This window comes from Anolis carolinensis, chromosome 1 (assembly GCF_035594765.1).
Source record: "Anolis carolinensis isolate JA03-04 chromosome 1, rAnoCar3.1.pri, whole genome shotgun sequence".
Classification (NCBI taxonomy): Eukaryota; Metazoa; Chordata; class Lepidosauria; order Squamata; family Dactyloidae; genus Anolis; species Anolis carolinensis.
The window spans coordinates 582,013-1,117,500 of NC_085841.1; the positions used below are offsets into that span (position 1 = coordinate 582,013).

A 535,488-nucleotide genomic window follows, 5' to 3' on the forward strand; every position below is an offset into this window, starting at 1 on the left:
CATCTTTAAGAGTCGGTGGAATATGTCTCTCCCTGGGATTCCAGTGGATTGGATGAGGCTGGACTGTATGGCCTTTGGGGGTCCCTCCCAATTAGGCTTCCAAGAGCAGCCGGTGGTCAGCCTGGCTGTCCTTCCTTGCTGGACGTTCCTTGGCCTTCCTTTCTTCCCTGGATAATGAGGAGAAGGTCCAAAGGCACGCACCCCTCCCGTGGGGCCTCCCGTGGGTCACCTGTCCCTCAGGCCCCTAATGAGGTCAGCAGTGGCCGGAGAGGTGGAAGGTCAAGCGGAAGGCAATGGGGAGCAGGAGCAAGGTCAAGGGGGAGGCCCAGGATTATTACTTGATGCACAACAAACAAGATGACAATGCTGCCTGTTGTATTGGAACACACAACACACACTTCCCAAGTGTCTAGGTCTGTGTGATGTATCGACGAATAATGCATGCATATCTGATCGGGTGGCCTTTTGCAGTTGACAGGTGGTCATTTTGTCAGCACTAATTGTGTTCAAGTGCAGGCCAAAGTTTTTAAAACTTGCACCCAGTGTGCCCATCACCACTGGGACCACCTTGACTGGCTTGTGCCATAGTCTTTGCAGTTCAATCTTTAAATCCTCATATAATGTCAGATATTATATTATTATTATTTTATTATGACACAGCAAACAAGATAGACATGCTGACTGTGTGATGTATTTTCGGATGATGCACGCAGATCCCAGTCGGGTGGCCTTTTGCAGTTGACAGATCGTGATTTTGTCAAGGTCTATTGTTTCCAAACGCCGGCTGAGATCTTTTGGCACGGCTCCCAGTGTGCGCATCACCACCGGGACCACCTGTACTGGTTTCTGCCAGAGTCTTTGCAGTTCAGTCTTGAGGTCCTGATAGCGGCTGAGATTTTCCTGTTGTTTTTCCTCAATGCAACTGTCACCTGCGATGGCGACATCAATGATCCAAACCTTTTTCTTGTCCACAACTGTGATGCCTGGTGTGTTGTGTTCCAGAACTTTGTCAGTCTGGATTCGGAAGTCCCACAGTATCTTTGCGTGCTCCTTTTCCAATACTTTTGCAGGTTTGTGATCCCACCAGTTCTTTGCTGCTGGGAGGTGGTACTTGAGGCATAAGGTCCAATGAATCATTTGGGCCACATAGTTGTGCCTCTGTTTGTAGTCTGTCTGTGCGATTTTCTTACAGCAGCTGAGGATATGATCCATGGTTTCATCAGCTTCCTTGCACAGTCTGCATTTTGGGTCATGAGCTGATTTTTCGATCTTGGCCTTAATTGCCTTTGTCCTGATGTCTTGCTCCTGGGCTGCAAGGATCAGGCCTTCTGTCTCCTTCTTCAGGGTCCCATTCGTGAGCCAGAGCCAGATCTTCTATTATTATTATTATTATTATTATTATTATTATTATTAATTGCCTTTGTCCTGATGTCTTGCTCCTGGGCTGCAAGGATCAGGCCTTCTGTCTCCTTCTTCAGGGTCCCATTCGTGAGCCAGAGCCAGGTCTTCTATTATTATTATTATTATTATTATTATTATTATTATTAATTGCCTTTGTCCTGATGTCTTGCTCCTGGGCTGCAAGGATCAGGCCTTCTGTCTCCTCCTTCAGGGTCCCATTCGTGAGCCAGAGCCAGGTCTTCTATTATTATTATTATTATTATTATTATTATTATTATTATTATTAATTGCCTTTGTCCTGATGGCTTGCTCCTGGGCTGCAAGGATCAGGCCTTCTGTCTCCTTCTTCAGGGTCCCATTCGTGAGCCAGAGCCAGGTCTTCTATTATTATTATTATTATTATTATTATTATTATTATTATTATTATTATTAATTGCCTTTGTCCTGATGGCTTGCTCCTGAGCTGCAAGGATCAGGCCTTCTGTCTCCTTCTTCAGGGTCCCATTCGTGAGCCACAGCCAGGTCTTCTAATTATTATTATTATTATTATTATTATTATTTGTTTCAAAACCTCCAGAGAAATGAGACTCCACCGGATTAATTCCGAAGCAGTCCCTATTCCACCAAAAGGGACCCCCAAAGGCCATCTAGTCCACTTCCTTGCCAATGCGGCCTCCAACTCCGAATGGTTGCCCACCTCTTCCCTGGCATTGCAGCAGAGGGGCTTCCAAAGGGGTCTGACCCCAAATTGGGGGGAGGGGGAGCGGCAACCCTGCCTCCCAGTGCAGACGGAGGGCAAGGCAGGCACCCCCCCTCCCCATGTCTGTCCGTCTGGCACCACGCAGAGGCACCTTTGATCCCGAAATCCTGGCAGATTAGCACCAGTTTGCCCTCTGACCTCCCCATTTGCTGCTCCGGCCACAGCAGGACAAGCAGCGGCTCAGGTTCAGGCGGCCTTTTCCCCCTTTGCAAGGAGAAGGCAAGGCTTGGAACTAACTCTGTGGAGTTGGAAGAGACCCCCAAAGGCCATCCAGTCCAACCCCCTGCTGCCAGGCAGGGAGACACCATCAAGGCCGTCCCAATAGATAACCATCCAGTCTCCGTTTAAAAACCTCTAGCTTCTTAATTCATGGGCATCCCGTTTCAGAAAACATAAGGCTCTTTTCCTCCCCAAAAAGGTTGCAGCAATGAGCCTCTAAGCCAGGCCTGGGCCAACTTCGGCCCTCCCTCCACGTGTTTTGGACTTCAGCTCCCATCATTCCTAACTGCGACACACACAAATGATGGACCTGGACCAAACTCGGCACACAGACTCCCCATGACCAACATAATATTCTGGAGACGTTTCAGGAAAATTGACCTTGACTTATGGGAGTTATAGTTCTCCGGCATCCAGAGAAATTGACCCTTACCAACAATGGACCAGGACCAAACTTGGCAACTGAACATACTTCACGGATTTGTGGGAATTAACCTGGGATCTGGGAGTTGTAGTTCACACTTATCCAGAAATCACTGAACCCAGCTGACATCAGATCTGGAAAAAACTTGGCACAACACCCAACATGGCCAACTGCACATACATGCGGTGTTTGTGGGTGATTGCCCTTGGATCTGGGAGTTGTAGTTCACCTTTATCCAGAGAGCATTGAACCCAGCCGATGTCAGATCTGGACCAAACTTAGCACACAGACACAACATGGCCAACTGTGCTTAAGTGGCTGAGGGGGGAAATGAAAGGGCCTAAGGCTGTTAGGAATGGTGGGAGTTGCAGTCCAAAAAACATCACACAGTCCTAGACACTTGGGAAGTGTTCGACTTGTGATTTTGTGATACGAAATCCAGCATGTCTGTCTTGTTTGCTGTGTCATAATAAAATAATAATAATAATAATAATAATAATAATAATAATAATAATAATAATAATAATCCTTGCAGCCCAGGAGCAAGCCATCAGAACAAATGCAATTAAGGCCAAGATTGAAAAATCAGCTGATGACCCAAAATGCAGACTGTGCAAGGAAACCGACGAAACCATTGATCATATCCTCAGCTGCTGTAAGAAAATCGCACAGACAGACTACAAACAGAGGCACAACTATGTGGCCCAAATGATTCATTGGAACTTATGCCTCAAGTACCACCTCCCAGCAGCAAAGAACTGGTGGGATCACAAACCTGCAAAAGTATTGGAAAATGAGCACGCAAAGATACTGTGGGACTTCCGAATCCAGACTGACAAAGTTCTGGAACACAACACACCAGACATCACAGTTGTGGAAAAGAACAAGGTTTGGATCATTGATGTTGCCATCCCAGGTGACAGTCGCATAGATGAAAAACAACAGGAAAAACTCAGCCGCTCTCAGGACCTCAAGATTGAACTTCAAAGACTCTGGCAGAAACCAGTACAGGTGGTCCCGGTGGTGATGGGCACACTGGGTGCTGTGCCAAAAGATCTCAGCCGGCATTTGGAAACAATAGACATTGACAAAATCACCATCTGCCAACTGCAAAAGGCCACCCTACTGGGATCTGCACACATCATCAGAAAATACATCACACAGTCCTAGACACTTGGGAAGTGTTCGACTTGTGGTTTTGCGAAACGAAATCCAGCATATCTATCTTGTTTGCTGTGCCATACAACGTCGTTGTGTTGATAATAATAATAATAATAATAATTTTATTTTTATACCCTGCCTCCATCTCCCCAGAGGGACTCGGGGCGGCTTACAAATATAAAACAAGCATACAATGGTATCAAGTACAAAAAACACGCAGATAAAAATTAAAAAGCATAAAATAAAATCACAATCCTTGGAAAACACAGGTTAAAACACAGCAATGAAATCATAAGATGAACTGGGCAAAGTGCACTGAGTGAAACTTGTAAACATGAAGGAAGTTAAGGTGCTATAAGGTCATGGGGAAAATCTTAAACTGGGGCGAACCCTGTGGCTATACAAAGGCTGAATGGCCATCTGCTGGGAAGGTTTTGATTGTGCCTCCCTCCCTGGCAGAAAGGGTTGGACTGGATGGCCTTTGCGGGAATGCAGACTGCCCGGGAGTCCAGTGGAGGCTCCTTCTGAGAAGCACAGGCTGAATGGGTATCTGTTGGGAGGGCTCTGATTGTGTCTTCTTGCCTGGCAGAAAGGATTGGACTGGATGTCCTTTGGGGGCCCCTTCCAACTCTAGTGAATGCAGACTGCCACATGCTTGTGGATTTCAATGGCTTCTCTGTGTAGTCTGACATGATAGTTGTTGACTAGAGAGTAGTCGAGCATTTCTGTGTTCTCAAATCCACAAGCATGTGGACAATTTCAACAGAAAGGAGGAAACCATGAAAATGAACACAATCTGGCAACCAGTATTAAAAAAAAAACTCAAAAATCAGAACAGAAAATAAGAAGCAACACTCTGAAAGCAGAAGAATTCCAGACAGGAATCAATCAGGGGCAGCTAATGACTCTGAACAAAGGATTTCCCCCAGGCAGGAAGTAGCCAGGAGATGAAGCTATTCAATGCTAATCAACGTGATTAATTACAACATTCACACTGGCCTCCAACAGACAAGAGTTCTTCTCTCACCCTCACAGATATACAGTAGAGTCTCACTTATCCAACACTCACTTATCTAACGTTCTGGATTATCCAACGCATTTTTGTAGTCAATGTTTTCAATGCATTGTGATATTTTGGTGCTAAATTCGTAAATACAGTAATTACTACATAGCATTAATGAGTAATGAACTACTTTTTCTGTCAAATTTGTTGTAAAACATGATGTTTTGGTGCTTCATTTGTAAAATCGTAACCTATTTTGATGTTCAATAGGCTTTTCCTTAATCTCTCCTTATTATCCAACATATTCGCTTATCCAACGTTCTGCCGGCCTGTTTATGTTAGATAAGTGATACTCTGCTGTATATAAACCTTCCTTTCTTAGTTTCTCCATATTTATTTATTATTTATTTATTAGCGACATTTATACCCCGCCCTTCTTTCTCACCCCGAAGGGGACTCAGGGCGGTTTACAAGTATATATACATAAAATATATTATATTATACAACTATATAGCAATATTATTAGTAATATTGCATGTAATATAAATATACAATTATAATAGTGAATTATATTATATAACAGGGCGGCCTGCCCTGTTATATTGCTCTTTGGATTTTGTGTTGTACTGTATATGATCCTTTATTGTATTGTTGTAATTGTATTATGATATGTTGTTTTTATATTGTGTTATATTGTATTTTTACCGGGCATGGCCCCATGTAAGCCGCCCCGAGTCCCCATTGGGGAGATGGTGGCGGGGTATAAATAAAGTTTTATTATTATTATTATTATTATTATGCAGATACAACGACGTTGTATGACACAGCAAACAAGATAGATATGCTGGATTTCGTTTCACAAAATCACAAGTCGAACACTTCCCAAGTGTCTAGGACTGTGTGATGTATTTTCGGATGATGCGTGCAGATCCCAGTAAGGTGGCCTTTTGCAGTTGGCAGATCGTAATTTTGTCAATGCCGGCTGAGATCTTTTGGCACGGCACCCAGTGTGCCCATCACCACTGGGACCACCTGCACTGGTTTCTGCCAGAGTCTTTGAAGTTCAATCTTGAGGTCCTGATAGTGGCTGAGTTTTTCCTGTTGTTTTTCTTCAATGCGACTGTCACCTGGGATGGCGACATCAATGATCCAAACCTTGTTCTTTTCCACAACTGTGATGTCTGGTGTGTTGTGTTCCAGAACTTTGTCAGTCTGGATTCGGAAGTCCCACAGTATCTTTGCGTGTTCATTTTCCACAACCTTTGCAGGTTTGTGATCCCACCAGTTCTTAACTGCAGGGAGGTGATACTTGAGGCATAGGTTCCAATGAATCATTTGGGCCACACAGTTGTGCCTCTGTTTGTAGTCTGTCTGTGCAATTTTCTTACAGCAGCTGAGGATATGATCAATGGTTTCATCGGTTTCCTTGCACAGTCTGCACTTTGGGTCATCAGACTGTGCAAGGAAACCGATGATTTTATTATTATTATTATTATTATTATTATTATTATTATTATTATTATTACATTGTATTACATCATAATATTATTATTAATATTACATGTATATACAATATATTATAATATTAGTATAGTATAATATTATTATATATCATTATATCATTAAATTGATACAGGAGACATGGTGGAAAGATGGCCATACCATACCTCACAACCTCTGAGGATGCTTGTTATAGATGTGGGCGAAACGTCAGGAGAGAATGCTTCTGGAACATGGCCATACAGCCCGTCATTATTATAATTAGAGTTGGAAGGGACCCCCAAAGGCCATCCAGTCCACTATTATTATTATTATTATTATTATTATTATTATTATCATTATTATTTGAGTTGGAAGGGACCCCAAAGGCCATCCAGACCATCATCATCATCATTATTATTATTATCATTATTATTAGAGTTGGAAGAGATCCCAAGGGCCATCTAGTCCATTATTATTATTATTATTATTATATTATTAATATTACATGTATATACAATATATTATAATATTAGTATAGTATAATATTATTATATATCATTATATCATTAAATTGATACAGGAGACATGGTGGAAAGATGGCCATACCATACCTCACAACCTCTGAGCATGCTTGTAATAGATGTGGGCGAAACGTCAGGAGAGAATGCTTCTGGAACATGGCCATACAGCCCGTCATTATTATAATTAGAGTTGGAAGGGACCCCCAAAGGCCATCCAGTCCATTATTATTATTATTATTATTATTATTATTATTATTATCATTATCATTATTATTTGAGTTGGAAGGGACCCCAAAGGCCATCCAGACCATCATCATCATCATGATCATTATTATTATCATTATTATTAGAGTTGGAAGAGATCCCAAGGGCCATCTAGTCCATTATTATTATTATTATTATTATTATTATTATATTATTAATATTACATGTATATACAATATATTATAATATTAGTATAGTATAATATTATTATATATCATTATATCATTAAATTGATACAGGAGACATGGTGGAAAGATGGCCATACCATACCTCACAACCTCTGAGCATGCTTGTAATAGATGTGGGCGAAACGTCAGGAGAGAATGCTTCTGGAACATGGCCATACAGCCCGTCATTATTATAATTAGAGTTGGAAGGGACCCCCAAAGGCCATCCAGTCCATTATTATTATTATTATTATTATTATCATTATCATTATCATTATTATTTGAGTTGGAAGGGACCCCAAGGGCCATCCAGACCATCATCATCATCATGATCATTATTATTATCATTATTATTAGAGTTGGAAGAGATCCCAAGGGCCATCTAGTCCATTATTATTATTATTATTATTATTAATAATAATATTACATGTATATACAATATATTATAATATTAGTATAGTACAGTAGAGTCTCACTTATCCGACTTCCGCTTATCCGACACTCCGTATTATCCGACGCCATCTAGTGGCCAATTGGAAAAATTGCACCCTTCACTCAATCCAAGGTGAGAGCTGTGGCTCTTTCCCATTGGAAAAAACTGGAAAGAGGAAAGCACATCTCGGAAGGGAAGGGAAGGGAAGGAAGGGGGGGTGAACCATGGGGGGGGCATTTGTATGCGAGGCAGGGAGGGAGAAGGGGAAAAAAGGAAACCGCGATGGCTCTCCCTCCCTCTTTCTCTTTGTGCTCGCAGAGCCTTGTGTCTCCAAACTGGCCAAGTTTCCAAATCAATGGCTCGTGATTGGAAGGAAAGAATGGGGAGGAGAGAAGCTAAAGCGGGCCCGGGCTTGGGAAAGGGCCACAGGCAAGGCCAAGTCAGGGCTGGCAAATGGGGAGGGGGGCTGGCTGCCTTCTGTCGTCTCCATACCTGGGCGGGTGGGTGGAGGACCCCCCTTTCCTCCTGCACACACACACACACACACACACACACACACTTTGCTTCAGATCCCCCCTCTCTCTCCTCCCTTTTTCTCCCCCACGCACTCTCTCTTCCTCCTCCTCCTCCTCCCTCTTCTCCCTCTTTTACCCTTGTCAGCCCTGCAGCAACTTGCACTTCTGGTCTTCTCCTCCTCCTCCTCCTCCTCCTCCTCCTCCTCTTTTAACCCAAGCAAGGATCATTAGAGGCATAGCTTACTTACTTACTTAGGCGATCCCTCGACGTTCGAGGACGATGGTCTTCCAACCTTGGTATCTTGGGCGTGTGTTCTTAGGTGACTGAAGAGACCGATTCTTGACCCGCATATTCTCCCGCAGTGAGGACATCGGTTTCCAGGTGGAAGGCGGTCCCGGTCGGGGTTAGCTTGACGCTCCTTCCTCTTGGCACGTTTCTCCCTTAAGCCCTCCGTTCGTGCCTCTTCAAACTCCGCAGCACTGCTGGTCACAGCTGACCTCCAATTAGAGCGCTCAAGGGCCAGGGCTTCCCAGTTCTCAGTGTCTATGCCACAGTTTTTAAGGTTGGCTTTGAGCCCATCTTTAAATCTCTTTTCCTGCCCTCCAACATTCCGTTTCCCATTCTTGAGTTCAGAGTAGAGGAGCTGCTTTGGGAGACGGTGATCGGGCATTCGGACAACGTGGCCAGTCCAACGGAGTTGATGGCGTAAGAGCATCGCTTCAATGCTGGTGGTCTTTGCTTCCTCAAGCACGCTGACATTTGTCCGCCTGTCTTCCCAAGAGATTTGCAGGATTTTCCTGAGACAACGCTGATGGAAACGCTCCAGGAGTTTGGTGTGACGTCTGTACACAGTCCACGTTTCGCAGGCATAGAGCAGGGTTGGGAGGACAATGGCTTTATAAACAAGCACCTTGGTCTCTCTACGGATGTCCCGGTCATCGAACACTCTCTGCTTCATACGGAAAAATGCTGCACTCGCAGAGCTCAGGCGGTGTTGTATTTCAGTGTCGATGTTGACTTTTGTGGAGAGGTGGCTACCAAGGTAGCGGAAATGGTCAACATTTTCTAATGTTGCACCGTTAAGCTGTATTCCTGGCTTTGCAGAGGGATTAGCTGGTGCCTGTTGGAAGAGCACTTTGGTTTTCTCGATGTTCAGTGAGAGGCCGAGCTTCTCGTATGCTTCTGCGAAGGTGTTTAGAGTGGCTTGTAGGTCTTCTTCTGAACGCGCACAGACTACGTTGTCATCAGCATATTGGAGTTCTATAACAGATGTTGTGGTGACCTTGGTTTTGGCTCTCAGTCTGCTGAGGTTAAATAGCTTGCCATCTGTCCGATAGATGATTTCCACTCCGGTGGGAAGCTTCCCATCAACAAGGTGAAGTATCATAGCGATGAAGATGGAAAATAAGGTGGGGGCAATAACACATCCCTGCTTGACACCTGATTCAACCTTAAATGGGTCACTTTGGGAGCCGTTGCTGTCCAAGACTGTTGCCATCATGTCATCATGGAGGAGCCGCAGGATGTTCACAAATTTGTCAGGGCACCCGATTTTTTGGAGGATGGTCCAGAGAGCGCTGCGATTCACTGTGTCGAATGCCTTTGCAAGGTCAATGAATGCCATGCACAGAGGTTGGTTTTGTTCCCTGCACTTTTCTTGGAGCTGTCGAGCAGTGAAGATCATGTCCACTGTTCCTCTGGAGGGGCGGAAGCCATTCTGGGATTCTGGGAGGGTGTCTTCTGAGACAGGGAGAAGGCGGTTTGCAAGGATTCTTGCGAGGATTTTCCCGGCGGAGGTTAGAAGGGAGATACCACGATAGTTCCCGCAGTCTGTTCTGTCCCCTTTCTTGAAAAGGGTGATGATGGTGGCATCCTTGAAGTCTGCTGGGATTTTCTCGGTCATCCACACCTTTTCAATAAGCTGGTGGAGTTGTTGCATCAGCTCAGGTCCACCCTCTTTGAAGATTTCAGCGGGAATCCCATCAGGTCCGCTAGCTTTGTTGTTTTTTTGTTGGCTGATGGCATTGCTGACTTCTTCCAAACTAGGCAGTGCTGCAAGCTCATCCCTGGTTTGTTGTTGCGGGATTTGTGAGAGGGTCTCTTCGGCCACATTGGAGCTGCGATTCAGCAGGTTCTGGTAGTGCTCTTTCCAACGTAGTGCAATTGATGTTTTGTCCTTCAGAATTTTGGTTCCATCTGATGAGCGTAGGGGCTGTATGCCATGGTTTCTTGGTCCATAAATGATCTTTGTGGCTTTGAAAAATCCCTGAGCGTCATGGGTATCTGCAAGGTGTTGGATTTCTTCAGCCTTCTTTGTCCACCAGATGTTCTTGAGTTCTCTGGTCCTTCTTTGGACCTCGGCTTTTGCACTGGCATAGATCTTTTTCTTGGCAGCACAGTTGGTGTCTCTCTGCCATGTTTGGAAGGCTTTCCTTTTGTTATCAATCAGCTGTTGGATCTCTTTGTCGTTATCATCAAACCAGTCTTGATGTTTCTTAGTTAGGTATCCAATGCTTTCTTCGCAGGCTGTGATGATGGAGGTCTTCAGTTTGTTCCAATGTTCCTCAACATTTTCGGGGTGTTCTGTGGGTAGATGATCTTTGAGTGTTGTTTGGAGAAGGGCTCGTTTGGAGGGCACCTGAAGGGCTTGGGTGTTCATTTTTCGCCTTGTTTTCCTTCCTTGGAGTCTGCGTTTGGGGACGATCTTGATAGCCATCGTGGATCGGATTAGCCTGTGGTCTGTCCAGCAGTCATCAGTACCTGTCATGGCTCTTGTGAGAAGCACATCGCGGCGGTCTCTGGCACGTGTGATAACATAGTCCAGGAGGTGCCAATGCTTTGACCGAGGGTGCTTCCATGATGTCTTGAGCTTGTTTTTCTGGCGGAAGAGCGTGTTGGTGATGACAAGGTTGTGCTCTCCGCATTTGGTGAGAAGCAAGATGCCATTCGAGTTGCTGTTTCCGACCCCGTCTTTTCCTATGATCCCTGGCCACAGGTCAGAGTCCCTTCCGACTCTTGCGTTAAAGTCCCCCAGGAGGATGATTTTGTCCTCCTTAGGTATCTCCGATAGGATGGTATCCAGCTGACAGTAAAATTTTTCCTTGATGTCTTCGTCAGCATCTAGAGTTGGTGCATAGGCGCATATGATGGTTGCCTGTTGGTTTTTGGCAAGGTTAATTCGGAGGGTTGAAAGTCGTTCGTTGATGCCAGTGGGTGCTTCAGTCAGGTGCTTCACCAGGTCGTTTCTGATAGCAAAGCCAACTCCGTGTATTCTTCTTCGCTCTTCTTCAGGTAGTCCCTTCCAGAAGAAGGTGTAGCCTCCCTTTTCTTCCTTCAGCTGCCCCTCTCCTGCTCTCCGGGTCTCCTGAAGGGCTGCTATGTCGATCTTGAAGCGTCCCAGCTCTCTTGCAATGAGAGCAGTCCTGCGTTCGGGGCGCTCGCTGTCAGTGTTATCTAACAATGTCCGTACGTTCCATGTTCCAAAGTTCATTTTTCTTTTTTGGCCGCAGAGTGGTGACCCCTCTGGACGCGGCAGTCCAGTCAGGGTAGGAGAGGCAGACTATGTTTAGGGCACCTTTTCTAGCCCCTTCCCCGTGTGGGGTGAGCAGAGCGGATCCTAAAAAGGGCTGCTCAGTCATGGATACAGCTGCCGGACTACTCAACTGCCTCGGTCCTTGAGGTAGAACGACTGAGTCCATATCCACCGCCCATGTGCCAGTCTGTGACTAGGGGCTTCCAGATTTCACAGTCCTGCCCCCGTCGCCACTCGCTGATCGCCATGGGACTTTTGTAGGTTTGTTTTTATTTTTGTTGGAAGACGCCTGTGCGTGATTTTTTTTTAATGTGTGGAGGTCGGTGCACGGCCGGTCAACACACAGTCTTCACAGAGTGAGGTTCCAGCAGTGGTGTGGTTAACACAACGACAGTGGCTTCTCAGTCTGTTGCAGCCTTCTTCCGCCTTCACAGCCGTTGTAACATGTACCATGTTATCCTCCGCCTGCTCCGCCGTTGAGGTCTTTGGGTCTTCGGATTGTGCTTGGTCTGGAACCTCCCCTGCGGCCACTCCTGGGAGTGCATCACTCCAGTGCCCACAGGTTCATCGGAACACGCAAGCCCCCTCACCACGGCAAGGTGACAATCCATCGAGGGGGAGAGGCATAGCACCCTAGAAACACAAGAGACCTCCTCCTCCCTTCAGAGGCTCTCCAGCCCAGCCCCATTCTGCCAAGCTGGAAGGCACAAACCAAGCCCTCCTCCCAACACAGAGCCACCCAGCTCCAGGTGAAATTCTGGAGACATTTGACCAATATCAAATATTTAGCAAACTTTGGTTTCCCAGTGTTGCCATTGCTCTGCTCAATATGGGATTCTAGAAATGATTAATAATAATAATAATAATAATAATAATAATAATAATAATAATAACTTTATTTTTATACCCCGCCTCTATCTCCCCGGAGGGGACTCAGGGCGGCTTACATGGGGCCAAGCCCGAATAAAAACAGTAGCAGTATAAAACACAGCAATAGACAACAACTTGCACAATAATAAATAAATAAATAAATAAATAAATAAAATAAATCATTAGCCAATAAAAAACAAGAACTAATAAAAACATGGATTAAAACTGAGAGATTGTAAAAGTAGACTGGGTAAGGTGCACCATATAAATATTGTAAACACAAGGTGACTGATAAAGTGCTGCAAATTCTGGAAGTGCAATCTACAGTATTATCAGTGTGTTCCCAGCTCTGGTCTTCCAGGGGTTTTGGATTTCAAACAGGATGTTTTGGTGCTTAATTTGTAAAACCATAATATAATTTGACATTTAATAGGCTTTTCCTTAATCCCTCCTTATTATCCAACATATTCGCTTATCCAACGTTCTGCCGGCCCGTTTATGTTGGATAAGTGAGACTCTACTGTATAATATTATTATATATCATTATATCATTAAATTGATACAGGAGACATGGTGGAAAGATGGCCATACCATACCTCACAACCTCTGAGCATGCTTGTAATAGATGTGGGCGAAACGTCAGGAGAGAATGCTTCTGGAACATGGCCATACAGCCCGTCATTATTATAATTAGAGTTGGAAAGGACCCCCAAAGGCCATCCAGTCCATCATTATTATTATTATTATTATTATTATTATTATTATTATTATCATTATCATTATCATTATTATTTGAGTTGGAAGGGACCCCAAAGGCCATCCAGACCATCATCATCATCATTATTATTATTATCATTATTATTAGAGTTGGAAGAGATCCCAAGGGCCATCTAGTCCATTATTATTATTATTATTATTATTATTATTATTATATTAATATTACATGTATATACAATATATTATAATATTAGTATAGTATAATATTATTATATATCATTATATCATTAAATTGATACAGGAGACATGGTGGAAAGATGGCCATACCATACCTCACAACCTCTGAGCATGCTTGTTATAGATGTGGGCGAAACGTCAGGAGAGAATGCTTCTGGAACATGGCCATACAGCCCGGAAAACACGCAACAACCCCAAGTATGCTCACATCAAAGTCTCAGCTTCTTTACGTAAGATGCAAACTCTGAGCAGGATGCGAGGAAGCTGCGAAACCGTGGGCTCAAAGGCAAGCTGTCGTCGGTGCCAATGGCGATATTATGAAATGAATGTTTGCAAAAGGTTTGAAGAGGATCCCCGTTACAAAACTCCCCGGGAAATGTCCGCAAACGCGACCCACAAAAGCATCCCACCGACAGCCCTGAGCATGAGGAGAGCGCACTTACCGGCATCGTGTTATGACAGCAGCAGTCTCAATGACAGTACGGCAGAAGGAGAGAGATTTTAGAAATTGCAGAAGCATTGTTTATGGGTCGGGAGAAACAAAAAATAGTCTTTTGATTGGTCGCCGGTTATTTTTTAAGGACACGGCTGAATGTGAATCTGACTGCAAGACGCCAATAATAATAACAACCCAGAATTTGGAAAAGTCGTATTTTTAGGGAATCAATGTTACCGCAAATCAGTAAAATGCAAACTCCAGGATTGAGCCAACCTGGGCCCTCCAGGTGTTTTGGACTCCAACTCCCACAATTCCTAACAGCCGGTAGGCTGTTAGGAATTGTGGGAGTTGGAGTCCAAAACACCTGGAGGGCCCAGGTTGGCCCATGCCTGGTCTACACTAACTATATAAAGCAGTTTCAGACTCCATGCTATGGTAGGACAATGTATTTGTATTTGTTAAGAACTTAAGAACATTTATTGTTTATGAGAAGAGGAGTAAATTCATCCTTCAAGAGAAAAATATTGTTTCTACTGTGAATGTAACAAGTCCTTTGTTTGATTGTTTAACAACGCCTTTTGTATCTGTTTTCATATTGATGTCTTGATACTAAATTTTGGTTTAATGGTTTCTGTATTACTGTAATAAGTGGATACTTGTCTTTGTAGCACATTACTGTTGCAATTGCTGGTCAGCTGCGAAATATGGATAGCCTTGGAGGACGGTGGAGTTCCCACCTGTGGAAGCCTTCAAGCAGAGGTTTGATGGGTTCCACTCAAGGGTTGGAAGCAACGCTAGTGTGATGTCTCATGGGCCATGTAGTCCCGTTCCTAGTACTATTGTGGCAGACGAAGAGGAAAACTTTGGTTTCCCACCGATTCAGCCAGAATCGGAGCCCCTGCACCTGCAGGATGTTTGCCCTCAAGAAGTCAGCCAAACAAGCCTTGGGCAGAATTCTCCCCCGTTCTCTCGCCGGGATAATTACAATCGAGATAGAGGCGCTAGGGAGGCGACTCGCCGAAGCGCCAGGATTGCTGCCAGACAATTAGCTGATTAAGCCTGTTTCCCTTGGGAAATCTTAAGGAGTCATGCATCTGGACACAGTTTGGGTTTCACTTCTTGTTCCCCAGGGAAAGTGTTCCTTGGCGGGAAAACAAGATCCTATATAGGTGTTTGGCCGCAAGGGGATCCTTGCGGAGTCAATTCGTCAGCTTCAGGAGTGAGATCGTGTGTGGACTACGCAACTCCAGTTCCTTGTTTCCAGGACCTTGTTCTAGTTCCAAGCCTGCCTTGTTCTTCGGACCTCGCCACGGACCTTGTTTTCGCTTCTTGCTTCTTGTTGCCTCGTATCAAGTCTTGTTTGCCAAGAATCTAGTTTGTTTCCCAGCCTTGTTGTCAAGCTCCATTGGACTAAAGGACCTTGTCATTTCCCCACACTTTGCTTGGCAAAGTTTGTGTTTCGGTTATTGGATTATAACTTTGGACTCTAATATCACATATTGGACATTGCTTTTCTGGACTATATTTGACCTTTCCTGAAAGGTCTACTTCTGAACTTTATTCTTCACTTGTTTTTATTGACTTTATATATTCCTTTAATAAAGATATTAGATAGAATCTGGCCTCAGCGCATGGTTATTGGTGCTCCGTAGCCTGGGTCTTGACAGCTAGATGGCCTTCATGGTCCTTTCCAACTCTTAAGTGTCCAGAGAAGGGCCAGCAATATGGCCAAAGGCCTGGAAGCCATGGATCCCTCTGAGGCAGGGGTCCTCAAACTTTTTAAGTGGAGGGCCAACTTACAGTCCCTCAGACTGTTGGGGGGCCGGACTAGGACGAAATAGTCCAAAATTAGGATGATTGTTATGTGCCTTCAAGTCATTTCAGACTTAGTTCAACCCTAAGTCTAAAGTTTAGGACAGAGGCCAGGTAAATGACCTTGGAGGGCCACATCTGGCCCATGGGCCTTTGTTTGGTGATCCCTAGACGATCTCATAAGACCATAGGTAAGCCAAGAGACCTCCAAAGATCATCTAGATGATCTCATAAGACCATCGGTAAGGAAATAGACCCTCAAAGACCATCTAGACAATCTCATAAAACCATAGGTAAGGAAAGTGACCTCCAAAAGCCATCTAGATGGTCTCATAAGGCCGTAGCTAAGCAAAGACACCTCCAAAGACCAGGTAGTCTTAGGGCAACCCTAAATCTAAAGTTTAGGACAGAGGCCAGGTAAATGAGCTTGGCGGGCCACATCTGACCCATGGGCTTTTGTTTGGTGATTCCTATACGACCTCATAAGACCATCGGTAAGCAAAGAGACCTCCAAAGATCATCTAGATGATCTCATAAGACCACCGGTAAGGAAAGAGACCCTCAAAGGCCATCTAGATGATCTCATGAGGCCACCAGAAGACCATAGATAAGGAAAGTGACCCTCAAAGACCATCTAGACAATCTCATTAAACTATAGGTAAGGAAAGGGACCCTCAAAGGCCATCTAGACGGTCTGATAGGACCATAGGTAAGGAAAGTGACCTCCAAAAGCCATCTAGATGGTCTCATAAGGCCGAGCAAAGCAAAGAGACCTTCAAAGACCATCTCGATGATCTCAAGGCGATAGCTAAGCAAAGAGACCTCCAAAGACCAGGTAGACTTAGGTCAACCCTAAGTCTAAAGTTTAGGACAAGGGCCGGGTAAATGACCTTGGAGGGCCGCATCTGGCCCACAGGCCTTAGTTTGGGGACCCCTGCTCTGAGGGATCTGGGCAGGTTTAGCCTCGAGAAGAGAAAGACATCAGAGCTGCATTGAAATATCCGAAAGGATGTCGTATTGAGGAGAAGTTTTTGATTGTGCTGCTCCAGAGATAGGGGTACGAAGGAGTCACAGATTCAAACTACTGGGGAGGGGGGAATCTATCAGAATATTGAGAACTTCCTGTCAGTTGAAGATATTTGACAGCAGAATCTGCTACTGCCTCAGAGTCCAATGGAGTCTCCTTCTCTGTCAGGAGGTCTTGGATTGTGTCTTCCTGTCTGCCAGGTTAGGGCTGGGCTGGATGGCCTTTGGGGGCTCCTTCCAACTATACTGTTACTTGGGTTTGGATGGGAATATTTTGATAAATGAAACGCCGAAATAAACCTTAGGATGTGCTCTTTAACAACCACTTTTCACTTTTCCACACAATCACCAGACAATTGGATACATTTCTGCCAACAATGAACACGTTTTCTGAAATGGAAGAAGTCGACACTCTGTTTCTGCAACCGGCGTCTCGCAGGACCCATCGTGCACAGATCTTCCCACAGCCAAGCAAAGCAATAATGTGACCCACACGTTCTTGTGAAATGCCGATTATGCTGGAATTTTCTCTCTGAGTGATACGACAATCATCCTGAATCAATCTGTCAACCTTTTGCTTCTGAAATTCGGTGGTTGCTGTCACAGGACGTCCGACTCTTTGTATGTCACGCAAGTCAGATGTTCCCACCTCAACATCTTTAAACTTACTCGCCCAACGACGCACAGGACTCACATCAACACAATCCCCATAAACAGCTTGCCTTCTTGGATGAATCTCCTTTGGGGTGACACCTTCTGCAGTCAAGAATTCAGTGACTGCATGTTGCTTAAGTCGCACTGACCAACCGTCTGTGCAGGGTTCCATACTTCACACTTTAACAACACAACCGCTCAATGCTAAGGCTTCCCTGTCTGTGCAAGGTTCCCTACTTTGCACTTTAACAACACAACCGTTGAATGCTAAGGCTTCCCTGTCTGTGCAAGGTTCCCTACTTCGCACTTTAACAACACAACCGTTGAATGCTAAGGCTTCCCTGTATGTGCAGGGTTCCATACTTCGCACTTTAACAACACAACCGCTCAATGCTAAGGCTTCCCCGTCTGTGCAGGGTTCCATACTTCGCACTTTAACAACACAACCGTTCAATGCTAAGGCTTCCCCGTTTGCGCAGGGTTCCATACTTCACATTTTGACAACACAACCGCTCAATGCTAAGGCTTCCCCGTCTGTGCAGGGTTCCATACTTCGCACTTTAACAACACAACCGTTCAATGCTATGGCTTCCCTGTCTGTGCAGGGTTCCACACTTCGCACTTTAACAACACAACCGTTCAGTGCTAAGGCTTCCCTGTCTGTGCAAGGTTCCCTACTTTGCACTTTAACAACACAACCGCTCAATGCTAAGGCTTCCCCGTCTGTGCAGGGTTCCACACTTCGCACTTTAACAACACAACCGTTCAGTGCTAAGGCTTCCCTGTCTGTGCAAGGTTCCCTACTTTGCACTTTAACAACACAACCGCTCAATGCTAAGGCTTCCCCGTCTGTGCAGGGTTCCACACTTCGCACTTTAACAACACAACCGTTCAGTGCTAAGGCTTCCCTGTCTGTGCAAGGTTCCCTACTTTGCACTTTAACAACACAACCGTTCAATGCTAAGGCTTCCCACTAAATGGAACTAACTGTAGAGGAGAGTCTCCTGAACAAGCCAGGACCTGCCGCAGACCAGGACTGCCATCTGTTGAGGAGTTACGAAGGTGGAGGCATTACTTTTCATTCAACCCTCATAGAATATCAACCACCTTGGAGTCTCCATCTCAGGAGGTTTTAAAGCATAGACTGGGTGGCCATCTGTCCGAAGGGCTTGGATTGTGTCATGGCAAAAGGGGGTTGGACTGGATGGCCTCAATGGATCCCAACTCTAGGTCTCCATTGTTTAATGAGACCTCGGCCACTGGAGGCTTTTCTCTGGATGCAGACCCCCAATAATGCCATGCTGAATTGGGCAGCCCTGGTGTTGTCTGGTGACCCCGGGTGACACCAATGAGCCTCCCCTTTTAATGGCCTGGCATTATGCTGCCGGCTCCCTGGGCCCCCATCCATCACCATAAAATGAAGAGGACCCGGCCCCACTTTCAGACCAGGTCCCTCCTCCCCGTGCTGCACCCGTTAATGATTGACAAGGGCCCAGGAACCCCCGTGAGGAAGGAAGGAATTGCACAGCATCCAGTGCAAGAGCTCCGTGCCCATAGATACGCAGGCATCTTGCAAAGTTGCCGTAGACTAGTGTTTCTCAATCTTCCCCTTAATCCAGTTCCTCATGTTGTGATGACCCCCAACAATAAAATTATTTTATGGTTTTTCAGTCTAACAGCTGAGTTACCTGTGTGCCATTACATCAGTGGTTCTCAATCTTCCCCTTAATCCAGTTCCTCGCGTTGTGGTGACCCCCCAACCATAAAATTATTTTATGGTTTTTCAGTCTAACAACGGAGTTACCCGTGTGCCATTACATCAGTGGTTCTCAACCTTCCTAACGCTGCAACCCCTTAATCCAGTTCCTCATGTTGTGGAGACCCACCAACCATAACATTAGTTTCGATGCTCCTTCGTAACTACAGTAGAGTCTCACTTATCCAACATAAACGGGCCGGCAGAACATTGGATAAGCGAATATGTTGGATAATAAGGAGGGATCAAGGAAAAGCCTATTAAACATTAAATTAGGTTATAATTTTACAAATTAAGCACCAAAACATCATGTTATACAACAAATTTGACAGAAAAAGTAGTTCAATACGCAGTAATGCTACGTAGCAATTACTGTATTGACGAATTTAGCACCAAAATATCACGATGTATTGAAAACATTGACTACAAAAATGCGTTGGATAATCCAGAATGTTGGATAAGCGAGTGTTGGATAAGTGAGACTCTACTGTACCTCACAACCTCTGAGGGTGCCTGCCATAGATGTGGGCGAAACGTCAGAAGAGAATGCTTCTGGAACATGGCCAGACAGCTTGGAAAATTCACAACAACTGGCCATCAAAGCCTTCGACGACACATTGGCACTTGATTGTTGGCTGGCAACAATCTAAGCACCTGTGCAGATACAGTAGAGCCTCACTTATCCAAGCCTCGCTTATCCAAGCTTCTGGATTATCCAACGCATTTTTGTAGTCAATGTTTTCAATATATCATGATATTTTGGTGCTAAATTAGTAAATACAGTAATTACTACATAGCATTACTGCGTATTGAACTACCTTTTCTGTCAAATTTGTTAACATGATGTTTTGGTGCTTAATTTGTAAAATCATAACCTAATTTGATGTTGAATAGGCCTTTCCTTAATCCCTCCTTATTATCCAAGATATTTGCTTATCCAAGCTTCTGCTGGCCTGTTTAGCTTGGATAAGCAAGACTCTACTGTAGTTACGAAGTAGCATCGAAACTAATGTTAAGGTCGGTGGGTCTCCACAACGTGAGGAACCATATTAAGGGGTCACGGCATTAGGAAGTTTGAGAACCACTGATGTAATGGCACACAGGTAACTCAGCTGTTAGACTGAAAAACCATAAAATAATTTTATGGTTGGGAGTCATCACAACGTGAGGAACTGGATTAGACAAGAGTGCTTGGGCAAGATCCTTGCTGTGATGACTCATGGGCCATGTAGTCCTGTTCCTGGTACTATTGAGGCGGCTGAAGAGGAAAACTTGGGTTTCCCACCGTTTCAGCCAGAAGTGGAGCCCTTGCACCTGCAAGATGTTTGCCCACAAGAAGCCAGCCAAACAAGCCTTGAGCAGAAATCTCCCCCATTTTCTCGCCGGGATTATTATAATCAAGATAGAAGCGCTCGAGAGGCGACTCGCCGGAGCGCCAGAATCGCTGCCAGACAATTAGCTGATTAAGTCTGTTTCCCTTGGGAAACTTTAAGGAGTCATGCATCTGGACACAGTAGAGGTTTCGGTTCTTGTTCCCCAGAGAAAGTGTTCCTTGGCGGGATAACAAGATCCTATATAGGTGTTTAACCGCAAGGGAATCTTGTGGAGTCAATTCGTCGACTTGAGGAGTGAGATCGTGTGTAGACTTCGTACTACAGTTTCCAGATCCCGGATCAAGTTTCCAGCCCAGCCTTGTACCATGGACTTCTTTGGACTCAGTTCTTGACTCATGTTTGCCTTGTTTTAAGTTTGATCTTGCCAAGTTTCAAGTCTTGCCTTGCCTTGCGTTTTAAACCACGGACCTTGCTTCCCAGATTCAAGCCTTGTTTTCCAGTTTCCTTCGGATTTACCTTAAGCCTCAAAGACTAAGGACAGTTCCCCACACCTTTGCTTGCCAAATAGTGTGTGTTTCGGTGAAGTGGATTATAACTTTGGACTTTAATATCACATATTGGACATTGTCTTCCTGGACTATATTTGACCTCATCAGAAAGGTCTGCTTCTGAACTATATTCTACACTTGTTTTTATTGACTTTATATATTCCTTTAATAAAGATATTAGATAGATTCTGGCCTCTGCGCATGGTTATTGGTGCTCTGCAGCCTGGGTCCTGACACTTGCAAAAAAAAACAAAAAACTCCCAGAAACCCTCAGCCAGTGGAACTGGGGGATGATGGGAACTGCAGTTCATTGTGGGAGGGGATTTTCTCCATCCTTTGCTTTGCTTGCAGAGAGCAGCTGCTCTGCAGACACAGATCCTGTCTGAGACAATTTGAGAAAGTGATCTACGTTGCAAACAATGGATCCCAAACTTCCATGGGCTGCTGTCAGTAGATAAATATCCCCTTTGTGTGCATTTGTGGCAAAAGCTGGCATCGGTTTGCAACCTGGGTTGTTGTATGTCTTTCGGGTTGTGTGGCCATGTTCCAGAAGTTCCAGATCAGGGGTCCCCAAACTAAGGCCCGGGGGCCGGATGCGGCCCTCCAAGGTCATTTACCTGGCCCCCGCCCTCAGTTTTATAATAAAATATATTGTATAATAATATAATGTAATACATTATAACAGTAATAATAATACCATATAATAGTATTAATTATATATTACTAATAATATTACTAATAATATTACAGTATAGTGGTATAGTTCAATATAGTAATATATAATGCTAATATTGTGCTATGCTAATAATATAATATATTGTATGTACATATAATTTGTAAGCCACTCTGAGTCCCCTTTGGGGTGGGAAGGGTGTGATACAAATGTAATAAATAAATATAGTAAATAAATAAATAATAAATAAATAAATTTTAGACTTAGGCTTGCCCATAGTCTGAAATGACTTGAAGGCACACAACAACAACAACAACAACAACAATCCTAATTAACTTGACTATCTCATTGGCCAGTAGCAGGCCCACACTTCCCATTGAAATCCTGATAAATGTATGTTGGTTAAAATTGTTTTTATTTTTAAATATTGTATTACTCTTTCATTGTTCTTTCATTGTTCTTTCATTGTTCTTGTTGTTGTTTTTGCACTACAAATAAGACATGTGCAGTGTGCATCGGAATTTGTTTGTATTTTTTTTCCCCCAAATGATAATCTGGCCCTTTAACAGTCTGAAGGATTGTGGACTGGCCCTCTGCTTAAAAAGTTTGAGGACCCCTGTTCCAGAACATGGCCACACAGCCCGAAAGACATACAACAACCCTGTGATCCCGGCCATGGAAGCCTTCGACAACAGTTTGCAACCTCTAAGCCCCCTGCCGCCCCCAACCCAAACCCAACACTCCGTCCTTCCCAAATGGCTCTTCCTTTCCTAAAAGGTCCGAGGGAGGTGGGAGATGATCATAGCTTGATGTGCAGGCACATGAGCGCATGGATGCATTTGCAGGAAAAGACAGTCAGCTGGACTCATGACTAAGCGGGGAGGGGGCGCACGGGGTGGGTGGCGGGGGAGCCGAGTGTGTCAGCAAGTAAATTTGGGCTGCTTATTGCGGTGAGTGATTCCTGGTTATATAAGTGGGCTTCTTCTTAGTCACTGGATTCAGAAGAGAGCGAGAAGGCTCCCAGGAGACGGAGCCCACAGGAAGGCCACTAAAAAGTCCGATGGGAAAAGTCCGATGCCAGGAGGTTCTGTGGAGAGAAAGCCTGAGACTGGAAAGCCTATTCACACAAGGGCCATTTGGGTATGGCCCTTCATTAATATTCTGCATGTTGAGATTTTCAGCAAGGACCGCGGATAAGGAGCTAAACCAGATCAGCCCAGACCGAGAACAAGCACTCCGGGTTGAAGTCAAAACTACAGAGGTTCATTATGACGTGTTGGGAACTGATGAGCCATTAAGCTCTAATCTCCCCTATATGAGGCCAATTCCCATTAAAGTAGCAGAGTAAAATGCAGCAGTGAGACTTACGCGGTGTGAGTTTTGGAAGGCCTCTGTGTCTTCAGGAAGGCAAAGTTAGCTTTAAAGTTTAAAAATTAAGTAAAGTAAGTAAGTAAAAGTTTAATTGTATACCGCCTTCTCTCCCGAAAGGGACTCAGGGAGGTTTCCAATATAAAATCAGCATAAAAACATTGTACAATAAAACACTAAAAACACTGTAAAATGCTATAAGAATTAAAAAACAAAACAAAAACATAACAATTGACTAAAACAATCACATAAACAGAAGCAATATAATCACTCAAATAACATATGAATCAGAGAAGAAGAAGAAAAAGACCACTGGGATGGAGGAGAGGATGGCATCTTATATTCTAAGATGCTTTGGGGCAGAGGAATAAAGTACAGTGTTTCAAGTCAAAGAGATGGCCTGTGCAACTACTATAGCTATGGGCTCGGTTAAAAGCATTTATTGAGGTAAAAAGAAATCCATTGATGGATAGAAAGGTTTGGAGCTAACTATCTAATCTATCCTGTTCTAATAAACATAGACGGATTAAAGTAACAAAGGTCTAGATAGCTACATCTTGACTAGAAGAGGGGACAAAATGCGTCCTCTCTGGAACAAAGCAGGAATGGCGACCAAGCCTCGTGGGTCTCTTCTTCTCTAGGGCCATAAACATTCCAAAGGCCAAATTGGGAAGTTACGTCAACTCTAGAAGAGATCACATTTCTAAAGCATCAAAGGGTGGGTTGACCTAAATAGGACAGGAAGGAGGAAACAATAGTAAAGCCTAATCAGAGCATGCATGGAACTGGGGAAGGTGTCCCTAACTCTTTTCTAGGCTTCCTATCTAACCATAGAGACTTAAGCAGTGCAGGATGACATTTTTCCAACACAATGAGCACAGAGGGGGGAGGAGTCATCCTTTCCTGGAGGCTGTCAGGACCCAGGCTGCAGAGCACCAATAACCTTACACAGAGGCCAGTCTCTATCTAATATCTTTATTAAAGAAATATATAAATTCAATAAAAACAAGTGAAGAATATAGTTCAGAAGCAGACCTTTCAGATGAGGTCAAATATAGTCCAGAAATGTATTGTCCAATATAAGATATTAGAGTTCAAAGTTTTAATCCACTTGACCGAAACACACACTTTGCCAAGCAATAGTGTGGGGAAATAACAGAGTCTTAGAGTCCAATGAAGCTTGACAACAAGGCTGGAAATAAACTTGATTCTTGGCTAGATCCGTGACTTAAATGAGGCAAACATGAAGCATGAAACAGAGTCCGTGGTAAAACCGTGAGACAGGGCAAGGCTTGAAGCTTGATCCGGGAAGCAAGGAACTGGGATTACGAAGTCCATACACGATCTCTCTCCTCTAGCTGATCAATTGACTCCGCAAAGAATCCCTCGCGCCAAACACTTATATTGGGTCTCGTTTTCCCACCAACAGAACTCTTTCCCTAGAGAACGAGAAGCGAAACCCACTCTGTCCAGATGTGTGACTCCTTAGAATTTCCCAAGGGAAGCAGACCTAACCAGCTTGATGTTTGGCAGCTAAGCGTAAACTCCTCCGTTGGGCCTCTCTGACTCCCCTTTCTCTGGAATAAGATTCTTTTCTGGGAAACGGAGGGGAGTTCTGCCCAAGGCCTGTTTGGCTGAATTCTTGAGGGCAAACATCAACATCCTGCAGGTGAAGAGACTCCGGCTCTTGCTGACCCGGCGAAAACCCCATGTTTTCCTCTTCGTCTGTCACAATAGTACTAGGAACAGGACTACAAGGCCCATGAGTCCTCACAGAGGCTGAGAAACAAGCAAACTGCTGTGGTTCCTCCTGATGCATCTATGGCCATCTTGACCACATCCTGCTGTTGCTTGATTACGTGTGTCCCAATTTTCATCTGTGAAATCTTGAAGAGTATGAGAATGGTTGCAATAAAGGCTCAATACATGGCTTCTAGGAGCCTTTTAACACTAGAGCTTACAATGAGTATGCTCTGCTGCTCAGTCGCATAGTCGTTTCCGACCCTTCGTGACCTCATGGACCAGTCCACGCCAGAGCTCGGCTGCCCCCAGTTCCTTCAAGGTCAATAGGTGTAGTTGCCATGATCTTGGTTTTCTTGACGTTTAACTGCAACCCATTGTTGCAGTCGCATGAATATTTAACCGTCTCGTAAATATCTTTGCCCAAGAAGGCTAAAGCCCTTGCAAAACTACAGCCCTCACGATTCCATAGCAGTGACCCTTGCCAGTTCAAGTGGATTCAAACTGCATTTATTTTAGATTATAGATACAGGATCCCAAGGTCTTGCAAACTGGCTTCCTTGAATTGAATGAATCAGTGTATAATGCAGTCTCCTCCTCCTCCTTCTTTTCTCCAACATTGTCATATTTCCAATGAGTCCTGTCTCCTCGTGACGCATCTTGAGCACAATAGTTTCTGTTTACTCATCGTTACTTCTAATGAGAGTCGAGGCTTGAGCTGTTCTCACTCGTCTTTCCGGCAAATGTTTGGTACCTGCAGAATTCAGGTTTCAAACACCATCACATTTCCAGATGGTTTGATAAGACCATAGGTAACCAAAGGAGTCCCCAAAGGCCATCAAGACAATCTCATAAAACCATAGGTAAGGAAAGGGACCCTCAAAGGCCATCTAGATGGTCTCATAGGACCATAGGTAAGGAAAGTGACCTCCAAAAGCCATCTAGATGGTTTCATAAGGCCTTGGCTAAGCAAGGAGACATTCAAAGACCATCTAGATGGTTTCATAAGACCATAGGTAGGGAAAGGGACCCTCAAAGGCCATCTAGACGGTCTCATAGGACCATAGGTAAGGAAAGTGACCTCCAAAAGCCATCTAGATGGTCTCATAAGGCCTTGGCTAAGCAAGGAGACATTCAAAGACCATCTAGAGGATCTCATAAGACCATTGGTAAGGAAAGTGACCTCCAAAAGCCATCTAGACAATCTCATTAAACCATAGGTAAGGAAAGGGACCCTCAAAGGCCATCTAGATGGTCTCATAGGACCATAGGTAAGGAAAGTGACCTCCAAAAGCTATCTAGATGGTCTCATAAGGCTGTAGCTAAGCAAAGAGACCTTCAAAGACCATCTGGACCAGGGGTCCCCAAACTAAGGCCCACATGCGGCCCATCGAAGCCATTTGTCCGGCCCCCACAGCACATGCCTTTCCCGCCTCCTCCCTCACCCGGTGCACACCTTCCAGAGCTTTGCTTGTTTATAATGGCATTTTAATTATTATTTCCTTAATAATTAATTATCAAGGGGATGCTTTGCTAGTGCTTTTGGTGCACAAGGGCAGAAGGGGTCTCTTCCAATCCTCTTTATTATTATTATTGACATAAAGACACAGTATAACACAGCAAACGAGATAGATATGCTGGATTTTGTATCACAAAATCACAAACTCCCAAGTGTTTAGGGCTGTGTGATGTATTATTATTGTTGTTGTTGTTGAGGCTGGGTGGCCATCTGTCAGGGGTGTTTTGCTTGTGCTTTTAATGCACAAACATAAAAGGGGTGGACTAAGTGGCCCAAAGGGTCTCTTCCAACCCTCTTTATAATTTTTATTATGATTATTAACATTGAGACTGTATTTGTTCCCGTTTGGGTTTTTTTTACTTCAAAATAAGAGATGTGCAGTGTGCATAGGAATTTGTTTATAGTTGGGTTTTTTTTCAACTATAGTCCGACCCTCCAACGGTCTGAGGGACCGTGAACTGGCCCCCTGTTTAAAAAGTTTGGGGACCCCTGATCTGGACGATCTCATAAGACCATAGGTAAGCAAAGAGATCTCCAAAGACCAGGTAGACTTAGGTCAACCTTAAGTCTAAAGTTTAGGACAGGGGCCAGGTCAATGACCTTGGAGGGCCTTAGTTTGGGGCCCCCTGCTCTAGATGTTTGTTATTTTTACCTTTTTATCTACCTTAGAAACTAGCCTAGAGAGCTAGACATCTCCTAAACTTTTTCTATCTACAATGGAATTCTTTTTACTTAAATAAATGGGGTTTTTTTTTGAACTTTTACGGAGCCTCTGCAATCCATTGCCATCCTAACAGACAAAGGCTTCTCTTTGCTCACCACGTGTAAGTATCTGCTGCTTTGAAAGTCTGCTTTTGCTACTCTGCTATATTTTGGTGGAATCTTCCCCAGAGAGGGTTAAATTGAGTCTAAGCGCTCAGAGATTACCACAACAAATTATGCAACATGACCCGTTCAAGAGTTCCCAATATCACAATGGAGCATGGCCTCCACCAAAGAAGAGTTCTGTCCCCTCCGTGAAATTGTCCTTCCAGTCTCAGATTTCGAGCATTTCCATCGAGCATTTAGAAACAGAATAGACTCGCCCAGGAATGAAGGGTGACCCATGGACAGAGGCGGTTCAACCGCCAGGCCAACTAGGCAGCTGCCTGTGGTGCCATCTTGTTGGGGGGCGCCATCGAGGCAACTCCTGTCTCCTACAGCCTGCCTCTGCAAGGTATTGAACTGCTTTTTCTGTTGATTTGTTGTAAAACATGATATTTTAGTACTTAATTTGTAAAATCTTAATGTAATTTGATGTTTAATAGGCTTTTTCTTAATTTCTCCTTATTATTAAACATTTTCACTTATCCAACGCTTTTATTTTTAAGTGATTGGTTTGGGGGGGGGGGATGCGCCAAAATTCTGTTCGCCTACACTTGAAAAATACCTAGGGCCAGCTCTGCCCATGGAATACAAATACATCCAGTAAAAGAGTTCCAGGTGTCAATGATTTTCATTCTCTGCAATGACAGAACTTTGGTGGCCATCAATGAAAGGCACAGCATCCTTATTTGGAGAGGCGATGCTTCCATTTTGCACACACATCCCCATTTCTATGACCTTGGTTACATTGAATGCAAGGTCTGCATTGTGTCATCAGTGTGCCATGCCACCTGCTTGGACCTCTGCCAGGAAACTTCTTTGTAGGATCTCAGCCAAAGGCCGTAGCTTTGCGTTTCATGCCTGGCTTCTGGCCTCTTATTGTGGCAACGAGTGTCCATGGAAAGGGTGCTAAAGCCAGTCTCTTTGGGTCAGAGCCCATGTGGAAACAAACCAAGACATTTCCTTGCCAACAGAGCTCCAGTGGACCCATTCAACTGTAAGGCACAAGTGAGGATTCCCACATCAGGCTCTTTTCAAAGGCGAGCAGAGTTTTGCCCCAATAGGTAAACAAAATGAGAGGCCAATTGCTTGGATCTTGAAAGGAATCTTGGAGTCTTTGTGGACCACAAGCTGAACGTGAGCCAACAGTGTGATGTGGCAGCTCAAAAAGCCAACGTCGTTCTAGGCTGAGTCAATGGGAAGATATCCACTCTCTTCCACTTTGGTCAGAACTCACCTGGAATAATATGTCAGAGTATACACATAGAAAGGTTTGGCAATTTATCTGACTTGGGAAATAGCTGGAGGGACCCTGGCCATGATCTCCTTTCCCAAGGGATTGTCCAAACTGAAGGCACGGAGAGGTAGCTGCCTTCAAGGAACATTTTGATACAGGGTTGTTGAATGTTTTCCGGGCTGTATGGCCATGTTCCAGAAGTATTCTCTCCAAACAGCCCAGAAAACATACAACAACCCTTGGATCCCGGCCATGAAAGCCTTCGACAACACATCATTTGATACAGTTTTTGTCAGACGTTGGTAAAACTATTTACAAAGTTTTACTGTATGCAGCAATAATCAACACAAACAGACCTGCAGACAACAGACGAACACAGGACTGCTCCAACAGAACGTGACTCGAACTCTAGGCAGACAGAACTCAACTGAACAGAACTGAACTCATGCAATCGTTATGCACAAACACTTGTGTCTGGATACTCCCTAGTTCCAGCCACACATCAAAGTCATCATAACTTCTTAGCAATTAACTCTTTCCAGACTATAGTACGTTCTAGACGATGCAATCAGTTGCAATACAAGCATGGCACAAATTGCATTTAAACACTGTCAATACACAAATCCCACATTAACACAATAACCCTGTGTCCAGTTCTGGGCAAAGCGATTCAAGAAGGAAATGGATGAGATGGACAAAATGGTCCCAAGTCAGATAACCATGAATCCCTCTGAAGAGTGGCTGAAAGAGCTGCCTATGTTTAGCTTGGAGAAAAGAAGGTCGAGGGGGGGAACTTGTCAGCGTAAAAACAAAACAACCGCAGAGTAGGTATGTGATTTATTGTTCCTTCTATCCTGACCTCTCTATGTTGCGTATGGGGATGATTGTCTCAAGGTAAGCAGTTAGATCAAACCAGAACACTGCAGAGTCTCTTATCTGTAGTTAGCAGAGATTTACTGCACAGCCTCTGACACTAACTCTGGCTTTCATCCACACTGACATTCAGAGGCTTTAATCTTGACTCATGGCTTATGTACAACTATATACATATCAGGATCCCCTGGGTTGTTGTGTGTTTTCCGGGCTGTATGGCCATGGCCATATACTCACAGCAATACAATGAGAAGGCTGGGCTGTGACGCAGCTGGTTAGTAGCCAGCTGCAATAAATCACTACTGACCAACAACATACCCTGCTTTCATCTCAATACAGTAAATAATTCCGATTAAACTCACAAGTCATAAGTTCGAAGCCAGCCCGGGTTGGATGGAACTACCAACCGTTAATAGCCTAGCTTGTTGTTCACCTCTGCAGCTTGAAAGACAGTTGCATCTGTCGAGTAGAAAATTTAGGTACTACTTTATGCGCTGAGGCTAATTTACCTAATTTACAACACCATTTAAAAAAACCTCCAGCAGCGTGCAGAAAGAATGAGGAAGTACTCCATCAAGGACTCGGTGTCACAAGTGGACAATGAAATGGCAGCTCCCCCTATGGCCAGAATCGAGCATACCCTCATGAAGCTGGAAGCTGGAAAATGTTAAATTGCCTCTGTATCTGTTTATATATTTCGTATGTTCAATGACATTTAATGTTTGCCATGTATATGTGCATTATGATCTGCCCTGAGTCCCCTTGGGGTGAGAAGGGTGGAATATAAATACTGTAAATAAATAACTCACATGTCTGCCACTTTTGTCCCCATCGACTTCCGTCATTGCACAGGGACAGAAGTGAATTAAGTTGCCCTCGTCACGCCTGCCACTTGCCTTTAGATCCACATCTCCACTTGCTTAACCCTTTCAGAGGATGTGTGGGACCACATGTCTATTAGAACTGTATTTTCCCACACAGGAGTTAACAGACAATGCATTTCTCTCTATCAGAGCATTATCTAAACACAACGTGAGGCCCATGTTTAAATATTTGCCAGGATGTTATATTGAGAAGGGGGGCCAGCTTGTTTTCGGCTGCTCAGTAGACCAGGACACAATGGAGCCATGGTTCAAACTGCAGGAAAAGAGATTCTACTTAAAAATCAGGAAGAATTTCCTGACCATCAGAGGAATATGCTGCTCGGCAGGGACCCCAGAGGCGCAATGAGTTAAGCCCTTGTGCTGCTGAACTGCTGACCTGAAGGTTGGCAGTTTGAATTTGCGAGACTGGGTGAGCTCCCGCTGTTAGCCCTAGCTCCTGCCAACCTAGCAGTTCAAAAACATGCAAATGTGAGTAGATAAATAGGTACTGCTTCAGTGGGAAAGGCATAAAGATGCTCCAAGAAGTCACGACGGCCGCACAACAAAGCAGGCTCCTCGGCTTGGAGACAGAGAAGAGTACTTCCCCGGGAGCCGGAGATGAGCACCATCTCCAGAGCCGGAAATGAAAGAAGAAGCCTTTGCCTTTGCCTGTGTATGTGTGTCTCATTGTATGTCATTTTAACAAAGCATGGAATGTTTGCCTGTTTCTGTTCATACTGTAATCTGCTCTGAGTCCCCTCAGGGAGAAGGGCGGAATATAAATAAAGAAGTATTATTATTATTATTATTATTATTATTATTATTATTATTATTATTGACACAGCAACACAGTATGACACAGCAAACAAGATATACATACTGGATTTCATACCATTTATTGTTGTTGTTGTTGTTGTTGTTGTTATTGTTGTTGTTGTTATTACGGAGGTTTTAAGGTGGGTGGGGGTCCAGTCCAAGAGCTTAGATTGCATCTTTCTTCCTGGCAGAAGTGTTGTGGATTGTAGATGATAAATGGAAGGTCTTACATGTGCCCGTGAACCCAGAGCCACCCTGAAAAATAATGGCACACCACTCAGCTTTGCAGAACAAATAACAAAATACAGGAACTTTACTAATTCCAAGAGATCAACAAGGCAATGGTGTTTACAATAGTCCCTCTGACTGCTTACAGAAATCAGCGGTCATAAACATTCCTTCCTCAGCAGCAAACAAGGCCTCAGAAATGGCAAGGCCTCTCTGAGTAGACAGCCATCTTCTCCACTGACCGGAAATTTGTTCAAATTGGTCCCCCAGCAGCAGAACAGAAAAAGTATCAAATCAAATCCCTGGGTCCTTTGCAGGCTCAGCCAATCGGCTTCAATGCACTTAACTTTCCAGTCAACACACATGTTGGCCCCATTTTAGGAGGCAACCCCTGGCAGTGAGACCAGGCAGATGCCTGTTCCAGACCCCAGAGAAACAAAACATCATATATTAATACAATCATGCAAAAATGACAGATGATGGGTTTGGCTGTAGACATGCAGATTTCCTTCCGATGCGAGAGGTCCTGTTCATCCAAGGTGCAGTGTGGTGAAATTGGTTCTTCCCCAAGGGGCAAGGAGAGGTGATCTCCCCAGCCTGAATAGAAGTATTGTGTTGCAATGTCCAGGTAAAGTCCAAGAGATGGGTGAGGCTGGAAATCGATGAAGACATTCCCAGGTTGGTTTCTTTCCCCCAGGCTATGCAATTGTGTGGGATGCAAGACATCTTTGGGTTCAGGAACAAGGTTTCCCTCAAAGGGAAGGAATGGGGATCTCAGGAGCATAAAACATTAGGTTAACACAACATAGAGGCAAAATAGGAACACATAGGGAAAAAAACATGGAACATTTGGGGTAAATTATATACATGAGAGACATAGTTTTCCAAAAGTACCTTTAACAAGCCAAGCTTCCCAGAGGAAAAAGGGGAAGGAAGGAAGGTAGAGTGGAAGAAAAGGAGGAAAGGGAAAAAAAAGTGAGGAAGGGAGGAAAGGAGGAAGAAAGGAAGGAAAGGATGGGGAAGGAGGAAGAAAAAAGTGGAAAAAAAAGAGACTTCAGTGAGTGGGGACCTGGCCCAGGTAAACTTGACATCCCAAGGACCCGGGGCTGGTTTTCTCATGCAACACACACACACACAAACACATACAGTGCTTTTTGCAAACCATGACAAGAAGAAGGATGGTCTGGATGGCATTGAAGGGTCCCTTTCAGTGCTGTGATCCTCCTTCCGGTAACAGGAGCTGAGGCACCTGTTGTTTCCTGGCCAAGTCAGAGCCGGCTGAGTAAGAAACCGGCGGTGTGTGTGTCACCATCTCTTTCTTCTTTTGGCTCACGACGCCTTCTTGCCAGAATTAATAAATTCTGAGCAGCCCCCCGATCGTGAAGCATCCTCTTCAAGCCGACGCCTGTCACAGCACGGATGCATGAGACTCCAGCAGGATGAGTCTTTCTCTCTTGTGCTGGGCAAAGGGGTCTGCGTGGGAGGTACAGCTCATCAACATACAAGCCATAGGATGGGTATAGAACAGGCATGGGCAAACTTGGGACCTCCTTTCAGGTGTTTTGGACTGCAACTCCCATCCCTAAGAGCCTCAGGCCCTTTCCTTTCCTCAGCTGCTTAAACTTAGGTTCTCCAGCAGCAGGATAGCAACAGTTACAAACCAATTTCGCAGGTCCTTGCAAAATCATCTAGTACAGGCACGAGCCAACTTGGGCCCTCCTTGCAGATGTTTTGGACTGCGACTCACACCATCTCTAACAGCCTCAGGCCCTTTCCTTTTCCTCCTCAGCTGCTTAAGCTTAAGTTCTCCAGCAGCAGGATAGCAACAGTTACAAACCAATTTCCCAGGTCCTTGCAAAATCATCTAGTCCGGGCACAGGCCAACTTGGGCCCTCGTTGCAGATGTTTTGGACTGCAACTCCCACCATCTCTAACAGCCTCAGGCCCTTTCCTTTTCCTCTTCAGCCGTTTAAGCTTAAGTTCTCCAGCAGCAGGATAGCAACAGTTACAAACCAATTTCCCAGGTCCTTGCAAAATCATCTAGTCCAGGCACGAGCCAACTTGGGCCCTCCTTGCAGATGTTTTGGACTGCGACTCACACCATCCCTAACAGCCTCAGGCCCTTTCCTTTTCCTCCTCAGTTGCTTAAGCTTAAGTTCTCCAGCAGCAGGATAGCAACAGTTACAAACCAATTTCGCAGGTCCTTGCAAAATCATCTAGTCCAGGCACGGGCCAACTTGGGCCCTCCTTGCAGATGTTTTGGACTGCGACTCACACCATCCCTAACAGCCTCAGGCCCTTTCCTTTTCCTCCTCAGCTGCTTAAGCTTAAGTTCTCCAGCAGCAGGAAAGCAACAGTTACAAACCCATTTCCCAGGTCCTTGCAAAATCATCTAGTCTGGGCACGGGCCAACTTGGGCCCTCCTTTCAGATGTTTTGGACTGCAACTCCCATCCCTAAGAGCTTCAGGCCCTTTCCTTCCCCCCCCCCCCCCCCTCAGCTGCTTAAGCTTAAGTTCTCCAGCAGCAGGATAGCAACAGTTACAAACCAATTTCGCAGGTCCTTGCAAAATCATCTAGTCCAGGCACGGGCCAACTTGGGCCCTCCTTGCAGATGTTTTGGACTGCGACTCACACCATCCCTAACAGCCTCAGGCCCTTTCCTTTTCCTCCACAGCTGCTTAAGCTTAAGTTCTCCAGCAGCAGGAAAGCAACAGTTACAAACCCATTTCCCAGGTCCTTGCAAAATCATCTAGTCTGGGCACGGGCCAACTTGGGCCCTCCTTTCAGATGTTTTGGACTGCAACTCCCATCCCTAAGAGCTTCAGGCCCTTTCCTTCCCCCCCCCCTCAGCTGCTTAAACTTAAGTTCTCCAGCAGCAGGATAGCAACAGTTACAAACCAATTTCGCAGGTCCTTGCAAAATCATCTAGTCCAGGCACGGGCCAACTTGGGCCCTCCTTTCAGGTGTTTTGGACTGCAACTCCCATCCCTAAGAGCCTCGGGCTCTTTCCTTTCCCCCCTCAGCTGCTTAAACTTAAGTTCTCCAGCAGCAGGATAGCAAAAGTTACAACCAATTTCCCAGGTCCTTGCAAAATCATCTAGTCCGGGCACGGGCCAACTTGGGCCCTCCTTTCAGGTGTTTTGGACTGCAACTCCCATCCCTAAGAGACTCGGGCCCTTTCCCTTCCCCCCTCAGCTGCTTAAGCTTAAGTTCTCCAGCAGCAGGATAGCAACAGTTACAAACCAATTTCCCAGGTCCTTGCAAAATCATCTAGTCCGGGCACAGGCCAACTTGGGCCCTCCCTCCAGATGTTTTGGACTGTAACTCCCACCATTCCTAACAGCCTCAGGCCCTTTCCTTTTCCCCCTCAGCCGCTTAAGCTTAAGTTCTCCAGCAGCAGGATAGCAACAGTTACAAACCAATTTCCCAGATCTTTGCAAAATCATCTAGTCCGGGCACGGGCCAACTTGGGCCCTCCTTTCAGGTGTTTTGGACTGCGACTCCCATCATCCCATGATCTCCTTTCCCAAGGGATTGTCCAAACTGAAGGCACGGAGAGGTAGCGGCCTTCAAGGAACATTTTGATAGATTCATTTGATATAGGACTGTTGAATGTTTTCCGGGCTGTATGGCCATGTTCCAGAAGTATTCTCTCCCAACAGCCCAGAAAACATACAACAACCCTTTGATCCCGGCCATGAAAGCCTTCGACAACACATCATTTGATACAGTTTTTGTCAGAGTATTTGCAGCGCAACAGTAGTTGGATGGAAGCAGTGGAGCGCAGAACGAAGAGACACTCAGAGACGTTGGTAAAACTATTTACAAAGTTTTACTGTATGCAGCAGTGATCAACACAAACAGACTTGCAGACGACAGACTAACACAGGACTGCTCAGTTCTCCAACAGAACTTGACTTGAACTCTAGGCAGACAGAACTCAACAGAACTCAACTGAACTGATGCAATCGTTATGCACAAACACTTGTGTCTGGATACTCCCTAGTTCCAGCCACACATCAAGGTCATCCTAGCTTCTTGGCAATTAACTCTTTCCAGACTATAGTACATTCTGGATGATGCAATTAGTTGCAATACAAGCATGGCACAAATTGCATTTAAACACTACCAATACACAAATCCCACATTAACAGTTTTATACATCTAAGAACTGACATTAATATTTATTATTTGTTAATATTTTCATGTATGTGTTTTTATCCTTTACAATTTTATCTTGTAAATCGCCTAGAGCAGGGGTCCTCAAACTTTTTAAGCCGAGGGCCGGTCCACAATCCTTCAGACTGTTGAGGGGCCGGATTATCATTTGAAAAAAAAAAATACAAGCAAATTCCGATGCACACTGCATATTTCTTATTTGTAGTGCAAAAACAACAACAACAACAACAACAACAACAAAAACAATGAAAGAACAATATCATATTTAAAAATAAAAACAATTTTAACCAACATACATTTATCAGGATTTCAATGGGAAGTGTGGTCCTGCTTCTGGCCAATGAGATAGTCAAGCTAATTAGGGTTGTTGTTGTTGTTGTTGTTGTTGTTGTTGTTGTTGTTGTTGTGTGCCGTCAAGTCATTTCAGACTTTGGGTGAGCCTAAGTCTAAAATTTATTTATTATTTATTTACTGCATTTATTTGCTACATTTATATCACACCCTTCTCACCCCAAAGGGGACTCAGAGTGGCTTACAAATTATATGTACTTACAATCTATATATATAAAAGAGTGATGGCATCAGGGCAGCGGACAAAACAACAAAACTACAGGCTCCCCAACCTCGAAATTTGACAACACAACCCATCATTCACGGCTCTAGGTTGATACAACAAAAAGAAAAGAAAAATAAAGTCCTAATTACAGGGAGAGGAATAACAGTTTTTATCCAATTGCTGCCAGTTTGAAGGCTAAGCTCCGCCCACTTGGTCTCCTAGAAACCTGCTCAGCCCAGGGGACAGGCACAGTTAGGCCTCACTTAGGCCTCTTCCACAGATTTTAACTGGATTATATGGCAGTGTAGACTCAAGGCCCTTCCACACAACTATATAACCCATTTAGAATCTTGTATTATCTGCTTTGAACTGGATTATCTTGACTCCACACTGCCATATAATCCACTTCAGTGTGCATACTAAACATAAAGACAACCATACAACAGACATTCAATACCACCACTACCTCAACAATTTCTCACCAACACCACCAGACAACGCCACAGCAACGCGTGGCCGGGCACAGCTAGTATAGTATATTATTAGCATAGCACAATATTAGCATTATATATTACTATATCGAACTATACCACTATACTGTAATATTATTAGTAATATTATATGTAATATAGAATATATAATTAATATTATTACATGGTATTATTATTAGTGTTATATTGTATTACATTATAATATTATTATCAATATTATATGTATATACAATATATTATATTATAAAACTGAGGGCGGGGGCCAGGTAAATGACCTCGGAGGGCCGCATCCGGCCCCTGGGCCTTAGTTTGGGGACCCCTGGCCTAGAGCATCGTGGATGGAGGGCGATTAATAAGTAATTAAATGATGATGATGATGATGATGATGATGATGATGATGATGATGATGATGATGATTTGATATTTATCTGGCTTGGGAAATAGCCAGAGGGACCCTGGCTGTGATCTCCTTTCTCAAAGGATTATGCAAACTGAGGGTAGCTGTATGTTGATACAAATGATACAAGTTACACGTAAAATACATTTATTGAAGGATTAGATTTGATAGACTTTTAGGGTACAGCTGCTGCTAGGTCTGTCCCGAAGTCTCTAGCACAGACATGGGCAAATGTTGGCTTCTAGGTGTTTTGGATTCCAACTCACCTGTGATGTTTTGATGCAAAACTGAGGTGTGCCCAAAAGACACACACACACAGAGGGAGAGAAACAACTCCTCCTCAGCAGCATCAAGGCAGCCTGGCCATCTGTGATGACTCATGGGCCATGTAGTCCCGTTCCTAGTACTATTGTGGCAGATGAAGAGGAAAACTTGGGTTTCCCACCGTTTCAGCCAGAATTGGAGCCCTTGCACCTGCAAGATGTTTGCCCACAAGAAGTCAGCCAAACAAGCCTTGAGCAGAAATCTCCCCCATTTTCTCGCCGGGATAATTATAATAGAGATAGAGGTGCTAGGGAGGCGAATCGCAGAAGCGCCAGGATCGCTGCCAGACAATTAGCTGATTAAGCCTGTTTCCCTTGGGAAATCTTAAGGAGTCATGCATCTGGACACAGTATGGGTTTCGTTTCTTGTTCCCCAGGGAAAGTGTTCCTTGGCGGGAAAACAAGATCCTATATAGGTGTTTACCCGCAAGGAAATCCTTGCGGAGTCAATTCATCACCTTGTGGAGTGAGATCGTGTGTGGACTACGCTACTCCAGTCCCTTGCCTCCAGGACCAAGTTCCAAGCCTTGTTTCACGGACCTTGTTCTAACATCGAGCTTTCCTTGTTTCCACGGACCTCGCCACGGACCTTGTTCTTGCTTCTTGCCTCTTGTTGCCACGTATCAAGCCTTGTTTGCCAAGAATCTAGTTTGCTTCCAGCCTTGTTGTCAAGCTCCATTGGACTAAAGGACCCTGTCATTTCCCCACACTTTGCTTGGCAAAGTGTGTGTTTCGGTTATTGGATTATAACTTTGGACTCTAATATCACATTTTGGACATTGTTTTCCTGGACTACTTTTGACCTTTCCTGAAAGGTCTACTTCTGAACTATATTCTTCACTTGTTTTTATTGACTTTATATATTCCTTTAATAAAGATATTAGATAGATTCTGGTCTCTGCGCATGGTTATTGGTGCTCTGCAGCCTGGGTCTTGACACCATCTTTGCTGCACTAATTGAGTCCTTGGAGCTCCGAGAGAGAGGCTGACCGGCTCTTCTGGGAAATGTCAATACGCAGGAGCAGCTTCCCCGGTGATGAAAGCCTCTCTCAGCACTTTCACCTGGAGGCACCTGCTTCCGCTGGGGAAAGGTGACTTTCAGGCCGGCTGCAAAAGCAGAGCGAGATCAGAAAGGGATCCTTTTATCCTTTTGCAGGAACTGCAGGCAGAGCCGGCCCTAGGTATTTTTCAAGTGTAGGCGAACAGAATTTTGGCACCCCCCCCCCCCAAACCAATCACTGAAAAAAAAAAAACCTTGGATAAGCGAAAATGTTTGATAATAAGGAGGGATTAAGGAAAAGCCAATTAAACATCAAATTACATTAAGATTTTACAAATTAAGCACTAAAACATCATGTTTTACAACAAATCAACAGAAAAAGCAGTTCAATACCTTGCGGAGGCAGGCCGCAGGAGACAGGAGTTGCCTCGATGGCGCCCCCCAACAAGATGGCACCACAGGCAGCTGCCTAGTTGGCCTGGTGGTTGAACCGCCTCTGACTGCAGGGATGCAAAGACAGGGGCCTGTTTGCAAAAGGTGGAAAACAGAGGCCAGGTGTGGGGTGAGCAGGTGGATGGGTTGGCTTCCTCAGCCCTGGAAGAGAAGATCAGCCTGAAGGAAAGGCAAAGGAGGAACCAGGTCTGCTTCCAAAGGATCTGAGCAGGGTCAGGCCTGGCTACTTACTTACTTAGGCGATCCCTTGTAGTTCGAGGATGATGGTCCTCCATCTTCGCTATCTTGGGGATGGATCCATAGATGGCTGAAGAGACCTATTCTTGACCCGCATGTTCTCCCTTCCGCAGTGAGGACATCACTTTCCAGACAGAAGTCGGTCCCAGTCGGGGTTGGCTTGACACTCCTTCCTCTTGGCACGTTTCTCCCTTCATTTGTGCCTCTTCGAACTCCGCAGCACTGCTGGTCACAGCTGACCTCCAATTAGAGCGCTCAAGGGCCAGGGCTTCCCAGTTCTCTCTTGGTGTCTATGCCACATTTTTAAAGGTTAGCTTTAAGCCCATTTTTCAATCTGTTTTCCTGCCCACCAACATTACGTTTCCTGTTCTTGAGTTCGGAGTAGAGTAACTGCTTTGGGAGACGGTGATCGGGCATTCGGACAACGTGGCCTTCAGTCCAGCGGAGTTGATGGCGCAGGAGCATCGCTTCAATGGTGGTCTTTGCTTCTTCCAGCACGCTGACATTTGTCCGCTTGTCTTCCCAAGAGATCTGCAGAATTTTCCTGAGGCAACGCTGATGGAAACGCTCCAGGAGTTTGGTGTGATGTCTGTAGACCGTCCACGTTTCGCAGGCGTAGAGCAGGGTTGGGAGGGGAATGGCTTTGTAAACAAGCACCTTGGTATCTCTGCTGATGTCCCGGTCATCAAACACTCTCTGCTTCATTCTGAAAAATGCTGCACTCGCAGAGCTCAGGCGGTGTTGTATTTCAGTGTCATCTGTAGACCGTCCACGTTTCGCAGGCGTAGAGCAGGGTTGGGAGGGGAATGGCTTTGTAAATAAGCACCTTGGTATCTCTACGGATGTCCCGGTCATCAAACACTCTCTGCTTCACTCGGAAAAATGCTGCACTCGCAGAGCTCAGGCGGTGTTGTATTTCAGTGTCATCTGTAGACCATCCACGTTTCGCAGGCGTAGAGCAGGGTTGGGAGGGGAATGGCTTTGTAAATAAGCACCTTGGTATCTCTACGGATGTCCCGGTCATCAAACACTCTCTGCTTCATTCGGAAAAATGCTGCGCTTGCAGAGCTCAGGCGGTGTTGTATTTCAGTGTTGATGTTGACTTTTGTGGAGAGGTGGCTGCCAAGAGAGCGGAAATGGTCAACATTTTCTAATGTGACACCATTAAGTTGTATTCCTGGCATCGCAGAGGGAGTAGCTGGTGCCTCTTGAAAGATCACTTTGGTTTTCTTGATGTTCAGTGAGAGGCCGAGCTTCTCGTATGCTTCTGCGAAGGGCCTGGCTAAGGCTTGGATGGGAGACCGCCAAGAGGCTCTATTACGGTGGAAGTGTCACAAAAATATGATGTGCAGATTTGATAAATGTGGATTTGATATGATATATGGTATGAATGAACTGAATGAAAGGAATGAACGAATGAGAGCTAATAATTTTGGAGACACCATTCTAAATATTAAGGCCTGCAATGACAAAATCATTAACTGCCTACTCATGAATTGTAATTAAAACCTGCTAATAAGAACTGAAATGGTTGACCTGCCTAGGAAACTGTGAGAAGAACTGTGACAACGATAAGAGAAATGATGCTATTGATGTTTTACTGGTATAATTGTTTTATAGTCGTTCTATTGATATTGATTGTCGGGGAGATGGGGCGGGGTATAAAAATAAAGTTGTTATTATTATTATTATTATTATTATTATTATTATTATTATTATTATTATTATATGTGTTGTCGAAGGCTTTCGTGGTCGGGATCACAGGGTTGTTGTATGTTTTCCAGGCTGTCTGGCCATGTTCCAGAAGCATTCTCTCCTGACGTTTCACCCACATTTGTGGCAGGCATTCTCAGAGGTTGTGAGGTATATAAGAAAATAAGCAAAGGGAGGTTTATATATCTGTGGAAAGTCCAGGGTGGGGGGAAGAACTCTTTGTTTGTTGGAGGCCAATGTAAATGTTGCAATGAATCACCTTCATTAGCATTAAATAGCCTTCCCAGCCTCACATCCTGGCCTGGGGGAATCCTTTGTTCAGAACCATTAGCTGCCCCTGATTGAATCCTGTCTGGAATCCATCATTTAATGCCAATTTAGCTGATTAATGACAACATCCACACTGGCCTCCCACAGACAAAGAGTTCTTTTCCTCCATCCAGGAAATTCCACAGATATATAAACTTTCCTTGCTTAGTTTCTCCATACCTCACAACCTCTGAGGATGCCTGCCATAGAAAAGTAATGCCTCCACCTTCATTACTTGGGTTTGAATGGGAGTATTTTAATAAATCAAACGCAGAAATAATCCTTAGAATGTGCTCTTTAGCTACCACTATTCACTTTTCCACATCATCACCAAACAATTTCTGTCAACAATGAACAAGTTTTCTGAACCCGTCACGGAAGAAGTCGACACTCTGTTTCCGCAACCGGCGTCCCACAGTCCCCATCGTGCACAGATCTTCCGAGAGCCAAGCAAAGCAATAATGTGACCTACACGTTCTTGTGAAATGCCGACGATGCTTGAAATTTCTCTCTGAGCAATACGACGATCGTCCTGAATCAATCTGTCAACCGTTTGCTTGTGAAACTTGGTGGTTGCTTTCACAGGACGTCCAACTCTTTCTTTGTCCTGCAAGTCAGATTTCCCACCTCAACATCTTTAAACTTATTCATCCAACTGAAATGGCAGACAAAAGTTTGAGGTAGTGAGACAAAGAGAGTTCCGGTGGCTGTAGAAAAAAGATGTTTATTCTCAGTGGCCAGAGAGAATATAGACCCTCCTGTCTCCAGGAAAAAAGGGTACAGAACAAAGAAACACAGGTTCTTATATACTATTTTTGCCTTCCTCTATCTACATCATATAGGCATTATCCATCACCAAGTCTTACTTTTCACTTTACTAAAAGCTACTTTTGCATTTTCCTAAAATATAGGCTACTTCCAAGACCTCTGACCCTCCATTAGGCCTTATTTAAGGAATTCCTATCTAGGCTCTCAGGGATTCGTTAATTAAGGAATTCTCCCCTATCTTAGCTTGTCAGAGAGTCATTAGCACTCCTACATGGCGCCAGGTCTTATCTTGACATCCCAAAGCCTTAATTTGTCTCTTGTCCATTAGCTTGTCTATTCTTGTTGACACTTGACATATGTCTCTGGCACTTAGGGTGAACTTTGGTCTCTGCTTATGGGGAGACGGTTATTTGCTGAGCAGAGTGTATTTTGGGGCTATATGCACACAGTCTGCTTGTGATTACATTTTTCCTATTCCTATTTCTAATACGATTACATTCAATATATAGTTTCCAATACAAGTATTATATTTTCCCAATACACCTTCATCACAACGACGCACAGGACTCACATCAACACAATCACCACAAACAGCTTGGATTCTCTGAGGAATCTCCTTTGGGGTGGCACCTTCTGCTGTCAAGAATTCAGTGACTGCATGTTGCTTAAGTCGCATTGACCATCTGCGTAGGGTTCCATACTTTGCACTTTAACAACACAATGCTAAGGCTTCCCTCCAAAGGGAACTGTAGAGGAGAGTCTCCTGAACAAGCCAATACCTGCCGCAGACTAGGACTGCTATCTGTTGAGGAGTTACGAAGGTGGAGGCATTCATATGTTTCTATGGAGTCCCATCCCCCCTTCCCAGTTTCAACTGGATAGAAGGGAATGATTTGGCCGTGGGCTCCATGGGTGGGAATGGGACACTTTGTGGATGGGCTCCATGAATCCCCAAACGCAGGGAGGGTGCGGAGCTGAAACCAAATGAGCCGCCTGCAGCTTTGGGGGTGTTTCGCACATGACAACATTCCTGCACAAGAGGAATCAACAAGCTGCCCCCACAAGCAGATGATCATGAAGCATGACTACTTGCAATTATTATTTCCGACACCAACATGTTGGTGTGTTTTTTTCCGGTTGAGTTTTTTCCCCCCTTAAGTGAGAAAAGCATCCAAATTTCTATCTTCAGCACCAAACGGAACTGGAAGTTGGCGAGGCCTTGCTCAGATGCTGCGGTTGCACATAGTGAACAGAATCGCAAGGGGTTGACAAGGATTACGGCCAGGGTCCAGTCCCATGGATTTGGATATTATTGAGAATCCTAGAACCTTCAAGGTGGAAGGTGTTGTGGGTTGTAGATGTAAATAAATAGAAGCTTTACCACAGTTTCTTAACCAAAACATACCCTTCAGTATAATAAAGTGTCACTCAGGTGTGTGTAACAAGTAACAGTATCTTTACTTTAGTTCAAAAGATCAAACAGGGCAACAATATATACAGGTTCCAGGAACACCTGCAATAAGTGAAAATCCGTGAAGTAGGGACAGTGTGTTAAAGCGCTGAGCTGCTGAACTTGTGAACCAAAAGGTCCCAGGTTCAAATCCCGTGAGCGGAATGAGCACCCGCTGTTAGCCCCAGCTCCTGCCAACCTAGCAGTTCGAAAACATGTAAATGTGAGTAGATCAATAGGTACCGCTCCAGCGGGAAGGTAACGGCACCCCATGCAGTCATGCCAGTGGCCACATGACCTTGGAGGTGTCTACGGACAATGCCGGCTCTTCGGCTTAGAAGTGGAGATGAACATCATCCCCCAGAGTCAGACACGACTGGACTTAATGTCAGGGGAAACCTTTACCCTTTACCTTTTACCTAGAAAAATAAAGTTATTATTATTATTATTATTATTATTATTATTATTATCTCTGTAGACTTTAGAAAACTAATTTCTAGATTTGAAGTGTTGGCGTGCTGTTTGATACCCGATCAGGGGATGGGCCGGAGATGTCAATGCCTTGTTCCTTTCATGGCTAACCCAGTTCAAATCAGACAGTGTGGATTTTTTAATCTGGATTTTCTGACAGTATACTTATTTCCCCAAAAATAAGACAGTGTCTTATATTAATTTTTGCTCCCAAAGATGCGCTAGGTCTTATTTTCAGGGGATGTCTTGTTTTTCCACAAAGAAGAATTCACATTTATGGTTGAATTTTTTAAAAATGAAAATTTATTATCTACTGTACAGTAGTTGTCATCACAAACCAGCATAACCTAACTGTGAATCCTTTCAAAAATTTCTATATTATATTTCATTGCTATACTGTTTTTAAATTAGTGTTTGTATGTAAATTTATATTATTGTTGGGCTTGTCCCTGTGTAAGCTGCCCTGAGTCCCTCCTGGGAGATGGAGGTGGGATACAAGAATAAAGTTATTATTATTATTATGACACAGCAAACAAGATAGACATGCTGGACTTCGTATCACAAAACCACAAGTCGAACACTTCCCAAGTGTCTAGGACTGTGTGATGTATTATTATCATTATTATTATTATTTTATTATGACACAGCAAACAAGATAGATATGCTAGATTTCGTTTCACAAAATCACAAGTCGAAACTTCCCAAGTGTTATTGTTATGAGTATTATTATTATTTTATTGTATGACACAGCAAACAAGATAGATATGCTGGATTTCATATCACAAAATCATAACACGAACACTTCCCAAGTGTCTAGGACTGTGTGATGTATTTTCGGATGATGCGTGCAGATCCCAGCAGGGTGGCCTTTTGCAGTTGACAGATCGTGATTTTGTCAAGGTCTATTGTCTCCAAATGCCGGCTGAGATCTTTTGGCACGGCACCCAATGTGCCCATCACCACTGGGACCACCTGCACTGGTTTCCAACAGAGTCTTTGAAGTTCAGTCTTGAGGTCCTGATAGCGGCTGAGTTTTTCCTGTTGTTTTTCGTCAATGCGACTGTCACCTGGGATGGCAACATCAATGATCCAAACCTTTTTCTTTTCCACAACTGTGATGTCTGGTGTGTTGTGTTCCAGAACTTTGTCAGTCTGGATTCGGAAGTCCTACAGTATCTTTGCGTGCTCATTTTCCAATACTTTTGCAGGTTTGTGATCCCATCAGTTCTTTGCTGCTGGGAGGTGGTACTTGAGGCATAAGTTCCAATGAATCATTTGGGTCACATAGTTGTGCCTCTGTTTGTAGTCTGTCTGTGCGATTTCCTTACAGCAGCTGAAGATATGATCCATGGTTTCGTCGGTTTCCTTGCACAGTCTGCATTTTGGGTCATCAGCTGATTTTTTGATCTTGGCACCCGCAGGTGCCACCTTGTTGTGGTGGTGGTGGTGGTGGGGGGGGGGGGGGGCTTACCTGCTCCAATGATGACTGAGGGCTGTGCTGGCGGTAGTGTAACTACTGGTAGGTCCAACCAAGCCAGAGAGGCCTCAGCTGAGGAGCAGAACTAAGAGCACCTAACCCATTAGCATTATGGAGAATCAAACCCAAACGAAGTCTATACTGGCACGGTCGTCGCCCAGGATAAAAAGGACCGCGGTGGATGCTGCTGATTCTGGACATTCCTCACTGTGAGAAGGGCTGTTCGACAGTGGAACTCTCTCCCCGGGGCCGTGGTGGAGGCTCCTTCCTTGGAGGCTTTTAAGCAGAGGCTGGATGGCCATCTGTCGGGGGTGCTTTGAATGCGATTTCCTGCTTCTTAGCAGGGGGTTGGACTAGATGGCCCATGTGGTCTCTTCCAACTCTACTATTCTATGATTCTATGATTCTACATCCATCGACAAGTGGGCTACGGAATCATCAAAACCCAAATGAACAGTCACAGAAGCGGCAGAAATATACAATGCCAGAAAACTGAACTATTATTATTATTATTATTCTGATTATTATTATTATTATTATTGTTCTTATATCTGTAGACCAGGGGTCCCCAAACTAAGGCCCGTGGGCCGGATGTGGCCCTCCAAGGTCCTTTACCTGGCCCCTGTCCTAAACATTAGACTTAGGGTTGACTTGAGTCTGCCTGGTCTTTGGAGGTCTCTTTGCTTACCTATGGTCTTATGAGATCATCTAGATGGCCTTTGGGGGCCCCTTTCTTTATGGTCTTTTGAAACCACTTAGATGGTCTTTGAGGTCCTTTTCCTTATCTATGGTTTTCTGATGGCCTGATGAGATCATCTAGATGGCCTTTGAGGGTCCCTTTCCTTACCTATGGTCTTATGAGACCATCTAGATGGTCTTTGGGGGTCTCTTTGCTTACCTATGGTCTTATGAGATCGTCTAGATCAGGGGTCCCCAAACTAAGGTCCTCCAGGGTCATTTACTTGGCCTTTGTCCTAAACTTTAGACCTAAGTCTGAAATGACCTGAAGGCACACAACAACAACAATCCTAATTTTGGACTATTTCATCATAATCCAGCCCCCCAACAGTCTGAGGGACTGTGAATCGGCCCGCCACTTAAAAAGTTTGAGGACCCCTGATCTAGACGATCTCATAAGACCATAGGTAAGCAAAGAGATCTCCAAAGACCATCTAGATGGTATCATAAGACCATAGGTAAGGAAAGGGACCCTCAAAGGCCATCTAGATGCTCTTATCAGGCCACCAGAAGACCATAGCTAAGGAAAGGGACCTCAAAGACCATCTAGATGGTTTCATAAGACCAAAGGTAAGGAAAGTGACCTCCAAAAGCCATCTAGATGGTCTCATAAGGCCGTAACTAAGCAAAGAGACTTTCAAAGACCATCTAAATGATCTCATAAGATCATAGGTAAGCAAAGAGACCTCCCAAAGACCAGGTAGACTTAGGTCAACCCTAATTCTAAAGTTTAGGACAGGGGCCAGGTCAATGACCTTGGAGGGCCGCATCCGGCCCCCGGGCCTTAGTTTGGGGACCCTTGGTCTAGAGGCTAAATAAAGGGCGGGCGCTAGGACCGCAGCGCATCCATTTTTTTTTTTATTTCCAGGCGGCGGGGCTGGAAGTGTGGCGGTGCTTGCTCTCGGCCTCCCCCTAGCGGCCGCCCTGCGCGGCCCGAGCGGTTCCGAGTGTAGCCGAGCCCTTCCGATCTCCCTGCAGCAGTGGCAGCGGCGGGCGGGCGGTCGGGCGAGCAGGCGGCGGGCGAGGCCTGGGCGCCCCTTCCTCTTCCTCCTCCTCCTCCTCCTCCTCCGCGGCTGCTGCTGCTCCGGGCGAGGCGAGGAAAGAAGGCAGGCGGGCGGGCGGGCGGGCGAGGCAGGAGCAGGAGCAGCAGCAGAGAGAGGGCCAAGGCAGGCGAGGCCAGGGAGGAGGGGGAGAGAGAGAGAGAGAGAGAGAGAGAGAGAAGACCCCCCCCCTTTTCTGGATCTCCACCACCGGCACCACCACCAACAACGCCAGGTAAGGACAGACATTGCAAGGACACAGGCAGAGAGATTCATGCCATTTTGATTTTTTTTTTTGGGGGGGGGGATATGGGATTTTGGAGGGGTCTTTTGCACCAAGCCAGTCTTGCAAGCTGCCAAAATTGTTGCATGGCATGGCATGGCAGGGAAATGCATCTATCCATTCTATCTATTTCCTCTATCTCTCTTGGGAAAGAGTATGGCAGCTACCCCCCCCCCCCCCCCCCCAAGTCAAGTTCAAAGGGGAGGGGGATTGCAAGAGCACCCCACCACAAATTGCCCCAAATTCCTATTGCTTCGAATAATAATAATAATAATAATAATAATGCCATTACTTCTTTTATATATATAGATATTATTATTATTATTATTATTATGCAATGTACTATCTTGGGGAAGGGTCTTGCTTACCCCCCCCCTTCCAAGTCAAGTTGAAAGGGGAGGGGGATTGCAAGAGCCCCCCCTAAATTGCCCCGAATTCTTGTTGCTCCGAATAATAATAATAATAATAATAATAATAATAATAATGCCATTACTCTTTTACATATATAGATATTATTATTATTATTATTATTATTATTATTATTATTATTATTATTATTATTATTATTATTATGCAATCTACTATCTTGGGGAAGGGTCTTGCTTACCCCCCCCCCCCAAGTCAAGTTCAAAGGGGAGGGGGATTGCAAGAGCACCCCACCACAAATTGCATCGAATTCTTAATAATAATAATAATAATAATAATAATAATAATATATTATGCCATTGCTCTTTTATATATATAGATGGTAATAATAATAATAATAATATATTATGCCATCACTCTTTTATATATATATATATATAGATAATAGATAATAATAATAATAATATATTATGCCATCACTCTTTTATATATATAGATAATAATAATATTATTATTATTCTGCAATCTACTAATCTATCTTGGGGAAGGGTCTTGCTTACCCCCCCTTCCAACTCTAGTTCAAAAGGGAGGGGGGATTGCAAGAGCCCCCCCACAAATTGCCCCTAATTCCTATTGCTCCGAATAATAATAATAATAATAATAATAATAATGCCATTACTCTTTTACATATATAGATAATAATAATATATTATGCCATCACTCTTTTATATATATATAGATAATAATAATAATAATAATATATTATGCCATTACTCTTTTACATATATAGATAATAATAATATTTTATGCCATTACTCTTTTATATATATAGATAATAATAATATATTATGCCATCACTCTTTTATATATATATATATATATATATAGATAATAATAGTAATAATAATAATAATAATATATTATGCCATCACTCTTTTATATATATAGATATTATTCTGCAATCTACTAATCTATCTTGGGGAAGGGTCTTGCTTACCCCCCCCCCCCAAGTCAAGTTGAAAGGGGAGGGGGATTGCAAGAGCACCCCCACAAATTGCCCCGAATTCTTATTGCTCCGAATAACAATAATAATAATAATAATAATAATAATAATATGCCTTCACTCTTTTACTCTATATTATATATAGATAATAATACTCTTCACTCTATATTATATATAGATAATAATAATAATAATAATATATTATGCCATTACTCTTTTATATAATAATAATATATTATTATTATTATTATTATTATTATCCTGCAATCCACTAACCTGTTTTGGGGAAGGGTCTTGCTTACCTCCCCTGCAAGTCAAGTTGAAAGGGGGGGATTGCAAGAGCACCCCCACAAATTGCACCGAATTCTTGTAATAATAATAATAATGATAATATATTATGCCATCACTCATATATATATATATATATATATATATATATATATATATATATATATAAAATAGTAATAATAATAATATATTATTACTATTATTATCCTGCAATATCTTGGGGAAGGGTCTTGTTTCCCCCCACCTTCCAAGTCAAATTGAAAGGGGGGGATTGCAAAATCCCCCCCCCAAATTGCACCGAATTATATTATTATTATTATTATTATTATTATTATTATCCTGCAATCCACTAATCTGTCTTGGGGAAGGGTCTTGCTTACCCCCCCTGCAAGTCAAGTTGAAAGGGGAGGGGGGATTGCAAGAGCACCCCCCCCCCCCCACAAATTGCACCGAATAATAATAATAATAATGATAATATATTATGCCACTATTTTATATATATAGATAATAATAATAATTTATTATTATTATTATCATCCTGCAATCGACTAATCTGTCTTGGGGAAGGGTCTTGCTTACCTCCCCCCCTCCAAGTCAAGTTGAAAGGGGAGGGGGATTGCAAGAGCTCCCCCCCCCCAAATTGCACCTTATTATATTTATTATTATTATTATTATTATCCTGCAATCCACTATCTTGGCGAAGGGTCTTGCTTACCCCCCCCTTCCAACTCTAGTTAAAAGGGGAGGGGGATTGCAAGAGCACCCCCCAATTGCCCCGGATAATAATACTAATAATAATAATAATAATAATAATATATTATTATTATTATTGTTGTTGTTGTTGTTGTTGTTGTTGTTGTTGTTGTTGCCCTGCAATCCTCCTGCCATCCCCCCTCCTTTTTGGAATATTTTTATTACAGGGTGGGGGGCATCCTGAGGATCTTTCTTCTCCTTCCACCATCATCTTTTATTCCCCCCCCCTCCTTTTCCCTTGAAAATAATATTTTTGCAACCTCCTTGCAAAACCCATTTCCCCAGGATTTGCAAAAATATATGTGCAATTTTGTAATTGCAAAATGTGTATTTTTTTAAAGGGGAGGGATTAGGGTATATATTTAATTGCATTCCAACTTTTGCACTCAGGACACAAATATTTAATTTTTTCCTCCCCCCCCCCTCCCACCTAGAAAATAATATTTTGCAAGCTCCCTTCTCCATGCATTTTAACAGGATTTGCAAAATGTGTGTGTTTAAAAAAAAGGGGGGGGGGTCAGGTGAGTCGAGAGGTGACCCCTCGCCAGTTTTTTCCTCCTACAAGGTGCGACCCCTCCCCAGTTTGCCCCCTCCCATATTTGGATCCTTCCTGCACCAAAACGAGGCTTGTTTTGTATATTATTTTTTTTGCAAAGAGAGTAAGGGAATTGGGGGGGGGGGGGGAAGCAGTGGCAAACATGGCAGCCTGGCATGACCCAAAGGGCGGGCAAAACGGGGGGGGGGGGGGCAAGAGAGAGAGAGAGAGAAGGGGAGGGGGGGAAAATAAGGGAGCTTTGCAGAACCATAACAACAATAATAATATAATAATAATATTATAATAATACCTGTTTTCCTTTCCTCAAAATTATGGGGAGGGGGCTTTATTTTGCAAAGGTTGCAAAAAAATTGCAAAAAAAAAAAATGCCCCCTCCCTTTGCGCAGGCGCAAAAACACACCTGTAGCATTAAGGGAGGGGAAAGCTGGTGCAAAGCCCTGCCTTTTGCAAAAACCCTTTTTTTTGCAAAACCCTTTTTTTTTTTTTGCAAAACCATGACGTTTTTGGGGGGGGGTCTCTGGAGGGGGAAATAACGCTCTTGTTTATCAACAGCCGTGTGTTTATCAATATTTCCACCCCCTAGCTTCTTCTCCCCAATGTCTTTTGGGGGGGTTGTTTTTAAAAAGGGGGGGGGGGCAACGTTGTCCTTGAAGCCAGGCCAAGGGCAAACTCACTAGGCATTGCATTTTTTTTTCTCCAGTTTTGCAAATGCAAAGAGGGTGCATTTTGCAAAGGAGGGAAAGAGGGGGGGGGGGGTTAGATTGGCACGGAGCGACCCCTCCCTTTGCAAAGGGTCTGCATTCCCCCTTGCAAAGGCTGAGCTGGGGAGGGGTCTCAATTCCCCCCCCCCCCTCCTTTGCAGAATATCCCAGTCTGCCAGCTCTCTCTCTCTCTCTCTCTCTATCTCCCCCCTCCTTTGCCTCAATTGCGTGCTTCCTCTTCCATCCCCGGGACTGGCACCATGCCAGGCTGCTGGCCCCGCCCCCTCCTCTGACGTCACAGGCTCCTCCCCCCTCTCCTCCTCCCCCCCCCCCTTTTTAGCCCTATGCATTTCAATAGGGAAGGAAGGGGGCTGCTGGCTGAATTGGGCAATGCAAAGGGTGGGCTCATGGGGGGGGGGAAGAGCACAAGATCTGCATATATTGGGGGGGGGGAATAGTCCCCCCCCCTTTTTCTTGCTTTGCAAAGATGGCCACCCAGCAGTGCAGTGCAAGAAATAAATACAGAATGTGCAATCGAGATTCATTCCCTCCTGGGCTCAGTTCTGTTCAGGATCTTGATTCATGGCTTGGATCAGACATGGGCAAACTTACGTAGGAATGTTGTCTTGTGCAATCGACAGTTGGAACGGCCTGGTGTACGGTTTTGCATCATGTGATTATAATGTTTACATTAAGTCCTTGTAATTCTATGGCCACCCTGGCTCTGCTGGACATGCAGTGCAAGAAATAAATATGGAATATGCAATCGAGGTTTATTCCCTCCTGGGCTCAGTTCTGTTCAGGATCTTGATTCATGGCTCAGATCAGACATGGGCAAACTTAGGTATGAATGTTGTCTTGTGCAATCGACGGTTGGAACGGCCCGGTTTATGATTTTGCATCACGTGATTATAATGTTTACATTAAGTCCTTGTAATTCTATGGCCACCCTGGCTCTGCTGGACATGCAGTGCAAGAAATAAATATGGAATATGCAATCGAGGTTTATTCCCTCCTGGGCTCAGTTCTGTTCAGGATCTTGATTCATGGCTCAGATCAGACATGGGCAAACTTAGGTATGAATGTTGTCTTGTGCAATCGACGGTTGGAACGGCCCAGTTTACGGTTTTGCATTATGTGATTATAATGTTTACATTAAGTCGTTGTAATTCTGTGGCCACCCTGGCTCTGCCGGAAATGCAGTGCAAGAAATAAATATGGAATATGTGCCATTGGAACGGCCCGGTTTATGATTTTGCAACATGTGATTTTAATGTTTTCAGTAAGTCCTTGTAATTCTGTGGCCTCCCTGGCTCTGCTGGAAATGCAGTGCAAGAAATAAATTCGGAATATGCAGTCGAGGTTTATTCCCTCCTGGGCTCAGTTCTGTTCAGGATCTTGATTCATGGCTTGGATCAGACATGGGCAAACTTACGTAGGAATGTTGTCTTGTGCAATTGACAGTTGGAACGGCCCGGTTTACGGTTTTGCATCATGTGATTATAATGTTTACATTAAGTCCTTGTAATTCTATGGCCAACCTGGCTTTGCTGGAAATGCAGTGCAAGAAATAAATATGGAATATGTGCCATTGGAACTGCCCGGTTTATGATTTTGCATCATGTGATAATGTTTACATTAAGTCCTTGTAATTCTATGGCCAACCTGGCTCTGCTGGAAATGCAGTGCAAGAAATAAATTCGGAATATGCAGTCGAGGTTCATTCCCTCCTGGGCTCAGTTCTGTTCAGGATCTTGATTCATGGCTTGGATCAGACATGGGCAAACTTAGGTATGAATGTTGTCTTGTGCAATTGACAGTTGGAACGGCCCGGTTTACGGTTTTGCATCATGTGATTATAATGTTTACATTAAGTCCTTGTAATTCTATGGCCAACCTGGCTTTGCTGGACATGCAGCACAAGAAATAGATATAGAATATGTGCCATTGGAACGGCCCGGTTTATGATTTTACATCACGTGATTATAATGTTTACATTAAGTCGTCATAATTCTATGGCCACCCAGGCTCTGATGGAAATGCAGTGCAAGAAATAAATATGGAATATGTGCCATTGGAACGGCCCGGTTTATGATTTTGCATCATGTGATTATAATGTTTACATTAGGTTGTTGTAATTCTGTGGCTAACTTGGCTCTGGTGGAAATGCAGTGCAAGAAATAAATATGGAATATGTGGAATAGGAACGGACCGGTTTATGATTTTGCATCACGTGATTATAATGTTTACATTAAGTTGTCGTAACTCTATGGCCACCAGGCTCTGCTGTAAATACAGTGCAAGAAATAAATATGGAATACAGTAGAGTTTCACTTATCCAACACTCGCTTATCCAACATTCTGGATTATCCAACGTATTTTTGGAGTCAATGTTTTCAATATATTGTGATATTTTGGTGCTAAATTCATAAATACAGTAATGACTACATAGCATTACAGCGCATTGAACTACTTTTTCTGCTAAATTGGTTGTATAACATGATGTTTTGGTGCTTAATTTGTAAAATCATAACCTAATTTGATGTTTAATAGGCTTTTCCTTAATGCCTCCTTATTATCCAACATATTCGCTTATCCAACATTCTGCCAGCCCGTTTATGTTGGATAAGTGAGACTCGACTGTACATGCCATTGGAATGGGCCGGTTTATGATTTTGTATCATGTGATTAACAATGTTTACATTCAGTCGTTGTAATTCTATGGCCACCAGGCTCTGCTGGAAATGCAGCGCAAGAAATAAATATGGAATATGTGCCCTGTTTACGATTTTGCGTCATGTGCTTTCAGTGTTTACATTATTTATTTATTTATTTATTTACAGCATTTATATTCCGCCCTTCTTTCTTACCCCGAAGGGGACTCAGGGAGGATCACATTACATATATAGGCAAACATTCAATGCCTTTAACATAGAACAAAGACAAGACAAACATAGGCTCCGAGCGGGCCTCGAACTCATGACCTCCTGGTTAGGTGGTTGCAATTCTATATTCCTTATGTCTGTATGTTGTCTTGTGCCATCGACAATTGGAATGGCCCAGTTTATGATTTTGCATCATGTGATTTTAATGTTGACATGAGATGGTTGTAATTCTGTGGCCTCATGTCTGAATGCCGTCTTATCTTATGTTTAATCTATATACAGTAGAGTTTCACTTATCCAAGCTAAACGGGCCGGCAGAAACTTGGATAAGCGAACATCTTGGATAATAAGGAGGGATTAAGGAAAAGCCTATTAAACATCAAATTAGGTTATGATTTTACAAATTTAGCACCAAAACATCAGGTTATACAATAAATTTGACAGAAAAAGTAGTTCAATACACAGTAATGTTATGTAGTAATTACTGTATTTACGAATTTAGCACCAAAATATCACGATATATTGAAAACATTGACTACAAAAATGCATCGGATAATCCAGAACCTTGGATAAGCGAGTCTTGGATATGTGAGACTCTATGTGCAATTGGAACGGCCCGGTTTATGATTTTGCATCATGTGCTTTTAATGTTTACATTAGGTGGTTGCAATTCTATGTTCTTATGAATGAATGTCATCTTGTGCAATCGACCATTGGAACAGCCCGGTTTATGATTCTCCATCATGTGATTTTAGTGTTTACATTAGATGGTTGTAATTATATGGACTTATGTCTGAATGCCGTCTTATCTTGTGTTTAATCTATATTGTTTTAATGCATAGTTATATGTTTCCTGTTTAGATGTTATGGTTTGGTTTGATATTTGTTTTTTATCTGTAATTGGCTAAGTAAATGAGCCCAGAGGGGGATTCTCCCCAAGAGTTCCCTCCTGGGCTCAGTTCTGTTCAGGATTGTAATTCTATGGCCTTATGACTTAATATTCTTTAACTTATGTTTAGTCTATGTTGTTCAAATGCATAGTTAATATGTTTCTTGTTTAGATGTTATGGTTTGGTTTTATATTTGGTTTTTATCTGTAATTGGTTAAGTGAATGAACCCAGATGGGCATTCTCCCCAATGCTTCCTCTGCTTCATCCTGGAAAGAAGTGGCAAGTGGAGTGTCATCAGCAGGGTTCATTCCCCCCTGGGCTCAGTTCTGTTCAGGATCTTGATTCAGGGCTTAGATCAGACATGGGCAAACATATGTGTGAATGTTGTCTTGTGTAATCGACAATTGGAACGGCCTGGTTTATGATTTTGCATCATGTGGTTTTAATGTTTACATTAGATGGTTGTAATTCTATGGCCTTATGTCTGAATGCCGTCTTATCTTATGTTTAATCTATATAGTTCTAATGCGTAGTTATATGTTTCTTGTTTAGATGTTATGGTTTGGTTTGATATTTGGTTTTGATCTGTAATTGGCTAAGTAAATGAGCCCAGAGGGGGATTCTCCCCAATGATTCCTCTGGAAAGAAGTGGCAAGAGTTCCCTCCTGGGCTCAGTTCTGTTCAGGATTGTAATTCTATGGCCTTATGACTTAATATTCTTTATCTTATGTTTAGTCTATATTGTTCAAATGCAGAGTTAATATGTTTCTTGTTTAGATGTTATGATTTGGTTTGATATTTGGTTTTATCCATAATTGGTTAAGCAAATGTGAACCCAGATGGGTGGAGTACCATCAGCAGGGTTCATTCCCTCCCGGGCTCAGTTCTGTTCAGGATCTTGATTCAGGGCTTAGATCAGACATGGGCAAACATATGTATGAATCTTGTGCAATCAACATTTGGAACGGCCCGGTTTATGATTTTGCATCATGTGATTATAATGTTTACATTAGATGGTTGTAATTCTATGGCCTTATGTCTGAATGCCGTCTTATCTCACATTTAATCTATATAGTTCTAATGCATAGTAATATGTTTCATGTTTAGATGTTATGATTTGGTTTGATATTTGGTTTTATCTGTAATTGGTTAAGCGAATGTGAACCCAGATGGGGATTCTCCCCAATGTTTCTTCTGCGTCATCCTGGAGAGAAAGAAGTGGCAAGTGGAGTGCCATCAGCAGGATTCATTCCCTCCTGGGCTCAGTTCTGTTCAGGATCTTGATTCATGACTTAGATCAGACATGGGCAAACTTTCATGTGATTTTAATGTTTACATTAGATGGTTGTAATTCTATGGCCTTATGTCTGAATGCCGTCTTATCTCACATTTAATCTATATAGTTCTAATGCATAGTAATATGTTTCATGTTTAGATGTTATGATTTGGTTTGATATTTGGTTTTATCTGTAATTGGTTAAGCGAATGTGAACCCAGATGGGGATTCTCCCCAATGTTTCTTCTGCGTCATCCTGGAGGGAAAGAAGTGGCAAGTGGAGTGCCATCAGCAGGGTTCATTCCCTCCTGGGCTCAGTTCTGTTCAGGATCTTGATTATTTATTTATTTATTTATTTATTTATTACATCATTTCTACCCCGCCCTTCTCACCCATCAGGGGACTCGGCGGCTTACAATATAAGCATACGCATCAAAAAAAAGTTTACATCACATTTAAAACCATTAAATTAAAATTAAGAACTTGCATTTAAAAACATACATAATTATACATATAAATATTATACATTCACTAGCTGTGCCCGGCCACGCGTTGCTGTGGTGTTGTCTGGTGGTGTTGGTGAGAAATTGTTGAGGTAGTGGTGGTATTGAATGTCTGTTGTATGGTTGTTTTTATGTTTAGTATGCATTTGGTTGTTTGTGTACTGTGATAGAGGGGGGTCTATGTCCCTGTGTAGTATTGTATAGTATTTATACGTTGTCCATGTGTTGTGAATGCTTGGATTGTGTCCTGCTGTATAGTAGAAAGGGTTGGGCTGGATGGCCCTTAGGGGTCTCTCCAAACTCTTGGATTCTATTCTTCTATTATTATTATTATCATCATCATCATCTTCATCATTATTATTATTATGTAGAGGCTGGATGGCCATCTGTCAGGAGTGCTTGGATTGTGTCCTCCTGCATGATAGAAGGAAGTTGATCTGGATGACCCTTAGGGGTCACTCCAAACCTTAAGATTGTATGATGTTGTTGTTGTTATTATTATTATTATTATTATTATTATTATTATTATTATTATTATCAGTATTAGTATTGAGAGGCTGGGTGGCCATCTGTCAGGAGTGCTTGGATTGTGTCCTCCTGCATGATAGAAGGAAGTTGATCTGGATGACCCTTAGGGGTCACTCCAAACCTTAAGATTGTATGATGTTGTTGTTATTATTATTATTATTATTATTATTATTATTATTAGTATTGAGAGGCTGGGTGGCCATCTGTTGGGAGTGCTTGGATTGTGTCCTGCATGGCAGAATTGGGTTGGACTGGATAAGTGAGACTCTACTGTATATTTATAATCTTATATTATCTGTTTAGAACTGGATTATCTGAGGCCCCTTCTACACAGCTGTAGTGAATTATCTGGCAGTGTGGAGTCAAGATAATCCAGTTCAAAGCAGATAATATAAGATTCTAAATGGGTTATATAGCTGTGTGGAAGGGCCTTGAGTCTACACTGCCATATAATCCAGTTAAAATCTGATAATCTGTGGAAGAGGCCTAAGTGAGGCCTAACTGTGCCTGTTCCCTGGGCTGAGTAGGTTGCTAGGAGACCAAGTGGGCGGAGCTTAGCCTTCAAACTGGCAGCAATTGGATAAAACCTATTATTGCTCTCCCTCTAATTAGGACTTTATTTTTCTTTTCCTTTTTGTAGTATCAACCTAGAGCCGTGAATGATGGGTTGTGTTGTCAAATTTCGAGGTTGGGGGGCCTGTAGTTTTGTTGTTTTGTCCGCTGCCCTGATGCCATCACTCTTTTATATATATAGATGGCGCTTATTGTGTCCACGTGGATCATTAATGACTTAGATCAGGGGTCCCCAAACTAAGGCCCGGGGGCCGAATGCGGCCCTCCAAGGTCATTTACCTGGCCCCCGCCCTCAGTTTTATAATATAATATTTTATATCATTTTAAATAATATAATATATTGTATATACATATAATATTGATAATCATATAATGTTATACAATATAATACTAATAATACCATATAATAAGATTAATTATATGATATATATTACATATAATATTACAGTATAGTGGTATAGTTCAATATAGTAATATATAATGCTAATATTGTGCTATGCTAATAATATAATATATTGTATGTATATATAATTTGTAAGCCACTCTGAGTCCCCTTTGGGGTGAGAAGGGTGTGATACAAATGTAGTAAATAAATGCAGTAAATAATAAATAAATAAATAAATAAATTTTAGACTTAGGCTCGCCCAAAGTCTGAAATGACTTGAAGGCACACAACAACAACAACAACAACAACAACAACAACAACAACAACAATCCTAATTAACTTGACTATCTCATTGGCCAGAAGCCAATTCCCATTGAAATCCTGATAAATGTATGTTGGTTAAAATTGTTTTTATTTTTAAATATTGTATTGTTCTTTCATTGTTCTTGTTGTTGTTTTTGCACTAAAAGTAAGACATGTGCAGTGTGCATTGGAATTTGTTTGTATTTTTTTTTTCAAATGATAAAGTCTGAAGGATTGTGGACCGGCCCTCGGCTTAAAAAGTTTGAGGACCCCTGACTTAGATGAAGGGCTAGAAGGCAGGATCATGATGTTTGCAGATGGGACCAAATGGGGCAGGAGAGCCAAGACTCCAGGAGACAGGAGCAGAATCCCAAACGATCTAGAGCTGGTGTGGTCTATTTGTTCAATGCAGTGGTTAGCTCTGTAGCAAGGAGCGGAAATAAAATAAAGAAATAAATCAGGAGGAAGGTGGACTGGAGTTTCGTTCTCGCGACCCACAGGTCCAGAACCACTGGTCCAGATCCAGGGAAGTCCTTCTCTTCTGCCTTGGTCAGACCACTTTACCTGGAAACACACTGGGTCCAATTCTGGGCACCGCAATTGAAGGGAGATGTTGACTCTAAGCTGGAAGGTGTCCAGAGGAAGAGACTCAAAGGATCAAGGGCCTGGAGAACAAGCCCTATGAGGAGCAGCTGAAAGAGCTGGGCAAGTTTAGCCTGCAAAAGAGAAGGGCTGAAAGGAGACATAATAGCCATGGAGTTGTTGTATGTCTTTCGGGCTGTGTGGCCATGTTCCAGAAGCATTCTCTCCTGGCGTTTCGCCCACATCTATGGCAGGCATCCTCAGAGGTTGTGAGGTATGGAGAAAACTAAGCAAAAAAAAAAAGAGACTTGGTGGTCCACCCAATCCAACCCCTTTCTCTCAAGAAGCAGGAAAAACACATTTAAAGCACCCCCGACAGATGGCCACCCAGCCTCTACTTAAAAGCCTCCAAAGAAGGAGCCTCCACCACAGTCCGGGGCAGAGAGTTCCACTGCTGAACAGCCTTTCTCACAGTGAAAAAGTTCTTCCTAGTGTTCAGGTAGAATCTTTTTTTTTTTTTGCTTAGTTTTCTCCATACCTCACAACCTCTGAGGATGCCTGCCATAGATGTGGGCGAAACGCCAGGAGAGAATGCTTCTGGAACATGGCCACACAGCCCGAAAGACATACAACAACTCTGTGATCCTGGCCATGAAAGCCTTCGACAACACATAATAGCCATGTATAAATATGTGAGGAAGTCATAGTGAGGAGGGAGAAAGCTTGTTTTCTGCTGCCCTGGAGACTAGGACACAATGGAACAATGGCTTCAAACTTCAGAAAGAAAGGAGATTCTACCTGAACACTAGGAAGAACTTTTTCACTGTGAGAAAGGCTGTTCAGCAGTGGAACTCTCTGCCCCGGACTGTGGTGGAGGCTCCTTTGGAGGCTTTTAAGTAGAGGCTGGGTGGCCATCTGTCGGGGGTGCTTTAAATGTGTTTTTCCTGCTTCTTGAGAGAAAGGGGTTGGATTGGGTGGACCACCAGGTCTCTTCCAATTCTAGGATTCTATGTATGTTTGGCATTGAATTTTGCCATGTTTATGTTGTAAACCTCTGAGTTCCCCAGGGGTGAGAAAAGCGGTTATATAAACACAGTAAATAAACAAATAAAAGCCTCCAGGGAAGCAGGCAGTGCCATACAAAATCCAGATTATGGAATATATGGCAGTGTAGACTCATATAATCCAGATACTGGAGGATCTGGATTATATGTCAGTGTCCAAGGGCTATAAGAAAAAAATGGGTTCCCAAGGGCTTGAACTAACAAGTGTCCACTATTTGTCATAGACAGAACGCCAGCAAGTAAAACAAAACTCAGTTTATTGAGGTTACAGAACTAAAAACGCCCGTAAGGAACAAAGAACAGGGCAAACACTTGACTTCAGTGTGCTAAATAACCAAAAAGCAGCTCAGTTTGAGCTTAAACAGTTCAAAGGGAAAAACCGGGTTAAACAGGAGTATAATCCGGATTAAATCAAAGAGCTTACTTCAGCTTTGCAAACAATGCAAACAAAAGGGAATCAACAGCAGTTGGAATGTAAACAGAAAACTGGCGGCAGATTCCTCTCTGCTACTCAGGAACAGCAGGGGAGTAAACCAGGCTTGTTTACTTCTCCCTGCAGCGAACGAGAGCGTGGTTGTAGTCAAGATTCAGGTTTAGGGTAACGGCAGTCAGCAGGGTCCCAATCCGGTCCAGAAGATCAAAAGCCAAGCGTAGTCGTCAAAGGAATCCAAAGATCACACCGATAGACAGCAGAAGGGTTAATCCGGAATTGTAGTCAGTCAGTCCAGCGTCAATCCAGTGAAAGTAGATATTGCCCGTCAAAAAGACGACAGAGGTCCAAGCTATCAAGATTAAACACAAGTTGCACAGAGAAAAACCCCACACAGTTCCTCCCGCCGTCAATGCCCCGTCCTTGGTAAACTTACGTATCCAGTAATGAAACACACCCGTCTTCAGGAAATTCCCCAGCAAGAGCCCAAGCGTCCGTCCAGATTACCTTGCCCAACGCAATTAGACATTGGTCCCAAACCCCATTTTATCACAGTTCAAGCTCATCATCGCTGTCAGCTGCCATCCCAATTCCAGACGCCCCAACATCCTCATCCTCATCAGAGCTAAAGCACCTTCGACTACGCCCCACAGCATCCCCAGCTGTGGATCCCGCTCCATCCCTCCAACCAGTCCATGGGTCTGATCCTGCAACCCGCCAATCACCTCCCATGCTTTCACTGCCTGCCTCCCCAACACCCAAATCCTCCCTCACACGAGTCCACTCCATATCATCCTCCTCCGAGCTGGCCACCTCTTCCTCCAAACCCTGAGAAAAACCCTCAAATGAGTCCTCATCTGTCAGCTCTGCAAACAAATCCCGGAGCCGTTTCCTTTCACGCTCCTCGAGAGTGTCTGACTCTCGAGGAGTCTTACGACCCCTTCAACCATAACACTATTGGAATGATAACAATGTATTAAATATAATTAAACATTGTATTATGTACAGTAAATGAATACAAATATCAGATAAATGGTTACAAATGACAATCGAAACTGCTGCATTCACAGTATGATGAATGATAGTTACCGTATATACTCGAGAATAAGCTGACTTGAATATAAGCTGAGGCACCTAATTTTATCACAAAAAAACTGGGAAAACATTGACTCCAGTATAAGCCGAGATACCAATAAAATTACATTAATTCAGGCATCAGTAGTTTAAATGTTGTTGAATCTTTACCTCAAACTGTAATTTAAATAAATGTAAAAGTAACAACAATAATAGAGTAAAATAATAAATGCAATAATAATAATTAATAGAGTAAAATAATAAATGTAACAATACCAATAATAGAGAAAAATAATAAATGTACAGTAGAGTCTCACTTATCCAACATAAACGGGCCGGCAGAATGTTGGATAAGCGAATATGTTGGATAATAAGGAGGCATTAAGGAAAAGCTTATTAAACATCAAATTAGGTTATGATTTTACAAGTGAAGCACCAAAACATCATGTTAGACAACAAATTTGGCAGAAAAAGTAGTTCAATACGCAGTAATGCTATGTAGAAATACTGTATTTATGAATTTAGCACCAAAATATCACGATATATTGAAAACATTGACTACAAAAATGCGTTGGATAATCCAGAACGTTGGATAAGCGAGTGTTGGATAAGTGGGACTCTACTGTACCATATATACTTGAGTATAAGCCAACCTGAATAATAATAGAGTAAAATATAATACATGTAATAATAATAATAATAATAATAATAAATACAGGGAAATAATACAAGTAATAATAAATAGAGTAAAAAAGTAAATGCAATAATAGTAATAATAATAATAATAATAAGATCAGAGTGAAATAATAAATATATTATTATTAATAATAAAAATAGAGTAAAATAAATGTATTACAGTAGAGTCTCACTTATCCAACATTCACTTATCCAACATTCTGGAGTATCCAACGCATTTTAGTAGTCAATGTTTTCAAAACATCGTGATATTTTGGTACTAAATTTGTAAATACAGTCATCATTACTACATAGCATTACTGCGCATTGAACTACTTTTTCTGTCCAATTTGTTGTATAACATGATGTTTTGGTGCTTAATTTGTAAAATCATAACCTAATTTGATGTTTTATAGGCTTTTCCCTAATCCCTCCTTATTATCCAACATATTCACTTATCCAATGTTCTGCCGGCCCGTTTATGTTGGATAAGTGAGAATCTACTGTAGTAGCAACAATAATAGAGAAAAATAATAAATGTAATAATACCAATAATAATAGAGAAAAATAATAAATGTACCATATATTCTCGAGTATAAGCTGACCCAAATATAAGCCAACCAGGACCCTCACCCGAGTATAAGCCGAGGGGGGCTTTTTCTTTTTTAAAAAATATAGTCCTGTTTTCCGTATATCTTATCTTTTGTCTTCATTTGGCTCTTCGGGTTCTTTCAGTCGGTTATCTTCTCCGGATTGGTGTGGGTTGTCTTATCCTTTTATTTTTCTAATATAGATTGGTGTAAAAAGATAGTTAACTATGGTACTGCTTTTTAATAACATAACATACATATTCCTAATTTCTTAACAATTCTGCATGTATTTATTCACCTGTTGCCAATTAGTTTCTTTTCTTTGTTTGCCCTGGTATTTGGCTAGTAAGAATGTTAGCCTATCCATATTTTTAATTTCTGCTATCTTAATTAACCATTCTGTTTTTGAGGGTATTTCTTTTAGTCTCCAATATCTAGAGGGGGGCTTTTTCAATCTTAAAAAAGGGCTAAAAAACTAGGCTTATACTCAAGTATATACTGTAATTAAACATTGTATTATGTACAATAAATGAATATAAATTTCAGATACAGTAGAGTCTCACTTATCCAACGTAAACGGGCCGGCTGAACGTTGGATAAGCGAATATGTTGGATAATAAGGAGAGATTAAGGAAAAGCCTATTAAACATCAAATTAGGTTATGATTTTACAAATTAAGCACCAAAACATCATGTTATACATCAAATTTGACAGAAAAAGTAGTTCAATACGCTGTAATGCTATGTAGTAATTACTGTATTTACAAATTTAGCACCAAAATATCACGATATATTGAAAACATTGACTACAAAAATGCGTTGGATAATCCAGAACGTTGGATAAGCGAGTGTTGGATAAGTGAGACTCTACTGTAAATGGTTTCAAATGGCAATCGAAACTGTTCCATTCACAGTATGATGAATGATAGTGTTGGGTTCTCTTCTCCCAGTTGTGCTGTGGGTAAGTTTTCCACCAGAAGAAAGCACCAAGACACACACTGGTAGATTTCAACAGGTTTTCTTGTACAGAATACCAGAATCTTCTCTTTAGCCCATTTATATAGGGGCTCTCACATACCAGAGGGTAATTGAGGTTCTTTGTCAGCGCGTCTGGAGATGTCAAAGATTGGAGATCATGACGGATAGTTACATTCACCATGGAGTAAACTTTCTTGTTTATTTTCTTGATTCTTCATAAAAGATGCGTAGACCCCTGATCCACAACCGGTTTCGACTATCTATGGGGGTACGGTCTGCAAGTATTGGGTAACGTTAATACAGTTGTACAAAGTGTCCAAGGGCTCCCAAGTTGGCCCATACCTGTGCATGGGGAGGAAGAGGTTGATTTGTGGACTGCTTTTGGGCTTAGGCAGCCTCCGGATTTCTCAGAGCCTTAGAAGAACCAAACTGGGTTGGTCTGGAAAAATAATATGGGGCCTTGCAGGAGGAAGGTTTGCCTTTAGAAACTTGGCACAGGATCCTGTAATTTCTTTTCTTTCTTTTTTTCCCATATACAGTAGAGCAGGGGTCCCCAAACTAAGGCCCGGGGGCCGGATGTGGCCCTCCAAGGTCATTTACCTGGCCCCCGCCCTCAGTTTTATAATATAATATTTGTATATCAGTTTTAATAATATAATATATTGTATATACATATAATATTGATAAAAATACTATAATGTTATACAATATAATACTAATAATAATACCATATAATAATATTAATTATATGTTATATATTACATATAATATTACTATAGAGTGGTATAGTTCAATATAGTAATATATAATGCTAATATTGTGCTATGCTAATAATATAATATACTAGCTGTGCCCGGCCACGCGTTGCTGTGGCAAAGTGGTGGTGGTATCGGTTAAAACTTGTTGTGGAATTTTTATTTGACGTTATTTGTATTTTTTTAAATTAATTTTATTGTCACTTATCTTTTTTATTTATTATATTTTATTATTTTGTTGTATTATTTTAGTCATTTTGTTATAGTATTTTATTGTATTAATTATTTTAGTGTTTTTCATAATTTTTTATTGTATTATTTGTATTTATTTTTTTATCATTATTTTATTAACACTGGGCTGAGTGGGTTGCTAGGAGACCAAGTGGGCGGAGCTTAGCCTTCTAACTGGCAGCAATTGGATAAAAACAATTATTCCTCTCCCTGTAATTAGGAATTTATTTTTCTTTTCTTTTTGTTGTATCAACCTAGAGGCATGGATGAGGGGTTGTGATGTCCATTTTCGAGGTTGTGGGGTGTTTACTTTTGTTGTTTTGTCCGCTGCCGTGATGCCATCACTCTTTTATATATATAGATTGTATGTACATACAGCTGCTCTGAGTCCCCTTCAGGGTGAGAAGGGTGGGATATAAATGTAGTAAATAAATAAATAAATAATTTTAGACCTAGGCTCACCCAAAGTTTGAAATGACTTGAAGGCACACAACAACAACAACAACAATCATAATTAACTTGACTATCTCATTGGCCAGTAGCAGGCCCACACTTTCCATTGAAATCCTGATAGGTTTATGTTGGTTAAACTTGTTTTCATTTTTAAATATTATATTGTTCTTTCATTGTTATTGTTGTATTGCACTACAAATAAGACATATGCAGTGTGCATAGGAATTTGTTCGTATTTTTTTCAAATGATAATTCTGCCCCTCAACAGTCTGAAGGATTGTGGACTGGCCCTCTGCTTCAAAAGTTTGAGGACCCCTGCCTTAGAAGAACCAAACTGGGTTGGTCTGGAAAAATAATATGGGGCCTTGCAGGAGGAAGGTTTGCCTTTAGAAACTTGGCGCAGGATCCTGTAATTTCTTTTCTTTCTTTTTTTCCCATATACGGTAGAGCAGGGGTCCCCAAACTAAGGCCCGGGGGCCGGATGCGGCCCTCCGAGGTCATTTACCTGGCCCCCACCCTCAGTTTTATAATATAATATATTGTATATACATATATAATATTTATAATAATATTATAATGTAATACAATATAACACTAATAATATTACCATATAATATTAATTATATATCCTATATTGCATATAATATCTATATATATAAAAGAGTGATGGCATCAGGGCAGCGGACAAAACAACAAAACTACGGGCTCCCCAACCTCGAAATTTGACAACACAACACATCATCCATGGCTCTAGGTTGATACAACAAAAAGAAAACAAAAAACAAAGTCCTAATTAGAGAGAGAGGAATAATTGCTTTTATCCAATTGCTGCCAGTTAGAAGGCTAAGCTCCTCCAACTTGGTCTCCTAGCAACCCAATAAAAAATAATAAAAAACACTAAAAAATAATTAAAAACACTAAAGAATTAATACAATAAAATACTATAACAGAAAATAACTAAAAATAATACAAGAAAATAATAAAATATAATAAATAAAAAGATAACTTACAATAAAATTAATTTAAAAAATACAAAAAACGTCAAATAAAAATTACACAACAATTTTTAACCAATACCACCACCACTTTGCCACAGCAACGCGTGGCCGGGCACAGCTAGTATCTATATATATAAAAGAGTGATGGCATCAGGGCAGCGGACAAAACAACAAAACTACGGGCTCCCCAACCTCGAAATTTGACAACACAACACATCATCCATGGCTCTAGGTTGATACAACAAAAAGAAAAGAAAAATAAAGTCCTAATTAGAGGAAGAGGAATAATTGTTTTTATCCAATTGCTGCCAGTTAGAAGGCTAAGCTCCGCACACTTGGTCTCCTAGCAACTGACTCAGCCCAGGGGACAGGCAGAGTTAGGCTTCACTTAGGCCTCTTCCACATATTATCTAATTTGCACTGGATTATATGGCAGTAGACTCGAGGCCCTTCCACACAGCTATATAACCTATTTAGAATCTTATATTATCTGCTTTGAACTGGATTATCTTAACTCCACACTGCCATATAATGCGGTCATGCCGGCCACATGACCTTGGAGGAGTCTACGGACAACGCCGGCTCTTCAGCTTAGACATGGAGATGAGCACCAACCCCCAGAGTCAGACACGACTGGATTTAACATCAGGGGAAAACCTTGACCCTTTACCTTAACTACCACCAATTCCTCAATACTTTATTTCCTATACCACCAGACTTCGCCACAGCAACGAGTGGCCAGGCACAGCTAGTTACTAATAATATTACAGTATAGTGGTATAGTTCAATAAAGTAATATATAATGCTAATATTGTGCTATGCTAATAATATAATATATTGTATGTACATATAATTTGTAAGCCACTCTGAGTCCCCTTTGGGGTGAGAAAGGTGTGATACAAATGTAGTAAATAAATGCAGTAAATAAATAAATATTAAATAAATAAATTTTAGACTTAGGCTCGCCCAAAGTCTGAAAGGCACACAACAACAACAACAACAACAACAACAACAACAACAATCCTAATTAACTTGACTATCTCATTGGCCAGAAGCAGGAGCACACTTTCCATTGAAATCCTGATATATGTATGTTGGTTAAAATTATTTTTATTTTTAAATATTGCATTGTTCTTTCATTGTTGTTGTTGTTGTTGTTGCACTACAAATAAGACATGTGCAGTGTGCATCGGAATTTGTTTGTATTTTTTTTTTCAAATGATAATCCGGCCCCTCAATAGTCTGAAGGATTGTGGACCGGCCCTCGGCTTAAAAAGTTTGAGGAGCCCTGCAGTAGAGTCTCACTTATCCAAGCTAAATGGGCCGGCAGAAGCTTGGATAAGTGAATAGCTTGGATTATAAGGAGGTATTAAGGAAAAGCCTATTAAACATCAAATTAGGTTATGATTTTACAAATTAAGCACCAAAACATCATGTTATACAACAAATTTGACAGAAAAAGTAGTTCAATACGCAGTAATGCTATGCACGAATTACTGTATTTATGAATTTAGCACCAAAATTTCACGATGTATTGAAAACATTGACTACAAAAATGCGTTGGATAATCCAGAAACTTGGATAAGCAAGGCTTGGATAAGTGAGACTGTACTGTATATGTACATACAATATATTATATTATTGGCATAGCACAATATAAGCATTATGTATTACTATATTGTACTATCTATATATATAAAAGAGTGATGGCATCACGGCGACCCACAAAACAACAAAAGTACAGGCCCCCCAACCTCGAAATTTGACGACACAACCCATCATCCACGCCTCTAGGTTGATACAACAAAAAGAAAAGAAAAATAAAGTCCTAATTAGAGAGAGAAAGGAATAATTGCTTTTATCCAATTGCTGCCAGTTAGAAGGCTAAGCTCCTCCAACTTGGTCTCCTAGCAACCCAATAAAAAAATAATAAACACTAAAAATTAATACAATAAAATACTATAATAACAGAAATAACTAAAAATAATACAATAAAATAATAAAATATAATAAATAAAAAGATAACTTACAATAAAATTAATAAAAAATTGCAAATAACGTCAAATAAAAATTACACAACAATTTTTAACCAATACCACCACCACTTTGCCACAGCAACGCGTGGCCGGGCACAGCTAGTACTACTATAATGCAGTATTACAGTAGAGTCTCACTTATCCAACATAAACTGGCCAGCAGAACGTTGGATAAGCGAATATGTTGGATAATAAGGAGAGACTAAGGAAAAGCCTATTACACATCAAATTAGGTTATGATTTTACAAATTAAGTACCAAAACATCATGTTTTACAACAAATCACCAGAAAAAGCAGTTAAATACATGGTAACGTAATGTAGTAATTACTGTATTTACAAATTCAGCACCCAAACATCACAATGTATTGAAAACATTGACTACAAAAGCATTGACTATGAAAAGGCCGACTACGTTGGTCAGTACAGAACGTTGGATAAGTGGAGGTTGGATAAGCGAGACTACTGTATATGTAATATATAATATAGAATTATAATCGTGTATTATTATTATATTGTATTACATTATACAGTAGAGTCTCACTTATCCAATGTTCTGGATTATCCAACGCATTTTTGTATTCAACGTTTTCCAAACATTGTGATATTTTGGTGCTAAATTCGTAAATACAGTAATTACTACATAGCATTACTGCATATTGAACTATTTTTTCTGTCAAATTTGTTGTATAACATGATGTTTTGGTGCTTCATTTGTAAAATCATAACCTAATTTGATGTTTAATAGGCTTCTCCTTAAGCTCTCTTTATTATCCAACATATTCACTTATCCAACGTTCTGCCCGCCCGTTTATGTTGGATAAGTGAGACTCTACTGTATAATAGTGTACTATTATTATATTGTATTAGCTGTGCCTGGCCATGCGCTGCTGTGGCTTTTTGTAGGTGGTTCCTGTCTTAGAGGGGGGAATCCTTTGTTGGGAGGTGTTAGGTGGCCCTGATTGTTTCCTGGATGGAATTCCTTTGTTTTCAGAGTGTTGCTCTTTATTTTGTGTTTTGAGATGGTTTTTTATGACTTGCTTTTATTGTCTGATTGGTTTTATTGTTTTGTTTTTATATTGTTCTGTTCGGGCTTGGCCCCATGTAAGCCGCCCCGAGTCCCTTCGGGAAGATGGGGTGGGGTATAAGAATAAAATTATTATTATTATTCTTATTATTATTATTATTATTATTGAGATGAGAGAGTGATGAGTACCAAATGGGTTTGGACCTTCAAAGAGTGGGTCTTTCCCTGTTTGAGGGGGGGGGGGATCCTTTGTTGAGCGTAAGAACGTAGAGACGTAGATGAGGGGTTGTGTTGTCAATTTTCTAGGCTGGGGGGCCTTTAGTTTTGTTGTTTTGCCCGGTGGAGTGACACCATTATCCTTTTATATATATAGAATAGATAGAAGATAGGTCTATATATATAAAAGAGTGATGGCATCACGGCGACCCACAAAACAACAAAACTACAGGCCCCCCAACCTCGAAATTTGACAACACAACCCATCATCCACGACTCTAGGTTGATACAACAAAAAGAAAAGAAAAATAAAGTCCTAATTAGAGAGAGAGGAATAATTGCTTTTATCCAATTGCTGCCAGTTAGAAGGCTAAGCTCCTCCAACTTGGTCTCCTAGCAACCCAATAAAAATAAAATAAAAAACACTAAAAAATTATTAAAAACACTAAAAAATTAATACAATAAAATACCATAATAACAAAAAAACCTAAAAATTATACAAGAAAATAATAAAATATAATAAATAAAAAGATAACTTACAATAAAATTAATTTAAAAATACAAATAACGTCAAATAAAAATTACACAACAATTTTTAACCAATACCACCACCACTTTGCCACAGCAACGCGTGGCCGGGCACAGCTAGTTATGTTATAATATTATTAATATTATATGTATATACAATATATTATATTATTTGTACAGCACATTATGAGTATCATATATTATTATATTGTTATATTGACATAGGGGACATGGTGGAATGATGTCTTCCTGGCCCCAGAGTGACAGTTAATTCCTGGGGGGATGTCAAACCCAACTTGTGTCCAATCTGGACGGTGGTGCAAAACCCTTCCCTGCCAGGATCCCAATGCTTGTCCTTGCTGCCTGGGACGAAGGCCGGGAGCATGTGTGCCGGAGTGCTGGTGGCGTCTCCAGAAAGCCTTTGAAGGGGCCTTTCCCAGCCTGGGCAAGTGGAGGGCAGACAGGTTGCGACCTCCGCAAGGACCTCCTGACCTCTCCACCTGCTCTGGCGGCCGGCCTGTCCTTCCGCCCGCCTTGAGCAGGCTTCCCCAAGGAGTTTCCCCGGAGGAGGTTGCTTTGCAGAGCCAGCCGGATTGGGGTTGCCTGAGCACAGCAGCAGCAAGAGGTCGGCTCAGGGCACGGTGCCAGGCAGGTGGAATGGTGGCTGCTTCCTTGCTGATAATGCTCTTCTGGGTGGATCTGGGTATGGTGTGTTCTGTAAAAAGGTTCCCCTGTGTACCATCTCAATCTGCTTCGAGAGGTGCCAAATAATAATAATAATAATAATAATAATAATAAGCACAGCAGACAAAAAACCAGTACAAGAAAACCGCACTACAAACTAGAGCTGACAGCTGGCACAACAAAACACTGCATGGAAAGTTCCTTGACGAAATTGAAGGAAAAGCTGATAAAGAAAAGACCTGGCTCTGGCTCACGAATGGGACCCTGAAGAAGGAGACAGAAGGCCTGATCCTTGCAGCCCAGGAGCAAGCCATCAGAACAAAGGCAATCAAGGCCAAGATCGAAAAATCAGCTGATGACCCAAAGTGCAGACTGTGCAAGGAAACCGATGAAACCATTGATCATATCCTCAGCTGCTGTAAGAAAATTGCACAGACAGACTACAAACAGAGGCACAACTATGTGGCCCAAATGATTCATTGGAACCTATGCCTCAAGTATCACCTCCCTGCAGTTAAGAACTGGTGGGATCACAAACCTGCAAAGGTTGTGGAAAATGAACACGCAAAGATACTGTGGGACTTCCGAATCCAGACTGACAAAGTTCTGGAACACAACACACCAGACATCACAGTTGTGGAAAAGAACAAGGTTTGGATCATTGATGTTGCCATCCCAGGTGACAGTCGCATTGAAGAAAAACAACAGGAAAAACTCAGCCGCTATCAGGACCTCAAGATTGAACTTCAAAGACTCTGGCAGAAACCAGTGCAGGTGGTCCCGGTGGTGATGGGCACACTGGGTGCCGTGCCAAAAGATCTCAGCCGGCATTTGGAAACAATAGGCATTGACAAAATTACGATCTGCCAACTGCAAAAGGCCACCTTACTGGGATCTGCACGCATCATCCGAAAATACATCACACAGTCCTAGACACTTGGGAAGTGTTCGACTTGTGATTTTGTGAAACGAAATCCAGCATATCTATCTTGTTTGCTGTGTCATACAACGTCGTTATGTCAATAATAATAATAATAATAATAATAATAATAATAATAATAATAATACTGGAAGAACATACCTGATACAAAAGGATCCAACAAAAGGAGCAGCACCAGGAAACTACAGGCCAATAACGTGTCTGCCCACTATGTTTAAACTACTGACTGGCATCATAGCTGACAGAATTCAAGACTATCTTGAAGAAAAAAAACATCTTGCCAGATGAACAGAAAGGCAACAAACGGAAAAGCAGGGGCACAAAAGACCAGTTATTGATTGACAAAATGATTCTGGAGAACTGTAAGAGCCCAAAAGCTAATCTTCACATGACGTGGATTGACTACAAAAAGGCCTTTGACTCACTCCCACACAGCTGGATCATCAAGTGCCTGGATGCCATCGGGATTAGTAAAAACGTTGGCACCTTCATTGAAAACATGATGGAGCACTGGAAAACTGAACTGTTTGTTGGAAATGAAAGCTATGGACTTGTCAACATCAGAAGAGGAATTTTCCAGGGAGATTCATTGTCCCCTCTGCTTTTCATTATTGCCATGATCCCTCTGTCAACAATCTTACAAAAAACAAATCTCGGCTATCAAACATCTAAGAATTCTCACAAAATTTCGCATCTGATGTACGTGGATGACCTGAAGCTGTATGGGAAAACGGAAACTGAAATCCAGTCTCTGACCAACACTGTCCGAATTTTTAGCACTGATATCAACATGGAGTTTGGTTTGGACAAATGTTCGACAGTGGCATTGAAGAAGGGAAAAATCATTGAAAGTGAGGGCATAAATATGCCCAATGGCCAAACAATAAAGTGTCACCAGCCAGAGGCCTATTAATATCTGGGCATATTACAGCTGGACAACATCAAGCATGAACATGTGAAAACTGTGGTCAGCAAAGAATACACACAAAGGGTCAGAAAAATTCTCAAAAGCAAGCTCAATGGAGGCAACACCATCAAGACCATAAACACCTGGGCCATACCTGTCATAAGATATACTGCTGGCATCATAAACTGGACACAGGTGGAACTGGACAATTTGGACAGAAAAACAAGAAAACTCATGACCATTCATCATTCACTGCACTCTCGCAGTGATGTTGACCGGCTATATCTGCCTAGGAGATCAGGGGGCAGAGGACTCTTAAAAGTCAAACAAGCAGTCAAAGAAGAAGAACATGCCCTGGCAGAATATGTAAAACAAAGTGAAGAACCTGCTTTGATTGAAGTCAAAAATCAGAAACTCCTCAAAGCACAGCAGACAAAACACCAGTACAAGAAAACCGCACTACAAACTAGAGCTGACAGCTGGCACAACAAAACATTGCATGGAAAGTTCCTTGACAAAATTGAAGGAAAAGCTGATAAGGAGAAGACCTGGCTCTGGCTCACGAATGGGACCCTGAAGAAGGAGACAGAAGGCCTGATCCTTGCAGCCCAAGAGCAAGACATCAGGACAAAGGCAATTAAGGCCAAGATCGAAAAATCAGCTGATGACCCAAAATGCAGACTGTGCAAGGAAGCTGACGAAACAATTGATCATATCCTCAGCTGCTGTAAGAAAATCGCACAGACAGACTACAAACAGAGGCACAACTATGTGGCCCAAATGATCCATTGGAACTTATGCCTCAAGAACCACCTCCCAGCGGTAAAGAACTGGTGGGATCACAAACCTGCAAAAGTATTGGAAAATGAGCACGCAAAGATACAACAGGAAAAACTCAGCCGCTCTCAGGACCTCAAGACTGAACTTCAAAGACTCTGGCAGAAACCAGTGCAGGTGGTCCCGGTGGTGATGGGCACACTGGGTGTTGTGTCAAGAGATCTCAGCCGGCATTTGGAAACAATAGACATTGACAAAATTACGATCTGCCAACTGCAAAAGACCACCTTACTGGGATCATTCGAAAATACATCACACAGTCCTAGACACTTGGGAAGTGTTCGACTTGTGATTTTGTGATATGAAATCCAGCATATCTATCTTGTTTTCTGTGTCATACAATAATAATAAAACTTGATGTATACCTTTTTTTCCATGTATAACAATCTATGGCATGTACATTTACCGATCCTGCATGCTTCCAAACAAAAACTTTCCTAGGTCTTATTTTCGGGGGAGGCCTTATATTTAGCAATTCAGCAAAACCTCTACTAGGTCTTATTTTCTGGGGATGTCTTATTTTAGGAGAAACAGGGTAGTGGAGGCTTGAAGAAGCTTGCTATTTCCAACAAGCAGTAAAAACAACGTCCTAGGTCCCACTGAGCAAACAAGTCAATCCAAGAACACAGCAGCAAAAGGGAAAAACCACTGGACGCAGTGCCCAAAAATGATGCAAAGCCACTGGAGAAATATATATAGTTTCCAGCTCTGGTAGGATGTTGTCTGCCTCTGCTCGCCTCTGGCACTGCACCACCCTGGAAAAACCTGCAATGGCCCTTGCACATGAGCGCATGAGCATGCGAGTAAGATCCCCGCCTGGCTTCCCAAGGGACCCTCTTAATGAAAACCTCTCCAAACCGCTCCGTAGGAAGAAGCCGCTGGAGGTACAAGCCTCCCTCACGTAGGGCTTGTTTCCGTCCCATCGCAGGCCTTGGCAGCAACGGCTTCCAAAAAGGAAGACCCAGCACGGCTGGCAACAATATGGGTCGCGACACCTCTGAAGGAAGCGTGCGCACTGGCGTGTAACCATCCAGGGGGGCCATGCACACATGAAATGCCATGCATATCCACCCCTTGCATGTCAAAGGCTCCACGAAAGACTCCACAGTTCTCCAGAGAAAGACCGGTGCATACAACAAACACTGAGGACTGGAAGCTTGAATGCACAGATCTGTATATTATGTGTTTATATGGCACTATGTGCTGCTCTGTAAGCTTCCCCAAGTCCCTTTTGAGAGATGCTGGCGAGAGAGAAATAATAATACAGTAGAATCTCACTTATCCAACACTTGCTTATCCAACGTTCTGGATTATCCAACACATTTTTGTAGTCAATGTTTTCAATACATCGTGATATTTTGGTGCTAAATTCGTAAATACAGTAGAGTCTCACTTATCCAACACTTGCTTATCCAACGTTCTGGATTATCCAACGCATTTTTGTAGTCAATGTTTTCAATACATCATGATATTTTGGTGCTAAATTCGTAAATACAGTAGAGTCTCACTTATCCAACACTCACTTATCCAACGTTCTGGATTATCCAACGCATTTTTGTAGTCAATGTTTTCAATACATCATGATATTTTGGTGCTAAATTTGTAAATACAGTAGAGTCTCACTTATCCAACACTCACTTATCCAACGTTCTGGATTATCCAATGCATTTTTGTAGTCAATGTTTTCAATACATCATGATATTTTGGTGCTAAATTCGTAAATACAGTAATTACTACATAGCATTACTGCGTATTGAACTACTTTTTCTGTCAAATTTGTTGTATAACATGATGTTTTGGTGCTTAATTTGTAAAATCATAACCTAATTTGATGTTTAATAGGCTTTTCCTTAATCTCTCCTTATTATCCAACATATTCGCTTATCCAACATTCTGCCGGCCCGTTTACGTTGGATAAGCGAGACTCTACTGTAATAATAATTTTTTATTATGACACAGCAAACAAGATAGATATGCTGGATTTCATATCTATTATTAATATATTATTATTATTTTATTGACACAACGACGTTGTATGACACAGCAAACAAGATAGACATGCTGGATTTCGTTTCACAAAACCAGAAGTCGAACACTTTATTATTATTATTATTATTATTATTATTATTATTGGGATCTGCACGCATCATCCGAAAATACATCACACAGTCCTAGACACTTGGGAAGTGTTCGACTTGTGATTTTGTGATTTTGTGATACGAAATCCACCATATCTTTCTTGTTTGCTGTGTCATAATAAAATAATAATAATAATAATAATAATACCGTAATTGACACAACATTGTATGACACTGCAAACAAGATAGTCATGCTGAATTTCATATCAGAAAATCACAGGTCGAACACTTCCCAAGTGTCTAGGACTGTGTGATGTATTTTCGGATGATGTGCGCAGATCCCAGTCGGGTGGCCTTTTGCAGTTGGCAGATCGTGATTTTGTCAATGTCTATTGTTTCCAATTGCTGGCTGAGATCTTTTGGCATGGCACCCAATGTGCCGATCACCACCGGAACCACCTGCACTGGTTTCTGCCAGAGTCTTTGAAGTTCAATCTTGAGGTCCTGAGAGCGGCTGAGTTTTTCCTGTTGTTTTTCGTCAATGCGACTGTCACCTGGGATGGCGACATCAATGATCCAAACCTTTTTCTTTTCCACAACTGTGATGTCTGGTGTGTTGTGTTCCAGAACTTTGTCAGTCTGGATTTGGAAGTCCCACAGTATCTTTGCGTGCTCATTTTCCAATACTTTTGCAGGTTTGTGATCCCACCAGTTCTTTGCTGCAAGGAGGTGGTCCTTGAGGCATAAGTTCCAATGAATCCTTTGGGCCACATAGTTGTGCCTCTGTTTGTAGTCTGTCTGTGCGATTTTCTTACAGCAGCTGAGGATATGATCCATGGTTTCTTCAGCTTCCTTGCACAGTCTGCATTTTGGGTCATCAGCTGATTTTTCGATCTTGGCCTTAATTGCCTTTGTTCTGATGTCTTGCTCCTGGGCTGCAAGGATCAGGCCTTTTGTCTCCTTCTTCAGGGTCCCATTCGTGAGCCAGAGCCAGGTCTTCTTCTTATCAGCTTTTCCTTCAATTTTGTCAAGGAACTTTCCATGCAATGTTTTGTTGTGCCAGCTGTCAGCTCTAGTTTGTAGTGCGGTTTTCTTGTAGTGATTCTTTGTCTGCTGCGTTTTGAGGAGTTTCTGATTTTTGACTTCAGTTAAAGCAGGTCAAAAATCAGAAACTCCTCAAAGCACAGCAGACAAAGAATCAGTACAAGAAAACCGCACTACAAACTATTATTATTATTATTAGCCACTGACAACTCCCTCCTCTCTCCGTCATCCCCGTCCCAGGTAGTGTCTTCTTCTTGTGCTCAGGGCCAGGTATGTGCAACCTTTCGGGGGTCGTGCATTTCAAACCACCTCAGAGAAGGGCGGATGGAGATGTCCTGCTGACTCAGCCTTTGTGGTGCTGACTCAGCGCCTGCTGGGGGTCAGCGCATGACTCAGGGGTGTCTCTTCCTCCCCATTGTTGGGGTTTTTGGGGAGTGGAGGAGACATTCTTTCTGAATCATTGCAACCAGACGGCAGCATCCGTGGGTGTGCTGGTGCGGCAAGGAAGGATTGCACCACCCTTACCTTCAGAAAAGGTGCCTCGAGAGCATACGGAGTGCTGCCAAATTCTCAACTCCTGGCGTCTGCAGAGGTTGCTTGTGTGTAGCAGCAGCCGAATTGCATCCTCAGGTGCTGGGCGTGGGGTGGGGTGGCCTTCTGACCTGGGGTAGCGTTGGAGAAGAGGGCCCAGCAGAGACTTTGAAGGAACCAGCCGACAGGATGGAAAACTGATGGTGACTTTCTATTGCTTTGCATTTATCAATCTGGGGGTCGGGACCCCTGGGAAGGGGCTGCAGAGGGGTCACCGAAGACCACTAGAAAACACATGTCTGATGGTCTTAGGTGACCCCTTTGGCAGAGAAGGCTGAAGATGATCTCTCCGCCTGTCCTTTGGCCCAATTCTATCGTTTGTGGTGTTCAAGGGCTCTTTGATTGTAGGTGAACTATAAATCCCAGCAACTACAACTCCCAAATGTCAAGGTCTATTTTCCCCAAACTCCACCAGTGTTCACATTTGGGCATATTGAGTATTTGTGCTGAGTTTGGTCCATATCCATAATTGTTTGGAGCCCACCATGCTGTCTGGATCTAAGTGAACTACAACTCCCTGTCAGGGTATTGTGTATTGTGAAATGTTAAAATCAATCTGGGTTATTAGAAATGCCTTATGTGTTAGTTTTTCAGCAAGGCATTTCAGCAGTTATGGAGTTAATGAGCGTCTGCTATGATTGACGTATCACAGGACCAATGGGGTCAAGTTTGTTTTGACCGGGACTTTCTTTCTTGTTCCTGTGGAATGCAGAGGAGTTTCCTGAGAGGAGTGTGTGTGTGCATGAGTCGCTTCGGCAAGAGCACTCATGGAGGAAGGAGTGATTTGCTCTGTTTGTATATAGTCATGTAAATTAAAGATTGATTGCCGTTGGATTTCCAACCGAACCCTCGTCTGCTGGAGTGTGTTTGTCCAGTGCTGTTTTTCCACACGGGGAGACAGTCTGGAGAAGGAGGTGAAGACCGGGATGGTGAATTTTTGGATTTCACTCTGCTACCCATCATCCCTTGACACTCCCAAACTTAAGATCAATGCCCACCAAACCCTTCCTGTATTTTCTGTTGGTCATGGGAATTCTGAGTGCCAAGTTTGGTTCAATTCCATTGTTGGTGGAGTTCAGAATGCTTTTTGATTGTAGGTGAACTATAAATCCCAGCAACTACAACTCCCAAATGACAAAATCAATCCCCTCCAAACCCCACCAGTATTCAAATTTGGGCGTTTCAGATATTTGTGCCAAATTTGGTCCAGTGAATGAAAATAACATCCTGCATTTCAGGTATTTACAACAGTAGCAAAATTGCAGTTATTAAGTAGCAACAAAAATAATTTTTGTAACTGTAGCAAGATAACAGTTATGAAGTAGCAGCTAAAACATGGGTCGCCCTCTTTGTCCCCTCTTTGGGAGAACGTTATCATTCCTGCAGGTTTAAGAAACCTCAGAGCTTTCTTGGGGATCCATCTCACCCTGGATATTCTTTTTTTGATTTATTGCCACTTGGCAGACGCTACAGGGTGACAAAGGCAAGGACAAACAGTCTGAAAGGGAACTCTTACCCTAGAGCTGTGGCTGTGTTGAACCACATGGTTTCGCATTCATGTGGCATAGTGGGCCATGTGTTGGTGGTGGGAGTGTGGAGGGATGGGTGTGTTGTTTGGTGGTGTGTGCTGGGCTTACCAGCTGTTCGGAAGTGTGGGCGCTGAAGTCCAAAACACCTGGAGGCCCAAAGGTTGGGAACCACTGGTTTAAAAATAAGGTACCATAAGCAGAAAAGGTCAGGAGTTTGGGGAAGAAACAGAGCCAGGTGGTGGGCAAGAGAGTCGGCCTTCACACTCTATGACACCTTGGAGCCTCTCGCTGGCAAGGATTCTGGGATTTGTAGTCCTAGATGGGACAATATTCCATACCTTTCCAAGGAGTGCTTTTTGCTGGTTGTAATGCCACCGAGGTTCCTTCTACACTGCATTTTATCCCAGGATATGATCCTTGATTATCTGATTATATGATCTGCTTAGAGACTTCATGTATCTGTGATTGGACTGAGCATGTTCAGACACAGGACTCCTTTTTGAATTCCCTTTTGCATCAGACCTCAGTGGAGTTGGATGCATGTATCTGCTTAGAGACTTCATGTATTTGTGATTGGACTGAGCATGTTCAGACACAGGACTCCTTTTTGAATTCCCTTTTGCATCAGACCTCAGTGGAGTTGGATGCATGTATCTGCTTAGAGACTTCACGTATCTCTGATTGGACTGAGCATGTTCAGACACAGGACTCCTTTTTGAATTCCCTTTTGCATTAGACCTGAGTGGAGTTGGATGCATGTATCTGCTTAGAGACTTCATGTATCTCTGATTGGACTGAGCATGTTCAGACACAGGACTCCTTTTTGAATTCCCTTTTACATTAGACCTCAGTGGAGTTGGATGCATGCATCTGCTTAGAGACTTCATGTATCTGTGATTGGACTGAGCATGTTCAGACACAGGACTCCTTTTTGAATTTCCTTTTGCATTAGACCTCAATGGAGGTGAAAGCATGTATCTGCTTAGAGACTTCAATGGATGCGTGTATGCTTTTGGATTTAAGCGAGTACAATTCTACTTAAAGACTATGGACTATTGATTGAGAATGATACCCTGTGTTCAATACATCGTGATGTTTTGGTGCTAAATTCCTAAATACAGTAATTACTACATAGCATTACTGTGTATTGAACTACTTTTTCTGTCAAATTTGTTGTATAACATAATGTTTTAGTGCTTAATTTGTAAAATCATAACCTAATTTGATGTTTAATAGGCTTTGCCTTAATCCCTCCTTATTATCCAAGATCTTCGCTTATCCAACGTTCTGCCGGCCCATTTATGTTGGATAAGTGAGACTCTACTGTATCTGTAACTGAACTTCAGTAAGAAGTTCCTGTATGGTGAATGAATACAAGATGTTTATGAGTAAACAAGATACGTTGTTTTTCAGAGAAGACTTTGGTTTTTTTTAAAAAAATCTGGGTGCATATTTTAAACGTAAGAGGTTTCAAGGGAGTGTATATCTTTTGGGCAATTACAACTTCAAAGAAACAACCATCCTTTGCTAATCAAATATACAGTAGAGTCTCACTTATCCAAGCTAAACGGTCCGGTAGAAGCTTGGATCAGTGAATATCTTGGATAATAAGGAGAGATTAAGGAAAAGCCTATTAAACATCCAATTAGGTTATGATTTTACAAATTAAGCACCAAAACATCATGTTATACAACAAATTTGACAGAAAAAGTAGTTCAATACGCAGTAATGTTATGTTGTAACTAGCTGTGCCCGGCCACGTGTTGCTGTGGCAAAGTGGTGGTGGTATTTGTTAAAAATTGTTGTGTAATTTTTATTTGACGTTATTTGCAATTTTTTATTAATTTTATTGTAAGTTATATTTTTATTTATTATATTTTATTATTTTCTTGTATTAGTTTTTGTTATTTTCTGTTATTATAGTATTTTATTGTATTAATTTTTAGTGTTTTTTATTATTTTTATTGGGTTGCTAGGAGATCAAGTTGGAGGAGCTTAGCCTTCTAACTGGCAGCAATTGGATAAAAGCAATTATTCCTCTCTCTCTAATTAGGACTTTATTTTTCTTTTCTTTTTGTTGTATCAACCTAGAGGCATGGATGATGGGTTGTGTTGTCAAATTTCGAGGTTGGGGGGCTTGTAGTTTTGTTGGTTTGTGGGTCGCCGTGATGCCATCACTCTTTTATATATATAGATTACTGTATTTACGAATTTAGCACCAAAATATCACGATATATTGAAAACATTGACTACAAAAATGGCTTGGATAATCCAGAGGCTTGGATAAGTGAGACTCTACTGTATGTTTATAGTGGCATGTTTTGTCCTTAGCAGTTCCACGACAGTCGAGTAACCTGTGTGCCATTACATGAATTCTTGTTCAAAGGGTTGACTTCTAACAAGGTCATGCTTTTCTTGACTAGTGGTTTTCAAAAGGTGGTCTTCACATATTCATGGAGATTGACATGTGCCAAAAGGATATGTGCCCACTCCACTGCCAGATAATCTGGGATAAGAAGATAATCTGGGATCAGATCCTGGGATGTAGGAGCAGTGCGGAAGGGGCCTGAGAATCAAGAGGACTTTGAGTAGGTCTATTATTAATCTCCAGATTAGAGAGAGAGGCCTGCTGTTGGCTTCTCTCTGAGGCTCAGACCCCATGGGTCATCTAGTCCAACCCCCTTCTGCCATGCAGGAAAAGCCCAATCAAAGCCCTCCTGACAGATGGCCTTGCTTGCTCAATTCCAATTCCATTTTGGCCGTGGAAACCACCAGGTAGCCACACTGTCTCAGCCCCAGAACACCCTGTGATAGGTTCACCCAAGGCAGTGATGGCCAACCTATGACACACGTGTCAGCACTGACACGCCTAGCCATTTTTGCTGCCACATGCAGATTAATTGGATGACTATGTATTTTGTGGCCAAAGTTGGTGTGATTTGGTCCAGTGGTTTTGTTGTTTACTCCATGGGAATTATGCACATTACATTCTCTCAATATATATATATATATATATATATATATATATATATATATACACATACACATTCCATTATTATTCTATTATTATTGTAGTATATTAGCATATTATTACTATTATATTATTATTATATTATTTATTATTCCTGACTACATTGAAACTAGAATAGAGTGAAATCAGCGTAGATTGTTGTACATGGAAATAATGGTAGTAAATAGTTTTTGATTTATTAAATACAGTTATAATAATAATAATAATAATAATAACTTAATTTTATACCCCGCCCCATCTCCCCAAAGGGACTCGGGGCGGCTTACATGGGGCCTTGCCCGATACAACAATCAAATATCAATAACAAAGCAATAACACAATTATCCCAATAAAAATATCAACATCAGTAAAAACAATCATTAAAATCAACATGAATCATACAATGTTAAAATCAGGAGACTAAATTCATAGATCCCGGGCAAAGTGCGGAATGTTCCAAAATGGAGAAAGGTAATTTCACAGTTAAAATGGACAATAAAGTGCAGTATAATAATGGTAAGATGTCAAGGATGGGGCTATTATAGAATGGGCAGACACCACCCAAGTCATGGTAAGTTTTTTTTGGTGAATTTTGACACACCAAGCACAAAAGGTTTATGCCCATCATTGCCCTAGGGTCACCATAGGCCTGAAAGAACTTGAAGGCACATACAAATAGCCTATCTCTGTATCTAAATACGCTGTTAATGACACTAGTTTAGAAGCACTCTTGGAATTTCCACCAAGCATCTGGTGGTTTTGGCTGTGGGAAAGTGTATTGCTACGATAAAGTGTGCATTTGTGTGTGCGCGCGCACATGTGCTTGCAATTTCACCTTCCTTGGGAATGTGAGAGTTTCTTGGATCAGGCACGCTCTGATTCTGCATTGGATTAAGAAATGGGACATTTTAGATTTGCAAATGCAGAACAAGTTGGAAAAGATGGTCAAAAACCACTGCAGCTCCTGACCAGTGATTTTGCTGTAATAATAATAATAATATAATAATGATAACATATTATAATAATTATAATAATTATTAATTATAATTTTAATTATAATTTTAATTTAATTTAATTTTAATTTTTAATTTAATTATAATTATAATAATTATAATTATTAATTATTATTATTAAACTTTATTAAACTTTATTTATTTATTATTATTATTATTATTATTATTATTATTATTAAACTTTATTAAACTTTATTTATTAAACTTTATTTGTACCCCGCTAGCATCTCCTGAAGAACTCGATGCGGCTTACAAAGGCCATTATATAATAATAATAATGCACTTTATTTATATTCTGCCCTTCTACCCAAAGGAACTTGGAGTGAATTACTATATAGAGCAATGATGGGCAAACTTTTGCGCTTGGTGTGTCAAAATTCACCAAAAAACCTAGCATGACTTGGGTGGTGTGTCACTTCGAGGAAAAAAACATAATTTCGCAACATGTATAGTTTAAATAACAAAAATGTATAATTGCAATATATAACTGTATTTAATAAATCAAAAACTATTTACTACCATTATTTCCATGTAAAACAATCTATGGTACCTCTTGCAGTTTCCAGCAGAACGTTAGATAAGCGAATATGTTGGATAATAAGGAGAGATTAAGGAAAAGCCTATTAAACATCAAATTAGGTTATGATTTTACAAATTAAGCACCAGAACATCATGTTATAGAACAAATTTGACAGAAAAAGTAGTTCAATATACAGTAATGCTATGTAGTAATTACTGTATTTACGAATTTAGCACCAAAATATCATGATATATTGAAAACATTGACTACAAAAATGGCTTGGATAATCAAGAACGTTGGATAAGCGAGTGTTGGATAAGTGAGACTCTACTGTATCTGTGGAATGTCCAAGGTGGGAGCAAGAACTCTTGTCTGTTCGAGGCGAATGTGAATATTACAATTGGCCACCTTGATTGGCATTGAATAGCCTTGCAGCTTCAAGGTCTGGCTTGCTTCCTGCCTGGGGAAATCCTTTTTTTTTGGAGATAAATAAACTCCACTTGCTTAGTTTCCAACAGACCTATCTCACAACCTCTGAGGATGCCTGCCATAGATGTGGGCAAAACAGCAGGAGAGAGTGCTTCTGGAACCTGGCAACCCATCAGTCTGTAGTTACTTAATCTCATTGTTCCCTCAAGGATGGCACTCAAAGCACACACATATAGAAGTAAAGGCACATACTGTATATACTCGAGTATAAGCCTAGTTTTTCAGCCCTTTTTTTAAGACTGAAAAAGGCCCCCTTGGCTTATACTCGGGTGAGGGTCCTGGTTGGCTTATATTTGGGTCAGCTTATACTCGAGAATATATGTTACATTTATTATTTCTCTCTATTATTATTGGTATTATTACATTTATTATCCTTCTCTATTATTGTATTATCTACTATCACATTTATTTACTCTATTTTTAATATTATTAATACATTTATTCACTCTGGTCTTATTATTTAATTTATTATTTTACTCTATTATTACTTGCATTATTTTCCTGTTTTTATTATTATTATTATTACATGTATTATTTTACTCTATTATTATTATTAAAAGGATACATAAGCACATTTACATTGAAGAAGATGAGAATAATGATTTGATCAGAGTTGGACAGTCTTATCTTAAATTTGAGCTTTATGTAAATATTCAAAAACATTCAACCTACTGGTGCCTCAATTAATGTAATTTTTATTTCTGAAATTTACCGCCCTCAGCTTATACTGCAGTCAATGTTTTCCCAGTTTTTTTGTGGTAAAATGAGGTGCCTCGGCTTATATTCGGGTCAGCTTATACTCGAGTATATACGGTATACTGGAGCCAATTTTTTCTGGTTAAAATTAGGTGCCTTGGCTTATATTCGGGTCGGCTTATACTTGAGTTTATACGGTAGACTGGAGTCTAATGTTTTCCCAATTTCTTGTGGTTAAAATTAGGTGCCTCGGCTTATATTCGGGTCAGCTTATACTCGTGTATATACGGTATACTGGAGCCAATTTTTTCTGGTTAAAATTAGGTGCCTTGGCTTATATTCGGGTCGGCTTATACTTGAGTATATACGGTAGACTGGAGTCTAATGTTTTCCCAATTTCTTGTGGTTAAAATTAGGTGCCTCGGCTTATATTCGGGTCAGCTTATACTCGTGTATATACGGTATACTGGAGCCAATTTTTTCTGGTTAAAATTAGGTGCCTTGGCTTATATTCGGGTCGGCTTATACTTGAGTATATACGGTATACTGGAGTCTAATGTTTTCCTAATTTTTTGTGGTTAAAATTAGATGCCACGGCTTATATTCAGGTTGGCTTATACATGAGTTTATACGGTAGACTGGAGTCTAATGTTTTCCCAATTTCTTGTGGTTAAAATTAGGTACCTCGGCTTATATTCGGGTCAGCTTATACTCGTGTATATACGGTATACTGGAGCCAATTTTTTCTGGTTAAAATTAGGTGCCTCGGCTTATATTCGGGTTGGTTTATACTTGAGTATATACGGTATACTGGAGTCTAATGTTTTCCCAATTTCTTGTGGTTAAAATTAGATGCCACGGCTTATATTCAGGTTGGCTTATACTTGAGTATATACGGTATACTGGAGTCTAATGTTTTCCCAATTTTTTGTGGTTAAAATTAGGTGCCTCGGCTTATATTCGGGTCAGCTTATACTCGTGTATATACGGTATACTGGAGCCAATTTTTTGTGGTTAAAATTAGTTGCCTCGGCTTATATTCGGGTCGGCTTATACTTGAGTATATACGGTATACTGGAGTCTAATGTTTTCCTAATTTTTTGTGGTTAAAATTAGGTGCCTCGGCTTATATTCGGGTCAGCTTATACTCGTGTATATACGGTATACTGGAGCCAATTTTTTCTGGTTAAAATTAGGTGCCTTGGCTTATATTCGGGTCGGCTTATACTTGAGGATATACGGTAGACTGGAGTCTAATGTTTTCCTAATTTTTTGTGGTTAAAATTAGATGCCACGGCTTATATTCAGGTTGGCTTATACTTGAGTATATACGGTATACTGGAGTCTAATGTTTTCCCAATTTTTTGTGGTTAAAATTAGGTGCCTCGGCTTATATTCGGGTCAGCTTATACTCATTTATATACGGTATACTGGAGCCAATTTTTTGTGGTTAAAATTAGGTGCCTTGGCTTATATTCGGGTCGGCTTATACTTGAGTATATACGGTATACTGGAGTCTAATGTTTTCCTAACTTTTTGTGGTTAAAATTAGATGCCACGGCTTATATTCAGGTTGGCTTATACTCGTGTATATACGGTATACTGGAGCCAATTTTTTGTGGTTAAAATTAGGTGCCTCGGCTTATATTCGGGTCGGTTTATACTTGAGTACTAGCTGTGCCCGGCCACGCGTTGCTGTGGCAAAGTAGTGGTGGTATTGGTTAAAAATTGTTGTGTAATTATTATTTGACGTTATTTGTATTTTTAAATTACTTTTATTGTAAGTTATCTTTTTATTTATTGTATTTTATTATTTTCTTGTATTATTTTTAGTTATTTTCTGTTATTATAGTATTTTATTGTATTAATCTTTTAGTGTTTTTAATTATTTTTTAGTGTTTTTTATTATTTTTGATTGGGTTGCTAGGAGACCAAGTTGGAGGAGCTTAGCCTTCTAACTGGCAGCAATTGGATAAAAACAATTATTCCTCTCTCTCTAATTAGGACTTTATTTTTCTTTTCTTTTTGTTGTATCAACCTAGAGGCGTGGATGATGGGTTGTGTTGTCAAATGTCGAGGTTGGGGGGGCTGTAGTTTTGTTGTTTTGTCAGTCGCCATGATGCCATCACTCTTTTATATATATAGATATACGGTATACTAGAGTCTAATGTTCTCCCAATTTCTTGTGGTTAAAATAAGGTGCTTCGGCTTATATTCGGGTCGGCTTATAGTCGAGTATATACAGTAATAATAATAATAATAATTATTATTATTATAAGTCAACCCCCAAAGTGGGTTGCCTTTTAACACAGGCTCTGCAAGTTTTCCCTTCTTGCCCCCAGCAGATTAAATTGTGCCCGTTGTAGGTCCCCGGATCAGTCCCAAAGAGCCACTTTCACATGGAATTAAGCTGCAAACACTAAAAATGTAGCTGTTGGCAGGAAAGCATGGAAGTTTATTGCTGGGTATTTGAGGAATTTAAATCTGTCTCCCTGCCCCTTGTCCTACTTAGCAAGAGCGATGTGCCAAAAAGCCTGCTCCGCTCGCTCTTTTTTGCCGTTTTTGGCACGTTTTGGCCATTTCTCATGCGCTTCTTCTGCATGCCGAGGCGGAAGAGCACAGCTGCATGAGTCCAAATCCTGACACAAACACACACACACACACACACTCAGGAATCTATGGGTTTCTGGACCCGTGCCCCAGCCAGGACTTCAAGGCTGGCTTGAGACATTTTTACTCTACTTTTCCGTGCAATCTGGGAGATTTTCTGGCGATCCTGTTCCGCAAAGCTGGTGGAGACTGGCAGCACATCCATGTGCTCCTTTGGAACCTGCATCCAAAACCAACCTGGTTTTTTCAAACCATTTTTAATTAAGAAGAACATCAAAGTGAGCCCGGGCTGTGGCGCAGGCTGGTGAGCAGCCAGCCAGCTGCAACAAATCACTCTGACCAAGAGGTGATGAGTTCGAGGCCAGCTCGGAGCCTATATTTGTCTTGTCTTTGTTCTATGTTAAAGGCATTGAATGTTTGCCTTATATGTGTAATGTATACACATACAGTAGAGTCTCACTTATCCAACACTCGCTTATCCAACGTTCTGGATTATCCAACGCATTTTTGTAGTCAATGTTTTCAATATATCGTGATATTTTGGTGCTAAATTCGTAAATACAGTAATTACTATATAGTATTACTGTGTATTGAATTACTTTTTCTGTCAAATTTGTTGTATAACATGATGTTTTGGTGCTTAATTTGTAAAATCATAACCTAATTTGATGTTTAATAGGCTTCTCCTTAATCTCTCCTTATTATCCAACATATTTGCTTATCCAACGTTCAGCCGGCCCGTTTACGTTGGATAAGTGAGACTCTACTGTATAAGGCAAACATGAAAAAGGCGAAATATAAATACTGTAAATAAATAAATACCGCTTTTTATTCCAACACTGCATCTTATCGCTATACCATTCCACTAGAAATTATAATTCATTGCACCTTGTTAACCTTATTCTGAAGATTGAAGTACAGTAGAGTCTCACTTATCCAACGTTCTGGATTATCCAACGCATTTTTGTAGTCAATGATTTCAAAATATCGTGATATTTTGGTGCTAAATTCGTGAATACAGTAATTGCTGCATAGCATTACTGCATATTAAACTACTTTTCCTGTCAAATGTGTTGTATAACATGATGTTTTGGTGCTTAATTTATAAAATCATAACCTAATTTGATCTTTAATAGGCTTTTCCTTAATCCCTCCTTATTATCCAACAAACTCGCTTATCCAACGTTCTGCCGGCCCGTTTATGTTGGATAAGTGAGACTCTACTGTACTGTAAATAAATAAATACTGCTTTTTATTCCAACACTTTGCATCTTATCGCTATACCATTCCACTAGAAGTTATAATGCATTGCACCTTGTTAACCTTATTCTGTAGATTGAAGTACAGTAGAGTCTCACTTATCCAACGTTCTGGATTATCCAAGGCATTTCTGTAGTCAATGTTTTCAATATATCGTGATATTTTGGTGCTAAATTCGTAAATACAGTAATTACAACATAACATTACTGCGTATGGAACTACTTTTTCCATCAAATTTGTTGTATAACATGAAGTTTTGGTGCTTAATTTGTAAAATCGTAACCTAATTTGATGTTGCATAGGCTTTCCTTAATCCCTCCTTATTATCCAAGATATTAGCTTATCCAAGGTTCTGCCGGCCCGTTTAGCTTGGATCAGTGAGACTCTACTGTAACTATACCGCTCCAGGGCATTGAACATGTTTTAAGTGTTTTTAAATTGTTGTTGTAGTATGCTTTTTAAAAATGTATTTATTGCTGTGTTTGGATTTTTTTACTGTTGTATTATTATATTGTTTAGGCATGGTCCCTTTGTAAGCTGGGGAGATGGGGCGGGATATAAGAATAAATTATTATTATTATTTTATTATGATACAGCAAATAAGATAGACATGCTGGATTTCGTATCACAAAATCACAAGTCAAACACTTCCCAAGTGTCTAGGACTGTGTGATGTATTTTCGGATGATGCTGCAGATCCCAGTAGGGTGGCCTTTTGCAGTTGGCAGATCGTGATTTTGTCAATGTCTATTGTTTCCAAATGCCGGCTGAGATCTTTTGGCACGGCACCCAGTGTGCCCATCACCACCGGGACCACCTGCACTGGTTTCTGCCAGAGTCTTTGAAGTTCAATCTTGAGGTCCTGAGAGCGGCTGAGTTTTTCCTGTTGTTTTTCGTCACCTGGAATGGTGACATCAATGATCCAAACCTTTTTCTTCTCCACAACTGTGATGTCTGGGGTGTTGTGTTCCAGAACTTTGTCAGTCTGGATTCGGAAGTCCCACAGTATCTTTGCGTGCTCATTTTCCAATACTTTTGCAGGTTTGTGATCCCACCAGTCTTTGCTGCTGGGAGGTGGGACTTGAGGCATAAGTTCCAATGAATCCTTTGGGCCACATAGTTGTGCCTCTGTTTGTAGTCTGTCTGTGCAATTTTCTTACAGCAGCTGAGGATATGATCAATAGTTTCACCAGCTTCCTTGCACAGTCTGCATTTTGGGTCATCAGCTGATTTTTCGATCTTGGCCTGAATTGCCTTTGTCCTGATGTCTTGCTCCTGGGCTGCAAGGATCAAGCCTTCTGTCTCCTTCTTCAGGGTCCCATTCGTGAGCCAGAGCCAGGTCTTCTATTATTATTATTATTATTATTATTATTATTATTATTATTAATTGCCTTTGTTCTGATGGCTTGCTCCTGGGCTGCAAGGATCAGGCCTTCTGTCTCCTTCTTCAGGGTCCCATTATTATTATCCATCTTCCAAGAGCTGCAGCCCCCGAATGCTGTGATTGTCACTTGCCATGGTGCTGTTGAAAGGAGATTAGATGAACTCGAGGACTCAATTCAGTCGCTCAGTGGTTTGAGTTCTCACTGGATGACAGCTGTGGAGATCAGGATTTGGATCTCTGCTCTGCCAAGGAAATCCATAGGAAGGAAGGAAAGAAGGAAGGAAGGTAACCCAGTTCAAAGCAGGTATTGTGGATTATCTGCCTTGATATTCTGGATTATATGACTGTGGGGAAAGGCCCTTAGACTCACTGGAGGATCTTGCATCAGGATCTACTGGTTCAGAGTGGGATGAGCAGATTCACCATTTTGCTTGTTCAAAAGAGCTTCCAAGAGCCAGTGAGGTCTAGTGTCATAGGCATCAGAGGAATCTCTTGAATCCCTTCTCAGCTGCTGGCCGGCCTTGGGCAAGTCACACTCTCTCCTCTTCGGAAGAAGTCTTTCCTGAACAATTCTTGCCGTAGAAATCCAGGAAAGGTCTGCCAGAAGTCAGGTCCGCTTGCAGGCATGTCAAAGCAACAAACATCCTGGAGCATCCAACCTGTTAGGATAGGCACAGGTGGCGTCTGATGCGCATCTCCCCGGGATTGAGGTCTCCCCACACCTGGATGGGGCCGAGTCCTGACTTGCAAAGGCTCCGCTCATCAAGTAGGCTGACACTCAAGCCCAGCTCTTGAACTGTCAAGGAGAAATGGGAAGGAGTGAGGATGTTGGAAATGTCTTCCTCTTTGTTGGGTCCCAGAGGTGCTAACGGGTGCATTTATATCAGGCATGGTTGGGCCGGGAGGAGAGAGACGGGGCATGCACTGGATGGGACGGACCCGGGAGGGAGAGGGCCTGGGAGAGGGTGGGGCAGGGCCTGGACCATCCTCAGGTTGTCCTCCTGGCTGCTCACCCCATCCTCCCCGATCGTCCTCCCTGATCGTCCTCCTCGATCTTCAGGCTGTCGTCTCCTGCCAGGAGGAGGACGAGACATGTGGTGGCTGAGAGCTCTCCTTAGGGTTCTCAACCGCTGCGTGCCTTCTTTGGCTCGTCCTTTTGGCATAAGAACGGGGCCGTTCGCACCATCCTTATACCCGCAGGAGGGCGGGACATGCGGTGGCTGAGAGCTATCCAGAGGGCTCTCAGCTGCTGCGTGCCTTCTTCGGCTCATCCTTTTGGCATAAGAATGGGGCCCTTAGCTCCATCTTTATGCCGGGAGGAGGGCGAGACATGCGGTGCCTGAGAGCTCTCCATAGGGCTCTCAGCCACTGCATGCCTTCTTCGGCTTATCCTTTTGGCATAAGAATGGGGCCCTTCACACCATCCTTATGCCGGGAGGAGGGCGAGACATGTGGTGGCTGAGAGCTCTCCTGAGGGCTCTCAGCCACTGCGTGCCTTCTCCAGCTCATCCTATCGGCATAAGGAAGGGGCTGTTTGCACCATCTTTATGCCAGGAGGAGGATGGGACATCTGGTGGCTGAGAGCTCTCCAGAGGCTGTTGCGTGCCTTCTTCGGCTCATCCTCTCGGCATAAGAACGGGGCCGTTCGCATCATCCTTATGCTGGGAGGAGGACGAGACATGTGGTGGCTGAGAGCTCTCCAGAGGGTTCTCAGCTGCTGTGTGCCTTCTTTGGCTCGTCCTTTTGGCATAAGAACGGGGCCGTTCGCACCATCCTTATACCCGCAGGAGGGCGGGACATGCGGTGGCTGAGAGCTATCCAGAGGGCTCTCAGCTGCTGCGTGCCTTCTTCGGCTCATCCTCTTGGCAAAAGAACAGGGCCGTTTGCACCATCCTTATGCTGATAGGACATGCGGTGGCTGAGAGCTCTCCAGAGGACTCTCAGCTGATGTGTGCCTTCTTCGACTCATCCTTTTAGCATAAGAACGGGGCTGTTTGCACCATCCTTATGCCGGGAGGAGAGTGGGACATGCGGTGGCTGGGAGCTCTCTTGAGGGCTCTCAGCTGCTGCGTGCCTTCTTCGACCTATCCTCTTGGCATAAGAACGGGGCCGTTCACACCATCCTTATGCTGGGAGGAGGGCAGGACATGCGGCGGCTGAGATCTCCCCAGAGGGCTCCCAGCTGCTGCGTGCCTTATTCAGCTCATCCTTTTGGCGTAAGTACGGGGCCGTTCTCACCAGCCTTATGCTGGGAGGAGGGTAGGACATGCAGTGGCTGAGAGCTCTCCTGAGGGCTCTCTGCTGCTGGGTACCTTCTTCGGCTCATCCTCCCAGCATAAGGACAGGGCTGTTTGCACCATCTTTATGCCAAGAGGAGTATGGGACATCCGGTGGCTGAGAGCTCTCCATAGGGCTCTCAACTGCTGTGTGCCTTCTTCGGCTCATCCTTTTGGCATAAGAATGGGGCTGTTCGCACCATCCTTATGCCGGGAGGAGGGCGGGACATCCGGTGGCTGAGAGCTCTCCTGAGAGCTCTCAGCTGCTGCGTGCCTTCTTCGCCTCATCCTCTCGGCATAAGAACGGGGCCGTTCACACCATCCTTATGCTGGGAGGAGGATGGGACATGCGGCGGCTGAGAGCTCTCCTTAGGGCTCTCAGCCGTTGCATGACTTCTTCGGCTCATCCTCTCGGCATAAGAACGGGGCCGTTCACACCATCCTTATGCTGGGAGGAGGATGGGACATGCGGCGGCTGAGAGCTCTCCTTAGGGCTCTCAGCCGTTGCATGACTTCTTCGGCTCATCCTCTCAGCATAAGAACGGGGCCGTTCACACCATCCTTATACCGGGAGGAGGAAAGGACATGTGGTGGCTGAGAGCTCTCCTGAGGACTCTCAGCCACTTCTTCAGCTCTATACTTATACCCGGAGGAGGGCGGGACATGCGGTGGCTGAGAACCTTCTTCTGATCATCCTCTCGGCATAAGTACGGGGCCGTTCGCACCATCCTTATGCCGGGAGGAGGACGGGACATGTGGTAGTTGAGAGCTCTCCAGAGGGCTCTCGGTTGCTGCATGCCTTCCTCCTCATCCTTCCTGCATAAGGATGTGGTTGGCCACCGTATCCTTATGCCAAGAGGACAGGGAAAATGAGGAGGGGCTGAGGTAAGTGTCCAGGGGGTCTTACTTTGTCCATGCCTGATTTATATCTTTATTTAGTGTCTCATTATCACCTCATTCACTTGCCAAGTGTATTGCCCGAAATATCTGTTATCATCCTCTGTTTTCTTCCTCTTGTGCTCCTGCTTGCATCTAACCTTGCCTGTGAACAGAATTCTGCAAGCAGACATTAAGGCATAAGAGTTCTTCGAGAATGGCTATGATCACAAGGACAGAACGGATTCTATAGATTGGGCATGGGCAAACTTCGGCCCTCCCTCGGGGTGTTTTGGACTTCAACTCCCACCATTCCTAACCGCCGGTAGGCGGTTAGGAATGGTGGGAGTTGAAGTCCAAAACACCCCGAGGGAGGGCCGAAGTTTGCCCGTGCCTGCTGTAGATGCTTTTGACAAAGAGTCTTATTTTGGTAATTTTTCTGCTTCATCTTCCACATGTTTTTGCTTAACATTTCTTTGTCTCTTGCAAGCTGCCTTTTGGGGGAAAAGCAGAATATAAACAAAGGGATACATACAGTCCCACACAGGGTTTGCAATGTGTTTGTTGTCATTGCACGCTTTCAAAATGAATCTGACTTTTGGAAACATGGGAGTTTATGTGGCCTGGTTTCTTTAGAATAGGTTTGCCATGGCTGTCCTGAGAGTGAGACTTAACCAAAGTTGTGGTGGTGGTGGTGGTGGATGTTGTTGTTGTTGTTGTTGTCTTCAAGTCATTTCTGACTGATGGTGACCCAAAGGGGTTGCCCAGGGTCACCCACTGGGTTTTCATGTCGACAGGGGATTACAACATATAAAAAAACACAGGAAAACATTCAGTGCCTTGTTGCCAATGAAAATACACAGACAAAGGCAAAGGCTTCTCCCTTCATTTCCGGCTCTGGAGGCAGTTCTCATCTCCAGCCCTGGGGTAGATTCTCTTTCTCCGTTTCCAAGCTCAGGAGCCTGTGCTGTCCATAGACACCTCCTGGTCATGTGACCGGCATGGCTGCTTGGAGCATCTTTTTGCCTTTTCCTGCCAAAACAGTACCTATTTATCTACTCACATTTGCATGTTTTTGAACTGCTAGATTGGCAGGAGCTAACAGCAGGAGCTCACCCCGTTTTGTGGATTCAAACTACCAACCTTCAGGTCAGCAGTTCAGCAGCACAAGGGCCCAGCAATGTGCCTTAATAATAATAATAAAACTTTATTTATACCCCGCCACCATCTCCCCAACGGGGACTCGGGGCGGCCTTGTAGGTCTATTCAGAGAAGGTATTAACCGGGAAGATAAAGAAATATCTTTATTTCTTTAAACTCTGTGTATGTTTTTGTTCTGGGCCTGGCCCCATATTAGCCGCCCTGAGTCCCTTTGGGGAGATCGTGGCAGAATAGAAAAAGTTGTTGTTATTATTTTATTGTATGACACAGCAAACAAGATAGACTTGCTGGATTTCATATCACAAAATCACAAGTCGAACACTTCCTAAGGCATCAGTAGGTTAAATGTTTTTGAATACAGTAGAGTCTCACTTATCCAACACTTGCTTATCCAACATTCTGGATTATCCAACGCATTTTTGGAGTCAATGTTTTCAATATATCATGATATTTTGGTGCTAAATTCATAAATACAGTAATTACAACACAACATTACTGCGTATAGAACTACTTTTTCTGCCAAATTTGTTGTATAACATGATGTTTTGGTGCTTCATTTGTAAAATCATAACCTCATTTGATGTTTAATAGGCTTTTCCTTAATGCCTCCTTATTATCCAACATATTTGCTTATCCAACATTCTGCCGGCCCGTTTATGTTGGATAAGTGAGACTCTACTGTATTTACAAAAAGCTCAAATTTAAGATAAGACTGTCCAACTCTGATCAAATCATTATTCTCATCTTCTTCAATGTAAATGTGCTTATGTATCCTTTTAATAATAATAATAGAGTAAAATAATACATGTAATAGTAATAATAATAATAATAATAATAATAATAATAATAATAATAATAATAATAAATACAGGTAAATAATACATGTAATAATAGAGTAAAATAATAAATGCAATAATAATAATAAGATCAGAGTGAAATAATAAATGCATTATCTATATATATAAATGAGTGATGGCATCACGGCGACCCACAAAACTACAGGCCCCCCCCCCCAACCTCGAAATTTGACAACACAACCCCTCATCCACGCCTCTAGGTTGATACAACATAAAGAAAAGAAAAATAAAGTCCTAATTAGAGGGAAAGGAATAATTGTTTTTTATCCAATTGCTGCCAGTTAGAACTCTGCCTACTTGGTCTCCTAGCAACCTACTCAGCCCAGGGGACAGGCAGAGTTAGGCCTCACTTAGGCATCTTCCACACTGCCTATAAAATACAGATTATTTGATTTGAACTGGATTATATGGTAGTGTAGACTCAAGGCCCTTCCACACAGCTATATAACCCATTTATAATGGACTTAATGTAAGGTAAAACCTTTACCCTTGACCTTAACTACCACCAATTTCTCAATACTTTATTTCCCATACCACCATACTTCGCCACAGCAACGCGTGGCCGGGCACAGCTAGTTAATAATAATAAAATAGAGCCAAATAAGTGTAATAGTATCAACAATAATCGAGAAAAATAATAAATGTAATAATAGAGAAAAATAATGAATGTACCATATATTCTCGAGTTTAAGCTAACCCAGATATAAGCCAACCAGGATCCTCACCCGAGTATAAGCCGAGCGGGACTTTTTTAGTCTTAAAAAAAGGGCTGAAAAACTAGGCTTATACTTGAGTATATACAGTAAGTCCTCTTCTAGCACCGCTTCCAGTGGTGAATGAGCTGCAATTCTTGCTTTGGGTCTGATTTGCCAGGGGAGCAGAATCATAGAATCATAGAATCATAGAATAGTAGAGTTGGAAGAGACCTCATGGGCCATCCAGTCCAACCCCATTCTGCTAAGAAGCAGGAAATCGCATTCAAAGCACCCCCGACAGATGGCCATCCAGCCTCTGCTTAAAAGCCTCCAAAGAAGGAGCCTCCACCACGTCCCGGGGGAGAGAGTTCCACTGTCGAACAGCCTTTCTCACAGTGAGGAAGTTCTTCCTGATGTTCAGACGGAATCTCCTTCCTTTCCTGTAGTTTGAAGCCCTTGTTCCCTTGCGTCCTAGTCTGCAGGGCAGCAGAAAACAATCTTGCTCCCTCCTCCCTATGACTTCCCTTCACGTATTTGTACATGGCTATCATTTCTCCTCTCAGCCTTCTCTTCTGCAGGCTAAACATGCCCAGCTCTTTAAGCCGCTCCTCATAGGGCTTGTTCTCCAGATCCTTAATCATTTTAGTCGCCCTCCTCTGGACGCTTTCCAGCTTGTCAACATCTCCCTTCATCTGCGGTGCCCAGAATTGGACACAATATTCCAGGTGTGGTCTGACCAAGGCAGAATAGAATAAGGGGGAGCAGGACTTCCCTGGATCTAGACGCTATTCCCCTATTGATGCAGGACAGAATCCCATTGGCTTTTTTAGCAGCCGCATCGCATTGTTGGCTCATGTTTAACTTGTTCCCCACGAGGACTCCAAGGTCTTTTTCGCACACACTGCTGTCAAGCCAGGCATCATCCCCCATTCTGTATCTTTGATTTCCATTTTTCCTGCCGAAGTGAAGTCTCTTGCATTTGTCCCTGTTGAACTTCATTTTGTTAGTTTCGGCCCATCTCTCTAGTCTGTCAAGATCGTTTTGAATTCTGCTCCTGTCTTCTGGAGTGTTAGCTATCCCTCCCAGTTTTGTGTCGTCTGCAAACTTGATGATCGTGCCTTCTAACCCTTCGTCTAAGTCGTTAATAAAGATGTTGAACAGAACCAGGCCCAGGACGGAGCCCTGCGGCACTCCACTTGTCACTTCTTTCCATGATGAAGACGACGCATTGGTGAGCACCCTTTGGGTTCGTTCGCTTAGCCAATTACAGATCCACCTAACCGTAGTTTTGTCTAGCCCACATTTTACTAGTTTGTTTGCCAGAAGGTCGTGGGGGACTTTGTCGAAGGCCTTACTGAAATCCAGGTACGCTACATCCACAGCATTCCCTGTATCGACCCAACTCGTAACTCTATCGAAAAAAGAGGGGTGTGTTTGTTTGTGTGTGTGTTTGTGTTGGGATTGGCAGGCCCCAGGCAGCGCTGCCCCCCTCCTGCGTGGGCAAGGGTCCCATGGCGGAGAAGGGCTCCTTTTCTCCCCACCTCATTCTGTCTGTCCGTCCAACTGTTCTGTCCTCTGCTGCCCATTGAGACTGGAGTGCTGGTGGTGAGTGTTGGGCAAGGCTGGGATGTCAGGGGTCCTTGGAGGAGGGGGCTGGCATGGAGGGGAAGTGGCCTTTTTGCAGGCTGCAGGGAACACTCCACTCCGCAGCACCGGGACGGACCCCGGACTCTTTGTCCAAGGAGTCGGACTTCTTTCCTAGTTGAGTGAGGGGGGCTTGCGTTCCCAGCCTGGCTATTTTTAGTGCCTTTCGCTGGATGGCAACCAAGACTCCGCTCTTTCCTCCGTCCTGAATGGGAAGCGGGTTCTGGCTTGGCTGAGTCTCTTTTGGAAAGACGTTGTGGCTGCTGCTGCTGCGGTGCCACTCTTCCTTTTGGGTCCCTTTCTCCAAAAACAACACAGAAAAGCGGCTGGGAAAGATGCCCATTTTCGTGAAATTATAATGTTGTCAGGACCCAGGCTGCAGAGCACCAATAACCATGCGCAGAGGCCAGATTCTATCTAATATCTTTATTAAAGGAATATATAAAGTCAGTAAAAACAAGTGTAGAATATAGTTCAGGAGTAGACCTTTCAGGAAAGGTCAAATATAGTCCAGGAAAACAATGTCCAATATGTGATATTAAAGTCCAAAGTTATAATCCACTTCACCGAAACACACACTATTTGGCAAGCAATAGTGTGGGGAACTGTCCATAGTCTTTGAGGCTTAAGGTAAATCCGAAGGAAACTGGAAAACAAGGCTTGAATCTGAGAAGCAAGGTCCGTGGTAAAAACGCAAGGCAAGGCAAGACTTGAAACTTGGCAAGATCAAACTTGAAGCAAGGCAAACATGAATCAAGAACTGAGTCCATAGAAGTCCATGGTACAAGGCTGGGCTGGAAACTTGATCCGGGATCTGGGAACTGGAGTACGAAGTCTACACACGATCTCACTCCTCAAGCCGACGAATTGACTCCGCAAGGATTTCTGTGCGGGCAAACACCTATATAGGATCTTGTTTTCCCGCCAAGGAACACTTTCTCTGGGGAACAAGAACCGAAACCTATACTGTGTCCAGATGCATGACTCCTTAAAGTTTCCCAAGGGAAACAGACTTAATCATCTAATTGTCTGGCAGCTATCCTAGCGCTCCGGCGAGTCGCCTCTCGAGCGCTTCTATCTTGATTATAATAATCCCGGCGAGAAAATGGGGGAGATTTCTGTTCAAGGCTTGTTTGGCTGACTTCTTGTGGGCAAACATCTTGCAGGTGCAAGGGCTCCAAATCTGGCAGAAACGGTGGGAAACCCAAGTTTTCCTCTTCATCTGCCTCAATAGTACTAGGAACGGGACTACATGGCCCATGAGTCATCACAAATGTGTTGACAAAGGCTTTCATGGCCAGAATCACTGGGTTTTTGGTAAGTTTTTCGGACCGTATGGCCATGTTCCAGCAGCATTCTCTTCTGACGTTTCGCCTGCACCACTGGCAAGCATCCTCAGAGGTTTGTTCAGAGGTCTGTCGGACACGAGGCAAGGTGGCAGGCATCCTCCGAGGCTGTGAGGTATGGAGAAACTAAGCAAGGAAGGTTCATGTATGTAAAGAGGTTATGTGTTAAACAGAGATTATTGATATGATTTTATTTATTTGTTTGTTAAAGGAAAAGGGGAGTTATATATTAGCAAGGAAAAGCCTAACATGGAAACCAGCTGGAAGCAGCGTTTGGTAGGTTGCCATGGTAACACAGCTTCCCTTGGGAGAAAAAGGGGCGTGGCTAAGTTGACAGTTGGAGCATATTCCCTTTTTAAAAGCTCAGTTGCTGATAAGGTTTTGAGAGGATCTGTTGCTGTTAGGTTTTGGAAAGATTAGGAGCTGTGGGAATCAGCTAAGGACAGCAGCTTATTGTTCACTCGGGGGAAAGGCTGGTGATATAAGTTGACCGGGTGTTTTATTTACTGTTCGAAAAGAAGTTATTTAAGATATATCCATTCAAGCAAGACTACATTGTAACTTAAGATCTGGAATGTTTACTGATTGAAACCACACACTTATGTACCAAAATAAACTTGAGTTTTATTGTTCATAAAGATCAGTCTCCTTGCCTCTCTATAAGCCTGAAGGAAGACCATTACCTCACGTTGGTGGCAGTTACCGTACCCATCTATATAAGTTACCATACTTTCCTATATAAGTTACTCATTTAAACCCATCAGTTCTGTTATCCTTCCTTATCCACTAAATCCTCCCAGTCATACATTCACACATCCTCCATCCCTCCCTCTCACACGCGCACACATCTCTTCAATGTATTTGTGGGGGGAAAAAACTCTTTGTCAATTTAAGGACACAGAAATGCTGGACCACTGCAACAACTATCATGTCAGACTACAAGGGGAAACCACTGAAATCCACAAGCAGGTGGACAATTTCAACAAAAAGGAGTAGGCCCGGGCTGTGGCGCAGGCTGGAGAGCAAGCCAGCTGCAACCAGCTGCAATGAATCACTCTGACCAGGAGGTCATGAGTTCGAGGCTCGCTCGGAGCCTGTGTTTGTCTTGTCTTTGTTCTATGTTAAAAGGCATTGAATGTTTGCCTATATGTGTAATGTGATCCACCCTGAGTCCCCTTCGGGGTGAGAAAGAAGGGCGGAATATAAATGCTGTAAATAAATAAACCATGAAAATGAACAAAATCTGGCTACCAATATTAAAAAAAACTCAAAAAATCAGAACAGTAAATAAGGAACAACACTCTAAAAACAGAGGAAACCCAGACATGAATCAATCAGGGGCAGCTAATGACTCTGAACAAAGGATTCCCCTAGGCAGGAAGAAGCCAAGAGATGAAGCCTGCTAGGCTATTCAATGCTGATCAAGGTGATTAATTACAACATTCACTCTGGCTTCCAACTGACAAGAGTTCTTCTCACACCCTGGACTTTCCACAGATATATATAAAACTTCATTGCTTAGTTTCTCCATACCTCACAACCTCTGAGGATGCCTGCCATAGATGTGGGCGAAACGTCAGGAGAGAATACTTCTAGAATGTGGCCATAAAGCCCGGAAAACACACCACAACCCCAAATAACTTTCTCTGTTGGAGCAAGTGTGAATGTTGCAATTAGCAAGCTTGGTTAGCCTTGAGTAGCTTTGTGGCTGCAAAGTCAATGAGTGAGGGTATCTCCCAGGACCATAGCCAGAAAGAAATTTCAGGGACGGGGGTTAAACTTGTTTTTAGTTAATCATAAAGAGAAGTTCCATAATACAAAATAATTTAGAAACCTTCAATTTAGATAAACTTCAAGGGACACTCATGGGGATTTGGTTAATCAGTTAAAATTCATGAGTAAATAAGTTTTTTTAAGCCAGAAAAATGGGGGGGAGGTGTTGAACCCCTTGTCTAGGTAGCCTGGCTTCTGTTGCATGGAGGCATCCTTTGTTTGGGAAGTGTTAACTGGTGTTGGGAATAGAAGAGCCGTTAAGTTCTATTCACCCTTTTTATGAGGTAAATTCCCATTAAAATAGCAGAGTAAAGAATTGCAGCAGTATGAGTTTGGAAGGCCTCTGAGGGAGGCAAAAGGGATGCAAAGTTAGCTTTGAAGATTAAAAGCATTTATTGAGGTAAAAAGAAATCCATTGAAGGATAGAAAAGGTTAGGACCTATCTAGCTAGTCTATCCTGATCTAATACACATAGACGGATTAAAATAACAAAGCTCTATAGACAACTACGTCTATCTATATATATAAAAGAGTGATGGCATCAGGGCAGCGGACAAAATAACAAAACTACAGGCCCCCCAACCTCGAAATTTGACAACACAACCCATCATCCACGACTCTAGGTTGATACAACAAAAAGAAAAGAAAAATAAAGTCTTAATTAGAGGGAGAGGAATAATTGTTTTTATCCAGTTGCTGCCAGTTACAAGTCTTAAGTTCCGCCCACTTGGTCTCCTAGCAACTTACTCAGACCAGGGGACAGGCACAAGAGTTTGGAGAGACCCCTAAGGGCCATCCAGCCCAACCCTTTCTACTATGCAGCAGGACACAATCCAAGCATTCACAACACATGGACAACGTATAAATACTATACAGTACTACACAGGGACATAGACCCCCTCTACCCTCACCACTTTCACAGTACACAAACAACCAAATGCATACTAAACATAAAGACAACCATACAACAGACATTCGATACCACCACTACCTCAACAATTTCTCACCAACACCACCAGACGCCACAGCAACGCCTGGCTGGGCACAGCTAGTCTTGACTAATAGGAGACAGAGGTGCATCCTCTCTGGAACAAAGCAGGAAGAAGGAATGGCGACCAAGCCTCGTGGGTTGCTTCTTCTCTAGGGCCATAAACATTCCAAAGGACCAAATTGGGGAAGTTACCTCAAAGCCCTAGGAGAGATCACATTTCTAGGATCATCAAAGGATGGGCTGGCCTAAATAGTATGGGAAGCAGGAAACAATGGTGAATCCTATCTAGGCATGCTTTGGAAACGGGGAAAGGATTCCCTCAATCTAACTCTATCATCTATCTGACTACATTTAGACTTGAGTAGTCCAGGATGAATCCCAACAACTGGCACTTGTTTGGGAAGTGTTGGAATGATGTCCAGGATGAGAGAAAGAACTCGTCTGTTTGATGCAAGTGTGAATGTTGCACTTGGTCAGTTTGATTAGCATTGAGTAGCCTTGCAGCTTCAAAACCTGGATCCTTCCTGCCTGGGGGAATCCTTTGTTAGGAGATGTCAGCTGATAGTTTCTTGCCTGGAATTCCCCTGTTTTCTGAGTGTTGTTCTTTATTTACTGTCCTGATTTTAGAGTTTTTTTTAATACTGGGAGCCAGACTGTGTTCATTTCCTCCTTTCTGTTGACATTGTCCACATGCTTCTTGTGGATTTCAGTGGCTTCTCTGTGTAGCCTGACATGGTGGTTGTGAGAATGATCAATCATTTCAAATAATATTCTGTGTCCAGGTTGGTTCATCAAGTGTTCTGCTATGGCTGACTTTTCTGGTTGAATCAGTCTGCAGTACATTTTGTGTTCTTTTTTTGTGTGTTTGAGCAATGCTGCATTTGGTGGTCCCCATGGTATAGGGTCATGGTTTTTGCCAGTTCTTTTCTCTGAAATGTGCAGAACCGCTTGATGGTTTTGTTTCAGCTGCATTTTATTTCAAGTTGTTCACTGCCTCGGGTCTCCTGCTGCGAGAAAGGCAGAATATAAACACCGGTTCTATTTATTTCCTTGATTTATTTTTATCCTGCCTTTTTTTTTCCTGATATAAGGACTCCAGGCAGCTAACAGTAAATGCAAAATTGGATGCTAATTAGAAACGATCCCAAGGCATGAACATATGAACCTTTAAAAAATTGTTGAGTCCAATTCAACTGGACATACGTCTTGGGTCTCGTGGCCTGTCGGGTCTATTAAGGTCCAAGACTAAGTTGTGGTGGGAGGAGAAAAAGACTTTCTCTCGTTGATTACAATCCACAAGCTGCATAATTGGAGTAATTAAGGTCAGCAAGTTTTGGGTCACTTCCGAAGGGGTATAAACCGGGGAAAGTTGGTTGAATATTTTTGGGTTTACTGAGTGTTTACTCCTGGACTTACTCAGCGTGAACTCCTGGCTTAAAGCCTATTTGACATTGGCAAGATTGTCTTCCATTCTCATTTCCATAAACCAGAAAATAAGATTGGGAGGAGACATATTTTTTGATGGAAAGCATTGCATGAAGTAAATGCAAGGACCAAACATGAGTCTGATGATACTGCAAAGGAACTGTGACTGTATTATTACTATTATTATTACTAGAAAGTTTGCGTTGAAGTTGCTTTTTTCTATAAACTCTGCTGCACAAGAGTCAAGTTTTAAGTTTTAAGTTTTGCATTCTTTCTATTGTACTGTGAATCGATGATGTTGTGTTGACTGTTTTGCCTATGTTTTGTTTTGCACTTGTTTTTGTGTCACACTGGGAGACAGTGGCGGGATATAAATAAAGTTTTATTATTATTATTATTATTATTATTATTATTATTATTATTATTGACACAAAGACATAGTATGACACAGCTGATTTTTTGATCTTGGCCTTAATTGCATTTGTTCTGATGGCTTGCTCCTGGGCTGCAAGGATCAGGCCTTCTGATTATTATTATTATTATTATTATTATTATTATTATTATTATTATTATTATAAGTATGACACAGCAAACAAGATAGATATGCTGGATTTCGTTTCACAAAATCACAAGTCGAACACTTCCCAATTGTTATTATTATTATTGGTATCTGGGAGTTATAGTACACCTGTATCCAGAGAGCACTGAACCCAGCTGGCCACGAATCTGGACCAAACTTGACACACACAGAATCCTTACGACTAACAACATGCTGGAGATGTTTAAGGGGACAGACCTGCCCACATGGGAGTTGTAGTTCTCTCTGCCTCCAGAGAGCATTCTGAATCCTAGCAATGACAGATCTGGGCCTTTTTCAAATAACCCGAGCATCACTGGGTGCACAAGCTAGTAGTAAATAAATTGAGTAGCTCATGTATGTCTTGCCACCAAGTGTGCATATGTGGGCGGTGGGACAGAGACAAGGAAGGGCTCTCCAGCAAATCTCAAAGCCGGGTTAGACTTGGGGGCCGTTCTTCTTGCAGCTCCTGGGTGGGTCCAGATGCTCCCTGAATTGATGTGCAGGGGCGGCCGGTCTTTGGACTGGGTGGGGATGCCGGCGTCGCACTGAGACTGGCACCGGGCCCCCGCAGACGCCGGCTGAGTCAAGGCTGTGGCGCGTTAATGATTATTTGCATGGGGAGAGAAAGAGGCCCCTGAAGTTCGCCCACCCACCCACCTCTCTGTTCGCCCACGCATAGCCTCACCCTCATCCTGCTTTTCTCTCGCTCTGTTGCAGGGGCTAGAAGAGGCGACGACGACACTGGGGTCTGGCCTCTTTCCCTCGACGCTTCCACACCAAGCCTGGAACCTCCCGTAAGTTGAGTCCCGGAAGCGACAAGTCTGCAGCCTCGGCCTCCGCCCCGCAGCGCCCACCATGCCATCCAATGGGCCCGTCGACACCACTTCCAGCAGCTCCGCCGCAGACCGAGAGGCCACCGATGCCCGCAAGGTAAGCCCTGCCCGTGGTGGGATTGGCAGCCACAGATGTGCCTGCCACATGAGCTCTGCTGGGCTTAGGAAAAGGCTTTGTGGCAACCGGTTCGCTCGTGTCAACTCCAGGAAGGCACACCAACAGCTTGCCTCTGCCACTTGCTGAGAATATTGAATTATTTATTTCAGAATCCCTGTCTGTATTGTCTTGTCGAAGGCTTTCACAGCTGGAATACACTTTAAGACACTTGATTTATATTCCGCAGATTACAGCATTTACATATATATAGGTAAACACAGATACAGTGAGACACCCAAACAGAAACAAAGGCAAAGGCTTCTCCTTTCATTTCCGGCTTCTGGATGCAGTGCTTATCTATGGCTTCTGGGAGGAGCTTTTCTCCATTTTCAAGCCGAGGAGCCTGCGCGGATTACAGTATTTACATATATATAGGCAAACAGGCCCAGGCTGTGGCGCAGGTGGGAGAGCAAGCCAGTGCAATTAACTGCAATGAATCACTCTGACCAGGAGGTCATGAGTTCGAGGCCTGCTCGGAGCCTATGTTTGTCTTGTCTTTGTTCTATGTTAAAAGGCATTGAATGTTTGCCTATATGTGTAATGTGATCCGCCCTGAGTCCCCTTCGGGGTGAGAAAGAAGGGCGGAATATAAATGCTGTAAATAAATAAATAAATAAATAAACAAACATTCAATGCCCTACAATCACAAACAAGGGCAAGGCTTCTCCTTTCATTTCCGGCTTCTGGATGCGGTGCTCATCTATGGCTTCTGGGAGGAACTTTGCTCCATTTATAAGCCGAGGAGGCTGTGTTGTTTGTGTGGCTGGCAAGATTGGTGGGCGCGGATTACAGTATTTACATATATATAGGCACTCATTCAATGCCCTTACGATCACAGATACAGTGAGACACAAACACAAACAAGGGCAAGGCTTCTCCTTTCATTTCTGGCTTCTGGAGGTGTTCTCAGCTATGGTTTCTGGGACGTGCTTTTCTCCATTTTCAAGCCTGGGTTGTTACTTCCTGATCGTGTGGCTGGCAAGATTGGTTGGAGTGTCTCTTGTCTTTTCCCGCCTGAAACAGTACCTATTTATCTACTCATCTTAGCATGTTTTTGAACCGCTAGGCTAGCAGGGAAGCTAGGGCTCACAGACGGGAGATCGCCATGTCCCATGGATGTATACTCTCCTTTGCATGTTTTCGAACTGCTAGGTTGGCAGGGAAGCTAGGGCTGACAGATGGGAGCTCACCCTGTCCCATAGATTTGAACTTTCAACCTTCAGGTCAGCAGTTCAGCAGCATTAGGGTTTAACCCATTGCGCCACCGCTGGGCTGTTGTATTGTTTCCGGGCTGCACGGGCATTGTGTTCTAGCAGCATTTTCTTCTGACGTTTTGCCTGCATCTGTGGCTACTGGCATTTTTAGAGGATCTTCAGATGCAGACGAAACATCAGGAGAAAATGCTGCTAGAACACATTGGCCATGCAGCCCAGAAATCACACAACATAGAATATTAATATTATAATAATAATAATAATAATAATAATAATAATAATAATAATAATAATGGTAAAAGTAAAGGTTTTCCCCATTATTAATAAATTTTATTTCTATTCCATCCTATCTCCCTGAGGAGAAAATGCTGCTAGAACACATTGGCCATGCAGCCCAGAAATCACACAACATAGAATAATAATAATAATAATAATAATAATAATAATAATAATAATAATAATAATACTTTAATTCTATTCCACCCTATCTCCCTGAAGGGACTCAGGGCGGATTCCAACAAACCGTGGCATACATTCAATGCCTTCAAAAAAAATATAAGAGTTGGAAGAGACCACATGGGCCATCTAGTCCAACCCCCCATATCTGTATTTCCTCCCAGCTCAAAAGTCCTCCTGAGGCAATGAATTAATAAAAACAAAGGATTCCCCCAGGCTTTGAAGCTGCAAGGCCCTTCAATAGTAATCACGGTGATTCTTTGCAACATTCACCCTTGCGTCCGGCAGACAAGAGTTCTTTCTTTCTCCCACCCTGGACATCATTCCATAGATATATATAAACCCCACTTGCCTAGTTTCCAACAGACCTCACAACCTCTGAAGATGCCTGCCATAGATGTGGGCGAAACGTCAGGAGAGAACATACTAGAGCAGGGGTCCCCAAACTAAGGCCTGGGGGCCGGATGCGGCCCTCCAAGGTCATTTACCTGGCCCCCGCCCTCAATTTTATAATATAATATATTGTATATACATATAATATTGATAATAATATTATAATGTAATACAATATAACACTAATAATAATACCATATAATAATATTAATTATATATTCTATATCTATATATATAAAAGAGTGATGGCATCACGGCAGCGGACAAAACAACAAAAGTAAACACCCCACAACCTCGAAAATTGACATCACAACCCCTCATCCATGCCTCTAGGTTGATACAACAAAAAGAAAAGAAAAATAAAGTCCTAATTAGAGGGAGAGGAATAATTGTTTTTTTTCCAATTGCTGCCAGTTAGAAGGCTAAGCTCCGCTCACTTGGTCTCCTAGCAACCCACTCAGCCCAGGGGACCCTTAACTACCTTAACTACCACCAATTCCTCAATACTTTATTTCCCATACCACCATACTTCGCCACAGCAACGCGTGGCTGGGCACAGCTAGTTACATATAATATTACTAATAATATTACAGTATAGTGGTATATTTCAATATCTATATATATAAAATGATAAAGTTGTTTGCGCAGTGACTATAACAACAAAACTAAACATCCCAGAAATACGAAATTTGGCAACACAATGCAAAAGGCTTGCCTCCAGGTTACAACAACACAACCACACCACAAAACCACAATCCAGACGCACAAAACTCACAACAACGTATCATGCAATAACAACACAACTAAACACCCCAGAAACACAAAACTTGGCAACACAATGCAAAAGCCTTGCCTCCCAGTTGTAACAACACAACCACACCACAAAACCACACAGGACCCACAAAACTCACAACAATGCATCGTGACTATAACAACACAACTAAACGCCCCAGAAATACGAAACTTGGCGACACAACGCAAAAGCCTTCCCTCCAGGTTGTAACAACACAACCACACCACAAAACCACAATCCGGACCCATAAAACTCACAACAACGCATCGTGACTATAACAACACAACTAAACGCCCCAGAAATACGAAACTTGGCACATAACTAAACGCCCCAGAAATATAAAACTTGACAGCACAATGCAAAAGCCTTGCCTCCCGGTTGTAACAACACAACCACACCACAAAACCACAATCCGGACCCACAAAACTCACAACAATGCATTGTGACTATAACAACACAACTAAACGCCCCAGAAATGCGAAACGTGGCACACAACTAAACGCCCCAGAAATACGAAACTTGGCACACAACTAAACGCCCCAGAAATACAAAACTTGACAACACAACACAAAAGCCTTTTCTCCCAGTTGTAACAACACAACTACACCACAAAACCACAATCCGGACCCACAAAACTCACAACAACACATCATGACTATAACAACGCAACTAAACACCCCAGAAATACAAAATTGGCAAAACAATGCAAAAGCCTTGCCTCCCAGTTGTAACAACACAACCACACCACAAAACCACACTGGACCCACAAAACTCACAACAATGCATCATGACTATAACAACACAACTAAACGCCCCAGAAATACGAAACTTGGCAACACAACACAAAAGCATTCCCTCCCGATTGTAACAACACAACCACACCACAAAACCACAATCCGGACCCACAAAACTCACAACAGTGCATAGTGACTATAACAACACAACTAAACGCCCCAGAAATACAAAACTTGTCAACACAACACAAAAGCCTTGCCTCTCAGTTGTAACAACACAACCACACCACAAAACCACAATCCGGACCCACAAAACTCACAACAACGCATTGTGACTATAACAAATACAAAATTTGACAACACAACTCATCCACCTCCCCAATCCCTACATTCACACTTGGCCTCCAAAAAAACAATTACAATAATAACAATGACAACAACAACAACAACAACAGCAATAAGAATCAACACCATCACAGGCAAGAAACAGCCAGGCACTGAGGCTGAGAGGCCAGTCAGTGCTACACTGGGCCTCCAAAAAACAATACAGTACCATCTAACTTATCCAACCTTCATGACCACAACAACAACAACAATAATAAACAATTAAAACAGACACAACAAAAAAAAGACTATTGTACCACAATAAAAATATAAACCGCACTCAGCAGAATCAGACATTACAACTAACAACAAACCAAAGACAACAGGGATCTCAAGCAATTATCAATCAACACAAAAATTGAAGAAGGTAACAGACTTCAAATACTACTACTAATGTGAGCATAAAGAAGGGTGGAGGTCACAGCATAAATACAACCTAATGTAGACTGACCAACACCACCAGACTAAGCCACAGCAACGCGTGGCCGGGCACAGCTAGTAGTAATATATAATGCTAATATTGTGCTATGCTAATAATATAATATATTGTATGCACATATAATTTGTAAGCCACTCTGAGTCCCCTTTGGGGTGAGAAGGGTGTGATACAAATGTAGTAAATAAATGCAGTAAATAAATAAATAAATTTTAGACTTAGGCTCACCCAAAGTCTGAAATGACTTGAAGGCACACAACAACAACAACAACAACAATCCTGATTAACTTGACTATCTCATTGGCCAGAAGCAGGACCACACTTCCCATTGAAATCCTGATAAATGTATGTTGGTTAAAATTGGTTTTTTAAACAATATTGTATTGTTCTTTCATTGTTGTTGTTGTTATTATTTTTGCACTACAAATAAGACATGTGCAGTGTGCATCGGAATTTGTTTTTTTTTTTTTTTTCAAATGATAATCCGGCCCCTCAACAGTCTGAAGGATTGTGGACCGGCCCTCGGCTTAAAAAGTTTGAGGACCCCTGTACTAGAGAGAGGTTTGGGAAGAATTCACCATAATTTATAGGAGTTGTAAGTACTGGGATGTATAGTTCACTGGCAATCTAAGAGCACTCTGAACACCACCAACAATGGAACTGGAACTCACTTGGCACACAGAACCTCCATGACCAACAAAACATACCGGAGGTCTTTGGAGGGATTGTGGGAGTTGTAGTTTATTTTATTTATTTATTTATTACATGCATTTATACCCTGCCCTTCTCCCCGAGGGGACTCAGAGCGGCTTACATTCTGCCACGAGGGCCTGCAACAAATATACTATAAAACAAGACAATTAAAACATGATAAAAAGTATACAAAAATTAAAACGCTGCAAGGCAGTGATATTGCACCATCCTCAGTCATTCACTACTGCTACAATTACAGATTTGCGACCCAATTACATCAGCCCATGAGCTTGTTCGCTGAATGCCTGGGCGCAGAGCCAAGTTTTTAGTTTCCTTCTAAATCCCAGGGTTTGCCGGATATCGCTGGGGAGGGAGTTCCACAGCCGGGGAGCCACCACCGAGAAGGCCCTGCGAGGCAGGTGGGATCGAGAGCAGGGCCTCCCCGGAAGATCTTAAGGTTCTAATGGGCTCATAGGAGGAGATACGTTTGGATAGATAGGCAGGACCAGAACCGTTTAGGGCAGGGGTCCCCAAACTTTTAAAGCAGAGGGCCGTTCCACAATCTTTCAGACTGTTGAGGGGCCGAATTATCATTTGAAAAAAATAATACAAATTCCTATGCACACCTCACATGTCTTATTTGTAGTGCAAAAACAACAACAAGAACAAGAACAATGAAAGAACAATACAATATTTAAAAATGAAAACAATTTTAACCAACATAAACCTATTAGGATTTCAGTGGGAAGTGTGGGCCTGCTACTGGCCAATGAGATAGTCAAGTTAATCAGGATTGTTGTTGTTGTTGTTGTGTGCCTTCAAGTCATGTCAGACTTTGGCCGAGCCTAAGTCTAAAATTTATTATTTATTTACTGCATTTATTTACTACATTTATATCCCACCCTTCTCACCCCGAAGGGGACTCAGAGCAGCTGTATGTACATACAATATATTATATTATTAGCATAACACAATATTAGCATTATATATTACTATATTGAACTATACCACTATCTATATATATAAAAGAGTGATGGCATCAGGGCAGCGGACAAAACAACAAAACTACAGGCCCCCCAACCTCGAAATTTGACAACACAACCCATCATTCACGGCTCTAGGTTGATACAACAAAAAGAAAAGAAAAATAAAGTCCTAATTACAGGGAGGGGAATAATAGTTTTTATCCAATTGCTGCCAGTTTGAAGGCTAAGCTCCACCCACTTGGTCTCCTAGCAACTCACTCAACCCAGGGGACAGGCACAGTTAGGCCTCACTTAGGCCTCTTCCACAGATTATCAGATTTTAACTGGATTATATGGCAGTGTAGACTCAAGGCCCTTCCAAACAGCTATATAACCCATTTAGAATCTTATATTATCTGCTTTGAACTGGATTATCTTGACTCCACACTGCCATATAATCCACTTCAGTGTGCATACTAAACATAAAGACAACCATACAACAGACATTCAGTACCACCACTACCTCAACAATTTCTCACCAACACCACCAGACAACGCCACAGCAACGCGTGGCCGGGCACAGCTAGTACTACTATATAATATGTAATATATAACATATAATTAATATTATTATATGGTATTACTATTAGTATTATATTGTATAACATAAGATTATTATCAATATTATATGTATATACAATATATTATATTATTAAAACTGATATAAAAATATTATATTATAAAACTGAGGGCGGGGGCCAGGTAAATGCCCTTGGAGGGCCGCATCCGGACCCCGGGCCTTAGTTTGGGGACCCCTGGTTTAGGGCTTTGTAGGTCAAAACCAGCACTTTGAATTGGGCTCGGTAGCATATCGGCAGCCAGTGGAGCTGGCTTAGCAGGGGGGTTGTACACTCCCTGTAAGCCGCTCCCGTGATTAACCTGGCTGCCGCCCGCTGCACCAGCTGGAGCTTCCGGGCCGTCTTCAAAGGCAGCCCCACGTAGAGTGCATTGCAGTAGTCCAGCCGGGATGTGACCAGAGCGTGGACCACCGTGGCCAAGTCAGATGTAGTTTAGCTACATCCAGAGCGCACTATGAACCCAAACAAGGATGGATCTGGACCACACTTGGCATGCAGACCCGATATGCCCACATTTGAACCCTGGTAGGTTTTGAGAAGAATCGGCCTGGACATTTTGGAGTTGTAGGTACCGGGATGTATAGTTCACCTGCAATCAGTGAACACACTGAACTCCACCTAATATGGAATTGGACCAAACTTGGCACACAGAGGCCCCATAACCAGAAAAAAAAAATACTGGAGGACTTTGGGGGAAAATTCACCTTGATTTGATGGAGTTGTAGTTCACCTACATCCAGAGAACACTGTGAACCCAAACACAGATGGATCTGGACCACACTTGGCACACAGACCTGACATGCTGAAATTTAATAACTGGAGAGGTTTGGGTTTGAGTTAGGGAACTGAATTTCCTTTCTGGGAGTTGTAGTTCACCCACAACCAGGGAAACTGTGACCTCCACCGATGATGGACCTGATCCAAACTTGGCACATAGAGTCCCCATGACTAACTCAATTTTTCTCCATACCTCACAACCTCCGAGGATGCCTGAGGACAGATGTGGGCGAAACGCCAGGAGAGAATGCTTCTGGAACATGGCCAGACAGCCTGGAAAACATACAACAACCCATTATGAGAGTTTGGACTATTTGAGAGTGGAATATGCTTCTTGGGAGCCTGGCGGAGTCTCCTTCTCTGGACGTTTTTAAGCAAAGGCTGCATGGCCATCTGTCGGGGGGGCTTTGATTGTGTCTTCCTGCCTCAGAGGTGTTTTTGGACTGGGTGGATCTTGTAGTCTTTCCAACTCTAGGACTCAGTGGCTGTATGAGACGTGTATCTGTAGCCGCAGCTTGCCTCGTGTGTGGACCGGAAAAGCCCGGCTTGAGCGGCTCCTGTGCTATTAATGGGTGGTTTCCTCTTTGCCCCTTTTAAACTGGTTTCGACTCCTATAATTAGTGGCTTCCTGTTCACGGGAATCGGCTTCTGTAGCCAGAGCAGTTGTGCAATAAAAAAAGTCCCACTTGCATTATCTCTCACTGTAAAATGTTCTTTTGCGAATTGCGCCTGACCTCCCGCTTGCCCCGTTGGCCCATTCTGTGGCTTAAACCTTCACCATAGGAAAGATACAGGCAAGACGTTGCTCGTATTTATTCCCGCACTCACATCCTGTCTCTTCTCGGCAAGCGGGTTGCTCACGAAAACCACACAATCGACAGGATACCCATAAAACTTTCAGCGCAGGAGGCTCAGACAACAAACGGAGCCCAAACCCGCTCGGCCGGCACATCTGATTGCACAAAGTCTTTAAAATCAATCTCGCAGCAATAACTAATGTTTAGCAGCTCTTTTTTCCAAAGAAGGGAAGCAGGAAGGGGGGTCTCTTGTCCCAAAGTGGGGAACTGGAAACCAGTTGTCGAGACCTACTGGGAAACGCCAGGCAGAGGTTGGAAGTGTTGCAGTCCGCCGAGAAGGGTTTCCAAGAGATGTGTGTTATAATTCAGTGTGAATTATTGGATCATGGAAATGTCAGTGAGATTTTAGACAATGTATTACACATGATGTAATACAGAATAATACTAATATCTATCTATCTATCTATCTATCTATCTATCTATCTATCTATCTGATGGAATCATGGCAGCGGACAAAACAACAAAACTAAACACCCCACAACCTCAAAAATTGACAGCACAACCCCTCATCCATGCTTCTACATTCATACAACAAAAAGAAAAGAAAAATAAAGTCCTAATTAGAGGGAGAGGAATAATTGCTTTTATCCGATTGCTGCCAGTTAGAAGGCTAAGCTCTGCCGACTTGGTTTCCTAGCAACCCACTCAGCCCAGGGGACAGGCAGAGTTAGGCCTCACTTGGGCCTCTTCCACACTGCCTATAAAATACAGATTACCTGATTTTAACTGGATTATATGGCAGTGTAGACTCAAGGCCTTCTACACAGCTGTATAAAATGCACACTGAAGTGGATTATATGGCAGTGTGGAGTCAAGATAATCCTGTTCAAAGCAGGTAATATAAGATTATAAATGGGTTATATAACTGTGTAGAAGGGCCTTGAGTCTACACTGCCATATAATCCAGTTCAAATCAGATAATCTGCATTTTATAGGCAGTGTGGAAGAGGCCTAAGTGAGGCTTCTTGGCAGGGGGTTGGACTGGATGCCCATGAGGTCTCTTCCAACTCTACGATTCTATGATTCTAGGCCTAACTCTGCCTGTCCCCTGGGCTGAGTAGGTTGCTAGGAGACCAAGTGGGCAGAGCTTAGCCTTCTAACTGGCAGCAATTGGATAAAAACAGTTATTCCTCTCCCTCTAATTGGACTTTCTTTTTGTTTTCTTTTTATTGTATGAACGTAGAGGCATGGGTGAGGGGTTGTGCTGCCAAGTTCAGTGTTTCTGGAATGTGTAGTTTTGTTGTTTTGTCCTAGGCTGAAATTTCATTACCATTTTCTATATATAGATAGTGGGTATAGTTTATATAGTAACATATAATGCTAAAATTGTGCTATGCTATTAATGTAAAATATTGTATGTACATATAATGTGTAAGGCTCTCTGAGTCCCTTTCGGGATGAGAAGGGCGGGATATAAATGTAGTAAGTAAACAAACAAACAAGTAAATAAATAAATTGGAGGCATTGGTTTGATCCCAGCTCTTTGAGGAATGGACTTTAATAAGAGGCTGTTTTGTTTTGTTTTCTTACCTTGAAGGGAGGAAGAAATGGGGACAGATGGGCAGAAACACCTCCCAGACAAGCATTTGTGTACCCAGGTGTCCTGGCACATGGTGCATGATGTGTAAACAAATGTAAACAAATGTGTCACCAAGGCTAGATCAGGTGGGGAAATGGCACCTCATTTACACCTCGGTTGCGGCAAATGCCTAGCCGTGGGGTGTGTGTCTGCAGCAAAAGGATGCCATTGCTCCTCCAGTAACAATGCTGCCCCCTAAATGAGGCCCCCAAATTTCACACCCCTTTAGTAACAATAAACAACGAATGGTAATTACGAGGACCGGTGTGGTGTAGTGGTTTTGAGTTTTGGGGGTTTAATGGCTCTGCATAACCATGAGTTAATAATAATAATAATAATAATAATAATAATAATAATAATAATAATAATAAAAAATAATAAACGTAATAAAAATAATAAATAAATAAATAAATAATAAACATAATAATAATAATAATAATAATAATAATAATAATAATAATACAGTAGAGTCTCACTTATCCAACACTCACTTATCCAACGTTCTGGATTATCCAACTCATTTTTGTAGTCAATGTTTTCAATACATCGTGATATTTTGGTGCTAAATTCGTAAATACAGTAATTACTACATAGCATTGCTGTGTATTGAACTACTTTTTCTGTCAAATTTGTTGTATAACATGATGTTTTGGTGCTTAATTTGTAAAATCATAAAGTGATTTGATGTTTAATAGGCTTTTCCTTAATCTATCCTTATTATCCAACATATTCGCTTATCCAACATTCTGCCGGCCCGTTTACGTTGGATAAGCGAGACTCTACTGTAATAATAAATAATAATAAACATAATAAAAAATAATAAATAAATAAATAAATAATAAACATAATAATAAACATAATAATAATAATAATAATAATAATAATAATAATAATAATAATAATAATAATAATAAATACCAGGTTGCTATGGGCTTTCCGGGCTTTATGGCCTTGTTCCAGAAGCATTCTCTCCTGATGTTTCCCGCATATCTGTGGCAGGCATCCCGAGGAGTCCTACAGAACTGCTCCAAGACTACAGAGACTTTGATTTGTTTTGATTCCAAGCCAGGTTTGAGCCAATTGATTTGCACACTGATATATTGAGTTTTACAGCATATTACATGCATTTGGAGAGACTGAATGTACACATACTGTGTCGCTAACAAACTTTGGTTGGAGTCTTGTTGATCTATGTTTTATACTGAAAACGGCTGTGTAGCATTTAAATCTGGATGATTGCAGTCTATAAATCTTTGTAAGTTACGACTGTGTGCCACAACAGCTGACAGAATTTGGTTCTCAGTTGTATTATCGTTTGTATTATTGTTAACATTATATCTATATATAAAAGAGTGATGGCATCACGGCGACCCACAAAACAACAAAACTACAGGCCCCCCAACCTCAAAATTTGACAACACAACCCATCATCCACGCCTCTAGGTTGATACAACAAAAAGAAAAGAAAAATAAAGTCCTAATTAGAGAGAGAGGAATAATTGCTTTTATCCAATTGCTGCCAGTTAGAAGGCTAAGCTCCTCCAACTTGGTCTCCTAGCAACCCAAAAAAATAATAATAATAAACACTAAAAAATTAATACAATAAAATACTATAATAACAGAAAATAACTAAAAATAATACAAGAAAATAATAAAATATAATAAATAAAATATAACTTACAATAAAATTAATTAAAAAAATGCAAATAACGTCAAATAAAAATTACACAACAATTTTTAACCAATACCACCACCACTTTGCCACAGCAACGCGTGGCTGGGCACAGCTAGTTATGTATATGATGCTCTAATATACATATTGTGTTCTATGTTTTGAACCTTTATCGTGGTGCATATTTTTCAGATATTGTTTAGAATAGACAGCTGTGTTTAGTTATTTGTATATATTGCCTGATTGTTTCCTGTCTGGAATTCCTCTGTTTTCCAACTTCTGTTCTTTATTTACCCAAGTAACGAAGGCGGAGGCATTACTTTTCATTCAACCCTCGTTGGGTCCTGAGTGGGGTTTGTGCCTGGGCACCTTCTCACCCCCTCCTTCCTCTCTCTTTCCGTCTCTTCCTGAGCAGCAGGGCGAAGAGGAAGCCGACGAGAACCGAAACAAAGACGAGAAGCCAGATCCGGGGATCCCGGCGAGGAAGGCAGGGCGGCCCGGCAGGAAGCGCAAGCAGCCAGTGGTGAGTAGACGCAACGTTGTCACGAGGTGCTGGGGTGCGCATGCGCTGGTGGGCAGGAAGCCGGTCCCGGGTCCCGAGGAAGAGCACGAGCAGACAGGTGGGTCCTGAGGAGGAGGAAGGCACATGGCACATGGCTAGGTTTCCACCAGAGGAATCTTGACTTAAGGCAGGCATGGGCCAACTTGGGCCCTCCGGGTGTTTTGGACTTCAACTCGCACAATTCCTAACAGCCTACCGGCTGTTAGGAATTGTGCGAGTTGAAGTCCAAAACACCCGGAGGGCCCAAGTTGGCCCATGCCTGCCTTAAGGTTGTTCAGACCACAACATCTGTCCCAGTCTTTGCTCAAAGCTGTGGTTCCTAACCAAGACATGTGGGGTATTATTAACTATGGTTTTCTGTGGTTGAGCAGACGGCGACGACTGGGTGGCATATGGTCTGCATCAGAAACTAGAGCTGGTGTGGTCTGTCCAGGGAAATTGACTCAATCGGCGCCTCAAATAACGAAACCGGATCTAAAGTTCACCAAAAACCGTTTGTAACCCTTTTTATACTAGTGTTGGAGAGGGTTTCCTTGTCAAAGTGGGCCATGGTCAAAGTGGGCCATGGTCAAAGTGGTCCATGGTCAAAATAGTCTATGGTCAAGGTGGTCCATGGTCAAAGTAGTCTATGGTCAAGGTGGTCCATGGTCAAAGTAGTTTATGGTCAAAGTAGTCTATGGTCAAGGTGGTCTATGGTCAAAGTAGTCTATGGTCAAAGTAGCCTATGGTCAAGGTGGTCCATGGTCAAAGTAGTCTATGGTCAAGGTGGTCCATGGTCAAAGTAGTCCATGGTCAAAGTAGTCTATGGTCAAGGTGGTCCATGGTCAAAGTAGTCCATGGTCAAAGTAGTCTATGGTCAAGGTGGTCCATGGTCAAAGTAGTCCATGGTCAAGGTGGTCTATGGTCAAAGTAGCCCATGGTCAAAGTAGTCTATGGTCAAGGTGGTCCATGGTCAAAGTAGTGTGTGGTCAAGGTGGTCCATGGTCAAAGTAGTCTATGGTCAAGGTGGTCCATGGTCAAAGTAGTCTATGGTCAACGTAGTCTATGGTCAAGGTGGTCCATGGTCAAAGTAGTCCATGATCAAGGTGGTCCATGGTCAAAGTAGTCTATGGTCAAGGTGGTCCATGGTCAAAGTAGTTTATGGTCAAGGTGGTCCATGGTCAAAGTAGTCTATGGTCAAGGTGGTCCATGGTCAAAGTAGTCTATCGTCAACGTAGTCTATGGTCAAAGTGAGTGCCTTCAAGTCGTTTCTGAGAAACTTATTTTAACCTTTTTTTTGGTGGGGAGAGTTTGTGATTTGGCCAAGGTCACCCATTAGGGTTGTTGTGAGTTTTCCGGCCTGTATGGACATATTCCAGAAGTATTCCCTTCTGACGTTTTGCCCACATCTATGACAGGCATGACACACTCCTCTCACTTTCTTTATGCTTGTCACAGGAGGCAGGGATACATGCACATGTGTGCTCTTTCCCACCTTGTGCTTCCCCAACTCCACTTCTTTCCTTGTGTGCATGGGGCCCCTTCCCTGCCTGTGACACGGCTGTCTTCAGGCTGCATGCATCTCTTGTCAGGATGCGTGCTTGGACACGCCTGCCGCATCTGGCAGGAGTGCTCGCACACCATGCCTCTTGTTCGTAGAAACCCTCAGGGAAAACTTGCAATGATGTGGTTTGGACCCTCTTGCAAGAAAGCGTTCGTGCGCTTGGCTTCCTAAAGGATCACGTGGTTGGGATTCAGGAATGTGTGAGTGTGTGCGAACACCAATGCTAGGGGACACTCTTCTGTGTTCATGCGCATAAGGTTTTTTCGTGTTCATGCCGATGCTGGGGACGCTTTTCTGTGTTCACGCGCACAAGGATTTTTCGTGTTCATGCCGATGCTGGAGGATGCTTTTCTGTGTTCATGCGCATAAGTTTTCTTTGTGTTCAGGCCGATGCTGGGGGACGCTTTTCTGTGTTCATGCGCATAAGGTTTTTTCGTGTTCATACCAATGGTGGGGGACACTTTTCTGTGTTCATGCGCATAAGGTTTTTTCATGTTCATACCAATGCTGCGGGACGCTTTTCTGTGTTCATGCGCATAAGGTTTTTTCGTGTTCATACCGATGCTAGGGGACGCTTTTCTGTGTTCATGTGCATTTTTTCGTGTTCATGCCGATGCTGGAGGATGCTTTTCTGTGTTCATGCGCATAAGTTTTCTTTGTGTTCAGGCCGATGCTGGGAGACACTTTTTCGTGTTCATGCCGATGCTGGGAGATGCTTTGGCAATGCTTTTCCATGTTCACGCGCATAAGGTTTTTCCATGTTCATGCGTTCCTTTATGCGACCCTCCTCCCTGGAAATTCAATTGATGCGCAGTATGGGAGCATCTCATTCCTGCCTGGAATGTTCATGTGTTTGTCATTTTTATTCTCATGATATTTTGTATTTCATGTTGGAGTGAGGCTGCTTTGGGCTGTGTGTCCCAGGCGAGCTCAACAGTTGAGCCAAAACATGTGCTGTTATGTGGCAGAGCCAAAAGGAAGTAGTGTAAGGGGAGCATTCCTGGGTGCATTGTTGCATCATTGGGTGGGGATTGTTCAGAATTCTTAAGTGCAGGAGTAACACATAATCTATACACATAATAAAAGTGAACATATGTATTTAGGTATGTGGTTGGGGTGTCCACTCCTGCCTCCACAAACAGCCACAGCTCCCACAGCTCTGGAGACACCAATGGCATTGCAGGTTATAGTGAGCGCCGTGAACATGTCCAAGAGCCCTGTCAATCTCCTCCACGAACACCACCCAAGTCAAGGCTTTCAGACGGGGACAATTCCATCCTAGATTTTCTCTTCTTCCTCCACCACAGACATCCCAGTGTTTCTGACTCTCTCTCCATTGGTATGGAATTTGCATGACTCCACCCACTGCCTCTCCCTTAACCCTTTCCTGTTCTTTTCTATGTCACAGAGCAAACAGAATATACTGTTGATCAGCAACTGAATATACTAGAGAGGTTTGGGTTTTCCATGATTGACAGGAGTTTCAGGGACTGGGATGTATAGTTCACCTGCAATCTAAAAGCACTCTGAACTCCACCAATGATCGACCTGGAACTAACTTGGCACACAAAACCCCACGACTAACAAAAAATACTGGAGGTCTTTGGGTGGATTTATAGGAGTTGTAGTTCACCTCTATCCAGAGCGCACTATGAACCCAAACAATGATGGAGCTGGATACTGTGGGACTTCCGAATCCAGACTGACAAAGCTCTGGAACACAACACACCAGACATCCCAGTTGTGGAAAAGAAAAAGGTTTGGATCATTGATGTTGCCATCCCAGGTGACAGTCGCATTGACAAAAAACAACAGGAAAAACTCAGCCGCTATCAGGACCTCAAGATTGAACTTCAAAGACTCCGGCAGAAACCAGTGCAGGTGGTCCCGGTGGTGATGGGTACACTGGGTGCCGTGCCAAAAGATCTCAGCCGGCAATTGGAGACAATAGACACTGACAAAATCACGATCTGCCAACTGCAAAAGGCCACCCTGCTGGGATCTGCACGCATCATCCGAAAATACATCACACAGTCCTAGACACTTGGGAAGTGTTCGACTTGTGATTTTGTGGTATGAAATCCAGCATATCTATCTTGTTTGCTGTGTCATAAAATAATAATAATAATAATAATAATAATAATAATAATAATAATAATAATAATACATCACATAGTCCTAGACATTTGGGAAGTGTTCGACTTGTGGTTTTGTGATACGAAGTCCAGCATGTCTACCTTGTTTGCTGTGTCATACAATAACAAAATAATAATAATAATAATAATACTAATAATAATACATCACATCACAGAGTCCTAGACACTTGGGAAGTGCTTGACTTGTGATTTTGTGATACGAAATCCAGCATGTCTATCTTGTTTGCTGTGTCATACAATAAAATAATAATAATAATAATAATATGCATAATGCGAAAATACTTCACACAGTCCTAAACGCTTGGGAAGTGTTTGACTTATGATTTTGTGATACGAAATACAGCATATATATATATCTCATTTGCTATGACATTGTGTCAATAATCATAATAATAATGATAATGATAATACATCACACAATCCTAGACACTTGGGAAGTGTTTGACTTGTGATTTTGTGATACGAAATCCAGCATATCTATCTTGTTTGCTGTGTCATACAATAATAATGATCAACAGAATGATGATGATGATGATGATGATGATGATGTCTATTGTTTCCAAATGCCAGCTGAGATCCTTTGGCACGGCACCCAGTGTGCCCATCACCACCGGGACCACCTGCACTGGTTTCTGCCAGAGTCTTTGAAGTTCAATCTTGAGGTCCTGAGAGCGGCTGAGTTTTTCCTGTTGTTTTTCGTCACCTGGAATGGTGACATCAATGATCCAAACCTTGTTCTTTTCCACAACTGTGATGTCTGGTGTGTTGTGTTCCAGAACTTTGTCAGTCTGGATTCGTAAGTCCCACAGTATCTTTGCGTGTTCATTTTCCAAGACTTTTGCAGGTTTGTGATCCCACCAGTTCTTTGCTGCTGGGAGGTGGTACTTGAGGCATAAGTTCCAATGAATCATTTGGGCCACATAGTTGTGCCTCTGTTTGTAGTCTGTCTGAGCGATTTTCTTACAGCAGCTGAGGATATGATCAATGGTTTCGTCAGCTTTCTTGCGCAGTCTGCATTTGGTCATCAGCTGATTTTTCGATCTTGGCCTTAATTGCCTTTGTCCTGATGTCTTGCTCCTGGGCTGCAAGGATCAGGCCTTCTGTCTCCTTCTTCAGGGTCCCATTCGTGAGCCAGAGCCAGGTCTTCTCCTTATCAGCTTTTCCTTCAATTTTGTCAAGGAACTTTCCATGCAGTGTTTTGTTGTGCCAGCTGTCATCTCTAGTTTGTAGTGCGGTTTTCTTGTACTGGTTTTTGTTTTTATTATTATTATTATTATTATTATTATTATTATTATTATTATTATTATTATTTCTAAGAAGCACCTCTCACCCCGAAGGGACTGAGGACGTCTTCCAAATAGAAGGCTAAACTTTGCAGACATTCCTCATGTATATAAAAGGGCAATAGTTGTATTTTTTTGATGAACAAATCAAAACCACCCCGTGTTCTCCATTTCCGCGGGTCTCTTTGCAGTTTCTCACAGCCGCTTTGGGCCGTGTCTGCGAGTGCAGCTGTGGAGCTGCGGGGCGTTCTTTCCCAACCGTCGGCCGGGCCAAGCGGGCCGTGGGAACGCCGGCCTTTGCTTCGTATGCATTCGGTTCCTCTCTTTCCCTCTCCCTCCTTCTCGGCTGGCCTTGCGCAGCTGCAACCTGATCCTTGGCAGGGCTTGCCCGGGAGGAAAGAGGCAAGCTGGCTGGCGGCCACCTGCTGCAAAAACCCTTCGGGAAGGGTGGGAGGGTGGCCGCCGGCTGCGCTGCCATCCGTGAATGCCTTTGGAACTGGATTGAGCCGGGACGGCGGAGGGGAGAAATGCCCGGACTTTTGCGCTCCTGTGAAGCTGTTGCAAAGGCACAGAGCAAGCGGAGATCTCGCAGCCGCTCTTTCTTCTCTCCACCTTTGTGTATTTAAGAGGCCGGCCCAGAAAGACTCCGGAAGGCCTAGGCGTGAAGCAGGAAGAGCAGTGTGTGTTTATACATATCGGCACATTTCGCTGTGCCTGGTGCAGATGTGAAAGGAGGCCCAGTGGAAGAAAACGGGGCAGAAAAACTTACCCTCTGTTTCCTTCCAAGGCTAGAGGAACACAGCCAGTCCTCGATATCAGGGGTCCCCAAACTAAGGCCAGGGGGCCACATGCGGCCCTCCAAGGTCATTTATCCGGCCCCCGCACTCGGTTTTAGACTTAGGCTCACCCTAAGTCTGAAATGACTTGAAGGCACACAATAACAACATTAACAACAACAACAACATTAACAACAACAACCATCCTAATTAACTTGACTATCTCATCAGCAAGAAGCAGGCCCACACTTCCCATTGAAATCCTGGTAGGTTTATGTGGGTTAAAATTGTTCTTATTTTTAAATATTGTATTGTTCTTTCGTGTTGCGCATTGTAGATGACAGGGGATGATGGGAGGCGGAGTGGATTCCAAAATTCATCATCTCGGTCTCACCTCCTTCTCCAGACTGTATTCCCATGCTGAGAAACAGCACTGGTCAAACAAACACTCCAGCAGACGAAGTCCAACTGTTGATTAACTTTATTTACATGTCTATTTACAGTTTGCATTTCTCGGCTTCAGAGCATAGCATTCATAGTCCATCTTCAGCGAATGCTCAAGCCGAACTCCGGAGATAAGACACTCCCCTGCATTCCACAGACCAAGAAGGAAGTCCCAGTCAAACAAACTTGACTCCATTGGTCCTGTGATACGTCAATCATAGCAGTTTCCCATTAACTCCATAACTACTGAAATGCCTTGCCGAAAACTAACAGAAGGCATTTCTAACAACCCAGATTGATTTTAACATTTCACACAATTCACAATACCCTGACAGTAGATGGTAAACGGAAGCTCTTACGTGTGCCCATGAGCCCAGAGTCACCCTGCAGAACAATGACGCACCGCTCAGATTTGCAGAACAAATAATACAAGAACTTTACTAATTCCAAGAGATCCAAAGCACAATGGTATTCACAATGGTCCCTCTGATTGCTTACAGAAACCCAGCAGTCGTAAACAGTCCTTTTTCAGTCCATAAATCTGCTTCAGTGAAGAATACAGTCCTGGTTCTTCATCCTCTTTTCCCAGTAGCAAACAAGGCCTCAGAAATAGCAAGGACTCTCTGAGTACAGAGCCATCTTCCCCAGGCAGTACTCAGTCACCACACAGATTCACACTGAACAAAAACTTGTTCAAACCAGTTCTCCAGCAGCAGAACAGAAACAGTTTCAAATCAAATTACAGTAGAGTCTCACTTATCCAAGCTAAACGGGCCGGCAGAACGTTGGATAAGTGAATATGTTGGATAATAAGGAGAGATCAAGAAAAAACCTATTAAACATCAAATTAGGTTATGGTTTTACAAATTCAGCACCAAAACATCATGCTATACAACAAATTGGACAGAAAAAGTAGTTCAATACGCAGTAATGCTATGTAGTAATTACTGTATTTACGAATTTAGCAGCAAAACATCACGATATATTGAAAACATTGACTCCAAAAATGCATTGGATAATCCAGAACGTTGGATAAGCGAGTGTTGGATAAGTGAGACTCTACTGTACAAAGAGAACCACCTTAAGTCTAACCCTGACAAGACACAAGTGTGTGCTTTCCACTTACATAATAGTGAAACTGAAAGTTAACTGGGAAGGCCAAGAGCTCGAACACTGTTTCCATCCTAAATATCTTGGTATCTCCTTAGATCAAACACTAACATTTAGAAAATATTGCATGAACACCAAGGACAAAGTAGCCGCACGCAATAACGTCCTCTGGAAACTTACTGGCAGTGCATGGGGTGTACACCTAAAACTTATAAGAACATCAGCCCTGGCCTTGTTTGACTCAACTGCTGAATATGCCTGCCCTGTTTGTCACAAGTCTGCCATGCAAAGCAGGTGTATGCCGACTGGAAACGGCCAGGAGAGAAGATGGCTGCCGGCTCTCGGAGGCCCTGTTAATTCTAAGGCACTGAGACAATTCTAGAACATCAGCCTTGGCCTTGTCTTAGTGGACTACTGAATATGCCTGCCCTGTTTGTCACAAGTCTGCCATGCAAAGCAGGTGTATGCTGACTGGAAACGGCCAGGAGAGAAGATGGCTGCCGGCTCTCAGAGGCCCTGTTAATTCTAAGGCACTGAGACAATTCTAGAACATCAGCCTTGGCCTTGTCTTAGTGGACTACTGAATATGCCTGCCCTGTTTGTCACAAGTCTGCCATGCAAAGCAGGTGTATGCTGACTGGAAACGGCCAGGAGAGAAGATGGCTGCCGGCTCTCAGAGGCCCTGTTAATTCTAAGGCACTGAGACAATTCTAGAACATCAGCCTTGGCCTTGTCTTAGTGGACTACTGAATATGCCTGCCCTGTTTGTCACAAGTCTGCCATGCAAAGCAGGTGTATGCTGACTGGAAACGGCCAGGAGAGAAGATGGCTGCCGGCTCTCGGAGGCCCTGTTAATTCTAAGGCACTGAGACAATTCTAGAACATCAGCCTTGGCCTTGTCTTAGTGGACTACTGAATATGCCTGCCCTGTTTGTCACAAGTCTGCCATGCAAAGCAGGTGTATGCTGACTGGAAACGGCCAGGAGAGAAGATGGCTGCCGGCTCTCAGAGGCCCTGTTAATTCTAAGGCACTGAGACAATTCTAGAACATCAGCCTTGGCCTTGTCTTAGTGGACTACTGAATATGCCTGCCCTGTTTGTCACAAGTCTGCCATGCAAAGCAGGTGTATGCTGACTGGAAACGGCCAGGAGAGAAGATGGCTGCCGGCTCTCAGAGGCCCTGTTAATTCTAAGGCACTGAGACAATTCTAGAACATCAGCCTTGGCCTTGTCTTAGTGGACTACTGAATATGCCTGCCCTGTTTGTCACAAGTCTGCCCATGGGAAGCAGGTGTATGCCGACTGGAAACGGCCAGGAGAGAAGAAGGCTGCCGGCTCTCAGAGGCCCTGTTGTTTCTAAGGCACTGAGGCAATTCTATGGACTTTAAAACAACTATTTTTCCTACTGTTCTCTATAAACAATCAAAGATAATATTGTAAATATTACTGCTCTGTTTGACCATTTTGAAGTCATTAAAGTTCCGGTTAATTGTTCTACAAAGCTGAGTGGCACATCGTTACCCTGCAGGGTGACTTTGGTTCAGGGGGACATAGGAGCTTCTATTCATCTACGATCTTTCACATCAGTTCCCACAATTCCTAACAGCCTAGCCGTGCTAGAGTGCTAATAATACATTTTTGGTGGTCACTCCACCCACTCTCCATGCCACTATATGTCAGTTCCTTCTTGTCCGCAACATCAGCAGCAACACACATTTGGAACTTCTCCTTCCAGCGTTGGGTTTGTCTTCTCGTTTTCGACATGGTCTGTTTCCTCTCTTGCCTCTCTAAATACTTCAAGCTGGGTCTGTCTCTGGCCATTATTACTTTCTGATACCTGGACCTGGCACGGTTTGTTTCTAGGTGCAGGAGAGCAACCCAAGCCCAGTCTGACTTCCCAATGTGGCCGTCCACCTCTCAGCCCCTTTTTTTCTGTGAGAACGGAAAGGCTGGGGAAGTCAGGCGTACAGGAAGCGAAAGGGGCGAATGTGGGTAGAACAATGTAAAAAGGTCTGAACTCTCTTTGGCCTGATGCTGCTCGTGAAGGCAGCCCTGTTCTGTCGCTCTTTTTGTTGGTTGTGTTGGTCTCCTTGCCCACAGATAGTATGGGATCCAGGATGGATTGTTCTGTGTGGGGAGAGAAAAAAAGATCTGATGTTGTTGCAGCCGATTCAGGGTTGGGCTTTGGTTTTGCAGATACAGTGGCCATCCTGGCTGTTAGGAATTGTGGGAGTTGAAGTCCAAGATGTTGTGGTAATCTCTGAGCAGTTGGACGCAATTTAACCCTCTCTGGGGGAGATTCCACCAAAATGCAGCAGATTAGCAAAAGCTTTCAATTACAACAGTTACTTACACGGGGTGAGCAAAGAGAAGCCTTTCAACTTACGATGGCAATGGAGTGCAGAGTCTCAGTAAAAATAAAAAAAAAAACCAATTTATTCAGGTAAATGAATAGAGGCTGGATGGCCATCTGTCGGGGGTGCTTTGAATGTGATTTCCTGCTTCTTGGCAGAATGGGGTTGGACTGGATGGCCCATGAGGTCTCTTCAAACTCTACGATTCTATGATTCTAAAAAGAATTCCATTGTAGATAGAAAGGCTTGGGAGCTATCTAGTCTACTCTAGACTGGTTTCTAAGGAAAAATAAGAAAGGAAAAATAACAAACATCTACATAGTTACATCTTGCCTGGAGAGATGGTGAGATGCTTCTTATTAGCTAGAGGAACAAAGGGAGAAGAACCTCATGGTCCAGTTTATTGGGGCCATAAAAGACATTCTGACCAATGGGAAGTTAGTGTCCCTGGAGATTCACATTTCTGCTAACTTCAAAGTAAGGGATGTGTAAAGCCTGTCTAGGCATGCTTTGGAAACAGGGAAAGGATTCCCTCAGTCTAACTCAGGGGTCCCCAAACTAAGGCCCGGGGGCCGGATGCGGCCCATTGAAACTATTTATCCGGCCCCCACGACACAAGGGCAGAAGGGGGTTGGGTTAAAGGACGTAAGGGGTCTCTTCTTCTCTTACAACCATTATTATTATTATTATTATTATTATTATTATTATTATTATTATTATTATTATTATTATTATTATTATTTTATTGTATGACACAGCATACAAGATAGACATGCTGGATTTCATTTCACAAAATCACAAGTCGAACACTTCCCAAGTGTCTAGGACTGTGTGATGTATTTTCGGATGATGCGCACAGATCCCAGTCGGGTGGCCTTTTGCAGTTGACAGATCGTAATTTTGTCAATGTCTATTGTTTCCAAATGCCGGCTGAGATCTTTTGGCATGGCACCCAGTGTGCCCATCACCACCGGGACCACCTGCACTGGTTTCTGCCAGAGTCTTTGAAGTTCAATCTTTATTATTATTATTATTATTATTATTATTATTATTATTATTATTATTATTATTATTATTATTTATTAACATTGACGCTGGGTGGCCATCTATCGGGGTGCTTTGCTTGTGCTTTTGGTGCACAAAGGCAGAAGGCGGTTGGACTAAACGGTCTAAGGGGTCTCTTCCAACTCTCTTTGTTATTATTATTATTATTGTTGTTGTTGTTATTAACATTGACACTGGGTGGCCATCTGTCAGGGGTGCGTTGCTTGTGCTTTTGGTGCACAAAGGCAGAAGGGGAATTGGACTCAATGGCCCAAAGGGTCTCTTCCAACCCTCTTTATTATTATTATTATTATTATTATTGTTGTTATTATTATTATTATTATAGTCCGGCCCTCCAATGCTCTGAAGAATAGTGAACTGGCCCCCTGTTTTAAAAGTTTGGGGACCCCTGATCTAACTCTATCATCTATCTGACTACATCTAGACTTGAGTAGTCCAGGGGGATTCCCAACACAAAACACCTGGAGGGCCCAAGTTTCCCCATACCTGTCCTAGAGTCTTAAAAACACATTTTTGGCAGTCGCCCTCAGTTTACCCCTTTGCCATGCCTTTCCCTTGATCTTTGGTTTTGGTTTTGCAGATCCAGTAGGCACATCAACCATACATGGTTTGGTAATACAGTAGAGTCTCACTTATCCAACACTCGCTTATCCAATGTTCTGGATTATCCAACACATTTTTGTAGTCAATGTTTTCAATACATCGCGATATTTTGGTGCTAAATTCGTAAATACAGCAATTACTACATAACATTACTGCGTATTGAATTACGTTTTCTGTCAAATTTGTTGTATAACATGATGTTTTGGTGCTTAATTTGTAAAATCATAACCTAATTTGATGTTTAATAGGCTTTTTCTTAATCTCTCCTTATTATCCAACATATTCGCTTATCCAGTGTTCTGCCGGCCCGTTTATGTTGGATAAGTGAGACTCTACTGTACCAATAAAATGACATTAATTTCAGTAGGTTAAACATTTTTGAATATTTACATCAAGCTCAAATTTAAGATAAGACTGTCCAACTCTGATCAAATCATTATTCTCATCTTCTTCAATGTAAATGTGCTTATGTATCCTTTTAATAATAATAGAGTAAAATAATACATGTAATAATAATAATAATAAATATAGGAAAATAATAAATGCAATAATAATAATAAGATCAGAGTGAAATAATAAATGTATTAATAATAATAAAAAATAGAGCAAAATAAATGTAATACCGTATTTCCCCAAAAATAAGACAGTGTCTTATATTAATTTTTGCTCCCAAAGATGTGCTAGGTCTTATTTTCAGGGGATGTCTTATTTTTTCCATGAAGAAGAATTCACATTTATTGTTGAACAAAAAAATGAACATTTATTATATACTGTACAGTAGTTGTCATCACAAACCAGCATAACCAGACAAACTGTGAATCCTATCAAGAAGTTCTTGTTACTACAGTAGAGTCTCACTTATCCAACACTCGCTTATCCAACGTTCTGGATTATCCAACGCATCTTTGTAGTCAATGTTTTCAATATATCGTGATATTTTGGTGCTAAATTAATAAATACAGTAATTACTACATAGCATTACTGTGTATTGGACTACCTTTTCTGCCAAATTTGTTGTCTAACATGATGTTTTGGTGCTTAATTTGTAAAATCATAACCTAATTTGATGTTTAATAGGCTTTTCCTTAATGCCTCCTTATTATCCAACATATTCGCTTATCCAACATTCTGCCGGCCCGTTTATGTTGGATAAGTGAGACTCTACTGTACAATTATTTCCATGTCCAACTAGTATGTACATTTACCAATCCTGAATGCTCTGGTGTTCTGTTTGGCAGGCGCTGGGCATGCTTCCAAACAAAAACTCTGCTAGGTCTTACTTTCGGGGGAGGCCTTATATTTAGCAATTCAGCAAAACTTCTACTAGGTCTTATTTTTCGGGGATGTCTTATTTTCGGGGAAACAGGGTAGTAGCAACAATAACAGAGAAAATAATAAATGTAATAATACCAATAATAATAGAGAAAAATAATAAATGTACCATATATTCTCAAGTATAAGCTGACCCAAATATAAGCCAACCAGGACAGTAGGTATTCTGAAAAGCAAACATAGCTGCCTTCCTCTCTCTGTCCCACGCATGACCCAGCCTTCTGGTTGCCTCGGGTGCCGCTTTTTTCCGCCCTTTGTCGTGTGCGTTATTGTTGTGATGGTGGGGGAGCGGAGGGGGAATTCCCCTTCTTTGGAAACGTGCCGCACTCGCTCGCTGTGCCGAAATGGGTCCGGGTGCAGGAGAGGGCGAGAGACCACCACCCACAGAAGAAGCAGAACTGGGTGAAGCAAAGCAACCATGGGGTTTCAGCCACAAAGCTGTGCATGGTGCTGGTCTCTCTAGAGTCGTTGTGTATTTTCTGGGCTGCCTGGCCATGTTCCAGAAGCATTCTCTCCTGACGTTTCAGCCACATCTATGGCAGGCATCCCCTCAGGTTGTGGAGAAACTAAGCAAGGAAGATTTATACATCTGTGGAAAGTCCAGGGTGGGAGAAAGAACTCTTTGTTGGAGGCCGGTGTGAATGTTGTGATTCAGGGGTCCTCAAACTTTTAAAGCAGAGAGCCGGTTCACAATCCTTGAGACTGTGGAGGGGCCGAATTATCATTACAAAAAAAACCCGAATAAATTCCTATGGACACTGCAGGTGTCTTATTTGTAGTGCAAAACAACAACAACAATGAAAGAACAATACAATATTTAAAAATGAAAATAATTGTAACCAGCATAAACCTATCAGGATTTCAATGGAAAGTGTGGGCCTGTTACTGGCCAATGAGATAGTCAAGTTAATTAGGATTGTTGTTGTTGTGTGCCTTCAAGTCATTTCACTTTGGGCGAGCCTAAGTCTAAAATTATTCATTTATTCATTTACTACATTTATTTACTACATTTATATCCCGCCCTTCTCACCCCGAAGGGGACTCAGAGCAGTGTATGTACATACAATATATTATATTATTAGCATAGCACAATATTAGCATTATATATTACTATATTGAACTATACCACTATACTGTAATATTATATGTAATATAGAACATATAATTAATATTATTATATGATGTTATTATCAGTATTATATTGTATAACATAATATTATCAATATTATATGTATATACAATATATTATATTATATTATTTAAAATGATATAAAATATTATATTATAAAACTGAGGACGGGGGCCAGGTAAATGACCTTGGAGGGCCACATCCGGCCCCCGGGCCTTAGTTTGGGGACCCCTGTTGTAATTGATCACCTCAATTAGCATTAAATGGCCTTTCCAGCCTCACCACCTGGCCTGGGTGAATCCTTTGTTCAGAGTCGTTAGCTGCCCCTGATTGATTCCTGTCTGGAATTCTTCTGTTTTTAGAGTGTTGCTCTTCTTTTAATGTCCTGAATTTAGAGTTTTTTTTAATACTGATAGCAAGATTTTGTTCATTTTCATGGTTTCCTCCCTTCTGTTGAAGTTGTCCACATGCTTGTAGTTGACATGATAGTTGTTGGAGTAATGTGTTTTTGAAGGCTTTCATGTCCGGGATCACAGGGTTGTTGTATGTTTCCGGGCTGTATGGCTATGTTCCAGAAATATTCTCTCCTGACGTTTCGCTCACATCTATGGCAGGCATCCTCAGAGGTTGTGAGGTATGGAGAAAACTAAGCAAGGAATGTGGGAAGTCCAGGGTGAGGAGTTAATCACCTTAATTTGCATTGAATGGCTTCATCTACTGGCTACTTTCTGCCTGGGGGCATCCTTTGTTAGCTGCCCCTAGTTCCCATGTCTCAGAGTGTTGCTTCTTATTTACTGTTCTGATTTTAGAGTTTTTTAATACTCGTTTTGTTCATTTTCATGGTTTCCTCCTTTCTGTTGAAGTTGTCCACATGCTTGTGGGTTTCAATGGCTTCTCTGTGTCGTCTGACATGATAGTTGTTGGAGTGGTCCAACATTTCTGTGTCTTAAGAGGTTGCGTTCCAGGCGGTTGTAAATACGATGAGCCTGTGGTCACAGGGTTGTTGTATGTTTTCCGGGCTGTCTGGCCTTGTTCCAGAAGTATTCTCTCCTGACGTTTCGCCCACATCTATGGCAGGCATCCTCAGAGGTTGTGAGGTATGGAGTTGTTGGAGTGGTCGAGCATTTCTCCAACAGACAAGAGCTAATGACTCTGAACAAAGGATTCCCCCAGGCCACGATGTGAGGCTGGAAAGGCCATTTAATGCTAATGAAGGTGATTAATTGCAACATTCACATTGGCCTCTAAGAGACAAGAGTTATTTTCCCCACTCAGGATCTTCCACAGATATATAAACCTTCCTTGCTTAGTTTCTTCATATACCTCCCAACCTCTGAGGATGCTTGCCATAGATGTAGGCGAAACGTCAGGAGAGAATGCTTCTGGAACATGGCCAGACAGCCCAGAAAACACACAACAACCCTGTGATCCTGGCCATGAAAGCCTTTGACAACACATCTCCCCAGAGTCGTCCACCTCCCAACCCTTTTCTCTTCCTCTCTTGCCAGGAGCTTGGTGATGTGAGTGGGAGGCGGAGGGAAGTTATTTTGGGAGTGATGGCCAGCGGGTTTGTGGCTTGACCTATGGCCAGGCCAGTTTGGGATCCACAGACCTCCTCCTCCTGCTTGGGTTTCTGGGGGTGGTTGTGTTGTTAAAGTGCAAAGTAGGGAACCCTGTGCAGACAGGGTTCAAGGTAGAGAGTTCCACTGCTGAACAGCTCTCTCTTTTCCTCACATTCAGGTGGAATCTCCTTCCCTGTCGTTGAAAGCCATTGTTCCATTGCATCCTAGTCTCCAGGGCAGCAGAAACAAAGCCTGCTCTCTCCTCCCTAGGATTTCCCATAATATGTTTATATGTGGCTGTCATGTCTCCTGTCCAAGAGATTCCATCTATGCATTAGGAAGAATTTCCTGACCATAGGAAGAGCTGTTCAACAGTGGAACCCTCTGCCTCGCAGTCTAGTGGAAGCTCTTCCTTGGAAACTTTTAAACAGGGTGGATGGCCATCTGTCAGGGGTACTTTGACTGTGGGTTTCCTGAGTGGGTTTTCTCTTGGTGGAGGTGGTAGACTGTTAGGAATGGTGGAAGTTGTATTCCAAAACACCTGGAGGGCCGAGGTTTGCCCAAGCCTGCTCTAAGTGAATCAGCCACGATGACTCCATGGGCCTCCTTGAAAGTGAAGGGCAAGGGGGGGGGGGTCTGCACTGGGGTGAAGGGCCATTTGGCGTTGCCCATTGACCCCCTACTGACCGCCAAATGGTCATTCTTTACCCCATGGCAGGTTTGGTCTTTTACAAGGAGGGAGCAAATGGCTCGTTGAGGACCAGAAGGTGCCAAAAGTCTCCTTTGAAGAGAAAGAGAGAAGTGGGGGTCCTTTATGTGTCTTTTCTCAGGCCTCACCATGGAGCTGCCCAGTTTAAGATGGTGCACCTGCCCCCCCCCCATAGACCCAGGGCTTCGTGTGGGTCAAGGACCCTGAGGGGCATCTCCATAACATTTAGAGCAGGGGTCCTCAACCTTTTTAAGTGGAGGGCCAGTTCATGGTCCCTCAGACTGTTGGGGGGCCAGACTGTGATGAAATAGTTTAAAATTGGGATTGCTGTTGTTGTGTGCCTTCAAGTCATTTCAGACTTAGGTCAACAGGGGCCAGGTAAATGACCTTGGAGGGCCGCATCCGGCCCATGGGCCTTAGTTCAGGGACCCCCGATCTTGACTATCTCATAGGACCATAGAGATCTCCAAAGACCATCTAGAAGGTCTCATAAGTCCATCGCTAAGGAAAGCGACCCTCAAAGGCCATCTAAAAGATCACATAAGAAGACCATAGATAAGGAAAAGGACCCTCAAAGACCACTTAGATGGTTTCATAGGACCATAGGTAAGGAAAGTGACCTCCAAAAGCCATCTAGATGGTCTCATAAGGCCATAGCTAAGCAAAGAGACCTTCAAAGACCATCTCGATGATCTCATAAGGCCATAGCTAAGCAAAGAGACCTCCAAAGACCAGGTAGACTTAAGTCAACCCTAAGTCTAAAGTTTAGGACATGGGCCAGATCAATGACCTTGGAGGTCCGCTTTTGGCCTTAGTTTGGGGACCCCTACTTTAGGGTAACCCCACTGGAACAAGGGCTCTGGAAGGAACGCAAACTTCAGCGAGGCATTGGGGTCTCTATGACCAAACTTCTTCTCCTTGTCTTCTCCTGCCTGGTCCCATCAAGAGGAGTCCAAGAAGTCCACATTAATGTGGACCCATAATATTTTCTCCTAGGGATGCTTAACATAGAAAAAGACAAAAACAAAGAGATGTTATTCAATTATCTTATTACAGCAGCAAGGTTGACGTATGCAAAATTTTGGGAAAGGAAAGAAACTCCGGAATTAAACTGTTGGATAAATAAGACACTGGAGATAATGAATATGGATAGGTTGACGTATCTAATGAAAAACAACTATGGCAAACCGATAAAAAAACAAAACGGACTGGAACTTGATAAAGAACTATTTGAAAGAAGAACAAGTGATGATGTTGATTTAAGGTTAAGTTCTGCTACTTTACTTTAGAAAGATAATAAAAAGGTTAATTGTAATGGCACCAGATATAGATAAATAAGAAAAGATATACAGTAGAGTCTCACTAATCCAAGCCTCGCTTATCCAAGCCTCTGGATAATCCAAGCCATTTTGGTAGTCAATGTTTTCAATATATCATGATATTTTGGTGCTAGATTTGTAAATACAGTAATTACAACATAACATTACTGCGTATTGAACTACTTTTTCTGCCAAATTCGTTGTCTAACATGATGTTTTGGTGCTTAATTTGTAAAATCATAACCTAATTTGATGTTTAATAGGCTTCTCCTTAATCCCTCCTTATTATCCAAGATATTTGCTTATCCAAGCTTCTGCCGGCCCGTTTATCTTGGATAAGTGAGACTTTACTGTATATCTGCGTTTTCTCATATCTATTGAAATGCAGGGATCAGGAAGCTGCCTTTAAATTGTTCTGTGCTTGTTTGTTGTGAGTTGCCCAGAGAGAGAGAGTCATAAATACATCAGCAGAGTATCTGGCAAAGAAGCCGTTGCCTTCACCTGTCCTGCTGCACCACGCTGCCCTCCCCAACTTGGTGCCCTTCAGATGTGTTGGACTTTCCACACTTGCAGGCCACAATGTCACAATAGGGATCGCAACTCCAACAATCCTCCAGACCAGGGGTCCCCAAACTAAGGCCCGTGGGCCGAATGCGGCCCTCCAATGTCATTGACCTGGCCCCTGTCCTAAACTTCAGACTTAAGGTTGACCTAAGTCTACCTGGTCTTTGGAGGTCTCTTTGCTTAGCTACGGCCTTATGAGATCATCTAGATGGTCTTTGGAGGTCTCTTTGCTTACCTATGGCCTTATGAGACCATCTAGATGGTCTTTGAAGGTCTCTTTGCTTAGCTACGGCCTTATGAGATCATCTAGATGGACTTTGGAGGTCTCTTTGCTTACCTATGGCCTTATGAGACCGTCTAGATGGTCTTTGGAGGTCTCTTTGCTTACCTATGGCCTTATGAGACCGTCTAGATGGTCTTTGAAGGTCTCTTTGCTTAGCTACGGCCTTATGAGATCATCTAGATGATCTTTCGAGGTCTCTTTGCTTACCTATGGCCTTATGAGACCGTCTAGATGGTCTTTGGAGGTCTCTTTGCTTACCTATGGCCTTATGAGACCGTCTAGATGGTCTTTGAAGGTCTCTTTGCTTAGCTACGGCCTTATGAGATCATCTAGATGATCTTTCGAGGTCTCTTTGCTTACCTATGGCCTTATGAGACCGTCTAGATGGTCTTTGGAGGTCTCTTTGCTTACCTATGGCCTTATGAGACCGTCTAGATGGTCTTTGAAGGTCTCTTTGCTTAGCTACGGCCTTATGAGATCATCTAGATGATCTTTCGAGGTCTCTTTGCTTACCTATGGCCTTATGAGACCGTCTAGATGGTCTTTGGAGGTCTCTTTGCTTAGCTACGGCCTTATGAGATCATCTAGATCAGGGATCCCCAAACTAAGGCCCGGGGGCCGGATGCGGCCCATCAAAGCCATTTATCCGGCCCCCACGGCACAAGGGCAGAAGGGGGTTGGGCTAAATTGCCCAAGGGGTCTCTTCCAACCCTTATTATTATTATTATTATTATTATTAACATTGAGGCTGGCTGGCCATCTGTCAGGGGTGCTTTGCTTGTGCTTTTGGTGCACAAAAGCAGAAGGGGGTTGGACTAAAAGGCCCAAGGGGTCTCTTCCAACCCTTATTATTATTATTATTATTATTATTATTATTATTATTATTATTATTATTATTAACATTGAGGCTGGCTGGCCATCTGTCAGGGTGCTTTGCTTGTGCTTGGGGTTGGACTAAAAGGCCCAAGGAGTCTCTTCCAACCCTTATTATTATTATTATTATTATTATTATTATTATTATTATTAACATTGAGGCTGGGTGGCCATCTGTCAGGGGTGCTTTGCTTGTGCTTTCAGTGCTTATTATTATTATTATTATTACTACTACTACTACTACTATAGTCTGGCCCTCCAACAGTCCAAAGGATCATGAACTGGCCCCCTGTTTAAAAAGTTTGGGGACCTCTGATCTAGATGATCTTTCGAGGTCTCTTTGCTTACCTATGGCCTTATGAGACTGTCTAGATGGTCTTTGAAGGTCTCTTTGCTTAGCTTTGGTCTTATGAAACCATCTGGATGGTCTTTGAGGGTCCCTTTCCTTATCCATGGTCTTCTGATGGCCTTATGAAATCATCTAGATGGCCTTTGGAGGTCTCTTTGCTTACCTATGTTCTTATGAGATCGTCTAGATCAGGGGTCCCCAAACTAAGGCCTGTGGGCTGGATGCGGCCCTCCAAGATCATTGATCTGGCCTCTGTCCTAAACTTTAGACTTAAGGTTGACCTAAGTCTGAAATGACTTGAAGGCACACAATACCAACAATCCTAATTTTGGACTATTTCATCCTAGTCCGGCTCCCCAACAGTCTGAGGGACTGTGAATGGGCCCCCCACTTAAAAAGTTTGAGGACCCCTGCTCCAGACAGACAGCATTTGGGGCTTGAGAGGTGGAAGCCGCTATGTGCAACAGGGCTCCGGGGAAGGCAAGGCCATGCCTGGTGATGTAGCCTAGTTGCAGTTTGTGGTCCAACACTCCTATCTTGGACCATTGGTGGTGCATGAACCATTGCAATGGACTGGGCCCATGCCAGATTCCAAGGAGGGGAGTTCTGGATGCTAGAGTCATGCTTTGACCGAGCAATCTTTATTTATTTATTTATTTATTTACAGCATTCATATTCCGCCCTTCTTTCTCACCCCGAAGAGGACTCAGGGCGGATCACAATGAACACATATATGGCAGACATTCAATGCCAACAGACAAACAACATACATTAGACAGACTCAGAGGCATTTTTAACATTTTTCCAGCTTCACGATTCCGGCCACAGGGGGAGCTGTTGCTTCACCGTCCAGTAGTGGCTGTACTTCCTCATTCCTTTCCTCGTGTTTTGCTGGCAGTTTTATGGTGTTGTAGATTAGTTAAATTAGCCTCCCGCATAAAGCGTCCCTAAATTTCCCTAATTGACAGGTGCAACTGTCTTTCGGGGCTGCATAGGTCAACAGCAAGCCGGGGCTATTAATGGTCGGAGGCTTAACCCGACCCGGGCTTCGAACTCATGACCTCTCGGTCAGTAGTGATTTATAGCAACTGGTTACTAGCCAGCTGTGCCACAGCCTGGCCCTTACCTCGCTACTCTTTTTCTATTTTTCTAAACTTTCCTATAAACATTGTTCCCACTCTTTAGCACATAAAGGTGCCACGGGCATATTATCTCCTCTCCTGGCCTTAGTGACAAAGCTAGCCACACCAAGGTATTTGCTTGTTTCATTCTGACATGCAAGAAGGAGTCGTTGCAAAAATTTGCTTTCAGCCAGATCAGGTTGTGAGAGTTGTCATGCATTTTTGATGCTTGTTCACATGGTGAGATAGTTTGATCCAAAATTCATTTGTAACCCTTTGCTTCTCATGCAAAAGCCAACATTTATTCAGGAAACATTTCCTTCTGTGCATTGTGTGGGGGGTGAGATTGCATGGCTTAAAAAGTCATAGACACTCATTTTCACCAGAAGCCTTTCTGTAAAAATTTTTATTAAAAGTTTTCATATTACTTATACAACGAAAGAGTGGGAACAATGTTTATAGGAAAGTTTAGAAAAATAGAAAAAGAGTAGCGAGGTAAGGGAGAAAAAAAAAGAGAGAGTTTGTGAATTCAACCCTTAATCCTGTTCATGTTTCTTTTATCTACAGTAAAGTCTCACTTATCCAACGTTCTGGATTATCCAATGCATTTTTGTAGTCAATGTTTTCAATACATCATGATATTTTGGTGTTAAATTCGTAAATACAGTAATTACAACATAACATTACTGTATATTGAACTACTTTTTCTGTCAAATTTGTTGTATAACATGATGTTTTGGTGCTTCATTTGTAAAATCATAACCTCATTTGATGTGTAATAGGCTTTTCCTTAATCCCTCCTTATTATCCAACATATTCGCTTATCCGATGTTCTGCCGGCCCGTTTATGTTGGATAAGTGAGACTCCACTGTATTTCATTTTAATTCTCTCCCATTTGTTTTAAAAAAAGTCTCTATTTTCATATCTTGCTTCAAGGATTGTACTTCAAGTTTATATATTCTTCGAATACTGACCAGTCAGTTTTCTTTACAACCTTGCCAGTGTTTTTTCTCAATAAAAATGTTAGTTGGTCCATGTCTTTTATCTCCCATATTTTGTTTAACCGATCTTCTCTGTCCGGTATCTTCTCCATCTTCCACATCTTTGCAAAGACCATTCTCGCTGCCGTTGATAAAAATATAATTATTTTTTTCTTTATTTATATCCTGAAAAATTTCTTTGTCCAAGATACCCAAAAGATAGGTCTCTTGTCAGGGATGACGACGTTGGGGTGAGACCCTGGTTGCCGTGCAGAGTGGGTTCCAAAAACATCATCCCGGTCTCACCTCCTTCTCCAGGCTGTTTTCCCATGCGGAGAATCAGCACTGGTCAACAAACACTCCAGCAGGCGAAGAGTCAGTTATTTAACTATTGTTTAACTTTATTTACATAACTATTTACAGTTGCAGTTATTCACAATAAATCCCGGACACATGGCTGTGTCTCCTCGGCTACAGAGCATAGCATTCGTAGTCCATCTCCAGAGAATGCTCACGCCGAACACACACTAACAGACAACACTCCCCTGCATTCAACAGACCAAGAAGGAAGTCCCGGTCAAACAAACTCGACCCCATTGGTCCTGTGATACGTCAATCAAAGCAGGTTCTTATTAACTCCATACTTACTGAAATGCCTTGCCGAAAACTCACACAGAAGGCATTTCTAACAGCCTAGATTGATTTTAACATTTCACACAATTCACAATACCCTGACATCTCTGGTTTAAAAGAGTAGCTCATTTTTAACATTTTCTGACTTTCCCCATGCACCATATTCCAAAATTATTTTGCTTTGTTACAAGTCCACCAGCAATGGTAAAATGTGCCCTCCTTGGTCTTACATTTCCAACATTTATCGTTGATTTGTTTATACATTACACTTAGTTTTTTGGGGGGTCAGATACCATCTATGGATCATTTTAAAACAATTTTCTTTTAGGTCCATAACATAAGTGAACTTCATTCTTCTTGTCCAAATCTCAGACCTTTCTGACAGCAAAATTGACCTATCTATCTTTTTTGCCCAATTCACCATCGAGTTCTTAACCTCTTCCATCTCGGTTCCCCATTCCAGCAATTTATTGTATAACTAGCTGTGCCCGGCCTCGCGTTGCTGTGGCAAAGTGGTGGCGGTATTGGTTAAAAATTGGTTAAAAAACGTTATTTGTATTTTTTTTATAAATTTATTGTAAGTTATCTTTTTATTATATTTTATTATTTTCTTGTATTATTTTTAGTTATTTTCTGTTATAGTATTTTATTGTATTAATTTTTTAGTGTTTTTTATTATTTTTTATTGGGTTGCTAGGAGACCAAGTTGGAGGAGCTTAGCCTTCTAACTGGCAGCAATTGGATAAAAGCAATTATTCCTCTCTCTCTAATTAGGACTTTTTCTTTTCATTTTGGTGTATCAACCTAGAGCCGTGGATGATGGGTTGTGTTGTCAAATTTCGAGGTTGGGGGGCCTGTAGTTTTGTTGTTTTGTGGGTTGCTGTGATGCCATCACTCTTTTATATATATATAGATTTTGTTATTAATTTTCTTTCCAACTTTAGTATACTTTCCCAAAAATCCCCCTTTTCCTCGAAGCCTAATTTTCGGTCCGAATTGAAATGTTCTCTTATCTGAAGATACTGTAACCATGTTACTTCTTTAAAATCTTTTTTCACCATCTCATGACTTCTTTCATTGTGGGGAAATCGTGCCGTCATTGACCTTTTTCTCTCTTGGTGGAAATCATCACCTTGTCTGAAATACCTTGAGGATGAAGAAATTTGGCAAGGAAGCACAGAATGCTTTGATAGGTAGCGTTTGCCCAAGGGAACGACGCCTTGTTTCTGAAAACTTGCCCAGATGCTTTCTATCTTCATCAGACTTGGGAGGAATAGTCCCAGAAATGAATGACTGTACTTTCAGGAAAAGTAGTCAGGGTGTGTGTATCTATGCAGAAATATATAATAATATACAAGGGGTGAATGAAAAGTAGTGCCTCCACCTTCGTTACTTGGGTTTGTATGGGAATATTTTAACAAATCAAATGCAGAAATCACCCTTAGAATGTGCTCTTTAACTTCCCCAATTCACTTTCCCACATCATCACCAGACAATTGGATACATTTCTGCCAACGATGAACAAGTTTTCTGAAGCCGTCACGGAAGATGTCAACACTCTGTTTCCGCAACCGGCATCTCACAGGACCCATCGTGCACAAATATTCCGATAGTCAAGCCAAGCAATAATGTGACCCACACGTTCTTGTGAAATGCTGATTATGCTTGAAATTTCTCTCTGAGGGATAAAACGATCTGTCCTGAATTAACCTGTCAACCTTTTGCTTGTGAAATTTGGTGGTTGTTGTCACAGGATATCCAACTCTTTGCTTGTCGCACAAGTCAGATCTTCCCACCTCAACATCTTTAAACTTACTCGGCCAACAACGCACAGGACTCACATCAACACAATTCCTTATAAACAGCTTGCATTCTCTGATGAATCTCCTTTGGGGTGACACCTCCTGCTGTCAAGAATTCAGTGACTGCATGTTGCTTAAGTTGCGTTGACCGACCGTCTGCGCAGGGTTCCATACTTGGCACTTTAACAACACAACCGTTCAATGCTAAGGCTTCCCCGTCTGCACAGGGTTCCATACTTGGCACTTTAACAACACAACCGTTCAATGCTAAGGCTTCCCCGTCTGCACAGGGTTCCATACTTGGCACTTTAACAATACAACCGTTCAATGCTAAGGCTTCCCCATCTGCACAGGGTTCCATACTTGGCACTTTAACAACACAACCGTTCAATGCTAAGCTCCCCCGTCTGCGCAGGGCTCCATACTTTGCACTTTAACAACACAACCATTCAATGCTAAGGCTTCCCCATCTGCGCAGGGTTCCATACTTCACACTTTAACAACACAACCATTCAATGCTAAGGCTTCTCTGTCTGTGCAGGGTTCCATACTTGGCACTTTAACAACACAACCGTTCAATGCTAAGGCTTCCCCGTCTGCGCAGGGTTCCATACTTTGCACTTTAACAACACAACCGTTCAATGCTAAGGCTTCCCCGTCTGAGCAGAGTTCCATACTTCGCACTTTAACAACACAACCGTTCAAGGCTAAGGCTTCCCCGTCTGCGCAGGGTTCCATACTTCGCACTTTAACAACACAACCGTTCAATGCTAAGGCTTCCCCATCTGCGCAGGGTTCCGTACTTCACCCTTTAACAACACAACCGTTCAATGCTAAGGCTTCCCACCCAATGGAACTGCAGAGGAGAGTCTACTGAACAAGCCAGGACCTGCCACAGACCAGCACTGCCATTTGTTGAGGAGTTATGAAGGTGGAGGCATTACTTTTCATTCAACCCTCATACAAAATCTACAAAGCAGCAATATTTGAATTGGATCCACTCCAAAGCAAGTTTTAAAAGCCTCGCTTGCTTCTTTGTTGGGTAAAGATACTAAAAATCATACAGAAGAAGAGAAGTGATGACATTAGGCCTCTGTGTGCTTGACAACCCATTTGGCATTGTGCCTGAACTTTGAAATATTTTCCCCAGAAATGCCCTGTTTTCCTCTTGTGAGTGATTCTTGTGTTTCTCTCCCTGATCACTTGTGCACACCGCCAAAGAAGGTGCCTCAAGACTGGTTGTTGCTTTTGTCAAGACGTGAAACACGGGGTTTGTCGACCCTGTGATGAATTCCCCATTTGCCCGAATGCCGCCCTGCCAAAGACAACATCATTTGGGTTTTATAGAGGCTTTGAAAGTGCTTCCCCATAAACCACCCTTTTTCACACTTCGTTCTTGGGAAAGGAAGCAGGAGTGAGAAATCCAGCGGCAGCTTTCAAGACTGATTGATTCTTTATTGAGTTTTAATAGATTTCAACCCACTTCTTTGAATCCAGGATCGGAATGCAATATGGGAAACGGCTTATTAAAATGTGCAAGGATGGACTGAATTGGCTTTTGGGTTTTGTTGTGCGCGTCAGTGAAGCCACACTGCTGCTACAAGGCTCTGGGTTGAATGCTTTGATTTGCCAAAAAGGAAAAGAGAGAGAAGCAAATTGAGAATACAACTACAGTAGAGTCTCGCTTATCCAACATTCGCTTATCCAACATTCTGTATTATCCAATCTAGCTTGCCTTTTAGTAGTCGATGTTTTTGCAGTTAATTTTGCAATACAGTGTGAAGTTTTAGTGCTAAATTCGTAAATACAGTAATTTAGTAATACAGTAAATATATTAAATACCCTTAATGGTACTGGTATATGATCTTCAGCCTAGATTTTAAATTCTGTCAATGATTCAATTTTATAATGGTTTTTATTAATGTTGAAGTTTTTAGCCTAGATTTTAAATTTTGTCAATGATTCAATTTTATAATGGTTTATATTAATATTGAAGTTTTTAGCCCAGATTTTAAATTTTGTCAATGATTTAGTTTTATAGGAGTTTTATTAACTTAGAAGTATATAACCTCTCAGATTTCATATGGATGTACGGGACTGGGTGCCCTTGATATGAGCTGGTCATTGACCGTAATAAAAGTTTACTTACTTACTTACTTACTTACATAGTAATTACTGTGTATTGAACTGTTTTTTTCTGTCCATTTGTTGTAAAACATGATGCTTTGGTGCTTAATTTGTAAAATCATAATGTAATTTGGTGTTTAATAGGCTTTTCCTTAATCCCTCCTTATTATCCAACATTTTCACTTATCCAACGTTCTGCTGGCCCGTTTATGTTGAATAAGTGAGACTCTACTATATAATGTATAAAATAATGTATTAATTATAATATTATAATGTATTATCAGGAGCCCCGGTGGCTCAGTGTGTTAAAGCGCTGAGCTGCTGAACTTGCAGACCCAAAGGTCCCAGGTTCAAATCCCGGGAGCGGCGTGAGCGGCCGCTGTTAGCTCCAGCTCCTGCCAACTTAGCAGTTCGAACACATGCAAATGTGAGTAGATCAATAGGTACCGCTCTGGCGGGAAGGTAACAGTGCTCCATGCAGTCATGCCGGCCACATGGCCTTGGAGGTGTCTGCGGACAATGCCGGCTCTTCGGCTTAGAAATGGAGATGAGCACCAACCCCCAGAGTCAGACATGACGGGACTTAACGTCAGGGGAAACCTTTACCTTTTTAATGTATTAATAATATATAAAATAACAACAACCAAAGTTAAAGCTTTGGCATTATACTCAATTTCCTTTGACCAGAATCTGGTCACTTGTTGTGCCTCTGGTGTTGCTGTGAGAATATCCTCCGTTGTGCATGTTGCAGGACTCAGGCTGCGTTGTAGTCGGTGGTCTGTGGTTTGCTCTTCTCCACGCTCACATGTTATGGACTCCACTTTGTGACCCTATTTCCTAAGGTTGGCTCTGCGTCTCGTGGTGCCAGAGCACAGTTTGTTCATCACCTTCCAAGTTGCCCAGTCTTTTGTGTGTCTCATCCGGTCTCAGCCACAGATTGAGGTTCCGGATTTTAGCCTGCCACTTTTGGACTCTTGCTTGCTGAGATATTCCTGCAAGTATCTCTATGGATCTTAGGAAGCTGTTTCTTGATTTAAGATGTTGGCATGCTGGCTGATATCCGAACAGGGGATGGGCTGGAGATGTCACAGCCTTGGTCCTTTCATTGCTGGCTGCTACTTCCCGATGGATGTCAGGAGGTGCAATACCAGCTAAACAGTATAATTTATACAGTGGTGTGGGCATAGACATCCTGTGATAATGTCTCATTAACTTTTTTAACGTGGTGAGATGTGTTCCACACTGGGCATGCATATTCAGCAGCCGAGTATCCAAGCACAAGGGCAGATGTCTTCACTGTGTCCGGTTATGATCCCCAGGTTGTGCCAGTCAGCTTTCATACAATGTTATTTCTAGCGCCCACTTTTTGCTTGATAGTCAAGCAGTGCTTCTTGAAAGTCCACGCACGGTCCAGGCTTACTCCCAAGTATTTTGTTCTGCTGCAATGCTCCAGTGGGATTCCTTCCCAGGTCATCCTCAGAGCTCAAGAAGTTTTGTCTCTTCTTAAGGTGGAAAGCACATGTCTGTAGATGGATTAGGAATCAGATGATTTTCCCTGTAATAGGCAGTAAGAGCACCTAGAGCTTCAGAGAGCTTCTGTTCAACCATTTCAAGCTCTCTGCTTGGGCAATGATGGCACGATCGTCAGTATAGATCCAACTCTGTGTTCCTTCTGACAGTGGGTGATCATTTGTGTAAATGTTACACGTTGATGGAGCAAGTACGTTCCCCTGAGGCAGGCTGTTCTGGACATGGGCAAACTTGGGCCGTCCCTCCAGGTGTTTTGGACTCCAGCTCCCACCATTCCTAACAGCCTCAGGCCCTTTCCTTTTCCCCCTCAGCCGCTTAAGCTGAGTTAGGAGTTGGAGTCCAAAACAACTGGAGGGATGGCCCAAGTTGACTCATGCCTGTTCTAGCCCCAGTCAATTAGTTTTAATAGTATGTATCTAGTTTGAACCTCAATCTGCTCCTGGTCTTCTGTTGGCAGAGATCATAGAGCTCTTCCATCTTATGCTTCTGATTATGTTATCTATCTGATTCCTGAGGCTGTTAGGAATGGTGGGAGTTGGAGTCCAAAACACCTGGAGGGAGGGCCCAAGTTGACTCATGCCTGTTCTAGCCCCAGTCAATTAGTTTTAATAGTATGTACTATCTAGTTTGAACCTCAATCTGCTCCTGGTCTTCTTTTGGCAGAAATCATAGAGCTTTTCCATCTTCTGCTTCTGATTATGTTATCTATCTGATTCCTGAGGCTGTTAGGAATGGTGGGAGTTGGAGTCCAAAACACCTGGAGGGATGGTCCAAGTTGACTCATGCCTGTTCTAGCCCCAGTCAATTAGTTTTAATAGTATGTACTATCTAGTTTGAACCTCAATCTACTCCTGGTCTTCTTTTGGCAGAGATCGTGGAGCTTTTCCATCTTCTGCTTCTGATTTTGTTATCTATCTGATTCCTGAGGCTGTTAGGAATGGTGGGAGTTGGAGTCCAAAACACTTGAAGGGAGGGCCCAAGTTTGCCCATGCCTGATATAGATAGATTTTTATTGTTATTCTTTTTGTCTTGAAGATGCCCATAAATTTCCTGACTGCATTTGCCGAGATCTGGATGATGTCACTTATTGAATGGCCTTCTTTTCCCATCCCTCTCTCTCTTCTCAGGCGGAAACCAGCGAAGCCCCCAAAGACACAGCCTCCGCCCCCAAGTGCCCCCCGGCCCCCGCCCACCACAGCAGCAGCAGCAGCCCCATGGAGCAGGTGCCCAACGGAGACGTGGAGGCGGGCAGCCCCGAGAAGGCCACCACTGCCGCTGCCACCGCGGAGCCCAAGGGCCGGCCGAGGAGCGAGAGTGAGCCCAGTGCCCTTCCGGAGCGGGAGACCGGGCGGACCCTGGAGAACGGGCGCTGCTGCACCCCCAAGGACAGCCCCGAGGCCCCCGCCTCTGAAGGTGAGCCCCGGCAACGCTGGGAATGGGATCGGGTGTGTGTGGTGTCGGATCTTTGGGACAATGGCAATTTCCATATCTTTTTGGAGATGTTATCATCTTTGGAAAGGCACGACCTTGTTAGAAGTCATAACCCTACGTTTGCAGATCTTTGCAAGTCCTATATAGATATAATTATCGATGTCTAGATAGAATATATGAATATGGATATATAGGGCTTACAAATATTACAGAGGGAAATATCCACACAAATATATATATATATATATAGACATGATAGATACAAGTATATTTCCTCTGCAAATATTGCAAAGGAAATGCGCACCCACCCACATATGTCTAGATATATATAAACATAGATATATAGGGCTTCCAAATTGCAGGAGGGAAATGCACATATATAGAGAGAGGATGTGCAAAGGTTTCAGGGGAAAATGCATATGTGAAATTAGTACATATAATTGTAGATCTATATCTAGCTCTTTTTTATATATGCAGTGAATGTTTGCTTGTTACTGTTGGAAGCCGGCTTGAGTCCCCATGGGGAGATAGTTAGGGCAGGATACAATTATAGTTTTATTTATTTATTTATTTATTTATTTATTTATTTATTATAATATTATTGTTGATACCATTTTTTTATCCTACTTTTCCACTTACAGATCAAGTAACATTTAACCTAATGATGCCTCAATTAATGTAATTTTATTGGTATCTATGTTTATTTTGAAAATTACCAGTAGTTGCTGCATTTCCCACCCTTGGCTTATACTCGAGTCAATACGTTTTTCCAATTTTTTTTGTGGTAAAATTAGGTGCCTCGTCTTATATTCTGGTCAGTTTATATTGAAGTATATATGGTATATGTATATATCAGAGTTTCAAAAACATCTACTCTCCCTTAAATATATTTGCTTTTAAGTCATGCTCTCAAAAGACAAAAATAAGCAGACTTCTTTAAAAGTAACATAGTTGGTTTACTCACAAACGTCATGTATCCAGCATACAGACACTTTGCTTATCAATCTAGTTACAAATAGGATTTGAAGTAGTTTCTCTGTGTAGGTAACACAAAGGGCAACTTTCTTAGAATGAGCAGTCCAAAATCTAAAGCATTTCTGTGTTCTGAGAGTCTAATAGAGTCTCCGTCTAGTCTGAAAGTCTAATGAAGTGTGATAGCTTCTGTACAGCATTCTGTTCCTACAGACTTCTAAAAGCATATTGATCTCACTGAAATCTAAAGCATACATCTGTTCCTACTGAGGTATCTAAGCATACTGTTTCTAAAATGGAGTCTGAGTCCTGAACAAGCCCAGATCCGATCACATGGTCTACAGCCCCTCCCACAACAAAGAGCTAAAGAAAGCTGCATACTATTGCAATACAGACAGAGTTCATCTTGTCCTTAGCACCAACCAGGAATCTGAAAATAATAGTTTACATAAAAGTACACATAAAAAGGGAAAAATAATAACAAAAACAACTTTATTTGTATCTCCCCCATCTCCCCGGAGGGACTCGGGGCAGCTTACTGTTAGGGAAGACTCCCAAAAATACAGCAGAGCATCCAAAAATACAAACAAGACACATATAGTTGAGCATTCAGCTCACAGCAAGCAGAGAGTGAAGTACCATGTGGCTAGAAAATAATTGAGAGCTTTGGAGACAAAGATGCAGAGATCAATCTTTAAAGTTAGTAAAGGTTTATTCATACAAACAAGATACATATAGTTGAGCATTCAGCTCACAGCAAGCAGAGAGTGAAGTACCATGTGGCTAGAAAATAATTGAGAGCTTTGGAGACAAAGATGCAGAGATCAATCTTTAAAGTTAGTAAAGGTTTATTCATACAAACAAGATACATATAGTTGAGCATTCAGCTCACAGCAAGCAGAGAGTGAAGTACCATGTGGCTAGAAAATAATTGAGAGCTTTGGAGACAAAGATGCAGAGATCAATCTTTAAAGTTAGTAAAGGTTTATTCATACAAACAAGATACATATAGTTGAGCATTCAGCTCACAGCAAGCAGAGAGTGAAGTACCATGTGGCTAGAAAATAATTGAGAGCTTTGGAGACAAAGATGCAGAGATCAATCTTTAAAGTTAGTAAAGGTTTATTTATACAAACAAGATACATATAGTTGAGCATTCAGCTCACAGCAAGCAGAGCGTGAAGTGCCATGTGGCCAGAAAATAATTTAGAGCTTTGGAGACAAAGTTGTAGAGTTCAATCTTTAAAGTTAGTAAAGGTTTATTCATACAAACAAGATACATACAGTTGAGCATTCAGCTCACAGCAAGCAGAGAGTGAAGTACCATGTGGCCAGAAAATAATTGAGAGCTTTGGAGACAAAGATGCAGAGATCAATCTTTAAAGTTAGTAAAGGTTTATTCATGCAAACAAGATACATATAGTTGAACATTCAGCTCACAGCAAGCAGGGCATGAAGTGCCATGTGGCTGGAAAATAATTTAGAGCTTTGGAGGCAAAGGTGCAGAGATCAATCTTTAAAGTTAGTAAAGGTTTATTTATACAAACAAGATACATATAGTTGAGCATTCAGCTCACAGCAAGCAGAGCGTGAAGTGCTATGTGGCTGAAAAATAATTTAGAACTTTGGAGGCAAAGTTGTAGAGTTCAATCTTTAAAGTTAGTAAAGGTTTATTTACACAAATAGTAACTACATTTCTTAATAGTAAAGAACTGGGTCTGAGTTACCAAATTCAAAAGAGAGAGAAAAATCTCCAAAATCAGAGAGAAGTCTCAATACATTAAGATGGAAAAGGCAGAAGTCTTAAGCAAAGGCATGCACCTGAAAAGTATCCCATTTTACATAATGAGAGCAGGAAATGAAATAGATACATTATAACTGTTATTCATGAGTTGGGAGAAGGGATTTCCTCAATGAGGACTGCAAACTTGAGCAATGTGGGGTTGAATTCCAACACTTACAGGACAGCAACAATACATACAAGAGCAGCATAAAAGATGCAACAAAAATCAAGGCAATATAAATGTGCACCAAAAGAAAAGTAAAAACATAACCATTATAATTTAAGATAAAGCACTTCAAATCAAAATAGAACAAACAATAAACATAGCAAAGTTTAAAACGGTAGTATACAAACCAGTTTGGACATCCTTGCCACGAATCAAATTAGAAGTCAAACTAAAATATCCATACCAGGGTAAAACTTCAACCAATTTAGGTCCGGTTCTTGGGAGCGTGTCCAAAGGCTGATGCCATATTGGGCGTTTGGAGCTTTTGCTCAAGGCTCGTTTTACAAAAAGTAAGACAGTTGGGTGTATAAATAGATGCTCTGGTTTAAAAAAGGAAAGTCCAAGGAAGTCAGGGCAGCAGAATTGGCTAGGAAAAAACATTAAAAATATCTTTGGCCGGCACTGTCCTTGCGCATTCCACAATTCTTTGTGTGCGGCTGCCCTGAGTCCCTTTGGGGAGATGAAGGTGGGATATACAAATAAAGTTGTAGTTGTTGTTGTTATTATCTATCTATATATATAAAAGAGTGATGGCATCACGGCAACCCACAAAACAACTAAACTACAAGTCCCCCAACCTCGAAATTTGACACAGTCTGCATTTTGGGTCATCAGCTGATTTTTCGATCTTGGCCTTGTTTGCCTTTGTCCTGATGGCTTGCTCCAGGGCTGCAAGGATCAGGCCTTCTGTCTCCTTCCTTCTTCAGGGTCCCATTCGTGAGCCAGAGCCAGGTCTTCTCCTTATCAGCTTTTCCTTCAATTTTGTCAAGGAACTTTCCATGCAGTGTTTTTTATTATTATTATTATTATTATTATTATTATTATTATTATTATTATTATTATTGCCTCCTTTGCAAGATTCTTTTAATGCCAGAGGGCTACCCTTATAAAACAACAACAATAATAATACACTTTATTTATATTCCACTCTATCTCCCCGAAGGGACTCGGAGCAGATGACAACATACACAGATAGGCAAACATTCAGTGACTTTAATACAGTGGAATAACAATGACATACAAATACACAGAACAAAGGGAAAGGCTTCCCCTTTCACTTCCGGCTTTCTGCAGGCAGAGCTCAATTCTGTCCATGGGGAGGTGCTCTTGTTCCATTTCCAAGCCGAGGAGCCTATTGTCCGTAGACACCTCCTGGTCATGTTGCTGGCATGGCTGCATGGGCACCTTTATTACCTTCCTGCTGAAGCAGAACCTATTGATCTACTCACATTTGCATGTTTTCGAACTGCTAGGTTGGCAGGAGCTAGGGCTTGAGTGTAGGGAAAGGTTGTCCTGTTACACACAGTATATAATAGAAACGAAGTAGCAAACGTATAATCCCAGCTACTGGGTGCTGGTAACAGCAAATCTATTATATTGTCTCCTTATAATACAGTTTGTAAAAATCTTCAGAAGACTATACAAGAAGCAACTAAACCTGAAGAAGGGACACCCATCCTGAAACAAGGACATAGAATACCCCGGGAACCCTTGTTGTTTTTTGCTGTTGCTTTCTTTGAATGTACATTCTGAAGACTCTTTCTTGCTTGGGACTTTGATAATTTGTTTAAAGGGTACAACCCTCATTTATAAAGATCATCAATTGAGATGCTTTTTCTACCAAGCTTCAAGACAACACTGAATACTGAGTTTTAACCTCAGTTCATGAACTCCTTTATTTTGGCAATATATAAACATGAATGCCATGTTTGCTATAATGATGTGAAATCTATATATATAAAAGAGTGATGGCATCAGGGCAGTGGACAAAACAACAAAACTACAGGCCCCCCAACCTCGAAATTTGACAACACAACCTATCATCCACGCCTCTAGGTTGATACAACAAAAAGAAAAGAAAAATAAAGTCCTAATTAGAGGGAGAGCAATAATTGTTTTTATCCAATTGCTGCCAGTTTAGAGGGCTAATCTCTGCCCACTTGGTTGCCTAGCAACCAAGGGACAGCCAGGTTTCAGTTAGGGGACAGGCAGATTTAGGCCTCACTTAGACTTCTTCCACAGATTATCTAATTTGCACTGGATTATATGGCAGTGTAGACTCAAGGCCCTTCCAAACAGCTATATAACCCATTTATAATCTTATATTATCTGCTTTGCACTGGATTATCTTGACTCCACACTACCATATAATCCACTTCAGTGTGCATTTTATGCAACTGTGAAGAAGGGGCCTCAGATAATCCAGTTCTAAGCAGATAATATAAGATGATCAATATACAGTAGACTCTCACTTATCCAACATAAACAGGCCGGCAGGATAAGTAAATATATTGGATAATAAGAAGGGATTCAGGAAAAGCTGATTAAACATCAAATTAGGTAATCGTTATACAAATTAAGCATCAAAACATCATATTATACAACAAATTTGACAGAAAAGGTAGTTCCATGCGCAGTAATGCTAGGTAGTAATTACAGTAGAGTCTCACTTATCCAACACTCGCTTATCCAACGTTCTGGATTATCCAACGCATTTTTGTAGTCAATGTTTTCAATATATCATGATATATTGCTAAATTCATAAATACAGTAATTACTACATAGCATTACTGCGTATTGAACTACTTTTTCTGCCAAATTTGTTGTCTAACATGATGTTTTGGTGTTTCATTTGTAAAATCATAACCTAATTTGATATTTAATAGGCTTTTCCTTAATGCCTCCTTATTATCCAACATATTCGGTTATCCAACATTTTGCCAGCCCACTTATGTTGGATAAGTGAGACTCTACTGTACTGTATTTACAAATTTACCAGTAAAATATCACAATGAATTTGAAACACTGACTTGATTATGAAAAGGCAGACTGTGTTGGATAATCCAGAACATTGTATAATCGAATGTTGGATAAGTGAGATTCTACTTTGATATTAAATAATTTCTAGGATAGAATAATGCAGAACAATATAATCTCTAAAACCAGGATAGTAATAAAGAAATAAAGAAAGTAAATAAAGCAAGGAAATTGGAAATTCCACAAAGGAAACAATCAGGGCCAGCTAACACCTCCCAAGAAAGGATTCTTCCAGAAAGGAAGCTGAGAAGGCAGTGAAGCACTATGTATTACCAAAGTCATTATTATTACTATCATTACTATCCTTACTATTATTATTATTATTATTATTATTATTGTGTTGCGGTCAACCGTGAAAATGAATACAATCTGGCTCCAAGTATTCAAAAACACTAAAATCAGAATATATAAAAATTAATGTGGTATAATAAAACAGAACAATACAATCTCTAAAATCAGAACACTAAATAAAGAACAACACTCTGAAAATAGGGGAATTCCACACAGAAAACAATCAGGGCCAGCTAACACCTCCCAACAAAGGATTCCCATCATCAAAGTCTGGCAAATCCTCTGTTTTCTCAGGGCCACAGACAGTAGAAGCATATAAAATATCGCAAACAACACCACTCTGAAAACAAGGGAATTCCAGACAGGAAACAATCAGGGCCAGCTAACACCTCCCAACAAAAAAATCACTCAGGGAGGAAACAGCTAGGCTTTAAATCTGCAAGGCCATTACATCCTAATCATTTTTCCTAATTGCAGCATTCATACTTGCCTCCAACAGACAAAAAAAAAAATCAGAAATATTGTATATTCACAACCTTTAGGAAATAATGTCCCCTGATGGCACAGCATGTTAAAGCGCTGAGCTGCTGAACTTCTGGACCGAAGGTTTGAATTGGGGGAACTGACAGAGCCCCCACTGTTAGCCCCAGCTTCTGCCAACCCAGAAGTTCAAAAACATGTAAATGTGAGTGCATCAATAGGTACTGCTCCGGTGGGAAGGTAACGCTGCTCCATGCAGTCATCCCACATGACCTTGGAGGAGTCTACGGACAACGCCGGGTCTTTGGCTTAGAAATGGAGATGAGCACCAACCCCCAGAATCAGACACGACTGGACTTAACGTCAGGGGAAAACGTTTACCCTTGACCTTAACTACCACCAATTCCTCAATACTTTATTTCCCAGACCACCAGACTTCGCCACAGCAACGCGTGGCCGGGCACAGCTAGTCTATATATATAAAAGAGTGATGGCATCAGGGCAGCGGACAAAACAACAAAACTAAAGGCCCCCCAACCTCGAAATTTGACAACACAACCCATCATTCATGGCTCTAGGTTGATACAACAAAAAGAAAAGAAAAATAAAGTCCTAATTACAGGGAGAGGAATAATTGTTTTTATCCAATTGCTGCCAGTTAGAAGGCTAAGCTCCACCCACTTGGTCTCCTAGCAAACCTACTCAGCCCAGGGGACAGGCACAGTTAGGCCTCACTTTGGCCTCTTCCACAGATTATCAGATTTTAACTGGATTATATGGCAGTGTAGACTCAAGGCCCTTCCACATCTATATAACCCATTTAGAATCTTATATTATCTGCTTTGAACTGGATTATCTTGACTCCACACTGCCATATAATCCACTTCAGTGTGCATACTAAACATAAAGACACCCATACAATAGACATTCAATACCACCACTACCTCAATTTCGCACCAACACCACCAGACAACGCCACAGCAACGCGTGGCTGGGCACAGCTAGTAGTTTATATAATGTTGTAAAATAGTTTATATATGTGCCTTGGTGATTATACGTTTGCTACTTCGTTTCTATTATATACTGTGTGTAACAGGACAACCTTTCTCTACACTATATATAGGTTTCTGTGTTATAATAGTTTTAGGAGCTAGGGCTTAACAGCAGGAGCTCACCCCAACCCGCATCTTCAAACTGCCAACCCAGCTCCATATCTGCTGTTTTCAGTGGGGTTTGTTATGATTATGCCCCTACCTGGTGGGCGCTGCAGTGATCCAGGGGGGCGGTGATGGCCAGGGGAGGGGCGGGGCCTCTTCCCAAGTGCCGGAGACAGGGCTGAGCCCCTGAGGTGCCTGTTAGGACACAGGGGGCGGAGCTAGAGGAGTGGGCGTGGCTTCTTCCCAAGAGCCCGAGACAGGGCTGAGCATCTATACCTCTCCTGAGGCGTTTGTTGGGACACAGAGGGCGGAGCTAGGGAAGGGGCGGGGCCTCTTTCCAGGAGCCTGAGACAGGGCTGGGCCTCTCTCCTGAGAGACCTTTTGGGACTAAAGAGCGGGGCTGGGGGCGGGAGATAGGGCTGAGCCTCTGTATTGTCAGCGTGGGGTCAGGGTGCACGCCGGGTTGGTTTCTTCCAAATACCATCGATCATCTTCTCCAGCACCCTGATGAATTGGATGCAATCAGCTGTCTCACCAATTCCTCTTTCCAATGTCAGACTCTAAGACATCTGTTGTCTGAAGTCCAAACATTTATTTCAATATCTATAATACATATTTACAAAGCATAGCAAAAGCTGTTGTATGTCTTTCGGGCTGTGTGGCCATGTTCCAGAAGCATTCTCTCCTGACGTTTCGCCCACATCTATGGCAGGCATCCTCAGAGGTTGTGAGGTATGGAGAAAACTAAGCAAAGAGGTTAATATATATCTGTGGAAAGTCTAGGGTGAGGGAGGTCAGTGTGAATGTTGTGTAGTTAATGCTGGACCATTCTAACAACTATCATGTCAGACTACACAGAGAAGCCATTGAAATCCACAAGCATGTGGACAACTTCAACAGAAAGGAAGAAACCATGAAAATGAACAAAATCTGGCTACCAGTATTAAAAAACTCAAAAATCAGAACAGTAAATAAAAAGCAATACTCTGAAAACAGAGGATTTCCAGACATGAATCAACCTAGGGCAGTTAACGACTCTAAACAAAGGATGCCCCAGAGGCAGGAAGAAGACAGCAGATAAGCTTTTCAATGCTAATTAAAGTGATTAACTACACAACATTCACACTGACCTCTCTCACCCTAGACTTTCCACAGATATATATTAACCTCTTTGCTTAGTTTTCTCCATACCTCACAACCTCTGAAGATGCCTGCCATAGATGTGGGCGAAACGTCAGGAGAGAATGCTTCTGGAACATGGCCACACAGCCCGAAAGACATACAACAACCCTGTGATCCTGGCCATGAAAGCCTTCGACAACACATAGCAAAAGCCTTCGCTCTGAGCTGGCATTCTTCTATAGCCTCTTCGCACGGCAAGCACAGCTCAACACACACAGAGATAAGAAAACACATTCCTCAGTCTGCAGGAAGTTCCGACCTCCAAAGCCTGATCATGCCTGATAGGTCATAGCAATCACAACAGGCTGTCAGTCAAAACTAACCTGCTGTTAACTGTTTCATTACTGAAACACGCACTCTTGCAAAACAGCAGAAAACACTTGATTTACATTTCATACACATACAACCATAATCCAACATGTATACCTCCCCTGAAGCGTTTGTTAGAACACAGGGGAGGGGCATAGAGGTTCAGCCCCGTCAGGCACTTGAACCCAAAACGATCTTCACAGATGAGAGAGATGATGGGCCAAAACTCACACAATGAAGTTCAACAGGGACAAATGCAAGAGACTCCACTTAGGCAGGAAAACATGAGGAAGAACTTCTTCACTGTAAGGAGAGCATGCATACATAATCCAAATTATTATTATTATTATTATTATTAATAATACAGCATGTGTATCTTGTTTGCTGTGTCATGCTCTCTCTTTGTGTCATAATAATAATAATAATAATAATAATAATAATAATAATAATAATAATTCTATTTTCTACCTTCCTTTCCTTGTGGCTTGAGGCAGGTCGCATCACAGTCAAAACACACAAACACTGCAAAAGTTCTAAAAACACACACATTAAAATATAGTTCTATAAAAGTTACATACTAAACCATATTTCTATCCGTGAGGAAATGATCCATCTGCCCATCTAACAATAGGATGCCTGGCCATGATTATTTTGCACTTTACTGACTGTTTTAACTGTGAATCTACCTCTCCCATGTTGAATTTTTTTGCACTCTGGCCCAGATCTGTTTTTTTAGCCTTCCCGTTTTTTAATCATTTTATGCTGTGTGCCGACTTTTATGACCGTTTACTGATGTTGGTGTTTTATTGATGCGCTGTGGATGTAGCGTACCTGGATTTCAGTAAGGCCTTCGACAAAGTCCCCCACGACCTTCTGGCAAACAAACTAGTAAAATGTGGGCTAGACAAAACTACGGTTAGGTGGATCTGTAATTGGCTAAGCGAACGAACCCAAAGGGTGCTCACCAATGCGTCGTCTTCATCATGGAAAGAAGTGACAAGTGGAGTGCCGCAGGGCTCCGTCCTGGGCCCGGTTCTGTTCAACATCTTTATTAACGACTTAGACGAAGGGTTAGAAGGCACGATCATCAAGTTTGCAGACGACACAAAACTGGGAGGGATAGCTAACACTCCAGAAGACAGGAGCAGAATTCAAAACGATCTAGACAGACTAGAGAGATGGGCCAAAACGAACAAAATGAAGTTCAACAGGGACAAATGCAAGATGCTTCACTTCGGCAGAAAAAATGGAAATCAAAGAGACAGAATGGGGGACGATGCCTGGCTTGACAGCAGTGTGTGCGAAAAAGACCTTGGTGTCCTCGTGGGGAGGAAGATGAACATGAGCCAACAATGTGATGCGGCTGCTAAAAAAGCCAATGGGATTCTGTCCTGCATCAAGAGGGGAATAGCGTCTAGATCCAGGGAAGTCCTGCTCCCCCTTATTCTATTCTGCCTTGGTCAGACCACACCTGGAATCACACTGTGTCCAATTTTGGGCATCACAGTTGAAGGGAGATGTTGACAAGCTGGAAAGCGTCCAGAGGAGGGCAACTAAAATGATCAAAGGTCTGGAGAACAAGCCCTATGAGGAGCGGCTTAAAGAGCTGGGCATGTTTAGCCTGCAGAAGAGAAGGCTGAGAGGAGACATGATAGCCATGTACAAATATGTGAAGGGAAGTCATAGGGAAGAGGGAGCAAGCTTGTTTTCTGCTGCCCTGCAGACTAGGACACGGAACAATGGCTTCAAACTACAGGAAAGGAGATTCCACCTGAACATCAGGAAGAACTTCCTCACTGTGAGAAGGGCTGTTCGACAGTGGAACTCTCTCCCCCGGGCCGTGGTGGAGGCTCCTTCCTTGGAGGCTTTTAAGCAGAGGCTGGATGGCCATCTGTCGGGGGTGCTTTGAATGCGATTTCCTGCTTCTTAGCAGGGGGTTGGACTAGATGGCCCATGTGGTCTCTTCCAACTCTACTATTCTATGATTCTATGATTCTATGATTATTTCGTTACCTGTTTTATTGCTGCTGTTGTATTGTTGTCGGGCATGGCCCCATGTAAGGCGCTCCGAGTCCCTCCGGGGAGATTGGGCGGGGTATAAAAATAAAGTTATTATTATTATTATTATTATATTGCCTGCCTTGAACTGGGTTATACGGCAGTGTAGAAGAGTGGGAGAAGACATGAGAGCCATGTATAAATATGTGAAAGGACTTCGTGCAGACTTCGACGCAGTGTTCAAACGGCAAGAGAGGAGATTCCACCTGAACATGAGGGAGAACAGCCTGACTGTTCAGCAGTGGAACTCTCTGCCTTGAAATCTAGTGAAGGCTCCTTCTTTGGGGGCTTTGAAGCAGAGGCTGGATGGACATCTGTCAAGGGTGCTTTGAATGTGACTTTCCTGCTTCTTGGCAGACTGGGGATGGACTGGATGACCCATGAGGTCTCTTCCAACTTTAAGATTCTATGAAAAAGGCCACTTGCCATAACATTTGCGGCCAGATTGAGCTCCTTTTCGTGAAGGTTTCCCCCTGATTAGCTGCTCCCCTTCCTGCCTTGCCCTTGCCTTGCCCCCTCCCCACAAGCCCCCTCCTCCCTCTGGGTGGGACTGGGAAGAATTTTCCTTACTGGGATGAGCCAGGCCCTGTTCCCAGGGAGCTTAGGTTTCCTGCTGGCGGGGTGCCGGGTGCGGAAGAGGAGGAGGGGTGGTGAGGGTCTCGCACTCAGCGCTGAATTTGGGCCAGGAGCCCCTCCCTCCTTCCCTTCATTAGGTGGGAAGGGGCTGCCGCCCTCAGGCAGAGAGGATGAGTCTGTTTATCCTGCAGAAGAAAAGGCCGAGAGGAGACAGGAAAGCCATGTTTACACATCTGAAGGGATGTCCAAAGGAAGAAGGAGCAGGCTTGTTCTCTGCTGACTCAATGGAGCCATGGCTTCAAATCCCAGGGAAGGAGATCCCACCTGAACATCATTATGAAGAACTTCCTGACTGTAGTTGCTGTTTAGCAGTGGAACTCCCTGCCTCAAGGTCTGTTGGGGTCTTCTTCTTTGAAGGCTTTGAAACAGAGACTGTAAGGAGAGCTGTTTAGCAGTGGAACTCTCTGCCTCAGAGTCTGCTGGAGTCTTCTTTGTAGCAAAGCAAAGAGATCTCATAAGGCCATAGGTAAGCAAAGAGACCTCCAAAGTCCATCTAGATGATCTCATAAGGCCATAGGTAAGCAAAGAGACCTTCAAAGACCATCTAGACAATCTCACAAGGCCATAGGTAAGCAAAGAGACCTCCAAAGACCATCTAGACAATCTCATAAGGCCATAGGTAAGCAAAGAGCCCTCCAAAGTTCATCTAGATGATCTCATAAGGCCATAGGTAAGCAAAGAGACCTCCAAAGACCATCTAGACAATCTCATAAGGCCATAGGTAAGCAAAGAGCCCTCCAAAGTTCATCTAGATGATCTCATAAGGCCATAGGTAAGCAAAGAGACCTCCAAAGACCATCTAGACAATCTCATAAGGCCATAGGTAAGCAAAGAGCCCTCCAAAGTTCATCTAGATGATCTCATAAGGCCATAGGTAAGCAAAGAGACCTCCAAAGACCATCTAGACAATCTCATAAGGCCATAGGTAAGCAAAGAGACCTTCAAAGACCATCTAGACAATCTCATAAGGCCATAGGTAAGCAAAGAGCCCTCCAAAGTCCATCTAGATGATCTCATAAGGCCATAGGTAAGCAAAGAGACCTTCAAAGACCATCTAGACAATCTCACAAGGCCATAGGTAAGCAAAGAGACCTCCAAAGACCATCTAGACAATCTCATAAGGCCATAGGTAAGCAAAGAGCCCTCCAAAGTTCATCTAGATGATCTCATAAGGCCATAGGTAAGCAAAGAGACCTCCAAAGACCATCTAGACAATGTCATAAGGCCATAGGTAAGCAAAGAGACCTCCAAAGTCCATCTAGACAATCTCATAAGGCCATAGGTAAGCAAAGAGCCCTCCAAAGTCCATCTAGATGATCTCATAAGGCCATAGGTAAGCAAAGAGACCTTCAAAGACCATCTAGACAATCTCACAAGGCCATAGGTAAGCAAAGAGACCTCCAAAGACCATCTAGACAATCTCATAAGGCCATAGGTAAGCAAAGAGCCCTCCAAAGTTCATCTAGATGATCTCATAAGGCCATAGGTAAGCAAAGAGACCTCCAAAGACCATCTAGACAATGTCATAAGGCCGTAGGTAAGCAAAGAGACCTTCAAAGACCATCTAGACAATCTCATAAGGCCATAGGTAAGCAAAGAGACCTCCAAAGTCCATCTAGACAATCTCATAAGGCCATAGGTAAGCAAAGAGACCTCCAAATTCCATCTAGATGATCTCATAAGGCCATAGGTAAGCAAAGAGACCTTCAAAGACCATCTAAACGATCTCATAAGGCCATAGGTAAGCAAAGAGACCTTCAAAGACCATCTAGATGATCTCATAAGGTCATAGGTAAGCAAAGAGACCTCCAAAGACCAGGTAGACTTAGGTCAACCCTAAGTCTAAAATTTAGGACGGGGGCAGGTCAATGACCTTGGAGGGCCACATCCAACCCACAGGCATTAGTTTGGGGACCCTTGGTCTAGCCAAAGAAGATGGGGGCAACATGATGACCCTTGATCTGGTGGCATCAGCCTGGTGGCAAACAAGGAAGAGCGGAGGGGTCTTGGGTCGTGGGCCAGGGTCCCATGAGAGCCTTCTCTCTTGGGGGAAGATGTTCACTTGACCTTTGTGGGCCAAGCAAGGACTCTTGACCCTCTTTTCCGCGCTCCACCGTCCTTTTGAAATCTCAGCTGCCACTTACTGCCGCAACATCTTCTTCCTACGATGCTCATTTCTGCTTCAGTGTCTTAATTTTGCAAGATCACATTTGTTAGGGCAGGTGACATAATGTAAATGCCTTAAACTGATATTTTAAAACATTTTAAATGCAAGTTCAGCACAAAAGAGGGAGAAACGGGTGGAGTGGTGGGGATGTGCCACCTGCCCAGCTCCATAGAACTTGGTTACTCAAATATATGAAGGTGCCTCTCTTCTGCAGGAACCTGAGAAGAAATAATAACAATAATAATAATAATAATAATAATAATAATAATAATAATAATAACCTCAAGATTGAACTTCAAAGACTCTGGCAGAAACCATTGCAGGTGGTCCCGGTGGTGATGGGCACACTGGGTGCCGTGCCAAAAGATCTCAGCCGGCATTTGGAAACAATAGACATATTGACAAAATCACGATCTGCCAACTGCAAAAGGCCACCCTGCTGGGATCTGCGCGCATCATCCGAAAATAGATCACACAGTCCTAGACACTTGGGAAGTGTTCGACTTGTGATTTTGTGAAATGAAATCCAGCATATCTATCTTGTTTGCTGTGTCATAATAATAATAATAATAATAATAATAATAATAATAATAATAATAATAATAATAATAATAATACATCACACAGTCCTAGACACTTGGGAAGTGTTCGACTTGTGATTTTGTGATACGAAATCCATCATATCTGTCTTGTTTGCTGTGTCATAATAATAATAATAATAATAATAATAATAATAATAATACATCACACAGTCCTAGACACTTGGGAAGTGTTTGACTTGTGATTTTGTGATACGAAATCCATCATATCTGTCTTGTTTGCTGTGTCATACAATAATAATAATAATAATAATAATAATAATAATAAATGTCAGGAGCGACTTGAGAAGCTGCAAGTCGCTTCTGGTGTGAGAGAATTGGCTGTCTGCAAGGATGTTGCCCAGGGGACATTGCCCGGATGTTTTGATGTTTTTTCCATACTTGTGGGAAGCTTCTCTCATGTCCCCACATAGAGCTGGAGCTGACAGAAGGAGCTCACCTGCGCTCTCCCCAGGTTGGATTCGAACCGGCAACCTTCAGGTCAGCAACTCAACCTTCCAAGTCAGCTGTCTTCCTGGCACAAGGGTTTAACCCACTGCGCCACCGGTGGCTCTATGTAATAGTAATAATGATGATGATAACAACAACAACACTTTATTTATTTTGCATATGCTCAAAAAGGTCATCTTTCCCCATTTCTAGAATGATGGCCAAGAATTCTCAGGTGCTCTGGGTGATATTGCAGAGGAAATGAATTAGCTGAACCACTTCTGAGGATTCCTCGCCTAAGAAAACCTTTTGAAATTAGTGACCAGAATCAACAGGCAATTTGAAAGCACACACACACACACACAAACAGCTGTTTCTGCCAGTATCTCTTCTGTTAGAATCCTCCTTTGCTATTTCATCACTCTGTTATAACAACAATAACAACAACACTTTATTTATATTCCGTTCTCACCGAGAGGTCTCAGAGCGGATTACAGTATATATAAACAGACACAGGCAAACATTTAGTGCCTTGTTACAAATGCAGTGAAACACAAATACACAGGCAAAGGCTTCTCCTTTCATTTCCGGATCTGGAGGCAGTGCTCATCTCTGGTTCTGAGAGAGGTGTTCTCCATTTCAAAGCCAAGGAGCCTGCGTTGTCCGTAGACACTTTTCTGGTGGTGTGGCCAGCATGACTGCATGGAGCATCTTTTTGCATTTTCCAGACAATGCAGTACCTATTTATCTACTCACATTTGCATGTTTTCAAACTGCTAGGGGCTGGCCCTTCCTCAGCAGGTATATGAGGTTTCAGGCAGGTAATAATAATAATAATAATAATAATACACTTTGTTTATATTCCACCCTTCTTCCCAGAGGAACTCGGAGCAGGTTACAGTATCATAGAGCAGACAAAGGCAAAGATGCAGTGCCTTATTTACAAACACATAATGAGACACACAACACAAACAAAGGCAAAGGCTTCTCCTTTCATTTCCAGCTTTGGAGTAGTAGTAGTAGTAGTAGTAATAATAATACACTTTATTTATATTCCACCCTTCTCCCCAGAGGAACTCAGAGCAGGTTACAGTATCAGAGCAGACAAAGGCAAAGATGCAGTGCCTTATTTACAAACACATAATGAGACACACAACACAAACAAAGGCAAAGGCTTCTCCTTTCATTTCCAGCTTTGGAGTAGTAGTAGTAGTAGTAGTAATAATAATAATACACTATTTATATTCCACCCTTCTCCCCAGAGGAACTCAGAGCAGGTTACAGTATCAGAGCAGACAAAGGCAAAGATGCAGTGCCTTATTTACAAACACATAATGAGACACACAACACAAACAAAGGCAAAGGCTTCTCCTTTCATTTCTAGCTTTGGAGTAGTAGTAGTAGTAGTAGTAATAATAATAATAATAATAATACACTATTTATATTCCACCCTTCTCCCCAGAGGAACTCAGAGCAGGTTACAGTATCAGAGCAGACAAAGGCAAAGATGCAGTGCCTTATTTACAAACACATAATGAGACACACAACACAAACAAAGGCAAAGGCTTCTCCTTACATTTCCAGCTTTGGAGTAGTAGTAGTAGTAGTAGTAGTAGTAATAATAATAATACACTATTTATATTCCACCCTTCTTCCCAGAGGAACTCGGAGCAGGTTATAGTATCATAGAGCAGACAAAGGCAAAGATGCAGTGCCTTATTTACAAACACATAATGAGACACACAACACAAACAAAGGCAAAGGCTTCTCCTTTCATTTCCAGCTTTGGAGTAGTAGTAGTAGTAGTAGTAGTAGTAGTAGTAGTAGTAATACACTTTATTTATATTCCACCCTTCTCCCCAGAGGAACTCAGAGCAGGTTACAGTATCATAGAGCAGACAAAGGCAAAGATGCAGTGCCTTGTTTACAAACACATAATGAGACTCACAACACAAACAAAGGCAAAGGCTTCTCCTTTCATTTCCGGCTTTGGAGGCAATGCTCATTTCTGGCTCTGGGAGGTGCTCTTTCTCCATTTTCAAGCCAAAGAGCTTGTGTTGTTACCTCATGGTCATGTGGCTGACATTGCTAGGAGTGTCTTTTATTGCCTTTTCCTGCCGAAGCGGTACCTATTTATCTACTCACATTTGCATGTTTTCAAACTGCTAGGTTGGGAGAAGCTGAGCTAACAGCGGGAACTTGCCCTGGCCTGTGGATTTGAGATGCCAATCTTCAAGTCAGCAGTTCAGCAGCACAAGGGTTTGACCCATGTGCCACACAGTCCTCTCTGCTCTGCCCATGAATGTGCCAGTCTAATGTCCTTGGGCTTCTGAGCTGGACTTGGTGGGGGCTGCAGCTCAGCTTGTGCTTCTCTTGTTTTTCAGGTAAAGAAGAAAAGGAGGAGAACCACTACAACTCCCTGAAAATGGAGGTAAGTGCCCTCCCCCATAGGCCCTTTTTTCTGGTGGTCTTCCATACCCTCTCCCCATTTTTGGAAAATGGAAATCTCCATAACCTTTTGGAGATGTTATGATCTTTGGAAAGGCACAACCTTGTTAGAAGTTATAACCCATTGGGCAAATGATGCTTTAACCTTTTGGGAAAATGGCCTTCATGCGAGGCTGTCAGGTTTCTCAGTTGTTAGACTGATGTCCATGGACATCTCTTCAAACTCTTCTTGGTTCAAATCATGTTCTCATGTAATTGTTTTATTGCTTTGTTACTGTTATTTGTTTGTTTTATCAGGCCAGGCCCCATGTAAGCCACCCCGAGTCCCTTCGGGGAGATGGGGTGGGGTATAAAAATAAAATTATTATTATTATTATTATTTTTATTATTATTATTATTATTATTATTATTATTATTATTATTCTCAAGAGATAAAAATTAGCAGACTTCTTTAAAAGTAATGTACGTTGGTTTACTCACAAAGTTGATGTATTCAGCATAAATACATGAGGAAATTCAGCATGAGGATCTTGGACGAATGGAATTAATTATATATACGTTTTTAAGGTTTTTACAATGTTATTAATGGATCTGTATGTATTGTTTTGTTTTTATGATTGCATTTTGGGCATTAAATTTTGCCAACTTTTGTAAGCCGCCCTGAGTATCCTCGGGTGAGAAGTATAAATGTTGTCAATCAATCAATCCAGGTACAGATAGGATTTGAAGCAGTTTCTCTGGATAGGAAACACAGTTTCCTTATAACTGTTCTTATAATTCTTATAATTCTTATTCTTATAATTCTTATTCTTATAATTTACAGTCCAAAGTCCAAAACATCTTTCTGTTCTGAGAAGCTAATAGAGTCTCTGTTTCCACACTGAAAGTCTGATGGCTTCTGTACAGCATTCAGTTCCTACTGACTTCTAAAAACATACATCTGTTTCTACTGAATTCTCTAAGCATACTGTTTCTAAAACGGAGTCTGAGTCCCGAACAGTCCCAGTTCTGATCATATGGTCTGCAGTTCTTCCCACAACATAGAGTTAAGGGAAACTGCATACCAATGCACACATATACGATACAGTAAGCATTCTAAATTGTATACATAACAAATAACTAGTGGAAGCTTGAGAAGGTTGCTATTTCTGACATACATAGTCCTTCCCTGCCAGTTCTCCTCCAAATTGTCTGATTTTGGCAATTTTGGGGAGTGTTTTTGCCCCCAAACCATGCAAGAGCCCCCTGAATAGGTGAAAACTTGTGAAATGTCTCATAGGATCACTCGTCTTCTCTGAGACAAATCCATGTTTGGTGTTTTCAGCCATAAGCTTGGTGTGCTTTGTCACCATGCAGGATGTTATTTGGCTAGAGACAGTGGCATTTTTGCATTTTACCCACCTGTCGCATATCACAAGGTGTGTCTGTTGGAATTGTCCCAACAAAGTTGCCTATTGTTAGGTTCTCTTCTTCCAGTTGTGCTGTGGGTAAGTCTTCCACCAGAAGAAAGCACCCAGACACATGCTGGTAGATTCCAACAGGTTTTATTGTACAGAATACCAGAATCTTCTCTGTAGCCCATTTGTATAGGGGCTCTCACATACCAGAGGGTAATTGAGGTTTTATGGCTGGCATCTGTTCTTTGTCAGCGCTTGCTCTGTGTCCAGAGATGTCAAAGATCGGAGATCATGACAACTACCCTCTCGTGGGATATGCCAGAACTTTGAGGACATTTGCCACTCGCTAGGGGGTGTCCCCGGAAAGGTCATATCCCGGATTGTTCTTGAGCCTTTTGTGCCTGTTTCTTTCTCGACAAATTTGGGATGGGGGTCAAGTCATGACGTACAGCCAACAGAGCTCTTTTGGGGAGATTTGAGGCCTTCCTCAGCTGCCTTTGGTTGCCTTCAGACAGCCTGACTGCCTGCTTTGGAAGGTGGAGGAGGAGACAAGTAGTCCAGCTGCGGACAATGGAGGGCAGGCTTCCAGGCAGCAAAGGTCCATCCAGGGAGAGGCTAGCAGTTCCCTCTGCTCTCCAAACCAATAACAACAACAACAACAACAACAACAACATTTATATTCTGCTCTATCTTCCCGAGGAGACTCTGGGTGGATTACAGAACACACATACAGCAAGCATTCAATGCCATTATATAATTAACAAGGACAGACAATACACAAACAGAGGTAAAGGCTTTCCCCATCTTGTCCATTTCCGGCATCTGGAGGCTGTGCTTGATTCCAGCCACAAGGGGTGCTGTTGCTCCATATATATAGAGAGGAATTACAAACATTTCAGGGGAAAATGTCTATATATATATTTTCTATATATGAATATAGATATATAGGGCTTGCAAATATTGCAGGGGAAATGCACACACACATATATAGGGAGAGATATATCTAGATAGATATAAACATACATGTAGGGCTTGCAAATACTGCAGGAGGGAAATGCACATATATAGAGAGAGGAATTGTAAACATTTCAGGGGAAAATGCATATGTGAAATTAGTATATATAATTATAGATCTATAGCTCTGCATTGTTTATATAGGCATTAAATGTTTGCCTGTTATGTTGGAAGCTGGCTTGAGTCCCCATGGGGAGATAGGGCGGGATACAAATGAAGTTTTTATTATTTTATTATTTATTTTCTTGGCAAGATTTCCTCAGAAGAGTTGTGCCATGGCCTCCCTCTGAGGCTGAGAGAGAGTGACTAGCCTGAGGTCAGTGGCAGAGTGGAAATTTGAACAGTTCTTACTTGGTACCTTAAGGCCTATGGGAAACCATCCCTTTGGAAAGGTAAACATTAAGCCACATAGAAGTAGCTTCTGTCCTCTGGGCTCAATTCTGCAGGGAGCCATGTTCCTTGTGACTCACAATGATGCCATTGAGTGCTATATGTGAGTTTATGTCATTAAATAAGGGAGGAGAATGCTCAGGATGCTCAGGTAAGATCTGAACATGGCAATTGTGGGAGTTGAAGTCCCAAACACTTGGAGGGCCGAAGTTGGCTGCACTAAGGACTTCTGGGAAATAAGGGCCTGCTCAGGTAATAATAATAATAATAATAACAACAACAACAACAACAACATTTATATTCTTCCCATCTCCCCAAGGGGACTCAGAGCGGATTACAATATATAAACGAACATAGGCAAACACTCAATGCCTTGCTGCAATGAGACACACAGACAAAGGCTTCTCCTTTCATTTCCGGCTCCGGAGGTGGTGCACAACTCTGGCTCTGGGGGAGAGGTACTCATCTCCGTTTTCAAGCTGAGGAGCCTGCATTGTTATCTCCTGGTTGTGTGTCCGGCATGACTGCTTGGAGCGTCTTTTTTCCTGCCAAAGTGTTACCTATTGATCTACTCACATTTGCTACTCACAATCTTCATTTCTAGTTCATGGAGAAGAGAATAGAAGGCAAATTTGCCAGCATCAAATAGGCTGCAAGTCAGGAGCTTACGCTGAGTAAGCCCAGGAGCAAACATTAAGTAAGGCCAAAGTCATACAACAAACAGTCCCCAGTTATAACTCTTTGGGAGTTTTCAAATTGCAGGAGCTAGGGCTAACAGTGGGAGCACACCTGTAATGAAGTACGAATTTTGGTTTACAGATGTTATGTTTAATTGTGTGCTTATGTTTTAAAAGGTTAAGTATTACAGTTATTGCATCTCAGCACTCAGAGGCTGGTTGCCATGGATTAGTAGGCGGAGCCAACTGCCGTTTAGTGGAAGAAGTGCGGAGTTTAAAAAAGTCAGTCAGTCTGTGCCCTGATGAGGCACAGGGAAGATTGATTCCAGGTTGATGGGATCAAGGAGACTCAATTGTTCATTTTGAGTCGGTTTTAAATAAGTTTGGTGACTTATTTAATATAGTCTCTGTCCTGGTAAGGAACAGAGAATCTGTGATCGTATATCACAGGGGTGATTGTGGTTTGAAGTCACTGGATAGTCCAAGTTTGAGACTTTGGGAACCAATCCTAGTTGGACTCACAGAGATCCATTGAAGCAACGGTTTAAAAGTGGCAGAGGAAGAAGTTTTAACTACTTTAAGTAAAAGAAGTGATACTTTAAAGAGTTTGATCCATCTCATTCCAGTATTGTGACTGTTAATAAGAATACCTCTCAGTGAGAACCAACATTGTAGCCACCAAGCTTGTGCCTGAATCAACTTGTTATTGTTCTTCCAACATCTAAGCCTCTGTCGCATATATTCTAACCCAAGTTACACTACCCTTAAAAGTAAAAGGTCTCCTCCCTGAGTCTTTGGTGGATCCATCTTTCCAAATTGGTGTTAGTTGTTCATAGTCCTTTACATTTGGTGGCAGCGGTGGGATAAAAAAAGATTCCCCCCTGCCTGAAAGAACTTCAGTCATAATTAGATCTTTACAACACCCTATCCTAGCGGGAGCTAGGGCTAACAGCAGGAGCTCACCCTGTTCCATAGATTTGAACTGCCAGCCTTCAGGTCAGCAGTTCAGCACCCCAAGGGTTTAATCCAATGCGCCACTGAGGCTCCAGGTACGAAGCAAAACACTGAGTTGCACAGATCTAGGAAATAGGTGAAAAACAAGACAGTAGGTCTGTGCCACAGCATTCCCTCGGTCCCTACTTGCTCTCTCTGCAAGGTTTGATGCTTCTTGACTTCTAGCCCTCTCTGTCCTGACTCCTCTCTCTTTCTTTCTTTCTCGCCCTCTCTCTGCCTGCAGGGATCCCGTGGGCGCCTGCGCGGAGGCCTGGGCTGCGAGTCCAACCTTCGCCCGCGGCCGATGCCCCGCCTGACCTTCCAGGCCGGGGACCCCTACTACATCAGCAAGCGGAAGCGAGACGAGTGGCTGGCCCGCTGGAAGAGGGAGGTGAGCGGGCCGACAGGGCAGAACCGTTTGCCAAGTCTGTTTATGTGCATGTGCTGGAGTTGGGGGGCAACAACTGTTGGGAAGGGGCCTGTCATCTCACTCCTTGAATAGCAAGGCTTTGGGTTAACACCCGGCATCGCCTCGACGTTCTCTCTTGGAAGATGATGTCTGCTGTTGCCAATAAGATATAATAAGAATAATACTAATTAAGAGATGTTTATTACACTTCCAAACACAATATTTCCTGAAGCCATTCTAATGCTTTCTCAGTGAGACTTTCCCCCCATTCTGTGTTGGGGGAACTACTTCATCGTGAATCAAAAGGAGAAAGGTCCCTTCCACCCGGAGCATTTTTGAGAAGGGGGAAATCCACTTGGCAGATGGATTATCTGTTTTGCAGAACCGAGTTATGCTTGCTACACTTTGTACTGGCCTAAGAAGGGAGGCAGTTGTTCTCTCTGCAATAGGCAGTGGACACTGGGAGTTGTAATCTGTTGTGGAAGAGCATAAGGAAGCTCCACCAAGACTCCACCACGTTTACAAGAAGGAGCTTCCAATTTGAGGAGGGACGCCATTTTTGTCCTTTCTGGACATTTTGTGCAAAGGAAGCTACAAGTCCAGTACAGTAGAGCCTCACTTATCCAACATAAATGGGCCAGCAAAACATTGGATAAGCAAAAATGTTGGATAATAAGGATGGATTAAGAAAAAAGCCTATTAAACATCAAAATATATTATGATTTTACAAATTAAGCACCAAAACATCATGTTTTACAACAAATTGACAGAAAAAAGCAGTTCAATACACAGTAATGTTATGTACTAATTACTGTATTTACGAATTTAGCACCAAAACATTGCAACATTTACTACAAAAACATTGTGTTGGATAATACAGAACATTGGATAAGTGAAGCTTGGATAAGTGAGACTCTACTGTAATTCTCTTGAGGCAAACCCAGAGAAGATTCCTATGAAGGCAAAAGGTGGCACAGATGTGGTAGAGCAGGCCCGGGCCAACTTGGGCCCTCCCTCCAGGTGTTTTGGATTTCAACTCCCACAACCCGGGCCCTTTCCTTTTCCCATTAAGCGGAAAGGATAGAAAAGAAGGGGTCTGAAGCTGTTAGGAATTGTGGGAATTGAAGTCTAAAACACCTGGAGTAAGGGCCCAAGTTGGCCCAGGCCTGCTCTGCAATGCATCGTATGCGATATCCGTTCTGTTGGCAATAATGTTGTCCTGACGTCCACCTGGCCAGATGAATAAAACCTCTGCTACTGCCTTCAAACACCCGGAGGGCCCATTTTGCCCATGGCTGTGGTAGGGCGAAGATGCCTGTATCTAGAGAAGGGTATGTCACTTGAAGTTGGGCCAGGCCTGGGGTAATGGTGTTGCTGTGTCCTTGGTGGTAAAAACATCACTGCGGACGTGGGTCCTCTTCCGGTGGGTTTCCTTCTGAAGGGGCCTGGCAGCAGGCATTGCACTTCAAGGTACATCTGATGTATTGTCATCCTGTGAGTGGTGGCTGTTGTTTGAGTCGGGCAGGGGACGTGCTCCATAGTTTAGAACAAACTTAAAAGGAGTTAGTCCATTGAATAAGAGTAGTGATTCCCATTTAGTGTTAAGCGTTGCAGGTCAGTGACAAAGATCCCTAGCATCTTGGGTCACCTTGAGGAAGGGGCAAGCTTGTTTTCTGCTACTCCAAAGGCAAGGACATGGTGCGATGGATTCAAATGGCAAGAAAGCAGATTCCACTTGAATATTAGGAGGAACTTCTGACGATAAGAGCTGTGAGGCCAGTGGTGTCTCTTTCTCTGGAGATCTTTAAACAGAGACCGAGTGGCCATCTGCTTTGACTGTGTCCCTCCCCAGCAGAATAGGATTGGACCAGATCCCTCTTGTGGTCTTTGCCAACTTTGTGATTCTGATTCTTTTGAAGTGTGTACTAAAACGCAGGGCAGGTTCACCACCTTCCAGTGAAACCGGAGCCATTAGCTTCAACTCTGCTATGGGGCAGGAGGCTGGCAGCGGATGGGACATCAGGGTTTGGGTAAAGCACAAGCAGAATCCTGTATTTTTGGCTGGACCTTTCAGGACATGGGAATGCAGGAAAAATTTGGGAGGAAGAAATATGGGATGTGTCAGAGTGCAGAGCCAGGGGTCAGGGTGCGTGTTGGGTGGGTTTCTTCAAACTCCCATCTATCATCTTCTCCAGATCAGCACCCTGATTAATTGGCGAACTTCTGCCCTCACCAATTCCTCTCCAATGTCAGACTCAAAGACATCTGCAGTCTGAAGTTCAAACACTTATTTAATATTAACAAAGATATCTACAAACAGCAAAGTCCATCGCTAGAAGCCGGCATTCTTCGGCTCTCGGCTCGCACACAGTTCAACAAAGATAAGAAGGCACATTCCTTAGTCCGAAGGAAGTTCTGACCTCCAAGGCCGGAAATCATAGAATCATAGAATAGTAGAGTTGGAAGAGACCTCATGGGCCATCCAGTCCAACCCCCTGCCAAGAAGCAGGAAATCACATTCATGTCTCATAGGTCACAGCAGGCTGTCAGTCAAACTGGCCTGCTGTTAACTGTTTCATTGCTGAAACACACACTTGCAAAACAGCAGAAACACTTGATTTACATTTCATATACACACAACATATACATTTGATATACACACAACCAAAAATCCAATAGGATGCAGGCGCTCCTCTTTCCATTTTCTCTCCTCCCCAATGTTGCACCTTCATTTACCACAAGGAGCTGGTCCTGGGGCCAAGCATAGAGGCACTTGGAGGCTCCTTTGTGGAGAGAAAAAGCAGGGGATGATGATGATGATGATGATGATGATGATGATGATGATGATGATGATGAGGAACAGCTCAAGCTCATTCCACCCTCCATCGCTTCCTCAAAAGTCACGTGAGGAGGGGATGGATGAGGGAACGGAGGAACGGAGCTATCTTGGTGTGTCAGGTCTCTTATCGAGTTGCTAAGCTCCTTGTAGGTGAAAGGTCCTCTCCCTGTCTGCTGGACTCCAAAACAGTTCCACTTTCAAATTCCGTCTCACAGACAGGATCTTGCTCTGAAATCCCCTCCGTTCCCTCATTTAAAACTCAGAACTTTTCCTGGCCAGGTTGGGAATGTCTGGGATGGGATTCTCTGATTGGAAAATGGGGTTATCTTTGAGAAAGGCAGCAGCCGAGTTTCCCTTTCAATACTTGGAAAGAAGTGACGAGTGGCGTGCCATAAGCAGGATTCTCTCCTGGGCCCAATTCTGTTCAACATCTTGATTCATGACTTTGATGAGTGGTTCCCAACCTTTGGGCCTCCAGGTGTTTTGGACTTCAACTCCCAGAAATCGCAGCCAGCTTACCAGCGGTTAGGAACACGTGTCCAAAACACCTGGAGGTCCAAAGATTGGCAGGATTGGCCAAGATTGGCCATCTTCAAGGACGTTGCCCAGGGGATGTTACCTGGATGTTTTGATGTTTTTACCATCCTTGTTGGGAGGCTTCTCTCATGACCCTGCATGGGGAGCTGGAGCTGACAGAGGGAGCTCATCCATGCTCTCCCCAGTTTGGATTTGAACCTGAAAGCCTTTAGGTCAGCAACCCAACCTTCAAGTCATGAGGTTTTAACTCACTGTGCCATCGGGGGCTCCAATAATAATAATAATAATAATAATAATAATAATAATAATAATAATAATAATAATTTAAAGTGAAGCAAAGTGAAGAACCTGCTTTGATTGAAGTCAAAAATCAGAAACTCCTCAAAGCAGAGCAGACAAAAAACCAGTACAAGAAAGCCACACTACAAACTAGAGCTGACAGCTGGCACAACAAAACACTGCATGGAAAGTTCCTTGACAAAATTGAAGGAAAAGCTGATAAGGAGAAGACCTGGCTCTGGCTCATGAATGGGACCCTGAAGAAGGAGACAGAAGGCCTGATCCTTGCAGCCCAGGAGCAAGACATCAGAACAAAGGCAATTAATAATAATAATAATAATAATAATAATAATAGTAATAATAATAATAATAATAATAATAGAAGACCTGGCTCTGGCTCACGAATGGGACCCTGAAGAAGGAGACAGAAGGCCTGATACTTGCAGCCCAGGAGGAAGACATCAGAACAAAGGCAATTCAGGCCAAGATCAAAAAATCAGCTGATGACCCAAAGTGCAGACTCTGCAAGGAAACCGACGAAACCATTGATCATATCCTCAGCTGCTGTAAGAAAATTGCACAGACAGACTACAAACAGAGGCACAACTATGTGGCCCAAATGATTAATTGGAACTTATGCCTCAAGTACCACCTGCCAGCAGCAAAGAACTGGTGGGATCACAAACCTGCAAAGGTCATGGAAAATGAGCACGCAAAGATACTGTGGGACTTCCGAATCCAGACTGACAAAGTTCTGGAACACAACACACCAGACATCACAGTTGTGGAAAAGAACAAGGTTTGGATCATTGATGTTGCCATCCCAGGTGACAGTCGCATTGATGAAAAACAACAGGAAAAACTCAGCCGCTACCAGGACCTCAAGATTGAACTTCAAAGACTGGCAGAAACCAGTGCAGGTGGTCCCGGTGGTGATGGGCACACTGGGTGCCGTGCCAAAAGATCTCAGCCGGCATTTGGAAACAATAGACATTGACAAAATTACGATCTGCCAACTGCAAAAGGCCACCCTACTAGGATCTGCGCGCATCATCCGAAAATACATCACACAGTCCTAGACACTTGGGAAGTGTTCGACTTGTGATTTTGTGATACGAAATCCAGCATGTCTGTCTTGTTTGCTGTGTCATAATAAAATAATAATAATAATAATAATTTATTTATATACCGCTCTATCTCCCCAAAGGGACTCAGGGCGGTTTCCAAACATTTCGGATAAGAATCAGCAGCATTAATTACTATTATGTATACTGGAACTCAATTGACAGACCCAGTCTTTTAAACTTGTACACGCCTATCTATATTTTATAAATGCATTTTATGAATGTTATATGTAAATTAATTTTTTAACTGATTTATAGTGTATTGTACTGTTTTTATATGTCTGTTTTATTGTAAGCCGCCCTGAGTCCCCTGTTGGGTGAGAAGGGCGGGATATAAATATTGTAATAAATAATAAATAAGTACAAACAACACACACTGTCATAAACAGCACAATAAACACATCGTTAAAGCAAGATAAAACTATACAACTAAGATAAACAATAAGTAAACTTTAGTGGAGTTTTTAGAAATCCAACCTACGCATCCAAGGAAAGAAAGGCAGCCAGAGTGGAAAAAGGGGGGAATTCAGAGACAGCAAATATTGCAAGAATTTTTGGCACGAATGGTTTTCAATATCTCACTCTCTTGCAATGTAGGGACTGAAGGAGAAAAGAAATCATTTGGGGGGAGGGAGGCTGCCACTTGGAGAGGCAGAATTTGCTAATTGGACCTGTCAGTATATTATGCCCCCCCCCCAAAGGAAAATACATCAGCAGATGATAGGACACCAAAGCAGGTGCCTGCAGGTTTCCACCCATTGTAAATCTCCTCCAGTGTTGCTTGAGAAACACCTGGTGGACCTGTTTCATGTCCTGTCACCGTACACACCTGCCAGCCCCCCCCCCCCCCCAGCCATCGGGAATTCCCCTCCCCATACAATGGGGGGAACAGTTCCTCACTCTCATCACTGTCATTCTGTAGAGCGGAAGTTTGATACAAAAGACGGCCAAGCTGCGTAAGTGAAGCCCACCTGAGCCCCAAGCCTAGCTCAGTTCCCCACCAGGCTCGGGTTCTTTTGCTATGGGCCCCATGTTTGCAGAACTGGGGGTACACTTGAAAAAGATGCAATTAAACAAAATCCATTGGCTGTGTGGCCAGTAGCTTCATTCATTTCAGTGGTTCCCAAACTTATTTGGCCAGAAAAAATGTCCAGAAAAAATATGACTCAGTGCCCCCCCCCGGGAAAGGGGGCGTGGCTTAGAGGGGTGGCCGTGGCTCCTGCTCAAAAGGGTGGGGCTAAGCCTCTCCCCTAGTCCAAGATACAGGGCTGGGAGGGGGAGGTGAGTGGGGCCACAAATGGACTGGGATGGGCGGAGTTATAAGCTCTGAGATAGGGCTGAGCTTCTATCCCTGTCATGTGGTGCCTGCCAGGAAACGGGGTGGGGCTAGAGGAGGGGGCGGGGCTCCGCCCCTGTGTTCTAACAAGTGCCTCAGGAGATATACAGAGGCTCTTGGAAAGAGGCCCCTCCCCCACCCCTAGCCCTGCCCCTTAGTCCTAAAACGCCTCTCAGGAGAGGTATAGAGGCTCAGCCCTGTCTCGGGCTCTTGGAAAGAAGCCCCGCCCCTAGCCCCGCCCTTTAGTCCTAAAAGGCCTCTCAAGTGAAGTATAGAGGCTCAGCCCTGTCTTAGGCTCTTGGGAAGAGGCCCCAATCCTAGCCCCGCCCTTTAGTCCTAAAATGCCTCTCAGGAGAGGTATTGTCACGACCCAGGCGGCAGAGGCACCAATAACCATACACAGAGGCCAGAATCTAACTAATATCTTTATTGAAGGAATATATAAAGTTAATAAAAACAAGTATAGAAAATAGTCCAGAATTAGACCCTTCAGGAAAGGTCAGAATTAGTCCAAAAAAGCAATGTCCAATAAGAAATATTAAGGTCCAAAGTTGTAATCCAATAACCGAAACACTCACTTTGCCAAGCAAAGTGAGGGGAGATGACAAGGTCCTTAGTCCATAAAACTTGAGCGTGGCTAGGAAATAACTTGATACTTGAAACAAGGCTTGAACGTGGAACAAGGTAACTAAGAACAAGAACAAGGTCCGTGGAATAACTTGGTAAAATCCGTGAAACAAGGCAAGGATTAGTCCTGGGAAACAAGGCAAAGTCCGTAGGTAAACAAAGGCTGGGAAGCAAGGCGAAGGCTGGAAAGCAAGGCAAGGCTTGAGCTGAAGCGAGGCTTGAATCGGAGCGCGCTGTCCAGACACAACTCGCTCCGTAGGCTGACGAATTGACTCCGCGAAGTTGCTACGCGGGCAAAACACCTATATAGAGTCCAACTTTCTCACCAAAGCGGTTCTCTGGGAATCAGAAACGAAAGCTAAACTCTGAGACCAGATGTTAAACTCCTTAAAGATTCTCACGAGAACCAATGTTAATTGGCAACATTCTTAGCTGCTATCCTCGCACTCCTGCGCGAAGCTGAATCCAAACTTCTCTGTTGTTTACAAAACTCCCGGCGCAAGAACACGGGAGAAGTAGGCTCTGGGGTTGTTTGACATACTTCTGGGGCACAACTTTCTTGCAGGTGCAAGGTTTCCAGATCTGCCTGGGAAGGATCTGGCTGAGAGGAATCCAGTTCAGACTGGGAAGGTAAAAAACCCAAGTTTTCATCTTCAGCAGGGATTACAATGTCCTGAGCAGGACTACAAGGCCCATGGTTCATCACACTATCCCCCTCCTCAGGGCCCCTCCCAAACTGGGGTCCTCTCCCCGAGGCGCGAGGTCGCGGTTTGGTGGGATAGGTCTGATGAAAGCGACGGGTTAGATCAGGAGCATGGACTGTGGAGGCGTCTTCCCAAGAGCGTTCCTCAGGCCCAAAACCCACCCAGTCAATGAGATATTGTAGGCGGCGGCGATGAAAGCGAGAATCCAAAATGTCCTCAACCTCGAACTCCTCCTCCCCATTCATCAAAACAGGAGGGGGGGCCGGTTGGTCTGTATCAGGACGCACACCATCCGCCGGAAGGAGCAGGGAACGGTGAAACACTGGGTGAATGCGCATTGAACGCGGAAGTTGGAGTTTGAAAGTCACGGGGTTTAATTGCGCCACCACTGGATAGGGGCCAATGAAGCGGGCATCTAACTTCCGGCATGGGCGGTGGGAGGGCAGAAAGCGAGTGGACAGAAAAACCCGATCTCCTACCTTGATTTCGGGGCCCGGCTGGCGGTGTTTGTCAGCGTGGCGTTTATAGTCCTCCTTGGCTTGGTCCAGTTGCTGGAGCAAAAGTTGTTGCACCGCTGTGAGTTCCTGCAGCCAATCCTCTGCTGCGGGAACTTCTGAAGTTTCAATGACAGGGGGAAAGAAACGTGGATGGAAACCGTAGTTTGCAAAGAACGGCGTTTCTTTTGTAGAAGCTTGAACTCCATTATTGTAGGCAAACTCAGACAGTGGTAACAGAGAAGCCCAATTGTCCTGTTGGTAGTTTACATAACAGCGAAGATACTGCTCCAAAGTGGCATTGGTGCGCTCCGTTTGCCCATCTGTTTGGGGATGATGAGCTGAAGATAAGCGAGAGTCTATGCCCAGTAGTTTTTGTAGTGCCTTCCAAAAACGAGAGGTGAATTGAGATCCACGGTCTGTGACTAAACTCTTGGGCAATCCATGTAGTCTGAAAACATGCTGAAGAAATAGATCCGCAGTTTCTTTGGCCGTGGGGAGGCCTTCGCAGGGAATGAAATGGGCTAACTTGGTGAATAGGTCCACCACCACTAAGATCGTGGTGAATCCACAGGAAGGTGGTAGGTCAGTGATGAAATCCGCGGAAATTATTTCCCATGGGCGAGATGGGGTAGGAAGGGGGTGCAAAAGCCCTGAGGGTTTCTCCCTTCGTATCTTGGAGCGCTGGCATACTGGGCAGGTGTTGACATATTTTTCCACATCCTTGCGGATCTTGGGCCACCAAAAATCTCTTAGGATCAAATGCATGGTTTTAAATAGTCCGAAGTGTCCTGCTGGTTTGCAGTCATGACACAGACGAAGCGCTTTTTCCCTGCCCGGTCCGGGTGGGATATAAACATGATTTCTATAGCAGAGCAGCCCATCTTTAAGCGAAAAGGGAAAATGCAGACCTTGGCGAAGTTGGTCCTGCGCCCAGGCATCTGCTTGCTGACTAGCCCTGATTTCTTGAGCACAGATGGGTCCTGTAGTAGGGGAAGTTGAACCAATGGGACTGGATTTGGTGTTCCCCACTGTGAGCGTGGCAAAGTTCTCAGGTTGTAGCAGTTGGGATTCAAAGGTCTCCTTGCGTCCTGCAGCGTATTCCGGTTTACGTGACAGGGCGTCTGCTTGCTTGGTTTGAGCTGGGGTCACATAATGGATCTGGAAGTTGAAACGTTCAAAGAATAAAGCCCAACGTTGCTGCCTCTGATTTAGTTTGCGGGCAGTTCTTAGATGTTCTAGATTACGATGATCAGTGTGGACTTCAATGGGGAATTTGGCCCCTTCTAGCCAATGTCTCCAAGTTTCAAAGGCTGCCTTTATGGCCAGTAGTTCTTTTTCCCAAATGGTGTAATTCCTCTCTGGTGTGGTTAGTTGACGAGAATAAAAGGCACAGGGGTGGAGGTGATCTCCCACCGGTTGTAAGAGTACAGCCCCAATTGCCACATCAGAGGCGTCCGCTTGCACCACAAAAGGGGTTCCAGGATTTGGGTGCTGTAGAATTGGCTGGGAGGTGAATAGTTTCTTCAGTTGCTGGAACCCTTTCTCTGCTTGATCAGTCCAGCGGAAAGGCTGCTTTCCACGGATGCAGCTAGTGATGGGGTCGGACCAGCGGGCAAAATCTGGAATGAACTTGCGGTAGTAGTTCGCGAACCCCAAGAAACGCTGCACCTCTTTCTTGTTAGTTGGCGCCCGCCATTCCAATACTGCTGAAACTTTGGCTGGATCCATGGAAAGCCCTAGAGGCGAGATGCGGTAGCCAAGGAAATCTACCTCTTGTAGATCAAAAGCGCATTTTTCTAGCTTGGCATAAAGTCCATGATCCCGCAGTCGTTGCAACACCATTTTGACGTGGTTCTCATGTTCTGATTGTGATCTGGAAAACACCAAAAAATCGTCCAGGTAGATTATCAAGAATCTGTCTAGATAGTCCTGAAAAATATCGTTGACAAAATGCTGGAACGTTGCGGGAGCTCCGCATAAACCGAAATTCATAACTCGGGACTCGAATAATCCGAATTTAGTCTGGAAGGCGGTCTTCCACTCGTCCCCTTCTCTGATGCGAACTAGATTATAAGCCCCCCGAAGATCCAGCTTGGTGTAGACCTTGGCTCCTCGAAGTCGGTCCAGTAGATCCGAGATTAAGGGCAGGGGATAGCTGTTCCGCTTGGTGATATTGTTCAATGCTCTGTAGTCCACCACCAAGCGTAATTCCCCTGACTTCTTCTTCACAAACATCACTGGGGAGGCGGCTGGGGATTGAGAGGGTCTGATGAACCCCTTGCGAAGGTTTGTCTCTAAGAATTCCCTGAGAGCTTCTTGCTCTGGTTCAGTCAGGGAGTAGAGATGCCCTCGCGGGATCGGGGCCCCCTCCACCAAGTCAATGGCACAGTCATAAGGTCTATGTGGGGGTAATTTTTCGGCTTCTTTCTCATTGAATACATCCCAATACTCGGAGTACTTCTTTGGCAAGGTGATGATGGGCTCGGAGTCTGTGGCATGGCATACCTTGGCTACGAGGCAATGGTTTTGGCAGTACGGTGAAGCAAACTGCAGTTCTCTGTTGGACCAGGAGATGTTAGGGTCGTGGAGTGTCAGCCATGGAATTCCCAAAATCACAGGGAAATGGGGAACCTCGGTAACAAAGAAGGAAATCTCTTCCATATGTTCCCTTATCCACATCCTGGTGGGTTCCGACCACTGGCTTACGGGGCCCGTCTTGAGGGGACGGCCGTCTATGGCTTGCACCACACGGGCATTCTTGAAATCATGATATTGTAATCCCAGAGAGTCGGCATACTCTCTATCGATGAAATTGTTGGTAGCTCCAGAGTCTATCATGGCGTGGATCATGACGGGTCCCCTTTTTGCTGACCATAATGTGACCACGAGAAGGAACAGGACCCCGGTTGGCGGCTCTTGGATGGATTTTTTGACCGGGTTGGCGAGCCTCTCTACACCCGGTCGTTGGCTTCCCCCGCCGGCTGTGTGCCAGTCGGCTCAGACGCCTTCGACTCCGTGGAGGACGCCGCCGCAAGACGGGCGGCAGGCTTCCCTTTGGCTGGGCACTCTCTGGCGAAGTGGCCCCCGTTCCCGCAGTACCAGCAGAGGTTCAAGCGTTGACGACGGGCTTTCTCGGCGGCATCTAGTCTGGGACGCACATTGCCCAACTGCATCGGCACCTCCTCGCCTCCTCTGGGGTATGGGGTTGGCGGCGGGGGTCTCCACACCGGACGTGGCTGAACACTGGCGGGAGCGGGGGGTTTTGCCCCGGCTCTACCGCCCTGGCCTCGAACCCATTGTTTCCTGTTGGCAATCATGACTTCAGCCCGTAAACATTGATCAATGAGTGCCTCGAGGGTCTGGGGAGGATCCACCTTGGAGATTTCTTCCAGCATTTCAATGTTGAGACCCTCCCGAAATTGTCCTCTGAGGGCTACATCGTTCCAGCCGGTGTTGTGGGCCAGCACGCGGAACTCGGCTATGTACTGAGACATGGGTCTGTCTCCTTGAAGGAGGCGCCGGAGTTTGTGACCGGCTGCCTCCAAATTGTCCTCGATTCCCCAGGTCTCCTTAAGGTGATCCAAGAAGCGTTGTGCTGAACTTAGGTGGGGGGAGGCTTGATCAAACAGGGCCGTCGCCCAGCTAGCCGCTGGTCCGTCTAGAAGACTGTAGACCCACGCCACCTTGATGTCTTCTTGGGGAAACTCGGCATCACGGGCCTCTAGATAAGCTTGACATTGGCGGCGGAAAACATGAACCTTAGCAGCTTCTCCAGAAAACTTGGTAGGCAACGCCATGGCCGGGAGGCGAACTCCGCGCTCCCTCAACCCTTTTATTTCTCCATCCTGCGCGTTGAGTCTGTCACGGATGCGGTCCACTTCGTCCTTGCTGATGGTGTAGCTGAGCGGCTGTCCAGCCGGCGCGGCTCCGGTAGACATCCTGGCCTCGGTTAGTTGGTGCTTATGGGCGGCGGAGTCAAACTGTCACGACCCAGGCGGCAGAGGCACCAATAACCATACACAGAGGCCAGAATCTAACTAATATCTTTATTGAAGGAATATATAAAGTTAATAAAAACAAGTATAGAAAATAGTCCAGAATTAGACCCTTCAGGAAAGGTCAGAATTAGTCCAAAAAAGCAATGTCCAATAAGAAATATTAAGGTCCAAAGTTGTAATCCAATAACCGAAACACTCACTTTGCCAAGCAAAGTGAGGGGAGATGACAAGGTCCTTAGTCCATAAAACTTGAGCGTGGCTAGGAAATAACTTGATACTTGAAACAAGGCTTGAACGTGGAACAAGGTAACTAAGAACAAGAACAAGGTCCGTGGAATAACTTGGTAAAATCCGTGAAACAAGGCAAGGATTAGTCCTGGGAAACAAGGCAAAGTCCGTAGGTAAACAAAGGCTGGGAAGCAAGGCGAAGGCTGGAAAGCAAGGCAAGGCTTGAGCTGAAGCGAGGCTTGAATCGGAGCGCGCTGTCCAGACACAACTCGCTCCGTAGGCTGACGAATTGACTCCGCGAAGTTGCTACGCGGGCAAAACACCTATATAGAGTCCAACTTTCTCACCAAAGCGGTTCTCTGGGAATCAGAAACGAAAGCTAAACTCTGAGACCAGATGTTAAACTCCTTAAAGATTCTCACGAGAACCAATGTTAATTGGCAACATTCTTAGCTGCTATCCTCGCACTCCTGCGCGAAGCTGAATCCAAACTTCTCTGTTGTTTACAAAACTCCCGGCGCAAGAACACGGGAGAAGTAGGCTCTGGGGTTGTTTGACATACTTCTGGGGCACAACTTTCTTGCAGGTGCAAGGTTTCCAGATCTGCCTGGGAAGGATCTGGCTGAGAGGAATCCAGTTCAGACTGGGAAGGTAAAAAACCCAAGTTTTCATCTTCAGCAGGGATTACAATGTCCTGAGCAGGACTACAAGGCCCATGGTTCATCACAGGTATAGAGGCTCAGCCCTGTCCCAGGCTCTTGGGAAGAAGCCACGCCCACTCCTCTAGCTCCACCCCCCTTTGTGTCCTAACAGGTGCCTCAGGTGCTCAGCCCTGTCTCTGGCACTTGGGAAGAGGCCCCGCCTCCTTCCCTAACTCCGCCCTCTGTGTCCCAAGAAGCGCCTCAGGAGAGGTATAGATGCTCAGCCCTGTCTCGGGCTCTTGGGAAGAAGCCACACCCACTCCTCTAACTCCGCCCCCTTTGTGTCCTAACAGGCGCCACAGGTGCTCAGCCCTGTCTCCGGCACTTGGAAAGAGGCCCCGCCCCTCCTCTGGCCCCGTCCCCGTGTCCTAATAGGTGCCATCACCGCCCCCCAGGATCGTTCCAGCGCCCACCAGGGGGCGGTAGTGCCCACTTTGGGAATCACTGATTTATTTAGTCTCATTTTCGTATTTGTTCCCGCTAACAAAAATGGAGAGCCTATACGAACAGAATTTTCGTCTGGCTTACGAAAAAATGAAAATGTTTGGACCATTGGCTGCAATGGGAAGGCTTCCAAGGCCTCCCTCCTATCCACTCAGTTTTTGGGCTAGAGGGGTGAAAATCGCCACACACGGAGAGCATTTCAACCCCTTTTAGCCCACCAACTTGTAAAACATTTGGGTCTTCCCCAGAGTACTGTTGTTGTTGTTGTTGTTGTTATTATTATTGACACAATGACGTTGTATGACACAACAAACAAGATAGACATGCTGGATTTCGTATCACAGAATCACAAGTCGAACACTTCCCAAGTGTCTAGGACTGTGTGATGTATTTTCGGATGATGTGTGCAGATCCCAGTCGGGTGGCCTTTTGCAGTTGGCAGATCGTGATTTTGTCAGTGTCTATTGTTTCCAAATGCCGACTGAGATCTTTTGGCACGGCACCCAGTGTGCCCATCACCACCGGGACCACCTGTACTGGTTTCTGCCAGAATCTTTGCAGTTCGGTCTTGAGGTCCTGAGAGCGGCTGAGTTTTTCCTGTTGTTTTTCTTCAATGCGACTGTCACCTGGGATGGCGACATCAATGATCCAAACCTTTTTCTTTTCCACAACTGTGATGTCTGGTGTGTTGTGTTCCAGAACTTTGTCAGTCTGCATTCGGAAGTCCCACAGTATCTTTGCGTGCTCATTTTCCAATACTTTTGCAGGTTTGTGATCCCACCAGTTCTTTGCTGCTGGGAGGTGGGACTTGAGGCATAAGTTCCAATGAATCATTTGGGCCACAGTTGTGCCTCTGTTTGTAGTCTGTCTGTGCGATTTTCTTACAGCAGCTGAGGATATGATCCATGGTTTCGTCGGTTTCTTTGCACAGTCTGCATTTTGGGTCATCAGCTGATTTTTCGATCTTGGCCTTGTTTGCCTTTGTCCTGATGTCTTGCTCCTGGGCTGCAAGGATCAGGCCTTCTGTCTCCTTCTTCAGGGTCCCATTCGTGAGCCAGAGCCAGGTCTTCTCCTTGTCAGCTTTTCCTTCAATTCTGTCAAGGAACTTTCCATGCAATGTTTTGTTGTGCCAGCTGTCAGCTCTAGTTTGTAGTGCGGTTTTCTTGTACTGGTTTTTTGTCTGCTGTGCTTTGAGGAGTTTCTGATTTTTGACTTCAATCAAAGCAGGTTCTTCACTTTGCTTGACATCTTCTGCCAGGGCATGTTCTTCTTCTTTGACTGCTTGTTTTATTTGCAAGAGTCCTCTGCCCCCTGATCTTCTAGGCAGATATAGCTGGTCAACACCATTATTATTATTATTATTTTTATTATTATTATTATTATTATTATTATTATTATTATTATTATTATTATTTTATTATGACACAGCAAACAAGATAGGTATGCTGGATTTCGTATCCCAAAATCACAAGTCGAACACTTCCCAAGTGTCTAGGACTGTGTGATGTATTATTATTATTATTATTATTATTATTATTATTATTATTATTATTATTATTATTATTAAACACTCCCCTCTCAGGCTCAGCTTAGGGTTGCAGGATAGCTATCATTATTTATATTAATATTAATATTAACACCCATTGGTGCACATCAGCTGTAATGTCAGTACCTGCTTATTGTTACGGGGCCGAAACAAAAGAAAAACGAAAGCAAGCACAATGACTGTGCGGCTTTCGTTTTCGTGTCGCCTCTCGTTTCCTAGGAAAATACCTTCATTCGTTTTGTGTAGACGAATGGTCAAAACGAAACGATAGCACGGCGGAAACGAAGGAAAGATTTTCATGCACATCTCTAACAAGAAGTCCCCGTCCTTTCAAAAGCCCTATCCGTTGTTTTCCCCCTTGGCAGCATAGTTGGCTTGTCCGTCTCTGTCGTGTCAAACACTTGTAATGACTCAAAATTGCTGGAAGAGTCATGAGATACCCAGGAGAAAGCAGCAGTGAGGACACTGGGGAGAAGTCAAGGATTTCCGCGTGGAGATGTGTGTTTGTGCACCCGTGCGCATGCGCATGCTTTGCGTAGCCCGTGGCTGCATTGCAGCAGCTCTGGCAGGGAAGCAGATGGGAGGAAACCTTTCCTGCAGTCTTTCTCCCTGAGCATTTGGAAGGAGACACAGCTTTACTAAACCCAGTAGCAGGCGGCTTCGTGGGCCACATATTGCTGTCAGACGCCCAATGCGCTGCCCAGAAATAGTGAATGCATTGGAAGAAGCCTTTTGATGGACATCTGAGGGCATGGTTAGCATGCAGAAGAGAAGATTGTCCTCGCGGTTGTTGCCAGCTGTGCCTTTGGAGGAGGAGACGGAGACGCGAGGGGAACATGGGGAATAATGCTTAAGCAGTGCCTTTAGAAACGGTGTCGGGCGGATAATGTCTGAGCGCCTGGTCAGGCTCTTTTGGAAAATGGAAATCTCCATAATCATTTGGAGATATTATGATTGGAAATGCATGACCTTGTTAGAAGGCACAACCTTTTGAAAAAGGATGCCATAACCTTTTGTGAAAATGGCATTCATGCAAGGCAGCTTGGTTTCTCAGCTGTTAGACTGATATCCTAGATCTCTCTTTGAACAGTTACGGACAAAGATGTGCCAATGCACCAAAACATATATACCGTAGCAGAGTTTCAGAAATGTTCTTTTTGATCCCCTGAAACATCTACTCTCCCTTAAAATATACTGTATTTGCCTTTACATCATGTCTGCAAGAGACAAAAATAAGCAGACTTATTTAAAAGTAACATAGTTATTTCAGAAGTTATTTCAGAACCACTGGCAATTATCTTCGAGAGTTCTTGGAGAACGGGAGAAGTCCCAGCAGATTGGAGGAGGGCGAATGTGGTCCCTATCTTCAAGAAGGGAAAAAAGAACGACCCAAACAATTACCGTCCGGTCAGCCTCACATCAATACCAGGCAAAATTCTGGAAAAGATCATTAAGGAAGTGGTCTGCGAACACTTAGAAACAAATGCGGTCATTGCTAATAGTCAACACGGATTTACCAAAAACAAGTCATGCCAGACTAATCTGATCTCTTTTTTCGATAGAGTTACGAGTTGGGTCGATACAGGGAATGCTGTGGATGTAGCGTACCTGGATTTCAGTAAGGCCTTCGACAAAGTCCCCCACGACCTTCTGGCAAACAAACTAGTAAAATGTGGGCTAGACAAAACTACGGTTAGGTGGATCTGTAATTGGCTAAGCGAACGAACCCAAAGGGTGCTCACCAATGCGTCGTCTTCATCATGGAAAGAAGTGACAAGTGGAGTGCCGCAGGGCTCCGTCCTGGGCCCGGTTCTGTTCAACATCTTTATTAACGACTTAGACGAAGGGTCAGAAGGCACGATCATCAAGTTTGCAGACGACACCAAACTGGGAGGGATAGCTAACACTCCAGAAGACAGGAGCAGAATTCAAAACGATCTTGACAGACTAGAGAGATGGGCCGAAACAAGCTGGAAAGCGTCCAGAGGAGGGCGACTAAAATGATTAAGGGTCTGGAGAACAAGCCCCATGAGGAGCGGCTTAAAGAGCTGGGCATGTTTAGCCTGCAGAAGAGAAGGCTGAGAGGAGACATGATAGCCATGTACAAATACGTGAAGGGAAGTCATAGGGAAGAGGGAGCAAGCTTGTTTTCTGCTGCCCTGCAGACTAGGACACGGAACAATGGCTTCAAACTACAGGAAAGGAAGGAGATTCCACCTGAACATCAGGAAGAACTTCCTCACTGTGAGAAGGGCTGTTCGACAGTGGAACTCTCTCCCCGGGGCCGTGGTGGAGGCTCCTTCCTTGGAGGCTTTTAAGCAGAGGCTGGATGGCCATCTGTCGGGGGTGCTTTGAATGCGATTTCCTGCTTCTTAGCAGGGGGTTGGACTGGATGGCCCATGTGGTCTCTTCCAACTCTACTATTCTATGATTCTATAGTTGGTTTACTCACAAACTTCATGTATTCAGCATACAAGTACAGTAGAGTCTCATTTAGGCTCACAGTTTGGGGGGACTCAGCATTGAATCTGGAGACCCAAATATTCATCAGTGTGCATCCATACAGTTAAGGTTTGCTCGCCGGCTGCACCTGCCTACTATTACACACCTGTCACGCCTGAGAAGGGTAAAACTATGCTTAGTTTCACAACAATGCCATCTGCTGGACAAGCAAGCAACAGCCGCTTACACTTGGGGAGGTGTCTTTGGGGCCCCACATACCAATAGCAATAATAGGAAGGAGGGGGCACTGGAAAATAACACAGTCCTTCAAATTGAGCTTAAGCAGCTGAGGGGGGGAAAGAAGGGGCCTGAGGCTGTTAGGAATTGTGGGAGTTGGAGTCCAAAACACCCGGAGGACCAAAATTTGTCCATGCCTGCTTTAACTTCAGCACCTTGGACATTTTTAAGTCTGTGTATCATCTTGGAGGACACTTTGAGTCCTGAACTGGGAAATGGACTGGAATAATAATAATAATAATAATAATAATAATAATAATAATAATAATAATAATAATAATAATAATAATTTAAAAAAACAATAATAATGGTAGTCATGGTGATAATAGGGATAATAATGATGCAGACAGACAAAAGTCAAGCTTTACTTGGTGCAATTAAAAAGGGAACTCCAGAAGGGTTGACATCTTGAGTGCAATTCCTTTTTGGTGTGCGTGTGTGTGTGTGTGTGTTTCAATGCAGGTAGTGATGTTTCTGAAACAGCAATGCACCCAACTGTTTAGTTTTGTGACATGTGCCATTTTGTGACTGCTGGCCTTTCCTTTTCTGGCCTATTTATTGCCATTTATACATTTTATGGCTGGATTCTGGACTCTTACGGAATTGCCGAGGAATGTTGTGTGATGACAATGCAAGAATGCAAAAAAGAGGGATTTTCACACTTGAAATGGGGTTGTCAAGAAAGTTTTTAATAGTTCTTCAAATTGAGCATTTTCATACTAATTAGAACCCCGGTGGCAAAGTGTGTTAAAGGGCTGAGCTGCTGAACTTGCAGACCAAAAGGTCCCAGGTTCAAATCCAGGGAGCGAATGAGCGCCTGCTGTTAGCTCCAACTTCTGCCAACCTATCAGTTCGAAAACATGCCAATGTGAGTAGATCAATAGGTACCGCTCTGGCGGGAAGGTAACGGCGCTCCATGCAGTCATGCCAGTGGCCACATGGCCTTGGAGGTGTCTATGGACAACGCCGGCTCTTTGGCTTAGAAATGGAGATGGCCACCAACCTCCAGAGTTGGCCACAACTGGACTTAACGTCAGGGGAAACTTTTACCTTATACTAACTATACACAACAAAAGTGAAAAAAAATGTATGTATGTGTCGGCGGGGATGATGGGTAGCAGAGTGAAATCCAAAAATTCACCATCCCGGTCTGCCTCCTTCTCTCCAGACTGTCTCCCGGTGTGGAAAACAGCACTGGACAAACTCACTCCAGCAGATGAGGGTTCAGTTGGTAGTCCAACGGCAAACAACTTTATTTACATGATCTATTTACAGACAGAGTAAATTCAGTCCTTTCTCCTCCATGAGTCCTTTCCGCAAGACTCATGTACACACACAGCCATTGCTCATCTCTGTTCTCCGCTCTACACAGGAAAACTAACTCCCTCGCATTCCACAGGAACTAGATAGTAAGTCCCGGTCAATACACACTTGACCCCATTGGTCCTGTGATACATCAATCATAGCAGACTCTCATTAACTCCATAATTGCTGAATCCAGATTGATTTTAACATTTCACAACACACAATACCCTGACAGTATGTGTGTGGCTGGGGTGTTCATGTACAGAGACAAGCTCCCGTGACTAGCTCTAGCTCCCACTACTTAGGAGACACCAATGGTCCTCCTTCAGTGGCATTGCAGGTTATAGTGAGCGCCATGAACATGTCCACAAACCCTGCCCATGTCCTCCACAACCTCCATCCTGCCCACCACCCAAGGGAAGGCTTTCATGTGGGGACAATTTCATCCTGGATTTTCTGTTTGTCCTCCACCACAGATAGCCCAGTGTTTCTGACTCTCTCAATTGGTGTGGAATTTGCATGACCCCGCCCACTGCCTCTCCCATAACCCTTTCCATTTCTATGGCACACAGCAGACAGAGGAATTGATCAGCAACTGAACATACTGGAGAGGTTTGGGGAGAATTCATGATTCATAGGAGTTGTAGGTCATGGGATGTATAGTTCACCTGCAATCTAAGAGCACTTTGAACACCAACGATGGACCTGGAGCTCACTTAGCACACAGAACTCCCATGGCCAACAAAACAAAATACTGAGGGATTGATAGTTGTAGTTCACCTACATTCAGAGCATGCTATGAACCCAAACAAGGATGGATCTGGACCAAACTTGGCATGCAGACCCGATAGGCCCACATTTGAATACTGGTGGGTTTGGAGGGGAATTGGCCTGGGCATTTTGGAGTTGTAGGTACCGGGATGTATAGTTCACCTGTAATCAAGGAGCAATATGGACCCAAACAAGGATGGATCTGGACCAAACTTGGCATGCAGACCCAATATGCCCACATTTGAACACTGGTAGATTTTGAGTGGAATTGGCCTGGATATTTTGGAGTAAGTACTGGGATGTATAGTTCACCTGCAATCAATGCGTACTTTGAACTCCACCAAAGATGGAGTTGGAGCAAACTTGGCACACAGAGCCCCCATGACCTGCAAAAAATACTGGAAATCTTTGGAGGAAATTCACCATGATTTGGGGGAGTTGTAGTTCACCCACATCCGGAGAGCATTGTGAACCCAAACACCGATTGGTCTGGACCACAATTGACACACAGACCTGATGTGCCGCAATGTGATTACTGGAGAGGTTTGGGGGGAACTGGTCCTTTCTGGGAGTTGTAGTTCACCCACAACCAAGGAAACAGTGACCTCCACCGATGATGGACCTGGGCCAGACTTGGCCCACAGAACCCCCTTGACTCACTCAACCTACTGGAGGGGTTTGAGGGGACTGACTCACCAGAGTGGTAGTTGTAGTTCACCCTACAGCCAGAGAGCACACTAAACCCAACCCGTGATGCATCCAGAGCAAACGTGCCCATCATAACAAACTTTGGGCCCGGGCTGTGGCGCAGGCGGGAGAGCAAGCCAGCTGCAATTAACTGCAATGAATCACTCTGACCAGGAGGTCATGAGTTCGAGGCCCCCTCGGAGCCTATGTTTGTTTGTCTTTGTTCTATGTTAAATAGGCATTGAATGTTTGCCTATATGTATATAATGTGATCTGCCCTGAGTCCCCTTCGGGGTGAGAAAGAAGGGTGGAATATAAATGCTGTAAGTAAATAAATAAAAATAAATAAATAAAGTACTGATGGAGTTTTTCGGGGTTAACCTGGCACGATGTGAGTTGTAGTTCACCCACAAACTTATGCATTTTGTATAGTTTGACTTTTTCAAATAACCTGAGCAACGCTGAGTTCCCAAACTAGTTCTGAATAAAAAAACATAATGCAAAAAATTAACATTTCATCGTGATGGTGTCCCTGTCTTAGAAGGAAGAAGGTAACTGTGGGTAACTGCATCCCGATCATGTTGTAGTATTAATTTTTGCATCTTTATGTTAGGGCGATGTAACATGGAGGCGAAATATTGCCGAATTTTTAAATCAAATGCTTCTTTGCTACCATTCCGTGGAGTGAGGAGGACGGTGGAATCTCTCTGGGCGGATAATAACAGAGCTTTGCCTCCCATTTGGGTGGAATTCCGCCTGGCAAATAATGTCAACAATTGATTTTGAAATCCCTGCCATGCACTTGGCACACGCTGCGGCGATTAGGGCGAATGCGCTGAGCTTCGAAAAAGGCACAACAGCAGCTCTTGCCTCGCTGCGTAGCCTGAAAGCAACAGATTACGCCCCGAGATAAAAGCTCCTGCGCAACCGACAGTGCGGAAAGTGTTGCCGTTGGTGCGGTGGAAAATTACGAATGCAGAAAGGCAGGATGTTGTGCAGGTCTGTCGATTCGAAGCAGGGCTTTTGTACAGCTAATGCTTCTTGCTCACTCAAATCCCAAGACACTGGATAATCATGGATTCTTGTTTGGAACAGGGGTCCTCAACACTTTTTAAGTGGAGGGCCGATTCACAGTCCCCCAGACTGCTGGGCGGCTGGATTATGATGAAATAGTCCAAAATCAGGATTGTTGTTATTGTGTGCCTTCAAGTCGTTTCAGACTCGGGTCAACCCAAAGTCTAAAGTTTAGGACAGAGGCCAGGTCAATGGCCTTAGAGGGCCACATCCGGCCCATGGACCTTAGTTTGGGGACCCCTGATCTAGACGATCTCATAAGACCATAGGTAAGGAAAGAGACCTCCAAAGAACATCTAGATGGTCTCATAAGACCATAGGTAAGGAAAGGGACCCTCAAAGGCCATCTAGATGGTTTCATAAGACCATAGGTAAGGAAAGGGACCCTCAAAGGCCATCTAGATGGTCTCATAGGACCACAGGAAAGGAAAGTGACCTCCAAAAGCCATCTAGATGGTCACATAGGACCACAGGAAAGGAAAGTGACCTCCAAAAGCCATCTAGATGGTCTCATAAGGCCGTAGCTAAGCAAAGAGACCTTCAAAGACCACCTAGACGATCTCATAAGTCCATAGGTAGGGAAAGGGACCCTCAAAGGCCATCTAGACAATCTCATAGGACCACAGGTAAGGAAAGTGACCTCCAAAAGCCATCTAGATGGTCTCATAGGACCACAGGTAAGGAAAGTGACCTCCAAAAGCCATCTAGATAGTCTCATAGGACCACAGGAAAGGAAAGTGACCTCCAAAAGCCATCTAGATGGTCTCATAGGACCACAGGAAAGGAAAGTGACCTCCAAAAGCCATCTAGATGGTCTCATAAGGCCGTATCTAAGCAAAGAGACCTTCAAAGTCCACCTAGACGATCTCATAAGACCTTAGGTAAGGAAAGGGACCCTCAGAGGTCTTCTAGACAGTCTCATAGGACCATAGGTATGGAAAGTGACCTCCAAAAGCCATCTAGGTGGTCTCATAAGGCCGTAGCTAAGCAAAGAGACCTTCAAAGACCACCTAGACGATCTCGTAAGTCCATAGGTAGGGAAAGGGACCCTCAAAGGCCATCTAGACAATCTCATAGGAGCACAGGTAAGGAAAGTGACCTCCAAAAGCCATCTAGATGGTCTCATAAGACCATAGGTAAGCAAAGAGACCTCCAAAGACTAGGTAGACTTAGTTCAACCCTAAGTCTAAAGTTTAGGACAGGGGCCAGGTCAATGACCTTGGAGGGCCGCATCCGGCCCACAGGCCTTAGTTTGGGGACCCCTGGTTTGGAACATTATTTCCTTTCTAGCGACTGTGAACCTCACAATCCGAATCAGGTCCGATTCGTGATGTAGCTAGACCAGTGGTTCCAGCCATGAAAGCCTCCGACAACACAACCATGCAGTGGTGTCTGTCCTCACTTTCTCTTGATGGAAGTGTTGATGCTTCTTCCCTTCCAACACACCGTGCGCCTAGGAGAGAGGTGTCATAGGTTGGGTTTGCCTTGAAGGTGCATCATGGTGACCAAGGCAATCACGGGATAATAAGACAGAGATCCAACCTCTGGGTCTCGGCACCACTCCTGTCGATTTTGTCTTGTTGAGGACTTTCATGACCAGGATCACTGGGATGTTGTGTGGTTGCCGGGTTGCATCTGCAAGCAAAACATTATTATTATTATTATTATTATTATTATCAACACAACGACGTTGTATGGCACAGCAAACAAGATAGATATGCTGGATTTCGTTTTGCAAAACCACAAGTCGAACACTTCCCAAGTGTCTAGGACTGTGTGATGTATTTTCTGATGATGTGTGCAGATCCCAGTAGGGTGGCCTTTTGCAGTTGGCAGATGGTGATTTTGTCAATGTCTATTGTTTCCAAATGCCAGCTGAGATCTTTTGGCACAGCACCCAGTGTGCCCATCACCACCGGGACCACCTGTACTGGTTTCTGCCAGAGTCTTTGAAGTTCAATCTTGAGGTCCTGATAGCGGCTGAGTTTTTCCTGTTGTTTTTCATCTATGCGACTGTCACCTGGGATGGCAACATCAATGATCCAAACCTTGTTCTTTTCCACAACTGTGATGTCTGGTGTGTTGTGTTCCAGAACTTTGTCAGTCTGGATTATTATTATTATTATTATATTATGACACAGCAAACAAGATAGATATGCTGGATTTCGTTTCACAAAATCACAAGTTGAACACTTCCCAAGTGTCTAGGACTGTGATGTATTATTATTATTATTATTATTATTATTATTATTATTATTATTATTATTGTATATACTTGAGTATAAGCCTAGTTTTCAGCCCTTTTTTTAAGACTGAAAAAGCCCCCCTCAGCTTATACTTGGGTGAGCGTCCTGGTTGGCTTATATTTGGGTCAGCTTATACTCAAGAATATATGGTACATTTATTATTTTTCTCTATTATTATTGGTATTATTACATTTGTTATTTTTCTCTATTATTGTTGCTACTATTACATTTATTTTACTCTATTATAATTATTATTATTATTATTAATAATACATGTATTATTTCACTCTGATATTATTATTACATTTATTATTTTACTCTATTTTTACATATATTATTTTCCTGTATTATTTATTATTATTATTATTATTATTATTATTATTATTATTACATGTATTATTTTACTCTATTATTATTAAAAAGATACATAAGCACATTTACATTGAAGATGAGAATAATGATTTAATCAGAGTTGGGCCGTCTTATAACAATAATAATAAAACTTTATTTATACCCCGCCACCATCTCCCCGCGGGGACTCGGGGCGGCTTACATGGGGCAGAGGCCCATTTAAGTCTTATCTTAAATTTGAGCTTTATGTAAATATTAAAAAACGTTTAACCTATTGTTGCCTCAATGAATGTAATTTTATTGGTATCTGTTTTTATTTCTGAAATTTACCACTCTCGGCTTATACTTGAGTCAATGTTTTCCCAGTTTTTTTTGTGGTAAAATTAGATGCCTCAGCTTATATTCGAGTCAATAAGTTTTCCCAGTTTTTTTTGTGGTAAAATTAGGTGCCTCGGCTTATATTCCTGTTGGCTTATACTCCAGTATATACAGCATTATTTATTTATATTCTGCCCTTCTCCCTGAGGGGACTCGGAGCAAATTACAGCATATAAACAGACACAGGCAAATATTCAGTGCCTTGTTACAATGAGACACAAATACACAGGCAAAGGCTTCTCCTTTCATTTCCGGCCAGAACACTGTCCTGTGATTCCGGCCATGAAAGCCTTCGACAACATAATCATACTTTATTTATATTCCTGAGAGGATTCAGAGTGGATTACAGCATGTAAACAGACACAGGAAACATTTGTGACCTACGGTGAGACACAAAGACACAGGCAAAGGCAAAGGCTTCTCCTTTCATTACCGGCCAGAACACTGTCCTGTGATTCCGGCCATGAAAGCCTTCAACAACATAATCATACTTTATTTATATTCCTGAGAGGATTCAGAGTGGATTACAGCATGTAAACAGACACAGGAAACATTTGTGACCTACGGTGAGACACAAAGACACAGGCAAAGGCAAAGGCTTCTCCTTTCATTACCAGCCAGAACACTGTCCTGTGATTTCGGCCATGAAAGCCTTCAACAACATAATCATACTTTATTTATATTCTTGAGAGGATTCAGAGTGGATTACAGCATGTAAACAGACACAGGAAACATTTGTGACCTACAGTAAGACACAAAGACACAGGCACAGGCAAAGGCTTCTCCTTTCATTTCCAGCCAGAACACTGTCATACAGCCCAGAAACCACACAACACCCCAGAGTTGTTTCTGTTTGTGTCTCATGGTGGAAGGGCCAAGATGGGGCAGAGTGGACACTGTGTGTGCCCCCCGACCAACCCCATCCTCCTCCCCCCCCTTGCGCCCGGGTCAGGTGATGGCGCAGGCGTCTGCGGTGCTGCCGGGTGCCTTTGGCTGTGTGTGTTCTAACGCCCTCCTCTCCTTTACCTTTCTCCCACAGACTGATAACCCACCGGCAACTCAGCTTGACAAGGTTCGTGGCCCACCTTTGGGGTTTTGGGGCGGAGGAGGAGGAGGAGGAGGCGGGGGGCGGAGGCGGCTTGTCTCTCTCTCTCTCTCTCTCTCATGGGGCCTTCATGCCGGGCTTGTGTGTGGGGCACGTGGGGGCGCTACGGCAACACATGCAGACACTCACGCACTCATGGGACCCCTCCCTCCCCCTCCCCACATGCGTGTTTCCCGCCGCCATGAGACGTGTACCTGCTCAAGCACACCTCCAGGCACGCAGGCGCAACCATACATGTGCTTTGCTTCTGTATGATGTTGTTTTCCTTTACGAAACCGATTCGGGGAGCTGATTATTTACGTGGGGTGCATGGCCTTTTCTCCGGGGGAGCTTCTCATTCTCTCTCCTCCTTTGACTTCCGCTCCCCATGCCTTTCTCCCCTTTCTCCCTACTTTTCTTTCTTTTCTCCTCTTTGGAAAACTGGACTCTCCAGAGCCATTTGGAGTCAATTTTCTCTTTAGTGGTAAATACCCACTAGTATTCATGCAAGGCAATTAGGTTTCTCAATTGTTAGACTGACATCGCTGGTTTTCTCTCTGAACTGTTAGGAGCAAAGATACACCAATGCACAAAATATAGAGCAGATCTTCAGAAGTGTTATTTCAGTTTCCCAGAGGAAAACATCTATTCTCCCATGAAATACATTGCTTTTAAATCATGCTCTCAAGAAACCAAAAAATAAGTTCCGTATATACTTGAGTATAAGCTGAGTTTTTCAGCCCTTTTTAAGTTTTGTACTCGGGAGAGGGTCCTGGCTGGCTTATATTCTAGAATTGGACAGTCTTATCTTATTAAAGTCTTACTAGCTTAAATTACAATTTTATGTAAATATTCAAAATCATTTAACCTACTGGTGCCTCGATTAATGTAATTTTATTGGTATCTATTTTAATTTTTTAAAAATTTACCCGTAGCTGCTGCATTTCCCGCCCTCGTCTTATACTTGAGTCAGTAAATTTTCCCAGTTTTTGTGGTAAAATTAGGTGCCTTGGCTTTTATTTGTGTTGGCTTATACTCAAGTATATACAGTAGTCTTAGTTAAAAGTTGAATTAATTAAAAACGTCATGTATTCCGCATACAGGTAGATGGCTTATTGGTTTCATGTTAACGAACACTCATCAGTCTAATACATTACTGAATATTGACATAATATAAACTGATGACTCACTGCAGAATGCTGTATTATTCTTCATCTCTAACTGACATCAACCAACTTCCAACTGACTTAATAATACACAATAATACACGTTATTTATATTCCGCCCTTCTCCCCAAAGGGATTCAGAGAGAAATACAATATATATAAAACAGACAAAGGCAAACATTCAATGCCTTATTTACAGTTACATACAATGAGACACAAAGACACAGACAAAGGCAAATGCTTCTCCTTTCATTTCCGGCTTTGGAGGCTCTGGGGAGGTGCTTTTTTCCATTTCCAAGCCGAGGAGCCTACGTTGTCCGTAAACACCTGGTCATATGGCCAGCATGACTGCTTAGAGCATCTTTTTGCCTTTCCCGCTGAAGCAGTATCTATTGATCTACTCACATTTGCATGTTTTCGAACTGCTAGGTTGGCAAGAGCTAGGGCTAATAGCAGGAGCTCACCCCATCCCATGGATTCAAACTGCCAACCTTCAGGTCAACTGTTCAGCATCACAGGGGTTTAACTCACTGCACCACCACAATCTCAATTATATTCATAACAAATAAGTAGTATAGGAGTCTTGTAGAAGGTTGATATTTCCAACACTCCTGTCTCCCCCATTTCTTTTTCTGCTTTCTTTTTCTCATTCTGTCTCTCCATCTCCATCTCTCTCTTTGCTCTTCAAAGACATCCCATCTCACCTCCTCTTTTCTCCCAAGCGCTGTATTTCAAATAGTACAGATGCCCAGACACAATGGTATTGGCCCCTCTGATGACACACCACGACTGGTGTATAGATGCCAGAGGAAAATCAAATTGGGAAGGATGGGAGGGCAGAGGGAGACACAGCCAATGGACCACCTTTAGCACAGTCCTTCTTATTGCAGCTTTTCTGGATAAATGTAGGCATGTTAAGCAGGGAGTGCTTGAAGCAGAGGTTGGGTGGCCTTTATCCAGGATTGCTTTAAGCCAGGGGTCCTCAAACTTTTTAAGTGGCGGGCCGATTCACAGTCCCTCGGATTGTTGAGGGGCCAGACTATGATGAAATAGTCCAAAATTAGGATTGTTGTTGTTGTGTGCCTTCAAGCCGTTTCAGACTTAGATCAACAACCCTTGGAGGGCCGCATCCGGCCCATGGGCCTCAGTTTGGGGACCCCTGATCTAGACGATCTCATTACACCATAGGTAAGCAAAGAGACCTCAAAAGACCATCTGGATGGTCTCATAAGACCATCGGTAAGGAAAGTGACCCTCAAAGGCCATCTAGATGATCTCATAAGGCCATCAGAAGACCATAGATAAGGAAAGGGGCCCCCAAAGACCATCTAGATGATCTCATCAGGCCATCAGAAGACCATAGATAAGGAAAGGGACCCTCAAAGACCATCTAGATGATCTCCTCAGGCCATCGGAAGACCATAGATAAGGAAAGGGACCCTCAAAGGCCATTTAGATGGTTTCATAAGACTATAGGTAAGGAAAGGGCCCCCCAAAGGCCATCTAGACAATCTCAGAAAACCATAGGTAAGGAAAGTGACCTCCAAAAGCCGTCCAGATAGTCTCATAAGGTTGTAGCTAAGCAAAGAGACCTTCAAAACCATCTAGATGATTTCATAAGACCATAGGTAAGCAAAGAGACCTCCAAAGACCAGATAGACTTAGGTCAACTCTAGGTCTGAAGTTTAGGACAGGGGCCAGGTCAATGACCTTGGAGGGCCGCATCTGGCCCACGGGCTTTAGTTGGGGACCCCTGCTTCAAGCTGTAGATTCCTGTCTGTCGGAAAGGCATTGAAAGTTTGCCTCCAGGTGTATTTATATCTGTGGACTGCCCACCTCCCAAATAAAGGATGTCCCCAGGCAGCAACAGCTAGGTTCTGCAGCTGCAAGGCTACTCAGTTGCTAATCAAGCTGGCTAATTAACAACATTCATACTTGCTTCAAACAGACAAAGAGTTTTTTCATGCACCCTGGACATTATTCCGCAGATATACTTGCCTCATTTCCAACAGACCTTTGAACTAACCTCTGAGGATGCCAGTAGCCACATATGCAAATGAAATGTCAGGAGAGAATGCTACTGGGACATGGCCATACAGCCAGAAAAAACTCGTAGCAACCCTATTGTAAAAATCCTATAAATACATATGTTAAAATGTGTTTCTATAAAAGATACATAGGTATTAAAATGTATTACTATAAAATATATATTAAAATACACATAATAATAATAATAACAATAATAATAATAATAATAATAATAGTATTGAGTTTATATTCCGCCCTTCTCCCTGTGGGGACTCAGAGTGGATTACAATATATAGATACAGGCAAACATTCAGTGCCTTGTTGCAATGAGACATACATACACAAACAAAGGCAAAGGCTTCTCCTTTCATTTCCGGCTCTGAAAGCAGTGCTCATCTCTGGCTCTGGGGGAGATACTCTTTTCCATTTCCAAGTCGAGGAGCCTGCGTAGTTACCTCCTGGTCACGTGACCAGCATGGATGCATAGGTGCCTTATTACCTTCCTGCTGAAGCAGTACCTACTGATCTACTCGCATTTATATGTTTTTGAACTGCTAGGTTGGCAGGAGCTAGGACTAACAGCGGGAGTTCACCCCGACCCATAGTTTCGAACTGCCAACCTTCCAATCAGCAGTTCAGCAGTACAAGGGTTTAACTCATTGCACTAGTGTGCAAGACATGGGTTTACAGCTCATGCTTAAAACTGGCTGAAATGCCAAGGTGTTGCCATTAAAAAGTTATTAAACTACATGTAGAATGTAGAAGCGATCTACAGTGAAATCTATGGAAAAGTCTCAAGATAAAATCAGTGCAGCTCAAGCTCTGTCAGCTGCTGAAGCTAAAACAGGTCCCGGGGAGACAGAATTAAGGGGATGTCCCTCATTTGAAGAAATAAATCAGTGGTTTCCAATTGTCCTCCAAGTGTTTGGAACCAACTCTCATAAATAAGCCTGTGGTCAAGAGTTCTGGGAGTTGGAGTCCTGGCACCAGGACTTGCAGGAGATCCTGATGTCGTGCGGAAAGCGGAGCCGGCTGGTTTTCTGATACCACAGAAACTCCATCACAGTGGATTCAAATGTCAGAGGAAAAGATTCCTCCTAGAAATGCAAAATGACACATTTGTCACACAGTCACTGAAACACCGCCTTAATGGAAGGGTTGCCATCGCCCAGCTCTTCCATGTTGATTCCAAAAGTCATGGAGTTGTTGCCTGAATGAAAAGATCAGGCCGAGGACTGTTCTAGGGAGCCAGGAGCAGGGATTTAGCACAGGCAATAAGGGTGAGAGGATGGGGGCCACACAGGGTGCGGAAGGGTATTATTATTATTTGCTTATATTTTTCCATAGATAGTTAAGGTTCATTGGTATTATGTTATTGGGGCTTTTGGGGATATCTACCTCCAGGTATTTGATCTTCTTTTCTCCCGATTTCACTCCCATAATATTTTGAACCTTCTTGAGTTCTTCCCATGTTAGGTTCTTATATGGTAACTGATTTTCCTGAAATGAATTGTGTGAGTTAAAAAAAAAATCTAAAGTATTCATTCTAATATTGGACTTTGTGAAGCGTTCGACTCGCTAGATCATAAATATATGAACAGACTCCATGTGAAAAAGTAATATGGGGGTAAAAGTGTGCAAGGTAACAAAAAAACTATATAGTGGAAATAAGGCAACCATCACCATAAACGGGGTACACTCGAGACAAAGTAACATCAAGAGTAGAACCAATCAGGGATGCCCCCTCTCCCCAGCCCTGTTTGCATTGGCCATTGAGTCATTAGCAAATTTAATAAGGAGCGACTCCATTATTAAAGGCTACAAGGTGGGCAAGGAAGAAATTACGATCAACCTTTATGCGGATGACATTACGATAATCTTAGGGAAAGCGGAGGAGTCCTTAAAATCAACAGTTAAAATCATTAAGGACTTTGCTTTCTCTCTTGAGCAACCCCCAGAGTGGCTAAGCCACACGATTTTTAAAATCAGGTCAGAAGTGACTTGAGAACATGCTGCAAGTTGAATCTGGTGTGAGAGAATTGGCCATCTCCAGAGACGTTGCCCAGGGGACTCCGGATGTGTTACCATTCTGCTGGGAGGCTTCTCTCATGTCCCCGCAACAGTAAACACCATAGGGTAATTCCTAGCTCTGGTAGATGAACCATTCTTCTTCGCCTCCTTGTAGTCTTCTCAGTATAGGGCAGCAGTTGTTTACTGAAGCACCGTACTTATGTGTGTATGGCCCCCAGGCCAGGAAAATGAGGGAGGGATATTTAGTTGCCCACTGGGCTCGACTGGCACACCATTCTGGAAATAAAACACTCCTATTAATTCCAGTTTGTATTTGGGGTGAGTTGCTGCTTTCAGAGATGCTCCTCACTGGTGGACCAGACCATGCCTAGGAGATCCTTTGGCGATGGCAAGCCATGGTCAACAACCATGGCTCTTGACTGCATAAGGAGAGGGCAGTGATCCAAACTCCACTGCCTTGCCAGAGACAGAATACAGGTCTAGATGGAGTCATCATGGTTGGACCAAGTGTAAGACCTTCAGATGTTGGTGGACTGCACCCCCCCCCCCCCCCCATCCGCCCTAAGGTAGCCTAGTGTGTGATGAGATGTGCTGGGTTTTATATTTGACCACACTTGGAGGATTGCAGGCTTCTTATAGGTTTGCAGGCTCTCCAAAAGAGTGAAGCCTTTAAGGCAGCCATGAGCTGTTAGGAATTGTGGGAGTTGAAGTCCAAAACACCTGGAGGGCCCAAGCCTGAAGTAGATGCACCCTTGAAGAGCTTGGAGAGGATTTCCTAGGACCAAAGGGTTGGAAGGGAACCCAGAAACCATCCAAACCAAGCCTTTCTGCCAGCAGGCAAAGTCACTACTGTAATTGCCATGAGGAGCAGTCATCAAACCTCTGCATATTTTAGTTCTACATATTTTCATGTTCATTTTGTTGGCTAGTAGGCTTATTAACAAAAGACCCTCCCCATAAATGCACAGCAGAGTAACTTAGTAGCAGCGGCATGACCCAGCACCAGTAGCCAAAAGTGGTAAAAAGAACAAAAACACAAATCAATGTTATCTCTTCCTTTGGAGGCTTTTCTTTGTAGCAAAATAATACGGTTGCATTATTTACAAGAACAAGGATTCCACAACACAAATAAAGTTCTTTATACTTCCTTCTTTGCTTCCACGCTGGGCTTCTTTCTCATGCAGATAAACAGCTTCGCTCTCACAGAGTCTCCTCTCACAACGAATTTACACATGAGCTTCACACAGTAGCTTTACACACAGCAGCCTTCACACTGGAGTGTCACACAGTAGCTTTACACACAGCAGCCTTCACACTGGAATTTCACACAGTAGCTTTACACACAGCAGCCTTCACACTGGAGCTTCACACGGGAGCTTTACGCACAGCAGCCTTCTCACTGGAGCTTCACACAGTAGCTTTACACACTGGAGCTTCACACTGGAGCTTTACACACAGCAGCCTTCTCACTGGAGCTTCACACAGTAGCTTTACACACAGCAGCCTTCTCACAGGAGCTTCACACAGTAGCTTTACATATGAGGCCTTCGCTCTGGAGCTTCTTACATGAGACCTTCAACCTGGGGCTTCTCTCACCGAAGCTTCTTGTACTGAGGCCTTACACTGAGGCACTCTCACACTGAAGCCTACCTCACACTGAGGCCTACTAAGCTACAGGCACACCTGTATATATTGTACTATGGCTTTTACTCAGTCATTGCATCCATTTAACCCTTTCGGTGCTTAACTCACATTTTTGTAATTAAAAATACCTAGTTAATTTTAATATTTATGTCACACTTTGCATTTGTTTTTTATTGATTATGCGTTGCTTTGAGTCCCAGTATCAGAGGGAAAGTGGGATAGAAATGCAAAAGCAGCAGCAACAACAACAACAACCACCTATGTCTTGGAACTGCTTGAAACCACGTTGTCTCATCACAGTTGCCTTGATGTGGGATCCGCTTTTCAACTCTTGTCTTTGTCGAACCAGTGAATGTTCTGTATCTGAAAATACAGTTCCAAACTTTGCTGCATCACTCTTGAGGAGGAGGAGGCCCTTTTTGCGTAGGCTTTGTCATTCCTCAATGTGTTCGAATAGGATGGACAGATTGATCTGTTAAAAGCTGGCTAATTGATTTTAAAAACATGCAAACAGACACACGGAGGGAAATCTGTCAGTGGTTGGCAGGCGAGCTTCCTATAAATCATTTGAACTTGGCAGAGTTTCTGCAGATGCCTGAGGGAGGCATGGATGGGCTGGTTGCTGCAATAAGAAACGGGGGGAAATGTGTTTGACCTTGGCAGGTTCTGGGGTTTGGCTCCTGAAAGTGCAAACGGCCATAGGGTAAGGGGGTAGAGTGTCCCCCCAGGGCCAGAGCTCCCATTGGGTCATCATGTGCATGCAGGCACTGTGGTGGCGCAATGTGTTAAACCCTTGTTGTGAGGGACTATGAACGTCCAAGGCTTCTTCAGGCGGGGGGAATCTTTTTATCCCACCACTGCCACCAATTTGTGAAGGACTAATAACGACTGCCACCAATTTGTAAAGATGCAACCACCAAAGATTCAGGGAGATGTTTACTTTTTTCCCCTTTCTTCTTTTTCACTTTAGATGGTAGCGTAACTTGGTTTAGAATATATGCGACAGGCTTGGATGTTGAAAGAACTATGACAAGTTTATTTAGGCACAAGCTTGGTGGTTACAAAAGATGTTTCACTTAGAGGTAATCTTATTAACAGTTACAATACTAGAAGGAGATGAATCAAACTCTCTAAAGTATCACTTCTTTTACTTAAAGTAGTTAAAACATATTCCTCTGCTCCTTTTAAACTGTTACTTCAATGGATCTCTGATTCCAGCTGGGATTGATTCCCAAAGTCTGAAACTTGGACTATCCAGTGACTTCAAACCACAGTCACCCCAAAAATATACTATCACAGATTCTCTGTGCCTTTCCAGGACACAGATTACATTAAATAAGTCACCAAACTTATTTAAAACTGACTCAAAATGAACAATTGAGTCTCCTTGATCCCATCAACCTAGAATCAATCTTCCCTGTGCCTCACCAGAGCACAGACTGAGATTTGAACTTCCCTGGTTTCCCTAAACCTGGAACCAGTCTATTCCCTGTGACTCTCCCGATCACAGACTGAACTCTCTTCAAAACATTCCCTCCTTTTTCATCCAGTTAGCTCTGCCCCTTTCTTGCTAGCTTCGAAATAGTTACATTTCTACAGAAGCAGCTACGTTTCTATGGCAACCAGCCTCAGAATGCTAAGGTGGCTACTCCCTTCATGTAATAACTGTAATACTTACCCTTTTAAAACACAAACACACAAACATAACATCTGTAAACCAAAATTCATACTTCATTACACTTGTGAACTGCAGACCTGAAGGTTGGGTTGCTGACCTGAAGGTTGCTGGTTGGAATCCGCGAGATGGGTGAGCTCCCATCTGTCAGCTCTAGCTTGTGGGAACATGAGAGAAGCCTCCCAGTAATACAACTGGGCAATGTCCCCTGGGCAACGTGTTTGTAGATGGCCAATTCTCTCACACCAGAAGCGACTTGCAGTATTGTTGTGCGTTTTCCAGGCTGTATGGCCGTGTTCCAGAAGTATGTTCCAGAAATACTTCTGAAACATGGCGATACAGCCCGGATAAACACACCTCAAAAAGACTAAGTTGAAACCGGTTGTGTGTGTGTGTTCTACATGCTCTACAGTTTCAACTGATTAACTTAATGAGTGAAAACTTACGTATAGAGCAAACATTGTTCAGTTATTTATTCATTTTGATGTATGGAACATTAACATCACATTGTAAATTCTGTACTGATTGTACTTCATTCAATATAAGTTTATATTTTATATCTGTTTATTGACCATTTACTAGTGCATATCATTGTACTTGTGGGTATATATTAGTTTGGTGCATACAGCCCATAAAATACACAACAACCCTGTGATTCTGGTCATGAAAGCCTTCAACAACAACTTGTTCTCAAGTCACTTCTGACATAATTTTTTTAATGTGCTGCCAGCGACGAGTTGCCTGGGATCTATGTACAGAACACGCTTCTCCATGTGCAGGACACTCTTCTGGGAGTCACAGAATGGAGGATTCCTACACAGTGCAAAGGTCATGAATTAACCTGAGGCCAAAGTGAGGTGCAACTATGTTGGAAAAAAACAGTTCCAACATAGGAAATCTAGATGCATTTAAGTTGAAAACACCAAAAGTTTGCAGCAAGACTTGGACGATTTCTGCTGATAAGGTCTATCGCAAGCAGTGACATGTTCAGAGGAGAGGTGTGTGCTTGTGGAAGGGGAGGGTTGTTGTGTTTGCGGCTCTGCGTGGTTTTACACACATGTGTCCATGGATTCTACATCCACAGAGTCCACCATCTGTGCCTTGAAAACACAGTCAGAACTCCACGTTCTCTGCAGTTTGGGGCTCAGGACCTCCAGAATAGAAGAAAAACTGCAAATTTCTCAGGTTGGGGCAACCAATATGATCTTGTCATCTAACATATCTGAGAATTTAGACCAGTCTGCCTTTCTGAAGTTCAATCTTTGTTTAATTCAAACTTCCTTGGGGCTTATAGTTGGGAACAATTGGAACACTGTCGGCTGATGCTGTGTGTTGGTGTTGGTGGTCCCACTGATGTAGTGCCTTGTTACACAATGCTGTCACTCACAAATAGGAACTCGTGGTTATCTCCTCGGTGCCATCTCTCGCTGTTGTAGGATGGTAGGAGTGTACTACCATGAGAAAGCAATCGTTTATGCAGTTCAGCCCAGGAGAGGACAGCCTCTCCCTTTTTATCATTAGATAATCCAGCTCAGGCTCCAGATTATATTATTAATAATCGATCTCACACCTTATTAGGTCCCTATCTTTTATGCACTTTATTTGGTATTGCTGTCTTAGTCTCCCCTCCCATGAAGACGATAGAAATTGTGCTTGGTGGTTGATTGATATTATAAGCTACTTTTTTAATATTTTGTTTTATATTGTACTAGCTATGCCCGGTCACGCGTTGCTGTGGCGAAGTATGGGAAAGTATTGAGGAATTGGTGATAGTTAAGGTAAAGGTAAAGGTTTTCCCCTGACGTTAAGTCCAGTCATGTCTGACTCTGGGGGTTGGTGCTCATCTCCATTTCTAAGCCGAAGAGCCGGCGTTGTCCGTAGACTCCTCCAAGGTCATGTGGTATGACTGCATGGAGCGGCGATATCTTCCCGCCGGAGCAGTACCTATTGATGCACTCACATTTGCATGTTTTTGAACTTCTGGGTTGGCAGAATCTGGGGATAACAGTGGGGGCTCTCTCTGCTCCCCCAATTCAAACCTGCGGCCTTTCTGGATTATCCAACGCAGTCTGCCTTTTCATAATCAATGTTTTTGTAGTCAGTGTTTTAAATTCATTGTGATATTTTAGTGGTAAATTTGTAAATACAGTACAGTAGAGTCTCACTTATCCAACAAACGGGCTGGTAGAATGTTGCATAAGCGAATATGTTGGATAATAAGGAGGCATTAAGGAAACGCCTATTAAACATCAAATTCGGTTATGATTTTACAAATGAAGCACCAAAACATCATGTTAGACAACAAATTTGGCAGTAAAAGTAGTTCAATACGCAGTAATGCTATGTAGTAATTACTGTATTTATGAATTTAGCACCAAAATATCACGATATATTGAAAACATTGACTCCAAAAATGCATTGGATAATCCAGAACATTGGATAAGCGAGTGTTGGATAAGTGAGACTCTACTGTAATTACTACATAGCATTACTGCGCATGGAACTACTTTTTCTGTCAAATTTGTTGTATAATATGATGTTTTTGTGCTTAATTTGTATAACGATTACCTAATTTGATGTTTAATCGGCTTTTCCTGAATCCCTTCTTATTATCCAACATATTCACTTATCCTGCCGGCCTGTTTATGTTGGATAAGTGAGACTCTCCTGTATATTGATAATCTTATATTATCTGCTTAGAACTGGATTATATGAGGCCCCTTCTTCACAGCTGTATAAAATGCACATTGAAGTGGATTATATGGTAGTGTGGAGTCAAGATAATCCAGTTCAAAGCAGATAATATAAGATTATAAATGGGCTATATAGCTGTGTGGAAGGGCCTTGAGTCTACACTGCCATATAATCCAGTGCAAATTAGATAATCTGTGGAAGAGGCCTAAGTGAGGCCTAAGTCTGCCTATCCCCTAACTGAACCCTGGCTGTCCCTTGGCTGAATTGGTTGCTAGGAGACGAAGTGGGCAGAGATTAGCCCCCTAAACTGGCAGCAACTGGATAAAAACAATTATTCCTTTCCCTCTAATTCGGACTTTATTTTTCTTTTCTTTTTGTTGTATCAACCTAGAGGCATGGATGATAGGTTGTGTTGTCAAATTTGGTTGGCAGGCCTGTAGGTTTGTTCTTTTGTGAGTTGCCATGATGCCATCACTCATTTATATATATACTAGCTGTGCCCGGCCACGCGTTGCTGTGGCAAAGTGGTGGTGGTATTGGTTAAAAATTGTTGTGTAATTTTTATTTGACATTATTTGTATTTTTTTAATTTATTGTATTGTAAGTTATCTTTTTATTTATTATATTTTATTATTTTCTTGTATTATTTTTAGTTATTTTCTGTTATTATAGTATTTTATTGTATTAATTTTTTAGAGTTTTAAATTATTTTTTAGTGTTTTTTATTTTTTTTTATTGGGTTGCTAGGAGACCAAGTTGGAGGAACTTAGCCTTCTAACTGGCAGCAATTGGATAAAAGCAATTATTTCTCTCTCTCTAATTAGGACTTTATTTTTCTTTTCTTTTTGTTGTATCAACCTAGAGGCATGGATGATGGGTTGTGTTGTCAAATTTCGAGGGGGGGGCTGTAGTTTTGTTGTTTTGTGGGTCGCCGTGATGCCATCACTCTTTTATATATATAGATAAGAAGATTGTTGTGAATTGTGAATTATGTTTTTGTCTACTCTATTTTAATTGTGTTGTTGGGCTTGGCCCCATGTAAGCCACCCCGAGTCCCCGCGGGGAGATGGTGGCGGGATACAAAAATAATATTATTATTATCCTCTTGAGCATAGCCCCATACGTGTTTATGGCTGTTAAAGTCATCAATTACTTCTGCTCTCTGGTGCCTATCAAACTTCTCAGGAGAGGAGAAAAAGAACTCTTCATTTGGGGGCTTGTACATAGAGGTAACTGTGGTGTTACTAAGCTCTACTGTTACAACCTCTATACTGTTTTCTTCCATATTACGGGCACTGCTGACTTGGAGGCCTGGTTTTACAAAGACGGCGCTTCCATACTGCACATGTGGTCTTTCCGCCACTACGATCATTCTTGGAACTTTTGGTCATTGAAGTCCAGAACACCTGGAGGGTCAAGGTTTGCCCATGCCTGCTATGCGTAGGAGAAGGTGAGGCTTATGCTGCAGGGACGGAAGGAGGCAGGCTTGGCTTTGAGCTCTTTAAGCAGACTCCCTGGGACTCTTAGTTCTTTGCAGGTCTTTAAACAGACTAGGTGGGCCTCTTTTCAGGAATTGTGCATGGCAGAATGAGGCTGGACTAGATGTTCTTCGGTGTGCCCCTGATGGCCCTTTCAATGGTGTCTAGTCAAAATGGAAGGTATGGAGCAGTACCAGGAGCTGGGCATGTTTAGCTTGGAGAAGAAAGAAGGGTGCCAGAAAAAAAGGAGCCTTCAGTGAGTGGGGACCTGGCCCAGGTAAACTAGACATCCCAAGGACCCAGGGCTGGTTTTCTCATGCAACATCTATGCTTGTGAGAGTTTGTGACCTTGCAAGGCTTCCTTTTGTGCAGGGTCTCTTTGCAAGTGTTTTGCTTCTTGCAAAGCCAGCGGCACGTAGCCATGCGGAAGGGAGGCAAGCGGGGCGGGATGCCAACGCCTGGGCAGCAGGAGGGCAACGTCTTCCTCCTCCTTTCCTCTTCCTTGCTCTCCTTCCTTCCTTCCTTCTTTCCTTCCTTCCTTCCTTCCATGCTCCTGGCTGCTGTGTCTCCCTAGCAACAGGTCCCCTCTTGCTGGGTCTGCCGGGCTATTTATAGCGCTGCTCGTCAGCCTTTGGCCACTGGCATCGGAGGAGGAGGTGCCGACGAGCCAGCCAGCCAGCCGAGGCGGGCGATGGTGCGCCAGAGGCAGGTGAACGGGGACACACCTGGATGAGGACAGTCGGGCGGACAGGTAGAGGCACCTTGCAATGGAGTCTCGCAATGCAGGTGTGCAAAGGGCATGATGTGGGCACACTGACCCTCGTGTCCTGGATTGGCATGCAAGCCAAACATTTGCAGGAGGGATGCTCAGCAAGGACATTGATCATGTAAATATTACAAAGCATGTTGTAGTGCAGGCATGGGCCAACTTCGGCCCTCCCTCCAGGTGTTTTGGACTCCAACTCCCACAATTCCTAACAGCCGGTAGGCTGTTAGGAATTGTGGGAGTTGGAGTCCAAAACACCTGGAGGGAGGGCCGAAGTTGGCCCATGCCTGGTGTAGAATAAACCAAGGTCAACATTAAAACCATTCCGTTTTTCTAACTCGTGTTCCTTTCCTCATATTTCGAATCATATTTGAAAGTAAGCAAAGTAAGGCTCGAAATTAAGTATTTGAAAAGATGGAAGTGGGAGAATTACTCCTAAAGGGAAGCTGTCTTTCCAGAGTAGAATTTGGGACCTACAGTAGAATCTCACTTATCCAACCTTCTCTCATCCAACGTTCTGTATTTTCCAACACAGTCGGCCTTTTAGTAGTCAATGTTTTTGTAGTCAATGCTTACAATACATTGCGATGTTTTGGTGCTAAATTCGTAAATACAGTAATTACAGTAGAGTCTCACTTATCCAAGCTAAACGGGCCGGCAGAAGCTTGGATAAGCGAATATCTTGGATAATAAGGAGGGATTAAGGAAAAGCCTATTAAACATCAAATTAGGTTCTGATTTTACAAATTAAGCACCAAAACATCATGTTTTACAACAAATTTGACAGAAAAAGTAGTTCATTACGCAGTAATGTTATGTTGTAATTACTGTATTTACGAATTTAGCACCAAAATATCACGATATATTGAAAACATTGACTACAAAAATGGCTTGGATAATCCAGAAGCTTGGATAAGCGAAGCTTGGATAAGTGAGACTCTACTGTACTACATACTGCTTTTTCTGTTGATTTGTTTTAAAACGTGATGTTTTGGTGCTTAATTTGTAAAATCATAACGTAATTTGACATTCAATGGGCTTTTCCTTGATCTCTCCTTATTATCCAACATTTTTGATTATCCAATATTCTGCCGGTCCATTTATGTTGGATAAGTGAGACTCTACTGTATTTCATGATGCCTGCAAAGGGCTTTCTTGCTACTTGACCCTGTTTGGGAAAACTTTGTGCACTGTGTTGTCGAAGGCATTCATGGCCGGAATCACTACGTTGCTGTAAGTTTTTCAGGTTATATGACCATGTTCCAGCAGCATTCTCTCCTGAAAGTTTTTCCTGTGTCTGTGGCTAATGGCATCTGTTGAAATTGAGGAAAATGGAGTGTATGCCTCTAGGCAACAAAGGCCAGCCTATACTTCTTCACTTAACAAAAGTTTCCGCAATGAATGAATATTTCCAGTTTTTCTTCCAACCGAGCAAAACTTGAGCATGTTCCAACTTCTTGATTGTGGATTGGGGTTTGGCACCACTTCCCCTGCCGTGGCTCGATTCTGTGTGGTCCCAAGAGTCAAAGTTTGGGGATGATGAGGATGATGTTTATTTACTCACAAAGGCGTTAACAACCTTTGGCAGAGGAGGAGGCTGAAGACCTTGCAAAGCTGCAACTCCAAGGGTTGCATAGCATCGAGCCATCACATTCATTTCACAATGTAGATCAAGCATGGGCAAACCTCCAAGGTGTTTTGGACTGCAACTCCCACCATTCCTAACAGCCTCAGGCCCTTTCCTTTCCCCCTCAGCCTCAGGAATCAGATAGATAACAAAATCAAAAGCAGAAGATGGAAAAGCTCCACGATCTCTGCCAAAAGACCAGGAGCAGATTGAGGTTCAAACTAGATACATACTATTAAAACTAATTGACTGGGGCTAGAACAGCCATGAGTCAACTTGGGTCATCCCTCCAGCGGTTTTGGACTCCAACTCCCACCATTCCTAAGAGCCTCAGGCCCCTTCCTTTCCCCCCTCAGCCGCTTAAGGGGGGAAAGGAAAGGGCCTGAGGCTGTTAGGAATGGTGGGAGTTGGAGTACAAAACACCTGGATAGTCCAGGTTTGCCCATACCTGGTGCAGATTTCTTCCACCACTATATTCTGCCCTGAGTATTGCAGACCTTTATGGGTTGTTTTTTTTTTTGGGGTGGGGGGGGGGGGGGTGGAAGGGGAAAGTCCCAGATTCCGCACGAAATAAATTCCTGCTGAAATACGGGAAACAGATTTTCCTTCCCAATGTTTGGCGTGACGCTAAATGCTTAGCATACTTGTTAGACGTGTGCTGACTAATCACGATTGAGCTGTAGGCACTGTAGCCAAAGAGAAGCGCATCCCATGCGTGTGCATGCTCGATTTCAGATCTATTATTACATTAAAATTTAAATACCTTACATTCCAGTTGAAGCGGGAACGACCAGCCCAAGGGCCTTTGTTTTGGGGACCCCTGGTCAATGCATTGGCTTTGGGAGATGGCTTGTTGTATTTGTTGTTGTTGTTGATGTTGTTGTTATTTATGACCTGACATTAGGACTCATGGGGCTTCAGAAAATGTAACGGAGGTATTAATTATGGCATTCATCATGTGCAAAAATTGGCAATGATTTTATCTGGTTTGGATCTGTTTTGTTTTGTTTCAGTTTCTGGCTGTCTTGTTATTTTATGTTGAAGACAAAATAATCTTAAACTCTCTCTCTGCGTATTTAGATAGATAAATAGATAGATATGGTTTACATTATTGTTTTGTGCACACACACACAGATGTATAGGTTTTCCCCAGACCTTCAGTCGTGTCCGACTGGGGGTTGGTTCTCATCTCCATTTCTAAACTGAAGAGCTGGCGTTGTCCATAGACACCTCCAAGGTCATGTGGCTGCAGGCATTGATCTCACATTTGTATGCTTTCGAACTGCTAGGTTGGCAGAAGCTGGGGCTAATAGCGGGAGCTCACCCCGCTCCTTGGATTCGAACCGCTGACCTTTCGGTCAGCAAGTTAAGCAACTCAGCGGTTTAACCGACTGTACCACTGGGGGCTCTCCAGACATATATATCTAGTTTAAATTATTGTTTTGAATATATATATATAAATCTATATGTCTATATGTGTATGAATATATCTATCTATCTCCGGTTTAAATTATTGTTTTGAACACACACATTTCCCTTGACGTTAAGTCCAGTCGTGACCGACTCTGGGGGTTGGTGGTCATCTCCATTTCTAAGCCGAACAGCTGCCGTTGTCCGTAGACACCTCCAAGGTCATGTGGCCATAGGCATGACTGCATGGAGCGCTGTTACCTTCCTGCCAGAGCAGTACCTATTGATCTACTCACATTTGCATGTTTTCGAATTGCAAAGCTGTGCTAACAGCGGGAGCTCATCCCACTCCCTAGATTTGAACCGCCGACCTTTCGGTCAGCAAGTTCAGCAACTCAGCAGTTTAACCCGCTGCGCCACTGGGGATTCTACACGCATATAGATTTTGTTTAAATTATTGTTTTGTGTGTGTGTGTGTGTGTGTGTGTATATATATATATATATATAGGGTTTAAATTACTGTTTTGAACACACACATAGATAGATATATATCGGGTTTATATTCAAAGCATTTTAATATATGTCGGATATCATGTAGTAAGTACGAATTTAACAAATTTGATCCGAATTACGACAACTAAATAAAAATTTGCACAGCCCTAATAAATATCAAACTCTTTGTATGAATGTATAGATAGATGATCGTCTTTATCATCTAAATAAGCACAGGATGTTTGTTCATTAAACTTGAGGCTTAGAATCTGCTGTTATCACAGAAGAGAGTAGGCTTGACACATATAAGTCCATTAATTCTCTATAGGAGCAGCCAAGCCCTTGACTGTCTAGAACAGTGGTTCTCAACCTGGGGTCCCCAGGTGTTTTTGGCCTTCAACTCCCAGAAATCCTAACAGCCAGTAAAAACACATGGGGACCCACAGGTTGAGAACCACGGCTCTAGAATCACCACCTTTGTCTTTTGGACCGTGCACCCTTTTGTTTCACATGGAACTGGGCACTTGAGTTAATCAGGGACTCACCATCGTTTCCTCCTGGATTGTGCTCCTCCTTCCTGGAGAATAGCACAATCACAGTGCAGTATGCAACCACGGAGTTAATATAAACGAATCGGTTTGGATTCGGTGCAATACTTTAAATGTATTCATATGGTTTGCTTTATGATTGTAATGGTTAATGTGTTGTGCGTTTCACATGCTCCTATGTTGCAGTGTGGCATTGAATTATTGCCAAACCGGAAGCTGCTCTGAGTCCCCTTCGGGGTGGAAATAGAATGGGGTAAAATGCAGTAAATATTTATTTATTTTATTTAATACATTTGTATCCCGTCCTTCTCACTCGCTTATCCAACGTTCTGAATTATTCAACTTATTTTTGTAGTCAATGTTTTCAATACATGGTGATATTTTGGTGCTAAATTTGTAAATACAGTAATTACAACGTAACATTCCTGCATATTGAACTACCTTTTCTGTCAAATTTGTGGTATAACATGATGTTTTGGTGCTTAATTTGTAAAATCATAACCTAATTTGATGTTTAATAAGCTTTTCCTTAATCCCTCCTTATTATCCAAGATATTCGCTTATCCAAGCTTCTGCCGGCCTGTTTAGCTTGGATAAGTGAGACTCTACTGTAGTTCATTACGCAGTAATGTTATGTTGTAATTACTGTTTTTACGAATTTAGCACCAAAATATCATGATATATTGAAAACATTGACTACAAAAATGCATTGGATAATCCAGAATGTTGGATAAGCGAGACTCTACTGTATGTATATATGTATATATGCATGTGTGTGAGAGTGGTTTAAATTTAAAGGATTTCTGTGTTGTTGAAGGCTTCATGGCCAGAATCACTAAATTGCTATGTGTTTTCCAGGCTCTTTTCAAAGTTCTAGAAGCATTCTCTCCTGGCATTTTGTCCACACCTATGGTAGGCTCTTTTCCATGTTCCAGAAGCAGTAATGTTATGTTGTAATTACTGTTTTTACAAATTTAGCACCAAAATATCATGATATATTGAAAACATTGACTACAAAAATGCATTGGATAATCCAGAATGTTGGATAAGCGAGACTCTACTGTATGTATATATGTATATATGCATGTGTGTGTGAGTGGTTTAAATTTAAAGGATTTCTGTGTTGTTGAAGGCTTCATGGCCAGAATCACTAAATTGCTATGTGTTTTCCAGGCTCTTTTCAAAGTTCTAGAAGCATTCTCTCCTGACATTTTGTCCACACCTATGGTAGGCTCTTTTCCATGTTCCAGAAGCAGTAATGTTATGTTGTAATTACTGTTCTTACGAATTTAGCACCAAAATATCATGATATATTGAAAACATTGACTACAAAAATGCATTGGATAATCCAGAATGTTGGATAAGCGAGACTCTACTGTATGTATATATGTATATATGCATGTGTGTGAGAGTGGTTTAAATTTAAAGGATTTCTGTGTTGTTGAAGGCTTCATGGCCAGAATCACTAAATTGCTATGTGTTTTCCAGGCTCTTTTCAAAGTTCTAGAAGCATTCTCTCCTGACATTTTGTCCACACCTATGGTAGGCTCTTTTCCATGTTCAAGAAGCATTCTCTCCTGACGTTTTGTCCACATCTATGGTAGGCATCCACAGAGGTTGCGAGGTCTGTTGGAAACTAAACAAGTGATGTCTATAAACATCACTTGCATTGTTTCCAACAGACCTCACAACCTCTGAGGATGCCTGCCATAGATGTGGGCGAAACATCAGGAGATAATGCTTCTTGAACATGGCCAGACAGCTTGGAAAACTCACAGCAATCCAAGAGGATTTCTTTGTGCATTACCTCTCTTTCTCTGTGTGCCTTGGTTACACTAGTCAAGCCAATGCAGAGCAACAGCTCCAAAGCCATAGAGACAAGGGAGATCAGGCAATAATCAATGGGGGGAAAGGGTTTTGCAAAGGAATCCTGGTTCGTATGGATCGTTGTTGTTTTGTTGAGCAAAACAGGGAGGGAGGGGGGAGCCTTGTGTGTTTGTGTGTATACATATATACATACATCCATACATAGAGGGGAATCCCTTTAGCAGAAAATAGCTTTTTGCAAAAATAAATAAATAAATAAATAAATAAATAAAGGGGAAGCCTTTGCAGGGTTGCTATTTTTTCCCCTCCCTTTGCCTTTGCTTTGCTTTGCTGGCTGGCCCCCTCCCCTTGTTGCGGGCGGCCAATGGGGAGCCCTGCCTGGTGTCACATGGCCCGGAGTTTCCCCAGACAAAGGAGGCAGTGGCCCCCTCCCCTCCCTCCCTCCCTCCCTAACTCCCTCCCCCTCCCCTATTCCCCCCCCCCCCTCCTTCTCCGGACGGAGCGCCGAGCGGGACATGCGGGCAGGTACAGGGCTGGGGGCCATTGCCTTTGCAGGGGTTGCATATAGATTTATATATATATATGTATATATATGAGAGGGGGTCTTCTTTTGCAAGATCATTGCACACGAAAAGGAAAGACGGGGAGATTGGATGCAAAATGTGTGCAAAGGGAGATTTATTGAGGGGGGTCTTGCATGCGAAAGGCCTCTTCCTTTTGGGGAGGGGGGCTTTATTAGGGTGGCTTTGCTTTGCAACGGCAGCTTTCCCCTTTGGTGAGAGAGGAAGGAGGAAGGAAACCCCCCTCCCCCAAATAATGACAAAATGGGTGTAAAAGTTTTCTTCCTTTTTGATGAGGGGGAGTCCAAGAAACTTCCCCTAACCGTCACCGGGACCTCCCCCCCCCCCTTTCTGTGTTTCTTCATCTCCCCCTTGAAGTTTGCAAAAGGGACATCAGATCCGGGGTCTTCTCTCCCCTAATTTAACTTTCCTTTTTGCAGTTTACTATGGGGGAGTCTCTAAGGAAACTTCCCCTCCATTGCCATCATTGAGGCACAGAAAGAAGGGGGTCACTGTAATTCCCCCCACCTCAAAATAGATAAAAAAAGTCTCCCTGGAGAGCCCCAAAGCCATCCTTTTTTTAGTTGGGGGGGGCATTGATGGAGGGTAATCCCCCCATGGAGAGCCCTCTTTCTTTCTTTGGAGGGGAGGGCAGGCTTTGCATTGGCCGAAACTCTCCCCAATTGTCCTTTTCCCCATATTTTTTGGAGGGGGGTGCTTAGAGTCAGCCCTGAAAGCTACCATTATGGTTTTCTTTAGGGGGTTTGCAGTGGCCTTTCCTTTCTGCCAGTGTTTCCTCCCTTCAAAATCACTCCAGAAAGAGCTCTGCAGTAGCCCTTTTAAACCTTTTTAGGGGCCGGAAAGGGGGGGGGGCTTCACTGTTTGGGGGGGCACAGAGGCACCAAGTGGACCCTCTCTCTTGAGGAGGGTCAGATTTGGATCCAGGCCTCTGTTTTGTCGGTGTTTCCCAGAGGAGAAAGGGCTTTGTGGCCCCAAAGTGAGAGGCCAAAAGGCAGCCTCTGCTTCTCCTCTTGGTCAGTCTCTGCCTGTCCGGAATCGGCCAGAGGTCAGTGTCCAGTGAGACTGCTGCCAGTGCCACTGGGGTGGGATGATGCTCTTTCTCATATTCTAGACTAGTGAGGGAAAGGAATACCTTTCTCATCCTCAACTAAAATCCCCATCTAGGAAGGACTCGCTGTTGTTGTGGTTGTTGTTGTTGTTGTTGTGCCTTCATGTCATTTCCTTCTTACGGCAATCCTCAGGCAAACCTACCCTGAATCCCCTACCGGTAGGGGAGATAGTTTTGGAAAATGACATTCACAACCATTTGGAGATCATAACCTTTTGGAAAAGTTTGATCTTTCAGAAAAGAGCCAAAAACCCATTTGAGTAGCCTCAACAGGCTTAGGCTGCCCAGACCTCAGACTCTATCAGACTTTTGAGACTGCTCAGGCCTCAGACTCTATCAGACTCTGAGACTGCCCAGACTTCAGACTCTATCAGACTTTTGAGACTGCTCAGGCCTCAGACTCTATCAGACTCTGAGACTGCCCAGACTTCAGACTCTATCAGACTTTTAAGACTGCTCAGGCCTCAGACTCTATCAGACTCTGAGACTGCCCAGACTTCAGACTCTATCAGACTTTTAAGACTGCTCAGGCCTCAGACTCTATCAACAGGCATGGCCAAACTTCAGCCCTCCAGGTGTTTTGGACTGCAAGTCCCACAATTTCTAATAGCCGGTAGGCTGTTAGGAATTATGGGAGTTGAAGTCCAAAACACCTGGGGATCGAAGTTTGCCCAGGCCTTTTGTATACAACCAAATGTAATCTGTAATGCAGTGTCTTCAGTTGTTAGACTGAACCTGTTAGGAAAACAGAGAATATGCCAGTGCATAAAACCGCAGGATTTCAGAAGTGTTTTTCAATGCCCAAAATGTATCTACACTCCCATAAAAACAAATTATATCATGCACTCAAGAGACAAACAAAGTAGGCTTTGGTAAAATAACATATTTGGTTTACTCACAACCTTGATGTGTTCAGCGTAACACAGAGACATAGCTTATCAGTCCAGTTTCAAATTTGTTTGAGACATACAACAACCTTGTTTGAGATTGTTTCTCTGTGTAATGACATAGGGGATATTTCTTACAATCAACAGCAAGCAACTGTTGAACTGAGCAGTCTCAAAGTCCAATAGAGTCTGGGGTCTGAGCAGTCTCTGAGTGATAGTCTAAGCAGTGTGTGCTGGTCTCAGAGCTGATCATGTGGTCTGCAGCCTCTCCCACAACTTCACAGGAAACGTAGAGCAAGGAAAGAAAGCTGCATACATAATATACATACAATAAGTAAGCAACAGGATTATATACAAACAAATTACTAGAGGAGGCTTGAAGAAGGTTGTCATTTCCAACAGAAGGGCTAGTTGTTGCTGTTGCTTTTGCTGCTGTTGTGTGCCTTCACATCATTTCCTACTTATGGCAACCCTCGGACAAGCCTATCAGGGGGTTGTTCTGGCAAGATTTCTTTGGGAAGCAAATAGATGTATAATAGTAATAGTATTTTTATTTTTTACCCTCCTCTCCTCACGGCTCAAGGCGGGTTACAACATTGCTAAGACACATAATCATTTTAAAAGCACAACACATATCAAAACATACAGTGTTCCCTCACTACTTTGCGGTTCACTTTTCGCGGATTCGCTGTTTTGCAGTTTTTCAATAAACTCTAAAAGACTATTATGATTTATAATAAATCATAAAAAATTACAATTTACAGCCTTAGGAAGGGAGGAAGGAGAAGCCAAAGGGAGAGAAAAGCAGCCCAAATGGAAACGGGAGGAGAAGGAGGCGATTTATCAACACAGGATTGGTTGATAAAGACTTAAAATGGTGTATAACTACTAAAATAATGTACAAATATTAAAATAAATATAGTGTCCCTACTTTGTGGATTTTCACTTATTGCGGGTGGTCCTGGAACTTAACCCCAGTGATAAGTGAGGGAACACTGTATTTCCATAAAATACATATGTGTGTTCCCTTTCCCTGGGAGAGTGTCACATGCCAATAATCACCCAGAAAGGTTCATAGTAAACTCAATGAAAGAGCAGAAATAACACCCCGAAAAGTAGATGTGTATAATATGTGCCACTAAAGCAATGCTATCTATCCACTACTACAAGCATGGGCCAACTTGGCCCCTCCAGGTGTTTTGGACTTCAACTCCCACAATTCCTAACAGCCTACCGGTTGTTAGGAATTGTGGGAGTTGAAGTCCAAAACACCTGGAGGGCCGAAGCTTGCCCAGGCCTGCTTTAACGTCTTGGCAACCTTAAGCTTGTGGCAGAGCAGGGCATCCGTTTTCCAGATCTCCAAACCCTCCACAGTTCTGCTACGACTACAAAGTTTAAACAGTTTACAACATGCTGAAAACATAATAAGTGGGGGGGGGGGGGGAGCGTGGAAAAGATGAAAGTGTTGCACGCCACATGAAAAGTGCATGGCATTTCTTTGCAGAAAGAGAGCCGGTCCCACCCCAAGGATTGTTTCCCTGGCAGAAAAGGACAATAGTGCTTTCTTTCTCTCTCTCAGTGGGAGAGGAGGGGGCTTAATGGCCCCTCTTCGGGCTATTCTTCTTGAGCAAGAGAGGAGCAGCCCTCTCTCCCCCCCAGAGCAAGACAGGTAATTTCGCAGAGGAATGTGTTGCTCAACTTTGCATTCGCTTTCGCCTCTTTGCCCAAAGAAGCAAAGCCTGCTCTTTAGGGTTTGCAGAAAACCCATTTGACCCCAAAGAGATTGTTATCAGTGGCTCAATTGGTACAGCTTCTGGGGAGTAGGCAGAAGGACTCCGGGAATTCAAGCAGCAAATAGAAAGTGGGATTCTAGCAAGGAGATATTTTCAAGGCCTCACTCTCTGGAAGGACAGGAATTTGGAGACTGATCAAAGGTCTGGAGAACAAGCCCTATGAGGAGCGGCTTAAAGAGCTGGGCATTAAAGAGCTTAAAGGCTGAGAGGAGACATGATAGCCATGTACAAATACGTGAAGGGAAGTCATAGGGAGGAGGGAGCAAGCTTGTGTTCTGCTGCCCTGCAGACTAGGACGCAATGGAACAAGGGCTTCAAACTACAGGAAAGAAAGGAGATTCCACCTGAACATCAGGAAGAACTTCCTCACTGTGAGAAGAGCTGTTCAGCAGTGGAACTCTCTGCCCCGGACTGTGGTGGAGGCTCCTTCTTTGGAGGCTTTTAAGCAGAGGCTGGATGGCCATCTGTCAGGGGTGCTTTTAACGTGATTTCCTGCTACTTGACAGGGGGTTGGACTGGATGGCCAATGAGGTCTCTTCCAACTCTACTATTCTATGATTCAAACTTTGGGGAGACAGGAACCTTGTTTGCAGGCTGTACCCCCCTCCCCTTTGAACCACAGTCTTGCCTTTGCAGGAGGGAAAAGGGGTCCCGTGCTTTCGTTTCTTGCATTTCACTTCTAGGGTTTTTGTACCCTTCAGCTTCCTTGGGTTGCTTGAAATGACCTGATGCCAGTCCCAATATCAGTGGGATTTTGCCAGAGGGATTATGGGCTGCATCCAAAAGAATATAGTGTCCAGAACAAGGGAAATCGTGGTGCCCTTCTCTTCTGCCATGGTTACACCCCACCTGGAATAAGTCTGGGCCCAATTCTGGGCCCCACAATTTCAGAGAGACATTGACTGTAAGCTGGAAGGTGTCCAGAGGAAGAGGGCAACTAAAAGGATCAAAGTTTTGGAGACTATGAATCCCTGTGAGGAACATCTTTAAAAGCTGGGTCTGTTTAGCTTGCAGAAGAGAAGGTTGAGAGGAAACATGATGAGGGCCATGGGTCAAGATGTGAAAGGAAGTTGTAAGGAAGAGGGAGCAGGACTTGTTTTCAGCTGCCCTGGAGACTAGGACTCAATGGGGCCATGGCTTCAAACGACAGCAAAGGAGATTCCACCTGAACATTAGGAAGAACTTCCTGACTTTAAGAGCTGTTCAGCAGTGGAACTCTCTGCTTCAGAGTATAGTAGAAGCTCCTTCCTTGGAGGCTTTTAAGCAGGGGCTGGTTGACTATTTGTAGGGGGAACTTTGTCTGTGCTTTTCCTGCCTGGCAGAAGGGATTGGACTAGAGGGCCCATGCAGTCTCTTCCAGCTGTGATTCCAGGTGCAGGGCTGAGGGTGGGCTCTGAGCACCATTTGCCCTGTGTTGGTATCTCCTCCATGTTGGCCTTGCTTTTGGACAGAGACCAGAGTGTGCAGATGAAGCCTGTTGGCCTGGTTCTCTCCCACTGGAGGTTGGAGCTTGTCTCCAGCCTCAGATTGGTGCATCTGTCTTGAAAATGCTCCAGAGCACCCCTGCGCTCCTTCTGGCTTATCCTTCATCAGCATCTCTGTTGTCCTTCTAGTCCAGAGAGGTTCCTAACTCATAGAGTTGGAAAAGACCCCGGGGTCCGTCCAGTCCAATCCCTTCTGCTAGGCAAGAGCACCCAATCAGAGCATCCCCAACAGATGCCCGTCCAGCCTCCGCTTAAGAACCTCCTGAGAAGGGGACTCCACCAGACTCCATTGCAGTCAATTTTCCTCTTATTTATTTGTGTGTCAGAAACGAACTGAGGGTACAGTTGTAATATATTTAAAAACACAAACAAAGTTTTAAAAATCTTGTCATGATACTAGATGCCCTTTGAGCAGTAGCTGCCACTTGAAGTGTCTCTGGCGTCACTGTAAGAAGGTCCTCCATTGTGCATGTGGCAAGACTCAGACTACATTGTAATAGGTGGTCTGTGGTTTGTTCTTCTCCACAATCGCATGTCATGGAATCCACTTTGTGGCTCCATTTTTTAAGGTTGGCTCTGCATCTCGTGGTGCCAGAGCGCAATCTGTTCAGCGCCTTGCCCTGTCTTCTGTGTGCCCATAAGGGAGTCTCTAATTTGGTATCAGCCATGGGTTGAGGTTCCGGGTTTTACCCTGCTACTTTTGGACTCTTGCTTGCTGAGGTGTTCCTGTGAGTATCTTTATAGATCTTAAGAAGCTATTTCTTGATTTAAGTTCTTGGTGTGCTGGCTGATAGACGAACAGAAGTTGGGCCGGAAATGTCACTGCCTTGGTCTTTTCATTGCTGGCTGCTACTTCCTGATAGACGTCAGGTGGTGCAATACCGGCGAAACACTATAATGTCTCCAGCGGTGTTGGGCGTAGACATCCTGTGATGATATAGCATGTATCATTAAGAGTAACATACACTGTTTTAACATGGTGAGATGTATTCCACACTGGATATGAGTATTCAGCAGTAGAGTAGCAAAGTGCAAGGGCAGATGTCTTCACTGTGCCTGGTTGTAATCCCCAGGTTGTGCCGGTCAGCTTTCGTATGATATTGTTTCTATCACCCACTTTTTGCGTGATATTTATTTATTTATTTATTTACAGTATTTATATTCTGCCCTTCTCACCTCGAAGGGGACTCAGGGCGGATTACAATGAACACATATATGGCAAATATTCAATGCCAACAAACAACATATATAGACAGACACAGAGGCATTAAACTTTTTTTTCCAGCTTCACGATTCCGGCCACAGGGGAAGCTGTTGCTTCACTGTCCACTAGTGGCTGTACTTCCTCATTCCTTTCCTCGTGTTTTGCTGGCAGTTTTATGATGTTGTAAATTAGTTAAATTAGCCTCCCGCATAAAGCGTACCTAAATTTCCCTACTTGACAGATGCAACTGTCTTTCGGGGCTGCATAGGTCAACAGCAAGCCGGGCTATTTAATGGTCGGGGGCTTAACCCGACCCGGGCTTTGAACTCATGACCTCTCGGTCAGTAGTGATTTATTACAGCTGGTTACTAGCCAGCTGCGCCACAGCCCGGCCCAATAGTCAAGCAGTGCTTCTTGTAAGTCAGAGCACAGTCCAGAGTTACTCCCAGGTATTATGGTGTGCTGCAATGCTCCAGTGGGATTCCTTCCCAGGTCATCCTCAGAGCTTGAGATTCTTGTCTGTTCTTAAGGTGAACAGCACACGTCTGCGTTTTAGATGAATTAGGAATAGGCAGTAAGAGCACTTAAAGCTTCAGAGAGCTTTTGTTCAACCATTTCAAAGTTTCCTGCTTGGACAGTGATGGCAAGATCATCAGCATTTCCACTGCTCTTAATCTCAGGACATTCTTCCTAACGTTTACGTGGAATCACAGGCCAGTTTGAGCCCTGAACTGGCTGGTGCTGCTCAAAACCATTGGCCTGGAGATGGGTAACTGGCTCACAAGCCACCAGTTGCCAGTTGTTGAGGAGTTGCCAGGAGAGGAAGGGACAATTGCAGTTGATGAGATGAGCACAAATGCGGTGCTGATCCCTGGCAATTTGGGAGGGAAACCCTTGCTGCATCAGAAAGCCCTGGACCACTTCTGTCTCTTTTCAGCCACCGATCGGCCGGCCCCTTTCCCCATTCAGCGTCATTTTACAGCCAGAGATGTTTGGGGTCACTTTGGATACAGGAGAGAAAAGGAGCGTCTCTACAAAGGACCCTCCTTCCAAAGTCCTTTGTAGATGGTCATTTCTCTCTCCCTTCAGGCCCCCAATTCCTAAAACAACCCCTGGGGAGATCCGCCTCCTCTTCCCTTGCTAGGAATTTTCTATGGCAGTTTTGGAGGGAGTTTCTGAGCCTTTTCTGGGTGTTTCCATTGGAACAGGAGGCTTCGCTGGAAAGGTTTCCAGAGGCACAAGGCTGCCCCCTTTTGCACAGCGGCCTTCCCCGCTGGGCTGGCTTTAATGAACACTTTCTCTGTCGGGGGCCCAGACAGTAGGGCAGTTTGTAAACAGCGGCTTAGCCCTGTAATGTTATTAAGGTGGGACTTTCCAGGAGGCCTTTCTTTCCCTGCCTTTTTTTCAAGGGGTTCAAGCACATCCTCCTTGCGAGGTGGGTTTGGCCAAAGGACTGGATTTCTGGGGCATTCATACCCAAACCTCCTTCACTCCAAAACCGGTGCTCGAGCCACCGTTTCAGGTGGGAAAATCGCTGTTGCCTTCTACAACATCCCCTCAACAAAGTGAAAACAATTGCTGATCCCTTGGAAGTATTTTCTCATAAAAGGAGGGACTTGGATCATTAATTAGCCCAGAAACATTAACTAAAAGGGCTGCAAAAGTTAAAGACATTTGATTGCAGTGAGGCTCATTCTTGACCCAGGTGGTTATTTCAATAGAGTTGGGTCGATGCAGGAAATGCTGTGGATGGCGCATGTCTGGATTTCAGGAAGGCCTTCCTTCAATAAGGTCCCCCATGACCTTCCGGCAACTAAAAACTATTTAGTTGCTTGTGATTGCTTGTGATTTCACAAGCAACTAAAAACTATTTAGTTGCTTGTGATTTCTTTTCTTTTTTTATTTTATTTCCATTATTTGAAATGTATTTTGCTGTACCAATGCTTTTGACACGAAATAAATAAACCTTCCGGCAAGGAAACTAGTCAAATGTGGGCTAGGCGAGACTACGGTTAGGAGGATCTGTAATTGGCTAAGTGAATGAAGCCAGAGGGTGATTCTCCCCGATGCTTCATCTTCATCCTGGAAAGAAGTGAGGAGTGGAGTGCCATCAGCAGGGTTGTGTCCTGGGCCCGGTTCTGTTCAGCGTTTTTATTAATGACTTAGATGAAGGGTTAGCAGGAAGGATCATCAAGTTTGCAGACGGGACCAAATGAGGAGGGAGAGCCAAGACTCCAGAAGACAGGAGCAGAATTCAAAACCATCTTAACAAATTAGAGAGATGCTTGGCCAAAGTTCAAAGGGACAAATGCAAGAGACTCCACTTAGGCAGAAAAAAAGGAAACACAAAGAGACAGAATGGGGGGCGATGGATGCCTGGCTTGACAGCAGGATATGGGGAAAAGATCTTGGAGTTCTCATGAGGAGGAAGGGGAACATGAGCGGAGGCAAAAAAGCCAATGGGATTTTGTCTTGCATCAGTAGGAGCCTAGTGCCTAGATCCAGGGAAGTCCAGCTCCTCCTCTCATCTATCCTGCCTTGGTTAGACCACTTTACCTGGAATCACATTGTGCCCCGTTCTGGGCACCACAATTGAAGGGAGATGTTGACTCTAAGCTGGAAGGTGTCCAGAGGAGGGCAACTCAAAGGATCAGGGGTCTGAAGAACAAGTCCTATGAGGAGCAGCTGAAAGAGCTGGGCATGTTTAGCCTGCAGAAGAGAAGGCAGAGAAGAGACATGATGAGGGCCATGGATCAAGATAGGAGGGGAAGTCAGAGGGAGGAGGGAGCAAGCATGTTTTCTGCTGCCCTGGAGATTAGGACACAATGGAAGAAAGGCTACAAACGACAGGAAATGAGATTCCACCTGAACACGAGAAAGAACTTCCTGTGTGTGAGAGAGCTTTTCAGCAGTGGAACTCTCTGCCTCAGAGTGTGGTGGAGGCTTCTTCTTTGGAGGCTTTTAAACAGAGGCTGGATGGCCATCTGTCGTTGGTGCTTTGAATGAGATTTTCCTGATTCTTAGCAGAATGGGGTTGGACTGGATGGCCCATCAGGTCTCTTGCAACTCTTGAGATTCTGTGATCTTGAGCAGACCATAAAGACTCAGAATTAAAATAAAACAGCATTAAAGCACAATAAGGATGAAACCAACACACTTCAGAAAATGAAAGAGTTTAGCAGAGATTGCCACTGTTCACTGGAAGTAATAGTTCAGGTCTGACAGATGCCTTTTGGATATTTATACCTTTTGCTGTTGCTATGTGCTTTCAAGTTGTCTCCGACACCTTTCACAGGGCTTTCTAGACAAGACTTTCTCAGAAGAGAATTGCCCCGGCCTTCCCTTGCATCCCAGAATGTGCCAGGCTTCCTAAACCCATAAAACAGTCCATATTTGAGCATCTCCGGCTTGCCATACCCTTGGGACTGTTGCCGAGACCATTCCTTTGCTTCTCAGGCCAAAGGACCAGCAAGATAAGGCTGTGACTCTCCCTTGTAGACAGTCCATCCAAAACATTGTGTATTGATCTGGTTTCTGTGCCCTTTTAGCCCCCTAAAAACAGCTGGACTGTTAACTGAGCAAACGGAAGAAGCGTTGCACTGGAATTCTCTGAAACCTCGGGTGTTTTCAAGTCAAGTGAAGCCTTTGCAGACTTGGGAAGGGCTGCATCGGCCACCTAGCCGAATTGAGCTGGGTTTGGCAGGCGCCTCATTTGTCAGAGAGGCCATTTTCTTTCTGTTGCTAGGGAGGATTTCAAGGGAACCCCCAAGGAAGGAAGGAAGGATGTGCCGTGTGCACGAATATAGGAGGTGCAGGGCTGTTTGTGGCGTGTGTGTTCACTTCAATGCAGCTGGCCAGATCAGTGGCCACTCCACAGGTTGCCAGGTGTGTGTGGTTTTCCTTGAGAGGAACTGCAGAGCTGCCCAGGGAAACATCTGCTTGCCTTTCCTTTGATGCTTCATTTTGCACACATTTGAAAGGCATACAAGGTGCCTTTCGAACAGCAAAACAAGCAACTTAGAGCCAGAGGAGCATTGGGGAACCCAGTGAGGTTTGCCCTTGCCATTTGGAGCTTGGCCCACCATGGGGCTTTGCCCATAGGAGGGTTTAGCAAGGCCTGTGAGGTTTCCTCTGCAGATTCCAAAAGATTGCATGCCTGCTCCTGGTCTGGGCTTTGAAAGGGTTGAGTGGGGTTTTGGAGAGAGCAGAGGGGCTCGGATACAAGGGACACGCACCTGCTGTTCGGTGTAAAGACCCACAAAAAGAAGGGCGGCCAAAATGGTCAAAGGTCTATGAATCCCTCTGAGGAGCCACTTAGGGAGGTTTCACCGCGGAATACAAGGCTGAGAGAAGGGGACATGAGAGCCATGCTTGAATATTTGAAAGGAAGGCACATGGAGGAGGAGGGGGAAAGCTTGCTTTCTACTGCTATAAAGACTGGGACACAATGGAAGCATGGGCTCAAAATTACCGGAAAGAGATCACATCTAAACATTAGGAAAAACCTCCTGATGGTCAAAGCTATTTGACAATGGAATGTGCTGCTGCCTGGGAGTCCACTGATGTCTCCTTCCTTGGGTTTTTAAAGCAGAGGATGGATGGCTATCTGTCGAGAATGTTTGGATTGTGGCTTTCTGCCTGGTAGAAGGGAGTGGAGCTGGATGGACCTTGGGGTTCCTTCCAACCCTTATGATTCTGTGAACCTTGCAGACTCCAAAGGTCCATGGAGACCTTGGGCCCTTGTCTCTTCTAGCCTTGGAGATGTTCCTACCTCTGGCGGCATCTTGCACTTCCTCAGTGTCCAGATGCCACCTTTTGGCCACTTCTCTATATCTTTCTAATTTCATCTTGTTGTTTTGCAAAAGGAGTTGGGGTGGGAGGGCCCATGTAAGGCTCCTATTTGTTGTTGGAGCACCTGGCAACCTGCCATGTCCATGGAACTGTGGCCATAAGAGGACCACATCCAGAGCCAGACCTTGAACCCACACCCATCAGTGCAGTGAGAGGCCAATTGAACAGAGGGGAATAGGACTGACTGGGAGTTGAGAGTTTGAATCCTGCCTCTCATGCAGTGTGTGGGCATTTGGGCCTGTCAGTGCCTTGGTTTCCCTCCTGCAAATAGCCACCAACAGGACGTTTTCTGTGCCAGAAGGCAGATGGGCACAAATTAGGCATTAGAAATGGGAATCCCCCCCAAAGTGACTTCTACCTATACAGACAAGAGAGGTTTTGTAGGTGTGCTATACATACATACGCATGCATGCATGCTTTGGGTAACATAGGGAAGGATGAACACTCTTGTGATGTTTGTTATTCTGTCTGTGCCCCTGTTTCACCCCACTTTCTACCCCTTTGATCATTGGATTTTGCAAAATGTGGCTTATTGTAAAAACAAAGATTGGTGAGAAAGCTTCAGTGGAGACCCCTTTTCCCCATGATAATAACTCTTCCAAGAGTGAATTTCTCTTTCAAGGGGGAGAATCCTCTCGCTTCCTGTGGTCTCAGCCCCATTCTTAACTAGGAGTCATTTACAAATCAGATGTTTGTAACTCTGGGATGGCTTGTATAGGGAGAAACACAGGATAAAAATAACGTTAAATACATAAGATAGAAATATTTTGTTGGATGTGGGTAAGTGAAATCATAGGTAGTGATCCTCCTGGAGTGGACATTGTGTTGACAAATTAGTTAGCAGTGTATTGAAAAGAAACCATGATTTGTGTACACTGGTCTTGAATCAAAGCTATGCATACCTTTCCCCATATACCACATTCTTGGAAACATCCTTCTACTCTCCTTGTACATCTCTATTTGAACTTGATGCAAAACCAGTTCTCCACCTTTGTCCTTTTACACACTCGCTCTGCCAACATGATTTGTTTATCTGTTTTTCCTCAAATACTATATACCTGCACCTATGAGCACTTTTCAGCAAACCTTGTCGAACCACACCTCTCAGTATTGCATAGAATTGAACCATCGTGGTGTCAAACTGCATTAACTCTGCAGTGTAGATGGGCCTGTATAACAGAAGGTCTGGTTGTGCGTATCTGCAGGACTGTTTGAATTTGTCCTAAAACAGAAGATACTTTGCTTTGCAAACATACCTAGTTTTAGACTGCTTTTTAAAAGATGATTCAGCTTGCATATGATTGAATTGTCTGATGTGTTACAGTTGTTCCTACTATTTTAGATTTTGGATGGCTTATACCGATTTTATTCCAGGGATCTTTTAGTTTAATACTTTAGTAAAATGAACAAACAGAGAGGAAGCGTCGGTAGTCAGACCTGTTTGCTTTGAGCTTGCAGCGCAGACATACACGCATTTTACTCAGAGGTAAACCCCCTTCTACACTGACCGTTGTATGCAGCTTGAAGCTAGATTCAAACTGGCATAGTTGGATGACCAAACTCCCACAAATGTGTGCAAAGAAAGCCTTTCATTCACATCAGTGCTTTGTGTGTTGTGTCATTACCATCCAAATGATTCTATGAAATCACCTGGGCCAGGCATGGGCCAACTTCTTTAAAGAGCAGACTTCTTTAAAATAACATAGTTGGTTTACTCACAAACTTCATGTATTCAGCATACAGGTACTTTGCTTATCAGTCCAGTTACATATAGGATTTGAAGTAGTTTCTCTGTGTAGGTAACACAGGGCATCTTTGTTTTGGGGATCCCTCTGACACCCCCTCGCGACCCCCCAGGGTTCCAACCCCCAGGTTGAGAAACGCTGATCTAAAGCATCTCTCTGTTCTGAGAATCTAATAGAGTTTCTGTTTCTACATTGAAAGTCTCATGGCTTCTGTACAACATATTGTTCCTACTGACTTCTAAAAGCATACTGTTTCTAAAATGGAGTCTGAGTCCTGAAGAATCCCAGATCTAATCACATGGTCTGCAGCCCTGCCCACAACATAGAGCTAAGTAAAACTGCATACCAATACACACATATACGATACAGTAAGCAATCCGAATTATATATAAACCAATAACTAGTGGAGGCTTGAAGAAGGTTGCTATTTACAACATTCTCAGGACCCTTTTCTGTCTCCTTTGGTCCCATCCTTCAGGCTGAGAAGAAGGCCAAAGTCATTGCCGGGATGAACGCAGTGGAGGAGGCGCTGCCACGGAGCGAACCCCAGAAGGAGGAGGAGGCCAGCCCCCCGGCCTCCCAGCAGCCCACTGACCCGGCCTCCCCCAATGTGGCCACCACCCCGGAGCCTCTGGGGCCCGATGCCGCTGACAAGGGCATGTCCAAAACGGCCGACGACGAGCCGGAGTACGAGGTGAGGCACTTCTCCCTGTATCTCCTGCTTGCAGATATTTGCAATTACGCCTTCTTCCGTTGAAGAGGCGCAGTGGTGGAGGAAGAGACCCTTATGTTTGTGCTTATGCAGCCCTGAGATTCTGTGACCATCTTCTCTTCTCTTCCCTTCCACAGGACGGCCGGGGCTTCGGCATCGGAGAGCTGGTCTGGGGGAAGCTGCGGGGCTTCTCCTGGTGGCCGGGACGCATCGTCTCCTGGTGGATGACCGGCCGGAGTCGGGCCGCGGAGGGCACCCGCTGGGTCATGTGGTTCGGGGACGGGAAGTTCTCTGTGGTAAGTGGACAGTGTGGGACGTGAAGCAGAGCAGCACCTGCATAGGACTGGCACCTGAGTTTCATACCCTTCTGGTGCCCACAGCTCCATCCTATGGGATGCTGCGGGATTTAGTTCAGGGAAAGAATTATAATTCCCTGGCAAAGATTTCAAGAACCTTTCTGCAGAAAATTCCATGCTCGAAGTGTTGTCTGTTTTCTTGCTGTATGTCCAGTGTGTTCTAGTAGCATTTTCTCCTGACGTTTCGCCTGCATCTGTGGCTGGCATCTTCAGAGAATCCAGCCAGAGATGCAGGCAAAATGTCAGAAGAAAATATTGCTATTTTTTATTTATTTATTTTATTAAATTTATATACTGCTCTTCTCCTCCAGGGGACAATGTGCTAGGGCACATTGGCCATACAGCCCGGAAATAATAATAATAATAATAACAACAACAACAACAACAACAACAACAACAAGTATTCGACTTGTGATTCTGTGATTTGAAATCCAGCATATATATCTTGTTTGCTGTGTCATACTATGTCTTTCTGTCAATAATAATAATAGCATTATTTTTATACCCCACCATCATCTCCCTGAAGGGACTCGGGATGGCTTACATATGAGGTAGAAAGTCCAAACATACATCATATATAAAAGTAACAATCAATTATAATGAAACTACTGATAAAATAAAAAACATCATAAAACAATCTGTATAAAACACAGTTGAACATAAAAGAAAACCAGTAGCATTGAGGCTCCATCAGACCGTGTTCAACAAGAACCAATAACCATAATTATTTTTTTAAAAACTGCACAATACCTCAGTGATTCTGGCTGTGAAAGCCTTTGATAATACAAGTCCATACTCCTTATCAAACTATAATTGCCAGAATTCCATAGGATGGAGCAATGCCAGCTGATGTGCCTAAAGCTAATACAGTCATCTAGTGCAAATACATTCTACAGAGCACGGGAAGGGAAAGGAGGCATTGCATATAATAGAATTGGAAGAGACCACATGGGCCATATTGGACTATTGGATTATAATCAGTTGGGACCATAACCATAACTGCTCCCAAGTATTTTGGATAAGGAATGCTCAACCTGTACAACAGAAATATATTCTGGAGCCTGAGGAAGGGCCTTATAGCCTTCCTACCTTATTTCCTTATTACTTGTTCATTAACACATTACACAGCATTAGTTATAGCAGGCATGGGCAAACTTTGGCCCTCCCTCCAGGTGCTTTGGACTTCAACTCCCACATTCCCTGACAGTATGACCAGTCTCTGCAGTTCCATTTATCCAAGCCTGACAGAATAATAATAATAATAATAATAATAATAATAATAATAATAATAATAATAAACTTTATTTATACCCCGCCACCATCTCCCCAATGGGGACTCGGGGCGGCTTACATGGGGCCATGCCCAAGGCAATACAATAAACCATAACATAATACAATTAAATAATACATTACATAAAATAAACAGTACAACATAAGATCAAAACAGCAATATAACACGAGCGGGCCGCATGAATACTACATTTAAAAACTAGATTAAAAATTAAAACTCTGGGTGAGAAAGGGATCAGAATAAAACCTCGAGGGATGGGACATCAGATAGTGAACCAGTCTAGAGGATAAATATCGGGGGGGAGTAGCATAGAACATTTACTCTCCGAAAGCACACCGGAAGAGCCATGTTTTTAAATCTTTCCTGAAGGCTAAAAGGGTGGGGGCTTGCCTGATTTCAATGGGCAGCGAGTTCCACAAGCGAGGGGCCACCGCAGAAAAGGCCCTCTCCCTTGTTCCTACAAGGCGGGTCTGGGATACAGGCAGTGGCGACAGGAGGGCCTCCCCTGATGATCGGAGAGGTCGGGCAGGTTTATGGTAGGAGATACGGTCACGAAGGTAGGCGGGTCCCAAACCGTTTAGGGCTTTATAAATGATGGTCTGCACCTTGAATTGGGACCGGAAGATGAACGGCAGCCAGTGGAGCTCCTTAAACAGGGGAGTAGATCTCTCCCTGTAACTCGCCCCCGTTATTAGTCTGGCGGCCGAACGTTGGACCAGCTGTAACTTCCTCCAACATGACACTGTGGTATTCTTGGGCCAGAAGTCCTTCGTTTTAATAGGGTTTGATGTTATTTGTGGTTTTGCATATCCAATCAAAGCCTAGCAACGGGTCCCTTGGGGAAAAGGGGATTTTGCAGGGCAGAAGACTCTGTGCCTCTGACCCCCCTTCTCTCTTCCTGGCAGGTCTGTGTAGAGAAGCTGCTCCCGCTCAGCTCCTTCGCCAACGCCTTCCACCAGGCCACGTACAACAAGCAGCCCATGTACCGGAAGGCCATCTACGAGGTGCTCCAGGTAAGAGAGCGGGGCCTGCGGAGCTCACACTGGCCGGCTGCCCTGTGAGCGAAAGGAGGCAGAAGGGGGGATCTGGGAGGGAAAAAGGGCACCCCATGCGTTCAGAGAACGTTCAGACTCTAGCTTTATTTGTCTCCTCAGCCTGGACTTAGTTTGCCAAGTACATAGAGGAAGGCTTTGAGAGTAAGTGGTTTGAGTTGTTTGTGTCAGTGAGCCAAGCTGCATGCTAAAAAGGAAGAGGAAAGACAAAAGTCCCTCTCAACCCCAGGCTTCCTTTCAGACTGGTAGGAGTGCCAGCCACACTCCAATGCCCAGCGCCCTATCTTTGGTGGCCAAGGAGAAGGGAAGAAGATCCAGAATTGGAGTTGGAGGGAAGGGGGAATGTGCCCTTCCTGACTTTCCGCAACCCACACACATCTTTCTCCCTCTTTTTCTCCCTCCCTCGCTTCAGGTGGCCAGCAGCAGATCAGGCAAGATCTTCCCCTCCTGCCCAGAGAACGATGAGACTGACACCTCCAAAGCAGTGGAGATCCAGAACAAGCAGATGATTGAATGGGCCCTGGGGGGCTTCCAGCCATCCGGCCCAAAGGGCCTGGAGCCACCAGAAGGTAGTGCATGGGGGGCTGGCCAAGGGGTATTTGCGTTAGAGGGCCTGGACCAAAGATGGGTCAGAACAGTATGGTGACATCTCGCCCAGGCCTTGTTGGGCCTTTCCTTGGCTTGGGTGGGAGGGGGGACAAGGGTAGATTTCTGCCCCTCCAGGTCTTGAACCCTCCAGGAAAGGGATAGGGATCAGTTGGAAGCTGAGCCCTTGGTGCTCAACATATATCCAGTGTTGGAAATAGCAACCTTCTTCAAGCCTCCACTAGTTATTTGTTTGTATAAAATGCATATTTTATACATTGTATATGTGTGTGTTGGTATGCAGTTTTCCTTAACTCTAAGTTGTGGGAGGGGCTGCAGACGGTGTGACCAGATCTGAGATTGTTCAGGACTCAGACTCCATTGAACTTTCGGATTATACAGAGACTCTATTAGACTCTCAAAACACAGAGATGCTTTAGACTATTCTTTGTGTTACCTGCACAGAGAAATTACTTCAAATCCTATGTGTAACTGGACTGATAAGCAAAGTACCTGTATGCTGAATACATGATGTTTGTGAATAAACCAACTATGTTACTTTTCAGGAAGACTGCTTATTTTTGTCTCTTGACAGCATGATTTAAAGCAAGATGTTTTACGGGAGAGTAGATGTTTTTGGGCAGCTGAAAGAATACTTCTGAAACTCTGATGTATATGTTTGTGCAATTGCATATCTTTGTCCCTAACAGTTCATAGAGATATCTAGGTATATCAGTTTAACAGCTGAGAAACCTAATTGCCTTGCATGAATCCTAGTGGATATAAGGAGAAGGTTGACTCAAGTGAGTGTTTAACTCTTCTGATTCCTGATTTTCCCAAAATGGTGGTGAATGCCATTTTCCAAAATGTTACGGAGATTTCCAGTTCCCAAAAGGTTATGGCATAATTTTTCCAAAAGGTTATGATTTCTAACAAGGTCATGCCTTTCCGAAGTCCAAAATTCTCCGAAACACAGTACATGGTGGGGAGTCCTCCGGCCGGCAATGCGCTAAGGGAGAGGAGCTCCCCAGTTGAAGGGCCCAAGGCATGCTTGATTCCTGAGGATACCGTTCTTGCTCCATGCTGATGCTCCCCTCCTCTCTCTCTTTCTCTGCCGTCTCCCAGAGGAGCGCAACCCCTACAAAGAAGTTTACACCGAGATGTGGGTGGAGCCTGAAGCTGCCGCCTATGCGCCTCCCCCGCCAGCCAAAAAGCCGAGGAAAAGCACAGCCGAGAAGCCCAAGGTCAAGGAGATCATAGACGAGCGCACCAGAGGTAGGCCCAAGGAGGGAGGTGGAGCTCCCAGAGGGGCGGCTGGCCTCAGGTCTGGAGATGGGGCCATGCTCTAGGTCAATGGTTCTCAGCCTGGGGTCCCCAGATGTTTTGATCTGCAACTCCCAGAAATCCCAACCAGTTTATCAGCTGTTCGGATTTCTGGGAGTTGGAGGTCAAAAAACATTTGAGAACCACTGGTCTAGGGGCAGACATGTTGGGCCATGCCTGCCCTAGAGCATGTAGTTGAAGTCCAAAACGAAATGAGGCAATTTTCCTGCCCTCCCCTGGTTGCTCTCATGGCTCCTGGGTCATCCTCCGACACAGAAGAGCCTGCCGGGCTTTAGAGAGGCCCCTTGAATCATGTACCAGGATGGAGGCAGGATATTTACTCATTAAATGGGGTATGTGTGTGTCTCCAAAGCGCCCCCCCCTATAATGCGCCTTCTTCCCTTCCAGAGCGCCTTGTATATGAGGTTCGACAGAAGTGCAGGAACATTGAAGGTGAGTGTGGACAAGTGATGCTGTGATTCCCAGCGGGTGTGCTGCTCTTGCCTCACCATTGCCCCTATAGAAATATGCTTATTGAATTACAATCAGAGACACTCCTAATTTGCCCAAGGTGCTTGCTTCTTAAGATCACAAGGCACCTGTCTTACACATTCGCTTCATGGGCAGTGAGTGAGTGGAACCATCCACCACTGAATGTGACAGAGCGGTTGAGCCTGAGGGAGATTTCCACTCGGGGGACAGGGCACGCATCTCTCCCCACCCTGAGCTGGGCATTTTGTAATTACCCCATTGCTCAGACATTGCCAACCAGGGAGCGTCTCTTGTGCCACCTCCCAGTCACCACCTCTAACCGGTCCAACCAAAAGGGGCCAGAATGGCTTTCTGGCATAGCCGATAAGTATAGGGAGGGGAGGACGGCTCGCACGGCTCTCTCCAGCCTTGGCCCATGCTTCTCCTTTCTCTCCTGTCTTGCCATCTGCACCTGCCTGTGTTCTAGATATCTGCATCTCCTGTGGAAGCCTCAATGTCACCCTTGAACATCCCCTTTTCATTGGAGGAATGTGCCAAAACTGCAAGGTAGGAAGGGGGAAGGGGAGAGTAGGTGGTTTGGAAGCCCCCAGGGCCTGGGGTGGAGGGAGTAGGAGTAGGAGTGGGGAGGAGGCTTGGTTGTGGGGCAGGGAAGGCGGAGGTGCTGGCCCCAGTGTCAGCACTCAGGTGGGGTGGCTTAAAAGCAGGGCCACATGGGCTTTCACTAGCAGTCAGAATAACTGGATTTTATCGTATTCATCATGTCAAAAGTGAATTGAGAATATGTGTTGTCGAAGGCTTTAATGGCCGGGATCACAGGATTGTTGTATGTTTTCCGGGCTGTATGGCTATGTTCCAGAAGTATTCTCTCCTGACGTTTTGCCCACATCTATGGCAGGCATCCTCAGAGGTTGTGAGGTATGGAGAAACTAAACAAGGAAGCTTTATATATATCTGTGGAAAGTCTGAGGTGTGAGAAGAACTCTTTGTCAGTTGGAAAGCCAGTGTGAATCTGGCTACCAGTATTTAAAAACTCAAAAATCAGAACAGTAAATGAGAAGCAACACTCTGAAAACAGAAGAGTTCCAAGGGCAGCTAATGACTCTGAACAAAGGATGCCCCCAGGCAGAAATAGCCAGGAGATGAACCTTTCCAATGCTAATTAAGGTGATTAACTGCAACATTCACACTGTCTGAATGCGTTACTCTTCCCCTCTATATGGTGAGCTTGAGAGACAGGGGTTCAAGGTCTGTCACTGCTGTGAAGACTTGCCATGGCACTGGGGAAGCTGATGTCTCCTTCCACGTCTGTAAACGGAGGTTCCTGCCTTCCTTGTTGATGTCACGTAATGCACTTTTTCACAGGTGGATAGTGGATAGGAAGGGAGGTTCTTCTCTCTACCTGGCAACACTCTCCAGAAATGTCCTTGTCTCTCCTCCCACCCCACCTGCTCCTTAGAACTGCTTTTTGGAGTGCGCCTACCAGTACGATGATGACGGCTACCAGTCCTACTGCACCATCTGCTGCGGCGGCCGTGAAGTCCTCATGTGTGGGAACAACAACTGCTGCCGGTGAGCAGGGTGTGGTGAGGGAAGGAAACGGAGCTAAGAAAGGGAATTCCCTGCACCGATGGCCTCCAGTCACACATACACACCTCTTTCACTTTCTTGTTTATAAGAGAGGACAGCAGTGACCATTTGGCCTCTCAGCTCCAAAGCTTCTTTGATGAAGCCGATTATCTAGATCCATCTCAATCTGGTTTCAGACCTGGCCGTGGAACAGAGACAGAATTGGTCGCCTTGGTGGGTGATCTATGAAGAGTGCTAAACAGGGGGAGTGTGTCCCTGTTGGTTCTCTTGGATCTCTCAGTGGCATTCGATACCATTGACCATGGTATCCTTCTGAGCTGTCTCTCTGGAATGGGACTATGAGGCAGTTTTACAGTGGTTCCGCTCCTTCCTAGGGGACCAGACTCAGAAGGTGGTGCTAGGGGACTCCTGTTCGACTCCCTAGTCTGCGGCCTATGGAGTCACTCAAGGTTTTATTCATTCCCCAATGCTATTTAATATCTACATGAAACGGCTGGGTGAGATCACCCAGAGTTTTGGAATTTAGTGTCACATATTTGCAGAGACCACCCAACTCTATTACTCCTTTCCACCAAAAGCCAAGGATGCCATCCTGATCCTGAACTGGTGGCTGTCATCAGTAATGGCCTGGATGAGGGCTAATAAGTTGGAACTGGATCCTGACAATGCAGAGGTGCTCTTGATCACTCAGAAGGCAGATCAGGGTATAGAGATATAGACTATGCTGGATGGGGTCACATTCCCCTTGACGACACAGGTAGGCAGTTTGGAGTCCTAGACTCGGCACTGAACCTGGAACTTCAGTGGTGGACGGGAGGACTTTTGCACAATTAAAACTTGTGTGCCAGCTGTGCCCATACCTTGAGGTGCCAGATTTGGCCATGGCAGTCCACACCTTAGTGAAATCCCCCCTGGATTACTTCAACGCTCTACATGGGGCTGCCTTTGTTAGATAGTTTGGAACTTCAGTTCGTTCAGAGAGCTGCAGCCAGATTATTAACTGGGGCTCCACTGGCTGGACCCACAGTGAAGGAACAGCTTGGTCTTTTCTGTCTGTGTTCAGGATGACTGTCATTCATGACAGCCTGGGCCCAGAGAGGCAGGAGGCAGCCCCTTTGCTCACCAGAAAAGCCCCCCCCCCCCGAGCTCCAGACCACCCCTGGCCGCGGGTACCAGTCAGGGCCTCCCCTCCCTGGCGCTCAGCCTCACTCCCCACTGCCAAGACCCAAAGCCCCTTCCGGACATAGCCCCTGATCTCAATCAATCAGCCAAAACTTTATTAATGGTCCAAAGACCCGGTTTGCTGAATGGTAAAAGGTGCACAACTACAAACAGATTAAAAAGCTGCCAAGATCAATTACAAGGGTAAGAACATTGCAAATAGATACAGGACAGGTTTCAGCCTGAGTCTGATACAGGAAGTTGTCTTATCCTGGCTACCTCGGAAAGAAACCTGGCAACAGCCAAAGCCACATGGGGGAAATTGTCACCTAGTAAAAACTTTACATGGAATTGGGCTGATCTGCCGGGTGAGTGTCTTAGTAGTGGGTTAATAATAGGTAGCCAAGCTTGGTTATAAAAACAGCAGCCCTGACCTGTTTTGCTCTGCCGGCCCAGGTGCTTCTGCGTGGAGTGCGTGGACCTGCTGGTGGGCCCTGGTGCTGCTCAGGCCGCCATCAAGGAGGACCCCTGGAACTGCTACATGTGCGGCCACAAGGGCATCTACGGCCTGCTCCGGCGGCGTGACGACTGGCCCTCGCGCCTCCAGATGTTTTTCGCCAACAACCACGACCAAGAGTTTGTGAGTTTGGTTGGGGCTACAGTAGTGGCTGGGTGGGACCACGATGGATAAACACAGACAGGTTCCTAGACATCTAGCCACTGGGACGGCTCAGGAGGCCTCGAGTTGTCCCCCCTCTCTGTTGGTTTCCTTGGTGCCTCCACACTCAGCCAGACGGTCACTTTCTGTCACCAGACCTGCACTTACTGGGCCTCTTCTCTGTTAGCATCTGGAGTCCATTGTTTCACTCCTTTGACTTGCTTTGGCTAAAGGCTTTCTTCACTCTGGCCACCTCACACGGCTGCTACTCTTGTTTTTCCAGGACCCACCAAAGGTTTACCCACCCGTCCCAGCTGAACGGAGGAAGCCCATCCGGGTGCTCTCCCTTTTCGACGGCATCGCCACAGGTGAGCCTTGTACCTCTCCTTTCCGTCAAGGCTAGCTAGCCTGGCCTACGAGGAGTGGCCGGTGATAGAAACCCTGTCTTTCTCTTTCATGTTCACCAGGCCTGCTGGTGCTAAAGGACCTGGGCATCCAGGTGGATCGGTACATTGCCTCCGAGGTGTGCGAAGACTCCATCACAGTCGGAATGGTCCGGCACCAGGGCAAGATCATGTATGTGGGGGACGTCCGCAATGTCACCCAGAAACACGTACGTGGAGCACTGTGGGGGCCGGGAGGAGCGGTTGGGTCATCGGCTTCCCTTTGCGTCAGTGCAATGGGTCCAGCCCTTTACAGCACGGCAGGCCTAACATCCGTCTCCCTGTTACAGATACAGGAATGGGGCCCTTTTGACCTGGTGATTGGAGGCAGCCCCTGCAATGACCTCTCCATCGTCAATCCGGCCAGGAAAGGCCTTTATGGTAGGTGCCACCTCTGCTGGATAATGCTAAGGTTATGTCCTTCTATTGGGTCACTTCATAGACACTGAGTGACAGAGGAGTCTCTCTTCCTCACTCCAGCTTTGCCAAGGAATACAACCTGGGGTTAGGTGAAGGATAAGGAAGAGGGAGCAGACTTCCTTTCTGCAGTGCTTGAGACTAGGACTCAATGGAGCCATGGGTTTAAATGGCAGGAAAGGAGATTCCATTGAACATTAGAAAGAACTTCCTGACCAAAAAAACAACAACATTTATTCAGGTAAATGAATAGAGGCTGGATGGCCATCTGTCGGGGGTGCTTTGAATGATTTCGTGCTACTTGGCAGCGGGTTGGACTGGATAGCCCATGAGGTCTCTTCCAACTCTACTATTCTATAATTCTACTGTAAGAAGAGCTGTTCAGCAGTGGAACTCTCTGCCTCAGAGGGCGGTGGAGGCTCCTTCTCTAGAAGTTTTTAAGCCGAGGCTGGATGTCCATCTGTTGAAGGTACTTTGTGCTTTTCCCACATGAAGGCAGAATGGGGCCCATGGTGTCTTTTCCAACTCTGTGATTCTACTAATCACATCCACTCGCCATGCCTTTAACCCCTGTGACTGTTGAGTGCAGAAGGGGGAATGAGAAAAGCACTTAATAGATAAAGCATTGAGGCTAAACAAGGAAAAGTTTAAATTTCAACTTCGAAAGGATGGTCCTCATCTGTGAAGAAATCTTGGAACCGGTTTTGTGTTGCAGAAATAAAATTCGTAGACCAAAGAAAGACTAGAGCAGTGCTTCTCACAGCAATAGTCCAGAGATATGGGGCTTTGAACTCCCACAACTCTTGACCATTTACATACTCACTAGGACTTTTGGAATAAGAAGGGCCCAAAACCTAAAGTAGAGGGAGAAAGTATTCTTGCAAGTAGGAGTTCATGATGTCCCAGAAGTAAGGAGCTGATCTTGACCAGCAGTGACAACCTGGTTGAAGGAGTGGAAGTGGTGGGATCCCTAGGTAGGAATCACCATGTTCTTGGAGTTTATTTTACAGTGGAAAGCAGAGGTCAAGCGTAATCACACACACACAATCTCATCTTTAAGAAAGTGGATTTCAATAAACATATGGGAAAACTGAGTATGATCCCATGGTCAGGAATACTAAAAGAGACCGGAGTGGAAGTTTCTGAAAAGTTAGAAAATTGGATTTTAATCAGTTCCAATGGGGAGGAGAAATGGGAGTGTCTAGGGAACACCCAGGTGAGCTAAGATTTAAAAGGGACACGTACAAGAAATGGGAAAAAGGGAGAAATTGCCAAAGAGAAATTCAAACAAAAGCTAGCATGTGTGGATTACAGTTCTCATCATCGCTCACTCCACTCTAGAAGCTCATGGCAAGAAAGACGCTTTGGGCTGACATTTGCCTTTTCAGGCCTAGTTTGTGAGCACTGACTGACTGCTTGCTGCCTTTCTTCCTGACCCAGAGGGCACCGGACGGCTCTTCTTTGAGTTCTACCGCCTCCTGCATGAGGCCCGGCCCAAAGAAGGGGATGAGCGGCCCTTCTTCTGGCTCTTTGAGAACGTGGTGGCCATGGGTGTCAGCGACAAAAGGGACATCTCTCGTTTCCTAGAGGTGAGGTGAGGTGAGGGGCTTTCCCCCCAGGCAAAAAGGAAGGCAGGATGGGGCAGGGGCAGCAGGATTGTGCCCATCATAAATACGGACTGGGTTTGAGGGAAAGCAGTGGGCAATGGGAAGAAAGCAGCATCTCTCCCCACTAGCATCGTCAGGTCAGAACTATCTAAGACAGGCACCTTACTTCCTGCAATCCCTGCCAGAAGATAGAATCTGCCTTGCTGTCTCTGTTGGCCCGGGCCAAGCCCAGACCAGGCCCACCAAGCCACCAGGGAGCACTAGAACCTCACTGTTGGAACCCATTGCTCAGTGTAAGGGCCTGCTCAGGAAGGGCTGGATTTTGAATCCATGCACTGGTCATTATCCAGTCTCAGTATCTTGGTTGGATTTGGGGATGAGGTGAAGGTTATCAGTCAGGAGTGCAGATACGCCTTCTCTGCTGTGGCCCCCCGATTGTGGAACTCACTGCCCGGTGAGATTAGGCAAGCCCCCACACTAGCAGCCTTTAAGAAAGACCTGAAAACATGGCTCTTCCGTTGTGCCTTTGGAGAGTAATCACTACATACATCCCTTTTGCTGCTCTCCTTCAATATTTGTCCTCCAGATTGCACCGCCACTTTATGATCCTGTCCTCTGTGGTTTTTACTCCTACTTCCTTTCTCACCTCGAGTTTTAATCTAGTGTTCATGTGGCCCGCCCTTGGTTTTATTGTTCTTTGATCTTGTTTAATGTAGTGTATGTTTTCTTTTATTGTGTTGTTTAATGTGCTATGATTTGTTGTTCTATTATATTTTGTTATATTGTATTGTTCTGGGCATGGCCCCATGTAAGCCGCCCTGAGTCCCCGTTGGGGAGATGGTGGCGGGGTATAAATAAAGTTTTTTATTATTATTATTATTATTATTATTATTATTATTATTATTATTATTATTACGCCCTTAAAAGGCGGGGTGTTGGAGGTAGGTTTTACAATTGTTATCATTGCCTCTCCTGCAAAATACACTGGAAGAGATGAGGCAGAGAGGGCCATCTTTGAGAGTCCCTGGAAAGCGTTGTGGGGATTAGAAAGGCCAGCAGATTGGGGATGAGGAACAGGAAGCTTTCTTATTAACATCTTCGCCAACATTGTAATCATTAGCTATGTCCCTGTCTCATCTCCCCTACCCAAGAGTGGGATTTGAGGTGGTGTAGCTAAGACATGTAGAGGGTTGACATCAGAATGTGACTGAACTGTCAATAACATCTCGAAACCTCTTAAAAGCCAACAATAATTAAAAGTGACTTAAAAACAGTACAAAGCAGCCGCCCTGTTTCTTTCTCCCTGCAGTCCAACCCCGTGATGATCGATGCCAAAGAGGTCTCCGCAGCGCACAGAGCCCGCTACTTCTGGGGGAACCTGCCCGGCATGAACAGGTGGGTCAGAGGTGCGGGCCAGCCACACAGGTGCCCATTGCTTACTATCTCTCCCCCTTTCTGTTCCCCTGATAGAGTTTTGGCAAAGGCTTCAGAGCTTTTTCTGTTGCCATGTTTTGGAGTTTCTTTGAAGTTTATCCCATTTCTTTGATTGTGTTGTTTTGTTTGACAACTTCAGAGTTCTTATGTCTTTTTCAATGAAGGTTTTATTCACTGATTGCTTTTGATGTTAAGTTTATCTATTGATTTTTTGTGAGCCTTGTCTGGGGCTCTGTGCAAGTGAAGGTGGAATGTAGACATTTAAAAATGAGAAGCTGGCAGTTTCCATATATAAAAGCCTCACAGTGGGCTGTGGAGATCTGGGTTCTAGTCTTGGTTACCATGTGGCCGAGGATGAGAAGAAAGTGTGGCACACTTGTTAGGGAGGGTCTTCTCATACTACACACTGGCATTTTATTTCTCCTTCAGCTTCCCAGGCCGCATCCTGCCGCATCCTGGAATTAGTAGTTTGATGAGGCAATAAAGCGCTCTGCTTGAGAGTTCTAAATGAACCTCCACAAACTGCAGATCCCAGGATCCTGTAGGATGGAACCATGGCAGTTAAAGTGCAGTCATAGTATTATATTATGTCATGTGAATGGGCCCAGCGTGCAGGTCTGGGGCATGAAACTCATTGGGAGACCTTGAGCCACTCAATATTTTTCTCTACATCCTACTTCACTTGTGGGCAAAATTGGGCAAATACCGTGTTTCCCCGAAAATAAGACAGTGTCTTATATTAATTTTTGCTCCCAAAGATGCTCTAGGTCTTATTTTCAGGGGATGCCTTATTTTTCCATGAAGAAGAATTCACATTTATTGTTGAACAAAAAAAATGAACATTTATTATATCCTGTACAGTAGTTGTCATCACAAACCAGCAGAACCAGACAAACTGTGAATCCAGTCAAGAATTTCTTGTTACTACCATTATTTCCATGTACAACAATCTATGGTACATACATTTACCAAACCTGTATGATCTGGTGTTCTGTTTGGCAGGCATGCTTCCAAACAAAACCTTTGCTAGGTCTTACTTTCAGGGGAGGCCTTATATTTAGCAATTCAGCAAAACTTCTACTAGGTCTTATTTTCTGAGGATGTCTTATTTTAGGGGAAACAGGGTAGGAGGGAGGAGAACAGCCATGTGGGCTGCCTTGAGCTTACTGGAGGAAAGGGGCGTTAACAATGTTAACGCATAAAAGACAGGTTCAGTTTGTACCGCACAATGCCACCCAAATGCTCCCTGATATTTGAAATGACAAAATGCACACTTCAGTAATTACAACTCAAGCTTTGTGAATAGAAAGAGGAAATAATGCAAGGACAGAAGTTGTGGGTGTAGGGCCATTGCACTGGGAGTTTATTGGAGGTAGAAGGATTGGGCTTGTTGAAATGCCAATCTACGGGTCTCTTGTTCTCTCTCCAGGCCACTGGCTTCAACTGTGAATGATAAGCTGGAACTGCAGGAGTGTCTGGAGCATGGCAGGATAGCCAAGGTGAGAGTGGGAAGCCATGCTGAAAGGGTGTGCCATGGGGCCAAGGAAGAGTCTGCAGGATTGTCAGGAAAGGGGTGCCCTTCCCTGCTTCTCATATCACCCTCCTCCCTAGGGAATACAGGGGCTTCCTATTGCATTGCCATTTCCACACGGTGGCTAGTGATAGAAGGGCCTTCCCTCTCAGCCTGCAAGAAAGTGGGGCCCCTGGGAGCCCAAATGCACAGAGGGAGACGCTCATCTTGGCAGGAGAAAAAGAGCCAGGACCCCCTAATGTTGGCTTTTCGGGTTTGTGTGTTTGTTCCAGTTCAGCAAAGTCCGAACCATCACCACTCGCTCCAACTCCATCAAGCAAGGCAAGGACCAGCACTTCCCTGTCTTCATGAACGAGAAAGAAGACATCTTGTGGTGCACCGAGATGGAGAGGTGAGGCGGGGGATGCCTTGGAGCTGGGAATGGGGATGAATTCCACTGGCTTCCCAAAGCCTTCCCAGGAAGCGGGTTCTCCCAGGCTGGCATGTGTGTCTGTGCATTGTCTGAGGAATTGCCCGTGTGCATCTTGCTTCCGCCTCTCTCTCCACACAGGCCCAGGGCCATCCCTCTCCCCACAGCTCAGACCATAGCCCTTTTTCTATTCTCCACCCATTTTTGGTCCGTAATGGCTTCTGCCATCTGTGCATCCCTCTCCAGCAGAGAAATTCCTCCTCACCTCCCCACTTGTCAGCATAAAAGCTCTTTTCCCTTATCTCTTAGTGGGTTTTCCCCCCCAGCAGTTCCTTCCCTGCAGCACTGTCAATAGCCAGACAACTCTTGGCTTTTATAATAATAATAATAACTTTATTTTTATAACCCGCCCCATCTCCCTGAAGGGACTCGGGGCAGCTTACATGGGGCCTAGCCCGATAAAACAATCAAATATCAATGAAACAACAATAAAACAATTATACCAATAAAACCTCAATTATCAGTAAAACAATCGATAAAATTGACATGAAGCATACAATATTAAAACAGGAGACTAATTCATAAAACCCAGTACAGAATGGGGAAGGTATTTCACGGTTGAAATGGACAATAAAGTGCAAAATAACATTGGCAACACCTCAAGAATGGGGCTATTATAAAATGGGCAGATAGATCAGTCCAACAACAAATTAAGTGTCAAAGGCCTTTTGGAAGAGCCAGATTTTTAAGCTCCTTCGGAAGGAGAGGAGGGTAGGGGCCTGCCTGATCTCTCTAGGGAGCGAGTTCCAAAGCCGGGGGGCCACGACGGAGAAGGCCCTCTCTCTCGTCCCCACCAACCGCGACTGCGAGGGTGGTGGGAGTGAGAGGAGGGCCTCCCCCGATGAGCGAAGAGATCGTGCGGGTTCATAGGGGGAGATGCGGTCTCTAAGGTAGGTGGGTCCCAAACCATTTAGGGCTTTGTAGGTGATAACCTGCACCTTGAATTGGGCCCGGAAAATAAACGGCAGCCAGTGGAGCTCCTTAAACAGGGGCGTTGAACGCGCCCTGTAATTTGCTCCAGTTAGAAACCTGGCTGCCGAGCGTTGTACTAGTTGCAATTTCCGAGCCGTCTTCAAAGGCAGCCCCACGTAGAGCGCATTGCAATAGTCCAGTCTAGAGGTAACTAAGGCATGGACCACCATGGTCAGATCAGACTTCTCGATGTATGGTCGCAACTGGCGCACAAGTTTTAATTGTGCAAAGGCCCTCCCAGCCACGGCCGACACCTGAGCCTCAAGCGTCAGCCCCGAATCCAGGAGGACCCCCAAGCTGCGGACCTGCGCCTTCAGGGGGAGTGCGACCCCGTCAAGCACAGGTTGCCACCCAATACCCCGATCAGACGTACGACTGACCTGGAGGACCTCTGTCTTGTCGGGATTAAGTCTGTTTGTTCACCCTCATCCAGGCCAACACAGTGGCCCAGTTTGCCTTTCCTGCATCTCAAAGTCTGCCTGGTGGGTCAGAGGTGTAGTCCAACCACACAGACAACAGGTTGTTGAAAGAACCACCAAGCCATCCTCCTCAGCGGCATTCGGGCTTTTTCTTTTGCCACGTTTTAGCGTTGTGCTTGAATTTTATCCATCCCTTGGCTGTTACTATTTTTTAGAAGATGGTTTTGGATTTTTATGTCTGTTCCTCCAGCCATCTTCTCTGAATGAGCCAGGAATACGGTGTTAAAACGGGCATGGGCAAACTTTGGCTTTCCAGGTGTTTTGGACTCCAGCTCCCACAATTTCTAACAGCCTACCAGGTGTTATGAATGGTGGGAGTTGAAGTCCAAAACACCTGAAGGAAGGTCTCAAGTTTGCCCATGCCGGCCTTAAAGTCACCCGATGACACCTGTCAGCTCCTGTGTGCTGTGATCTGTCCCCAAAGCCTGCCCTTTACCTGTCTTGACTGTCCCCTCTTTTCTGCGCCCACAGGGTCTTTGGTTTCCCGGTCCACTACACAGACGTGTCCAACATGAGCCGCCTGGCGAGGCAGAGACTGCTTGGTCGCTCTTGGAGCGTCCCTGTGATCCGCCACCTCTTCGCCCCGCTGAAGGAGTACTTTGCCTGCGTTTAAGAGGCGCACTCATTGAACTGTCCGAGCGGAGGAGGAGTCTCAACACAACCACCCCCAGGAAAAGCGAAGTGGCCCCAGAATGGAGGAGGTGGCCGGTGGGCGAGAGGGAGGAGGGAGGGAGGGAGAGGACCCCCGCCTGTGGGTGTGGGCTCCCGCTGCCCAGGTCTTCACCCATCCTCTCCCCAGTTCGAGCCACCCTAAGCCAACCCACCGGTCCCGCTCTTGTTGGCAACAGCCCTTTAATTTCCTGCTCTTTCTGGGTGGGTTTGTCTGTTAGTTTGGTTTCTGCTTCTCCTCGGCCGGGCCCCACAAAGCGCGGGCCTGGCCTCGGGCGCCACCGACCGCAACAGAGGAAATTCCAGCCAAGCCCAAAGCTGAGCAGGCCGCGGGGCAACGTTGCCCCCGCTCAGTTGAGGAGCACAAAAGCGGGGCGCACCAGGGGCCCCTTGCACCTACCAGCCCCGCTCCAGGGATGAGCGCAAGCTGGGAAAGCCGCAAGCCCCGCCGAGCCCCTTACCTGGTCCCCCGATGCCCCCAACACCACACACACATCTACACACTTTTCTATAGTATTTGGGTGCCTACCATACAGGAGACCTTGATAAAAGCCCAGCTCCTACAGCCGCTCTTACCTCTTGTTTACAGTTTATATATATGTGAGAGTTATGCTAAAGAAATGTCTATATATAAAAGGTACTGTTACTACTGTACAACTGACTTTCAAAATGGTGCTTCTACAACAGCAGGGGGTGGAGCTGATTGGCAGCTTCTGCGGTGCTTCAAGTGCCAGCCTGCCGGATGAAGGGGAGGAGAAGAAGGGGGCAGATTGGGGCCCCTTCTTGCAAAGGCAGTGGCAAAGGGAGGGCAGGCAAGTAGGCAGGCAGGCAGGCAGCAGAGAGGCACCCTTCTCTGCCCTGGGTGTCAACGCAATAATTGCTTTTATGTCCTAAAAGGCAACCCTCCTCCCTCAGGCCAGGGGCTTGGGCCTCGACAGGCAGGCCAGCCAGTCCCCCTGTAGAGCTCCCAATGGCAGCCCTACACATTCAGTGGTGCTTTCCTGCAGTCGGCGCGATCTGGGCGCCCTCCCTGGGGCCCTGCCGCCCCTCTCTGGCTCGAAGACAGGGAGGCCGGCAGCCCCCAGCCAGACCCAGCAGTGCCCCTTTTGGTCACCTCCCAACCCCCAGGCTGCAGAGTCCCTCGCAAAGTCTATAGTTCTGCTCCTTCCTTCCTTCTTTTCCCCGTTTTTGCCCCCTGATCACTAGGCCCAAATGCAGGATATCCTGAAGATGGGTGATAGAAGAGCCCCGCACCCTGGCCTTGGCACCCCATGCCATTCCTCCACGATCTCACATGGTTCTTGGAGGGTCGGCGCCTGCTGCCTCCCTTCTCCCTCCCCCTCTTCTGTTTGTGGCTGGTGTGAATTGTAGACTTTCTGTTTTGCTTGATCAGACTCTGGCTGTGCTGCCCCCCCCCCCCCAACTCCCACTTAGAGACACACACTTGGAGGAGATGGCGAAGGGCAGGCAGGGGCCTTCCGGGAACAGAGATGGTGGGCAGTTCTTGTGCGAGGAGTCCGCATTTTCCAGGCGGATTGTCTTGGCAATTGTGTGCACTTTACTCCTTTGGCAACGGGCAAGTAACCCTTTGCCTGTGAGACCCCGAGGCAGGAGGCGTGACTGCTGTGTGTGTGGGTCTGCCATTCCCTTTCATTTTGGGGGATCGCTCCCAGCAGGGTCCTGAGCCCTTGGTGCTAATGGGGAGTTGGGTCAGGGATCCCCCGAGAGAAGCTCTCTGCCTCAGCACCTCCCCCATCTCAGCCTCTCCAGGGGGACAGCATCTCCCCTCTGTTCCTGTCTTCCCTGCCTGCGTCCATGGTGCTCTTGAGGGTGATGGGCCAGATGCTGAGGCAAAGTGGGGGGCCGGGAGGGGTGCGTGTGTCTGTGCAAGGCAGCGGGCCTCTCGCCCACCCTCTCCCCTGGCCAGCACTCCCCCAGGACAGCCCTCCTCAGGTGGGAAGGCCCCGGAGGAAAGCCGCTGGCCTTGGTGCTAATAATATTTCGGGGAGTCAGTTGGGGTGGCAGGCAGGCAGGCATCTCCACTCACTTCCCTTCAAACTGTGAAGGGTCTGGGGGTCTCACTCAGGGTCTGGTGGGGAAGGGAGCATGGCGGAGCCCCCTGGATGGGGCACAACTGGAGTGTGGCTGGCAGCCTCCCTCACACTCTGTTTTACTTCTAACGTCCATCCCCCAAACACAAACACACACACACACACACACACACACACACACACATATACTGGGCTGTTAGGCCAGCGGTGTCTTTCAGTTTGAGCAAAACCTCTGCAGTAAACACTTCCCACCCCTTTCGTTTTGCAGGATTTCTAACCCACCCACCGCCTTCCCCAACCTACTTACCACAGAGGTGGCAAGTACGGAGAGGAAAACCTTCCCCCTGCCCTCAGGCCTCTTTTAGTCGAGTTTCACTGGTGCTAAATAGGAACTACGGAACCCTGTTGTAAACCACGATTTACCCATTCCGACTTTCCACGCAGGGCCATCTGAGCCAAGGGGTTGGTAAAGGAGCGGAGGCTCCTGAGGGGAAGTGGGCAGCAGGGAGCCAGCTGTTCCAGGTGCACCAACCCCTTTTTTAAAAGCTACGCTTTGGAGAAGAAGCTTATGAAGTGCTCACAGTAGCAACACCTGCATCTTCTCCAGAGCCTTCCTTTCAGAGTTTAGGTTTAGCCGAGAGGTTGGCCATGCCGTTCCCCAGTTAGAGGCCTCGATCCAGCAGCTCAGTGCTAGCTGCATCTCCCATATCTGCCCCCCAACTCCGCAGCTGTCCGGCAGAGCAGGGCCCTCCTTACTGTCCACCCCCCTGCCCAAACTGGAAATGGGAAAGCCTTCTGTCCCTTTTGTCTGTCCAATCTCCCCAGAGTCTTTGTGTTGGGCCTGTTTTGCTGTCTGCCACAGAACCTCTCACCCGTTTTCCCTCCAGAGGGTAGGGAGGAGGAGGAGGGACAGACTGGACAAACAGACTTGACTCAGAACCCCCTTTTTTTTTTACAAAGGTCCCTCTGTCAGGTTGCACAGCCCTAGACTGAAATAAGCAAAGCAACCCGGCCCCTGCCCACCCGCCCCACCCAACCAACCCGGGATTGCCTGAATTCCTTTGGCATCTGCAGAGGGACGAGGTGACAACCAAGGTGCTAAACCGTTTTATTACAGATCTATTGTTAACTTAAGTCTGCTGTCTGGACAATGACTGTTTTTGTTTTCTTGTAGTGGAGTTTAAAAGAGCTCTATTATTTTACTCTTATATATTATTATTAAAAAAAAGGCATTTTAACTTTGTACTTGAAACCTAAAGGAAAAGATTTCATGTGTTTTAGCCTAGTCATTGAAGTAGCTGAGACGCTTTACTGTTTGTGGGAAATCATGTATTCATGCTGACGAGTAATCTGTGGAGACCCTGGGAAGAGCTCCAGCCTGTTTCCCTGCCCTCCAGCCGCCCGACATTCCACGCAGCAGCTCCACCCGGAACCCCTTCCCTTCCTTCCTTTCTTCCCATTCTCCCTCCCTTCCTTCCTCCCTTCCTTCCTTCCTTCCATCCTTCCTTCCTTCCTTCCTTCCTCTTCTCCCTTCCTTCCTTCCTTCCCACCCCAGATCCATATCCACCCACCCTGCACTCTCGCCTGGCTTTTTCTTTTCTTTTCTAGGATGATTTGGGGATGCCCCATCCTTTCTGCCGCTTTGTTATTATTTTTTATTATTTTTTAGGGTTGCTTCTATATTTATTGACAAATAAATAATGTACATTTCAGAGTATGGTTCTGCTCTGCCCAGGGTGGGGGAAGGCAAGGCTGGCTCCCCATCCCTATGGGCAGGCGCTTGTATCTCTGTGTAAGTATTGCTCGTGACATAGCTGTTTGATAAACTAATTAAAAGGTCAATGGTGCAGCAGATGTTAGAAAGTCTGTCCGTTCCGCCGCCGCCGCAGCCATCCCATCCTTTGCATCTTTCTTTTGTGCCCAGAACACTCAAATAAGGAAGACTCCTTGCTGATGTACTTTGTGCTGGAGAACACTTGAATAAATGTTCTGTTTTGTGCAAAAAGAAACGGAAAAGGAGGCGCTCCGTTGTCTTGTGCTTTTTGTACTTTCTAGTGCTGGACCTTTGTGAAGCTGGGTGGCCAACACAGCCAATTGGGGTGGGCGGCAGCCGGGTTCAGGTGGGAAGTACCTTGCTTTTCAACATCTTAGCAGAGAAATTCATAGAATCATAGAGTTAGAATAGACTTCATGGGCCATCCATCCAACCCCATTCTGCCAAGAAGCAGGAAAATCACATTCAAAGCACCCCTGACAGATGGCCATCCAGCCTCTCCTTAAAAGCCTCCAAAGAAGGAGCCTCCACCACACTCTGGGGCAGAGAGTTCCACTGCCGAACAGCTTTCACAGCGAGGAATGTTCAGGTGGAATTTCCTTTCCTGTAGTTTGAAGCCATTGCTCCATTGCATCCTAGTCTCCAGTTCAGAAGAAAACAAGCTTGCCCCTTCCTCCCTATGACTTCCCCTCACATCTTGATCCATGGCCCTTATCATGTCTCCTCTCAGCCTTCTCTTCAGTCTAAATTCATCACACTCATCAAGGAGGTTAAAGGAAACCCAAGCATCTTGTTTCACATACTCTTTCATAGGAAATACCCTACTTTGAATTCTGTTTTTAGAGAACATCTGACTAAGGAACCATAAGGCACCAGAGAGTTACTTTGGGCTTCAAACGTTTCTGCCTTAAAAGATTCCTCAAGATTGTAGTTTATTATTCCCGTCCTCAGGATTGCAGTTAATGTAGTACAAGTTTTTATTATTTTCACTCAAGCACAAAAGAGAACTAAAAGTTACAATTCAGTACAGTACTATATTTGGAGATGGGCATTTTAATGAGAGACTTGGCCTACTTTTCAAATCTGATAATAATAATTTTTAAAAAATTCTAACCCGCCTTCTCTCCCCAGAGGAACTCAGGGCAGCTTACAAAAACAAAAACAGCGGCAAACATTCAATGCCATAAATAATAAAACAGTACATGTTAAAACACTATTTGACAACTTTGGCTACAGGTGTAAAACAGTCAATCAGGCATATAAGATTAAGCAATTTATATAAAGTATGAAATATAAAAAAATACAGCTCTTCAAAAGTTACATAATAATCATTATCGACTGTCCACCACGGTGAGGTCTATAATATTCTTCCTCCTTTCCTTACGCAAGTGAACAAAAAGGGGTTTTAAAAACTTTCCTAAAGGAGAGGAATGAGGATGCTGTTCTAATTTTATTTATTTATTTATTTATTTATTTATTTAAATGCCATTCTTCTCCTCTAGGGGGGCCCAGAGCGGTCTTACACAATGGCAGAATTAGATGTCACATATAATACAAAATGTAGTAAAACCAAAGTCATAAAACACAATTAAAAGCTGGTATCCAAATCGAATTAAAACAATAAAAACTGTGTGACCGTTACAACAGGGGCAGTAGAATTGAGCCAAAAGTCAGAGCCAATCCGTGTTCAACTTCTCTTGGAAGGGTCGGGTTGTGGCACAGGCTGATGAGCAGCCTGCTGCAATAAATCACTCTGACCATGAGGTCATGAGTTCGAGGCCAGCACGTGGCGGGGTGAGCACCCGTCAATTAAAAAAAAATAGCCCCTGCTCGTTGCTGACTTAGCAACCCGAAAGATATTGGCATCTATCAAGTAGGAAATAAGGTACCACTTATAAAATGGGGAGGCAAATTTAACTAATTTACAACATTGGAATGAGGAAGTTCTGTCACAGTGGATGATGAAGCAGCTGCTCCTCCCTGTGGCCAGAATCGAACATCCCCTCAGGAGAAGGTTAAATTGCCTCTGCATCTGTCTCTGTCTTGGTTCTATGTGTATATGGGTATTGAATGTTTGCCCAATATGTATATAATGTGATCCGCCCTGAGTCCCCTTCGGGGTGAGAAGGGTGAAATATAAATACTGTAAAGAAAGAAAGAAAGAAACTTCATATTAATCCAAGGAATCCATGAGGTCATACCAACTTATATCCTAGGATGGGCCAAAAGCTTGGTCCCACATCCAGGTCTTCAGCTGCTTCCTAAGATATGAGTGAGGCGGCTTCCCTAATCTCCCTTGGCAAGGAGTTTCACAGCTGCGGAGCCACCACCGAAAAAGCCCTGTCTCGTCCCCACCAACCGCACCAGTGATGGTGGCGGAACCAAACGCAGGGCTCCACTCAAAGATCTTAATTTGCGGGATGGCTTGTGGAAGTTCCAGAGGGAGGGGGCAACCACGGAAAAGGCCCCTCTCTCGTCCCCACCAGCGACGCTTCAGACGGTGAGACTGAGAGGAGGCCTTCCTGCAATGAACGTAGAGTCCGAACAGGTTTGTAGGCGGGGATGCGAGTTGTCAAATAGTCTGGACCCGAACCATTTAGGACTTTGTAGGTAATGACCAGCACTTTATATTTAGCCCGAAAGGAGACTGGCAGCCAGTAGAGCTGCCGTAACATGAGGGTTGTCCACTCCCTGTACAGCGCTCTAGTTAGCAATCTGGCTTCCGATCTCTGAATTAGCTGTAGTTTCTGAACTATCTTCAAAGGCAGCCCCACATAGACAGCGTTGCAGTAGTCCAGACAGGATGTGACTGAAGCGTGGACAACCATGGCCAGATCTAGCGTTTCAAGGTATGGATGAAGCTGGTATACGAGTTTTAATTGCAAAAGTGGAATGGCCCGGACTTTGCTCTTGGATCATGTGATGTTAATGGTTTTCATTGTGTTCTATTGTAATTTAATGTGCATTTTAAATGAGTTTCCTTGTATTTTAAACAGCATTGAATTATTGCCACATCGTAAAGCCGCCCTGAGTCCCCTTCAGGGTGAGAAGGGCGGGGTAAAAGTATAGTAAATAAAATAAAATACAGTAGAGTCTCACTTATCCAAGCCTCATTTATCCAAGCTTCTGGATTATCCAAGCCATTTTTGTAGTCAATGTTTTCAATATATCAGTGATATTTTGGTGCTAAATTCGTAAATACAGTAATTACAACATAACATTACTGCATATTGAACTACTTTTTCTGTTAATTTTGTTGTATAACACGATGTTTTGGTGCTTAATTTGTAAAATCATAACCTATGTTTAATTGGCTTTTCCTTAATCCCTCCTTATTATCCAATATATTCACTTATCCGAGCTTCTGCTGGCCCTTTTAGCTTGGATAAGTGAGACTCTACTGTAAATAAATAAATAAAGTGCTCCTGGCCACCGCTGACACCTGAGGGTCCAGGAGCACCCCCTGACTACAAACCTGTGTTGGAAGAATGTGACCCCGTCCAACACAGGCTGAAATTTCACACTGGACCGCCTTCTGACTGACCAGGAGTACCTCTGTCTTGTCTGGATTTAGTTTCAACATGTTGGCCCTCATCGAGTCCATTACTCATCCAACCTAACAAACTGGAGTAATGCATTCGGTTGAAAACACTAAATATAGCTTTATCAGCAGATGATCCTTACATTAATGTATCTGTTGCCGCTTCTATATTATCTCATCACATGGGATTATTTCTAAGGAGTAGCTACAACCTTCAAAGTCCAGTATTCCCAGTAGTGTGATGATGATGATGATAATAATAATAATAATAATAATAATAATAATAATAATAATAATTGCAACTGCAAAAGGCCACCCTAATGGGATCTGTGCACATCATCCGAAAATATATCACACAGTCCTAGACACTTGGGAAGTGTTCGACTTGTGATTTTGTGATATGAAATCCAGCAGATCTTATCTTGTTTGCTGTGTCATAATAAAATAATAATAATAATTGCAACTGCAAAAGGCCACCCTACTGGGATCTGTCACATCATCCGAAAATACATCACACAGTCCTAAATGCTTGGGAAGTGTTCGACTTGTGATTTTGTAATAGGAAATTCAGCATATCTGTCTTGTTTGCTGTGTCATACTACCGTGTGTCTTATATTAATTTTTGCTCCCAAAGATGCTCTAGGTCTTATTTTCAGGGGATGTCTTATTTTTCCATGAAGAAGAATTCACATTTATTTTTGAACAAAAAAATGAACATTTATTATATACTGTACAGTAGTTGTCATCATAAACCAACATAACCAGACAAGCAGTGAATCCTATCATGAATTTCTTGTTACTACCAATATTTCCATGTACAAGACTTTATGGTATGTACATTTACCGATCCTGCATGATCTGGTGTTCTGTTCGTTGGGCACGCTTCCAAACAAAAACTTTGCTAGGTCTTACTTTCGGGGTAGGCCTTATATTTAGCAATTCAGCAAAACCTCTACTAGGTCTTATTTTCTGGGAATGTCTTAGTTTAGGGGAAACAGGGTATGTCATTGTGTCAATAATAAAAATAATAACTATTTTTGTATGCTGCCTCCATCTCCCCACAGAGGACTCGGAGCGGCTCACCAGGGGACAAGCCCAATCAATCACATTAACATAAAATCAACAGTTAACCAACAAACATCATAATAAAACAATTTAAACAGGCCATAGTTTAAAAACATTATTAAAAACACAAAGTATTACCAATCATCCCAAGCCATTTAAAAAGTCCAATATAGGACATGACTGGGCAACAATCAAAACTGATAAAAGTGTCTATATCAAAATAGAATATACAGTAGAGTCTCACTTATTCAACACTTGCTTATCCAATGTTCTGGATTATCCAACACATTTTTGTAGTCAATGTTTTCAATACATCGTGATATTTTGGTGCTAAATTCATAAATACAGTAATTACTACATAGCATTACCATGTATTGAACTACTTTTTCTGTCAAATTTGTTGTTAAACATGATGTTTTGGTGCTTAATTTGTAAAATCATAACCTAATTTGATGTGTAATAGGCTTTTCCTTAATCCCTCCTTATTATCCAACATATTTGCTTATCCAATATTCTGCCGGCCCGTTTATGTTGGATAAGTGAGACTCTACTGTACATAAAATAGGCACACATGTAGGGAAGATGATTTTAAGGTGGAAGTCAACTATAAAGTAACCGGGCAAATTTCAAAGTAGGTAAGGGCTAGCTATAACGGACTTAACTAACCGAATGCACAACAAAACATCCATGTTTTTAACTGGATGATGTGATGGATGGTGTCTGTGGAAGAGAGTGAAGAAGCAAGTGATGGGGGCCCCGCCTGTGTTCCCACATGGCCTTGGAGGTGTCTACGGACAACACCGGCTCTTCGGCTTAGAAATGGAAATGAGCACCAACCTCCAGAATTGGACACGACTAGACTTAATGTCAAGGGAAAACCTTTACCTTACCTACGGGCAGGCATGGGCCAACTTTGGCCCTCCAGGTGTTTTCAGATATTCTCCTCAAATATTATTCTCCTCAGATCTTCCCTCAGAAACATGCCTTTTGAAGCACGGTGACCGGGACATAAAGCTCCTTCCTGATTGGCTGTTGTCATCCCAGCGCCTCCGCTGATTGGCTGGCGGAGGTGCCTGTCTTGCAGACCCTTGCCTTGTCATTCCCAGCCATTCACCTGCTCGCTTATTATTGATCTCCCTCCATTTTGCAGGAAAACAAAAAGTGTCGTGCAGTACAGATTAAAACAAAAGCCAATATATAATAATAACGAAGGACATTTGAAAGAGGCTAAAACAGAACTCAGTTATGAAGGACATTTGAAACAGGTTATATAAACCATTAATTTTCTATATATCGTCCAAAAAGGTATGTTGGGCCTTCTCTCTTCAGCGAAGCCTGCCTTCAGTGTTTGAAGTGGCCTTTTTTAACATATTTGGGGGATGTTTTAAAGATTTATTACTTTAATGGGTTTTTTTTTAATTCGTCGCCTGGCAGGGATCTGACAAGCCTGTGAGCTTTGAAAGCAATGCAGAAATACTTTTAGTACATGGAGAAATAAATATTAAACTCATTATTTATTTATATATTTGCAACATTTATACCCCGCCCTTCTCACCCGAGGGGACTCAGGGTGGCTTACAAAAATTGGCAAAATTTAATGCCCAAAATGCAATCATAAAAACAAAACAATATAAACAGATCCATTAATAACATTGTTAAAACACATTATAAAAACCTTAAAAGCGAATGTATAATTAATACATTAGGTGGGGGGGGGGGGGGGGAGAGAGAACAGCAAACCCCATGATAAAGGTGTCTCTGCAGCAAACAGAAAATTAATGAAAGCCTCCCTAAATATATATAGTTTTTTCCTGCCGGGAGAGGAGCAGCAAGGACAAAATAAAGTAGTAATGATAAATAATATTTATTAATAAATAATAATAATAATAATAATAATAATAATAAATATGGTGCTTTTCCTTCAGGACCGATAATGGTATCCTGCTTTTTCTTTAGGACTGAGACCCAAAGTGACTCATATCTCTAATACACACACACACACACACACAGTAGAGTCTCACTTATCCAACATTCGCTTATCCAACGTTCTGGATTATCCAACTCAGTCAGCCATTTAGTAGTCAATGTTTTGTAGTCAATGTTTTCAATACATTGTGATGTTTTGGTACTAAATTTGTAAATACAGTAATTACTACAGAGCATTACTGTGTATTGAACTACTTTTTCTGCCAAATTTGTTGTTAAACATGATGTTTTGGTGCTTAATTTGTAAAATCATAACCTAATTTGATGTTTAATAGGCTTTTCCTTAATCTCTCCTTATTATCCAACATATTCGCTTATCCAACATTCTGCCAGCCCGTTTATGTTGGATAAGTGAGACTCTACTGTATATATATATATACAAAATCTAATTAATAATAATAATATGGTCCTGTTGTCGACCGCGTTTTTAGGGGATCGGGCCCCTTAAGGAGAGAGCCGATCCGGTCCTGAGAGAACGGACCTTGGCGGAGCCAATAGGAGAATATGAGCCGCAATACAACCTGAAGCCGAAATGAAGAAGGTCCGCCAAAGTTGAAGGAAAATCCGCCAAGGAGTCTTTATTGAGCGATTCAGCTGAAAAGGACTCTAGTAGTGATCATTCAGTCTACTACGGTACCATATAACCAAAATAAAGCCATATTTATATAATGTTTCAGTCTGACAGCCCCTTGAATTTCCCGCCCCGCTCCCCCGCCCATCTGATCGCGGATAGGCTAGAGTGTTGAACGAGGCGGGCTTTCGTTTCCCGCCTTGCTCTGCTGGCCCAATAGGGAGCTGCTTTTTGTCCCCACTCGGGCCAATCAGAGAGGAGAAGGCGGGAGTTATTGAAACAATGAAGTGACTGAGCAGGAAGGATCGGATTAATTCCTGCCCGGCCGAATTCTAAAGGGATTAATGACAGCAATCAAGGGTTCCTGTCACGTACACGGATTTCAGATATGCCTTGGGGTGTCAGAGGTGGAAGTAAGGATGGGTGGTGATGGGCTCAGCAGGGCGCCTTCCTGAGGTGTCCTGGATTTCCTTTGGAGGAGATATGACAATGTTTGCCTTGAGGGCGAATCACCTTTAGGTCAAAATACTCCGAATTCGGCGACTCAAGCCCTATATTGTCCATGCAATCTGAATCTGATTAGGTTAAGCGGCAGCGGATTAACCTTTTGTTTTTGGGAAGGTAAGCCTGGGTCATAGAAAATGGGGCAGGTCCTGGGGTTCAAGTTGAGTTCGAAATATTCCCTATCTGATTTCATGACTTGGCAATTATATGAAATAAAATGAAAAATAAAATAAAGTTGGAATATAAACCCAGCTGGGAAAAATACATATTTTCCGGGGATCCCAAAGAGTACAAATACATATAGGCAGATAGATAGATTTCAAGGAAGTAAGGGAGAATCCATAGAGGTGGGTTACATTGCATGAAGGGGAATCATGAATGATATAAACAATTTGAAAACATTTGATAAGAACGAAGTTCACAACATCTGGGGAACCCAATATGGAAATTCATAAAAGTGGAGTTTTAGCAGCATGATCTCACAATTCATGAAGTTAGCCCAACGATCAGAAATTTATACAACAGTGATTCATGAGGGTGTCCAGGTACATAGAATATGAAAATTCACGGATACATGAGGAAAAGAGTTCATCTGTGGTGGAAGGAATTCATAGAGATGGCATGGGGAAGGGGCACATGTGGGTTGCAGTCTTTGGAAGTATAAGATTTCATAAGTCCAGGGATAGGTCTGGGGAAGAGTGTTCTTCTCCTTCATAAAATTATGAAGGTATGAATGAAACGTGGAGGGCGCCCGTCCTAGCATCTTCCTGGCAGGCTGTAGAGAGGGTGAAGGTCCTTGGAGAACTATGTCTCCCCAGCGGGAGAGCGATCCCCCCATCCCCAGTTCACAGAAAGGGACCAGGGATCTCTTAAAACCATCCCGCGGGTCGCGGGGAGAGGAAAGTCCGGGATAAGGCTGGAAGAGAGCAGTCTGGCTTGAAAGGAGCAGTCGGTTCCGTTTGACAGTCAGCTGATGAGGTGCCGAGAACTGGACCGATTTTGGTTCCGCTGGTGGTCCTTGAGTCAGGGGCCTTAGAAAGGATTAGGACTAAAAGAAGAGCGTGCTAGGGGTAATTTTGATAAAGATATGAGCCAATTTGTATCGTCCGCTGTATTAACCTATGGCGGGGAAGCCTCCGCCAGGGTTTAAAGATCAGACGGGTTAGTGAGAGAGAGAGAGGGAGAAATTGCATGCAAAGGAAGGAGTCAGAGAAAGACACAAAATAACCAGATAGAGAGTGTTACTGTTAAAATAAATGCTACTTTTATTGGGGGATTTGTTACATAGTTCAGGGAAGGGGAAAGTGAAGGAAAAAAGATCTTTTAATAATAGTCTGCTGCGGTCCCGCTCCGTTCCTTTTGGTGATGGATCTGCGGAACTCTCCGCTGCGGGTTCAAATTAATTTGAAAGCCGGGGTCTCGGTCATCAGTCCTGCCTCAAGCTCCTTCTTTGGAGGCTTTTAAACAAGCTGGGTGGCCATTTGTTGGGAGTGCTTTGTGCATTCCCTGCATGAAGGCAGAAGGGGGTTGGACTGGATGACCTTTGGGGTCTCCTACAATTCTGACGATTTTATGTCTAGGCCAGGCATGGGCAAACTTCGGCCCTCTGGGTGTTTTGGACTTCAACTCCCACAATTCCTGGACTCAGGCCCTTTCCTTTCCCTTCTCAGCCACTTAAGCTAGGAATTGTGGGAGTTGAAGTCCAAAACACACCTGGAGGGCTGAAGTTTGCCCATGCCTGGTCTAGGCTATTACAGATTGATGATGATAAATGGAATCTTTTACTTCACTTCATTTCACTTTATTTTATTTCTTAATTAGTCGCTCTCCACCAGAGTGCGCCGAGCGACTTACAATTTAAATATCATTCCACAATATAAAAACATTCGACATAAAAACATTCAACAGTGACTATTTGGCAAATTAGATCTGATTTACTTAAATGCACAAAGAGCCAAGTCTTGAGCGCTTTTACAAAAGGTCACAACTCCGACATTGCTCTAACATATGGAGGCAATGAGTTCCACAGAATTGGAGCAGAGGTCGAAAAGGCTCTACGCCTTGTAGCTTCCAGGTGTACCTCCCTAGGGCCCGGTACGTATAGGAGATTTTCCTGGGAGGATCGAGGTGACCACTGATGGAAAAAAGGAATGAGGCGGTCCCTAAGATATCATGGTCCTTGGCCATTTCAAGCTTTAAATGTCAGGATCAGTATCTTGTAAGAGATCCGATGTTCTATTGGTAGCCAATAGAACAATAGAATAGATTGTGTGCCCGCGATCCAGAGTCACCCGCAGAACAATAACATGCCACTCAGATTTACAGAACAAAAATGTGGGAACTTCACTGATTCTAAGAGATAAAAACAGTGGTATTTACAATGGTCCCTCTGATCAAGTCCATAGTTATAACCAGTCCTTTCTCAGTCCACAAATCTGCCTCAGAGATGAATACAGTCCTGGTTCTTCGCCCTCTTTTCTCAGCAGCAAACAGGCCTCAAAATAGCTCTCTGAGTACACTGCTCTCTACACCAGCAGTACTCAGTCAACACTGAAAAACTTGTCCAAACTGGTGCTGCAGCAGCAGAACAGAAACAGTATCAAATCAATTCCCAGGTCTTTGCATGCTCAGCCAATCGGCTTCATGCACTTCATTTTCCAGTTAACACACACAGTACAGTGCCTTTGCAAACCATGACATAGGCCAACCCTGCAAGGTTGGTGGAGGCAAGAGAAAAATCCCTCTCTCTTTATTATGGAGGAGCTGCTCTGCATTGTGGCAAAGGGCAAGGAAGGAACTCAGCTGCCTTGGTGATACCGACCGGGAGATACGGTCGGGCTTCCAGAGAAGAGGATGCGTCTGCTGGTAAGGAAGCAAATTTTGCTTTTTATATATAATGGACTTCTTGTCTGGACATTCCCAGAGGGTTAGACTAGGTCGTCATGCCTCTCCAGCTCTCACTCTCAACACTAGGATGCCACAGGTCTGTGTGTTGAGTTCTCTACATTATACTTCTTACGCATGTGATTGCACCCCCTGTTTAGTATAGTACAGCGTTTCTCAACCTAGGGGTCGGGACCCCTCGGGAGGTCGCGAGGGGGATTTCAGAGGGATTGCCAAAGACCATCAGAAAACACAGATCACTCCAGTATTTTCTGTTGGTTATGGAGGTTCTGTGTGGAAAGTTTGGTCCAATTCTATTGCTGGTGGGGTTCAATGGGCTTTTGATTGTAGGTGATCTATACGTCCCAGCAACTACAACTCCCAAATATCAAGGTTTGTTTTCCCCAAACTCCACCAGTATTCATATTTTAGTATTTGTGCCAAGTTTGGTCCAGATCCATCATTGTTTGGAGTCCGCCATGCTATCTGGATGTAGGTGAACTACAACTCCAAAACCCAAGTTCAATGCCCACCAAACCCTTCCAATATTTTCTGTTGGTCATGGGAGTTCTGTGTGCCAAGTTTGGCTCAACTCCATTGTTGGTGGAGTTCAGAATGCTCTTTGATTGTAGGTGAACTATAAATCTCAGCAACTACAACTCCCAAATGACACAATCAATCCCCTTCCAACCCCACCAGTATTCAAACTTGGGCGTATAGGGTATTTGTGCCAAATTTGGTCCAGTGAATGAAAATACATCCTGCAACCCGATATTTACATTACAATTCATAACAGTAGCAAAATTACAGTTATGAAGTAACAACAGAAATATGAGGAACTGTATTAAGGGGTTGCGGCATTAGGAAGGTTGAGAACCACTGCCATAGTAATATCATTATTAAATTTGCAGATGATACAACAGTGGTAGGGCTTCTTATCACTGTAGGGGATGAATCTGCTGACACCGATGAAGTGGATTGGTTGATCTCATGGTCCAGGTGTTGGAAATAGAAACCTTATACAAGCTTCGTATACTAGTTATTTGTCATATATAATTGAGATTATTCACTATATTCTATGTATATATTGGAATGCAGGTTTCCCCTCAATTCTATGTTGTTTAAGGCTGTGGGACCAGATCTGCGACTCTTCAGACTAAGACTCAATTTTAGAAGCTGTTTTTACCTCCGAGTCAGTACAGTAAGTTTTACCTCAGAAGCAGTACATTTTAGAACTGGCATGGGCAAACTTCAGCCCTCCAAGTGTTTTGGGCTTCAACCCCCACCATTCCTAACAGCCAGTAAGCTGTTAGGAATTGTGGGAGTTGAAGTTCAGGACACCTGTATTATTGGTTGCCCTCTTTCTCCCCTCTTTGGAAAAACGTTATCATTCCTGCTGCCTTAAGGAAGCTCAGAATATTCTTAAGGATCCATCTCACCCTGGTTATTCTCTTTTTGAATTATTTCATCTGGCAGACAATATATAATGATAAAAATAAGGACAAATAGGATGAGAGATAGCTTTTATCCCAGAGCTAGGACTATATTGAAGTCTATGGCTTCACACTGATGTAGCATTATGGGGTTGTTCAATAGTGATTAGAATGTGAAAGGATGGGTGTTTTGTTTTTGTAATTCCACATATATCATGTGTATTGGGGATGGCATTTAAGTTCATTGTACAATATACAATGATAATAAAGTCATTCTAGTATATTCAGTAAGTATAAAAAGAAAGATCTTCAAAGATGTATACACACACACACACACACACAAATACATCTGAAAACAATGCATCACAATAAACAATATGCTGACTTGTGAAATAAAATGCAAAAAGGGATTAACAAAAATAATGTCAGTGTATTAGATAGAGGAATGTGTAAGTTAGTTAAAAATCCATGCTGGCATCCATGCAGTTCTGCGCATGAACTACTTAAACTGTTGGAATGTGAAGAGTAAGCGCAGACTGAAGGGAAGTGAGCTAGTATGTCACAATCGCAGGCTGGTCATAAATTAATGAACTGATAAGAAGCAATAGAAATGTCAGGGACCGCCATTACTTTTGGATGATCGCCTCTGATGTGTAAGTTTGTTCTTGTACAAAGAAAAATTGTAAATAAAGATTAAGGCCGCTCAGTTTGAGCAGATGTTTTTGCAACCAGTTTATTTGAAAGGAATCAGCACGTTGGCTGGATAAATAACCTGACAAATAAATGATTTTGAGGCAATATGGGATGAATTCTTAGAATATATATTTATCAAAGCAAAAGGAATAAAACCAAATCATTTTGGAGAAGAGGTCAATATAAGCATGATTAATATTAAGGATGAATAAATGTCCCAGTTGTGGGTGTACGTAGAGATTACATGTATGATTATACATGTATGATTACATGTATGATAAATATATGATTAACTGTTTAATTGGTTTATTGTATGTTTTGTGTTAAGTTAATGTTAGTTGTGTGTGATTTGTATAATGTATTTATTATAAAAAAACTTTTAAAGAAATTACATTTTTTTTAAAGAAAAAGATTAGAAAGTGGCCCACATGTAACCCAACCTCCCTTTTTTATTCTTTCAAGCCCTCAGACACGAAATGTTCAAAACATTTTGTTGGGAATGCTTTGGTGATGCTTTCCTGTTTGGCAGAAAGGGGTTGGACTAAGTGGCCCTTGTGGTCTTTTACATCTGTGTAATTCTATGATTCTATAACTGTTTTCTGATTTATTTTTTTTAAAAAAAATCTAAATGGCAGCAACATACTTAAAACGGCTGCAAAACACATACAGACCACTCAAGAAACAGCCCATTAAAGCAAAAAAATAAAATAAAAATCAACAAACTAAACCAGAAGTACCATGATGTCACTTAGACTTTTGCTTTTGGAGGAGTGGTGTGGTCATCTGGGGAGCATGTTTAGGAAATTGCCTCTTCCCCTTCCCCACCAACACAGTTGTCAACTTCTGTCTTGCTCTGTCAGATGGCCTGAAAGGCTCGATATGTCTTGTATCAGCTTAGGACAGGGGTCCTCAAACTTTTAAAGCAGAGGGCCGGTCCACAATCCTTCCGACTGTTGAGGGGCCAAATTATCATTTGGGGAAAAAAACCCAAACAAATTCCTATGCACACTGCACATAATCTTATTTGCAGTGCAAAACAATGACAATAACAATGAAAGAACAATACAATATTTAAAAATGAAAATAATTTTAACCAACATAAACCTATCAGGATTTCAATAGGAAGTTTGGGTCTGCTTCTGGCCAATGAGATAGTCAGGTTAATTAGGATTGTTGTTGTTGTGTGTCTTCAAGTCATTTCAGACTTTGGGCGAGCTTAAGTTCAAAATTATTTATTTATTCATTTACTACATTTATTTACTACATTTATATCCCACCCTAATCACCCCGAAGGGAACTCAGAGCAGCTGTATGTACATACAGTATATTATATTATTAGCATAGCACAATATTAGCATTATATATTACTATATTGAACTATATCACTATACTGTAATATATGTAATATATAATATATAATTGATATTATATGGTATTATTATTAGTATTGTATAAAATGATAATGTTATTATCAATATCATATGTATAGACAATATATTATATTATTAAAAGGGATATAAAATATTATATTATAAATGAGGGCGGGGCCAGGTAAATGACCTTGGAGGGCCGCATCCAGCCCCCGGGCCTTAGTTTGGGGACCCCTGGCTTAGGATGTCACACTAAATCATGACTGAGATAGCTCTACTTCCATTCTTCAGGCTCAGGTAACCTCCTTTCCAGATTATTGCAACAAATGATATTGGGAGCTGCTAAGAAACCACTTTCAGAAGCATCCAAAACAAAAACAGACTAGCTAAACTGCCAGGCAGGACTGGAAACTACTTTGTCAATTCAATATAATGGTTTTAATCTTCAAAACCATCAATATTTGGAGCCACGTTACCTGAAGGAACAGCTCTGCCTCCTTGTAGTGGATGGGGGCCCCTGCTACCAGGCAGGTGGGTTTTAGAATCCTCATCAGCATCATGCCCAAATGTCGACAGTTCTTCCATGGCATTGACACCTTTGTCCAGTGATTAACAAAGTCTCATAGATTATTGATGCTCCAGTCTGACAGCTACAGAGATGTCTGAGAACAAACCAGAGGAATGCACCTTCTTGTAAACAACTTGCTGGTACTGCTTCTATAGTTATTATGGGTCAGGCTTGAACAGGTCGGTCTCCTTGTTTGCTTTTAACCAAGTAGTCCATCTTCACACTGCCTTCCTGATGTGGGGCAGAGAGGTGTAGCCCAATCCAAGGGTTCATTATATATCCTTGGGAACCTGGCATTTTCTCCCTTGGAAGTTCTGGGTAAGATTAATTCTTCAACCAGTAGATGCTGGATCTTGTTCGTTAAAGGACCGTATTGCTTTTTTCTGCTGTAGGCCCCTTGCTGTATTGATCTGCTGTCAGAAAAGCTCACCTTTAGCAATAATGAGTGCCAGTTTGGGGCATCAAACAGCACCATAGAGAAGCTAGGAATGGAAGCCAGTTCCAGCACAGCTCACTATCTGCTATGTTCACCATCCTTCATCCTGTGCTTCCACCAAATTAAGCCACAGGAGACACCTTTCATTGGTGCCATCTTGCCTGGGGAATGCACCCTTTCACATAGACTTTGCCTGGCTCCAGTGTTATTGGGGTCCAGTCTCCTAGTCATTTTAAGAATCGCTTTAAGTATTAAGCGGTCTTAGCACTGTTTATTTTGCTGCCGGGTTTTCATCTACTGTTTATCATTTGTATAGGATGTTTTGAATATAGTTTTACATGGACCAGAAACCTCTGTTTGCTGGGTGGCATAAAAATGCCAAAGAACAAGCCAAGGAGCCATGCCTGGCAGTGAAAACTGGCTGCATGCCCATTGGAAAGTAGGTCTTTCCTCCAGCAGAGATGGAGATAATCTGTGAGCCGGATCATGTCCGGGAATGGCAGGGGGTGGGGGAAATCCCTTCTGTTCCAGCTGAAAGGTGAACCCCCTACTCAAGGCAGCATTAACTGGGAGGGAATGGGAATTGAAACGCAGGACATCGGACCTTTGAATGCCTTGTGGCTGGGGAAGCGCATTGCTTTTCCCAAAGTGGCTGCAGCATTCGCTGTCCAAGGTACCAGTCTCTCCAGTCACTTTCCGCTCTGTGCCTTATCAAGAGAAAAGGGAAGACACCAATTGCTTTGGATAATTCTGACTTGAGCTCTTCTGGTTGTAGAAATGCCTATGGAGATATTGTGTGTTCCTGCCTGTATGTATATGAGAGAGAAAGGCTGAGGCCTCACTCTCTTGGGATGGTGAAAAATGCTTCTTTCTGCCTTCAACCCAACACAGAAGATGCAGAATATTCCCTGACCCAGACAAGGCATGTGGGGAGCCCAGCTGCTGAAGCCATGGTGCAAATACCCAGACAACATTTGTGTCTCCAAAAGACCAGGGAATGTAAGGGCTCTTGTAGACTTCCAAAAGATGCTGTGGGTAAGAAACTGGAGCATGTGATGGCTTTTCTGGCTTTGTCTGCCTCTGTGTAATAGGGGTGCTTGTGGGAGTGGCAGTGAATCTGATAAGAGAGAATTCTGCCTGATGTCAGGGACATTAATGTCTTGGATTTGCCTCTCCTTCCTCCATTCCTGCTCAGTCCCAGGGGCATTTCTTGAAGACAGGGTTGCTGTTTGGGATTCTGCCCGGAAGAGGGTGCCCTGGTGTCAGGTTCATGCTGCCTTCTTGCCTTTGGTGATTTCCTGAACCTCCTGCTTTCCACTTGCTTTCTATTACAAGCCTTTCTGAACCCAAATTCCGGGCCTGTTCAACCCATCTCTGAAGCAGCCTTACAAGGCTTGCACTCCGGCCAGAAAAAAATATTTCCCAAAAGGTACTTTGCCTTTATTATTACTTCTGTTTTACATTCTGGGCCACGTTCAGTGTGGTGTTCGCACTTGAATATTGAGGAAGACACTCTGGGAGGTGGCCAAGAAAACTTTAGAAGAGGGTCACCATAATAATAATAATAATAATAATAATAATAATAATAATAATAATAATAATAATAAGTTTATTTATATCCCGCCTCCATCTCCCCCAAAGGGGACTCGGGGTGGCTTACAGCAAAATCAAAATACAAGCAATGATAAAATATAAAACATCAAAGGACAAAAACAAAAACCAATAAAAAATATACACAATAAGTTAAAAAACACAACACAAAATTAAAACATCAGGTTAAAAACAATGAGGTTGCAATAGTGGATAAGCAAAGTGTACAGTGCACATTATGGGTAACAAATTCATAAATAGATAAAGTGCATTAGAATCATTTAAGGTCACATTAGGTACGGTAGGGAGGAGTCCTGAGTAATATCAATCAATCAGGAATCGGGAAGAGCGACCAGTGCAAAAGGTCGAGGAGCATAATAATTGTGATGGAAAAATGGTGATCTTAACCAAAGGCCTTGGTGAAAAGCCAAGTTTTCAGACTCTTCCGAAATGCCATCAAGGTGGGGGCATCCCAACCATAAGTTGGGATCAACTTAAAGAGGAGAACCAGAGGTATATATTGCTTTCTTGGACTGTGTGGTTTGAATAGCTCCTCAGCCACTGAAGCCCATTGGGTGATCTAGAGCAAGTCACACATACACTCAGCCCCAGAGGAAGTCAAGCAGCAAGCCTCCCCTGAAGAACTGAATCGCTATCAATCATAGCTCCCTGGACAGTTTGGTTTGCTGCCTCTTGCTGCTTGTTCTACCTTGCTCTTCTGTGGTACACATTGAATTATTTCCTTCATAAATGAGACATGGTTTGTGTCTCTGACCATTCATATTACAGAGAGTCCTTGGCTCAGCCACCATGGCTGCCTTCAGCATTTTTATTTGCTCAGGTACTATATGTTCTCACTTGAATATTGAGGAAGATACTCTGGGAGGTGGCCAAGAAAACTTTAGAAGACGGTCACCATAAGTTGGGATCAATGTGAAGAGGGGAACCAGAGGGATGTATCACTTTCTGGGAATGCTGAAGGCAGTCATGGGCAAACTTTGGCTCTCCGGGTTGTTTTGGACCAGCTGTTAGGAATTGTGGGAGTTGAAGTCCAAAACACCTAGAAGGGCCCAAGGTTTACCCATGGCTGGTATATACCCTGCCTTTACCTAGAGCAACAGATAAAAACCTCTTCCAGGCACCTAATAACGTTGTTTTAAAATGATTTGTAAAGCCAGATAGCAATAAACATATATGAAAACAGCATTTGCAACAACAATTAGCACTTTATTTCAGCAGTATTGTGATCTTTCTAAAATAAATGTTCAATAATTGATTTGTCTTTTAAGGAACCCTTTACTATTTCACTGCAAAAGTATTATTATACTATTTATTTATACCCTGCTTTATTTCTCCCAAAGGAGACTCAAAGCAACTTGACATAAAAGCATTAGTATACAATGAAAAATATACAAATATGCAACCGTTAAAACAGAATTAAACACAAACAGCACTAAAAAACCATAGTTAAAATTCATCAAAACATATTCAAAGGTAAAAACCATAGCAGAGTTCTTACAATTAGGAAATTCTTCCTAATATTCAGGTGGAATTTCTTTTCCTACAGTCTGAATCCACTGTTCTATGTCCTGGTCTCTGGTGCTGCAAAAAGCTAGCCTGTTTGATCTTTGACATTTCATCCTTTCAGATGTTTAAATCTGGCTATCATATCTGCTCTTCACCTTCTCTTCTCCTAGCTAAACACATTCAGCTGGTGTGTTGATGTTAGGCTGGAATCTGCTGCTGCCTGGAGTCTGAAGGAGTCAACTTATTTGGAGATTTTTAAACAGGCTGCCTGGTTGTCTGTTGTGAGGGCTTGGGTTGTGTCTTGTTGATAAAAAAGGGGCTGGACTCAATGGCCCAATGGGTCTCTTATGGAATTCTGTGATTCCATATTTGGGGAAGCAGTGTCTTGCCAAGTTTGGCGGATATTTTCCAAAAGGAGAAGACAGTGTGAGCGTGAGCATTCAGATGCAAAAGCGAAAGACTGTTCACCTTTCAATTGTTAAGCAATAGTTACAACTTCCCAGTAGGCACATCTCTTGAGATTACCTTTTCTAGACTCTGCCCCTTCAAGCCCTGTCTCTTTTTGCATCTGATTACTGGAGGCGGATGAAGGAAGTTCAAGCTTGCTGTGAATTTTCCGGGCTGTCTGGCCATGTTCCAGAAGCATTCTGTCCTGATGTTTTGCCCACATCTATGGCAGGTATCCTCAGAGGTTGTGAGGTATATTGGAAAAACTAAGCAAGGAAGATTTATATATCTGTGGAAGGTCCAGGGTGGGAGGAAGGACTCTTGCCTGTTGGAAGCCATTGTGAAGTTCAAGTGGAATCTAACTCTACCTGTCCATTCCTGGAGCTCATGGTATGACAATTCATCCAGAAGTGGTTTCTGCAAAACTTGTGTTGCTGAGTACTAAATCTCTAGCTGGAAAAAAGAAGATTATAATTACATGTAACAAAATTTGAAAAAAGATGTTCTGATCCTGGTTTGAAAATGTTATTTCCTGTTCAATTGTGTGGTCCTTACTTTGAAATTAGTTTTTGTTGTACTCCAGAAAACTTCACTTTTGTGGCTGACACAAACTAGGTTGAATTAGTTGATATTGATTGAAAGCCTAGAGCAAAATGTGTTTCAGGATGTTCCTCCTGCAAAAACAAAAGGGTTTTTTGCAATTTAATAAAGTTTTTTTCTATATTTTATGACAGAACCGATTAGGAAATGACATAGATAACCCAGGAACAAAAATCATAATGTTGTTGAAGGCTTTCATGGCCAGAATCACAGGGTTGTTGTGTGTTTTCTGGGCTGTATGGCCATGTTCCAGAAGCATTCTCTCCTGACGTTTCACCCACATGTGACCGGCATCCTCAGAGGTTATGAGGTATATTGGAAAAAACTAAGCAAGGAAGGGTTATATATCTATGGAAGGTGCAGGGTGGGAGAAAGAACTCTTGTCTGTTCGAGGCCAGTGTGAATGTTGTTATTGATCACCTTGATCAACATTAATGGTTACACAGTAGAATAGAATACTGTTATTGTGATTGTGCTATTGCACAATGAAATTAAATGCCTTCCCCGACACACACCACAAAAACAACACACCCATCCCTCCTCACTCCCACCACCACCACACAGCCTCCAATGCCACATCAATGCGAAGCCATGGAGTTAAACACAGCCACAACTCTAGGATAAAAGCTGCCTCTCAGTGTGTTTGTCCTTGCCTTTTGTCACCCTTGTACCATCTTTTTTTTTCGTGTCAGGAGTGACTTGAGAAACTGCAAGCCGCTTCTGATGTGAGAGAATTGGCCGTCTGCAAGGACGTTGCCCAGGGGACGCCCGAATGTTTTGATGTTTTACCATCCTTGTGGGAGGCTTCTCTCATGTCCCCGCTTGGAGCTGGAGCTGACAGAGGGAGCTCATCCGCGCTCTCCCCGGGTGGGATTCGAACCTGGCAGCATTCAGGTCAACAACCCAACCTTCAAGTCATGAGGCTTTAACCCACTACAACACCGGGTGCTCCTTTTGTACCATCTGCCAGATGATAATAATTTTTTTAAAAAAGAATATGCTGTGTGAGACGGATCCCCAAGACTGCTCTGAGCTTCCTTAAGGCTGCGAGAATGATCAAGTTCTTCCAAAGAGGGGAGAAAAGAGGGCAGGCAAGGATTCACTGTGTAGAAGTGGTGACCCTTTGGAGCATCTTCCTATCTATAGCCACTGTGCAATTACCAAACCATGTGCAGATGCAGTCGGTTAGGGTACTCTTTAGAGCAGGCATGGGCAAACTTGAGGTATTTTGGACTTCAATTTCCACAATTCTTAACAGCCTACAGGAAATTTCAGCTAGTTCAAAGGTTGGCAGCCAGGCTCCTAATGGGAACTAGCTATAGGGAGCATACATCCCCCCTACTAAAACAACTCCACTGGCTGTTGCTAAACTACCAGTCCCAATTCAAGATGCAGGTATTGACCTATAAAGCCCTATAATGCTTGGGCCCTGCCTATCTCCGTGACTGCATCTCCCCCTATGAACTGGCCCGGGCTTTAAGATCTGCTGGGGAGGCCCTCCTCTCGCTCCCATTGCCGTTGCAAGCGCGGCTGGTGAGAATGAGGGAGAGGGCCTTTTCTGATGCGCAAGTTTTACCTATCCCTTATAATTGACCATATCTACCTTGAAGTCCTGTTTACTATTATTTGAATCCTTGATGGAGAATATTGATTTGGATTTGGAATTTTATGTCTGTTTTTAATAGAATTGTTTTGGTTCTGTCTTATGATATTGTTTATTATGTTTGCTGCTGCTGTTCAGTCGTTTAGTCGTTTCCGACTCTTGGTGACCTCCTGGACCAGTCCACGCCAGAGCTCCCTGTCGGCCATCACCACCCCCAGTTCCTTCAAGGTTGAGCCAGTCACTTCAAGTATACTGTCCATCCATCTCGCCCTTGGTCAGCCTCTCTTCCTTTTTCCTTCCATTTTCCCAGCATCGTGATCTTCTCCAAGCTTTCCTGTCTCCTCATGATGTGGCCAAAGTCCTTCATCTTTGCCTCCAATATCCTTCCCTCCAGTGAGCAGCCATTGGGCATTATTTCCTGGAGGATGGACTGGTTGGATCTTCTTGCCAAGGTCCAAGGCACTCTCGGGATTTTCCTCCAGCACCAGAGTTCAAAAGCATCTCTCTTCCTTCGCTCAGCCTTCCTTATGGTCCAGCTCTCGCAGCCATAGGTTACTCTGGGGAAGACCATGGCTTTGACAATGCGGACCTTCGTTGCCAGTGTGATGTCTCTGCTTCTCAGTATTTTATTGAGGTTGGGCATTGCTCTCCTCCCAAGAAGGAAACGTCTTCTGATTTCCTGGCTGCAGTCTGCATCTACAGTGATCTTCGTGCCTAGAAATATAGTCTGTCACTGCCTCCACGTTTTCTCCCTCTATTTGCCAGTTATCAATAGGTGTAGTTACCATGATCTTGGTTTTCTTGACGGTTAACTGCAGCCTGGCTTTTGCACTTTCTTCTTTCACCTTGGTGATAAGGCTCCTCAGTTCCTCCTCGCTTTTGGCCATCACGATCCCTATATATAATATATTATTATATTATTATATATTATTATAAATTAAGTTGTATATTATCTACCATATATATATATATATATGTGTGTGTGTGTGTGTGTGTGTAGGTAATGAAATTTCGGCCTAGGACAAAACAACTAAACTACATGCCCCAGAAACACTAAACTTGGCAGCACAACCCCTCATCCATGCCTCTACATTCATACAACAAAAAGAAAAGAAAAATAAAGTCCTAATTAGAGGGAGAGGAATAATTGTTTTTATCCAATTGCTGCCAGTTAGAAGGCTAAGCTCCGCCCACTTGGTCTCCTAGCAGCCCACTCAGCCCAGGGGACAGGCAGAGTTAGGCCTCACTTAGGCCTTTTCCACACTGCCTATAAGATACAGATTATCTGATTTTAACTGGATTATATGGCAGTGTAGACTCAAGGCAGCCATATAACCCATTTATAATGGACTTAATGTAAGGTAAAACCTTCACCCTTTACCTTAACTACCACCAGTTCCTCAAGACTTTATTTCCCATACCACCATACTTTGCCACAGCAACGCGTGGCCGGGCACAGCAATTTATTTATTTTATTTATTTACAGTAGAGTCTCACTTATCCAACACTCGCTTATCCAACGTTCTGGATTATCCAACGCATTTTTGTAGTCAATGTTTTCAATATATCGTGATATTTTGGTGCTAAATTCATAAATACAGTAATTACTACATAGCATTACTGCGTATTGAACTACTTTTTCTGCCAAATTTGTTGTCTAACATGATGTTTTGGTGCTTCATTTGTAAAATCATAACCTAATTTGATGTTTAATAGGCTTTTCCTTAATGCCTCCTTATTATCCAACATATTCATTTATCCAACATTCTGCCGGCCCGTTTATGTTGGATAAGTGAGACTCTACTGTATTACAATATTTATATCCCGCCCTTCTCACCCAACAGGGGACTCAGGGCGGCTTACAATAAAACAGACATATAAAAACAGTACAATACACTATAAATCAGTTAAAAAATTAACTTACATATAACATTCATAAAATGCATTTATAAAATATAGAGTATAAAATATAGAGCAAGTATATATATATATATATATAAATAAAAGCATAGTAACATGCTATGGCAATTATACATACACACACGCAAACATATATATGTATATATATAAACACACATATATAACTAGCATGGCATGTTACTGGAGGGAGGGGCATCCAGCTGATGCCGAAGGAAACAAGATGGAACAGTCTTCCCGGTTCCCTCTGCTCTGGCCCCAGAACGTCAGTTAGTGATGGGAGAGGGGCCTCCAACTTTATATGAATAAAGATTTATTATTTATTACTAGCTGTGCCCGGCCACGCATTGCTGTGGCGAAGTATGGTGGTATGGGAAATAAAGTATTGAGGAATTGGTGATAGTTAAATAAATAAATAAATAATAAATAAACTTTATTTTTATATCCCGCCCCATCTCCCCGAAGGGACTCGGGGCAGCTCACAACAGGGACAAGCCCGAACAACAGCAACATATTTAACATAAACTTAAAACATTCCAACAATACACAAAATAAAATCCAAGCAGATAAAATCAGAGTAATTAAAAGCAACCCAGTGGGGACAGGTTTCATAAAGTGCTGTATCATGGAAATAAGTAGCAGTGATAAAGTGCCATATGCTTTCAAAACAGAAAGAAGCTCTTTTGGGCCTGTTCATTTAAACGCGCTCTGGAACAACCATGTTTTCAAATCCCGACGGAAAATGGGCAGAGAAGGAGCTAACCTGATCTCCTTAGGGAGAGAGTTCCAGAGCCGGGGGGCCACTGCCGAGAAGGCCCTCTCCCTCCCTCGTCCCCACCAGCCGCATTTGAGACAAAGGCAGGAGCAAGAGGAGCGCCTCCCCGGATGATCTTAGGGTTCACGTTGGTTCGTAGGAGAGGAGGCGATCACGGAGATAGGCAGGTCCTGAACCGTTTAAGGCTTTATAGTTAAGGTAAAGGATCCCCTGGGCTGAATGGGTTGCTAGGAGACCAAGTGAGCGGAGCTTAGCCTTCTAACTGGCAGCAATTGGATAAAAACAATTATTCCTCTCCCTCTAATTAGGACTTTGTTTTTCTTTTCTTTTTGTTGTATCAACCTAGAGGCATGGATGAGGGGTTGTGCTGTCAATTTTCAAGGTTGTGGGGTGTTTACTTTTGTTGTTTTGTCCACTGCCATGATGCCATCACTCTTTTATATATATAGATGTGTAAAACTCCTGCAGGGCCCAAGTTTGCCCATGCCTGCTCTAGAGCACAGCGGCAGTGTTATCCCTGTGAGTAGTTGAGAGATAATCTGTGGCTCCTGCCACGGAACTCAGAGCAGGCCAGAGAATGGAGACTGGAAGGGCCAGGGAATGCACGGAGCTGTTGAGAGGAGGGGGATGTTGAAGGTGAGGCTAATGCCAAAGTGGGGCTGGGGGTTGCGTGGGAGCCGCGCCCCTCCCTCCGCTCCTTTGGCGCCGGGCCCACCGGGCGCCCACCGGGGAGGGGTCCTCCCCTTCTCCCCTCCTCGGAGGCCCCGCCCCCTCGAGGCCGGGGAGGACGGGGATTGGCGGGCGGAGGCAGAGGCGGCCACGCCTATGCCCGGCGCGCTCGCGGGGAAAGGAGCAGGTGAACGCGGGTGGCGGCAGGCGCGGCCGGGAGCGGAGCGAAGGGAGGAAGGAAGGAAGAAAGGAAGGAGCAGGACAGAGGGGCGCTTCCAGAGCCGGGTGAGCGGCAGGGCCGGGTACCAGAAGGGGAGGGGTCTCCCAGGTCTTGGGTGGGGGCGCCTTCGGGACTCTTGGGGGGCATTGTCTCTGTGGCGGGCATGTGATGAGGCATTGAGAGCCCTCCCGCGCCTGGTGTGTGTGTTTGTCTCTCTCTCTCTCTCTCTCTTTCTGGGGCGTGCCTCCTTTGTCTCCGGGTGGGGGGCTTGAGGGGAAACGCCCCTTGGATGGATGGATGGATGGATGGGAAGGGGAGTCTTGCTCGGAAAAGGATGCCTGGGTGCGGGCTGGCTGGCTTTGTGCGCCCTTTGTCTGCGGGAGGCGTGGTGCCGGCGGTGGAGGACCGTGCCTGTGTCTGGGTGTGGAGACACAGGGGGTCTGTCTTGGGAGGAGGAGGGTCTGCGCTGCGCCTGACAATGGCGCCTGGCAAGGGGGATTGGCTGGCGCAGGGCTGGGCTTTGTCAGGCTTCGCCGCCACCTCCTTGCCCCTCCTCTCCTCCCCTCCGGAGACCCTGGAGCATCGGGGGGTCCTGACCGCAAGTGCTGCTCCTGCTGCTGGAGAGCTCCCCTGCCACCCCCAGGTTGCCCGCCCTCTTTTCCTCTGAAGCACCTGCCTGCAAAGAGGCAGCCAGGCTTGAGCTGGGCCCATAGAGGATGCTAGAGCTGGGACCATCCAGCCCAGACCCTTCCTTCCTTCCTTCCTTCCTTCCTTCCTTCCTTCCTTCCTTCCTTCCTTCCTTCCTTTCTTTCTTTCTTTCTGCCAGGCAGGGAGGCACCACCCAAGCTCTCCCACCAGACCTCTGCTTCCAACCGTCCTCCAGACACCCAGGCGGTCTCTATTCCACCCTCAAACAGCAGTAGGCCTGGGAAGTTCTTCCTAATGTGTGGAGGAGGAGGAGGAGGAGGAGGAGCGGCTCCCAGAATCCCCAGTGACTCAGGGCGGTGTTGCAGCGTATTCCAGGAGAGGATGGCAGGAGGGGCAGACCCACCCCGTGGGTGCGGAGGGAGGACTATAAACAGGAGCCTAGTGCCTAGATCCAGGGAAGTCATGCTACCTCTCTATTCTGCCATGGTCAGACCACACCTGGAATCACGCTGCATCCAGTTCTGGGCACTTAAGAGAGAGGTTGACAAGCTGGAATGTGTCCAGAGGAGGGTGACTCAAAGGATCAAGGGTCTGGAGGCGAAGCCCTATGAGGAGCGGCTGAAAGAGCTGGGCATGTTTAGCCTGCAGAAGAGAAGGCTGGGAGGAGACGTCATGAGGGCCATGAATTAAGATGTGAGGGACGTCATAGGGAGGAGAGAGCAGACTTGTTTTCTGCTGCCCTGGAGACTAGGACCATTTTTTTTTCATGTCAGGAGCAACTTGAGTTGCTTCTGGAGTGAGAGAATTGGCCGTCTGCAAGGACGTTGCCCAGGGGACATTGCCCGGATGTTTTGATGTTTTTACCATCCTTGTGGGAGGCTTCTCTCATGTCCCCGCATGGAGCTGGAGCTGATAGAGGGAGCTCATCCGCACTCTCCCCGGTTGAGATTCGAACCTGGTAGCTTTCAGGTCAGCAACCCAACCTTCAAGTCACTTAGTCCACTATGCCATCTGGGGGCTCCACTAGGACAAAATGGGCTTCAAACTACAGGAAAGAAAGGAGATTCCACCGGAACATTAGGAAGAACTTCCTCACCGTGAGAGAGAGCTGTTCAGCAGTGGAACTCTCTGCCCCAGAATGTGGTGGAGGCTCCTTCTTGGGAGGCTTTTATACAGAGACTGGGTGGCCATTTGTTGGGGGTGCTTTGAATGCAATTTTCCTCCTTCTTGGCAAAATGGGGTTGGACTGGATGGCCCCCAAGGTCTCTTCCAACTCTAGGATTCTATGATTGTATGACTAAACCCCTCATCCCCAACCGGCCTCCTAGCCTTCAACTAGGAACAGAGCTGAACACACACACACACACACACCCTGCCTCCATTACAGAAAGCCTGGAGAGTCTTAAGGGAATGACCCAGTTGCCCTGGCAGGGAAGAGAGAGAGAGGCCCCTTATTGATCCTGTCGCCCCATTATGGACCCTCGGCAGAAGTAATCTTCTTGGAGCAAGGATTATTGACCCGATGTAAAGAGAGGGAGAGGAGTCACTCCGGTTCACCCCGTCGGCCTGGTCCCCCCGCACACAGACACTAAATCTGCCCAGCCGAACCCCTGGGGAAAGGGGGATAAATTTGATTAGCAGGCACAGCTGCTCCTGGCTTCTGTGGGCCTCTCGCCTTTTCAAAGGCCTGGCGCCATTGCGCTCTCACCAACCAGCCCATCTGGGATGCAGAGCTTGATCTGTGTGTGCGTGTGTATTCGTGTGTGTGTGTGTGTGTAGTTTAATAATGTTGGCTAAAGATCTGGGCGTCAGACAAAGAAGCCTCTTCTCGCACCTTCGCCGTTTTCACACTTTCCTCTGGCCCAAGACAACAGACACTTGGCAGGGCTTCTTTGCCATGAGTTGGTGCTGCTTCCTTGGTTTTGGATGGGGAAGCACCTGGAGTCTTGATTCCATGCAAGAACAGAATCCCTGTCTCTCATTCTGGCCTGGAATACATTTGGTGTCTTGACTTCGGTGTAAGTGCAGTTGTGCTTATTTGCCCATTGTTCCAATTGCCACTTTTGTACATGATTTAGTTGCATTCAGTTCATTGTTGCATGAACACAGCTCCACCAATGTAAGCATTTCATATGGACCTACTGTGAGTCCCTACTGGATCAGAGTCTTTGGATCAGTTAGAGCAGACATGGGCAAACTTTGATCTTCCAGATGTTTTGGATTGAAACTCCCACCATTCCTAACAGCCTCAGGCCCCTTCCTTTTCCCCCTCAGCAGCTTAAGTGACTGTATATGTGGACATCACTTGATGGGTAATGTAGGAATCAGATAGATAACAGAAGCAGAAGATGGAAAAGCTCCACGATCTCTGCCAAAAGAAGACCAGGAGCAGATTGTGGCTTAAACTAGATATGTATTATTAAACCTAATTGGCTGGGACTAGAACTGGGACTAACTGGCATGGGCCAACTTCGGCCTTCCCTCCAGGTATTTTGGACTGCAACTCCCACCATTCCTAACTTAAGCGGCTGAGGGGGAAAAGGAAGGGGCCTGAGGCTGTTAGGAATGATGGGAGTTGAAGCCCAAAACACCTGGAGGACCCAAATTTGCCCATGCCTGGGTTGGAGATACTTTTGTGTTGACTCACAATTGGACCATTAGTTGAGTGGGTCTCCTCCAGTTGGGACTAAGCCGCAGGCTTTACCCCAAGTCTTCCTGGACAACAAGTAATGATTATCTGTATCTTGGTGTGCCTGTACCTTCCATGTGCTTCTTGCTTTCTTGGGATTGCAGAAGGATTCTCCTTCATCTTTATGTGTGTTGCCAACAGAAGCAATCAAGAGGCACAGTGGCTGATTCACTTTCACATGAGCAGTGTCCGTGTCCAACAGAAGGGTGGTGTAAACATGGTGTAGGATCTTGAGTACACCATGGAACTTGGAGCTCTCCTCTTTGGAGGCTTTTAAACAGAGACTGGATGGCCATTTGTTGGGGTGCTTTGATTGTGCTTTTCCTGCATGACAGGGGGTTGGGTTAGATGGCTCATGTGGCCTCTTCCAACTATGAATCTATTGTTGGGAATCATCCTGGACTACTCAAGTCTAGATGTAGTTAGATAGATGATAGATTTAGATTGAGGAAGTTAGATTGAGGGAATCCTTTTCCTGTTTCCAAAGCATGCCTAGATAGGCTTTACTGTGTTTCACTCTATCCTGTTTATGTCACATCCCTTACTTTGAAGTTAGTAGAAATATGAAACTTTAGGGACACTAACTTCTCATTGGTCAGAATATCTTTTATGGCCCCAATAAACTGGACCACGAGGTTGGAACCATTTTGATTCATTCTTCTCCCTTTGTTCTTCTAGCTAACAAGAAGCATCTTGCCATCTCTCCTGGCAAGATGTAACTAGATGTTTGTTATTTTTCCTTTCTTCTTTTTCCTTAGAAACCAGTCTAGAGTAGACTAGACAGCTCCCAAGCCTTTCTATCTACAATGGAGTTGTTTTTACCTGAATAAATACTTTATGAACTTTTACTGAGACTCTGCAGTCCATTGCAATCCTAAATGGTCAAAGGCTTCTCTTGCTCACCCCGTGTAAGTAACTGCTGCATTTGAAAGCTTTGTTTTTGCTACTCTGCTGCATTTTGGTGGAATCTCCCCCAGAGAGGGTTAAATTGAGTCTAATTGCTCAGAGATTACCACAACATCTATGACTCCATTGGTTACTGTAATGGTTGCTTGAGAGGACTTTGCATTGGTGAATCTGGCCTTTCTTGTCTGAGGAGAGCCTTGCATGTTCACTCAAGAAGAAGACCCACTGTATTGGGTGGGATTAGACTCCTGAGTATGTTAGGGGTGTGGCCTTAGATGCCGTGGAACTGCTGAGATGGGCGGAGATGCCGGTTCTTGATCCTATGCTGCCATCAAGGGATAGGAATCAAAGGTCCATGTAGTTACCTTGTCTTCGCCTCTGTGGCTGCTTTGTAGGACTTAAAACAGTGGGTAGGCAAGGGCTTTGTCAGTAAGAAAATTCCTTCATGTCTATTTACCTTGCAACCCCAGGCCTAGAGGCTGTGTAATTGGAGCCTAGGAAATGGAAACATCTTTCCAACCAGCTTGCAATCCATCTCTGTCTCTAGATGACGGTGCTTCAGGCTGTCTGCTGCCTTGCCCAGTCATAGTGCTGGGAAGTCCGCTAGCCTGTTCCTCTGCCACGTGCCAAAGCAGAGGCACTCGGCCGTGTTACCCCTACACTGCCTGCCATCTTCTGTGGCTAATATGAGCCAGTATAAAGCCTGGGAAGCACTGGGAACACTCCCGATCCCCGTTCTGCATTTGGGCCCTGATCCAAATCCTGCACTGGTCTGTGCCCGGCATCTCTGCATCTGAGCAGAGAAAAACAGTTCTATTAGTATAGGCTCTGCCAGACCTGAGAAGTGTTTAAAAAGAGGCCTTGTACGGTCACCTTGTCCAGCCCACTGCCAACTGAAGGATGTGCAGCAATAGCATCTCTGAATGGCAGACCATCCAAGCTGTGCTGAAAGACTTGCAGAAAGGAGAGCCCACCATTCTCCAAGGGAGTCTGTTCCGCCTTCTGACAGTCCACAGAGTTCGGACGCTGCTCCTAATGAGGGAGAGCTTGCTTCTCTTCTGCTCGGAGGCAAAGCTGGGGCCTCTGGGCTGAGAGAGAGAGGGGAGGGGAGGGCTGTTGCCTTGTGTCGGAGCTGCTGGCCTGGTGGTGGTGGAGATGCCTGGGCCTCCCTGCAATTGCTGTGCTGCCTGCGGACAGCCCATGCCTGTTGGAGGCAAACAAAACCTTGAGTCAGGTTGCCTGGTGCTGGAGCGGCAGCGGCACCAGACAATGGCTGCTTAGCTGCAGCTTTGACACTCTAATTAAAACACAATGCTTCTCTCTGTGAGGAGGGCCCCTAGGAAATACACGCAGGCCCCTCCCCACAAGCACTTTGCAGGGAGGGAAATCTCCCCTCTTCCAGGCACCAGGAGTAGCTGCACAATGGCCGGGCTCAGAAGGGGGAGATGTTTGTTCTGCCTGCCTGAGCAGAGCCTGACCCCGAGCACGCAGGCAGCCCCAGCCCTTGTCTGCTCACTCTCCGTATCAAGTGTTTGCCAGTGTGATGACTCATGGGCCTTGTAGTCCTGTTCCTAGTACTATTGTGGCAGACGAAGAGGAAAACTTGGGGTTTTCGCCGGTTCAGCAAGAGCCGGAGTCTCTTCACCTGCAGAATGTTGATGTTTGCCCTCAAGAATTCAGCCAAATAGGCCTTGGGCAGAACTCCCCCCCCCCCCCGTTTTCCAGGAGGGAAAATTATTCTAAAGATAGGGGAGTCAGGGAGGCTAATCGGAGAAGCCTGAGAATCGCTGCCAAACAAATGGCTGATTAGGTCTGCTTCCCTTGGGAAATTCTAAGGAGTCATGCATCTGGACAGAGTTGGGTTTCGCTTCTCGTTCTCTAGGGAAAGAGTTCTGTTGGCGGGAAAACGAGACCCAATATAGGTGTTTGGCGCGAGGGATTCTTTGCGGAGTCAATTGATCAGCTTGAGGAGAGAGATCGTGTGTGGACTTCGTAATCCCAGTTCCTTGCTTCCCAGATCAAGCTTCAAGCCTTGCCTTGTCTCACGGTTTTACCACGGACTCTGTTCATGCTTCATGTTCGTCTTGCCTCCAGTCACGGATCTAGTCAAGAATCAAGTTTATTTCCAGCCTTGTTGTCAAGCTTCATTGGACTTTAAAGACTCTGTTATTTCCCCACACTATTGCTTGGCAAAGTGTGTGTTTCGGTCAAGTGGATTAATACTTTGAACTCTAATATCTTATATTGGACAATACATTTCTGGACTATATTTGACCTCATCTGAAAGGTCTGCTTCTGAACTATATTCTTCACTTGTTTTTATTGATTTTATATATTTCTTTAATAAAGATATTAGATAGAGACTGGCCTCTGTGTAAGGTTATTGGTGCTCTGCAGCCAGGGTCCTGACAGCCGGCATGGTATGGGAGCATGTCTGCATATGATGACGTACCCCAGCATCCTATGGCAGTCTGTAATGTTGGCCATGGCTTGCAGATGAAGGCTGAGAAAAGCTCGCCTCAAGGGTTCTTGGAGGGAGAGCAAGGCTGGGCTGGAGGCTGGGTGCCCACTCCCAACTCCAAACCAGCAGTTATCCTTTTTATTTGATTAAAATATTTTTGCCATGTCCTGTGATCATAGGCCTTAAGCAATATAAAAAGAAAACAATCCTAAACAGTTGAAGACAATTCAGCAGAACATATTCTGAAATAGTCCCCACACGTTGTGCACAAAGACTTGTAACACAGTCTTTCACTGGTGGTTGCATTCAGCAGCAGCAGCAGCAAGCCATCTTAAACTGGCCCATTGCCCAGAAGTGAAAAGAAAGCCTTTTCGTGGCAGGACTGAAGGGTCCCTGGGAGTCTTGTTGCAGAAGGGACCCTCCTCCTTCTCCAGGTGACCTCTGTTACTATACCATCATGTGCCAGGTTCAAATCCCACCCGGGGACAGCACGGATGAGCTACCTCTATCAGCTCCAGCTCCATGCGGGGACATGAGAGAAGCCTCCCACAAGGATGATAAAAACATCAAAATATCCGGGCAGCATCCCCTGGGCAACGTCCTTGCAGACGGCTAATTCTCTCACACCAGAAGCGACTTGCAGTTTCTCAAGTTGCTCCTGACACAGAAAAAAAAAATCATGTTCCCAAAGGAAAAAAGAGCTCAGGACAGCCCTTTGGAAAAGAAGTGCAAGAATACTCAGCCTTTGTCCAATACACACAGTCAGATTTTACACTTACAAAGCAAGGGTGGAAATGATTTTCTGGCAGAGGCCGGGATCCAACTTCCAGTCTGTGGGGCTGCTACTTTCATACCTTCGTTTTCTCCGAGGTTGGCCCTGCTCAGGTCTTGCAAACTCAGGGCAGCAGCCATGATTTCCGAGATTGAGCCATTCCACCTGTAATGCACCCTTCCTCCTTTACTGCAGTTTTCAATTTTTACCCAGCATTTTTCTAAAGAGTCATGATCTGTCCAAAGTACGACAGCCTCTATTTAGTCAACTTCACTTCTGGGGAGTTCAGACTTCATTTGATTTCTTTCTCTCTTTTTAGCATGCAAAGCACTCTTCTCTGTCACAAAGTTTCTAATTAGCTGGCTTTCTTTCTGCCAGCTTTCTTTTTTTGTTTAGCTTTCACAGCCATATCTAGAAACCCCAAATATATGGTACAGATGATCCTGACACGTTACTAGCTACCCCTGATCAGATCATATGCGCATGCACACACATTTTGTGGAAAGTGGAAACTGGTGCTCTTCCTTGGCAAGTCCAAGATGACCATCAGCTCATGTCACCAACTCTGGTTTTGGTTTCCAATGGGAAGCTAAGCCTGTATTGTTTCTTGAGAATTCTGATCCTTAAATCCTATGGGTGGTTACTCTAGTTGTTTTAACTGTCTTAGGGGTTTGCCATGACCTGATGATCTCTCCCAGCAGTTTCATATGAACAGCATGGGGAACAGAATTGAGCCCTGAGGGACTCTGTATGCTTGTGCCAAATGTACCTATGCCCTCCTATTGCTACCTGGATCCTGGATTCTGAGCACCGCTTTCATTGTCTTTGCACAAGGGAGTGGGTTCTCAGTTTGCTAGGTTTGGGGCATTTCTACAGTCTCTAAGGCTGCCTGGATGTAACTTGGCTTCACCTTTTTGCAGGAAATCTTTGCAAAACGATGAACAGGACTTCAGGAATCTTGCCTCCCTCCTGCTATTTGCTGATTCTAGATGGGCTACTTTTGGCCCAGAGCTAGCATCTGGCCTGTGTCACATCTTAGGACAATTACATGTGTGATTTAAGAAAGCCATTCTTGGGAGTGGGACCTCTCTTTTTATCTAAACCAGAACTGAGAATGGGCAAAGTGAGGTCCTAGACCAGGCATGGGCCAGGTGTTTTGGACTTCAACTCCCACAATAACTCCTAAGAGCTGGTAGTCCAAAGCACCTGGAAGGCTGAAGATGGCCCACGCCTGTCCTAGACCCTGATTCTGTGGAGGTTGAAACTATAAGGAATGTTTCCTGAAAGAAAGCTGCATGAGGTTGATGGAAAGCTGTGGAAGGAAGAGAGAGAAAGAGAGGATAGGCGTGTCTCTTATTTTTTGTAAATGTGTGTGCATCCATGAATGAAGGAGAGAGAAAGGTGTTCAGAAGGTGCTTCTCGCTTTGGAGGCTCTTGGCACAAAGCCCGACTGATTCCTGGGGCTGATTACCCTTCCCTATTCCAATGTAATTCACATTCAGCTTTGACAAGAGAAAGACTGGTTGTAAGTTGTATTTATACACGAGGGATACACATTGAAGAAATTAAAGTTGTTTTTTTAAAAAAATCAATGGTTAGTATTTGGATTGGATGTTTTTTTTTAAAAAAAAAACGAATCAAAATTCAAAATGTTTCCAAATCAAAAGTCAAAAGAAGAGCCTGCAGCTAGCGATAGTATCATGAATTTTAATCATACAATTACGTTCTGTGACTATGTTAACAGCTGTTAATGGAGATGACAGATAGCCTGATCAATCTTATTCTTCAGGTAGTCTGCTAGAAATGTGCATTTTCCCTCCCTCACCCCCTCCCTTGCTCCTTCCCTCCTTGTCTCCCTCTGAATGCAAAGACAGAGAAGGTCAGCATGATGTGGACTAGATCTGAACTGGCTGCAACAGCAAGAGATGGCTGTTTCTCATTGGGATGCCTTTGCACATTAATTCTAATTAACTCAGAATTAATGTGAAACAAATCCTTGGATAATTGATTAGTGCATTTGTTGCTGTGTGGATGGTTTGTGAAACTGGTGGAGTGGCCTTAGGAAGGTGTGAGAGATTCTGCACAGCCCACAGATAGTTGGTCTTGACTTCTCTGGTTCCTTCTGGCATAAAATCTGGGATCTAATAATGATGAGAGGAGAACATAGGAAAAAATTTTGGTGGTTGCTTTGAGACTAAGGAATTCTCTGCCCTGAAAAGTAAGCTTGGTCCTTTCTTTATTTTCTTTCTGTTGGCAGACCTTTCTGTTTACTCATGCATTTGAGTGTAAACTGGTGCAGAGGGTTTTTCAATTGTGGTGTGTTGGTTTTTTATATTTGTAATTTTGGAGAATTACAATTTTTGGAAAGGCATGACCTTAGAAATCATAACCTTTTGGGAAAATGATGCCATAACCTTTTGGAAAATGGCATTCACCATCTTTTTGGGAAATGGAAATCTCCCTGAGAAGAGTTAAAAACTCGTTTGAGTCAATCTTCTCCTTAGTGGCAAATATCCATTAGTAGTCATGCAAGGCAATTAGGTTTCTCAGCTGTTAAACTGATATTCCTGGTTATCTTTTTGAACTGTTAGGAACAAAGATATGCCAATGCACAAAACACACACACACATATATAGCAGAGTTTCAGAAGTATTCTATCAGTAGTCCAAAAAACATGTACTCTCCCTTAAAATATCTTGGTTTAAATCATACTCTCAAGAGACAAAAATGAAGTAGACTTTTTAAAAAGTAACATAGTTGATTTACTTACAAACTTTGTGTATTCAGCATACAGGTACATTGCATATCAATCCAGTTACCAATAGGATTTGAAGTAGTTTCTTTGTGTAGATAACACAGAGCACATTTCTCATAATCAACAGTCCATAGAAACCATTCAGTTTCTACAGTTTTCTAAAAGCATACTGTTTCTAAAAGAGGTCTGAGTCATGAACAAGCCTAGATCTGGTCACATGGTCTGCAGCCCCTCTCACAACATAGAGTTAAGCCAAATTACATACCAATACACACATATACAATACAGTAAGCAACCCGAATTATATACATAACAAATAAGTAGTGGAGGCTTGATGAAGGTTGCTATTTCCAACAGTAAAAAACTTTTGAAACTGTTATAATGTTTTTAACACGATTGTTTAACTATATCCTAAGGTTTGTATGTAACACAGTGTTTTAACTTGTATTACGAGCTACCTCATACTGGGAGAAAGCAAGATATGAATTAAAGAATTCATGAAATGGACCTGAATGGAGGGCTGATTCTGTCAGCGGGGATGATGGGTAGCAGAGTGAAATCCAAAAAATTCACCATCCCGGTTCACCTCCTTCTCTCCAGACTGTTTCCCCGTGTGGAAAACAGCACTGGATAAACTCACTCCAGTAGACAAAGTCCAACTGTTGATTAAACTTTATTTACATGATCTATATACAAATAGAGTCAATTCAGTCCTTTCCTCCATGAGTGCTTGCCGAAAGCACCCATGCACACACACAGCACATTGCTCATCGCTGTTCTCTGTTCTACACAGGTAACTCCTCCCTCGCATTCCACAGGAACCAAGATAGTAGGTCCCGGTCAAAACACACTTGACCCCATTGGTCCTGTGATACATCAATCATAGCAGACTCTCATTAACTCCATAATTGCTGAATCCAGATTGATTTTAACATTTCACAATACACAATACCCTGACAGATTCAGACAGTTTACACATGTGTATTTGAAGTGTGTCTTACGGACTTCGGTTGCCTCCCCTGACAGCAGCTCAATGACTTTGCTCCAGATTTTGGGTAGCTTTCAAGGAGTTCTCCAAGGTGCTGAATGTCCTTTGGGGATGCAGCTCAGAGACCGCCTATAATGACAGAGTGCTATCTTGGAGTGGAATCTCCGCCCCACTGATGTGGAGTTGTCATCTGCTGCTCCATCACGCTAGTTCTTTTTGCCTCCCTTTTCTTTATGCATTTCATTTGAAAGCTTTGTTTCCAGCCTCTTCTCAAAAACATAGCAATTTACGTCTGAAACATAACAACATAGCGGCAGCTGAAGAAGAATCTGACAGGTGCAAAATCTATGAAAGCTGAAGAGTACTAAAGTATTAATCAGCCTACGCTGAAGAGCGAGTGAGGCGGAGTGGGTGGTAGTGGCAGTTTTCACAATCGGAAACGTGTTGAACCCTGGAATGGTCTCTGCGGAACAGAAATGGGAGCAAAGGAGAAACTGGGTATGCGAGAAAATCATATCTTGGCCTTTATTTGATTCTGGTCCCTAGTCTGAGAGTGATACTGAGGTGGTTTTGTGACGTCTCCGTTTTTAAGGGCAAGGCTGAGAATTGTGTGGTCCTGAGATATTGTTGATATTAGCCAAGATGGCTAAAGTTGCTGAGAGTTGTGATCCAACTGTCATTCCCAACCCTGTCCTAGAGCCATTGGTTAGTGCAGGCATGGGCAAACTTGGGCCCTCCAGATGTTTTGGATTTCAACTCCCACCATTCCTAACAATGTCAGGCCCTTTCCTTTCCCCCCTCAGCCGCTTAAGCGGAAAGGGCCTGATGTTGTTAGGAATGGTGGGAGTTGAAGTCCAAAACACCTGGAGGGCCCAAGTTTGCCCATGCCTGGGTTGGAGGCAACAGGGCTATATTGCCCCCCAGGAGATATTGAAAGGCCACCGTTTTCCTCTAAATGTTCTTTGGGGCACGTGGGAGCATTTTCACCATGTTTTTCAGACCCATTGAGCCAATTTTGGCCCAGGGTAATTTTTTTTCTGATCACAGGAAGTGATATGGGCATCTATTCTGTTTCAAAAATGGCCCTTTGCTGGGCTTAATCAGGTTGATGGATGGGAGCTAAACTTGTGGATGCTGTAGGTTAGGTTCATGTTTGCTTCTGCGCTGCATTATCCTTGGGAACCCCATTGGAAGCCAGTGTGGCATCAAGGTTTGAGTATTGGACTAAGCGCTCAGAAAGACCAGGATACAAAACCTACTTATCCATGACAATGCATTGAGTAACCTTGGACAAGTCACCCTCAGATTTAGAAGAAAGCAAGGGCAAACCCCTCTGTGCAAATCTTGCTGAGAATACCATGTGATGGGTTTCCCTTGAGGTCAACATAAATCAGAAATGAACAAACAGCTTGTTTCCTGGCTGTCTGAAGGGCTGGATCTCCCATTATGTGTCTGTACAAGCCATGACCTTCCAGCTTCAAAGGGATTTGGTGGGAAGACATAATAATAATATTAATAATAATAATAACAACAACAACAACAACAACAACAGCAACAACAACTTTATTTCTAGACCGCCCTCTCTCCCCAGGGGGACTCATATAAATGGCAAACATTCAATTTCTTCGTTAATATCAAAAGTATAAAATGACAATAACATACACATATAATAAAATTCCACATTAAAAATCAAAAACAAAACTATTCAGGGAGATTCGATTTGTCAAATAGCCTCTTCTAGGGTTGTTGTGTATGGCCATGTTCCAGAAGCATTCTCTCCTGATCTTTTGCCCACATCTATAGCAGGCATCCTCAGGGGTTGTGAGGTATATTGGAAAAAACTAAGCAAGGAAGGTTTATATATCTGTAGAAGGTCCAGAATGGGAGAAGGAACTCTTGTCTGTTGGAGGCCAGTGTGAATGTTGTAATTAATCACCTTGATTAGCATTAATGGCCTTGCCAGATTCATTTCCTGGCTTCTTCCTGCCTGGGGGAATATTTTGTTCAGAGATATTAGCTGCTCCTGATTGATTCATGTCTGGAATTCTTCTGTTTTCAGAGTGTTGTTTCTTATTTCCTGTTCTGATTTTAGAGTTTTTTAAAAATACTGGTAGCCATATTTTGTTCATTTTCATGGTTTCCTCCTTTCTGTTGAAGTTGTCCACATGCTTGTGGATTTCAGTGGCTTCTCTGTGTAGTCTGACATGATAGTTGTTAGAGTTAAAGCCCCTTCTGTTCTGATCAGCTTTTGGGAACTGACTGGGAGGGCTCCTGAGAGCGATTTACTCTTTTTAGCATTCAGCTTTTTATTTAATTGTTGACGTTGTTTTGTATGGTTTTGCAGATGGTTTAAACGGGTTTTAACAAATACATTTGTATTGTTTTTCTTTATATCTATACTTGTTTTCATTTTGGTAAACTGCCTCAAGTCACTCCTTTTGTGTAAAAGATGGGATATAACTGAAGCAGTAAGAGTGCTATGGTGATAATATAGAGGACCAGGTGGAGTCAGTCTTTGAATGAGAGATCACCAGGGATTTCTAGGTGTGGCTTGTAAAAAATCCTGCATCATTAATAGGCACTTTCTTCTGAGAGTGCCTATTAATGATGCAGGATTTTTTTCAAGTCTAAGTTTACCAAACTGGCATAGATCAGCCAGTGGTTACCTGCCTTAGTACAAGGATGCTCCCTCTGATCCTTCCATAGATAGACAAATGGCAGGAAGTGAGAAGATTGGCTGGTAGAGCACACCTGCACCTGAGTGTAATTTTACTCCCTGATTCAGGACCTCAGCCCTGGTGTGCCTGTCATCCAGATGCCTGGAGGAAACGGTCCTCTCAGTTTCCTTTAATCGGCTGTGGGTGCATAATCTGAATTGCTTTCCCACACATCTGGGGCCAAAGAGCTAGCCAGGGTGTCTCGGCTAGTGAGCTAATTCTCTCAGCGACTGAGCTAATGCCCTTCTCTCGGGTTGGCCGTCAGTTGCTGTGTTCTCTCTTCTTGCGACTCCAGATGCATGCCTCAGATAATGAGGACCATAAATGAGAACAAGCCATTTCCAATGACCCAGGGGCTCTTGTAGAACTTCATAAATGCAGGATTATTTTTCCTTGACCCAGAATGTATAGCAGAGACCTACAAAGAGATGCTGCCATATCTGTGTGACCCTGGCATGGCTGTGCTCTTAAACAATCAGCGCAATCACTTTTAGTTTTAGAGACGTCTAAGACCATGGGCCACTCCCTCCAGCTGCTTGTTTATGCTTTTTTCTTGTTCCCAATTCTTTGCCCAATTCTTTTTATAACATTTGGGCTCTAACCTCTAGCACCTCAAGAATAGTGTATCTCTATTCCACACAAATCAGTTTAAAGCCTTTCTGATCAGATTTGCAAGGTTATTTGCAAAAATGTTCCTTCCAGATGCTGAGAGGCGCAACCCATCACTTGATATGCACTGGCGTCCATCTTCATGAAACTGGAGAATATGGTCCAGGAAGACAAATGGGTTCATGATGTACCATCTGCAAATTCAGTTTATTCCTTTCTGTTGAGAAGAATAACAGAAGTTATTCTTTTCTCCTTTCCTGGGTCAAGAGAGGAAATGAGAACCTGGGCATCAAGGCTGTCCAGCTTTCTGCCCATAGCTTTGAAATCTTATGTGATCGCCCAAGGAATTTGCTTTGCAGTGTTGTTGGTTTCCACATGGACCAAAAGGAAGGGGGAATGGTCCTTGCCAGCCTCTCTGTTCCATCTCGGATTTTGCCTCCAGGGAGACAGCAGACTTCTCACAGAGTCAGGCTATCTGGTCCACAAACCACGTCTTCCCTCTGCTGCCACAATTACACATCTACTTGGGGGATTGGCAGGGGCCATTCCATGTGCTGATGCTTCCAATGATACCTGCACATTTTTGGGGTAAATTTTGAGGAACCTGTGATCCTGACCACATTCCCCTCCCAGATATGGCTCCCTCCCAGGGCTGGGAGCTGATCCTGCACATCCAGCCATTCATGCTAGAAATGTGCAGCCCCCTGAAACAAGGGCATGGAGGCGCAATCCGCCTGTGCCGTTTGCCCGCCTGCCTCTCCCTGCGATGCCTCTGATGGCGCTTGTCTTCGGCAGGCTGTCAGCCGCTCTCCCTGAACAGACTTCAAAACAAAGGAGCTGTGTTTTAAGGAGAGGAAAAAACAGCTACTCCACCGAGATGTCATTGCTTGGAACCTCCGCACCCGCTTTTGCTCATTAAGCTTTCCCAGCTGCTCCTGTCCTTAGGAAAAGGTTGCTTTCATCTCCATGCTGCACTGCACCTGCCAACAACTGAATAGAGCTGGATGGGCTCTTGGCAAAGAAAGGACCTCCTCCTTCTCCTTCTCCACCTCCTTGGCTTTGCTGGGAAAGCAAAATGGCTGTGCACTGAACCTCAGGGTCCAAGGAGTGCCAGATCTAAAACCAGAAGGATCTGAATGTTTTCCCTGCCTTTGTGGCACCTGCCCAACTCATCCGTGGCAAATAGGGCTAGGCTGAGATGCGCATCCGCTCTTCTTGCAGCAATGCAGAGCACTGTCTAATTCAAGGGAAGAGATTCTTATTTTTCCAGGGTTGGTAAAGCAAGACATAAATAAAGTAATAACTCTTTCCCCACCCCAGTCCTTCATTGGATCCAAGGCTGTTGCACTGAGAGCTGATTGAAATGTTTATGAAAGCCATGATAGGGTCCTGTCCTTACAGAACCATAGAATCACGGAATTGGAAGGAGACCCTAAGGGCCGTCCGGTCTAACCTCCTGCCAGGGAGGAAGTCACATATCAAGCCCTCTTGACAAATGGCCATTCAGCCTCTCTTTAAAAATGTCCAGAGGGGGAGAGTCCACCTCACTCCTAGACAGCACATTCCACTGTCGAACAGCTATGACCCTCAGGAGTTCTGTGTAATGTCTAGGTGGAATGTGTTTTTCTGCAGTTTGAACCCTTGTGTTCTTCCTGTGTTCCCCATGTATGCGTGGAGGGAGATTTTTTGGCCCACCATGGGCGCAAGGATGATCACTGGTTTCACGCTCCAGTGTGTGGAAGGCTTGTGTGCCATGATGGAATGCTTGCCCACCCAACATCCTGGAACATGCAGAGATCAACCCGAACATTTTCTTCCAATACAAGGCACATTCTCAAATAGTGTTGGGGAAAGAGATGGGGAAATCCCATGCCAGAGGGAATTGGCCTGACTTCTGAGATGGAGGAAATTTTCAGCCATGGAAACCCATTGGATGACCCTGGGCAAGGCACACTTTTTCAGCCTCAGAGGTAGCTAATTTCAGACTATGCATCCCTGGACACCCCTATATGCAGATGACATAGCACTCGGCCAACAAAAACGTGCAGCTCTCCAACAACAGTTGCTGACATGGAGTGATGGACTCAGTGAAAATGGACTTCAGCTGAACATACCCAAAACAAAGTATCTGGAATGTGGACTCCAAACTGAAAAAAAACCATTTAAATTAATGGAGAAGCATTAAAGAACGAAGGCCACCCAATTTAAATACCTAGGGTCATAAATTTCAACACAATGCCAGACGTACAATTACGAATAAATGCAGCTTGGTTGAAATGGCAGCAAATTACTGGCATTCTGTGTGACTCAAAAATGCCTGAACAACTCAAGGCTAAGATCTACACTATAGTTGTCTGCCCAGTAGCCCTCCCTCTATGGGGCAGAGTGCTGGCCAGCAACAAAGAAACATGAACAAGCCCTGAACACAATGGAAATGAAACATACTGAGATTGACACTTGGCTTGACACTTCTTGACCATGTGCCACATGATGACATCCATCAAAGACTAAGAATAAAAGCGATCAGCAAGAAAATGCAGGAAGCAAGGTTACGGTGGTCTGGCCACGTCATGAAAAGAGAACCACAAACAGCAGTACATTTGGAGATTACAGGACGACAACCATGGGGACAGCCAAAGAAAAGATGGATGGACACCATCAACGAAGACATGCGTTCTGCCAACCTGAGACCTGAGGATGCCCAAAACAAAGCCCTGTGGAAATGACAATCACAATACTAACCCCTCCATTGGGAAAATAACTTAGAGAGAAAAAAGGAAGCTAATTTCAAGCCAAGAAAACCCCAAGGTGGGTTTTCTGACGTCACCATAAGTTGGAAATGACTTGAAAGCACACAGCATGTTCCATGTACAATAAAGGGAGGAAGGAATTTTGGTGTAATTGTGAGGTCAGTCTGCAAGTACCTTCGCCCTTATACATTCACCCAGAACTTTGCCAGTCCATGACATTATTCCATACTATTCCGGAAATTTCGAGCAAAGGAATTAATAATAATAATAATAATAATAATAATAATAATAATAATAATAATAATAATAAGCTATCCCATGAAGACAGACTACAAACAGAGGCACAACTATGTGGCCCAAATGATTCATTGGAACTTATGCCTCAAGTACCACCTCCCAGCAGCAAATAACTGGTGGGATCACAAACCTGCAAAAGTCTTGGAAAATGAGCATGCAAAGATACTGTGGGACTTCCGAATCCAGACTGACAAAGTTCTGGAACACAACACACCAGACATCACAGTTGTGGAAAAGAAAAAGGTTTGGATCATTGATGTTGCCATCCCAGGTGACAGTCGCATTGATGAAAAACAACAGGAAAAACTCAGCCGCTATCAGGACCTCAAGATTGAACTTCAAAGACTCTGGCAGAAACCAGTGTAGGTGGTCCCGGTGGTGATGGGCACACTGGGTGCCGTGCCAAAAGATCTCAGCCAGCATTTGGAAATAATAGACATTGACAAAATTACGATCTGCCAACTGCAAAAGGCCACCCTACTGGGATCTGCGCGCATCATCCGAAAATACATCACACAGTCCTAGACACTTGGGAAGTGTTCGACTTGTGGTTTTGTGATATGAAATCCAGCATACCTATCTTGTTTGCTGTGTCATAATAAAATAATAATAACAGCTATCCCATGAAGATGTTTTTGCTTGGAATATGCACAATGTCTTCTCCCTAGAAGCAGCTTTCTCCTTCTCCAAGCCTTGTGCTGGCATCCACTTGGTCATGCCAAACATTTTGGGCGTTCTTTCCATGTTACATTCTTCCTCAGTAAAACCCTGAAGATATTGCATGAGGTGAACGTGAGGATGCGGGAGAATTCAAAATTGTTCTCTTTGTGTGGGCAAGAGTGCTGTTGGTAGGAGAAGTGAGCCTTGAGAGAAGGAGGGAGAGCACTAACAATGGAGATGGGACGGAGACCGTGGTGGCCATGCCTTCCCAACACACTCTCACACACAGGCTTTTGTGTCTTGCAGTGGGAAACCCTTATCTGTCTCCATCTTCCCTTCCCCAGACAGAACAATAGCTGTGATTTGCAAATCCCAGGCACTTACCCTCCCTGGGCAACTGCTTGCCTTTCCAGGCTGGGATTGGGCAAAGAAGGGAGCAGGCAAGTTGAGTTGGAGTGTTTGTTTTGGGGGGAGGAGAAAAGGGAGCAAAGAAAAAGAACTGTAGAAGGTTAACAAGTGGTTGGAGGAGTCTGTGTTGTGTCTGTCCTCGGGGCTCAGGCCTGAGTAGAGTACCTTGAGAGACATAGACACACTTTACTCTTTTACGAGGGGCAAGTAAACCCCTGACCCGGTATGAAAAAATAAGCATTTAAGAGGCAACTACTGCAAAGCTTTGGGTGCCAGTCAGAGAGGGGGCCCTTCTGGATTCATACAATGTTGATGAGCATTTCCTGGAAAGCCTTTCTCTGGTTGCAGAAATGCCATTGAAGGGGATCAATCCAATTGAAATTGAGCTAGAATTTGGAGGGTCTTGCCCAGAGGGAGAGAGAGCCCACAGACCCACCAAAAAAGGATCCGATACCCTGGCGAGAAAAGAGAGCCTCTATGATAAGAATTTCCCCTGAATTCCCAAATAAATCTCACCAAAGCTGAAGAAAAGGCAGCATGGCAGCGGAGAAGTCACGGATGACAATCAGCTGTTCCTTTGAACAAAGGTTATTTCCAGAAGCGTAGGAGTCCAGAGTGCAGAAAGTGAGATTGCAGTCAGTCTTAGAATTAGTCTAGGGAAAATATGATACAAAAATGGGGCCAATCCGTTGACACGCAGATACCGGGGTCCCTGGGTTCTTGGTATCCATGGTTCAAAGAAGCTCAATCTCAGCCCGAGCTGGCAGCTGCCCGCGGCTCAGGGGAGGGAGAAGCTCATGTATTAGAAAGCTAGTATCAGTGAAGAGACACACAGTATCATTATAAGAGAAAGTTAGAATGCAATGATGCTTTATTTGGGATTAGTTACAATGTTAGGGTTGGTGAGAGAAACAAAGGAGAGGATGGTCCCGGCTTGTTGAAGGTGCTGCTGGGGCACACATTTCATGAGTGGCTGGCCCAACAAGGCTTTCCGGATCTGCGGAACTCCCTGCTGCAGGTCAGATCAGGTTGAATGCAGGGGGCTCTTGGGGGCTCGACCTCACATTGATGGCATATTGTTTCCAGGAGACCAGGGTTCAAATACGTGCTCAACCACGGGATCCTACATGGTGACTTTAGGCATCTCACACTCTCTTGGCTCTTGAGAGAATGTCAGTGCACATTTCTCTGAATAAATCTTATCAAGAAGGCCCAGGGAGAGGCTTGTCATAAGTCGGAGGCATAACACAATTACAGGCATCACCAAGGCTTCCTTCTGGAGCTCCCTCTGGTCCAGCAGGAGTTATAAATGATGGCATTGTCCAACCAGATTGATATTTCACTTACCCACTTACTTGGGCCACTTCTACACTACCATATAATCTAGATTATCAATTCAGGTCATCCACATCATCTGCTTTGAACTGGATTATATGAGTCTACCTGTCATATAATCCAGTTCAAAGCAGAACCTGTATTTTATGTGGCAGCGTAGAAGAGGCCTTGAGCTAATGCTTTAAACATGCATTTATTCCTTTCTCTTTGTGCAGGGTCAGCATGTTATATCGATATCTCATTTTGGCCGGGCACATTTCTTTATGTACACTCAACACTGGTAAGAAAGGGGGGAATCTTACGAAATATTGATACGTCATGTTCATCTGGTGAGAAAACCTATACATCTCAACTGGGCATCTGTGGAAGAAAATATACTTCACACTGGCAATTAAATGTATTTCATATAATTAGTATTGTAATACGGATAGGACTAATAGTCTTTGGTATACAGTATGTTCCTGTCTGCTCAGAGACTCTGTCAACTACTATAGTATTTGCATTTAATCCCAAGTATCCTCTCACCCATCATGGGCAGTGTGTACATCCCACAGCTTCTTTTGGCTCTTTGGCACCGTCACACTGGATGGGTTGACCCCGATTAGCGGTGTCCTCTTTCTATTTACGGAGCCCACGAGGCTTTTGTTGACATTGTGTCCTCCTCTGACACCTCGAAAGGCCCAAGAATCACAAGCGGCTCCCTTCCTGGCTCCCTGCCCAGGTGTCCTGGTTTGGTTCTCTTGGTTGGATGGCTGCTTCCTTGGCTTTACTGCATTGCCTTGCCACCTTTAACCACCTGGCTGTATTTTAGCTCACACATTGTCATCTTCCTCTTTCCTTTTCCTCAGACATGTATCTTAGACTGCACTATTTTTAAAAACTTAATGGCTCATTTCAGGGCCTAATCTTGGCAAAATAATTATTCAAAATAAGAGTATTTTGTCTATACGATTTCACCCTGGCCAGGAAGACTTGCTGGTCTCTTGAGGGAGGCGTGGAAGTCAGGTGGCTCTCTCCATAAATTGTTGGACTACAACGCCCAGCATTCTTCACTATGCTGCTGGGAGTTGGTAGCTGCAATCCATTGAGGTCCAGGTGGCCTTGTGATTCCCATCCCTACCTTTTAAAATGGTTACCTGCCTTGGAGCAGCTAAGAGACTGGCCCAAGCAAAAGCCGCTTGCTGTGGCCTCTCACTGTAGGCTCTTCCTTGCTGCTGCTCAGTCGCATAGTTGATTCCGACTCTTGGTGACCTCATGGACCAGTCCACGCCAGAGCTCCCTGTCGGTCGTCGCCGCCCCCAGTTCCTTCAAGGTCAAGCCAGATACCGTCCATCCATCTCGCCCTTGGTCGGCCTCTCTTCCTTTTTCCTTCCATTTTCCCCAGCATCGTGATCTTTTCCAAGCTTTCCTGTCTCCTCATGATGTGGCCAAAATACTTCAGCTTTGTCTCCAATATCCTTCCCTCCAGTGAGCAGCCATTGGCATTATTTCCTGGAGGATGGACTGGTTGGGTCTTCTTGCCAAGGTCCAAGGCACTCTCAGGATTTTCCTCCAGCACCAGAGTTCAAAAGCCTCTCTCTTCCTTCGCTCAGCCTTCCTTATGGTCCAGCTCTCACATCCATAGGTCACTATGGGGAATACCATGGCTTTGACTAAGCGGACCTTCTTTGCCAGTGTGATGTCTCTGTTCTTCACTATTTTGTCAAGGTTGGCCATTGCTCTCCTCCCAAGAAGTAAACGTCTTCTGATTTCCTGCTGCAGTCTGCATCTGCAGTGATCTTCGTGTCTAGAAATATAAAGTCTGTCACTGCCTCCACATTTTCTCCTTCTATTTGCCAGTTATCAATAGGTGTAGTTGCCATGATCTTGGTTGTCTTGACATTTAACTGCAACCCAGCTTTTGCACTTTCTTCTTTCTTTCCCCTTGGTGATAAGGCTCCTCAGCTCTTCCTCACTTTCGGCCATCAGAGTGGTCTCATCTGCATCCCTAAGGTTGTTAATGTTTCTTCCAGCAATTTTAACTCCGGCCTTGGATTCGTCAAGCCCTGCATGTCGCATGATGTGAATAGTTGAATAGCGAGGGTGAAAGTATGCAGCCCTGCCGCACTCCTTTCCCAATCTGGAACCAGTCTGTTGTTCCATGATCTGTTTTGACTGTGGCTACTTGGTCTTTATACAGGTTTCTCAGGAGACAGACAAGGTGACTTGGTCTCCCCAGACCACCAAGAACATGCCACAGTTTATTATGATCCACACAGTTGAAGGCTTTAGAATAGTCAATAAAGCAGAAGTAGATGTTTTTCTGAAATCCCTGGCTTCCTCCATGATCCAGCGGATATTGGCAATTTGGTCTCTGGTTCCTCTGCCTTTTCTGAACCCATTTTGGGCATCTGACAACTCTCGCTCCATGTATTGCTGGAGTCTGCCTTGCAGGATCTTGATGGGTAAGGCTCTTCCTTATCTATCGCTTTTGCCATCTTGACCCTTCTCTGGGGTGGTGTCAGGAATCTTAGTGTAGGAACCCCAACTAGCCACTCATCCCAGCCTTCTCCTGTCTTTCCTCCCAGCTGCTGTTTCAGACCACGTTCAGCTGCTGCAGTTGGGGAAACAAGATGACAGCCCCCGGCTTGTGCTTGTGGGTTCTGCCCTGACTTTGAGGAGTGGGTTGTGGGGTCACGCTTGCAGCTGTTGGCTGCAGTTGCTTCTCCACATCTCTCTTTGCAGAGAGTAATAATTTGTTATTATGTGCCATTAAGTGATTTGTATCCCCAGATTTCATGGGTCTCTGTCCCCAAGTCCTCTACCCCTTACAAATGAGGAAATTATTGGAAAACACCTGCTGGAACTCAGCCCACAACAAAGCAAAAAATGATATGGTGTCAGTATCTGCTGGCGATGAGGGAGAGAAAACGGACCCTTTTGCTCTGCAGCTACCCATCTCAGCTGCAGAGTTATTCCAAGATGACCATATCCCACTTGTTCTCTCCCTCTCAATGGGTTTGTGGTCTGATTTCTGCATTCCAGGTCTCCCATTTTGGCATGCAGGTGTCAGACCATTCCTGCTTATTTCACCAGCTGTTACAATCATTGTACAACCCTGTATTTGGGTTTTGGTTTATCTCCTTCTGTTCTTTTTTTAGATTTTTCTGTTGGTTGTCCTTGACAATGCCAGACTGTCAAGGGGCGAGTCAGAAAACCTAGTAGTGGGAAGAACAGAGTAAGATCTTGAGAACCTGTGCCCTGTGACCCCACTCCAGAAGAGAAGCCTCTCTGTTAACAATGATTAGAACAGTCGGTGGAAAGTTGGGAACCTGAAAGAATTATTAGCCCATTATTTGTGCTAAGGACGTGTACAGGATGTGTTAAGAATTCTCCTCACCTCTTTTTCTCTTTCAAAAGCACACTAGGGAAAGGGTTTTGTGACAATTCCAGCAAACTGGTGGTGTCCCCGGTTTCTGTGGGGCTTTTAAGAGGAAGAGAAATATTCTCTTCATCCATTTATTGCTCGGGCTGTTTAAAGCAGCTTCTAACAACTTTAGAAAGCATATACTGTATATACTCGAGTATAAGCCGACCCGAATATAAGCCAAGGCACCTAATTTTACCACAAAAAAACTGGGAAAACATTGACTCTAGTATAAGCCAAGGGTGGGAAATTTCAGAAATAAAAGTAGAATTAATTACTTGACTATTTTAATTGATTTGTATTGTATTTTATATTTTTATATACGTGTGTTTTATTGGAAGCCGCCCTGAGTTCCCTTTTGGGTGAGAAGGGCGGGATACAAATGTTGTAATAAATAAATAAATACCAATAAAATTACATTAATTGAGGCATCAGTAGGTTAAATGTTTTTCAATATTTACATCAAGCTCAAATTTAAGATAAGACTGTCCAACTCTGATCAAATCATTAATCTCATCTTCTTCAATGTAAATGTGCTTATGTATCCTTTTAATAATAATAGAGTAAAATAATACATGTAATAATAATAATAATAATAATAATAATAATAAATACAGGAAAATAATATGTGTAATAATAAATAGAGTAAAATAGTAAATGTAATAATAATAATAATAATAATAATAATAATAATAATAATAATAATAAATAAGTAAAGGTAAAGGTTTCCCCTAACGTTAAGTCTAGTCATGTCTGACTCTGAGGGTTGATTATCATCTCCATTTCTAAGCCGAAGAGCCGGCGTTGTCCGTAGACACCTCCAAGGTCATGTGGCCGGCATGACTGCATGGAGCGTCCTTACCTTCCCGCCGTAGCGGTACCTATGATCTACTCACATTGGCATGTTTTCGAACTGCTAGGTTGGCAGGAGCAAAAGGAAAAGTCCTGAGGCTGTTAGGAATGATGGGAGTTGAAGTCCAAAACATGTGGAGGGCAAAAATTTGCCCATGCCTGCTATAGGGGAAATCTGTCCCTTGAGGGTCTGGGAGTGGAGCCCATAGTCAAATGGAAAACAGGATTTTATTGATCATAACATGCTCTCCAGATATCAGCATTCAAATCAAACAAACTGGTGATGAAGCAAACATATCCCTGACTGTTTTCGTCATTTTGGAAAATCTACCCAGCAACAGCATAGAAGAGAGTGTAGCAAATTACAGGAGCACATACATAAGTCAATCATGAAACAGAATTCATTAATCTGTAACAGAAAATCATCAAGAAAACCCCAAGGGAAAACAAAGTTCGACCTTTTCCTTCCATTTCAGATGGTTACTATTACTAGAAGAAAGTACAGTCGGTCAATGGCAGGGTCAGAAAGCTCTTGCAATGCTTAATCTGCTTTCCCTTGAGCTTTGTAAGAGTTTAATAGCACTGCTGTTTCTAAACCTTTCCTTGGTTTTGGACCTTTTTCCTTCCGCATGGTTCCATCTTACTTGGTCTTACGGTCACTCTATGACTTTTCTGCCACAAAGGACCTCTGGGATACATCTGGCATGCCCTGGGTGAACGGCACTTATTTTGGCAGGGATGCATAACCAGGGCCAGCCCTAGGCAATTTTCAAGTGTAAGCAAACAGTATTTTGGTTCCCCCCTACCCCAAATGCAGTGAGAGTGGAAGAAGAGAGCCATGGAGATTTCCCCAAAGTCCCAGGCCTTTGCTGGAGGGAAGAGTTTCTTCCCTCCGGCAAAGGCCTGGCTTAGGGAAACCCGGGGCATGTTGCTGTTTCCTAGAACTTTTGTTCCCCCCCCCCCCTCTCTCTCTCCGGTCACTGAACCAGGCGCCTCAATCGCGCCCCCAAGGGATTGGCGCCTTCCGCATTTGCGTACTTCGCATATAGGTTCAGGTAAAAGGTATGGCAAAGTGCCATGGACCGGCTACTGCGATAATCCTATCATGGCTCTCCGCTATGATGTTTTCAGGCACATTCCATGTGCTGTTTTCACCTGCTGAATCCCTTTTGTCAAGCTTGAGTCCATGAAATCCAAGGGCACATCTTTATATCCAAGTTGAAACCCAATGTAGACACATTGACATTTAGTGTTTTTCCCTCCAACACAGCCAAAATAAGAGCCATTGGACTTGTGGTGTCTCCTTTTAGGATGAACACCTCTGTCTGCTGTGATTTAGAAAATACCTCCTCTATTTTTTACCTTTGTCAACTTGATATAAATACAGGGTCTACTCCCATCCCAATTTGCACTTCCAAGAATTTGCAGCACTTTACCAGTCACCTCGTGTTTACAATATTTATAATGGTGCACCTTACCCAGTCTACTTTTACAACTTTTCCCTTTTAATCCATGTTTTTATTAGTTCTTGTCATTTGTTTTTATTGGCTAATGTTTAAATTTTTGTAATTGTGCATGTCTTTTGTCTATTGTTGTGTTTTATATTGCTATTGTTTTTATTCGGGCTTGGCCCCATGTAAGCCGCCCTGAGTCCCCTTTGGGGAGATAGAGGCGGGGTATAAAAATAAAGTTATTATTATTATTATTATTATTATTATTATTATTTGCTGTGACTTAGAAAAGTTGTTCAGATGTTCACCTTCCAATGAGTCTTCATGGAGTGAGAATGGAGGACAAGACCTTGAAAGCTGAACGAAGTTCTGATACAGGTTTTGGATCCCTGGAGAGCTGCAAGCAGGTGTGAAATCCAACATGCCTATTCAGTTAGAATTATAAAGCAAGGGAGGGATCCAGGGGCCATTTCGTCCAGCCCCTGTCTGCTGTTGCAGGAGACGCACATTTGAAGCTTTACTGAGGGATGGACATCTGACCTCTGCTTCAAAACTTCCAGCAGATGCAAGTCCTCCAGCTTCCAAGGAAGGCTTTTCCACTGTCCAACAGTTCGTACAGTACATGTTCTTCCTCATGATGAGTCTAATCTCCTTTCTGACCTTCTGAATCCATTGGTTCAGATCCTATCCTCTGGAGAGGCAGAAAACAAGCTTTTTCACCAGGCAGCCCTTCGGGTGCATAAGGATGTCTCTACCATGTCTCGTCTTTTCTCCAGGCTAGATAAACCCAGCTCCCTTAACCTTCTTCTGACGTCCCCAAGGGCTCATCAATGTGGAAGCATCTGTGTTGTTGGTGGGTGGTGTGTTTCTGTGTACATTTTCACTGCTCAATGTGTTGTCGAAGGCTTTCATGGCCGGAATCACAGGGTTGTTGTGTGTTTTCCTGGCTATATGGCCATGTTCCAGAAGCATCTCATCTGTAGGACCATTGCCACTGCAAGTCAAATAACCCTTATTCTGGCTATGTTGGAGAAAAGAACACTAAATGCTAATGTGTCTTCAGTGGATTTCAACATGGGACAGGTGGGTGGAATAAAGGAAGACATACCCTTGGATTTCATGGACTCAAGCCTGACAAAAGGGATTCAGCAGGTGAAAGCAGCACATGAATGCTTCTGGAACATGGCCATACAGCCAGAAAAACACACAACAACCCTTTCACTTAGTGTTTCTGGATCCTTAAGAAGGTGGCTTGGAGGAGCTTTGGGAGTGTGTGAACTGAGAGAGGTTTTCTAAATCTGGGAAGCATTAAAGTTCATGAAGCTGTGCTAAATCATGGCAATGGTCTAAGGGCCAAACCATAAATTGCTAAGGTAGCTTCTGAGCTAGAGATATGAAGGCCCCATGGCAATGAAAATGTCTTTGTTTTAGTAATGGTGATCATTTCTTTTGGTTTTTTTAATGTATTTATTTGCCAGCTTCTCATATTAAGTTTATGCAAAACAGGATATGTATGTGGCATCTAGTGTGCCAAAACAAAGACGATTGTCAGTGTTCCAAGTGTGCTGTGTAACATTTTTCAATTTTTGCAAAAATGTTATGGAAATTTTACATCACTGTGTTAGGCCAGGGCATTCTCCCATCCATTTTGAATGGAACATGGGGAGCATTTGTGACTTCTTGTGGGGGAACCAAGCTCATGTGGTTCCTCCACCTGGGCTCTGCTGACTCTTCTCCTTCTCTGCATCCTCTTTCAGAGCCATGCTTGCCAACGCTGCCACCATGCGGATCCTCATCAAGGGGGGGAAGGTCGTGAATGATGATTGCACCTTGGAGGCCGACGTCTACATCGAGAATGGCATCATCCAGCAGGTGGGCCGGGAGCTGATGATCCCCGGCGGGGCCAAGGTCATTGATGCCACGGGCAAACTGGTCATCCCAGGGGGCATCGACACCAGCACCCATTTCCACCAGACCTTCATGAATGCCACCTGCATCGATGACTTCTATCATGGCACCAAGGTACCCTTCCTTCTTTTCCCTTCTATTGTGTGTGTGGCTCTAGTTACCAGGGTGGGCAAAAATGGCAGATTGGAAAGTGTTAGATGGTCTAAAGCGACACTGTTGTGCCCAGTGGTTGGCTTGCGGAATATGAGAATGAAAGAGGTAATAGAAGTGGTGGGTAAAATGCAACCCCAAAGCTTAGGTGGCCCTTGGGCTTCACTTTTGCTGCCTCAAAAACCAACCAAATGTAGGTGGGTTTTTAGCCCAATATGGCCCCAAAACATTTTTTAAAATGCACAACAAATATAATACTTTTCCTACTTGCTCCAGGAGCCCCCGGTGGCACAGTGGGTTAAACAGCTGAGCTGCTGAACTTGCTGACTAAAAGGTTGCCAGGTTTGAATCCAGGGAGTGGGGTGAACTCTCACTATTGGCCCCAGCTTCTGCCAACCTAACAGTTTGAAAACATGCAAATGTGAGTAGATTGATAGGTACCACTCTGGTGGGAAGGTAACAGCGCTCCATATGGTCATGCCGGCCACATGACCTAGGAGGTGCCTATGGACAACGCTGGCTCTTCAGCTTAGAAATGGAGATGAGCACCAACCCCCAGAATCTGACATGACTGGACTCAATAATAATAATAATAATAAAACTTTATTTATACCCCACCACCATCTTCTCAACGGGGACTCGGGGCGGCTTACATGGGGCCACGCCCAAAACAATACAATGTAAACAGCATATAAAAGAACAGCACAACACAATACAAAAAGCAATACAGTAAATAATATCCATTACAAAATAAAACAAGGAGACAATAAAAACAAGGGCAGACCACATGAACATTAAGTTAAAACTCGGGGTGAGAAAGACATAAAAATAAAAACCACAGCGAACAGGGTCATAAGGGAGTGGGGTATTCTGGAGGATAGATATTAGTGGGAGCAACGAAAAAGAAATATAAAATGGTTACTCTCCAAAAGCACAGCGAAAGAGCCATGTTTTCAAATCCTTCTTGAAGGCTGCTAGTGTGGGGGCTTGCTTAATCCCAGCGGGCAGAGAATTCCACAATCAGGGGGCCTTCAGGTAAAGGGGAAAACCTTTAAACCTTTTACCTACTTGCTCCATATGCCTCACTTGGGAGAAGGGGAAGAGGCAATCAAACTGAAGCTTCATAGAGGTGTTCCTGGTGAAGTGTGTGAGAGATTGGGCCATAGGGTTGCAGCCTATGCTGGGTAGGGATCCGCTTCCCATGAAATCTCGGGTTCTCTCTCTGATCTTATTCTTTCCTGGATGCAATCTTGAGCCTAGATGCCCACATTTTAGGGGTGACCAGAGTGTGTTTGCCCAGTTTAGGTTCATGTGCCAGTTTCATTTTTATCTGGAGATGTCCAGCCTGGCCATGCTTACACAGATTTCTAAATGAATCATAGAAACCTAGAAGGGTAATAGATCCCAAGTGCCATCCAATCCAACCTCCTGCCATACAGGAACACACAATCAAAGCACTCCCAGCCGATGGCCACCCAGCCTCCGCTTAAAAACCTTTTCTTGAATTGCTGTTAGTGTCCTGGAGCACATCTGAATGGTTATCTTTCTTTAAGCTGAGGAGGAGGAGGAGAACTGTCTGTGTGAAGCAGTTGGCAGCCTTTTGGCAAGGAATCAGCATGGCATAGACATTTGAATCATAGAATCATAGAATAGTAGAGTTGGAAGAGACCACATGGGCCATCTAGTCCAACCCCCTGCTAAGAAGCAGGAAATCGCATTCAAAGCACCCCCGACAGATGGCCATCCAGCCTCTGCTTAAAAGCCTCCAAGGAAGGAGCCTCCACCACGGCCCTGGGGAGAGAGTTCCACTGTCGAACAGCCCTCACAGTGAGGAAGTTCTTCCTGATGTTCAGGTGGAATCTCCTTTGAACATGGAGCTAGCACTCCAGGAGACCAGGGCCTGAGCCCACACTTGGCCATGGAACCACTATTGGCCTTAAGCAAGTCACACACTCTCAGCCTCAGAGTCAGGCAATGACTGAAACCCCCTGTGAAGAAATCTTGTCAAGAAAAACCTAGGTGCCGATTGTCATATTTTAAGATCATATGGGATGCCGTTGTTTGAATGTCAGACTGAGATTCCAAGAGACCAGGGTTCAAATCCCCACTTAGCCATGGAACCCTTCTGGGTGATCTTGTCAAAGTCACACTCTCTCAGTCAATGAAGGAAAGCTGCGGCAAGTATCCTCGAAAGAAATCTGGCTCAGAAAGCCCTGTGATAGGGTTACTATGAATCAGAGTTGAATTGCAGGTGCATAATAACAGCAAGAAGTCGAGGAAGTGTGTAAACTCAGGGCAGCAGTGTGTGTCCTGCCTTTTCTATTAACACCAGACTGATTACCTCTCTAATCCTTCCATTAAGGCTGGTATAAATGCACCCCCATGTGGCGGCAAAAACAGGTATCGTAATCATAGTTTTTGTCTGTCGTCCTACGCTGTGCTGATTTCATCATGCGGGAGGCACACTTTGCACAGGCATTCACTGTGAGGGAAGCAAAGAAACCTCTCCACACCTTGGCTGAAAACCTCCATGTTTGCAATCCCCCCTTTTCTTCCAAATTCCTTTTCAGGTTTGTGAAGAAAAGCTCTTCCTGGCTGGCTGGTTTGTTAATTGCAATATGAGTTGAAGTAATTTCTGACTTATGGCAACCTAAGGTGGTGAGCCCTGTTTTAACTGGTAAGCTCCCTTGAGTCTCACACCAGAGAAAAGGAAGGATATACATTGAATAATGATTGTAGTAGGGCAACCAGCAAAGCACATTCTCCAGAGGGAAAGCTGTGTTCTCTAGGGACAGTGGGGTGTTTTCTTTGAGAAGGATGAATAAAATGTTTCAGACAAGGGGACTGCATATTTTACTGGCCCAAAATCATTTCTACAAACTATGTAAGAGGAAGACTTCCATAGAACACTATGTCCACTACAATTCCAGGTCTTGCTTTCCCTTTCATTTTATCTATGTCTGCTTGGCACTATGGAGATCGAATGGAAACCAAATAAATTTCTTTGTTGTTCTTCTCCCCCTCCCCTTTAAATTGTTTATTGGAGATTTGGTGAGAAGTTCTGCATTAACAGTGGCTATAGTGGACTTTGGGATGGTTTATCTCCCACTGGCAGAAGTGGGCTGGACTAGATGGCCCCTGGGGGTCCCTTCCAACTCTGTCAGTTTTGGGCACAGATCTGTCAAGATGTGGATAGAGGCCTGACTGCAGACATCTGTGGGTGGCTGGGTGACTTCAGTTCCTGCAAGACATAGAAACACACACACGCACAACCTTGCATCATCCCTTCCTAGCCCCAATCTCCTCTTGGCTGGCTGCTCCCTGCTCCCTTCCTCTTCCTCTTCTTCCTCCTCCATCATCAGAGGCAATCACTTATGGCCCATGAGTCTAATTGCCTTCCAAGGGTAGAGACCTAGCAGTGGGTTCGTAAGTGACTGGAGATCTATTCTGGGCCCACATGGTCTTTCTTTCACAGTTAGGACTACATTTCCAGATGGTCTCAACAAGGGTTTGTTCAAGGTGCCTCCTTCCTCTTTATTATTGTTATTATTATTATTCCTTTATTTTTCTATTTCGCCACCATCTCCCTGAAGGGACTTGGGGTGGCTAACACAATAGAGCAAAATAAAACAGATAAAAACAGCATTCAGATAACTGAAATACAAAAAAAACCAGACATAAAACCATATGCAATACAATAACAATAAAACCAGTTTTAAAACATGAGATAATGAGATAAAAACCACGAGTTTAGAGAGTAGTGAACAAAGTGCAAACATTCCCAACATTGGAGTGAGGTAGGATGTCCAGTTGAATCTGGGAGAGGGTGGAATAAAGTGTGCAGTATGATGCATTCATTTAGGTAGAATTTGTGTCATGGGGACAAGATTATTCAAAAGCACACTGGAAGAGCCACGTTTTTAGTTCCTTTTGCTATGTTCCTCCCTTTTGTCCTCCATTTGTTCCTCGCCAAAATCCATAGCACTGTTGGTCACAGCTGATCTCTAGTTAGGCACTCGAGGGCCAGGGCTTCCCAGTGCTCTCTTGGTGTTTATGTCACTGTTTAAAAAGTTGCTTTAAGTCCATCTTTCACCCTTTTGCTGTCCACCAACATTCCGTTTCCCGTTCTTGAGCCAAGGCTAAACAGGCTGCTTTGGAAGACAATGGTGATCTTTGGGGCATTTGGTCTAGCAAAGGGAGTGGTGGAGGATCACGGCTTCAGTGCTGATGGTCTTGGTTTCTTTTAGAATGCTGACACCTGTCTTCTTCCCAAGAGATTTCCCCACATTTCCTGCTCCAAGCGGGTTCTGGAGGGAGCTGTCCAGGCTTCTGGTGCTGAAGGAGGTAGCCGTGTCCTCCTGTCTCTCCCAGCGAAGCACAGCCAGAGCAGAGGCAGATGTTCAACACAATAGGGCACAGGTGGAAAAGAATGGCTTGTTCAGCTGGGAAGCTGTTGAGAGTGCAGCCTGGCAGCATCTCCAGGGCCCTGCAATCCCTGTAGAATGTGAGACCATCTCTGTTGCCTTCTGAGGCACCTACAGTTCTAGCAAAGTGAGGTCAAATCCTCGCTAGCTTTTCAGTTTCCAAAGGGCAACAGGTCATTGCTTCTGGGTTCCAGGGATGGCGGGAAGATATGTAAATGCACTTTGAAGGACTCACACATACCCCCAAGCGGATTGCTATATTAATTTTAGGCAGATGGGGGGCAACTACTCTGGTTCCATGGACCATTTTCCCCTGCTAAAGCAGCACCCACATGCCTAGTCCGCTGGAGGCAAAGGCCCTCCTCAAATCCATGAGGTTGAAAAGGATGGTGGAAATGGGTCAGGGCTCTCCGAGGTCACGTTAGCAAGATTCCTTGGGTCATACAGGAGACTACGTGGATCTCCTTTTGTAGACCAGGAAGGTGCCAGGTGTGCATCAGATAAAATCATTCCGTTTCCCGTTCTTGAGCCAAGGCTAAACAGGCTGCTTTGGAAGACAATGGTGATCTTTGGGGCATTTGGTCTAGCAAAGGGAGCGGTGGAGGATCACGGCTTCAGTGCTGATGGTCTTGGTTTCTTCTAGAACGCTGACACCTGTCTTCTTCCCAAGAGATTTCCCCACTTTTCCTGCTCCAAGCGGGTTCTGGAGGGAGCTGTCCAGGCTTCTGGTGCTGAAGGAGGCAGTGGTGGCCACTCCACCCAGAGAAGAGGCAGATGTTCAGCACAATAGGGCTCCGGTGGAAAAGAATGATGGAGAGTGCATCCTGGCAGCATCTCCAGGGCCCTGCAATCCCTGTAGAATGTGAGACCATCTCTGTTGCCTTCTGAGGCACCTAGGGTTCTAGCAAAGTGAGGTCAAATCCTCGCTAGCTTTTCAGTTTCCAAAGGGCAACAGATCATTGCTTCTGGGTTCCAGGGATGGTGGGAAGATATATAAATTCACTTTGAAGGACTCACACATACCCCCAAGCGGATTGCTATATTAATTTTAGGCAGATGAGGGGCAACTACTCTGGTTCCATGGACCATTTTCCCCTGCTGAAGCAGCACCCACATGCCTAGTCCGCTGGAGGCAAAGGCCCTCCTTCTCAAATCCATGAGGTTGAAAAGGATGGTGGAAATGGGTCAGGGCTCTCCGAGGTCACGTTAGCAAGATTCCTGGGTTCATACAGACCAGGAAGGTGCCGGGTGTGCATCAGATAAAATCCAAACAGTCCCTGCCTGTTGGGGTTACAAGGGTGAAGGCAGCTCAGGACTTGGTGAGCCGTGAGTTATCCCTCATAAGGGCAGGGTGACCCAGTTTCCCCATCAGGGTCACTAATTGGTTGGCCTTGGTGCCAGATAGAGGTCTGAGGACAGCTTTTGGTGCTTTGCATCTTCTTTCTCATCTGGCCAAACACCCGCGGCGAGTCTGTGCCTTCGTACACCAATCTATCCCCCCTATTTGCTAGAGCTTGGGAAAAGAGACACGTTTAAACGTTTTGATATTTGCAGGGCAGGCATTACAGGGATCTCCCAGGCTTGTGTGATGGTGAGGAGAGCGATTACAATCCCTGACGTTATTATGAGCGGGATCCCATAATCCCTTTCCTGGCCCAGCGCCATCAGGCGTTTCCGGTGTCTCCGCTCTCTCGCTTCTCCTTCGGCAGCTTGTTGAGTGGCTGAAGAATGGCTGCTCCAGTTCCAAATTCAAATGAAGGCAGGGAAGGAAGAGATGATGATGATGATGATGATGATGATGTGTTCTGCCCATGCTTGTGCCAAGTTGCTCGTTGTTAGCTCTCGTCTCGTATAAGGAGAGTTTCCACACGAGCCCTGCCCCACTCTCCCCGCAAATTAGGGAAGGGTCTCTTCTCCCTCCTTTGCCCACATCTGCGCAGCACCCTGGGACCCTCTTGCCCAGGCATGGGCAAATTTCAGCCCTCCAGGTATTTTGGACTTCAATTCACACAATTCCTAACAGCTTACCGGCTGCCAATTTCCTAACATACGGAGGGCTCGCTCTAAAGTCAGTGCACAGTTGGGCAGTCCCCAGGGTGCAGCCCATTCAGGACGCATCGCTGCTGCAAAGCCCCAGTGGTCCACACAAGCCGAGTGTTTGCCTCCCCCCCCCAGGCTTGGACTTGGAAAGCAGCTTTGAGGATTAGTCAGTGACCAGCAAGAGGGTCAGCCGAGGACACGGCCTCCCCTTTCCATGGGCAGAGGGGTGTGTGAGTGTGTGGAAGGAGGGCAAACCAAGGAGCAGGCTCTTGGAAGCTATTGTCATGCTTTTGAAATAATACAGCCACTTCCCTACAGAAATGTGACTGGTTTGTGTAATTCACATGATCTAACCTGCAATCCCTCCCAACTGGAGGGAGGCATCTGTGGTTGCATCTGGCATCCATTTGCTACCCTGTTTCCCCGAAAATAAGACAGTGTTTTATATTAATTTTTGCTCCCAAAGATGCGCTAGGTCTTATTTTCAGGGGATGTCTTATTTTTCCACAAATAAGAATTCACATTTATGGTCAGAATTTTTTTTAAATGAAAATTTATTATCTACAGTACAGTAGTTGTCATCACAAACCATCATAACCAAACTGTGAATACTTTCAAGAATGTATATATTATATTTTACTAGCTGTGCCCGGCCGCGCATTGCTGTGGCAAAGTGGTGGTATTGGTTAAAAATTGTTGTGTAATTTTTATTTGACGTTATTTGTATTTTTAAATTAATTTTATTGTAAGTTATATTTTTATTTATTATATTTTATTATTTTCTTGTATTATTTTTAGTTATTTTCTGTTATTATAGTATTTTATTGTATTAATTTTTTTAGTGTTTTTTATTATTTTTTATTGGGTTGCTAGGAGACCAAGTTGGAGGAGCTTAGCCTTCTAACTGGCAGCAATTGGATAAAAGCAATTTTATTTATTTTTATTTATTTTTCTTTTCTTTTTGTTGTATCAACCTAGAGCCGTGGATGATGGGTTGTTTTGTCAAATTTCGAGGTTGGGAGGCCTGTAGTTTTGTTGTTTTGTCTGGTGCCGTGATTCCATCACTCTTTTATATATATAGATTGCTATACTCTTTTTTAAATTACTGTTTTAAATTTCTGTTCATATGTAAATTTATGTAGTTGTTGAGCTTGTCCCTGTGTAAACTGCCCTGAATCCCTTCTGGGAGATGGAGGTGGGATACAAGAATAAAGTGATTATTATATTATTATTTCTTGTTACTACCTTTATTTCCATGTACAACAATCTATGGTATGTACATTTACCGATCCTGCATGCTTCCAAAGAAAAACTTTACTAGGTCTTACTTTCGGGGGAGGTCTTATATTTCGCAATTCAGCAAAACCTCTACTAGGTCTTATTTTCTGGGGATGTCTTATTTTCAGGGAAACAGGGTATTGAAAGAGCAAATGTGATTGCTGGGAGGATCGGGGCCCTTGCCCTCACTTGCCCCCTGCTGATGTGGGACTCTCACTCAGACCTTACTTACAGCAGAGGGCAATGGGCCAGGAATGGCTCAAGGCCTTCAGAAGGAAGGGATCAGGGACAGAGCCTCTGTGGGAGGGGATCTACTTGGCTCAGAGGATGGCTGGGGAGGGGGCCTCTTAGCCCTGCATTGCCCCCTGGCCTGGCAACCATACATTTCAGCATTCTTCAGCCATTCAAAACACTGACCATGTCATCAGTCGGTCCTTTTCAGCTCAGTATAATCCCTCTGAATGAGGGAAAGAGATATGGAGACAATGCAGTTCATTACTCTACCATACATGTTGATTTTCATTTATTTATTTATTTACAGCATTTATATTCCGCCCTTCTTTCTCACCCCAAAGGGGACTCAGGGCGGATCACATTACACATATAGGCAAACATTCAATGCCTTTTAACATAGAACAAAGACAAGACAAACATAGGCTCCGAGCGGGCCTTGAACTCATGACCTCCTGGTCAGAGTGATTCATTGCAGTTAATTGCAGCTAGCTTGCTCTCCCGCCTGCGCCACAGCCCGGGCCCAAGAGAGTGTTTACAAATGCTAACTGCAAATATACTAATATTTATTAGTATATTTGTAGTTAGCATTTGTAAACACTCTCACAGTCACATCTGGGAAGAAGAAAACTTTAGCTACTCTGTTGTCGAAGGCTTTCATGGCTGGAAACACTGGGTTGTTATGAGTTTTCCGGGCTGTCTGGCCATGTTCCAGTAGCATTCTCTCCTGATGTTTCACCTGCATCTGTGGCTAATGGCATCCTCAGTGGTTTGTTCAGAGGTCTGTTATATACATATCTGTGGAACGTGGAATGTATGTATATACACTCCACTTGCCTCATTTCCAACAGACCTCTGAACAAACCTCTGAGGATGCTTGCCACAGATGCAGGTGAAACGCCGGAAGAGAATGTTACTGCAACATGGCCATATAGCCCAGAAAACTCACAGCAGCCCAATTTGTGTGGTGCATCTTTGAGAGCAGGGGAGGTTGTGGAAACAAGGGTTAGGGTTAGGGTTCCTTGCTTATGGGCACATTTGGGGTCTGGCCCAACGGAGCTCCATCAGTGGATGCACAGATGCAGGCAAAATGTCAGGAGAGAATGCTACTGGAACATGGCCACACAGCCGGAAAACTCACAACAACTCACTTTAGGAATTCGTTGCCATTGCAGTGTAAGAATTAATTAAGTGAAGTTTCCCCCACTTCTGCCCTTTTCCTCTGGAAAAAACCTCACACCAAATTCTCCAGTTTACTCACTTTCTTTGCTCTGTTAAGTCAGGGACACTGACTCCCTCTGCCTGGCTGTCTTGGGATGAGCCCAGTCGTAGCCTTTTTTGGCTGCTCTTTCACCGTGGGGTGCCTGGTGCCCAGGGAAGGGTCTTCTTTGTGGAGTGGGGCCCACTGTTTTTGCAAACAATCCCCAGGGAGATTTGCCTGGCACCAGCTCTTAGGACCGAGATGGCAAAAAGTCTGGGAATCAAGTTCTGCGAGGAAAGCTCAGGCAGCGGGAGCTGTTTAGTTTGGAGAAGAGAAGATGGGGAGGTGATATGAAAGAAATGTCATAGAGAAGATGAAGCGAGATTGCTTTTGGCTGCTCCAGAAACTAGGACGCAAACCAACGCATTCTAATTACAAGAAATGAGATTCCGGCAAAACATGAGGGATAACTTCCTGGCAGTAAGATATGTTTGACAGTGGAAAGGATTGTGTTGGAGGGTGGCAGGCTCTCCTCCTTTGGGGCTCTTTACATATGTATTCCTACGTGGCAGAATGGGGCTGGATTCTTGTGGCTGCTTCCAACTGTATGATTCTAACTCTGCTCTCTGTTCAGGACCATTTCCAGCATTTTAGATGACCAAATCCTATTGTATCTTCCTGATATGGGTTTTGAGGCATCTAGGCATCACCATTTCCTCTTCATCACATTGAATTCAGGTCAAGTGTTTGGTAGAGTAGAGCTCAGTCATTGATTTTCCTACTTTCATCACACTGTTAAATCTATCCATTTTACTCTATCAGTAGTCTTTAGTTGATTTGGGGCCGGGCCGTGGCGCAGCTGGCTAGTAACCAGCTGCTATAAATCACTACTGACCGAGAGGTCATGAGTTCGAAGCCCGGGTCGGGTTAAGCCTCCGAACATAAAAAAAAAAAAAAAGCCCCGGCTTGCTGTTGACCTAGCAGCCCCGAAAGACAGTTGCATCAGTCAAGTAGGGAAAATTTAGGGACGCTTTATGCGGGAGGCTAATTTAACTAATCTACAACACCATAAAACTGCTCACGAAGGAAAGAAGAGGAAGAACAGCCACCAATGGACGGTGAAGCAACAGCTCCCCCTGTGGCCGGAATCGTGAACCTGGAAAGATGTTAAAAAATGCCTCTGTGTCTGTCTAAAAACTGAATGTTGTTTGTCTGTTGGCATTGAATGTTTGCCATATATGTGTTCATTGTAATCCGCCCTGAGTCCCCTTTGGGGTGAGAAGGGCGGAATATAAATACTGTAAATAAATAAATAAATAAATTTGTGCTCACACCATAGAGATTTGGCGCTGTCCACCCACTGCCCCCCCCCCCCCACACACACACACTTTGTTGGGAAAAAAAACTCTCCTTGAAATCTGATGATGGAGGTTGCATGCCAATGGTGTTAGGGAGATGGAGGTTTTTCCCCACTTCTTTACAGCTATAGATTTAAAGACACACTATTTTGTGTATAAAGTGCTATTATTATTATTATCATTATTTTATTGTATGACACAGCAAACAAGATAGATATGCTGGATTTCGTTTCATCATCATCATCATTATTATTATTGTTGTTGTTGTTATTATTATTTTGGTATATTAAGGGTTGAGTCCATAAAGTAGTAAGAATATATCAAGAATGCTGCCTTGGAATGTGTTGGAAACTCTTTCGTTGGATGGACACTTCTATCATATACTAGCTTGGGTACTTGGCAATGCCCAGATTATTAAAAAAAAGGGCATATTTTGTTTTGTTACTTTGGCACTTTAATGTTGACATTCTAATTGGTTCACAACTGGGATGTTAAATTGATTGCGCTGCCCCCTTTTAAATTAGTGGCTAGGCTACTGCCACGTTTTACTGATCATTTTATATAATTTGAGTTGTGCTTTTGTTTATTTCTGTATGTTGTGGTTTTTTGTAAATTGGTGTGTTATTGATGTTGATGTACTGTATTTTATGTGTTCTCTGGCACCATCGTGTGCTATTTTGTAAGCCGCCCCGAGTCCCTATTGGGAGATGGTGGTGGGGTATAAATAAAGTTTTATTATTATTATTATTTTGAGATGTTTGGCAGTATTTGTTTGGTAATTTATAACGCTATTTATTAGAAAAAAAAACAGTCTTTCCTTTTGTTATTTATGAATGCTCTCATTAGAAAATGCATAAGGATGTGGGTGAACTACAACTCTCAAAATTGTGGGTCATTCACCCCCAAAACCTGCCAGCATTCAGAGTTGGCCACATTGGGTCTGAGTGCCAAGTGTAATGCAGATCCGTCATTGATGGGGTTCAGAGGGTTCTATGAATAAGGGTGAACTACAACTCCCATATTCCAAGGTCAATCACCCCCAAACCGCACCAGTATTCACAGTTGGCCATGTTGGGCCTGTGCTCCAAGTTTAGTCCAGATTCAACATCAGCTGGGTTCAATACTTTCAGGGTGTGGGTGAACTACATACAACTCCCAAAAGTCAAGGTCAATTCCCCCCAAAACCCCTGCAGAATGTTCAGTTGGTCATGGGACTTCTCTGTGCCTAGTTTGGTCCCATTCCATTGTTGGTGGGGTCACAGTATCTCTGGATGCAGGTGAACTACAACTTCCGAGGTCATTGGTAGGGGTCACAGTCAGATCCAAAGCAGGTGAAAATAATGGAAATCCCATGATCTGTGGTCATAGAATCATAGAATCATAGAATAGTAGAGTTGGAAGAGACCACATGGGCCATCTAGTCCAACCCCCTGCTAAGAAGCAGGAAATCGCATTCAAAGCACCCCCGACAGATGGCCATCCAGCCTCTGCTTAAAAGCCTCCAAGGAAGGAGCCTCCACCACAGCCCGGGGGAGAGAGTTCCACTGCCGAACAGCCCTTCTCACAGTGAGGAAGTTCTTCCTGATGTTCAGGTGGAATCTCCTTTCCTGTCATTTGAAGCCATTGTTCCCTTGCGTCCTAGTCTGTAGGGCAGCAGAAAACAAGCTTGCTCCCTCCTCCCTATGACTTCCCTTCACGTATTTGTACATGGCTCTCATGTCTCCTCTCAGCCTTCTCTTCTGCAGGCTAAACATGCCCAGCTCTTTAAGCCGCTCCTCATAGGGTTTGTTCTCCAGACCCTTAATCATTTTAGTCGCCCTCCTCTGGACGCTTTCCAGCTTGTCAACATCTCCCTTCATCTGCGGTGCCCAAAATTGGACACAGTGTGATTCCAGGTGTGGTCTGACCAAGGCAGAATAGAGCATGGGGAGCAGGACTTCCCTGGATCTAGACGCTATTCCCCTATTGATGAGGCCAGAATCCCATTGGCTTTTTTAGCAGCCACATCACATTGTTGGCTCATGTTTAACTTGTTCCCCACGAGGACTCCAAGGTCTTTTTCGCACACACTGCTGTCAAGCCAGGCATCGTCCCCCATTCTGTATCTTTGATTTCCATTTTTTCCGCCGAAGTGAAGTATCTTGCATTTGTCCCTGTTGAACTTCATTGTGTTAGTTTCGGCCCATCTCTCTAGTCTGTCAAGATCGTTTTGAATTCTGCTCCTGTCTTCTGGAGTGTTAGCTATCCCTCCCAGTTTTGTGTCGTCTGCAAACTTGATGATCGTGCCTTCTAACCCTTCGTCTAAGTCGTTAATAAAGATGTTGAACAGAACCGGGCCCAGGACGGAACCCTGCGGCACTCCACTTGTCACTTCTTTCCATGATGAAGATGACGCATTGGTGAGCACCCTTTGGGTTCGTTCGCTTAGCCAATTACAGATCCACCTAACCGTAGTTTTGTCTAGCCCACATTTTACTAGTTTGTTTGCCAGAAGGTCGTGGGGGACTTTGTCGAAGGCCTTACTGAAATCCAGGTAGGCTACATCCACAGCATTCCCTGTATCGACCCAACTCGTAACTCTATCGAAAAAAGAGATCAGATTGGTCCATCTGTGGTCAAGGAGGCAGAATGAGGTTGGACTGGGAGGGGACCCATTAAAGGAGCAACTGGAGCCTACCCACCCACCCTCCTCCCCCCTTACCTCAGAGGAGCATTTCCACAAATTGGCTAAACATATCATTTTAAACCTAAGAACAACAAATGCCATCACATTACAGAATTGGCCATTTTGCCCATATATATCTGGATCATTACCCAAAAATCCACTTCACAACCAGCTCTGGAAACGTATGAAAAGAAAGTTCTCCCCAACATTTTCGACACAGAAAGAATGCTCTACCCTACACTTGAACCCAACCTCATGTGATGAATACAGTGGGTTACTATTTCTGAAGTGTATGACTCAGTGGAATTTAATAAATGTAATGAAGTGGTTTGTCAGAGTCTTTTGTTCCGTTGTTTAAGCGAGGTAGCTGATGCTTATGCATGCTGGAAACAACAGAGCAGAAATATGACTAAATGGATGAAACTGGAACACTTTCCCCAAAGCTTCACTCTGTCTTCCTCTCCATCTCTCTCCCCACATGCAGGCCGCCCTTGTTGGGGGGACCACCATGGTGATCGGGCACGTGCTTCCAGACAAGGATATCTCCCTGCTCGATGCTTACGAAAAGTGCCGCAGCCTGGCCGACCCCAAAGTGTGCTGTGACTATTCCCTGCATATGGGCATCACTTGGTGGGCACCAAAGGTAAGAGGAATGTGGGTGCGTTGGAAGCGGAGTTACGCAGTCGCTGAAACATCTGACCATCTGATTTTGGAGCATCTGCACCTGAACCACTGGCCCAAATCTGGGTTTGGAAACTGTGCAGGGAGGGATTTGTCAGGTATTTTCAGAATGACAGCATTATGGCTAAAGTGCTCCTTTAGTATGGCGGTGTATATAAGAACATGGGGTGTGGCCTGATTCCCAGACTGTTTAACTCAATGTTGGCTGCTTTGTTTGGTGGCACTAGCTCTCAGGTGCTTCACGAAGGATCATTTCATTCTTCTACCTAGAAATGGTAGGAGCTGAGCCTGAGACGTTGTGCTTTGGAATTTGCCCATGTTCTAATTCAGACCTTTGGCAGTGCCAAATCTGGGGTGCAGCAGTGGCGCTCTATTGTCCTGGGCAGAATCCTTGTCTACCTACTCCTAGAGATGCCTCATCTTGTCTCCTGCTGGTTTCCCATCAGGGAGGAGCAGCCGGTCAGTAATTCTGGCTGGATTAGAGACACCTCTCCAGCCATCTTGTCCCCAAATCCCTGGCCCAGGGTGGGTGATGTGATCCCATTAAGCCTTTTGTTTGGAGGCTTTTGTGGAGCTCAGCACTGTCCTCACCAGCCCCAGACAGGTTATCTGCTTGATCTGCCTTTCCCTTCACCACCTTTCCTCCATCTTTGCCTGTTTCTGAACTATTCTTATCCACCCCAGCGATGCTGGACCAGGCAGGTGCCATTGTCGCACCCCAGGCCTATGACCACAAGAGTCCACAAGCAAGAGTCCGGAGTAAAGACAAACGGTTTATTGTAAAAAGCACACAAAAGTGATATATAGAAAAGCAGGGATAAAAGATTAAGGTGTAGAATACAAGCAGTCAGCAATCATTTAAAATAAAAAAGCATTATAGTCCAAGAATAGTCCCAAAATTCAAAGGCAGATTCAGTCTATAAGCAAAACTTGAACAAAGATACACAACAAGAACATGGAAAACCTCCCAGAATACTTGAGTCCCAAAACCAAGACTTGAAACAAGAACTGGAATACCCAGGCCTGACTATATTAGAAAGCTACGATGTCTGAACTGAAGTTCAGAGTGCCCGTTAGCTTCTAATAAACAGACATGAAAGCATTATGTCTCCCCTGGAATTTCTGCTTCACAGGAAGCCGTGTTGATCTACAAAGCTGGCTATCTGCTCGAATCTTCAGGCGTGCCTCCTTGCTTAGGACAGTATCACCAGGTGCATTCCCATGAGATTTGCTCATCAATTTGTCTTCACTAGACTCCTTATCTGGAGAGGATGATTCCAACTCCTATGTCTGGCCTTGAGGTTCAGAGGCAATTACATTCTCAGACCCTGCATCTGTGCCAGCATCTCTATCTAAAACAGTTTGCCTTTCTTGGCCTGCCTGAGAATGAATCCCAGGAAAGCCCACAATCCCATCTGACTCTATGTCATCAGTGAACCCATCAGCCCCTGCCTGCTGTGACTTCTGCTGATCTACAACAGCCATTTGCTAAGTTTCCCCGCTCCAGTTGAAATTCTTTGAACTCTTTGGGTTGCCTCTCCTTTTTTTCTTCTCCACCTTCCCCATTGTTCCCTTTCTCACTGCTTCTTTTTCAAAACAAATGTGTGTGTGGGCCTTGGTCTGTAGTTCACCCTTGGGAATAACACAGCCCTTCCTCTCCCATCTCCTTCCCCTCCTGTCTCTGTGCCCAGGTCAAGTCCGAAATGGAGACCTTGGTGCGGGAGAAGGGGGTCAACTCCTTCCAGATGTTCATGACCTACAAGGACTCTTACATGCTGCGGGACAGCGAGCTCTACCAGGTCTTCCGTGCTTGCAAAGACATCGGAGCCATTGCCCGCGTCCATGCTGAGAACGGCGAGTTGGTGGCCGAGGTGAGCAGTGGGGTGCTGTGGGGTGAGAGGGCTGGCCGGGAGCAGACCGAGGGCTTCAGTGGCACCAGTGGAGGTGGAGGCAGAGCAGAGGATGACATTTTAGGAGCAAGAGGACCTCCTTCCCCTTATTTCTGCCCTCAAGGTGCTAGCCTTTAGGTCAGGCATGGGCAAACTTTGGCCCTCTGGGTGTTTTGAACTCCAACTTCCACAATTCCTAACAGCCTCAGTGTTGTGACTCAGCCTTTGTGTGACTCTGATGAGGATTCTGGGATGCAGTTTCAGGATGATGGGATTCAGGTTCAGGATGAATTTCAAGATGACTCTGATGGGAATTATGGGATTCAGGTGCAGAGTGTTCCTGCTGTGGGAGATCATCATCATCATCATCATCATCATTTAATTACTTATTAATCGCCCTCCATCCACGATGCTCTAGGCGATTTACAAGATAAAATTGTAAAGGATAAAAATACATACATAAAAATATTAATAAAATTATCATAGATTAAAAGCTCTAGTGAAGAGTGTGAGGGTAAAAGGCCCCAACTCACGCATGGCTCTCATATGGGGCGGCAAGGCATTCCATAAGGCAGGGGCAGAAATAGAAAAAGCTCTGCATCTGGTCCTTTCCAAGTGCACTTCTCTAGGACCCGGTACATAGAGTAAGTCTCGTTGGGATGGTCGTTGCAACCTCCGATGATGGGAGAAGGAGAGACGGTCCCTAAGGTACGATGGGCCCTGGCCGTAAAGAGTTTTAAAGGTCAAAACTAGCATCTTATATAGACCACGGTAATCAGTGGGAAGCCAATGCAGATGCTCCAGCACTGGTGTTATGTGGCATTTCATGGGTGTTCTTGTGAGTAGCCTGGCTGCCGCATTTTGAACAATACAGAGCTTCCGGGTCGTGGACATCGGAAGGCCAACATACAGGGCATTGCAATAGTCCAGCCTAGACGTGACCGTGGCATGGATGACTGTTGCCAGAACCTCATCAGATAGATAGGGTGCCAGTTGCCTCACTTGTCGTAGGTGGAAAAGGCCTGTTTGCTGGCAGCAGCGACCTGAGCTTCCATTGTCAGCTGCGAATCTAAAATGACACCCAGGCTCTTAACGGTGGGCGAAGGAGATAGGGCAGCACCATCGAAGGTGGGGAGCAAGTGGGTCAGACTGGTCGAGCGGCCATGCCAGAGAATCTCAGTCTTTGCCGGGTTCACCTTCAGTCTGCTAGCACGTAGCCAGTTTGACAGAGCCTCCAGACATAAGGTGAAATTGTCTGGTATTGACGTTGCTCCAGGCTCCAAGCGCAGAAGGAGTTGGGTGTCGTCCGCATATTGATAGCAGTCTAGCAGTCTAGATGAGGAACAGGGAGGTTTTCCCGTGGAAAGAAATAGTGTTAATGATGATAGTTTTCAGGTCCAAGAAGCAGAAAGGGATAGCAGTTCGCAGTCTCAGTTTGATAACACTAATGAGCCCTGTGGCCTTGAAAGCAAAAGCGATGAGGCTGCTTCCCTAGATTGGGCTAGTCGTCTGGAATTTCAGGGGTTGCGCAGAAGTCTCAGAATAGCAAATAAAAGGGAGGTCAAAGGGCAAAGAAATGCCTTCATGTTATGCTATTAAAACAGTCTACTGAGAGACAAATCTTCGTCAGAGCCATTTCTTCGCTTGAATCAAGAACCAAGTCTGCTTTCCTGTATTATCTTATGGCTTGGATGTTTCCTCGTTTCTGGGACTTTGGCTGTGTTTTAAGGACCTTGTTTCATACCTAATGTTTTCATAGATTTGTTCTTACAGCCTTGTTTTTGTAACTATCTTTTGGAATTGAACTTTTGTCTTTTATGAACTATCTTCTTCTTTATTCCTTAATAAACTACAAAAGACTACATCTGGTGTGCAGTCTGGTGTCTTTAGCAAGGTGAACCTAGCCTGAGGTGCGACACTCTTCACCATAAGCTACCAAGCCGCCACCCGTTAACGGGCAGCGGCTTGGTAGCTTACGGCGAAGAGGCTGTTAGGAATTGTGGAAGTTGGAGTCCAAAACACCCAGAGAGCCAAAGTTTGCCCATGCCTGCTTTATGTTCCCCATCTAGATCCCATGTCATTTCTGGGGTCCACTTCTGTTCAGAGACAGTTGTGGACTTCACTGTCAGTGATTCATCTTTCTCCAGGTTTTTCTATGAAATTTAAATCAGCTACTCTTCAAGGAGGTTAAATCAGTGCCCAATTTTTTAAAAATCTAGCATCTTGAAAATCTGCCCATGCTTGATATACATTTTCCTCATCAGACGGCCTTTCTTTCCAAAGTGATGGGCCAGGAAAAGTGAGGCACCCATTTAACCCTCTTCTTGCTCTGGTTCCTGCCGCAGGGGGGCAGGGAGGCCTTGGACCTGGGCATCACGGGCCCGGAGGGAATCGAGATCAGCCGGCCAGAGGAGGTAAGGCCTGGATATGTGTACAAGCTCCTGCCAAGAACTGCTCTCTTGAACTGAAGAGCTCTCCATTCTGAGTGGGTTCTTCGGTTGCATTGTGGGGCTGAGGGGGAATTGCAAATGGGGCTGACTGTGAAGATGGAAGGGTCCCCATGCCCTCCTGCTTAGCTCTTGGTCCCAAAGATACATTATGGGGTACAATGCCTGACTCAACAGCAGTTCGTGTGAAAAAACCTTGGAGTCCTCATGGACAACAAGTTAAACATGGGCCTACAATGGGATGCGGTGGCAAAAAAAAGCCTGCATCAATAGGAGTCTAGTGTCTAGATCAGTGATGGCGAACCTATGACACGCGTGTCAGCACTGACACGTCTAGCCAATTTTGCTGACACGCGGTGGTCACCTCTTGGGTTGTTAAGTGTTTTGTGGCCAAACTTGGTGTCATTTCATCCAGTTGTTTTTTTGTTTACTCCGTCCTACAAATGAACAGTACATTATATTTATATATATATCTATATATATAAAAGAGTGATGGCGTCACGGCTATTCACAAAACAACAAAAGTACAGGCCCCCCAACCTCAAAATTTGACAACACAACCCCTCATCCACACCTCAAGGTTGATACAACAAAAAGAAAAGAAAAATAAAGTCCTAATTAGAGAGAGAGGAAAAATTGCTTTTATCCAATTGCTGCCAGTTTGAAGGCTAAGCTCCACCCACTTGGTCTCCTAGCAACCCAATAAAAAATAATAAAAAACACTAAAAAAATTTAAAAACACTAAAAAATCAATACAATAAAATACCATAATAACAAAAAATAACTAAAAATTATACAAGAAAACAATAAAATATAATAAATAAAAAGATAACTTACAATAAAATTAATTAAAAAATACAAATATCGTCAAATAAAAATTACACAACAATTTTTAACCAATACCACCACCACTTTGCCACAGCAACGCGTGGCCGGGCACAGCTAGTATATATATATATATATATATATATATATATATATATATATATATATATATCCTATTATTATATTATCCTATTAATATATTTATATCATTATATTATATTATATTTTTATATTCTATTATTATTATATCATTCATTCTATTATTATTCTATTATTGTAGTATATTTTCATATTATTACTATTATATTATATTATAATTATATTATTTATTATTCGTGACTATATTGAAACTAGACTAGAGAGAAATCAGTGTGGAAACTTTGTGAAGCTTAAACTGCAAGAAGTGCCATAGATTGTTGTACATGGAAATAACGGTAGTAAATAGTTTTTGATTTATTAAATACAGTTGTATATTACACTTATACATTTTTGTTATTTAAACTATACATATTGTGAAATTATGGTTTTTTTCTCAAAGTGACACACCACCCAAGTCATGCTAGGTTTTTTGTCAAATTTTGACACACAAAGTGCAAAAGCTTGCCCATCACTAGTCTAGATCCAAGGAAGTCCTGCTCCCCCTTCTTCTATTCTGCCTTGGTCAGACCACACCTGGAATCACACTGTGTCCCATTCTGGGCACCGCAATTGAAGGGAGATGTTCACAAGCTGGAAAGTGTCCAGAGGAGGGTGACTAAAATTATTAAGGGTCTGGAGAATAAGCCCTATGAGGAGCGGCTTAAAGAGCTGGGCATGTTTAGCCTGCAGAAGGGAAGGCTGAGAGGAGACATGATAGCCATGTATTTAAAATACGTGAAGGGAAGTCATAGGGAGGAGGGAGCAAGCTTGTTTTCTGATGCACTGGAGGCTAGGACTGGATGGAACAATGGCTTCAAACTATAGGAAAGGAGATTCCACCTGAACATCAGGAAGAACTTCATTACTGCTGTTCGGCAGTGGAACTCTCTGCTCCGGGGTGTGGTTGAGGCTCCTTCTTTGGAGGCTTTTAAGCAGAGGCTGGATGGACATCTGTCGAGGGTGCTTTGAATGTGATTTTCCTGCTTCTTGGCAGGTGGTTGGACTGGATGGCCCATGAAGTCTCTTCCAACTTTATGATTCTATGATTCACCAGCCAAGCACACTATCAGCACTGGTTTAGCTGATGCAGTTCTGTCCTGTTTCAAACACAAAGTCAACAAGTGACTTCCTTGGCATGGCCAGGGATCCCTGTCCATTATTTGGCCAACCCTCATGCTGAATGCAGTTGGGCACCATGGGGATGAAGGAAGGAGAATGTGATGGGACTTGGTTGATCCACCTAAACATTGCTGCCTGGTGAGGCTAGGCTTCGGCGGGCTGCCTGGCTCCAGTTTGGCAGGACCATTATCATAATCTCTCTCCCTCTCTCTTGTTTTTGTCCTCTCATGTTCCAGTTGGAAGCTGAAGCTACGCATCGTGTCATCACCATTGCTAACCGGGTAGGCATTCACTCTCTCCTCTCTGCTCTGCCTGACCAAAGGATCGCTCTCACTTGATACTACTTTATACCCAAACCACTTGTATGCAGTGTTGTGTAGTGCTGTGAGTGTTGTGTTGTGACTCTGGAGAGTGGCCTTTGGATTCTGGTCAGCCATGGAAAATCACAGAGTCATAATCGTCAACCTCAGAGAAAGACAATGATAGCAAATCTCCTCTGAAAAAGTCTTGCCAAGATAGGGTTGCCTGCGGGTTGCCACAAGTTGGAAATAACTTGAAGGCACACAGAGATAATACCTGTGGCTCTTACTAGGATTATTATAGATCAACTCACTGGTGTTACACCCCCCCCTCCATTACCCTCTCTGATGTTGGTCTTTACTGAGAGGCCCAGTTCTAGATTTCAGACTCCTTTAATGCCCAAACCCCTTACAAGAGGGTTGGGAGAGGGGGATTTCCTCTTGACGCCTCTCCCTTCAGTGCACTGGGGAACAACTACACTATAGCTCAGGCTGAGGTCTCTTCCCTTTCCTCTTTTGGCAGACTCACTGCCCTGTCTATCTGGTCAACGTTTCCAGTATGTCCGCCGGAGATGTCATTGCCACGGCCAAGATGCAAGGTGAGAACAGCTCACGGTGCTGGAGATGAGGGAGTGCCTTTCCCCATGGAAAACAAAAAGCCTTTGTCTTTGTGCCAATTTGAGTCATCTATTATTTTGTCCTCTTTAGCAAAAACAAATAGTTTCCCCTGTTTTCTTCCTGTTTGGAGAGAAAACAAATATTTCTGTGCAATTTTTGCCCAGTTTGCAGACAACCTCAAATGTTTGGGAAGTCAATTCTGCACAGAAATAGGCAATGGTCATTTTGCAGAAAGCCTATCAGGAAAAAAAGAACATTCCATAAATAGTAAAGCAAAAAAAACACATTTTAAATGTTTTTGCAAAAAAAAACCAAACCCTATGCATCTTTCCACGCAGAATAATTTCACTTGGGATTGTGGGTGGGTGAGTGGGAGGAATGGATGAAAATATAATTTCTAACTGGATTCCCACTTTCCAACTGGGGAGCAAGTAACAGTGAATGTTCTTTTCATTCATAAACAAAAGATCAGACAAATACATGATGGGCTTTGTCTCCATTCTTACTTTAGTCAGTCTGTTTGATGGTGCTCTGAGCATCTTTCCCCTTCATCGCTATGGCCCTGCATCTTCACATAGAGGGCCTTTGCTCCACTATCATGACTTCTGAGGATGCCTGCCATAGATATGGGTGAAACGTCAGAAGAGAATACTTCTGGAACATAGCCAGACAGCCTGGAAAACATACAACAACATGCCTTCTCTCCTTTAGCAGTTCATAGATGTGAACTGGGTACCTGCTGAACAGCCAAACTCCCAACATCTTTGGTGCCACAGGCACAAATATGTCTGAATGTATACCACACCAGTTCCTGTGTAGCCAGTCCAGAGCCCTGTGTCTATGAACAAGATTGTATGAAAACAGGAGGGTTCTCTATTGAATAGAAGAACTCTGTGGTTCCAAAATGTGCCCTTTCTTAATTGATAGAGTGATTCAAATATTCCTGAACAAACCTCTCACAAGGACACTGAATCTTAACATCCATTCTTCACACTACTAACCAACAGGTGACCTCCTTCAACTGCCATGTACCAGCTTTTCAAATCCCTTTTACATTTTCAGGTAGTCATTATCCATGTCCAGTGGTCCACAGAAATGTTTCCACTCCTATAGACCATTTGTTTATCTACGAGGGCTATCCAGAAAGTACATTACGTTTTGTAATTAAAAATGAACAAAGTATAGAAGAAAACATTTACCATATGCAGTTGAAAGCCACACCCAAATACCACATCTCACGTAGTCACCATTCAAATCTTGGCATTTACCATAGCGATGAAGGAGCTTTGCAACTCCTTCCCCACTAAATTCTGTTGCTTTCTTCCTCAACCACTTGTTTTCAACAATGGGGGCGTGGCTGGCAACGCAACGTTTTGGCAATGCTGTGCAGCTGCGGGAAGGGGTGACCAGCTGGTTGAGGACAAGTGGCAGAATTTAGTGGGGAAGGAGTTGCAAAGCTCCTTCATCACTATGGTTTTTTTGGGGGGGGGTTTCGTGTCAGGAGCAACCGGAGTTGCTTCTGGAGTGAGAGAATTGGCCGTCTGCAAGGACGTTGCCCAGGGGACATTGCCCGGATGTTTTGATGTTTTACCATCCTTGTGGGAGGCTTCTCTCATGTCCCCGCATGGAGCTGGAGCTCATCCACACTCTCCCCAGGTGGGATTCGAACCTGGCAGCTTTCAGGTCAGCAACCCAACCTTCAAGTCACTTAGTCCACTACGCCATCTGGGGGCTCCTATCACTATGGTAAGTGCCTAGATTTGAATGGCGACTACGTGAGATGTGGTATTTGGGTGTGGCTTTCAACTGCATATGGTAAATGTTTTCTTCTATACTTTGTTCATTTTTAATTCCAAAACGTAATCTACTTTCTGGACAGCCCTCGTAATACACATACAAATGCTGACCTTTAGAAAAGCTAGCCACCCTGCACACATCACAGATAGTTGACCCTACTCTTCAATGTCCCACCTACGAGAGGGCTGCACATCTGATAAGAACAGATCGGATGCATGACTCAAGTCCTTCACCTGCAGTGGACTCACAGGGTCATTACCCTCTCACATGTTCTGGAGTGTAATCCCCCCAGGATCACATCTCCTGTCTCTGAGGCTCTTCCCCTCTTTGCCCCCCTGCAGGGAAAGTGGTTTATGCAGAGACCACCACGGCACACTCCACCCTGACCGGCTTGCACTACTACCACCAGGACTGGTCCCACGCAGCAGCCTACGTGACGGTGCCTCCCTTGCGGCTGGACACCAACACCTCCACCTACCTCATGAGCTTGCTTGCCAAGTAAGAGGCCTCTGGGGAAGCTGGTCTTGGGGGCGGGCAGGAGATTGTCCCAAGCACTGCTTCCAGACATAACCCGGGAGACACAGGAAAGGGGACGGGACAGTAGGGAGGGCATCCGGCATCTCAGTCCATGAAGGGCCCTGAGGAGGAGTGAGGACAAGAATCTGTGGGAGGAGAGAAGGTGGCTTTTCATAAAGGGACACGAAATCGTCTGGTCAGCTTGGCATCTGAGATCACAGTGTCTTTATGTGTGTATATGTAGAGTTAGCTTCCTCCTGACCTCACGAGCCCTCTTTTTCCTTTCTGCCCTCAGTGACACAATAAACGTTGTGGCCTCTGACCACCGAGCTTTCACCACCAAGCAGAAGGCCATGGGCAAGGAGGACTTCACTAAGATCCCGCACGGAGTCAGTGGTGTGCAGGACCGCATGGCCGTCATCTGGGAACGTGGCGTGGTACGTGAGCGGGAAGGGGGCGGAACTTTCTGGCCCCAGACAGAGGAGGCAAGAGAAATGGGATTTCCCTGAAGCTGTGATTTCCAGCCATTTGCCTCCTAATGTTCCATAGGCTGGTATTATATTCTTGCCCACCCAATGTTTCCTTCCTGGAAACTCTCCACAAACCAGCAGTTAGCAGTTTCTGGACTGGCTCTCACCCTCAGACCAGCACTGGTCCTTGGTCCCATTGGCTGAAAGGGAGTGGAGAGAAGAGAGAGCCAGCTTCATTGTGCCTTGCTTCTCCTGACCACTTCCTCAGAAGCCACTGCATATTCTGCCTACCTGTGCCATCCCTTCCATTTCATTCAGACCCACACTCTATTAAACGAACCTGGCAAATGTGAACTGAAACCAAAGGATTTCCCACTCGAGGCCCTGTAGTTGTTGTGATGCTGAAGTCCAAAGGGATGGTTGTAAAGTTGTGTTTCTTTCAGGCCATTTCGAGAAGGTGGCAGCCTGTCCACCCATCTATCTAGAGCAGGCATGGGCAAACTTGGGCCCTCCATGTGTTTTGGACTCCAACTCCCACAACTCCTGACAGCCTACCGGCTGTTAGGAATTGTGAGAGTTGAAGTCCAAAACACCTGGAGGGCCCAAGTTTGCGTATGCCTGACTAAAAGTATAGTCTCGCCTATTTGTCCACTGGGATAAATCTGGGGCATGAGGTAGCAATTTCACATTTCTTTTTTACTTCGATTTGGAGGAGGAATAAGAAACAAAAAAGGCAGGACCGTGAAAGGATGCTGCTGCAGAGTAAGATTAATTCTTTTGAGTAGATTTCTTTGCCTTCTAGTCTTTTTAATCCAAGTTTTGCTTGGCGGAACTATTTAATTTTTAGAGCGAGAGATCAGTAGGGGAGTTCAGGTTCAGTAAGGAAAGGGCAGTATGCCCTGTTAAACCTTCCCCATAATTCTGCAAGATGGTCAAAATGATAAACGTTCTGCAAATATTGAGGCACTTCTATTGTCTACCAGAAAGAACATTTGGCTGCTAACACCAAACTTAATTTGTGGAGCCCTGATTAGAATTATAGTGCTGCTCTGAGGTTAATTGTGGGTTTTATTCTCTTCTATCATTTTCTTCTATTTTTGTAGGCATTTAAAAATACATTATATATTTACAAAGAAGAATTATTTGTTGGTGAGAGTTATATAGGTTTATGGTATCAAAAGAGTGTGTTTGCCCAACAGCAGACTGCACTTGCCATTTTTGCACCCTGCCCCCTCACTTGCTCACCCCCTATGGTAAAGGTAAAAGTTTCCCCTGACGTTAAGTCCAGTCATGTCTGACTCTGGGGGTTGGTGCTCATCTCCATTTCTAAGCCGAAGAGCCGGCGTTGTCCAAAGACATCTCCAGGTCATGTGGCCAGCATGACTGCATGGAGCGCCATTACCACAGCCATGTTCACAGAATCATGAACTTGGAAGGAACTGGAAGGGACATCTAGCCCTGCAATACAGGAAGTTACAACTAAAGCACTCCTGACAAATGGTCATCCATCCTCTCATTAAAGACTGCGAACAGTTTGTCCACCTCCCTCGGTGGCAGTCTGTTCCACTGTCGAACAGCTCTTACTATCAGGACATCCCTTATGTTTAAATGAAATCAAATTTCTTGTAATTTGAATTTTTCTGATTTGTCTGGAGCAGCAGGAAATAGCTTTTTGCGTCTTTTTCATGATATCCCTCTGTCGGGAGTGCTTTGATTCTGTGTTCCTGCCTGGCAAAAAGGGTTTGGACTGGATGGTCTTTGTGGTCTCTTCCAGCTCTGTAATTCTATGATTCTATATAGTCCTTAAAAGCCACCAATCCATGGTCATTGCCAGGACTCCATCTGCCTGCAGGAGTGGCCTCACACAACTCCCACAACATTAGCAGGGCTAAACAAGATAAGCAGATCCAGTAGCAAAAGCAAAGGCACAGAAGAGCCTGCGTGAGTCAAACAGACCATGATGGATATAGTTGAACAGGAGATTGATCCAGAAACTGCACAAAGGGTAAAGGGGTGATTTGTGCTTGCCACGTGGCAATTATTTCACAAGAAGGGGGTTTCCTTTGGCCTGGAGCTTCCCCTGCCCTGCTTCCAAATACTCCACAAATTAGGATTCTGACCTCTGACTCCTGCGCTCCTTCTAGGTTGGGGGCAAGATGGACGAGAACCGCTTTGTCGCCATCACCAGCTCCAACGCAGCCAAGATACACAACCTGTACCCCCGTAAGGGACGCATCATCCCCGGAGCCGACGCCGATGTGGTGGTTTGGGATCCTGAGGCCACAAAGTAGGTGGGCCTGAGCGGAAGGGAGGGAAAAGTGGGGCACAAGGAAGCGCATGAGGATCTGGGCCTCGGATGATACGGAGGGTGGCGGGGTGGTGCTGGGTGATGCACCATGGGGGGGTGGGAGTTCCATCTAGGGGGGCAGGTGGGAGGGAAATTACAAAGAGATAAATAGTCTCAATAAAAGAGTGCAGAGGGAGGAAGGGAAGGAGTCTATTGCAAGTATATATGTATAAATATCTGAAAGAATGTCTTAAGGAAGAAGGAGCAGGCTTCCTTTCTGCTGCCCTGGAAACTAGGACTCGGAGCCATGGGTTCAAATGACAGGGAAGGAGATTCCACCTGGATATTAGACAGAACTTCCTGGTTGTAAGAACAGTTCAGCAGTGAAATTCTCTGCCTTGGAGTCTGGTGGATGCTCCTTCTTTGGAGGTTTTTAAACAGAGGCTAGATGATCATCTGTCAGGGGTGCTTTGATTCTGCCTTTCCTGCCTGGCAGAAGAAGGTTGGACTAGATGGTCCGTGTGGTCTCCTCCAACTCTACTATTTTGTGGTTCTAAGTACTAACCAACAAGACAGTCAGCTCCTGAGAGAATGCTACACCCCACTCTTTGTCAGGTGTTGCTGCCATGTTCCTCTTCCTTATGGATTTGGTAGTGGCTCTCACCTTTCTCCAGACTCTGGGAGTAGGAGCAGTGGTGGAAAATGGCTCTCACATCCACAGGCAGTCAATTCATTCTCTAGCCTCAGATGGTCTAAAGTCAATGGTGCTGAGCCTTTTTGTTTGAAATAGGCCCAGGCCTTTCAGATGCCTTAAACTCTGGGAATAAAACCTGGAGTGAATATGCTGCTCCCATCCTGATGCAGCCACCTCCAGCCACAGCCACAGATTGTGAGTTTTTAATCAGAGAGCATGAAAACAACATGAGAGGAGAAATAATAATAATAATAATAATAATAATAATAATAATAATACTTTATTTATACCCCGCCACCATCTCCCCGTGGGGAGTCCAGGGAGATTAGTAGGTGGGATTGGGGACAGAGTACTTTTGGGCTCGGACCTCTTTTGGGCTGCTTTTCACTTTGTGCCTTGATTGTTGGCTGGGAGGGTTCTTCCCTTGTGATTTGTATGGTCCCTAAAACAAGGAGACACACATAGTGCTATATGACGATAGAGGAGCAGGGATTGAGACAAATAGAGGGTTAATATCCAGCAAATAGAGGGTTAATATCCTGTACTTTTGGGTTTTTCCTTCCACTTGTACTCCCTGGCCTCATGTAGAAGGGCCTGGGCCAGGCATGGGGAAACTTTGGCCCTCCAGGTGTTTTGGACTCCAACTCCCGTAATTCCTAACAGCCTGAGGCCCCTTCCTTTTCTCCCTCAGCCGCTTAAGGCTGTTAGGAATTGCAGGAGTTGGAGTCCAAAACACATGGAGGGCCAAAGTTTTGTCAGGGAATCGGCAACCCCAACGTGATGGATGAGCCAGGTCCCACCTCTGTTCACCCCGTCAGACCACTCTGCAAACGGCGAAAGTGGCACTGACAAAGAACGACAACTTCACTGATTTATGTCTGCTGAAACTCAGCGGCACTGAAGGCTTTATTTACATTATTTACAGTGCTAATTAACCAAAGCTGTCTGGACACATGTTGCATCCACACGAACAAACATGGAGCATGTCCCTCTCTCAAAGTCCGTTCTCTCTGTGTGTGTGCACAGAAGCACCTCCTGCATTCCACAGTCCTTGTTCATTTGCCTTCCAGCAATCAATCAAAGCTTGCTACAGTTAACCTCTTGACTGCTGGAATGCTTGCAGGAACAAAATACATACATTTCAACAGCAACAATAGATTACACATTTCACTCCATATCAACAAAAACACTAACAACACCCCTCCTGAAATGTTAATCTTATTGTTTTCTCCTTAACACTTTACACATTTGGCTAAACTATACCAAAACTCTGTACTTTATAACACATAACTCCTCCTCTTCTGGAGTTCCACAGGTTACATGTATGCATTACACAGTTCTTCTCAAACACATGCAGAATACATTTGTTACAATTACATTTCTTCTTTAATGCATCTTTATTTTTACAATCAATTCTCGCACTTCTTCACAACAAAACACACATATTTCATTTCATTTCATTAACCCATTGTTTTCATAATCTTTTTCATAACCTTTGAAAACCTTTTCCATTTCTCCTTGTGACCGATTCACTGCTACTGAAAAACTCAAGCACTTTAAATAATGTAAATAAAGCCTGAAACACTCAAACATTCAAAAGGTCTCTTCCTTTCCCACAAGATTTACCTCTGGAGGACTTCATCCTGATGTTTGGGCAATCCCTGGCAAAATGCCCAGGCTTGTTGCAAGCAAAACACGACCGTGTTTTGACTCTGTAGGCCATTATCTGCCTTGTCCAACCTCTTTATAGGCCAATCTTGTACCTGCCTGCTTCTCTTGCAGGTTTCGCTCTCCTGAGATCTTCTGCTAAGCAGCCATTCCTTGCGCTCTCCCCCTATGCTTCCGCATCCCTCATGGCTACATCTTCTCCTCCCTTCTTCTGCTTCTTCCATAGGACCATCTCAGCCAGCACCCAGGTCCAGGGCGGTGACATTAACCTGTATGAGAACATGCGCTGCCACGGGGTGCCCCTGGTCACCATCAGCCATGGGCGTGTGGTCTACGAGAACGGCGTCTTCATGTGTGCTGAGGGCACCGGCAAGTTCTGCCCGCTCCGCTCCTTCCCAGACTCTGTGTACAAGAAGCTGGTGCAGCGGGAAAAGGTATGGCCAAGAGTGGGCAAGCAGGGGGCCCGGGTCTGGCTGCAAGGGAATGGCAGGGGCTCATCATATGAAACACCCCACTTCCTCTTCTACACAAAGGGCTTGCTGCCCAGGACACATGTGAACCACAGCATGGGAGGTGGGGAAGGCTGTATACAACTCTTCAAAGTTCTGCCAAAGATTAAGAGAGTCCTAACGTCCAAGAATGATCCAAAATTAAACCCCCTGGCAGGCTGAGGTGGGTCAGGACCACTCAGTATGAATGGTATGGGTGGTAGAAATACTGAGATGTCTCCTAATGTTGTTGTGAAGTCAGGACTGGCAGCTCTATCAAATGGGAAGATGCACATGCTGCCCACCGGGTGTGGGAGGGCTGCATCTCTTTCATGCACATATAGTACAGTAGAGTTCCGGTTATCTGACTTCCATTTATCTGACACACCGTACTATCCGACGTGCTGGTGACCCGCCCCTCCCGGTGCATGCCTGGCACTTGGAGAGGCTCCCTGCACCTTGCTGCCTAGAAAACAACTGTTTTTCTAGGCAGCAGCGGGGCTTTTCAAGCCGGGTGCTTGCCGGGAGGGAGGAGACTTTTTCCTCTCAGCAAGCACCTGGCTTGTTGGGAGGGATAATAGGACCAATGAGCATCCGTGGTCCAGTACTTCAGCTCAAGAAAGCATCATCCTAGGACAAAACTACAACTACTGGAAGCAGGGGAGGCCGTCAGAAAGGGAAGAATCCGGCATCTAGTGCATCCCGTTTGTGTTTTTGCGATTTTTACATTTGAATGCAGAAACGGATATCAAAACATGTGTGGCATTTGGTGGTGGGTTGCAGGGGAAGAAGGGGCTTGCATGGGAGAGAAGCTGGAAAAGAACTGGGGGTCACTGGAGCCTCATATGAAGACACCAGGAGAATACTGGTTTTCAGTTGTAATGGAAAGCAAGTTGCTACGGGTAATGGAGTCTTTGACGTTTCTTTGGGCGAGGCACTGTGGGGTTGACAGGAATTAGGGGTTCAGTGCACTGTAATTCGACCCCTTTGCCCATTGAGTTGGACCCTCCTCACAAAGCCATCCCAGCTCAGAACTGGGGAAAGAATATCCCATGAGCCTTATATGGGGCTACAAAGCTTTTTGGGAGAAGGGAAAATTGAACTTTCTGCTTTCTTCCCAGTGTCCTGGGTAGGGCTGTTTTGCCATTTCTCCATCAGCCCATTTTTAGCCCCAAGCGAGCTGGATGTTGACTGTTGAAAAAGAGATCTACTAGCCACCCGAAAAAAGGTGAAATTGCCCAGATACACCTGATGCAGCCCGGGAGACATTTATTAGACAATTGTTTTAGAAAATATAGTGGAGCATATTCATTCCTGCATGGTCCGCAGGAGCCAGTCAGGGCAACCCCCTAATCCCTGACAATTGCCCACTTCTTCTTTGTAGAGAGGTAATGGTGGCCCTAAAGCTGCATGTGCGCACAAGCCTGGGTTTTTCAGCCCCCGTCCCCCATTTCTGGAAAAAAAAAACCCTTCAGGAAATAAGCAGCTGAATTTCCTCTCCTGTACTGTGTGTATGACATTGACATAGGGTTGGAGAACCAAGGGAATATACGAGGGTTATCCAGAAAGTAGATTACGTTTTGGAATTAAAAATGAACAAAGTATAGGAGAAAACATTTACCATATGCAGTTGAAAGCCACACCCAAATACCACTTCTCAACATAGTCGCCATTCAAATCTAGGCATTTATCATAGCGATAAATGAGCTTGGCAACTCTTCCCCCACAAAACTCTGCCGCTTGCATCCTCAACCAGCCGGTCCCCCCTTCCTGCAGCTGCGCATCGTCGCCAAAATGCTGTGTTGGCAGCCACCTCCCCATTGAGGACACAAGCGGCAGGGTTTTGTGGGGAAGGAGTTGCCAAGCTCATTCATCACTATGATAAGTACCTAGAAAATGAAGGAAGCCCTTCACCCCCAAGCCCTGGGTGAGTTGTAGACCCTGCCCAAATTCTTATGCAGCCATGGCAGTCCCATCCCCTGTGTTTGGGGAGCAGGGGTCCATTACTCTCAATCTACTCAGCTCTTCCACACATCCCCCAGAGATTTAGGGTCTCCCCGTTCCCCATGTGTCAGGGGGCAGGTGAGAGATTTCACAGGAAGATTTTTTGGGGGGAGGTCAAGGGGCCTGTGTATTTATTTTTGTGTATTTTTATTTTCCGAATTAGAGTTTAAAGCTTAAGAGTGTGGACCGCACCCCATACCTGGGGGACGTGGCCGTGGTTGTGCACGCAGGGAAAAAAGAGACGGGGACGCCTCTTGCAGACACCCCCACCCGGCCGGCCACGAGACACGGGGGCATGAGGGACCTCCACGAGTCCGGCTTCAGCCTTTCCGGTAAGAGCAGGGCTGGAGCGGGGATTCGGGGGAGGACACCGGGGGAGGGGGGAGCCCCAGACCCCTCTCCCACGCCCCACACTCAGACCCACGCGCCTCTCACCGCTTCCCCCACAGCACATGCTTTAGCCGTCCCTGTCTCCTTGCCACAGCTTTGCAGCTTCCTCCCCTTTGTGCCCCTCTTCTCATGCGCTTTCCCTGTGCTCCCCTTCTCAGCCAGATGCATCCTTTCCCCAATAACCCCAGCTGCCTGCGCTGCATCTTCCCCTTGTTTCAGCTTGGTTTTGGCAGCTGTGAACGGGTGGGGCGGAGGGCGGCTTTGTCTTGACTAGAGTTGAGGAAGGGAGATGGGATGTGGAAGAGACCGGAAGCAAGGGAAGGAAAATGGGCAGCTAGAGCTATCCTGGGGATGTGGGTCCAATGGCAGTGTTATGAACCTGGTGTTCTTTTTGATCCAGAGTGAGATGTGAGCAAAGAGAAACAGGAAGACCAAATCTGGCTTTTAATCACAATTCATGTAACATTGGGTTGTTAAGTGTTTTCCGGGCTGTATGGCCATGTTCCAGAAGTATTATCTCCTGACGTTTTGGCCACATCTATGGCAGGCATCCTCAGAGGTTGTGAGGTATATGGAAAAACTAAGAAAGGAAGCACATTGAACATATCTACAGACGTTCCATTGCCTTGGTTCAGGAGACACGCTGAATGCAGGCAATCCCTGTCTTCTTATAGCCTGTTGCTATCTCCAGGTTAGATGAACATGTTGTTCCATCACCTCAGAACTTGTTTCCAGGCTAGATAACTCAGGGAACATCCCGTTATTCGAGGATGTGTTTTGCCACATTCGCATTTTTCTGATTTCCTCGTCTCGGCTGCCAAGTCCTCCCTTATTAATGCATTGCGTGAAGGCCGTCTTCTTCAGGCCTGTTTCTTCCCAGACACTCACATGAATGTAGAGGTTTCTCACAGCAGGAATCGACAAAAGCTTGAGAAATAGGACTGTTGTGTGCACCAAGAAGACAACTTTTCTTTTTATATTTATTGGTAGGCATACATATGCATAAGTCATGCATATACAACAAGTATGGGCAAATTTAGGACCTCCAGGTGTTTTGAACTTCAACTCCCACCATTGCTAACAACTTCAAGCCCCTTCCTTTTCCCCCTCAGCCACTTAAGCGGCTGAGGGGGTAAAGGAAAGGGCCTGAGGCTGTTAGGAATGGTGGGAGGTGAAGCCCAAAACACCTGGAGGGAGTGCCAAAGTTTGTCCATGAGTGATATACAACACGTGTATGTTTTGGTTGCAATTACCAACATTGTGTTAGGAAATGGTTAAATTGAGACTTGATCACTTCCTGTCTCAATTTACCTCCGACAATGACAATCTGGCAATCTGCTCAGTTGTATGGAAATAAATCCAGACTTCCCAGCTGTCAGCTGAAACCAGCGGCTTTATACTTTATTGCAGTTTGTACAATATTTACACAGTTTTGCCAGAGCTTAGCATTTGTGCATCCGGCCTTGTTCACCACCACATGGGAAGCACTGTCTCCTCCCACATTCCAATGTATGACGAATGTCCTGTTCCTTACCGGAAATCTTTCACTGTTTCCCTCTAGCCATAAATCTCTACTCTATGCAGTTAACTCTTACATTACTGGCTTACTGGATTACATGCTGCATTACAGACACACACACTGTCAGCTAGCTTTAAACTAAGTACAAATTTCAAAGTACACAAAAAACAATACATTCACACATTGTTCATTATTGCCAATGTGTGACTTCTGAGGGGAGCTGCTATTTACATAACAGCAGTGTTAACAGCAGGTAACAACTTTTGCCTCTTGTATTGGTGCCTCAGTGCTTGTTGGTCTCCTTGCAGTTTGATGTGTTTCACTGTGTGTCTATTTCTGTACTAGATTTAGGATGACTCCTGTCCTGCAAAATGGGGTGCAACTAATTTGGACAGAAAACAATGGTGGGGAATCTGCTCCTGTAGTGTGGATACGAATGACAGGGGATCCTCTTCAATACCTGTACCATGTATGCTGAGGTGCTCCATGGAGCCAAAGTGGGAAGGTTCTACCTTCCTTTCCTCCCTCAGTTTGTTCATTCAAATTTTGTGCTTATTATGTGTCTTTGAGTTACCTGTGACCTATGGCAACCCTCTGGTAGTTTTTCTTATTGGGATTTTCTCAGAACAGCCTTTGGCTTGCCATTGCCTTCCCCCATGTGAGTTGTCCATGATCTTCCAGTGATGTTCCAGTGACAACCAGACTGATTTCCTTTACTCAAGAGCTAGTCAAGAGGAGGCCACCCTCAAGAGCTATAGAAAGGCAGCCTCCTCCTCCTCCTCCAGTTGGGTTCTTTGCACCATGTCCCAGGCAAAGGATACTGGGACCCACACTGCAGTGTTGCACCCCTCTCCGCTCTTTTGCATGCTTCCCTGCCTCCTTTTTCTGCTCCTCCTCAATGTCCCCCTCCCTACTTTGTTGTTATTTGCTCAAGCTTCAAGGCTTCAAACCATTTCTGGGCCTCTTACGTGGGGAGGGCGGCTCTGAGTCCCTGTGTTTGGGGTCTTCCTTCTCAGGGAGTGGACAAAGGCTGATAGGCCACCCCTCGACAGCCTCCCGTCTGACCCATCCATTCTCTTTTCCTCTCTTTTCTCTCACTGCAGGTTCTCAAATCGATGACCATGTTCCAAAGCGAGCTTCGGCCCGGATTCTCGCTCCCCCCGGAGGCAGGTCTAGCGGCATTTGGTAGCTGCCCCGAAGACTTGTCCCCCAACTAAGGACACGGTCATCACCGCCCCCACTTTGCCCGGCTGCCCACCCACCCGCCCACTCACGCCCCGCACCCTGTGCGCTCGAGGCGGCCGTGCCTTCCTCCACCGGAGCCACCCAACAACAACCGGCAGGCGCCCAATGCCCAGAGGACCCTCCCCAGGAGTGAGGATGAGAGGGTGGGCCGGAGCCCCCTCCTCAGCCCAACACGGCTGCAATGAACGCAGGGGGGCGCTGAGGCGGGAGGGAATGAGGGACGGCCCCCTGCCTCTTTCCAGCAGAGAGTGGGGGGCTCCCACTCCCCAAATGCTGCGGGGCGAGGGAGGCCGGCCTGGGGAGGGGGCTGGGCCGAGGGGGCCTATCTGTGCTGGTTCCTTTCTGTTTTGCACGTTGGGTTTTTTTTGGATCAGTGACATTTGACTTGTTTGTGCATCACGTGGGAAACAAAAAGAATTACCGAAATATGATGGTTTGTGTGGCTAGCAGTAGGATAGAAGATGAGGAGGCCCAGGGCAGAGGGGACGGGCACCCCACTCACCCCCCACCCACTTCCAAGCAATGCCCGCCTTAGCCGGCCATGCTGCGTGGATGGATGGATGGATGGATGGAGGGGTTTCCGCTGAGTTTTGCCAGAAGAGCTGCCCCCCACTCCCTCCCCATCTTCTCCCTCGTCCTCTCCCTCATGGGGCTCGCTGTGGGTTTCTTCCACCCCTTCCTCCCAGCGGCCTCGATATTCCTACTTGAAGGACGGCAAAGCTGAGAGGGTGTCCCCTCCCTCACCCCCACCCCCTGCATCTCTGTTCAGCTGTGGGAAGTTGGGATGGTTGCCTAATGGTTATAGTAGGAGGTGACTGGGAGCAAGAGCTCTTCCTCTTCCTTCCTTCTCTTTCTTCTCCTTGGCCAGCCTCCTCTCAGGGCCAGGGTTTCGTTCTCTGACCCTTTCTTGGAGCGCCAGGCACGAGGGCACCCCAAAGACCCTCCGCTCCCTGCCCTTTCTGAAGCCACAGAGTCCCAGGACACGGCCAGTGGGTCAGTCTCAGCAGTGTGTGTGTGGGGTCAAGAGTGGGAGACAGGCTACTGTGACCCTTCAGCCATGCCCTCTTTGCCCCAGATGCTGGTCCTTGCAGATATAGCCTGTAGAAACCAAGGTTAAGGTCTGAGGAGGGCAGAGGACTGAAGACCACGTTTCCAGCACCACAGCATCCCACCTTTCTCTGTGCATGTTTGTTGCCAGGGATGGGTTGCGGTAAAGCCGATCTTCCACCTTTACCTCCAGTATTGTAGTGAGACAGAGTCCCTCTCCTGCACTGGCTGGAGCTTGGTCTAGATGGCCTTTGGGTGCCTCTTTCCGTACCATGATTCTGTGATTCCGGGAGCAAAGACAGAGAATGCCCATGGGGATGCTGCCCCCCAGCATGCTCTGGTTCTCCAAGCCCCCCATCTCCTTCCAACATGATGGTGCTAACCCCTTGCTGCCCCTCCCCGACTCTGGCCAAAGGAGCCCGCCCCTACCCCCACCCCATTCCGGACCGACCCCCTGCCCACCGGGTCTCCCTCTGACGTAGTGTGAAAATGTGAGCTGTTTCTTGTGCACCTCCTCCCCCCACTAGTTGGTTCCCGTAGGTGTGTGAGGCCAGGTGGCCCCGGCGCGACGGAGTCCTCGGCTCCCAGGACCGCAGAGGAGGACTCGGCTTCGGAGCGCAGCCTCCCCCTCCCCTTGTTACATGTTGGAATAGTCTTGTAATGGCTGTTTTTAGCACCTGCCGTGCGTTTTCTGTTCCTCATTAAAGAGAGTTCTCACGATAACGACAACGAGGCTTCTGCTGCTTCTGTGCTTCCGGGCATGAGGAGAAAAAGGGTGTGTGGGTGAGGGGTGGGTGTCATGGATAGCATGGATGAGGATGTGCAGAGTAAGGGCTTGTAAAATGCCATCTACTGAGAGCTCAATTGTATCTTGTAGTTCTTTAGGTACCTTGGTGACATCAACGAGATGAGGCTGAAATTCTAATTTGAAGGTGATATCATGGTTTTCAAAGTCAGTGGACCTTCCATTGTATGTACTTGCCAACTAATAGGTCCATAACCGCTGCATATTCTTCAAGCAATGTGCTGGTATGGCTGTACCAAAAGCTCCAACTTTATTTTCTTTCTGCTAATGTTTGCAGTCATAGGGCAGGCCGCCTGTCCATCATAATTAAGTTTGGTTCCGCCCCTTGTTCAGGGCTCTGGAGGGAAGGAGCCATATTTAAGTCAGTCTCACTTAAGGAAGCTAAGCTATAGGACGTAGACCAGCTCATCCCGTAGAAAAGCTTCATATCTCAAGAACATCCGGGGATATAGAACATCTGAGGAATCAGAAACAGAAATTCCAGGGGAAAGGTCCCAAAGGTTCTGGCTAAGAGTTCACAGCCCCTCAGCCTCACAGCTCCTGAGGGAAACAGCCCTAAAGTTTCCAAAGAAACCCCGGAGAGGGAACTGCACCACAGATCCACGCAACCCCAGCTGAAACATCTGCAAGCCTTGGTTGGTAGGTCTACCCGATACCCAGACGCATTTGGAATCGGTAGTGGGTCCCACATCAGCTAGGCCCATATAATAGACAGCCTGGGAGAGGTTATAAGGGGGTTTCCTTCTTATAGAGAAAGCACTGTTATCCAAAGCCAATTGTCTGTCCCCTAGGGACAAGACGGAAAAGGCCAACAGTTTATTAAGGAAACCTTGAAGTGTTATTTGACTCCTTGAAGATTTATTATTTGTTCTATAATAAAGACTTTGTTATCTCAAAGACTCAAAGGACTATCCTTTTCGGGAAAACCCTCAAGAACCTCTCTTTGAGGCGCCCTAGCTTCCCGCTGGGCATAAAGTATACGTCCTATACAAAGACAATAGCTACAGGCCCAGCCTGTGACAGAACAAGCGATATTCATCTGAGATTTCCTTTTGAAGAAGAAGTGTTTTTAACCAGGCCAAGATGACAAACTGAGGACTTCTTCCCAATCATCACTAGTCATGGATAGCATGGATGAGGGTTCACTGAGTGAGGACTCAGCTGTTGAACTAGAGCCCAGCCAGGAAGAGCACCTCTCTCGTATACACCCAGAAGGAACTACTCAGCTTGCTGGCCAAACACAAGAACAGACTGAGGAATAGTCAACTATGCCTTCCTTTGTGGAACTAAGGAGACGAAAGACTCAGTTGAGGAGTTGCTGAGAAGAAGGTTGGGAATTGTTGCACCCCTAGGATGCAGAGGCACCTCAAAACCACACTGGAGCCCCAGAATATAAGCAGGCAGTTTATTGAAGATTATGCAAGCAATAGCAAATCAGAGTTCAAAGTCAATAAAATAAGGCTTAAGTCCACAAAGTACAAAATACTTGGAAATCTTGAAGCAAGAGTCCATGAAAGTCACACAAAAGAACAGAGTCCAATCAGGATATCAAATTAGTCCCAACAAGGTATCAGAATTAGTCCAAGGCACAGGATCAATGCTGGAACACAAGACAGGATCTTAACTGGAGCAGGAAATCCAAACTGCAAACTTACAAGAACAATGACTGGATAATCCAAAAATCCCCAAGAGCAAGAACAAAGACTGGAACAAAACTCAAGACACAAGGCAGCATAACTTGACACGGAAGTCCATAGGAACATGGAACAGGATTCTTGAAACAGGGATCTCTCTCTCGATAAGCAAAGTTACCACCTCTGAATCTTTCACAGAAGCAGCTCTTCTTAAGGGTAAACTCAAGGCCTCTTCCCGTGGGAAGTCTGTTCATCATTCTTTCTCAATAACAGTCTCTTACTTCCCCTGGAAACCTCTCTTTCTCTTCTCTGCTGATATATCAATTTCTTTCTGTCAAGCTCATTAGCCTTATCACAACTAGAATCCTCACTTGAATGCCCATCTGACAAAGGAAGGCCCAACCATGACTCCTTCTAGGAATGCCGTTCAAGCTGCCAGCTTGAAACCATTGTGTGTCTGTTCCCAGAATCCTCCAAACTAAACTCTGGCTGGCCCGGGACAGCAGTTTCCCCCAACTCTAGCTGCATAGGAATTTCAGGCCCAAACCCAGAGTCCTTTGACAAGTCAGGAGCAGGAACAATCACAGAATCAGGAGCAGGGACAACCTCAGTCTGAACAGGCCCAACTTCAAGCTCCCCTGACAGCTCAAGTGCAAGCTGGGCTACAACAGAAAAGAGATACATTATATGAAAGGATAAAATTATACAACAAGGAATTGATAAATATAAGCGTTGACTTTTGATGTCTAAGCATGATTACCGTATGTCTTTTTCCCAGACCAACCAGATAAAGTCTCCTTTGTCTGAAGCCACGCCTGGGGTCATTTCTCAGTGCAAAACAATAACTGGAATTTGCTTCTTGGCTTAGGTCAGGCGAAGGTTAATGTTTTCTGACCCAGAAGTAAAAATGGAACATGTTTTAATGGATTTGTAGGAATGAGAGTGGAATAAAATATAGTTTATAGAAGAGGGGGAGAGATCTGGGGGTGATGGTGTTGGGAAAATCTGCCTGTCAGTTCATCTGGGTGCAGCAAAAAGGAAAAGACGGATAGCAGATTTGGATTTCAGCACTTTTACTATTTGCAGAATAGTAGGTGACAGTTGTCAGCTCACGCTGAGTAAAGGAACTGCCACACCTTCCTGTTGAGGTGGGACCTCCAATTATAGTATTTTACAAGCATGCACAGTTGTCTCCAACTTGCCTACTATTTACATAATCATTAATAATCAGGTACACAGTTGTCCTCAACTTATATTAATCACTACCTATGACATCAGGTGAAACATCCATCCTCCACATCATGTAAATAATAGGCAACTGACATTAATCGTTAGATTAGGAAAACATCATGTGAGTACTAGCAGGTAAGCCAAATGTCATAACTGTTAACATTAGTTGACCACAGTTACTTCTATAACTTAACTTTGCATTCTGTCTTAGTTAATTATCAAGCCATATGTCAAACAGTGTGTTCTATGAACAATTTTAGGAAAAAACAAGATTCTGGGTAAGGGGTCATCTAGGGAAGGGATCAAAAAATGTCCTACAAAATGCAGCCTCTCACAATAGGGAGGCCTGGGAGCTTGATGCAAAAGAGAGACCGCCACTATATCTCATTCTGTCTTGTTACCCTTGGAAAACTACAAAATCCCTAACTAAAAATCCTTTTTTAATTAGGTGTGTGGGTAGTGGTGTTCAATAACAATATAAACAATCACCAGACTGTCAAGCATTAGACGAGGGTTGAATGAAAAGTAATGCCTCCACCTTCGTAACTCCTCATCAGATGGCAGTCCTGGTCTGCGGCAGGTCCTGGCTTGTTCAGGAGACTCTTCTGTACAGTTCCATTTGGCAGGAAGCCTTAGCATTGAATGGTTGTGTTGTTAAAGTGCGAAGTATGGATCCCTGCGCAGATGGTTGGTCAATGCGACTTAAGCAACATGTAGTCACTGAATCCTTGACAGCAGAAGGTGTCCCCCCAAAGGAGATTCATCAGAGAATGCAAGCTGTTTATGGTGAATGTGTTGATGTGAGTCCTGTGCGTCGTTGGGCGAGTAAGTTCAAAGATGTTGAGGTGGGAACATCTGACTTGTGTTTTTTATTTTCATGTCAGGAGCAACCTGAGTTGCTTCTGGAGTGAGAGAATTGGCCGTCTGCAAGGACATTGCCCAGGGGATGCCCGGATGTTTTGATGTTTTACCATCCTTATGGGAGGCTTCTCTCATGTCCCTGCATGGAGCTGGAGCTGATAGAGGGAGCTCATCCGCGCTCTCCCCGGGTGGGATTAGAACCTGGCAGCCTTCAGGTCAGCAACCCAACCTTCAAGTCACGAGGCTTTAATCCCCTAGGCCACCGGCGGCTCCTATCTGACTTGCGTGACAAACAAAGAGTTGGATGTCTTGTGACAGCAACCACCGAGTTTCACAAGCAAAAGGTTGACAGATGGGTTCAGGACGATCGTTGTATCCCTCAGAGAGAAATTTCAAGCATCATCAACATTCCAGAAGAACATGTGGGTCACATTTTTGCTTTGCTTGGCTACTGGAAGATCTGTGCACGATAGAGACTGTGAGACGTCGGTTGCGGAAACAGAGTGTCGACTTCTTCCTTGAAAAGAAAACTTATTCATCGTTGGCAGAAATGTATCCAATTGTCTGGTGATGATGTGGAAAAGTGAATAGTTGTAGTGAAAGAGCACATTCTAAGGATTATTTCTGCGTTTGATTTATTAAAATATTCCCATCCAAACCGAAGTAACGAAGGTATATATTCTAATCACCACCAACTGCTAGGCATGCCACTATGCCATCCACTGCGGAATATGACAGTTTGAGATGGAGATGCATAAGAACTGCTGCCCCTTCCCCACACTTTTGGGGTTGTTTTGTGGCTCCCTATGTCTCCTCCCCTATGAAAATGGGGAAGGAAAGGGCAGTGAAGTGGGACGGCAATAGTCTCATAGAGGAAACCCAGCGGTGGCCGAGACCTCTCCGTATTCTCTGGGCTGGCACTGCTCTATAGCTGCATTATGGGCTCCTGCAAAACAACCCAAATCCCACAATGCTGCTTTATTGGAATCCTGGCAAAGGATGCGAAGGGAAAAAATAAGAACAAAACAACACTCCCACACTGCTATTGCAGGGAACATCGTTCAGATCCCGATTATAATAATAACAAGGAGGAAGCAGAGAGGAAGGAAGATTATTACTCTATGATTCTACGAAGGCAATAAAAGGAAAAGCTGAGAAAGTGGCTGTCGCTATATCCTTCCTGAAGGCAGGCTTGGGCAAACTTTGGCCCTCCAGGTGTTTTGGACTTCAGCTCCCACAATTCCTAACAGCCGGTAGGCTGTTAGGAATTGTGGGAGCTGAAGTCCAAAACACCTGGAGGGCCAAAGTTTGCTTTCAATGGGACGATAAGATACCTGCGTCAGAGATGAAGGAAGAAAAAGTCAAATAAAACCACCTGAGGCCACAAAAGTGAAGAAAAGAGGCAGGAAAAATACCCTCAAAGGAAAAAGATGTCCAAAAAAGGTATAAAAACCAAGAGAAACACAATCATGGATGTGGAAGGGACCTCCAAGGGTCATCTAGACCAGTGTGGTCCAACCCGCAATTCATTTTTGTTGCTCCTTGCTCTTCTTACTGGAAAAATATTTTACTTTAACATTTTGAAAATAAATTGTTTTATTTTATTTATTTATTTATTTTCAAACTTATATGCCGCCACTCCCCTAGAGCTCGGGGTGGCTTACAAGAACCGGCTAAAATCAACAATTTAAAAACATCTTAAAAACATCTTTAAAAAACAACTTAAAAACATCCTAAAAGCACCTTTTAAAACATCAATAACAGAACTCAAAAGCCTGCCGAAACAGGTGTGTTTACCTTTCTTACTGCTTTAAGTTTTTAAGAAACGGCCATATAATGCACTTTATCTATTTATGAATTTGTTACCCATAATGTGCACCGTACACTTTGCTTATCCACTATTGCAACCTCACTGTTTTTAACCTGATGTTTTAATTTTGTGTTGTGTTTTTTAACTTATTGTGTATATTTTTTATTGGTTTTTGTTTTTGTCCTTTGATGTTTTATATTGTATCATTGCTTGTATTTTGATTTTGCTGTAAGCTGCCCCTAGTCCCCTTCGGGGGAGATGGAGGCGGGATATAAATAAACTACTTCTTCTTCTTCTTCTTCTTCTTCTTCTTCTTCTTCTTCTTCTTCTTCTTCTTATTATTATTATTATTATTATTATTATTATTATTATTATGGCCATAGGGCCGGGCTGTGGCGCAGCTGGTTCGTAGTAATACAAAGAAAGGATTCCCTGAAATGCACAGGCAAGAGGTCACTATAACTAGAAATGTAATCCAGTAATATAAACTATAAAACAGTGATTAAACCACCCAGGAGAGTTTATGTGAGTATACATGCTCCTGTCTTCAATGCTTTTACTATACTTTGTATATGATTATACTTTGTATTATACTTTGTATTATACTTTGTATATGATTATACTTTGTATTATACTTTGTATATTGTTATACTTTGTAATATACTTTGTATATTATTATACTTTGTATTTTTATCCTGTACAAGTGTTTCTAGCCACTCGTATGTATTCCCTGTAGGTCCACTCCGTCATTGATAATGACACATTGAAATTATATACTCGAAGAACGAAATTGACTACTCTAGGTTCTCCATACCTGCATAACCACCACCTGAGGAAGACTACACAGTCGAAACCGGTCGTGGATGGTGACTAACCTTGGACTTGTTTAAAACATTGGATTTCATAAAAGGATTCACTTACTTGGACGTTTAAATTTGGACTCACAAATTAGTGACTTATACAGTCCTCCATGTGGAACATGAACTGGTGGGCATTGGACTCACAAACTCTGAATATAGAGTTTTACTTTCTATGAATGTATGTGTGTTGGTAACACATGGATTATATTTTGGTTTAATCACTGTTTTATAGTTTATATTATTGGATTGCATTTCTAGTTATAGTGGCCTCTTGCCTGTGCAGCTGGTTCATAGCCAGCTGCAATAAATCACTACTGACGAAATGGTCATGAGTTCGAAGCCAGCCCGCGTCGGAGTAAGCATCCAACCATTAAAATAGCCTAAGCAACCCGAAAGATAGTTGCATCTATCAAGTAGGAAATTTAGGTACCGCTTATGTGGGGAGGCTAATTTAACTTATTTACACCACCATAAAAATCGTCCAGCAGCATGCATGCAGAAGATGAGGAAGTACTCCATCAAGGACTTGGCGTCACAGTGGATGATGAAGCATCAGCTCCCCCTGTGGCCGGAATCGAGCATACTCTTATGAAGCAGGAAGCTGGAAAATGTTAAATTGCTTCTGTGTCCGTCTATATGTCATATGTCTAATGGCACTAAATGTTTGCCTTCGCCGTGTATTCCCTTATGGCAGGAGGTTGGTCTAGATCAGTGTGGTCCAACCTTTAGTTTCCTGAGCGCCAAGTAGGTACTCCACGGATTATAACGGTCGAAGAGTAAAGCTTCAAGATTTATTATTTATTTTATTTACAGAATTTCTATTCCACCCTTTATTTATTTACAGTATTTATATTCCGCCCTTCTTTCTCACCCCGAAAGGGACTCAGGGCGGATTACAATGAACACATATATGGCAAACATTCAATGCCAACAGACAAACAACATACATTGGACAGACTCAGAGGCATTTTTAACATTTTTCCAGCTTCACGATTCCGGCCACAGGGGGAGCTGTTGCTTCACCGTCCAGTAGTGGCTGTACTTCCTCATTCCTTTCCTCGTGTTTTGCTGGCAGTTTTATGGTGTTGTAAATTAGCCTCCCCGCATAAAGCGTCCCTAAATTTTCCTAATTGACAGGTGCAACTGTCTTTTGGGGCTGCATAGGTCAACAGCAAGCCGGGACTATTAATGGTCGGAGGCTTAACCCGACCCGGGCTTCGAACTCATGACCTCTCGGTCAGTAGTGATTTATAGCAGCTGGTTACTAGCCAGCTGCGCCACAGCCCGGCCCCCCACCCTTCTCGCCCCAAAGGGGACTCAGGGCTCGAGGTGGGCTACAGGATAATTAATATGAATTTGCTCTCCTCACCACAACCTCCTTATTTCTATGTTCTCCACCGTTTTCCAGATCCGAGTGTTTCCTTCCAGCCACGGCTGCATCAGACCTCAGTTCAAAGAGAAGCGCAAGCAAAGGCACATGTCCCTGGGAGCCATGCCTCATGCACAGCGCTGTGCTTCAAAGGGATTCCACCTGAACACGGAAAAGGAGCGATGCGTTCTTCCCTGGCAGGAGCAACATGCGCCAGGTCTCTACAAATCCATGTGCAACACTTTCGGGAGCAAAACAGGTGCACATTTGGATGGTGCAAGGAAGCCACAGATGGGTCCTGGCATGTGCCACGTTAAATCTAGAAACCCATCATTGCCCCTGCTGCACCCTTTGTTTACCATTGAGGTTTTTAGGCGTCCATGTGAAAGCCCAGATGATTGCAGATAGAATCCTTGTTGGAAGAGACCCCAAAAGGCTGCCATGCAGGAAGACACAATCCAAACCCTTCGAACAGATGGCCATCCAGCCTCTGCTTAAAAGCCTCCGGAGGATGAGAACATCAGATTGTTAGGCAGAAGCATATTTATTTATTTACAGTATTTATATTCTGCCCTTCTTTTTCACTCAAAGAGACAGATCACAATGCACATATACATGGCAAACATTCAATGCCATTAGACATACAACATACAGACAGAGACGCAGAGGCAATTTAACATTTTCCAGCTTCCGGCTTCATGACTGTATGCTCGATTCTGGCCACAGGGGGAGCTGTCCACTTGTGACACCGAGTCCTTGATGGAGTACTTCCTCATTCCTTTCCGCATGCTGCTGGAAGTTTTTATGGTGTCATAAATTAGTTAAATTAGCCTCCCCGCATAAAGCGATACCTACATTTTCTACTCGACAGATGCAACTGTCTTTCAAGCTACTTAGATCTGCTTACTAGCCTCGTGCCTTGTACTTTGGCCCAGCTTGTTGGCATTTTAAACTTTGTACTGTTTTGACACTTTGTTTTATTGTGCCATTGTTCCCATGTTTTGTTTTGTTTTGTTATTGTACGGGCACCCTATGGGATGCTGTTGTGTGCCTGGTTTGTATTTTAATGTTGTTTTATTGTAATTGTTTGGGCTTGGCCTCATGTTAGCTGTCCCGAGTCCCTTCAGGGAGATGGAGGCGGGATACAAAAATGAAGTTATATTATTATTATTATTATTATTATTAAGTCAACAGCGAGCTAGGTTATTAAATGGTCGGGAGCTCAATCCGACCCAGGCTTCGATCTCATGACCTCTCGGTCAGTAGTGATTTTTTGCATCTGGCTACTAACTAGCTGCACCACAGCCCGGCACATATTCCACTGCCAACCAGCTCTTACCATTAGAAAATATTCGGTCTTGTATAAATACAGGAGATCCCATTAGTTCCCTTTGCTGGGAATCAGGAGCAACAGATTCAAACTCCAGGAGAGGGATTCCACGTAAACATTAGAAAGAACTTCCTGATAGTAAGAGCTGTCCAGCAGCAGAAGATCTGGAGGTTTAGAAACAGAGATGCAATGGACATCTGCCATGAGGGCTTGGACTGTGTTTTCCTGCCTGGCCGAAGGGGGTTGGACTGGGTGGCCTTTGTAGTTCCCTTCCAACTGTAATGGAATATAGACTGCCTGGGAGTCTGGTGCGCTCTCCTTCTCCAAGGGCTGTTAAACAGAGACTGGATGGTTATCTGTTGGGAGGGCTTGGATTGTGTCTTCCTACATGACAGAAGTAGGTTGGTCTAGATGGCCCCTGGGGATCTCTTCCAATTCTAGGGCTCTATGAAGCTAAGAAGAGAGACTGTTTCGCAAAACTTTTAAGTTTACACACGAAATAAACCCTGGAGCCTCTTGAGGGGTGTTTTGATTGTGCTTTCCCTGAATGGCAGAAGGGGGTTGGACTAGATGGCCCTTGGGGTCCTGTTCTGCCTCCATGCTTAACTCAATGAACTGGAAGGAACCATAGCACAAAGGACAGATCGGAGACTATATTTGGTGAAACAAAATATTTTATTAATAGACAAAATGGATCTCTTTTCCTCTTGTTGCCACTATGAAGTCTCTTGTGAGGAAAGAAATCTTTAAGTCTATGCAGTTCTGGATAGATATTGCCACAGAGTATAAAGTCTTGCTATGACTGGATGCTTTGTATCTTTGAGGTGACTTCAATGCAATGTTGTCATGACTTTCTGTCAGGGGATGATGGGTAGCAGAGTGAAATCCAAAAATTCACCATCCCGGTCTTCACCTCCTTCTCCAGACTGTCTCCCGGTGTGGAAAAACAGCACTGGACAAACACACTCCAGCAGTCGAGGGTTCAGTTGGAAATCCAACGGCAATATATCTTTATTTACATGACTATATACAAACAGAACAAATCAGTCCTTCTCTCCATGAGTGCCCTTGCCGAAGCGACTCATGCACACACAGCACACTGCTCAACAGTTCACGGAAACTCCTCTGCATTCCACAGGAACAAGAAAGAAAGTCCCGGTCAAAACAAACTTGACCCTATTGGTCCTGTGATACATCAATCATAGCAGACTCTCATTAACTCCATAACTGCTGAAATGCCTTGCCGAAAAACTAACACATAAGGCATTTCTAATAACCCAGATTGATTTTAACATTTCACAATACACAATACCCTGACACTTTCTCTATTGCTGTAGTCTATGGCTTTTAAAATCTAATTTGAATACAGTTCCGACGTGACGTGAATTTCTGTGATCCTTTTGCTTCCTACATTTCCTTCCAGCGCTTCACCAACTGACAAAATCTGACAAAAAATAACTGCCATTTCAGGCTGGCAGGAGCCAAGGCTAATCTCTGCCCCTTTAGAATCTTAAAGGGACAGGGCAGCAGGTAATGTTTTGCCTCCTCATGGCATGACACTCCCCACCTAAAACTTATTGATAAGTTTTACCCTTATTAATAACAAATAACTAATACAAAATATCAACTAATCTAAAACAGACTATAACTGATCTAACTCGTAGATTCATCATCCCTTTGACTTCCTCTAGTGTTTCATCCTTCAGTTCTCCTGCAGTCTCTGTAGATCGATCTGGACGAAATGGCGGGATGAAGTATGTGGTTGGCCTTTCAAAGTCCCACACTTTAATGTCGTGGCATGACAGGTCCCTTCCGGTTCTAAGAGTCTAAGATGGCCAAGTTGTTGTTGCTTCTGCTGCTGCTGCTGCTGCTGCTGCTGCTGCTGCTGTTGTTGTTGTTGTTGTTGTTATTATTATTATTATTATTATTATTATTATTATTATTACTGGTAAAAGAGTGGATACAAAACAGGGATATATTTAATATCCTTCATCTACATCTTCTTCCATTGTATTACTAATTTTTCTCTTAATGCTGCAAATCTTGCCAAAAAATCCTGTGATAGGCTTGCCTAAGGGACTTTTAGTTGGGAACGATGAGAAGGCACACAACAACAACGACAATCCATATCATCATCATCATCATCATCATCATCAAAATTCACCACCACCACCACTATGTAACACAACTTTTGTTCCTGGGTTATAAATGTCATTCCCTAATTGCTTCTATCATAAAAACATGGGGAAAGTTTATTAAAATGTCAAAACTTTGTTTTTCTGGGACATCCTTCCAAAGCACATTTTGCTCCAGTTTCATCATCGAGTCAAACAATTCAACCTAGTTTGTGGCAGCCACAAAAACAATGAAGGCATTTTCTTACGTGTAAACGCAATACTGTTCTCTCATTGTATAACACACATGGAATAGAGATAAATGCACTTCAGTCTCTATTGGAACGTATTTTACTCTCGTGAATTGTTGGTCTGATCTATATATATATAAATGTTCTGACCATTTCTAACTTAAAGTAAACGGTGAAACTACACACCCAAAACCCACGAAACTTGGCCACAAAAGACATGGTCATCCCCGTTGTGTTTAGACATCAAAAAAACAAGAAAAATAAAGTCCTAATTAGAGGAGAGTAATAATTGTTTTTTCCCATTGCTGCCAGTTAGAAGGCTAAGCTCTGCCCACTTTGTCTCCTAGCAACCCACTCAGCCATTTAATGGTGCCCAGGGCTGCTTCAATCAGGCCTCTTCCACACTGCCTATAAAAGCGAATGTTGGATAAGTGAGGCTCTACTGTAATATGAAATAATTACTGTGGTATAATAATACAGAACAATATAATCTCTAAAACCAGGACAGTAAATAAAGAGCAACACTCTGAAAGCAGGGAAATTGGGAATTCCAGAAAGGAAACAATCAGGGCTAGCTAACACTTCCCAACAAAGGATTCTCCCAGGCAGGAAGCAAACAGGCTACTCCGGAAAACGGCCAGGTTTTGAGGCTGCAAGGCTATTCACTGCTATTCCACCTGGCCATCAAATGATTCCCATAAGCCACAGCAACGTGTGGCTGGGCACAGCTAGTATGTATAAAGAAGGAGCTGGTCCTATTAAGATGAATTCAGGCTGTATCCACACAGCAGAGTTGTAGCAGTTTGACGCCACATTAGTGTTATATGATTCAGGGATTTGTGGTTTTGTGAGACGCTTCAATGCTGGAGAGCTATGGTGCCACAGCAAACTGCAAATCCTGGGGCACCGTAGGATGAAGCCGCTGTAGTTTAAAGTGGAGCAAAACTGCTGTAATTCTGCAGTGCAGATGGGTTCTTGGGGCTCGTCAGCACTGGAGAATGACCCCACTTTAAATGCCAAGATTCAATGTGATGGCATCCTGGGATTTGTAGTTTGGTGAGGCCTCAGTGATATGGAATTTAGACCCTAATAAAAATGGGAGGGAACGGCCTGGTGAGCATTATGCCAACCATAATTAATAACCAAAGTTCCAGATTAAAAACTCACCAGTGAAGCGAAGAGATAGGATGGAGGCGTTTTATTGCATCTTGACCAAGAAGTGACCCTTGTGGGTTCCTGCTCCAAAATTACAAGCGTGAGAGAGCGAGCATGTGCTCTGCACAACGGCTTTTTTTACAACCAGGTCCATTGTTCCATTTTCAACCAATTCTCTTCTTTTTCTGGTTGGCTGAACTCCAATAAAGTGGATGGAAATCACCTCCCAGCCAGGTGGGGAAAGCTCCGTGAGTGTGGGCATTCCAGGCCAGAAGGGTCCCGGGTGGGGATGATGGGATTGTGAAGCCCAAGCCCTGGAGAACAAGAGAAGCTGGTGTCCACGATCTTGGCTTGGGCTAGGTAAACAAGGATGCCTACTGAGGTGGCTGTGGGTGGGCAGTTGGGAGCTACTGCCTATCTGGTTTGTTGTGTGATTTCCGGGCTGTATGGCCATTCTCCAGAAGTATTCTCTCCTGACATTTTACCCACATCTATGGCAGGCATCCTCAGAGGTTGAGAGGCATATGAGGTTGTGAGGATGCCTGCCATAGATGTGGGTGAAACGTTAGGAGAGAATACTTCTGGAACATGGCCAGGCAGTCCGGAAAACACACAACAACCCTGTGATCCCAGCCATGAAAGCCTTCGACAACACATACTGCCCATCTCTAGTTATATTCTTTTCCTGAGGTTGAGAACCTGCTGAGCCTTGAGACCCCTTTTCACCCAGCACCACACTGTAGTCCAGTTGTATTAACTCCAGCAGTTTATTAAGAAAAGCATTTACAAAGGGGGAAAAGGGCTTTTTCCAAAAGAGCAGTAGAAAAGGAGCTATACAATAGCAGTAGTCCATATACAAAAGATCAATAGTCCAAAAATGGCAAGGTACATGAAATCAAGAAAGTCAAGTTCACAATCCATGAGCATGCACACAGAAAGTTTTCCAAGGCAAAACTATGTCAGAGTAATGGTTAATATAGTGAAATGTTTAACTCATTGTTTCAATGTAAGTGTGTGTTTCCCTCGGGAAGCAATCAAGTATAGAAGTAGTTAATTGCATAGAGAAATGATTTACTGCCTAGAGTGAAAAGAAATGCGGCTTGTTTTGTGCTTGCGTAGAAGGACATACATCACTAGTTTGGAATGTGGGAAGTGACAATGTGACTGATAGCAAGCCTCTGCTGTAGAATAGACTTATGTGTTAGCTTCTCTTTATGTAAATAGCTGTATATATTATCAATAAAGGCTTTGAACTGCCGAGATTGATGGCAGCTTATTTTCTGTAAGAATGGACAGATCTCCATGTCTTCGGAAGTGTAGCAATTGAGACAGAGAAGGTGATTATGTTTTGATCGACCTACCACACTTCGTCAAACTATTTCAAGGACATAGGCCAACACATGAAACTTGAATAATGGATATGAGAGCTAAGACACAAACTTGAAGCTTTTGACAATGTAGTCTGCTCTGAAACACCAAGTAAGTATCACTCATTTTAAGCTGAAGCCCGGCCAAGAAGCCTTGAGATCATGTCTTTGACATCTGGTTTTCAAGAACTTCCCACAGAGCCTCTCTGAGTGCCCAATAAAATTGTCCTTCACTCCCTCTGTGCAAAAACCTAATCTGATATCATGGGAAAACTCCCTTCTCAGCCGCATCAGCTAAAGACATACAACAACACCTATGCCTAGTTTATACACTTCAGACTTGGGAAATTGAGACATTATACAAAAGGATAAAAGTTACACAGAAAGGAATATATATACACACACACACACACACACACACAGTAGAGTCTCACTTATCCAAACTTCACTTATCCAATGTTCTGTATTATCCAAGGCAGTCTGCCTTTTAGTAGTCAATGTTTTTGTAGTAAATGTTGCCATGCTTTGGTGCTAAATTCGTAAATACAGTAATGACTACATAACATTACTGTGTATTGAACTGCTTTTCCTGTCAATTTGTTGTAAAACACGATGTTTTGGTGCTTAATTTGTAAAATCATAATGTAATTTTATGTTTAATAGGCTTTTTTCTTAATCCCTCCCTATTATCCAACATTTTTGCTTATCCAATGTTCTGCCGGCCCGTTTATGTTGGATAAGTGAGACTCTACTGTAGTAATATATAATAACAATATTGTAATATAGTATTTGCATAATATGCAATAATATGTAATGATTTTAAGTTATAATGTTTTCGATTGTGAGCCGCTTTGATTCTCTGTATGGAAAGATAAAGTAATTAGTAATTAGTATTAATTAGTAATTAGTTATTAGAATTAGTAATTGGAGTCTCTCTTTGAGTCTCTGTATAGAGAGATAAAGTAATTAGAAATTAGTATTAATTAGTAATTAGTATTAATTAGTAATTCGTAATTAGTATTAATTAGTAATTAGTAATTAGTATTAGTAATTTGAGTCTCCGCTTTGAGTCTCTGTATGGAGAGATAAAGTAATTAGCAATTAGTATTAGCTAGTAATTAGTAATTAGTATTAATCAGTAATTAGCAATTAGTATTTATTAGTAATTAGTATTAGCAATTTGAGTCTCCGCTTTGAGTCTCTGCATGGAGAGATAAAGTAATTAGCAATTAGTATTAATTAGTAAGTAATTAGTATTAATAATTTGAGTCTTTGCTTTGTGTCTCCATATGGAGAGATAAAGTAATTAGCAATTGGTATTAATTAGCAATTAACAATTAGTATTAATTTGTAATTACAAATTAGTATTAGTAATTTGAGCCTCTGTGTCTCCATATGGAGAGATAAAGTAATTAGTAATTAGTATTAATTAGCAATTAACAATTGGTATTAATTAGTAACTACAAATTAGTATTAGTAATTTGAGCCTATGCTTTGTGTCTCTGTATGGAGAGATAAAGTAATTAGCAATTAGCATTAATTAGCAATTACTAATCTATTAATAATTTGAGACTTTGTGTCTCCATATGGAGAGATAAAGTAATTAGTAATTGGTATTAATTAGCAATTAACAATTAGTACTAATTAGTAACTACAAATTAGTATTAGTAATTTGAGCCTCTGCTTTGTGTCTCCGTATGGAGAGATAAAGTAATTATTAATTAGTATGAATTACTAATTAGTAATTACAGAAGTATTACTGTATAGTAGTATTACAGTAGTATTACTGTAATTACTACCAAAACTAATTGGTAATTAGCTATTACTAATTAGCAATTAGTATTATCAGCTTGAGTCTCCGTATGGAGAGATAAGGTAATTAACAAGTTGTAATGTTTTTGATTGTGAGCCGCTTTGAGTCTCCGTAGGGAGGGATAAAGCGGGATATAAATCAATCAAGACAGAGAGATAGGGTTTGCGGGAGGGGCGGGGCCTCTGACGCCACGGTTGCTAAGAGACCGGGATTCTGCCGCTCCCTTCTCTCTCTCCCCGTCGCCATGGCAGCGGAGGAGGGTGGGGCTTTCGAGGACCAATGGGGGCGACGCATGCGCGGTAAACCACCCCGCGCTCCCGCTTTCGCCCGTTCTCCCTCTCTCCGCCCGTCGCCATGGCAGCGCGGAGGGAGGAGGCGGGGCTTCGGCTCCAACGGCGGCGCATGCGCAGCGGAGCCCGGCTGGGTCTGCGTCTCCGTCTCCCCTCAGAGCCGGCCCGGGGGCTGCGGACGCGGAGGCGGAGGAAGCGGCGGAGGAGGAGCAGGACGGAGCCCCGCGTAGGCAGCCACGCCGCCGTGAGTCTCCCTCACCCGCGAGAGCGCCAGAGAGAGAGAAGGGGGCTTCGGCCTCGCCTCAGGGAAAGAGCGAGCGGGGGGCGAGAGAGCGGGACCGCGGAGAGGCCTAGGCCGCGCTTCTCTGAGGCGCCGCCAGTCGGGATCATTAGAGTCGGAGTAAGAATACTGAAGGATGGAAGAGCCTCATCCTCATCGACAATAGAGAATAATAATAATAACAGTAATAATAAATGATGGAAGAGGAGGCAATGTTACCACCACCAAATAATAATAATAATGGAAGAGGTGGCAATGTCACTGTAATCATTACCGCCAAATAATAATAATAATGATGATGATGGAAAAGGTGGCAATGTCACCATAATCATTACCGCCAAATAATGATGATGATGATGATCATTACCATCAAATAATAATAATAATAATAATGGAAGAGGTGGCAATGTCACCGTAATCATTACAGCCTAATAATAATAATAATAATAATAATAATGGAAGAGGTGACAATGTCACCATAATCATTACCACCAAAAAGTAATAATAATAATAATAATAATAATGGAAGAGGTGGCAATGTCACCATAATCATTACCGCCAAATAATAATGATGATGATGATGATGATGATGATGATGGAAGAAGTGGCAATGTCACTGTAATCATTACCGCCAAATAATAATGATGATGATGATGATGATGATGATGATGGAAGAGGTGGCAATGTCACTGTAATCATTACCGCCAAATAATAATAATGATGATGATGATGATGGAAAAGGTGGCAATGTCACCATAATCATTACCGCCAAATAATGATGATGATGATGATCATTACCATCAAATAATAATAATAATAATAATGGAAGAGGTGGCAATGTCACCGTAATCATTACAGCCTAATAATAATAATAATAATAATAATAATAATAATAATGGAAGAGGTGACAATGTCACCATAATCATTACCACCAAAAAGTAATAATAATAATAATAATAATAATAATAATGGAAGAAGTGGCAATGTCACTGTAATCATTACCGCCAAATAGTAATGATGATGATGATGATGATGATGGAAGAGGTGGCAATGTCACCGTAATCATTACCGCCAAATAATAATAATGATGATGATGATGATGATGATGGAAGAGGTGGCAATTTCACCATAATCATTACCACCAAAAAGTAATAATAATAATAATAATAATAATAATAATAATAATGCTGGAATAGGTGGCAATGTCACCATAATCATTACCACCAAAAAGTAATAATAATAATAATAATGGAAGAGGTGACAATGTCACCATAATCGTTACCACAAAATAATAATAATAATAATGATGGAAGAGGTGGCAATGTCACCATAATCATTACCACCAAAAAGTAATAATAATAATAATAATGGAAGAAGTGACAATGTCACCATAATCATTACCGCCTAATAATAATAATAATAATAATAATAATAATAATGATGGAAGAGGTGGCAATGTCACCATAATCATTACCACCAAAAAGTAATAATAATAATAATAATAATAATAATGAAAGAGGTGACAATGTCACCGTAAACATTACCACCAAATAATTATAATAATAATAATGATGATGGAAGAGGTGGCAATGTCACTGTAATCATTACCACCAAATAGTAATAATAATAATAGTAATGGAAGAGGTGGCAATGTCACTGTAATCATTACAACCAAATAATAATAATACTAATAATAACAATGATGATGGAAGAGGTGGCAATGTCACCGTAACCATTACCACCAAATAATAATAATAATGATGGAGGAGGTGGCAATGTCACCATAATATTATCACCAGATAATAATAATAATACAGTAGAGTCTCACTTATCCAACATTCACTTATCCAACGTTCTGGATTATCCAACGCAGTCTGCCTTTTAGTAGTCAATGTTTTTGTAGTCAGTGTTTTCAATACATTGTGATATTTTGGTGCTAAATTTGTAAATACAGTAATTACTACGTAGCATTACTGCGTATTGAACTACTTTTTCTGTCAAATTTGTTGTATAACATGATGTTTTGGTGCTTAATTTGTAAAATCATAACCTAATTTGATGTTTAATAGGCTTTTGGAAGAGATGGCAATGTCACCACCACCACCAAATAATAATAATAATAATAATAATAATAATAATAATAATAATAATAATAATAATAATAATACCTACTTCTAATAGAAGAGGTGACAGCAGCAGCCTAATCATCATCATTGCCAATAGATTATGATGATGATGGAAGAGGTGGCAATGGTCATCACCACTATAAAGAAATACTACATTGATCCAATGTTTAAATGCCTTTTAAGTGTTTTAATGCTTATGGTATGTTTGATGATTTGTATAGTTTTGGTGAGTTAATTTACGGTTATACCTGTATGTGATTGCTTTTAGACTTGTAATGTTTCTTTCATATCAGGCATGGGAAAACTTATTAGGCATGGGCCTTCCTCCAGGTGTTTTGGACTTCAGCTCTCACAATTCATAACAGCCAGTAGGAGTTGAAGTCCAAAACACTTGGAGGGCCAAAGTTTGCCCATGCCTGTTTTATATGGACATGAGCCATTGAATCTTTGCCTTTTTACTATGTTGTTGAACCACTTTGAGTCCCCCTAGGGGTGAGAAAAAGTGGAATATAAATGAAATAATAATAATAATAATAATAATAATAATAATAATAATGATTGAAGAGGTGCCAGCGTCATCATCGTCATCACCACCAAACAATAATAGTAGTAGTAATAATAAATGATGGAAGAGATTGCAGCATCATTTTCATCACCAAATAATAATAATAATAATAATAATAGTAAATGATTGAAGAGATGTCAACGTCATTGTCATCACCGCCACCAGTAATAAGAATAGTAATAATAATAATAAACGGAAGAGATGGGAGCATCATTGTCACCACCAATGTCATCACCACCACCACCACCAATAATAATAATGACGATGGAGCGGGTGGCAATGGCACCATCATCACGGGCTATAAATAATAACAACAACAATAATAATAATGGAAGAAGTGGCAGCATCATTGTCATCATCACCACCGAATAATAATAATAATAATAATAATCATCATCATCATCATCATCAATTGAAGAGATGGCAGTATCAACGTCATCATCACTACCAGTAATTATAATAATAATGGAAGAATGCCAATGTCATCATCATCCTCACCACTAATACTAATGATGATGTTCGAGGAGGTGGAAATGCCAACATAATCACTGACAAAAACAACTATAATAACAATAATAAAAAATCACAATAATGGAAGAGGTGGCAATGTCATCACAATTAGCACCACCAATTACTACTACTACTACTACTAATGATAATAATAATAATCATAATAATAATGGAAGAGGTGGCAATGTCATCATCATCACCACCAATAATAATAATAATAATGGAGGAGGTGGCAATGGCAACGTCATCACCTCCAATAATAATAGTAATAGTAGTAATGCAGCAATGGCATTATCATTGCCAATAATAATAATTAATAATTATGATGGAATGGAGAATGGCAATGAAATCACCATAACCACCAATAATACCGTAATGATGAAGGGTGTGGCAATGGTCTCATCATCACCACTATCAATAATAATAATAATAATTAATAATAATGATACTGGAGAAGGTGGCAATGCCATAATAATCACTACCAATAATAATAATTAAAATGATGATGGAGACTGCAGTGGCATCACCACCACCACCAATAATAATAATCATCATCATCATAACAAGTGCTACAATAGTAACAATAATAGATAGTACAGGATATCCAGGTTTTGGCCCTTCCTCCAGCTGCCATGAGGATGGAGGAGGTACCAATGGCATCATCGTCACACTACTGATAATAATAGCTGCCAGAGTAGTTATAATAATAACAATTATAGCTGTTATTATTACTATGACTGGGATGGGAAGGCAGTTTACAGTCACTGTGTTTTTGAGTGAAAAGAGATAATTTGAGCCCCAAATCCAGGTTGCCAGTGTCTGTTCTTTTGGCTGCCAACCCTGTCAGGATGCAAGCGTATTCGCAAACCTTGTTTTCCAGGGAAAAAGGAGATGCAATTGTCTCGATCACCAGAGAAGGAGAATTTGGAGGCTCCTGGCCATTTGAGCCCCATTCAGCAAGAACCATTCTGTAAGCAGAAGAGTCCTCCAAGTTAGGGGCTTCGTCTTGCTGGGTGGCTAATTTTATGACTAGAACTAGCTGGGTGAGTTGCATGCATTGGCAGGTAACCAGTTTCAGGAGGTCTCCTTGCCCACCACTGGTTCCTTGTTCCATTCGATGCTCCCTGTGCAAATAGTGCGAGGAGGTGAGGATGAAGGGCCAGTGTAGTTCCCCTGCCTTACTGAGTGGGCCTCTAAGGCAGTTTTCCCAGGCCGGCAAGCAAGGCTTTTGCTGCTGTTTGCTACCTTGGGGCCCCAGCCTTCTTCCCCGGCCTCTCTGTGCCTTCTGTGTGGGGCAAGGGAAGGTGTGCTTGTCTTCAGCTGCCACGGTGAGCGAGTCTCTTGCAAAGCTCAGCTGATGTTCTTTCCCTTCCTTTCCCTGCTTTGCTGTGGATGACAGTTGTGTCTCGGCTGTCTCGCTCTCTCTCAAATGGCAGCACTCTCACGTGGATTCCTGGCGGCACGTGCCCTGCTTTGTGCTGTGTCAGATGAGAGACCTGGCCACCACTTGCCAGGTTCCCAGGAGTGTGTCTGAAGGACGTCGCTTGTGTCTCTCTCTCTCAGGAGGATTTGCTTGCCCCTTTAAGTCCCTCCTTTTGTAATTTCTTTGAAGGTACGATGCAAAATTAACAAGAAGTGTGAATCTCCTCGGCTTTTTATCCCTTGGTGACGCATGGGCCGATGTGTGAAGGGAGTGCGCTGGGAAGCTGCTGCCTTTGGCATGGTGCCGGGAAAGGTCTTTCCTCCCTCACCTCCTCCCTCCTGTCTTTTGCCTTGTCTGCTCTTATGGAAGTTGCCTGGTCACTGTGTTTCAAGGTTTCGGGAGGGATTGGCACTGGACCCTTGCTGCAAAGATGCTTTGCTGTTGCCCTGCCTAAAACTCAGTTCTGATTTGCTTTTGCATCTGAGTGCCATAAATATTTATGAGGATTGGCACTCATGTCTGAGATGCTGTTTTCCAAAATGAGGCTGGCTGGCACAGTTTGCCCCTTTGTGGGCTGCAGCAGCTAGGCTTAAAGTAAGTCTCCGTAAGCAAGGGCTGCTTTTCGGATTTACTGGAGAATGCCCTGCTGCCTGCAAAGTATCTGACAGTTTTCCTTAGTGTTGTCGAAGGCTTTCATGGCTGGGATCACAGGATTGTTGTATGTATCCTCAGATGCCTGCCATAGATGTGGGCGAAACGTCAGGAGAGAATACTTCTGGAACATGACCATACAGCCCGGAAAACATACAACAACCCAGTTTTCCTTAGTCTGATGCAGCCAAACACCTGAAGGAAAATCATAGAAAGGGGAGCAAGCTTGTTTGCTGATCCAGAGACCAGAACCAGTGGATTCAAATTGCAAGAACAAAAAATTCACCTCAAAATTAGAAATTTTTATTGTAAGGTCTGTTTGACAATGGAATAGATTGCTTCAGAGAGAGGCAAGATCTTTTTCTTTGGAGATTGTTAAACAGAGGGTGGGTGGGCAACTTTTAGGCAATGGTGTATCTTTCCATAACAGGGTGTCGACTAGATTGCCCTTGAGTCTTCTTTCTCCAACTGTAAGATTCAATAAAATAGCAGAGAACTAGAGGAAGAGGGCATAAAGGGTAGAGGATGATGGAACTTCTTTCTGCAGATGGAGATGTGGAATATTTTATTTTTATTTTATTTATTTTATTCACAGCATTTATATTCCGCCCTTCTCACCCCGAAGGGGACTCAGGGCAGATCACATTGCACACAATAAAGGCAAACATTCAATGCCATAACATAGAACAGAGACAGAGACAAGACGCAGGCACGGGCTGGCCTCGAACTCATGACCAGAGTGATTTGTTGCAGCTGGCTTGCTATCCAGCCTGCGCCACAGCCTGGCCTGTTTAATTTCATTTTAAAATAATATTTTCTGTAATGTTGAATAATACTTGAAGAAGTATCATTGCCCTGGTGAGGCTCGGAAGAAGCAGTGAGGTTCCAAATGAGCATTCAAAGGCAACTGGCTAGAAAAAGGCTGCCTGTTCTTTGCTGTCTTTTTGAGGGGCGGGGAGGAGCGTCAGGGTTTTTGCTCCATCATTGCACAGGCCTGTGTAAAATTCCAGTTTTCTGGGCAGCTGGGGATTTTTCCAGCCCAGAGAGAAACAGCTGCTTATGGATGCCTAGGTGACCTTCCCTTGGAAACGTTCAAGTGAAGACATTCCACGGTTCCCCAGGCAGCTGCTTCACTAGGTCCCCCCCCTCCTTTCCCCATCTTCTTTTTAAACCCCCTTAAGTGTTTGAAGTCATTTTGTATATCTGGATTCACATATGCGAGCTCTTGCTTTATGGCAGGAAGGCATTTAAATGTAAAAGGCAAGCCTAAAGCAAGGGGAAGCAGTTTTAGAGGAGCTTCCCTGCTGGGGTGCTTTTGCCAGGATCATGCCTTCAATCAGGAGAGGCCCCGGGCCAAGCCCTCAACAGGTTTTGCTGATGATGGAAGGAGCTTCCTTGTTCTTCCTCTCCTGATTGCGGTCAGGTCCAGCTCACCTCTTCCATCTACATAACTGGTCTTACCAGAAATTAAGAGTTAGGTGACTACTTTGGGCAGCAGGTTGGGGGTGCCTCAAAAAGCCAGCATGCTGTGTAGTTCAGAATATTGTTGTTGTATTTTTAGTATTGGGAAGAGGAGCTTTTGGATCTTGCATTTTAGGTATCCCCCCAAAAGAATACCTTTGTCTGACAGTGAGTGCCATTTCAATGTTCTGAATTCTGTGTTTCTCAGTTCTGTGACGGGCCTCTTGTGTTCACTGTCCGCTCCCCATCAGAGAACAGCAGTGGGATTGGAGAAAAGGCCAAAGCTGGGAAGATCTAGAGCAGTGATTCTCAACCTGTGGGTGCCCAAATGTTTTGGCCTCCAGCTCCCAGAAATCCTAACAGCTCCTAAACTAGAGGTTCTGACTGTAACATTTAGTGGAGCACCTCTTGTGAAAGAGAAGGTTGCCAGTTTGAGTTTCGACCAGTGTAGAGGCAGGGAATTCTTCTGGCTGAAGTGAAATACCGTCCAAATCAGGGGTCCCCAAACTAAGGCCCGGGGGCCGGATGCGGCCCCCCAAGGTCATTTACCTGGCCCCCGCCCTCAGTTTTAGACTTAGGCTCGCCCAAAGTGAGAAATGACTTGAAGGCACACAACAACAATCCTAATTAACTTGACTATCTCATTGGCCAGAAGCAGGCCCACGCTTCCCATTGAAATCCCAGTAGGATTATGTAGGTTAAAATTGTTTTTATTTTTAAATATTGTATTGTTCTTTCATTTACTAATATTGTGCTATGGTAATAATATCATATATTGTGTACCTATATACATATAATATTGATAATAATATAATAATGTAGTACAATATAATACAGTAGAGTCTCACTTATCCAAGCCTCGCTTATCCAACGTTCTGGATTATCCAACGCCTTTTTGTAGTCAATGTTTTCAATACATTGTGATATTTTGGTGCTAAATTCGTAAATACAGTAATTACTACATAGCATTACTGTGTATTGAACTACTTTTTCTGTCAAATTTGTTGTATAACATGATGTTTGGGTGCTTAATTTGTAAAATCATAATGTAATTTGATGTTTAATAGGCTTTTCCTTAATCCCTCCTTATTATCCAACATATTCGCTTATCCAACGTTCTGCCAGCCCGTTTATGTTGGATAAGTGAGACTCTACTGTACTAATAATTAAAGAGCTGGGCATGTTTAGCCTGCAGAAGAGAAGGCTGAGAGGAGACATGATAGCCATGTACAAATACATGAAGGGAAGTCAAAGGGAGGAGGGAGCAAGCTTGTTTTCTGCTGCCCTGCAGACTAGGACACCATGAAACAATGGCTTCAAACTACAGGAAAGGAGATTCCACTTGAACATCAGGAAGAACTTCCTCACTGTGAGAGCTGTTCGACAGTGGAACTCTCTCCCCGGGGCCGTGGTGGAGGCTCCTTCTTTGGAGGCTTTTAAGCAGAGGCTGGATGGCCATCTGTCGGGGGTGCTTTGAATGCGATTTCCTGCTTCTTAGCAGGGGGTTGGACTGGATGGCCCATGTGGTCTCTTCCAACTCTACTATTCTATGATTCTATGATTCTATAATAATAATACAATATAATAATAATAATTATATATTATATATTATATATAATTAATAATATTACAGTATAGTGGTATAGTACAATATAGTAATATATAATGCTAATATTGTGCTATGCTAATAATATAATATATTGTATGTACATACAACTTGTAAACTGCTCTGAGTCCCCTTTGGGATGAAAGTGGTAGGGTATAAATGTAGTAAACAAACAAATAATTGTTGTTGGGGTTTTTTTGCACTACAAATAAGACATGTGCAGTGTGCATAGGAATTTGTTTTTTTTTTCTCCCAAATGATAATTCGGCCCCTCAACAATCTGAGGGACCATGAACCGGCCCTCCACTTAAAAAGTTTGAGGACCCCTGGTCCAGATCCTAGTTCCTACACAGACGCGGTCTGTAAGCATTTGAATGGGACCTTCCTGCACAGCATAGCTCCATCCTGCTCCCAGAGCCGAGCCTGGCTTTCTCTTGGCTGCTGGCCTGCCTTTACTTGGGTCAGTTCACTTGCTGATTGCCTCGATTGTAGTCAGTAATAAAGCAAAGTGGCAGCCCGGCACCCGCTTGAAAGATAGTGGCTAATGAAGTTCTGGCAAGAGTCCGTGCGAATTACAAAACAGAGGTGGCAGCCTCATTCAGTTCTGCTTTAATTGTCTAGCTAGTGCGTGCCTCTTCTTCCAAAACAGGGCTATTCACAGAGTTTGTTTCTCAGTCGTTTGTGGTTAGCTGCTGGTGGTTCTGGCTGTATTTAAGCAGGACTTTATCTCTGTGGTTCTCTGTGGTTATCTCTGTGGAATCCTTGTCTTTGGCTCCCCTTGTCCCAGATACTGAAATTCAGCAGTTCTTTAGCTAGAAGCCACCATTAGGTTTTGCAGGGATTGTTTCGTAGGCGGGGATGCATGGGAATATAAATATTGGCGTATTCAGTGATCTGACAGAAGGCCAGCATTGCTGCTGCTCCTTCCAGCATATGCACATGCATATGCATTCATGCTGAGAAAGGCCCCCAACAGTTGCTTACCTAGGCAAAAATGTTTTGCAGGGCAGCTGTGTGCCTGACTTACATTCCTGCTGTCCACTGTTCCTGATGCAGTGACATTATTAATATAGTCTCTGAATATGTCTTTGTCCCCATTCCACAGCTCCATCTGGTTGCTTTTCTTAACTTAATGTGTAATGAGTGAGGGAACGTTTTTCCACAAGATAAAAGGATGAAATGTGGAGTTGAATTCAAGTCCTGCCATTTCCATTGGTAGTTCTTGGCAACTGTATTATACATATTGTGATGCTTAGCAGAAGGAGCTGGAAGTAAGCTACCATTTGACTAGCGATTTATTGCCATATGACACAGACAAATGGGGGGGGGGGGGAGGAAAATTATGGAATTGAAAGGTATTTGTGGGGCCCTCTATGGCACTTTCTATCCTGAACCTTTGGCTTCTATGAATTGTCTGGATGTCCTCTGGGAAGACAAACTTAATAATAATAATAATAATAATAATAATACTTTATTTATACCCCGCCACCATCCCCCCAAAGGGGACTCGGGTCGGCTTACATGGGGCCATGCTCAGAACAATACAATATAACAAAAAAAACAACAACATCAAAACACAATTAAACAATACAATAGATAATAATATACATTACAGCACAAAATCAGAAAAGCAATAAAAACCAGGGCGGGCCACATGAACACTAAGTTAAAACTCGGGGTGAGAAAGAAGTAAGAATAAAAAACCACGAGTCATAAGATAGTGGTACAGTCTAGAGGATAGATATTGGAGGGGAGCAACAAAAAGAAGTATATGACAGTTACTCTCCAAAAGCACAACGGAAGAGCCATGTTTTTAAGTCTTTCTTGAAGGCTAGTAATGTGGGGGCTTGCCTAATCTCAATGGGCAGTGAATTCCACAGTCGGGGGGCCACAGCAGAGAAGGCCCTCTCCCTTGTTCCCACAAGGTGGGCCTGAGATATAGGCAGTGGCGACAGGAGAGCCTCCCCTGATGATCGAAGAGATTGGGCAGGTTTATGATAGGAGATACGGTCACGAAGGTAGGTGGGTCCCAAACCGTTTAGGGCTTTATAGGTGATGGTCTGCACCTTGAATTGGGAACGGAAAATGAACGGAAAATGAACTTGCTCAGTTTGATGTAACTTATGGTTTCTGAGTAGGGAAATCTGCCACCTAGTGACTGGAGATGGTACTTTGAGATGATTTAAAGGAACTAGCATTTATTTGTCCTTTTGAAAATAAAATATTGTAGACTCTCTGTTAACCGGCACCTGTGGAGCTGGGTAGATGCCTGATAAATGTAGTTTCTGGTTGCTTGAAATTTACTATTTAAAATAGGGCTAACTATTACTGTATATCATATTATACCATGCCATACTATAAACCCTGTATTGACTTGATATTAGTATTGAAATACAGTAATTAAAAGTACTTTAACACATATAAACTTAATTTAGTATAGTTTTACTATATGACAAAAACTGATTTTACTGTGTTGTTTTAATTTTTATTTAAAGTACTACTTCTTCAAAAAAATTGCCGGTTGTTTGAGAGTTCCGGTTAATTGAGTGTGTGCTGTAATTCTAAGGTTTACACCTCTGTGATTTCCTTAGTTTTTCTGCCAAAAGGTAGATACAGGTTCCACCTTCTTGGAACCATGGAGAAACAGACATAGCTCTTCCTTTTATGGGTGAAGTCTGTAGGAATTAACTCGAGTTAATAAAATGGGTGGCGTCTTTCCATTTGTGGCCCTGCCTTGTTCTTGAGCAGCTGCTTGTTCTGGGTTCAGACAGTTCTTGACTTAAGATGTGGTTTTGCCCTGTGGCTGGGTTTATTTGCGACTGGTAATGGAGGGCAAGTGCCCCTGAAGATGATGAGAGTTGAAATGTTCTGCCTTGCAGGTAATGAGCCGGGATGGGACCTGAGTTTGTGGAATAGAATGTGAGGGTTTTGGAGCGTGGCTGTTCCTTGCTTGCAGTCGCCGTGGCTTTTGGTTGATGCTTGTGTCAGCATCTGTTTCCACAGATGAATCCTAATAAACAATGTGCTTTCCCCCTTTCGTACACCAGATACAAATTGCCTTCTTCTTGGCTTGCTGGGCCCACTTTGGGTCTTGTGCCACATTCCAGCCTCGTTCCTTTCATTGTCTCTGCAGTAAGAGTGATGTTCTGAGAGGTTCCCTGAGGCCTATGAATGTGGTGCTGGTGCTGAGTGATGTGAAACCATTTCCCAGCCCTGCGGAAAGCTATTCTTGGCCCGTTTGCCATCTGTGCGTGTTGAGCAAATGTCTGCATCTAGCAGTAGAATTGGGTCCTCCCTTCTGCCCTGTGCAGACAAATGGGGTGTCCAGGAGTTGGAATTGGGGGCTTCCTACAGACCCACCTGGTCAGGCTGATAAGGGTTCAGCTTGGACAATCATTCTGTGAAAAGCAGATGAGTTGGTGAGCAGATGACTTAGGGAGTGGCAGCATCTCCCTAAGCATGTCCAGTAGCTTGTGTGGGGAGAATGCAGCCTACAGCCTCCAAAGAGCCCACAAGTCCATTCTTTTATGGGCCACAAAGTCCTCTTGAAGACCATCACCTCCTGAACTTCCTTGTTTTTCTGGAGCAATGTTTGGGTGATTTTTGGAGATGGTGCTGACTCAAAATGACTCAAAATGCAAATTCATGTTTTCTCTCACAACCCAGAATCATTGAATCAGAAAGCTGGAGGGGTCAGGGTCCTCATGGGACACCGTGTCCAATCGTCCACTTAGTACAGCATCTTTTAACTTGAAACCATGAGACCTAGTCCTATACTGTGGGGCTGCAGAGAACAGGCCTGCCCCCTCCTCTATCACAGCCTTCTGTCTTCTGTTTGGCAAGTCTCCTCTTTCTCCTTATAGGTTTTGTTTGCCATTCGTACCTCTTACATCCTCATTGCTCTTTGAATTTGTTTCTACTTGTCTCTTTTCTTCTTAAAAGAAGTGCCCATTACTGAAAGTAGGACTCTAGGTGACTAGCATGGAATATAGTGGGATCAGGTTTCAAGCAGGGATGATGCATTATTGCCCCAACCTTATTTTCCATCTTCATAGCTATGATTCTGCACTTTGTTGATGGGACGGTTCCCTCGGGTGTGGAAATCACCGATTGGACAGATGGCAAGTTCATTAACCTCAACAGGTGAAAGCCAAAAGTAAGGCTACAACAACGCCTGTTACAGGACTCTAATATGCTGATAATAACGTAGTCTGTGCACATTCAAACCTACAAGCCATTTTAAACACTTTCTTTGCATAAGCATGTGTAAAGCTTGGCCTCTCACTGAACATTGCGGAAACCAAAGTGCTCCTCTACCTGCAAAAGGCACCAGCCAGTCCCCCTGCAGTGCCAGAAATAAAGCTTAATGGTGTAATGCTAGAAAGTGTTGACCATTTCTGGTTCCCAGGTAGCCACCTCTCCGCAAAAGTTGACATCAACGCCAAAATATAACACTGTCTGAGCTCTGCAAGTGCAGCATTTTTTTTGAATGAAGCAGAGATTATTCAAGGATTGAAGCAGAGAGTATTCGAGGAACATTTCTAGAGATACCAAGATAATTGTTTATAAAGCTATTGTCCTTCCAACTCTGTTGTACACCTGCAGAACATGGACCATCAACACTCTCATCTTCTGGAAATATTTTTCCTCCAAAAATCCTGCAAATCTCTTGGGAAGAAGACAGGTAGACAAACTTCAGCATTCTGGAAGAAGCCAAAACCACAAGCTTTAAAGGCATGATCCTCCACCATCCACTTTGCTGGACCAAATGCCACGTTGTCTGAAGGCCCAAATGTCCCCGTTTCCCAAAGCTGTTACTCTATTTACAGCTCAGGAACAGAAAATGGAATTTTGGTGGACAGTAAAAGAGATTTAAAGATGGGCTTAAAGCTAACCTCTAAAATGTGGGCATAAACACTGAGAGAAATTTGGGAAACCTTGGTTGTGGGACCAAGCCTTTGCACAATGATTCCTAGTGCAACAATTGATATCTCAGTGCAGTAATGAACAATTACACATGACAGTTGGAATGGCTCCTGACATGTTTTCGGATTGTGTGATTTTAAGCAGTAGTTTTAACTGACATGTTTTAGTGATGTGATTTTAAAATATATGTTGTTTATGTTGATATGTCTTCAAGGCATTGAATTGTGCCCTTGTTGAGACCACCTTCTGTCTAGAAATGTATGTCCTCATTGTAAAAGAAAGATCATACAGGATCCAGAATCAGTCTCTACAATCACTTATGGACCCACCTCCACTTCTGGAAGACAATCATACTCAGCAACAAGTGATTGATGATGATGATGATGATGATGATGATGATGATGATGATAGCGGGACAATCGTGTCCCCTAAATGCTTGAAAAATTCCTGGAATTAGCCAAAAACTGCGACCAGAAGTCACATCACAACCTCTGACGATGCCTGCCATAGGTGTGGGCGAAACATCAGGCGAGAATACTTCTGGAACATGGCCATACATCCCAGAAAACACACAACAACCCTGTGATTCCAGCCATGAAAGCCTTCGCCAACACACAGAAGTCACATCAGTTTGATACATCTAGAATATGCAAATGTAGCCTGCAGGATTGTTTTCTCCTGGCAAAGATTGGGACACCCAAGACTGGGACACCCATATGAAGGCTGATTGTATAATTCTGTTTCTGTTAGCCACTGTCTGAATCATTCTCAGTGGATTTGGAGAGTCCACTCTGACTGCCTTCCTGCAAGTCATGGCAGTCCCTTCTAGCCATTCCACACGGTAGCATTTATTTATTTATTCATTTATTTATTTATTTACAGTATTTATATTCCGCCCTTCTCACCCCGAAGGGGACTCAGGGCGGATCACATCACACATACAAAGCAAACATTCAGTGCCTCAACATAGAACAAAGACAGATACAAACGCAGCTCCGAGCTGGCCTCAAACTCATGACCTCCCGGTCAGAGTGATCTGTTGCAGCTGACTGCTTTATCAGCCTGCGCCATAGCCCGGCATTGATGGACAGGTGGGGAGGCACCACCCTCCTGAAGCCACTCTGTCCAGGAGTCAGTGGAGCTCAACTGGTGGGCATGGTGGCAGTGCCTTTCTCTCGGAGCCACTCTTGTGCCCAGAACCTCTTCCTTTTTTGCTTGCCCAGTGGTCGATTGCTGGTTTCTGCCTGGCTTCCCCTGTGAGAAGGCATTTGCTGCTCACATTCTGGATTGTGCTCTGAATGCCCCAGCCTTTGGACTTGCATAAACCAGACTAAGCAAACAATGGGATTGCAGGCAAGAGTGCAAAGCCTTCCCTTTGTTGGATGGGGTGGTATGGGGCACAGCGAATGTGCGAGTGCCCTGAATCATGCTCCCGGGGAGGCCTTTTGTGGCCTGTGACTGTGCTGAGTCGGCAATGCCAGTGGGGCGGGAGGTTATGCAGACAGATGGGATTCAGTGGGGAGATTAGCCTGACTCCCGGCGCCTCAGGTGCCCCATGCTCAGCCGGCATTGCTGTGCACTTGAGCAGAATCTCCCAGAGCGGGAGCAGCCATTTTAGCCTTCTGAAGCAAAAAACAACCAGAGTTCCCTGGTATTTTAAAGATGAACAGATTTGTTATGGCCAAAGAGGTTTGCAGGCCAGAGGGTTGGTCTTGCAAGTTATGCAGAGTTGTGGGTAATGTGGCCAAGTGGCTGGGAAAGGCAACATAAGTAGGCCAGCAAGTTCAATGTAGAGCTGCAATGACTTGCTATTTGGAATTGTAGAAAGCTTTCAGCCTTTGTGTTTGGAGGAAGACAGATTCTTCTGTCCCTGCAACAAGCACAGGCCAGGATACCTTTGTGCCAAACCACCAGCACAATGGACTGTAGCATAAACAATCAGCTTGTGCACCTCTTGTACGGAAATTTATGCAGAACCTTACTGCACTGGCAGAAGTCCCTTTGTGAAGTGCCATCTTCCAAGGATGCAAGAGCAGGAAGCAGCAGCCTGGCATTGTGGCTTTTTGCTATATTGAGATTCAGTTTGATCTCAGTCCCCGAAACCAACCCTGTTCTCACATAAACTTAAACAACACTGTTACTGTGCTTTATCATGCCACCCACAACACGAGTTATGCATTTGCCTGCTCTCATGTAGCACATGCTGCCACCAGCTGCGTGCAGCAAAACAACACACAAGAATAAATCTGACATCAGAAATTGCATATTTAGAAAGCAAAGGGAGAGCATCCCACTCTAAAAAGCTTGCTTCTATTTATTTAGCTTATAATTGAGAGAAAAAGATTCTTGTTCAGTATAGCTATGAATCAACATAGCAGAGCCCACTGATTTCTATTGCCGAGGTTACTATAATCACTCCACATGTTTCAGTTGCAACTCCAATGGCCCCTCAATGCCAGCAGACTGGTTGTGGCTTATGGAATCTCTGGTCCAGGTAGGAAGCCTGGTAGGAAACGTGAGGGTATATATTTTGGCACGGAGTGCAATGAAAAGCAATTCCTGCCAGTGGAGGATAATGCCTTGGGCACTGGGTGAAGTCCATGAAACCTGCCACAGTAGATCAGTGTGAACGGCTCACCAGCCCTGCCCTTCGAAAGGTGGGGAAAAGGGGAACGTCCGTCTCTGGAGAACAAGCAGGACACTCCATTGAGTTATTGATACTGGACTGAATGGTGTGGAAAATAATTCTTATTTTCCCCCCTCTCTATAGCTGAAAGCATGATGGATTTGCCATTGCTTGTGTTTTCTTAGAAACTTCTGCACACCAGCATGAGTGTCATTGCACATTCCTGGCAGCAGCAAGGCTTTGGAGAGCACAATTGGGCATTAATACTAGTAATAATGATAACAAAACTATAGTAGTTATAATGATGATGATATACATTATATACATTAGGTCTACCCTACCTCATGCTTACTAAAACATTGCATTCTGTACTCTCTTCAAAGATTGCAGGTTAGTGCACAAGAACATTAATTCAAAACTATTTTGATTGCAAGAAGTAAAAGCCTAAAAGATGCAAAATATGCAAAATAAAGACAACGATTTTAAACAGTTTAAAAACATGTATATGTGCTGCACGTGTAAATAACAGAGAAAACATCCAATAAATGCCACACTCAGATGATTTTACAGAGATTTATTTATCAAACCTTTAAAATGTTGGATAGGTCTCATTGACTAATTTAAGAATTTAGTGACAAATCAGTTGGATGTGTTATAAGCATGAATATATTCAGCTTACAGTAACCTCTTGTGTGTGTGTGTGTGTGTGTGTGTGTGTATATATATATATATATAAAACAATGATTGAGTGCAGTTAGAATTTTGTCAATAACTGGAATTAAGTAATTGGATCACATGGGAGTAGAATGAACATTTCCTGGTTTATTCTTTTGCACAAAATTTGACTGTCTCAGATTTCTGCAAAAGGACTTGTCGGGAAATTGCAAGGTTCAGGTCCAAAGATCCCGATCCCTTACTTGGATGGTCTTTCTTTTTCTTTTTCTTTTTTTGACACTGGGCACTCCCTAGAGGTCCCCCATTTGTCCAGCAAACTGAGTTTTGAGCTTTTAATCTGTATGATAAAGAAAGGTTTCTTGCACAGAAAGGGAAAGCAAGGAAAGGCTTTTGGTGGATGAAACTCCCACAACTGAGTTGAAGTCCAAAACGCCTGGAGGAGGGCCTAGGTTTGCCCATGCTTGCTGTAGAGCCTGGCATTCAGTGACAAGGGTGCAGGATAGACTTGAGTATCTGCATTTTCCTCTCTGCTTAAACTGTGTTTTCTGCTGATGGAGATGAGGCCTTTTGCCAAAGGTTGCATTACTGAAAAGGCGCAAAGTATGCTGTTCCAGGGCCTGTGAGGGCCACAGTTCTTAGATGGCACTCTTAATAATACTAGGGGGTTGGCAGAGTTTTTCACAGCCAGGTTTTGGGCCTTTGGCTTTCATCGTGTGGCAGGGGTTTGGGGTAGGATGCCATCTCTGAGGAGGAAAATGTTAAAATGAACTACATATTTGCCGTGATGCCATGGTAGGGGAAAAGTGGGCAGTGGTTGTGTGAGGGAACCATAAAAGCACCTTGTCTTGCAAATGTAAAAGAGTCTTTAAATAACCTCAAAGGGTGCATGAGAAATGTCTTTAATAATTAACATAATATTCTCCCCGTCCTGGAAAGTGGTGTATATAAACCTAACGCTCCTGTCAAGCATCATTAGGCTTGCTCACGTCCGATGTCAAGTGCTAGTGCTGTGGTTCTGTGATGTCCTTGCCACCACCGTCCCAAGAAAGCAAGTCATTTCCAACAGCAGCAAGGACTGGTCTGGGTGAGTGGTTGGGAATGGGGAGAAAGGATTCTCTGCAAAGGGGTTGTGCCCTAGCCATGAACACTCACCATTAAGCAGACTGAGCTAACTCTCCATCAGGAGGTGTAAAGAAGAGGAGAAAGAAAGTCACCGAGATGGCTCAGTGGGGAAGATCAGGGCTAGAGATATACCCCATTTACTCAAATCTAATGCTCACCTTTTTCAGCTAAATTACCTTGACCAAATTAGGGTGCACATTAGACTCGCATCATACAGTCATCTTAGTGTTGGGTCAAAGCCAGAGGGATAACTGCTTCAGGAGCTACGCCTGGAGCTCCTCTTGGCCTGTAATATCTCCAGAATAATACTAGGGGGTTGACAGAGCCCTTCTATTTTCCCTTTCAACTTGAATTTAATGGCCAGAGCTCAATGCTATGCCATCGTAGGATTTGTAGTTTGGTGAAGCTCCAGCATTCTTTGGAAGAGAAGGCTCAAGACCTTGTAGAACTATATAATTTCATAGCAATGAGCCAGGGCAGTTAAAGTGGATTCATTCCATAGCATAGATGCACCCCAAGGATTTCCTTTCCATTGTTGGAAGCTTTGGTGCTCTAACACTTTTATTTTTGAAGAAGCAATCCTAAGCAGGCATGCTCACAGTAATGCGCACCTTTTTGGGCCAAATGACAAAGAGTAGCACTTTTTGTCACTGCACATTACATTCGCCAGCAAATACTTTTTTTTTGCTTCAGGGTTTTGAAAACTGAGGTGTGCGTTAGATTCGATGGCACATTTGATTCAAGACTGCCAATCCTAGCAGGCAAGTTGTTGGATATGTAGGCCATTTGTATTGAGGTGTTCTCCCTCCCAGGCTAAGGCAAATGGAAGTTGGATTCTCAACAGAGGAGACAGTGTGGCACAATGTTGTGAGTGCTGGGCTATGACTGGAGGCAGGATTTGAATCCTTGTGTGACCTAGAGCAAGCCACACTCTTAGCCTCAGAGGAAGGCACAAATAAGTTGGAAATAGCTTGAAGCCACAGATCAGCAGCAGCAGCAATAATAGTGTAATACATAAGAAAACAAAGAAAAATCAAAGCATGCAAGTTATATATTTTTTATTAGTGACTTTTTTATACATTGCTTAAAATCAGGGGGGTGGGGAAGTCTCTTTGTGTGTGTGTGTGTGTGGGGGGGGTAGGGATGGATTGGGAAGGTGGTTGGGAAAAAAGGAGTTGCATGCAGGGTAGGGGGGAGGGAAGAGTAGAGGCAAAAGGATTTATGGGGTGGTTTGATTTGTGAAGCAGTTTCTTCTCCTAATGTTTTCTGGAACTTGTCGTCTGGTATTTTCGGCTTCCCTGATGTGAAAAGGTCTTCTTTTCTTTGAATGGTTCCTTCTGCCGGTTGCCCACTTTCCTGTTCCTTGAGTCGTTCCCTGTTTATTCCCTTCTTGACTTAATGTATTCCTCAAAGTTTGACCAGTCCGTTTCTTTCATTGGTTTTCCTTGTTGTTTCTTCATTAAGAAAGTCAGTTTGTCCATGTTCTTTATTTCCCATATCTTCAGTAACCATTGATCCGTAGTTGGTATTTGGTTTGATCTCCATACTCTGGCGAATACGATTCTAGCGCCTATGACTAAATAGTTTAAAATCTTTTCCTCATTTGCTTCTAATTTTTGGTTCTTCAGCCCTAGTAGATAAAGCTCTGGGCTCATTTGGATCTTCTTTTTCAATATTTTTTCGCATTCTTTGTGTATTTCTTTCCAGTATTTAAGCATGGCCCATCTCCTGTCTCATAGCAAGGTGTACTGCAGACAGGTTAGCAACAGAGAAACATTACTGCACCTTCTCTCTCAACCTTCATACCTTTCCCCAGCCGTAAACTGCACAGCTAATGCACATTAACAAGCTGCACAGCTAATTCAACAAGGTCACTCTTATAGATGAATCCTTCTATGCTATTGGGAAGCTGGTGGTGTTTTCCCATGATGTTACCGACTCCAAAACCCATCTGCCTGCTGAGGCCCAGCTCACTGCAGCACCTCAGCTATGACTCTTCCTTTCTTGGAAGCTCTCTGGACCACCATCACATTGCTCACGGACCACTGTCAGTCCAGAGGCCCCTAGTTTGAGCAGCTCAAGGCCTGTGGCGCATATGTGCTGGTGCCTGGATGTTCCTGAACAGAGCTTTGGGCAGGACATCTGTTACATTCAGTGAAAGAATGCTGGTGGCTCTGTGGTTACAAAAAGCTCACAGGCCAAGTCTGGAAGAAAAGAGCATGCTGTCTTCTGCATAGTCGAAGAGAAAGAGATAATCTTTAAACATCTGAAGGGCAGTCTGGTGCAAAATGGTTTTGTTAGGGATGCCTTAGGAGTTGTGCCATTATGAGGTTGGGCCAGGTGACCCTTGAGGCCCCTTCCCCAAGTACAGTTCTGTGGTTCTTAGGTGGGGAAGAAGTGTCCCCTGGACCAGCTTGTGCTGTGATCCCGATCTTTGAGCCGTGCCTCTCTGGCTTTCTTCTCCTGCCACAGAAGGCTTTATGTATGTAGATCTCTCTCACGTTGTTGTTTTCCCTCCTAGAAGCCTTTGGTGTCAGGCAGACTGGCATGATGCGCCCTACTTAAAGCCCTTGCAGTACACCACACCTGATGCCTCCTTGCACTGAGCACCATTTAGTCATTGCTTTCCATAAAGTAATGTAGCTCAGCCCCTACTTTCGTTGTTTAGCCTGGATGCTGCAACCAACCAGATGCAGCAGAGAGCAGGCAGGAGCTAAGGAGCCATTCGATTGGCACTTTCGTTGTGTAATACAGTGGCAAAAACATGAGTTGTTGACATTGGGATTAAAAGAAAGAAAGCCTTTTGAAGCTGTTGTTGTGCCCGGCTCTCCCTGCTGACTAGTTGCTTGGGAACTGCCAGAGATACAGACCTAACCCTAACCCTGGAATGGTATCCGTTTTGTCACTAACAGCCTGCTCCCTTCTTTCTCATCCTGTAATTTCTTCCCTTCTGCCCCCTTTCCCCCACTCTTTCACCTCAAGAAAGGTTCAGAGCCTGGAAACTAGCATTGCAAAGCCAAGTTGGGCTGTGCTTTTGCAAAAAGGTTACTCTCATTCAGGTCCCTGCAATCTGCCTTGCAGAAGGGCAGGCCCTGGTAAAGCGCCTACTGCAGTATGTGTTCCAGTGGTCCTGTTGCCCCGAAAAACTGTCTTTTTCCAATACCTACAGAAGAGAGGATTGGTAAAATTCCATGCATGTTTTATTTACTGTGTGGCATTCTGACTTTGGCCTCAAAGTCAGTGTGGGAATCTGTTAATAAATATTAGTTCCAGAAGGGAAAATCAACTTTTCTCTGTCTCTGGGCAGAAGGAGGTGCAGGTATCCCCAACCCTTGACTGGGTTTTTTTTATTACTATCCCACCTTTCTCCGCGGATAACTCCTTAACCTCAAAGAAGGTTAAAACAAGACAGGACCAAAAAAAAAAGAGGGAGCTAAAATGTTAATGCACAATTAAACTCAGAACGAGAGGTGATATGATGGCCATTTTTAAATATTTGATGAGATGCCATGTGGAAGATAGAACAAGCTTATATTCATCTGCTCCAGAGAATAGAACCAGTGGATCCAGATTGCTAGGAAAGAGGTTTTTATTTTCCTTGACTGTAAGAGCTGTTTGAGAGTGGAATGGACTGCCTTGGAGCAGAGGTTGACTGGCTGACATATACAGACTCTATAGCAACATTTGGGTACACAAACAAAGGGATATTACATTTTATTCAGCATTCACACACATATAACATTCATACCTACATGCATAGATTACCATCTCTTCTTCAGTCTCCTTGAAAAGAGACCTGCACGTAGGCCAGATTGCATCCCTTGCAAATCTGCCATTCTGTGAATACACTACTTTCCTACGTCCATTGGAGAAGAGGGCGGGTGGACCAGACTCCTTCAGTCTGCCACAATTTTAGAATAGTAAAATGTCTCTTTTATAGCAATATTTCTGCTGATGGTGTTCCAAAAGGTTGTAAATGAATGACAGATGTTTGCTGGCTAAAACTTGCTGTCTCCATCAGTCCTGGATAGATGTTGGCTTTTCTTCGTTAACTGATAATTCGTTTTCTTTCTTAAGGGGCCTGGTTTGACTTCCTTAACTGATGTTGGTTTTTATTCTTAACATTAGGAGCCACTGTGCTGAGTTCCTTAATTTAAAAGAGTCATTGTCTCTAGTCATGTAAACATGTTGTTTTCCATCACAGAATTAATCATTTGTATGTGCTCATCAATGTCAGCAGTTCAGCATCTTTTAATTATAGTTCATGAATTCTCCTTTTTTTGTAGTTTTCCAGGCTTCAGTCTTAGGATGGCATCTCTAGTCTCTGTATAAACCCCAACCATGCTCCTTTCATACAATTTCATTCAATCCATACATTGTTCATCACACTTTTGGAGGTGAGAGGAGCAGTGTTTGGGCTGGACAGACTTTTGTCCTGGCCTTTGGAAAAAGCCCTGAAAGCCAGAGGTCCGCATAGATTTTTTGCAAGAGCCTCTCTGCCAGCATCCCGTGGGGCTTCCTGCTGCCTCTCCATAGGAACCTCTAGGGCAGGCATGGGCAAACTTTGGCCTTCCAGGTGTTTTGGACTGCCACTCCCACAGTTCCTAACAGCTGGTAGGAATTGGAGCCCAAAACACATGGAGGGCCGAGGTTTGCCCATGCCTGCTCTAGGGCCTCCAGTGGGATTCTGTGATCCATTTCCAGCAGAAGACGACCATAGTGTTGTGCAGGAAGACCTACAGTAGATAGAAAGGTGAACTCTTTTATTTGTGGATTTCACTTGGGCCCTGTGCCCCTAATCCCAGCAAGTGTAGAGTGCTACTGTCTGCAATTTCATGTGTGGGCCTCCTTGAATCCCACTCCAGGAGAAAGGCAGCATACTGTTCCCTGGTCCCCAATATAACCATTCACCTCAAACCATTTGTGTATAAACTGTAATTCGGTTTATACACAAGCGTAATTCAGTACAAAAAGTGTATTAATTTTTTTTAAGTATTTAATACCACATAAGAATACTAGCCAATATCCCTGACTCTCCCCGAGTCTTATTAGTGGCAAGGCATTTTTTACTATTATTATTTATCTAGAAATAAAGAAAACATAGTAAAAGACAAAAATAAGACAAAAAGACAGATTTTTATAACATATGTTGCTAAAACTACAATGTACTACAGAACTACAACAAAAGTAAACATACAAACCAAACATGTGCCTACATTAAAATGCACATACATAAACTATACGAACCTACAAACACACAACTGCAGAGACAGTTCTATAGACCCTACACCCACGTCTGTTGATGTCTGCCCTTTATTCTCCTGCTCTCTTTAAGTAGTACTTCCACTGTGATTAACGTCCTCTAATTCATAAATCCCACAATTGATATTTGCCCCAAACATTGTGGTTACAGCACAAGCATAATTGGGATTAAGCCAGTGAGTATATCATCCAGCCACATGCTCTGATCGACAAAAACAGACAAAGCAAATGCACCAGAAGCATCCCACCAAATGACCGAAGAGGGAGGAGACGCACAGAGGGTGCCGGATAGAGCACTCTGCATAGCCATTGGCATAATCCCTCCTGCATCTGAATGACTTCCAGAAACGTGGGCATGTTTTGCTCATTCTTTGCTTGCTCAGTGTTCACCATCTGTGTCACTGCTGGGTCTGCACAAGATAATAATAATAATAATAATAATAATAATAATAATAATAATAATAATAATAATACAGTAGAGTCTCATTTATCCAACATAAACGGGCCGGCAGAACATTGGATAAGCGAAAATGTTGGATAATAAGGAGGGATTAAGAAAAAAGCCTATTAAACATAAAATGACATTATGATTTTACAAACTAAGCACCAAAACATAATGTTTTACAACAAACTGACAGAAAAAGAAGTTCAATACACAGTAATGTTATGTAGTAATTACTGTAGAGTAGAGTCTCACTTATCCAAGCCTCGCTTATCCAAGCATCTGGATTAGCCAAGCCATTTTTGTAGTCAATGTTTTCAATATATTATGATATTTTGGTGCTAAATTCATAAATACAGTAATTACTACATAGCATTACTGCATATTGAACTACTTTTTCTGTCAAATTTGTTGTATAACATGATGTTTTGGTACTTGATTTGTAAAATCAGAACCTAATTTGATGTTTAATAGGCTTTTCCTTAATCCCTCCTTATTATCCAAGATATTCGCTTATCCAAGCTTCTGCCGGCCCGTTTAGCTTGGATAAGTGAGACTCTACTGTATTTACGAATTTAGCACCAAAACATTGCAACATTGACTACTACTGAATGGATTTAATTATATATACGTTTTTAAGGTTTTTATAATGTGTTTTAACAATGTTATTAATGGATCTGTTTATATTGTTTTGTTTTTATGATTGCATTTTGGGCATTCAATTTTGCCAATTTTTGTAAGCCGCCCTGAGTCCCCTCGGCTGAGAAGGGCGGGGTATAAATGTTGTAAATAAATAAATAAATACTAAAAGGCAGACTGCCTTGGATAATACAGAACATGGGATAAGTGAGACTCTACTGTAATAACAACTTTATTTTTATATCCCACTCCCATCTCCCCAAGGGGACTCGGGGTGGTTCACATGGGGACAAGCCCAGCATCATCATACATTAAAACGCAGTCATAATTTAAAATAATATAAACAATATAAAACAATAAAAACAGTATAACACAGCATAAAACAGCATAACCATATCAGGTCCTTAAAACCTAGAGCATAGTACAAATGTGTAAGGGCTAGCTTGTGCAGACTCTATATGAGACTCGAGAATAATAATATAGGACGATCAGGGAAAATTACAAGATTAAAATCAACAAGAGTGAGGGACACTGATGGAGTGCAATAATTGTGATAAGTTAATATCTAACTGGAACTATTCATTCAAAGGTGCATAGAAATAGCTATGTTTTAAGGTCCTTACGAAAGGTGAACAGGGAAGGTGCCAGTCTGATCTCCCTGGGGAGGGAGTTCCAGAGCCGAGGGGCCACCACCGAGAAGGCCCTCTCCCTTGTCCCCACCAACCGCACCTGAGACAGAGGCGGGAACGAGAGGAGGGCCTCCCCGGAAGATCTGCATTTTCGATAGAGTTACGAGTTGGGTTGATACGGGGAACTCTGTGGATGTAGCCTACCTGGATTTCAGTAAGGCCTTCGACAAGGTCCCCCATGATCTTCTGGCAAACAAGTTAGTCCAATGTGGGCTAGGCAAAACTATGGTTAGGTGGATCTGTAATTGGCTAAGCGAACGAACCCAAAGGGTGATTCTCACCAATGCGTCGTCTTCATCTTGGAAAGAAGTCACGAGTGGAGTGCCACAGGGCTCCGTCCTGGGCCCGGTTCTGTTCAGTATCTTTATTAACGACTTAGACGAAGGGTTAGAAGGCACGATCATCAAGTTTGCAGACGACACCAAACTGGGAGGGAGAGCCAACACTCCAGAAGACAGGAGCAGAATTCAAAACGATCTTGATACATTAGAGAGATGGGCCGAAACTAACAAAATGAAGTTCAACAGGGACAAATGCAAGATACTTCACTTCGGCAGAAAAAATGGAATGCTAAGATACAGAATGGGGGACGATGCTTGGCTAGACAGCAGTATGTGTGAAAAAGATCTTGGAATCCTTGTGGACAACAAGTTAAATATGAGCCAACAATGTGATGCGGCTGCTAAGAAAGCCAATGGGATTCTGGCCTGCATCAATAGGGGAATAGCGTCTAAATCCAGGGAAGTCCTGCTCCCCCTCTATTCTGCCTTGGTCAGACCACACCTGGAATCACACTGTGTCCAATTCTGGGCACCGCAATTGAAGGGAGATGTTGACAAGCTGGAAAGCGTCCAGAGGAGGGCAACTAAAATGATCAAAGGTCTGGAGAACAAGCCCTATGAGGAGCGGCTTAAAGAACTAGGCATGTTTAGCCTGCAGAAGAGAAGGCTGAGAGGAGACATGATAGCCATGTACAAATACGTGAAGGGAAGTCATAGGGAGGAGGGAGCAAGCTTGTTTTCTGCTGCCCTGCAGACTAGGACACGGAAGAATGGCTTCAAACTACAGGAAAGGAGATTCCACCTGAACATCAGGAAGAACTTCCTCACTGTGAGAAGGGCTGTTCGGCAGTGGAACTCTCTCCCCCGGGCTGTGGTGAAGGCTCTTTCTTTGGAGGCTTTTAAGCAGAGGCTGGATGGCCATCTGTCGGGGGTGCTTTGAACGCGATTTCCTGCTACTTGGCAGGGGGTTGGACTGGATGGCCCATGGCGTCTCTTCCAACTCTACTATTCTATGATCTCAAAGCCCACGTGGGTTCATAGGGGAGAAGGCGATCACGAAGATAAGTAAGAGCTTCTGTTCAGCCTTTTCTGCTGAAGGGACTTCCAATCCCATCAGTTGTTTCTCCCCCTTGAATCCAAAGTGCGTCTCCAATTAAAGATGTGAGTAAGAGGGAGATGCAGAGCATTCCTCCACGAACTGAGGGGAGCCATGGTTCTGCCCTCCTCTTTGTGCCAGAGGAGAACATTTCCCCTTTGTCCCTGGGCAGGTGGTAGTTTTGCCAAAGAGCTCCCTTTGAGGACCTCTTCCTTCAACAGGTAGATAGGTCACAGTTGGGATCCCTGGAAGCCGCCTTCTGTCAGGGCAAAGGGTGGTATCCTTCGAGAACAATACTCCTGACCTTGGGAGGACCGGTCTTCCCAGTCCTGAGACTGAATCCAGCACCCGAGGAAGTTTGCTTTGGGTTGCGTGTTAGAACTGGAGGGTGGCAGCAACTCTGAAAGATATTTTCTTCCCAGTCCAGATTGGCTGCTTTCTTCCTTATTGAAGTGGCTTGCCTTGTGTGCTGGAGGCACAAGACTAAAGCAGAAGAGAGTGGGGCTATTGGGTTGCCACCTTGGCCCCCCTCCGGAGGAATCCTGGGAGGCAAAAGGTCTCCCTGCCCTCTTTCGGCAGAGCCATCTCTCCTCCTAATCCCCTCTGGAAAAGGGCAGGCAGGGTGGGGCTGAGCGGGCGCCCTCCCATCTGGCCAATGGCACCGAAAGACCCTCCAGATGCAGCCTGCAGTCCTCCGTTGTGGATGGATGTAGGCGCTGATTAGCTGGTGGCCTACTTTGCCCAGGGATCCATCCTGTGGCTGTCGAGGAGCAAGGCTGGCCTCTGAGCAGGAATGGGGGTGGGAAAGGCTCGGTCTGACCTGGAACTCTGCAGAAGAGGAGTCGAGGGGGGCCTGGTTTGGGGAACAAGGCAAAGGACACCCTGTTTTAATGGGGGACCCAAGGCAGGACCAATGGGGATGGAAGCGTTTCCTATTCCTCCCCCCCCCCCTTGTGTCTTCCTGCTAATCCAGCGCCTCATTGTTTCTCTGTGATAAGCACCCAATCTCATCTTTGAGAGCAAAAAGTGAAAGGAGGTTTAGCCCCTTAAGCTGCTCTGGCCAGCGCTTGCCCCAGCTGTGCCCAGTTCTGGCTCCGGTGGACGCCTGCATCGAGATGGAGGCCCTGGGACCCGAGCAGAGGCTGGCCTTCAGGTAGAAGGGGAGCTGGGGATGATGGGAGTGGAGACTGGAAGGCAGTTGGGCTGGCTGGCCCTGGGCTGGGAAACAGCAGGCCCTGGAAGACCTACATGCTTTGACAGGTTTGCTGTCCATCCTTCCAGAGATTGGATTGGGAGGCTTAGAAAAGTCCAGCCTCAGTGGCAGCTACAGAGAATGTAAAATAAGCAGAAATCCACATGAGAGCTGCAGGCTTGGTAGGTGGCTTACCTGATGCGGAATAATTTGCCTGACCCTTCTTGCTTGGTATTTGGAAACTGATTGGTTGGTTTGTACATTTTTGTTTGTCCCTTTTATGTGAGTCCATGTTTTGAATATTTTTATTACATTACTATTAATTTGTTACAAAGAAAAGAACAATCTTTACAATTCATATAATTAAGTCTTTTCCTTCCCCCAGTGTTCTACCCGTTGTGCTCCCCATCACCGGAGTCCATTTCTTTATAGTCCAACCAGAACCTCATTTCTTCAGGTGGGGGTTGATTCCCATCTTCTCTCCTTAATGTTTCTTCAATAAATTTCTTCCATATACTTTCAACCTTTTATGTGAGTCCAGAAGCCACATTGTAGTGGCTAAGAGAATGCATAGGGGAATCTGCTCAACTTCTTAAGTGAAATATGTTTGCCCGGCCTTTTAATTCCCCCCAAAATGGGCTGGTCTTTCATACCTTTGTAGGTATGCTTTGTAGGAAGCTCAAAGGTGGCAGGGGATTAAGACACAGAGCTGTGATCTACTTGGGAAAATAGTTCTTCTCTCATATTATTTACTTAGGAAAAGGTTGTTCTAGGCCTTCCATGGTAATTTCTGAATCCCAAAGCATGAATGGCACAGTAGTATGTAGGCAGCCTCCTGGGTTGCAGTTGTCCTCATCCCGAAATCTAGTCATCCCAAGGGGTTTGCCAAGAGGTGACCCACTGGCTGGGCTTCTCTGGGGATGTGAGGCCCTGGACGTCATGGCTCCTGGCTGATCTGGTCAGGAAAGGATTAACCTTTGGGCTGCACCTTTGGAAGCTAAAAGCCTTCTTGCCCAGACGTCACTCGCACAGCAAGGTGGCCATTCAAACACACTTGCAGCCCAGATTTTAAAAAGGAAATGCCAGAAAGTTTACTCCATTTCAGTCCTTGGCTTTCCTTGGCTTTCAGCCTGGGCTTTTCATAATATAATATTACTAAATAAAACTAGCTCTCCTAATTGTCTCCCAAGACTAAAGTTGCCACATATTGATCCAGCCATTACAGAACTTTGCTTGCAAAACATGGTTCATCAGTGACCTCTGACTTGGCAAATAAAGCGCTATTTCCAGTAGACTCGGTTAACCCCTGGCCCCCATGGGGATGGGTAGATGCCAGATAAATGGAGTTTTTGGTTGAAAAATAGGCCTAACTAGTACTATACCACACTCTATACCAAACAGTGTGGGTAACTGAGAAGATTGCATAGCCAATAGTGAGGGTATCTGCCTGGAAGTAGCCGGGCCTTTGTCCCCTTGGAGTGTTTATTGCCCGGCAACCTCCTGTGTCTGAGTGTTGTTCACCGCTCCTTTATTGCTTGCTGCCTGGAGATTTCCTGTGTCCGGGTAGCGTTCATTAGTTACTGTCTTGATTCTGATGTTTGATTTTGTTCCTTTTCATGGTTTCTTTCTTTCTGTTGAAGTTGTCCATGTGCTTGTGGATTTCAATGGCTTCTCTGTGTAGTCTCCCAAAATGGTCAGACTTCTCAGAGTGGACATTCCACAGGTATATAGAATCCACTTGCTTTACCACCATCAGATCCTCTGAAGATACCAGCCGCAAAATATCAGGAGAACACATTGCTAGAACACATTGGCCATACAGCCCACAAACCACACAACATTCCACTGAAAAAAAATGTCTGGAGCCATCCTTCCACATTTGCAATTTTGACTTTTGGGGATCCAGGGAAGTCATGCTCCCCCTCTATTCTGCCTTGGTCAGACCACACCTGGAATACTGTGTCCAATTTTGGGCACCGCAGATGAAGGGAGATGTTGACAAGCTGGAAAGCATCCAGAGGAGGGCAACTAAAATGATCAAAGGTCTGGAGAACAAGCCCTATGAGGAGCGGCTTAAAGAGCTGGGCATGTTTAGCCTGCAGAAGAGAAGGCTGAGAGGAGACATGATAGCCATGTACAAATATGTGAGGGGAAGTCATAGGGAGGAGGGTGCTTTGAATGCGATTTCCTGCTTCTTAGTGGGGGGTTGGACTAGATGGCCCATGAGGTCTCTTCCAACTCTACTATTCTATGATTCTATGATTCTATGATTTGATTCATTGGAGATTTGATTAAAATGTGCTTGCTAGCAATCCCTGGCTCCTCCAGTGTGACTCTGTGGTCAACTTTGTCCGATTGTGACGGAGGACCTGGAGATTCCTAGAAGTAACACCTTTGACCATTTTAGTGGGCCTTCTTTGGATGCCTTCCAATTTGTCCATCTCCTTGAATTGTTTTGCCTGGAGAACTCTGACCAAAGCAGGAGAGAGTGGGACTCTTACTTCCCTCGATCTCGACTCTCTCTTCACTTATTGATGCAGCCTTTAGCCACCACATCACTCTGTTAGCTGATGTTCAGTCTGCGGTCCACTAAGACTCCTGAATGGACTGTTTTATAGCCCGGTGTCACCCATATCTTCAGGTATTTAAAGATAGTTATCATGGAGCTTCTCTGATTGGCTGCTGCTACTGGGGCTTTATGACATGCCCAGCAGCTCCCTGTTGCTGCTTCCCTGAGGAAGACCCATTTGAGCTGCATGGAGGGTTTGGGGGGTAGGACAGTTCGGCACCTCTGTCCAGGTGAGCGGAAGCCTTTACCCCCCTTTGGAACTCTTTCATGGGGCTCTTCCTCTGGGAAAGAGGGCCCTTGGGTTCTCCTTGGTAGCCAAGGCTAAAGCACTGCCACAGCCAGGCCTCCACCGCTGAGGCCTTGTGTCCTTCCTCCATCTCCCCATCTATGGAGCAGCGACTGGCATTATATACCTGGGCACCCTGTGATGGCACCGTGAATGTTTGCAGGCTGGTAGTGCATGGTGCTAGGCCTGTGGGGAGGTTTTGGGAACATGGTGTGTGGTTTGGGGCACTATAGATCAAGAAGGACATGGTCAAGCTAGAAGGCATCCAGAGAAGGGCGGCCAAAATAGCCAAAAGTCTGGAAACCATGAATCTCCATGAGGGGTGGCTTAGGGAAATGGGGATATTTAATTTGAAGAAGAGAGGGTTGAGAAGGAACATGAGAGCCATGTTTAAATATCTGGAAGGAGGTCATAATGAGGAGAGGCAAGCTGTTTTTTTGCTGTTGCAGAGACTGGGACATAAATGGTGTTGGAAAAATGTCATCCTGCACTGCTTAAGTCTCTATGGTTAGATAGGAAGCCTAGAAAAGAGTTAGGGACACCTTCCCCAGTTCCATGCATGCTTTGATTAGGCTTTACTATTGTTTCCTCCTTCCTGTCCTGTTTAGGTCAACCCCACCCTTTGATGCTTTAGAAATGTGATCTCTCCTAGGGCTTTGACGTAACTTCCCCAATTTGGCTTTTGGAATGTTTATGGCCCTAGAGATGAAAGAGACCCATGAGGTTGGTCGCCATTCCTTCTTCCTGCTTTGTTCCAGAGAGAGGACGCACTTTGTCCATCTACTAGCCAAGATGTAGCTATCTACATCTTGGCTAGTAGATCTGTCTATGTATATTAGATCAGATTAGATAAGTTAGTTAGCTCCAAACCTTTTCTATCCATCAATGGATTTCCTTTTTACCTCAATAAATGCTTTTAAACTTTAAAGCTAGCTTTGCGTTCCTTTGCCTTCCTGAAGACACAGCGGCCTTCCAAAACTCACACCGTGTAAGTCTCACTGCTGCATTTTACTCTGCTACTTTAATGGGAATTTACCTCATAAAGGGGGTGATTAGAGCTTAACGGCTCATCAATTCCTAACAAATGATTGGGTGCCAGTTTTGATATAAGAGGTCGCACCTAAATTTTAGAAGGGAATTCTTGATTTCAAGAGATATTTGGCAGCAGAATAAACTGACCAGGAGAATGGATGGGCATCTTTTGTGTGTCCTGTATGGAGGCATTGGAACAGCTCTTGTCCACCCTTCCAATTCTCTAATTCTGTAGTGCTCTACTGGCGTTTGTTGCTCCTCCAAAGTTGCTTTCCGCCTTAAAGAACTCCTCTCAGCTTGGAATTCTTGGGAGGGAGGCTGATGGACTGATGATGCACCAAATTCCAAGAGTTTTTGAGATGCATGTGGGGTGGGGAGGTGAAGCTTCTGTTTTGAAGGCTATGTCCCCCATTTTGTGATTTCTCCCTTGGCTTTCCTGTGTCCCATTCTCTGCTGGATGTGAATGGTGCCATCTGAACATGGTCCCTCTCAGTGTTGATTTTCTTCTGGCCCCTTGGGTGGTTCCATCCAGAGTAGGAGGCTGAGGGTCTGTTTCTCTTGGTCTCCTGGAGAGTAAGGGCTGTTGTGGGGATGGGGGACACCTCTGCATGGCCTCAGGGGCCTCCAGGGAAAGTGGCCTTACCCAACAGTCCTGTTTTTCTCCTGGCTTCGGTTGGCCTTGTAACATCTATCTCCAGTTGAGCCAAGGGCAGCTCCTCAGATGCTGTGGAACTGCATCTCTTATTGCAGAGGGGTGAAGAATGTTGGGAGTCACGATCCAATCCATTTTGGAAGATTAAGGCTAATGTGTCTACGCCTTTCTTGCACCCTCTCCATCAGTAGCAGGCTCATCAAGGGATGTGGAAGTGAGCCGTCTTCTCACCCTTGAGGAGAGGTTTTGATCTTGAAGCATCTCTGTATGATACCTTGTGCCCCATGGTGAGAGCAAGGCAGGATACAAATAAAAGTGTAACTGAAAACAAGATGAGTCACTCAGTTTGGAGAGTTTGGTGGCATCTGCCCATCCCTTGCAGCTTCCATTCAGTGATGCCACTTACCTTATAACAACAACAACAACAACAACAACAACAACAACAACTTTATGCTTGTACCCCGCCACCATATCCCTGAAGGGACTGGGGAGGCTTACATATGGGGCAAAATGGCCCCAAAACACTAATACAAATACAGTAGAGTCTCACTTATCCAACATAAATGGGCCGGCAGAATGTTGGATAAGCGAATATGTTGGATAATAAGGAGGGATTAAGGAAAAGCCTATTAAACATCAAATTAGGTTATGATTTTACAAATTAAGCACCAAAACATCATGTTATACAACAAATCTGACAGAAAAAGTAGTTCAATACATGGTAATGCTATGTAGTAATTACTGTATTTATGAATTTAGTACCAAAATATTATGATGTATTGAAAACATTGTCTACAAAAATGCGTTGGATAATCCAGAACATTGGATAAGCAAGTGTTGGATAAGTGAGACTCTACAAGCAATTCATCAAAGCAAAAACAGAATTAAAATAAGAACATAATAAAATATAACAGTCCAGATAAAAACACAATTAAATAAAACATCAGACTATAAAACAGCAGCATAAAGCTCAATCAAACCAATACTCAACAAACCAATTGCCAGTAGTGCAATGGGCGTGACCAGGCTATAAAAGGGCTAGGCATGGGATAGTGCAAATAGCGTATCATAGGGATGGGTATTGGATGACGTGCAGACAGCCAAATAATATTAGGGAACCTAGAGACTGGGCATTTATAGCTAGGGACTAGGCCAGGCATGGGCAAACTTGGGCCCACATGCATCTCAAAAACTTGGGCAAACTCTCACAATTCCTAACAGCCTCAGGCCCCTTCCTTTTCTTTCTCAGCCGTTTGGAAAAGGAAAGGGCCTGAAACTTTTAGGAATTGTGGGAGTTGAAGTCTAAAACAGCTGGAGGGCCAAACTTTGCCCATGCTTGGATTAGATGTTCTCAAATGCAAGCTGAAAGATCCAGGTTTTCAAATCCCTGCGAAAGGAGAACAATTTGGGGGCTCATCTAATATCCCTTGAGAGGGAGTTCCAAAGTTGGGGACCCAACGCCGAGAAGGCCCTTTCCCTCGTCCCCAGCAACGGCACTTGTGACGGTAGTGGGAGCAAGAGGAGGGCCTCCTTGGCAGATCTTAGAACCTGTGCCTGTTCGTAAGGGGAGATGCGGTCCTGAAGACCTTGAGTGATTTGCTGTGTCCCTTTGGCAGGGCAAAGATGGCTGATGTGAGACCCTCCAGATGATGGGCACCAGCTCATTTTGCCTTCTTGCCCTCTTTGTACCCTTTGCCATCTGAGGGCTCACTGGTGTCTCTCTTCTTTCTTTCCTTCTTTCTTCCCATTCTGCAGTTGGGGCATGGCCGTCAATGTGTATTCGACATCTGTGACTAGCGAGAACCTGAGTCGCCATGACATGCTCGCATGGGTCAACGACTCTTTGCAGCTCACCTACACCAAGATTGAACAGCTGTGTTCAGGTATTCTGGGCGGTGTCAGTGGGTGGGTTTATGGGTTGCCTGCCTTGCGGGCAGCAGAAGGGCCGGGCTGGGCCTGATCCATCCCAGGGTTTGTGTGCTGGGAGTGACTGGGCAGCTGTGGTAGGGAGAGCCCCGAAAGGGCCATTGGGGGTGGAATCCCTGAGGCTGCAGCCGGTTCCCTTTGTGAGTTTGTGCGTCTGCCCCGACAGGAGCTGCCTACTGTCAGTTTATGGACATGCTGTTCCCGGGCTGCATCCACCTGCGGAAAGTGAAGTTCCAGGCCAAGCTAGAGCACGAGTACATACACAACTTCAAGGTGCTGCAGGCCGCCTTCAAGAAGATGGGCGTCGACAAGGTGGGTCTCGGCTGGGGAGAGACAGCCCCACTGAGCACAGGAAGGGAAGGCAGACAGGGCCTTGCCATTTTCATCCTGAGTGTGATGGCAGAAGAAGGGTGGATAGAATAATAGAATCCTCAAGTTGGAGGAGACCCCAGGGGCCATCCAGGAAAGAAGGGACAATCCAATACATCACTTTCCAGGTTCTGTTTAAAAACCTGCAGAGGAGACTCCATCACACTCCCAGGCAGCACATTCCACCATTGAATGGTGCTGACTGCCAATAAGTTTTACCTAATATTTATTTATTTTATTTGCTACATTTATATGCTGCCCTTCTCACCCCGAAGAGGACTCAGAGCGGCTTACAAATTAAATTTACATACAATATTATATTATTAGTATAGTACAATACTGGTAATAAATTACTATATTGTACTGTACAAATATATTGTAACATTATTAGTAATATTACATGTATAATATAATATATAATTACAGTAGAGTCTCACTTATCCAACATAAACGGGCCGGCAGAACGTTGGATAAGTGAATATGTTGGATAACAAGGAGAGATTAAGGTGAAGCCTATTAAACATCAAATTATGTTATGATTTTACACATTAAGCACCAAAACATCATGTTATACAACAAATCTGACGGAAAAAGTAGTTCAATATGCAGTAATGCTACGTAGTAATTACTGTATTTACGAATTTAGCACCAAAATATCACAATGTATTGAAAACATTGACTACAAAAATGCGTTGGATAATCCACAACGTTGGATAAGCGAATGTTGGATAAGTGAGACTCTACTGTAATATTATTATATTGTATTATTAGTATTATATTATATGAATTATTGTATTATAATATGTAGAGGTGGCGCCTCTTTTCCTGGAGTTTGAACCCATTGTTCTTTTAAAAATCTCTAAAATCAGAACAGTAAATAAAGAATAACACTCTGAAAACATGGGAACTCCAGACATGGAAAATTACTGTGTTTTAATTTGTTCCCCATGAGTATGTGGCTTTCAAGCGCTTGCCTAAACTGAAAAGCAGGCACTCGGTCCAGATCACAGGCGTTTCTCTCTGCTGCGAGGATCCCACCCAGATTTCACCACCTTCTGAGCCTTGCTAGGGTCATCCCTGAGGGGCTTGGGCCTGTTTCCAGCGCCAGGCCTTTGCTGGGTTTCTTGTGCCAAGCTACCTCGCTCTGTTTTTCTGGCCCAGAAATGTTTTGACTGGGTCCAGGATGCATCTCTCCATTGGTAGGACTGTGCTGAACCCCAGGGTTTCCCCGGCGCCTGGCATGGCAGGGCACCACTTGCTCATCTATAACTATTCCCATGAAGCGATTCCTTCTATGTCCACATACACACACCCACCACACTGGCTTCTCTAATGTTTGTATTCATCTCCTCTCTCGCTTGTTTGTGTATTTTGTTGGATTTATACCCTGACTTCCTTGCAAGCTGGGATTCAAAGAGTCTGATCCTTTGATCAGCTGTACACGGCCCATTAGGGGCTGAACAGGAAGGCAGGGATCGTGGTTTATGCGTTCAGGAAGGGCTTGGGAGACCTGTCCAAATGCAAGCTTGGCTTTGGAAAATCCCAGAATGGTCTGCAATGACAGCGTGGTATCCCCTGCCTATTTCTGTGTCCCCTTGTCTGGACTTCTGGTTGAGGCTGGCCCTTCCCTATGGACGCTAGAGGGCCATCTTGGGCCATATTTCAGGGAGAAGAGCAGGATGCACACCTAGGAGACTTCATTGCTAAGGATCATAGGCATTTTACGGTGATAGCAGCTTTAAATGAGAGGCCTTAGCAAAGAGGGATGGGTAGCAGTCTTTCTGGCTGCAAGAGGGAAAAAATGAGAGCCATCTTTCCATGGAATGGGCATCAAAAACTGAATGACATTAGCTTTGTGGTCAGGGCCTTCAGAGGTGTTTTGGAGAGTGCTCAGGATCCATTCCACACAGCTGTAAACATCCAGATTTTATGCTTTGAACTGTATTATATTATCTGCCTTGATATTCTGGATTATATGGCAGTGTACAAAGGCCCTCAGAGTCCATCTAGCACCATTTCTGGTTCCCCACAATGTTCAGCCAGATGTTTTTTGAGAGGCCTTTGGCCCCAGTCACTAACCCAGGTTCAGTTTTCTACCACCCAGAACTCAATTTTGGTTTTCTCTCTCGGGCTCAGAGCCATTAATATGCTGAGTCCTTGAAGAAAGAAAGGTGAATCCATTCAACCAGAGGGTAAAAAACAGAAATGATGCCATCTCAGTGGTCCAGAGGGTCAGGTTGCCTTTGTGGTCCTGAGTGTTCAGTGACAGAGAAAGGCAAGAGGAAATGGGTTCTCCCAAAAGAGAGGCTGGAGCTAGAATTTGTATAACTACTACTACTACTACTACTACTACTATTCATTTCTATCCTGCTTTTCTCCCGTGGGTGGGATTCAAAGTGGCGTACAACATATAAAATTCATACAAGTCCATTGGACAGCAATACATTAATGGTGGGTGCTTTGTTGTTTCCTACGTTGGCTGCCACTTTGGCCAGAAATCTGTCTTGTGTTTCCAGGCTTTATGGTCATGTTCCAGAAGCATTGTCTCCTGAAGTTTCCCCCACATCTATGGCAGAGGTTGTGAGGTCTGTTGGAAACTAGGCAAGTGGGTTTTGCATATCTGTGGAATGTCCAGGGTGAGAGAAATAACTATTGTCTGTTTGAGGCAAGTGTGAATGTTACCATTGGTCAGCTTGATTAGCATTGAATAGCCTGGCAGCCCCAAAGCCTGGCTGCCTCCTGCCTGGGGGAATCATTTGTTTGGATGTGTTAGCTGGCCCTGATTGTTCATTTTCATGGTCTCCTCCTTTCTGTTGAATGGCTTCTCTATGTAGTCTGACATGGTGGTTGTGAGAGTGGTCCAGTTACAGTGGCTACCAGTATTTTAAAAAATTCTAAAATCAGGACAGTAAATAAAGAACCACACTCAGAAAACAGTGGATTCCAGATTCCAGCTAACACCTCCCAACAAAGGATTCCCCCAGGCAGGAAGCAGCCAGGCTTTGAAGCTGCAAGGCAATTCAATGCTAATTAAGGTTGCCAGTTGCAATATTCACATTTGCCTCAAACAGACAAGAGTTCTTTATCCCACCCTGGACACTCCAGAGATATATAAACCCCATTTGCCTAGTTTCCAACAGACCTCACAACTTCGGCGGATGCCTGCCATAGATGTAGGTGAAATATCAAGAGAGAATGCTTCTGAACATGGCCATGCAGCCAGGAAAACTCACAGCAACCCAGTGATTCCGGCCATGAAAGCCTTCAACAACACACTGTCTTGTGCTGTTTCCTTGTCCTGAGTAAAATAAGAGTTTTGCTCTTCCTGCTCATGGGACACTGGTCCCTTGAGAGGTCCTGCGCTTTCTGTATCTACTGCGATGGGGTGTATGAAGCAAGGAAAGTATGTAACCGAGGGGGGTGGGGTGTCTTGATGAAGGACATTTATTCCACCACAGCCAGCGGGCAGCTAAGCGTCTCTTCTCCGCTCCCTTCCCTGGACTTGTCCTCCTTGCAGATCATCCCAGTGGAGAGGTTGGTGAAGGGGAAGTTCCAGGACAACTTTGAGTTCATTCAGTGGTTTAAGAAGTTCTTTGACGCCAACTATGACGGGAAGGAGTACAACCCGCTGCTGGCGAGGCAAGGCCAGGAGGTGGCCCCCTCTCCAAACCCAGGTGATCAGATCTTCAGCAAACTCAAGAAACCCATTGGCACCGCAGGTAATGTGGCGAGGGACAGGCGGCCCCTCCCCAGGACCCACCCGGCCTCCAGCATGACCTCGGCTTCCTGGCACAGGCTTGGCAACTCCTGGGAAGGAGGAGGGAGAGGGAGGGAAGGAAGGGGGGCCTGGCTTTGGGGCCCGGAGGGGTGCGGGTTAGGGGGAGGAGCACTGGAACCAGTGGGGGCTCAGCAAAACTTGGTCTGCCTTCTAGCAACACAGATGTGCAGCATATTCATTCAGGCAAGACTACCGTGTTTCCCCGAAAATAAGACAGTGTCTTATATTAATTTTTGTTCCCAAAGACGTGCTAGGTCTTATTTTCAGGGGGTGTCTTAGTTTTCCATGAAGAAGGATTCACATTTATTGTTGAACAAAAAAATAAAGAGCCCGGGCTGTGGCGCAAGCTTGTGAGCAGCCGGCTGCAGCCAGCTGAGACCAATCACTCTGACCAAGAGGTCATAAGTTCGAGGCCAGCTCGGACCCTGCGTTTGTCTTTGTCTTTGTTCTATGTCAAGGCATTGAATGTTTGCCTTATATGCATAATGTGATCCGCTCTAAGTCCCCTTCGGGGTGAGAAAGAAGGGCGGAATATAAATACTGTAAATAAATTTTATATACTGTACAGTAGTTGTCATCACAAACCAGCATAACCAGACAAACTGTGAATCCTATCAAGAATTTCTTGTTACTACCACTATTTGCATGAACAACTGGTATGTACATTTACCGATCCTGCATGCTCTGGTGTTCTGTTTGGCAGGCGCTGGGCATGCTTCCAAACAAAAACTTTGCTAGGTCTTACTTTCGGGTGAGGCCTTATATTTAGCAATTCAGCAAAACTTCTACTAGGTCTTATTTTTCGGGGATGTCTTATTTTCGGGGAAATGGTAGGAGAAACCACTCTGTATCTTTGTGGGTGGGGAAGGCACTTCTGAGACTGCTTTGCACTGCTCTTTTCTGAAGAAGATAAAGATCAGCCAGGGCTAATTGCGTGGCTTCTGCAAAGCTCTAGGGAGGTCTGGGTCCCAGCCCAAAAAGCCAAACATTCTGGCTCCAGGTCTAATCAGCTGCCAGGTGTCCTGGGGTCTGCTTCCTCTCTCTTCCTGGGGTCTTGTGCTGGCTTCACTGCCTCGAGAGCTTTGTCACATAGGTAAGCCTGGACCTCTGGGCCCAGACAACTCCCAGCCCCATACATGCGTGTGGTCACAGGAGATGTTCCCAGTGACCCCATCTGGCCCATGGTCTCCTTGGCCTTCACTATGTCATGGGGCCCTGCAGGACTCGTTTTTGGAAATCACTGCACCCACTCTCTGGGCACATATCCCTTTTGAAATAAACGGCAATCATAACCTTATTGAAAAAGAAAAAGTACTGTATATACTCAAGTATAAGCCTAGTTTTTCAGCCCTTTTTTTAAAACTGAAAAAGCCCCCCTCAGCTTATACTCGGGTGAGGTCCTGGTTGGCTTATATTTGGACCAAAGTAATAGATACCCACAAATACAGTAATATGCTTTAGTGATGTTCAGTCAACAGGTATGAAGTATAAACTCATCTATATATATAAAAGAGTGATGGCATCACGGCGACCCACAAAACAACAAAACTACAGGCCCCCCAACCTTGAAATTTGACAACACAACCCATCATCCACGCCTCTAGGTTGATACAACAAAAAGAAAAGAAAAATAAAGTCCTAATTAGAGAGAGAGGAATAATTGCTTTTATCCAATTGCTGCCAGATAGAAGGCTAAGCTCCTCCAACTTGGTCTCCTAGCAACCCAATAAAAATAATAAGAAACACTAAAAATTAATATAATAAAATATAATAACAGAAAATAACTAAAAATAATACAAGAAAATAATAAAATATAATAAATAAAATATAACTTACAATAAAATTAATAAAAAATTGCAAATAATGTCAAATAAAAATTACACAACAATTTTTAACCAATACCACCACCACTTTGCCACAGCAACGCGTGGCCGGGCACAGCTAGTATAGAATAAAATACAATATGTTCAGAATTCACAATTGTAATAAACATAATCCATACATCAAAAATGACTGTCTAGCTCAACAATGTATGTTCTATACATTGGCTTATATTTGGCTTATATTTGGCTTATATTTGGGTCAGCTTATACTCGAGAATATATGGTACATTTATTATTTTTCTCTATTATTATTGGTATTATTACATTTATTATGTTTCTGTATTATTGTTGCTACTATTACATTTATTTTACTCTATTTTATTATTATTAATACATTTATTATTTCACTCTGATATTATTATTATTATTTCATTTATTATTTTACTCTATTTATTATTACATGTATTATTTTCCTGTATTTATTATTATTACATGTATTATTTTACTCTATGATTATTAAAAGGATACATAAGCACATTTACATTGAAGAAGATGAGAATAATGATTTGATCAGAGTTGGACAGTCTTATCTTAAATTTGAGCTTTATGTAAATATTCCAAAACATTTAACCTACTGATGCCTCAATTAATTTAATTTTATTGGTATCTATTTTATTTCTGAAATTTACCACCCTCGGCTTATACTGGAGTCAATGTTTTCCCAGGTTTTTTGTGGTAAAATTAGGTGCCTCGGCTTATATTCGGGTCGACTTATACTCGAGTATATACGGTATGTCACATCAGTTTGGCAAATGTGAACATGTGGAGACCACCTTTTTAAAACCACTAGTCAAAAAAGTATGACCTTATTAGAAGTCAATCCTCTGAACAAGTGATATTCACAAGCATTCATGTAATGGCACACAAGCAACTCAGCTGTTAAACTGAAGAACTATGTCTTTGAACTGCCAAGGATAAAGACGTGCCACTACAAAAATATATTTGGTTAGCAGAGTTTTAGAGTTTCTTTAAAGTTGAAATTGCAGTTGCCCAAAAGATATGCACTCCCTTGAAACCTCTTAGCTTAAAATATGCCCTCAAAGATAAAAAAGGAAAGTGTTCTTTGATAAATAACGTATCTTGTTTACTTACAAACATCTTGTATTAATTCAACATACAGGCACATTTCTTATTAAAGTTCATTTATAGATAAGATGTAATTATCTGTGTTGAGTACACAGGGTATAATTTTAATCAATACTCCCTAGGTATAGTTGTACTCACTGAAGTTCAAAAACATACTTCTATATTGAAGTCTAAACTGGTGTCTAAAGCAGCAACATGCATCCACCTCCACTGAGGTCTGATGCAAGTCCAAGAACATACATCTCAACTTAAGTCCAAACAGCAACTGAACTTCTTATTAAAGTTCAGTTATAGATAAGATGTAATTCTCTGTGTTGAGTACACAGGATATCATTTTAATCAATAGTCTCTAGATATAGTTGTACTCACGGAAGTTCAAAAACATACTTCTATATTGAAGTCTAAACTGGTGTCTAAAGCAGCAACATGCATCCACCTCCACTGAGGTCTGATGCAAGTCCAAGAACATACATCTCAACTTAAGTCCAAACAGCAACTGAACTTCTTATTAAAGTTCAGTTATAGATAAGATGTAATTCTCTGTGTTGAGTACACAGGATATCATTTTAATCAATAGTCTCTAGATATAGTTGTACTCACGGAAGTTCAAAAACATACTTCTATATTGAAGTCTAAACTGGTGTCTAAAGCAGCAACATGCATCCACCTCCACTGAGGTCTGATGCAAACTGCTAAAATTGAAGTCCAAGAACATACTTCTCAATTGAAGTCCAAACAGCTACTGAACACAAAATGGAGTCTTGAGTCTGAACGTTCTCAGTACAACCACATGTTTATAACTCCTCACACACCAAAGTGGTCAGTCAAACTGGCAAATCAACACACATGTATATACACACGCACACACATACACACACATACACAATACAGGTTAGCAAATATATACATTAATAAATCGAATAGTGAAAGGCTTGGAAGGTTGCTATTTCCAACACTTGTTAGGTGCAGGGGGAGGCTCCTTCTGCACAAAGGCACTGGGCCCAATATCAAGGGACCTCACTCGCAACAAGGCTCCTGCTGGATCTCAGAGCTGCTGGCCCTGGGTTCAGGCCTCCCACTGAAGTGTGGTTGAGGCGAAGCCGAGGGGCACCCTGTGTTGAGAATCTGTGAGCGGTTAGGCTCAAAATCACCCTCCTTTGAGAGGTAGATTCCCAGGAAAATAGCAGAGTACGGAAGTATGCCTTCCAAAACAGCAGGAAACTTACATGAAGTGAGTTTCAGGAAAGCCTTTGTCTTCAGGATGGCAGAGGATCGCAAAATCAGCTTAAAGGTTCAAAAAGTATTTATTGAGGTAAAAAGAAAACCATTGTAGATAGGAAAAGAGTTTGGAGCTAACTAGCTTATCTCAGCTAGGTCTAAGATAGGTAGGCGGGTGAAAATAATAAAGAAATCTAGATAGCTACATTTTGCCTCCGAGAAGAGGCAAAATCCATCCTCTTGATGAAACAAAGGATGAAAGAGACAGAAACAGGATCAGAATGGCGACCAAACCGCATTTCCCAAGGGGATGGATCTCATGTGCCTTTCCCTCGCCCAGGGAAATGGGGAGGAGGCGGCCCTGGGAGTTTCCAAACCCTGCTGCTGCCGTGGCCTGGCTCTGCATGGCTCCCCTCAGCTGGGCTCCTTGGCTTTCCTGCATAATATTGGCAGCCCCCTCCCCGGCACAGTGGGGCTGGCTGTGGAGATACCAACAATCATGGCTCCCTTCCCTGCATGTAGCTTGACGCTGCCTGCTTGTGCGGAGGGAAGGCCCGTGGGGCTGAACACTTAGCTCTCGGTGCCTGCAGGAGTGGGGCAGAGGCACCGCTGGTTCCCGTTGGGCACACCGGGGCCCTGAATATGGCTGGCATCCATCCCGTCTGCGTCCCACGTGGCTGGTCTCTCTCCTCTCTGCCCCATGTTTGCAGAACTGTAACCTGGGTGCCTCAGACTCTCATGGTGGTTGGTTAACAAGAGGACCCAAAGTAACTTCTCCCTCTCTCTTTCTCTTTCTCTCTCTCTCTGGCTTCTCCCTAAAGTTCCACAGAGAACTTCCCCCACAGGCCCCAAGAACTTGCAGAACCAGGCCCGAATGAACATTGCCCCCAGCAATATTGCGCGGAAAAACCCTTCCTTGGCCCGGAACGGGGGCAGCGAAGCGGATGCCCAGATCCTGGAACTCAACCAACAGGTGCGTCGGGGAGGGGAAGGAAGGGGAGGGAGCCTGGGCAAAGACAAGGCATCTTCTGGAGGAGAGCCTGGTGCTCCCTCGGTCACCTCGGTTGCACACACAGAAGTGGGCCCAGTTTGGAAGTAGGCTCCCCTCTGCTACAAACTTGTTTTTGCTGGTGGTGATAGTGGTGGTGGAGACAATGATGACTAGGAGGCTGTTTTGGAATGAGGTGTCTCTGGCAAGAGCTGGCATAGGAGGGAGGTCCTTTATTCCTGCTTCGTGATGCTCATAGGCAGGTGCCCAGACCATGGTTGGGTGAACAAGAGCATCTTTAAGTAGGTTGCTGTTTTGTGTATCTGCAAGGAACATGGAGATAGTAGCATTCCTGTGGAGCAGGGCCAGCTTAGGGAGAGGGAAAGAACCTGAGGCCCATCTGGAACCATGGAGTTCCCTCTGCCTTTCCCCTTAATATTAATATAATATTATTATTTTATTATGACACAGCAAACAAGATAGACATGCTGGATTTCGTATCACAAAACCACAAGTCAAACACTTCCCAAGCGTCTAGGACTGTGTGATGTATTTTCGGATGATGCGCGCAGATCCCAGTCGGGTGGCCTTTTGCAGTTGGCAGATCGTGATTTTGTCAATGCCTATTGTTTCCAAATGCCGGCTGAGATCTTTTGTCACGGCACCCAATGTGCCCATCACCACCGGGACCACCTGCACTGGTTTCTGCAAAGCCAGTGGGACTGAGGGGAAGCCATCCTTACAGGGACTAAGAAGAAGAAGCCACGCCTTTAGATTTTGTAGGTTGAGAGAGGTTCAAGTCTTGGGTGAAAGGGAGGGATTGGAAAAGGTGAAAGAAAGAGAGGAAGAAAGACTTCTGGAACCCTTTCTCAAGGGTTTCCCAACCCTTTTTTGACCAGGGCCCACTTTGATCAAGGACCACTCTCCAACATTAGTACCGAAAAGGCTATGAATCTGTTTTTGGTCAACTTTAGATTCAGTTGTGGGGGCCCTGGTGGCACAGTGTGTTAAAGCGCTGAGCTGCTGAACTTGCGGACCAAAAGGTCCCAGGTTCAAATCCCGGGAGCGGAATGAGCACCCGCTGTTAGCCCCAGCTCCTGCCAACCTTGCAGTTCGAAAACATGCCAATGTGAGTAGATCAATAGGTACCACTCCGGCGGGAAGGTAACGGTGCTCCATGCAGTTATGCCAGCCACATGACCTGGAGGTGTCTATGGACAACACCGGCTCTTCGGCTTAGAAATGGAGATGAGCACCAACCCCCAGAGTTGGTCACGACTGGACTTAACTTCAGGGGAAAACCTTTACCTTTACCTTTAGATTCAGTTGGGTTATCTGGGGTGCTGATTTAGAAAACTGCTTTGGATAGATCACATCAGCTTTGATTTCTGATACAGAACATATGTCATCCAGTAGTCGCCATCAGATAGCCATATTTTATAATCTACAGTTGGTGTGGTCTATCCAATGCAATGGTCAGCTCTGCAGAAAGGAGTGGAAATAAAATAAAATAAATAAAGAAGAAGGGGTTCACGGACCAGATTTTGGTTCTCGCGGCCCACAGGTTGGGAACTACTGCTCAAGCAAAATAATCTCATAGCTGTGTTGTTGAAGGCTTTCATGGCCGGGATCACAGGGTTGTTGTATGTCTTTCGGGCTGTGTGGCCATGTTCCAGAAGTATTCTCTCCTGACGTTTCGCCCACATCTATGGCAGGCATCCTCAGAGATTGTGAGGCATGGATAAACTAGGCAAAGATGGTAAAATATATATCTGTGGAGAGTCCATGGTGTGACAAGAGTCCTTTGTCAGTTGGAAGCCAGCGATAATGTTTCAGTTAATCACCCTAATTAGCATCGGAAAGGTTTGTCTCTTGCCTGCGAACCAGAAATCAGCCATAGCAGAGCACTTCATGAACCAATCTGGACACAGTATATTATTTGAGAACACATAAATGCTTGACCACATCAACAACTATCACGTCAGACGACACAGAGAAGCCATTGAAATCCACAAGTATGTGGACAACTTCAACAGAAAGGAGGAAACAATGAAAATGAACAAAATCTGGCTACCAGTATTAAAAAACTCAAAAATCAGAACAGTAGATGGGAAGCAACACTCTGAGGGCAGAGGAGCCCCAAGGATGGCTAATGACTTTGAACAAAGGATGCCCCCCAGGCAAGAGACGAACCTTTCCAATGCTAATTAGGGTGATTAACTGAAACATTAACGCTGGCTTCCAACTGACAAAGGACTCTTGTCACACCCTGGACTCTCCACAGATATATATATATATATATATATATATATATATATATATATATATATATATTACCTTCCTTGCCTAGTTTATCGATGACTCACAACCTCTGAGGATGCCTGCCATAGATGTGGGCGAAACGTCAGGAGAGAATACTTCTGGAACGTGGCCACACAGCCCGAAAGACATACAACAACCCTCCAATCTCATAGCTTGTTCTCTGCCACGTGTCCAGAAAGCTCCCAAGTGCCGGGGCCAGCCCGGGACTGGCCTGGCGGGGCCTGTGGAGAGAGGCCTTCCTTTCTCAACCCTCCTCTTTTTCCTGGCGAGGCAGTTGATGGATCTGAAGTTGACGGTGGACGGCCTGGAGAAGGAGCGCGACTTCTACTTCAGCAAATTGCGGGACATTGAGCTGATTTGTCAGGAGCACGAGAGCGAGAGCAGCCCCATTGTCGCAGGCATCATTGGCATTCTGTACGCCACAGAGGTCAGTGCCAGGGCGGGAGGGAGGGAGGGGGGGGGGGAGAAGGCCAGGTCAAGAGGGGGCACCTGCCTCGGTGGCCACTGCTGGAAGGAACAGTGGCTCCCTCTCTTGACTTCTAACTAAAAGATGGTCCCCTAGGCCCCATGCTGTCCTTGGGTTTGGGTGGGTGGAGAGGGTCCCTCAAGGTTGCTTTTGTCAGAGTATTTGCAGTGCAGCAGTAGTTGGATGGGAGCAGTGGAACGCAGAACGAAGAGACCTTGATAAAACTATTTACAAAGTTTTACTGTATGCAGCAATAATCAACACAAGGAGATTCCACCTGAACATCAGGAAGAACTTCCTCACTGTGAGGGCTGTTCAACAGTGGAACTCTCTGCCCCGGAGTGTGGTGGAGGCTCCTTCTTTGAAGGCTTTTAAGCAGAGGCTGGATGGCCATCTGTCGGGGGTGCTTTGAATGCGATTTCCTGCTTCTTAGCGGGGGGTTGGACTAGATGGCCCATGAGGTCTCTTCCAACTCTACTATTCTATGATTCTATGATTCTACAAACAGACTTGCAGACAACAGACGAACACAGGACTGCTCTGTTCTCCAACAGAACTTTAAGCAGACAGAACTCAACTGAACTGATGCAATCGTTATGCACAAACACTTGTGTCTGGATATTCCCTAGTTCCAGCCACACATCAAGGTCATCATAGCTTCTTGGCAATTAACTCTTTCCACATTATGGTACAATCTGGATGATGCAGTCAGTTACAATAGAAGCATGGCACAAATTGCATTTAAACACTATCAGTACACAAATCCCACATTAACAGCTTTCCCGTGTCCCTGCAGGAAGGCTTTGCCCCCCCAGAGGATGACGAGCTGGACGAGCCCCACCCGGAAGACCAGGATGAGTACTAGCTGCATGCGTCCGTGCGTGCGCCTGTCGCTCGCTGTCCCGCCATGAGAGAGACCGCCCCCACGCTCCTCACTGACCATGGACATTTACGGTTTCGCATTGTACAGCCTCGTCCTGCACAGTCACACATTATAACAGGTTTCTACCGACACGAGAGGCCCAGGTGATCTCTGTCCATTTGCAAGCCCCACGGGGAACCCCTCCACCCCCAGCCCCTGTGGTCCATAGGCATCCGTAGAGGGAGGTGATCCGCACTGTAAATAGGCCTGTGGGGGCAGGGGGGGTCCGAAGGCCTGGTCCGATGCCCCAGTCTCCCCCCCCCCCTTCGCCCCATCCCATCCCACCCCATCTCCCTTATTTATTGATTTCAGTTGTCTTGGGTGTGAGCGCTCCCAATTGCTTGTATTATATGGAGAGACAAATGCGTTGTATATTTTTCCGTACTGGATTTCACTAGCACTTTGCCTGTTGTGTTCATGCTGAGCCGGGCCAAGCGCCGCCGCCCCTCCTTGCTGCATCCGACCCATGGGCTACGGGGTTCAAGCCCAGCACTGGAAGCCAGCTCAGCGGGTGGCCGCAAGGAGGGGCGCTTGGGGGAGGGAGGGAGGGAGAAGAGTTAGACTTGGAGTATTTATTTATTGCTGGGGTGGATGGGGCCAGGGATGCTGCTGCTCCTGCTGCTGAGAATGTGGCTTCCCAGCTGCTTTTATCCAACAACATATCAAGCAGACTGGAGGGGAAGGGAGGGCACTGGACAGAAGGGCGCCTGGCTCCGCCTGGGGCTTGGGCTCAGGGTGTCTGGCCGCTTGGGAGAGAAGGGCGATGACGGCGCCCAGGAACGCTCTGCCCCTCCCTCACAGCCATCCCTTTTGAGTTGAACCATCTCTGTTTTGAGTTGCACCTGCGGGTCCCAACGAGGTTTCGTTCCATGCAGTTTTGACAAAAGAGCCACACAGACTCTGACTTGGCCCCGATTCCCTGTTTGCATTGCTTGTTCGATCACAGACACCGGTGTGCAGAGCCTGCATCTGTGTTGCGTTTTATTTTAAATAAACTCGTGTGGTTAAAAACTAAAAGCCTTGTCCTGTGCCGTCTGTGGTGGGGAGTCCGAGCTTCCGTCCTGGAATTTTTGGGGGGGGGGGGGGGGTAGACGGAAGTCCTGCCCCCAAAGAGCACTGCTGCTCAGTTGGTAGCTGCAATCCATTGAGGTCCAGGTGGCCTTGTGATTCTCTTCCCTACCTTTTAAGATGGTTACCTGCCTTGGAGCAGCTGAGAGACCGGCCCAAGCAAAAGCAACTTCCTGCAGCCTTCAGAGACTGTAGGTTTTTCCTTGCTGCTGCTCAGTTGCATAGTCGTTTTCGACTCTTGGTGACCTGATGGACCAGTCCAGGCCAGAGCTCTCTGTTGGCCTTCACCGTCCCCAGTTCCTTCAAGGTCAAGCCAGTCCCTTCAAGGATACCGTCCATCCATCTCACCCGTGGTCGGCCTCTCTTCCTTTTTCCTTCCATTTTCCCCAGCATCGTGATCTTTTCCAAGCTTTCCTGTCTTCTCATGATGTGGCCAAAATACTTCAGCTTTGCCTCTAATATCCTTCCCTCCAGTGAGCAGCCACTGGGCATGATTTCCTGGAGGATGGACTGGTTGGGTCTTCTTGCCAAGGTCCAAGGCACTCTCAGGATGTTCCTCCATCGCCGCAGTTCAAAAGCCTCTCTCTTCCTTCGCTCAGCCTTCCTTATGGTCCAGCTCTCACATCCATAGGTCACTATGGGGAAGACCATGGCTTTCACTATGCGGACCTTCGTGGCCAGTGTGATGTCTCTGCTCTTCACTATTTGGTCAAGGTTGGCCATTGCTCTCCTTCCAAGAAGGAAACATCTGATTTCCTGGCTGTAGGAATCTTCACTCTTAGAAATACAAAGTCTGTCACTGCCTCCACGTTTTCTCCCTCTATTTGCCAGTTATCAATAGGTGTAGTTGCCACGATCTTGGTTTCCTTGACATTTAACTTCAACCCAGCGTTTGCACTTTCTTCTTTCTTTCCCCTTGGTGATAAGGCTCCTCAGCTCTTCCTCACTTTCGGCCATCAGAGTGGTATTTATTTATTTATTTACAGTATTTATATTCCACCCTTCTCACCCCGAAGGGGACTCAGGGCGAATCACATTACACATATAGGCAAACATTCAATGCCTTGACATAGAACAAAGACAAGACAAATGCAGGCTCCGAGCTGGCCTCGAACTCATGACCTCTTGGTCAGAGTGATTGGTCTCAGCTGGCTGCTCACCAGCTTGCGCCACAGCCCGGGTATCATCTGCATACCTAAGGTTGTTAATGTTTCTTCCAGAAATTTTAACTCCGGCCTTGGATTCCTCAAGCCCTTCACACAGCTGGGCTTTGGCCAGGAGAGCAGCCTCCTCTGCTTGCGAGCGATGCCGCCCGTTGATGGGTGGGTTTGTGCATCTCTGTGGGGATCTGCCATTGACCCTGGTATAAAAGGAAAATGCAGGGTTCCGCCCTGGGCCCGGTTCTGTCCAACATCTTTATTAATGAGTTAGATGGAGGGTTAGGAGGCATGATCATCACGTTTGCAGACAGGACCAAATGGGGAGGGAGAACCAAGACTCCAGAAGACAGGAGCAGAATTCAAAACCATCTTAACAAATTAGAGAGATGATTAGACAAAACTAACACAATGAAGTTCAACAGGGACAAATGCAAGAGACTCCACTTAGGCAGAAAAAACGAAATGCAAAAGTACAGAATGAGGTACAATGCCTGGCTCGACAGCAGGACGTGTGGAAAAGATATTGGAGTCCTTGTGGGGAGGAAGGGGAACAGGAGCCAGGAATGTCATGCGTTGGCTAAAAAAGCCAATGGGATTTTGGCCGCATCGATAGGAGTCAGGTGTCTAGATGTTTAAAAGCAATGCAGTGCTTTTGGGTTGGAAAGATTGGCCGTTGACAAGAAACGTTGCCCAGGGGACACCCGTCTGGATTTACTTAGTCTTCGAGGACTGCAACCTCTCACAGAAGTGAACAACGTTGAAATCCTATCTGTGGAACTGGATAGTTGCACCGTATCATCACTCTATAAACCACCTGGGGTTGATTTCTATTTTACGCCCCCAGCCAATTGCCACAATCATGAAGCCCATTTTGTTGTGGGAGATTTCAGTAGCCATAGCTGTGTCTGGGGCTATGATGAAGATGATAGAAATGGCGAAGCAGCTCTAACGTGAGCCGACAATAGTAGAATGAGCCTTCTTCATGACAGTAAATTACCACCATCTTTCAATAGCAGCCGATATTCAATATATTTCAATAGCAACCCTGATCTGATTTTTGTAAATGAATAATCCAGAACGTTGGATAAGCGAGTGTTGGATAAGTGAGACTCTGCTGTAGTTGTTTATGATTCCTTTATTTTATTGCTTTTAAACTTATTTATTATGCAATGCTTTTGACATGAAATCTATATATATAAAAGAGTGATGGCATCACGGTGACCCACAAAACAACAAAATTACAGGCCCCCCAACCTCGAAATTTGATGACACAACCCATCATCCACGCCTCTAGGTTGATACAACAAAAAGAAAAGAAAAATAAACTCCTAATTAGAGAGAGAGGAATAATTGCTTTTATCCAATTGCTGCCAGTTAGAAGGCTAAGCTCCTCCAACTTGGTCTCCTAGCAACCCAATAAAAAAAATAAAAAACACTAAAAAAATTAATACAATAAAATACTATAATAACAGAAAATAACTAAAAATAATACAAGAAAATAATAAAATATAATAAAAATATAACTTACAATAAAATTAATATAAAAATGCAAATAACGTCAAATAAAAATTACACAACAATTTTTAACCAATACCACCACCACTTTGCCACAGCAACGCGTGGCCGGGCACAGCTAGTAAATAAATAAAGTGTCTAGATCCAGGGAAGTCCTGCTCCCCCTCTATTCTATTCCGCCTTGGTCAGACCACTTTACCTGGAATCACATTGTGTCCCATTCTGGGCACTGCCATTGAAGGGAGATGTTGATGTCAGCCTGATGAAAAGTACAGTTTCCCTTTGCGAATTGGCTGCTATGCAGTGGGCAGCGGAACAACTGATAGGCAAATGGAAACCACCCATTACGTTCAGCATCAAATATTCGTATCGATCCGAATCTAATGCACACCTTAATTTACAAAGCCCCCTGAAACAAAAAACAAAAAAACCACCCGTATTTACTGCTGAATGTAATGTGTAACAGCAAAAAGTGCACTCTTTGTAATATGTCCATTAGTGTTGATGACGGCTTAGGCATCCTTCATTGTAAACAACTGTGTTAGAGCACCAAAACCTCCAGCAATGGAAAAGCAAACCTTGGATGCATATATGCTGCAGAATGAAAAGCACTGTAATTGCCTTGGTTCAATACCATGGAGCCCTGGGAGCTTTAGTTTGACAAGGCCTTGAGCCTTCTCCACCAAAGGATGCATATTCCTCACCAAACCACAAATCCCAGGACTCGCCAAACCACAAATCCCAGGACTCGCCAAACCACAAATCCCAGGACTCACCAAACCACAAATCCCAGGACTCGCCAAACCACAAATCCCAGGACTCACCAAACCACAAATCCCAGGACTCTCCAAACTACAAATCCCAGGACTCGCCAAACCACAAATCCCAGGACTCGCCAAACCACAAATCCCAGGACTCTCCAAACCACAAATCCCAGGACTCTCCAAACCACAAATCCCAGGACTCACCAAACTACAAATCCCAGGACTCACCAAACTACAAATCCCAGGACTCACCAAACTACAAATCCCAGGACTCACCAAACCACAAATCCCAGGACTCACCAAACTACAAATCCCAGGACTCACCAAACTACAAATCCCGGGACTCGCCAAACTACAAATCCCAGCATTGAGCCAGGCACCCATCCTACACTGTCAATGCACAAGGGAAATAACCTCCATCCCATTGTTTTGGACTTCATCTCCCAGAATCCTTCACCATCGGGCTTTCTGGAAGTTGAAGTCCAAGAAGAGGAAAATAAACTAAGGAAGCCTGGAGGGTCAAAGTTGTTTACTCTGCGTTCATGACAGCTCTCGAAGAACCGCCTCCCTTTTCGTAGCCCACGCCGGAAGCGGAAGAGAGGAGTCACGAGGCGGGCTCAAGCTGGGACGTGGCGCTGTGTGTTGGTACAGAAGGGAGCCGCTCCGCCAATCAGCTTCGTCCTCTAGGTTGCGGCGGACCAATGGGGAAGGAGGGGCGTGGCTCCCCGTGGCACCGCCTTCTTTCTCCTCGCGCGTGCGCATGCGCAGAGAGACCCGTCCTCCTTTTCCTGACAGGAGGCTCCTGAGGCGGAGAGTGGCGGCGATGTCGACGCCGCGCTGGGAAGTGGTGGGGAAGCCCGGCCGGAAAGCGACCGCCAACGCGGGCCCCGCGGGTCGGAAGGCGCTGGGCGAGGCCAACGGGGGACAACGAGCGGCGCCCGCCTCGCGTGAGTGCACCACTCGACCACCGCCTTCACCGGAAGTGTAGGCCTTGGGGGGGGGGGGACACCTGGCGGGAGGGCCGAAATTTGCCCAGGCCTTGTCTGCACTGCGGGGTTTAATGCAGTTTGAAACCGCTTTAACTGCCGTGGCTCCATGCTGTGGTATCCCGGGAGTTGTAGTTCTGCCCTCTTGACATACATTGTAATACAGTAGAGTCTCGCTTATCCAACGTAAACGGGCCGGCAGAAGCTTGGATAAGCGAATATGTTGGATAATAAGGAGGAATTAAGGAAAAGCCTATTAAACATCAAGTTAGGTTATGATTTTACAAATTAAGCTCCAAAACATCATGTTATACAACAAATTTGACCGAAAAAGTCGTTCAATACGCAGCAATGTTATGTTGTAATTACTTTATTTATTTATTATTTATTTATTTGCAGTCTTTATATTCCGCCCTTCTCACCCCGAAGGGTACTCAGGGCGGATCACATTACACATATAAGGCAAACATTCAGTGCCTTGACATAGAACAAAGTCAAATGCAGGCTCCAAGCTGGCCTCGAACTCATGACCTCTTGGTCAAAGTGACAAGGCCTTGAGCCTTCTCCACCAAAGGATGCATATTCCTCACCAAACTACAAATCCCAGGACTCACCAAACCACAAATCCCAGGACTCGCCAAACTACAAATCCCAGGACTCACCAAACTACAAATCCCAGGATTCACCAAACTACAAATCCCAGGACTCACCAAACTACAAATCCCAGGACTCGCCAAACTACAAATCCCAGGATTCGCCAAACTACAAATCCCAGGACTCACCAAACCACAAATCCCAGGACTCGCCAAACCACAAATCCCAGGACTCACCAAACCACAAATCCCAGGACTCGCCAAACCACAAATCCCAGGACTCTCCAAACTACAAATCCCAGGACTCACCAAACTACAAATCCCAGGACTCGCCAAACTACAAATCCCAGGACTCGCCAAACTACAAATCCCAGGACTCGCCAAACCACAAATCCCAGGACTCGCCAAACCACAAATCCCAGGACTCGCCAAACTACAAATCCCAGGACTCGCCAAACTACAAATCCCAGGACTCACCAAACTACAAATCCCAGGACTCGCCAAACCACACCAGCTGCTCACCAGCTTGTGCCACGAATTTAGCACCAAAATATCACGATATATTGAAAAATTTGACTACAAAAATGCGTTGGATAATCCAGAACGTTGGCTAAGCGAGTCTTGGATAAGTGAGACTCTACTGTGTCATGATATTTTGGTGCTAAATTCATAAATACAGTAATTACGGCATAATATTACTGCGTATTGAACTACATTTTCTGTCAAATTTGTTGTATAACATGATGTTTTGGTACTTAATTTGTAAAATCATAACCTAATTTGATGTTTAATAGGCTTTTAATCTCTCCTTATTATCCAACATATTCGCTTATCCAAGGTTCTGCCAGCCCATTGGATAAGTGAGACTCTACTGTACTTCCCTCCTAGGATTCCATAGCCTTGGTTTCACAGTGGTCATGTAGTCCAACCCTTTCTTACCACACACCATCCAAGCCTTCCTGACAGATGGCCATCCAGCCTCTGTTTTATAAAACTCCAGGGAAGGAGACTTAACTGTTTTTTACCTGGAAGTTCCCGGTGCTGGAACTCTCTCCCCAGGGAGATCAGACTAGACCCCACCCTGTTCACATTCCATAAAGACTTGTAAATATCTTGTCAAAGGCTTTCATGGCCAGAATCACAGGGTTGTTGTGTGTTTTCTGGGCTATATGGCCATATTCTAGAAGTATTTTCTCCTGACCTTTTGCCCACATCTATGGCAGGCATCCTTAGAGGTTGTGAGGATGCCTGCCATAAATATGGGCGAAATGTTAGGAGATAATACTTCTAGAACATGGCCATACAGCCTGGAAAACACACAACAAGACTTGAAAACATGGATGTTTCAATGTGCCTTTGATTAACAGATCAGCTCACAACCATCACTGTCCAGTCCTAATTTATTGTTCCGGCTTTATGGGAGACCCCTTTTCCCATGATAATAACTCTTCCAGGAGTTAATTTCTCTTCCGAGGGGTAGAGTTCTCTCTCTTTTTGTGGTCTCAGCCTTGTTTTTAACAGTCATTTGTAAGTCAAATGTTGCAATATACACTCCTTGCACTTTGGCCCAGTTCGCTCTCGTTTTAATCCTTGTTCAGTTTTAAATTGTTTACTTTTAAATGTGTTTTTATTTGGTTTTAATTCTGTTTGTGGATGACTGTTTTATGTATATATTTTTTGTATTATTGTGATTATCCGGGCTTAGCCCCATGTTAGCTGTCCCAAGGCGGGATATAAAAATAAAATAATAATTATTATTACTGTATTAGTAACTCAGGGACAGCCTGTATCCAATTTATAAGATAATAGCAAACATTTCCTGGTTTTTAGTCATTACTTGTTACGTTCGCGCAACACACCTACACAGTGCAGCCAAAACACGAAAGTGTTGCAACACTGTTTGGAAAACTGTGCCCTACCCTTTGGGAACCACAATTCCCTCCATCCATCTGGAGAAACACCCCGCAACTCACAGGTTCTCCAGCCAGGGTCATGGAGCCAAGTACAAAGGGCAGGTGGATGTTCGGAGAGGAAGTGCCTGGGAGAAGGGGCAGGAAAGCCAGGTTTAAATATCTGAAAGGTTGTCCTATTGAGGAGGAAGGGGCCAGGTTTTTTTCTGCTGCTCTGGAGACTTGGACACAATGGAGACAGGGATTCAAAGTGCAGGGAAAAAAGATTCCACCTAAACATTAGGATGAACTCTCAGAGAGTAAGAGCTTTTAGGCAGTGGAATCTGCTGCTCCCGCCTGGGAGTTCAGTGGACTGTCTTTCTCTGGAGGTTTTTAAGCAGAGGCTGGATGACCATCTGTCAAGGGGGCTTTGATTGATTACTCAAAGGGGTTGGACTGCATGGTCCCCAGGGTTCCTTCTGACTTCTTGGTTCTGTGACTTGAAGAGGAGACAGCTTCCTAAGTGTAGGAGCTGTTCAACAGTGGAATATAGAATGCAGAAAGGGTTGGACTGAATGACGTTTGGGATTGCCTTCCAATTCCAATGGAGTACTGTATATGGCTTGGAGTTCAGAGGATTCTCTTTCTCTGGAGGTTTTTCAACAGGGGCTGGATGGCTATCTGAAGTGTTCGGATTGTGTCTTCCTGCTTGACCAAATGGTGCTGGACTAGATGGCCTTTGGGGTTCCCTTTCAGCTCTAGTGAAGTATATGCCGGAGTTTGCTGGAGTCCCTTTCCTTCTCTTGAGGTTTTTAAGCAGAGCCTGGGTAGCTATCCATTGGGAGGGCTTTGATTGTGTCTTCTTGCATGGCAGAAGGGAATTAAGTGGCCATTAGAGTCTTTCCAACTCTACAAATTTGATGATTCCAGGAGGAGGAGGTGGGTCTTGTCATGCCAAATCTGTTACATACACTTCCCACAGTAGCTCTTCCTTCTTGTACTTGTACAGATTAGGATGGGGGGACAGAACTCCGATCACAGATCAATTTGGGAAAGCTTCTTCATTGTTAATGTCCATGAGCTTCCAATTGGGAGAAATGAAGGGTCGAAGTTAATACTGAACCTTGGCTTTGGTTTTGAGACAGTCATGCACCTTTCCTGGGTGTCTCAGGTGTGTATGACTTCTCATCAGCAGGTCTCCTCCCTTTTTCCTTTTGGCTTCTCTCTGGGGCCAAAATAACAACAACAACAACAACAACTTTATTTTTATATCCCGCCACCATCTCCCCGTAGGGACTCAGGGTGGCTTACATGGGGCCAAGCCAAGTAATCACAATAAAACAAATAAAACAAATCATGTACAATCAAACAATAACATCATCAGCAGTAAAAATTTAAACAGTTTAAAAGTACTAAAACGACAGCAAACCGCCATACAGAACAAAGCAGAGTAAGATAATAAAAGACTGGGCAAAGTGTGTGGTGTGCATGGTTAGAAGTCTGAGGAGATCAATAATAAAGTGCTGTATTACAGCTAAAAAGGAGAATTCAGGGGTGGACAAAGAAGAAGAATTAATGCCAACTATAGACAAGAAGCAGTACATTAGCACAGTAAATTGTCAATACTTTGAAAATTGTGGTTATAATCAATTATTGAAGGCACACTAGAAGAGCCATGTTTTTAGATCTTCCTTAAAAGCTGTCAGGGTGGGTGCTTGCCTCACACAGCCCTTTCCTTGCTCTTCTGCCCCCTTTGTAGTCCCCCTGGCTACATCGGAAACCCTCTTTGAGCTGGGCTTTGAGAAGACAAAGAGGAAGCAGAACAAGGAGCAGGTGCCTCCACCTTCGGGATCCCAGCAGCAGAAGAAGCAAAATGCAGCGAAAAGTGCCAAGAAAGCCCCAGCCGGAGAATTGAGGCAGAAAGAAGTGAAATTCCGAACGTTGGAAGAGGCGCTGAAAGCGGTGAGTTGAAACCCTGAGTTTTCCTTGTGCTACGTGTGCTTTTAGCGGCAGCCAATTAGGGGAAAGCCCTGCTCTGGGAATATTGTGTTCCTGTTACAGCCGGATGAGAGAGAAGCACGATGTTCCCATCCAAAATGTGCATTGTTGCTGGCTTCGGGCTTTTGCACACAGTGGCTGTGAATTTATTTGAAGTAGGCCCGGGCTGTGGCGCAGGCAGGAGAGCAAGCCAGTGCAATTAACTGCAATGAATCACTCTGACCAGGAGGTCATAAGTTTGAGCCCCGCTCGGAGCCTATGTTTGTTTGTCTTTGTTCTATGTTAAAAGGCATTGAATGTTTGCCTATATGTGGCGCAGGCTGGAGAGCAGCTGCAATGAATTACTGCAATGAATCACTCTGACCAGGAGGTCATGAGTTCGAGGCTCGCTCGGAGCCTATGTTTTTCTTGTCTTTGTTCTATGTTAAAAGGCATTGAATGTTTGCCTATATGTGTAATGTGATCCACCCGGAGTCCCCTTCGGGGTGAGAAGGGCGAAATATAAATGCTGTAAATAAATAAATAAATAAATAATAGTGAAGTAGAGTAGACCCATTCAACCAGTGGCTGAATGGTGAGTCAGTATTGATTAATTGGGTTTACTCTAGTTAGAATCAGCTATAGAACTGAGGCCAGTAGCCTCTTCAAAGGGTAGAGGAGAAGTGCAATTACAGGTTGTGATTGGAAACTAGGATCCTGATAGTCAATTCCACATTTGCAACCCCGGCTTAATTTCTTTAGAAAATTGTGTGAGTCCTGAGTAATCTTTGCAATGTGCAAAAACAATTTGAACAGCTCTCTAATGACCCTGGAAATATTTATATGAATATATTTATAATTTATAAACCAAAAAATAGGTATTATGGCGGGGAGGGGGGGGGGGGAATTGACCCAAACCCAGGGAGGGATTGTTCCCTTCCCATATATAAAGAAAAACCTGCATGGTTTCTTCCTTGCCTCTTTCCCTCTGCTTCCTCTGTGAAGGAGAAGCAAATTGTTACCCAGCATTACTGTCATTCATCTCAAGTGCAGTTAAGCTGCGGGTCCATGGACCATAATAAAGTTTATATATGATCCTCCTGGTTTGGTCAGGATTTCAAACTGTCCCTTGGTGCCCAAAGAAATTGGAAAATAATATCAATTTCTTCTAAAATGTCCCCAGAAAGAGACAATCCCATCCTCTAAAAAAAGTCATGCTTAACTGCACTTGAGATGAATGACAGTTGTGGGAGTTGAAGTCCAAAACACCTGGAGGGCCAAAGTTTGCCCATGCCTGCTTTACTGTAAAAGCCAGTTCTGATTTGGGGAGGAAAGGCACAGTGCTCCAGGGTGGCCTTGTCTTCTTCCTTCTTTCTTTCTTGGTTCTGTATGTTCACTGAACGCTCTTTTTCTCCCCCTTCTGCCAGTTGGATGTTTCGGAACTCCAGAAGGCACTGGATCAAAGTCTGAGCTTGTTCCCGGAAACCCCTTCTGTGTGGCTCAAAGACCTGGCTGGCTACCTGAACTACAAGCTGCAGGCCCCAGAGAGCGAGCCCACCCTCAGCCAGCACCCCCATGGTCAGTCATGCCTCCTGATATATAGGGGTGTCTCTTCCTTCCGTCTTCCTTCCTTCCTTCCTCCCTCCCTCCCTCCCTTCCACATCCATGAATGGCAGTTTGTCCATTGGTAATAATATAATATATTGTATATACATATAATATTGATACCAATATTATAATGTAATGCAATATAATAATACTACTAATGCAATATAATAATATTATGATTATATATTAAATGTAATATTACTAATAATATTACAGTACAGAGGTATAATACAATATAGCAATATATACAGTAGAGTCTCACTTATCCAAGCTAAACGGGCCGGCAGAAGCTTGGATAAGTGAATATCTTGGATAAGGAGGGATTAAGGAAAAGCCTATTAAACATCAGATTAGGTTATTTTACAAATTAAGCCCCAAAACATCATGTTATACAACAAATTTGACAGAAAAAGTCATTCAGTACGCAGTAATGCTATATAGTAATTACTGTATTTACGAATTTAGCACCAAAATCTCACGATATATTGAAAACATTGACTACAAAAATGGCTTGGATAATCCAGAGGCTTGGATAAGTGAGACTCTACTGTACTACTAATATTGTGCCATGTTAATGATATAATATATTGTATGTACTTGTAAGCTGCTCTGAGTCCCCTTCGGTGTAAGAGAGGGCAGGGTATAAATGTAGTAAATAAAATAAATAAATAAATAAATAAATAATATGGCTGGCATTCAGTGTTCTTTCTGTGTTCTTGGCTCACCATTTTGAAATGGGAGCTGACCAAAAGCCAGTCTCAGTTTGGGTTGCTCTGCCCTTTGCAGACGTGACCTTCCCTCCGTGCTGTCCTTTCGGAGTTTGTTTCAGGCAGAACTGTCCACATTGGGAGGGGGGTCTGTCTTGTACTAATATGATTCAATGTCATTCTTAAGGTTACCACATTACTATTTTTCCTTCTTGCAGACTACCCTTACTGCCTGGTCAACAAAGAGCTGAAGAGCATCATCAAGTCACTGCTCTCGAAAGCTGCAGGTGCTCTGGAGCTTTTCTTTGACCACTGTATTTACACCATGTTGCAAGAGCTGGACAAGACCTCCGGTAAGAGCCAAAAGGAGACCAGCCAGGAAGAATGCTTAGGGTCTGTCATGCTCCCACAGAGGGTTTTATTGTTTCTATGTCAAGCCTCAGTTATTCCATTAGTTAAAATGAAATTAGTTATTGTCTGTGGGAAGGAACCTCAGTTAGACCCTGTCCCTTTAAGACCCCCCTTCGAAAGAAGCAGAGATTGCAGTCCTAGTCCTCCTCAGCAACTCTTTTGCAGCCATTGAGTTAGTAAAAGGGTGACAGGAGTCTAGAGGCTGCAACATTTTCCACGTTTATGGTTTAGGAAACTCCAGTTTCAGTTTAGGAAGGCTGACAAGATTGCTTGGAGTGCCGAAGCGGTACCCATTTGTCTACTTACATTTGCATGTTATGTTGGTAGAAGGTAGGGCTGACAGATGGGAGCTCATCCTGTCTCGCGAATTTGAACTGCTGTCCTTGAGGTCAGTAATCCAGCAGCACAAGGGTTTAACCCATTGTGCCACCGCTGCCTATAAATATAATAATAATAATAAATAATAATAATAATACAGTAGAGTCTCACTTATCCAACGTAAACGGGCCAACAGAACGTTGGATAAGCGAATATGTTGGATAATAAGGAGAGATTAAAGAAAAGCCTATTAAACATCAAATCAGGTTATGATTTTACAAATTAAGCACCAAAACATCATGTTAGACAACAAATTGGACAGAAAAAGTAGTTCAATACACAGTAATGCTATGTAGTAATTACTGTATTTATGAATTTAGCACCAAAATATCATGATATATTGCAAACATTGACTACAAAAATGTGTTGGATAATCCAGAACGTTGGATAAGTGAGTGTTGGATAAGTGAGACTCTACTGTAATAATAATAATAATAATACACCAAGTGAGGTATAAATAAATATAATAATGATATTGAGAACCACTTTGTGTAGCAGTCAAAATATAAAAGCAGGATATAAATATACTACTACTAATAGATATCTCTATCAAAAGAGATACCTCTGTCTTGAGGAAAGTAGGAGGCATCCTAGGTAGGGCCATGCACCTTCTTCCCTCATGTAGTTGCACAACAACTGTGTTGCTTTCCTTCCTGTGGGTTAAGGGCATTTCCTGCCAGGTTTCCCTGCTCATCAGGATCCCTGAATCGTCTGCTTCCTCTCCACCTTTCAGGGGAATCACTGCACGGCTACAGGATCTGCATTCAAGCTGTGCTTTCGGACAAGCCCAGAGTGGCCACGGCAGACTTGGGCAAGGTGAGTGGCTTAGTCGGCTGCATCCAACTTGGGGGCCCTTCAGGTGAGGAGAATAATTATTGGTCAGAATGGAATATATGTCCATCTTCTCTCTGCAGAAGTGATCAATGGAAGTAATCAGGGCCGGGGTTTAGCACAGCAGGTTAATCACCAGGCTGCAATAAATCTTGCCAACCAGAAGGTTGAGAGTTTGAAGCCTGGGTCAGGGTGAGCTCCTGACCTTTAGCCCAGCTTCTGCCTACCTAGCAGTTCGAAAACCAATGTGAGTAGATAAATAGGAACCGCATTAAAGCAGGGAGGTATTTAGGCTCGGTTTTTCAATCAGAAAAAGGAGGAAGCTTACAAGCAAAGTTCTTCATCAGGGAGATGGAGCGACACCACTCCCGAGCACATATATGCCAAAAGATGGGAAAGCCTATAAATACCTTTATCTGTTGTCTGACTTGTCATTGTTATAATATAATATTTGCCGTATATGTGTTCTGTGCAACATGGAATGGACGAAGGATTGGGGGAAATCCAACCCCAAATAGGGAAACAAGTTGTCCAGGAACACCTGGCCACTCTAAACGAATTCAAGTCCCCAGGGCCAGATCAGCTACATCCAAGAGTATTGAAGGAACTAGCGGAAGTTATTTCAGAACCACTGGCAATCATCTTCGAGAGTTCTTGGAGAACAGGAGAAGTCCCAGCAGATTGGAGGAGGGCGAATGTGGTCCCTATCTTCAAGAAGGGAAAAAAGAACGACCCAAACAATTACCGTCCGGTCAGCCTCACATCGATACCAGGCAAGATTCTGGAAAAGATCATTAAGGAAGTGGTCTGCAAACACTTAGAAACAAATGCGGTCATTGCTAATAGTCAACACGGATTTACCAAAAACAAGTCATGCCAGACTAATCTGATCTCTTTTTTCGATAGAGTTACGAGTTGGGTCGATACAGGGAATGCCGTGGATGTAGCATATCTAGATTTCAGTAAGGCCTTCGACAAAGTCCCCCACGACCTTCTGGCAAACAAACTAGTAAAATGTGGGCTAGACAAAACTACGGTTAGGTGGATCTGTAATTGGCTAAGCGAACGAACCCAAAGGGTGCTCACCAATGCGTCGTCTTCATCATGGAAAGAAGTGACAAGTGGAGTGCCGCAGGGCTCCGTCCTGGGCCCGGTTCTGTTCAACATCTTTATTAACGACTTAGACGAAGGGTTAGAAGGCACGATCATCAAGTTTGCAGATGACACCAAACTCGGAGGGATAGCTAACACTCCAGAAGACAGGAGCAGAATTCAAAACGATCTTGACAGACTAGAGAGATGGGCCGAAACTAACAAAATGAAGTTCAACAGGGACAAATGCAAGATACTTCACTTCGGCAGAAAAAATGGAAATCAAAGATACAGAATGGGGGACGCCTGGCTTGACAGCAGTGTGTGCGAAAAAGATCTTGGAGTCCTCGTGGACAACAAGTTAAACATGAGCCTACAATGTGATGCGGCAGCTAAAAAAGCCAATGGGATTTTGGCCTGCATCAATAGGGGAATAACGTCTAGATCCAGGGAAGTCATGCTCCCCCTCTATTCTGCCTTGGTCAGACCACACCTGGAATACTGTGTCCAGTTTTGGGCACCGCAGATGAAGGGAGATGCTGACAAGCTGGAAAGCGTCCAGAGGAGGGCAACTAAAATGATTAAGGGTCTGGAGAACAAGCCCTATGAGGAGAGGCTTAAAGAGCTGAGCATGTTTAGCCTGCAGAAGAGAAGGCTGAGAGGAGACATGATAGCCATGTACAAATATGTGAGGGGAAGTCATAGGGAGGAGGGAGCAAGCTTATTTTCTGCTGCCCTGCAGACTAGGACACGGAACAATGGCTTCAAACTACAGGAAAGGAGATTCCACCTGAACATCAGGAAGAACTTCCTCACTGTGAGGGCTGTTCGGCAGTGGAACTCTCTCCCCCGGGCCGTGGTGGAGGCTCCTTCTTTGGAGGCTTTTAAGCAGAGGCTGGATGGCCATCTGTCGGGGGTGCTTTGAATGCGATTTCCTGCTTCTTAGCGGGGGGTTGGACTAGATGGCCCTTGAGGTCTCTTCCAACTCTACTATTCTATGATTCTATGATTCTATGTGATCTGCCCTGAGTCCTCTTTGGGGTGGGAAGGGCAGAATATAAATACTGTAAATAATAAAGCAAGACAATTGCTTGCAAAAGGCTAAAGCAGGCCTGAGCAAACTTCAGCCCTCCCGTATCAGGATGCATATGACTGAAAGTAATCGTGATTCTTTCCTTTCATATTTAGTGCATGCTTATTCATTTTCTTGGCCAAATCAGGTCTCATAGAGGCTTGGTGGGGCATGTTTTAAAGACTAATAGAAAAGTTATGGAGAAAATGAGTGGAGAAGGAAGAGGAGGAATAATTGTTCTCGCTTTTCTCAGGGAAAAGGGCAAACCATTTATTTTCTTCACTTATTCCAAAGCCAGTTGAACTGGTTTCACTCGTAATACAAAGATTAAAATACAGTTAAAGGAGTTACAGTATAGTTTAATTGTCTTTTGTGTTTTTTATTGTAAAGTGTATTGTGTTTCTAAGGTGTGCTCTCATAGTTGGGGAAAGGCAGGATATAAATCTATCTTGCTGGGGATTTTTGATCCAATGCCGGTCTCCCTCTTTGCTCTCTTGTTGCTGCTTCAGTACCTGGAGCTGCTGCGGTCCCATCAGAACCGACCGGCCAAATGCCTCACCATCATGTGGGCCTTGGGACAAGCGGGATTCGCTGATCTGATGGAAGGACTGAAAGGTATGTATGGATTTTATTAATGTTATTTTATTGTTATTGTTTTAATTATATACGCTGTCATTGTATTGTTTTATCTGTTGATTGGGCTTGGTCCCCATGTGAACCGCTCCGAGTCCCCTCAGGGAGATGGGAGCAGGTTATAAATAAAGTTGTTGTTGTTGTTGTTGTTGTTATTAATATTATTATTATTATAAGTTGAGGTGGGTGAAGGTTTTTTATCCAAGAGATGAGGGCATTTGCATAGGGCGCCCTTTGTATTGTCTCCAGGAGGCTCCACCTGAGAAGTAGCCCTTTGGTGCATGAAAGCTCTTTCCTGGAGAGGTTTTTCCATGAGCCCTTTGCAACAAATTGTGGCATCCAGATCTGGAGGTTGTTGGATAGGAGCTCCCATCCTTTCTCATTTGCATTTGGAGTTTGATAAGATCTGTAGCCCAGCAAGATCTTCCAGACTTACATATCCTCCAGCCCTCTTCCAGGCAGCCCAGCCTTTCTCATCTTCTTTAAACAGGAGCAAGTTGTTGGGAAAAGGCAAGAAGAGATAATTGCGTTTTAATCTATAGAAGGATCCAAAAATAAAGCTGTTCTGAGAGAGATGGGAAGGTTCCCAGGATTCACCTATTTGTTTACAAGTTTTTCCTATTTTGTACTCTGTGTGAGCAGTGTGCAGTATGCCTTAGTTTGAGCTTTTCCTTTTGTTAGAAGAGGGAGATCATGATGGTTCTCCACCTAGAGATTGTTTTATATATATATATATATATATATATATATATATAAAATTTTATTGTGCTATATGTGATATATACAGTTAAAGCGAGGAAAACATTGGTACAGAGAAAGTGAAGTAGAGAAAAGAAGAAAAATAGGTGTGGAAAAAAGAAAAAAGAGAGATAAAAAGAATTAATAAAAATAAATAAGTAAATAACATTTAAATAATAGGTAGTAACAAAAAGGTGAAAAACCAAAACCACCACCACCACCCCCCCCCCAAAAAAGGAAAAAAGGGAAAGAGAGAAAAAAATGTTTATTTATACCCTGCTTTTTCTCTCTCAAGAAGGAGACTCAAAAGTGACTACTTAGGAAAGTTAGGGTCTAACGATCTTTCTAGAAATATAGTTCTTTTTAATCAACCATTTCGGAACTTTAAGGTTGACTCTCCTGCTCTGTTGCTTATGCTTCGCAAACTCCCGTTGTGTGAGTGATCTTCCATGCTTTGTTTGTGAAATGCTTTTTTTCATTTTGGGAAATTTCCACAACAAAGGGGTTATGGGCCCAGCAAGCTTCCATCCGCTGCGCAATTCTGCTCTGCTTTGTTTGTTGAAGGCCTTTTCCTATTTGGGAAATTTCCAGAACAGTCCACAAATCTAAATGTTGCTCTGACGCTTCCCTTCACAGTGTGGCTTGGCATTATGCTTCCGGTCCTGGGCATCAAGTCTCTCTCCCCGTTTGCCATCACCTTCTTGGATCGTCTGCTCATGTGAGTTGCTTTGCAGTGGGGCATTCTGTGTGAGGCAGACCTACCTGACGGGTGCGGCTGGGGTCACGTGTGGTCTTTTTATTGATTTACACCCTACTTTTCTCCCCCAGTTGGGATGTAAAGTGGTTTTTCATGTAATTGTTTATTAAGTTCCATTTAGGCCTTTGTGGTGGAGAGAGGCCACTGCTTGGCTCTTTGTGAGGAGCCTTGGATGGTGGTGACATAACAGCCAGGGAATTAATGGCTGCTGAGTTTCTGAAGCCTGATCATTTTTAAGGCAATGAGGCATATTTAAAGACTGTTTTAAAAGGACTGTTTATTCCCTCTCTTCTCTGTAAGAAGCAAGAGAGACTGCTGTATATATTCTTGCTCTGTTTGACCCATTGAAGTGAAATAAAGTTACGTTACTTATTTCACAAACCTGAGTGGCACGTTATTATACTGCAGGGCAAACTTTGTTTCAGAAGCCATGGTAAAACTTCTATTTATTTACATCTACAACATCCAACAGGACGCTTCTCTCATGTCCCCGCATAGGGAGCTAGAGCTGACAGACAGGAGCTTACCCTGCTTCCCGGATTCGAACCGCCAACCTGTTGGGTCAGCAGTCCTGCTGGCACAAGGATAAAACCCATTGCACCACTGGGGGCTCCGGGAGATGGTTTAAAGCAGTGGTTCTCCACCTGTGAGTCCCCAGGTGTTTTGGCTTTCAACTCCCAGAAATCCTAACAGCTGGTAAACTGGCTGAGATTTTTGGGAGTTGTAGGCCTAAACACCTGGGGACCCACAGGTTGAGAACCACTGGTTTAAAGCTTAGATGTGATAGTGGAGAGTTGGATGTGAGAGAAGAGGAGGAAAGACACACCTGGCAGCGATGCACCTGTGGCATCAAGACCGATGTGCTGCAGGATGACCTGATGGCCTCTTCACAGGCCATTTCCAAGGGCTTGAGTTGAGTTTCTTAGGCATTTTCCTGTAGCTGAGAACATAGTGTATCAAGGCCCTTTGGCTTCCAGAAGAGACGTCTGAGAGGAGACATAATTGCCATGTTTATATACTTGAGAGGCTGTTGTAAGGAAAAGGGAGCAGGCCTTGCTTTCTGCTGCCCTGAAGACTAGTACTCAGTGGAGCAGTGGGTTCAAATGACAGTGAAGGAGATTCCACCTGAACATTTGGAAGAACTTCCTGACTGTAAGAAGAGCTGTTCAACAGTGGAACTCTCTGCCTCGGGATCCAGTGGAAGCTCCTTCCTTGGAAGCTTTTAAACAGTCTGGAGGGCCATATATCGAGGCTGACTTGATGGTGCTTTTCCTGCATGGCAGAAGGGGGTTAGACAAGATGGCCCTTGGGGTCTCCTCCAACTCTATGATTCTAAAAGGAAGCCACTTGGAACTGTGTCCTTGGAGGGCCTGGGTTCAGTTTCTTACAGGGAGAAGCTTTTAGCCAGAACAGGTGACTGCAGAAGCTATATGCAGAATGCATTGAATTTGTCCCAACCTTGTGTGTGTGATTAATTTTTTAAAATTAAGTTGTATAAGATGATTACATTGTTATTCACAATCACGTTACAGAAATAATAAGGAAAAGACATAATAAGACTGTTTCCTGTAGATTCTGTAAATATTGTTTGCCTCATATTATTTTACTATTCTATTTTATCATTATTGTGTCATACTGTATTATTGTGTTATTAACCTGCTCTTATTTTAATTGTTGTTGATGTTGTTTATATATGCTTGTATATATTTGTTTATGTTCTGCTTTTTTGGGCTTGGCCCCTTGTTAGCCGCCCCGAGTCCCTTCGGGGAGATGGAGACGTGATAGAAAAAATAAAGTATTATTATTACAGTAGAGTCTCACTTATCGACATTTGCTTATCCAACATTCTGGATTATCCAACACAGTCTGCCTTTTAGTAGTAAATGTTTTTGTAGTCAATCTTTTCAATTCATTTTGATGTTTGGGTGCTAAATTAATAAATACAGTAATTACTACATAACATTGCTGTGTATTGAACTGCTTTTTCTGTCAAATTTGTTGTAAAACATGTTTTGGTGCTTAATTTGTAAAATCATAATGTAATTTGATGTTTAATAGGCTTTTCTTCAATCCCTCCTTATTATCCAACATATTCACTTATCCAATGTTCTACTGGCCCGTTTATGTTGGATAAGTGAGACTCTACTGTATTATTATTATTATTATTATTATTAATATTCTCATACCATTCTGGTATATCCTATTTTTTATCCTTTCCAATTCTGTACTTCTCTCCTACTTGTATCTGTGTCTTTCTTTTTCCCCTACCTCTCTCCCCCCTCCCTCCAGGAACATTTATACCTCTGTTTTAACTTTTATCTTGTTTGTTTGATCATGGAAATGCCCTGATTCAGTTCCTTGTGTTTCCTTTTACATTTTACTCTATCAGATCTTAATAATAATAATAATAATAATAATAATAATAATAATAATAATAATAATAATAATTATTATTATTATTATTTATTTTTGTATCCCGACACCATCTCTCTGAAGGGACTCGGGGCGGCTAACATGGGGCCAAAAGAACACAAAGTGTAGACAAGTTAAAATATAAAACAGAGCAATAGAATAACAATAACAGTATAACGGGCAGAAACAGATTCAAGCACAATTAAAAAAATAATTCTTCCCACTTCGATCCCTAGTTCCCCATTGGACATCTGTTTGTATATTTTTCCTTTAACTAATATAATATTGACGCATATGCATAGTCTACTAGATAATCTTGTCTTGTGTGTGCGGTGACGGGCGTTGTGCTTTCTCTTTGGCAGGATGCATCCCAACTTGACCAAAGGCTTTGGCATGATAGGACCCAAAGACTTCTTCCCGCTCTTGGACTTTGCCTTCATGCCCAACAACTCCTTATCGCCCAGGTAGGACAACATAGGGGAGAGTAAAGGCACACAGGAGCACGTTGCACCCAAGAGTTGCCTCCCTGTTCCTCAGATGAGGCTAAGAGCTTTGGTGTTGCAGTCACACTTCTGGGGCTTCCTCTCTGTCCAAATGCAGTGGATGGAAAGCCTTCCTTTCCTCTTCCAAGAATGTCAGTGGGGCTGATGGGGCCTTCTTTCCTCTTTTTCTCTCTGCTCAGCCTCCAGGAGCAGCTCCGGCAGCTCTATCCCCGCCTGAAAGTGCTGGCCTTTGGGGCAAAGCCGGAGACCACACTGCACACCTACTTCCCGTCCTTCCTCTCCAGGACGCTTCCCGGCTGCTCAGCTGACATGAGGAAAGAGGTGAGGATGTAGTTTTCCTCCAGGCAAGTGGGTCCATTCTGTGTATCTATTCTCAGGCAGCACTTGAGCAGGGCAGATCTGTCAAGGCGGGATAGGTGCATGATTTATAGTTTTCTTCCCTTTTTAAACATTATGCAAAGTTTATGTATCTCTGTGAAAACCGTCCAAATATAATGAGGGGGTACTAACACCAGGGGCCCCTGGTGGCTCAGTGTGTTAAAGCACTGAGTTGCTGAACTTGCAGACCAAAAGGTCCTAGGTTCAAATCCCGGGAGCGGAATGAGCGCCCGCTGTTAGCCCCAGCTCCTGTCAACCTAGCAGTTCTAAAACATGCCAATGTGAGTAGATCAATAGGTACCGCTGCGGCGGGAAGGTATGTCAGAGTAATTGCAGTAGTTGGATGGAATCAGTGGAACGCAGAATGAGAAGAGACATCAGAGACGTTGGTAAAACTATATATAAAGTTTTACTGTAAGCAGTAATAATCAAGACAAACAAGCTTCCAGACAATAGACGAACACAGGACTCTCACTCTCAGCAGACAGCACTCAACTGACACAATCAGCAATGCACACACTTGTGTCTGGACACTCCCCAGTTCCAGCCACAGATCAAGGACATCACAGCTTCTTAGTAATTAACTCTTTCCAGACTATAGTACACTCTGGATGATGCAATCAGTATGCAGTACAGACAAGACACAAATTTCATTTAAACACTACCAATACACAAATCCTACATTAACAAGATAATGGTGCTCCATGCAGTCATGCCTATGGCCACATGACCTTGGAGGTGTCTACGGACAACACCGGCTCTTTGGCTTAGAAATGGAGATGAGCACCAACCCCCAGAGTCAGTCATGACTGGACTTAACGTCAGGGGAAAACCTTTACCTTTACCTTACGAACACATCAGTTATCCACCAAGTCTCTTCAATGTGGAGTAAATAAATCATGCGAAATGTATATAGAGGATAATAGTAATGTTTTTAGTTAGGCATTCATCCTCTTGGCTAGGAAAGCGTAGGAACGCAGAGCTGTCTGCGCTGAACTACAGCAACTACTTCCAGGTGGATTGAAGTTTGCTTGCTTTCACCTCTGAGAAATGAGATTTGGGTGGGATGGAGGTCCCTGGACTTTTCCTCTGTATCTGAAATACTCTTGGACCTGGGGATGTCCCTTGGTTGCACGGGTGCTTAGTGCTTGCTCTGCAGACCCCTGCCCCTAATTCTTCTCTCAATTTGGTGCAGCTGCTGAACTGTTTGACTGAGTGCCTCAGCCTCGATCCGCTCAGCTTCAGTGTCTGGAAGCAGCTCTACGTCAAGCACCTCTCCCAATCAAGGTAAGCCTTTGCCACTGCCCTGAACCCTCATACAGGACCTTTTAGATCAGGCATGGGCTGTTAGGAACTATGGGAGTTGAAGTCCAAAACACCTGGAGGGAGGGCCGAAGTTGGCCCATGCCTGCCTTAGGAACCTGTCCCACTCGCTGGACTTATAATCATGGGATGATATTTTTCCCTTTTGTTTCCACAGCCTACTCTTGAACCACTACCTGGAAACCTGGGGCCAGACATCCAAAAAGGTGAGTGGCCTCTGCTCTTTGGCTTTTGTGGCAATAGAGGTGCAGCAACCATGGGTGTCGGGACATGTGGACCCTCCTACAGAAAGCAGCCATGTCAACATGGGTTGAGTATCTCTTATCCAAAATCCTAGGGACCAGAAGTGCTTAGGATTTCAGATTTCCCCCCTGGATGTTGGAATACTCCTTTTTGCATAGATGGACATCATGAGATGTCTTGGATATGGAACCCAGGTCTGTACACAAAATCCATTTGTGTTTTGTATACCTCTTACACACAACCGAAAGATACCGTTACACACATTATTATTATTATTATTATTATTATTATTATTATTATTATTATTATTATTAAGTTGCTGCCTGAAACAGAAAACAAAGTTGCCATTAAACCACATGGGTAGACAATTGTGAATTTGGGGTTCCTGGATAAGGTCTGCTCAACCTGTAACTCTTTATTGCATGTTGATAAAGATTGGCTGCATCAAGCCATGTTTTTACTCGACACTGGAATTGAGGAAGGGTCCTGAGCAACTGAGATGCCAGAGCAGAGCAGACCCTCTCCCGCCTCCTCTGTTATATAATCATTGGTTTGCTTTGAATGCGATTTTCCTGCTGAATGGGGTTGGACTGGATGGGCCACCAGGTCTCTTCCAACTCTGATTTCGTGACTACGAACCCATGCAGGATGTGGTTGAGTTCCAACATGAGGGAGTCAGAGATGGTTCCGGCCCAGCTTATCTGTCCGAACGTGTCTCCCGCTACGACCCATCTCAAAGCTTAAGGTGAGGCCCTGCTCGCGGTCCCGTCAGCCTCACAGGTGCAGCTGGCGGGGACGAGAGACAGGGCCTTTTCAGTGGTGGCTCCCTGCCTATAGAATGCCCTTCCCATTGAAGTCAGGCAGGCTCCCTCCCTCCTGTCTTTCCGAAAGAGAACAAAAACGTGGTTATGGGACCAGGCATTTGAGCATGAGTAGCAGCAAAAATGAGATATGAATATATGACCTACTGACAGACCCCACCTGGACATGCAAAGCGCCTTAAATGTATATTAAATGTATAATTATGTGTATTTTTAATGTATATTCTTAATTTTATTGTAATTTTTAATCTTGATGGATTTTTAAATTTGATGAAAACTGTTTTTTTGATATGTATGCTTATATTGTAAGCCGCCCTGAGTCCCCCGATGGGTGACAAAGGCGGGGTAGAAGTGATGTAATAAATAAATAATAAATATTCTGCTGGATGTTGCTGCGGGATATAGCCATGCTTTTTGTGCCAAATGCTCAGAAGTGACTTTTTCCCTGATCTGTACTGATCTGGAAGTAAAGGAATTTATTTCAATCCTTGGCTGTGAGTAGGTTTCTTCCTAGGGATCTGCAGTTCCTGACATAAAGTCACTTTTGAGCATTTGCTCATGGCACTAAGTGCCTAGCTCTAGCTTTCCCAATAACAAATGTTACGGCTTCCTTTTCTCTCTCAGCCTTGATGATACCAGATGGTGGTGTTTAACAGCTCATTGTACATTTCCATTCATTCTTCTGACAGGCCTACCTAGACAGTTTTTAAACATGAATGTTAAACATGTGTTCTTTGTTTAATCTATGCTTTGTGTATTTTAATACATATTTTATAGAAATACGTTTTAATATGCCTTTCTTGGAACACCAAAATAAGGCTTTTACCATAAGCAATAATGATTTAGAGCCTGCATTTGGTAACCCAATTAAAACAAACATTTGGAAAATTACTTTTGGAGTATAATGAAGTATGCATTGCCAGGGATTCTTAAAACTATAGTTCTAACTATAATTGGCATTGAATGTTTGCCATATATGTGTTCATTGAGTCCCCTTCGGGGTGAGAAGGGCAGAATATAAATACTGTAAATAAATAAAAATTAGTGGTTTTTTTGTGTTCTTGGGCCATTTCATACTATGCAATTATAGCACTGTGATTCCACTTCAGCTGTCATAGGTCCATGATTGCAGTTTAGGGGAGATATTTAGAATTTGTAGCCAGAAAGCTCTACTGAATTGATGTTGTGTATGTTGCATGTGTTGTATTTTATTGTATTTTATATTGTGTTCACCTTTATGTTTGTTTTTAGGCACCTTGTGCCATCTGTAAGCCGCCCCGAGTCCCTTCGGGGAGATGGTGGCGGGATATAATAATAATAATAATAATAATAATTATTATTATTATTATTATTATTATTATTATTATTATTATTATTATTATTTTATTATGACACAGCAAACAAGATATATATGCTGGATTTCATATCACAAAATCACAAGTCGAACACTTCCCAAGTGTCTAGGACTGTGTGATGTATTTTCGGATGATGCGTGTAGATTCCAGCCGGGTGGCCTTTTGCAGTTGGCAGATTGTAATTTTGTCAATGTCTGTTGTTTCCAAATGCCGGCTGAGATCTTTTGGCACGGCACCCAGTGTGCCCATCACCACCGGGACCACCTGCACTGGTTTCTGCCAGAGTCTTTGAAGTTCAGTCTGATAGCGGCTGAGTTATTATTATTATTATTATTATTATGGTGTGAATTCCTCTGAAGTTTCATTTCTTTGAAGATCCAGAGAGAGCCATGACATCATCTGCCAGGATGACATGAGCAGGGCAAGGGCGTCTCTTCCTCGGTTCAAAGGTTGTCTCCCACTCCTATGATTCTGGCCCATTCTTTATCAACCTTTTTCTTTTCCAAGGTCCGGAAATCTTTGCATGAAACGGTTCGCTCGTTCAAAGTCACAAACGACGAACTGGCTCTGAAGGGATCCAACAATGCTCAGGACGTCTCCGCTTGCCAAACCGCCTGCAAGGTGCGTTCCTCTGCCGGGAAGGGGCTCATGGTCAGGAAGGCCACTGGGCTTCTCTTGGGAGAGGCAACCTGCCTTCTCTTTGGCCTGTTTTCTTCCTCGTAGAGCCTGCTGCTCAAGATGAAAACCAGTCGGTTTCCTTGGCCCCGGCTGGCCTTGGTCCTCCTCGTCTTCACTGCCTGCTTCCTGATGCACGACGTACGGACCCACGGTTCCTTCCAAGGTGAGGCCTGGCCCCGTGGGTGGTGAGGGGACGGCTTCCCTGTGTCATAAATACTTTTCAAGCTACAAAAAGCATTAAAAAGGTTCTTTTATTTCATTCACAATAAGAATATTAGGCACATAACAGTGAAAGAAGGTAGGCACACAGATTCTAGCTACATAGGGTACACAAATTTGCCTTTAATTTACATTTTACTCAACATTCATACACATACAAACATTCAGTCGTCATGCATACATTACTATCTCTTCTTCCTTCTCCTGGAAAAGAGACCCCGAAGGAGGCCAGATTGCCATTCTGCGTACAGTACAGTCTCACTTATCCAACACTCGCTTATCCAATGTTCTGGATTATCCAACGCATTTTTGTAGTCAATGTTTTCAACATATCGTGATATTTTGGTGCTAAACTTGTAAATACAGTCATTACTACATAGCATTACTGCGTATTGACGAAATTTGTTGTATAACATGATGTTTTGGTGCTTCATTTGTAAAATCATAACCTAATTTGATGTTTAATAGGCTTTTCCTTAATGCCTCCTTATTATCCAACATATTTGCTTATCCAACATTCTGCCGGCCCATTTATGTTGGATAAGTGAGATTCTACTGTATATACCATCTTCCTCTGTCACTTGGAGAAGATGGCACATGGACCAGACTCCTCTGGTTTGCCACAATTTTGGAGTAGTAAAGAGTGTCTTATTACCTACAAAGGCCCGAGCTGTGGCGCAAGCTGGTGAGCAGCCAGCTGCAGCCAGCTGAGACCAATCACTCTAACCAAGAGGTCATGAGTTTGAGGCCAGCTCGGAGCCTGCGTTTGTCTTTGTCTTTGTTCTATGTCAAGGCATTGAATGTTTGCCTTATATGTGTAATGTGATCCGCCCTGAGTCCCCTTCGGGGTGAGAAGGGCGGAATATAAATACTATAAATAAATAAATTATATAGCAATATTTCTGCTGATGTGGTTCTGAAAGTTGTAAATGAATGGCTGGTGTTTTCCAGCTAAAACTTCCTGATTCCATCACTTTGACACAGATGTTAGCTTTCCTTCCTTAGCTGATACAGTGTTCCCTCACTTATCGCTGGGGTTAGGTTCCAGGACCACCCGCAATAAGTGAAAATCCGCGAAGTAGGGACACTATATTTATTTTAATACTTATACATTATTTTAGTAGTTATACACTATTTTAAGTCTTTATCAAACAATCATGTGTTGATAAATCGCCTCCTTTTCCTCCCATTGCCTCTTGGGCTCCTTTTCTCTCCCTTTGGCTTCTCCTTCCTCTCTTCCTTAGGCCGTAAATTGTAATTTTTTTATGATTTATAATAGTCTTTTAGAGTTTATTGAAAAACCGCGAAACAGTGAATCCGTGAAAAGTGAACCGCAAAGTAGTGAGGGAACACTGTAATTGGTTTTCCTTCTTAACATAAGAAACCCCTGTGTTTGCTTAACTTTAACTTAAAGGGGTCATTGTCTCTGGTAATGTAAACACGTGGTTTTCTACCTAGAGTTAATCATTGTCACTGGTCATCAGTGTCAGCAGTTCAGCAACCTTTAATTACAGTTCAGCAGTTCACCTCCTTTTTGTAGTTTTCCAGGCCTCATTTCTTAGGATGGCATCTTTAGCCTCTATAGATCCCAGTCATTCATCTTTCATACAATTTCATTCAAACCACCTATCACATATTCATCACACTTGGAGGTGGGGGTGGCAGGCCTGCCTCAGTTGGTGTATCAGGAGCCCTTCCTGAGGGAGACTGTCTTGTCTTTTCCAGCCTCTGCCTCCGCCCAGTTCCTCCGCTCTTCCGGCATCTTATCTGTATCCCAGCAAGCCTGGAGTAAGGTGTCCCATGCCTCTGTGGGAGGCTACAGGTCAGTAGGACCCTTCCCCATTTCATGGTGTGCCAATGCTTTGTTGGGAGGGAAGGCTCGTGCCCCAGAGAATGGGATCAGGATCCAAAATGACCTCCAGATTGGAGAGCTGATGGGCCAAAACGAACACAATGCCTTTCGACAGGGAAAAATGTATGAGAAGACACGTAGGCAGGAAAAAATAAAATGCATAGATACAGTAGAGTCTCATTTATCCAAGCTTCTGGATTATCCAAGCCATTTTTGTACTCAATGTTTTCAATATATCGTGATATTTTGGTCCTAAATTTGTAAATACAGTAATTACAACATAACATTACTGCGTATTGAACTACTTTTTCTGTCAAATTTGTTCTATAACATGATGTTTTGGTGCTTAATTTGTAAAATCATAACCTAATTTGATGTTTAATAGGCTTTTCCTTAATCCCTCCTTATTATCCAAGATATTCACTTATCCAAGCTTCTGCCGGCCCATTTAGTTTGGATAAGTGAGACTCTACTGTATATGTTGGGTGACAACTGGTTAAAAATGGCCCATGTGAAAGGGATCTAGGAGTCTTAGTGGAGCACAAGCTGAACATGAGACAACTGTGATGTGGCATCGTAAAAAACCAGTGTGATTCTAGGCTGCATCCATGGGAATATAGTGTCTAGATCAGGCATGGGCAAACTTTGGCCTTCCCTCCAGGTGATTTGGACTTCAATTCCCACAATTCATAACAGCCGCTAGGCCATTAGGGATTGTGGGAGTTGGTCCAAAACACCTGGAGGTAGGGCCAAAGTTGATCTAGACCAGGGGTCCCCAAACTTTTTAAACAGGGGGCCAGTTCACGATCCTTTGGACTGTTGGAGGGCCGGACTATAGTTGGCCACCAAGCAATAATAATAATTATTAATAATAATAGTAATAATAATAACAACAACAATAATAATAAAAAAGAGGGTTGGCAGAGACCCTTTGGGCCATTGAGTCCAATCCCCTTCTGCCTTTGTGCACCAAAAGCACAAGCACAGCACCCCTGACAGATGGCCACCCGGCCTCAATGTTAATAATAATAATAATAATAATAACAATAATAATAATAATAATAATAAAGAGGGTTGGAAGAGATCCCTTGGGCCATTTAGTCCAACCCCCTTCTGCCTCTATGCACCAAAAGCACAAGCAAAGCATCCCTGACAGATGGTCACCCAGCCTCAATGTTGTTAATAATTATAATAATAATACTGGGTTTTGGAACACAATACTCCTGACCTCACAATCGTGTTAAAAAACAAAGTATGGATTATCAATGTTGCAATCCCAGGTGACAGGAGGATTGAGGAGAAACAACTGGAAAAGCTGACACAATATGAGGACTTAAAGATCGAATTGCAAAGACTGTGGCACAAGCCAGTCAAGGTGGTCCCAGTGGTGACCACCTTGCCTAAAGTGCCTAAAGACCTTGGCCTGCACTTAAACACAATTGGCGCTGACAAAATTACCATCTGCCAGCTGCAGAAGGCCACCTTACTGGGATCTGCACGCATTATTTGCCGATACATCACACAGTCCTAGACACTTGGGAAGTGTCCGACATATGATCCAATACAACAGCCAGCAGAGTGTCTGCTGTGGACTCATCTTGTTGTGTTTCTAATAATAATAATAATAATAATAATAATAATAATGGTTTTAAGAGAAGAAGAGACCCCTTGGGTCATTTAGCCCAACCCCCTTCTTCTCTTGTGCCGTGGGGGCCGGATAAATGGCTTCGATGGGCCGCATCTGGCCCCCGGGCCTTAGTTTGGGGACCCCTGATCTAGACTAAGGGAAATGATCGCCTTGCTCCGTTCTGCTTCAATCGGATCTTTTCACCTTAAATAATTCTGTTTCCAGCTCTGGGCAAAGCAATTCAAGAAAGAGTTGGACAAGCTGGAAGTTGTCTAGAGAAGGGTGAACAAAATGGTTATGAATCCCTCTGAAGAGCAGTTTAGGGAGTTTGAGGTGTTTAGCTCAGAAAAGAGATTAAGGAAGACCATTGTTTAATACTTGAAAGGAAGTCCTATTGAGGAGGGGACAAACCTGTTATCCGCTGCTCTGGCAACTAGGACATAATGAAGCCATGGATTCCAAGTAAATATTAGGAGGGACTTCCTGACAATAAAAGCTGCTCAGCTGTGGAATTTGCTGCTGCCTCAGAGTCTCGTGCAGTCTCCTTTTCTGAAGGTTTTTAAGCAGAGTCTGGATGGGCATCTGTCAGGAGGATATGGATTGTGTGTCCTGGCAGAAGGGGCTTGGAACCGATGGCCCTTGTGATTTTTTTCCTGATGCTGTGATTCTGTGACCCTTCCCAGAGGCATTGTGGTGGGGTGCTTCCCCTGGGAGGCCCCTTCCTTTTCCTTTATCCCGGCCTTCTTCATTCTGCCCTTTTCCCCTCAGCTGGCTCAAAGCCAACGTGCCTCTCTACTATTCTCACGTGGCCACTGCCCTGGGCCCAAACCTGGAGCTGGCCTGGACCAAGACAAACGCGACGGCCACCTACATCTCTGGGAAGTGCTCTGCTCAGCTGGCCTGGCTCAGGGACCACCTCCCTGCCTTCATCGAATGGGTGAGCATCCGTGGGAGAGGGAGGGTCGCATCCGCATGGCAGGGGCGGTGGGGTGTGTTGCAAGCAAGGAGAGGCGGGTAATACATTTATTATTATTGTTATTATTGCTATTTTATGGCCCCATTGGACATGTAGGGTTTGTGCCTGTATGTTGTTGTAAGGATATATACCTGTGGCCATGCAGTTTGCAGCCGGTATTGCTTTCCTGGGCTCAGAACAATGTCTGCAGGTGGACCTGTCCTGCGGCAGGTGCTGTTGAGTCCCTTTTGCATCCTGAGCCATCCCCAGGGCTCTCTCCGGCTACTTGCTTGTGCTGGAGGTTGACCAACTGGATTTGCCTTTTCTCCTTGGCCAGCTCCAGACCCATGTTCCAGATGCCGTGCTGCAGGGAGCCGAGTATCTCAAGGAGTTGCTGCTCTTCCTCATGCGGAACTGTTTCCTGCCGGCCGTAGACTACGTGGCCGCGTCTCTGGAAGGACTCTGGCAACGCTGGGTGGCCTCTTGCAAGTGAGTGCCTCTCTCCCTGCCAAGAAGCAGAGAATGTAGCCAGGGAAGGGCCTTAGGAGCTAGCTTGTGTGGCAAGGGGTGGGTGGGTGGGTAGGTGGTCAGGCAATGAAAGTGGGGATTGGGGGTGGAAGAGAGTGGCCGGAGCTGTGAGGGGCAGGTGGCACTTCTCACTGACCTGAGAGAAGAGGCCCACTTTTACTCCCCCCCCCCTCGCCAAATAAATAAATAAATAAAGAGGTCCTTACTGCATTTTAATGCTGGTGGGGAGTGAAGATGGACCCCAGGCATCTCAGTCCTATTTATTTGTTTGTTTATTTACAACATTTATATCCCACCCTTCTCACCCTGAAAGGAACTCAGAGCGGCTTACAAGTTATATGTACATACAATATATTATTAGCATAGCACATGCCGGCCACATGACCTAGGAGGCGTCTATGGACAACGACGGCTCTTCGGCTTAGAAATAGAGATGACCATGAACCCCCAGAGTGGGACACAACTGGACTGATGTCAGGGGAAACCTTTATCTTTACCTATTACTATATTTTACTATACCACTATACTGTAATATTTTTGGTAATACTACATGTAATATATAATTATATTATATTATTATTTTTAGTATATTATATTACATTATAATATTATTATATTATAATAATTCCCCAGAGTTGTGGTTGTTTCAGGGCATCTTCCATCTTAAGGCATTCCTCTTTTACAAGCAGAGGGAACAGGAAATGCCTGTTGCAAAGTGATCACAGAAAGACGGATTTTACCTTGGTTTTGCTGGATGTTCCCAACCCCTCTTCAGCCACAAGGACCGGGAATGTCCTGTGTGCTCATTCCGTATGTGCTTGGCAGTCTGGATAGGGTGCAGGTGTCCTGGCCCCTTCCACATGCCCTCAAGGGAACCCCAGGTGCTTTCTCCTGGCACCTGGTTCGGTCCGCTGCTAAACTTATAATATATTGTATATGCATATATCCCTCTTCAGTCACGAGGACCGGGAATGTCCTGTGTGCTCTTTCTGTATGTGCTTGGCAGTCTGGATAGGGTGCAGGTGTCCTGGCTCCAGCGGGGCAGTTAAGGGAAGGACCTTCCACATGCCCTCAAGGGACCCCCGGGTGCTTTCTCATGGCACCTGGTTCCGTCTGCTGCTGAACTTATAATATATTGTATATGCATATGATATTATAATGTAATACAATATAATAATAATCACTATTATAATGGTATAGTTATATTACATGAAATATTACTAATAATATTACAATATAGTGTTATAGTACAATATAGTAATATATATGGTTTATATAGGGGCCCCTGGTGGCACAGTGCATTAAAGCACTGAGCTGCTGAACTTGCGGACCAAACGGTGCCAGGTTCAAACCCTGGGAGCGGAGTGAGCGCCCGCTGTTAGCTCCAGCTCCTGCCAACCTAGCAGTTCGAAAACATGCCAATGTGAGTAGATCAATAGGTACCACTCCGGCGGGAAGGTAACGGCACTCCATGCAGTCATGCCAGTGGCCACATGACTTTGGAGGTGTCTATGGACAACGTTGGCTCTTCGGCTGAGAAATGGAGATGAGCACCAACCCCCAGAGTGTGAGTAGAGCAATAGGTACTGCTCTGGCAGGAAGGTAACAGCGCTCCATGCAGTCATGCCAGTGGCCACATGACCTTGGAGGTGTCTACGGACAATGCCGGCTCTTCGGCTGAGAAATGGAGATGAGCACCAACCCCCAGAGTCGGTCACAACTGGACTTAACGTCAGGGGAAACCTTTACCTTTAATGCTTATATTGTGCTATACAAATAATATAATATATTGTATGTACATCTAACTTGTAAACTGCCCTAAGTCCTCTTCGGGGTGAGAAGGGCGGGATATAAATGTCGCTAATAAATAAATAATTTTCCCTCTTTCTCATCTCCTTTCTAGGGGCGAAAGCTCGTGGGACTGCCTGAGGGACCAGCTCACCAACCTCACCCTTTCTTCCTGGACGTTCCTGCAGGACACCACGGTGGCCATCAAGGACTGGGCCTTGGCCATCATCTCAGGCCACTAGCGCTGGCTTCGGCCCCAGGAACGGAATGGGAAGGGTGGACATCTCCTTGGCTCAGGGCATCTCCTTGAGTGCAGGAAAGCGAGACGGCACCATCACGGACCCCAGGCCCGGTGCCTCTTCGGTCCAGCACCCGTTGTGTGCAACAGGCTCCTTCTCACTCAGGCCTTCTAATACCACCTGCCGCCCGTACCTTTGACATCGTTGTGCCCAGGTTTCGAGGCTGCGGTACATCCGACTTCCGGCAAATGGAAAACTCCCCCGGTCTCTCTGCCGCCTTCGATGCTGTGATCCCACAGTGAAGCCTTGGCCACGTTTGCCCCGTGTCCCTGCCCTCCGTCCTTTGCCTGCAGTGCTGCCTTGCAGGCCTTTCCTTGCCCCGGTCTCCCTTGGGCCTTCCAGGTGAGTCCCCTTTCTCTCAGGTGGTGGTTCTCCCACAGAGCTGCCTTCTTCTTCTGGACCAAGATTCTACCGCACGCATGGGCCAACTTGGGCCCTCCTTCCAGGTGTTTTGGACTGCAACTCCCACCATTCCTCACAGCCTCAGGCCCCTTCCTTTTCCTTTTTCAGGAAAGGGCCTGAGGCTCCAGGGGAGCTTCTTGTGGCTTGTTTGTGTACGTTGGAAGGAGGAAACTTCATTCTGTCCTGCCTGCGCCGGTCCTCTCCTTGGTCCCCAGAGCGGCCCCTTCTTGCCAAGCGGAATAAAGGACAATAATTTTCATTATTCAGAGTCTGTCTTTGTGTTGCCGGCAGCAACAGTGTCATGGGTCTCCTGCCTGTGGAAGGAGTGGGTGAGACTGTGCTTGCCATCCAGGGTGGGCTCCAAAATCATCATCCTGGTCTCACCGATCCCTCCTTCTCTAGGCTGCCTTCTCATACGGAGAATCAGCACTGATAAACAAAACGCCGGCAGTCGTAAATTCAGCTGAATTCAACGGTACTTAATCTTTATTTACATTGCTATGTACAGTAGCACTCATTAGCAATAAGTCCTAGACACATGGCAGTGTCTCCTCGGCCACGGAGTGGCTGCAAAAACATTCCCCGTCCAACGCTCACGCCGACTGCAACCTCCCCTGCATTCCACAGACCATGAAGGAAGTCCCGGTCAATCAAGCTTGACCTCATTGGCCCATGTGTTACATCAATCAAAGCAGGCTCCTTTTAACTCCTCCGCTGCTGGAATGCCTTGCCGAAACTCATACAGAAACATTCCCAATAGCCTAGATTGATTTTAACATTTCACACAATTCACAATACCCTGACACTGCCCCACGGCTCCAGCGCTTGTCTTAGAAAACTAGAATTCCCTCAGGGCCACTGTTATGAAATCAGGTACTTTTACAACAAAAACAACCACAACAACAATAATATATTTTGATACCCCACCACCATTTCCCCGAAGGGACTCGGGCCGGCTTACATGGGGCCAAGCCCGAATAAAAACAGCAGACCAAAAACACAAGGAATAGAGACATGCATATAAAATTCAGCACTCTGAACATAACCAAGATATAAAAATAATCATACTAAAACACGGATTTGGCACCCAGGTACAGAAGATAAAAACGAACTGGGCAAGGTGCAAATGAGTGAATATTGGGCTCGGGCTGTGGCGCAGGCTGGAGAGCAGCTGCAATGAATCACTGCAATGAATCACTCTGACCAGGAGGTCATGAGTTCGAGGCCCGCTCGGAGCTTATGTTTGTTTGTCTTTGTTCTATGTTAAAAGACATTGAATGTTTGCCTATATGTGTAATGTGATCCGCCCTGAGTCCCCATCCCACCCCTGACAGATGGCCATCCAGCCTCTGTTTAAAAGCCTCCAAAGAAGGATTTATATATATGGATTTGGGTTTCTTGCCAGGTGTAATGCTATAGACCAGGCATGGGCGAACTTGGGCCTTCACTCCAGGTGTTTTGGACTTCAACTCCCACCATTCCTAACAGCCTACTACAGCTCCCAGAAGCCCCCAGCCTGCGAATGCAGGCTGGGGGCTTCTGGGAGCTGTAGTAGGCTGTTAGTAATGGTGGGAGTTGAAGTCCAAAACACCTGGAAAGAGGCCCCAAGTTGGCCTATGTCTGCTATAGACAAAATCTAAAATATAATAGCCCTGAATGGGCCTCAAGGTTGATTCCATAACAACTGTATATGTTTGTGTTTATAATAATAATAATAATATATAAACATAATAATAAATCTAGAGTACATTTTAAAATTTGAAAACATACAAAAGTTAAAATATATCCTGTATGAAAAAGCACCCCATTTCCTAAAGTTCCTAAAGTCATTCTAACACCATCCCAGTGACTCTTTGTTTACATCTGCAAAGCCCCGCCCACCAGGGAAAGCCCCGCCCCTGGCCCCGCCCACCTCTTGGGAACGCCTCCACCTTGGCTGCCGCCTGTCGCCATGACAACCCAACGGCCGCGCGGATCAGCTGCCGGAGCCAATGGCGAGGCGCGTTGCTCCGCGAGGGCCAATGGCGAGGCGGGCGAGAGCCAGCCAACCAGCGCCGCCCTTGCTGTTGCCTGGGCAACGGAGGCGAAGGCGACGGAGACGGAGACGGAGAAGGAAGGAAGGAAGGAGGGAAGGTCCGCGGGCCGGGTCGCCTCGTCGGGGAAAGGGTGAGGGTTATGCAAATGCAATGCAAATTCGAGGGGGAGGGGCTCCTGCGCGAGCCCACACCCCTCGCCTTCCCCGGCTTCCCCTCATAAGGGGCCGCCTCTCCTCAGGCCCTGCCAAAAGGGCCCTCTGCGCATGTGCGGAGCGACCCCCCTCCTTCTTAAAGGGACATCGCTCCCCTTTTGTGGCCAGGGGGTGTGTGCTCTTGCTCCTCGCTTTTGGGGAGACCCCCAAAGGACATCCAGCCCAGCCCCCTTTTTTCCTCTGAGGCTGAGAACCTGTGACGTAGATCTATTGTTGTTGTTTTGCTGTATTTATTTATACCTCCCTTCCTCCCCCCCCCCCCCCCCCAGGAAGCTCAGAGCATCTTAAGATAAAAGCATCAGCTTACAATTATTATAAATATATTATTTATCTATATATATAAAAGAATGATGGCATCAGGGCAGCGGACAAAACAACAAAACTACAGGCCCCCCAACCTCAAAATTTGACAACACAACCCATTATCCACGGCTCTAGGTTAATACAACAAAAAGAAAAGAAAAATAAAGTCCTAATTAGAGGGAAAGGAATAATTGTTTTTATCCAATTGCTGCCAGTTAGAGAGCTAAGCTCCACCCACTTGGTCTCCAACAACCCACTCACCCCAGGGCCTCAGTTTCGCTGTTTTTTGGAAATTATATTCCACCCACATCTTTCATATTACAGTAGAGTTTCACTTATCCAACATATACGGGCCGGCAGAATGTTGGATAAGCGAATATGTTGGATAATAAGGAGGCATTAAGGAAAAGCCTATTAAACATCAAATTAGGTTATGATTTTACAAATTAAGCACCAAAACATCACGTTATACAACAAATTTGACAGAAAAAGTAGTTCAATACACAGTAATGCTGTGTACTAATTACTGTATTTACGAATTTAGCACCAAAATATCATGATTTATTGAAAACATTGACTACAAAAATGCGTTGGATAATCCAGAACGTTGGATAAGCGAGTGTTGGATAAGTGAGACTCTACTGTATTACTAAATAACATTCCTATTGATTACAGCAGCCCGGGGGAGGCGCCTTCCACTGAGCCCCGTCTTCTGCTGGTCCTTCTTCAACTCCCTGGACAGGAAGGGAGGGGGTTCAATCAGGGCCAGCTAGCACCTCCAAACAAAGGAATCCCCCAGGGAGGAGGCAGCGAGGCTTTGAAGCTGCAAGGCCATTACATGCTAATCAAGGTCACTAATAACAGCATGCATACCTGCCACACCGAGACTATTCAGTGTATTCCAGCTCACCAAACTAGGATTACAATAGGAAGAAAACGGCCACACTTTGCGGCTGCAAGGCTATTCCCTGCTAATCCACCTGGCCAACAAACAAATCCAAAAAGGCACAGCAACGCGTGGCCGGGCACAGCTAGTATATTTATATTTAAAGTCTCCAAAGAAGAGCCTTAAGATAGATACTTTAATATGTATATTCATTCCACCATGTCTCCTGAGTCAATTATAACAATATCATAATACATAATACAGTAGAGCCTCACTTATCCAACACTCGCTTATCCAACGTTCTGGATTATCCAACGCATTTTTGTAGTCAATGTTTTCAATATATCATGATATTTTGGTGCGAAATTCGTAAATACAGTAATTACTATGTAGCATTACTGTGTTATAAACTACTTTTTCTGCCAGATTTGTTGTATAACATGATGTTTTGTTGCTTAATTTGTAAAATCATAACCTAATTTGATCTTTAATAGGCTTTTTCTTAATCTCTCCTTATTATCCAACATATTCGCTTATCCAACGTTCTGCTGGCCCGTTTATGTTGGATAAGTGAGACTCTACTGTATATAAAAGAATAATGGCATCAGGGCAGCGGACAAAACAACAAAACTACAGGCCCCCCAACCTCAAAATTTGACAACACAACCCATTATCCACGGCTCTAGGTTAATACAACAAAAAGAAAAGAAAAATAAAGTCCTAATTAGAGGGAAAGGAATAATTGTTTTTATCCAATTGCTGCCAGTTAGAGAGCTAAGCTCCACCCACTTGGTCTCCAACAACCCACTCACCCCAGGGCCTCAGTTTCGCTGTTGTTTGGAAATTATATTCCACCCACATCTTTCATATTATTACTAAATATCATTCCTATTGATTACAGCAGCCTGGGGGAGGCGCCTTCCACTGAGCCCCGTCTTCTGCTGGTCCTTCTTCAACTCCCTGGACAGGAAGGGAGGGGGTTCAATCAGGGCCAGCTAGCACCTCCAAACAAAGGAATCCCCCAGGGAGGAGGCAGCGAGGCTTTGAAGCTGCAAGGCCATTACATGCTAATCAAGGTCACTAATAACAGCATGCATACCTGCCACACCGAGACTATTCAGTGTATTCCAGCTCACCAAACTAGGATTACAATAGGAAGAAAACGGCCACACTTTGCGGCTGCAAGGCTATTCCCTGCTAATCCACCTGGCCAACAAACAAATCCAAAAAGCCACAGCAACGCGTGGCCGGGCACAGCTAGTATATTTATATTTAAAGTCTCCAAAGAAGAGCCTTAAGATAGATACTTTAATATGTATATTCATTCCACCATGTCTCCTGAGTCAATTATAACAATATCATAATACATAATACAGTAGAGTCTCACTTATCCAAGACTCGCTTATCCAACCTTCTGGATTATCCAAGCCATTTTTGTAGTCAATGTTTTCAATACATCGTGATATTTTGGTGCTAAGTTTGTAAATACTTTACTACATAGCATTGCTGCGTATTGAACTACTTTTTCTGTCAAATTTGTTGTATAACATGTTTTGGTGCTTAATTTGTAAAATCATAACCTAATTTGATGTTTAATAGGCTTTTCCTTAATCCCTCCTTATTATCCAACATATTCACTTATCGAACGTTCTGGCGGCCCGTTTACGTTGGATAAGTGAGACTCTAATGTATATTCATTCCACCATGTCTCCTGAGTCAATTATAACAGTATCATAATACATAATACTTATATTATAGTATACTTATAATATAATATATTGTATATATAGTAGACACTCACTTATCCAACATAAACGGGCCGGCAGAATGTTGGATAAGCAAATATGTTCGATAATAAGGAGAGATTAAGAAAAAGCCTATTAAACATCAAAATAGGTTAAGATTTTACAAATTAAGCACCAAAACATCATGTTATACAACAAATTTGACAGAAAAAGTAGTTCAATATGCAGTAATGCTATGTAGTAATTACTGTATTTACGAATTTAGCACCAAAATATCACGATGTATTGAAAACATTGACTACAAAAATCCAGAACGTTGGATAAGTGAGACTCTACTATACTAATAATATAATATATTGTATATACATAGTAAAAAGTTAAAGGTTTCCCCTGACATTAAGTCCAGTCGTGACCGACTCTGGGGATTGGTGCTCATCTCCATTTCTAAGCTGAAGAGCCGGCATTGTCTGTAGACACCTCCAAGGTCATGTGGCCGCTGGCATGACTGCATGGAGTGCCGTTACCTTCCCGCCGGAGCGGTAACTATTGATCTACTCACATTGGCATGTTTTCGAACTGCTATGTTGCCAGGAGCTGGGGCTAATAGCGGTCGCTCATTCCGCTCCCGGGATTTGAACCTGGCACCTTTTGGTGCGCAAGTTCAGCAGCTCAGCGCTTTAACACACTTCACCACCGGGGCTCCAATAATAATAATATACTATTATAATTGTATATTTATATTACATGTAATATTATTAATAATATTACAATATACTGTTATAGTACAAAATAGCAATATATAATGCTTATATTGTACTATGTTAATAATATAATGTATTGTATTTAAATATAACTTGTAAGTTACCCTTGGGGTAAGAAGGACGGGATATAAATGTTGCTAATAAATACCGTGTTTCCCCGAAAATAAGACAGTGTCTTATATTAATTTTTGCTCCAAAATATGTGCTTGGTCTTATTTTTCCATGAAGAAGAATTCACATTTATTGTTGAACAAAAAAATGAACATTTATTATATACTGTACAGTAGTTGTCATCACAAACCAACATAACCAAACTAGACAAACTATGACTCCTGTCAAGAATTTCTTGTTACTACTGTATAAATATAAATAATATAACATTTTAATATATTATTACCATTATTTCCATGTACAACTGGTATGTACATTTACCGATCCTGCAAGTTCTGGTGTTTTGTTTGGCGGGCACCGGGCATGCTTCCAAACAAAAACTTTGCTAGGTCTTACTTTTGGGGGAGGCCTTATATTTAGCAATTCAGCAAAACTTCTGCTAGGTCTTATTTTTTGGGGATGTCTTATTTTCAGGGAAACAGGGTAATAATAATAAATAAATAAATATGTTATATACAGTATATATAATGTATATACATATAGAAAGAAATTGAAGACCGGGCTATGCTCTCAAGCGTTTAAAGAATAAGCTGTGATGGCTTTGACTCAGTTTTATGTGCAAGGTTTTTCAGATGAATGGTTTTATGCACTTTATGTGTTCTATATTTGTATATTGCTTTATTGTTATTGCTTAATGGTTTTTAATTGCTTTATGTTTTATCATACTGTACTGTTGTTTATTTGCATTTAATTTTGTCAGATTTGTAAGCCAACTTGAGTTCCCTCGGGTGAGACAGGCAGGATAGAAGTGATATAAATAAATAAATAAATACATACATACATACAAAGGAGCCATAAATATATACTACTCACCCTGAAGGGAACTCAAGGTGGATCACAATGCACATATACATGACAAACATTCAATGCCATTAGATATACGACATATATAGACGGGCACAGAGGCAATTCAAGCGGCTGAGGGGGAAAAGGAAGGGGCCTGAGGCTGTTAGAAATTGTGGGAGTTGAAGTCCAAAGCCCCGGGAGGGCCCAAGTTGACCCCTGTCTGCTCCAGAGCTTATAGTACATTTATTTATTTATTTATTTATTTACACCCCACTTCATCAGGGTTCCGTTTTGTCCCCCATGCTGTTCAACATGGACATGAAACCGCTGGGAGAGGTCATCTGGAGTTTTGGAGTGCGGTGACACATATATGCAGATGACACCCAACTCCACTTCGGCAGAAAAAATGAAATGGGGGATGATGCCTGGCTTGACAGCAGGATGTTTGGAAAAGATATTGGAGTCTTTGTGGGGAGGAAGGGGAGCATGAGCCAGGAATGTCATGCAGCGGCTAAAAAAGCCAATAGGATTTTGTCCTGCATCAGTAGGAGTCTAGTGCCTAGATCCAGGGAAGCCATGCTACCCCTCTATTCTGTCTTGGGCCATTCTGGGCACCGCAGTTGAAGGGAGATTTGAATGCGATTTTCCTGCTTCTTGGCAGGCGGTTGGACTGGATGGCCCACAAGGTCTCTTCCAGCTCTATGATTCTAAGATTCTAAGGGAGATGTTGACTCTAAGCTAGAATTTGTCCAGAGGAGGGTGACTGAAATGATCAAGGGTCTGGAAAACAAGCCCTATGAGGAGCGGCTTAAAGAGCTGGACATGTTTAGCCTGCAGGAGAGAAGGATGAGAGGAGAAATGATGAGAGCCATGCATAAGTTTGTGAGGAGAATTGATAGGGAGGAGGGAGCAAGCGTATTTTCTGCTGCCCTGGAGACTAGGACACAATGGAACAATGGCTTCAAACTGCAGAAAAGGAGATTCCACCTGAACATTAGGAACAACTTCCTCACTGTGAGATCTTCCTGATTAGCTACTGAAAGTTCACAGCCTTATTTTGTATATATCCTTTCCTCGAGGTATCTTCATATTATTATTATTTTAACAATTTCGTAGTACTTTCTTCCTCAGGCCTTCAACTTGTTGTGACTCAGCTGGAACCTCAGAGTGACTCTGATGGGGATTATGGGATTCAGGCTCAAAATGACTCTGATGGGAATTATGAAATTCAGGTTCAGAGTGTCCCTGTTGTAGATGATGAGGAACAGGGAGTTTTTCCCACAGCAGGGAATGGTGTTGATGATACTGAAACTAGCCAGGTGCACATTGACTCAGAAAAGGAGGACAGTTCTCAGTCTGATAGCAGGCAGATTGACGCTAACGAGCTGGCTTGCCTTGATGAAACGGAATCTTTGAATCGAGCTGGCCGTTTGGAATTCAGGGGTCGAAGGGTATAAATAAAGTTTTATTTTATTATTATTATTATTATTATTATTTCATTTCTCAGTGTCCTGGACCCTGTGTGTGGGTGTTTTAAGTAAAGGCTGGATGGCCATCTGTTGGTAGGGCTTTGATTGTGTCTTCCTGCCTGGCAGAAGGGAGTTGGACTGCATGGATTTCCAGCTCAAGGATTCTGTGATTTGTTGTGACAGTGGCCTAAGAACGGGCTTGAGTTCATTTAATTCACTGTTGCTAATCTATTCATTGAGTTCTTGCATGCCTCTCTTTGAGTGCACAGGGAGGAAAGAGCTCTGTGGGGCTGTGTGTTTTTGATTTATTTTATTTATTTCTCGCTCCCACCTCTGTCACAAGCGCGGTTGGTGGGGACGAGAGAGAGGGCCTTCTCCGCGATGGCCCCTGGCTCTGGAACTCGCTCCCCAGGGAAATCAGGCAAGCCCCCACCCTGGTAGCATTCAGAAAGAGCTTGAAAACCTGGCTCTTCGCTCAAGCCGTTGGATAAAGATTGCTCATCCACATAACAATCCTGTATCCGCGACCATTTTCGTACCGGTTTGCACTTTTTACCTTTGTCAACTTGATATAGACACAGGGTCTACTCCCATCCTAATTTGCACTTCCAAGAATTTGCAGCACTTTATCAGTTACCTCGTGTTTACAATATTTATATGGTGCACCTTACCCAGTCTACTTTTACAACCTCTCCGTTTTAATCCATGTTTTTATTAAGTTTTTGTCATTTACTTTATTGGTTAATGTTTAAATTTTTAATTGTGCATGTCTCTTGTCTATTGTCGTGTTTTATATTGCTATTGTTTTTATTCGGGCTTGGCCCCATGTAAGCCGCCCTGAGTCCCCTATAGGGATATAGAGGCGGGGGTATAAAAATAAAGTTATTATTTTATTATGACACAGCAAACAAGATAGATATGCTAGATTTCGTATCACAAAATCACAAGTCGAACACTTCCCAAGTGTCTAGGACTGTGTGATGTATTTTCGGATGATGCGTGCAGATAATAATAATAATAATAATAATAATAACAACTTTATTTTTATACCCCGCCCCATCTCCCCGAAGGGACTCGGGGCGGCTTACATGGGGCCTTGCCCGATAAAACAATCAAATATCAGTAACACAGCAATAAAACATACCAATAAAAACATCAGTATCAGTAAAACAATCGTTAAAATCGACAAGAAGCATACAATATTAAAACAGGAGACTAATTCATAAAACCAGATCCCAGCAGGGTGGCCTTTTGCAGTTGGCAGATCGTAATTTTGTCAATGTCTGTTGTTTCCAAATGCCGGCTGAGATCTTTTGGCATGGCAACCAGTGTGCCCATCACCACCGGGACCACCAGTACTGGTTTCTGCCAGAATCTTTGAAGTTCAATCTTGAAGTCCTGATAGCGGCTGAGTTTTTCCTGTTGTTTTTCATCAATCCGACTGTCACCTGGGATGGCAACATCAATGATCCAAACCTTTTTCCTTTCCACAACTGTGATGTCTGGTGTGTTGTGTTCCAGAACTTTGTCAGTCTGGATTCGGAAGTCCCACAGTATCTTTGTGTGCTCATTTTCCAATACTTTTGCAGGTTTGTGATCCCACCAGTTCTTTCCTGCAGGGAGGTGGTACTTGAGGCATAAGTTCCAATGAATCATTTGGGCCACATAGTTGTGCCTCTGTTTGTAGTCTGTCTGTGCGATTTTCTTACAGCAGCTGAGGATATGATCCATGGTTTCATCAGCTTCCTTGCACAGTCTGCATTTTATTATTATTGTTATTATTATTAATAATAATAATTATAGGCCACCTTTCTCCCAGATATATACATTATATATACCCGATGAAAAGCTGCACCTGTTTCTACATTAACAGATGGCTTAAATGAACCGGCTTCTCCTGCTAGGAAAGAGGAAGCATGGAGGGGTTTAACAGCCTCTCCAAACAGAAAGTCCAGGGAAGGGCTGTAGAATCAGGGATGGACTCTTCTTCCCTTCTTCTGATATAACATCCAAGGCCAGGAAGGTTGGGTTCTCCCTTTGCTAAATTGAGGAGCTGCTCTGATGCCACATGTCTCTCCCCTTCGTCCATACAGGAGATCATCTGGAGGTCTGTGGCAAACAGGAGGATGAGAGAGCCCTGTGCCCGGCAGACTTACGATGGAGACACGCTGCGGCGGCCTCTTGTTCAGCTCCAAGTTTGACTCCGGGAACTTGGCTCATGTGGAGAAGGTGGAGCACCAGGAGGGGGACCTCGATGTCGCGGTTAACGGCGGCAGCAGCAGCAGTGGCGGCAGCACCTCCGTGGTATTCGGCAGCTCCCTCCCCTTCGCCGATTATGAGTTCAACGTCTGGACGAAGCCGGACTGCGGAGACACAGAATATGAGAATGGAAACAGGTGAGGAGGGAGGCGGAGACAGCAGCAGGAGAAAGAGAGAGAGATCGGCAGCAGAAGGCGGATTGAGATGCAAGTGGCTAAGGGGCAGATTTGGGATATTGAAGAGGGCATGGGGGAGACAAATGCAGAAGAATAAAGTGTTGTGGCAATCTCTGAGCGGTTAGACTCAATTTAACCCTCTTTGGGGGAGATTCCACCAAAAATCAGCAGAGTAGCAAAAGCAAAGCTTTCAAATGCAGCAGTTACTTAGACGGGGGGAGCAAAAAGAAGCCTTTGACCATTTAGGATTGCAATGGACTGCAGAGTCTCAATAAAAGTTCAAAAAGTATTTATTCAGGTAAAAAGAACTCCATTGTAGATAGAAAGGCTTGGGAGCTGTCTAGTCTACTCTAGACTGGTTTCTAAGGAAAAATAAGAAAGGAAAAATAACAAACATCTAAATAGTTACATCTTGCCAGGAGAGATGGCAGGACGTGTTGTTAGCTTGAAGAACAAAGGGAGAAGAGACTGAACCAAAATGGTTCCAACCTCATGGTCCAGTTTATTGGGGCCATAAAATACATTCTGACCAATGAGAAGTTAGTGTCCCTGGAGATTCACATTTCCACTAACTTCAAAGTAAGGGATGTGACGTACACAGGATAGAGTGAAACACAGTAAGGCCGGTCTAGGCATGCTTTGGAAACAGGGAAAGGATTCCCTCAGTCTAACTCTATCATCTATCTGACTACATCTAGACTTGAGTAGTCCAGGGTGATTCCCAACATAAGGAGCCACATTGGGGGGACAAATATGTACAGAATATGGTGACGTGAATAGAGTTGGATGCAATGAGCATCAAAGGGGGAAAAGCAGAAGGGATGAATTACTGCACTGTCAATGCTCAGACTGAGGGTCAGGACAGTGGGAGGATGCAAAGCATGGGATGTCACTCACTTTCGGCCCACTCTTCCAGACGGAGGAAAAGAGGGAGCACCCTCTGCCAGGGTGACTTCCCTCCTGCTTCCTTTCCCTATCAGGGGTTCCCCAAAAGACAGCTTGGTTCTCCCTGCCCCTGGAATCAGCAGCATCCTGAACAGTTGCATCTGAGACATGCACTTTTGAAGCAGCTGCGCCTCTCTGCTCTTCCCCTGCCCTTGTGCTTCTTGAATCAAGCACATTGGAACTCTGTATCTGTGCCAAGAACCCTTGGCGCTTCACTGTTTATTATTGTTCCAAATTATTTACAGTTCTCACACAGACAGTCATGGTCAGACCTTTTATCTCTGCCGTGTGCTTATCTCTGTGTTGACACCCCAGACATGACATCTGTCTCACTTGACCGGTTCTGGTCCGGCCTCTCTAGGCACTGAGTGATTTTGACCCATCAGTTACCCATGCAACCAGGCACATGTCTTGGGAGTGATTTTTTTCCTGGCCTATAGCTCCACCAATCAAATAATATTTCCCAGGTCCTGGTTCTACTTCAGCGTGCGCGGGGGACTGCCCGGCAAGGTCATCAAGATCCACATTGTGAACATGAACAAGCAGACCAAGCTCTACTCACAGGGAATGGCCCCCCTGGTCAAGACCGTGCCTGCCAGGCCTCGCTGGGAGCGCGTTCGGGAGCGGCCGGCCTTTGAGGTACCCGTGGGGCAGGATTGGTGCGCTCGAGGCATGTATGTGGTGGGGTGCGGGTGTATCGCCCTAAAGGGAACTTTCTGAAAGGATATGTGCGATAAGACTGGAGCAAGGCTTGGGGGCAGGCAGCTCCTAGTCATCTAAAAGAAGGGCCAGGAGTCCTGGCTCATGGCATGAGTCGTCCAAGGGCCTTTCTGCTCTGCAGCTCCTTCCACAATCCCTTGGCCAACCTGTCCCTTCCAGTGCCTGCTTAGTGTCTTGCTGGAATTCCAGAAGGCCAAGGGCAAATGGCTTGCTTTCTCAAGGAGGACCGAAATCTGCTGCTGGCATCAAGAGCAAGGCCTGCTCCTTGAGTTTCCCTGGAGTGTGGCTTCTGCCTCCTCTTGCTGGAAAGCCGAGGAAGGGGCAGTGGAGGCATAATAATAATATAATAATAATAACTTTATTTTTCTACCCCGCCACCATCTACCGGCAGGGACTCGGGGTGGCTACACGGGTCAGAAGCCCGAAATACAAAACAATAGATCAGTTAAAACGCATTGCAATACAAACACAGTAAAATCAGCAGTTAAATAAAACAGTTACCTTAACCAAAACATTATAGTAAATCATAAAAAACCTCGGTTAACATATAAATCAATTAAAAATAAAATCAGTTAAAATAAAATAAAATGGGCATGCAAAGAAACTTTGGAGAGGGGTGGATCTGAGTCACTTTCCTAATACCGTGTTTCCCCGAAAATAAGACAGTGTCTTATATTAATTTTTGCTCCCAAAGATGCTCTAGGTCTTATTTTCACGGGATGTCTTATTTTTCCATGAAGAAGAATTCACATTTATTGTTGAATAAAAAAATGAACATTTTTTATATACTGTACAGTAGTTGTCATCACAAACCAGCATAACCAGACAAACTGTGAATTCTATCAAGAGTTTCTTGTTACTACCATTATTTCAATGTACAACGCTCTATGGTACGTACATTTACCAAACCTGCATGCTCTGGTGTTTTGTTCGGCGGGCATGCTTCCAAACAAAAATGGTGCTAGGTCTTACTTTCGGGGGAGGCCTTATATTTAGCAATTCAGCAAAACCTCTACTAGGTCTTATTTTCTAGGGATGTCTTATTTTAGGGGAAACAGGGTATCTGGGGAAAGGGAACTACACTTGCCCAGAATGTTCTCAAGGAGAGAAGGGCTCTTATAGCAGATATGATCTCCAACTCTGTGGTCTGCCTGCTCAAATGTGTGTGTCTTCTAAAATCTATACTTGGAGAAATATTGGAGATATGTTGGAGATAGGGGCTGGGCTGTTGAGCAGCTACAATAAATCACTCTGACCATGAGGTCATGAGTTCGAGGCCAGCCCGTGGCGGGGTGAGCACCCGTCAATTAAAAATAAAAAATAGCCCCTGCTCATTGCTGACCTAGCAACCCGAAAGATAGTTGCATCTATCAAGTAGGAAATAAGGTACCGCTTATTAAAAAAGTGGGGAGGCAAGTTTAACTAATTTACGACCTGGAATGAGGAAGTGCCATCAGAGTGGATGATGAAGCAGCTGCTCCCCCCTGTGGCCAGAATCGAACATCCCCTCAGGAGAAGGTTAAATTGCCTCTGCGTCTGTCTGTCTCGGTCTCTGTTTGATGTATTTATGGGCATTAAATGTTTGCCCTATGTGTGTATAATGTGATCCGCCCTGAGTCCCCTTCGGGGTGAGAAAGAAGGGCGGAATATAAATGCTATAAATAAATAAATAAATGGGGCAATGAAGAGTGCAGCTCCAAAGGCAAGAGAGGGTTGGAAGCCTTCATAGCCATTTGGCTCAGCTTTGTAGCACGGCAGTCTGGCTGCAGCCTTCTGCCTTGCTTGTACCCATGTCTTCCTGGCGCCTGCTTTGCCTCCCACAGATGGTGGAGACCCAGTTTGTCCTCTCCTTTGTGCACCGCTTCCTGGACTGCCGTGGGGCCACCACCTACTTTGCCTTCTGCTACCCCTTCTCCTACACGGAGTGCCAGGAAATGCTGGCCCAGCTGGACGCCCACTTTGCAGAGTGCAGGCACCTCTCTCCAAGCAGGTAGGGGAGCACGGCCCATGGCACATGTCCGCAAGGCCTTTCCTCGCCAGAGGACCCCTTGGACCAGGAAAGGCGCCCAGATTTGAGAGAAGGGGCACTCAGGAACACTCCAAGGTCTCAGTTCTGGGGGAAAGGCTTGATGGGGCCCTGCTCTTTTTCCAGAGAGCCTGAAATGTAATTTTTTTGGGAGGTGGGGTATCAGGGGTTGTACATCAGAGCCCATCAGGCAGCACTTTACCCATCCCAACTTATAAGATGCCTGTGCTCTTATCAACAAGTTCTCTGAACGGAATGAAGGAGCAGAGGGAGTCTATCTGGGTTTGGGCTTCTGGCTGAGCTGGCCGTTCCTGTGGGGGCTTCAGACATATTTGGCTTTTGGACTGGCAGCAGCTTCCCAGTTCTTCAGACAGCCTTCATCCAGATGTGCCAGTCAGTGGGGTCTGGGCCTTTGGCGAGACCCACACATTGGCTCTTTCCTGGGCAGCGGGGCTGCATGTTGCCCTTTCAGTGCAGCCAGCCTGCTGTGTCCCTGCTTTCCTGCTACACCTCGTCCTTCCCTTGCTTTTCCTCAGCCCCCCACTTCTTCAGATCTACCTGGGGAGTTGTCGAAGGCTTTCATGGCTGGGATCACAGAGTTGTTGTATGTTTTCCGGGCTGTATGACCATGTTCTAGAAGTATTCTCTCCTGACGTTTCGCCCACATCTATGACAGGCATCCTCAGAGGTTGTGAGGTATGGACATAGCGGTTGTGAGGTATGGCAAAACGTCAGGAGAGAATGCTTCTCAAAAATGACCATACAGCCTGGAAAACATACAACAACCCTACCTAGGGAGCATCTAGATCAGGCCTGGCCCAACTTCAGCCCTCACTCTGTGTGTTTTGAACTTCAGCTCCCACAATACCTAACAGCGCCCCGGCTTTTCCCTTGTGCTTCTCAAGAGATTCAGGAAGCAGAGACGGAACTGGGGGAGCGAGGCCTTGGCTGGGATAGGTCTGAGCAAGAAGACTGAGCGCAGTAAAGCCCACTGAGCCAGGCCTTCCTCTGCCCATCTAAACTAGTGTCCAACATTATAGCACTGTGAGTCGGAAAGCAGGCACAGACCCTCGAAGGCAGGCGGAAGGGAAGCTGCGCCCCACCATCCACCGAGGAAGGAAGTGTCCCCGGAGAGGACGCACCAGGGGCAGGAAAGATGAGACCGGCCCATCCAAGGGCGCACCGTAAGTGGCTTGCTTTAGCTTCTCATGACAGGCCTTGGCTGACCCTTGGGGGGGGGGGGGGGCTGCTGGGTCCCAGGAGCCACTTTTGGGGTGCTCTTTTTAAGGGAAATCCAGGCCCATGTAGTGGCTCAGCCCTCCTTTATCGGTCTATCCCTCCCTATCTCCCAGACCAATCCCAGCAGGAAGTCCGTCTGCCCTTGAATGCTGTCCCTGGGAACCTGTGGTGGGGACAGTGGTTGTGTGACCCACAAGGATAAGACACTCGACAAACCCCTGTAAAGCCTGGGATGGGGATGAGACCCCAGGCCAATGAACAAGGAGCTCCAAGGAGGGAGTCTGTTCCAGGCCCCCTCCTCTCCACTCCATCCGCAAAACCTGCAAAGACCTTTTTTCTTTGCGGGCTTCTTTCTGGGTTCAGGGGAGCAGGTCCTTGGGGGACAAGAACAAGCCGTGGCCTGAGGATCCTCAGACAGAGCCAGAAGGTGGGCTGCCTTCCACGTCCAGGGCCTTCTGCTGACGGGGTTCACCCGCTCTCTCTGTCCCCAGCTCCCTGGATTCCATCTACTACCATCGGGAAGTGCTGTGTTTCTCCCTGGACAAGCTCCGCGTGGATCTGCTCACCATCACCTCTCACCACGGCATGCAGGAGGAGCGGGAGGCCCGGCTGGAGAAGCTCTTCCCGGACAAGAACACCCCCCGGCCCCACTGCTTCCTGGGCAAGAGGGTGAGTGAGGCCAGAAGGGAGAAATACTTGGGGCACAGAAAGCCCCATTCATACGAGTCTTGTCATTGACATTGGGAGTTGGCCAGTCAGCACAACTTGAGCCCAGAGACAATGCAGGGCAGTGCCAGGACAGGGGGGGGGGGAGAAAATGGGGTCCTTCTGGAGAGGAGGGGGTCATCTGGCACTTTATGGGAGGGAGGAGCCACCGCACCTACTGCTGGCTTGGCCCTTTTGTTTTCTGCTGTACTCTGCACGCAGCCCAGCTGATCTTCCTCTTGCCTTCCTGTGAGGGTCTATGAACGTCTAAGGCTCTTTCCGGCAGGGGGGAATCTTTTTTATCCCACCCGCTGCCCCAAATTTGTAAAGAACTAATATCGACTGCCACCAATTTGGAAAGATGCAACCACCAAAGACTCAGGGAGGAGACCTTTTCCTGTGTTTTTTCTTTCTTTCTTATTCACTTTAGATGGTAGCGTAACTTGGTTTAGAATACAGTTACAATACTAGAATGAGATGAATCAAACTCTCTATAAAGTATCACTTCTTTTACTTAAAGTAGTTAAAACCTATCCCTCTGCTCCTTTCTGTTACTTCAATGGATCTCTGTGAATCCAGCTGGGATTGGTTCCCAAAGTCTGAAACTTGGACTATCCAGTGACTTCAAACCACAGTCACCCCTGTGATATACTATCACAGATTCTCTGTGCCTTTCTACGACACAGACTACATTAAACCTAAACGGTTCTGGCCCAATATACTTGTCCGAACGTATCTCCTCCTATGAGCCAGGAAGATCCCTAAGGTCATCTGGTGAGGCCCTGCTCTCAGTCCCGCCTGCCTCACAGTGTGTAAAAGTGTGTAAAAGTGCTGAGCTGCTGAAATTGTGTACCAAAAGGTCCCAGGTTCAAATCCTGGGAGCGGAGTGAGCGCCCACTGTTGCTCCAGCTTCTGCCAACCTAGCAGTTCGAAAACATGCCAGTAGAGTAGATCAATAGGTACTGCTCCGGTGGGAAGGTAACGGCGCTCCATGCAGTCATGCCGGCCACATGACCTTGGAGGTGTCTATGGACAATGCCAGCTCTTCAGCTTAGAAATGGAGATGAGCACCAACCCCCAGAGTTAGACATGACTGGACTTAATGTCAGGGGAAACCTTTACCTTTACCTATGGATCATTCTAACTTCTGTATGGCTATCAGCACCGGGGATGTGTAAAATTGTCTTCCATTTCATAAGTATCCATTTCTTAAGTATTGTGGGAGTTGACTCCAAAACACCTGGAAGACCGAAGTTTGATGCATGCCTGCTTTAGGGAGATCAGAAAATTGTCCCTGATTCCATTTGTCCCTTTAATTCTTTCCTTTATTGCTCCCCCGCACCCCAAATCTTCCCCCAGGTGTTCTTCCTCAGCAGCAGAGTCCATCCCGGGGAGACGCCCTCGAGCTTCGTCTTCAACGGGTTCCTAGAGTTCATCCTTCGGGAGGACGACCCTCGGGCCCAGATGCTGCGCCGCATGTTTGTCTTCAAGCTCATCCCCATGCTGAACCCAGACGGGGTGGTGCGGGGACACTACCGGTGAGGGTCCGGGGCACACAGCAAGCACCCTTGGGGCCTGGGAGGTTGACCCCAAGAAAACTCCTTCCTTCTTCCTCTGCCTCAGAAGAGTCTGGCCCTTCTGTGAATAAACTGAATGTGCTGATTAAGGAGAAATCTTTGGCTAACTTCAAGAAAGATTGGGACCTTGTACAATATGTTGTCAAAGGCTTTCATGGCCGGAATCACAGGGTTGCTGTGAGTTTTCTGGGCTGTCTGGCCATGTTCCAGAAGCATTCTCTCCTGGCATTTCACCTACACCTGTGGCAGGCATCCTCAGAGGTTGTGAGGTCTGTTGGAAACTAGGCCAGTGGGGTTTATATATCTGTGGAATAATGTCCAGGGTGGGAGAAAGAACTCTTGTCTGCTTGAGGCAAGTGTGAATGTTGCAATTGGCAACTTTGATTAGCATTGAATAGCCTTTGCAGCTTCAAAGCCTGGTTATTTCCTGGCTGAGGGAATCCTTTGTTGGGAGGTGTTAGCTGGCCCTAATTATTTCTTGTCTGGAATTCCTCAGTTTTCTGGGTGTTGCTTTTTATTTACTGTCCTGATTTTAGAGGTTTTTTTAATTTTTAAAAAAATCAATGGGCAGTGAGTGTGAGGTTACGTAGCTCTTCGCGGTTGACCTGAGATGGACAAACCAATTGTGCCTATTAAGGAGAAATCTTTAACTAACTTAAAGAAAGACTGGGATTTGTTTGTTATGTTTTCATAACAACGAAGAGTCAAACTTTAGGATTTATGAGAGGAATGTCACTAAAAGTAGAATTGCGGTTATGTAATATCTAAAGAGAGCAGGATAATAAGGGATTAAAATAAGCGGACAGTGAGCGTGAAGCACGTGGAATTTATTTCTGTAGTTCTGTGCATAGTATGTGTATGTTAGTGTAGCCATCTGTTAGATGAGTGTCTTTCTTTTAGATTTAGTTTTGTAAGATGTTTCAGTTTGAGTGTGTATATGAAAATCTGCCTTCTTTGTATTGTCTTTGTTTTTTATTTATTTCAGAATAAAAATTAGTTTAAAAAAGAAAGAAGTGTCCACCTTTTGGAAGGAGTTGTCACTCACTTCCCGCTGTTTTTTCCCTCCCCATAGGACAGATGCTCGGGGAGTGAACCTGAACCGCCAGTACTTGGACCCAGACGCAGATCAGCACCCGGCCGTCTATGGGGCCAAGGCGGTCATGCTCTACCACCACGTCCACAACCGCGTCCAGCCCGGCGCCCCCGACTGGCGGACCTGCGCCACCGCCCTGGGCCCCAGGGCCTCCAACCAGCACACTTCCTGCAGCGAAGCCCCCAGCGAGGAGACTCCTCTCTCCCAGCTGGAGAAAGCCAACAATCGCTGCAACTGCCCCAGAAGGGCCCGCACACCATCTCCAGAGGCCTCAGAGGTCTCAGAGGGACCTGACCAGGACTCCTGGATCCTCTCGGATGAAGGACCACCCGAGGTAGTGTGGTGGAGTCCCCTTCTTCCCCTTCTCTAGCACGGTTTAAGCTGAGGCTGGGTGGCCATCTGTCAGGGAGGGTTTGATTCCGTGTTCCTGCTTCGCGGAAGGGGGTTGGACTGTGTTATAAACCTGATGTTCCTTTTGATCCAGAGCGAGATAAGGGGGAATTCCCTTATGACACGAGCAAAGAGAAACAGGGAGACCAAATTTGGTTTGATCACTATTCATGTAACATTTATTTGAAATAAGACACTACATGTAATTCAGTATCAAGAGCTCTTGCAATGCACTCATTCATTCATCCATACTCACATCCTTGAATGATGGGATGTTTCTTGAGTTATCTAGCCTGGAAACAAGTTCTGAGGTGACGGAACAACCTGTTCATCCAACCTGGAGATAACAACAGGCTATAAAAAGACAGGGATTGCCTGCATTTGGCGCGTCTCCTGAACTGTAGCAATTAAACGTCTGACCCTTCTCAAAAGACTGATTACCTTTTGAGAGAGGCCTGCAGTTGCACCCCAAGGCAGCATGAGCACTGGAAACCAGACAGAGACCAATAATCGTATAATATCTTTATTAAAACAATTATAAATTCAGGAATGAATAAGTGTAAAGGACGAGTGGATAATAGTCCTTTGTAAAAAGGTATGAATTAGTCCAAAGAGTTGAAGAGAAATATCCAATATTATTGTCCAAAGTCCAGAAACCGAAACACGCTCAAAACTGTTGGAAAGTTCTCGAGCGGGGAACAACGAGGAAGCAAGGTTGAATAACAGAGTCCAAAGTCACTAGGAAGTCTTTGATATCAAGGCAGGAACGAGACGAAGCTAAGACCAAACTTGATTCAGGAACAAGGCAAGGAAGTAGATTTACTCCGGGTCTACTCAGGAGTCGCAGCTCGGCCTGGCCGCCAGGAACAGGAAACTTGGCTTGGTAGAATCAGGAGCTAGAGTCGGCGAACTATTCTCAGGAAATAGCTACGTTGACACCGCAAAGTGTTCACAGTGCAAGACACTTTTATGGAACTTTGATCTGATCATAACGAAGGGAAGCCAAACTGCCCAGAGGTTCCCAAGGGAATCTTCTATCCATTATCCCCTCGAGATGCCAAGCGGTTACTCCTTCAGAGCCCTTGTTTTTCTGATCTCTGGCGATGCAGAAACTCCCTTCGGTTGATGGGCACATTCTCTGGGGAACTCAGAACATCTGGCTCAGCCATGGGAGTAATATTTCCAGTTTCTCTCCCAATTACGGAATCATCCGAGCTATCAACAGCCGGCAGCTGTAATTGGAAGGAGCTCTGCGGACTAGGTTAAAAAGTCAGAATAACCTTCATCCTGGTCAAAGTTCATTTCTGAATCAGGTTCAGAAACCAAAGGTGGCTGGGGTATGACACCTGCTATGAGTATGGATGAATGAATGAGTGCGTGTAAGAGCGCTTGGTACTGAACTAAATGTGATGTCTTATTTCAAATAAATGTTACATGCATAGTGATAAAACCAAATTTGGTCTCCCTGTTTCTCTTTGCTCATATCATAAGGGAATTCCCTCTTATCTCGCTCTGGATCAAGAGGAACAACAGGTTTATACCAACTGGATGGCCTTTGGGGGTCCCTTCCAACTCTGTGATTCTATGATTCTCTTCTATGAGGACTCTGAGAGCGAAGCCGAGAGCCTCCCCGCCCCGGAAGCCATCCCACCGCAGCAAAGCGGCCTGGCCTACTACGTCGACCTGCACGGCCATGCCTCCAAGCGCGGCTGCTTCATGTATGGGAACAACATCTTGGATGAGAACCAGCAGGTGAGGAAGAGGAGGAAGGAAGGGGAGAAGAAGAGCTGCTTCAGCCCCGGAGGCTTCTGGGCAACACACTCTGGCCAAGCTCTTCCCGGCCTTTGCAAAGAGGAAGGATGACACTGGATGGGGTGGGATGGTTGGTTAGCAGAATGGGCCCAGGACTGTCTTGAGGATGGAGGCGAAAGGGAGCAGGGAGTGGAAATCAGTCCTGCAGGAAAAGAGATTCCACCTCAACGTTAGGAAGAACTTCCAGATCCTAAGAGCTGTTTCACAATGGAATATATTGCCTTAACAGACCAATGAAGTCTCCTTTTCCAGAGGTTTTTAACAGAGAGTGGATGGCCATCTGTCAGGAAGGCTTGAATTGTCCTTTCCTGCTTGGCAGAAGGTGGTTGGACTGAATGGCCCTTGGGATCTCGTCCAATTCTGATTCTGTGATCCTGAGCTGGAGCATCCCAATTTCTAGCCCTAGCAGAGTCCCTTGTGAATCCACGTCTCCTTGCTTCAGCTTCTTCAACTTCCGTTTTTGCTGAGCTCAGAGCGGCTAGATGTCTCTCTCTCCACTCCCTTCTTTGCCTTCCCTGCTAGTCCCAGCCTCTTTGCTTGCTTTTGCAGGTTGAAAACATGCTGTTCCCTAAGCTCATCTCGCTGAATTCAGCCCACTTTGACTTTGGGGGCTGCAACTTCTCAGAGAAGAACATGTACGCCAAAGACAAGCGGGATGGACAGTCCAAGGAGGGCAGTGGGCGGGTGGCCATCTACAAGGCCTTGGGCATCATCCACAGGTAGGCGCTCCCCTCGTCCCTGCTGCCTTAGCTGCATGAGTCTTCCTGTAGATTCCTCTTTGTTCCAGGATGCCTTTGAGGTGCTTCAGGTCTACAGCAAGAGGAACCCTATTCTCCTTCTGAGATGGTTGGGCTGGGACACGTTGTGCTGGGCCTCCATTTAGTCTGTGTAGGAGGCCTAAGTTGGAGGAGAACATTAATTTGGGTGATCATGGATGGGAGGGTTCTCTAGGTCCACGCATGACTTCTTTCTGCCCGAGAAATGTTTATGTCACCCCAGGTACAGTAGAGTCTCACTTATCCAAGCTTCGCTTATCCAAGCTTCTGGATTATCCAAACCATTTTTGTAGTCATTTTTTTTTCAATATATCATGATATTTTGGTGCTAAATTCATAAATACAGTAATTACAACATAACATTACTGCGTATTGACCTACTTTTTCTGTCAAATTTGTTGTATAACCTGATGGTTTTGGTGCTTAATTTGTAAAACCATAACCTAATTTGATGTTTAATAGGCTTTTCCTTAATCAGGGTGATTGTATGTCTTTCGGGCTATGTGGCCATGTTCCAGAAGTGTTCTCTCCTGACGTTTCACCCACATCTATGGCAGGCATCTTCAGAGGTTGTGAGGCATGGATAAACTAGGCAACGAGGTAAATATATATCTGTGGAGAGTCCAGGGTGTGCTAAGAGTCCTTTGTCAGTTGGAAGCCAGCGCTAATGTTTCAGTTAATCACCCTAATTAGCATCGGAAAGGTTTGTCTCTTGCCTGGAGGACATCCTTTGTTCAGAGTCATTAGCCGTCCTTGGAGCTTCTCAGAACAAAGGATGCCCCCCATGCAAGAGACAAACCTTTCCAATGCTAGTTAGGGTGATTAACTGAAACATTAGCACTGGCTTCCAACTGACAAAGGACTCTTGTCACACCTTGGACTCTCCACAGATATATATTTACCTCGTTGCCTAGTTTATCCATACCTCACAACCTCTGAGGATGCCTGCCATAGATGTGGGCGAAACTTCAGGAGAGAATACTTCTGGAACATGGCCACACTGCCCGAAAGACACACAACAACCCTGTGATCCCGGCCATGAAAGCCTTCGACAACACATTTTCCTTAATCCCTCATTATCCTAGATATTCGCTTATCCAAGCTTCTGCCGGCCCGTTTAGCTTGGATAAGTGAGACTCTACTGTTTATAGTGCATTTTACGCAATCCCAGGTATGTAAGTATTGCGCCCCAGCCATAGGACACCTTTTCACCCAGACACCACGTATGGACGAGAGAATCCACTAAGTGAAGTTTATTAAGAAAAATATAAAATATAAGAAAAAGCACAATACTGTACAAAAATCCAAAAGATAAATCCAGAAACTCCAGAATTGCTGAGTATAGGTGACAATCAGTTTCAAGAATCAAACCACAGGAATTCAAAATCTTGGAACTTCACTTTGAGGCGATGCAGTGAATCAAGGCAAAATCCATACACTTGATCAAAATTATATCCAGAACTTGAGAACAAAACAGTGAATAAATCAGACCAAAAACCATGAAGACATTAACAGGCATTACAATCCGGAAACTTGAGCACTTGAAACAAGGCCTTAGAACTTAGAAGTTGTTTCCACTTGAAATGCAGCGTTCTCACAAAGAGCTGCATGCTTGGAGCCCACTTAAAAACCTCAATTCCCTCCCATGACATCATTCCTCGTACACCTGGTTCTTCGCTGCTTATCTCAAAGCCACTGGGAAAAGTGAGTCTGTCTCTCTTTCACACTCTTGTGGTGCAAGTGCAGCTGCTCTGACCTAGGAAAAGACTCACACTCCCCCGCATTCCTCCCAGGAGCGAACTCTGGCAGATTCCCATGGGATATTCACTAACACATCTCTCTATGCCATTTTCATCCCCCCAAACCCCCTTCTGAGACCCCACAAAATTCCCGTCCTCATCCTCTGAAGCATCAGATTCTACACAAACCACAACAGTAAAAATCAAACCTTTATTAATAATAAATCAGGATTTCCAAGTCTTGCTAAATAAGCAGATTTTCCTTTTTGTGGAGCAGAGTTGGATGTTTTCTGCAGAAATGTAAACACTGCATGTTGTTGCTAATAGATTTGTATAAATGGGTGGCACTCAGAAACCTTTTATGGTTGCCAAATTCTTCTGGACCCCAACATTGAGCTCAGAGGACCCCTTTGGGGTCAGGACCAAAAGGTTAAGAAGCCCAGGTCCACGTACTGCAGACGTTTTCGGGCAAGAGCCCTTCCTCTGCATCCAGAAGCCATGGCCACTGATTCTTGTCACTGACTAGCCTGCTCTTTTCTTGGTGTTTTCTAGCTACACCTTGGAGTGCAATTACAACACCGGGCGATCTGTCAACACCATCCCTGCAGCCTGCCACGACAACGGGCGGGCGACCCCTCCTCCTCTCCCGACCTTCCCCTCCAAATACACTGTGGAGCTGTTTGAGCAGGTATTGAGGCACCCCCTCCCCACCCGTTCTTCCAGGCTGGGCTTCTGGTCTCTTCCCACTTTATGGTCCTGAGTGAGGGGAAGGACTTAAGACTGGGAATCTCAATTACAAGGGGAGTCACCAAGGCTGCCTGGGTCAGTCCAGGGTTGGAGGAGGACACATGGCCTTCCACACTCCTTGGGTTATTGGACTTTTTCTGAATGTTAGCTGCTCTGGGAAGGTCTGATTCATGGGAGCTACAGTTTGGCAGCACTTGAAGGACCACCAACTGAATAAGCAATGGGACTGACACAGTTCTGTAGGGCTTTGACCCAAAATTCTTGGGCTCTTTAACCCTAGGGTAGTGGCTCATAATCTTTCCCAGCACATGCTGCCCAAGGACCCTAAAAAACCAGCCGTTTGTTGGAGAGAGCTTACCTTTTTCATGTGGTTCTCCATGCTCTACTCAGCAGGGCACAGAGCCAGACTGCAGCCTTTGCCAGGCTTAGTGGGCTTTCCCTGTGAAGCAGTGCAGAGATTCATTCATCTCACAGCATCTATTGCTTCACAAACCTTCTATTTCCGTAGCCTTCTAAGCCCCTGATGAGCCACAGAATACAGTGGGATCCCTGGCACCTATTTGGAGGGGCACTAAATCTGCTGTGGTCCATCCTTGCCCTTTGCTTCAGCATCTCGGTCTCTCCTGACTACTTCTCTTTGACAGAATATAAGAGAACTGCTCACAGTTCGTGTCGCATGACTCTCCGTCCTCAGAGAGGCAAGCATAACTTGCAATCAGGCAGTCTCCTCAAATCTGAGATGCTCAAGCAACAGCATCTTTGCACCTGACCAGTTAGGGAGCCTGGGCGCCACATGAGTGACAGGGTGTGGTTAAAAACCATCAGCTCCACACCACCCTGATTTATTGGTGATCCAGGCCTCTCACCAATACATCCTCAGTCAGACTGCTTGCCATCCGGATAAGCAGCACCGACAAACAACACCTCAGTCGTTAATCAGCTGAACGCAGTGGTTCAAAGACTTTATTCCATATATATATACAAGCTATTTACAAGTTGCAAAGTCCATCGCTCATAGGAGACATGCTCTCTCCTTGCCGATCAGCAAAGCTCACACACTGCCGATAACAGCACATTCCACAGCAGAATGATGAACATCCTTTCAGACCGGAAGTCATGACCTATTGGCTCGGCAGGCTATCACTCAAACTGGCCTGCCATTAACACTTAAGTTGCTGGGAAAACATGTCCGAAATACACAGTTGCAAACCTTCAGCAGTAAAAACACTTGATTCATCATTTCACTCTTTCACCCAAAAATACACCAACAATGAGGTCCACCAGACCTTTTGATTCCCTCCCTGCTTTGACAGTCTACTCTTGTTGGAAAATCCACTTCCCTAGATCAAGGCTGTGTGGCTGTTGCTGGGCTGGACCTTTCTGCACCTTCATAAAGCCATGCTCTTGATTGGCTGCCACAGAACAACTTTACACTTTCCCACAGAGAATGACATTTAGACCTACAGATTCTATGTAACTACATTGGATTCCACAAACAACCTACAGTTACATTGCCTAACAAACAGACAAAAGGGAATTACATTTTTACTCAGCATTCACACACATGTACATGCATTCATCCTCATGCATACATCACAATTTCTCCATTCTTCCTCCGTGAAGAACATATCTGAGGCCAGACTGCTTTCTTGCAAATCTGCCAATGCACCAAACTTCTAAAACTCCAAAATGTATCCTTTCCCTAAGAACAATGCCAAGGATCACAATCCCTGTTTCCTCTACAACAGAAACTGACTCACTGCAACGTCAGACGAGTCCAAAATGTACTCCTTTCTCTTCCCTTGAGAAAAGAGCAAGTGACCAGACTCTGTTCCATTGCAGATCTGCCACTCTCCCAAATATACCAACTCTTTCTCCTTTCCATGGAGAAGAGCGGCGGGTGGGCCAGACTCCTCCGGTCTGCCATACTTTTTGGATTGTCATAAGGTCACTTATTTAGCAATATTTTGCTGATGTTGTCCCAAAAAGCTGTAAATTAATGATAGATGTCTTCCATCCTGCAACATCTCATTTTCCTGGCAGACTTGGTGTCTGCAAATGCAAGGCTTGTGTTGATTTCCTTCTTAACATGAGGGATCTTGTAAACATTTCTTTACCTTAAAAGAGCCATTCCCCAAAAGTTCATCAAGTCAGCAAATGATGACAGATCTAAACAGATGTAAACATTGCTCTTATCACTGTCACAGTTCTTATCAGCAACTTTTCATTACAGTTCAGCAAGCAGGTAGATAGTCATTGCAGGCCTTAATGTTAGAATTGTGTCTTCAGCCAAATTAGCCCCATTCATACACCTTTCATAAAAGTCATTCATACTGATGTATTCCAGAGTTACACCTCTTGACCATAAAACACCCCACGAGCCGAGTATTATCAGCACGCCGTTTATTGAAGAATATATAAAAAGCCGAGCAATAAAAATGATTAAACGGTAAAGTCCCAAAAGGTTACTTCAATACATGAGCAATAGTCCATCACTTCCAAGGTACACGAATACAGCACAGGATCCAAAGTATTCAGAGACACAAGGCAGATTAAATAATAATAATAATAATAATAATAATAATAATAATAATAATAATAATAATAAAACTTTATTTATACCCCGCCACCATCTCCCCAACGGGGACTCGGGGCGGCTAACATGGGGCCACGCCCAGAACAATACAATATAATACAATACAATATACAAATACAAATATACAATATACAATACAATATACAAATCCCAGAAGATAAGGCATTGACTTGGTACCTGAAAGCAGGAAAAAACACTCTTGACTTCAAAGAGCATAATTTGACATGACAGGGTCCATGAAACAAAATCCACATAGAAAACTTACAGCAAGAGTATGCACGCTGACTTGAAACACCAACGTTGACCCTAATAAGCAACAGGCTGAAACCCTTTCCCTTAGAAAGCCTGCAGTGAGAAAAATGCATTTCATTTTACTTTCTCAGCAATTAATTTATCTGCTCTTTTTTCTTGAAGACAAACGGACTGGCGAAAGACCTCTGCTTAAAAAGTCTTGCCTCCTATTTACCAGCTCATTAACCTCTGCAGCTGCATCTGTGTCTGAAGAATCTCCTTCGGAAAAGCGGCCCCTTTCAGGAATTTGGCCTTGAGGCTCCGGTCTCTGCTCTGCAAAAGCCTCTGGCTGTAAGGCAGGCCCAACAATAGCATCATCCCCATTGTAATCAGACACAGGCCCAGAATCCGACACAAGCCCAGGCCCAGAATCCTCATTGACATCAGGCATTAATGTCAGAGCGCGCGGTTTGGATAAACACACATGCAGCGGAAGATCAACGAAGAATCACTGGCACCAATAACGAGGCTGAAGCCTGTTTGGCTATCTACAAAAGATTTACTAACAAACTGATAACTCTCAAGACGATATATACAGACAGAGTGCAGAGAGGCAGAGAGCAGAGGGCAGAACAGATAACACAGGGAGCTATTTATAACCACCTCTGCTGTCTGATGCAATACACAGTTAACTCCTCACTCATGTCTTTTAGGAAGCAGCTGAAGACCTGGATGTGGGACCAAGCTTTTGGCCCATCCTAAGATACGGTCGATATAATCTGATGTATTCGCTGGATTAATGTGTAATTGAATACAGACTGGCTCTGACTTTTGGCCCAATGCTACTGGCCCTGTTGTAATGGCCACACAGTGCTTTACTGTTTTAAATGGGGTATAATATTGGTTTTTAAGTGTGTTTTTACGATCGTTTGTTTTACTATATTTTGTATTATATGGGGCATTAATCTTGCCATTATGTAAGACCGCTCTGGGTCCCCCTGGGGGAGAAGAGCGGTATATAAATTAAATAAATAAATAAATAAATAAATAAACTCTTTACACACTCGCATAATGGACAGCAGACAGTGCATGATGCAATCTCCAGCTCACATTGCACCACTATAACCCAATTACATTTAAACAACTCTATATACAATCATTCCCACTTCAACAATTAACAGAGGTGACACAGGCTGAACTTCAACACATATTAAAACCACATTTATCAAATCTGCACATCATATTAATGTGACACAGGAATGACTTCCCCTGGTGCCCTAGTCGGAGGCTGTGAGCTCACATGGGTGGCTGTTTCCTTTACGGAAAATGAAGAGAGAGCTCCTCAGCAAGGCAGGGCTGCGGGAGAGCCTGGGTGCCGCCACTCGCCATCTTCCCTTCTCGCTGCAGGTGGGGCGGGCCTTGGCCATCGCGGCGCTGGACATGGCGGAGTGCAACCCCTGGCCCCGCATCGTCCTCTCAGAACACAGCTGCCTTAGCAACCTGCGCGCCTGGATGCTGAAGCACGTGCGGAGCATGAGGGGGGTGCTCGTCTGCGCCCGGCGGAAGGGCGCCAGGACCCCTCCGAAGGGGGCCAAGTATGTGTGGGACCCAAGGGGAGGGTGGGGTCTTTGTTTTAGCCACATGATTCTTTTTGAACATGTTTCCAAAAATAACCTCAGAAGCACCTGTCAGTTATCATTTCAACCAAAACTCCTTATTTTTCTCTGTCAGTAATGCCAACTCTTTTAAATTACATTACTAATACTAATATGAAAAAAAAATTTTTTTCCAAAATATTGAGTGAACCCTGACACTACTCCTGGGACCAAGGGGTATCACCCTGCCATGTTTGGGTGCTCTGGTCCATTTTATGAAATTTCATGCTATTTTCTCAAAAAGCAGGCAGTGAGCAGAAGTCACTACTAGTTTGGGGAGAAAAGCATGTTGGGCGAGTGGGCTTATTAACAGAAGACCCTCCCCATAAATGCACAGTAGAGTAACTTATTAGCAGCAGCATGACCCAGCACCAGTAGCCAAAAGTGATAAAAAGAACAAAAACACACAGACCAAAGTTATCTCTTCCTTTGGAGGCTTTTCTTTATAGCAAAATAATATGGTTGCACTATTTATAAAAACAAGGTTTCTATAACACAAAGTTCTTTATGCTTCCTTCTTTACTTCCACACTGGGCTTCTTTCTCATGTCAGAACTTCACACACAAAGCTTTACACATGAGGCCTTCAACCTGGGTTCAACCAAGGTATAAACACAGAATAATGTAATAATAATACAAAATTATTTCTAGTTCGCTCTAGTCCCTGAAGGGACTTAGGGCAGATTCCAACAAACAACAACATACATTCAATGCTTTCAAAAATCAGATAAATATTGGCATAAAATCCCAACAAGCCTTCACGCTGGAGCTTCTCTCACTGAAGCTTATTCATACGAGGCCCTCTCATACTGAGGCATTCTCACACAGGGTTTATTTATACAGAGGTGTTTCTCCTACTGAGGTCTACCTCACACAGAGGCCTCTCGCACACTGAGGCATTCTTACACTGGGTCTATTCATATGGAGGCGTTTCTCCCACTGAGGCCTACCTCACACAGAGGCTTCTCTCACACTGAGGCATTCTCACACTGGGTCTAGTCATACTGAGGCATTTCTCTCACTGAGGCCTACCTCTCACAGAGGCCTCTCTCACACTGAGGCATTCTCACACTGGGTCTACTCATACTGAGGCGTTTTTCCCACTGAGGCTTACCTCACACAGAGGCCTCTCTCACACTGAGGCATTCTCACACTGGGTCTACTCATACTGAGGAGTTTTTCCCACTGAGGCCTACCTCACACAGAGGCCTCTCTCACACTGAGGCATTCTCACACTGGGTCTACTCATACTGAGGCGTTTCTCTCACTGAGGCCTACCTCACATAGAGGCCTGGCCTCTCTCACACTGGGTCAACTCATACTGAGGTGTTTCTCCCACTGAAGCCTACCTCACACAGAGGCCTCTCACACTGAGGCGTTCTCTCACTGAGGCTGACTTACACACCTTAGGATGACACTAGCTTTGGCCCACTAACTCTTAACGGTCCTCAGCCTACTCACTCTCTCAGGGTGATGCTAGCCTATTTATCCCTTTTGGTGTTTGACTAACATTTTTGTAATTAAAAACACCTAGTTAATTTTTAATATGAGTGACAGAGCCTCCCCAATTATGACAATTCAGACAGGAAACACTTACTAATGAGTTCCTCTGGATGGAAAGTTATTTCATGTATTGAACCAGCATGGCCTGGAAGCTTGTACAAGTGTCTTCTCGATGTGTTATCCCACACATAAACAAACCTTTATACTTATGATTTAGAACATTCTTGTGCAGAAGATATGGTTTAGTACAGGCATGGGCAAACTTTGGCCCTCCAGGTGTTTTGGACTCCCACCATTCCTAACAGCCTCAGGCCCCTTCCTTTTCCTCCTCAGCCGCTTAAGTGACTGTATATGTGGACATCACTTGATGGGTAATGTAGGAATCAGATAGATAAAAGAAGCAGAAGATGGAAAAGCTCCACGATCTCTGCCAAAAGAAGGCCAGGAGCAGATTGTGGCTCAAACTAAATATGTATTATTAAACCTAATTGGCTGGGGCTAGAACAGGCATGGGCCAACTTTGACCTTCTCTCCAGGTATTTTGGACTGCAACTCCCACCATTCCTAACAGCCTCAGGCCCTTTCCTTTTCCCCCCTCAGCCGCTTAAGCGGCTGAGGGGGAAAAGGAAAGGGCCTGAAGCTGTTGGGAATGGTGGGAGTTGGAGTCCAAAACACCTGGAGGGAGGGCACAAGTTGCATACTGTGTGGCTTAGAGCAGGCACGGGCAAAGTTCAGCCCTCCAGGTGTTTTGGACTTCAGCTCCCACAACAGCCTTTCCTGTTGACATTCCTCCTTCTTTTCCTTCCCAGCGGCATCTCGGCTTCCACCTCGGAGAACTCTCTCTGCCGGACCCGGAGCTACAGCAACGGGAGCAGCAGCAGCCAGCAGGCCTCCCCTCAGGTCAAGGCCTCCCCCAGCTTCACCTTCAGCTGCTCCCACCCCTCGGCCTCCTTGGGCACCCCCCAGAAAGGGGCCTCCCGGGTGCTGGCCCTGGTGCGAGGTAAGCGGCCCATCCCGGCGCTGCTAGGAGCGGCCCGGTGGGTCTTGGAGTGGATTTTCTCCTGGAAATGGCCGTTTTGAACAACAGCCGTGCCTTTCCCTTCTTGGTGAAATAAAACAGCTCCACGGTTGAGCCCAAGCACCTTGTGAGAGCTGCTCCTCTGTTGTCAACAGGGGTCCCAAGCTCCCTTTGGGGGACTTTATGGCTCCCATTGATGCCTGGCAAGAAAACTGATCCTGCAAAGCTCTGCCTGCCTCTAGCCCCGGCCTCCTTCTTAGTAATTTCTGGGTTGGGTTGCTGTGAGTTTTCTGGGCTGTATGGCCATGTTCCCATTGCATTGTCTCCTGACGTTTCACCTGCATCTGTGGCTAATGGCATCTTCAGAGATTCTGTTGGCAGTGAAGCAAGTGGAGTATATATGTGGAATGTCCAGTGTGTGAATGTTGCAATTAGCAAGCTTGAATAGCAGTTAACAGCTCCCATGAAGCTGCAAAGTCGATTAGTGAGGGTATCGGCATAGAGTGTTGTGACTCAGCCACAGTATAGCCAGAGTGAGGATGAAGAAGGGGATTCTGGGTTTCAGATACAAGAGCCAGTTGAGGCAGAAGATGGACTGCAGGGAGATGGCATGGGAATACAGGCTGATTCAGCGGCTCGAGAATTGCAGTTTGAGCAGAATGAACTGTTGACCCCAGAGGCCATAGATAACAGCCAGGATGACATTCCCATGGGAATTAATGAGCAAGAAATGTCTCAAGTCCTGGTCCAGGTGCAAGATAACGGAGACCTTGAATTATCTAGGGCTGACCGGTTGTTATGGAAAGGAGTTCAGCCCCATAGGAGTGTGAGGCTGGCGGGGAAGAGAGAGGCGAGAGGCCTCTTCAGGGAAAAGAAATGCCTTCCTGGGGTGCTTTTAAAAGTGTGTGTTTGCAGATAGATCTTTGTCAAAGCAAATCCTTGCTTCATCTGTGTGGATGTTCTTGCTTCATGCCTAAGAGAAGTTTCCTGGATCTCTGTACCTTTGGGCCTTTGTTCTTTGGGATCTACTGTCTACTGCCTTGACTTATGGATTATTGGATTGCTATGGTTTATGGACTAATGGATTTTTATGGCTTATGAACTAATTGGATTCCTATTGACTCTTTTACTGCAACTTTGAAAAACCTTTCAACTGCCTGCTTTGATTTATATATTTGCTTTTGCTCAATAAAACTACAAAAGACTTTTCCTGAGTCTGACTGAGTGTCTATAGCAAGGTGAAGTATTCTGAGGCTCGACATAGAGGCAGACTGGCCTTTATTGCCTGGGGGCATCCTCTGTTTGGGAGGTGTTAACTGGCCCTTGATTGTGTTGTTGAAGGCTTTCATGGCTGGAATCACAGGGTTGCTGTGAGTTTTTTTGGGCTGTATGGCCATGTTCCAGACGTTTCGCCTGCATCCATGGCAGGCATCCTCAGAGAAAGTCCTTTTGGCTGCGAGAAATTGTGGAATAGTATTTGTGTCTCTGCAGCGTAGAAGGAAAGTCAGGGAGCACAATAGATGTGCTTTTCTAGTCCTTAGTTTTTCCAATCTCCATGTGTCTTGGAACAGTTTCTCCCTGTAGAGATGTTCAATGCTTTGTCGAAGGCTTTCATAGCCGGAATCACTGGGTTGCTGTGAGTCTTCCGGGTTGTATGAGCCTGGAAGTCTGAGGATGCCTGTCATAGATGCCGCCAGGAAAGAATGCTTCTGGAACATGGCCATAAAACCCAGAAAACTCACAGCAACCTGACCCTTGATTGTTTGCTGTCTGGTGTTCTCCTGTTTCTGAGTGGTGTTTCTTCTTTACTGTCTTGATTCTGGTGTTTTTTAATACTGGTAGCCAGATTTTGTTCATTTTCATGGTATCCCCCTTCCTGTTGAAATTGTCCACCTGCTTCTTGTGGATGTCAATGGCTTTTCTGTGTAGTCTGACATGATGGTGGTCAGGGTGGTCCAGCATTTCTGTTCTCAAATAATATTCTAAGTCCAGGTTGGTCCATCAAGTGCTCTGCTATAACTGACTTCTCTGGTTGAATTAGTCTTCAGTGCCTTTCATGTTCCTTGATTTGTGTCTAGCAATGCTGCGTTTGGTATCCCTGGGCGAAACATCAGGAGAGAATGCAGCTGGAACATGGCCATACAGCCAAAAGACTCACAGCAACCCAGTGATTCTGACCACGAACGCTTTCAACAACACAATTCCTGGGTTCCTTTCTGCTTCTATCCATGGCATCCCCAGGATGGATCAGCAAAGAGTAATGTGATCCACTGAGCAAAGAGCCAAACTGAGACCTCATCCCACTACTAAAACCCAGCTTGCATCGAGGCATCACTTCTTCTGTGCCCTCAATTTGGGTACAGATCTCCAGCTACCAGAGAGCAGGAAACAGGCGAGGGGATACAGGCAGTGATCATGGCCTGTTTGATCCTAGAATGATAACCACACTCCCATTCAGATAGTGAGCCCCATCCCTTGGATGGTAACCAGTGTGGCCCACCTGAGAGCAGCCTCTCCTTCAGGCTATTGACTTCCAGCACAGTACAGACAGGCCCTAGTTCTGCCAACGCCCCAAAGCAGCAGTGGGGTGAAACAGGAGGCAGGAATGAGCAGAGCCCTGGCAGCCAGGACCAGGCTAATGACTTGTTCAAGCCATGTTGCCTGCATTGCACAGGGCCTTTCCTTTTTTAGCTGGAAGGTTTTGGACATTAAGAGGTTTGGGGCCAAGGACAAGGAGGGTACAGTAGTGGCATTGGATGCATTCTGCCCACAATATTGTTGTGGTCTGCCCTCAAGTTATTTTAGACTCATGGGGTTTTCTTGGCAAAAGGTGTTTGGAGTGAGTTCGCCTTTGCCTTCATCTATGGCGGAGAGAGGTTTGCCCAAGTTCTGGGGGCAGGGTTTCCATGGCCAATTGGGGATTTGAACCCACGTGTCCCAGCATCCTAGTCCAACACTCCAGTCACTGCCCCATGCTGGATCTCTTGTATACAGACCCACAAATCAATGCAAGCAGGCTACTGTTTTGGCCCTAATGGGAGGTGCAGGTGTGCCAGTCAGTCCCAGCTGTGAGGCTGCTTTTGTATTTGAGGGCTGTCAAGAAGAAAGAAGGGACTCAGGGACTTTGGGTGGAAAGCAGGGCTTTAGATAGACACTACAATCATCATCCCACCTCAAGATTTGGAGGATTTTGGAGAGTGTATCCTCCACTGATACCCATAGTAGCTACGTTTGCCATAGCCAGCCAAGTCGGAGGGTGGTGAGGGCACAGATCTGCCTCCGAAGGGGTCATGTCTTGTCCTTCCTTCCTCCCTCGGCTCAGAGCCACGGGTCCAGGAGAAGCGGCGCCACCAGCACCAGACCTTGCTGCGAGCGGCAGTGACCAGCCTGCAGGCCCCGTCGGGGCTCGCTTCCTCGGGCAGGACGGCCTCCCACCTCCAGCTGTCTCCCGGCCTGGGCGCCTGCACACTCCACATGACAGGTGGGCCCTCCCTCTCGCCCCTTTGCCCCCTTCCTTACTGCTGGGCCAATGCAAATTGGGGAGAAAGGAGCATTTAGTAAAACTATTTCTGTTTTATTGACTATTCTAAAGCTTTTGACTCTGTGGATCATAATAAATTGTGGCAAGTTCTTGATGGTATGGGGATACCAAGCCACCTTGTCTGTCTCCTGAGGAATCTGTATAAATACCAAGTAGCCACAGTCAGAACAGACCACGGAACAGGAGACTGGTTCCAGATTGGGAAAGGAGTGCGGCGGGGCGGCATCCTCTCACCCTCCCTATTCAACTTGTACGCAGAACACACCATGCGACATACGTGTGGGGCTTGAGGAATCCAAGGCCGGAGTTAAAATTGCTTTAAGAAACATGAACAACCTTAGGTATGCAGATACCACTCTGATGGCCGAAAGCGAGGAGGAGCCGAGGAGCCTTCTCACCAAGGGGAAAGAAAGAAGAAAGTACAAGCACTGGGTTGCAGTTAAACATCAAGAAAAGATTATGGAAACCAGACTGATTGATAACTGGCAAATAGAGGGAGAAAATGAGGCAGGGACAGACTTTGTATTTCTAGGCGTGAAGATCACTGCAGACACAGACTGCAGCCAGGAAATCAGAAGACGTTTCCTTCTTGGGAGGAGAGCAAGGAAAAACCTCAATGATAAAATAGTGAAGAGCAGAGACATCACACTGGGCAGGAAAAGAGATGGAAAGATGGGCTTAAAGCCAACCTTAAAAACTGTGGCATAGACACTGAGAACTGGGAAGCCCTGGCCCTTGAGCGCTCTGATTGGAGGTCAGCTGTGACCAGCAGTGCTGCGGAGTTCGAAGAGGCACAAATGGAGGGCTTAAGGGAGAAACGTGCCAAGAGGAAGGCCCGTCAAGCCAACCCCGACTGGGACTGCCTTCCGTCTGGAAACCGATGTCCTCACTGCGGAAGGGAGAAGATACAGATCAAGAATAGGTCTCTTCAGCCATCTATGGACACATCCCCAAGACAACAGAAATGGAGGACCATCGTCCTCGAACTACGAGGGATCGCCTAAGTAGGTAAGTAAGTTGGAGGAAAATCCTGAGCGTGCCTTGGACCTTGGCAAGAAGATCCAACCAGTCCATCCTCCAGGAAATAATGCCCAGTGGCTGCTCACTGGAGGGAAGGATATTGGAGGCAAAGCTGAAGTATTTTAACCACATCATGAGGAGACAGGAAAGCTTGGAGAAGATCACGATGCTGGGGAAAATGGAAGGAAAGAGGAAGAGAGGCCGACCAAGGGCAAGGTGGATGGACGGTATCCTTGAAGGGACTGGCTCAACTTGAAGGAACTGGGGGCAGCCATATGGCCGACAGGGAGCTCTGGCCTGGACTGGTCCAGGAGGTCACCAAGAGTCAGAAGCAACTGAACTTTGTGTTGAAGTGAGATAGTAGCCTCATGGATTTTGTTTTGTTTTGTGGCACTGGGCTTTGACCAGGCACTAAGCTCCCCTTATCTCCGTTTTCCTGCAGGGCCCGGCTGCAACAGCCTCCTGGCCAAGGCGAGCCCTGCCTGCCATGGGCTCCGGGAGGCAGAGCACCCCGCGGAGCTGAAGCCCCCTCCTCCCTGCGGCCTGGCCCTGCTCCAGGTAAGGGGCAGAGGCTGTGGAAGCAGAGGCTGGATGGCCATCTGTCGGGGGTGCTTTGAATGCGATTTCCTGCTTCTTGGCAGGGGGTTGGACTGGATGGCCCATGAGGTCTCTTCCAACTCTACTATTCTATGATTCTATGATAAACCAAGAGGAGGAACAGCAGGGCTGCCGTAGTGCTAAATTCCAGGATCTCAACCTCAGCCACCAGAAAAGCAAAGTACAACTTCCCTCAATCTGGACCAGGCATGGGCCAACTTTGGCCCTCCCTCCGGGTGTTTTGGACTTCAACTCCCACAATTCCTAACAGCCGGTAGGAATTGTGTCCCAGCCAGTTTCTCTTCCTCCCTGCAGAACATTTCCAGGCGGCTGAACAGTGAGAAGCTATCAGATGCTTCCAGGTAAAGAGGAGAACCAGCCTTGTTCTCATTTGGGGCAGCGGGTGGAGGGAAGTGCTCCATGCCAAGACAGAGACTCAGTTGCTGGTGATTATTTCAGTCGTTGCCAAACCTCTCGCCCGGCGTGCTCTTTCTCCCCTCTGTGATTCAGCCTGGAGATCCTGATGCCGCGGCCCAGCCGGATCCCCATCCGCAGGAAGCCGGCCGGGCAGACCCAGCACCTTGTCCAGCTCCAGAGCTGCATGGATGACTCTGCCCTCAAGGTCTGGAAACTGAACACCTCTCAGTTGCCAACACAGAGTTCCCTGCCAGGTAGGCTCTTGCTCTGGCATTCAGTGTCTCTCTTCCCCACCTGACTTGTACCTGAAGCCCATAGGGTTGACCCAGGTTGACCCAGGTATAGGCAAACTTCAGCCCTGCAAGTGTTTTGGACTGCAAATCCCACAATTGCTAATAGCCTTTCACATTAATATGATGTGCAGATTTGATAAATGTGGCTATAGTATACAGTGTTCCCTCACTGTTTCGTGGTTTTTCAATAAGCTCTAAAATCTATATATATATAAGAGTGATGGAATCACAGCAGCGGACAAAACAACAAAACTAAACATTCCACAACCTTGAAAACTGACAGCACAACCCCTCATCCACGCCTCTAGGTTGATACAACAAAAACTACCACCAATTCCTCAATACTTTATTTCCCATACCACCATACTTCGCCACAGCAACGCCTGGCCGGGCACAGCTAGTTTTATTATAAATCATAAAAATTACAATTTACAGCCTAAGGAAGGGAGGAAGAAGAAGCCAAAGGGAGAGTAAAGGAGCCCAAGTGGCAACAGGAGAAGGAGGCAATTTATCAACACACGACTGGTACAATCCAGTGTAAATCTCCTGATAGCTTCAATAGGATGGTGAATTGTTCCTAGAATTTAGTCCAGGCATGGGCAAACTTCAGCCCCCCAGCTGCCTTGAACCTCAACCACATGATTGGTTGATAAAGACTTAAAATAGCATATAACTACTAAAATAATGTATAAATATTAAAATATGTATAGTGTCCCTACTTTGCGGATTTTCACTTATTGCTGGTGGTCCTGAAACCTAAGCCCCGCAATAAGTGAGGGAACACTGTATATGGTATGAATGAATTGAATGAAAGGTGTATGGATGAGGCCTAATATGGTTCAAGACACAGTTCTAAGATTAAGGCCTGCAGTGACTAACTGCCTGCTTGCTGAACTGAAATCAAAAGATGCTGATATGAATATAAATGTATATAAATGATAAACTGTCAACAATTGCGGACTTGATGAACTATTGGGGAAAAACGTGTTTACATTAATCAGAGACAATGGCTCTTTTAAGTCAAGGAAATGTTTACAAGATTCCTTACATTAAGATGGAAGCCAACACAAGGCTTATCTTTTCCAACACCGATCAAGAACCCTAACCCTAACCCAACATCTATCAGGAAACTGAGATGGAGCCAGGATATTTCAGGCTGGCCAAACAACCTGCCAGTAATTTGCAACTTTGGGACCACATCAACAAAATATTGCTATATAAGTGACCTTATGACAACCCAAAAGGTGTGACAGACAGCGAGCTGTTCACCCGCCATGCTAGACTCCATGGGAAGGACAGAAAAAGTACGTATTTGGGAGTGGCAGATCTGCAATGGAACACAGTCTGCACTTGCCTCTTTTTCTCAAGGGAAAAGAAAGAGTGTGTTTTGGAGCCGTGTTCTTAGGGATTTGGGAGTTTTGAAGTTTAGGAGTTTTGGAATTGTGCATTGGCAGGCAGGGAAAGCAGGGTCTGGCCTAAATGCAGGTGTTCTTCATGGTGGAAAATGGAGAAATGGTGATATATGCATGAGGATGAATGCATGTACATGTGTGGGAATGTTGAGTAAAAATGTAAACCCCCCCCCTTGTTTGTTAGCTAATGTAACTGTAGGTTGTTGTGAATCCATAGAATCTGGATGTCCAATGTTGTTCTTTGTCCAAAAGTGTAAAAAGTTCTGATTTACCCTCTCACACTGGAAATGGCAATAAAAAGAACCTTTGTTTAAAAAGTGTTCATGACAAGCCTACCGGCTGTTAGGAATTGTGGGAGCTGCAGTCCAAAACACCAGGAGGGCTTAAGTTTCCCGCCCAGAGGCGGTCCAACCACCAGGCAATCTAGGCATTTGCCTGTGGCGCATTCGTCCCGGGGGCGCTGTCGAGGTCCCCAGGAGGGTTGCGCCATCCCCCGCCTCCTTCACCTTCGGGATGCGCCTTCCCGCCGTGGCCCACGTGACCTGGCCACGCCTCGGAGAAGGCAAACATTCCTGGGCGCTTTGCTAAAGAGAGAAGCGAGCGCCACTTTTCTCAGCAAAGCGCCCAGGAACATTTGTCTTCTCGCCAGGAAGATGTTCCTGGTCGCTTTGCTGGAGAGAGAAGCGGGCGCCGCTTTTCTCCTCAACAAAGCACCCGGCCCCAGGAATGTCTTCCTTCCCGCCCCACGCGACCCCGCCTCCTGGGGAGCGCAAGTATTTCGTTTGCCTACTCCAGAACATTACCTAAGGACGGCTCTGCTCCCCACCCCAGGGAGTGGAAGCCAATGCAGCCCCTTCGCCCCTCTTTCTCGATCTCTCTCTCCCGCAGAGTTCCCGCTGGAGGTGCCCGACCTGACAGTCGCGGGGCAGAGAGAGGAGCCTCTTTTTCTCTGCGACCCTCCCAAGGTTTTGCTGGACGAGGTACGGGGGCCCAGGAGCTTGGCCCAGCCGGCGGCGGCTGCTGCTGCTGCTTCCCTCTGCCGCCTCTTCCCTCCCCTCGAGCCCCCGACGCCCCTCGCCTGGAGGCAGCGGCAGCGGGAGAAGCTGAAGCCGCTGCAACGCCCTCAGCGCGGGATCGGCAGCGGCCCCCCGCCCCCCTGAGCCCGAGGGCCAGCCCCGCCACGGTGGCGCCCTGAGCCCGCCCGCTCTCTCTGTTGCAGCATCTCGCGGGGCAGGCAGACTCCCCGCAGCTCACCTACCACAAGATCCTCTCCTTCTGCACCGAGGCCTGACTGGCCGGGAGGGGCAAGGGTGCGGCGGCCGGCCACCTCCGCCTCCACCTCCACGGGCACCGCCACCAGCAGCACCGCCCCGGAGCCAGAACCGGCCCCCCCTGCGGCGGCCCTGCGGACGACGGCGCCCTGCCCCTCCGCCTCCCCCCAGCGCCACCCTCCTCTTGGCCCCCTCCCGCGCCCCCAGCCCTGCCTCTTCAAGCCCAAGCGGCTCTTTGGGACCCCGGAGCCCCTGCTCCTGGCGCTTGGCTGCCTCCCCACGTTTAAGGCCCCCAGGCCCCCAACGTGCAGACCGCCTCCGAAGACACCCAAGGCCTGAAGGGGAGCGGCGGGGCGGCAGGGCCCTCACCCCTTCCTCGTTGCCCTCCTGGGGGGCCCGGCCCCGCATCTCCTCTCTCTCGACTCTGTCCTGCCTCAAGGATCCGACAGCTGCCTTCCTTTCTCTCCTGCCTGAGATGCCGGGAGTCCGCCCGCCGGCCACTCTTGGGCAGCCTGCCTCCCGACCAGCAGCCTTGGGAAGTGGGGTTCGGGGGTTCACAACACGGCAAAGCAAGCCTGCCCAGCCCAGCCCTTCCCCTCCCGGGCCCTTTCTGCAGCTGTACATAGTTGATTCCTGGGCCGGAGACTTATTTTTGAAATGAGATTGTCTTGTAACACGTTTCTATTAATAAATTTTGTTTGACAAAAAAAGAAGTGTACAAATCATGTCTGCTAAAAGGTGGTGGGAAGCAAACGTGGAAGGAGAGGGAAGGGCTGGGCCTCCAGCCATTGGTTGTGGTGTCGCAGGTCCCAGGTGAAGAGACATCCAAGGCTCAATGCTTCATGGTCCTGGCAACAGGGCTCCACTCTGCAAAAGAATAAATGTACAGTAGAGTCTCACTTATCCAAGCTAAATGGGCTGGCAGAACCTTGGATAAGCAAATATCTTGGATAATAAGGAGGGATTAAGGAAAAGCCTATTAAACATCAAATTAGGCTATGATTTTACAAATTAAGCACCAAAACATCATGTTATACAACAAATTTGGCCACAGTGGTCCACGCTCTTGTTACATCCCGACTACTGCAACGCACTTTACGTGGGGCTGCCTTTGAAGACTCAATTAGTCCAACGGGAGGCTGCCAGGGTAATAACTGGAGCGGCGTACAAGGAGCGTACTACTCCTCTGTTACACCAGCTCCACTGGCTACCAATTAGCTACCAAGCACAATTCAAGGTGCTGGCTTTAGCCTATAAAGCTCTAAACGGTTCCGGCCCAGCTTATCTGTCTGAACGTGTTTCCCGCTACGACCCATCTCGAAGCTTAAGGTGAGGCCCTGCTCGCGGTCCCGTCAGCCTCACAGGTGCGGCTGGCAGGGACGAGAGACAGGGCCTTTTAAGTGGTGGCTCCTCACCTATGGAACGCCCTCCCCATTGAAGTCAGGCAGGCTACCTCCCTCCTGTCTTTCCGAAAGAGAACAAAAACGTGGTTATGGGACCAGGCATTTGAGCATGAGTAGCAGCAAAAATGAGATATGAATATATGACCTACTGACAGACCCCACCTGGACATGGAAAGCGCCTTAAATGTATATTTAAATGTATAATTATGTATATTTTAATGTATATTCTTAATTTTATTGTAATTTTTAATCTTGATGGATTTTTAAATTTGATGAAAACTGTTTTTTTGATGTGTATGTTTATATTGTAAGCTGCCCTGCAGGGCCGGTTGATTATAAGAGGGCGCTGACGCGGCCGCCTCGGGCGCTGGCTGCTAGGGGCGCTGTCGAGGCGTCGACAGCGGCCCGTAGCGCCACCAACGCCTCCGGTGTTGGCGCGGCCGCGCGGGGCTTCAATCCCCGCGCCCGCGCCAAACCGCTGAAAACAGATATGCCATTTTGCCCTTAGTCTACAAACTAAGGGCAAAACGGCCTATCTGGCTGTGCGCATGCGCACAGCACAGATAGGCCATTTGGCCCTTACTTCCTGGTCGCGGCCAGGGCACGCTGGGCGGGGGGCGGGGCCAACTCTGGCCCCGCCCCCCCGCACTATTCGCCCTGGCCCCGCCTCCCACGCAGCGTGGGAGGCGGGGCCAGGGCACGCTGGGCGGGGCCAGGGCGTGGGAGGCGGGGCCGGTGGCGGGGGCGCTTTTTAGCACCCCCGCTTAACATTTAAAAATATCTCCGGCCGGCCCTGCCGCCCTGAGTCCCCTGATGGGTGAGAAGGGCGGGGTAGAAGTGATGTAATAAATAAATAAATATATTTGGCAGGAAAAGTAGTTCAATACGCAGTAATGTTATGTTTTAATTACTGTATTTACAAATTTAGCACCAAAATATCACGATGTATTGAAAACATTGATTACAAAAATGGCTTGGATAATCCAGAGGCTTGGATAAGTGAGACTGTATATATATATGAGCCTATAATCAGAAATGAGTGAAAATATGCAGGATGCTCTGGTATGGTTAAGAGATAAAAACTTTTTTCTGCAATTGCAAGTAATACATCTCAGCATAAAAAAGTAGATAGACCAAAGAGAATTCCCTAACTTTGGTAGAAGAGTTCTTAACCCTGACTCTCATGTCTGTGTGCTGGCCATCCTGAGGCAGAGAGGAGCCTCTTGCCGCTCCCTTCTCAAATATAGAGATTCAGATGTAATGGAGGAATGGATTCAAACTGCAGGAAAAGAGATTTCACCTAAACATTAGGGAGACCTTCCTGACACTAAGAAGTGTTAGGCAATCAATATTGCTGCCTCAGAGTCCGGTGGAGTCTCTTCCCTAATGTAATGCATGGATTGGATGAATTGCATGTTTGGAATCCGGCTAAGGCTTATAAAGGTCTGGCAAGACTGAAGACACCATCCTAAAAATGGAACCTGGAAAACTGCATTGTGAAGAACAAAGGAGTGAAGAATCTGATGAACTTTGGCAAGAAAGCTGCTGATGAGAACTGACCTGAGAACTCCGGTTGCAAACAACATATTTACATAGTCAAAGACAAGAGCTCTATATGTTAAAGATGTTAAACAATTTATCTGTTCCAAAATTGATGAGGCCCAGCAGGTCTGAGCTGAATGACAGATTATCCAAACAACCAAATAATGGATAATTTATTTACAGCATTTATATTCCGCTGTTCTCACCCCGAAGGGAACTCAGGGCGGATCACATTACACATATAGGCAAACATTCAATGCCTTTTAACATAGAACAAAGACAAGACAAACATGGTTCCGAGCGGGCCTCGAACTCATGACATCCTGGTCAGAGTGATTCATTGCAGCTGCTCTCCAGCCTGCGCCACAGCCCGATAACCAAAACAGCTCTACGTAAGAGACCCTTTTCCTTTTCAACTTTGTGTCAGATATGCAGGAGAGCAGCATCTGTCCACTGCTTCTCTTCTCTAACAGCAGGCCTGAATGGAGGAGGATGGTGAGTATGAATCCTGAATGTATGGGTTACAAGTGAATGTGAGAACAGGTGATGTTTCCCTTTTGTCTGTGTGACCAATATAGCAATTATGAAACCAGTACTGGGTCTGTGTGTCTACTTCTTTCTCTGAAAGTGCCTGATGCATTCTGTCCCACTGAAAATGGATTAAAGAACATATTAAGGTTCAAAAATATTCATGACATTCTGCAACCCATCCAGATCCCTGCGAGGCTTACCTTTCCAGGGCCTCATCGGCTGCGATAGTGAGGTTAAGTGGTCATTCTTGCTTCTTGGGGTTGTTGACGGCTACGTAGTGATAGAGGACGACCAGCAGGAAGAGGGAGACCCCCAGCATGTTGGCAAAGATGGCCAGCTGCACGTCCGTCACCATCCTGCAGAAGAGGTGGCCACAAACTTATCAGCATAATGATACTATATTTGGGTACCCCTGATCAAGGATCTGAAGAACAAGCCCTAAGAGGAGTGGCTGAAAGAGCTGGGCACGTTTAGCCTGCAGAAGAGAAGGCTGAGAGGAGACATGATGAGGGCCATGTATAAATATGTGTTGGGAAGCCATAGGGAGGAGGGAGCACACATGTTTTCTGCTGCCCAGGAGACTACGATGTGGAAAAACAGCTTCAAAGGAGATTCCACCTGAACATAAGGAAGGACTTTCTGACAGTGAGAGAGCTGTTCAGCAGTGGAACTCTCTCTCTGCCCCAGAGTGTGGTGGAGGCTCCTTTGGAGGCTTTTAAGCAAAGGCTTGATGGCCATCTGTTGGGGGTGCTTTGAATGTGATTTTCTTGCTTCTTGGCCAAATTGGGTCAGACTGAATGGCCCACCAGATTTCTTCCAACTCTAGGATTCTATGACCCTTCTTCCTTTCAAATACAGCCTGTGGCGCAGGCTGGTGAGCAGCCAGCTGCAACAAATCACTCTGACCAAGAGGTCATGAGTTCGAGGCCAGCTCGGGGCCTGCATTTGTCTCTGTCTTTGTTCTATGTTAAGGCATTGAATATTTGCCTTATATGTGTAATGTGATCCAGCCTGAGTCCCCTTCGGGGTGAGAAGGGCGGAATATAAATACTGTAAATGAAAAAAATAAATAAATACATGGCTCCCCTCCTGTCTCCTCTCAGCCTTCTCTTCTACAGGCCACACAGGCCCAGTTCTTTTTCTTTTCTTTTAATGTTTATTTATTTTAATTCATTCAAATATACATACATTGCAAGTTTTTGTTGCATACAGTGCAATACTTTCATCTATTAGTCTTTCATAATCATTTCTAAGACAATATATTTTCAATAAGGGGTCACAGCCTTCTATTTGGATAGTACATATAAAAATATTTTAAGTTCCAAATTAATATCCGTTTCCTCCTTGCCTTCAATCTATTAGCTTCCTCTATGTACATTTTTAAATTAATTTTACATTGAGATATTGGATAATTGGTTGCCATTCATTAAAAAAGTTCTCTAAAGGTTCTCCTCTTAAGTGTACAGTTATTTTGTCCATTATCAGTAACTCTGTAATATATTGTTCCAGTTCTGCTAAGGGAGGGACCTCTGAGGTTTTCCAATATCTAGCGTATACTATCCGAACTGCCACTGTCACGTAAAACAAAATTCTTCCCTACTTCCTTTCCAATTCTTCTTCGGGCATGTTCAAAAGGTTCATTTGTGGTGTCATTTTAAAATTTGTATTGAATATCTTTTCTAGATGTACATGAATCTGTTTCCAGTAGTTGTTTACTGTAGTTCTTTAAGCCGCTCCTCATAGGGATTATTCCTGCTCTCCAGGCCTTGGATCCTTTTGAGTCGCCCTCGAATGGACACCTTCCATCTTAAGAGTCACTCTTTCTTATGAACTTGGTGCTCAGCATTGGACACAGTGATAATCCAGGTAAAGAGGGCTGACCAGAGCGGAATAAGGAGGCACCAGGACTTCCCTGGATCTAGGCCAGTGATGGCCAACCTATGACACGCGTGTCAGCATTGACACGCCTAGCCATTTTTGCTGACATGCTGCCGCATGCAGATTGATTGGATGACTAATGTCTTTTGTGGCCAAATTTGGTGTGATTTGGTCCAGTGGTTTTGTTGTTTACTCCATGGGAATTATGCACATTGCACACACACACACACACACAATCATTCTATTATTATTCTATTAATAATAGAATAATATTCTATTATTAATAGAAAATTCTACAGCAGGCTGCTCACCAGCCTGCTGTGGCGCAGGCTGGTGAGCAGCTGCTGCAATAAATCACTCTGACCATGAGGTCATGAGTTTGAGGCCAGCCCGTGGCGGGGTGAGCACCCGTCAATTAAAAATAAAATATAGCCCCTGCTCGTTGCTGACCTAGCAACCCGAAAGATAGTGGCATCTATCAAGTAGGAAATAAGGTACCACTTATAAAAGTGGGGAGGCAAGTTTAACTAATTTACAACGTTGGAATGAGGAAGTGCCATCAGAGTGGATGATGAAGCAGCTGCTTTCCCTTGTGGCCAGAATCGAACATCCCCTCAGGAGAAGGTTAACTTGCCTCTGCATCTGTCTGTCTGTCTGTCTCTGTCTCGGTTTGATGTGTTTATGGGCATTGAACGTTTGCCCTGTATGTGTATAATGTGATCCGCCTTGAGTCCCCTTCGGGGTGAGAAGGGCGGAATATAAATACTGTAAAATAAATAAATAAAATAAATAAATTATTGTTGTAGTATATTATTATATTATTACTATTATATTATTATTATATTATTCATGACTACATTGAAACTAGAATAGAGAGAAATCAGCGTGGAAGCTGCAAGAGGTACCAATAGATTGTTGTACATGGAAATAATAGTAGTAAATAGTTTTTGATTCATTAAATACAGTTATATACAGTAGAGTCTCACTTATAAAACATAAACGGGCCGGCAGAATGTTGGATAAGCGATTATGTTGGATAATAAGGAGGGATTAAGGAAAAGCCTATTAAACATCAAATTAGGTTATGATTTTACAAATTAAGCACCAAAACATCATGTTATACAACAAATTTGACAGAAAAAGTAGTTCAATACGCAGTAATGTTATCTTGTAATTACTGTATTTACGAATTTAGCACCAAAATATCACGATATAATGAAAACATTGACTACAATATTTTATAATATTCATATTATATTGTAATATGATATAATACTAATAATACAATATAATAATTATATATTATATTTTACATGTAATATTACTAATAATATTACAATATATTGATACAGTACAATATAGTAATTTATTACCAGTATTGTACTATGCTAATACAATATTGTATGTAAATTTATTTTGTAAGCCGCTCTGAGTCCCCTTCGGGGTGAGAAGGGCAGCATATAAATGTGGCTAATAAATAAATAAACTAGCTATGCCCGGCCATGCGTTGCTGTGGCGTTGTCTGGTGGTGTTGGTGAGAACTTGTTGAGGTAGTGAATGTCTGTTGTATGGTTGTCTTTATGTTTAGTATGCATTTGGTTGTTTGTGTACTGTGAAAGTGGTGAGGGTAGAGGGGGTCTATGTCCCTGTGTTGTATTGTATATTATTTATACATTGTCCATGTGTTGTGAATGCTTGGATTGTGTCCAGCTGCATAGTAGAAAGGGTTGGGCTGGATGGCCCTTAGGGATCTCTCCAACCTCTTGTGCCTGTCCCCTGGGCTGAGTCGGTTGCTAGGAGACCAAGTGGGCAGAACGTAATAATAATAATAATAATAATAATAATAATAATAATAATAATAATAAGTTTATTTATATCCTGCCTCCATCTCCCCCGAAGGGGACTCGGGGCGACTTACAGCAAAATCGGATACAAAACAATACAACATAAAATATGAAACTTAGCCTTCTAACTGGCAGCAATTGGATAAAAACAATTATTCCTTTCCCTCTCATTAGGACTTTATTTTTCTTTTCTTTTTGTTGTATCAACCTAGAGCCGTGGATGATGGGCTGTGTTGTCAAATTTTGAGGTTGGGGGGCCTGTAGTTTTGTTGGTCGCCGTGATGCCATCACTCTTTTATATATAGAGATTTTACATGTAATATTACTAATAATATTACAATATATTGCTACAGTACAATATAGTAATTTATTACCAGTATTGTACTATGCTAATAATATAATGTATTGTATGTAAATTTATTTTGTAAGCCGCTCTGAGTCCCCTTCGGGGTGAGAAGGGCGGCAGATAAATGTAGCTAATAAATAAATAAAAATAAATAAATAAATACAAAAATGCGTTGGATAATCCAGAATGTTGGATAAGTGAGACTCTGCTGTACTTATACATGTCTCCCTTGTCTCCTCTCAGACTTATCTTCTGCAGGCTAAACAGACCCAGTTCTTTAAGCCGCTCCTCATAGGGATTTTTCCTACTCTCCTTTTGCACTAGGCAGGCCTAAATCCCATTGAAGTTTAGGGCCCAGAATCCTAGGAGAAGGCCTCAAAACCAAGGCAATAAGAAGATTAATGTGTTGTCGAAGGCTTTCATGGCCGGGATCACAGGGTTGTTGCTGTGTGGCCATGTTCCAGAAGCATTCTCTCCTGACGTTTCGCCCACATCTATGGCAGGCATCCTCAGAGGTTGAAGAAAATCCAACAAATGCTACGGTCAGCGAAGGACAAGAGGGATCCTCTCTCTTCTGCAGGAGTCTACCGGATACCATGCAGCTGTGGACAAGTCTACAGAGGGACCACCAAACGCAGCGCCCAAACAAGAGTCAAAGAACATGAAAGGCACTGCAGACTAATTCAACCAGAGAAATCAGCCATAGCAGAGCATTTGATGAACCAGCCTGGACACAGAATACTATTTGAGAACACAAAAATGCTGGACCATTCTAACAACTATCAAGTCAGACTACACAGAGAAGCCATTGAAATCCACAAGCATGTGGACAACTTCAACAGAAAGGAGGAAACCATGAAAATGAACAAAATCTGGCTACCAGTATTAAAAAACTCAAAAATCAGAACAGTAAATAAAAAGCAATACTCTGAAAACAGAGGATTTCCAGACATGAATCAACCAAGGGCAGTTAACGACTCTAAACAAAGGATGCCCCAGAGGCAGGAAGAAGACAGCAGATCTATGGATGCCTGCCATAGATGTGGGCGAAACGTCAGGAGAGAATGCTTCTGGAACATGGCCACACAGCCCGAAAGACATACAACAACACAGCAGATAAGCTTTTCAATGCTAATTAAAGTGATTAACTACACAACATTCACACTGACCTCTCTCACCCTAGACTTTCCACAGATATATTATTAACCTCTTTGCTTAGTTTTCTCCATACCTCACAACCTCTGAGGATGCCTGCCATAGATGTGGGCGAAACGTCAGGAGAGAATGCTTCTGGAACATGGCCACACAGCCCGAAAGACATACAACAACACAGCAGATAAGCTTTTCAATGCTAATTAAAGTGATTAACTACACAACATTCATACTGACCTCTCTCACCCTAGACTTTCCACAGATATATTATTAACCTCTTTGCTTAGTTTTCTCCATACCTCACAACCTCTGAGGATGCCTGCCATAGATGTGGGCGAAACGTCAGGAGAGAATGCTTCTGGAACATGGCCACACAGCCCGAAAGACATACAACAACACAGCAGATAAACTTTTCAATGCTAATTAAAGTGATTAACTACACAACATTCACACTGACCTCTCTCACCCTAGACTTTCCACAGATATATTATTAACCTCTTTGCTTAGTTTTCTCCATACCTCACAACCTCTGAGGATGCCTGCCATAGATGTGGGCGAAACGTCAGGAGAGAATGCTTCTGGAACATGGCCACACAGCCCGAAAGACATACAACAACCAAGAAGATTAATAATACCAAGAAAAAAAGGCTCACCTGTCTCCTCAGGTTGTCCCTTGGCCACGTCTTGCCCTTCTTCCCCTCACGGAGCCCCGTCGCGTCACTTCCGCTTTTACTCTATCTCCGGGCCTCTACTACTGACGCGCTCTTCCGCTTTAGACACCAATGAGGCGCTTGCTGTCCTTCCGGGTCCTTTCGCAACCGCGCCCTCTGCAGGACGGGAGCGGCGAGGCTGGCGACGTACCGGGAGAGCGTCACTTCCGGGCGGGCTGGCGGAAAAGGCTGGCGGAAGAGGAAGAAGCTCCGTTCCTGTTGCCATGGTGTTCTACTTCACCTCCAACGGTAAGGAGAGCAAGGGAGGAGGAGAATGATTATAATACTATGTTATACAAGCCTAGACCAACTTGGGCCTTCCCTCCAGGTGTTTTGGACTCCAACTCCCAGCATTCCTAGCCTTAGGTCCAACCAAGAGCTCGTAAAGTCATCCCTTTGACACCAGGGCAAATTGTGGCCCTCCCAACAGGTATTTTGGACTTCAACTCCCACCATTCCTAGCCTTGGGTCCAATCAAGAGCTCATGAAGTCATCCCTTTGACACCTGGGCAAACTGTGGCCCTCCCAACAGGTATTTTGGACTTCAACTCCCACCATTCCTAGCCTTGGGTCCAACCAAGAGCTCATGAAGTCATCCCTTTGACACCTGGGCAAACTGTGGCCCTCCCAACAGGTATTTTGGACTTCAACTCCCACCATTCCTAGCCTTAGGTCCAACCAAGAGCTCGTAAAGTCATCCCTTTGACACCTGGGCAAATTGTGGCCCTCCCAACAGGTATTTTGGGCTTCAACTCCCACGATTCCTAGCCTTGGGTCCAATCAAGAGCTCATGAAGTCATCCCTTTGACACCTGGGCAAACTGTGGCCCTCCCAACAGGTATTTTGGACTTCAACTCCCACGATTCCTAGCCTTAGGTCCAACCAAGAGCTCATGAAGTCGTCCCTTTGACACCAGGGCAAATTGTGGCCCTCCCAACAGGTATTTTGGACTTCAACTCCCACCATTCCTAGCCTTAGGTCCAACCAAGAGCTCATGAAGTCATCCCTTTGACACCAGGGCAAATTGTGGCCCTCCCAACAGGTATTTTGGGCTTCAACTCCCACGATTCCTAGCCTTGGGTCCAATCAAGAGCTCATGAAGTCATCCCTTTGACACCTGGGCAAACTGTGGCCCTCCCAACAGGTATTTTGGACTTCAACTCCCACCATTCCTAGCCTTAGGTCCAACCAAGAGCTTGTAAAGTCATCCCTTTGACACCTGGGCAAATTGTGGCCCTCCCAACAGGTATTTTGGGCTTCAACTCCCACGATTCCTAGCCTTGGGTCCAATCAAGAGCTCATGAAGTCATCCCTTTGACACCTGGGCAAACTGTGGCCCTCCCAACAGGTATTTTGGACTTCAACTCCCACCATTCCTAGCCTTAGGTCCAACCAAGAGCTCGTAAAGTCATCCCTTTGACACCAGGGCAAATTGTGGCCCTCCCAACAGGTATTTTGGGCTTCAACTCCCACGATTCCTAGCCTTAGGTCCAACCAAGAGCTCATGAAGTCATCCCTTTGACACCTGGGCAAATTGTGGCCCTCCCAACAGGTACTTTGGACTTCAACTCCCACCATTCCTAGCCTTAGGTCCAACCAAGAACTCATGAAGTCGTCCCTTTGACACCTGGGCAAACTGTGGCCCTCCCGAGGCCAGGTGTTTTGGACTCCAACTCCCACCATTCCTAGCAGCCTCAGGCTTAAGCGGCTGAGGGGGAAAAGGAAAGGGCCTGAGGCTGCTAGGAATGCTGGGAGTTGGAGTCCAAAACACCTGGAGGGAAGGCCCAAGTTGGCCAATGCCTGATGTAGAATATTACCTTTATTGGAACTCCAATCTTTCTGATGCTGCATTCTGGGAAATGTAGTTTAGAGCAAAGCCTTTTGACTTCTCTGTCATAGGGCTGCACCCTTCCCAAACTACATTTCCCAGAGTTCAGTGCTTCTCCCAGTAAACACTGCTTTCTTTCCCCCCGAAGAGGCACAAATGTAGGGGCACGTCCTCACCAGCACCCCATATGATTTAATAATATAATAATGTTTATATTATTATTAATAATATAACAATAATTATGTTATTAATAATAATAATTATTATTATTATTTTATTTTTATACCCCGCCCCATCTCCCCGAAGGGACTCGGGGCGGCTTACAGGGGACCAAACCCAGACATCAGACAATAGAAAAACATAGCAATAAAACAAGTCAATCAACAATAAAACAAATCATAAAACAAATGAGGTCACATACAATAAATATACTCATTTTTTTTCGTGTCAGGAGCAACCTAAGTTGCTTCTGGGGTGAGAGAATTGGCCGTCTGCAAGGACGTTGCCCAGGGGACGCCCAGATGTTTTGATGTTTTACCATCCTTGTGGGAGGCTTCTCTCATGTCCCCGCATGGAGCTGGTGCTGATAGAGGGAGCTCATCCGCACTCTCCCTGGGTGGGATTCGAACCTGGCAGCCTTCAGGTCAGCAACCCAACCTTCAAGTCACAAGGCTTTAATCCACTAGGCCACGGGGCTCCTAATATACTGATAAAATCCTGGGTTGGCTCCGAAAAGAACTGGGCCAAAAGTGCAAGTAGTGTCAGTACCATCAGGGAGAGGTAGATACCAGTGCTATTGTTCCCATTAAAGTGCTGGAGAAGGCATACACAAGGGACTATTGCCAGCTAAAAAATTGGAGAGCAATAAAGATAAAATAGGCAACAGGTCGATCCTTTACTATAGAGATCAGTCGCCAAAGGCCTGTTGGAAGAGCCAAGTTTTCAGGCTCTTCCAAAAAGTAAGGAGCATAGGGGAGTCCCCTCAAAGGCCCAGGCAGCAGTTCAAGGAGGAAGCCACAGGTTATTTGTCAATCGCATCTCCTTGTATGGACCATCTTGGGCACTTCGATCCGTGGAGCAGGCCCTGCTCTCGGTCCCACCCCGTCACAAGCGCCCTGCTCTCAGTCCCACCCCGTCACAAGCGCCCTACTCTCGGTCCCACTCTGTCACAAGTGCCCTGTTCTCAGTCCCACCCCGTCACTAGCGCTCTGCTCTCAGTCCCACCCTGTTACAAGTGTCCTGCTCTCAGTCCCACCCCGTCACAAGCGCCCAACTCTTGGTCCCACCCCGTCACAAGCGCCTTGCTCTCTGTCCCATCCCATCACAAGCGCCCTGCTTTTGGTTCCACCCTGTCACAAGCGTCTTCTTCTTGGTTCCACCCCGTCACAAGCACCCTGCTCTCAGTCCCACTCTGTCACAAGTGCCCTCCTCTTAGTCCCACCCCATTACAAGCGCCCTGCTCTCGGTCCCACCCCATCACAAGCGCCCTGCTCTCGGTCCCACCCCATCACAAGCGTCCTGCTCTCGGTCCCACCCCGTCACAAGCGCCCTCCTCTTGGTCCCACCCCGTCACAAGCGCCCTGCTCTCGGTCTCACCCCATCACAAGCGCCCTGCTCTCGGTCCCACCCTGTCATAAGCGTCCTGCTTTCGGTCCCACCCCGTCACAAGCGCCCTGCTCTCGGTCCCACCCTGTCACAAGCGCCCTGCTCTCGGTCCCACCCCGTCGCAAGCGCCCTGCTCTTGGTACCACCCCGTCACAAGCGCCCTCCTCTTGGTCCCACCCCGTTACAAGCGCCCTGCTCTCGGTCTCACCCCGTCACAAGCGCCCTGCTCTCGGTCCCACCCCGTCACAAGCGCCCTGCTCTCAGTCCCACCCCGTCGCAAGCGCCCTGCTCTCGGTCCCACCCCGTCGCAAGCGCCCTGCTCTCGGTCCCACCCCGTCGCAAGCGCCCTGCTCTCGGTCCCACCCAGTCGCAAGCGCCCTGCCCTCGGTCCCACCCCGTCACAAGCGCCCTGCCCTCGGTCCCACCCCGTCACAAGCACCCCCTTGTGGTTGAATCCGAGCAGAACCTCCAAGGCATCGAAGCTGAACCTCAACAGCATACCTCCTTTCCGTCTGTTCTGTTGGTCTGTCTGTCCAAATGGCATTGAATGTGTACTGTGATCCACCCTGAGTCCCCTTGGGGAGATAAGCCAGAATAGAAATAAACTATTATTATTATATTATTATTGTTGTTTTTTCCCATTAGCAAGAACTTTGTGTCCCTGTTCACAGCTTTGTTCAGAAACTCTGGCTTCATCTTGTTTTCCTTTTGTTTTCCCCCAGTTGTTTCTGCTCCTTATACAATTTATATGGGAAAGGATAAATATGAAAGTAAGTATGGAAGTCCAATGATCGTGCCTGGCAAGTGGATCCAGCTTCATGTGTTCTTATTTAAAATTTGAACCTTAGGATCAGGTGTTGCTTGTTGAAGTTGGACTGGCAGAAAGCTAACTATTCTGCATGCTTTGGGAACTCATCAACTACCTTTGGGTCCATTTTCCTTTACAATTATTGTTACTATTGTTGTTATAGTATTCATTTATAGCTTGCCTTTCTCTTTTAAATGAGACTCAAAAGGGCTTGCATCACTAAAAACAGTACAGTACATACAATAGCTTCATATGAATCATCACAGCCCCTTGTGTTATTCTGTGTTATGGGCCTTTTGAATTTAAACTCTTGCCTTATAAACAGATAAGATAATTTAATTCATATTAATACTGAGATCTTTCCCCACTTATATCTATCCTGGCCCCAAAGTTCTAATGACAGTTTATACATTTGTGTTTGAGCTCTTGCCTTGTGGAAATAAACTGCATATTTTGAATTATTCCTATGTAGGTTATTTGAAGGGGCTAGTTATCCCAAACGTACCAAATCCTCTCTTATTTTGGATGCTAAGCAGTGCGAGCCCTGGTTAGTATTGGGATGGGAGACCGCCAATGGATGCCAGGTGGTGTACATGATATTTCAGAGATAGGTATCAACGAAAACAATCTTTGAGGATTCCTGGCCTAAGAAAACACTTTGAAACTAATAAACAGCTACATAAGTGCACAGGTCTTGAAATCTGTGTGTTGAGCTCGTGTTGAATTGTCAATAAAGGACCATGAAGACCAGAATCTGGTCTGCATATATTCCAATTTAAACCTTGCTAAGTTCAGCTTGAGAGCAATCCTGCAGCCTAGCATTCTGAATGAGCATTTCCAATCTAGTAAAATGTTTGGTTCTGCTTTGAAAATTTGGCACTGTGTTGTTTGTTTTCAGTTGGACTATAGCCTATAGCACAGCGTCTTAAACTGATCCCTTCCCTCCATGTTGGGGTCCCAAAAAATTTGGCCAAAATAAAAGGTTTCCGAATGGCACCCATTTACACCAATCTGTGAGCAACAACGGTTAGCATTTACAGCTGACTGCAGAAAATGATTCAGCTGGGCTCCACAGAAAGGATAATCAGCTTGTTTAGCAAGCCTTGCAAATTTATGATCCGTAAATATTTGATTTGGTGCATATTTTATATAGCTATATACCTTGGGTCACATAAATATTTCTTGGGTGGAAAGGGGTTGCGAGTGGGAGAAGCTTAGGAAGTCCTGGTCTATACTACTTTGCTGTGGTTTACATTATATGTCTTCCCTGGAAAATCCAGGTGTAGTTTGAGGCTGACCATCCCTTCAGCTCATATGTGTCTTGTGTTTTCTTGCAGATGAAGACCTTATAAAATATGGCTGGGTAGAAGATATTTGGTGAGTACGGAAGGGGGGGCTCATGCCTTGCCTGAGAAATCCATCCTTGTTCCTTAACAGAACCCGAGGTGTGTCCACACATGCAGTTTGACCCCACTTTGGGAGCCATGGCTCAAGGCGATTTTTTTTTTCGTGTCAGGAGCGATTTGAGAAACTGCAAGTTGCTTCTGGTGTGAGAGATTTGGCCGTCTGCAAGGACGTTGCCCAGGGGACGCCTGGATGTGTGACGTTTTACCATCCTGTGGGAGGCTTCCCTCATATCCCTGCATGGGAAGCTGGAGCTGACAGATGGGAGCTCACCCCGTTCCCCAGATCTGAACCATCAACCTTTCGGTCAGCAGTCCTGCTGGCACAAGAGTTTAACCCATTGTGCCACCAGGAGCTCAAGGCGATGGAATCATGGGTGTTGAAGTTTTATAATAACTTCAACCAGAGAGTGTTGGTGTCTCACCATGGCAGTGAAAGTGGTGTCACACTGCATGGATTCTACAGTGTACAGTAGAGTCTCACTTATCCAACATAAACGGGCCGGCAGAACGTTGGATAAGTGGAAATGTTGGATAATAAGGAGGGATTAAGAAAAAGCCTATTAAACATCAAATTACATTATGATTTTACAAATTAAGCACCAAAACATCATGTTTTACAACAAATCGACAGAAATAGCAGTTCAATACATGGTGACATTATGTAGTAATTACTGTATTTCTGAATTTAGCACTAAAACAGCACAATGTATTGAAAAGATTGACTACTAAAAACTACGGCTACTAACAAATTGATTACAAATAAAGATAAAGTTGCATAAAATGAACTTGCAGTAACAACATTGTCGGAAGTTAAATCCATAAAAAGTTCAGTCCTTGCTGCCTAGAGAAACAGCTATGGATCCGGGCGGGAGGCATACTGCGTTGGATAATCCAGAATGTTGGATAAGCGAGACACTACTGTAAATGCACCTTTGGTCTACAAAGGCTTATGTCTCTTGGTTAATTTCTAGGGAACTAAAAAAGAGGTTTCAATAATATTCCAGTTCCAGATTTAGTCTTGGGTTTCTTTGTTTGCTTTGTCCTATATGTATGTATACACACACATATGTATAGTTGAGTTGTCCATCCTTATGTTTTCTTCCCCGAAGGGGACTCGGGGCAGCTCACAGATAATATTAGATAAAAACAGTGATATATTGTTTATTGTCACTGTTTTTATCTAATATTCTCTGTGAGCCGCCCCAAGTCCCCTTCGGGGGAGATGGAGGCGGGGTATAAATAAACTTCATCTGACTTTATCCTTGCTCCGGAGAGACTCGTGAGAATCCTGGCAGACCAGTAATGTATTTCCACCTTCGCCCAGAAAGTCAATAGCTTTGCTTTCCCCAAATGTGGAAATAACCCAGCTGCAGGAATATCTCCTCCTTTGCCCCCTCAACAGTTGATATTTAACTGAGTATTCATGCGGCCCGCCCTGTTATATTGCTTTTTTGATTTTGTGTTGTACTGTATATGATCCTTTATTGTATTGTTGTAATTGTATTATGATATGTTGTTTTTATATTTTGTTATATTGTATTTTTCCCGGGCATGGCCCCATGTAAGCCGCCCTGAGTCCCCATTGGGGAGATGGTGGCGGGGTATAAATAAAGTTTTATTGTTATTATTATTATTGATATGACTGCATTTTTGGCTATAATGTGGCCTGAAAGTGGAAACTGAGCACTGATGGGAATGATGTAAAGGCAGGTCACTCTTCCCAGGGTCACTTTTGGGCCACCTGAGCATAAAGTCGACCCAGCTTTGGCTTGGTTGTTGTATGTTTTCCAGGCTGTATGGCCATGTTCCAGAAGTATTCTCTCCTGACGTTTCGCCCACATCTATGGCAGGCATCCTCAGAGGATGCCTGCCATAGATGTGGGCGAAACGTCAGGAGAGAATACTTCTGGAACATGGCCATACAGCCCGAAAAACATACAACAACCCTGTGATCCCAGCCATGAAAGCCTTTGACAACACAGCTTTGGCTTGTTTGCATCATGAGGGCCACCAGAGGGAGAACTTGACTTATGACTTATGCCTCTGTCCATATTTCTCTCTCCCCCCTCCTCTCTATATATGACTCTTTCCTCCAGCTGTTCAATTTCCTCTTCTTCTGGCTGTTTGCACGGTTGCTTGGAGATGTGAGCTTGATAAGCCATCAAAATCCCTCTTCCCACCATCAAAACATGCATGCATTAAAAGGCCGGTGCTCTGGTGCCAGCTGGTATCTATGGAGAGCATTCTTTGGGACTGAAATCATTGTGCTATTCACATCTGTATTGTGTTTTGCAGGTTTCATGTGGACAAGCTCTCCTCTGCGCATGTCTACCTCCGGCTGCACAAGGTAAAGGCTCCCGCCGCCCCCCACAAAAACATGGCTCTGCTTTTTATGTCGGTTCATGTTCATCTATTGCAGTGGTGTCAAACTTGTGGCCCACAGGTTTTTGGAACTTCAGCTCCCAGAATTCCTGACCATTGGACAAACTGGCAGTGGGCAGTTCTGGGAGTTGGTGCCCAAATACCTGGAGAGCCATAAATTTGACACCTCTGATCTGTTGGGAGGACATGATGGAAATCCTTAATTAAGAAGTGAGCCATGTGCCAGTACAACATGGAAACTTCCCATCAAGGCAATTCTTTTCACTGTACAGGCAGTACCGAAGTTACGGACAGGATAGGTTCTATAGGTTTGTTCTTAAGTTGAACTTGTATTTAAGCTGGAACACCTTTTCCCCATGATAATAACTCTTCCTGGAGTAAATTTCCCTTCTGAGGAGTAGATTCCTCTCACTTCCTGTTGCCTCAGCCCTGTTCTTAATTGTGAGTCATTTGTAAGTCAGATGTTTGTAATGCAGGGATGGCCTATGTTTCACATGCATGTGCCTTCAAAGTGCCTGTTGACTTATGGCAGCCCCTTGAATTTTGCAGGCTTTTCTTGGATAGGGAATCCTCATGCAATTGTTCCCAAGTTGAACATCGACATGAAATTACAAAAAAAGGACAAATGTGATTTCAGGGTTTATTAAGAGAATCATAATAATTTCCCATTCTTGGGAAACATTAGGTTCTTTATTCCTCATTAATCGAACATCATCAGTTCTGAGTACCACATATTAATTGCTGTAAAACTGGGAAGGACATTTTTTTTTAGTGTAATCACTAAGTTCCATATTGAAATGGGTGAAAGTCTGTACTGGCAATGGGTCATTCTTTGTTTAGGACCTGAGATAGGGCCAAGCTAAAGTGAGTGGGCAGATGTAATTCCTGTGCAAGTGGACATCTTCAACCAAACACACAAAGTATAATTTAGTTCTATGAATATAAACCCAGGAGCAAACTCCAGTGTTTCAGTTTTTCAGACTGCGAGGCAGTGTTTATTTCTGTGCATTAGCTCTCAGCTTTTGTTTTATGTCTCAGCTCTGATCATTGATGAGAAGGTGGTTTTGCCAGTTCCTCTCTCTGAAATATTGCCCACAGCAGTGGTTCTCAACCTGTGGGTCCCCAGATGTTTTGGCCTTCAACTCCCAGAAATCCTAACAGCTGGTAAACTGGCTGGGATTTCTGGGAGTTTGTAATGAAGTACGAATTTTTGGTTTACAGATGTTATGTTTAATTGTGTGTTTGTGTTTTAAAAGGGTAAGTATTACAGTTATTGCATCTCAGCACTCAGAGGCCGGTTGCCATGGAGAAGTAGGCGGAGCCAACTGCCGTTTTGTTGAAGAAGTGCAGAGTTTAAAAAAGAGAGTCAGTCTGTGCTCTGATGAGGCACAGGGAAGATTGATCCTAGGTTGAGGGGATCAAGGAGACTCAATAGTTCATTTTGAGTCTGTTTAAAATAAGTTTGGTGACTTATTTAATGTAGTCTGTGTCCTGGTAAGGAACAGAGAATCTGGGATCGTATATCATAGGGGTGACTGCAGTTTAAAAAAAGCAGAGAAAAAAAATTCTAACTACTTTAAGTAAAAGAAGTGACACTTTAGGGAGTTTGACTCATCTTATTCTGTCACGACCCAGGCAACAGAGCACCAATAACCATACGCAGAGGCCAGATTCTATCTAATATCTTTATTAAGGAAATATATAAAGTTAGTAAAAGCAAATGTAAAAGTTAGTCCAGAAGCAGACCTTTCAGGAAAGGTCAAAATTAGTCCAAAGAAACAATGTCCAATATGAAATATTAAGGTCCAAAGTTGTAATCCAATAACCGAAACACTCACTTTGCCAGGCAAAGTGAGGGGAGATGACAAGGTCCTTTAGTCCATGAACTTGAGCAAGGCTAGGAAATAACTTGATACTTGAAACAAGGCTTGAAACGTGGAACAAGGTAACGAGGAACAAGAACAAGGTCCGTGGAATAACTTGGTAAAATCCGTGAAACAAGGCAAGGTTTAGTCCTGGGAAACAAGGCAAGGTCCGTAGGTAAACAAAGGCTGGGAAACAGGAGCGAAGGCTGGAAACAAGGCAAGGCTTGAGCAGGAACGAGGCTTGAATCGGAGCGCGCTGTCCAGACACAACTCGCTCCGGAGGCTGACGAATTGACTCCGCGAAGTTACTACGCGGGTAAAACACCTATATAGAGTCTAACTTTCCCGCCGAAGCAGCTCTCTGGGAACCAGAAACGAAAGCTAAACTCTGAGACCAGATGTTTGACTCCTTAAAGATTCTCACGAAAAGCAGACTTAATTGGGTACATTCTTAGCTGCTATTCTCGCACTCCTGCGCGAAGCTGCTTCCAAACCCCTCTGTTGTTTACAAAACTCATGGCGAGAGAACACGGGAGATGTAGGCTCAGGGTTTGTTTGACATACTTCTGGGACACAACTTTCTTGCAGGTGCAAGGTTCCCAGATCTGCCTGGGAAAGATCTGGCTGAGAAGATTCCAGTTCTGACTGGGAAGGTAAAAAACCCAAGTTTTCTTCTTCATCAGGCATTACAATGTCACGAGCAGGACTACAAGGCCCATGAGTCATCACACTATCCCCCTCCTCAAGGCCCCTCCCAAACTGGGACTCTCTCCCCGAGGCGCGAGGTCGTGGCTTGGCGGGATAGGTCTGATGAAAGCGACGGGTTAGATCAGGAGCATGGACTGTGGAGGCGTCTTCCCAAGAGCGTTCCTCAGGGCCAAAACCCACCCAGTCAATGAGATATTGCAGGCGGCGGCGGTGAAAGCGAGAATCCAAAATGTCCTGAACCTCGAACTCGTCCTCCCCATCCACCAAAATAGGGACGGGGGCCGGCCGGTCTACATCTGGCCGCACACCATCCGCCGGAAGGAGCAGGGAGCGGTGAAACACTGGGTGAATGCGCATTGAACGCGGAAGTTGGAGTTTGAAAGTCACGGGGTTTAATTGCGCCACCACTGGATAGGGGCCAATGAAACGGGCATCTAACTTCCGGCAAGGGCGATGGGAGGGCAAAAAGCGAGTGGACAGAAAAACCCGATCTCCTACCTTGACTTCGGGGCCCGGCTGGCGATGTTTGTCCGCGTGACGTTTATAGTCCTCCTTGGCTTGTTCTAGTTGCTGGAGCAAAAGTTGTTGCACCGCTGTGAGTTCCTGCAGCCAATCTTCTGCTGCGGGAACTTCTGAAGTTTCAATGACAGGGGGAAAGAAACGTGGATGGAAGCCGTAGTTTGCAAAGAACGGCGTTTCTTTTGTAGAAGCCTGGACTCCATTGTTGTAGGCAAATTCCGACAGTGGTAACAGAGAAGCCCAATTGTCCTGTTGGTAGTTTACATAACAGCGAAGGTACTGTTCCAAAGTGGCATTGGTGCGCTCCGTTTGCCCATCCGTTTGGGGATGATGAGCTGAAGATAAACGAGAGTCTATGCCCAATAGTTTTTGTAGTGCCTTCCAGAAACGAGAGGTGAATTGGGATCCACGGTCTGTGACCAAACTCTTGGGCAATCCATGTAGTCTGAAAACATGTTGGAGGAATAAATCTGCAGTCTCTTGGGCCGTGGGAAGTCCTTCACAGGGAATGAAATGGGCTAACTTGGTGAAAAGGTCCACCACCACTAGGATCGTGGTGAATCCACAGGAAGGTGGTAAGTCAGTGATAAAATCCGCAGAAATTATTTCCCATGGGCGAGATGGGTTAGGAAGGGGGTGTAGAAGCCCTGAGGGCTTCTCCCTTCTTATCTTGGAGCGCTGGCATACTGGGCAGGTGTTAACATATTTTTCCACATCCTTGCGGATCTTGGGCCACCAGAAATCTCTTAGGATCAAATGCATGGTTTTAAATAGTCCGAAATGCCCTGCTGGTTTGCAGTCATGACACAGACGAAGTGCTTTTTCCCTGCCCGGTCCGGGTGGGATATAAACATGATTTCTATAGCAAAGCAGTCCATCTTTAAGCGAAAAGGGAAAATGCAGACCTTGACGAAGTTGGTCCTGCGCCCAGGCATCTGCTTGCTGACTAGCCCTGATTTCTTGAGCACAGATGGGCCCTGGAGTAGAGGGAGTTGAATCAATGGGAGTGGATTTGGTGTTCCCCACTGTGAGCGTGGCAAAGTTCTCGGGTTGTAGTAGTTGGGATTCAAAGGTCTCCTTGCGTCCTGCAGCGTATTCCGGTTTACGTGACAGGGCGTCTGCTTGCTTGGTTTGGGCTGGGGTCACATAATGAATCTGGAAGTTGAAACGTTCAAAGAATAAAGCCCAACGTTGCTGCCTTTGATTTAGCTTGCGGGCAGTTCTTAGATGTTCTAGATTCCGATGATCAGTGTGGACTTCAATGGGAAATTTGGCCCCTTCTAGCCAATGTCTCCAAGTTTCAAAAGCTGCCTTTATGGCTAATAGTTCTTTTTCCCAAATGGTATAGTTCTTCTCTGGTGCGGTTAGTTGACGAGAATAATAGGCACAAGGATGAAGGTGATCTCCCACCGGTTGTAGGAGCACAGCCCCAATTGCCACATCAGAGGCGTCCGCTTGCACCACAAAAAGGGTTTCAGGATCTGGATGCTGAAGGATTGGCTGGGATGTGAATAATTTCTTTAGTTGCTGGAACCCTTTCTCTGCTTGATCAGTCCAGCGGAAGGGCTGTTTTCCACGGATGCAGCTAGTGATTGGGTCAGACCAGCGGGCAAAATCTGGAATGAACTTGCGGTAATAGTTCGCGAACCCCAAGAATCGCTGCACCTCCTTCTTGTTAGTTGGCGCCCGCCATTCCAATACTGCTGAAACCTTGGCTGGATCCATGGAGAGCCCTAGAGGCGAGATACGGTATCCAAGGAAATCTACCTCTTGTAGATCAAAAGCGCATTTTTCCAGCTTGGCATAAAGTCCATGATCCCGCAATCGTTGTAACACCATTTTGACGTGGTTCTCATGTTCTGATTGTGATCTAGAAAACACCAAAAAATCGTCCAGGTAGATTATCAAGAACCTATCTAGATAGTCCTGGAAAATGTCATTGACAAAATGCTGGAACGTTGCGGGAGCTCCGCATAATCCATAATTCATAACTCGGGACTCGAATAATCCGAATTTGGTCTGGAAGGCGGTCTTCCACTCGTCCCCTTCTCTGATGCGAACTAAGTTGTAAGCTCCCCGAAGATCCAGCTTGGTGTAAACCTTGGCTCCTCGAAGTCGGTCTAGTAGATCCGAGATTAAGGGCAGGGGATAGCTGTTCCGCTTGGTGATATTATTCAATGCTCTGTAGTCCACCACCAAGCGTAATTCCCCTGACTTCTTCTTCACAAACATCACTGGGGAGGCGGCTGGGGATTGAGAGGGTCTGATGAATCCCTTGCGAAGGTTTGTCTCTATGAATTCCCTGAGAGCTTCTTGCTCTGGTTCAGTCAGGGAGTAGAGATGCCCTCGCGGGATCGGGGCCCCCTCCACCAAGTCAATGGCACAGTCATAAGGTCTATGTGGGGGTAACTTTTCGGCTTCTTTTTCATTGAATACATCCCAATACTCGGAGTACTTCTTTGGCAAGGTGATAATGGGCTCGGTGTCTGTGGCATGGCAGACCTTGGCTACGAGGCAATGGTTTTGGCAGTACTTTGAAGCAAACTGCAGTTCTCTGTTGGACCAGGAGATGCTTGGGTCGTGAAGCGTCAGCCATGGAATCCCCAAAATCACAGGGAAATGGGGAACCTCAGTAACAAAGAAGGAAATCTCTTCCATATGTTCCCTTATCCACATCCTGGTGGGTTCCGACCACTGGCTTACGGGGCCCGTCTTGAGAGGGCGGCCATCGATGGCTTGCACCACACGGGCATTCTTGAAGTCATGATATTGTAATCCCAGAGAGTCGGCATACTCTCTATCAATGAAATTGTTGGTAGCTCCTGAGTCTATCATGGCGTGGATCATGACGGGTCCCCTTTTTGCTGACCATAAGGTGACCACTAGAAGGAACAGGACCCCGGTTGGCGGCTCTTGAACGGGTTTCTTGACCGGGTTGGCGAGCCTCTCTACGCCCGGTCGTTGGCTTCCCCCGCCGGCTGTGTGCCAGCCGCCTCAGACGCCTTCGTCTCCGTGGAGGACGCCGCCGCAAGACGGGCGGCGGGCTTCCCTTTGGCTGGGCACTCTCTGGCGAAGTGGCCCCCATTCCCGCAATACCAGCAGAGATTTAGGCGTTGGCGGCGGGCCTTCTCGGCGGCATCTAATCTGGGACGCACATTGCCCAACTGCATCGGCACCTCCTCGCTCCCTCTGGGGTATGGGGATGGTGGTGGGGGTCTCCACACTGGACGCGGCTGAACGCTGGCGGGAGCGGGGGGTTTTGCCCCAGCTCTACCGCTCTGGCCTCGTACCCACTGTTTCCTGTTGGCAATCATGACTTCAGCCCGTAAACATTGATCGATGAGTGCTTCCAGGGTTTGGGGAGGATCCACCTTGGAGATTTCCTCCAGCATTTCAATGTTGAGACCCTCCCGAAATTGTCCTCTGAGGGCAACATCGTTCCAGCCGGTGTTGTGGGCCAGCACTCGGAACTCGGCTATGTACTGAGACATGGGTCTGTCTCCTTGGAAGAGGCGGCGGAGTTTGTGCCCGGCGGCCTCCAAATTGTCCTCGATTCCCCAGGTCGCCTTAAGGTGGTCCAAGAAGTGTTGCGCTGACCTTAGATGTGGGGAGGCTTGGTCGAACAGAGCCGTCGCCCAGTTAGCCGCTGGCCCGTCTAGGAGACTGTAAATCCACGCCACCTTGATGTCTTCCTGGGGAAACTCGGCATCACGGGCCTCTAGATAAGCTTGGCATTGGCGACGGAAAACATGAACCTTAGAAGCTTCTCCAGTAAACTTGGTTGGCAACGCCATGGCCGGAAGACGGATTCCGCGTTCCTTCAAACCCTTAATTTCCCCATCCTGTGCATTGAGCTTATCACGGATTCGGTCCACCTCATCCTTGTCGATGGTGTAGGTAATCGGCTGGCCACTCGGCCCAGGTACGGCTCCGGTAGACATTCTGGCCGAGGTTAATTGGTGCTTAGGGTGGCGGAGTCAAACTGTCACGACCCAGGCAACAGAGCACCAATAACCATACGCAGAGGCCAGATTCTATCTAATATCTTTATTAAGGAAATATATAAAGTTAGTAAAAGCAAATGTAAAAGTTAGTCCAGAAGCAGACCTTTCAGGAAAGGTCAAAATTAGTCCAAAGAAACAATGTCCAATATGAAATATTAAGGTCCAAAGTTGTAATCCAATAACCGAAACACTCACTTTGCCAGGCAAAGTGAGGGGAGATGACAAGGTCCTTTAGTCCATGAACTTGAGCAAGGCTAGGAAATAACTTGATACTTGAAACAAGGCTTGAAACGTGGAACAAGGTAACGAGGAACAAGAACAAGGTCCGTGGAATAACTTGGTAAAATCCGTGAAACAAGGCAAGGTTTAGTCCTGGGAAACAAGGCAAGGTCCGTAGGTAAACAAAGGCTGGGAAACAGGAGCGAAGGCTGGAAACAAGGCAAGGCTTGAGCAGGAACGAGGCTTGAATCGGAGCGCGCTGTCCAGACACAACTCGCTCCGGAGGCTGACGAATTGACTCCGCGAAGTTACTACGCGGGTAAAACACCTATATAGAGTCTAACTTTCCCGCCGAAGCAGCTCTCTGGGAACCAGAAACGAAAGCTAAACTCTGAGACCAGATGTTTGACTCCTTAAAGATTCTCACGAAAAGCAGACTTAATTGGGTACATTCTTAGCTGCTATTCTCGCACTCCTGCGCGAAGCTGCTTCCAAACCCCTCTGTTGTTTACAAAACTCATGGCGAGAGAACACGGGAGATGTGGGCTCTGGGTTTGTTTGACATACTTCTGGGACACAACTTTCTTGCAGGTGCAAGGTTCCCAGATCTGCCTGGGAAAGATCTGGCTGAGAAGATTCCAGTTCTGACTGGGAAGGTAAAAAACCCAAGTTTTCTTCTTCATCAGGCATTACAATGTCACGAGCAGGACTACAAGGCCCATGAGTCATCACATATTCTACTATTGTAACTGTTAATAAAAATACCTCCAAGTGAGAAACAACATTGTAACCACCAAGCTCTGTGCCTGAATAAACTTGTTATTGTTCTTCCAACATCTAAGCCTCTGACGCATATACAGTAGAGTCTCACTTATCCAATGTAAACGGGCCGGCAGAACGTTGGATAAGCGAATATGTTGGATAATAAGGAGAGATTAAGGAAAAGCCTGTTAAACATCAAATTAGGTTATGATTTTACAAATTAAGCACCAAAACATTATGTTATACAACAAATTTGATAGAAAAAGTAGTTCAATACACAGTAATGCTATGTAGTAATTACTGTATTTACCAATTTAGCACCAAAATATCACGATGTATTGAAAACATTGACTACACAAATGTGTTGGATAATCCAGAACGTTGGATAAGCAAGTGTTGGATAAGTGAGACTCTACTGTATTATAAACCATATGCTACCATCTAAAGTGAATAATAAGAAGAAAGAAATAAAGTAAAAGGTCTCCTCTCTGAGTCTTTGGTGGTTGCATCTTTACAAATTGGTGGCAGCTGTTATTAGATCTCCGCAGAGTTGTAGGCCAAAACACCTGGGGATCCATAGGTTGAGAACCACTGGCCTACAGCATCAGAGATTCGGTGGAGGTTCTCCCATCCAAGAACTAACCAGCACTGGCCTTGCTTAGCTTCTGAGATGATATGGGACCTGGTGCCTTCTAGGATGTTTAGGTCCTATTTCACTTGTACATTGCTTTCCAATAATAAAACAACAACTTTATTTTTATATCCTGCCTCCATCTCCCCGAAGGGACTCGTGGAGGCTTACATGGGAACAAGCCCAACATCAACATAGGTTAATCTTGAATTAAAACAATATGACAAAATAAATATAAAATGACATAAAGCACATCAAATGCTTTAAAAACCTAGACATAAAATACATGTGCAGAGAAAGAAGCTTGTGCAGAACTCTGGATAGGGCTCATAAATAGTAGAAAGACTATCAGGAAAGGGCGAAGGGATGGTCGTATTAAAACACTGACGGTCTATACAAATGAGGAGCAGTGATAAAGTGCAATAAGACATTGTAAACAAGCTGGGTATCTGGAGGGACTGTTCACTCAAAAACGCATCAGAACATCCACGTTTTTAGGTCCTTACGGAATGTGGACAACGAAGGTTACAAGTGGTTCAGTGTTTCTGTTGGCACCCATTGTCCTGCCTCCATTCAGAATGAAAAGGCCTGCACAAACCAAATGTCTATGGGTGATTCTATACCAGGCATGAGCAAAATTCGGCCCTCTCTCCTGATGTTTTGGACTCCCACAATTCCTAAGTAAGCTGTTAGGAATTGTGGGAGTTGAAGTCCAAAACACCTGGAGAGAGGGCCAAAGTTTGCCCATGCCTGTTCTACACTGTAAGATGAATGCGGTTTGATACCCTGCCAAACATATTTGCCTGTACAAGCGTATGTAGGTTTATGCTTCAGGGGCCTACAGTGGCTGTTGCCTGCAGTTGGTTCCTTATGAGGGCCCTTTGCGTTGGGAGTGGGCCTGCCTTCATTTTACTCTTTCCCCATTCTCTTTATTCCCTCTTCCAGGGCCAGACGATAGATGACATCCCAAAGGAGGTGTTGATCGATTGTGCGCAGCTTGTGAAGGCCAACAGCATTCAAGGTAAGATCTCCTTCACTTTGTACGAATTGATTAATTAGGGAGTTGAGAGAGCCCTGGAAAGAATTTGTGAACCTGTAGGAACAACAACCCCCTTTTAAGCCAATTGCAAGATTTTCCTGAGCTGTTCAACATTAAAAAAAAACAGAACCAAACTTCCAGCTCATTTTGTCTTTTGTGGTTTGATGTGTCTTGAGCAAGCAGTAGTACAGTGTCGAGATCAAGGGATGTCCCACTCTCTTCTGCTTTGGTCAGATCTCACCTGGGATAAGACTTGGTCCAGTTCCAGAAAAAGAAATTCAAGAAGAAGATGGAAGGTATCAAGATAAGGGCCACCAAATGGTCAAAGGCCTAGAAACCATGAACTTCCCTTAGGAGAAAGTGAGAGAACTGGGGATGTTTAGCTTGGAGAAAAGGAAGGTGAGAGGGGACATGAGAGCCATGTTTAGATAGTTGAAAGGGTGTCCCATTGAGGAGGAAAGCAAGCTTGTTTTCTGCCACTTCAGAAACTAGGACACAGTGGGACCTTGGATTCAGATGGCAGGAAAATGGATTCCACTTATTTATTTATTTATTTACAGCATTTATATTCCGCCCTTCTTTCTCACCCCGAAGGTGACTCAGGGCGGATCACATTACACATATAGGCAAACATTCAATGCCTTTTAACATAGAACAAAGACAAACAAACATAGGCTCCGAGCGGGCCTCGAACTCATGACCTCCTGGTCAGAGTGATTCATTGCAGTAATTCATTGCAGCTGCTCTCCAGCCCGCGCCACAGCCCGAGCCCATTAAATATTAAACATTAAACTTAAATATTTGGAAGAACTTCCTGATGGTGAGGATTATTTTTCAGTGGAATATGATGCCTGGAATTCCGGTAGAGTCTCCTTCTCTGGAGGTTTTTAAGCAGAGGCTGGATGGCCATCTGTCAAGAAGGCTTGGATTGTATCATCTTGGATGTTCATAGAATCGTGGAGTTGGAGGAGACCTCTAGGGCTATCCAATCGAACTCCCTGTCATTCAGGAAGGCTTGGATTCTATCTTTTTGCATGTTCATAGAATCATGGAGTTGGACGAGACCTCTAGGGCTATCCAATCTAACCCCCTGTCATTCAGGAAGGCACAATCCAAGCACCCCTGACAGATGGCCATCAGCCTCTGCTAAAAGACCTCCAGAGAAGAAGACTCCACCACACTCCGAAGCAACAGCAGTTCCACAGCAGAACAGTTCTTACCATCAAGAAGTTCTTCCTAATGTTTAGGTGGAATCTTTTTTCTGCAGTTTCACCCGTTAGATCTGTGAGTCTTCATTGCACCAATTGGGAGCTCACAGACTGAAGAATGGGTGCCTTTTGGCAGATGAAAGCTTTACTGGAAGGCCTCAGAGGAGGCCACCTGCAAGGGTGGGTACCTGGTTGAAAGTTTGGCACGTGTTGCACCTCAGCCAGTTCACCTTGCCCTTAGCATCAACTCCAAAGCAGTAATAAACTGTTTGTTGAAGAAAATACATATAAAAAGGGAAAAATCACCAAAAGGAATAAGAAAGGCAAAATTCAACAGGTAATCAGAAAAAGTCACCCATAAGTAAAAAGCCCAATCAAGCTGATGAGGAGTCAAACACTTCAAAGGCAATAAATCCAACCCAAAAGATACAGGAAAACAAGTCATAACATGAGCATGCATCCAGGGAAACAGGAATCAAAACATGAACATGAATCTAGAAAACCCACAGACTTTGACTAAGACATGAACTGGACACAGGACTTGAGATCCTTGCTACCTAGCAGCGTTGCCTGATCTGAATTCTCTCTCATTTAAGGACTGCAAAACATGAATGCATTTCTTTGACCTGGACTTTCTGGCTTGTATGATTTTGTCTGTGCTTCCTTCCCACTGAGCCTTTTGTATTTCCTGCGCTGAATGTTTTCCTCCCTCAAAACAAGCCTGGTTCCCCTGTTTATTTATTTATAACATTTTTACCCTGCCTTTCTCACCCAAAGAGACTCAAGGCGGCTTATAGGAGATGGCAAAATTCAATGCCCAAAACAGAATTCAGTAAAATCAAACAACACAGTTACATCAATTAAATACTTAATAAAAACATTATACACAGCTTAAAACACATAAATACTTCAGTCCATTCATCCAAATACCTTGTACATAAACCTTAGTTCAACACACCTCTCAGGCGAGCTATCTCAGCCTTCCAGGCCTTTATCAGAAGTTGCTAAGCTACTTGTAGGTGAAGAGTCATTTCCACCATTCACTGTCTCTCCCTGTCTGCTGAACTCCGAAACAGTATCTTTTTCAAGCCCTATCTCAGAATCTTAATCTGAAATCTTCTCCTTTCCCTCAGTGAAAGAACCATCCACTGCTCTCCCAGGCCCTCCAGACTCTGGAATCCCAATCCCCTCATCTTCGTGTTGTCGAAGGCTTTCATGGCCGGGATCACAGGGTTGCTGTATGTTTTCCTGGCTGTATGGCCATGTTCCAGAAGTATTCCCTCCTGACGTTTCACAGACATCTATGGCAGGCATCCTCAGAGATTGCAAGGTACCTCACAACCTCTGAGGATGCCTGCCACAGATGTGGGCGAAACATCAGGAGAGAATACTTCTGGAACAAGGCCATACAGCCCAGAAAACATACAACAACCCCTCGTCTTCATCTATGTGAACCCCAACAGCATGGTCCAGCGTCAAATCCTCTTTTGTGAGCCACCTTGGGTCCTAATCCACCAGAAAGGTGGCATGCAAATGTGAAAAGAGGATATAAGAATAATAAGAATGAGGCTCATGGGCTGACTTTAGCCCACGCCTTGGCTCGCAGCTTAGCAGACCTCAAGGGATTCTATTGGGGCCGTAAGATAGGAGATAGGAGAGCCGTAAGATAGGAAAGACTTCATTTGGGGGGCTGGCCATTCTCTTTGTTGTCCCAAGAACTGGAACAGCCTGCAGTCTAGTTGAGGTGGCTTTGTGTTCTTTTCCTCCCTGGACAGGCTTACTCCATATCTCACAGCTGGGAGTGGATGTGAGCCCCTGGCGTGTGCTGGATTCCCTTTGCGTGACTGTAGCTGCTGGACAGTGGCCACGGCATTTTGGAAGGTCTTCCAGGCTTTGGGCGTTTGGGGGGAGCAGGGATTCCTGGCAGGGCTTCCCTGTGGCCGCCTGAACCAGGGAGGGGAAGCGTAGAAGGTCAGGCCCTTCTGGTCACATCTGGAGCCCATTTGCTCTGCGCTGATCATGGCCTTTGCTGCAGAAGGATGTTGAACCATAGAGCCATAGAGTAGGAAGAGACTCCCAAGGACCATCTTGCTCAACTCCCTTCTGCTGGGGAGGCTCACCCATCAAAGCCCTCCCAAGAGATGAACATCCAGCTTGTTTCTTTTCAGCAATTGAATGTTTTGCTATGTTGGAAACTGCCCTGAGTCCTCTTGAGGAGATAGGGTGGTATATAAATAAAGCTTCGTTATTATTATTATTATTATTGTTGTTGTTGTTGTTGTTGTTGTTGTTGTTGTTGTTGTTGTTGTTGTTGTTATTATTATTATTATTATTATATTGTATGACACAGCAAACAAGATAGATATGCTGGATTTCATATCACAAAATCACAAGTCGAACACTTCCCAAGTGTCTAGGACTGTGTGATGTATTTTCGGATGATGCGCGCAGATCCCAGCAGGGTGGCCTTTTGCAGTTGGCAGATCGTAATTTTGTCAATGTCTATTGTTTCCAAATGCCGGCTGAGATCTTTTGGCACGGCACCCAGTGTGCCCATCACCACCGGGACCACCTGCACTGGTTTCTGCCAGAGTCTTTGAAGTTCAATCTTGAAGTCCTGATAGCGGCTGAGGTTTTCCTGTTGTTTTTCGTCAATGCGACTGTCACCTGGGATGGCACCTAAAGAACAGTAAAGAACTGGTGGGATCACAAACCTGCAAAAGTATTGGAAAATGAGCACGCAAAGATACTGTGGGACTTCTGAATCCAGACTGACAATGTTCTGGAACACAACACACCAGACATCACAGTTGTGGAAAAGAAAAAGGTTTGGATCATGGATGTTGCCATCCCAGGTGACAGTCGCATTGACGAAAAACAACAGGAAAAACTCAGCCGCTCTCAGGACCTCAAGATTGAACTGCAAAGACTCTGGCAGAAACCAGTGCAGGTGGTCCCGGTGGTGATGGGCACACTGGGTGCCGTGCCAAAAGATCTCAGCCGGCATTTGGAAACAATAGACATTGACAAAATTATGATCTGTCAATAAAATAATAATAATAATAATAATAATAATAATAATAATAATAATAATAATACACTTTATTTATAACCCGCTTCCATCTCCCCGAGGGTACTCAGAGCGGTTCACATCAGGACCAAGATTACGACTTCCCTTGATCCAAACACTGTACTCCTATTGATGCAGCCTAGAACTGCTTAGGCCTTTTTTAGCTGCTGTATCACAATGTTGACAGGTTCCACTTGTGGTCTCCTAAGACTACAAGATCCCTTACAAATCGACTGTTTTCAACCCAGTGTTGTTTTGCGTTTTCCGGGCTGTATGTCCATGTTCCAGAAGCATTCTCTCCTGACGTTTCACCCACATCTATGGTAGGCATCCTCAGAGGTTGTGAGGTATATCACAACCTCACAACATATACCTCACAATCTCTGAGGATGCCTACTATAGATGTGGGCGAAACGTCAAGAGAGAATGCTTCTGGAACATGGCCAGACAGCCTGGAAAACACACAATGACCCTGTGATTCCAGCGATGAAAATCTTGGACAGCACATTGTTTTCAACCCATTCTACAGCTCTGCATTCCATTTTCCCCTTCTTCTTTTGCTCTGTAAAGGCCCTCCCTTTGCGGTTCACTTACTCCAGATTAATCAGTGATTATCTGCACAATATTTTTGTGGTGGGGTCTTGGGGGGGAATGGCTGCAGGTGTCGCAGAGTTAACCACTGAAAGAATTCTGGCCATAATGATCAGATGTCAGGACAGATGGTTGGCTTCAACCAAAATCTAGACCAGTGATGGCCAACCTATGACACGCGTGTCAGCACTGACACGCCTAGCCATTTTTGCTGACACGCTGCCGCATCTAGATTGATTGGATGACTAATGTCTTTTGTGGCCAAATTTGGTGTGATTTGGTCCAGTGGTTTTGTTGTTTACTCCAGGGGAATTATGCACATTACACACACACACACACACACACACACACATATAATCATTCTATTATTCTATTATTATTATAGTATATTATTATATTGTTACTATTATATTATTATTATATTTTCATTATTCATGACTACATTGAAACTACAATAGAGAGAAATCAGCGTGGAAATTGCAAGAGGTACCATAGATTGTTGTACATGGAAATAATGGTAGTAAATAGTTTTTGATTTATTAAGTACAGTTATATAATATAATAATTTTATCTTGTAAATCACCTAGAGCATCTTGGATGGAGGGCAATTAATAAGTAATTAAATGATGATGATGATGATGATGATGATACAATTATATATTTTTGTTATTTAAACTATATATATTGTGAAATTATGGTTTTTTTCTCGAAGTGACACACCACCCAAGTCATGCTAGGTTTTTTAGTGAATTTTGACACACCAAGTGCAAAAGGTTGCCCATCATTGATCTAGACACTGGTGCTCTTTCTTACTTGCAGGCTGCAAGATGAACAACGTCAACGTAGTGTACACCCCATGGAGCAACCTGAAGAAGACGGGGGACATGGACGTGGGGCAGATCGGGTTTTATCGGCAGAAGGACGTAAGTGCCTTGCTCTGCTCTCCTTTGGGGCTTGGGCTCTTCTCTTCTCCAACTCTGACCCACAAGGAAACCAATGCGGGGGAGCCTTTGCTTGTGTCTTGTGATTTGGGAAGACCGGGTTAGCATCGCTGGTGTTTTTATACGCACACATCCCCCAAGTCTCCTGAGGAATGTGGTTCAGCTATTCCACAAATTTCCTGCATTGCTTCAGGCAAGTGATGCCATCTCTGGAAGGTGGAAAAAACAACTCCTTCCAGTGACATCAGAGGGGCCTGAATCAGATGCTGGATTTTTACATGTGTCTTCAATCAAAGGAAGGCAGGAAGTCCCCCTCTTAGCATTTTGGGCTGCTGGCCTGATTTCAGGGGGTGGGGAGCATTACGTCTGGCTGGGTTTTGTTTTCTTTTCAACAACCTCAGTCCATAGGAATTAGGACTTACAAGTGCGAGTGCATTTACACTGCAGAATGAGTACAGTTGGACACCACTATTACCCTGTTTCCCCAAAAATAAGACACACCCTGAGAACGAGTAGAGGCTTTGCTGAATTGCTAACTATAAGGCCTCCCCTGAAAACAAGACCTAGCAAAGTTTTTGCTTGGAAGCATGCCCGCCGAACAGAACACCAGAGTATGCAGGATCAGTAAATGTATATACCATAGATAGTTGTACATGGAAATGATGGTAGTACAGTAGAGTCTCACTTATCCAACGTTCTGGATTATCCAACGCATTTTTGTAGTCAATGTTTTCAATACATCGTGATATTTTAGTGCTAAAGTCATAAATACAGTAATTATTACATAGCATTACTGCATATTGAACTACTTTTTCTGTCAAATTTGTTGTATAACATGATGTTTTGGTGCTTAATTTGTAAAATCATAACCTAATTTGATGTTTAATAGGCTTTTCCCTTAATCCCTCCTTATTATCCAACATATTCACTTATCCAACGTTCTGCTGGCCCTTTTAAGTTGGATAAGTGAGACTCTACTGTAATAAGAAATTCTTGATAGGATTCACAGTTTGTCTGGTTATGCTGGGTTGTGATGACTACATTTCATTTTTTATTTTTTTTTGTTCAACAATAAATACGGATTCCTCTTCATGGAAAAATAAGACCTAGCACATATTTTGGAGCAAAAATTAATATAAGACACTGTCTTATTTTTGGGGAAATAAGGCAACTTCCGAGGCTCAGTGGCCTCCTGGAAGTTGCAGTTTGGTGGAGCACCTGCACACTTTGGCAGAGATGACTAAAGACCTTGTCAAACTACAATTCCCAGGACTCTATAGCATCAAGTCAGGGAAGTTTATGAGGCAGCTTCAGTTTTTATTTCTCTTTAAGAATGATTCTATGATTTGGGTTGTTGTATGTTTTCCGGGCTGTATGGCCATGCTCTAGAAGTATACTTCTAGAAGCATACAGCCCGGAAAACATACAACAACCCTGTGATCCCGGCCATGAAAGCCTTCGACAACACATTCTATGATTTTCTTTTCATAGGACTAAGGATTTTTAAAATTAGAATGGTTTTAGACATTTATTACAAGTCATAGAATCCTAGAGTTGGAAGAGACCTCACGGGCCATCCAGTCCAAGCCCATTCTGCCAAAAAGCAGGGAAATTGCATTCAAGCACCCCCAACAGATGGCCATCCAGCCCCTGCTTAAAAGCTTCCAAAAAAGGAGCCTCCACCACTCTCCCTCTGGGGCAGGGAGGGAGTTCCACTGCTGAACAGCTTTCTCACTGTGAGGAAGTTCTTCCTCATGATATATAGATATATAAACCTTCCTTGCTTAGTTTGCCCAATATACCTCACAACCTCTGAGGATGGCTGCCATAGATGTGGGCAAAACGTCAGGAGAGAATGCTTCTGGAACATGGCCAGACAGCCTGGAAAACACAGGTGTTCAGGTGGAATTTCCTTTCCTCTCATTTGAAGCCATTGTTCCATTGCGTCCTAGTCTCCAGGGCAGCAGAAAGAAAAGCCTACTCCCTCCTCCCCTGACTTCTCCTCCCATCTTGACCCATGGCCCTCATCATGTCTCCTCTCAGCCTTCTCTTCTGCAGGCTAAACATGCCCAGCTCCTTAAGCCGCTCCTCCTAGGGCTTGTTCTCCAGACCCTTGATCATTTTAGTCGCCCTCCAGCTTAGAGTCAACATCTCCCTTCAATTGTGGTGCCCAGAATGGCACACAGTATAACATTCCTTTTTCTTAACATTACAATTCTTTTTTAAAACAGCTTAGAAATAGGATGAAAAAGACACAGAAGCTAAACTAAAAAAGCAAAGCTAAAAGAGCCAATACAAAATTAAACTCGCTTTAAAAATATAATCAAATAATGCAAATAGTAAATTAAAAAAATATTAAACACGACTGCCTTTTCCCTTGTTGCACTTTATCTTGTCCTATCAGTTTATTATCGTCACAGGGTCCACCCCACCCCAAGTTGCTCTCCTATTGACGATAGTATTGAATTAACTACTTTGTTTACAATATCCACTCGTTGCACTTTACCCAGTTCGTTTTATCTTTTACTTGGGTGCCAAATCCATGTTTTTATTATGATTATCATTTTATATTTTTACTATGTTTAGGATGTTAATTTTAATTTTTGTGTCTGTATTTTCTGATGTAATTTTATTTTGGTTTGCTGTTTTATTTGGGCTTGGCCCCATGTAAGCTGCCCCGAGTCCCTTTGGGGAGATGGAGGCAGGGTATACAAATAAAGTATTATTATTATTATTATTATTATTATTATTATTATTATTATTATTATTATTATTAAAGGCATTTATTAAACTAGAATAGAATAGCTTTATTGTCATTGTACGATTGCACAACAAAATTAAATGCCTTCCCCAGCACACAGCACAAAAACAACACTCCCATCCCTCCTTACCCCAGTCACCACCACACAGCCCCCAATGCCACATCAACACGGCTATGGAGTTCAGCATAGCCAGAGCTCGAGGATAAAAGCTATCTCTCAGTCTGTTTGTCCTTGTCTTTGTCACCATATGTAAGGAGCTAATAACGGCTGCCACCAATTTGTAAAGATGCAACCACCAAAGACTCAGAGAGGAGACCTTTTACTTTTTCTTCTTCTTCTTATTCCCTTTAGATGGTAGCGTAACTTGATTTATAATATATGCGACAGAAGCTTAGATGTTAGAAGAACAATAAAAAGTTTATTCAGGCACAGAGCTTAGTGGTTACAATGTTGTTTCTCACTTGGAGGTATTTTTATTAACAGTTACAATACTAGAATGAGATGAGTCAAACTCCCTAAAGAGTCACTTCTTTTACTTAAAGTAGTTAGAACTTCTTTCTCTGCTACTTTTAAACCGCAGTCACCCCTGTGATATACGATCACAGATTCTCTGTGCCTTACCAGGACACAGACTACATTAAATAAGTCACCAAACTTATTTTAAACCGACTCAAAATGAACAATTGAGTCTCCTTGATCCCATCAACCTAGGATCAATCTTCCCTGTGCCTCCTCAGAGCACAGACTGACTCTCTTTTTTTAAACTCTGCACTTCTTCAACTAAACGGCAGTTGGCTCCACCTACTTCTCCATGGCAACCAGCCTCTGAGTGCTGAGATGCAATAACTGTAATACTTACCCTTTTAAAACACAAACACACAATTAAACATAACATCTGTAAACCAAAAATTCGTACTTCATTACACCATGTTACATATGCTTCTTGTTCTGCCTCGTTGCATTTCAGCTTCTGCTAAATAGAAACTAATATATTTAAAAGTTATACGCATTATAGTAATTTTTCCATTTTAAGGTTCAGATTCTTTTAAACCCCCATCTCTTTAAATACGGTCTTAGTGGATGCAAAGGGAGGAGAAGAAAAAGAAGGGAAGGAATGGCATGAACTATTTGAAACGAAGAGAGGAGATGTCTTTTGGGTGGAGATCTCTGAGGAGGTCATAGCATCCGCTGTTCCATTGCTATGAAGTGGAGAGGCCGGGAGCAGAGGAGGAGGAGGAGGAGACCCAGCGGGAAGAGGAAGGAAGGAAGGCGGGAGACCCAGGATGGGCCGAGGGGGAGGCAGAGGATGGCCTTAAGGAGACCTCAGGCAGGAACTGGCTTTGTCAGAAGAAATAAGGATCTGTATTTCACCCAGTGTGGTGTAGCAGAGTTTCCAGGCTCACAGATGAGTCTCTGCAGCAGGTGCCTCCCAGGTGTGTTGCAGCCCCACTCTTATGTGGCACTCCTTCCCCAGTGACATCAGAACAGACCCCTCGCTCTTAAGCTTCAGGAAGAATCTGAAGACCTGGCTGTTTAAACAAGTCTTTGGGGATTAATATGTCCCATAACGATGACACAAGAATGACGAAGCAATTGGTTCAATGTTTACAAAGCTCTGTTGGTGCTAAACTTTTGACACCTTTGATATGTTTTAATCGTTTGAAAGACTATTTTAATTGATATGTATATATTTTTTACAGTTTTATAATACTGTGTATACTGATATTGTTATTATCTGAATCTGGCACTGAATTATTGCCATAGTTTGTAAGCTGTCCTGAGTCCTCCTTCCTTCGGGGGTGAGAGGGGCGGGGTATAAGTGCAATAAATAATAATAATAATAATAATAATAATAATAATAATAATAATAATAATAATGCTCTGTTGTGAGTTCTAGTTCAGCACATCTGGAAGGCACATCAACACTCACCACTTAAGTCAGTTCCAAACTGGTATAGGAGAAAGTGGTTGGGCTATGCAGATGATTATATGGGGAATCCTGGAACCAGTTTGAGGCTTGGACAGTGATGACACAAGAGCAAGTTTTATGGATGTTTATTGTCTAAGCAGCACAGTTGTCAGCTGGCTTCGAACTGCATTAAATGGTCAGTGTAGATGGTTAGAGAAGGCTTCTGGAGAACTTCCTTGGGGCTGCTTTGTTCATACAGATGACTTGCACATGGGTGGCTTTTGTGGGCTGTTGTTGTTGTTGTTGTTGTTGTTATATGCACAACAAGATGAGTATACAGTAAACAAGATCATTATGCTAGCTGTTGTATTGGATCATACATCGGACACTTCCCAAGTGTCTAGGACAGTGCAATGTATCATTGAATACAGATCTGAGAAGGGTGGCCTTTTGTAGCTGACAGGTGGTGATTTGGTCAGCACTGATTGTTTTCAATTGCAAGGCAAGGACTTTAGGCACTTCACCCAGTGTGCCCATCACTACTGGGACCCCCTTGACTGGCTTGTGCCAGAATCTTTGCCATTCGATCTTTAAATCCTCATATAACATAAGTTTTTCCAGTTGCTTCTCATTGATTCTGCTGCCACCTGGGATTGCAAGATCAACAATCTCTACTTTGTTTTTTAAAACAATTGTGAGGTCAGGAGTCTTGTGCTCCAAAACTCTGAATTCAGAAGTCCCAGAGTAGTTGACGTGTTCACAGAGCCGTAGCCAGAAAAAAATTTCGGGAGGGGTTTTGAAAATTCCGGGGGGGGGGGGGGGTTGAACCCCTAGCACACACCTCTCCCCGCTACAAACCTGTCAATATCTGCTTGAAATAGTGCCTGGAGGGACTCTTAATGTTTTGGATCTCATAGACTTAGCATGGGGATTTGGTTAACCAGTTAAAATTCATGAGTAAACCAGGTTTTTTTTATAACCTGAACAATTTCGGGGGGGGGGGGTTGAACCCCTAAAACCACCCCCTCGCTACAGGCCTGCGTGTTCATTTTGTGTAACGTTTTCCAGCTTGTGATCCCACCAATTCTTTGTCGCAGGCAGATGGTATTTGTGGCACAAGTTCCAATGGATCATCTGAGCAACGGTGCTATGCCTCTGCTTGTAGTCTGTGTGTGCGATCTTTTTGCAGCAGCTGAGGATGTGTTGTTGTTGTTGTTATTGTTGTTATAATATCTATGCCTTGCTTTATCTCTCCCAGAGGAGACTCAAAGCAGCTTAACATAAAAGCATTAGCATACAACCTAAAAACATTAGCATACAAGTCCAATAAGAACCCCCTCCCCTCTGCTTGGGGTCAGGTCCTTCTGAGAATGTGGGTCTCTTTCAGGGATACAGTCTAAATAAACAATTCTGTTTCATTGATGCTCTCATTGAAGCATATATACTGTGTCCTTTAGGATGTGGCTATTGGCCCGGGCTCTGGCGCAAGCTTGTGAGCAGCCAGCGGCAGCCAGCTGAGACCAATCACTCTGACCAAGAGGTCATGAGTTCGAGGCCAGCTTGGAGCCTGCATTTGTCTTCTGTCTTTGTTCTATGTCAAGGCATTGAATGTTTGCCTTATATGTGTAATGTGATCCGCCCTGAGTCCCCTTCGGGGTGAGAAGGGCGGAATATAATTACTGTAAATAAATTTATTCATTTATTTATTTATTTACATAATTTATATTCCGCCCTTCTCACCCCGAAGGGGACTCAGGGCGGATCACATTACACATATTAGGCAAACATTCAATGCCTTTTTAACACAGGACAAAGACGAACAACATAGCTCCGAGCGGGCCTCGAACTTATGACCTCCTGGTCAGTGACTCATTGCTCTCCCGTCTGCGCCACAGCCCCGGGCTGTAAATAATAAATATTGGGGGGCAGGTTAGATAGAGGAGGACAGGTGCACTCTTGTGAATCTTGGCACTGGGATCCCATTCCAGGTGAGCTGGTTTCATGGCAGGTATTTTCCTCCCAAAGGTGAAGACAGTGACGGTGGAGAAGAAGGTGAACGAGATCCTGAACCGCCTGGAGAAGACTAAGGAGGAGCGCTTCCCGGACCTGGCGGCCGAGAAGGAATCCCGCGACCGGGAGGAGAGGAACGAGAAGAAGGCCCAGATCCAGGAGATGAAGAAGAAGGAGAAGGAGGAGGTGAAGAAGAAGAAGGAGATGGAGGAGCTCAGGTGAGGGAGGTCATGGCATGGCTGCCCTTGGAAATCCTAAGCAAGACAACAGCCCTTGTTTCTGCTTAGGTGTTTATTTCTGTGTGTGTTTGATGCAGGGAAAGGAGGGAGGTAGGCTGTCGTCTTGAGCAGCAGGCCTAGGTGCCCGGTGCCAGTTTGTTTTTCCTCCGGTGCTGCCACAGAGCCTGCCAAATGACCTCACAGTGAACTCTTTAAAAACAGCATTTCTGTGCCAGCATCCAGGATCCATGTCTGGCGCCTTTATAGCAAACAGGGCTTTGTGCAGAGAGCTCTTGCCTGGCAGCTTCAACACATACAGAGGCAAGGGATGCTTTTGCAGGGAAGAATGGGCCCACTTTGGGCTCCAGTGGTTGGCGTCTGGGCAAGAACAGCAGTCCAGTCTGCCCGACCCTCTTCCTGGGAGCTTGTGTGTGTGTGTGTGTGTGTGTGTGTGTGTCAGGGGCAACTTGAATCATAGAATCATAGAATAGTAGAGTTGGAAGAGACCACATGGGCCATCCAGTCCAACCCCCTGCTAAGAAGCAGGAAATCGCATTCAAAGCACCCCCGACAGATGGCCATCCAGCCTCTGCTTAAAAGCCTCCAAAGAAGGAGCCTTCACCACAGTCCGGGGGAGAGAGTTCCACTGTCGAACAGCCCTTCTCACAGTGAGGAAGTTCTTCCTGATGTTCAGGTGGAATCTCCTTTCCTGTAGTTTGAAGCCATTGTTCCATGGTGTCCTAGTCTGCAGGGCAGCAGAAAACAAGCTTGCTCCCTCCTCCCTATGACTTCCCTTCACGTATTTGTACATGACTATCATGTCTCCTCTCAGCCTTCTCTTCTGCAGGCTAAACATGCCCAGCTCTTTAAGCCGCTCCTCATAGGGCTTGTTCTCCAGACCCTTAATCATTTTAGTCACCCTCCTCTGGACGCTTTCCAGCTTGTCAACATCTCCCTTCAACTGTGGTGCCCAGAATTGGACACAGTATTCCAGGTGTGGTCTGACCAAGGCAGAATAGAGGGGGAGCATAACTTCCCTGGATCTAGACGCTATTCCCCTATTGATGCAGGACAGAATCCCATTGGCTTTTTTAGCAGCCGCATCACATTGTTGGCTCATGTTTAACTTGTTGTCCACGAGGACTCCAAGGTCTTTTTCGCACACACTGCTGTCAAGCCAGGCATCGTCCCCCATTCTGTATCTTTGATTTCCATTTTTCTGCCGAAGTGAAGTATCTTGCATTTGTCCCTGTTGAACTTCATTTTGTTAGTTTCGGCCCATCTCTCTAGTCTGTCAAGATCGTTTTGAATTCTGCTCCTGTCTTCTGGAGTGTTGGCTATCCCTCCCAGTTTTGTGTCGTCTGCAAACTTGATGATCGTGCCTTCTAACCCTTCGTCTAAGTCGTTAATAAAGATACTGAACAGAACCGGGCCCAGGACAGAGCCCTGTGGCACTCCACTTGTCACTTCTTTCCATGATGAAGACGACGCATTGGTGAGCACCCTTTGGGTTCGTTCGCTTAGCCAATTACAGATCCACCTAACCGTAGTTTTGTCTAGCCCACATTTTACTAGTTTGTTTGCCAGAAGGTCGTGGGGGACTTTGTCAAAGGCCTTACTGAAATCTAGGTACGCTACATCCACAGCATTCCCTGTATCGACCCAACTCGTAACTCTATCGAAAAAAGAGATCAGATTAGTCTGGCATGACTTGTTTTTGGTAAATCCGTGTTGACTATTAGCCATGACCGCATTTGTTTCTAAGTGTTCGCAGACCACTTCCTTAATGATCTTTTCCAGAATTTTGCCTGGTATTGATGTGAGGCTGACCGGACGGTAATTGTTTGGGTCGTTCTTTTTTCCCTTCTTGAAGATAAATAGGGACCACATTCGCCCTCCTCCAATCTGCTGGGACTTCTCCCGTTCTCCAAGAACTCTCGAAGATAATTGCCAGTGGTTCTGAAATAACTTCCGCTAATTCCTTCAATACTCTTGGATGTAGCTGATCTGGCCCTGGGGACTTGAATTCGTTTAGAGTGGCCAGGTGTTCCTGGACAACTTGTTTCCCTATTTGGGGTTGGATTTCCCCCAATCCTTCGTCCATTCCATGTTGCTGAGGTTGAAGATGGCTTTCTTTTTGTGAGAAGACCGAGGCAAAGAAGGCATTAAGTAGTTCTGCCTTTTCCCTGTCCCCTGTCGCCATCACCCCATCTTCTCCTTGCAATGGCCCTATCGCCTCCTTTTTCTTCCTTTTTCTACCAACATAAGCAAAAGAGCCTTTTTTGTTGTTTTTTATGTCCCTGGCAAGCCTGAGCTCATTTTGCGCTTGAGCCTTGCGAACCTTTTCCCTACAGGTGTTGGCTATACGTTTGAATTCTTCTTTGGTGATTTCTCCCCTTTTCCACTTCTTGTGCATGTCACTTTTGAGCTTTAGCTCAGTTAGAAGTTCTTTGGACATCCATTCTGGCTTCTTTGCACTTGTCTTTATTTTTCTTCTTTGTTGGCACTGTTTGCATTTGCGCCTTGAGTATTTCACTTTTGAAAAACTCCCATCCATCCTTAACTCTGCAAGTCGCCTCTGGTGTGAGAGAATTGGTCATCTGCAAGGACGTTGCCCAGGGGGCGCCCAGATGTTTTTGATGTTTTTACCATCCTTGTGGGAAGCTTCTCTCATGTCCCTGCATGGGAAGCTGGAGCTGATAGAGGGAGCTCTCCCAAGATTTATTTATTTTATTTATTTACAGTATTTATATTCCACCCTTCTTTCTCACCCTGAAGGGGACTCAGGGTGGATCACATTATATACATATAGGGCAAATATTCAATGCCCATATAAACATAGAACCGAGACAGAGACAGACGCAGAGGCAATTTAACCTTCTCCTGAGGGGATGTTCGATTCTGGCCACAGGGGGGAGCAGCTGCTTCATCATACACTATGACGGCACTTCCTCATTCCAACGTTGTAAATTAGTTAAATTTGCCTCCCCACTTTATAAGTGGTACCTTATCTCCTACTTGATAGATGCCACTATCTTTCGGGTTGCTAGCTCAGCAACAAGCAGGGGCTATTTTTTTTTTAATTGACGGGTGCTCACCCCGTCACGGGCTGGCCTCGAACTCATGACCTCATGGTCAGAGTGATTTATTGCAGCAGGCTGCTCACCAGCCTGCGCCACAGCCCGGATTCGAACCAGCAACCTTCAGTCATCATCAGCAACCCAACCTTCAAGTCATCAGTCCTGCCTGCAAAGGGTCTAACCCATTGCGCCACTAGGGGCTCCTTTCCTGGGTGCTGCACATTATTATTGTTGTTGTTGTTGTTGTTGTTGCTGTTGAAGGCTTTCATGGCCTGAATCACTGGGGTACAGGTGAAACATTAGGAGAAAATGCTACTAGAACACAGCCATACAGCCTGGAAACCACACAACACCCCAATTATTATTATTTTACTTGCACTGATGTAATTTTCACTGGGATCCATATAGAAAGGTCAAGACAAGAGTAGAGAGAAAGAGAGAAAAGGCAGCTATAGGGTCCGACTTGTTGCATGTTCCTTCATGTCAAATAGGGTGCTGCTTTGAAGACCCATTGTAATACCGGGGCTAATTGGGGGGCACCAAAATAAAGGCCCCGTTATCCCTGTGGCCTCATCCCTTTCTGGTGGATTTCTGGCCTCCTTTGTAGCACCGAAAAAGGGCTACAAGGACTAACTGCCACTCTGGGGCTAGAGTGAAGACGGGGGGCCAGGAAGACACTCTTCCACCATGTCTCCTGTGTCCATAGAATCATAGAATCATAGAATAGTAGAGTTGGAAGAGACCACATGGGCCATCTAGTCCAACCCCCTGCTAAGAAGCAGGAAATCGCATTTAAAGCACCCCCGACAGATGGCCATCCAGCCTCTGCTTAAAAGCCTCCAAGGAAGGAGCCTCCACCACGGCCCCGGGGAGAGAGTTCCACTGTCGAACAGCCCTTCTCACAGTGAGGAAGTTCTTCCTGATGTTTAGGTGGAATCTCCTTTCCTGTAGTTTGAAGCCATTGTTCCGTGTCCTAGTCTGCAGGGCAGCAGAAAACAAGCTTGCTCCCTCCTGCCTATGACTTCCCTTCACGTATTTGTACATGGCTATCATGTCTCCTCTCAGCCTTCTCTTCTGCAGGCTAAACATGCCCAGCTCTTTAAGCCGCTCCTCATAGGGCTTGTTCTCCAGACTCTTAATCATTTTAGTCGCCCTCCTCTGGACGCTTTCCAGCTTGTCAACATCTCCCTTCAACTGTGGTGCCCAGAATTGGACGCAGTGTGATTCCAGGTGTGGTCTGACCAAGGCAGAATAGAATAAGGGGGAGCAGGACTTCCCTGGATCTAGACGCTATTCCCCTATTGATGCAGGACAGAATCCCATTGGCTTTTTTAGCAGCCGCATCACATTGTTGCCTCATGTTTAACTTGTTGTCCACAAGGACTCCAAGGTCTTTTTCGCACACACTGCTGTCAAGCCAGGCGTCCCCCATTCTGTATCTTTGATTTCCATTTTTTCTGCCGAAGTGAAGTATCTTGCATTTGTCCCTGTTGAACTTCATTTTGTTAGTTTCGGCCCATCTCTCTAGTCTGTCAAGATCGTTTTGAATTCTGCTCCTGTCTTCTGGAGTGTTAGCTATCCCTCCCAGTTTTGTGTCATCTGCAAACTTGATGATCGTGCCTTCTAACCCTTCGTCTAAGTCGTTAATAAAGATGTTGAACAGAACCGGGCCCAGGACGGAGCCCTGCTTGTGGCACTCCACTTGTCACTTCTTTCCATGATGAAGACGACGCATTGGTGAGAATCACCCTTTGGGTTCGTTCGCTTAGCCAATTACAGATCCACCTAACCATAGTTTTGTCTAGCCCACATTTTACTAGTTTGTTTGCCAGAAGGTCGTGGGGGACTTTGTCGAAGGCCTTACTGAAATCCAGGTACGCTACATCCACAGCATTCCCTGTATCGACCCAACTCGTAACTCTATCGAAAAAAGAGATCAGATTAGTCTGGCATGACTTGTTTTTGGTAAATCCGTGTTGACTATTAGCAATGACCGCATTTGTTTCTAAGTGTTCGCAGACCACTTCCTTAATGATCTTTTCCAGAATTTTGCCTGGTATTGATGTGAGGCTGACCGGACGGTCATTGTTTGGGTCGTTCTTTTTTCCCTTCTTGAAGATAAATAGGGACCACATTCGCCCTCCTCCAATCTGCTGGGACTTCTCCCGTTCTCCAAGAACTCTCAAAGATAATTGCCAGTGGTTCTGAAATAACTTCCGCTAATTCCTTCAATACTCTTGGGTGTAGCTGATCTGGCCCTGGGGACTTGAATTCGTTTAGAGAGGCCAGGTGTTCCTGGACAACTTGTTTCCCTATTTGGGGTTGGATTTCCCCCAACAATTCCCCCATATAACAATATAATAATATATGATATTAATATTATGCTATACTAATAATATAATATATTGTATTTACATATAGTATTGATAATAATCTTATAATGTAATACAATATAATAATAATACACTATTTTAATTGTATATTGTTTATTACATGTAATATTACTAATAATGCAGTATAGTCGTATAGTACAATATAGTAATATATAATGCTTATATTGTGCTATGCGAATAATATAGTGTACTAGCTTTGCCCAGCCACGCGTTGCTGTGGTTTATGGGAATCATTTGTTGGCCAGGTGGAATAGCAGTGAATAGCCTTGCAGCCTCAAAGCCTGGCTGTTTTCTGGAGTAGCTGGAGTAGCACCCTCAATCAAAGAGCCACTTTGAAGCCTGGCTACTTCCTTTGTAGGGGAATCATTGTTTGGCCATCTTGAATTGCACTGAATAGTCTAAAGGTAGCAGGGCATACCTTTCTGACTGGCAGTTAAGGGGAGAAAGGCTCTTCTTCATCCTCTGTAATTTGGACTGTTTTTCTAGGTTCTTTTGTTGACATATTTTGGATGACTATGTCTTTTGTGGCCAAATTTGGTGTGATTGGGTTCAGTGGCTTTGTTGTTTATTCCATAGTAATACGAACATTACATTTTTATATACTGTATATACTCGAGTATAAGCCTAGTTTTTCAGCCCTTTTTTAGGACTAGAAAAGCCCTCCTTGGTTGGCTTATATTTGGGTCAGCTTATACTCAAGAATATATGGTACATTTATTATTTTTCCCTATTATTATGGGTATTATTACATTTATTATTTTGCTCTATTATTATTACATTTTATTGTCATCTATTATTGTTGCTACTATTACATTTATTTTACTCTATTTTTATTATTATTATTAATACTTTTATTATTTCACACAGATCTTATTACATTTATCATTCTACTCTATTTATTATTACATGTATTATTTTACTCTATTATTATTAAGAGGATACATCAGCACATTTACATTGAAGTAGATGAGAATAATGATTTAATCAGAGTTAGACAGTCTTATCTTAAATTAGAGCTTGATGTAAATATTCAAAAACATTTAAACTACTGATGCCTCAATTAATGTAATTTTTTTGGTATCTATTTTTATTTCTGAAATTTCCCACCCTTGGCTTATACTTGAGTCAATAATTTCCCAGTTTTTTTGTGGTAAAATTAGATGCCTCGGCTGATATTCGGGCTGGCTTATATTCGAGTATATAGATTGTATGTACATCTAACTTGTAAGGCGCCCTGAGTCCTCGTTGGGGTGAGAAGGGCGGGATATAAATGTCGTAAATAAATACAGTAGAGTCTCACTTATCCAACACTTGCTTATCCAACGTTCTGGATTATCCAACACATTTTTGTAGTCGATGTTTTCAATAAATCATAATATTTTGGTGCTAAATTTGTAAATACAGTAATTACTACATAGCATTATTTCATATTGAACTACTTTTTCTGTCAAATTTGTTGTATAACATGATGTTTTGGTGCTTAATTTGTAAAATCATAACCTAATTTGGTGTTTAATAGGCTTCTCCTTAATCTCTCCTTATTATCCAACATATTCATTTATCCAACATTCTGCCAGCCCGTTTATGTTGGATAAGTGAGACTGTACTGTATTATTATTAATTTATTTATACTCCGCTTTATCTCCCCAAAGGGAACTCAAAGAAGCTGAGGAAAAACACTTCTAAAACAAGAGAGCATTGCTTTTTTTACCCGCATCCGTGGCTGGAAGTTTGGGCAAAGAGCTATGCCATAGTCTTCCATTGCCTGCCTTCTCTCTCTAATTTCTGTGTTTCCAAATTCGGGGTTTTCTTCTATCCTTCCCAGCTGTGGACTCATGCCTGGCAGCAGAAGTTGGCGCTGAGTTGTGTCTTGCCTTTTGCTGGGCCAGCAATGTCCCATGCGTCTAATGAACGTCATTCAGGAACGTCGGCTCCGTGGGTGGCTAAAACTTATTCCTGGCTGGTTGGGATAGAAAACCACGGGCTCTGCCTTGGCTTGTCATGAGAAATCATGATCTATTTATTCATGTTCCTTGTGTTTCAGCCCACTTGCTGCAGCCCAGGCTTTCCAGGTCCAAGGCAGGTGCCTCCCAGATGTGTTTTAACCCTTAGATCAGCACATCTGGAGAACACCAGGTTGGGGAAGCCTCCTAAGAAGTCCCTCTGGCCGGTCCTATGATGCAGCAAGATCCTATAAGCCAGGCATGGGCAAACTTTGGCCCTCCAGGTGTTTTGGACTTCCACCATTCCTTGCCTCAGACCCTTTCCTTTTCCCCCTCAGCCGCTTAAGCTTAAGTTCTCCAGCAGCAGGATAGCAACAGTTAGAAACCAATTTCCCAGGTCCTTGCAAAATCATCTAGTACAAGCCAACTTGGGCCCTCCTTTCAGGTGTTTTGGACTTAAGCGGCTGAGAGGAATTAGTAAAGGGCCTGAGGCTATTAGGAATGGTGGGAGTTGAAGTCCAAAACACCTGGAGGGAAGGCCCAAGTTTGCTCATGACAGTCTCATAGGATCTTGCTGCATCATAAGAAAGATCTTTCATAAAGCAATAATAATAATAATAATAATAATAATAATAATAATAATAATAATGCAAAAAGCATTAAGTTATTGTAATATATCGTTTTAAAACTATCAGCAAGCTAACTGCAAAACTAAATCAGAAACAAGCACACCAACAAAACACGCACCTACATATCCATATACTAACAAACAAATAGATACGAGCGCAGTTCTATTAACTTCAAACTCGCTATCTGATGGTTTGTATTTGTTCTTATTCTGCTCCCTTTTATAATCACACATACTTTAGTAACACCCTTCTGTGAAGAGCTAAGATCGTCTAAGGTTCTTTCAGGCAGGGGGGATCTTTTTATCCCACCGCTACCTCCAATTTGTAAAGAATTTATTAACGACTGCCACCAATTTGTAAAGGGCTATGAACGACTAACACCAATTTGGAAAGATGCAACCACCAAAGTCTCAAGGAGGAGACCTTTTACTTTTTTCTTTCTTTCTTCTTCTTCACTTTAACGGGTAGCGTAATTTGGTTTAGAATATATGCAAACAGAGGCTTAGAAGAAAAACAATATTGTTGTTGGAAGAACAATAACAAGTTTATTCAGGCACAGAGCTTAGTGGTTACAATGTTGTTTCTCACTTAGAGGTATTCTTATTAATAGTTACAATACTAGAATGAGATGAATCAACTCTCTAAAGTATCACTTCTTTTACTTAAAGTAGTTAAAACTTCTTCCTCTGCTACTTTTAAACCGTTACTTCAGTGGATCTCTGTGAGTCCAGCTGGGATTGGTTCCCAAAGTCTGAAACTTGGACTATCCAGAGACTCAAACCACAGTCACCCCTGTGATATACTATCACAGATTTTCTGTTCCTTACCAGGACACAGACTACATTAAATAAGTCACCAAACGTATTTAAAACCGACTCAAAATGAACAATTGAGTCTCCTTGATCCCATCAACCTGGAATCAATCTTCCCTGTGCCTCATCGAGCACAGACTGACTGACTTTTTAAAACTCTGCAAATCTTCCACTAAACGGCAGTTGGCTCCACCTACCTCTCCATGGCAACCAGCCTCTGAGTGCTGAGATGCAATAACTGTAATACTTACCCTTTTAAAACATAACCACACAATTAAACATAACATCTGTAAACCAAAATTCGTACTTCATTACACCTTCCAATCCAGAAATCCTATGAATTAGGATGTATGAGTTGTTAAATCTTGATTTGTATATCTTTTTATTATAACGAGAAATGGCGGAACTGCATTGCTTCCAAGTTGCTGTAATTGTGATTTTCTTTTGCAGGAGCTACTCTTCCTTAATGAAGGCGGAGAACATGTCCTCCAACCAGGTAGGTCCAGACCAACCCCAATGAAGGTCCTTTTGGGGCCCAGTGGACTTTGGCTTTTGGTAACAAGCTCAGGAAGGGGGTGATCCTTAGCCCCTAAAACTCACTGCAACCCACTTATCTTTTATCCATCACAAAAGCCACTTTGACTCTCCTTTGTGGAGAGAAAAGGTGGGGTATAAATAAATATACTACTACTACTAATAATAATAACAATAATAATAATAATAATAATAACAATAATAATGTGAGGTCTGGGGGCCATGCTGTTTTAAATTTGGCCAGTCTTCCTTTGACCTCCCTGCGTAAATGCTTTTCCCTTTGCTTCCTTCCTCAGGATGGCAACGACTCAGATGACTTCATGTAGCTGGGAAGACCCACTTTTTTGGAAAACGAAGGTGGACCTTTTGCCCTGAACGCCCTCCATAAGCAAAGCAACTTGGGGTTATCTGTACCTGATTGGTTGTGGGCAGCCTGTTCCTGGGAGGACAGAGAGGAGACGCGTGCAGACGTTGGGGTGGGCGCTGCTTTCCGAAGGCCTCCCACATCCCAAAAGCACCTGGCCCAGCCGAGCCCCCTCCTGTGCTTTGCTCTCCAAGGGGTCCCTGTCCAAAGGAGGCTCCAGCCTTTTGGTGTATGAGGTTTGGGGGGGACGGGTTTCCCCACATGTCTGAGGCTAGTTTGGGCTTAGCTCTGCAGGGAAAGTGTGGGGTTTTCCTCGTCTTGAAAGCCCGCTTGGAGATGAGCTGAGCGCCGCTGTCTTCCCATGCTGTACAAAGCGCTTGTGTGGAGAAGCCCTCCATTGTGTCACCAGCAGCTGATTCCCTTTCACGATTTCAGTAAAGACGCGTCTGCTTCCACGCTGTCCTCTGTGGCCTCCTTGCAACCTCATTTTGGTGCCTTTCCACACTCAGGGTTGTCCCAAAATTGTAAATTACTGACAGAAGTCTTTCATCCTGGAACACGTTGATTCCATCTCAGTTTCCAGGCAGATGTTGACTGCATAATTGGTGTTGATTCTCAAGGAGCCTGGTGTTGACTTCCTACTTAACATAAGGAAACTGTCAAGAAAGGGTTAAATTGAGACACATTGACCTTCTTCTTTGATGATCTTGGCATCAGAAAATAAACGTACACCTCCCAGCTGTCAGCTGAAGCCAGGGGCACTTGCTTTTATTGAAGTAATATACACTATTTACATAGCCTTGCCGGAGCGTAGCATTTGAGCATCCGGCTTGATCAATGGCCGTGAAGGAAGCATACTATCACTCAATTGTCGCTTCCCACATTCCAGAGCAATGACCAATGTCCTGTTACGTATCTGGAAACCACACACTGTTTCCCTCTAGCAATAATTCTCTACTCTATGCAATTAACTCTTACACTACTGGAATGCTGGATTACTTGTACATTACAGGCACACACAAACAGTTTGTTTTAAACCATACGTGAAATTTCAACACTAAACAATACAATACCTCAACAGAAACCCTGTAAACATTTCCTTAACTTAAAAGAGCCATTGTCTCTGATTAATGTAAACAAGTTGTTTTTCCCCAAAAGTTCATCAAGTCAGCAAATGTTGACAGATATAAACATTTCTCTTATCACTGTTGAAGTTCTTATCACAGTCCAGCAACTTTTAATTGCAGTTCACCAAGCACGTAGTTAGTCATTGCAGGCCTTAATTCCTTAGAATTGTGTCTTCAGCCAAATTAGGCCCCAACCATACATCTTTCATAAAATTCATTCATACCCACACATATTAAATCCACATTTATCAAATCTGCATATCATATTTTCCTCACACCTCTACTTCCAAACCTTCAGAGATGGAGTCTCCACTTGACTCCCAGGCAATCTATTCCATGGTTGAACATTTCTGGCAGTCGGTTCTTACTAATGTCTAGATCAGGCATGGGCAAACTTCAACTCCCACAATTCCTAACAGCTTTCCCTAGGAAAGTCATTTTTCTTGTTCTCCCATTGGGGTGGTTAGCCCATTAATAGAATCATAGAGGAGGAAGAGACTTCCCACAGGCCATCTAGTCCAACCCTGTTCTGTGCAGGAAAAGCACAATCAAAGCAACTCAGGCATCCAGCCTCTGTTTGAAAGCCTGCAAAGAATGACATTCCACCAGATTCCTAGGCAGTGAGTTCCACCGTTGAACAGCTCTTCTTAGGGTCAGGAGGTTCTCCTGAATGTTCAGCCCCAGCTTGAAAGAGCAAGAAGGAACTTATTCACAGTGAGAACAGTTTGTCAAGTAAACCAATTGGCTGGAGAGGTGGAGAAGTTTATGGAGGAAAGACCATGTGGGTTGCAGTGTCGCATTAGCTTTCTCATTCCCCTAAGTGTTGGGGTGCTCTCCCCCAAAACAGGATCCTGGATGTGATGGAGCCCTTCAACAGAAGCCTACCAAACCAGAGACCTCCATGGAAGCCCTGTGCCTCTGCCTTGAAGAGCCCAAGGCCCAATTGCACAGGCAAGAAACCCTCACTTCCCTCACTTGTTGGCTTTGCAAACGCTTGATGGTAATAGCCTTGGCTGCTGTGTGTGAAAGCCAGAGTTGGACCTGCTGGGGTTGGCTAGATGGCCTTTGAGGGCCCTCCTGTCATCTTGTGCATCTCCATTGTAGAAATAAGTTTGACAACACTTTCACTACTATGGAATCAGCTTAAGCGGCTGATGGGGAAATGGAAAGGGCTTGAGGCTGTTAGGAATGGTGGGAGTTGAAGTCCAAAACACCTGGAGGGCAAAAGTTTGCCCGTGCCTGGTGCAGATGCTGTCATGAAAGGGTTAAATTGAGACACATCTACCTTCCATCTCTATTCCCTTCTCTGGCAATCTAGCAATCTGCATAGACACACAGACACAAATGTACACTTCTCTGCTGTCGGCAGAAGCCGGTTCTCATTTTATTGAAGTATTTACAACTATTTACGTTGCACGGCTGGAGCATAACATCTAAGTGTCCAATGAGATTGATGGTCACCGAGTGAAGCACCCTATCTCTAAACTGTCACATTCCAGAGCAGTGACGAATGTCCTGTTACTTATCCGAAAACTGCACACTGTTTCCCTCTAGCAATAACTCTCTCTCTATGCATTTAACTCTTATACTACTGGAATGCTGCACTGCATTGCACACACACAATCAGTTTGCTTTAAACCATAAGTGAAATTTCAAACTACACAATCCATAACTCCAGCAGATGCACCTTTGTCTGATCTCTCCAGGCAGCTCTTTGGCTCTTCGTAGCCTTGGATTCAGGCTGGACCTCGTCTTAAGATGAGCAAAGGGATTGTCCGGATGTGAGCTTCCAAAAGTACAAAGCTCTGTACTGCCTGCAGAACTTGAAAACATCCTGCGCACACAGTTTGAGGCTTCTTACATTGGAAAAACAGTTTGCACAACCAGGATCAACCCTAATATGGGTTGAATGGCCCCAAACCCGGCGGGTGTGTTTTTCGGTTTGTTTTGACTCCCAACATCTCTTGGCTTGGAAACTAAGAGATATGTGAGATCTAGCCAAGGGGACGTGTGCGTGCATTTTCGTTTTTCTTTTGTTCCTCTCTCCAAAGGAATAAATTTCTCCTTGCTGGAACCTTCCAGATACATGGATGTTCGGCATTAAAAAGCGGCTGGACCGACTGCCATGAAGTTGTTGACAACAAGGCAATGTGTGACCCGAGTGCGAACGCTCTGATTAGCAGGCAAACAGCCGTGTTTGGCACCCAGAGACTGCCTTTGTTTTGCTTGTAATAAAGAGTACTGCAGGGAAAGCACTGTTTGTAGAGAATGGTAGAGTTGGAAGAGACTACAAGGGCTGCTTTGCATGGCATAGTCAAGAGATAAAAGTCGGATGTAAATAATAACAATAATAATATAGATTGCTATGAGTTTGCCAAGTCTGTATGGCCATGTTCCAGAAGCATTCTTTCCTGACGTTTCGCCCATGTCTATGGCAGGCATCCTCAGAGGTTGTGGGTCTGTTGGAAACTAGGTACATGGAGTATGTATGTGTGTGTGTATAGTTGAATGAAAAGTAATGCCTCCACCTTCGTAACTCCTCAACAAATGGCAGTGCTGGTCTGCGGCAGGTCCTGGCTTGTTCAGTAGACTCTCTTCTACAGTTCCTTTTGGTGGGAAGCCTTAGCATTGAACAGTTGTGTTGTTAAAGTGCGAAGTAGGGAACCCTTCGCAGACAGTTGGTCAATGTGACTTAAGCAACATGCAGTCATTGAATTCTTGACAGCAGAAGGTGTCACCCCAAAGGAAGTTCATCAGAGAATGCAAGTTGTTTATGGTGATTGTGTTGATGTGAGTCCTGTGCATCGTTGGGCGAGTAAGTTTCAAGATGTTGAGGTGGAAACATCTGGCTTGCGTGACAAAGAGTTGGACGTCCTGTGACAGCAACCACCGAGTTTCACAAGCAAAAGGTTGACAGATTGATTCAGGACAATCGTTGTATCACTCAGAGAGAAATTTGAAGCATAGTCGGCATTTCACAAGAACGTGTGGGTCACATTATGGCTTTGCTTGGCTACGATCTGTGCATGATGGGTACCCAGGACGGTGACGCCTGAAATGAAAGCACACAGACTTGAAATTTGCCAGGAACTCCTTTCGCATTACACCTTTCTCCTTTGGGGTGAAAAGTTCTGCTGTCAAGAATTCAGAGACTGCATGTTGCTTAAGTCGCATGGACTGACAGTCTGCGCAGGGTTCCATACTTGACACTTTAACAACACAACCGTCCAATGCTAAAGCTTCCCCATCTGCGCAGGGTTCCATACTTCGCACTTTAACAACACAACCGTCCAATGCTAAGGCTTCCCCGTCTGAGCAGGGTTCCATACTTTGCACTTTAACAACACAACCGTTCAATGCTAAGGCTTCCCCGTCTGCGCAGGGTTCCATACTTCGCACTTTAACAACACAACCGTCCAATGCTAAGGCTTCCCCGTCTGTGCAGGGTTCCATACTTTGCACTTTAACAACACAACCGTCCAATGCTAAGGCTTCCCCGTCTGCGCAGGGTTCCATACTTCGCACTTTAACAACACAACCGTCCAATGCTAAGGCTTCCCCATCTGAGCAGGGTTCCATACTTTGCACTTTAACAACACAACCATTCAATGCTAAGGCTTCCCCGTCTGCGCAGGGTTCCATACTTGGCACTTTCACAACACAACCGTTCAATGCTAAGGCTTCCCCGTCTGCGCAGGGTTCCATACTTCGCACTTTAACAACACAACCGTTCAATGCTAAGGCTTCCCCGTCTGCGCAGGGTTCCATACTTGGCACTTTAACAACACAACCGTCCAATGCTAAGGCTTCCCCGTCTGCGCCGGGTTCCATACTTGGCACTTTCACAACACAACCGTTCAATGCTAAGGCTTCCCCGTCTGCGCCGGGTTCCATACTTGGCACTTTAACAACACAACTGTCCAATGCTAAGGCTTCCCCGTCTGCGCAGGGTTCCATACTTGGCACTTTAACAACACAACCGTCCAATGCTAAGGCTTCCCCGTCTGCGCAGGGTTCCATACTTGGCACTTTAACAACACAACCGTCCAATGCTAAGGCTTTCCCGTCTGCGCAGGGTTCCATACTTCGCACTTTAACAACACAACCGTTCAATGCTAAGGCTTCCCCGTCTGTGCAGGGTTCCATACTTCGCACTTTAACAACACAACCGTTCAATGCTAAGGCTTCCCCGTCTGCGCAGGGTTCCATACTTGGCACTTTAACAACACAACCGTCCAATGCTAAGGCTTCCCCGTCTGCGCCGGGTTCCATACTTGGCACTTTAACAACACAACCGTCCAATGCTAAGGCTTCCCCGTCTGCGCAGGGTTCCATACTTCGCACTTTAACAACACAACCGTTCAATGCTAAGGCTTCCCCGTCTGCGCAGGGTTCCATACTTGGCACTTTAACAACACAACCGTCCAATGCTAAGGCTTCCCCGTCTGCGCCAGGTTCCATACTTGGCACTTTCAGAACACAACCGTTCAATGCTAAGGCTTCCTCGTCTGCGCAGGGTTCCATACTTCGCACTTTAACAACACAACTGTCCAATGCTAAGGCTTCCCCGTCTGCGCAGGGTTCCATACTTCGCACTTTAACAACACAACCGTTCAATGCTAAGGCTTCCCCGTCTGAGCAGGGTTCCATACTTTGCACTTTAACAACACAACTGTCCAATGCTAAGGCTTCCCCGTCTGCGCAGGGTTCCATACTTGGCACTTTAACAACACAACCGTCCAATGCTAAGGCTTTCCCGTCTGCGCAGGGTTCCATACTTCGCACTTTAACAACACAACCGTTCAATGCTAAGGCTTCCCCGTCTGCGCAGGGTTCCATACTTCACCCTTTAACAACACAACCGTTCAATGCTAAGGCTTCCCCGTCTGCTCAGGGTTCCATACTTCGCACTTTAACAACACAACCGTTCAATGCTAAGGCTTCCCCGTCTGCACAGGGTTCCAGACTTCGCACTTTAACAACACAACTGTTCAATGCTAAGGCTTCCCCGTCTGCGCAGGGTTCCATACTTTGCACTTTAACAACACAACTGTCCAATGCTAAGGCTTCCCCGTCTGCGCAGGGTTCCATACTTGGCACTTTAACAACACAACCGTTCAATGCTAAGGCTTCCCCGTCTGCGCAGGGTTCCATACTTTGCACTTTAACAACACAACCGTTCAATGCTAAGGCTTCCCCGTCCGCGCAGGGTTCCATACTTGGCACTTTAACAACACAACCGTCCAATGCTAAGGCTTTCCCGTCTGCGCAGGGTTCCATACTTGGCACTTTAACAACACAACCGTTCAATGCTAAGGCTTCCCCGTCTGCGCAGGGTTCCATACTTCACCCTTTAACAACACAACCGTTCAATGCTAAGGCTTCCCCGTCTGCTCAGGGTTCCATACTTCGCACTTTAACAACACAACCGTTCAATGCTAAGGCTTCCCCGTCTGCACAGGGTTCCAGACTTCGCACTTTAACAACACAACCGTTCAATGCTAAGGCTTCCCCGTCTGCGCAGGGTTCCATACATTGCACTTTAACAACACAACTGTCCAATGCTAAGGCTTCCCCGTCTGCGCAGGGTTCCATACTTGGCACTTTAACAACACAACCGTTCAATGCTAAGGCTTCCCCGTCTGCGCAGGGTTCCATACTTTGCACTTTAACAACACAACCGTCCAATGCTAAGGCTTCCCCGTCTGCGCAGGGTTCCATACTTCGCACTTTAACAACACAACCGTTCAATGCTAAGGCTTCCCCGTCTGCGCAGGGTTCCATACTTTGCACTTTAACAACACAACCGTCCAATGCTAAGGCTTCCCCGTCTGCTCAGGGTTCCATACTTCGCACTTTAACTGCCAGATGATGATGATTATTATTTTTATTATTATTTATAGTAGTCTGTTGAGCTTGAAATTCCAGCATATATGGAGCATCTAAGAGCCTGGGCCCCCTCCAATTCAATTGCTAACAAATTTAACCTTGGCAAAACTATTTTACATGTTTTATCACAGTTAGAAAATGGACAACTCACACAACTACTCTTGCCTTTTTCTCCCCTATATTCCAAAGGCCTTTCCCCGCACAGTGCATTTCTCAAGAGGTCTCCCCACTGAACTTCTGACCTTCGCCAGCTGCATGGCATGAATAACAAAACGGCTGTTTCAGGTGCTGAAGTGGCGCAAAGTGCGTTTCCGTGGGTTGATGCGGTCCTTGGAAGGGTCAGCGTTCTTCTCTTTGCTTATGCAAGGCTCTCTTGAACAAGCTATTTGCATTTCCCCGTCTGCAAAATACCACAGCGTTTCCTCGCCTACATATTATCCCCAGCACCTTGACCACATTCTGATGTTGCTGAGACAACTGTGTTGTGTGTTTTACCTATGATATATTGAAGGATATGGTGGTGTTTGGCACATCACTGATGAAAGAGACCTCCAGGAGATTAAATTCCCAAAAAGGCTTCTGTGGCTTCTGTTGAGGGTTGTAGAAATAAATAAATAGAAGCATTACCACAGTTTCTGAATCAAGATAAACCTTGCAGTATAATAAAATGTCACTCAGGCTTGTGTCACAAGTAACAGTATCTTTACTTCAGTTCAAAAGTTCAAACAGGGCAACAAAATATACAGAAGTCTCTTTGAATTCACATAGAGAAAAAAACAGTCTCTTTAAACAGTGTTTAAATATGCCTCGTTTGCCTTATAAATAATCAGGCTTCAGAGAGTATGGCAGCTATTATTATTATTATTGTATGACACAGCAAACAAGATAGGTATGCTGGATTATTATTATTATTATTATTATTATTATTATTATTATTATTGTATGACACAGCAAACAAGATAGATATGCTGGATTATTATTATTATTATTATTATTATTATTATTATTATTGACATTTATATCCCGCCCTTCTCACTCCGAAGGGGACTCAGGGTGCCTTACAAGTTATATGTACATACAATAAATAATATAATTAGCATAGCACAATATAAGCATTATATATTACTATATTGTATTATACTACTATATTGCAATGTTATTAGTAATATTACGTGTAATATATAATATACAATTATAATAGTGTATTATTATTATATTTTATTACATTATAATATTTATTATCAATATTATATGTATATACAATATATTATAGTATTAGTATAGCATAATATTATGCTAATAATATTATTATGCTAATGCTATTAGGAGCACTAGACAAGATTGTCACACCCAGAACTGTCCTCTCCAATTTCCAGTCAGCTGCTCTTCTCCCTTTCCGAGGTGAAAGTGGTAGTTAAAACTGGGTTGTTGTATGTCTTTCGGGCTGTGTGGCCATGTTCCAGAAGTATTCTCTCCTGACGTTTCACCCACATCTATGGCCGGCATCCTCAGAGGTTGTGAGGTATGGTAGTTAAAACTGTTTGCTTCAGCACCAAGCTAGAGACAGCAGCCAATCGGAATTCTGGCTCCTGGTTGGCTCAGCCAATCAGCTATCGACACATGCCCTTTCCAGTTAACTCACCATATCCTGGTGCCTCTTTTACAAACCCTCACAGCTTCTTCATATAATAGAATCATAGATGCGTAGAATTGGAAGGAACCCTCAAAGGCCATCCAGTCCAACCCCCTTCTGTCAGGCAGGAAGGCACAATCAAAGCCCTCCTGACAGATGACCATCTAGCCTCTGATTCTATCAGACTGTCATCTTTGTGGAGTCCAATCCAGTTTCTTCCCATGAATAATCCCATCTCTATAGGATCGTCATCACTGGCATTGTGTTGTTGAAGGCTTTCATGGCCGGGATCACAGGGTTGTTGTATGTCTTTCGGGCTGTGTGACCATGTTCCAGAAGTATTCTCTCCTGACGTTTCGCCCACATCTATGGCAGGCATCCTCAGAGGTTATTACCTCACAACCTCACAACTTCGGAGGATGCCTGCCATAGATGTGGGCGAAACGTCAGGAGAGAATACTTCTGGAACATGGTCACACAGCCCGAAAGACATCCAACAACCCTATCACTGGCACTGTTGTTTCCTTTGGGGGAGATAAAGCGGAGTATGTATACAGCTCGGAAAACATACAACAACCCAGCCATAGTTTTTCAAGCATACTTTGCTCAAGAGAGATGCTGCCTTTCCAAATAATAATAGTATTAACTTTATTTTTGCATCCTGCCCCATCTCCCCGAGGGGACTCAGGGCCCCACAACTTACATAAAACACAATAATGTAAAACACAACAATTTAAAATATATAACAATCGCAGCAAATTAATATATCAAACTCTACAACACAGCTTCAGAATAAAATGGCCAGCGAACAGTGGTGATATGACACTTCAGTCCTCGGTCTTGGAGGAGAGGAATAAAATTATAATTGTGCAATGTCTTAGGAGAACTAATCGCAAAGTCCATGATAAGGTGCAGAAGGCTAGGATGTCGAGACAAGTAGGGACTAAGTCAATTGTTCATCTCAGTCGAAGGTGGCTTGAAAAAAACATGTTTTCAAATCTTTTCTGAATGACGTCAATGGAGGGGCTAATCTGATTTATCTCGGGAGAGTGTTCCAGAGCTGGGAGCCACGACCGAAAAGGCCCTCTCTCTCGTCCTCACCAATCGTGTTTGAGATGAAGGTGGGAACGAGAGGAGGGCCTCCCCAGTAGATCGTAGAGTTCGTGCAGGTTTGTAATAGGAGATGCGATCACAAAGATAGACTGGACCTGGGCCGTTTAGGACTTTATAGGTAATTGTCCTGTTTTGTCTTTCAAGAATAGCCTTAAAACACTGTGGTAAGTAAATGAAAACTGCTTTACTTCAGCAAAACCTAAAGTACAGCCCACTCAGTGGAATAATGCAAAAGGAAGCAAAGAAGTCTTAGGGCAAACACAGTTCTTAGTCTCTGATAAATTCCCAAATCAAATAGCAGTCTTACTTCAGACAAAGAAACAGCAATAAATCCTTAGGAGCAGTTTCCCAGATGCAGACTCAAAGCAGGCACAAGGGGAGCGAAGGCTTAGGCATTAGAGTCAGTTTGTTACCAGCAAGAGTTGGCTGCACCTGCTTTTGATTTATACCCTCACAGCTGCTAGGGCAGTTCCCAATTACTCAGCTGCATTTCTGGCAGCTAATCTAGCTGAACGACGTCTCTTCTCTGTTTCCTTTCGCCTCTCCTGAAATGTGGGTACTTGCAAAATCTCCTGCTCAGATTCCAACTCACCCTCAGATTCATGAACACTTTCCTGCTCCCCTTCCTCTTCTGAAGAAGAAGAATCCTTAACAGTAATAACCAGCACTTTGAATTGGGACTGGACTATTATAAGCAGCCCGTGGAGCTGTTTCAATGGGGGGGGGGTAGTCCTCTCCCTATAATTTGCTCCCGTTAACAGCCTGGCTGCCGCTCGTTGTACTAGTTTGAGTTTCTGAGCTGTCTTCAAAGGCAGTCCCATGTAGAGTACATTATAGTAATCCAATGTGGTGGAGGCTTTTAAGCAGAGGCTGGATGGCTATCTGCCAGGGATGATTTGAATGTGATTTTTCTGCTTCTTGGCAGAATGGAGTTGGACTGGATGGCCCATGAGGTCTCTTCTGATTCTATGATTCTGTGACCTGGACCACCTGCCTCCAACTCAAAGGCCCTGTTTCCCAGATTAATTCTGGATTAAATCATTTGATTGCCGAGAGACGTGAATGGGCTTCTCCTCCTCTTCTCCATCATCTTCAGCATCTGCTGAGTCAACGGCAGCCTTGCAGAACAAAGTAGGGAATTTGTTCCTGGAAGAACAGCTTTGACATCTGGATTGAATTTTCAAATAGGTTACAAGCCCCATTTATCAATGCATTAAAACATCCCTCCTCCCCTCTTCCTCTCCGTTGCAATGTTTTGGCCAGAGCTTTTGCTCCATATTCATCTGGCCATAAATCTAAGCGCTCCAAGGAAACAATTCCAAGCTGACGTCCCTGATATACAACTAAAAATAATGTGCAACGCAGTTATACAAGGCAAAGTGTGGCCTAGCCTTCCCATGGGTTGGAAATACTTCGTTGTCATCCCCCATTCCTTCTTGAGGACATCTCCACCACATTTGAAAGATTGAAGAGTATTTCTTGTCAATTTTTTTTTTTTTTTGCAAAATGTTTCAAAAATATTTTTGCCCATCAATATGCTGCAATGTCCACTAGGGGGCGATCGGTTCATCTCAACTACGTAAAATGAGGACATGTACAGCACGCCCCCTACTGGACACACATGTATAAATTCATGTACTTGATCTTCTAGGGCAGGGGTCCCCAAACTAAGGCCCGGGGGCCGGAAGCGGCCCATCGAAGCCATTTATCCGGCCCCCACGGCACAAGGGCAGAAGGGGTTTCAGTCTGGTTTCAGGCCTGGTCACGGCACCGAGACAGCCTTGGTCGCCTTGGTGGATGACCTCCGTAGAGAGCTGGACAGGGGGAGTGTGACCCTGTTGGTTCTCTTGGACATCTCAGCGGCTTTCGATACCATCGATCATGGTCTCCTTCTGGGACGACTCTCTGGGATGGGTCTCGGGGGCACGGTTTTGTCGTGGCTCCGATCCTTCCTGGAGGGTCGATCCCAGATGGTGAAGCTGGGAGATGCCTGCTCGGACCCCTGGCCTTTGAGCTGTGGGGTCCCGCAAGGCTCTATTCTGTCTCCCATGCTCTTTAACATCTACATGAAACCGCTGGGAGAGGTCATCCGGAGTTTTGGAGTTGGGTGTCACCTCTATGCAGATGACGCACAACTCTACTACTCCTTTCCACCTAATTCCAAGGAGGCCTCTCGGGTGCTGGACGAGTGCCTGGCCGCTGTGTCCATCTGGATGAGGAGGAACGAGCTGAAGATCAATCCCGACAAGACAGAGGTCCTCCTGGTCGATCGTAAACCTGAATGGGGTATAGGGTGGCAACCTGTGCTGGACGGGGTTACACTCCCCCTGAAGCCACAGGTCCGCAGTTTGGGAGTCCTCCTGGATTCATCTCTTACGCTCGAGGCTCAGGCGTCATAGGCAGTGTCTGGGAGGGCCTTCGCACAATTGAGACTCGTACGCCAACTGCGACCGTACCTTGCGAAGGCTGATCTGGCCGGGGTGGTCCATGCCTTGGTCACCTCCAGACTGGACTACTGTAATGCGCTCTACGTGGGGCTGCCCTTGAAAACGGCTCGGAAGTTCCAACTGGTCCAACGAGCGGCAGCCAGGATGTTAACTGGGGCCCCTTACAGAGAGAGGTCAACCCTCCTGTTCAAGGAGCTCCACTGGCTGCCCAATTTAAGGTGCAGGTGCTTACCTACAAAGCCCTGAACGGTTTGGGACCATCCTACCTCCGTGACCGGATCTCCGTCTACGAACCCACGCGTTCACTTTGGTCATCTGGAGAGGCCCTGCTCGTGATCCCGCCTGCGTCGCAAGCGCGGTTGGTGGGGACACGAGACAGGGCCTTCTCTGTGGTGGCCCCCCGACTCTGGAACACCCTCCCCAAGGATCTCAGACAGGCCCCTACATTGGCAGTCTTCAGAAAGAACTTGAAGACCTGGCTGTTCCAATGTGCCTTCCCAGATGAATAGGAAATCTCCAACTCCAAGTCCCATAAGCACTTTATTAGAACTAAGATTGTATATCGCACTCTGCACTTGCCCTAGAAGCCTTATATATCACCTGTCACATCAGCACTTTTAATCTTGTACCCATTACTCTGGCCCGGCCCAGTTTTATTGTGTTTTAGCGTATTGTTTATGGCTTGTTGTTTAGACTGTTTTAATTGTTTTAATTTGCCTTTGTTTTGTATTGTTATATTGCGTATTGAGGCCTTGGCCTTTGTAAGCCGCATCGAGTCCTTCGGGAGATGCTAGCGGGGTACAAATAAAGTTTAATAATAATAATAATAATAATAATAATAATAATAATAATAATAATAAAGGGGGTTGGGCTAAATGACCCAAAGGGTCTCTTCTTCTCTTACAACCCTTATTATTAATATTAATATTAATATTGAGGCTGGGAGGCCATCTGTCAGGGGTGCTTTGTTTGTGTTTTTGGTGCACAGAGGCAGAAGGGAGTTGGACTCAATGGCCCAAGGGGCTTCTTCCA

The 535,488-nt window shown here is 44.4% G+C and overlaps 7 protein-coding genes across 17 annotated transcripts; 6 read left to right on the top strand and 1 right to left on the bottom strand.

Annotated features, from left to right (window-relative positions):
* Window positions 1–47,007: 47,007 nt before the first annotated feature.
* Window positions 47,008–247,706, top strand: dnmt3a (DNA methyltransferase 3 alpha). 4 transcript variants are annotated; one of them, XM_062968931.1, is made up of 24 exons: window positions 47,008–47,295; window positions 103,922–104,134; window positions 116,201–116,308; window positions 145,123–145,408; window positions 162,917–162,963; window positions 167,696–167,842; window positions 193,311–193,343; window positions 226,873–227,088; window positions 227,244–227,402; window positions 229,659–229,766; window positions 230,218–230,374; window positions 231,516–231,665; window positions 232,122–232,166; window positions 232,672–232,751; window positions 233,662–233,774; window positions 235,410–235,593; window positions 235,895–235,979; window positions 236,079–236,224; window positions 236,345–236,435; window positions 237,912–238,060; window positions 239,388–239,503; window positions 240,942–241,011; window positions 241,316–241,434; window positions 243,435–247,706. In XM_062968931.1, the coding sequence occupies exons 2-24, from the start codon at window positions 104,060–104,062 to the stop codon at window positions 243,574–243,576; spliced, it is 2,826 nt and encodes a 941-aa protein (XP_062825001.1). In that variant the 5' UTR covers window positions 47,008–47,295; window positions 103,922–104,059; the 3' UTR covers window positions 243,577–247,706. The 4 variants fall into 4 exon arrangements, with proteins under 4 accessions (XP_062825001.1, XP_062825015.1, XP_062825004.1 ...); XM_062968934.1 differs by having other exon boundaries at window positions 47,009–47,295; window positions 239,388–239,473; XM_062968945.1 differs by lacking the exon at window positions 193,311–193,343.
* A 24,057-nt stretch (window positions 247,707–271,763) lies between these two features.
* dpysl5 (dihydropyrimidinase like 5) lies at window positions 271,764–335,684 on the top strand. Of its 2 annotated transcripts, XM_003228175.4 has the most exons (13): window positions 271,764–271,920; window positions 299,317–299,581; window positions 313,299–313,457; window positions 315,187–315,366; window positions 317,730–317,798; window positions 320,150–320,194; window positions 320,736–320,811; window positions 322,969–323,125; window positions 323,439–323,580; window positions 325,758–325,900; window positions 328,489–328,696; window positions 330,918–331,086; window positions 333,767–335,684. In XM_003228175.4, the coding sequence occupies exons 2-13, from the start codon at window positions 299,321–299,323 to the stop codon at window positions 333,850–333,852; spliced, it is 1,695 nt and encodes a 564-aa protein (XP_003228223.2). In that variant the 5' UTR covers window positions 271,764–271,920; window positions 299,317–299,320; the 3' UTR covers window positions 333,853–335,684. The 2 variants fall into 2 exon arrangements, with proteins under 2 accessions (XP_003228223.2, XP_008119953.2); XM_008121746.3 differs by lacking the exon at window positions 330,918–331,086.
* A 16,246-nt stretch (window positions 335,685–351,930) lies between these two features.
* On the top strand, window positions 351,931–399,930 carry mapre3 (microtubule associated protein RP/EB family member 3). Of its 3 annotated transcripts, none has more exons than XM_008121743.3 (7): window positions 351,931–352,088; window positions 385,711–385,838; window positions 386,048–386,193; window positions 389,768–389,969; window positions 395,037–395,188; window positions 397,800–397,952; window positions 398,788–399,930. In XM_008121743.3, exons 2-7 carry the CDS (start codon window positions 385,718–385,720, stop codon window positions 398,854–398,856), a joined length of 843 nt encoding a protein of 280 aa, XP_008119950.1. In that variant the 5' UTR covers window positions 351,931–352,088; window positions 385,711–385,717; the 3' UTR covers window positions 398,857–399,930. The 3 variants fall into 3 exon arrangements, with proteins under 3 accessions (XP_008119950.1, XP_008119952.1, XP_062825056.1); XM_008121745.3 differs by having other exon boundaries at window positions 389,768–389,924; XM_062968986.1 differs by lacking the exon at window positions 351,931–352,088 and adding an exon at window positions 382,126–382,215.
* A 4,251-nt stretch (window positions 399,931–404,181) lies between these two features.
* On the top strand, window positions 404,182–432,569 carry tmem214 (transmembrane protein 214). 2 transcript variants are annotated; one of them, XM_003228178.4, is made up of 17 exons: window positions 404,183–404,367; window positions 408,648–408,850; window positions 410,293–410,443; window positions 411,399–411,533; window positions 412,703–412,785; window positions 415,474–415,579; window positions 416,972–417,053; window positions 419,867–419,968; window positions 420,187–420,328; window positions 421,581–421,672; window positions 421,866–421,914; window positions 424,635–424,748; window positions 424,851–424,968; window positions 426,750–426,846; window positions 429,272–429,440; window positions 429,796–429,947; window positions 431,890–432,569. In XM_003228178.4, exons 1-17 carry the CDS (start codon window positions 404,244–404,246, stop codon window positions 432,014–432,016), a joined length of 2,046 nt encoding a protein of 681 aa, XP_003228226.3. In that variant the 5' UTR covers window positions 404,183–404,243; the 3' UTR covers window positions 432,017–432,569. The 2 variants fall into 2 exon arrangements, 1 of the variants encoding a protein (XP_003228226.3); XR_010002306.1 differs by lacking the exon at window positions 426,750–426,846 and having other exon boundaries at window positions 404,182–404,367; window positions 431,890–432,028.
* A 1,926-nt stretch (window positions 432,570–434,495) lies between these two features.
* On the top strand, window positions 434,496–473,197 carry agbl5 (AGBL carboxypeptidase 5). 4 transcript variants are annotated; one of them, XM_062969003.1, is made up of 19 exons: window positions 434,497–434,641; window positions 442,938–443,240; window positions 444,692–444,863; window positions 446,768–446,934; window positions 447,996–448,154; window positions 448,701–448,878; window positions 450,274–450,452; window positions 451,564–451,918; window positions 453,577–453,726; window positions 454,336–454,505; window positions 456,854–456,989; window positions 461,283–461,470; window positions 463,842–464,032; window positions 467,373–467,531; window positions 469,054–469,169; window positions 469,524–469,570; window positions 469,719–469,879; window positions 472,219–472,310; window positions 472,550–473,197. In XM_062969003.1, the coding sequence occupies exons 2-19, from the start codon at window positions 443,002–443,004 to the stop codon at window positions 472,619–472,621; spliced, it is 2,931 nt and encodes a 976-aa protein (XP_062825073.1). In that variant the 5' UTR covers window positions 434,497–434,641; window positions 442,938–443,001; the 3' UTR covers window positions 472,622–473,197. The 4 variants fall into 4 exon arrangements, with proteins under 4 accessions (XP_062825062.1, XP_062825066.1, XP_062825073.1 ...); XM_062969009.1 differs by having other exon boundaries at window positions 448,011–448,154; XM_062968992.1 differs by having other exon boundaries at window positions 434,496–434,641; window positions 472,219–473,197.
* An 82-nt stretch (window positions 473,198–473,279) lies between these two features.
* ost4 (oligosaccharyltransferase complex subunit 4, non-catalytic) lies at window positions 473,280–476,433 on the bottom strand. Its single transcript, XM_016997821.2, has 2 exons — window positions 476,278–476,433; window positions 473,280–473,468 (listed from the first exon to the last, which is right to left on the bottom strand). Exon 1 carries the CDS (start codon window positions 476,430–476,432, stop codon window positions 476,319–476,321), a length of 114 nt encoding a protein of 37 aa, XP_016853310.1. The 5' UTR covers window position 476,433; the 3' UTR covers window positions 473,280–473,468; window positions 476,278–476,318.
* Window positions 476,434–482,114: 5,681 nt separating this feature from the next.
* ccdc25 (coiled-coil domain containing 25) lies at window positions 482,115–522,702 on the top strand. Its single transcript, XM_062969020.1, has 9 exons — window positions 482,115–482,256; window positions 486,163–486,210; window positions 487,586–487,625; window positions 489,950–490,001; window positions 499,690–499,765; window positions 505,472–505,575; window positions 512,290–512,492; window positions 521,800–521,845; window positions 522,180–522,702. The coding sequence occupies exons 1-9, from the start codon at window positions 482,232–482,234 to the stop codon at window positions 522,207–522,209; spliced, it is 624 nt and encodes a 207-aa protein (XP_062825090.1). The 5' UTR covers window positions 482,115–482,231; the 3' UTR covers window positions 522,210–522,702.
* The last annotated feature ends 12,786 nt before the right edge of the window (window positions 522,703–535,488 follow it).

Excerpts from the sequence above, each read along its gene's own strand:
- dnmt3a (XM_062968931.1), top strand. The coding sequence starts at position 104,060 with ATGCCATCCAATGGGCCCGTCGACACCACTTCCAGCAGCTCCGCCGCA. Across the intron at positions 227,403-229,658 it reads GGGACGGGAAGTTCTCTGTG|GTCTGTGTAGAGAAGCTGCT; the intron begins GTAAGTGGACAG and ends TCTTCCTGGCAG. Across the intron at positions 241,435-243,434 it reads TGGTGCACCGAGATGGAGAG|GGTCTTTGGTTTCCCGGTCC; the intron begins GTGAGGCGGGGG and ends CTGCGCCCACAG.
- dpysl5 (XM_003228175.4), top strand. The coding sequence starts at position 299,321 with ATGCTTGCCAACGCTGCCACCATGCGGATCCTCATCAAGGGGGGGAAG. Across the intron at positions 315,367-317,729 it reads ACGGCGAGTTGGTGGCCGAG|GGGGGCAGGGAGGCCTTGGA; the intron begins GTGAGCAGTGGG and ends TTCCTGCCGCAG. Across the intron at positions 325,901-328,488 it reads TGGGATCCTGAGGCCACAAA|GACCATCTCAGCCAGCACCC; the intron begins GTAGGTGGGCCT and ends CTTCTTCCATAG.
- mapre3 (XM_008121743.3), top strand. The coding sequence starts at position 385,718 with ATGGCCGTCAATGTGTATTCGACATCTGTGACTAGCGAGAACCTGAGT. Across the intron at positions 385,839-386,047 it reads GATTGAACAGCTGTGTTCAG|GAGCTGCCTACTGTCAGTTT; the intron begins GTATTCTGGGCG and ends CTGCCCCGACAG. Across the intron at positions 395,189-397,799 it reads TCCTGGAACTCAACCAACAG|TTGATGGATCTGAAGTTGAC; the intron begins GTGCGTCGGGGA and ends CTGGCGAGGCAG.
- tmem214 (XM_003228178.4), top strand. The coding sequence starts at position 404,244 with ATGTCGACGCCGCGCTGGGAAGTGGTGGGGAAGCCCGGCCGGAAAGCG. Across the intron at positions 410,444-411,398 it reads CCTCAGCCAGCACCCCCATG|ACTACCCTTACTGCCTGGTC; the intron begins GTCAGTCATGCC and ends TCCTTCTTGCAG. Across the intron at positions 421,915-424,634 it reads GGGGCCAGACATCCAAAAAG|GTCCGGAAATCTTTGCATGA; the intron begins GTGAGTGGCCTC and ends TTCTTTTCCAAG.
- agbl5 (XM_062968992.1), top strand. The coding sequence starts at position 443,002 with ATGGAGACACGCTGCGGCGGCCTCTTGTTCAGCTCCAAGTTTGACTCC. Across the intron at positions 453,727-454,335 it reads TCTTGGATGAGAACCAGCAG|GTTGAAAACATGCTGTTCCC; the intron begins GTGAGGAAGAGG and ends TTGCTTTTGCAG. Across the intron at positions 467,532-469,053 it reads CTGCACACTCCACATGACAG|GGCCCGGCTGCAACAGCCTC; the intron begins GTGGGCCCTCCC and ends GTTTTCCTGCAG.
- ost4 (XM_016997821.2), bottom strand. The coding sequence starts at position 476,432 with ATGGTGACGGACGTGCAGCTGGCCATCTTTGCCAACATGCTGGGGGTC.
- ccdc25 (XM_062969020.1), top strand. The coding sequence starts at position 482,232 with ATGGTGTTCTACTTCACCTCCAACG. Across the intron at positions 482,257-486,162 it reads GTTCTACTTCACCTCCAACG|TTGTTTCTGCTCCTTATACA; the intron begins GTAAGGAGAGCA and ends GTTTTCCCCCAG. Across the intron at positions 499,766-505,471 it reads GAAGGCCAACAGCATTCAAG|GCTGCAAGATGAACAACGTC; the intron begins GTAAGATCTCCT and ends TCTTACTTGCAG.